At 39.2% G+C, this 548,226-nt stretch overlaps 2 protein-coding genes, 2 long non-coding RNA genes and 1 other non-coding gene across 14 annotated transcripts; 3 read left to right on the forward strand and 2 right to left on the reverse strand.

The window, feature by feature from the left end:
* The first annotated feature begins 23,117 nt into the window (after nt 1–23,117).
* On the forward strand, nt 23,118–80,321 carry LEMD3 (LEM domain containing 3). Its single transcript, XM_006174242.3, has 13 exons — nt 23,118–24,645; nt 52,266–52,303; nt 56,055–56,121; nt 58,379–58,446; nt 68,880–68,959; nt 69,046–69,191; nt 70,089–70,190; nt 70,302–70,404; nt 70,659–70,837; nt 76,015–76,096; nt 77,651–77,756; nt 77,863–77,941; nt 78,165–80,321. Exons 1-13 carry the CDS (start codon nt 23,118–23,120, stop codon nt 78,326–78,328), a joined length of 2,742 nt encoding a protein of 913 aa, XP_006174304.3. The 3' UTR covers nt 78,329–80,321.
* Nucleotides 76,383–98,251, reverse strand: LOC106730400. Of its 2 annotated transcripts, none has more exons than XR_001366857.2 (6): nt 97,780–98,251; nt 96,282–96,328; nt 94,644–94,783; nt 80,201–80,308; nt 77,034–77,094; nt 76,383–76,761 (listed from the first exon to the last, which is right to left on the reverse strand). It is a non-coding gene; the product is annotated as an uncharacterized LOC106730400 (long non-coding RNA). The 2 variants fall into 2 exon arrangements; XR_001366856.2 differs by having other exon boundaries at nt 97,841–98,238.
* A 28-nt stretch (nt 98,252–98,279) lies between these two features.
* MSRB3 (methionine sulfoxide reductase B3) lies at nt 98,280–357,098 on the forward strand. 9 transcript variants are annotated; one of them, XM_032493343.1, is made up of 8 exons: nt 98,388–98,526; nt 145,627–145,735; nt 147,364–147,441; nt 173,909–173,937; nt 210,095–210,164; nt 237,769–237,866; nt 338,386–338,532; nt 356,110–357,098. In XM_032493343.1, exons 2-8 carry the CDS (start codon nt 145,708–145,710, stop codon nt 356,236–356,238), a joined length of 579 nt encoding a protein of 192 aa, XP_032349234.1. In that variant the 5' UTR covers nt 98,388–98,526; nt 145,627–145,707; the 3' UTR covers nt 356,239–357,098. The 9 variants fall into 9 exon arrangements, with proteins under 9 accessions (XP_032349230.1, XP_032349234.1, XP_032349231.1 ...); XM_032493340.1 differs by lacking the exon at nt 210,095–210,164 and adding an exon at nt 127,662–127,788 and having other exon boundaries at nt 98,394–98,526; nt 356,110–357,090; XM_032493341.1 differs by lacking the exons at nt 98,388–98,526; nt 210,095–210,164 and adding exons at nt 98,700–99,165; nt 127,662–127,788 and having other exon boundaries at nt 356,110–357,093.
* On the reverse strand, nt 211,659–223,207 carry LOC116667661. Its single transcript, XR_004324610.1, has 3 exons — nt 223,128–223,207; nt 218,030–218,031; nt 211,659–211,671 (listed from the first exon to the last, which is right to left on the reverse strand). It is a non-coding gene; the product is annotated as an uncharacterized LOC116667661 (long non-coding RNA).
* A 1,995-nt stretch (nt 357,099–359,093) lies between the features above and the next one.
* LOC116667885 lies at nt 359,094–359,227 on the forward strand. The gene has a single exon (XR_004324938.1). It is a non-coding gene; the product is annotated as a U11 spliceosomal RNA (small nuclear RNA).
* The last annotated feature ends 188,999 nt before the right edge of the window (nt 359,228–548,226 follow it).

Here is a 548,226-nt window from a genome sequence, read left to right on the forward strand (position 1 = left end):
CTGGTCATAGAAGTTTGAGTTTATTTCTGGACTCTCAATTCCATTCCATTGGTGCATATCTATACATACATTTCCTTAAGCCATCTTGATTACTGTAGCTTTGTAGTAAGTTTTGAAATTGGGAAATGTCCTCAGCTTTGTTATGCTTTTTCAGCATTGTTTTGGCTATTCTGGGTTCCTTGCATTTTCATATGAATTTTAATATCAGTTTTTGCAAAAAAGCCAACTGAAATTTTAATAGTGATTGAATTGAATCTGTAGACTAGTTTGGGGATTATTGCCTGTAATTTCAGTTTTAATTGCCTCTTCAATCAAGAGTTATTAAAAAAATTTGCCTATTCTTTTGTTGTCATTCTGTTTTTATTGCAACATGATTAGAAAGTATTACTTTGTGAGCCCTGTTCTTTGGATTTTGTTGAAATCATCTTTGTTCTCTGATCCAAAATCCATTTATTTGATAACATTTTATAGTCATTTGAAAAGAACACTTACCGTGTAGTCATATGTATGTATGAATATATGTATATATATGCTTTTAAATCATGTTATTCAAATCCTTGCCTATTTTTGTTTACCTGATACATCCATTAACAAGAAGGTTTGTCAATAGATTTCACTATAATTGTACACTGTATCTCTCTAAGTTTAAAAATATGTATTTTGAAGCTATACTGTTAGATTTTAAAGGTTTATAACTATTATACCTTTATAGTCAATTGTTTTTCACATTCCATTTTATTTCCTTCCAGTGACTAAAGATCATACTGTGTCCGGTCAAAACTTTTTGACACACATTAAATTTCTGTTTTACTAATCAACAGCTGGAGTGAATCAGCATTCTCTAACGAAGACACAGAACGTTGGTTCTCCCTCCTTATCCCTTCTATGACCCCCTCCTCACTAACTGACATCTTGAAATCATCTGGGATTCTACTTCTTTTACATCGTGTATTAATAATTAATTAGCCCTAATGATAATGTTCACAGACTCCTTTATTGTGATAATTAAATGAGCTAATGCATGAAAAGTGTTTGGCATGATGCTTGGCACATACTAATCATTCAACAGTGTTTGCACTGGTGATGAGGATTATCAATATTATTACCATTCTGCACATAGCCTTTCCCTCTCTGCAAGCTCTCTTTTCGTGATCTTATCCTCAGCTTTCACTATTACTACTACCCAGATGACTTCCAAAACTATCTCACCTACCTGGACACTGTTCCTGGGCTCCCTTGTTTTACAGATCACCACCTAAATATTCCACCAGAACATCAAACTCAACACATCCAATTAAACTATCTCCTAGCTTTCTAATTCCTGTTAATGGGACAAGCCTTCTCCCCATCCCCTATTCTGGACACCTCTGCTACTCCTCTTCTCTTGCCTACAAACGCATCAGCAGGGTAGTTGAGTGCAGTGCCTGTATCATGTAGCTGCACAGTAAATGTTTGTTTTCTTCCTTCTCCTCCTTTGACTTTAATACATTGCTAAGCCCTGTAAAAACTTTTTTAAATGCCGCTTCTATTTACATTCCTCTTTAGGACTCCCTCCTCCCAATGTATTACTTTGCACCAGTATTGAGTTAGACTCCTAGTTTTCCTCCTTATTTTCCAATTTCATCTCCCTTCTGCTATCCTTTTAGGTTAATCCTCTTCAAGCATCGTGCCAATCATGCATTTGTTACATATTGCCTAACAGGTTCCTTGCTTTGAATGTAAGTCTAAACCTCTCTGCCCATCACGCCAGGCTTTCTACTGACATAGGTCTAACCTACATTACCAACTGCACCCTTCATGTGGGACACTATGGATCAGTCCCCCGGCCTATTGGTTCCTCCCTCATAACCCCAAACATTTTCTGAACTCTGGTTTTGTTTTTGATATTTCTCCTGCCCAGAGAGTGTTATTGAACCATCTCTGCCTGTCAGAGCCTACCTATCCTTCCAGGACTTTCTCAAAAACCACCCTTGTCAAGAAGCCTTGATTCATGCACCAGATATGGATTGTTCTTTACTTAAGCCACTACAGCATTCTGTATACCTCTAGTAGTGATGCAAATGTCTTTCTTTAAACTAAAGATTTTCAGGATTTATTATCTTTTCTTAAGCTGTATTTATTTTTAATTTTATGTATTTTTTTAATGGAGGTACTGGGGATTGAACCCAGGACTTCGTGCATGCTAAGCACACACTCTACCACTGAGCTATACTCACCCCTCAGGATTTATTATCTTGATCTTTTACCAGATTGTATGATACTTAAAGGGCTTTGTCCCACTTATCTTTTAATTTTCTGTGGGTCTTTATTAGTACAGCATATTTCACAAGTTGGTAATCAATATTTGTTAGACTTAATAAAGATTGCATTATGTAATACAGAAAAAAAATATTCTGGAAGCATGACCAAGGTTTCTTAAGCAGACTATGTAAAATAAAGACTTGTTCAAGTACAAAAGACTATTTACTATATACAAATCTTTGCTTAGAAAATGAACTAGCCAAATATGTTTCTGAATAACACAAGAGAAGGCACACACCATTTTTATGGTGGTAGACCTGAAAGAAGCAGGTACTTTGCAAGAGAACCAGGCTCCAGAAATACCTGTGGCGTATGCATTGAAGTCTTTCTGAATATTTGATGAAGTGCCAGAGGTTGCCCTTCGCACACAGCTTATTTAGAAATATTTGGCTCTCCATGTTACTTTTGTCAATACAGAGATAATACTAACAGCTTTCAAACACTACATGGTACAGCCTGACTAGATATAATAATGGAATATAGGTCCAGGAATTTAGATTTCAGCCCAATTCTGGAGGACCTTGAATGCTGGCATTGAGATTTTATTTAGTAAGCAATTCACTGAAATGTGTTCAATCCTGTGAGCACCATCACAGAGATGTGCTTCAGGAAAATTAACTACAGAGCAGACGGTAGGTTGGATTGGAAAATAGCCAAGAGGTAAGGACTTAGCTGGTCTACTTATAATAAAGTAGAAAGAGGTCAGATAAACTAAAGTGGCAGAAATAATGGAGAGGAGGGAAATGGTGCTGATGCAGGAGCTATCACAAAGGACTTAGCAAGTGACCTGTAAATGACTATGATGGTCAGGGTAAGGAGAAACCCAAAATAGCTCCTAAAGTTTTGACTCAGAGAATGGAGACAGACAGTAATACTGGGGGGGGGGGGGGGGGGGAGGGAGAGAGAGAGAGAGTCCCTAGAGGAGCTGGAAATGTTAATGTTATTTCTTTTACTCCTGTGAAAACAGGTTTTCTTCTTACTTCTCTCTTTGTTCCTTCTCAGTCTTATATATTGGTTTCTCTTCCTTTGTTTGCCCTTTAAAAATTAGCATTTCAGACAAGTCCTTAACATCTGGGCAATGCAAGCAAGTTAGAGACCTCTTTTTGCATAGCAAATGGAACAAAATTTTGAAGAATTTATAACCTGCAGTGTTATCAATCTAGAAAAAAAATAAATACAGTTATATGCTCCTGGGTCAGAGTGGGTATGAATTGGGAAGTCATTTTCTATTTAGAGGTACATATGCTATATAGTTTGGGTTTTTATAGTTTAAATCAGCTTTGTTGATATTTACATATAATAAAATACACCTGTATAAGTGTATTGTTACGAAAGTTTTGATGAAAGTGTACCCATGTAACTACTACCCTGATTAAAATAAAGGAAACTTTGGCAATAGAAATAAAAGCAAAAATAAACAAAGGGGACCTAATTAAACTTACAAGCTTTTGCATAGCAAAACAAAAAGACAATCTACGGAATGGGAGAAAATATTTGCAAAAGATGAGACTGACAAGGGCTTAATTTCCAGAATATATAAACAGCTCATAAAACTTAATAATAATAATGATAATAAAAACCCCCAAACAACCCAATCCAAAAATGGGCAGACCTAAACAAGAAGTTCTTCAATGAAGACATACAAAAGGTCAGTAGGCACATGAAAAAATGTTCAATATCATCGCTAATTATCAGAGAAATGCAAATCAAAGCCGCAATGAGATATCACTTCTCACCAGTCAGAATGGCCATCATTAAAAAGTCCACAAGTGATAAATTCTGGAGAGGGTGTGGAGAAAAGGGAACCCTCCTACACTGTTGGTGGGAATGTAGTTTGGTTCAGCATGGAGACTCCTCAAAAGACTAAAAATAGACTTATATGATCCAACAATCCCACTCCTGGGCATACATCCAGAGGGAACTTTAATTCAAAAAGATACATGCACCCCAATGTTCATAGCAGCCCTATTTACAATAGACAAGACATGGAAACAATGTAAATGTCCATTGACATATATCTGGATAAAGAAGTTGTGGTATATTTATACAATGAAATACTACTCAGCCATAAAAAATAATAAAATAATGCTATTTGCAGCAACATGGATGGACCTGGAGATTATCATTCTAAGTGAAGTAAGCCAGAAGGGGAAAGAAAAATACCACATCACTTATACGTGGAATCTTAAAGAAATGACACAAGTGAACTTATTTACAAAACAGAAACAGACTCATAGACAGAAAACAAACTTATGGTTACCAAAAGGGAAAGGGCAGAAATAAATTAGGACTTTGGGATTAGCAGATACAAACTACTACATACAAAATAGATAAATAACAAGGTCCTACTGTATAGCATAGTAGGAACTATATTCAGTAGCTGGTAATAACCTACAATGAAGAAGAATATATAAATGTAAAACTGATTCACTTTGCTGTACACCAGAAACTAATACAACATTGTAAATCAACTATGCTTCAATAAAAAATAAAATAAAAACTATCGAATTTATCACTTTTTAAAAAAATGACCAGAACTTTGGGAATTCCAGCTTAAGAAAATGCAAGCCTCAGCTTCAATTTGCTACCATTCTATTATTCACCTGGGATGCTTGCAAATTGCCAAATTATGCTAGAATCTAGGCAAATCTTACAAAAGTCCATGAATATGACAGCCACCTTTGTTTATACTAACAGCTATCATTTTGTGGGTGTATAGCATACAATGGGCAGTGTACTAAATACTTCATATATAATATTTCACTTAATCCTTACAAAAAGCCTTAGTGAAGAGGAAACTTGGATTTAGAGTAATAAAACAAGTAGACTAAAGGCTTAAATATTATCAGCGGCAGAACTAGAGTCCATCTGACTTCAGAGCCCTTTGAATCTTAAATACTAGGCAGTATCCTGCATAGGAAATATTTGTGCATGTAAAAGTAAGGAAGATATTTTCCTACGTTTTCTTTAGAAGGATTACATTTTAGTTTTGATGTTTGTATTTGTAATCCATCTGGGTTCATTTTTGCATATAGGATGAGGAAGGATTGAAATTCATTTCCCAGCATGGATATCTAGTTGCTTTGAGATCATTTGTTGAAAGAGTATCCTTTCCCCCACTGAATTACCTTGACACCTTTCTGGAGAATCAATTGACAGTATGTGTGGGTCTATTTCTGGAACCACTGTTTTGTTCCATTGATTTATATCTCTATTCTTATATGGATACCATGCTGTATTGATTAATGTGACTTTACAATGTATCTTTGAGATATTGTATATTTATAAGAGATATATATTTCTGGCACAGAGCTCCTAAAACCCTTGGAATTTCTTAAGTGTTGAGAGCAACAGAGGTGTCTTCTGTTATGTTGATGAGCTGATCTTTGGAATATCCCTAGATTACCTAAAGATGGGGGCTGCCCCAGAGGAAACAATGATGTGATTAGAGAACTTTCAGTCCAACCTCAGGGGAGGGAAGAGGGGCTGGAGGTTGAATCAATCGCCAATGACTTAAATAATCATGCCTGTGTAATGAAAGCTCCATAAAACCCCCAAAGGATGGGGTTTGGAGAGCTTCTGGGTTGGTGAACATGTGGAGGTGCTGGGAAAGTGATGAGCAATAAACCAGTAATCTAGTAAGTAAAATGTCTCTCTGAGTTCTGTGAGCCATTCTAGTAAATTAATTGAATGCAGGGAGTGGGGTCATGGAAACCTCTGATCTAGAGCCAGTTGGTCACAAGTCCAAGTAACAACCTGGACTTGTGACTGGTGTCTGAAGTCATAGGTGAGGGTCATTGGAAACCCCAATCTATAGCCAGTTGGTCAGAAGCACAAGTGACTATCTGGGCTAGCAACTGGTGTCTGAAGTGCAGGGGTTGGTGGGGGGAGGTGTTAGTCTTCCGTGACTGAGCCCTTTACAACCTGTGGAATCTGATGCTATCTCCAGGTAAACAGTGTCAGAATTGAGTTGAATTCCTAGACACCTTGCTAGTGGCAGAGAATTGCTTGGTATTGTGTGGGAAATCCTCCCATCCATCAAGGGTGTACACACATGTCACAAGTTGGAATTGGGTCCAGGAACCCTAAAGAATCTTGAAGTCAAGTATTGTAAGACTTCCATCTTTGTGAGGTTTTATTTTTCCCCAACATTGTTTTAGCTATGCTAGGTCCTTTGAATTTCTGTGTAAATCTTAGAATCAATTTATTAATGTCTATTTTAAAAACCTGCTGAGATTTTGGTTGAGCTTGCATTGAATTTAAAGGTCAATTTGACAAGGATGTACGTCTTAAGTCTTCCAATTTGTGAACATGCTATAACTCTCTATTTAATTAGGTCTTTTTCTCAATTTGCTCAGCAATATTTTATAGTTTTCAGCGTACAGATCTTACACACATCTTATAAGGTCCGTATTTGAGTATGTCATGTTTTCTAGTGCTGCTATAAATTTATTATTTTTATTATTTATTATTTTAAAATGTAAAATTTCCAGTTGTTCATTGCTTGTATTGGGGAATACAATTGAATTTTTAAAATATTGATCATGTACTTTGGATCTTGATATATATACTTAATACGTTGAGTAGTTTTTTTGTAGGTTCTTGATTTTCCTTGTACAAAAGCATGACATCTGTGAATAAGAATAGTTTTACTCCTTTCTTTCTGACTGTGTGCCCTTTATTCGTTTTTCTTGTTTTAATATACTGGCTAGGATTTCCAGCACAATGTGGGCATAATACTTTGGATGCGTCACTTAGCATTTATTCCCATTTCCTTCTAGTGTGACTTTCTGTACTGAAGTAGATGGAAAGCTAAATACGAAATTCCCCAGACTTCCTTGGCATCAGAGATCTACATTTGGCTAGATTCCATCAATCAGATGCATTTACACACATGTGACAATTTGGAGCTACAGTGGAGGTCCTCTTACTGCCACTTTTGGCTGTTCACTGATGACAAACACATTGGTGGAACTGTGGGGGTTTTGGCACAGTCCAGTCTCCAGTTTCATGGTTATCAAGAGGCAGTTGCAGGGACAATAGAATCAGCGTCCCAACTTCTGGACTTCAGCTACAGTGTTTGTTTGTTTGTTTGGTTTTATTTTGTTTTTAGCTTGAATAGTTCAGGTGGCAAACTCCTGATTCTCTATCTTCTCGCTTATGGCAGAGGAGTAACTCCCCTGGGAGAGCAGGTTTATGATGTTTAAGGAGTCATTCCTGGATCTCAGCTTATAACCCAATCTTCCAGCCCTTCCAGTGATTTTTATTTTTTAATGATCTATTTCTCTGTATTAAATCTCTTTCTGCTTAAAATACGTCAGGTGGTAACTCTTTCCAGCACTGAACTCTGCCTGATACACACAGTTAGGAAAGACATTCAACAAAGGCTTAAGCAACCAGTAATCAGCAGATGGGATAAATAAATAGGCAGTTGAGGGACAAGAAATTAAATTTTTGGAGAGACAGGTATGCCAGACACAGTCTCCACCTAAAGAAAATAACGTAGTGCCCTAGTTATCAAGGAACTTCAGGACAGGCTATGCTGCAACACAGCCCGTGTGTTGAGTTTGTGAACCTGTATCCGGGACTCCTCCTGTTCCCTACACCTAGAAACAAGTTTGATCCCAAAGTGCAGGACAAGATCATACCTTTAGCTCAAGGTGAAGCTACCTCAGCAATGACAATTAGAGAGATGGAGGGACAGGGCAGCTTAAGTTTAAAAGAATAATATCAGGGCGAATAAAAGGCAAAGCTACTTCCATAAAGCATTTTGTAGATGTATGGTACTCATTACCCCCAAGATGTGAAACAGACTTATAACTTTAAATGCATTTTTCTTCATGTATCTTTAAGAACTGTAAGCAGTCAGACAAGTCATTGAGCCCATTTGTCATCTAATTAGGAAACCCCTCGATGTTACTGCTAAAGGTTATCCAACTCTTGCTTGGACAGTTAGAGTGACGTCTCTCATCATCAGAACTTCATTTTTGATGCTGAGTAGTAGTAAATCAGCTCTCTGTAATTTTTTCTGTCAGAGGGTAAGCACATGGGCTCTTGCTACTTATCTCTGTTTCAAAGTATCTCTGGTATCCATTCCACTCACAAAAGGCCTCAACTTCCTCTTAGGGAATCACATCTCTTCTGTAGTGTATGGTTTTCAGAGGAGAAAACCCATGTGCCTGCTTCCCACTCTGGAAACAAAGGGCAAATCCTTCCTTTCCTCGCACTCATCAAACCAGCATAAGTATGTGTCCTAGGTTTGGTCAACTCTATACTCTCTCTTCAGTTTTTTAATCTTAACAGGGTATGAATAAAAACAAGTAGTTACGGGTCATTCAGCACAGAGGTAGTGTGCCAACTGCACACTGCAGTGACAGTGGCCGCATTCTCTGCTTCCAGATCAATTTGTGTTACCTTGGTTGTTGTGTATTTTTGGATCTGGTTCTCTAATCTCAATTCTAAGTGCAGCCAATAGGCTCCCAATGGTTTAATTATCCTTCAAAGTTTGTTTCTGTTGCTTGCCAATTCAAATCTCTAACCAAAACACTATGCCTGAATGACTGGGTAGCTTTTTTCCCTGAAGTGTCTAGTCTCTGCTTATCTTAGGGACAATTTGATTGCAGTGGACAGAACCCACTCCAGCTGACTCAAAAAATGAGTTTTATTGAAAGAGCACAAAAAAACCTCGAGGCACTAAGGACAGGAATTCGAGCTGGGTCCAAGGGAACCGAAGCTGGAAAATGGAAAGTCAGGAACTGTGGTTATTCTCTGTACCTCTTAGGGCTCAAGTGTTCTTCATATTTGTGTCTCTCCTGTGGCTGCACTGTTACTTTCTATACATATATTCTGGTCTGTATTCTTGCTGGGCTCCTGTTTAACCATCTCCTATTAACTGTTCATGACCTTTCAGCTTAACCTACAATCAAGTGACTACAACTCTATGTCTCTGAGTTCAGATTATCCAAGGAGAAAAAAAAATTGCTCTCTGACCTGCCAGAAGATTGGTTGACTTTGAGTTAGGTATTCACTCTTAGTTAAATCAGCTAGGGAAGAGATGGGGCAGGTTAACCGCATATCCCTCTGGAGGTGGTGGATGTGGCAGGTCAAGGTGGAAGGTGCAGTTGGGAGACTTGGCAAAATGACGGATTGGTTCAGTATGCTCTTGATGGGTAAATGCTCCCCTCAAGGCCAACCATTTTGAAAAATTGTAGCCCAGGAATTGGAAGTTATCCCCTCCTAAGAATCATCCAAGCTTTCCTACTCACTAAGAATAGTCTTTCTCACCAAAGGATACCTGCTTGTTTGTAGGTAGTCATACTGATTTTAGTCACCAACTGCTGTCTCTGAGAGTCTGATAGAGACATCGTTTCTCCTCAGTTGCTATGTCACACTCCAGGATTTCTCAAAGTGATGTCCCCTGACCACCTGCATTAGAGTCTTCTGGGAAGCCTGTTTAAAATGGAAATAGATCCTTGAGATTCGCTCTAGATCTATCGAATTAGCATTTCTGCAGGGGCAGGACTGGAAGGAAACGGCCATTTGCATTTTAAACGAATTCTCCAGGTGATTTTCAAGAACACTGAGCCTGACTATAAATTACTTAAGGACAGGGGAGAGTTAGTTTGTCTTGTTCAGGATTACCTTCCTTACACATTGCCTGGCACATAGAAGACACATACAGAATCAATAAACTATCTCTTACATCAACAGCATAGCTCTGATTATATATAAATGTATAACAACAGTGATAAAGGCTTAACTTAAAATTACCAATTGAATCACAAGCTCTTGCTTATAATACCAAATTCTTTCTATCCATTACTAAGAATACTCATAAGGTGTCAAAAATCAGGCCATTTTTGTGATACTTTTACTCGTAAGTGTCCTCCTTTGCTTTTTTTTTAAATGTTAGACTTGCTTTCAGCCCACATTCCAATTCTTCCCCAAATGGCATAAGTATCGTGTTCATGTTCTCTGAGTACAATTTCAATTACTTTACATCAGACCATTTCAAGGTAGAAATATTTGTCTATATTTAGCTTTGCTGTTCATTTTTTTATTAGTTACTTCTTATGTTTCATAGTTGTAGAGTGCAAAAAATGATCATAGGGTGAATGGACATGCAAAGTTGTGGTGGTCACGTGGATAGCTTGCTCATAGTAATTCCAAGTGGCTCCTTAAGAAAGTGGTGGGACATAGTCTTTCTCTGTCCTCCTTTTATACTTTGTAAAAAAAAAATGTGCTTTCATACTATTGTAGAATAAACATAATAGCAGTTTTATGCGTTGTAATTTATATTGTAATTTAATTTTGTGAACTTTTTGAAATTCTATAATATTTCTGATAGTTATGAACTTTTTCTCCCTCTGTGACACTGAGTCAAAATGCTATGACACTGGAGGGAGAGAGGGATGTTCCAGCTCTGCCCACCACCCTACATCTTCTCTCTGCCATTGAAAGGTCTACCAATTAGCAAATTCCCTCTTCTTGGTCCCATTTCCCCTCCCAACATCATCCATGGGTCCTAGTGCTAACTCCTGGAGACCCAGAGATTTAAATTAAGTGTAACCTTAAAAAATGTCATCTATATTAAACATACCCCAAATTCAAAATACATCTAAATCCCACCACTTCTTTTCTTCCTTCATTGCCATCACCGTGGTCCAAATATCATCAGCCCTTGCCTGATTATTTCAGTCACCTGATTTGTCTCCATGCTTCTACCCTGGCCCCACCACCAACAACCTATTCCTAAAACTCCTAAAATACAGTCATTCCTCTACCTAAAATCCTCCACATGGCTCCCAACTCACTCAGGTACTGGCCAAAGTCTTTGCAATCACCTAAAAGGCCCTACCTATTCTGATATATAGTAAGCACTCAATAAATTTTTGTTGGGTGAATGAATAAATTTAAAGGACCTTTAATTCTTATTTTCAAATTAACACCCTAGTTCCTGAAAAGTTCCTCAATGGCTCAGATGGATTCCAGACTTCCATTCTGGTCATCTTTTTATATGAAATTTAGGTTTTTAGTGTCCTTCTTAAAATGTGGCACCAGGATGTAAACACGGTGATCCAACTTTAGTATAATCAGCGAAATTAAGTCCATACATCCCTCCATCACTGTGACTTAGGGTTACATTAGCTTTTTTGGCAGCTGTGTTGTAACACTGGATCACACTCCATTTTTCACGAACAAAAATTCCCATGTCTTCACCTAGAAATTGGTGTTAATTCAAATCTCCTCATCTTTGCATATGTGCAGTTGGTATTTTGAAACAATGTAAGGACTGACCAAAAATTACTTCTTTCATAGAATTTGATTCTTTTTGTTCAAAGACATTTGCATCAATGCCTCTAATTGCTCAGTTTTGCTACTATGGCAACACTGTTAGTTGTTACTATTTTTTCAGCCATTATATTTTCCATCTTCAGCTTGTCCCGTTTGTCTTCCCAGTGGTATACAACACAAAAGTAGGGTTTTTTTGGCTGAAATTATTTTGCTGGATTATTTAAATATTTCTCCTGATCTGACTAATTATAGAAAGGAAGATTACATAGAAGTCAGAAGACCTAGGTACTATTCCATTTACTAGCTTTGTGATCTTGGAAAGGTGAATGAAACTCTATGCCTTGATTTCATCACTTATATAAAATGGGAATGATGGTAACTTGTATCTGCTATCCAATAGGGTTGTTCAGAGAGGTCATGGAAGTGCCTAAGGAATATTGATATAAAATAAGAAAAATGGCCTGAGACCCTTAATCAAGTTACATTCAGATGAGATTCTTCTCTTATCCTGTTTTTTTTCCCTTAAAATATAGCTCCACAGTATAGAGAGATGGTCTGAAGTTAGGATGCCTGGGTTCTAATCTTCATTGTCTCACTAACTAGTCGAGGCACCTTGGACAAATAATATAATCTGCTAGGCTTTATTTTCTTAACCTAAAAAACAATAGGATTTGCCTACATACTTTCTAAGGCTCCTCTCAGCTTTTGAATTTTTGAAGATCTGTCACGCTGGCCCAAACTCAAGAATAACACAAATCTTATTTGCACATTTGTCTTCATCAAGGTACATGTCTGGTGGCTTTTATAATGATTAAGATACTCACACTGCATTTCAAATAGGAGCAGAGGTGCAGTGCCTGTAAGAGCTAAAAGCTGTTAAAGGAGTTCTAAAACACCAAACTGAAACCAACAAGGTTGGGTAAGTAATTAAGGAAACACTTGAGCTAAACCAGAAAGAATTTTCTACTTAGTGAACATAAGTTTTGTAGCTCAGATCCCACACAAAACCTGTGTTTAATAACGATAATACATCTTGTTTAAATAAAAATAGTTAATCTTTTAATATTAAGTTTAAATCATGCAGACATTAGCCATCAGTTACTTCTTTTTTCCTTTAGAAAAAAATGTACCATTTGGACTTTTATACAAAAATGTCAAAATGTAAGAAGGAACCTAAGTTAATATGAACATAGAAGAGAAAGATGAGTCGGGACATTACTTCAGATTCTTTTTATGAAGCTTATTTTTATTGGAAACATGATTAAACATTTTAAATGATTAAAATAATAGTATATTATTCATAACCCCACTACTGTATGAAACTTTACAAACATTTATTATTTTTTAATTTACAGGCATATATTTGAGTTCCTTAACTTTTGGGGAATAATCAACCTTAGGCCTTCATGGGAAGAGTCCATCATCCACAGGGAGAGTATATGAGGAGAATCTTCAGAAATTTGGCTTAGCACCTTCCAAGATATCCCTCACTTGGTTTTTCTCTTTCTCACGCACCACTGCTTATTTTCAGTCTCCTCTGAAGGTTTCTTGTTATTGTCTCTTTCCCTAAATGTTGGAGTACTTCAGGGCTCAGTTCTCTTGTCTTTTCTCTTTTCTATCTTGCTAATTTCCATGGCTTTAAATTTCCTCTATATGCTTCACATTTATAACTTTAGCCCAGAATCCTGTATACAATGGTTTATCAGACTCCTTTACTTGGAAGTCCCAAACATAACATATACAAATGAATCTCTTAACTCCCCTCACCCCTTGAAACGTATTGGATCCCCAGGCTGCTACATCTCAGTACTTCTTAATTCTTCCCACTCCTACTCTATTCCAAAATGTAATCTTTTTCACTTGTATTTTTGCAATAGCTTCTGAATTTGTCTCTTTGCTTTCCTTCTTCCCTCCTAAAGTCTATTCTCAACACAATCGGTCTTAAAAGTAAATCAGATCACATTGCCCTGTTCCTCTAAACCCTATAATGGCTTCTCATTTCACTCAGGGAAATCCAAAGTCCTTACCATTGCCTAAGAGGCCTTACAAGATCTGCATTCCTTCTCCACCACCAATCTGACCTCATCTCCCAATAAAATGGACAACCTAGAAGAAGTGAACAAATTCTTAGAAAGGTACAAACTCCCAAGACTGAACCAGGTAGAAATAAAAAAATATGAACAGAACAATTACCATCACTGAAATTGAATCACTAATTTAAAAACTCCTAACAAACAAAAGTCCAGGACCAGATGTCTTCACAGGTTAATTCTACCAAACATTTAAAGAAGAGGTAACACCTATCCTCCTGAAACAATTCTAAAAAATTGCAGAGGAAGGAACACTTCTGAACTCATTCTATGAGGCCACCATCACCCTGATACCAAAACTAGACAATATAACACAAGAAAAGAAAATTACAGGTCAATATCACTGATGAACACAGATGCAAAAAATCCTCAACAAAATACTTGCAAACCAAATCCAACAATACTTTAAAAGGATCATACATCATGATCAAGAGGGATTTATCCAAGGCATGCAAGGATTTTTCAGTATCTGCAAATCAGTCAGTGTGATACATCACATTAACAAATTGAAGGATAAAAACCATATGATCATCTCAATAGATGCAGAAAAAGCGTTTGATAAAATTCAACATCCATTTATGATAAAAACTCTCCAGAAAGAGGGCATAGAGGGAATATATCTCAACATAATAAAGGCCATATATGACAAACCCACAGCTTACCTACCTAAGGAGGCTAAAGATCTGTACTCTGAAAACTATAAGATGCTGATGAAAGAAACTGAAGATGACACAAAGAGATGAAAAGAAATACTGTATTCTTGGATTGTAAGAATCAATACTGGCAAAATGGACATACTACCCAAAGCAACATACAGATTCAATGCAATCCCTATCAAATTACCAATGGAATTTTTCACAGAACTGGAACAAAAAATTGTTAAATTTTTAAGGAAACACAAAAGACCTCAAATAGCCAAAACAATTTGAGAAAGAGGAGTGGAGCTGGGGGAATCATGCTCCCTGACTTCAGGCTATACTATAAAGCTACACTAATCAAAACAGTATGGTGCCATCACAAAAACAGACACATAGATCAACGGAACAGGATAGAAATTAAAGAAATAAACCTACTCACTTATGGTCAATTAATCTATGACAAAAGAGGCAAGAACATACAATGGAGAAAAGACAGCCTCTTCAATAAGTGGTGCTGGGAAACTGGACAGTTATGTGTAAAGGGATGAAATCAGAACATTCTCTAACACCATATACAAAAATAAACTCAAAATGGATTAAAGACCTAAATATAAGACCGGATACTAAAAAACTCCTAGAGAAAAACATAGGTGGAACATTCTTTGATATAAACTGCAGCACTATTTTTTTGCACCCATCTCCTAGAATAATGGATATAAAAGCAAAAAGAAACACATGGGACCTAACAACTTAAAAGCTTTTGCACAGCAAGGGAAACTATAAACAAAATGAAAATACAACGATGGAATGGGAGAAAATGCTTGCAAATGATGTGACTGACAAGGGATTAATTTCCAAAATATACAAACAGTTCATATAGTTTAATATTAAAAAAAAAACCAAACAATTCAATCAAAAAAGGGCAGAAGACATAAGCATTTCTCCAATGAAGACATACAGATGGCCAATAGGCACATGAAAAATGCTTATCATTGCTAATTATTAGACAAATGCAAATCAAAACCACAATGAGGTATCACTTCACACCGGTCAGAATAGCCATCAATAAAAAGTCTACAAACAATAAATGCTGGAAAGGGTGTGGAGAAAAAGGAACCCTCCTACGCTGTTGGTGGGAATGTAATTTGGTGCAGCCACTATGGAAAACAGTATGGAGATTCCTTAAAAAACTAAAAATAGACTTACCATATGATCTAGCAACCCCACTCCTGGGCATATATCTAGAGAAAACTCTAATTCAAAAAGACACATGCACTCCAATGTTTATAGCAGCACTATTTGTAATCACCAAGACATGGAAGCAACCTAAATGTCTATCAACAGATGACTGGATAAAGAAGAGTAATATTCCATTTTATATATATATAAATATATATAGACATGAAATGAAATAATGCCATTTGCGGCAAAATGGGTTGACCTAGAGATTACCATACTCAGTGAAGTCAGTCAAAGACAAAGACAAATGTCATATGATACCACTTATATGTAGAATCTTTAAAAAAATGACACAGATGAACTAATTTACAAAACAGAAACAGGCTCATAGACATAGAAAACAAAGTTATCGTTACCAAAGTAGGACGGGGGGAAGGATAAATTAGGAGTTTGGGATTAGCAGATACAAACTATTTTACACAAAACAGATAAACAACAAGGATCTACTGCATAGCACAGGGAACCATATTCAATATCTTGTAACAATCTATAATGGAAAAGAATCTGAAAAATAATATATATGTATATATATACATATATATGTATGTATAATTGAATCACTATGCTGTACATCAGAAACTAACACAACATTGTGAATCAACTATATGTCAATAAAGTTTTTTTTAAAAAATTTAAAAAGTTGCAGAAGAATATATATATGCATTTTATACATATAATATATATAAAATTTTAAAATAACTTAAAAGTTTTTTATATATTGTGGTATGTATATTATATATGTATATATACATACAGATAGAGAGACAGAGACAGAGAAACAGAGAGAGAGAGCGAAGAAAGAGAAGATACATGAGAATTATAAATACCATATTCAGACAACAAAATGGTGGATATCTGAGGGGGTAATATGGGCACAGATGTTCATAATAGTAGTCTAACTTTTTGTATGTTAAAACAAAAAAATTCATTTTGTAGACTTTAATGAAAAATTCCAGGGTGGGGGGGCAGTCAAAGGAGATAATCTTTACATCTTTATGGATAATACAACAGAATAAAATTTCCATTACACAAAACTGTTTTCCTTCAAAAACCTTCTGCACTACCAGGCATCAGGTCTTCACTTTTTTTTTTTTTTAAAGCCTTTTATTTTGGAGAATTTCAAACATGTAAAAAATGTAGAGAGATTAGTATATTAAACCCCCATGTACTGGGATTTCTTCTTCTCCTCAAAATGGAATAACAGGGATTAGATTTATCCTCTAGCCTGAAACAACTGAAACAACAGTTTCAAGATGTTAGATGTCAGGCAATGAAGGACAGTGATCGCTGAGAAAAGAGGAACAAATGAGATGAGCCTGATTGCCCCAGCTTTGTCTGGAGTAGGGAGGGGAACCCAATGAACATTGTTGCTTATCGTGGTAACAGCAACAGGGGTGACCTGTTCTTCAGGGGCCAAATGAACAATGAAAGAACACACACCATTCAGAATTGTTCCTTTTGTGTGGATGGGCAGAAAGGTTCTAATTTAGAGGCAAGCAGAGGTCAGGAGCAAGTTTCAGTCATGAATGATGGGAGATGAAGCTTTCCACCCCATTAACAAAAACTAAAAGTGGTTCTCTCCCCCTGCTATCCCCTCTGTCCATGCTTAAGCTGCTGGGAAGAACAGATAAGAAACATCAAAGGATACATAAAGCAAAGTTTGAAAGCATTATAAAACCACCATGATGATTCTCTATGCCTGCTGCCTATGAAGTTCTCTTATAACAAATAAAACAACACTTTAAGAAAAGGCTGTGTTGAAAAGAATGGGTAATCATAAATTAAAGTGTTCAGATTTCTTTACACCATTGCTTGTATAACGGGGGACAGAAAACATTGGTATTAAAATGCCTTTTGCTGCTTAAGGAAATCAAATCTCTACAACAGCCTGGGCTATGAGCCTATTTACAGGTACAGTCCTTAAGCTTCATGCTTAATTTGTAGACTCACATTTTTCTCCTATTTCTAGACAATCCTATGGGAGTCTTATCCCTAATGTACTTCTTTTTTGTGTCACCTTAAAGTCTTTCTAATACTATTTTGTGACATGTGGTATCACTTAATAAGCCAAGAGCTTGGAGGGATGCAAATTTCAATCAGACACAGATCTTTATCTCAAAGAATATAGAGGGAGAAATAAGGCAAGTACATAAATAACTCTAATAAAAACGTACTATAGGAAAGTACTTTCAGAAAGTACTTTTGGATTTATAAGAGATCTTAATGGTCACATTTTCTTACTTCCTCACTTTACAAATGAAACTAAAAGAAAAAAGCTTGAATGACTCATTCTCTGAAGTACAATCTACTCATGTTAGGCATCATGATGGGCTGGGAAGAACAGTGAATTTAAGATGAAACAATATAGGAATGATTTTGGATCTCAGCTAGTAAGCTCTCATAAAGGACAACTGATCAAATTTTCTTGAGCTTCGTTTTCTCAACCATAGTGCCAGGAAAATAATGCTTGCCTGTTAGGGTTGAGGTAAAGATCAAGTGAGATAATGAAAAGGCTTTATAAGTTATGAGGCAATATAAAAATGTAAAATATTACTACAATTAATTAACTGCAGAACTGGAAACAGAACTCAAATCTCCTAACTTTGAGAACTTTGTCCATCATATATTAATGTGAAATACTCTCCATGACTCTCAAGAATATGATTTAGCAATTCATCTTCTTGAACAGAGTAGAATATAATTATCAAGCATACGTATGCTGTTTACGTGAGTTGTATGACCATTCTTCAGCTGTTTGAGTTATATACTAAAAAATAAAACAGATGCTCTTGCTATGAAACTTTCTTGGCTAATTCTCACAATGACATAGGATAAGAATTTTGTCCAGCATTTCTCAATACCATGCTGTATTTTCAGCCTGTTTATTCTGGCTTCTTCCTTAGAAGCAGTGTTAGGGCTGAATAAAAGTTGAGCAATTAAAAAGAAAAATAAACATCAGAAACTGTGTAGATCAGGTTAGTGAAGACACCCTTAGTTAGGTACTTTAAAAGACGTTAAGCAATAACATCATTAGGGTATTGTGTTACTTTTTTGATCTGCTAAAAAGTTAAGTGATATAATCGGTTTTATATTTTTGAATTTTCTTTCCAGTTGCTGCAGGTAGCAATAAAACTAAGAAATAGGCTAACTATAAAAGCTTTGTCCTCTTCCTCAACTTGTTACAGACTCCTCCCTCTTTAGGATGGGTGAGAAAAGAGGGAACTAAGTTTATTTTTATACATATTACTGTATGTTTTAAGAAAGGTATTCAAGAGGTGGTATGCTGTAGTGGAAAGAACATGAAATTTGGACTCTGAGGTCATGGGTTTCAGTTTTCTGTCTGGCTCTTGAGACTTGAATCAAGTTAACTTTTCTAACCTTGGTTTCTTTCTTTGTAAAAGATGAACACTAATACAACCTACCCTATGGATTATCAGAGGAATTATACAATATCCTCCAAATAACTAAATGTCAGCTAAGAAGATGCATATTATCTTAGGAAGAGAAAATAAAATTAAAATAATTTTAAAAATAAGGCACATATAAAGTTATGAAATTTAGATGGAGTTAGCAATGGCATTAATTTATAAAATATATGCTATAGCCCTAAACACTTGTTATAATTGGGCCACAAATTTGAGTCTGAACTTCCTAGCTGTTGCCTCAAAGAGGAAAATGTGGCAAGCCAGCAAACCAAAAGCATCCATCCATAAGGTTAAAAACAAATTAGCAGTTTTGTGACTCCTCAAACACTTAAACATACAACTACCATATGATCTGAAATTCCTAGGTACATACCTAAGATAATTGAAAACAGGTATTCAAACAGATATTTGTACACCAATGTTCACAGTGGCATTATTCACAATAACCAAAAGGTGGAAACAACCAAAATTTCCATCAGTGGATGAAAAGACAAACAAAACATGGTATATCCAAAATAGGAAATACTATTCAGCCATAAAAAGAAATGAAGTACTGATACCTGCCACATCCTGAAGAACCTCAAAATGCTAAGTGAAAGGAGCCAGACACAAAAGGTCACATTATTATATGCTTCCATTTGTATGAAATATCCAGAATAGTTAAATCCATAGAGACAGAAAGCAGATTAGGTCCAGGGGCTGGAGAGGGGAAGAAACAGGGAATGCCAACGTCATGGGTATGGAGTCTCCCTTGACAGTGTTGAAAATGTTTTGGAACCAGGTAGAGGTGGTGGTTGTAGAACTTTGAAAATGTATGAAATGCCACTAATTGTACTCTTTTGAAAGGTTATTTTTATGTTATGTGAATTTCACTTCCATAAAAAAAAATAATAAATAAATAAATAAATAAATAAATAAATAAATAAATAAAAAGTGAAACCAATCTGAAACCAAAACAAATGAGTTGTCTGAAAAAGTGCACCATTTCTAATACTGAGACCAGAAAGGACATTCTCTAAGGAAACAACCCTTACTAATATCTTTATTTGAACATAATGCTCAGTCATATCTTTCTTTAGAAGGTCCTTTAATATAAGCTGATGTCATGACTATAAAGGGCAATATGGGAAAAGGTATTTTACTAGGAACCAGAAGGAGTATGGTGTTAGTAATGTGGCCCAAGCTACACTTTTTTTCTGACCGGCAAGCTTAAGGCAGAGATAAAATTAAAAATATCTAGAGGAAGAGATCCTATCCTTCTGTAATGCTTCCTAAATGCTTCCCTTAGTTAAAATTTTGGAAGCTGTAGAGCAGGAGTGAGTTTGAGATTGCATTCCCTGTAGAGAATGTGGGTACAGTTTGCTAATTTAGAGCCTCGTGCTTTACAAGTTAGCCAATCTGGAAGCAGGAGTAAGGTCCATTGGTAAATGAGGAGAATGCTGGAAGTGAGTACTTAGTGACAGTGCTGAGACAGTGAAGGTTCTCCTGAGAAAGTATCAGATCTGCTCAAAAACTCAAATAAAGGGCAATTATAGCTCCACATAGTTTCATGCAATAAATCATGCCCTCAGTATCTTCAAGGAGGAAAGTTTTCTTAAAAGCTCTTCGCAAAGTATAAAGTTTATACTAAGTGTTGTTTTCATTGTTATGGATAACTGGCTATAACACCTAACATGTAATCAACATATTTGAACAGGATTTTCACTTACGGTATTCATTCATCCTTCTTAACAGACACTTATTGAATATTAATTTTGTGCCCAAGGAGGAACATTATCAACATTTTAGAAAAGAATAAATTGAGGTTCTAAGAACCTAAGATTTCCCCCTAAGTCATGTAACTTGGAGACTCCAGAACTTTGCTTCCTAGTTCAATCCAAAACTTTCTGCTCACAAAGGCTGAAATGACCAAGGACTATGGTTGCCAAAGCCCTTCATCTTTATTAACTATTAAATGTGATTATTAATGCCTTGAGCAAAGGTTTACCATTTCTATTTCTGTCTGTGCAGTGGCATTTTCTTTAACTGCTGTTACATGGAATTCTCTCTCAGGGGCCATGTTCCCAAACACACACACAATGCTTGGCTGTACATTATTGGCTAACATTTATTCAGTGCACACTGTGTGTTGGGTGTGGTATGAAGAATTATGCAGACATACTCTTATTCAATCCTTAAAATAGCCTTCTGAGGAAGGTTTATCATCTTTCATTTGTTTACACAGAAACTAAGGCTCAGAAAGATTAAAGCTCAAAGTCAAAGGCAGAAAATATAAATGGTCTGACAATCCTCATAGGATATTTAAAGGTTTCTGCATATCAGAGGCTGAACCAACAGACGTCTATGATTCTTACCTGAAGAGCCAGCAGCGTGTGGAACAAATGTTGAAAGTAAGTGACAGGCTGGGTCCATATCCAATTTTGCTTAACTTCAAACTCACAGCTTAACTACTCTGCTATACTGAGACACAGGTCTAGTATGCTTGTAATCATTTGATTCCCCACCCAGGCAATTATGGTAATAAATTTTGAGTCATTATCATCATAGTGGCTAAATTTTACTATGCCACACTCTCTTGTAAGTACTTAACAGTCATAGAATTCAGGGACATTTGTAGATTTTAAAGTCTCCTGATAAACAATGAGGAAGTGCGCCTCCACGTAAGAGTGTTTTTGAGACGATGGCAAGCTTTTGTTCAGAAAAGCCAAAAATTCAGGTTACTGTGTATTATTCTGCTGTTGGAGTCAGGATGTTGAAAAGCCAGTATCTGTGCTTTTAATTAACACATTTTTCTGTTCAGATGTGTATACTGTAATATGTTAAAATAATTCATTCCACAAAAATTATCATAGTGTGCCAGGTGCTGCTGTGTAGCTGCTAGGGTTTAAGTACTCACGGAGGGTCATTTCTGCCAGGGTTGGAGGAAAAGGGAAGCGCTCTTTACCAAGTTGGGCAAATTTCATCTCTCTGGGATTCATTTCCTATTCTGTAAATGAGAGAGTTGGATATCCAGGTTTTAATTGTTTCTGTGTTTTTGACTGTATGTGAAGGTTTCTCCTCCTCATCTGACACTACTCCCATGTCAAAATAATCATTTCACACTATCCCAGCTTTGCGATTTATTAGTTAGTTCAACAAACGTTTATTGAACTTCTAGTGTCAGGCACTAAGGTGTGAAGCAAAGTTCCTCTGCTCATAAAGCTTACAATTCAAAGGGATAAGACAATAAATAAATAAATGAACAAAAACAATTTTGAAAACAAACTCATAAAAATAATAAACAACAAATAACTATAGGTTGGAAAGGTGCTAGCAAGGAAATAAGTATGATAGCGTGTTCTCTTTTCTTCAGTCATAAAATGAAGCAAGTGACAGGCTCTTTCAATTCCAAAAATGACGACCTATCGAGGTTACCTGATTTTAAAATAGGAAAAAATGATAATACCTCACAACCAACTAGGAAATGAATAGCCATTACTCTTGAAGAAAATTGTATTGGGGCTGGCTTACTCTGTATCTTTTCCTTGGAATCGAAGAGGAGAGGCTTCTCAAAACGAGCAGTGAGAGAAACACTTCTTTTGGGGGCGGTGGCGGGGGTGGGGGAGGCGGGTAAGTCAAGCGGAAAGACAAAGTGAAAAGAGAACCAGGAGTCAGACAGGGAAGCTGCCAACCGTCTGGCCGGCAAGCTTTTCCTAAGTCCTTAGGCTTTAGGTAGCGGGAATCTGGATGCAAAGAAAACTAATGCAATGAACTTCGAGGCAGATTTCCCTTCAATTATTACTGCCCGGTGGCAGGAACCTGGGAAGAAGAGATCAAGGTGTGGTCTGACAAGAGGCAGCTCCCGGGAAAGGCGCTGGGAAGGGCAGGGCGGAGAACAGCGGGAGAAGACGACAGAAAGGGAGGGGAAGAAAGCGCTGGCACCCCGAGGTGAGGGCGCAGAAAAACTCTCCGCCGCGGGAGCCGCGCGCCGCTCAGGTGGCCCTTTCCCGCTCAGGTGAGCTCCTCCCGCGCTTCCCATTGGCCAAGCCGCCAGCGGCGCTGGGAGGGCGACGCAGCCCGGTCTAGTTCAGGGTCTAGGGCGGCGCGTCACTTCCGGTAGCGCGGAGCTTGTAAAACACCCTGGAGAGAAAATGGCGGCGGCAGCGGCTTCGGCGCCTCAGCAGCTCTCGGATGAGGAGCTTTTCTCTCAGCTCCGCCGTTACGGCCTGTCTCCTGGCCCAGTGACGGAGAGCACCCGCCCGGTCTACCTCAAGAAGCTGAAGAAGCTTCGAGAGGAAGAGCAGCAGCAGCACCGGTCAGGGGGCCGCGGCACCAAGACGCGGAACAGTAATGACAATAACACGGCAGCCGCCACGGTCGTCGCCTCGGGACCGGCGGCGGCGGCCGTGGGGATGGGGGTCCGGCCGGTCTCGGGCGACCTCTCCTACTTACGGACTCCTGGGGGCCTGGGCCGGATCTCGGCTTCGGGCCCGGAGAGCCCCTTGGGAGGGCCCGGGGGCTCCTCGGCCGCCCCCACGGCTGGCAGCAAAGTGCTGCTGGGCTTCAGCTCGGACGAGTCGGACGTGGAGGCCAGTCCCCGGGATCAGGCCGGCGGCGGCGGGAGAAAAGACCGGGCTCCGCTCCAGTACCGCGGGCTCAAACCGCCGTCGGCGCCCCTGGCCGCCAGCGAGGTGACTAACAGCCACTCGGCCGAGCGGAGGAAGCCCCACTCGTGGTGGGGGGCCAGGAGGCCGGCGGCTCCGGAGCTGCAGAGCCCGTCGGGGAGAGAAGGGGCGGCGGAGGACGAAGAGCAGGAGGGGGAGGACGGCGAGGACAGGGACCCGGAGGCCGAGGAGCCGCTGTGGTCCGGCCGGACCGTGAATGGCAGTCGGCTGCTCCCCTACAGCTGCCGGGAAAACTATTCGGACTCGGAGGAAGAGGAGGAGGACGACGTGGCCTCCAGCAGACAGGTATTGAAGGACGACTCCCTTTCCCGGCATCGGCCCAGGCGGGGCCATAGTAAGCCTCTCTCCCCGCTGCCTGCGAAATCGGCCAGCGGCCGGCTGGAGACCTCAGTTCAGGGAGGGGGAGGAATCGCGATGAATGACAGGGCGGCGGCCGCCGGGAGTCTAGACAGGAGCCGAAACCTCGAGGAGTCGGCGGCGGCGGCGGAGCAGGGAGGAGGGTGTGATCAACTGGACTCCGGCTCCATTCCTAGATACCGTGTTAACGCTAAGAAACTGGCCCCTCTCCTGCCGCCGCCGCCGCCGCTCGCCGACATGGACTCAACCTTGGATTCGTCCACAGGCTCCCTTCTTAAAACCAATAATCATATCGGCGGTGGGGCCTTCAGCGTGGACTCCCCCAGGATTTTTTCCAACAGCCTCCCTCCCAGTGCTGCGGTGGCCGCCTCCAGTTCACTCAGGATCAATCACTCCAATCATACGGGCTCCAATCATACCTACCTGAAAAACACCTACAGCAAACCGAAGCTTTCCGAGCCTGAGGAGGAACTTCTCCAGCAATTCAAACGGGAGGAGGTGTCCCCTACAGGGGGTTTCAGTGCCCACTACTTGTCGATGTTTCTCTTAACTGCTGCCTGCCTATTTTTCCTCATATTGGGACTGACTTACCTAGGAATGAGAGGGACAGGAGTATCCGAGGATGGAGGACTCGGCAGTAAGTATTAAACCCTTTGGGCAAGGCAACAAAGGGCATGTTGTTAGTGGTGGGCTCTGACCAGCACTGGGCATTTTACCTGAGGTGATTTCTGTCAGCAAGAGCATGGTTTAATAGTGAAATGCAACAGACTGAGTGCATTTTTGTCATCTTTCTTTAAGAAAGAACACGATTACCATGCTCAGAATGAAAATCCCATGGCTACTTTTAAGGTTTTTCTGTATGATATATGTGGGAATTAAAAACATCTTACAAAATGACAGAGTATTACAAGTAAGCCTGTTAAGTAAAATGCATTTATGTGTTTAACTTAAATTTTCTTTTGGCCTTAAATAACCAGAGGTGCGGGTGCCAATCCAATTACTCGATAGTTTGGGGGTGTTTTGGTTGTTCAGGAGCATCGTACATACAGTGGTTTTTTTTGTTTGTTTGGTTTTTGTTTTCCCAAATTGAGTTGTGGTTCTAAAAGGCGATGTAATATCTCTTGAAACTCTGGTTAGTTATTTTGTAGTATTAAATATATGTGTAGGTAGTTCCATAATTTCTTTAAAGTTTAAAAAGGATTATTTCCAAGCCCAAAGCACCTCCCCTCCCACCAGCGAAAAAAGTTATGGCAGTGCAGTACAGTAGTTTGCAGTCAGATTAATCTGAATTGGTTTCCAGGCCCTGCCTTTTAACTTGCTAAATGGCTGTAGGCAGGTGTGTTCATTCATTCATTAAGCCAGCATCAATTTATGTGCTGAGCACTCAGTATACAGTAGGGATAAGTCAAAGTCAAAGTATCCCTGTCATTCAACATAGGAAGAAGGTGAATACTGATCACTTTATGTTCTATGAAGGAAATAAGCTTGGAGTAATTGGTATACTCTGTTTTAGAGATGATGAGAGTAGGTACTATTTGAGGTGAGACTTGGAGAAGGAGAAACCCGTGTAGGAGTCAGGAGAGCATTTGGGGCAGAGATTAGAGGAGGAAAGGCCTTGAGTTGAGCAAGAGCCTTCTGTAGGTTAGTGTACCTTGAGCAAGGGGGAATGAGCCAGAGTTTGAGCTTCCCTTGCATAATCTGTAAAACGATGCAAATCTTGATTAGAATGATGCCTGGGGAAGATTAAAAGAGAGAAAGTTATTTAGTGCTTGATGGCCTGCTGAATACATAATTTCTCAATGTTAGGTCCTTTCCCTCACCCCTTGAAACTTCCTACCCTTTTCACCTAACATGAATTCAGTGTATCATGATTTGTAAAATTGGCTTACTGTTACTAGTTGTATTTCAGACTAGTGAATGATAGCAGACTTAAAGCATAGGAGCCAAAGTAGTATAAGCTTTGGTTTGGTTATAGCCAATTCTAAGATAGTCAAATAATTGATTATAATATTCCTTAACTAAAGGGATTAGAAGAGGACTGAAATCCAGCACTCAGTTTAATTGGTACCCTGGTTGCAAGAGTGATATATTGTGTCCTGCCTCAGATATTTTGAGAGAGAAAAGAAATAAGGTCACATAAGAAGTTAAATTAGTAAAAGTTCGGGTAAATGACATTACCTATGAGCAGTACCTGTCTGCATGTTTGTTTCTCTAACAGAATTGGTCTGTTCTGTGAACTGGCCATTTTCGAAGAACTAAACGCTTTACAAATATAATCTCACTGAATCTGCCCAACAACTCACAGAGGCCAATGGTGTTATCATCACTTTATAGACAAAGAAAGTGAGACTCAAGAAAGTTAAGAAATGTATCCACAGTTGAACAGCTATTGAGTAACAGGACTAAAATTTGGTTTCAGATTTTTTTTTCAGTGAAAAAGCCCATTCTACTTTGGATATTGTTTGTAGAGAATTTTCTAAAAGGATACTTCTATTAGGATTAAGAAAATAATTAGTTACTTGGTAGGATTACATACAGAATTACTGATATGCATAATTCTCAACTAAGATGACCTGTCACATCTTTCTTGTCACTATTAAGATGAATGACTAATATTCTCTTAAGTACTAAAATTTCAAATGCAATAGAAAAGGATTGGATTGCTAGAGCTTTGGTACCCCCCCCCACCAATGTGGAAGGAAGGAAATTATAAGGTGATCTGCATTTTAATAAATGGTAAATATGAGGTAGCCTGGGTGATGGAAAAAATAGTGGCCAAGAGGTAGAGGATCTGGGTCCTAGGACTTGTCCAAATGACCTTAGTCAAGTTCCTTAACCTCTCAGCCTCATTCTTATGTATTAAATGGGAGTAATAACTTCTGCTGTCTATGAGGTTGTTGTGAGGATCAAATGAGATAGGTTGTTAAACGTGAAGTGGTATTATTCAAAAGTTTATATTAAATTTGTCATTTTCCTGGTGAACTACCGTATATATGTAAAGAGAATTGTTTCTGTAAATGATATTTAGTAGTGTATTTCCTACCTCTTCAACATTTAATTTTTATTAAATTATTTAAATACACATTGTAGACATTGATAGAGAAATCTGAGTCAAAGTATAATGAATCCTTAAATGTATTATATGCTTGACCTGCTGTATATCCTGGTGGAAAGAAGTGCTTGTTAGTTCAGTTAGTCTGCACACCTAACGGTGAATAATTTCACTACCTATGTTTATGTATCCTTTGTCATATTATGATGTTTAGCCATTGCTTAACCACAGGATTCATTGGTCAAATAGTGTGCTTAAAGAAACAGTTTTACTTTGAGTAATGATTTCACTGGAAGATTGTAGGTTATGTGTTAGAGTAAGCCTTAGTAAGCTTTTATTAGTTATTTAAATTGCATATAGCATATAATAGATAAGCCTTTTAAATAGTTCCTAATGATTTGATCTTTGAAAACTTTTCATTGATTCCCTAGTTTTGTTAATTAAATTACCTTTATTAAATATGTCTCCACTTTCTCATCTGTAAAACTAGGGGTTTGGCTTAGATGATCTTTTAAGTTCTTTTCAGCTCTAAGGTTTAAGATTCTAACTTTGAACTGCCCTACCAAAACAACTAAAGGATAAGCCTGCAGTTAGATTCGGTCATGACAACCCACCAAGTAGAAGATAGAGAAGCAGAATAGATTGACTGTCTTAGGCTCATATGATCATTATTTAAAAGGTGTTTTTTCAGTTACAAACATGATTTTTGTAGAAAATTTGAATACAGATCCATGAAGCAAAAAATGAGTAGATATTATACACTTCTCCTCCTAGTCTCACACTTACCCCTGGTATAAATAAGTTCAGATAATAAATCAGAACTTTCTTAATGCTTTTCAGGTAAATATATGCATTTATATGTGTGTGTGTGTGTGTGCACGTATACATTTTCATTCAACAGTAGAGTGTCTACTATATGCCAGGCACTATTTTAAGTAGTAGAGTTATGTAGTGAACAAGGCAGATGAAATCCCTCTTCTCATGGAGCTTTCATTCTAGGTGGGACAATGGAAAAGTAAACAAATAAGAATTTCAGATAGTGATAGTTGCTAACATAAGGGTAATTATAGTAACTTTGAAGGGCTGAAGTAGAGGGGTATGTAATACTACATACAGGTGGGCAGGTCTCTCTAAAGAAGTGATGTTTGAAATGAGGTCTGAATGATTTAAAGAAACTAGCCAATGACAGAGAGAAGAGCATCATAGACAGAAGTAACAGCAAATGCAAAACCTCTGTGGTAAGAAAAAGCTTAACATGTTGAAGCATCAGAATAGAACAGCCAGTGTGGCTGGGCATGGTGAATGAGGGGGAGAATGTCATTTGATGGAGTCAAAAGCAGGCAAGTGCCAGGTTATAAAGGGCCTAAAGACTTTGAAGGCCAAAGAAGGGAGTCTAAATTTTATTTAAAGTGACATCATACTATACATACTCTACAACTTGATTTTTCACTCAGTATCGTATCATGAGTAACTTTCTTTATACTAAGTTTAAGTACAAAGGCATAATTTTAAAATCTCACTCTTCTCTGGTCCCTTTCTAATCCTATGCTAAAGTAAAATCTCTGCCATCCTGAAAATGTTGTTCTTTAACCCTCTGTTTTCTCCTCTGGCTCTTACTCTCTTCTCAGCCAAGATTAATACCTCTTCCCTCCCCTGCCATTCATTCAACCCTTTTCTAGTTAGCTTTCTTTACCATCTGATTCTCTGCAACCTCTCTGTCACCACTTACTCAGTTGCCAAATCCAAGTTCTTCTCAATTCTTTGATACATTCAATCTGTTGACAATTCCCTTCTTCATGAAACTCTCTCCTTTCCAAACTTCTATATCACATCTCTCTCCTAATTTTCTTTTACTTGTCTGCCTGTGCTTTAAATATTGGTGGTCTCTGGACCACCAGTTTCCTTAGGCAGTTTCATCCACTCTCCCAGCTAATACCTCCCAATTTTATATTTTCACCTTGATTTTTCTCTCCTGGGTGCTAGACTTAACCATTTGTTAGATGGTTTCTTCTGCATGTACCAGAAGTACCAACACCATCTTTACCTACCACCTTTCCATCCTTTTACCTTGTTTCTTCTGCTCTGTTCCCTGTTTTAGTTAACGGTATTTCCATCAACCCAGAGCTCAAGCTAAAAACCCGGAATTTGCCTAGATTCCTTCTTTTTCTCCATCTTCCTACCAAACTGCAAACCTCAGTCTAACTGGTTACCTAGTCCTATAGTTCTGCCTACTACCTATCTTTTGAATTGATCCATTTCTCTCCATCCCCGCTGCTCTAGGTTAGTCTCTTGCCTGATCTGTTTCGGTGGCCTTCTAACAGTTGTCCTTGCTTCTGGACTGTAGCTCTTCAAGTCCATTTTTTAGTGGCAGAGCAATATTTCTAAAATAAAAATGCAATAATTCATCCATGCTTAAAATTACTCAATGGCTTTTCCTTACTTATTGGTTAAAATCTAAACTCCTTGGCTAAACTGTTCATGATTTGAGTGTACCTGCTTTTTCTAGCTTCATTTCCTACCAGTTCCTTTTATCACAGTTTACTTTCTGGAAGACTGGAACTTTCTGGAACCTTGGTTTTCACTGAATATATCATGAAATTTTGTGCCTTTGTACGTATTGTTTTGTTCTCTGGGAAGGTTGTTTCCTCTCTGTTAACTGCTATTCATTCTTAGAAGTGTCACCTCTGGCTATCTTCTTTGACTCCCTATCCTCTTTACCCTAGAGTTTGCCCCTTTATTCTCTACTCAAATAAGATCTTACGCATCCTTCACAGCATTTATTTCAGTGTATTATAACTGTATGTCCACTGTGCCAGATTACAGCTCCTTGAGGTGATGTTTCTGTGGGAGGAATTGAGTACACTGGTAAGGGCACAGGCTTTTCACTCAGTTCTGCGCATGAGTCCCATTTCTCTCTTGACCATAGGGTCATGAGCCTGGATGACTGAGAGAATAGTGGTACCACTGACAGGAATTAGACATGTTGAAAAAGGATCTATTTTTGGAGAAAGGTGGTATAGAGCAAATGAGTTTTGGGAGAGCTTATTTTTTGACTTACTCAAGTAGAAATATCCTGTAGGCTATTGTAGTTACATAATTGGATTAAAGATGAGAGACTATTGCTTAATGTGAATGTTTAATGTTTACTAAAGAAATATATAACCTTTTTAATGTTTATTTTTTCTTTTAGTGTATTTTCTTTTTCAAGACAGGACAAAGTGTTACAAAGGGTACCACAGTTTTTAAAGAAAATATATTTTTACTTTTTCAAGTAATTAGATTAGTCAAAAGGTCCAAATCTTAGTATCTATAGTGAAATAGGCATAAGGATTTTGAAAAATAGTTTTCATTCTTCAAGAATGAGGGCAAAAAAAATGAGGGCAGTGAGTTGTTGCCCTTGTTCTTGAATGAAAGCTGAATGTGAGGCTTGAAGTTTTTAAAAGTTGACTATGGAAGGAAAAAAAAAATCCTAGATCTTTTAAGAATATTCCTGGAAACACCAGGGGTTTGGATACCTCTCCAGTTTGATGATTTAAGAAATTAAAATCTATTTGAAAATGTATTTCATCTGAAAATTATCTCTAGAATAATTGAAAATAAAAATCATCAGAGTGAAAACTTGTGACTTTCTTGTGGAGTCTAGTTTGAGGAAACATTATCATAGATACAAGGGCTTACATCATTAATGAGACAGACCTGGGTTTGAATTTGGGCCCTTCCACTTGTTGCTTTTTTATTAACGGCAACTTGTTGAACCACTGTAAACCTCAATATCCTCATGTGTAAAATAGAGTTAAGTGAGAATTAAATAATGCATGTAAAGTGCTTGGTTCAGTACATGACATATAGTAATAATAGTAATAACTACCCTTACGTAGCACTTTGTGCCAGGCACTGAGCCTAAACCATTATAATTGTTATGTAATCTTCATGAAGCAGGTATTTATCCCATTTTGTAGATAAAGAAACTGAGACACAGAAAGATTATATAACTCGCCCAGGGTTATGTAGCGAGTGAGTGCAGAGGCAGCATTCTGACTCAGTGGCTCTTAGCCACTCTGCTAGATTGCCTTTTAGTATGTGATAAGTTCATAGGGACCCTGTATCTGTTCTCTACTATTATTATTATCTAGAAAATTGTGAAGGATATGGATGGGTGAAGCAGCTTAATGCATGAAGTCCTAGAAGTGCCAAGGATAATCTGTGAAACCCAAAGACATTAGGGCAAGAAAGTATAAATTTGTGCTCACTCAACAATTAGGAGTCATGTGGAACTATTTATCTTTACTTGAAGTTTTATATTAGTTCATTGATATATGAAGAGAGCAATCTGTTACACTATAATACAAATTATAATCTATAATATGTAAAACTATGAAGAATATGATACTATTTCTTGTTTTTAAAAGATTTGCACAGCTTCAAAACTGGTGGGGAAAGTGATCCTCTGATTTGTATTACCACTTTAAAACTTACATTTTCCATTGTTCATTTTCAAGATGTAAAAATCCTTAAGTATAGTACATTTGTTCTCCTTTTTTTGCACCGTTTAAATAAACTATGTAGTTTCCCTATGCTTATATTTGTTTTTTGGAGAATGAAGCATTCTACAATTTCCAGGATGTTTGAAAAAATTATGATTCCTCAGAAGAGTTAAGAAGTTTTAAAACTAGCTTCTCCTTGCTGATTAATTAATCTGTATTTTTACCCATCTGAAAAATATTTTACTTAAATAGATGGGACCTCAGTGCAAAGAGGTATTTAATCTAGTTCATAGTAATTTAAAAATGAAATTTGCCTTAAACTATTGGAAATCTGTACAATATATGACAAGTAGCAGTAACTTGTTTATGAAAATATTACTAGTGGTATATCTTTGTTCTAATCCTGTATTAATTTATTATATGCTGAACAATGTGACTACTTAATTTGGGAACCCAGCCCAATACTAATTGTATAAATTGTTATAACAATTATTGTCTCATAACTTTAGATTTTGACTTTCATGCTCAGAATTTATTTTTAACAGATTTTAAAGTGAACCAATAATAGTGTATTTGAATTTTGCTGTTTTAATAACGCATGTTTTAACCTGAGTCACACAAGTGATTGTTTAAAAAAAAGTGATCTAATTAATATTCTTTATTAACAGCACTGTCAGAAATAATTTTTAAACAAGAGTTGACCAGGAAGAAGGTGTTTAGGTTTTAATATTTACTTGTCTAACATCGTATAATTAAATTTTATGTGTTTTACATCATTCCTTTGAAAATATGTTTCTAAGAAAATTAGCTTTTAAAGTGATTATAAAAATTTATACTAACAGAAGTAATAATGTCTGAAAATAGGATAACAGACAGGTCTATTGTGTGGAAACCATCAGTATTCCTTTTACAACGTCTTAATTTTCTTCTTTATTTCTAGAGGTATAGAGTTTAAAATTATACCTCTTGTTTTGCCCGGGTAGCAGAGTTAATTGCTCTATGCCCATACATAGCTTTTCACTTAAAATGTTTTTTCCAGACAACTTCATTCATCTTTATAACTATGTTGGTATCAAATGACAAACTAACATTTAGAAACAAGACTCAGGTGCAAAACTCTGCAGGAGGTTTGTTGAGCTGTTCTAAACTGATTGATAAGTATGCACTAACAGTTGCTTTCCTGCTCTGAATATTCATGAATAGAAAAAAATCCTTTAGGACCATTGGACATTTTAACACATAGCAGAACATCAGTTTTGTTTTGCTTTAGAGACCCCTTTTATAGGTATATATGTACAAAAGGAATTTGCTGATTGTGGCTAATTACTGAAAGTACTTTATACTTATAAAGGAAGTTTTGCTCTGTAGGAATTTCCCTGGGTATAATTTTTTAAACTTAAATATAAAGAAGGCCATTGAAATTAATTAGGAGGGGGGAAATCTTAGAATATCTGTTTCTTCTAGTCCCTAGGCTATGATTTAGAATCTTGGTCAGCCTTATTAATGATTTCCTGTGTTTAGAAGGATACCTCCCGTGGTTATCATAATGCTTTCTTGTTTAATTTAGTTCACTTGAAGAAACATTTATTAAGTTTCTCCTGTTCATTCATCCATTCACTCACTTACTCATTAATTATTTATTGAGCAACTACTATGTGATAGCAGAAGTTGAGTATGTACTTTCTAGAACTATAGGAGTGGATACTCTCCCCCCAGCATACTGCCTCCCTTCCCCTCACATTGTGGTGGCATTCTCTTTTTTCCTAAATATTTGTGCACTAGTTAGTCTTTGGAATTGAGATTTGGTTGCTGTACAGCATTTTTTCATATTTGTATATTGTGACTTGGGAAACATGACTTTAAAAATTAGTTTCTGCAAATTTGAATATGTCCTATGATAAAGTTAACCACAATGTATACTCTAAACAGAAGAAATAGTTTCATTTCTTACAGGATTTTTGAAGTAATTTAAAAAGTAAAAAAAGGAAGAGACATGAAGAATGAATTTGCCAAAAATGAAAATGTTATCAGTTTGAAATGTTTATGATTATGGTTCAGGATGTTCTAGAAATGTGCTTATGCTTATGACAAAAAGTCTTAACTTTGTTTTTTAAAAAATGCCATCTTAAAATGTCCCTTCTTTCAGATTCTAAAGCCTTAAACGATAAAGGCATTTATTGAGAATCTTCCTTGTGTGAGCACTTTATCTTAATCTTCATGAGGGAAACTACTAATACTATTACCATGAGAAAACTGAAATATAGAGGAAATAAGGTTAGGAGTGACTTGTCTAACATCCCACAGCTACTTTTGAAACCATGATCAGCCAGCATTTGAACCCATGATCTGATGTTAGAGTCCACAGTCTTAGCCCTTGAGCAGCAGTTTTCTTACGTATCTTTTCTCACCTACTAACTTTATTTGGGCAGGTAAGTCACTTATAACCTCTGGACCTTGATTTTTGTATCTGTCAAATGAAGGGATAGTAAAATCAACTTTATTTCCAGCCAGTGACTTTTGTAGGGAACTGATGTGATAATGCTGATGGAAATGTTTTGGAGAAATTTGAAGTGATGTATAGTTGTGTATTTTTAATACTATAGGTTAGAATTTCCCAGCTAAAGTAGTCTAATTTAAGCAGCATGTGTTCAGACTATGACATGTCCTGTCAGTAATGTTAATAAGTGATAGAAGAGTTGGTTAACTTTATAGTTCTTATCAGTATTTTAAAAACTTTCTCTCAAGCTGTCTGCACAGATAAAAGGAGTCATCTTTTTACATTACCTAATTAGTGTCTTATCTCTAGGCACTGAAAAGAATGTTCTTTTCCTTGCAGTTATATTAATTTAATAGGTTATGAAGCACAATTTGAAAATAGATTTTAACCTCGTTGACCACTACAAAGTAGATTTGCTGATAGGAACATCAGGGATGGGATACATTGCTTTAATCAAAAGTATAGTAGTGAGTTTCAGACAGAAAGACATTTCTTAGGAATGTAGACAGGTCTTAGAGTAAGCTTCTGTTAACATTATCTGAAGAACAGACAGTACGTGCAGCTGGTAGAGAAGGATGGCCTAGTTTGTAAGATACCATAAGTACTGTTACTGCTAATATGGGAAGATGGGGTGTGTCCCTATGAATAGGACAATGTATTAAACAAGGGTAATTAAGAGATTGAGGGGTATAAAAAAATAAAATGAATTTGATAAACATTAAAATCAAGCTACTTAAATTACAAGGAATTCAAAGTGCATCAGGATCTTTAATCTCCTAGATAATTGGTATAAAGCACATAATGAAATTTTCATCCCATTTTGCGTTTGAAATTGTATCAAAGTTGTGATTTGAGATCAGAGCTGTTTGATAGAAACAGAATACAAGCCACATATGTAATTTTAATTTTTCTAGTGGCCACATTAAAATGTAGAAGGAAACAGATGAAATTAACTTTAATAAAAGATCGTACTTAATCTAGAATATTATCATTTCAACATAGAATCAGTATAAAAATTAGAGATTTTTACTTCTTTTTTTTGTACTAACAGCCTATTTTACAGTCACAGTCTGTCTCAGTTCATACTAGCTAAATTTCGACTGCTCAGTGGTCTCATGTGACTAGTGACTACTGTATTGGATAGCACAGGTCTAGACTGTCCTTGAACTATTATTATTATCTGTTGGTTGCATGAGATCTAACAGTTACAAATTTTTGAGTCTTAGAGTATGCCTTGAATAGTGTTCTCTATAATATTTTCAGTGGGAAGAGGGGAAGGGGGAGGTGATTAAGAGTACGAACTATTATGTATAAAATAAGCATAAGGATATATTGTATAACACAGGGAATAACCAATATTTTATAATAATTAGTAGTGGATTATAACCTTTAAAAATGCTGGATCATTGTACACCTGTAACTTACATAATATTATGCATCAACTGTACTTCAATGAAAAAATCCTACTTTATCACTAATATAGTATTGTAAGTTTTAGGTTCTCAGAGCAGTGGATCATGTTTGGTGGGAGTTGGATGAGGAAGAAGTAAGTTAATTATTGGCTTTTCAAGTTTTTTTTATACTTTTCCATCTCTTAATTCCTGTTCTTATACTGGCCTAAGCTTCCTGCTGTTCTAGTGTGATCTTGATTAAACATCTAAATGCTGAGTACTTTAAATTTTTTTCTTTTTCTTAAAAAATTGAAATATAATTGACATATAGCACTGTATTAGTTTAAGGTATACTACATAATGATTTGATATATGCATGTTTTGTGAAATGATTACTACAGTAAGTTTTGGTAACATCCATCACCATATAGTTACAATTTTTTTTTCCTGTGATGGGAACTTTTAAGATCTCTCTTAGCAACTTTCAGTTATACAGTACAGTATTGTAAACTATAGTTACTATATTGTATATAAGATCCCCAGGACTTATTCATCTTATAACTGGAAGTTTGTACCTTTTGATCACCTTCACTCATTTCACGCACCTCCCTTCTTCTGCCTTTGACAACCACCAGTCAGTTCTCTGTGTCTATGAGTTTTGATTTTTTAAGACTCCACAGACAAATGAGATCATTCAGAATTTGAAATTCTCTTACTTATTTCATGTAGCTTAATGCCCTGTAATAAACAGTAGGTCCATTTATTGGGTGCTTGGCAAGTATAAACATTTAGTGTTAAGCATTTTTTACATAACATGACAAATGAAGAATTTGTAATTGAGGATTAGGCCAATTACTTTTTGCAGGGTTATAGGTCAGAAAGGGGAGTTATGGAGTTATGCTGTTGGTTGAACCCTGGCAGTATGACTTGAAAGCTCACCCTCTAACTGTTGTACTATATATACTGCATTTCTCTTTCACATACCCTCCTCCCCCTTTACCAAATCACAACTCCTTTTAATTTGTCACTTCAGCTATTTTTAGCTAAATGATAGGGAAACCCATTTGACTGAATTAATTCACAATGTTATAGAATTCTGGTAATAAAAATTATATGATTTTATGATAAAATTTGATAATGTGACTATCTTTAGTGAGGACTGAGCCAGCAGTAGAATCAGCTTACCCCAGCCTCTCTAAATTATCCTTCATTCTTATATGTGTAGTGGTTGGGTTGTCTACATTTTTTGGTTAGAAGTTAGGTCAAGTAGTTCTTAACTTATGGGCTGAGAACATTTTGAGAATTCCACCCGTTACAAGGTATTGTCTGAAGACCTAACAAATGATTTGTACTTCTCACATTGTGCTATTATTTTTCAAATGTATATCAATACTGCTATGATTAGAATACAAAAAAATTATATATTCATGGTAGAATTTTGTCATATTTTCTTAGTATGTGAATGCTAAAAATACTATTTGGGGATCTGAACTTCTTGATACAAATGAAGAGGTCCTTTTGCTTAAAAAGTGGAGAAACATTGCTTAAAGCATGTTTTAAGGAAATTATATATACTGGTTATATTGCAGAATTTGTTTTCAAGACATTCATAGTGACAGGGGACCAGCTGTAATGTTTAAATGACTGGCTGACCAGCCTATCAACTGGGAAAAGCCCTTTAATCTTCTCCAAGGTGATTGTACTTTAAATATAAAATCTTTATTAATCCAGGTTCCCTCTCTGATTAGTGAAATTTTGGCAGTCAGTGTAAAATTTGGATATTGTAAAAAGATTTTTGGCAGGGAGCCTTGCCTTGGGGTTTTCCCTTTCATCTCTTCCTAACTCACAGATTTTCTAAGAACTCTTGTCATTTCTTCCCAGTAGCTCCATGGCAGAGGCGAATGAAGAATGGACTGGTGGTATATTGTGTTATTTTGTAAATTGGGTGCTGTTTATTTTATTCCATGCAAGGACTGGGAAAAGAAGAAAAAGCTAAGATTTGCTAATCTCTTTTCTTTCCAGATTGCTTTGCATAGTCACAAAACATCCCATTTTACATTAGGTTACTAGAATCTCAGAGAGGGTGACTTGCCTAAGATCACAAATCATAATGTTGGCACAAGTATTCCTTGCTCCAGAGATTTCTTTTTCATTTTTCCTCACTGCTTTTTAGTGTGAAGAAATATTTTTCATTTATCTAAACGATATAACTTTAGAAGTAAGCATTGTTTAGGAAAATTTGCATTTTATTTAAATTTTAAAAATTTGATTTGTAATTTAAATTTTAAAAATTATAGTAGGTTGATATTAATGTATAAAAGTTATAAATTATATTAATACTGTCATCCAAGAAGGAAAAAGGATAAAGACATCACCCAGTTACTTTGAAAATATCTAGTACTTTAAAAAAACAAGTCTGTTATATTTGAGTTAGAAAATGAGAGAAACTGGAGTGATTTAGTGTCCTTGCCTGAATTTTGTTGTAGGCAGAGTATCAGTCCAAATACATTTTTAAAAATAGTAAAATATTCTGTTGGGTTGCTTTAGATTGCTTATTTTATTTTTTTAAGCAAACACCTCCTATCTTCTTTAAAATTCTTTTTTGATAATAAATTTTGTGGGGATTATGTAGAGTAAAAGATACTGAGGTTCATTAATAACTGCGTAGTGATGAAAAGCCATAGTACAAGTACTGGAGTTAAATAAAAATCCATTCACGTGGTATATGGATTTTGATGTTTAAAAAGCAAGATTAAATAGCCTATATAGTAGATTGTATAATTTGGAAAAAAAAAAAAGAAATAGCTTAAAGTAGTAAATCAATATTCTAACAAGTCAGTCTGCTAACTAGAGTAGACATAATATGAATGTAAATAAACATGTTATCTTGGGCTTTAATTTACAAGAATTTTTTCTATCAGTTTATTACAGGGTTGTTGCCATACTTTTCTTTTTGTCTATTTTTGTTAATAAGTCCTGGTACTGGAGGAAGGGAGTTTACACTGAATGAATTAAGAGCAGATGAACTTAAAGGTTTAAACATTTTGCCTTATAAGATCACCTTAGAGTTTGAAAGAGTTTTAGAAGTCTTCAGCTGCTTTGGGCAGTGGGTTTGAGAGAAGATGATGTTTTAGTTGGGCTCTTTTGGTGACAAAGACAGTCTTAAGAAACTGACTGTTTATTCTGAGGCTGTATGTGGACTAGGACTGTAAAGACTTTAGGAATCAACTCAAAGGATTCTGAGTTTCTGCTTGTATGTGTGCCTCTCATTTGGCACTGTGCTAAATTTTGCATGCATTATTTCACTTGATTTTTGAAACAATCCTGAGAACCAGGTATTTTTATTCTCTGTACATAAGGAAGTTAAGAAACTTGTCCGAAGTCAGTAAGTGGCAGAACCACGATTTGAGTACAGGTAATCTGACTTCTGACATGGGACCTTTGTCCCTATGCTATACTGTCCACATGGTTTTATATCATCTTGTGTATTTGTTTTTGAATTTACTTTGAAATTATCCCCATCACTCCTAAAACAAAAAAGTTATATTCCACTAGACCAGGAGTTCTTAACCCTAGTGGTCCATATATCTTAAAAAAGCCATAAATGGATCCCAGGTGAACAGTAACTCCTTGAAATTCTATGCAAATTTTTGAATGTTGTGTGCATTTTTTTTTCTGGGGATAGGGTCCATAGATTTTATCAGTTTCTCAAGGGTCTGTAATGCTCCAAAGCAGTGAGAATCACTGCATTATCAGCTGCACTGGGGAAGGTAATACGAGTTTTCGTCTTTGTGTTCCTTCGCTTCTGGTTTTTGATTGCTCAAAAATATTCGTTGAACAGAATTTAACAAAAGAGAGATGATATGTGGGAAAAGAAGCTTGATATTAGTCATAATTTGGGAATTTTAAGATGTCTTGAGTGTTTACTAAATGGAAATTAAAGTATCAGTTTTATTTACTTGGTTCAGAAAACTGTTGTTACTGACAGGTTCAAATTTACAGTTCTATTATATAGTAGTTCTATGAAGTTAGGTTTTTGAAGTCAATGCATAAAGCAAAAATTAAGCTTGTTCAAAAATGCCATTGAAAAGTCTGTGAGACTTAGAGGCTGCCATGTGGTCTCTCAGAAAGATCAGTTTTTTTCTATCCAGTGTAAGAATAGACTGTTTTAGTACCTGATGGAGCACTGAGGACCACAGTACATCTTTAAACATTAAAATCATACTCAGTGTTTGAAGTATTCATAGTATGAGAGTCACATGAAAACTGAAGAGCAGCTGAGGGAATAGCATCGTCATATCTCCCATCTCAGGCTTTGTCCAGGGCACGTGCATATTCATTGTAACAGCCAACAGAATGATTGTGGCGAATTGCATGTGTTTTTTAAAAAAAGTACTCATTCACACATAGTTGTATACTCTCGCTCTGCTACAAGTGGAAGTTAAATAGATGTTAGGTGAAAATCTGATGATTCCAGTGTACATTGTACTTTCTGTCCATTGTGTTTATGTGGAAGCATGGGTTTTACTCTTAAGGTTTCATATATTATAACCAATAAAAAAGTCATATTTACCCTAGTTTACCACATGTCATAACTGCTTACATTTTGTTTTATCCAAAAAACAAAGTCTTAAGAAACTGAGTCCTTAAATGATGACCTGATGATGACATACTTAGATTCCTCTATTTCCCAAGTGTCTATTTATTTCTGTCTGGTTTCTCCCAGAGCTAAAAGTCAAGATATAACTTTTAAGCATGTAATTCATAAAGTCAATGATGGAGGTTTTTTTTAAGCTCCAAATTCAGTTTTTGTTTGTTTTGGTTATACGTCAATCTCTATGCTTTGACTATGCATAGAGTGCCCTTTTCCCTTTTGTCAGAGCTATGTTCCTTATCCCCACTTGATGAATGGAATGAGAATTATTATCAGTTTTTTTTTTTTTTAGTTCTATTCACCTTTTCATTGCATTGCAGCTTTTCTCTCCAATTTTCTTTTTTTGTTTTTAACTTATTGAGTTATAGTCATTTTACAATGTTGTGTCAAATTCCAGTGTAGAGCACAATTTTTCAGTTATACATGAACATACATATATTCATTGTCACATTTTTTTTTCGCTGTGAGCTACCAAAAGATCTTGTATATATTTCCCTGTGCTATACAGTATAATCTTGTTTATCTATTCTACATATGCTTGTCTGTATCTACAAATTTTTAATTCCCAGTCTATCCCTTCCCACCTCCTCCCCTTTGGCAACCACAAGTTTGTATTCTATGTCTATGAGTCTGTTTCTGTTTTGTATTTATATTCTTTTTTTAGATTCCTTATATGACTGATCTCATACGGTATTTTTCTTTCTCTTTCTGGCTTACTTCACTTAGAATGACATTCTCCAGGAACATCCATGTTGCTGCAAATGGCGTTACATTGTCAGCTTTTATGGCTGAATAGTATTCCATTGTATGAATATACCACATCTTTCTTTATCCAGTCCTCTGTTAATGGACATTTAGTCTGTTTCCATGTCTTGGCTATTGTAAATAGTGCTGCTATGAATATTGGGGTACAGGTGCCTTTTTGAAGTCGGGTTCCTTCTGGATATATGCCCAGGAGCGGGATTCCTGGGTCATACGGTAAGTCTATTCCTAGTATTTTGAGGAATCTCCATACTGTTTTCCATAGTGGCTGCACCAAACTGCATTCCCACCAGCAGTGTAAGAGGGTTCCCTTTTCTCCACAGCCTCTCCAGCATTTGTCATTTGTGGACTTTTGAATGATGGCCATTCTGACTGGTGTGAGGTGATACCTCATTGTAGTTTTGATTTGCATTTCTCTGATAATTAGTGATATTGAGCATTTTTTCATGTGGCTATTGATTATTTGTATTTCTTCCTTGTAGAATTGCTTATTTAGGTCTTCTGCCCATTTCTGAATTGGGTTGATTGTTTTTTTCTTATTAAGTCATATGAGCTGCTTATATATTCTGGAGATCAAGCCTTTGTTGGTTTCATCATTTGCAAAAATTTTCTCCCATTCCATACGTTGTTTTATTTTACTTATGGTTTCCTTTGCTGTGCAGAACCTTGTAAGTTTAATTAGGTCCCATTTGTTTATTCTTGCTTTTATTTCTATTGCTTGGGTAGACTGTTCTAGGAGAACATTTTTGGGATGTATGTCAGATAATGTTTTGCCTATATTTTCTTCTAGGAGGTTTATTGTATCTTTCTTATGTTTAAGTCTTTGATCCATTTTGAGTTTATTTTTGTGTATAGTGTAAGGGAGTGTTCTAGCTTCATCGATTTACATGCTGCTGTCCAGTTTTGCCAACACCATTTGCTGAAGAGACTGTCTTTATTCCATTGTATATTCTTGCCTTCTTTGTCGAAGATTAGTTGACCAAAAGTTTGTGGGTTAATTTCTGGGCTCTCTTCCAATTTGCTTTTTTGCATAAAGTCTCAGTGCCACACAAAACTAAGCTGGTGGTAGTTTTTATCTCTAGTCATTTATAATGTTAAACACAGGCATTGTAATTGAGAATGTTACTAAGTAGAAGACCTCATGTATTTAATAGTGCAGGAAATGCATGTTGCTTTATTGCATTGTGCTGAAGATAGGTTGTATAGTGTATCACAGATCCCTTTTGGATCTCTAAATTCTCATTTAGCAGTATTCTTTCGGGACAGCCTTAGTTAATACAGTTTCCCTTGCATTATTGGCAGTGTAAACCTTGAGGAAGTGTTATAGCCAGTCTTTAGTGTGTAACAGTTAATGTTTAAAATCTCTTAATATAGTGAGCTGTCACCACGTTTAATAAATTACAGTATTGTATTAGCATAAATTCCTTTGGGTGCCAAGTTATCTGTTGGACAGATGCTTGGTATTATTTATAGGTTTGTAACTAACCTTTGTGGGTTGACTTGCTTTTATTTTTCTATTCATTTGTCACTGAGCAGTAGCATAATTCTTTAACTGGCATATGTGCAACATAGTTTTCAGGGAGAGGTTGTGAAAGTACTGAAAAAGCAGATCACTCAAAGTTTTGGACCTTGAGCAATGTAGTAAGATAAAACTCCCATAATTTAAGTAGATGTATTGCTTTGTCCTTATTTGAATGTATTCTTACACTGCCTTTCCTCCCAACTTTGGATAAACTACAGGAGTGTCTTTATCTGACAAAATTAGTTGGAGGCAGGAGCCTAATCATTTCCCTTTGGTTTTGAGCCACTGAGACTAGGGGTGTGGGTGTGTGTCTGTGTTGGTGTGGGGAGAAACTCATTATTAACTTTATAGTTTAGAGTAAGCTGTTGGTATTTTCTTGAAGTCTAAAGTCTTCTCTTGGATTAAACATTCTTTGAATGGGAACTTCAATTTTAGTTACTAGTCAGATCAGTAATCAGTAACTATCAGGTATGTTTTCTTGAGTTATGGATGTTCTATTAAGATGTCAGAATTAATTTTTAGGAGGAATAGACTGTATCATTAAAGTCTTTTAAATGTGTAATATTTTGATTTACTAGTGATTAATTTTCTAATTTAGTAATAATTTTATTTTAGGTAAATGAATCCTGTCTTGTAAAATGAATCCTGTCTTATAAAATTGTTAGTAAATGAATTACCTCCAACTCAGTAGGTTAAACATATTAGAAAATAATTTTGAATATTTGTAAAGCATTTACTTTCTAAAGATTCCTAGACAAAAGCTCCTACATTTTGGATACTTTCCAATATGCCAAGTTTAATAGAAAAGATAAAATCTTACTTTGTAAATGTAAATTATATGATTTTAAAAAATAAGACTATATTAGCCAGGTCTTCGTAAAACAAAACAAAATAAATTCTTACATTACAATAACTCTTCCAGTTTTTGTAAAATAAGAACAACTAGCACTGTCAATGAATATTGTTTTTAATACTTTTTCTTCTGTAGCATTTTATTATGAAAAATTTCAAATAGAAAATTGAAAGAATTGTGCTGTGATTACTCATTCCCACACTTATATTCTACAGTTAACATTTTCTATATTTGCTTTATTATGTGTTTTGTTCACTAACTCTATTCATCCACTGTTCTGTCTTTAAAAAGTATATTTGAATAAATTGAAGACATTAGGCTATTTCACCTTTACATACTTCATGCAAATTATTAAATAGAGTGAGGGTTTTTTTTTAGGTAAAATTTGCATACAGTTAGATGTGCAGATTTTTAATATACCGTCAGATAAGTTTTGACAAACACATCCAGCTGTGTAACTCAAATCCCAATAGATATAGAACATTACCTTCACCTCCAAAAGCTTCCTCATGCCCAGTGAGTACTCCTTCACTGTTCTGATTTTTTCACCATAGATTTATTTTGCCTGTTATAAAACTTCATGTAAGTGGATTCATAGAATACTCTTTTTTTTTTTAGTCAGACTTTTTTCACTCAGCATGATATTTTTGAGATTCATCAATGTTGCATTTTCTAGTAGTTCATTCCATTTTATTATTCTTTATTATACTTTTAAGGCTCAAATTTACACAGAAATTATTTGTCCCTTCCTGAATTCTTAAAGAACACTATACTAAACTCTAAGGTATTGATTATGTTATATATCATAGCTACTCATTTGTCTCCACTATGTTGTAAGCAGCATGTTCTCAGAACATCGTATTTAGAATATGCCCCATATTTTTGTTGAACAGTCTGTGGTTTGAAGTCTTTCTTACCGCTTTTGTTCAAGATATCCCAGAGTTGGTGTATAATTATAATGTGAAATTAGTGCTTGAATAAAGACAAAAATTTCAATTCTAGTCTGCTATCAATTCCCACCTGCCCCCAGAGAGTCTTCATTTTTATGGTAAGCAAATGTTGAGATTTTCAAATAACCACAAAGTTGAAAGAGACCATAATGTTCCTTATCAAATAGAGATGAAGAATAAGAGCCAATCAAATAATAAGGCTATTGTTAATTTAATTATGAGCTTTGACATTTTATTTCCTTGGACATAGGATTTCAGTTTTCATCATATTCTTAGTACTTTGATAACCACGTTCAAAGTCCTCTTTATTTTTATTTTTTAAAATTACTGTGTATGTTCTGTTATTCTTTAAGAAAAGTTATTTGGAAGTAGCTCAAGACTTTTGCCTCTTAAAAAAGGGCGAATAGGGGGTAGGGTGTAGCTCAAGTGGTAGAGCACATGCTTAGCATGCATGAGGTCCTGGGTTCAATCCCCAATACCGCCTCTAATAGTAAATAAGGAAAGCTAATTACCTCCCCCACCAAAAAATGAATGAATAAAAAAAAAGAAAAGTGTGAATGACAAATTGGGAGTTGTATAAGACATGAGACGTGGAGAAGCGTTTGTGTTTTTGCCCTCCTTCTCTTCTCTTTCACTGATTATCCCCATCTAGGTCTGTCCCTTTGTAAATCCAGATATAGATAGGTGGGGTTAACATGGAAAGATGAGTAGAAAAAAGGTGATACAAGTTTACCTTAGGCAAGTTTTATAGTAGACAGTTTCTGTCCATAAAATTTTGTCTATTTTGAGCTGATTTAACCTCAACATTCACAGTAATTTAGTAAGTACACTTGAAGTGAACTGTTCCTGTCCTTTGGAATGACCGTATATTTAACAGACCATGAAACAATAGGCAAACTTTCAGAGAACAAATGGGCAATGTGCTGTGTTGCAAAGAATGTACTGCCTTGTTCACCCTGTCCATTTTTAGATCAGTCTGGCTGGCAGTGAAATGCAGAAATCTTCACCACACAGGTGCAGTGTTCTGCAGCTGTTGGAAACATTTGCCCTCTCCCTTACCCCCTCACTTTTTCACATATAATTATACTCTGTTTAAACCATTAATGCTAGAAGATGGGATTTGAGAATTTGAATGTCTATTTACAAAAAGGTACAACTCAGAGAGATAATTGGTCATTTAGGCAACTGAATTTAACTTCCTAGATGACTTGAAGTTCCAAAGACTAAAACTTAGCCTTAAGGTCATAGCGTTTTAGAATTATAAGAGACTGCCTTTGAAAGAGCATGGCTGCAGAGTTACTGCCCTCCAGATTGAGCTTCTTGAGGACAGGGCTTCTATAGTTTTATTTTTTAGTCTCCTGCAACTAGCATAGTGTCTGGCATCTAGTAGGCACTTGGTCAGTTTGTGAGTATTTTTTGTTGGCAAATGAAGCCAAACTGCTGCTTAGGTGCGGTGTGGTACTAAGATGAGAAAATTGGGATTTTTTTTTTTTAAACCAATGCCTTGTGGTAAGTTTTATAGCAGTCTTAAGAACAAAGTGCTATGGCAGCAGAGAAACACAGGGTGATTAATGCTGCCGGTGGTGGTCATGGGACACTTTACGTTTTGATATATCATGGAAAATCTTTTCCTAGACTACAATTAGAGAACTCGGTTTAGAGGAGTTTTCCTCATCTAAGAGACATCAGTGTATTCTCCCCAAAGCAGTGTCTTTTCCGCCTTATCTCCATTTTGGGCATTTTTCGTGCATTACATCATAAGGAGATTAAAGTTTAATGATTCCAAATCTGAAAGTTCTAGAGCAGAATGCTTAAACCAAATAGAACAACTATTTTCTGTAGTTGTTTTTTTCTTTAATGAAAAGAATGTAGGCTTTGGAGTCAGACATGAGTTTGACTCCCATCTTTTTGAATTCCAGCTCTTTAAACTTGCTTTTACCTGGGGAAGCAACCTAACCTCATCATGCATCAGTTTCTGTGCCCGTAAAAATAGAGGTAATACCTGCTGTGAAATAGTGGTATAAAGGATAAAATGAGCTACCTCCTGAATGCATGGCATCAGTATTCCTGGAACCTATCAAGAGCTGAAGAAATACAAATTCCTTTTTATTCCAAGGAGAAGCTTATGGAGTGATCAGGATTATATTATCCTTCTAGTATTGGTGAGGCTGTTATTCTTGGAAGTGTCAGTATGCCTCCAAGCCTATGTTCTTTCAACATGTATTTAGCACCCAATATCTGCAAGGCAGATAGGTAGAGATTTTGTAGTTTTGTTGGGGGAAGAAACAAACAACAAATAGTTAAAAGTGATAATATAAGGTAGTAGAGATACCAAGAATAAATACATAGAGGTTCTAACAAGGGGAAGGTCCTGATGAGCTGCAATGTTTAGGCATCCTTCAGGACTGCAGCAGAGCTGCAGACTGGACCTTAAAGACAGAATAAAGGAGAGGGGAAAATATTCAGCCTTGAAGAAGATCAGAAAGATCAAAAGCTCAAAGCCTTATTGGCAGAATATTTTTTCTGGCTTTATTGATAAATAAATAACATTTAACATTGTGTAAGTTTAATTTGTACAGTGTGTTGATTTGGTAAATTTATGTATTGCAAAATGACTACCACCATAGTATTAGCTACCACCTCCATCCTGTCACATAATTATCATTTCTTTTTTGTAGTGAGAACATTTAAGATCTTCTCTCTTAGCAACTTGCAAGTTTATAATATAGTATTGTTAGCTGGAATCACCATGCTTTACATTAGATCCACATAACTTGTTAATCTTAGAGCTGGAAGTTTGTACCCTTTGACCAATATCTCCCCATTTTCCCCACTGCCTAGCCCTTGGTAACTACCACTCTGCTCTCTGTTTGGCTTCTTAAATTCTTTCTTTTGATTAATTTTTTTCATATTCAAGTATAGTTGATTTACAGTGTTGTGTTAGTTTCAGGTATACGATAAAGTGATTCTGTTATATGTATTTTTTTTCAGATTATTTTCCATTATAGGTTATATTGAATATAGTTTCCTGTGCTGTACAGTAGTAAATCCTTGTTGCTTACCTATTTTATTTATAGTAGTGTGTATCTGTTAATCCCATAGTCCTAATTTATCCTTCCCGTTTCCCCTTTGGTAACCATAAATTTGTTTTCTATGTCTGTGAGTCTGTTTCTGTTTTGTAAATAAGTTCATTTGTATCATTTTTTTAGATACCACATAAAAGTAATATCATGTAATATTTTTCTTTGTCTGACTTCACTTAGTATGATATTCTCTAGGTCCACCTGTGTTGCTGCAAATGGCACTATTTCGTTTTTTATGGCTGAGTAATATTCCATTGTATTATATGTGGAATATTATATGTATATACACACCCTATCTTCTTTATCCATTCATCTATTGATGAACACCAGGTTTGGCTTTTTTAGATTCCACATGTAAGTGATATCATACAATATTTGTCTTTCTCTGTCTGAATTATGTCACTTAGTATATTATCCTCCAAGTCCATCCATGTTGTTGCAAATGGCAGGGTTTCCTTCTTTCTCATTGCTGAATAACACTCCATTCTATATATGTACCTCATCACCTTTATTCATTCATCTGTTGACGGACAGTTGGGTTGCTCCCATATCTTGATTATTATAAATAATATTGTAATGAATATGGGGGTGCAGATATCTCTTTGAGATCCTGCTTTCATTTCCTTTGACTGTATACCCAGAAGTGGGATTTGCTGGATCATACAGTAGTTCTGTTTTTAATTTTGAGGAACTCCTTTACTGTTTTCCATAGTGGCTGTACCATTTACATTCCCACCAACAGTGTACAAGATTTCCCTTTTCTCCCTACTTTCACCAACACTTGTTATCTCTTCTTTTTGAGGATAATCATTCTAAAAGTGTGAGATGGTATCTCACAGTGGTTTTGATTTGCAGTTCCCTGATGGTTAATGATGTTGGGCACCTTTTCATTTACCTGTTGTACATTTGTATGTCTTCTTTAGAAAAATGTCTTTTCAGTTCCTCCTAGTAGAATATTTTTTATGACTGATAATTGATAGTTTCAAGTATTCAGAACAGAAAAATGTCAAGGCTGACTGAAGTTGGCTGTGCTGATCTAGAGAAAGCTAAAGAAAAGCACCCTGAATGTACTATTTCTTCAGTTTTCCTGGATTATTAATAGTAGGTCATTTATTCTGTAAATAGTAGATTATTAGAACTCTTAAACTTAATTGAGAGAGTGCCTGTTGTTTATTACACATGGTTTTCTTTTATAGCATAAGCCAGGTAACATGCTTCCAATTCCTTGAAGTTTCTTGCTCTAAGTAATCTATAAAAAGTCGTCAAGTTCCTACATTATCTGCACCTACTAATTCCCTTAAATAATGCTACCAGTTTGACTTCATTTCTTGCAATTTCCCTCTCATCCACATGGAAGTATCCAGGAGTAATATGGCAGGTATGCTACCACTTTAGAGCCCATATACTTCTTGTTCTTTCTACCTGTGAACCCCTTCCTTCAGGTATCCATGTGGCTTGTTGCCTCAGCTCTCTAAGGTTTCTATACAAATCCAGTCTTCTTAGTGTGGCCTTCTCTGCCCATCTTATTTAATGTTGCTTCCTTCCCTCACATGTCAACTCCATTCTTGCTGCTTAACTTCCAAACCACTTAGAACCACTTGACATACTATACGTTTTAAAAAATGTATTTGTTCATTGTTTCTTCTAACCCCTCTAAAATACAAGCTTCTTGAGGGCAGATATTTTTTATTTTATTTATGGCCACATTTCTAGTGCCTAGTACAAGCTACTCAATAAATATTTGTTAAATAAACTTTATCTTTCTTTCTGAGTTGTAAAAGAACTTTGGTCACCAAAGACCCTTTTCTTCCCTTTACTGCCACTGAGTGGCCAACATGCAGCCTTCCTGAGGAGAACATCAATTCATTTAGTCAACATTACACATACGCTTTGTGAATACAGGCATACATTGGAGATACTGCAGATTTGGTTCCAGACTACTGAAATAAAATGAATAATCGCAATTAAGGGAGGCCTACAAATTTTTTGGTTTCCCAGTGCATATGAAAGTTATATTTACACAGTACTGTCTATTAAGTGTGCAGTAGCATTATGTCTAAAAACACAGTGTACATACATTTATAGGTTAATATGCTTCATTTTTTTCCTTTTTATCTGGGAATTCATAATGGTTGACAAATTTGATACTCAGCCTAAGAGAATGGAAAAAGGTTTAAACTTGACAGAAAAGATCAGTGAAACTAGTAACATTTTTGGAATTGATGTGAGAGAAAGAGGCTTAGAGAAGGGGAATCGACAATGTATCTTTAAGTAAGTAGGAAAACATCACAAGATTCGAGTTAGTTCCTTGAAGCAAAATGTGATGAGAAATCATTGGATGATTTTGAGGGGTCTAGTAGTATAATTAAAGAAATATTTTTAGGAATTTGATTTTTACAATTATAAGGATAGTTCAAAGAAGAAAGTCAAAATTTAAGGACATGTACAAAGAAAAGTAGTATATTTGAGGTTTGAAATAATGTGAAAAAGAAAATTGAGGGAGAAATGGCCATACCAGGAGAATTTGAGAAAAAGCAGTAATGAGAAGCTGGTGTAGGAGGACAGTAAGTTTGAAATACCAACTTGGCATTATCATTGCTTTAGGATAAAGGGTAAGAATTTACTCTCAGGTCTATCCCTAGAAAAAAGGCTAAAAATTGAGGTCACATTTTTTGCTGTAGGATTCTTTTGGAATATGGTTTCTTCTCTATAATTGCCTAATTGTCAGGGAAGGGGGAAACGTTTTCACTTGGGGTAACAATATGTGTTGTATCCATCAAAGATTGTGGGTACTTTGGATAAGATTTTAAAATACTGATTAGTTTTAGAAATACTGAAATGATTTGGGGGAATAAAAGTTAGATGCATAAAAATTGCTCTTTTTAAATGGCATTTCCTTTCTAAAACTTAACCTCAAGACTACGTTTACTTTTGTTGTTAATAGGTCTGTCAGTTAATTTAATAGGTAACAATTGTCGTAGAAAATTGGGGAAAACTTTTAATAGTAGATGTGCAGGATGTAAAGTATATTGTTGGCTTTTTAGTATGTTATACGTTGGTTATCTTAGCCCATTAGCCAAGAGGCAGCAACCTAGAAAGGTACAAATGGCAGAACAATGTTTCTCAACAGAATTGTTCTGCTCTTTGGCTTTCTCTTTGTTACTCTATTCCTCTCCCTTCCCAGTTGCTCAGAATATGCCCTTCTCCACATTCCTGCAGAATTTCACACTTTTGCTTCAGTGTTAACACACAGAGTAGAAAAAAGAAGGATAGATTTAGCCTAGATAGCACAGATAGCACTTTTCAAGTACTAACAGTATGTACAGTACTGTGCTTGGCGGTGAGCATACAAATGTGAATACACGTGATGCCTTGCTGTGAGAAACTCATAGTGGAGCAGTCTAGTGGGAGTAATACTTTAAGAGAGGTATTTGAAGAGCTAGTTTTCCATTAATAATTTTGACCAAAAAAATTGTATACAGTCAAAAAAAAAGTCATCTCATGGCTTTTCTTCATAGATATTAAAACCTGTTTTTTAGAATTGTGTGTTTTAATATTTTTCAGAATTATTCTTATAATGAGCAAATAAAATCCTAATTTTTTTTATCATTGTTAGACCCACTTTTTTTAAGTGGCATATTTTTGTAATATATTGAACTATATACATGGCTTTATTTTAAGTTGTTCAAATTTTACATTGATAAAAATTAATCTTATTAAAAATATCTTTTTACTCCAACATTTTAACATTTCTTAACGTTTTATTTAATCTTTAAGCTATACTCTTTCTATTCCCCCTTTAAGTACATTTGATCTATTTTTCAAAAATTTTTCCTTCCCAGCATTAAAACTCTCTTGCTGTATAGAAAAATGTCTGAAAATGTATGATCAAATCTTTTCAGATGATAGCAGAAAACATTTTTCTCTTGCTTTTTTATTGTACCTTGTTAAGCTAATCTCACACATGAACTTTCTTAGAATCAGGCAGTTCCTGGTTCCTATGGGACTTCCTGTTTTCTCAAATAAAAATAGAAAAGCACCTCAGAAAGGAAACCTGGTCAGTGTGAACTACTTTGTAGGCTCAGTTAGTCTTAGTTGTGACCTGGAGTATAGATAATATTTTTGCATGTAATTTTAAAATAGAGAATAAGGAGAAAAGTCTAAATAATAACCTGAGAGATGCTATGTATTCAGCCATAAACTTACTTGTATCTATTTGGGGAGGGTGATTGTGGGGAGGTGGGTGTGGAGAGGTTGAATGGAAAGTGGGAAATCCTTTCTTTATAATATTTACTGGAAATAAGTTGTTTAATACTGAGACTTAATTCTTCGCCACTTTGATATGTGTATTTGTTTCTTGCCACTTCCCCAGATGTTAGCAAGGACTAGCAAGTTTGATTTTTTAATCATTGAAAGTATGAATTCTAAATAAACTGTTTAGTTTTAAAGCATTTTGTAGATTTCTGCAAGTAGTAACTGCTTTTAGTCTATATTTTGAAGAGAAACCAAGTTAAGGTGAAGAAATGTTGGGCATTAATAATAACAATAATAGGTAACATATGTTAAATATTTGACACTATGCCAAGTACTTTATATGGTTTATACTATTTAATCCACACAACAGCTATATAAGGTAGGTATCATTGTTACCTCCTTCCATTATAAAACAGGAAGCTACAACTTAGAATGGCTCAGTAGATGGTAGGTAGTTCAAGGTCGTGTTGCTATTAAGTGATGGAGCTAGGACTTAAACCAAGCCACTCTGAGACTAAAGCACCTGCTTTCAGTTATTTAGAACAAATCACAAATTCTAGTGAACATGGTAAATATAGTAAGTCTGAAAAATTAGTTCTCCAACCTTTATTATCATAAGTTTGTTTACATTTTGTTTGTATGTTTACGTAGTTTTAGCAAAGTACATGCTGGCATTTCAGAGGGCTTGTTTAGGGGGATTCTAATTCTCATTCTTAAATGATGCTAATAGTTCTCTCTTTTTCTTTTCTTGATAGTAAAAAACCCCTTTGATGAAACGTTTGGAAAAATACAAGTAAGTAAAAAGTGATAAAACTGATACTTTGTCTCATGTTTTATATGATAAAAGTATTAGGATGACTGTCAACTAAAAATTAGTAATTAAAGGTTCTTTTAGGCTGAAGCAATATGTTTTCTTGCTTTGAGTATTCCTTAACTATAGTATAATTAAATTTGACACAGATTTCTTCCTAAGAGCTGAACTGTTTATCACTTTAAAGTAAAAGCCAACTGCCAAGTAAAATGACAATGGCATGTCATCTGGGAATCTGGTCTTACTCTTAAAAGTGTGCCTGTTTTCTTAAGTTGTTGGATACCCTAGTAGGTTTTGTCTTTTTTGCCTTTAGTTTGTCTCTTGGATTTTTTTACTCATTGGTGTGGCTATTCAACTGTCAGGAAGGCAAAGGATTTAGAGTCTTAGGCAATCTATTTATGATTACTTTTCTTGTTAAAGGATTTATAATATTAAGTTTAACCTAACTTTTACTCACATGAAAATATTTTTCACTTACCATCTGTCATCATAGGCACGTCAAAGATGTTGATATTGAGCTTATACTACAATACACAGTTAGTTGTTAATTTTTTTATTATAGGAACTGACAGTAACATAGCCCTGTATGGAAAACATTATTTGTTTGCTGAAGGGTATGTAATAACTTGTAGTCAGATCCATAGAATGTTATTTTAGATCGTTAATAATGATTAGTTTTAGTAATATTCTATTGTGGTGATACTTGTTTTAAAAAGAAGTGGACTTCATCAGTTATAATATTAAGTATAACACTGCTGCTGACATCGTAATTTAAATTTGCACGATATACACACTGAACACTGAAAACACGAGACTTTATTTCTTCTATATTATTATCTCCTTGAGGGAAACTAAAGTTCCTAACCTCTAAATAATAGTAATAATTGTAATGAAGATAATGGCAATTCACTTATACTAAGTGCTTATTCTGTGCCAGGCACTATGCTAAGTGTTCAAAATCCATTACTATCATTTAATCATAGACTTGATACAAAAATTGAAAATATCCTTGAGGAGATAATTGGCTGAGAATGGAAGAGGGAAATATTTAAAGGTGAAATATATTTAAAGGAGAAAGTTGGTAGAGTCACTCTACAGTTTGATTTTATTCCCCCAAGAATAAGAACTTCCCTTCAGAGAATTTGTGTTACTAAAGGAAAATCTGAACCTTACCAAAACAGGCAATTGGAAGGTAGCTAGTTCAAATTATAAAATTATTTTTGTTTAATGAAAGGTTACTTGAAAGCTTACTTTAAATATGGATTTATTTTTAGATCTTTAACTTGTTTTCAGGGTGATTAGTAGACACATTTCAAGCTGATGTTAGACAATCTGAAAAGCAAAGTGGAGGAACTTTGTAATGAAACAATAAGCCAATGTAAGTTTCTGTAGGAAAGTAACTTTAAAATTTGATTTACAGACTTTTCAGATTTACTTCTAGTTTAACATAATAGTGCTAAGATAATTGAACCAAAACCTTTCTATTTCTCAAAATTAATTGTTCCTATTAAACTATTTCATAAAAACTATTTAGGTCATAATTTAGTTGATCTTTTAGGTGGAACTTGATACTCTTGTAATATATAGATGGTCATTTTGAATGAGTTACCATTGGAGCAATAATTTTTGAAAAAATTATAGTTGAGCTTTTTGGATGTTTAAATTCTTTATATGAGAATGTAATAGCCTGTATGTTATCCAGTATGAGATCCAGTTACACTTGATTAGTTTTTGTTATTTCTTCTACTTGTCTAGTCCACTGTTAATATATGTGAATCAAAAGATGAAGTTTATTCCCAAGCCTTCGATGTTCATTAAGATGTAATCACAGAGGACCATATCCAGTTTTTGGGTTTAGTTTTGGTTTTAAAAGGGATGTGGGATGGGCATGATCAGGACATGTAAAACTAAAACGAAATCAGTCTCTTTTCCAGAGAAGGAAGGAAATGAACTTCAAAACTCTCAGCTACTTTAGTCCCAAAGCTTAATCAGATTTACGTTGGTTTTATGTAGCAAGCCCCCAAGCTACATTATTATTGGAACTCCTTCTCATCTTGTTATACTGAACATATTTATTAAAAATGATTTTGTGTTTTAATGTATCACAAATGCATAGCTTTCAGAATCCTGGATTTCAGCCCCTACAGTTACTTTTTGATGTCTGATTTTTGCAGTTTGGATTTTTCAGCTTAAGTGTTAAGGACTGGCTTGAGTCCGAATCTGGTTGAGATAGAGCTGAGGGGGTAAAAAGCAAAAGGATTGAAAGGCAAGTAGTCAGCTTAAAGGAATGTCACTTATCTCTATCAACCATCTCACATAAAACCAGGGACTCTGGTGGTAGGATTGTGGAGCCTTTGATGAGTTTTCTTCTTCCAAGTGCCACTGATTAAAGCTGCATTGACAGAAGCATGCCACCCACAGTGTGCAAACTTGTCTTCTGAACATACAGCATGAAAACAAATGGATGAGGTTGCATGTCATTGGATATATAAATGTTACGTTCCTAGCTTTTTATTCCTTGTCTGAATTTGTTCCTGGTCATACTCATCCAGTAATCCTATTTGGTGAGAGATTTCAGGAGAAAGGAAATTATAAAGACATAGCCCCCTCATGAATCATGAATTTATTTAAAATTGTGTGATAAGCTATTATTACCCGCTTTCTTAATCTGCCCTCCCCCATTACTTATATGGGTCTGTCTTAATTGTGATTGGTCTTAAATTGGAGGTCTCATTGCTTTAGACCCCCAGGAGGGTGCTTAGACATTGCAGTAGTCTCCACTCTGGTCTCCTTTCATATGGTCAGACTAATGTTCCTGATGCACAGTTCTGTTTTACTTTCCTCCTCCTAAACATTCGGAATGAAGTCAAGCTCTTTGTCTTGTTATCTAGAGTTCTCTAGCCATTGATTCCAAACTACTTTTCCTGAGTTTGCTGAGTCAAAGTAGGCGACTGGTTATTAAAGACGTGTAACTAACGCTTTATGCCTTTAGGGCTTTGTTCATGCTGTTCCTTCTGCCTGGCATGCTGGTCAGTTCTTTCTGTTAAGCCCAATTCAGATACTGTTTCTTCCATAAATGGATCTTCCCTCCCCTCCCTCTTCTGTATTTGCATTATACTTTGTTTGCAGCTGTAACATTTAATATGTTTTTTGCCCTTGATTACAGGAACCATCGTATTCACTGGGTTTCTTGTTTTGCTAAGAACAGTTCTTAACTCCTAGTAGATACTCATTAAATGTTTGTTTCATCTTAATGGTTCCTAAATTTATATAGGACCACTTTGGGAGCCTAGGAGAGGTTGAGGGTTAATCAGAGTATCAGTGCTCATTCTCTTATGATGTGGGTGAGTCAGATTAAAACAAAACATGAAGAAGAAAACAGTCTTGTAAGAACAATATACGTAAGTGTGCTTTGTATAGAGGGGGATTGGGAGCATTCCTTTGGTGGTTGGGGGAGTTTATTGTATATGAGACCTTTTCTAGCACTGACCTTAGTGCCATTTCCCAGTCATCCTCAAGAAAGAAAATATTTAGAGTGATAGTTTAGATTCATAGACTAAGATTTCTTTAAAATATGGTAGCCATTGGCTAAATATGAATTTGTCTTTCAGATTATGTGGCTTCTATGATTTTTAAATTCATTTACTGTTTTTCTTTTTGAATAAGATGATTATTTGGTGCATGTTTTTTTCCTTGGAATTGGATATTTTATAATACTTTCTTTTAAATTTAGGAAAGTGAAAAAAATCTTATGATGAACACCTTATACAAGCTTCATGATCGATTGGCACAGCTTGCAGGTAATTGTTTTAGCATTCATAGTGTCTAAAAATGTTTTGAAAATTAATTTACATATGTAGCATGAAGTATCGGTAGAAATGGTTTTTCCCAAGTTCAGTGTTACGTTTGTAGGATATTTTCCCTTTACAAGTTTTTATTTCCTCTGTGGAGTGGGGTTTTATTTCTACAGATATGTTTAACCAAGGTCTTTTTCCTACCTGCCATATGTATAAGATGAAATATAGATATGTACTGTATTATGTAATAAAAGTCCTCACATTTCTTTATAGCATTAATAGTAACAAAATTCTGAAAGCTTATATATCAGCTGAATCGGATAAGCAATGAATTAACTAAAATCCTAGATTAAACATAAAGGTGCATATTTTCCTTTTGGTGGTTGTACAGGTGTCATTTCCTTAGATAAAGTATATATATTACAGAAATTTTTCTCCTGACTCCTTGTAATTTCCTCATATTCTGCTCTTATTAAGTCTTTGAGGGCTCTCAGGTTTCAACATATCTGCAATTATAATAATTTAGGTGAATTGGTATCATCTATAAGCTGTAGTAGCAGCTTATCTATTACCTTTTAACTTTTTTTAGTTATTTCACATACAATCTGAAAGAAGAGACTTTAGATTCTCTTCTTATAAACAGTTACAGGAAAAGAAGAATGTAGTTTTCCAAACTTCTGTATGTAGCAGATCCTTTTGTAGAAAGCAGATAATTGGTAATAGGTAAATGTAGAACTTCTGTGGTTGAATGGAGATATTAGGATCCTGATAGTTCCCCATCCTGTCATCAATCTTTGTTTTTTTTTCCTTTGAGTCCTTAATTCTGGTCAGGTTTTGAGGCTCATAATTCTGTGTATATCACAAAAAGCCTTATTTGCATTACATGACAGATGATTGTATTCATATGCTGCAAACTAATGACATTTATCTGATATGCTATAGCACCCAGTAATAGCTTAAATATATAATCTAGCTAGGAATTCCTGATGTTACTACTACAAGCTTCTGCAGATGTTTCTATAGCAGTGTTTTCTGAAGTATGTTAGATCAGCATAATCTGGGGTGCTTTTAAAGATAAAGATTCCTTCCTCTAGAGCAGGGGTCTGCAAACTTTTTTGCTGTGAAGGGGCCAGATAGTAAATTTTTTACACTTTGCAGGCTAGACTCTCTCTGTCACAACTACTCAATTCTACAGTTAAAACTTGAAAGCAGCCATAGTTCATACATAAATGTATAACATGGCTGTGTTCCCATAAAACTTAATTTATAAAAACCTGGTGGGCCAGATTTGGTCTATGAGTTTGCCAGCCTCTGCTGTAGATCTGTGCAATTGGAATCTCTAAGGATGGATTATAAAGTTTAAAAACTCACTTGTTCATAGGTGTTTCTGTCCTTTTTACAATTATGACCATTAAAATCTGGCTACTTGAACAAAACTGATAAATAGGAACATGGTTGCTTTCATGATACAAAAATTTGCTGAGGATTTTACTTTAGCTATTGTACTTTTATGTTAAAAAATCTTTTTTAAAGTACCTGAAAGAAACAGGCAGGAAAAACTTAAAATTGAACTTCAATACAAGGATAATTGATCTATGATAACCACAGATCGCCAAAGAAAAGACTTTGGATTCTTTTCTTATAAATGGTAACAAGAAAAGGAAAATGTAGTTTTCCGAACTTTTGTATGTATACACCCCTTTGCAGAAACCAGATCATAGATAGAAGCTTCCGTCTAATTTCTCTGTTGATATGTTATGATAATTTTTAAGGTGTATAATATACTTCTTGCTAAAGATAGGTTTAGTAATAATCCAGAAATGCATATTTGAATTCAGACTTATTTGAACTCTTGAATTATTAGCTTTAGTAATAGATGTATAAGTTAGCACAGTGAATTTTCACCCTTGAAAAATAATGTATCTGTGGAAGGTATTCCTTGTGCCAAGATCTATAGATAGGCATTAGTGTGACGTGGTTCCTACCTCTAGTTAACAATTTCATTGGGAATATAAGAGGAAGATATGTTTCTATATAGACTGAAATACATTTAAAGGCTGTGGTTTATGTAAAGATAATTATTTATATTGCCTACTGAAATTTTTTTCTAGAAAATATGAGTGTTTATCTTTTTTCCTTACTGATTATAATAATAAAACCTATAATTGTATAATTTGTAAACTATTTTGATTAATAATATTTGTTTTCTTCTACTTAACATAGTACTGATTCAAAATTAATAATATGCTAATCTTTTCAGGAGATCATGAATGTGGCAGTTCTAGTCAGAGAACACTTTCTGTCCAAGAGGCAGCTGCATATTTAAAAGTAAGCAGTGAAATTAGAATGTTAATAGCTCTATTCTTACAGTATATATAAATCATTACAACTTATATCTAAAATACTATGCATTTGATTACTTTAACTGTACTGTTAAAAGCTTGGGCCTGTTGTTTGGTATAATGTGGACAGATAGAGAAAGCAGAATTACTCAACATTTTTTGTTTTAGTTTGTTTTAGAACATTCTCTATGAGAGAATACACATTAATTTAGAAAGGGTACAAACACCATTGGTGAGAGAGAAATTGAGATAGGTGAGTAGCATGTAAGAAAACAAGTAAGCACCTAACCCTTGTCATTTATTTCAATTCTTCTGCCCCAGGATAATTTCATTTCAGGGTACTAAGAGAACTTGCAGGTGCATTTTCTGTACCACTGTAGGTAACCTTTAGGAAATCCTAGATGGAAGGAAAGGTACTAGAAGGTTGAGAAGGACAAGTGTCACTCTGATTTCCAAAAAGAGGCAAGGTGCTTTTGAAAACCATACTGGAGAGCTTAATGTTAGTCCAGTTCCATAAAGATATTTCCATAAAGATGTGAATACTTACAAATGAAAATGCTGATCCCTGGAAGCTGGCATCCATTCATTATGAACAAGTCATGTCATATAAACTTCATTTGCCCCTTTTTAGAAATAGTGGTAAAGAAACATGTAACATGAGATCTACCCTATTAACAAATTTTAAATTGTACAATATTGTTAACTCCATATGCATTGTTGTGTAGCAGATCTCTCATACTTTTTTATCTTGCATTACTGAATCTCTGTACCCATTACCCTCTCCTCCCAGAGGCCTCTGACCACCACCATTTCACTTTCTGCTTCTATGAGTTTGACTACAGTAGATAAATACCTCATATAAGTGGAATCATGCAGTATTTGTCCTTCTGTGACTGACTTATGTCACTTAACACAACATCATCAAGGTTCATCCATGTCATAATTTGACAGGATTTCTTTCTTTTTTAAGGCTGAATAGTATTCCATTGTATGTACCCCACATTTTGTTTATCCATTGATATGTTGATGGACATTTAGGTTTTTCTACTTCTTGGCTATTGGGAATAATAACTGCAGTGAGCATGGGAGTGCAAATCTCTCTTAGATCTTGTATTCAATTCTTTCGATAAATACCCGGAAATGAGATTGCTGATCATGTAATAGTTCTATTTTTGATTTTTTTTGGCTGGGACCAGGGGGTGGTGGTAGTTAGGTTGGTTGGTTGGTTGTGTTTTTCTGTTTGTTTTTAAACATTTTTTTTACTTTTAATGGAGGTATTGGGGATTGAACCCAGGACCTCATGCGTGCTAGGTATGTACCCCACCACTGAGCTAACACTCTCCCTATTTTTTATTTTTTGAGGAACTCTCATACTGTTCCATAGAGGTTACACCATTTTATATTCCTACGAACAGTTTACAAGGGTTCCCTTTTTTCCATATCCTTGAAAACTCTTGTTTTCTTGTGGTTTTTGTTTGTTTTTTAATAATGTCCTTCCTAACAGGTATAAGGTGGTATTTCACAGTGATCTTGATTTGCAGTTCTCTGATGATAAGTGATAATTAGTGATGTTGAGCATCTTCTTATTTACCTATTGGACATTAATATGTCTTCTTTGGAGAAATGTTTATTGAGGTCCTTTGCCTATTTTTAAATTAATTTATTTGATTTTTTGTTATTGATTTGTAGGAGTTCTTTATTTATTTTTGGATATTAACACTTATCAGATATATGGTTTGTGAATATTTTCTCCCATTCCATAGATTGTCTTTTTACTCTGTTGATTGATTCCTTTGCTGTGCAGAAGTTCTTTGGTTCATGTAGTCCCATTTGTCTCTTCACTTTTGTAGCCTATGCTTTTGATGTCATATCCAGAAAATCATTGTCAGGTCATATTTTTAAAAAATCATTACCAAGACCAATTTCATGAAGCTTTTCCTCTGTATTTTATTTTAGGAGTTTTCATGTCTTATGTTTAAGTCTTTAATTCATTTTGAGTTGACTTTTGTGTGGTGCAAGATAGGCTTCAGTTTCATTCATTTACATGTGGAAATCCAGTTTTCCTAACACCATTTATTGAAGAAACTATCCTTTTTCCATTGTGTGTTCTTAGCATCCTTGTTGAAGATCAGTTGACCATATACGCGTGAGTTTTTTTCTGTTTTCTTCCATTGGTCTATATGTCTGTCTTTATGTTAGTACCATACTGTTTTGATTACTGTAACTTTGTGATATGTTTTGAAGTCAGGAAGTATGGGGCCCCCAGCTTTGTTCTTCCTTGAAATTGTTTTGTCTATTTGGGGTCCTTTGTGGTTCCATATGAATTTGAGGATTGTTTTTCCTATTTCTGAAAAAAAAATGCAGTTGGGATTTTAATAGGAATTGCATGAATCTATAGATTGCTTTGGGTAGTATGAACATTTTAACAATATTAAGTCTTCTAATCCATGAACATGGGATGACTTTTCATTTATTTGTGTCTTGAATTTCTTATAGCAGCAATTTTTTCTTTTCAGTATTTGAGATCTTTGTTTTTTAATGTAGGCATTTACCAGTATGAAATTCCCTCTCAGAACTTTTTTTTTTGCTGTATCCCATGAGAAGCTGTTAGGCCTCTTTCACCTGAATGTCCATTTCTTTTCTAGATATGGGAAGGTTTTGGTCATTATTTCTTTAAATAAGCTTTCTGCTCCTTTTACTCTTCTCCTTCTGGGACTTCTGTAATGCATATATTTGTCCAATTGATGATATCCCTTAAGTCCCTTCAGCTTTCCTCACTCTTTTTCATTGTTTTTTCTTTTTGTCCCTCAGACTGGATAATTTCAAATGACTTGTCTTGAGTTCCTTGATTCTTTGTTCTACTTGACTTAAGACTGCTGTTGAACCCATCTAGTGAACTTTTCAATTCAGTTACTGTATTCTTCAGCCCCCAAATTCCTGTTTGGTTCTTTTTAGTATTTTCTCTTTATTAATATTCTGTATTTATGCATTATTTTCCAGAGTTTGTTGAGCATCTTTTTGACAGTTATTTTGAAATTTTTATCAGGCAGTTCGTAACAGCTGTTTCTTTAGGGTCATTTTCTGGAGATTGATTTTGTTCTTCTAGTTGGGCCATATTGCTTCGTTTCCTTTGTATGCCTTGTTACTTTGTGTTGGGATCTACCATTTGAAAACACGGCCACATTTCCCAGTCTTAACAGACTGCTACATGCAGGGAAAGACCTTTACCAATGAGCTCAGATAGGGATTCTGGGGTCTTCTTAAATCTCTTCTGTGGATGCATCTTTTCTGGACTTGTGGGTGTACATTCCCAACTAGAGAGGTTTTGCAGGTTTCTTTTTATAGGAGCTTAAAAATCTCTTGCTCCCTCTAGTGTCTGTCTTAGATACTGCAGGTCCTCTGGAGCAGCAGCAAGCTGTCTAGCTCTTTTTGATTTTCAGCAACCCTCAGGCATCTACGCTATGTCAGATCTTAGTGCTCTGAAAGAAGTGATATAGAGACCAGTCCCTAGGTAGCTCAGTAAGAAATTGGAGCATTGGACACATGCTCCAACTCTTTCTCTCCTCAGGGAGAAGCCAGGAGTTGGGGGCTTTCTGTCACTCATTCTGCACTGAGCTGGGGGGAGGGGCAGTGGCAAGTGAGTGTGTGCTAGTTCATTGCCTTTGCTCTTGGTGGCCCCCAACCTGGTGCCCTTGCCTGTTAGTGCTTAGATTCAAACAAGACAGAAACCAATCCCTCTGATAGCCCCTGAAAAGTCTGAATGTTAGACATATGTTCCAGTCTTCTCTCCCTCCTCAAGGAGAACCTAGGAGTTGGGAAATTTCTCTCAATCACACCATGCTATGCCAGGGAAAGGGGCTCTGGTGAGTGAGTTATCAATTTTCCAATTTTCATGTAGCTAGTTTTGCACTTGCTTGGGATGCAGGAGCCTCTTAACTGTTTTCTGAATTTCTTACAAAGGTCTATGTATTGTTGAATTTGTATCTCCATGGGGGAAGGAGGGTCTGGGGCTTCCTATTCTGTCATCTTACTGATGTCACCCCCTCTTTTTTTAAATTTAGGATGTAGTATAGTAACGCTTTCAGCGAGATTTTGATGACGGTCTCCCATGATATGCTTGTTAAAACAGAGAAATATTGACTCAGTTTTTAACTTAATTATGGCTTATTTATGTAGATACCCAAAAGATGTTAAGACAGTATAATATGATGGAGACTGGATGTGGATTCAAGCACTGGCACATAGGAGCTGTGTGTCTTAGTAAATCCCTTCACTTTTCTGTACCTGTTTCTCAGTGTGAAAGTGGGACTGTTGTTATTAATACCTGTCAGAGTTGTTAGGAGACTTAAGTGAGTATATAAAGTACCTAGCTCAGTGCTTGATGATTATAATAGCTTCCCAATAAGTTTTCTCTCTTTTTCTGTGTTTCCTAGCTAATTAAACCAGTGTTACTCCGGAGAGAGTTTTCTGATAACATGCTATAGAATTTGTCTCTTAACCTTGTTCTCTTTTTTATTTTCAATTTTGACCTAAATGAGAGCATTGATGACTGGACAAATTTGTGGATAGTGTACTAGTTAATGGATTGGATAGCTAAAGAATCAGGATCCAAAAAGGTCTTAAATAAGGAGGGGTTATGATTATGGGGCTCTGTCATAAGGGATGGAAGAATTGCCAGATGGATTATAGGGGTGGGGACAAAGAAGGGATTGGATTGAGTAGGCTAAAGGGACCATAGGATAAGATATTCCAGGAAGAGAGCATAGCATGTGGGAATCTAAAGCCAGCAAGCAATTATGAGATAATTTGAAAGTGTTTTTACTTTTACCAGGGGGAAAAACTGATCTCAACCAGTGATTCCCTCCTGCTTTCTCTTTTTTTCCAAGTTAAATCTCTTCCAGAGGTAATAGCACAGGTACATGTTATGGTCGGTCATCAACTCCTGGAGCAGGATTAATTTACATTTCTGAAGAACCTTGAGACTCTTCAGATCTATTGAATTCTGTCTGAAGGAAGAACTAAAGGGATGGGATAGGGTTTGGGAACAGGATAGGGCTTGGTTGGTAGTTAAGCTACAGCAGAAGTCAGCGGTTGGTGTGGAAGGATGATTAACTGCCTCTTTTCCCCCCTCCCCAGCCACTTGACTGCAGCTGTAGGATAAGGTAAAAAGAAGAGACACAGGACCAGAGTTGGAGCAAGTTGGAGTCTAAGCCAGGCAGCAGTAGGGTACAAGAGATTAGTACTATTAAAGACTGGCAGCAAAGGAGTTATTGGAAACACTCATGTATGAGTTGAGTTGGCAACTGCCTGTATTGAGGTTTTCTTTTTGTTTTGTTTAATTGATGTTAATGATTCTAGTCTTAAAAGATTTTCATATCTTTTCTCTGGAACTGTTTTATGTTTCATATTAGGTTTTGCCTTTTTAAAGAAAGTTAGTTGAATTTCTAATGTATATTTTTACAAAAGGTTTTGATTAATTGCTTAATTAAGTGAAGTTATTTTATGTAGAAATGTTCATATCCTCTTTATACATTTAGGTGTGTGTGTGTGTGTGTGTGTGTGTGTGCGCGCGCGCGCGCCTGCCTTTTCTTTTTGGAATCCCGCTTTCAGGTTTTTCCAATGCAGGGAAACCTGGGTATGGCTTGTTACCACCAAAGATGCAGATTGGACTGCTACTAAAAAAAAAGCACTAAACAGGAATTTTTCCAAAGAGAAATAAAGTTTTAAGGTCTAGATAGAAGGTTTTAATTTTAAATAATGCTTGTTTTTTTACAATATAACATTAACCCATGCTTATGATTTAACTCACATAGAAAATAAAAGGCAAAGTGAATTTCAAATTCACTGCCTAAGATAGCCACTCGTTTTGGTCCATGTTTTTCTAGTCTTATATATTTTTCCCCTAAAATTTGTATCACTGTAAGTATTATAAATATTTCATATTATAAGTATTTTTATATTTTTTTCTTAAAGTTACTAGTATTTTCCCATGTTATTGTTGAGGTTTTTAAAAATTGTTTCTTTTTATCACTGGATAATATTTCTTTACTTGATTGTATTGTACTGGTTTGTGGTTTTTCGGTATTGTGAAAGCACTCTTATTTTTGCATTATAGTATTTGATTTTCTGATCATTTCCTTAGGAAATAGTCCTAGGAAGGAAATTACTTGTTCAAAGAGCCTTTGTTAATGCTTTTGATATGTGTTGCCAAATTACTTTCTAATTTGTAATGACAGTTTTAGCATAGTCTATCCAGAACTGGCTATTTTGTTTCCCCAAATTCTCGTATAAATATGGAAGAACGCCACTACAAAGCTGGTATTAATGATGAAAATATGTATATTGTAGGATTTCTTCTTACAGAGAGAGATCTGTTGTACCTTTTGTGTATTTGTACTGTGGTTTCACCAGCAACACAATTACGTTTTTACATTGAGGAGTAAACGAGCCAGAGAATGTGTAGAACTACTATGGTATAAGCTAAATTTTTCCCAACTTCTAGTGCATTTTAAGCACAGTATTAGTAAATGTTTCATGGAGTAAAATGAGTGAATAAGCCTCCATAAATTAAAAAAAATATATCTTGTATTTGATATTCTACATTCCATTTTATTTTATTTCTCCTATTTTCTCCTTCAAAAGAAATTTAAATAAATGTGACAATTCATTTAAGTAACTTAAACATTTTTTAAACTCCTCTAATGTTTTTCTTGAGCTTTTATTCATCATTTTTTGTGATTGAAAGTTTGTATTGATTTGTGAAAAGTTAAGAGGTCCCTCTGGTGGAACATTCAGAAAATACATGGCACTGTATTTTCATGAAAGACATAGATTGCTTTTTTTTTTTTTTAAACATTTAATTTAAACACTTTATTTTCATCAAAATACATTTTCCCCTCTATTTAACACCACTTAGCATTCTTTTTTAAAATGGCTAGAGTTCGTAAGAGGTGTAAAGGAAATAATGTGTAAAGATTTTGTAAATTGCCTTACAAAAGTATGGTTTTTTTTTTAATGGCATATTTATCACAATTTCTTGTATATCTTGTTTCATTAGGGAAATGCAAAGGTAGATTTTCTGAGTAAGAATAATACAAATGTTATGTATTTATAAGTTATTTTCAAAAAGGAAATATTTTCTACCCAAATATGATATAGATTGCTTTTTAAGTTAAATGGTGGGAGCTTTGTATGATAATAACAGAATGATGTGATGAACGATGGTTCATTTCCTAGGCCACTTTCAAGACCTATTTTTAACACAATATGTTTAAGATTTGTGAAGAATATAATAGACAAGAAGATAGCTATAGATGTGCCAAATTATGGGCTGGACAGATTTTTATGGACTAGCTTAGAATGCTCGTAAAAAGAATTGTGTCTTTGTAAAAAAAAAAAAATACAGGTTCTAAACAATGGAATGAGGGATAAATTTCATAATCACTATAATATTTCAAGTACAATTTATCTTAGTACTTTCTATGTGTTATCTCTAATTTCACAATGATTTAGCAAAGTAGATGGTATCAGACCCACTTTATAAAGAAACTAAAGCTCAGAAGGGTTTAGTGACTAGGTCATCCAGCTAGTAAGTGATGGAGCTGTGAATAGAATCAAAGTAATTGCTCTTCTCACTATACTATGTTGCCTCTTCGATGGAAGGGCTGGATTTATAATCCCTACTTTCATCTATTGAATGAGTAAGGGACTGACTCTGAATTGGGCTTGGGATCTGAAGAAGTGATCAAAGTATATGCATCTGCAAAAATGACATATTTTCTCTTTTTTCCACTTAAGGATATACATATAGCTAGTCAGTAGTGGAGTTATGATTTGGTTCCAGGCCTCTTTGATTCTAAGAACCATGTTTTTCCCATTATTCCTGGAAATGAAAGATCAAGTTCCCACTGAATCATCAAGAATTAAATTATATTCACTGTTGATGTCTGTTCATATTTTACTTAATTGAAAAAGTACCATCTCATGCATTAGTATATATCATCTCACAATTAACCAGAATATTCACTAGCTAGAAAGTCACATAGCTGTTACTATTATGTAAATTATCCATTTTGTGAACTGTATCAAGTAGATTTTAATATTTGCTTGACTTCTCCCTATACCAGTATCTTTTTCCTTCCCTTACATTTTGTTGCTTTATTTAATGAACTGAGTCTTACATGAAACAGTACTTTTTTTAAGAAACAATATTATTTTTGTACTTTGAAACTGTAATATAAGTTCAAAACCTCTGATGAGTTTTAAAATACACATTTTTGGCCAATTATTTTGAAAATAAGGTAAATTTGGAAATGGGAATCATGGGTATATGTGTATGTGTACACATACTAAAATAGATTTTAACAAATCTATTTTAATACATTCTAATTACACTATAAGCATGTTTTCCCAAATCTTGCTAATCTTGTTAAAGACTTAGGAAAACATACTTAGAATTTAGAAAGATACCTGTGAAGCAGTCAGCAGTATGTTGACTGAACTGTTGCAAATAAGTAAATAGTAATAAGTAATTATGAAAATAGACCTGCTTTAAAAATTAAAAACTTAGTTTCCTCCTGAGTTTTGTCATCACTTATTAGAAAATGGGCATTTTTTTGATATGGGAATGCCTTACCTCAAGGGTTGGCAAACTATAGCCCTATGGGCTTATTTTTGTATGGCCTGCTAGCAGTGGTTTTACAACATTTTTAAAGGTTGCTTTAAAAAAATGTGATAAGAGACCAGGAAGTGTATACGCTACACAGCTTAAAATACTTACTCTCTGGCCCTTACAGAAAAAGCTGGCTTACCCCTGCCTTGCAACTTCCAGGTGGCTCCAGAAAGTGAATACTAAAACACTTTAGACTCTTAAAATCAGGTAGATACTGTGTATGCTCCAATGTTAGAATGAGCTGTTTAATTAGCATAAGCCAGAAAAAAAAATTCTACTTTTACTCCTAAAAAATTCCATTTTATTCCATGTACTGTGTAGAATATTTTTGGAAGTAATGGCTTACTTAAGAACTCAACACCCTGTTAAATCTTTAATGAGGTTTTAAATAAATTATCAATTGTGTTTTTTGAAATGTATATTCATAAAGGAACATTCCATGGTTCTGTGGTATTCCAGATAGTGGTTGGATATAGAGGGGTATTAACACAGGAAAGGAAAACAGAAAATGGGAAAATAAGAACAGATACCCTTTTCTTTTCTTTCTATTTTATAATTAGTAGTATTAAGCTTTTTGTTTCTCCACATACTTAGCTTATTACAGTAGATGTCCTTGTTAATTTGAGCCATTATGTATATTTTCAGGGTAATTAATGAGGGTAGTAATGCTATTCATAATATCTTTAATCTCCTAAAGTTTTCATATTTAAATTATACAGCTAGTAAACTTAGAAATTTGTTTCTACATTATTTGAAACTTACATTTATAGTCTAGCCTTCTAAGTTCTGTGTAGTAATGCGTAAGTGTCATAATATTCTGCATATTCTATTAATGCAAACTGAAGAGTATATATAAATACAGTGTATATATTTCATTGATTTTTTATTTAGTCAAAACAGGGAAAAGTATTTTAGTTATCTATTCACAGAATTGTAGATATTCTTTGGTACAATACTAAAACTCTACAAGTAGTAGTTTCTTAAAGATTAGTGGCAATGTGGAACTTGAAACCATGTTAGTGAACTTTTCATACTAAAGCCCTTTGGTCTGTTTTGCACTTGGAATGAATCTTTCAAGCACACAAGATTTTATAGCTCATGATTGGTCATTTGGAAAGTATTGGTTCACTGGTTATGCAGATCTTCCAAATGTTGACACGTTTTATTATGCTATACTCAAAAGTCACATTTGTTAATATCACATCAGTCTCATTACAGACGTTTTCAAGTACTGTGAAGTTGTTAGGTTCATGGCAATGGATGCAAGTTTTTTGAAATTCTCCTTTTCACTTGAAAGTTTGAGTTTTATCATTGATAACAGAGTCAGTTGTTTTTCTGGAGTTGATAGGCTTAGGCTTACTTCATTCACTTGTTGAGAAATGGCTGTGAAATGGTCAAGTCTGAATAATTTGCCATTTTTTCATCTACAAATAGTATTCCTTAAAAAAAGTGGCTAATTCACTCTTACAACAATGTTACTTGAAAGCAAATTATTTTTAAAAATCTGTAATAAAAAAATGAAAAGAAAACATAACAAAATGTTAACAGTGGTTATCTTAGGGTGGTGGGGAAATGATGACTTCTTTTTTCTCCTTTTATGTTTCTGTAATGAATAATAAATTTTTATTATGTTATATAGTTTAAAGTATTATATAAAGTATGTTATTTATAGGGCAATATACACATAAAATCAAGTGAATGTCAATTACTAAGAATAATTAGTTATTTTCTCTATTTTTTCTTATTAGGATTTAGGCCCTGAATATGAAGATATATTTAACACCTCATTGCAGTGGATTTTAGAAAATGGAAGAGATGTTGGAATAAGGTAAAGGGTTTGATTTTCTCTTCGACCATTTTGTAGTATAAGAAGTGATTTTGACTCTAAACTCTCCCTTAATTATTTTTAAATAGGTGTGTTGGTCATGGGCCTGAGGAAGAATTGACAGATATAGTTGATGTACAGTTTTTACAATCCACAAGACCGCAGATGTCTTTCTGGTGTCGTTTTCGACGTGCTTTTATTACTGTCACCCACAGGTTATTGTTGTTATGTTTAGGTAAGTTGTGAGGATAAGAAAGAAGATACGTTTTAGTCTAGAATTTTTGTGTTTCTATTTCACAAAACACCAGGGCTGGGAATATACATCTGTGATAGTTGCCATTGTAAATCACATCCTTCAGAAGGTATAGTAATACCGAGGGTTTTTATAATGTCAGTATCAATCTAAGGGCTTAGAAAACAGTGCTATGAGAAGTGGGAATAAAACTGTCATAAGAAAAAGCAAATGTAGTGCATAGATAGAAGTCTACTTTAGGAAGCAGAACAAGAATGACAAAAATTTAGCTTATTTTAGAAATAATATAAATTAACTTCATTAAACTTATTTTTAATTTAAAAAATATCACTTAGCTGAATTAAAATCAGAATCCTAGATTTTATGTGACTTTTGATTGATAATAGGCATTTAGGAGATATTAATTTATTTTTTCTGCATAAGTCCTTTAAAAACAATTTGTTTCACTTAAAGTAAGATGCAGTATATTTACAGTCTCGTGAGACTCAGTTTTCTAGTAGTTTAATGCTGCAAAGAAAAAAGTTTGTAAAACATAGTTATGTTACTTTGTTTTCAAAACAAAAAATAGAATTTTAATGTTCAGTTGTTACTGTAATGAAATTGTTTTTCTGGAGAGATTAAGTGACACTGGGAAATGTTTAATAGTAAACTTTTTAATGTAATTTTATATGTAACTAATTCAAACCACTGTCTTGAAGACTTACTCTGTTAACCCATTATGGCAGTTAAAATAATCACTGTAGAAACTGTCAAAATGTTTTGTTTGCTTTATTTTGTTAAAACCAGATTTAACAACTGATGCAATAACTTCAGGTTACAGTGAATATTACTGAATGCCATTGACCACAATTTTTAAAACAATACATATAAATATTGCAGGTGTAGTGATGGTTTGTGTTGTTCTACGTTACATGAAATATCGCTGGACAAAAGAGGAAGAGGAAACGAGGCAGATGTATGATATGGTGGTAAAGATTATAGGTATAGTATTTGTAAAAATCTAAACTATTTCTAGAATAGTCATTATGTGATAAACTACATCATGATGTCCACTGATTGATTAATTTGTAAATTTGTTTGATTTACTTTCAGATGTTTTACGAAGTCATAATGAAGCTTGCCAGGAAAATAAAGATTTACAGCCTTACATGCCTATTCCCCACGTGCGAGATTCCTTAATACAGCCTCATGACAGGTGTGTTCAAAGCATTATGAGTTGAAGTAAATCAGAATGTTGGTGTCTTCTGTCACCGTGAAAATTGTGTTGAGAGTTGTGACCCTTCTCAGCTAGACCTGGTTTACTCTAAAGTCTTTATTTTGTACTTTAAAGTTTTTTCTAAATTTTCATCTATTCTCCTCCTGATTTTGAGTGGCATAATAGACAGAAAGATTTCGAAACATACATTTTTGATTCTTTGTTTCAACCTGTCATTTTCCTTCAAATGACAGGAAAAAAATGAAGAAAGTCTGGGATAGAGCTGTTGACTTCCTTGCTGCTAATGAGTCTAGAGTTCGCACGGAAACACGAAGAATAGGTGGTGCAGATTTTCTAGTTTGGCGGTGGATCCAGCCTTCTGCCTCCTGCGACAAAATATTAGTAATACCTTCTAAAGTGTGGCAAGGTCAAGGTATGTATTTTTTAAAATGTAACTTTTTTTTAAACTGCAAGTCTTTTATGTGTTTAAAGTAAAAGATTACACTGAAAGATGTATGAAGGCAAAACTCCCTTCCAGTTCTGTCCCACAGAAGGAATCAGTGTTGACTTCTTACATTTCCTCCCACTTTTCTCCTTGCTGATATAAACATGGTTTGTCTTCACTGTGATGTAGTACTAGATACATTACTTTGATTTTTTCCCTCTTTCACTTAATCCAGCAACTTAGTATTAAAGATATAACTGCATTCTTTTCCCCTGATTTTTATGCAAATACAACACACACATAATTTGTTTTATATTTAAAACATATGTAAGTGGAATCATAACTTTTTAACTGCTCTTGTTTTTCAATTTTTGCTTGCCTTTCTCTTTTTCATTAAGACTCTCACCTGCATATCCTGTGCCAAGTGGCTTTTGTGGGTATTCTCCATATTTTTCTTAATGCTTGCATAGTTGCAAGAACAGGTATTTATAAGTTTATAGAAAGATTTGGTGTTTGGTTGCCTTATGTACCCAAACCTCTACTAGTGATAACTGTTACCTCATTTGAATTGTTTGTATCCCTATGGTTAGTTGCAAAAAGAAATTTCATGGCTAGTTTAATTTGTATTCCAGACTAGTAGTGAGTTGAGTTTCTTTTAATCTTGTTGGGTAAAAAGCATATTTACAGCGTTTGCTAAACATGCTATATGGGAAAGGTAAATTGTTTTGAAATTGAAATAAAATAAAATCCAGTCTATCCCTTTTCTCTCTAATTGATTTTCACTTTTGAAGAGCTTGAATAATAGGTTCCATAGTCGTGGTATAAAAATGAAGCTTTGATATTGCCAAAATGACACTAAACCATAAACTATTTGCTTCAAAGGGTACATACAGAAGAGTCCTCTGAAACCAAAAACAGAGAATTTGAAGCCAATCAGGTCGGATTACCTTAGTGCCTGATTATAAAGCATGTGGAGTCTCAGCCTAATTTTTTCATAGAGCTAATAGTTGGTGCTCATGTATGCATTTGAAGTTCTAGGCCATTGTTTTTATTCATGTGAATTTTTTTTTGTCATTACAGTTGTCTTATTTTTAAAATGTGAGAGTTTCAAGATGAATCCAAAGGCAGTTTTTCAACTAGATAATCCATGTTCTTACAAATTAGTAGCAGTATGACTTATTTAAATGTGTTAAATTGGACACTTTATAATCTCCAGGATTTAAAACTTCTGATTATTATTTCACTATATCATTCTCTTTAGCTAGGAAAAGGCTGCAAATGTGATAAAATACAAGTTTAGGTTGGTTATAGTCGTAATGTGAATTGATACAATATTTTTTAAGTGTCCTGCTACTTTTTATATTAATGTTTCATCCAGGTTTCAGTATATTAAATGGTCACAAACTGTGCCAAGTGCTGAGCAACCTTAATTTGCATGTTTCCAAATGGGCCATGTAAAGAATTGTAATTTTAATCTCCCTTTACTTGGCAGTCTTTAATAAACAGTTACAGTGATTAGGGGTTCTTGAACCTAGAAAGGAATTAAGAGTAAAGACATCTGCTAGTTGGCAAACAGGAAAAAAGTGTAATAGTTGAGGTAGTTTTAGCCTGAAGGCAGAAAATCCTGAGACAGAACACCTAATTAGCTATTTGCTTGAAGTACACCAACTCAATTTTTGGATGGTTGTGGTGATAAAATGAAAGTCTGTAGACATATAGCAAGAAAGATTTGAGTTCTTTTAAGAATTTCATCATAATAAGAATTGTTACAAGAGGCTGATGAGAAGTTGTTGGAATTTTCCTTAATGATGGTTATACATCTTTTGCCTCATTTAAGAACATATATCTCTAATATAGAAAGAATTTAGTTTTAATATTACTTACATTTTATGTCACTAAATATATAGTCTATTTAAATATAACTAACTGACTCTGACCTAGCTTTTTAAAAATATTAATACGTAAGATAAATTTTGCTTCCATTTGAATATATCTGAGCACAAATGTTGTGCTGTATAAAAATGGGCATATACTGGGGGGTTGTGATGGTTGTTTGTGTGAAAAGATAGTTTAACTTAATCACATGCTTGATGTTTCTCTCCTTATAAATGCAGTGGTTTAAAAAGGTACTTGGCTAGAGGGTTGGTAATTACAGTAGTCTTTTGAATTCACTGCCACTACAAGCTATTGTCATTTAATGGGACTTTTCCCAAATAATTGTTAAATAATCAACCTTATTTAATTTTTAGTTCAATTTCTAAAAAAAAAAAAAAAAAAAAGTTAAATATAAAATAGGTGATAATATAACATTAGTATCTCTAAAGGGTTTAAAAGCACCGGTTAAAAAATAAACAATACCTTCTGGGGAGCCAGAGATTTATGCTTCTGGCAGATGTAGTCTTTGGAATAACAGCATTCATTTGAAGGATCCAAAGGTAGTTCCTGAGGTATTTGAAATGTATCATTCAGTAACTACTATATCTCTACATAGCTATGGTAATTAGAGTTTAGTTAGGGAGGCAAAGCTTATATTATAAAAATCAATTTGATCTTTGGGACTACTCTCTGACTAGACTTGGCCAGAAATAGTGTCCTCCAGATCTGTTACTTTGTGGAAACTTGGGTCTAGGCCAGGGTAAAGTGGTATGAATGCTTCTGTTTTCTCTGGTTCATCCCCTGCTGGCCCAGGCCATTATTGGAATTTCAAGGAAGTCAGATCATCTGCAGTTAAAAGGTCATCTAAGAACAGAACCTATACAATGCTAGAGAAGTTTGGAAGGTACTAGAGGTTCACAGAACTTCTTAATCTGGGGTTTGGCAAAGATTTTTTATGTCTAGTGACTGTTCCTCCACCCCACATCAGGCACTGTGTAGACATTTTTACCGCAGATGTTTCTTATCACTGATAATTCTGAAATCTTTAATTGATCCATTCTGGTCTTCATGATAAACTCATCCTTTCAACTTTCTTGCTTTATTATTTGGGTTTAAAAAAAAAAAAACTTAGCATCTCCAATTCTCTAGTACACCTACTTTCTCCATTTTTTTCCTGTCCATCTTAGTGTCCATGATCCATCTTTTTGATCTTGCTAGTACCCTTAAGTCATTACCTATTCGTCATCTTATCTGATAAATTCCAACCAAGGTGAAACTGTTTGTCTATCCCTGTCTATATGCAAATAGCTGAGCATAGCAGAACGTCATACGACTGGACAGATTGGTACCTTCATAAGTAATCAGCCTCAGTTAGGCTCTAAGCACTACCTGCCTTTTATGTTCTTACCATTTTTTACTAGTCACTTCACTTCCGTATTCAATAGCAATTTTAGATTTCTTCCCATCTTTTCAAACTTTTGTCCTTCTCTTCTCTAATTCTCTGTTGATGACTAAAATAGAAGCAATCAGATTATACCTGTGTCTTGATTTCCACCACCAAATCTACAAAATTACCAGAATCTACACTTATCCTCACTTCCTATTCCAGCTGAGAAGCTGTGTCACTTAACAAGGACCTAAGCCCTTCCCTTTAGATGGTCCCTCTGGATCCCATTCTGTCTAGTCTTTTCAGGTGTCTTCCTTTACTGTGTTTTACATCTCTGCCTTTTCTTCAGCACTTTAACGTACTGTAGTTTCATCTTTAAAACACATTTGCTGCACTCTACATTGTCCTGTAGCTGTCACCCTGTCTCTCCACCTCTTTATAGCCAGATATCATTAAACAGTTTACTCACTGTCTTTACTTTTTCACCTCCCATTTATTGTTCTTCAGCTGACTCCAGTCTGTTTTCTGTCCCCATCATTTCAAGGAAACAGCTCTCAAATATCAATATGGCTAAACTCAGTGGATGTTTTTCTTTTCTGTCCTTATTTTACCTAACAGTGTTAACAATTGCCTTGGAACCTTCTTGTTTTGGCTTTGTGGTTGCCACTTTCTTCTGGTTTTCATCCTACCTCTTAACCATTTTTTCAGTCTTCTTTTCTAGATTTTCCTGGATCTCTAGGTTCTGGAGTCTTTCCAGACCATTTTTCATTATTCCCGTGTCTTCCCAGATGATCTATGCTTCGAATTCATTTACCATATATATGTTGATGACTTTCAAATTTAGATCTTGCACTACGTTTTCTATTCTGGTTTTCAGATTTTTATACTCAGATGTATACTTTTCTTCTCTACTAAGAAGCACCACAGATTCAACATGTGCACAAACCCAGTGTCTTCTCTCTCCAAACTGACCTCTCCTCCAATATTGCTTTCTAATTAATAATACTTACCCCTCCTCGGTTGGTTCTGCCAGAAACCCAAGAGTCATTCTTAATCTCTCCCTTAGCCCCCATGTGTGCTGTCTTTAAGCAAGTCATGTCAAATCTACTCCATAATATGTTGTGTTTCTGTCCATTTATTGCCCTCTGCATTGCTGGCCTGTCTTATCCACATTACTATCATCTCCCTGTTAGACAATACTAATAACCTTCTAACTGGTCTTCTTTCATTCATTTTTGCTTTCATTTAATTGATTCTCCACATAACAGTCTAAAAATTTTATAATTTTAAAAGACAGATTTCATCATTTTACTCCTCTCCTTAAAACGTTTGAGTGGCTTCCTATTGCTCTATGGTAACATCTGAATACTTTAATGTGGCCTACATGGTCCTGCATAATCCAGCATCTTCCTCTTCAGGTTTATCTTTCTGTGGTCCCTACTGTAGTCACAGTGGCTGTCTTTTAGTTACTTGAATATACAGTTCCTTCTTGCCTTGGGCTTTGTATAAGCAGCCACTTTTGCTTGAGATGTCCTTTACAACTCCCTTTACTCTTCCTATTTTTATTTATTCTTTAGGTCCTGGCATAAATTTTACTTCTTCTGTGAGGTGTTATCCGATATTCACAGATTAGCTTAAGTTACATTGACAGCTTTCTGTACTCTTCTTTCTTAGGATTTACCACAATTATGATTTCTTGGGTTACACTGTTTTTCATCTCCCTCTCCCACTAAACAGAAAACTGTCAGAGCAATAGATTGTGTCTATCTCAGTCACCTTAATTCAGGGATCTGGCTCATAGTAAAAGCATGCAATGAATATTTTTTGAATGAACTGAATGACTGAATACTTTTCAACAAAAGGGAACAATAGAAAATAGTAAAACAAATTTGTTTTTTTATAGCATTTCATTTAGATAGAAGAAATTCACCACCAAATAGTTTGACACCGTGTCTAAAGATTCGAAATATGTTTGATCCAGTTATGTAAGTATTATGATCAAAGTACATGTAATTTTTATTTGGAATATTTGACTGAAAAATGCATGATAAATACACTGCAACTGTAACTGTCTGTAACTGAAAAATCTTTTACTTCTGAATATCTAACTACTGAAATGTTATGTTTTTCTCATTTCTTCTTTTTTGTTGAATTTCAAGCAAAGGTTTCATCAAAAGACACAGATGTATAACGATTTGTAAAACTTTTATAAACCTTTGTATTCCCTGTGAATCCCCATAGCAGATAAATGCTTGAGTTAAATTAAAGATGTGATGATAAACAGTATTCTTTATTAAATGTGTAAGTCATGTCTGCCACCCTTTTTTGCCTCAGTAGGCAATATACATAAAAATATCTGCTATTTTAAAGTTTCCAACCCCTCATTGTAAAAAATTTTCTACAAAGATGTACATACTTTCCCTTTTACAAGACCTGCCCACCTGTTCATGCGATGTTTGAGAAGCTTCTCTGTCTGTGTAACTGCAGCAGCACACGTGTCTGGAGAACAGCACAGTCAAAGGGGTTGCCGTAGAATCCGTAATATTTCACACATGGGCTGTAATAGTCTTTAGAATTTGCTTCCAAGAGCCAACTGCTTGTTTCTCTGATGATAGGACAAGGCAAATTCTGTTTTGTTTTTCTTTTAAAGCTGACAAGGGAAATTGTATTTCATATAAAATAGCCATAAATCCCATCTAATAACTCATTTATGTCAATAAATAGTTGATATGGTGAGATTCCGAATAAGTGACAGCAAACTTGGAAATGTGAGGAAGCACTAAGTACACACACACACACACACACACACTTCCTCCATTATGCAGGGTTAGAAATAATTAACAGTGTGGTGGTCCCTCCATTGGGAGTCTTACCTCATATGTTAGGGATTAGGAAATCAATGCCAGTCCAGTATTTTATTACCTGTTGTGAAGATTTATGATTTAAAGTGTAGCCACCTTTTCTTCTGCCCCACTGTCTATATCTACAAGAAAAACAAATGTGCATTACTGTAGCGGGAAATCTTTCATAATAGTAAAGTGACTTATTTGTGCAAAATGTTTGTCTTATATCACTCTTCCATTATTTTGGAAAAGAAAAGCTCAGAGTACACTATTTACTAAGAATTTTCCTTAAGTTTAGGAATTTGAAAATGTCATTAAAAATAATATTTAACTTTACAAGTTTACTACAACTCCTTAAAGTGCGTATTAACATTTGTCTAGATAGAAAAAAGAGATGACTGTAAGTACATAAACACAAAAATGACAGCACATTTGTTCTGCTGTGGTGGACTGATCCTTCATTGCCTCAGCTTGTGCATTTTTACACTGGAAAATGAGACCAGGGCTGGGACTTATGAATGCTAGTATTTTTTATTCTACCTACTGCTAGCAGCAAGCTTTTATTTGCTATTAGTTTTAACAATCTGTGGTTTTTAAACTGTCCCCATTCTAGTAGGTTATATATGTTATAAGAGACAGAAGACTTCTTTCTGAGTAGGAATATGGTTGTTGATTTTTGTTTTCATTAATTTTTAGGGAAATAGGGGATCAGTGGCATTTGGCAATTCAAGAAGCAATTTTAGAAAAATGCAGTGATAATGATGGCATTGTTCACATTGCAGTAGACAAAAACTCACGTGAGGTAAATTAACTTTTACTATTGATTTCTACATTTTGGATTTGTTGCTACTAAACTAAGACTATTTCTTTTCTTTCTTCCTTCCTTCCATTTTTTTTAAATACCACAGGGTTGTGTATACGTTAAATGTCTGTCTCCAGAATATGCTGGGAAAGCTTTTAAGGCATTGCATGGCTCGTGGTTTGATGGTAAGAAATTTGAGTATTACAAACATTTTGAAAAGATGAATTATGGCTTACTGTTAAACTATACCAGATTTTAAATTAAAGAATTTTGGATTAGCATTTTTAGAGTAATAATTTTAATTATTTTATTTGTGTTTTATGTTTATATGCATTTACCACAGTATGTTTTCTATAAATATTAAGCACATTTGTACAGATCTAAAATGTTATTTTTATCTTACAACAGGAAAATTGGTTACAGTAAAATATTTACGACTAGATAGATATCACCATCGCTTTCCCCAGGCTCTTACTTGCAACACTCCCTTGAAGCCATCAAATAAACATATGAACTCTATGTCTCATCTTCGTCTTCGGACTGGCCTAGCCAATTCTCAAGGAGGTTCCTGAAAAGACTTTCTTCCACTCCTAGGACTGTTCTTTACAATAGGAAAATTCCTATTTGGCTTTCTGTCTCCCTTTTTCAATGCTTTTTGTATGTAATATTTTTATTGAATACAGCTCTGTTCGAACGTTCCAGAAATATTAAGGTTTCAAAGGGACTTAGCAGTGAGGCAGCAATGCTGGGTAGATAGAATGATTGTTTCATTCAGTTTTTGGAGCTCGGTTAAGCCAATGCACTTAAAGTTTTGCATGAGGAACATTGACCTTATTAAGCATTTTCAAATGTGGTGGTTGTATTTCTGCACCAAGAAGTGTTTGGATAACCACACAAAAGCATGGTGAAAAGGCTTCTTGTATTTCCATAATTTCCTGTAAACTACTGTTGTGAATTTTTGTATACAGTCACCTACATAGTTTCTTACAGGCTAATGTAGTAAAACTGTTCATTTCCCAATTTAACTTTAGGTTTCTGTTGCTTGTAAGAGATTCATTTGCTACAGCTGGAATTTGGGAAAATTAATTTCGGTTTAGTGGTTACATATAAGTATCAGTGGATGTACATGTACTTAAACTGGCTTTTGTATATATGTGTAAATGCTGGTGATGGCGAAAGTAGTCTTGTTTTGTGAGGATGTCTGCATTAAAGCAGTAAAATAAGCTCCCTATTTTATTCATAACCTAATGTGTATATATATGTATGTGTATATGTGTGTATGTATATATATATGTATGTGTATATGTGTATATATACACACACATATATACATACGGCTGTACTATCATATAGATCAAACAGCCAAACACCTGGAAGTATTAGATACAAGTTTAAAATATCTTTTATAGGTTTTATATAAAAATGTCTGAGTATGATTTTGTTGAAAGTTCGGATACCAGTTGTAATGAGTTCAGATTTATGTGAGCAATAAAGAAGCAATTGGCAGATGTTGGAAAAGTATTTTGTGAAAAGCTGTATTTATTATAAATGCTAGGGCTATGACATAGTACCAGTGGGATTAAGTCATTTTCCCAATCTATTTATAATTTAATGAAATGTTAGCTTCCCTGTTATATGTCAAGTTTAAAGCAGGGCACGTTGTTGCAGCAAAATGTGTATTTGAAAAATTATATTTGTAATTTTAGGTCATGAAAGTTTGCAGTATGGTAAATGCACGAGGTTACTTTGTGCCTCGGTATTTACTTTGTTTCAGTAAAGTTAGGTTATTACTGTTTATATGATTTCAGATTAAAATAATTACCGAGCAAAGTTTACTTGTAATGTAACAATTGGCTTTTTTAAAATAACCTGTTGATATATCATTGTCAGTCCAAGTAAATATGTGAAACAGCTGGAATTGTACCAATTTTAATTTTGTTTAAAGCTCAGTTTCCTTTTTTCTTTTTTCTTTTTTTTTTTAAATTGTATATGTGTTGGGTTTGCAGCATGAACTTGCACAGTTAATGCACGTTTTCTGGTTAAGTAAACATGATGCACACTGTTCTGTAACAGAAAACCCTATTGTGCCTTACCTATGTGCTTTTGTGGGCACCATGTTTATGAATAATAAAAATGATTTGTTATCTGAAAAGAATAAATTTAAAATTCTCAGTTTATGTCTCAGATGCTAAAGTGTGAAAATATAAATATATATAATATATAAAATAACCAATCTTTCTGTATTTTATGTGCATCACAGTGATTTATCTGAGCTTAGTGACCCCATCTTGTGACCTGTTGGGAGAGTGAATGTAAAAAATAGTTGTGGCATTTTAAAAGGTCGCCTTGATGCAGATGCATCTTTTTCTTGCTTCTAAAACATATTCCATGTAAACATTGTACATTTATTATTGTAATATAAACTATTATGCAGCTTATTTTACCTGAAACTCTTAAGCCGACCAAGATCCCTCCCTGCAAGACAGATGGGAATGTGTATAATAACTAGATATTTGAGAAGTTCTGAAGTTTGATGTAATCTGTTACTTGTCCTGTTAAAAAAAAGGAAAAAATTCTAATTAAAATTTTATTAGATTTTTTTAATGCGTCTTGGCTTTTAAAAAACTTTCTAAGTGCCCTGTGTCTTTATTTATTTTTTCACCAGTAAAAATAGGTGCCTTTATTTTAAATCTGTTTGGGTATCTGTAAATATATATATGCTTATAAAAATGGATAAAGACCGTAAAGTTAATTTTACCATCCATTCCTTGGCATTTCATACTTTATGAAAATCTCTTTGAGACAAACATTTGAAAGTTAAAGTGGGGCAAGAATGTAAATCAGATGTATCACTAAAGCACTGCTTCGTTGAGCCAGACATTTTTTCATAGCACGACTTTCTCAAAAAGGAAGCTATTCTTCTACACATTCTGGCTCAAACTCATTATAAACAAACAGTTACGGGCTAGTTACTTTGAGTAGCATTGGTTTAGTTTTTTGGTAGTTTAGTAAAAAGAAGATTAGTCAGTTAGTAGACTTTTATTGATTGCCAGCATGTCAGGCACGGTTATATATTAGTGATGTAAAGATAAAAAAGGCATGGCCCAGTCATTAAGATGGAAGAACACAGGGCCGATGAAAGATAGCATGGAAAATCGAGAAGAAAGCAGAATAAATTCTGAGAATATAGAGAGGTACCTCATGCATCTTAATAGATGGAGAAGACATCAGGGCAGATGAGGTAACATTTATCAAACACTTGTTAATTAGTATAGATAAAATGATAAGTCTCCTTTCCTTTAAGCTCTCAGGGGAGCTTCTATTCTTGTGGTGGCTCCTAAAAATTATTGTGTGGAACCTGAGTTATTACAAAATCCATTTTCATGCTTGTTGGTCTGTAGATTCCTGAATATCTTGTGAATATTGAAGCCTGATATTGGACTTTGTTATATTTTCCTTGTGTGATTGTTCACTGTTTGGATGACAAGTTGTGATTTCCAAGTGAACAGTATTTTGATGTATCATGTGCCCAGAACATTTTCTTTAATAAGATTGACCTTACAATTCCCACTCCTTGCTCCTAGTGACATTACGTTACTCTAGGTCACCTACATGGCTTCTTCATCCTTTTTTCCTAGACTTATCTCAGCAAGTCACTTCTTCCAGATGACTCAACAAAGGATGCTAAATCAAGCAGAATTTTGGCAGCTACTCTTTTGGAAAGGATGCTCAAGAACAGGTACTTAACTGAAAATTAGAAACCAGAAGTTGTGGTTTAAAGAAGCAGTGTCCATGATACTCATTCTACTGGTCTAATGAGCTTGACTAGCTACTGCCTTTAAGCCCCATTGGAGAAACTTTATGACTAAAAATGCATCTTTTTTTAACTTTGGAAATTGTAAATTCTTATTCTATATTCAATATTTTGCTTCTAATTTTTCTTAAAATTTATACATGATAAAAATGCATCCTGACAGTAGATTTCTATACCTCAGAACCTCTACTAGGGACAGCAGGATAGACTCATTTTGTTGATTCTTAAATTTTAAAGCCTGTGTACTTATTTACAGGTTTACTGTTTCTTCTGGAAGGCTATCTAGGCATAGAAAGCACATGAAAAAAGGTTAATGAGAAACCTATTGCATATAGAAAGTACAAGCAATTTCTTATGGTTGAATTACTGCGTACAAGACAATAGAGACAGGAAAGGTAGGCAAGGACTAGATCATGAAAGTTTTGTAGGTCACATTCTGAAGTTTGGATGTGGGTTGTTAAAGGGAGATCAGGTGAGGATTTGTTAGGATGGAAATGGAGAAAGGATTTGAAAAATAAGAAACTTGATGGGAAGGACTTGATTAATTGGATATTGAGAAAGAAATTGATGTCCAATTTTCTAATGTGGGAATTCTTAACAGTCACAGCATTTGGAGAATAGGTGATAAGTAATAAATTGGATGGGAAAGATGATAAATTGAATCTTGGGATACTTTGAGTTTGGGATGCCTATGGAATATTCAGATGGATGTTACTGGCAGGTAATTGAATTTCCAATCCAAAAAAATTAATGTGGACATTTTGAGAATTCAGTAGCTCTTTATGTCCTACTTCGTAATAGCCAAAACACAACTTGGTCTTCAAGACCTGCCTTTATATAGACCAGTGCTGTCCAATATTAATAATGTCAGCCATGTGTAATTTAAAAATTCCTGATGACCACATTAAAAAAAATAAAAAACAGATGAGATTAACCTTAATACATTTTATTTAACCATATATATATCCAGGATATTATCATCTCAACACATAATCAAAGATTTTATTAAGAAGCTATTTTATATGCTTTGGTATCTAGAGTATACAGCTAGGGGGGGTCCTGTGTTGTATGACTTACAGAGCTAAAACTTGTATAGTTCGTCAGCTTACTGACACCCCATCTTAATTCAGGTGCTACATTTTCATTGAAAATAGTTGGTCTATATTCAGATTTCATAAAATCTACAGTTTGAAAAAGTATATTCACATACCCAAGTTCTTCCAAATATACCTCAGGTTTTCCTATAACTGAATCAGTTATTGGTTGTTAATTCAAAATAAAACTTAATTTTTTTCATTGTACCAGCCACATTTTGAGTGTTAACCAGTGTGACCAGTGACTGCTGTGCTGACAGTACTGGTCTAGACCAATCTGTGTCTCTCTGGCTAATGCCTAGTCCTCCCCCGGCCACTGTGCACCAGCTGAACTGCACTGCTTGTCCTTCCCCTCATACCTAGCTTTTGCTTGATTTGCCTTTACTGACATTGTTCCTATTGTTACTTTTGCCTGAAACACCCTTCATTTCCTACTTCTATATACCCAAATGTTACCCATACTCTAGAATCCTATACACTCTTCTAGAGATCACAATAGACTTCCTTTTGCCAAACTAAAAACTTGCTTCTTTCCTGAACTCTCAGCACCATCTGGCATAGCTGATCATTACCTCCCTTTTTACTTGGAAATTTTTTATTATGAAATGATTTACACATATTAGTTTATATATGAAGTATATATTTTACTTACATTTTGAAGTACAACATCATTTAAGACACAGAACATTAACTCTGAAGCACCTTTGTGTCTATGATGATGCTTTTTCCTAACTCCCAGATAAACACTATCCTAAATTTTGTGTTCATAATTCTTTATTTTTCGTTATAGTTTTTCCACACATGTATGTATTTCTAAATACAGTGTTTCCTGCTTTTGACTTCTCTGTGAATAGAATCAAGTTATATGTATACTTTGGTGACTTTTTTTGCTCAACATTGTTTTTGAGATTCATTTGTATAGATGTACATGTAGCCATCATTTATTATCATGGCTGTATAGTATTCTGTTATAAAATATACCACAATGTATCCACTCAACTGTGGACATTTGGATTGTTTTTAATTTTTTTAATATTATAAACAAAGTAGTTAACGACCTTTCCTTCTTGAACACGTTTCTAGCTGCACATATTCAGCTTTCTCTAGGTCAGTGATAGGCAAAAAGTATAGTTCTCAAATTAGCAGTATAAACATCACCTGGGAACTTGTTAGTCCAAGAAGATTTGGGGCCCCACTCCATACTTTCTGAATCAGACATTTTGAGTTGGGACCTAGTAATCTGTGTTTTAATAAACCCTGTAGGTGATCCCAATGGCACACTCAAGTTTGAGAACATTTTGTGAGATAATTTGCATCTCCTGATTAGAGTTTTGGCTTACATATTCTTTTTGAAATACTTTACTTTTTAATACTTTTTTTCCTGTGACACTTGAGAACTTCTGATGAGGAAGTGGTTTACACCTAGCCAAAGGTGGTAGACTCTGAAAAATACACAAAGAAAGCCTGTCACATGTACTCTAATTTAGCTGAACCCTCAAGGCTCTGGCAAAGCCATAAACTGAAACTGTTTTCTTTGGTGATAAAGTCAGCCTGCTCAAAGATAGTCTGCTTAGTTAGCTTAACTTTTTGCTAGCTGCCAGCTAATCAGTTTATTTAAAAACTATATAAACTGTTCCTAAACTGTCTGCAGTTTTTCCCCTCCTTTTTCATATCTTTTACTTTTTTTTTTTTTTGCTTTGATAAGTTTTTGATTGTCTACCTCATGTGGCTAAATTTGCATACAAGTAACTAACTAAATATTTCTGAGTTATTTTTTTACACACCACAATCTTGTCTTTTCTCCTACTTAACTGGTTACTCCTTTTCGGACTTGTTTATTCAGCTTGCTAACTTGATAACCTTCGTTTAGATGACTAAAGGCTTTTCACATTTTACATACCAACACAAAACTCTGATTTCCATGCCTCATTGCCTCCAAATTTACTCTTCTAGTCTTTCCTTTGCAGTGACCACACGTCAGCTGTCTTAAGCTGAAAACCTAGGATTTATTCATTTCTCTTTTTTCAACAATTTCCACATTCAGTTAGACCTTTCTGCTCTTGCATATCAACCTATCTGCCTGTTTGTCTATGCGTCTGTCTGTCTATCTTTCTAATTGCCAATCTATCCATTCCCTTGATACCATCATTTATATCTTGCCTGGATTGCTACAGAAACTTCCTAAGCTGGTGTCCTTGTTTCCTGCCCAGCTACAATCCATTTGCCATGCAGACTCAAACTTGTCTTCAAAGCCATATCAGAACATGACCTTCCCTAAAATAAAACCTTCCGATGATTCCCATTGCATTTGGAATTAAATCCGAATTTCTTGTCTTGGCCTGCAAGGCCCTCTGCAAACTGGCCTATGCCCATCTCTTCAAGTATTTCTTCTATCAGGCCTCCTTCACTTAACTCTCTACCCACTTCATACATCATACTTGTTCTTTCTGCCTGGAATATTGTTCCCCTGGGCCTAGATCTTTGCTTTTGATGTGGTCCAGTTTAACTACTTTTTTCTTTTGTGCTTGTATTTTGGGTTCTAAGAGCCATTGCCTAATCCTAGGTCATGATAATTAACTTTTATGTTTTCTTATATGAGTTTTATTATTTTTGCTGTCACGTCTAGGTCGTTGATCCATTTTCAGTTAAGCTTTGTACAGTATGTGAGGTAAGGTAAAAACTTCATTGTTTTATATGTGGATGTCCATTTGGGATGTACCAGCACCATTTGTTGAAAAGACTATTCTTTCCTCCATTGAATCATCTTGTCACTCTTGCTGGAAATTAGGTGACCGTAAAAATGAGGGTTTATTTCCAGACTCTCAGTTCTATTCCATTTGTCTGTATACATATCCTTACACCAGTACCACACTGTCTTGAGTATTAGTATGAGATGTATGATATCTACATTAGTTTCAGCCTTCTGTGTTTTTACTTGTAAATAGTCCTCTACACATACCCATATAAATTCCAGGAGGAATAAAGAGTTAAGAAATAGTCATAAAATAACTAAAAGAAAAATCAGAGGAAAGTATTTCATAGAGGGTTAAGCACAGAAACAAAGAAACACATTTGGTTGTATTAAAATAAAATGATCAGTACATCCAGAAGTCTAAGAACAAATTAAAAGACAAGGAAATGGAAAGATATTAGCAACATACATGATTTGTAGTAATATTCTACAAGTAAAAATTATCCTAACATAAAAAGGCTAACATCCCAATAGAAAAATAGTCAAATGACATCAGGAGATGATCCACAAGTGAAGAGCTGCAAATGGCCAATAAATACATGAAACAGTCAGCCACAGATATAAATGCAAGTTAATCAACAATTGAGAAAGTTTTTTTACATACGAAATTTGACACAGTTTTTTTGAGTGTAGGGAAAATAGCCCCTTTACATTAATGCTGGTAGTTGTGCACAGTGATGAGCATTTCTATAGGTCGGTTTATCAATACATTAAAAAAGTTTTACTCTTCATACCCTTTGACATTGTTTTAATTTTTAGGAATTTATTCTGAAGAAATTATCAGAGATGACATGAAGATATATGGAAATGATGTTCATTAGAGCTTTAAGCTGTGATAAAATTTAGAAGCAACTGAAATCTACAAAATGAGAAAAAATAATGGATTATGGATTATCATAAGGAATCATGAAAAATCATTAAAATAATGTCTGAGGATTATCTAAGATGTGGAAAATATAGTCTATGTGCTTCTTAAGTTATATAATCATTATTTCAAATATACTATATTTCATCTAAGATACTGTTAGTTGGAAGAGGCACCATTTTCTCTGGCACTAAGTAAGAAAGAAAACAATAAAAATAACACCAAAGATGTGGATTCTGATAGATGAATGTCCTGGCATAAAGCTAGGACAACCTCACAGTCAGGGTAAACGTCCCCTCTGGAAGAGGACAGCAAAGAAACCAGCTGGTCTTCATTCATACTGTGGTTTCAGTTCCTACCACCAGCATGGTCCAAAAAACTGCAAGCGAAGGGAGAATTTAAGTGTTCACACTTGGTAGTTTCCCCAGATAAAAGCTAACATCAGTTCTCTGGTAGAAATGGGACTTAATGCAGGTAGACAGCAATTTTTCTCTTTCTTAACTTTGACAGTGATTCTTTAAGGTATCGTTTATTCAAAAAAGAATTTCTGTATCAGAGTTGTTAAAAGTGAAAAATGAAAGAAAGGATATCATGTACATACAACTGGAGGGAAACACGCCAAGATTTAACAATTCAATATGTTGGATTACATATATATTTTACCAAATTTCTTCACATTTATTATATATATTAGAATATATTTACCTCAGGATTCCCATAATTGTCTTTACTTGATTGTCTTAATTTGATCTTTTCTGCTAGTATATTTTGGATCACTGCCAACCTTTGGTAATGAAGCTCAGACATTTTAGACTTTTCATAAGTTCACACTTTGGGAAAGAGCTATGTTTATTTTGCCTATAGCTCTATGTTCTGTTACTGTTAGCAGGTGTATGAAAGGTCTTCCAAAACTGGATTCCTGCACTGAGAGAGAGGGAGAAAAGGAGGAGTAGTTTAAGAGTACAGCCTCTGGCCTGGCACCAGTGCTCAAATGTCACCTTTGACATGTCCCGGTCCTGGGACCTTAGGTAAGTTATGTAGTCTTAACACTCAGCTTCCTCATTTTTAAAACAGTGATTACTATGGAGTTAAGAGGATTAAGTGAAATCATGTAAAAGCCTGCCATATAATATCCCTGTCACCATTTCTAAATCAGGCTCTATGAGACTAACTACTTGATAATGTGATTTATTTTTAACATCCCTTTCCTTTTCATTGTAATCACCCTTAACAATGCTCGTGTGTAAGAGAAACCTTGGAAAATCTATAATCTCTTCAGTGCTTCCTTTTTTAAATGACGTATTTCCTATTCCAGCAAATAGAAAAAAGGAATACATTCTTGGTTAGTATAACCATGATGCAGAGATCAAACAGAAAGAGAAAATTTATAAGGCAGTCTCCCTAAACAGAAGCAAAAATCCCAAACCAACCAAAATGGTCATCAAGCCAAATTCTGTAACATCTAAGAATTACACATCATGACCAAGCTGGATGTATTCCAGGAATGCAGGATTGGTTTCACTTTGGAAAACCAATGTAATTTGTCCCACCAACAAAATAAGTGAAATTAATATGATCATCTCAAATAGAGGTAGTAAAACCATCTGATAAAATTCCACATCCATATAGCCTTTCTTACAAAGTAATTCTTAGCAAAACTGGAGTAGAAAGGAACTTCCTAAATCTGATAAAATATAATTACCAAAAATTGTAAACATCATATTAATGGTGATTTCTCTGGTACATCCCTGTTGGGTACAGTTTTGATGCCTAGAAATTTTGATATTTTCCTTTATTTCAAAAACTGGTTGTTGTTTTTATTCACTATTAAACTATTTTTGTTCTTTTGAAACTAATGTATCTCCCTTTTTATTTGACTTTGAAACAGTATGCCTTGCTAGTCATTCATCTCTCCTAAACTGCTCATCTTATTAGTTTTGCCCAACTATTATGTCCAAAAATTCTTTTTATGCTCAATGCTTCTACTTCAAAAAGGCATAAAATCTAAATATAAATTTCTTTTTCTCAATGTGAGTCACACTGAGATTAAGATCTCGAATTATCATTACTGGAACTAGGGTAGTATCAATCATCAGAGTGATGTCAGCCTGCCTGGGATGGAGCAGTTGCACTTCACCAATGCAGGACAGTAAATCTTGAAAATATTTGTCCACAATCAGTACTGTGTTATTAAAATGTCCCTTAATGTGACTCTAAACCCACAGGCTGGTATAATCTTTAACTGTAGGAGTTTTAGGAGTTAATTTTATGTGCTATATATCTGCGATCTTTGTATATGCCTGGAATATAACGGGAGCAATAGAGACGAGTGAGAAGCAGACAGCAAGGGAGACTGCTGCTGAGCAGTCATGTGGGTTGTTGACTCCTGCTCTCACATTCAGAGAGCCAGCCATGAGCTTTGTTGCTTGGCCACTCATTCTGCTATTCATCATTATGAATTATACATTTTTCACACTTAAATAGACCACATTTCAATATGTCCTATTTAAATAAAACCGCATTTTCAAAAATTATAATGTATCATATTTAAATAAAGCAGGCTAATTGTATAAATTATCACTGTCATTTTCCACTATGCTTTAATAACACAGAAAAATCAAAATAGCTTTTCTTGGTTTTCCCCATGGACTGCTGAATATACCTAAAACACAACATAGTTATAAAGCAGAAACTTACATATGGAGATTGGTGGAATAAATATTGCCCTGTGTAAATTAAATGGAGGAGTATGCTATTTTCATTATGTTTAGAAAAAGAAATCTATAATAAAGTACAGTTAACTCTTAAAGGGTTTGAGCTGCATGGGTCCACTTATACTCAAATTTTTTTCGGTAGTAAAGACTACAATACTATGCCATCCATGACTGGTTGAATTGGTGGATGCAGAACACAGATACTGAGGAACCAAGTACAGGGAGGGCTGACTAGAAGTTAAACTTGGATATCTGACTGCTTGGAGGGTCGCCGCCCATAACCCCTGAATTATTCAAGGGTCAAGCTGTATATCATAAAATATATTCTAGTATTAAGAGAGATTGGTACAGAAAATTCCTACTTACCTGGAGTAATTTTTAAAGATATGCTTTGATAAATTTAATATTCCACTTACCTCTGAATCACAAGCTGATCCAAAAATAACCAATTTTCAAGGAATACAATAAAATATTCACAGCACTAAAACTATGGAGAGATTAATCATTGATGACTCAGGAGGCAGCTGAGAATCTTGCAGTGCCTCATTTCAAAACTTATTATAAACCAAAAAGTCTAGTTATTTGAGTTTCCTGTAAAGGTTATGAAGGCTGTGTTATATATACTCTCTCTTTTCCTGTCATCCTTTCCATTATCCTCTCCAGTTGGAAAGTAGACATGAAAATTATTCTAGTTACTCTAAACCAGAATTTCTCAAAGAAAGATCTGTGGAGAGCCTGTCTTAGAATCATTTGAGGTCCTTATTAGAAATTCGGATTCCTGAATCCCTCACCAGATCTGAATCACTGTACCTGGGAGAAAATCCCAGGACAGTGACAAGTTCTCCAGGTATTCTGATATTTAAGTTTGAGACCCATTGCCAGATGGCTTCTGGATCTGAGATATCAACCGAGGGAGAATTATCAGTGCAGCACCTTGCATGAATGTTGATACAGGGAAAAAGTGACAAAGATTAAAATGGGTGTGTTACTTCCCACAGAGTACAAGAACAGGAAATAATATGTTCTGCCATCAGACCAAAGGAATTTTAGAGGCAAAGCTGGAAATAGTTCAGAGATGTTTCATTCATATATGTTTATATAATATCATTGCTTACTTAATGTGTAGATTTTCCAGTGTATCTTTCCTTATTGATGTGAAGTGAAACGAAATTAGCTGTGCTTCATTTGATTCCTTTGGAAAATGTTTTTATTGTTTTAATGTCTTGCTTTTACTTTAGACACTCTACTAAATGTCTCTTTAGGTTTTCTTTCCACTAACTCTTGAGTTTTCAGAGCTTTGTTTGTGATATAGTTACATGTTTTTATTAATGCCAGCCAATTTTACTTGTAGTTCTAGTTGTAATTGTTACCACTAGGAACAGAATATAATGGTTTTTAGAAGGAACTAACTTTTCCGATTTTTATTGCATTTTATGCAACTATGGAAAGTTAAGTGGCCGATGGGTTTATTTGGTCTATTTGAAACATATGTAAATTCTAACATATATAAATTCTTCCTTAACCGTCTCCCACCTTCCCCTTCAAACCCTGCTCCTTCTGCCCCAGTTTAAAAGTCAGCGCATTTATTGAGCACTCATCACACTAAGGGGAGTCACAAAAGAAGAATCTAGCCTCCCTGCTTTTCAGTGTTCTCTGTGATTGCTGAGAATTCAGTCAGTATCCAAGTCCTGCCAAGTCTTGCTCCATATCTCTACCACCCCCAAATTTGTAAAACTCACTTTTGCTTAGGGGCATCCTTCACTAAGCCATGGGCCAATCCCGAGGTCTGGCCTTACTTTCTCCTCCACCTGTCCTCAAAATGCTCCCCAGAGGTGTGGGCTGTGGTCCTTTTTCCAGCTTCACTGTGGGCTGTTCTTGGGTACTGTTGATCATCAGTTGTGAATCTTAATTTGTCCCTGTATCTACCAGAGAAGTGAGTTGAAACCAGACCTCTTTCTCCCTACTGTCGTGACCTTTCAGCCTCCACAAAGTGAGACACTAGGGCCTGGTAAAGGTAATTTCAGAACAGAATTACAAAGTAGAAGAGATAAGCGTTAAAAGTTTTGCAGCTGTATTTTGAATTTTCACTTGCATCGCCCAGGAGATGATAAGACCTTAAGGGTCCTAAGTTTTTAGACAGAGAAAGTCACCTTGAATGCTCCTGTGTGTCCTGACTGGGTTTGTAATACCACCTCAAATGGATTTCCTTCTTTGAATCTTTCAACTGCTCCTACTCCTCCACTGAAAGGGAACTCACTGTCTGAACTCCTTCCTTCCCACTTGGCCATACATTGTCTAATCAAGTAAGGCCACAGGTTTGGGCTGGCAAGGAAAAGTCTTCCCTGCCCAGTCTCACATGTGCATGTGTGTAGGTGGGGGTGATGGATGGATTGTGGGTCCTCTGGTTCATGTTTCTCATCAAAAGTGTTCTCCACAGGGCAACCATGAGCTGGTTGGTGATTCTTTTGCTGGTTAGCTAATACGTTAAACACATCCACATTATACTGGGTGGTATAAATTTATATATCGAGAATAGCATATAGCCACAATATTAGTAAGGCTCATGCCCTGGCTGGGAAATAAACAGGTCTGTAAAGAACTATTTGACATTTTTATTGATCTATTCAGGATCCACAAAGAGCTGGACTAGCTCTTAGTGACCTCGTTTCACAGTCGAACACATTGTTTTGTTTGTTGTTTCAGAATATGCCTCAGAGATGGGGGATGAGGGTAGGAATAAGTTCACCAGTTTCTCTCTAGGGTTGCCAGGCTTGGCAAATAAAAATACAGAATGTTCAGTTAAATTGGAATTTCAGATAAACTATGAACCACGTTTTAGTGCAAGCATGCCCCATGTAATATTTAGGATTTACTGAAAAAATTATTTGGTGTTTATCTAGAATTCAAATGTATCTGGGCATCCTGCATTTTATCTGGCAACTCTATTCTTACCATATCTCCGTGTGCATCTCTAGACTCACTGCTACCGTCTTAGACTAGGGGCTCTCATTACCTCAATCTAGGGTTCCTGCATCTGTGTGGGTTGCCTTCCCAACACTGCTGTTGTCTTCTGATTTGCCCCATAGCCTGCGACACACTAAATTTCTTTTAGATCCTACTTTCATTAGGTTTCTCTTCCACACAAGAAATTACAATGACTCCTATTGTTTTTCAAAGTGATTTTCAATCAGTGCAATTTGTATACCAAGTTGTGTGTGTGTATACTTTTTTTTTTTAAATCAAGATCTCAAGGAGGTGTCTTCAAGATATATAAAGAACTGTGGCTTATACTAAGAAAAGGGGGTGAATTTAGAAAAATGCACCTTGCCTCAATCATGACTTTTGCTTTAGACATCAGCAGTTTGAAAGCCCCCTCCTTATATCATTAAGCTTCCACCATCATCTTGCACAATAGGCAGAGCGGGAATTATTTCATTTTAAAGATAAGGTAACTAAACTCCAGAGATGTGAACTGTAAAGTCATGCACGTCTGTCACGTGGCATAGCCAGAGTTTGAACAGAAATCTGCCAACTGCAAGTTTCCTTCTCTCTCCACTTTTATGACCACCAGCTTTAAAAATGGTACAAGCAACATTTGTATAACACTTCAAACAACAGTCTTAAAACCACTTGGTATATATTTGAGCCTCCCAAAGGTTCCTCTTCATCTCTGAAGTTATGTCCTTATTTCCACCTGTCTGGTAGACTGTGTCACTTAGCTGTCTTTCACACACCACAAATATTGGGTGTTTGGCCATTCGACCTATAGGGATGGCTTTTCAGAGTGGTCCCAGTGGTGCAATATACCTGCCTTCCAGTGCTGCTATTTCCCAGTATCTAGACACTATCTTTTAGGGTAAGTTTAAGAGTCGATTTATAAATCACACCAAAAAATCAGTTTTAATATATTACACCTACACATTTAAAAGCATAAAAAGGATATAACTTTGGTTATTCATCTATTCTATTTTGGTTCTAAATAATTCTTGTCTTTTTCCACAAAGCAAATACATTCTAAGTAAATAAAAAGCTCCATTTGCCTTCTAGGCCTCCATGCTGGGCTGATTTTCCTACTACCTCTGTAGCCTTTAGTGGCCCTACTGGCTCTTTTTTTTTTTTTTTTTTTTTTAATCAATCCAGGGAATTCTCATGATTTAAATATCATTTCTATGCTTCCTGCAGCCCAGACATTCCTCTATCCATGCGATTTTCATGAACATTACATGTACTTTAGATGACCTGGAGGAACATTATCTTGTGCCTCTAAAAGCCATTCCAAATTTAACATGTCCAAAATTGACCTTCTAACATACTGCCCCACCACATACTTGTAAGTTATCCCTTGCTTAGGAAATGGCAGTACTGTGGTGCTCAGCCCAAAAAAAAGGAAGAAAAAAGCATAGAGACATTCTTAACCTCTCTTTCTTTCACACCCTACATTTGGTCTATCAGCAAATCTTGTGGACCCGTCCTCCCAAATTGATCTGCAATTTTATCACTTTTCACCACCTCCACTGCTTCCTCCCTACTCCGAAATCACCATTACCTTTCACGGGGATTACTTCAAGGACCTCCTGGTCTCCCCTTCTGTTTTTTACTCCCTAACAGAATAGCCAGTTACTCTGTTAAAGTGTAAGTCAGATCATGGTGCTCTTCTGCTTGAAACCCTGTAGTAGCTTCCCATCACTCATAATGAAGGCCAAAGTCCTTATAATAACCCATAAGGCGCTACATGATTGCCTCTGGAGCCACATCTTCTAATGCTTCCCCTACAGGGGCCCTTTTCACTCTCTTCTCCCCATCCAGCCTCCTGGTTGGTCCTCCTACAAGGCAGGCCTGCTTCTGCCTGGGGCGTGGCCTTTTCACTTGCTGTTTCTCTCTCCCAAATACCCTCATGGCTTCCCCCCTTTTTTCATGTCTTTAATGTTACTTCCTCAACACTTTCAGCAACCTTCCCTGCCCTATTTCTCTTATTAGCAGTTTATCACTGTAGCATACTAAATATTTTACTGGCTTATTGTTTATTGTCTATCCAGCATATAGTAAGCATTCAATAAATATTTGTTGAATTAATGAACAAATGAATGAATGCAAAGATGATTTTCCTGTGTTGAAAATATTTTTCAAAATGCATTGTATATTTTGATGGCAATTCTAAAACTGGTTTTCGCAAAATAGTTTGAATAATCGTGTGTGTAGCCTTCTAATCTGATTACTTCGAGGAAGTTAAAACTTAAAAGTATATTTGAAACATAGTTCCTATTAGTAACCTTGGGTATAAATATAAAAAGTAAATTTGAAGAAAATATGTGTTGAAAGGATTACTAAATCTGAATAGACTTCCTTAAGAGCTGATTATGAATACAAATGTAGGCCTCTGAGCTGTGAAGAGAAACTATGAGTCATTTCAGATGGAGGAAATCATAACAGATAAGGCTTAAAGGCAAAGAGTGACTTTGTGGTGACTGAAAGTTAGTAAGCAATAAATAAAAGTAACTAGTATTAGTTCTAGATTGACATTTATTAAGGATTTACCATTTGCTAGCATAGGGCTAAGTACAAAGCATCATGAGTGGTAGGTACTTTTATTTTTTTCCATTATACAGAGAAGAAAGAATATCAAAGCTTAGAGTAATTAAGTAACTTACCCACTGTCTCAGAAGCTTTATCGGCAAAGGTAAAACTACCGCAGAATTTCCTGAAGCACCGTTTTGGAGGGCAACATTCCATTTCTAAGGAAGCCCAACACAGCCAGGGTTTTCTCTGCCACTGGATCAGACTGGAGCCACTTTGGATGAACAACACATGAAGGTGCTGGTTGGCAGTTAGAGCTAAGTTGTGCAAAAAAACCCACACCTTCCAGCACTGGACACACACACACACCATAGGTGAGATGCTCTCGATATAAGTGCTCAGGAACAGAGACCAAGTGAAAGAGTAGAATCAAGTCTTCCATCAGAATCTTCCTGTCTCAACTAAAAAGTATTCTCATGCCTCTCCTCCCACCCCTTTATTCTGTGTGTGTAGTTGATTTTGCATATACTGCTTTATGTGGTACAATCTTGCCAAATCCAAGCAGCTTTGCTGGTGTAGAGAGGATTATTTAATTCTCTGCAGTATCGAAAGTCTTGTTAAATCTGTATTACTTGTTGTAGCATATCCACAGCCAAAGCTGGTAGAATCAGGCAGCACATCAATCATGGAACTACAATCTTCAGATCTCTCCAGAATTAATCAACAAAGGGAATGGCCTCAACTGTGTAAAATTTAAAAATACCATTTGAAATGCAAACCATTTTACAATGAAAAGAAGGTTTTTCTGCTCACTTTAATTCAGCCTTTCGTTTAAGAGTCCTTGTCATTTCAGTGCACTGGTGACTGGGGGCTGAAAGGGTGTTATGGAGGTGGAAATCCTTTTTCAGAATCTGGAGGGAAATGTCTGGTGTCTCCCTTAGCCAGTCAGCATTGACTTTGTGTCCCTCGTGTTGCTGAGAAGAGTTCTCAACTCTCTTCCCACTCCAGCACCTTGAGGCTTAGGGGCATGCTCCCCTCAGTATAAAACCTTTTCTCAGCAGGGGTAAGAGTGACAACATTCTACTTCCCAGTTCGGGAAAGCGGGATTTGGGGAGTTTGGATTGAGTGTAGTTAGAAAAACTTTCTTGTTGAGTGCATCTCTTCCCAGATCTGCCGCAGAGACTCAGGTTGGTGAGAATATTGACCTTCACATAAATTGGGTTTTGTTACAATTCAGGCCTCCCTCCTCCAGATCTGGTTGTTTAGTATTTACTAGCATACCACTGGGTTGGGGGAGGGATGGCATATAGGGACAGAGGAAGCCGTTACCTCCTCTGGGTCCTCTGTCTTAAAAACAAACATTGTTTAAAGTAACATGGTAACATGATTGTTATTAAGATTATAATGACAAAGGCATTGGAGAAAACATTGTGAAATATATGATTTAAACAGAAAGCTCATAGGAATGTGGTCAGAGGGTAGTGGCTTTTATGTTCCTGGTACCCCTCAAAGGCACAGGTCCCCACCCCAAGGCCCACAAAGGATGACCTGACAAGCCGGTTAAGTCTCTGGTCTTATTTCCACATGTATTCTTTGCCCCTATTACTTGAGGTAACCTGAGTGCACACCCGTTACTTAACACCACAAGAGCCCAATGAATACAGTTTTTGAATACCCTCTTTCTTTTAAAAGAGAAAAATGGGACTGAGTAGTACAGTAAAACGAGTATATGTGGAATGTGGAATGAGGTTTGAGTTCCAGTACTAACTCACCTCTTCCTGGTAGCATAATTTACTTAGGTACGCCTCAGTCTCCTGAGCTGTAAAATAGGGATAAAAAATAAGCTCAAAGATATTTGCAAGAATTAAATGAAATACCATGTATAAAACAACTAGCACACTGTCTGGTACTTACCATGTACTCAGTAAATTTTTTTTTTCTCTCCATTCTTTAACATATTTATTCAAGCCTTTAGAACAGCTGCTGGTATTGCTGTAAAGTTATCCGAGCTAATACAATTAATTAATCTGTCACTTGTATTAACATGCAGTTGTGGTATTGCATTCTTTATAATTTTATGTTTTTGTAATTAAGGTCAACTAAAATATTTTAAGTGTAGCCAAAATTACTACAGTCCTTTGAAACAAGCTTTTCTCTGCACTTAGGGAGGTCCTATATGTCATTCTACAAATGGCAGTGCTCATTTTACTTTTGTTTTTAAACAAATATTTAAACTATGAGCAAAGCAACATGTGGGGGAAGTAAGAAAAAGTGATGCTTATGTAGTACAAAATATACAAAAAAGAGGAGAGGGAGGGGATACTTAAGAGGTTCCTAAGTATGCCCTTTCAGATACTCAGCTTCAGGTAATTAAACTGAATAATAATGCCACGTGTCTTTTAAATCCCTACTTTACTGTACTACCGTTTACTTACTGTTAGTTTACTTAGGTCATCTGCCCTTCGTCCCATTATCACTGCTAGTACATGAGGGTGAAATCTGCCCATTTGCCAGGAGTAATTCATGGGATGTGGTTTTCTCAGTAACAGATGATTTAAGGGGAGCCACTCGCAGATGGACTGGTTTTTGGCATATGGGCCTTAATACTTTGCCAGAATTGAATTGGTTTTGAAATAAAAGTTTCTGATTTTCAAATATAGCATTTTCAAACAAATAGTGTGATATACAAATTACCATACTTTAGTTCATGTTAGAATAATTCACACTCTAAATCTGTTTGACTTTTACCCCTTAAGTATTTTGCATCAATAAATCATTTCTGTAGCATCTTAAAAAGGTCCTAAGTAATTACATAACATCCTACATCTCCAGGGCCTGTTCCATTAGAGCAAGTAAAACAACAAAACAGTAATTAACATAATTATGTCGTCTTGGAAACGCTAAGGGTCATTTGGACTTGACGTCTGGAGGAGTTATCAGTGCCAAAGAAAAGTCAAGCAACTATTGGCTTAGGCCTGTAGTTAAACATCTGGGACTGACATTTTTGGTCATCAGGTAGCACCTTTTGAATAAGCTTGCCCTTCAGACAAGCTACTATAAATGCAAAACCAGTGTAAGGGGGATGAAGAGAGGTTGGCGGTGAAAAGAACGACCGATCTAAAGAAACTTTAGCTAGTGTGAAAAACTATTGTCACTCAGCCTGCCTCAACTCCATACACGGTGTTCAAATAAAAGTGTGGGCAGAGCCACTTTGTAATTTTGGCACACACCCACACACCCACCCGCCCCTGGTGTAGAGGGCCCACTCACCTGGAACTCAGGAGGGTGGTTTTATGTGTAATGCCTGTTCGTTTAGTATAGGTTGGCTCACCTGAGTGTGTGCATAACTGGCAGCGCCACTCCAGCCTCACCTTCCCACACTCAGAGCAGCACTTTCCAGGTCTTTTTATCTCCTTACTCCCAACGCTCTCAACTGATCAGGGACATCGCAAGAGTCTTCTCAAACCCCTTTAAATGTCTTCCCGCGGGTCCCTGGCTCGCTGTCGGGTCTCCTCGTGGTAGTTCCTCTCTTTTCTACCCCTACAGGGGTCTTAGGTGAGACTGGTGGGTGGGATGCTCGGCTCTGCAGCTGGGCCCCAAAACTGGAAAGGGATGCCCTCTGGCAGACGGATTCCACCTCCCGGTCGCGCTCGGCGACCGGCAGCCTTGGGGCGGCAGCGGAGGAGGATTGGGAGGAGGAGGAGGGAGTTGGCGGCCGCTGAGGCCCGGGCAGCGGGCCCCGTCCGCGGCGGGCGCGCTCCGCGATCCTCCCTCGCTCGTCTCCTATGCTCATATTTGGACTCGGCCGCCAGTGCCCAGGAATTTCCCGTCATGCCTCCCGCCGCCCCGTCCGTCGCCCAGAGCCGGGGAGGACGGGAGGGAGGCTCGGACAGCGGCGGCGGCGGCGGCGGCGGCGGCTCCCTGGCCCTTCCATGAGCCGGCGGTGGACCCTCCCGCGCCCCCTCTCGCTCTGCCTCTGCCTCTGCCTGGCCGCGGCGCAGGGAGCTGCTCAGTCTGGTGAGTTCGGGCTCCCTCCTCGCCTCGCCTCTCCTCGCCTCGCCTCAGCCCTCCTCCCCGACCCTGCCGAGTTGAGGTGTGACCCCGACCCTAGCTCTCCGCCGAGCGCCGGCTGCGCCCCCTTCAGCCTCCTGCGGGGAGCACCCCCTTTCCTGAGCCGAGGAGGGGCGCGGGCGGTGACAGGCGGGTGGAAGGAGGTCAGGGCTGGCGTCGCCCCCGCCGACGGGAGGCGTCTGGCTGCCTCGCTGACACCTTATCCCGTCCCGGAGCGAATCTGACCCGAGGGAGGCTCTCGCCCGACGCGGGCCCCCGAGGGAGGGGCCTGGCGGGGCGGCCGGGGAGGGGACTCCTCCTCCGGCTCGGGAGAGCGTCGGACCCGCGGCGTGGGCCACCCCGGAGCCCCCTGCCCCGCCGCCGCCACCGCTCAGATAACGGGTCCTGGCGCGTGGGAACGGCCAGTCAGGCCCGCGCGTCCAGAAGGGGCGTGGGGCGCGGGGCAGCGTCGGGAGCGGCGGGCGCGCGGCGACGAGGGGCGCACCCAGAGACGCACGGCCGTCCGCACCCGCCGCGGGGTCAGGCTCCTGCGGGCCCGGCTGGTGTTGAATAGGCCAGAACCCAACAAGTCCCTGAGTTTGTCAGGTACCAGTTTTATCTTGTTTTTAAGCGGAAAAAGAGCATTCGAGTCCGGTTTATAAGTTTCACCCTGGACTCTTTACAAGTATATGATAGAAAGGTGCCATTCCTGCCTTATTTGGTTTAGGACTATAAGCTATCAAGTTGGGGTAATTTTGCAGTCTTAACAGGATGATTTTTAAAGATAGCTTGCTGTAAATCATGTGGAAAATGTCAGCGAGGAATTTTTTTTTTCTTTACTTAAGATTATTATAAAAAGTAATTATTTGGAAGCCCAAATGTAGAGTTTAAGGTAAATGTGAAATTGCATGAACTCACATTCTTTTTCATTAAAGGTTATTACAAGATATTGAATATAGTTCCCTGTGCTGTGCAGCAGAAACTTTTTAAAATCTATTTTTATATATAGTGGCTAACATCTGCAAATCTCAAACTCCCAAATTTATGCCTTCCCACTCCCTTTCCCCTGGTAACCATAAGGGTGTTTACTATCCCTGCGAGTCTGTTTCTGTTCTGTAGATGAGTTCATTAGTTTCCTTAGTTCTTAATTTTATGTGGAATGGAAGAACAGAAAATATAATTCCTCAGAGTTGAGATTTCTTAGGAAATTTTAGTTTGCTTTTGTGTTTGTCACGGATAGACTAAACTGTCAAAATAAGGTATGGCTAACAACTAGGACTTATAAATTGGTTGAAAGCTGACTCCATTAAGCATAGATTATATTCAGCACCTTCTGGTCAATTGCTTCATCTTGCCATTTGCAGTGTTGGTGGCAAAATTAGATTTTAAAAGGTAGTTTTATCTATGAAATAACTTTTAGGATTCTTGTAACTTACAAAATTGTCAATTCAGATTGATGGGAGATTTTTATACATAGTATGTGCAGCTTATCAATGTTAATTTAAGTTATGATATCAATTTCATGTTTGCTTCTGATTAATATCATTTTTCAAAATACTTTTTATGGATTTATATTTTAGGAGTAACTTTACTAGCACTTCTTGGGGAACACAACAGGTTCTAACTTCACAGTTTATCAACGGTCTTCTAAAAAATACTGTGCTGCACGATAAAGGATAGATTGTACTGCCGGAGATTATGGTTTTCTTTTTTCCTCAGTGATGTGTTGACTTAATACTTGTGGTAAAGCAGCCCTTGAAGACCAAAATCCACTGTACTATGCCCCTTGCCAGCAATTTTGAAAACCAAATCTATATTTGGACCATTTAGACATTTATTCTTTTAATTTTGGTCCCAGCTGACATATAAGTCTAATTTCTGGTGACTTTTATTAGCGCCCTATGTGAATGTCTGGAATTTTTTTTATATGAAAATAAGTAGCTCTCTGCCATTTAGAATTTTGTCACAGTGCCTAAGCTTCCTGTCTGCCAAGGCTGCAAGCATACAACTTCATTTAGGTTTTAAATCAACATACAGTTTTTTTGGCTTTTAAAGTTGCTTGGTCTAATATCTCAACTAAAATGTTAACCCATTTGGTTAGAAATCTTTACTGTTTTGCTAAACTTAAGTAACAAGAATATTCAAAAAATGTCCCAACAGTAGTATTTGTAGATTTTCCTAATACAACTTTTCCTTTATAATTAAAAAAATAAATTGCCAACCCTTAGGGCAACTTTAGGAATAATGCTTTTTGTTTCTGTCATAATCTGTTTACAGTTCCTTTGATTTTTATTTCACTTGTGTTACTACAGTTAGGGACTTGGTTGATTAATTTGCTCTGGATGTTTAGCTTCCTTCTCTGTAGAATGATGAGGCTGGGCATAGTCTCCATGTCCCTTCCAACTCCAGAATCTTACAATATTGTTTTTGTTTATGTAATTCTGCAGAGCCACCTACTACGCTGGTTCAAACTTCTGATTGTCAACTTTGACTTGCTATACATGTTAAACTGGTCTACCTGTCGTCAGATCTGATGGGTGTGGATCCAGCTTTGGGGAGCTTGGATCTGACTCAGCAAAGTCTTGATACCTGGCCCATCACACAGACACATACACCTGGACAGACTTCCACGATATTAAAGTTCTGTTTATTTTCTCCCCTCATCTAACAGCAGAAAGTGCTGGTTATGTCTCAGGGTTAATGCCTAACTGCTCTTTAGGGATAGTTAAACCAGGCCCTAAGATGGTTTGTTATTCAGTTTTGGAATTCGGGTCCCGGTTAGGGATACCGCTGGAGAGGACCCAAATCTGTGTGTGGTTGGGAGAGCTGTGGCTAGTTGCTTGGGAGCATTCCAGATGAAATGCCCTAATTGGGTTATGACTTTTAAAATCATACCTCAGAGGAGACTTAATTGGACCTACCCATCTGGTTTATTCAGAATTAAATTGGCTTTGGGTAGGAGGGTAATCAGATAGCTATTTAATTTACCAGTTGTTAGTTAGCATCTTTGATTCAAGGCTTTACCTTGAATATTTGTTTATTTTCTCCTTCCTGAGCATGTTAGGTTTTCCTTTTACAATGCTCAGCACAGTCCCAGATCCCTGTTCACGTATTTGTCTCTATAGCATACTAAAATCATATGTATGGCTTTTAAGGAAATACATATGAAAAGAAAGTATAGGAAAAGTAGATCGGTAGTAAATCAACCAATTGACCTTATGGAGGATTTGGTTATTGCCTCATTTTAGTTTCTGTTGCAAGGAACAGAAATGAACTTGTATTAGTTTTAGGAAAAAGAAAGAAAGGGATTTGATGAAACCCAAGTGCAGACAGACTTTACTAGGGACTGGGGACTGGAAAACCTGGAACTTTCCCTGCCTCTAGTCTTTGCCTTTCTTTGCTTCATTGTTCTCTCTTTGCTGAACTTTTCTTCTTTTTTTCTGTGTTCACGGTTATATGCGGCTACTCAGCAGCTCCTGAGTAAATACTTAGTAAACACTTTATGTGTCCCTCCAAGCACAGGTAGAGACAAAAATCAATGAGCCTTGATCCTGAGATCCTGCGAGAGAGAACCTGACAGACATAGTCTGGGTCACATGGTTGATCTAGGTTTTTCTAGAACCTAGGTGTCTTCTAATTCTAAGGTGTCTTCTAATTCTAGACTTCTTTGTATTATGTAGTGCAGACACATGGTTTGATTTTGCATTTTTATATTTTATGTTATGGGGTTATTAGTCCTTAAAAAGTATAATTTTCTCTTGATTGCAGTGTGTGTATAGAAGTGTGTCACCTTCAGTGGAATCCTAAGATGTGTGAGCAGTTCATTCATGCTGTGTCAGGAATGCTGAAGAGGGAGCCTCTGGGGTAGCTCCACATTCAGGAATGATTATGCAGCTCAGGATCCAACTCAGCTTTGAAAATCCTGTCTAATAACAGCTAGTCCATCCTGTAGATAATCATCTGCATATTTCAGAATTCACTGAAGTAAAATGCTGAGCTCAAATAGCTCTTAAGGGTTAATTCATTAAAACTATGTAAATGATCATGAGAGACATTCAAATTAGTAATAGCTTAGGGTCCAAGAGTGCATCAGTTTTTTTTTTTCCCTATCTCTCACACTTCTAGAATTTTCCACCTCTGCCTTTCCTTTAGACTGTTACTTCTGCCTGGGACACCTTTCTCTCATAACCTGTTGAAGTCCTTAAGGGCTCTGTTGCATGGTATTTTGTGAAACTTTCTTCATCTCTTAGAATTTGTCATTTCCTTATGCTTCTAAAACATTTTGTACCTTGACTGGAGCACGATTTTACCACCTTTCATTGTAAAGTCCATACTCATTCATCTCCTTGATTTGACTCTAAGTTCTGTGAGGCCAGTGAATCAGCCAGAAGAACTCAGACTGTTAGCATCCAATGTCCCAGGTATAATGCTTCCAACTTTTTCAAAAGTTCTGAAGCTTTTATGACATCCTTCTTGTCTCTACCTTCTTCTTTTGACATTGAAGCTCAGTCACACTATAATTCGTGGTTAGTTCTTGTCTATTTTCTAGATTTTATAGGCTTTTCCATGAATACTCTAGTTTCCTGTGTGAGGATCAACTACATAGAATGATAGGATGTTTTCCTATAAACTGAGATGGCATAGGGAAGGAGAATATAGCAAACTCATGTGGAAGGAAATTGACTTTTGTTGAGTCCTCAGTATTTACCAGATCAGATAGGGCAGGTGTAGAAAACAATTGGAGCATATATGAAGGTGAATAGTGGGAAAATAAACTATAAAGATGGAAAATTAGGTTTGGCCTACAACGTGGAAGGCTTTTAATGCTAGGTGAGGAAATTTGGACTGGGTTTAGTGAGATATGAGATTGAAGTTTTTTTGGCCCTGGAAATGTCATAATCAGATTTGAATTATAGGATATACTATCTAATAATTCAGAGGATGAACTGAATTGGGAAAGAAACTGTTGGACCAATAAAGACAGGTCATAAGAGTTTTTGCTAGAGAATGAAAAGACCTGAACTAGGGTAGTAGCAATAGGATTGGAGAACTGTTGCTGAAGTAAATTGGACAGAAATAAACAATTAATTGGATGTAGGGAAAGAGAAGGATGAGAAAGGTGATGGTAAGATGTTAAGCCTGGGCGATTAAGAAAATGTGAACTTAGAGCAGGTTTGTAGATGGGAGTAAAAAATAAGTTCTGTTTTATTTAATTTTTTTTACGAGACTGACACGCTTATGTATTTTTTTTAATTTTCTTTTTCTTGAACGATTTAACCTTTTTTTTTCTTTTACTATTTCACATTTTTATTTTTATTTTTGGGGAGAGGAGATAATTAGGTTTTTATTTATTTATTTTTAATGGTGGTACTGGGGATTGAACCCAGGACCCTGTGCATACTAGGCATGCACTTCACCTCTGAGCTATACCCTCCCCCCCAATAAGTTCTGTTTTAGATCTATTGCATTTGAGGCACTGGTAGAATGTTCATGTGGAGATGTGTAATACAATTAGAAATGTGAGACCGTCACTTGGAGAAATGGGAGTTGGAGATAAAAGATGTATGAGTAAGGAAAGTTAAAAGTAAAGCGGAGAAGAAACATTTGTTGACTGGAGTAAGAGGAAGGGCACAAGAAAATCATCATAAAGAAGATATAGTTTGATCTGGCTTTGAAAGATGCCCAATCAGTATATGGCATTCTGTCCATGAGCTTTCCTTATTTAGAGGACACTACATTTACTCCCTCCACAATTAGTACATGGGGAACATTGAACAAAGGATACTGTAGCCAGAATGACCTTCCGAACTGCAAAATTGTTGCTGCTATTTCTTTGCTTAATCTCTTTCAGTGGCTTCTTATCTTTCTTAAGATAGAGGACTAACTCCTTAAAAGTTTTCATCATCACCAAGCCTTGCTTTCCTCTGTACTCTGGGCTTCCTACAAGTTGTTCAGTTGACCCTGAAAATGTGTTCTGCTGTCTCCTCCCTGTTCCTCCCTTTACCTTCCCCAAGAACGTGAAGCAGATTCGATTCCTACCAGATGCAGGACTCTGGCTTTTTTTTTTTTTTTTTTTTTTTGGTCCTTTATAGGCACTTCTTATTACCATGAATAGGTTCTTATCCATAAAATAAATATTGACAATTTCCTAGTCTATAATAAAATAATTTATAATAAATTACATCCCTTCCCCTTTTTTACAGAATTCATTGCTTCTCTTATCTCTTCAAGTGTCACCTGCAAGGTTCCTGAACACTTGAGTTGGCCAGGCTGGCCACTGTGCCCTGACTCTGATGCTTGGCTGTGGCAGCCTGGAGAAGCACTCTTCCCTGGCATTTGTATAGTTGGGTTGCCCAACTGTGTGCTGATTTGGAAACTGTGAGATAAATTCTTTATACCTGACTTCCTGAAAGAGAGTGGAGGGAATTTACTTCATTGAGAGGACTTATCTGGACAGACTAGATAGAGGTTTGTAAAGTATGGAGATGGCTGAAGGTGAAATAGAGAAAAAGTGCTGGTGTAGGAAGTGTGCTAGCTTCCTGACCAAGGGTAGATTCTGATCCTAAGTTTCTAAAAACAGTACATTATTCATAACATTTGTCTCAAGTGACATACTCATGTTCAGTATACAGGATCAAGAGTAATTTCTAACTCAGTTAAAAAAGGGGGGGGGCCCTCTCATATGCTAGTAGTTGTGCTTTTAGTAGCTGTTAACTGAGAAAATACGTAATAACAAAAAGTCACTATAAAATTTGGGTTTTTTTTTTAATATAAAAGCATTCTCATATGCTTGGAAAATCCACATATGTGGAAATTATGAGTCACAGAATCTATAGACAACACTTGATTTCTTGCTTTGTGGATACTCTCAGGGAGGTTCTGGTCTCAACTTTCAGCGTCTCATTGTTGCCTCACTTTAGAATGTGGGGGAGACTCTTGTTTGAAAATATGAGCAGTAGCTAAACCTTTGCAGTGACAGGAAAACTCCTTCTCAACATCTTCTTTCAACAGCAATTGCCTGTTTGATGCCAGGCAATGTACTTTATGCTAAGACTGGGCCATTAAATAATCTCAGGGGTTAGTGCATGAACACTTTAAAAGTTATATTTTCAGATATAGGAGCATGATTCTTAGGGCTACTGTGCTGTTTTAAAGATGAAAACTAGTAGATGGTTTGCATACAAGTACATATCTCCTGCAGTCTCTGTTGTGGCCACGGCGTAACAGTCTTCTGTTACTGTAAATTACCCAGTGAATTTTTATAGTTTGTTGGACCAGTTGTTTTACTTAAAGGCAAAAAAGAAAATCCAAACCAAACCAAACAAATGAATCCTTCAGTACACATGTTAAGGCAGCATTGAACGTAAGCCCATGTTACATGTTAAGAGTCCTTAATAATATCAGGACAGCCCTTGTATAAATCTGAGAGCCCAGGATTTACATTATTCTTTCATTTCTCTTGCTTCTATTGTGTTTGGTTGTCAGAGAATCTGGGCTTGGTTAGGGTTGGGAGAGATCTAAGGTGACTGTTACAGGTGGATGCTTCTTCTACTTCAGATCAGTGTGTAAGAAAGGAAGTGCAGGGCCGTGTCTCCGGGTACTCAGTACGAGAGAATAGATAGGACAGTGGGTGAGGGGCCGCGTGTGGTCCCACAGTAACTGAGAGTGAAAAAGAAAAAGTACACGCACTGTTGTCATCGTTCCGATTTCTTGGTGTGTGGATGTGTCTTCTAGTCAGACCACCCGCAGAGGCTGGGAAGGGGATTGAGCTGAAGGCAGAGGGTGTTCACTTCTGTGCAGAGCCAGCTGAGAAACTGCAGATTCATTAGCAGGTCTGCATCCATTCGTGTGACAAGGGAGTCAGTATAGTCACTTGATAGCGACTTGGAAGACTCGGTTTCCTAGTCCTGTTCTTGCCTAAGGCACTTAAGTTTCTTGTGCCTCAGTTTTCACATCTGCCAAATGAACAAAACGGGCTACAAAATGAATGAATACCTGATGTTGCTTTTGCATTAAGATTCTGTAATCTATGGTTTCCCTAAAGGTCTCCAAGTAGCTTTCATAATATTTAATGGAAATGGCATGATTAATAAATTATACAAAAGTGTACATTCTCTTTTTATATTTGGTTCAAGCTGTCTATTTTGTGGAACTATATATCAAGGTAATTCTGAGTCTAAGATCTTATGTTTGAAACTTGTAGCCTAGTGTGCCCAGTAATCTGATCCATAAGCAAAGTTACATAATCCTTTTAAAGATTTAGTACTTATTTAGAGGATAGGTTACAGTTGTATTAGATGCATCATATTAACTATACCGTCTAAAAAGTAATGGCAGTAAGCACTAGAAATTATGTTGGTTGTTCTAAATGTGCAGCTAAAACTCACCTATTTAGGCTTGGTAATATATCTCAGATGGGAAAAAGTCCTCTTTTATCAGGGTATGCTGCTCGTGGAATTTGCCTTTGACCATTCTAGAAATATATTTAACTCTTAAAGCTAGTTAATTTAGTCTTATCATTAAAGAAGAAAATCTTTTCCATTGGACTTTAAAGAAAAAAAAAAACTTTACTAATTTGAGAAGTTAAAAAAAGTATCTTCTCTTGCCTTTAAATGTATTGGTAAGTTTTTGCCCTTTTTATTATAAACTATTTCACACACACAAAAAGAATATGTAGCATCTATACAAGACATGAAGAATAATTGTTAAAAATCTAGGTGCCCCCCACTCAGCTTCCGGAGTGCTGTTGAAGCTGCCTGTGCAACCATCACCAGTCACATCCTCCCTTCTTAGAGGTACCCACAGGCATGCACTTTGTGATTATCACTTAACACAAATGATGACTGATAAGCTCTTGCTTTCTTTATAGTTTTACCATAGGTATATCTTTACATACTTTATCGTTTAGTTTTGCACGTTTTGGAACGCTGTATAAATGGTATTATAACTTCCATAACTTGCTTTTTTCCCCCCATGACATTATATTTGTGTTATCAATACTGGTGTATATAACTTGTTTTTTAGAGATTAGCATTTCTTTTATTAGCTGTATGTTTTTCTACTTTTTAATTATTTCTGCTCCTTGCACATCTACCCATTAGGGTTCTTGTGTTTTCCTATGGAGTCAAATCTTTGTATTTTCCCCATTGCTTTTATGCTTCACCATCCATGTATCACGTGATAATAATGATGATAGTGATAATAATAATAGCAAATACATTCAAATGCTACTGTGTGGCAGGCACTAGTTTAAGTACTTATTGTTTACATATATTAACTCATTTCATGCTCATGGCAGCTTTACCCAGGAGGTACAGTATTATCATGGTAACTCACATATTAAGGCTAGGCCTGGGTACAGAGGCATTCAATCATTTGAATGCAGGCAGTCTGGCTCCTGAGTCCATGCTCTTCATCATTACGCTATTCTGACTCCTTATGGAGTCTTTTCTTTTAATTATATTCTTTCCCGTTTAACTTTTTAAGGTATTGAGATGTTTCTGTGGCATTCAAAAAAGAATGGTCATAGTATTTTGTTCAGATTGGTTCTTTTGTGCAATACCAGTTGTTTAAGGTCATGCCAGTTTAATTTGCTTCATGTTTAGACCATGACTTTCTTACATGTGTGTGTTTTTTTTCTCAATTTTCTGGGATTTATTATTGCTTTTTCTTTTTCTAATTAGAAGGAAATAGTATGCCCTCTTCATTATCCTTTAAAAATCTTTCAGTTTTTTACTTTTGGTGTGTGGTTTGGAATTGATTCCATCGATTCCCTGTGCTCATTTGGGCCAGTTTCTTCATATTTAGACAATGACATCCTCTTTAAAAAAATACGTGAATAACCTTACATGAATTACTTAATCTTTCTGAGCCTTGGATTGCCCAACCAAGTTACTTTGTTAAGTGTGATTATTTTATTGACCAGACACACGTCATTGTTAATCAGAACTTCTGTGTGTGTGATATAACCAAGTACAAAATAATCAAGAGAGATGATGAAGGAAAATAATTAAATAAAGGAAAGTTCTTGATAGTGGTTGGAAACCACTGATTTCCCCCATCCCTCTAAATTACACAGCAAAAATCTTAGGCATAGAGAGATAAAAGCCCTTTGTATCCTAACTTTCTTTGGTATCACTGTATTTTTTCCTAATTGGATTAATTTCCTAATTACTTCACTATTCTCTTATATTCTGTGACTTCATGATGCCTTCAGATTGTCCAAACTCTTGGATCCTCTCATAATATCCCTTATTTAAACATGCTTAAATTTGTTTCACCTTAAAAAACAAACAAAAAGCCGTCTCAGCTTGCCATCCTCTGTGACCAAATTATCTTACAAGTTGTTTGCATTCTTACTGTCACTCTGCCATCTATCCAAAAATATGTGTTGAGTGTATGTTACATGTCTGGCACTGACTCATCTAATCTCTATGATGCAGTAGGAACCAGAGACGAAGGGTTTTCATTTCTAGTTTGGAACCAGCACATCCTGTAGTAGAAAAAGGAAGAAGACCATTTTATGGTAGGAGCAAGAGGAAGGATAGTTAGAGTTGAAGGTAAAAAGAAGGGCCAGCTCATATGGGGCTTCTACACCATTGTGAGGAGTTTAGATATTATTTTGTGTGACAGAAGCCATTAGGGGGTTTTAGGTAGGCGGTGGCAAGATCTGATATGCTTTTAAAAATAATCATTCTGGCTGCTGTGTGGAGAATGGATGGGAGGGGCCAAATGTGGAAGCAGGTGGACCTCTTAGGGCTAGTTCGGTGGTTCAGATAAGAATTGATAATGGTTTGGACCAGGGTGCTGGTGACAGAACTGATGAGTGGCTGTGGAGTAGAACCATACAGGCTATTCCACTGAAATTTCTTTGATTGAAGCCACTCATGTTGTCCATATCACTAAACCCATTGGACTCAATTTGGTCCCTATCTTCCTGACTTCAGGGCATTTGATACACTGACCACTCATTCCTAGAAATATTCTTTTCTCTTAGCTTCTAACACTGCTATTTTTAGATATATGGTCTTAGGCAAATTAATTAAATTATCTGTGGCTTGGTTTCTTCTCTTGAGGAATGGGGATAGTGGTGTTCCTACCACATGGGTTATTGTAATCATTAAGTGAGGTAGCAAATGTGAGTTACTTAGCACAGAGTGTTCCACAGAGTTAATTCACAGTCCGTGTTAGCGAGCAACATCGTCATCACCATTCCTGTCACCATCATCATCGTTGTTCTAGAAGAACACTTTCCTTGACCTCTACCTTCTTTGGCCACTACTCCCTTTTGGTCTTCTTTGCCAATTCCTTCTCCTCCAGCTCACCTCTAAATGTTGAGTTTCCCCAGGGCTCTGACATGTTCTTAGCAATCTTATTTACTCTATGGCTTCAGTTCCATTTGATAAATTAACTCCCCCCAAATTTACCCATAAGCCTAGTTCTATATGTAAGCCGTGATCCTGTATATCCACTTGCTTTTATATCATTTCCATTTGATTGGCTGTGTCTTAGGTACTTTCAACATGTTAAAAACTTTTTTTTTTTTTTTTTTCCCAATCTTAAGCCTCCCACCTTTTCCTCTAGCTTAGTAAATGGTATTACCATGTGCCCAATTGCTTGAGCCAGAGCTGGAGGCCTCCTGAATTTTTTTCCTATCTCATGCCCTGTATCAAGCTTTTGCCCAGATTTCTGCAGTAGCTTCCTAATTACTCTCACTACCTCTGTTCTAATGCCACTCCCATCCATTTTCCACCTTTCGATCATGACAGTCTTTTAAATGTGAAGAGCTGATCATGTTACTCTTCTTCAGTTACCTCTCTTTCTTTTTAGGATCAAGTTCCAAATTCTTATAATAGCTTCAAGATTTGCTTCTGCCCACCTTGTCAGCCTCATCGTCTCCCCCATCTGTTCCTCACTTACACCTCCCAGCTGCACTGCTCTGCTTTCGTAACTCTCAGTGGGCTCCACTCACTCTGATCTCAGGGCTACTGCTTGTCTTTTTCTTTGTCTAGAACACTTCATTCCTCATCTTTAATCTGGGCAACACAGTTTTAACCTTTATTCTTACTTTAAATGTTACTACCTGCAGGAAGGCTTCCGTATGCCTCCCGAACTAGGCTACTTGCCTCTGTTTTGTAGGATCTTTATTCCCTCTTTGCCTCTCTGTCTTACTGCATTTGGTGATAATTTCTTTCTCACTAATATGTGAGCTTCATGGTGGCAGGGGCCATAACATCTTAGAATTCTCCCTTTGTCCCCAGCATCTTTTTGTTAGATAGAGTAAAGGATGAATGCAGCGTAGGCTTGCCCAGTTTAGGGAGTGAGAGGCCTTCTAGTGGAATTTGGTGTGTTTCCCTTAATCTTTCAAGGTGATAAAAGGGAGAGAAGAGAAAAGTTTAGGTTTACTGTAGTTTAATTTCGGACTCCAGGGACATCGAACTGGAGGTGGCCTTTGGGTTTCTTTTCTCTGATTGGAGTGACATCAGAATTTACAGGCAGTGCCCCGAGTATTTCCCAGGTTTGATTGTCTTTTTCAAAAGCCAGCCTTGGCAGTGCTTGACAGATCCTTGGTACGCTAGGTTTGAGCATCGCCACAGAGCCCCTGTTTAGTGTGGCTTTCAGTGTCAGAAGTGCTTGCCACAGTTACTTGTTGGAGCTCGATATGCCATGTGCCAATTTCCAAGCTCTCCATACCTTTCACCTACCTCTTCTCTGGCCTTGGCTCCTCCTATTTAGAATCTTGGATTCTCTTTCACTCACTTGCAGGGACAATGTTTGCACGTGAAATGAGTTGGGAGTTGGCCTTTTCTTCAGCACATCTTCTCTGTGCTTTATCTTGCCAAGATTTTCAAAGTGGGTTTATTCTATTTTAGTTTCCAGTGCTGATGTAGATTTTCCTCTATTTTTATGTTCTGTTTACCATTTCAGTGGGAACTGGTGGGAATCTGATTAAGGGAGAACATGCATGCATTCTCTTTTAAAAGATACTTATTTGTGTTGCCACCTTTGTCTTTGTGCCTGTGTGCAGTCTCTTTTTTTTTTCTGCTTCTTTTCTTTTGATCCCACTATGCCATTGCTTTGTTTTATAACTGTATGAGAGTCACTTTTTATTAGGTGCATTTAACTCATTTATATTTTATGTTATCATGGACATATTTGATGGTACTCCTTAACCTGTTGTTTTATCCACTTATGATCTTTTCCCCTTGGTTTTCAATCTTTGGTCATGTGGTTTCTATGTTTTATTTGCTTTTATATTTCATAGGGATTTGAAAGAGTAGCATCATATTTTAGGTTCTATTACCTTGAACAAGTGTTTAAAAACATCATCAATCCTGAACTAATCTAATCATTGAATTTTAAAAAGATGTAATAGCATTTGGTGCTTCTCTGCAGGAAGAATTTTGGATTCTTATATTGTTTTGCCTCTCTGCCTTTGTTAACTAAAGTGGGACCTATAGATCTACATGATTACTGCTGAATTGTTATTTTTGTATTCTATATTTACTCTTTTGAGGATTATTTTTAGCTTTTGCATTTAATTATATAACAACATCTACTGTATTCAGTGATCATGATCATACCTTAACTTCACAGTTCTTAAGAATATTTTGATTCATATATCGTTTGGCTAGAGTCTATTCATGAGTTGATGTCTTTTTTTTTCCTTTTTTCTTTTTTGGTAGGAAAAAAATACATGCATGCACATTTCCTGAGCTCTCCTGTTATCTGAGGGAATTACAGACTGTTTTATGTTAACCCTCCCTTGCAAAACAACATTTAATAGATAAGAGGAATCCAAAAAAAGCATAATTAGGAGGCTGGAAAATGCTTATAGAATCATCTGAATGCAAATAGTACTGTAATGAGGGAATATAGAAAGTTGCTAGCATTCCTCATGGAAGAAGAACCTTGAAACAATGGGATTTACTAGCATCAGATGACAAATCTGTAGCAGTCCCAAGATTACTGCTGGGAATTCAGTACCTCTAATGTTGTAGATAATTCTCAGGGTCATGATGCAAAATTAGCTATAAGTGCTAGAAATGGTTTTATCTTTGAATAAGAGTGAGTGATGTTGGCAGTTTTAATTGAATTGCAACAGTATTTTATAACTGCTATTGATATGTTTAAATTAGAGTTGACCAACGTTTACTTTGTCAAATTCCTGTTTTACAAGTACATTTGCCTCATGTATGCATAAAGTTATATCACTCTATGTAATTGACTGAAACAGTTGATTACAAAACTTGAAAATTTTTTTGTCAGATGATTTTTTGACAATCACTAAAACATAATTGCTGAAATAGAAAATTTAATCTTAAATTATTCCTACCTGAGTTATCTGTTAGATAAGCACCTCATTCTTACCCTGTCCAAAACTGAACTAATTAAACCCTCCAACACACACTCACACACACACACACACACACACACACACGAACACATGCAGTCTCATGTACATGTGCACATATGCATATGCACTCTCGCATTCTCTCTGTCTCTGCGTGATATCTCAGACCTCCTCTTGCTTTTCCTTCTCCTTAAGGAAAGTAAAATTCACTGAACAGTCTTAGTTACTTTCAAAAACATTATCTCACTTAATACTTCCAAAGCTTAGTGAAAGAAGTGTTATGATCTACATTATGCAGGTGAGGAATCAGAGAAAACTAACTAATTTGCTCAAGATTTGTCAGCTGGTTAAATGACGGAGTCAGAAGTTGAACCCACTTCTGACTCTTTCCTGTATACTGCACTGCCTTGGTATAGTATAGAACTCTGTTCCTGGGGAAAATAGGACATTATGCACAGAGATGGGGGAAAACAGAGGAAGTGACATTTGAGTTCAGTTCTATGAAAACATTTATTGAGCCTTTATTTTACAGAGATGAATACCACTGACTACTCTCAAAGAGTTTATAGGAGAGGCATATATATAAGCCTAAAATTCTAACATGCAATAATAGATACAATAATAGAGGTACTGAAGTAGGAAGTAGTGTAGAGGAAGAATTAATTCGTTTTCTAATGGAAGGGTTGGAGAGAAGGGTGAGAAGAACGGCTGTGAGAAGAAAGTTTCCCAGAGGAGCTGATATCCAAACTGGGTCTCGAACGTTAAAAATGAAGACTTCATTCTTTATATACTATGGAATATATGCATGCTATGATGAGGGTAGAAAATGTGTGTTGGAAACAGTAAATAGTTGATTATCATTTGGAGAAAATATTTACGTATTTATTTGACAGATACTTATTGAAGGCTAAGTAGAGATGAGGCATTGGTGAAGTACTAGAGATAAAGTAAAGGGCAAGAGAGTTAACAGGTTGTATAGTATATCAGGGAGTGTTGGGGACTGAAGTTAAAACAGGAAAAGAAGCGAATCTGATAGGCCTTGAATGCCAGGATAGATTGGTTGAATGTTCCCCTGTAGGTGTTAATGAGCCACAGACGCACATATGGTCAGAGCTAGTATACAGCACTTCTGCAGCAGTATGGAAGGTGACTGTGAGGGCTGTTAGGGTAGAGTCAGGAAGACCAGTAAGAGGCCATTGCTATATTCTAGATGGAAGATGAAGAGGAAAGGATGTATTTGAGCAATATCTTGGAAATAAAATTGATAGCACTTGGTGTTGATTCAGTATGAAAGGTTAAAGTAGAAAATGATTGAGGGTGACTCCCAGGTTTGAGGTTTAGTGATTGTGTGGATGGGATGATCAGGAACACATAAAGAATAATAAAGTGATGAAGAAAGAAAGAAAGAAACAAATTGAGTTTTGGATATGATAAATAGTTTGAGATGCACATGGAATACCTAAATTCTTTTTAAAACATGATTTAATCACCTAAATTAATGAAGAAAACCATTGAGGACAAAGTAGAGACAACATTTTCTGAGGTATGTTCTTTCTTTCACTTTATGATCTCATTCAGGGCTTTTCCTTTCTCTAAGTTCAATGTGGTGTCAAAAGATAATTGATAGAGGCCATTAAGGTTTACCTTTCAGTGGAATAGAAGGATTCCATTTTCATAAAATTTCTCCTTTATCTGCTTTATCAGATACAAGCCACAATGCATACCATCATGAGAAATTTATTTCATAATTTTCTTACTTTCTGCAACAGAAAGTAAACTTGGAGGGGAGAGAATGCTAAAATTCTGATACAAGAGCAAATATTTATTTATAGTTTCCAGTGCTAAAACTTTTTATTCTGGAATGGTGGCAAAGTTCTAACTTAAAAAATTTGAAACGTGGTTTATGGGTACATATGCAACTCATTTAAAAAGTCTTTTTAGTGATAGATACAGATAACTGTAGTTTATAGTCCCAGGCATAGGATTTGGTCAACCTGCATTAGCAAGGTTGTCTTTAGATGAAGTGCTCCACTGAGGCACTGCATCTTTTTTGCATGTCTAAGTTTTTTTGTTTTTTCAGGGTTTTTTGGTTTTTATTTTTTTATTTTTTGCACATGGTTCTCTATACAAGGAAACTTAAAGGTGAAAAACAGCAGCCTCCAACTCTGCTCCTTCCTGTCTCTGTCTCTCTCTTCTGAAGAAATGTTTTAAAATTATTCTTCCGATAGTTCCCTAATTTTAGTCAGTACAGTTATAGCACTGTTTCTTCATTCATCAATTTCAGATAATACCCAGTTATGAAAAATAAGGATTTATCTGCTCTTTCCTTCCAGCCTTCTTCCACAGTTTACTGTTTTGTTGATTTTTAGAATTCTCTTAGTGGTTCACCTTTGTAACATTAAATAGTGTATTTGTTTATCAACTTTTGACAGGCTGTGTGCCACGCTGTTGCAACAAAGAGATTCCAAGCAGAGTGACTAACATGAAGTAGAAATTTATTTTTCTCCCCCACAATAGCCTAAGGTCAGTAATATCCCAAAGTTGGGTTGGTAAGCAGCTTTGCTTCACGACTGTCAAGTCTGCCTTTCTCATTAAGTAGCTTCCAGCCCAGGCTCCAAGTGTGCTGCTACAGTTTTTGCTATGTCCCAGGAGGAGAGAGGAAGTCTAAAGCAAGTGACTTTGTCTTTAAAGGAGATGACCTGAAAGATTGCACATCATTTCATTGGCTAGAACTTAGTATCATATTCACAACTAGCTGCAAAGGAGACAGCAAAATGTAGCTCTACGTTCAGCCAAAATTTCAGAGGATTCTGTTACCAACAGGAAGAAAGAAGAATGGATTCTAAGGGTCCAGCTGGCATTTTGCAGTCTAGTTAATATCTTCTAATTCTCTGTTTTATAAGATCAAAGTCCTGGTACCCTTTATTCTGCCTTTCTCTCTGGCCATTCTTTGTGTGTGTGTGTGTGTGTGTGTGTGTATGGTTTAATTTTTTTTAAGTTGAAGTATAGTCAGTTTACAATGTTGTGTCTCTCTGGGCATTCTTTACATTTTGTTAGCTACACACATTTTCTTTTTGTTTTAAAATGTGAAATTGCCAGTTTTACAATCTGTTCTGAAACCACAGCTAAATCTTTGTCTATAGGTTGTCTCTAAAAGCTTGTATCGTTAGCCATAGCGTTTATCTCCAGGTCAAAAAAGTGAGCTATTACAGTTCCTTCTCCTTAGGTCCAAGGTCATGATCCCTTGGCCGCTGGAAAGGACAAACTGCATCATTGCAAATGAACTTCTTTTCTTACATTTATAGATTGATTAAAATCAGGGCACTGTATTTCTAAAGTCTGCATCTGGGCACTGACTTGTTAGATCAATAAGAGAAGCTACAGCAGACCTGGTTAGTGCCCAGGGAGCTTTCAGTCACTTTAGGAAATAAAATTTTCATATTCAGTCATTTTATTTTGACAGGAGCTACTCAGTCAGTTTTGCAGCTGAGTGAAACCTTTTATTCTTGAAGGATTGGGACTAATGTGTTAGCCCAAGATGATCCAAGTTGAAGTAGCTCTCTCCTAGCCTTAATGTCTGAATATAAGAGGAGAGCCATGTCCTCTGACCACAGTAAGAATTTCTTTGATCTCTTTGGGATAGTTAGGAATAGAAGGGTGACTAATGAGATAAAGACTTTGGGCTTTTCAAGGTGGTCTGGTTGTCTTTGGCATTGGAATTCTTATCCTTCCAGACTCTGTTGTTTTCCCAAACAAGGACAGCAATCTGGGGTATAAGAGTCCCTGCACCTGAGGAATTTTTAATGTAGTAGCAGAGAGTGAAATAGACTTCAGTTCAGATTCTGGCTCGAGTACTGGCAATATGACCTCAAGCATGTTATTCTCTGAACTTCTGTTTCTGCTGGAATACGTAATCCCCAAATCCCAATGGCTTAATGCACTGAAGGTTTATTTCTTGCTCGTATTGCATGTTCATTGTCTGTCAGATGGAAACTCTACTCCATGTTTCCTACTCCAGGATCATGGTTAATGGAGCAGCCATGATCTAGTGATGGAACATTGCTGATCACTGCTAGAGACAGAAAGAAAGTTCTGGAGAGTCTCACACCAACAATTAAGTGCTCTGTCATATGTGGCACATGTTATCGTTTCTGTTCACAACTTTTTGTCCAGAGCTAGTGACAGGGTCTCACTCAACCACAGGGGGCCAGGTAGTACACTTCTACCATGTGCCTGGAAAACAGAGAGCCAGAAATCTTAGCAGACAGCACTAACGACTACCACATATAGGAATGCCTACTCATGGCTGATATGAAGATTAAATGATATTGGATACACATGTACCCCATCACCTGGTGCAGGTGCTCAAAAATTATTAGTAGCAATAATATCATCATAGTAAGATGCACACGTACAAAATATTTGAATAACAATATAAAGTGGGACTAAAGATTCTAATAAGCTATGTAAGACCACATCACAGTGTGTATGGAAGTGCCTTGTAAATTAGAACATACTGTGCAAATTCAGGTTGATATTATTATTATCCAACGGATATTAGAAGATAGAACATTAGAGCTTAGTTCAGTGTTGGAGGTAGATCTTTATAGTTATCTATCAAGAAATGATGGTTGAAGTTAGAGTAGGTGAGATCTGTAAGAAAGAGATTAAATGGTGAGAAATACCGAGAGTTGTGAAGGGGTAGCTCTGGACCATAATCACTGTTTGGAAATCAGAAGAAGATATCCCAAGAGATAGAGAAGTAACTCGGGAAAGGGAGGAAGAAAATGCTACTGTGTAATATCATAGAAAAGTCAAGTGAAGAATGTTCTCAGTAAAAAAAATCAATCATATAAAATGTCACTAGAATTCACTGAGCTTCAATTCTGTGAGTTCCATGGGGAACAAGTAAACGGAATGTTACTGAAGGAAGAAATCGTAGTAGTGACTTAGAGGTGTGTATGTGCCAGGTGCTCTGCCTGTTGCAGTCCTGCAAGGAAGCTATTATAAAATTCAGACTTACACATGAGGCTTTCAAAGCTCAGAGTAAAACTTGTCAAATGAAACCTAATTAGTCCATGAGAAGGTTTAAATTTGAATTCAGGTATTAGAAAAGTAAAACTGTATTGTGTAAACACAACAAAATTAAACAGACAAAAAGACTGAAAAAATTCTGAAGGCATTTTTTGTAGTGATCAAAAATCATTTATGTGGATTTTGCTTTCTTGTGGGCACTTTTTAAATATTAAGAACTTTTCTAGATAAAACACACATGTAATGTAGACGCTATGGACTGTGAAATCAATATGTATTTTAGAAGAAAAAGATTTATGTTCTAAATTGGTGATGAAATTTTTAGAATGTTAATGTGAGAATGAATAAATCCCTGTATTTGACTAGATGCTTTACAAAACAGGAATCCTGAAAAAAAAAGATAGCATTTAATAGAGTTATAATTAACATCAGAAGAAGACAGACTTATGTCCATAATTCTATTTTAATTATGCCATTGGTGTACCTTCTTAGTGGGCACAGTTTGACCTTTGCATTGTCAGCATCATGTACAATTCTTTAAGTCCTTTTCTTATTTTTTATGTGAACTGAATAAGAAAGAACATGTAGATGCTGCAACATGCAGACAAAAGAAGTTTTAGCCTAATGTTTTCTCCAAATGGCTATCTGATCTTTGATAGGTCTCTATCTCTGTTGTGCTGTTTACAAAATAAGAGTTTTGGATGAGTTAATTGCTTTTCCCACTCTTTTCCCACTGAGATAAACACGATGGCTGATACTTCATGAGGAACATCCTGCCGTAGTCATACACAGATGATGATTATAGACTGAGGAACACATGGTCTAAGCTGCACATCCCTGGTGCTAGTCCTGCCTTTTTTTTCCTCTCCCACTTGAGAAAACATTTCAGAAAACAAGTGAAGGAAGGTGACATTATTAAGGAGATAACTCTAAATATATCCTTGTTGTCTTCTTAAAAACCTTATCCTTAAATTTCAGCATCTAAAGACAATTTTAAACAAATCGCTTGTGAAACACCTCTCGATTGATATTTTACCTTTGTTGCATGGTCACTTCATGTTCAAAAGCCTATGTATTAGGTGTTCTTCAAGGTTTATTCTAGTTCTAAACTTATTTAATGATACAATTCTGTTATTCTCAAGCATGCTCCAAAGTTCTGATTCCTTGGTTATTCTACTAGCAGTACGTGAATTAGTAGTACCGTGTGCATGATACGGGTTCAATAAATGTTATGGGAATTTATCAACAAATTCATTGTCCTTTTCTGGAGATAGCACTAATGCTTTTGTGAATTTCCAAGAGTAGTTTAGTACTCAGAAAATTGGGTTGTAACATTCTGACTGTTACTTTTAGAAATCTGCCATAACTATCCTCTTCACTTTGATAAAATAGTTGAAAATTTTGCATTTGTCCACAGACCAGACAAAGTAGGAAATGTACTTATTACCTTTAGAAGTCGTAAGAAGTGTAAAGACTACTGATACTATTTTCTAACCATTTGTTGTTTGCTAGACAACATGGGATAAGTACAAATGTAGTCCTGTGTTCATTGTTCACTTATTCAACAAATGCTTATGAAACATTACGGTGCTTATTATGTGCCGACCAGGGTGCCAGGCCAGCAGTTCTCAAAGTGTGGACTGAGGACCCGTGGAGTCTCTGAGACCCTTTTAGCGGATTCACAAAGTCAAAACTATTTTCACACCAATGCTAAGACATTATTTTCCTTTTTCCCTGTGTTGACATTTGCGTTGATGTTGCAAAAGCAAAAGCAGGTGAAACTGCTGGTGTCAGTATGAAGCAAGGCAGTGGCAGCAAACCTTATTAGCAGTCATTCTATTCTACGGAAACGGGGAAAAAGGCCATTTTCACTTAAGAATGTCCTTGATGAAGTAGTAACATTTATATTAATTTTATTAAATCTAGACCTCGAGTGTGTATCTTTTTAATATTCTGAGTGAAGAAACAAGAAATACACTTTCATAAAATGCTTCCGCATACCAAAGTGGCTGTCTCCAGGCTCGTCCCTGTCAGCTCTCGTCCAGGGCTTGGGATCTCATGGACCCTCCAAGCCAGTTCTCTCTGTCAAGTGGCTGCCACTCTCTCCTCTGAGGCTCGGAAGCTCCACTTCTGTCCCCGCTGACCCCCAGCTGGAGAGGGGGCATCACAGTGAGAGGGTGCTTTTCTTCCTTCACCGCTCCCTCCCTGCAGGACCGGTCCTGCACCGATTTTTTCTGTATTATTTCTTTCTTTCTTTCTTTTTTTCTCTTACCGGATTTTGTGAGAATCTTCCTGTATTTCGAAGTGAGAGACACTCTGCCAGAGTTCAGCAGGTGTTCTGTGAGATTCAGTGGGTTTGTAGATGTAATTCTTGGTGAATTTGTGGGAGAGGGCGAGCTGTGAGTCTCTCTATTCTGCCATCTTGGGTCCTCCCCCTATTCTCTGATTTTTGATATTGATTATGAAATGTCTCAACATACGAAAGATCTGCATAACCCAGTGAACCAATGTTTTCTAAGTGAAATAACAAAATTATATACAAAGTCCATTCAAAATGCAGGTTAGACTAATGAATTTTAATGTAATAGTATGAAAAGTTTCTTGATAATATGTAGTTTCAGACTACCATTTGTTGAGTTTTGGTGTAATACCAAAGAAGATTATCTACAATTATCTGAAAAAGCTATTAAAATACTCCCTTTTCCAACTACTTATTTGAGTGAGGCAAGATTTCATTCATATATACACTGTTCAACCAAAAGGGCATATCGCAACAGATTGAATGCAGAAGCAGAGATGAGAATCCAGCTGTTTTCTGTTAACCCAGACATTAAAGGGATTTGATTTACGAAACAAATATAAAACTCTTTCCATTAAATATGTATATATATGTGTTTGTTTTGAATAATAGTTATTTTTAACCGAAAATGTCATTTTGTAATATGTATTGTTATTATTTTTTATTTTTGTTATTCTTAATGGAATAAGCAAATATTTTAAAAATTACTCAGTTGTAATTCTAATATAGGAAATATTGATAGGCTTAGTCGTATAAACAAAAGGCATATGGGGTCCTTGATATTTTTTTTAGAATTGTAAAGGATCCTAATATCAAAAGGTTTAAATGGCTAACTCTGGAGATATTAAAAAAAAATTATTTCTGCAGCTTTTCTTTCATTCCCAAGCTCTATATTCCTGCCACTCAGTCCGCAAAGTGGGAAGCAGTTCTCCCTCCCCTGAAATTCCATGTACTTTATTGCTGTCTTTGTGAAGGTACTGAGTACTTATCTTAGATTTCCATCTAGGCTAATGTGTTTTTTGACGGCACAGACTATATCTTAATCTTTGCATATTCATAAGCTCCTAATACATTGTTTTCCTTGTAGTAGGAATTTTTATACAGGTGAACTGAGTAAAATTTCATATCTTAAAAGTGTTACCTCTAAATATTTTGGAAGATTGAGGATTCTGAATAGCCAGGGTTCTGTTGTTTCTTATCACTAATAACAGAAAGAACTCTGCTTAACAAAAGGGATGCCTGATTCTAGCTAATGGCCTATTGATTTTAAGAAGTAAATAATTGGTTGATCAGTTCATTCAGCAAACATTAGTTGAGCACAAACTGAGTGCCAGGCAATGTGCTGATAAGAACAATATTTTTAGAGACCTTTATTGTAGACATTTAGATTAGTGGTTTCTAAATGCAGGTCTAGCTTCTTCTTTTCATAATGAAATGAGAAAAATAGCAACAAGGAACTTTTTTTCCACAAAACTTAAATATATTTATTCAAAAGAACACTCTTCATCATGAGATTGTTTTCCTAGTTCTTAGTATTAGCATAATCTTTCTTTTCTGATATTATGGTGAAGTTAGGTTTTGGGTTTATTTTGTCCTTACTTGACAAAATTCAAATTTGTTAATTCTCTGTTGGCCTCTGTAGTTTGGGGGGGGACATTTTACTAGCTTGTGGAAAACCACTGATGTAGACATTCTTTTGGCATTTATTGGAAAGGGATTTGACCTTTGGGTTTGACGCTTTAAATCCACTAGCACAATCAGTTCATTTATTCTGGAGCTAATTATCAACTTTGTGAGTTCCCTGCTTCCCTGCTTATATCATCTCTCTCTTGCAGTTTATTGTTCAACTGCAAGGAAAAAATAAAAGGAAATAAAAATAAACCCAAACCAAAAAAGTAACAAACTAACTTTAGTCAAATTTTGGGATGTCAGAATTTTAGGGGTAAAAAAAAGTGGAGAAGAAGTAAAAATTTTTGACCAAAATAGGGCGTTTGAATTATCTTTGGGTCTCAAGTCAGACTGCATTTTCAACTTCTCACCTCTTCACAGAAACTGCTAATTACGGTGAAGGAACCAAATAGTTATAATTCAGATTCTTACCTTTACGTACCATTAACAGTTGAGATGGCAGAGATTGGGTGGGAAATGATGATCCTGAGTCATTACTTCCATAGAATCAGTCATTTATATAGTCATTTTTTCACTCAATAAATGAGTGGCTGTTAGGTGCCAGGTGCTGGGATACAGAGATGAAAAAGACACTGTCCCTGTGCTTAAGTACCTGTGCTTATAAACACTGTCCCTGTGTTTATAATCTGGAAGAGGAAGACAGAGATGTAAGCAAATTAGTGCCCTGAAAATTGTTATAGCATGCTTAGCGCTCACTGGGGACCTGAACAGAAGTTAGGAGTGGTGGGATTTGAGAGAGGTGAAAGGAGATTAAGGATATGCAATGAAGAAAGATGAGGAGATGGAGGTAGAAAGCAGCAGGGGAAAATTATGAGTCTCTTGGTATGGCAGGAGCATGGGGTGGGGTGAGATGTGGAGGTGTGGCAAGAGAAAAAGCTGAAGAGTGAGGCAACAGCTAGATGTAGAACTTTAGATGCTTTGTTTAGGAATTTGGACTCTAATTAGGAATCCAAAGGATTTCAGAATGTGTTCTGTGGGATGGTGATAGGAAAGAAAGAGGTTTTGTAAGGTCAAAACTGCTTGAGAGGCACCAGCTGAGACAAAGTTAGTTAAGCAGGTGCATTTATTGTAAAGCCTCTCAGACCCTTTGTATTGAGTAAAATTTACACTACTAAATTTGTTTGAAGGAGTATCATCTGTTTCTCAGAATGTGCATGGTTTGGGAAACCTTGCAATATGCAATGAGGATTCATTAAAAAATGTTTTAAGCAGAGAATTATAGACAATTATGTAATCTAATTCTATTATCAACACATCATGTGATATTGCTCATTAGATATTGTTCAACCGATATTTTTTTAACACCAAATAATTTCAAAGTGATGTGCTAGATATTCTAGGAGATCAGAAAGATGTGCAAAATGTGTCTGGCACTTTAAAAAGGCATGTTAGTTATCTGTAAATGTTATTCTGTCCAATTAGTTGAGTCAAAAGCAATGCAAAAGCGAGGAAGTTGAGGGTAAACTTGGGGAACTATAGATTTTCTCGGTGGCCTTTGCTTAGTGCTGATTTCCATAAGGTGCTTAATGCTAATTCTTTTTCCAAAGATTGTCACCACTCAAAAGCATGTGCTTCTTTTGCTTCTTTTTGGATTTGGATTGTTTCTGGCTAGGGTCCTCATCCCTGCAGCTCAGGGAGTGCAAAGGGAAGAAAGCTGCCTAATTGAAACTCAAATTTTTTCAGGGGGTGGGGAGTGTGGGGAGTAGTTGTTGGTTTGTTTAACCCTCAAAAGTACTATATCATCCACATTTTGAGGTTTTGGTAGATTCAGGTGGACTCAGTTCTAGGCATCTTTAGGTTATATGTCCTAAAGGTGTATCTAAGGAGTTTTAGAGAAAAATTTCAAAGGTGAAAGAGAAAGGTAAGTTGCACGTGGTGGAACAGAAAGATTAAATCTGGAATTCCTTAACTCTCTACTTTTTCAATGTCGAGAGAGAGAATCTTCAAATCTTCTTGAATTAAATGAATCCTTATTAAGTATTTAGTATCAGCCACCTTGTCAGTTAGGAGAGCACAGAATCAGAGTATCTAGAGCGGATTGGCAGCAACCTCAGGCTTTCTCGTTGCCAATCATGTAGTGGTCAACAGCACTGACCCTGGAACTAGAGGGCTTGGGTTCAAATCTGCTAAATCATTCAGTCCGATTACTTAAGGGTTCCGCTTCCTTTTTTTTTAGGAGGAATTGCACTGTCTGCAATTTATTTTTTTTGATTGAAGTATAGTCATTTTACAATGTTGTGTCAATTTCTAGTGTATAGCATAGTGTTTCACTTATACATACAAATGTTCCTTTTCATATTCTTTTTCATTATAGGTTACTACAAAATATTACTATACAGTAGAAACTTGTTGTTTATATATTTTATATATAGTAGTTCATTTGTTCTTTTTTTTAGTCCAAATATAATTGATATCATATGGTATTTCTCTTTCTCTTTCTGGCTTACTTCACTTAGAATGATGATCTTCAGTTACATCCATGTTGCTGCAAATGACATTATTTTATTTTTTATGGCTGAGTAGTATTTCATTGTATATATAACCTATATCTATATCTATATCTATATCTATATCTATATCTATATCTATATCCATATCTATATATGTATGTTCTTTATCCAGTCATCTGTCAATGGACATTTAGGTTGTTTCCATGTCTTGGCTGTTGTAAATAGTGCTGCTGTGAACGCTGGGGTGTGTGTATCTCTTCGAATTAGAATTTCTACTTCTTACCAGCTATAATATCTTAGGCAAATTACTTAACCTTCCTATGCCGCAATCTCTCCATCTGAAAACGGGAAAATGATAATATGTATCTCATGAGGTCCTGAGGATTAAAAGAGCTAATAAATGTGAAATGCTTAGAACAGTTCCTGCCACAAGATAAGGCTTTCAACTGTTGTCAGTAGGATATCTTTATCCTATTATGGCAATCAATTCTTGAGTAGTAAGTTTTCTGGCCTGAATAGGATTCTGTGTTTGAAGAATGGCCTGCTAACTCTAAATAAGATTGGGTATAAATGGACTGTTAGAAGTTTTTGATTCATATAATTTAAAAATAAAGCAAATATTTGTACATTTAAATAATAATAAGAGCTAATGTTTGTGAGCATATACTATGTACTAGGAGTTGTTCCAAGCATTTTTTACCAATTAACTTATTCATTACTTGAGAGTTGAGGAAACTGAGGCACTGAGAGGGTAAGCAACTTTGCCAAGGAAACACAAATCCTTAGGGGCAGGGCCAGGATTCAAACTCAGGCAGTCTGATCTCATAGCTCACACACATCCTTTGTGATATCCTATCTTTCATCCAAATGTGTTCTGCATTTTAGATTGGTTTGTCAAAGTGTTTTATTTCATTGACTGCAAACATAAACTAAGTGGAAAACATAAGTTAAAAATTAAATTTGTTTAATCATTCAGCATAAAAATATTCCTTTTTCTGTTCTAGAGAAGAGTAGCTCCTTGCGTCAGATGTTAGAGCCATATTAACTATGATTCTTTTGTTTTGTGGAGTATGAGATTAAGATTATGAGCTTGACTTCACCACGGCATCCAGATACCTGTATCCATTCTTTAGAACTGTTTTCCATTTTCCATCTCAGCTACGTACTTTCAGGGTAGTATGTAAGTAATGTCACTTTATGTGCCTTTTTGCAAAATTATATGCTTTTTTCTGCTATCCTTATAAGCATTGAAATAATTAGGGTTATATAAAAACCTAACCTATGAAATGCGTGCTTTCTGGGAGTTGACAACAAAGAACACTGTGACAAATTGTACTTTTTGCATTCTTCAGTGTAAGAAGGCTAGACTGCTCCAAAAATAATCACTCTGTTGCTCTACTTGGTGCTAGCATAGCTGGGTTCACTTTCAAAGAAAACTGGGCAAAACTGATTTGCCACTAGATGGAGCCCTGGCTGTTTGGGTGGAATAAATGCAACACAGCTGGAACATTAAATCATGCCGTCATATCATATCATGCAGGAGGGCCCTGGTATTTGAGGCCCTCAGCTTTTAATTGTAGAATACATCTTTGTTCTTTGCCTGACCTGCAGAGTGACATCACTCCCTTTCTTCCTGTGCGCTGGCTTTGACACAAGCCAGATGGCCGTGGCCATTGGTAGGCGCACAGGCCGCCTGGTACAGCAGTTGATGAAGCAGAATAGGAAGACGTTTTATGGTCAGCTGCGGGAGCACAAGGAGGCTGCAGCTTTGCTAAGTAATTACATTTACCGTGCACACTTATTCCTCACAGAGAAGGTCACAGAGAAAAAAATACATTTTTATTTATAGCGTTGTGAGGTATAGACCTTTGATCTTTTATTAGTCAGTAGTCTGCTCCAAAGGAACGCTCTCTTTCCCCTGCTCTGCAGTCACTCGTGAAAATGACATGTTTATTTATGTTTAATGGTTCTTTCAGGCTGTGCATTGTGATCCTTACCTTCCCTCTTCCTCCCTTTTGTCTCCAGTTAGTAACACAAAAATGTTTTAGTTTTGTAGTGAGTTTAGTTTGGAGAAGTCAGAGTTCAAGCATGTTAATACAAGCAGATTTCTGTCAGATATACTCCAGAGTGATTTGGTAAAATATATTACTGTTTATTATGTGTTTGTTCTTCAAGGAGGTCAGAAGAGACCAGGAACAGACTTTTATTTTGGGGGAGGTGGGTGGGAATGAGGGTCAGGAAATGAATGAGACATTAATTTTATATCCATTTTTGGACATTTAGTGTGAAGGTCACTTGTAATGCTAATTTAAAATAAAATATTACAAGTTAATATTAATCTAGTATTTTCTACCATCATTTGAAGTTAATCTTTACCAACTGAAAGACTGTGCAAAACTTTAAAGAAAATCCTAACTGAACTTTTAAAAAAAGTTTTAACGTTCACACTATTTTGAGATTCTTCCACATGATTCATTTCCAGAAAGTTTAAAAAATATTTTTACCCTTTGTGAGGCTAGGTTGTGAACATTATTTACATAATTGATCTAGAAATTATAAATCATAAAATCAAATGAAAATTCATAGGTGATACACGTTCATCAAGCTTAACGCTGTTTCTAAAATGAAGCCTGCTAGTTGTCCTTAGGTAATTTGTCTATTTTTTTTTTTTTTTTTTAGTGAAACTCTAAAAAGAAATCTCTTAATCTTACAGTATTTTTGCAGTCTTCTCCAGGGAGGAAGATTTGCAAATAATTGCTGGAAGGAGGGAGCGTGGTGTGAGGAGAGAGCATGGCTTTGTAGTCAGAACAGGGTTTTCTAATCCTTTTTCCACTGGCTGTTTGCTTTGTGTCCTTGGACCTCTGAGCCTTGGCTTCCTCACATATGTATTGGTGATAAAACTTACTTCCTAGGTTTATTGTAAGAATTAAATGACACAATATATAGGTATTAGACCCCAGATAGTGCCTGTCACTTGGTTCGAACTCAGTAAATGCTAATTCCTTTCAACTGGTTTAAACCTCGTCCCTTTTTCAACGTCCTGCAAAATGTGTTCACAGATTACACTGCTATTGTATAGTCTGCATTTTATTCATAAGCTATGAATAAGTTTGGGTTGAAAGTAAGCTCACCGTCTGAAAAGTAGGCATTTGAAATTTATTAGCGCTGTGTGTGTGTTCAGCTCCAGACAAAACCGTAACCATCAATTGTGCAATGAATGTGTTTAACATTTGTGATGTTTTAATTTGTTTTTGTTTTCTTTTTTTCTCCTACTCAGCTCTTGCCCCTGTTCTTTGCCTCTCGTTTTGTTGGTGAAGATATCACAGTGATGTCTGCATTCAACCTGCTGCATTTGGTGACAAAGAGCCAGCCAGTAGCCCTGCGAGCCTGTGGGCTTCCCTCAGGTTGCTGCTTCTTATACTGTACTTAGTGAGGGCACTGGTCCAGGGTGGGGGGTGTTTCTGCTGCAGGAAATGATACACCATAATGCTTTGCTAAATTTCGTTTTCTTTTACTTGGGCCCTAATTTGAAGACGGAAATTGGTTATAAATCACCACTCTACTTTGAGTAACATTCATTTCCACAATCCTTACAACCCCTGGAAACATTGTCCAGTTTCCTTGCTCAGTATATAAATGTCACTAATATTTCATGATATCTTCTTGTCCTTTAATGTACACCACACATCTGAAAATCATAATGTTCATAAGGAAGCTGGCAGTTTTGATAAGAAACTGCCTCAAATCACACAAAATAGGACATTCATCTTGTTGGAAGATAATGAAAATGCTTTTCATTCTACATGTGGTCATTCCTTTAGGAAAGAAAAAATTAAAATGAACAACTTTAGTATAATAAAATTAGTTATTGTACTTTCAAAGAAAAGATGTCCCATTTAACAGTGGCCAAATAAAGAGAACTAATATAGCATCTGTTAACTAGTTCATAAATTAGGACCATCACCCTTTTTAAAAAAGGTGATTTTAAGCATTTAAACAAGTGAGACATAAAAGTCCAAAATTTCATTATGTGCCTATATCATGTTTAATATTTTAATTTTATTATGAAAATCATAATGGCCAGATATCTTCTGTGAATATTATTGTCAATATTATTCATATTTTCTTTTAGTGTACATATCTCTATTACCATATTATATAGACAAGTTAAATCCAGCTCATTAAATATTCAATGAATGTTAACTTTGAGTGCCAGGCATTGTGTGAGGAAATGAAGATACCATGAGAAACAAGATCAAGCCAATTCTTTAACACGCACAAGGTGGAGATGGAGCTGTGTGAGACCATTAAACCATATGGTGATAAGGCTAGACTAAAAGCATTTAAGCCTGAGATGTTAGGAGAATCCATAGGATGGTTCTAGCTCTTTGCTTAGGGGAAGAGATTTTGGAAGGGAGGGCAGGTCTCCGAAGTTTAAGGAGGGCTTCATAGCGGATATATTGCTTGAGCTGAATTTCAAACTATGAGTAAGAGTTAGCCAAATGTTCAAGGAAGGGGAAGGACATTTCTAGTATATGAAGTAGTGTGGGCAAAACATGAAGGCCTGAAAAAGCAAAGCATGTTCAGAGAGATGCACGTTATTTAATATGGCTAGCTTGAGTGGGTGAGGCCAGGTAGAAGAGGTGATGATGGAAGGTAGCCAAACCATAAAGTGAACTTATACAATGTTTTAAAACATTTAAATCTCGGAGAAGGGATGAAGGAGGAATAGCATGACTTGATTTACGTTTTATAAGGACTTTTGATTTAGTATTATGGAAGGTCAGGGCTGGTTCCAGATATTTCTATGAGAAGGTTGGGATGGCAACTTGATTAGAAGGGTAGATAAGGCATTTGTCTTGAAGCTGTACTTGACTGGTAAACACGCTATTTAAAAAAAAAAAAGATTTTATGTCTATTTGTGGTGACTTGAGAGGCCAGTGAAGCTTAATGTATGGGGTCTCCAATCACTCTTCCCAATGCCTTCTCTTCCCCTACCCCGCCATGCCCCTGCACTGCCACCACTGAGTATGTTGGAGGAGTTTGAGGCTGGAGGGACTGATGAAGGGCTTAGAACCTTAACAATGATCATTACAGTAGGTTTGGAAAGAAGAGGAATGGATAAGACAGAAATTCAGGTTGTAGAACTGACAAGGTTTATTTGTTGAATTGTGTGTAAGCTTGAGGGAGAATATCAACCAATGTAGCTCCTGTGCCATGTAGGACTTTTTCATAACTATGTACTACATGTAACAATTGGAGTATGAAAGTTATTTAATTGATAAATAACCATGTTTTCCACTGAAAAAGCCCCCAAGGTATGAGAGCACTAGCATAGTTCTTATAACATGTTTTGTCATACACCAAGGAGGCTAAGTATTTACAGAAACAACTAATTAATTAACATGGTATTCCTTGGGTATGACAGTTGTGGATTTAAAGAGCTTCATAATGAACTTGCTTAATCAAAATATGTGTCTTTAAATTTTGATATCAAAATGATTCAAAGATAAATTCAACAAAGCTGATAATTTTTAAGAATCATTATAGAACAACACTTAAGCATACGAATTTGGGAATTTGACTGGATCTGAATTCTGGCCTTGCCACTTAACTGACTGTGTGCCTTGACTTCCTTGTTTGTAAAGTGGGAATAATAAGTACTCACCTGAAAGCGTTGCTGTGAGAATGAAATAGATTAGGATGTGAAAACTGCTTAGAACAGTGGCTGGCATATAGTAAGCACTATATATAAATGTTCACTAAGTTCACTATAGACAATCTGTATCAATATAGATATATAATTTTTCTATTTTTCTAGTACAGTGACTTTTAAAAACATTTGAATATGTCCCACCTTTCATTTAACTATTTTTACTTTAATAGGAGCCACAAATGCACTTTATGTTTGAGAAATAACCATCTCAATCTGTCGTTTTGATCTCTTTATTTTACTTATACATTCTATTGAACCAGAATTCAAGTCTTATAAACATACAATGCATTTCTTTTATTCTTATTATCCAGTAGTGGTGGAAGCTCAGAGAAACTCTTTCTTACTTAGTGCTTGTAAACCCATTTTTATTTGATAAATGATTTGGCTGGAATGGTATTTCATAATTCCTTAGCCATTCAAACACCACTTACTTTTTAAAGTGTCATGAAACTCAGTCTTGCAGTGTCCACATATTTTATTACTTAAGTATTAGGAAAATCTTCATAACCATCTATTTCTCTAACAGAATTTTACTCTTAGAAATATAGTTTAAGAAATGGTTAAGTTCAACAGTATTGTTAAACAAACTATTTAAATCTTGAAAAATAAAAATGAAAGTGAAATGGGAATTCTAGTCTTTATGACTTTATACAGGTAGAAAGGGAAGAGGCCAAAATTGGAGGCATAGGAAATTAAGGTAAAAGTTTGACGTCTTGCTTTAATTTACTGTTCCCTGGTCAAAACCCATTACAACAAAAATCTCTGTAAATCAAAAAGATTTCTGCTCCCTAGCCAGTACCCTACTAATTTCAGGCATTATTCTATATGAAATAATTCCAGAACTGAAAAGTAATTGGAACAGGCTCTTCAAGTTGATTATAACTGGATTGACCTGTATGCAGGCCATATCCCAGAAGACTGATCTATCATTTTTCAGCTTTGAGTTCCTTTTCTTCTTATTTTTAAATAAGGCATAATTTCAATTTAGAGCTTATTAAGTGCATCTGAGTTATGGTTCGCTCATGTTTGTAATTAAAGGTAATTTTTTTCTCTCAGAGCTCTTCTTAATTTCCTATAACAGTTTCTTTTATGTATTAAAAAGAGCACTGGAATAGGAGTCAGAAAACCAGCCACAGCTCTGTCATTAACTTGTGTGACCTTGAATATATCAGTAAACCTCTCCAGATTTGTCTCTTTACTTTTAAAACGAGGAATTCAAATTAGATAATCTACTCAGTTCTGAAATTCTGTGATTTTTATTAACTGTCATTGTTTTTACTTTGGCTTTGGGTTAATCAAATCTTAAAACTCAGTACCAATTAATAGCTGGGAATTTACAGAAAAATTTGCTCTGTTGTGGTGGGAGGACAGAACTGTTTTCCATGTTTGAACATTAGAATTCCTTGCCTCTAAATCAAGACTGAAGCATTATCTGAGGAGGGATTAGAAAGCACAATTTTATACATAGTTGCAATATTTGATAAAAATTAAGTCTAATTGTAGTTTAGACTAGATATCATGGTAGCTTTCAGCCAAATGAGAGTGTTTGTCTAAATAGTACTAATTACAGTGATCAGTTGTGCTTTTCTCTAACATCATACGCATAATATGTGGTTGTTATTCTTACTTGACTTTAATGGCGTGTTTAACAGTCTCCATGAATTGAAGAGCCATATGGCTGTTTATGCGGTTTGTAAAGATATTATGTCATAATATTCTAATATAGAAATGATAAGTCTTAAAGACAGATATTTTGCAAATGGTGTTGCAAGTCATGGGCTATCATCTGTATAAGTAGAGCTCTCTGAGAATTGAACTTGAGGCTCCAGAGCTTAGCACAGTGCCTGGCACTTAATAAATATTTGTTAAATGAATGAATAAACATTTTGAAAGTTTACATGTAGGTGAAGTGATAGCTATAACAGAGAGTACAAATTTATTTGAAACTCTTTTAAGTCTCAAATAAATCTAATGGGAAGGTTAAATTAAGGTTTATAGTTTGGTTGCCTTCTGAATATATTGTGAAAAACAATTTCTCTTTTCTCACTTTATTCCATTAATACAATATGGTAGATTTCTTAGGTATAAATCACATTGTAGCTAAACAAGTAACAAAAAATGATATCACAGATTCAGTGTATATTATCCAAAGTTGCTTTTCCTTTTTCTAACAAACAATTTGAGTTTTGGTGGTAAATTATTTGAGGAAGGGAGTAAATGTGTACTTACTATGAGAATACAGAACACTGGTTCTTTTGCTTGCTTTTCTCTGGAGCAAATTGATACTGTTTTTGTGCTGTAAGTTCTGCATTTGTAAAAAGGAAATGCTACAGACATGCACAAAAGCAACACCCATAAATAAGTACTACTATTCAAGTTTGAGCTATCAGTGTTTCATTAGTAGCATCTGATGTCATATTTACCTTAAAAAATAACTGAAGTCATTGATGTACGATTCACTTACTAAATAGATTGGTTTTCTGTATTAGTTTTATTTTTTAACCTTCTTGGGTCATGAAAACATGAATCATCTCTGTGATTCTTTGATAAAAGTTATGACTTTCCACCTCCAGAAAATACATGTGCACCTCTACAATTTTTCATACCATTTCAAGTTTTTTGGTTAGATACTCATAAGAGAAGGCTCTTTGACCACAGCTTCAGAACCATTCTTCTAAAAGATACACACACCAGTATTAGAACTCTAATCTGAGCAAATCAGAAATTTCCAATTTCTGTATTGATATCACCCAGTGGAATTCTCTCCCATGTGTTCGGTTTAATGCCCTCTATTCTCCAACCTCACCATTCTTAGATGTTTATCTTACCTAACTTCTTTGATTATATTGAAAATGTTTTGAAGGAGTTTTTTTTTTTTTAAAGAAACACAGTTTTTAAAAAATAGACATAACAGGTTTCAACTCCCCTAATTCACAAAATAATTTGCAATTAATTGATTGAATGGTATCCACTTTTCCCAGTAGATGGCACTAGATTTACATTCTTTTACAGCATGATAGCATTAGCACATAGGTGCATTGTGAAAACTTAAACAAAAGTGTGTGAAAAATATCCAGTTCAGAACACATGGATTTACAAACCACAAATTTTTCTGCTTATATTATGTTTAAACAATATTTGTAGAGTGCAAAACCTTTTTCCATTTTCAATAAGATTCCAACTCCCTTATGCTTGGACATCTCATTTAAATTGTCTTTCATGTGTAGACTTTCTATAAACTAAAACACGTTTTTATAAATTAACTTATCTTGTATCCAAATAGCTGATTTAACAGTAATTTATAGTTTTATATATAGCTAAATTTTCTTCAGCAGACCACCCAAGAATTAAAGAAAATTTCACATTTTGTTTGGCTATGTTTTGAATTTTTATAGAATCTTGAAAATGTTATTAGTTTAACATGTTGACTGTTAATCATGAGTCCTTTTTTTTGCATGAATGAAAATACTTTTGGAAGCTAAGAAAAATTATATTTAAAATGTTGATCAATGAGTACTCTGGTGCAGCTATATTCTTTTCTAAAACAAAGTGTTTTAGTAGCTCCATGATGTAATACAGTTTTAGTTAATGTTGAAAAGTTGCTATATAGCATCTAATTATTAGATGAGTTTTAAAATCGTTTGTGCACAAGGCTAAATTGCTGTAGAAGAATACATCTGTATGAATAAGGTGTTGGGCATATGGTTTGTTAAATGTGGATTTTGTTAATTTTTGGTTAAATATGGAATAAATTATTATTATACATTAATAATTATAAAATACATAGCAAAATCTAGAAGCAACAGATAAAATGGGCAGAAACAAAAAATAAATTTTAATTTTGTTTGAGAAGTTCTTTAACAATGACTAAAGAATATAAAACATTATCAGTTCTAAAAACAAATGATAATTCTACAGTTTACCTTGACAATATAGACTTTTGGGGACTCATATAGGTAGAATTATTAGATGTTTATTTATGTAAACATGTTCACAGTAATTTACCTAACAGATCATAGAAGGATTTATTAAAATTAGCCATCTTTTGCTCTCAACAAACATGTGTTTAATGAAGGAATGGGGCATGAATGACAGGTCACAAAGAGTCCTTATATTGAGGCCAGATACTTGATGAATTTTTATTGTCAGTCTTTTTAGTTTATAGCTTCATCCCAAACAGTTTATTTAGAGGTTGAATTTCTCAAGGCTGCTTTTGCTAGATACGTTTTAATTTTAAATGCTTTAAATAGATTATATTGAGATACAGTGGCAAATTATTTCTAATTATTTTTGTGCCTTTGCATTTGAAATCAACCATTTATTTGAAAATTTAAAATCCTCATTTTATTTATTTCAAGTCCCTAGTTTTTTCCTCTTTTTTACGTATAGTATATTGGCACTTATATTAGTCACTTGAAAATGCATGTTATAAAGATACACCATGAAATGACAAAGATGTCAGTTATTTAGGTGATTTTTAAGAGCCATACATTTATAGAATTTAAATATACTCAGTAACTGCTGTGGTAAGCATTTCCTTCAATACTAGGTATATTTATTATATTCAACCACATAATAGCAAATGAAGGATGGACTCCTAATCTAACTCATTAGATTATTTGAATTTTAAGCAAGCAAAGAAAAACTAAAATTCTATAGCTACAGTTTCAAAGATTTGTTGTTGTTGTTACAGAAATGCATGTTAGCTCACAGAATGGTACAGCTGTTCATGTATTCTATTTTGGTTAATAGTTTAATATTTCTTGTGCAAATTTTAGATAACATCACAGCAAGTTTCAGAGCTTGCCGTTCTGTTACTGGCATTGATGAGGAAACAGATTGGAAGCATCATCTGTATTTACTAGTTTGTTTTTACCACCATCTTGCTTTTGGGCCCCAGAATCTCTTTTGTACCTTTTATTCCTATTCTTCATCTGTAAACTTAGAATGAAATACATTCTTGTCAAATCACTCACAATTAGATATTACTCTCAGATGTTAACATTATCTGACATTTCCCAGAAATTTATTCTGTTCAACTTTAATCCCTGGCTGTAAGGGAGAATAAACTGGAAAAATTTTAGAAAGGAGGGGGTGGGACAACAAATAAATCTGGGAAAGGTGATAGATTTGATCATCAAATCTATTTTTATTATAGGAAAACCCTTGGTTCTGTAAAGTAAGCTCCAGAAAGACAGAGATTTTTTGTTTAGTTCACTACTACGTCTTGGCAACTAGAATTGTGTCTGTCACATAATAGGTGTTCAGTAAATACTGGCTGACTGAATGAACGGTTATGAATAAATAGCATCATCTCATGTGTCAGAATAATGCCATGTAATAAGTAATGTGATTTCTGTTTCTAAGGAATGTGCATGCTGAGAAAAATGGCCACTTTGGGTCCAAGTTTTGTTGTCTATAGAATGAAGGAAGTTATATACTTCGTGTTTTTATGATTCTATATAAATATTTCCTTCTTTGCTTTACTATTGAAGGAAGGAGCAGAAGAAGTGAGAAACATTGTGCTTCTTTCTGCTCAGAATGGCTGACTAGCTTCTTGGAACAGGATTAAGTTCTGGAGGATATTGAATGAATGTGTAGATGTAATTATAATCAGCAGGAGAGAGGAGGTGGGGAGGATGGCGGCATGGAGGTGGGAACAGACTGTGGGCACATGGATTAGTGAAAGATGGGCATGTTGAAGTACAACAAAGGGTTGGTTCAAGAGAGGAATATAATGAATGAATAAATTACATGAAGAAAGCCACAGACAAGAGAAGCTGGCTCTCATTAACCAGGTGTGTGACGATGTCAAGTAACTTCTTTGGGCCTTCGTTTCCTCATGAGAGCATTGGGCTAGAAGTTCATTATTTCCCAAATTATGAACACCAGTTCTAGTAAAACCCTGTAAAACTGATTCCATCATCAAATTGAGAAGCTTTGCATACTACTACATTTTATAAATTCTAAGATGCACTGTTCCTACATTTTATCATTTTGGTAATCAGGATGCAGGTTAAAAATCATTGTGATAAAGACATATTGTGTCATGGTTTGATTGACAACTCTTTTTTATTTTTCTAGTGGGGCATAAAATAATGATGTGTCAAAATACCATGTATTTGATAATGCATATCAGCATAAGAAGGTCTGTGAGAAGTCTTCACTAAGAAACCCATGTAACCTAGATTTTCCTGATCTGGTTTGACTATGGATACTTCTCCTCACCAGCTCCCTCCCCACCCCCCCGCCCCCTGCAAGAGGAACAACCCGTAAGCATTTTTTTCAGAGCCAGTGTTTCACAGGATACGTTGTGGAGAATGCCGGAATAGGTAATCTCATAGTCTTAAATCCAGAGGATTAATGGAATATTAGTCATAATAAAAGATTTGAAAGTGGAACTCTAGAAAGGTCATAAAGGATTCGGAGTAGTAATAAAGGAAAAAATTTAATCCATCATTTATTTTTTTAAATTTCACTGGTTTATTAAGCAAATATTATTGTTGTCGTTTTTAAAACTAAGTTCTAAGAAACATAGCAGAGACATTTTTTTTTAGAAAACATCTTTTAGGAAGAAAATTTAAATAGCAGTAATTAAAATGGAGAGTTGAATAAATATTTAAATACAACATATATTTAGTGCTTACTCTTGCCTGGGCACATTGCTAGGTGCTGGGGACACAGAGATGACTGAAATTAATATGTGCACTGTCCCTCGAGGAGATACTGAAAATTCAGAAGAAGCCTTATGCCTCTTCTTTAGTTATCTGGGTGATAAAGAAAACTGTAAAAGTTTTGACTTTTTTCCCCTCTAGAATACCTGATTTTTCTGGAATGTACAGATTCAGATTTAGCTGTCCATTGAGTGGCAATTGCAGACTTGTTTTCTGCCCATTGAGCTTAATTAATTTAGACTTTAAATTTGATTTGGGCCATAATGCAGTTTTAGAAATTTACAAAGCTGAGCTCTTAGACAATATAAATTTTGTTTTCTTTCTGACAAAGTATACTTCGTGTTGTGTGGAAATAAAAGTCCACATGGCACTCTGAGAGAGGGCTCCTTCCCTTACTGCTTGTCAGTGGCCCCTCTCAACTCTCCCTTACAGCCTATGCTTCCAAGGCAGTAAGGGAGAGAGAACTATTTTTTTGCAAGTCCTTTTGATTGCATGTGAAATGTAGAATGGAAATGAGCCTGTCTGTTTTTAATTTTTTTTTTCTATATGGGCTATGATGTTCTAGTGAAGACGCATACTGGAAAAAAAATTAAAAACAGGGGACTCCAACTCTGTCAGACGTTTCATATGCAATCAGACAGATTCAAAGTCAAGTTAACTTTCTCTTCCACTGTTGTCACTTGATGATGGCAGTGCTTTTAAAAATTCTCTTTTTATTCATATGCTTTGCAAGTAAGAAAATGCTTTTTTAGGTCAAGACGTGTTTTAAATATTTCCCTAAACTCTAGTCTTTAGGAACCACATGAATACAAAAATCATTGCTCTTGGTATTCACATTACATTTCGAAATATTGATGAAGCACTCTTTAGTTCTTTGTGAAGCACTTAGAGACTGCTGATAAGATGTCTACCATACATGAATGCAACAATTAAAAATTTGTAACCCATGGGTGAAAGAGAAATGTAAAATATGGTTTCTATCTTACGGAGTCATTGAGGTGAATGTGTCATCAGGATGAATGTAGTGGTAAAGCTCTCCATGGTCTCCTCTCGAAAAAATCATGCAGCCTTACCAGATTACTTACTGTTATAGGCTAGAATTTAAAATCATATTAATAGGCTTTAGATGTTGTGGGAAGTACATTTATTCCCATTGGCTTGCAGTGAGAAAACGTTGGCATATTTCACCCTTAATTTTAAAACTGCTTTCTCAGCTGCCCAGTTTTTCTCTCTTCCAAATCAGGATCTACATTTTATCTGGGCTATTTTTTGTGTTGTTAAACTAGCTAATTCCACCCACCTGAAAGACTCTTTGATTACCACCTTGACATTGTGTGCATGTGATCACACTGCATCTGTCAGCTTGTCTAGATGGAGTTCTCTTCCCTGTTTGAAAATTCTCTGGCCCTCTGACCTTGTAGATGCTGTTTCTGCAAATTACGTGAGTTTTCCATATCCCAGTTACAACTGGACCTAGTCATTGTAGGTAGGCAGAGTTTAAGAGTGATAATGTCTTCTTTGTTAACTCTCTCTGCATATATTTTTACTTTAAGACTGCACATTGTATTGATTGTTTTTCTTATCTTTCGTGCTACAATATGTGCTCCCCTAAGGCAGCAACCTTGACTTACTCATTTTTAACTTTCCAGCGCTCATCACCGTTCTTAATTCACTGTAGATTTTTAATAAATAGTTATAGAAAATGTGAATTAATATTAGGCTCAGCTGTTTATGTCTTCAAAGAATTTGTGATCTGGGAAAATAAAGCAGAAACAACTGAAGACATTTGAGAATAACTGAAAAATATTACATTAGCTCATGTAAATAGTACCTTGCAGAGTAAATACACTAGTACTAAGGGTATTCAGATGAAAGTTCAGAGGAGGGGTGAATTTACCAGGTATGTAGACTTGAAAACTTCCTTGAAAATATTTTCTTAATTTATCTATTCAAACCTTCAGTGTGGAAACCAGACCAATTTTATCATTCAACTATGCACCACTAAAACATATGATCTTGTTTCATTCAAGACGTTTAAAATGGTGTGTTGCCTTGCCATGCTTATAATGTCCATTGATGTTAATTAGAACTCTATGCACACATCAACAGGGTATCACTGAAACTGATCTGTAGAACTGCCTTACATGAAGTAATAGAAAAACAGCAATAAGGCATGAAATGTGGTTATTACTGTAACAAAGATATGACTTTTCTCACATTAAAAAAAAAAACAACTTTACCTTAAAAAGAAACAATTATCTGCTTTCTGATTCTTAAGGCCTAGAGGTTTTTTGTTTGTTTTTGTTTTTTTCCCATTGTATTGCATTTAGGACTTGGAGGACAGATAAAATTAAACTGAGCCTAAAGGTAAAAACTGAGAATGTTTTTTAAAAATGAAAAGTAGATTGAGGTACTAATTTTATAATTTCCTGCCACCACCTACAAGATTACTCTGAATGGGAGAGGTATTGAACTGTTTCCAAAAGGTAAAATCATTGTTTGGCCAAAGGATTTTGCTCTCTAGGCCTATCAAGAATTCATCACCACAGAGCATCTATTGAGTATCCTCTTACACGTGATTCCAGGTTGAGAATGATGATCTATAGTCTGAAAGGGATAGTATCAAATACACAGAGCAAATTAGCAGAGACTGCACTCTAATTCTGTGTTGAAGCTTCAGCCAGACAAACACTCTCGGAGAGCTATTTTGAGTACAGCACTGTGCTAAAATGAGACCACTTGGAAGAAAGAAAGATCACGTCAGACAATGTCTGTCCTAAGAAGTGTGATTGTGGATTTCCAGATGTAAAAGCATGTCCTTTTTTTGTTGGTTATCTACTCCATTCATATTCAGGTTTTATTACTCGCTTTGCAGTTACTTGTCTGTCTCTCCCACTGGAGTATGAAGTTTGTAGTGTATTCGTCTCTTGCATTGGCCATTTCTACTGGCTGTTTAGAAAGCTCTTCCTTTCAGATATCAGCTTAACCAGCTTCCTCTCTTCCTTCAGGGCTTTGCTTAATTGTCACTTCAGTGAGGCTGAGCTTGCCCACTTGATTTAAGGTTACAGACCTTACTTCTAGCACTCCCAATCTTCTGTGCCCTGCTCAGTTTTGCTTTTTTTTTCTACCCTGTATACTTATCACCTTCTAAGAGGCTATGTCATTTTCTTACTTATCTTCTTTCTGTTTTATGTCTTCCCCTACCCCTGCTAGAATTGGAGCTCCAAGAAAGTAGGATCTTTATTTTGTTCACAGATACATCCTATGTACTTTTAATGCCAGCATATAGTAGGTGCTCAGTGAGGAATTACTGAATGAACGAATGAGTATTTTACATAGCACAGTGCCTGGTACTCTGTAAACACTCAACATTTTTGATGACTTAAAAAAACAGTAAGAAAATTGTCAGATCAGTGGTCCTCAGAGTAAGCCCTGTAGCCTAATTTCATGGAAACCAGAAGACTGAAGCCAGAGTGTCATGACGTCTTAGACAGTATGTTAATCTCAGGAATGTTTTTCCTGTACAGGTCTATGTTGAGAGAAAAAATCAGAATTAGGTATGTTTTTACAAGCATGGAGCTTTTCTTCCTTGTGCTTTGCATTTTTTTTCTTAAAGTCTTTATTAAATTACTAGAATGCAAAACAAAACACAAGAAAAAATGGTTCTTGGTATAATAGTTTTATATTCTATTGTAAAAATGAACTGGATTGGGTTTTTACAAATGCCCACTTACATAGAAATTCCTAACACTTCCAAGGTGGAATAAAAGTTTATTTAACTTTCCAATATGACCGACTTTATAACCAACTAAAATTATAATTTATAGTGAAAATTAAAGTATACCATTTTAAAATAAAATAGCAAGATATTTCAACATGAACTTTACTGTTTTAACCTACTAAACTCAAAGCAAAACAAGATAGTCTTATCATCTCTTATTCGTTTATTATCTTGGGAAGATATTTAATAGTTTCATTTTTTTTCTGATCCTAGAACCAAAATTAAAGTTATGGGATCTTTAGATTTTGTTTTGTTTTGATTTTTCACACTGAAATATAAGATTTATGACTTAAAAGTGCTCTAAGATTTAGGTAACAGATTTGATTTACTTCTTAACAGGAATTTAAAAAGCCTTTCAACGTTTTTATAGACTTTGTGAGAATCCTGTTTGAACCTTGTCACTGACCCTATGCTGAAGGAATGAACACGGGGAAAGCAGACATTGGCTAATAGAGAAATGTATTTACTTTTTTGGATGTACTGTAGCGATTATTACTCTTCTTTCTCATTAGCTTAAGTTCTTAGTGATAATTTTCAAGGTGAAAGCTACTGCCTAATTTAAGAAGAAAGAAGAAATTTGTAGCATAATTTTTCCACACAGAAAATATGACCATCGACTTTGCAGTCAGACACCCTGGGGTTTGAGTCATTGTATCTATTTGCTGTCTGTTCTTAGTAAGTTGTTATATTCTCTGAGCCTCAGTTTCTACATCTGTAAAATGGGCATGACATCTACTTCCTAGAGTTACTGAGAGGATTAAATATAGTTATATGACAGTGTCTAGCTGGCACATAATAGGCACTTAAATTTTCATTTTCTTCTTTCAATTCTTGTTTTAATCATTTTTAAAGATAACTTGTGAGGAAAATACTGTTCTAAGGGAATTATTATAGAAAAATAGTTACCAATAAAATATTGTAGCATACTGAAATACCTGATCTGGTTATCCTTTATAGTTTTAACTTCAGAATTCACTGTAATCAAAATGCTGATGTAATACCTGCATTTATTTAGACAGTGTTTGTTAAGTGTGAATTGCTGTGATCCTTACAGCAGACCTCCGAGGGTGATAGTACATAGTCAGAGAGACGGACTTGTCCAAGGTCACATGACTAGGAAGCAGGCAAAGGCAGAAAGTGAAATCTAATTCAAGACAATACTGGCTTTGTGAACAATATGGAACAAACTTTGATATGAAAAGGACTTCGGGCATACTTTAGTAAATAAATGCCCTTGGATCGGGTTCAGGGTGGATCTATCTGATCAATACCAAAATTACTCTGCAGGGAATGGTGTTATGATTAGATACCAAAGTGGCAATATTACCCCTCAGATATGCTTTGTGTTGCACGTGTATACACACATGCTCACTCGTAGCCTCAGAGTACTCTATTAAACATTTAAATAAAGGGAAAAAAAATCTTTCCCTAACATCCTTCTAAGCCAATTTAGAGTTCATTGAACAGATGTCATATAATACTAATGTTAAATTACCCTGTGTAATAAGAAAATTACAGTACCTAAGTGAAGATAGTAAAAGGAAACCATCCAATGAATTATTCTAGAATTTCAAAATGAAATGACTTCTTCAAAATTAACAGTGGCACCACATGACTTTTAGAAAAGGGAGTCTGATAGGGAGAAGGGAAATCAGAGACAAAAGTGAAGCCTTTCTATGTTTATATTTGCCAGGTTTTGGTTATGATGCTGGGGAAGCTATGATAATAGTATAGCTTTCAATTGTCCAGGAAGTATATTATTATTATTAAACTATGTGGCAAGAAATTTAGTAAAATCTGACTAACTTCTCATTGAGTTCTTTAATATTAAATCACAATAGTTGTTTCTAGTCCACATATACTTCCTTTTACTATTAGGTACACTTTAAAAGTCTAATTATTTTGAGAACACAGTATGACCAAAGAATAAAAATGTACCAAGTTTGACAACTTTAAATAAACACTAGCATTTCTTAAAGAACAAACCTCACTTACAGTTAGGAAACAATATTTATATTTAAGGTTGAAAAGCCAGGATGTAGGAAAATTTTGCTAATTTGGGAGATGACCTTTAAGTGCACCAAAACCAAATAATTTGTAGGCTATGACATAGGGCACATTCCTACAAAATTTGTGTGAATACTGCTTTAGTGGTTCTTGAAAGACAAACAAAGAAAGCTGGAATGAAATCTTTATCCCCCTCCCAAATAAGATGGAGACTAACAAAAGAGTACAGCAGCACGCTTTCAAAGCTTGCCACTAACACGAGGCCTCTGTAGCACAGCTAATGAGATGGTTCATAGTGGAAAACAATCTGTTGTTAAGAATGTTTAGATCAAAAGTAATTTCTAATCTATGAAATAAAGTCTTTTCAATAGCCTTCATTCACCAGTAAAGCTTTTATGTTTGTATTATTTACTTCAATCAGATGTTTTCAATTTTACCTTTTCTCCTTATACAAATACTTGACATGGTTCGTCAATACTGACCAACAGTTTTATTCTTTTTCTTCAGAAAAGAGAGATTTTTTTTTTTGAGAGAGGGAGAATGAAAAAGAGGGAAACATCTTTGCCTAAACGATTTGCAAGCATCTGTGCTTTAAGCTACTTTTTATGAACACTCCTTAGTAAATGACTCAAGGTAAAAAAGCAGAAAAGCATCCAATGTTAGGAAATTGCAATCCAATACCATGTAATTTAAACCTGCAGTTGCTTCTCTTGTACTAAATGACATACAGATGGGTAGCTTAGTTCTCTCAGCTTTGAGAACACAATTGGTCTTTTTGTATGAATGAACGTATATTAACAAAAATATTTTGGACAGAATTGTTTAGTTCTGATTGTATAGATTTTAATTATTTATGCCATTGGAAAGAATAATTTTAACCAAGATATTTTGTCATGTTAGATTTGCAGTCAATGCATTTTTGATGAAATCAACCAAGATACAACCCTTCTAGCAGACAAAAAAATAAAAACAAAAAGATAACTTTTTAATACATCTATAGTGACTTGAGCAGAGATTCACCTATTACAGCCAGTTCTGCGTTCAGGCTGTGGAGAGGCTTGTTCTGACAGTGCAGACATTTCTCAGGGAAACATTTCTATCTACGCCTTAGAAAATATTAAAAGTGTAAGTAGTAGGTATTTGGAGAAAGCCTAGTGTAATATGGGTTCCAGTGAGGTGAGAGACCAACGTGCCATTAGTGATATGCCAGCCATTCCTGTGGCTCTTCCCAGGCCAGAGCAGGGCCAGCATGTTTTGTGGAAGGTCAGGAGAGGCGCTATTTGACAACCCACAGGTCTACTCAAAGGTGTGCTTTTCTGTTTGGCTCTGGTTTGCTCTTTTCCTGCCTCCGTATTTCCTCATAGAAAATCAACCCCTCTATCTTGGTGGCCCTGGCCCTGACTCTGGAAGCTAACGTCCTTCTTTAGTCCCACAGTCAGGGTCACTGGCTAGTTAAGTTTCTCCTATTCTAATTTCAGTGATCTCACATACTATGACATTAGGTGCCTTAAAAGTAAAAGAAGTAGAAAACATTTCTACTCCTAAATAATATTTATTTAATATTTCAAAAAAAGTTGGGTTTAAATTCAGGAACCTAAGCGAGCTTTCTTCTAGTGATTTCAAAACACAGTAAGAAATTTTTGCATGTAGGGCCATCTGCAAGCCTCTTTCACACTGTGATGGAAAAGCAAAGAAAAGCAATTGCTCTGTAGCGATACGGGTTGCAATGTCCCGGAGTTACAGGTCACCCCTCAGTATCCACAGGGGATTGATTCCTGACCCCCTGCAGATACCAGAATCTGAGGATGCTCAGGTCCCCTCATGTAAGTTGCTGTAATATTACATGTCACCTATGCATATCCTGCCTTATACTTTAAGGCATCTCTAGATTACTTATAATACCTAATACAATGTAAATGATATGCAAATAGTTGTAAATATAACATAAATGCTATGTAAATAGTTGCCTTAGGATAGCAAATTCAAGTTTTGCTTTTTGGAACTTTCTGGAATTGTTTTTTGGCAGGGGTAGGGTGGGATATTTTCCATCATGTTTGGTTGAATCTGCAGATGCAGAACCCAATTGTATTTCTTTTCAATCATTTGTTCAGGTACTACATAGAAGCAGGTGTTGTCTGAACATTTTACTGTAGTCTATATAGGTTGAAATAAAAGCAAACATTGTTATTAGAACCATGTTAAAATTATTTTACCATTCAAATACACTTAATCAGCAAAGTCTTCCTAGGTATACTTTGCAAAAAGAAAAATGTAGGTCTCAAAAATCACATTCACTCTTCATTTTCTCTTCGTCTTTCCCCCTCCCTATTTATTTCACTTTTTCTTTGGAACTTCTTCAATCTGCATTACTATACATGCCTTCTCCTGGAGTTTATTAAAAGTTTCTTGCTGCCCGTTTGACATGGTAAGATGCAGTCTTTCAAGAGATGTTTGTATTTAAGGACTCTGCAGAACCTCAGGAAGTCTGACAAAATCACAGAGAATAGCAATTCCTAGTCATGGAAAAATAACTCTTTAGGGTTCAATAAATAAAAAATAAAATAAAATAAATAGGATGGTATTTAAATCACCCAGGATGGAAATTGAATGATGAAGGTTGCGGGCTATTCTACTAAGCTGCAAAATTATTGAATGGAGATATTGTTTAACATAATATGCCCATCATCTTATATATACAGCGCAAATGCTTATAGGATTATGCTTTTTGAATTCGTTTAAAAAAAAAGAAATTGAAGGTATTGGGAAACATAATGGATATGCTCCCATCTTGTGAGTGTTCAGTGAGTTTTTACTGTCTCGGGCTAGCAGCTTTGGCTGGAGTGCATTGTCAGCGCTCCAGAGGGCTCGCCTGAATCTTGAGTAACCTTCTCTGTAAATTGAGAGAAATCATCGGCTGCAGTTCAGGTAAGATTGTCTCGTGTGTTAGGGGCCAGTCTGGTCACTGAGAAGTGACTGCAGAGGCTGTGTTGTGGCGGCCAGCCAAAGCAATTATTTAGGATTCAAGCTAAAAAGCCTCTTTCTCCCATATCCTCTCTCTTTCCAGGGTCATGTAGGGATAAAAAGAGCTGTAAGGTGGTCTTTTCCCAGCAGGAACTGAGGAAGCGGCTAACACCCCTGCAGTACCATGTCACTCAGGAGAAAGGGACGGAAAGGTAAGGCAAGCTTATGAAGAAGTCATTAAGCAAGAGCTAGTTTTCTTCATCCCTCACCACCCCCCCCAACCTTTGAATCCTCTTCCTTGCCATTTAATTTAAAGGATTCCACACTTATTTGCTAAAGTCTACAAATTAGTATCCTTGAAAAGGCTGAAAATGGTATTGTTTAGGTTAAGACTAAGTTTTATGTATTCCTTCCCCCATCTAATGAACACTCTATCTCTCGTAAAGTCACAAGGCTTTTGTTAAGAGCCTGTTTTTAGTTTACTGCAAAATGTGTGGCAGTAATAGCGATTTAGGTACATTTTTTGGGAAGACATCACAGTAAGCAAAACCATGAGGGACATGGCACTTTGCCAGGATGCTGAAAATTTGAAGGTGGCCATTGTAAGGATAGACGTTTTGGCTGCAAAAAGAAGGTAGCATAATTTAGTTCCTTTCTACCCCACTCCAATTTCTTTTTGAAGCACATGTGGAGAAAGTATTTATTGGCTCATTTGTGGTTGGAATGTCAAAAATTTTCAATAACTGCCCTCACATGGCTTTGGTCCTTGGAAGTTCGCCTTAAGTCCTGAAAAAAGAGTTTGTTCACTTCCAAGACTGTTTTTAGTGAATAAAGTCTCTCTCAGCTGATTCCAGCTCAAAGGTAACTTGCCAAAGTCCAACCATTTTGTTGTCTAATTTATACCATGGAGCTTGGCATAAGGCCGTAACTTACCTCTGGTCCAAATTTATTAATGATGTAACTTCTTGTTTTCATTCATGAGCTGAAAGAGCTCTTTACCACACAGGGGGTCCTCGTTAACAGGCAGCTCTCTCTTCCTGTCAAAGTATATACTGTTTACTGAATTTACCAAATGCTGCATCTCTGACAAAGTCCACCCTTACTGCACAATGAGCTAGCGATGGACTTCAGTCTCAGCCCAAGACGTCTACTCGTCCTGTTGTGTACATGACTAGCAAAATGATTTAATGCACACAAACAACTAGAGATTAGGTCATTCTTAAAAATTCTGTTTATAAAAAAATTGGACCTCATAAAGAGGGTGAAAGGATAATAAAAACAAGCTGCAGAGCACATAGACTTTTTGTTGGGCTAGCACAGCTGATTTGTATTAGCTGAATGACCTCCTAGCCTTTAAGATTGTTAACTTAGAAAAATATTCCCTTAAAGCTGCAATATTCCTTTTCAAACCAAAAAATAAGACTCCTTCCACTTGAAGTTTTGGACCCTTCTACATTTTCTCGTATACACTCTTGGACACTGTAGAGTAGCAGAAATATTATGTAATAATGTTTTTTCTGTGAATCTCAACTACAGGCTTTTTTTTTTTTTTTTAAATAGGAAAAAACATTTTCTAAGCATTACATAACTAGATGGCTTGCTTTTTTCTTTCCCTTTATTTAACCTGTACTAGTTTGGAGTAGTTATATGCACATTTCATTATACGGATTTGAAATATATTAGTAATGCTTAGATTTCCATATGTTTGGTCTGTTCTCATTTTAGGACAAAAGGCCCTTGAAAGATTTATTAGAGAAATATATTTTAAGCAAATACATTCTGTAAGAAATAATGCTAACTTTGTTTAATTTCTTTTTATGCTCTGTTTACTGTGTATCAGTGCCTTCGAAGGAGAATATACACATCACAAAGATCCTGGAATATATAAATGTGTTGTCTGTGGAACTCCATTGTTCAAGTAAGTACGTTAAAAAAAACCCATGGATAGGACAAATCACAGATGGCAACAAACTTGGTATCGCTTGTCCACATCAGAGTTTTTCCATTACTAAATTTTCTTATTTCTATTTTTTCCCCCACAAAATGAAAACAGCTATTGACTTTCATGATAAATTACCAGTTTGGTAGACTGGCTGATTTTCCATTATTTGCATCTTAAAAAATCCCAACATTGACTTGTTCATCACAGTAGCCATGGTGCTTGGCAGGTATGAAAGAAATTTTTGGTGAACATAGAAATGTCTATGTATTTATTGATTTTTCTAACTTCAAGTGATGGCCCTTAATTTATTTACTGAACCATAATGGAAGTTCTTTATGTGCATCCTTCACATCCTTGGTGGAGTAATATCCACCAAGTTGATTATTCATACTACTGCAGTGAGGGGCAATACCTATATTGAAAGTAAAATGGGAATTATAACAGATCCTTATACATATGTAAGCAAATGACATACTATGACTTTTAATAATTTTTGCATTAATCCAGAATCTTTGTTTTAAAGATCCTAGTAGTTTATTATAAAACAGGCAGTAAATAGACTTTTTCAACAAAATAATTTAATCAATATATTCTGGGGATTTTGGATCTTATTCAAGAAAGAAAAATCTTTACTAAAATATTATTTAGGTGGAGAAAATACTAGAAGCCCTGTACTTCCCATGTGGATGCTGGTTTGGGGGAATAAAAAGACAGAAACCTTAACTAAGAGTAAATGTCATTTATTTAAAACAGAATTACAAACTTCTTAGGGGAAATGAACAAACAAGAATCTGAGATGTGTAGCATGTAAAACATACTTACTATCTCTCCACAAATGTTTCCTTTTGAAAACACTAGCATTTACAGATTTTCCAAAAATAACAGGAAACAGTAGTTTCCTTAAAAAAATTTTTTAAAACGTTTAAAACCTTTCTTAACTTGCATAAACCTCATTGTACATTAGTGTTGGTTGAGAATCTGTTCTGAATTCTTATGTATTTATTCTTCCTTTTAAAGAACCAGCCCTTCAAATTGTCACCCATTTCCTCTCAGAAAACACACATCTTTATATTTCAACACCTTTAGCTTGTGTCATAATAGTTGATATAACACTTAAGATAGTTGCTGAGCCATGTTAAACTTGTTAATATCCCAAATGGTAAAAATTGGCCACTTCTCCTTTGCTTTTTGTTTAAGATTCTTCATTTCTCTCCCTATTATGTAATTCAGTAAAATAGTGGATCCAAGGAAAACTTACTGTTTTAAATAAGAAACAGAACCACTGTAAATGAAGGATTTGACCCACGTGACATCTTGAGTCACAAACAGTGAAAGTAAGGCTCTTATTCAAACGTAGGTATTGGTGGGGTTCAGGGAGTTTCATATTTGATGTGATATTGACTCTAACGGAAACTTTGGCATTCTTGTAAGGAAAGCTTTTTTTTTTTCCAGTTTTTAAGGAATATTTTAAGGTTAATATTTTTATAATTCTACATTAAAAACAAAAACAATTGTGTGCTTCTCCATACGTGGTTTACTGTCAGTTTTAGGGGAAACAATGTCGCTGCTTTGGCCTTCATTGTAGAATGCAGTAGTTCTTTGGTCTAGTGTTGCTGTCTTCATACTGGAGAACTTGTACCCTAGGTGTCCACAGGGTATGAGGCCCCAGGTCATGGATAGTTTTGAGGGAAGCAATTTTCTGGTCCTCAACCTCTGTATGTATGCTTTTCTGAAACTGCTCTCTGTGTCTGAGAGAGTCTGTAGTCAGCTACCGCTTCCTTCCTGTCTCCTCTGTCATAGTCGTCTTCCTCCCACTTCATAAAAGATGGCATGCCTTCCACCCACCCTAAATCTTCCTATGATTTATTGTCACAGGGTGAAATCTCTAAGGCACCAAGCAAAAGGACAGTTCAGGAATGTATTACTTCTGAAGGAAAGACCCATGAAAGGCCAAAAAAATATGAAGAAATATTGAACTGGTAAAAAAGTATTGAAACTGGCAAGGCTCAGTCTGCCCACCAACTGTCTGCTTACCTCTCTCTCCATCTATTGTCTGTCTATCTGTTTTCTACAGGTCTATTTAAGTGAGATGTGTGTCATGAGAACATGTATCAACATATTTATTCACATTTTTTAAATGGAAGAGTGTGTGTGTGTGTGTGTGTGTGTGTGTGCATGTGATGTGTACAGAAAGTAAGTCTGATTTCCTTGATAGGCGAATAAGGAAGGACTGCCTATGCAAATTATTGGTTATATGCTGGACTTCTCCATCCATTAACAGATCTAGATATGTCATTCTAAGGGTTTGACAAAAATACATTTTAAGCATGTGATCTATATACAGAACACCAGATAATTTATCTTTTTCAATTATTTAAATTTTTGATAAGAAATTTTAGCTGTCACTTTAAAATATATGAGGAAGTGCGTATTAGTCAGCACCCAATCTGGATACAGAAGCCACACAGTCATTTGAACAGGAAAGTTTAATTTAGGGACTTACCCCATGTAATAGGGAATTGTGGTAATGAGGGATTGGCTAGGAAGAAGTAAATAGGAATTCTAAAGAACACGGAGATAGAAATTTGGGAAGCTGTCATGATCCCTGGGGCTGAGATAGAGCCCAAGGAAGAGCTTCCCCTGCAACCCACCCCCGACCCTCCCCAGGGCTGATGGCACAGGAGTCACTGTGGAGCCATGATGGTGTAACTTTCCGGAAATCTGCCTTCAGGGATTTGCTGGAAATCTCCCCTCTGGGACCCCAGGGAAAGCTGTTTGCAGGGAGGTGTCTCACTGGAGGAACTCCACTGCAGAACTACCTGAGGGAAGCGCCTGGGGAGGCTGCTGGCCACCAGCTGCTGCTCACTCCTGTGCCCTGAAGGCAGCACCTCGCTCCAAAGAAGCTGCTTGTGCCTCAGGAGCCTGTCTCCAGAGAAGCAGTGTCGCCCCAAGGGCTGGGGGCCGGAGAGTATGCACACACTAGGGAGCTGGGTGCTGGGGAAGCTGCCTGCCTGGCAGTGGGGCCTGCAAGTAGGGAATCTGCCTGCACTGCCAGAGCCAGACGCTGGGGAAGCTGAGAGCTCTGCAGGAGCCTGTTGAGCGGGCTCCCTGAACCCAGGAAGGAGGAGAGCTCTTCCCTGCAGCCCTTCTCCCGTGCCCTCTACTGACAAAGTTCAGTACCATGTTAGCTGACCAAGAAAAGAATACTGAAAGGTCCCAGATCAGCTTTAGCAGAGCAGGCAAGGAAGATGGATTTAGAGGCGGTGAATTGATAACCGGCACAGAGTCTCTGTTTTTCTCAGAGTTCTTTGAGAGGTTTATGAGCAAAAGTTTGAAAACCACTCACTCATCTAGTGAGTTAATGGCATCACTATCAGACACCCTCTTGAGATAGCTGGTTTCATACTTTGAACCCAAAGTGCAGGAAACAATTGAGGTGTGTGTCTCTGAGTGTGGATGAGAAAAAGTGTGTAGAGTTTTTGTTTGTTAGAGAAGAAGAAAATCAGGCAGAAAAGATAAAATAGAGGAATAATATGAGAAATAACAGTGGAAGGGAAACAGATGAGAAATAAAAAGAAATAAGAGAGAAGTGCCAAGTTTAAAAGTGCCTTATCATTAGCAGTATGAAAAGGTTGTTTTCCCAACAGCCATTTCTGCTATCTCATTCATACTTACAGTGTGTGTGTGTGCGCGTGCGCACGCATTCACGTACGTGTATAATCCTCTTCATTTATTTAACTGATATATATATATATATATATAATATTTAACTGATATTATATATATATATAATACTTCCTTACAAAAAAGGCCATTCAAACTTGCACTCAACCTAAATATACTCCCTCTCAACAATATACCACTTTTTCACCGCTTACCAAGTACAAGAACCTTATTCAGAGGCTACTTATAAACCCAATGTGTAATTTATTCCATGGTTCACGTTTTCTTCACATTCACAAATTCTACCAAGCTAGTTTATTTCTCACAGAGTACTACTGACTTTCAGTTAGTAAATTAACTGACAGAAGTAAGAATGTTCTCTTCTCTGGTTATTTGAACGTCTAAACTTTCATAAAATGAATTTATTGCACATCAGATAGACCAGAGAAGGCATTGGTGAAATAACTTAATTCGGAAAGTATTTTTGACATCTTGTATTTTGTTTTGGCTGACACCTTGCCAGGTGTTGTGAAACAAAGTAAACTTATGAACTGTTTTTTCCTTAAGGTACTTATAGTTTGGTTGAAGTGATAAGAAAAACACAATAAACAATTACAGAGTGTGGGAAAGCAGCACTAATGTCCGTCTGAATGTGCCTGATTGATATGCTTTCATGAGTAATAATAGGAAGGTGTATGACTGCATCAAAGTAGGGCCCATTTCCATGGAGGAGAAGAGAACACACTGTACCAGGCAGAGAACACCTGATAGAGATGCCATATGAGGAGAGCAATTGGAGATGGGATCAAAAGTGGATTTTTCAAGGAAATAGTTATGAGACTTGTCCAGTAGGATTGGGGAGGTGAGTCATGTTGTGGGTAATGGAGAAATGGCTGGAGGGTTAAAAAGGACCGATTAAGGAAGCCTTGGGATACCAGAGAAGACATTTAAGTTGCTGCTTGAAACCGTTTAAGCCCTGGCATCCTTTCCTCCAGGAAGCCCTGTCTGAGCCTTCTGGGGTGGACTCTGGTATCCTTCATCTCTGCTCCCATAGCACCTTGTATGCGCTTGCATCGTTGCTCCTTCTACTCCACTCTGTAATTATCTGTTTATGTGTCTGTCTACCCACCAGTAAGTGAACTCCACAATTGCAAAGCCATGCCTTAGTCATATTTATATCTCTAGCCCCTGGCATGTAATAATCACTAAATATTTGTTTGTTGAGCAGATGCATGTTGGACCTTTTTGAGATAGATTGTGGAGAAACTTTGAATAAGATAATAGCATGATGAAAATGGGGATTAAGCCGTAATGCTGCACAGGATAGACTTCTGGAGCTGATAAGAGAAAGAAGTAGGGGTTTAATAAGCTTCCATGGGAACTTTTTTTCCTTGTTGGCTGATAAACCTCAGTGTTATCCATGTGTAATCAGCTCTTGATAATTTTAAAACTTTGAAGAGCCACATAGGATAGTTTTTATTTTCTATACATTTACTAATCAGGCCTCACACCAAATTGACAGCTCATTTTCCACAGGTTCACTGATGATGATGATGATGATGATGATGATGATGATGATGATAAAAAATAAGAGCTAACACTTATATAGCAATTACCGTATGCCAGGCATGGTTCTTAGTGTTTTATATATATTCCTTTAATCTTCACAACAACACATTTTACAGGTGAAGAAACAGAGAGGGCAAGTATTTTGTGAAGGTCATACAGACAGGGTACAAATGGATTTGACATAGTGATGCTCAAACTTTTAGAAAAGAAGAAAGCAAAATAATTATAGGAAAATATTTTGTTTTGGTCACTCTAGTCTGGTTATTTTGCTCAGCATAATTGGAACAAATGCAACACACAGACACACATCTCAATTCCCTGAAAAATCTGTCCTTGTCATAGTATTTTAAGTTGAAAATTGAAGACCATTCCAATCTAGGGAGGGCTGAACCAAAAGTAAATAGATCCATCATGGCAGGTCATTAAGAAGAACTGAGCTGTGGGCTGGTTGCTGTCCTTGGGGAAGTCTCTTGGAATCCTGACAGGAAGATGTAGCCAGTGTTCAGGAAGCCATCAGGCCATTTGACATCTGCGAAGTAGGGCAGCAGCTGGATTCGTGGGCTGGATTCTAGATATTAAAACTGGAAAATCATTTTATTTTCACTGCTAATCCCATTACATTTTCTCAAGTAGCTGTGTCCCAAATTTTCACCCTTGTTTTTGAATTCTCTCCCTACATTTTTGAGACGATTGAGGGCAACTGACATGAGCTATCTGAAATGTCTTTCCTTCTATCCTGAAATTTCTTTGTATCTTCATTTTTATCAAACATACAGAACAAGCACAGGCTAAAAGCAACTGGTAGAACCAGTTGAATATTAGCCCAGATGTGTGACCTCAAATTCATCACCTATAAAATGGGGAAAATAAAACCAAACAGGTGTAAGAACTAAATGCAGAAAAATGCCTAGTATATGGCAGGTATTCAACAAATGTTAAATTCAAGTGGCCTGACCAAGTTTAGGGAACATATCATACTATCACAACAGCCTAAGAGATGCCTTATAACGTGAGAAAGTGCAGGCTTTATTAGGGAGAGTCTGTCTATTAACAGTAGATGTTAGTGTGATGAGTCACTGCTCCAGCTGTGTTGCTACATTTCAAATGGGACTCTGCTGCAAAACTATTCACACATGCTGCATTTCACATGCGCCTCCTGTGCAATTTTATTCCAGGCTACTAGAAAATTTAAGCCCTTTTCAGCTCTTTAAGAACATAAGCCCTTTCACTGAAGAAATTCCAGTTCAATGCCACACACAATTTACTCAACTATGCTGTTCCATTTACCACTAAAGGAGACTTTAAACATAAATTTTTCCTCTTCTGATACAGTGGTGTGTGTGTGTGTGCATGTGTGTGTGTGTGTGTGTGTGTGTGTGTGTTGGGGGCAGGGAGATGTGAAAGCATGGAGGGGGAGGAGAAAGAGAGAAGGGAGAGATAGAGTTTTCCATTCTTACTCTTTCTTCAGATCTCAATTTCCCAACCCTTTAAAAAGCTATCCATATGATATTTACTCATAAACCATTCCAGTCACTGTGGAATTCTACTAGGGAGGGTAACATGAACTTAACTGCAGGCTCTCTTTTTATGGAACTCTAGCTGGAAATTGCTCATAATTCTAGCAAATGTTTCTTAACCTTTAACAAAGTGCATTTAACTTGAATTTAAAAGATCTAAAATTCCCTTCACCTCATTCTAAATCCTTTAACAAAGTAAGCTTTCCATTACGATGAAACCACTATGAAATGAGCTAGATTTCTGAGTAGTGGCTAACTTAAACTTTTGTTGTATCTAAATAACTCGTATTGAAGAGAATACAAAATTATCTTCTCTAATTCCATTGACCCTTCCTGTCTCGTCCCCACATACGGTGATTTACAGGAAGAGAACCTGTAATGTAGGGAGTTACTTTTGTATCTTCATTTCATCTGAAAGCTCAAGACAAGACCACAGGTAGACTGAAAGAAAAGTACTTCCTGGAGCTACTGGCAAAGACAGGGAGAGAAAAACATTGTTAATGCCTGACTCATTAAACCATCAGGAAAAAAGAGAAAAGCATAAATGGTTTAAAAGTGTAGCACAAAAAAGAAAGGAAGGGAAAGAACAACTAACATTTTGAGAAACTGGAAAGCTATATAGTAAGGCATGATTCAAAGTTTAACAACATGCAAAGATAATTATAACTACATTTCTCTGTTTAAAAACTACATACATACATGTAAAAAAATTGAAGGAACAACTGGATAGTTGAAAGTGAGTGTATGAGTGTACATGTATGTACATGTGTTTTGGGAGAAGAAAAGTGGAGGAAGAGCAGTCTTGCCTTGTTTTACCTAAACCACAATCCTAGCTCTTTAGTTAGTTTTCCAAATGTAGACAGAAATAGCTTAGATTCTTCTTAGTGAATTAGGATGGGTCATTCGAACAAACTGGGAAACATAATAGACAAAAATTTTAACTGTAATTCATGTCAATTTATCTTGTTTGTGTAAACATGGCTCAGAAAATTGATGAACATTTATTATTCCAGTTCACAGACTTGAAATTACTTAAAGACAGTTAATTAAAAAATAATGTACAAGTTTTAGCCAGTACTTCTGAGGCAATCCACAGAGCTGCTCTTCTTGTATATGAATAATTCTTTTTTCAAAACATGGTCACTAATTCAATGAGAATATCATAAATTTTCAGATACACGTGTTTAGTGTGTCTTACACATGGATAAGTGACCCACCGCATAACATTATCAAAGAAAAGTGCAGAAGCCATCCAGAGTACCAAGTGGAAGCACAGTTTTGTAAAGTTCCAGCACAGACTTGCTGCGTAACCATAAGCAAGTTACTCAGACATTCCATCTCATTTTCCTCATCTGTCAAATGGTGAGAATAACATTAACCTGTTCTAACCCATAGCACTACTGTACCAAATGAAATAATCACATAAATATGCTGTAAAATATAGAAAGGTGTAAGTATAAAGTAAGGTGTGTAAAAGCTGTGCAGCTCTAAATAAATTTACGCAGTGAACTATAAGCAGCATGCAAATCTAAAATCAAGTCAGTTTCTGTCAAATAATTTCTTAAAAATTTAGTCTGATTTCTAAATTCCCCAAATAATGTGACTTAGATGAGTAACTAAGAGTCTTAAAATACATTAGTTATTTGCAAGTGTCTCCCTAACAAGTCTAGAAACTTCTTAAGAGAATAGGTCATGCTTTAGGATTTTTGTAACCCACATCCCCACCCAGTGCAGGGCCATAGGACTTTGCATATCCTTGCTCCTTAATTATTTGTTAAACAGATGGTTGAATTCCAGTAAATCAAGAATAACTGCAGAATTAAATGATTCAAGTTGATACTTGAACGGTGGAAGTATAAACAAATACTTGGTTACGGATTCTCTAAATTATTATCCTCTACCACGCCTCCCAAAATATTTTCTGTAGACCACGTATATGGAACTTACTTTTAGTGGATGCTTATTTCAACAATAGCATTGCTTACAACTGCAAAGATGCACCTGTCCCAACTAAGGGAAAGATGGAAATATCTGTGGCTAGGATTTTTTACAAGGGAACATTGAAAAGAGCAAAAAGTGACAAAAAACAGGGTCAGCCACCCAAAGCTCTATCTAAGGGAAAGTTCATAGATAATACTTTGTCGTAGGGGGCTGCCCTATGCATTGCATGATGTATAGTAGCATCCTTAACCTGTACGCACTAGATGCCTGCAGTACCTGTCCCTCCTCCCCATTCCCTGACCCCTTACTGTTGTGACAAACAAAAATTTTGCCAGATATTATCAAATACCCCAGGATGGGGAACAAAATCACCTCCAACAGAGAATAACTGATCTAGACAATCAGCAAAACAATAAATCAAACTCTGATTTCTAGTGTCTGTTGATTACTGTGGTGCAAATATTTCCACCATAGGCTGTTTCAAGCTACAAATGTGACAGACATTACTGAATGTCGAATTGGGAAGAGATGTGTATTAACACCATTATATAGTATTTCTGTAATACAGATACAACAGATGTAAATAACATAGAAAACAGTTAAATTAAGTTTAAAAATTTATTAAGTGGTGAATTTTGAGTACTTATTATCTTTGTTTTTAATATAATTTATTTAATTGTAAGTTCGTATAATTTATTTTTAATAATGCCTGTGTTTAGTCACTGGCTCCCAGAGTTCCCAAATTTTAACAATAGGCTCTATTTAGCTTTAGCATACTAATATAATGGGGAAAAATCAAAAGTAGACCAAGTTTATCAATAATTGCAACCCAACCCCAAGTGAGCTCAGTCCTTGATTAGATTAAGGTAATCTTTTTATTTTTTTCCCCTTCCCCTCCTCACTGCAGCTGCCTATCAGAGGACAGGATAAACCCTCTGTAGAAGATTACATCATCATCATTCAGAGTCCAATTTTTCATACACAATGTCTGGCATTTATCAAAAATTACCAGGCATACCGGAGTAAAGGACCAAGGGAAGTAAATTGACAAAAGAAACAGGTCTGTAAGTGGCCCAGATACCCAGATATTTAAGTCATCAGGCAAAGACTTTAAAATAATTGTGTAGTATATTCAAGAAAATAGATGACAAGATGGAGAGTTTCACTAGTGAATAGCAATCTGTTGTAAAGAATAAAATAGTTCTAGGGCTGAAAATGCAATAACTGAAATATAAACACTTGAGATGAATTTAATAGCATATTGGACATAGAAGAAGGCAGGATTAGTGAACAGAAAAGAGGTCAGTAGAATATTTTCAGACTGAAGCTAAGAGAGCTAAAAAAATGAAAAATTATTGAAAAGATGCAAGATACACAGTTTCAGGTTTAACATATTAGAGCCACAGAAGGGGAAGAGAAAGATAATGGGAAAGAAGCAGTATTTGAAGAGATAATAGTCAAGAATTTTCCCAAACTGAGGGAAAAAAACAAGTCACAAATTCAAAAAGTGCTACAAATCTGAGGCAGGATGAATACAAAGAAAACCACATCTAGGCACGTCACAGGAAATCTGATGACAATCAAAGGCAAAGAGGAAATACTAAAAGCACCCAGATAAATTAACTTGAACAATAAAGAATTAGAACTGTTAAATCCAAAAGGTTGCTCTTCGAAAAGACCAATAAAGTAGACCATTTCTGTCAAGTCTAATCAATAAAGAAAGGGAGAAAAGAACATAGGTTCAAAACACTAGGAATGAAAATGGGATAAAGCTAAAGATATGGAAAAAATTATTTTAATGTAAGAGAGTACCATGGATAACCCTATTGTAGGAAGTTAAAAATCTCAGCATAATTTTCTAAAAATAAAATACAAAATTTGACTAAAGAAGAATTACAATACTTGAATTGACCAGTAACCATAGAAGAAATTGAGTTATCACAAACCAGCTTAGACTTTCACAGAAAAAAGAAAAAAACATTATTATTCCTGTGCTATTATTACAAACTTTCAGTCATAGAAAATAGATAAAAGTTTATCAACTTCTTTGACAAATTTAACATACCTCTAAAACCAAGATATGACAAAAACTTTACAGTCATAGAAAAACTATAGACCAATCTGTTTTATGAAAGTAGAAGTAAGGATCTTAAATAAAATATTAGTAAAAGGAATATAACAATGTGTTGAATGAGTAACATGCCATGGCAAGGTAGGGTTTATTTCAGGAATGTACGAACAGTTCAATACTGGGACTTCTTAGGAAAAAATATGATCATTTTAATGTGCCCAGAAGAGATTTTATAATAATTCAAATTGCATTCTTTAATTAAAAAAAGAAAACTCTGAGTGAAATAGGAATAGAAGTAAATACCGTGTTTCATCAAATTTAAGAAGCCATTAACTGATTTATTATTACTTCAAGTAACACTAAGAAAAGAAAAAAACCTGCCAAGTAAATTGTGAAACGTTTGTTTATCATAGACACATCTAGTTTTCAGAGATGTTAGCATGTTTGAGATAAAAAGTGCCCAATATAATTAATGAAGTACATACTATAAATAGTGTTGGGGCAGGCAACCAGCTAAGTATTTAAAAAATAAATTTAGATCCCACCCTCAATATCTTACAGCCCAGTATCTTATACTCCAATAAAGCCTAGGTTAGATAAAATTTTAAAATATTAATAGTAAGGGAAAATATAAATGGAAAATTTATGTAGTATTGGGGTGAAGTAAGCCTTTCTAAGCAATATTCTCAAAGCAGAAATCAAAAAGAAAAAATACATAGGTTGGACTACCTAAATATTTTACATTTCTATAGATCAAGACACTATTTTAAAAACTCACAAACAAACAAACTGGGAAAATATACACCCAATCCATGTGACAGACAGGAAATTAATATTCAAAACACAATTGAGAAAGACAGACACTAAAAAAAAGGGCAGAAGATATAAACATACTTTTCAAAATAAGAAATATAGATAATAAATATAGGGGAAAATTATCCACCCCTTTGTAATAAAAAATGCAGTAAAAGGAGGAATAGTTTTTTACCTACCAATTTAATGAACACTTCCAATATCATCAAATTCAGTGTTGGTCAAAGTCTGGGAAATTAGCAGTTTAAAGTAATGCTGGGTAGAGTGTGAACTGGCAGTAACATTCTGGACAATTTAACAAGTTATGCTAAAAATCTTAGAATTCTGCATGCCATTAATCTAGCAAATACACTTCTAGGAATTTGTGCTAAAATGTCATGTTTTATGCATAAAGCTACAAGAATGTTTTAATCTTTTTATAATAGCAAAAAAAAAATTAGATATCCAAAATAAGGGGCTAGCTAAATGAACTATATAGTAAAAATATATATGGCATTTCAAATAATGCTGTAAAAGAATTTTAGTGATCTGGAAAGAAATTTAAAATAAATTTAAAAGTTTACAAAACAGTAATTACATATGACCCCGCATTTGTGAAATACATGTGTTTATAAATATATGAATAGAAAACAGTTTAGAAGGTTATATACCAAGTGTTAACAGTAGTTATCTCTGAGTGGTTGGACTGTAAGTAATTTTTTTTTTTTTTTGCTTATCTATCCTTTTAATTTTTTTAAAGAGATGAACATGTATTTGGGGGGATAATAAGAAAAGTATTAGTATTTTAATATTATCTTTACTCAGTGTTACAAGCAGTGAACAGTTTATTTCTAAAACTTTAAAAACATCATCTTTATACCCCCAAATTTATCTTTTCCCAGTGATAATTTGAAAGAATGAAATGGAATGGAATCCCACTTTATGTAATTCTGTCCATTTAATAATCTAGTCACATCTCAAGTAGACACTTTACCTACTGCCTTCTCTTCTAAGTTGTTGCTCCCTTTTTCCCCTCTCTCTTTTCCCCCTCAGTGACTGGTAATGGTGACGATGACCCAGTGAAGGCAGCCACTGGGAGCTTAGACTTAGCTCTAATCTAGTAGTTTCACCTACTTTTTCTTGGCCTCCACTTCAAGCATCATTTCAAATTTTCTCCCTCCTCATTACTATCTTCTGTCTTCCTATGGCCTTCACATAGTCCTATTCCCAGACATCTGGAAGTAATTGATGAAGGACTGGACACCAAAATCAGAAGATTGTATTTCCTTCCAAACAGACTTATTTTTATAAACTGTTTATCATGTTTGAATTAGGAATTTAAAAAAAAAAAAAAAACTTTGAATGAAGATTTAACCATGTACCAAGCATTATGCTAAGAACTTTAAAGAAAATTATCATCTCCTTTATTCTTTGTAACTTAAATAGAAAATCAAAGCTCACAGAGTGCATATAATTTACTCAAGGTAACAGTGGTAGTGAGAGATGGAGCTAGGACCCAAATTCAGGGCTGTCTGACCCCAAAGGCACCACTCCTTAGCTTCTGTATTATGTTATAATGCCTCCCTGGATTCTGGCTGATTGTTCCTTTTGCTTAGTAATTCACCATCTGGTAGCTATCACACTGCGGTGTTAATTGGTGCTAATTTTCTGATGATGGCCAAGTGACTATACGTGGATTTTAAAGTGGAGAAAGCCATGATTAAGGTGCAGGATGTGAGGTTAAAGTCACAACTTTCCCCACTTAGTGTGTATGATTTTGAATAAGCTACTTAACCTCTATGAGCCTTAATTTCCTCATTTGTAAGATGAGGATAATACCCTCACAGGAACTTTTGAGAGGACTAAGTAAATAATGTTGAGATGTTTTGTAAGTGAAAAATACACTTTATAACTGTGGAGCATTGATTCTAAAACACTGTAAGGATTGGCATAAACTGCAACTTTCAGAGCTAACATTCATTAGAGAAAGGGAGGGGTGCCACTTACTTAGAACAGAGACCAGAAGGTCTTTTAGGTAAGTAATGCTTTAAAATTCTGGGGAGTTATGTCTGTTTGCTGGGTGACTCGCATTCCAGTGGTTATTGCAGATTAGTGTTGATCATAACGAGTAGTAATTTGCTGCAGGACATGAAAGAGGGAGGAGATGATTTTGCTTGTCCAGCATAAAGGCAGATCTACAGAGAAACCCAGGAGAAACAATAGATAATTGATAGTCTTAGTCTCACAAGTTGGCCAGCCTATATCCAGAGTGCTCTGTGGTGCAGTATAAAACCCTCACTTTAAAAGGTTTATAGGCAAAATGGACCACATTCAGAGAGGAGTAACTGATGGTTAGGAGACTCAAAATCATGTCATTTGAAGAGATGAAGGAAGAGAACTGAAAACGCCTAGTTTAGGTTGAAGAGAAGAGTCATGGAACCTTCACAGTCTACCTCAGCAATTTGCCAATCTAGCTGTCCATTAGAAGCACAGATGCTGCCCCTCCCTGCCCCGCAATTCTCATTTAGAAAGATTACGGTGGAGCCCAGAATCTTTCTTTCTTTAAAGCTCTCCTCTAATTCTTGTGCTTAGTTACCATGAGTCTAGATGAGGTTTAAGGAAGATTTGCCTTAGGGTGATGTCAACAGAATGATGTAAGGAAGGGAAAAACCACTACAGACCACAGACAGTTAAGAGCTGAAAAGATTCATCAACTGCCTGAATATGAGATTGGTGAAAAAACCGTTACTAAAGTTTAATCTGATGTTTAACACCTGGCTTGGGAGGAAAGATGATGAATTTAGTTTCGGAGGCCTGATTGTTTTCAGGTTTTAGCTTAGAATTAGGTACATCAGTATTCCCCAGAGTGTGTTCTACTGAGTATTTGTCTCATCAGAATACTGAGGAGCATCCTGCATTATAGTAATTTCATAACATGTTAATATATGTTCCATGAAAAAAAAAAAAGAATTCTAGGGATCAATGACACAGGTTTGCTTATTGGGAAACACTGAGTAAAAATAAGTCAAATGGTTGCTTTATCATAAAAATCAAGCAGTGCACAATTCACTAATGTTCACTGTAGAGCTCCAGGAGTAGAATGTTATATGTACCATTTTTGAAAATTTTTGACCACGGAATCTTCTTAATTGAGGAACACACCGTGAGGCTAAAATGTTACTGATAACACATACTGGGAAATGCCAGAGTAGATAAGGAAGACATTTAAGTTTAGTATGAAGGCCAAGGTCGAGGGTATAGATATCACAGAAGGGATGAACTAGGCTATGAGACGCAGAAGAATGAGAAGCAGTCAATGGTTCGGCAACATTAGAGAACAACTTTAGTAGAAGTAGCAGTGAAATCAAGATTGTGAAGATTTTAGGATACAATCTCATGTTTTCAAACCCCAAGCTGAAGTGGATATAATGTGGTGAAGTATTTGAAATTGGAATAACCCCAGAAAACACAGTCCTCATGGTTACCTCATTGTAGTAAAAGTGGGACTGTTGACGCTAACCTCTTATGACTGGAGGGAAAGCAAACTCAAGGGAAATTTTTTATTTATTTATTTTTTAATAAATTGAAGAAAGTTGTAAAGTGGGATATATTTAAGGTATTAGAAATGAAGGAAAGAGATTTAAAGAACAAGTAGAGTAAACTTTAGAAAAGAAGATTAACTTTTCTCCTTCTAGGCAATAAGGTAAAGTAAAATTTTTTAGATTAGTAATTGTTCATCTGCAAGATGAGTTTTTAACATTTGTGTGTGTGGGGGGGGGCGGTTAGCCAGCCTCTTTGCTTGTGTGGAAGTGTCACGTTTGCTTGCCGTGGAGTAGGTGTTCCACACGTAGCAGCTCTCACTAGGGCTGCTGTGGTTTCCACTCTGAACACTTACTGCATTGTGCCACCACCAGTGAGTAGGCAGAGGAGAGGAGAGTCAAGGTCAAAACAGATAGCTGTATTTGGTTTATCGTTCCTGTACTTGAAGACCACGGGTTAGCCGTCTGTAGCCCACGATTCCTTCTGCTGTTTATATTTTGTCTTTATTATCTTGCATTTGACTTGGAACAAGCCATACTTTGGTGCACTTGCATCTTGGTTTGTTTTTCAGTGGTCATTCTGGTTGCCATTTTTCTGCTTTAAGAAAAGTTGGCTTTATGCTGCTGGAGATTTGCACATTTTACATCTATGTACTCACTTAAGGATATAGTGTTAATGGCCGTCGCATGACTCATAGTCTATATAAGCATAAATTAACTCTAGTACCTCTGTGGTGTGCCCTCTTTGAGATTGCTCTGGAAGACCACCCAGAAGGTGGAATTTACACAAACTGCAAAGGCCCATTCAACTTAAACTGAGCAGCACCGACCAAATTACACCTGCATCCTTCAGTATGAACCAGCTACCCATTTGCTCCTGACTGAGGTTCAAACTGTTGATCTTTAACTATAAAGGGCTTTATGGGCTGAATTATGGCTACTTTAAACAAGACCTCTTCCTTCAAATAGAGTGCTTTGCACATAGTGAGCACTCCATAAATGCTCTTGGCTATGATTTAGTGAACGTTGAGATCTTCCGGTGAACTTCTGGTCATGGTTTCCAGTTCTGAGGGAAGGGCTGTTGATAATGAATCTTTGTCTTTTGTATAATTTTTTGCTTGACAGTTTAATGGAGTATAAATTTACTGATCACGCAAGACATACCTTTTTAGTGGCGAATCTTTTTAGGTGATTTGCTGGCCTACTCTGAGTAAACTATGGAATCTAAGGTTTTATCATTTGAGTCATGTGGCCAGAAATTTCAATAACTGTGAAATCAAATGTTTTTGGTAAGTTTGCCAAGAAGGTAGCAAATGTATCTTCTTTTTTTTTTTTTTTTGCTTTGGCACTAGGTCTCTTCTGACAGATTTTTCACTTGTTTGGTGCTTAGTTCAGTGCCTCCCCACAAAGATAACTGTATAATGGTGATGCATAACAGTCAGTGAATTTGGAAGTTTACACAGTGTGACAGGAATTGTTTTACTTCCTTATTGGGTAAAAAGGTATTTTGGAAATTACTCATATAAAGAAATTTAAATAGAAAGGTGGGATGCTTTGTTATTTTAAATTGGAGGAATTTTGCCATCTAGGTCAGTGGTTCTCAGGGTCAGCTGGAGAATTTAAAGAGTACAGATTTCCAAACTACTCTGTGCTTTTTAAAAGCGTGATATAATCGTACCTCTTCCAGACTCATTGATTTGGGCTGAGGGAACCAGTGATTTAATATGATTTTTTTGTCCCCAAATTAGGTCACAAAAGGGTTTGTATCATCTCTTTTAAAGGCAGTTATATACTTTTCTATTATAAAGTATGCTTTTAGTATCTTTAAGATTAAAAAAAATACAATAAAGTTATATTAATCTGAGATCCTGTGTGGAACCATACAGCTTGAAATTTCCTTCTTGATTCTACCAGTTCACAAGAATAAATCAGGAATTAGCAAAAAAAAAAAAAAAAAAAAAAAAATTACAGACAGTAAAATGACTCAGAAGCAGCAAAATCTACTCTTCTCTCATTTCCCCTCCATATACTAAGTAAAGGCACTATTCGTTATCCAGTTACTTAAGCAAAAACCTGGCTATTCTCTTTCCCTCACCCTCCATATTTAATCTGCCAACATATTTTCTGCTGGGCACTTTCAAAATATGTTCTGAATCTGACTCCTCACTATACCTACTGCTTCATCATCATCTTTAGCATCTTTCACCTGACCTAATGCTATGGTTTCCCTTTTTCTTAATAGACTTTATTTTTGAACAGTTTTAGATTTGCAGCAAAATTGAGAAGATTGTACAGAGTTCCATATACTCCCTTACTCAATTTCCCCTATTAATATCTTACATTTGTATAGTATTTTTGTTATAATTTATGAACTAACACTGATACATTTTTTATTAACCAAAGTCCATACTTTATTCATATGTCCTTAGTTTTTCCCTAATGTCCTTTGTCTGTGTCAGGATGCTATCAAGGTACCACGTTACATTTAGTCATCATGTTTCCTTAGGTTTCTCTCGACTGTGACAGTTCCTCAGATTTTCCTTATTTTTGATGACCTTTACAATTTTGATGAGTATTAGTCAGGTATTTTGTAGGCTGCCCATCTGTTAGGATTTGTCTGATTTTTTTTCTCATCATTAGACTAAGGTTATGGGTTTTGGGGAGGAAGATCAGAGAGATAGATGGTTTCCTTACATCATTTCAGGAGTACATACTGTCAGCGTGACATCACTTTTGATATTGACCAGGGCCGAGGCAGTGTTTATTGGGTTCCCCCCTCTGAAGTTACTCTTTTTTTCCCCTTTTCATACTGTACTATTTGGAAGAAAGACATTATGCACAGGCCTACTCTTACAGAGTGGGGAGTTATGCTCCCGATCTTGAGGGCAGAGTATCTACAGAAATGATTTGGAATTCCTCTGCAAGAGAGATACGTGTCTCTTTCTCATTTATTTAACTAGTCATTTATTTGTATCAATATGGACTCATGGATATTTACTTTATACTTCGGGTTATAATCCAGTTCTACTTGATTTATATTGTTGCTCATACTGTTCCAGCTTTGGGTATTGGGAGCCTTTCAGTTGGCTCTTATGTCCCTTTGACATATCTCCATCAGTGTATGGTTTATTGTTTGTTTGTTTGTTTTTGAGCCCCTTCTTACTTTCTTGCACTACTTTATACTCCGGGATTATCCTGTATACTTCCTGCCCCAGTCATAGAATCAGCCATTTCTCAGGGGGCCCTGGTTCCTTTTATCAGAGAATGGTATTAAAAATCAAGATCTGGGTGCTAGGTGGGTTCTCTGCTTTGGCTGTTCTTCCACTCTGCCCATTATTGTCTAGCATTAACCTGCTAGCCACAACTTCTATTGTTCTTTTTCTGATTATAAAGAAATTTCCAGGGAAAATAAGAAAACAGATACTATGTGTAAAACTGATGTAGGGCAGTAAATTTTGCTACTTCCCAAGTCTGCCTCACCCCCGCCTCCCCACCCAGAGAGCACATGACAAGTATGTCTACAACATCAATGTTAAAGGACAAAACCATTGGAAACATTCTCCTGCAGCTATATGAAGAGACAAAGAGCCCATTGATCAGAATCTTATGGTATGCCTGCTGGTGGTCTCTGCTGATTCGCAGAGGCAGCTGCCCAGCTGCCCAATGGTCAAAATGCAGTTAAGCACTTTAGCAGAATATGGTTAAAAATACTGAGGAAGAATAGAGAAATCAAATATGTCTTGTACCTAAAATGGGTTAAAGTGTATAAAAGCTGTAGACATTTTTATTTCCGGCAAATTTCTAGGTTTTTGGCTTTTATTTTTTATTGGTAGTCTGAGGTCGCTAAATATCTGACCGAAGAAGAAGTGTATTAGTTTGCTAGGGCTGTCGTAACAAAGCGGTACAGATGATGGCTTAACAGAAATTTACTGTCTCACAATTCTGGAGGCTGGAAGTCTGAGGCAAAAACATGATCTGAGATCAAGGTGTTTGAAGGGCTGGTTTCTTCTGAGGCCCCTCTCCTTGGGTTGTGGATGGCTGTCTTCTCCTTGTGTCTTCGTGTAGTCTTCCCTCTCTGTGTGTCTGTGTCCTGGTTTCCTTTTCTCATAAGAACACCAGTCATATTGGATTAGGGCCCACTTGAATGACGTCACTTTAATTTAATTTTCTCTTTAAAAGCCCTATATCCAAATACAGTCACATTCTGATTACTAAGGGTCAAAACTTCAACATACGAAGTTTGGGAGAACACAGTTCAGCTCCTAACATGGAGGTATACTCTATTCTCCTTAACCATGTTTTCTTTAGCATTTTGAATTTGTTCTCAATATAAAGGATCTTAACTTTAAAAGCTTCGTTCTCTCTGGAGATATAAAGATACACAAGAAACATTATTTTAAAGGAAACATATGATTAAGTACTATAAATCATGTAGTCAGGAGTGATACTGGGATTCGAAGAAGAGTTATCCGTATGGCCTAGAGAAAGTTGTAGAACCCAGGGAGCCAAAGCTGGCCTGACAATTATCTGTTGTTTCAGTCTTATTCATTTGTACATTCAAGTTCTATGGACACAAATTTTTATCACCTCACACTTACTTTTCCTCTGCTCTCTCCTCTCCCCTTCTCCTTCTCTCATTCTTGGAAACTGCAGAGAAATTTAGATAGCTTGCCTCTCCATGGGGTAGTTTGCGTGGAACAACAGATTTATTTCAAATGCCTCATTTTACTAATGAGGAAAATGGGACTAACAAGTTAAATAACTTGTCCAGGTTTCTGAACTAGAATCTGGGTTTCCTGATTCTTATTCTGATACGCTCTCAAGTGCACTATGCAACTTCTTAGTTAGAGAACGTTTTATTTGTGTTTTAAGGTCAAATGGGATTCCTTTTCTATATCGTGTAGTCAGATAATTTTTATCATTTCCCGTTGGTCTTCCCTCTCCAATATTTCCGGTTTCTTCGGTTATTTTTATTGCTGCTCTCCTACTCCTCTACGTTGTTTTGACACTCGTATTAAAATTACACCCCAAGTAAGATATCAGCCAGAGTAATACATGTTTTCTTTTTGTAATACAGTATTTTTTAACTTGCTAAAATATTGCTGGTTGTACTTGTAGCTATAAACTTTATTTAATATCATTACTTAGATAAAACCTACCTTTTAGTAAGTTTCTAATATGTGCCAAGACCTGACCTAGGCACTTTATAGTATCATCTCATTTAACCTACACCAAATTTTAAAAGGTAAATATATCACTTCTATTCAGTAGGTAATGAAACTAAGACATGGAGTGTAATGAACTTATCAAGTCAATGTGGTAGAAAGTGGAAGACCCGGGACTGGGCTCTGATCTGTCTGTCTTGGTTGGCTGCCTTTTCCATGACTGTTACCTCAGTATTAAGTGCTTCATAGACCACATCACTACCGTATAAAGTCGCCAGCTTATCAGGGTGACAGTGTTCCCAGTGGAAGTGCTAGGGCCTGGTTAAAAGGAAAGACAAAAACAGCGCCAGCGGAAGCAGAATTGTGCCGTGGGGAGCAGGAATTCCCACAGGCGTGCCGTCTGCAGTGCACTGCAGTGCTCGGTGAAAGGGCGTCAGTGACTGAAGACGAGGAATTGTAGCTGTGTCGTGGCGACTGGATCTGCAGTTCTCGTTAACAGGCTCACGTCAGGTATCTTCAAGCAACGCAGGAAGGACTTTGCTGCTCTTCTGCTCATAATTATCTTGATTTCTAACTTTCTGCTTTTTAAATTTATATTTTTAAGTTAAAAAAATTAAGCATGCCATTAATGGGCACATTTTACTTGTCTTTTTTTTTCATATTTAGTTGTAGCTAACATGACTTTAAATATTTAAATTCATTTTGTTTTCTTTCTGCATATTTTTCTGTCTTTTGTATTTATAACATCATTATCATCAAAATATAAAATAGAGACCCAAGTTTTAAACACAGTTAATAGATACTTTGTAACCTAGTACTGCTATGGTAACAGTATCAGTTAGAATGTGTTGGGTTATAAGTAACAGAAATGCCCGGGTAAAAGTGGCCCACCAAAGTCAGACTCGACTCTCTGACTCAGCGAGAACTCTAGAGAAAGGCTGTTCTGGAATTAGAATGATGTCAGGGTTCTGGGTTGGCATTTCTGTGGTTCTCTTGGCCTTCTCATGTTTACAAGATGGCTTCAGCAGTTCTAAACATCATACCCTTCCATGGTAACTTCAAAGGCAGGAAACAGAGAGAGTGTAGGAAAAGGGCCTTCTCCCTAAATCCCCCCTGTCCTTTTCATGAAGATAAACCTTTCCAAGAAGTATTCCCAGCGGACTTCCCTGTACCTCTTGCTGCTCAGAACTGGGTTCCATGCCTAGCCTTGACAGAGGAGAACGGGATTGCCACAGTTGACTTAGTCTAACAATGATTCAATCCTGGGATGGAAACATTTTTAGCACCCTTCAAAAATGGCAATTCTTTTACCAGGGAAAAGGGAGACTGGCCATTATGTGCACAACAGATAGTGTCTGCCACAATTATTGAACTCTTTTAGTGTGATCAGATGACCACATGAACAACTGTAGAAAGAATTGCAACTCTGATGAGGACAAAGGAGTGACTCGTGCTATAAAAGGATAAACTAAAGGGATATAATCTAGTCTGGCCACCCTTCTTCAAAGAATTGATAATTAAGCTAATACATGGAGTAAGTTTTCGAAGTGACGTAAGCAAAGGGGAAAAGGGATACTGATGTGGGTGAGGGGGAGGAGGAGGGAGCGTTCCAAGGAAAGGAGGCGTATTATGTTTATGTGACTGAAAGAAGGCGCATACATTTTCACTGCTATTATTACTAGCGTCTGGTCTGATGAAAGCCTTTGAATTACTTTTAGGGGTAAGAAGAAATTCTTAGGCTCATAAGTAGGATCCTGACACATTGGGATTTCTGAAAAATTTGCATGCTGTCTGGGGGACAGCAGGACAGGTACTCTGACTTGGACAGTCCTAGAAGTCCTTGGCACGGAGTTGCCATACCTAATGCACTAGTAGGCAAAAATCAGTCTGCCACTCCTGCTCCTTCCCTCTAGTGAGTTTTTGCAGTCACAGTCTTTAGTTGACATATATTAAGAATAATAAGAACAGCACCCTCACTCTTCTACATGTTGTCTGAAATCTTTTGGGCATTGACTTCATTAACCTGTAATTCATACTTACATGGTTCCCATTTTAAAATTTCCAATACAGTTGAAATTAAGTAAAAAGCAATGATCTCTGAGGTTTTGTGGTTTCCTCATAAGAGACAATAAAATTTTAAAAGTAATAAAATAAATTTTAAAATTTCAATACACATAGAACTTTCATGGACACTGGGTTGTTTCCTGTAAATAGAAAGCAGTAGTTTTATAAATTTGTTCAGGACCATAGAACTCTAACCAATGACTAAATCTGCCCTCTTTTGAAAACTTGCAACTTTATTATCAAAAGAATGCATGTGCTGTATATTTTAATTATTTAAAAAGTAATAATGGTACTTAAGCTTTCCTAGCATTTACCCTCTATGGTTTTAAAATTCATAAAATCTTTTCAGGTTTAGAAATTTGGAAATTTTAGTTCAAGCCTTTTTTAATGTGGCACTAATAGCACAACCTGCCGTGAGAAGACTCCAGAATAATAGTGGTTTAAACGCGGTGGCAGTTTGGGATTGATATGGTGCTTCTAGAGTGTGCACCATCAGCCCGGGCGGTGGCCACAGGCGGGTGCTCTACTGTCAGCTTTTCTCTCATGATCTCAGAACGGCTGTTTCGGCTCCTGGAATCACACCTACATTCCAGCCAGTGGGAGGAACGGGAGGGGGTGCAGTCATTCCCTTTGAGGGCGTAACTCATAACATTTCTGCTTATGTCCTTCTGGCAAGGACTTAGTCACATGGTCAAAACTGGCTACAAGAGGTGGGAAATATTGTGGAAAAACTGTCTTACCTGGGTAGCCATGGGCCCACCTAAAACTCAAAGATTCTATTTCCAAAAAGAAAAAAAAAAGGGAGAATGGACACTGGAAGACAGTTACATTCTGTGCTGTATTCACCGTCACCAGTGACAGCTAGGCCAAGTGGGGGGAGAGGGGAGGAGGTTCCCTCGGCCCTCTCTTGCATGGCTCTGGAATCCATAAGAGAAACGCCGTCTTTCTTTTCTTCTTTACTTGGGGAAGGGCTCTTTCATTTCTGCCAGAGGCCCTGCACTCCTACCCATCACCACTTCCCTTTCCCCACCAGCCAGGCACCCGGTTTCTAAGGCCATCTAGACAATGCCACTCTGGCCCAAGGGGCAACTTCTGGCTTCTAGGTGCTCCCAGCTCCCCACTCTCACAGGAGGATTTGAATTAAGAATTCTCTGAGCAGGAGCGGGGAGAGTATAGCTCAAGTGGTAGAGTGCAGGCTTAGCCTGCGTGAAGTCCTGGGTTCAATCCCCAGTACCTCCTCCAAAAATAAACAAATAAATAAACCTATTACCCCCCACACCCAAATTAAAACAAATAAATAAAGAAAAATTAAGAATTCTCTGAGCAGGAATGTGGAAGCGTAGGAAAACATCTTGTTCTACCCACTTTGTTTCCCTTGCCTTCTGCCCTCAGGTCCAAGCTCCCTCCTTCAAGTAACAGCCTTTGATCACCCCTTGGGCTGGAGGTACACATACTAGGAGCACAACCTGACCGGAAGAAAGGTCCACACAGGCTGAGGAAGCCAGCTCAGGGCCATTTGGGTAGCAAATGCTGAGGACCTTGGTACTTGGAGTTTCAACAGGAAGGGAGGACTCCTTGCCTGGTGGAGAGGAGGCTACAGCCGGAGGAAGGCCAGAGCAGAGGCGTTTTGCTTACTTGTAAGGACAGTACTGCCCAGTATGCACATGTGTGAACATACACACACTCACAAATGCATGTATATACATCTAAAAGTTGCACAAAACTGCATATACTCTCAATATAGGAGGCATTCTCTCTTCTTTTCCATTCTATTTCAGTTTTTTAAAAATATTAGTTGTAATCCAGTAAGTTAATTTTATAATCCACCAGTGGGTCAGCTTGTGACCTAAATTTGGAAAACTCTGCTCTAGTTATTGAGGTGAGGGTAATGTGATCAGATTAGTGTTTTGGAAACATCTGGCAACTGATTAGATGATGGTCTGGAAGGGAGGGGGGGATACTGATTATGAGATTACTGAGCCAAAGATAGGCATAAAGATGGTAAGGGTGAGGACAGAGAGAAGGGAAAGGAGATAGAATCAGTAGGTCTGGGTGACTAATTAGATATTAGGGGTTAGAAGAAAACTCAAATAATGTCATAATTCCCTACACAATGGAGAATATAGCAGGAGGATTATACTTGAGGGGCAAGAAAATGAATTCAGTTTAGTACATGTGACATTTGAGATCACAGTGTGACATTCAGGTAGTTTTTTAGTTGGAGAGAGGCGTAGAAAGTAGGGACTGTAAAAGGGCTTTTGGATTTAGCATTATTATGTCACTGGTAAAGACTGTGCAAGGACAGGTCTTAGCAGTTCAAAGAGTGAATATGTTGGGAAGTCAGGAGAGGAAGACTTGCAATACAGGATATAGTCTATCCTTTCTGTAAACTTGATGGTAAAGCCAGGAAGACAGAGGGATTACAAGAGCAAGGCACAGATTTGAGGGAGGGCTTTTATTTAATTCTGGGGCATTTCTGTGCAGAAGGGAGGAGGAACCTGGGGAGACCCAGATATTGAAAATACAACAGGGAGGAGGAGTAATTGATCCTAGCCTGGTTTCAGGGGAGATGAGAGAATGTATTTTAGGACATAAGTGGAGGGAACCTTAGACAGAAGGAAGAAAACACCTCCTATACAGGTAAGAGGGAAATAAGATGTGTGTTCAGGCAGAAGTTTCCCTTTATAGACATTTGTTGCATACAAGCACCAAGCACTGTGTAGGTGCTGTGGCTGCAGAGGTTAATAAGGCATAGTCTGGTTGGGAAGATGGGCAAGGAAACCAGCAGGATGACATGTGGTTAGGTGTCATTTAGAGTTATGCTCAGGGATGCTGGAGACGAAGAGGGAATGAGACCAGGCTTTCCCAAACAGGGGAGGGCAAAACGTGAAAATGAGTTTGCACCTGAAATAGGAGTCAGGGACCCCTAAGTGAAAGATGGAGATGAGGACTACGGTGGGGCCAGGGCTTGAGACAGATGTGAACTGGGAACACCGTGGCAGATATTGACAACCACAATTGTAATAGTATTTTTTTTTTATGAATATTGACTTAGTTTAAGCATCAGGTGAAACTTTAGTTGGGAATATTTGAGAAAATGAATTTTTATGACAAAGGAAGCTGTTTCTTGCTTGTCCTTCCCCCTTCCCTCCTTTGATGACTTCTCTTGAAGCTAATTTAGGTAAAGAAAGCCACCGCTTCCAAAAGTGCTTTGGTACCCTGGGATAATTTCAAAGAAATCTCCTTTCCCACTTAGTTAACTACATTTCCCCAGGAAAAAAAAAATCTTCTCTGTCAATGTAACATCCTTTAACAGGACTCCTGCTGGTCGGTTCTTATATCTTGCTGTGGCAGCTGTGAACATATATACTATTGATTGTTAATGTGTGATATAAATCCGACTGGAGCATGCCCACTAATTGGTTTGAGAGCTAGGTATAGACAATGCTGTCTTATAGTAGCTTGTGTAGATAGGCCTAGTCAGAGGGTTAATTCTGCCTGACAGCACATCAGCAGCATCTCGAGAGTAATTACCCCGCAAAAGTTTTCCCACAGCCAGACTGAGAGCTTCAAAGGCTTCTGAATTTACAATCAGCATTAACCTATATCTGAAACATAATGTTCCCACAAGGGCTCAGATCTTTTTTTTTTCTCCTTCTTATTAAACGTATGGGGTTACTAGGTTCATTTACTCTGTGAAGAACTTAGTGAAAAATTACTTGGTGTTGAATAATTGAAAATCTTTAATAATAAGTAAAGAGGATAATTTTAAATTTGAGTTTTTTATTGCTTGATTATATTACTGAAACAAGTTAATCTGTAAAGACTGGGTGCTTTTTTAAAAAACCGTAATTTATCCTCTCTCTCAAAAACAATAAAAAAAAGTTAATATCTTTTCCATACTGTGCTATCTCTATGGATATGTACATGTTTAGAGGACCTAGGGTTATGCATACATTTAAAATGGTTAAAATAAATATGGATTTACATTTTAAAAAGCTATTTTACTTGTTGTCCAATGTACTGAAATCTACTAACCATTGCTTCTTTTCTCCCTCATAAAATAACAGTATTACATAACAAGCAGTTTTTATATTGTAAAAAATTTCTTTCCCTTTGCAGGTCAGAAACCAAATTTGACTCTGGTTCAGGTATGTTTACATTAATAATGTTATTCTGAGTATATTTTATTTACATTATTCTCTGAGGAGTAATTCATCAGATCAAGAACCATTTTGATTTTAAACAGACTAGGCAGTTTCTTTTCAAAACATGAACCCCACCTCAAAGCAGGGCTATTGGCTGTTTGGAATCATAACTTGAGATGTTCACTTTGGGATTCTCGATAGTTCTGAAATAAGTATTAAATGCTGTATATCTGCAGAGTTTCATTTTAAATGCAGAGGTGGGGGTTGTACATACTCATGCTAAAAATAGAATATTGTTCTCCTAGTAGACAAAAAGCATCCTGAATAATATGAAGATTCTTTGCAAGTGACTTGTCACCAACAGTTTTAGCTAATAGAAATAGAAATTTGTCTATGACTTATTAGTTTTTAAAAATTTGTTTTGTTGGGAAGGAGGGTAGTGGAAATTGAAGGTCACCTTGAGCCATTATGTCGTATCTATCAGGACAAAATTTACATTCTCACAAACAGTGGCCTATCAGCCTCATTAGGTGTTCTCTTCTCATTAAGCATGAATGTGGCCATATAATCCTTACATTTGACTGTGTCTTTACGTCACTTGCTAAGATTTCCGTGCTTCCGAATTTCTGATGGTGTTTACAATTAAAGCACAAAAATTGCCTTGTGTTCAACACAAAGGAATTATGCCCTTTAGTGAACTGTTGATCGATAAATAAACATTAATTTTCAATTCCAGGAGAAAATAATTTGCAGTAAAATATATAACTTACTGAATTTAAAAGTAACATTCTTACTCTGGTTTGAATTTCACTGTTTTGACTTTTTAAAAAGTTTTTATTATGTTTACAAAGGAACTAAGGACTATATATTCTTTTTGATAGTGGTGTTCAGGAACTAACATGCTTTTCTTCTTCAAAAACTTTATCTTTCTTTTAGTGTATAGTTTTATGAATTTCCCCAACTTGGTGAGACCCTTTAAATATGAAATCTGTACAGTTTGAGTTAACAATTTCACCTAATTTGAGAACTGTGATCCCAGAAATCTTTCCATCCTGTGTGTTCTTGGGCTTCTGAATCACATGTGACAATGATAGCATAAGATAAACTTTTCTGGTTTATAATATTGACTATATGAATACTAAAGGCATGATGGCATTGTATTAACTATTTGTCTTTTTTATTGACTCATTGGGGGTGACTCAAAATAGGGTAAAAAGTCTGTCATTAATAGTAAAAATCTTTAATATAATAAAAGATAAATGAGTAAAATTGATAGAGAATGAATTTGTACATAAAAGTTGCTTATCTTTTTTTTATACCAGTCAATCACCAAATACTTACTAAAAATCCACTTTGTTATGATCTAATTCCTTAAACATCAAGTCAAAAACTGATTTTAGGCTACAAGATCTGGAATATAGCTTTTAAGAATGAAAAAGTCCGCTAGGTTCATTTTGAAGGTAAAACCTGGAAATAGTGTATAAGACTGAAATATTAGGCTGCTATTGTCAAAGTTAGAAAATTTATGTTAAATTCGCAAATCCAAGTTAGAGTGTGCTGCTAAATTCTTGCAGTGAAGGTTAGTATTTGTCATGAAAATAGTTATAACATCTGTACAGGCACACATCTTTCATTCTTGTGACCAAAGATTTTGCTCATGATTCTTATTTTTTCCAAGCCCTAATTTTAAAAAATGTCTTCCATGGACAACATCTGCGTGTCTTTGAAAACTACAATGTTTTGTGCTCTGAAAAATCTTATGGGGAATACTGATTAAAAGTTTATTTATTCTTTTAATTTTGATTCTAAATATGTTGTGGAAAGAATTCAGATGGTTTCAAATTAAGCATCAGGTAATTCTTTTTTCTTACAAATTCTTTAAGCTTAATATCAAATGAAGGGACTCATGACAAAGGAAGCTAGAAATGTATTCTTTAGCATTCTGCATCATGCAAATTTGGGTTAGAAGTAAGGTAGCATATTGGAACAATTAAATGTATGACTTTAATAGGTTCAGATTCTGCATTGTTCATCAAATACAGAAAGTAAATGAGCTCTGTTTAATGTTGTATACAGCTGTAACAGTGTTCCTGACAAAGTAAGATATTTAGATGAAGAGGCTGAACTTACTAAGAAAAAAAAAAAAACCTTAAAAAATAAATACTATGGTTGATGACTAGCCATAAAGGAAAGATTTTCAAAGTAAATTTGTGTGTGTATATATATATATATTTATATATATATATATATTTTCAAGTAAAGAACCCAACTTATGCAGAGTTTATTGCACATTTGCAGTTTGTGTAAATGAATTTCAGGCTGTGGAGTGGGATTCAGGAGGAAGGAAGGAAAATTTTCATTGTCAGCACATGGTACAAAATGTCAGCTATTGAATATAGACCAAAATGATCAACCTAGAAAGTAATTTAATTTTTTTCTTATCAGTTGTATAAATTTTTTTCTACAAAAGCAAATCCACAACTTCCTGGCATTTTTTTAAGGTTAAAAAAAATTTTTATGATGGAAAGTTTCAATTATATTTAAAAGTAGAGGGTAATGAATAATGAGCAGGCACACATCCATCATCTAGATTTTGCTGTTGTCAATAATTTGCCATTTGTTTCACTTTTCTTTTTTTCTTGAATTATCTTAAAGTGAAATACGTTTCATGTGGTTTTTAAAAACCTGAAAATTGTAGATTGTCTTGACTTACTGAAAGAAGTTAATTAATTTTTTTTGAGGTTTTCATTTATCTCAGAAATTTGGGTCATGTACAAATTCTTACAGAAAGGATCTTGACACTTACCCTGTCCACATTCAGTTAGAGACGTTGAAAGTTCTGTTTGTGTGGTGAAGGTTAAGAAAACCTTTAACTAGAAGACAGAGGTGCTGAATTAATTCTGATCTGAGAACTCCAGAAATGTGCTATTCTCAAGACTGATTTGATGAAAGCTTTAGCTGCCATCTAGCTGTGTCCTCTATGTACTGAGTTATGTACTGATTAAGCTCCGTTTCTGTTGATTTATAACTCAGTCACTAAAGTTTTCTCTTTCCTCATTGAGAACAGTCAGCCTACCTTCTTTCTAAGGAGTTTTAAGGGTTCCATTTTAATACTGTTTCCTAGTTGATGTACTAATGTTGCTTGCCTATGATCCTGTGTAGTTGGTGATTTTACTAATAGAGTAAAACAGACTTCCTTTTATATTCAGAAGTAGCAAGAAGCTGTGCTCCTCTCCTCACCTCCCAAGAAGGGAAGTTAGTTGATGCTGGAGGAAGCAGAGCATTGAGCTTAATGTAGTGATTAAACATGAAAGCCATATATCAAATCTCAGGAGAAACATGCTTTTGAAAGAGGCAGAGAACTGTGGAGCATATTGCATGATAGGCTATGTAAACAGAGCCTTGGAGGTCAGTGTGTGGATGCAAACCAATTAAATAAAGAACTTACTGGCTTTGCTTTCTATCATCTGGATGGGGAGGATCACAAGTTAACATGCTCAGGGCTGAAGTGTAAACTTTGCTTGAATAAGCTAGGCACCTTTCGAAACTTCATTAACTCTTTCAATTCACTGCCGAGGTTGGCTGGGTTTTGTTTTGTATGTGCTGTTGTTGTTTTTAGTTTAACCAAAGTCCTTAGGAAATTTAAAACAAAACCTAAAATTTATACTCTCTTTGCCTTCCGTACACACCCATCAGCAAAGGTGCTAGTGATGAGTAGAAAGGAAGACAAAGCAGAGAATGAGCTGCTGAGCAGACAAGCGTTGGCTGTGCAATCAGATTTCAAGGACGTGCACATGTCTTTTAAAACAACTCACTTGGAAAAGCAAAGCTCTTGCAGAATAACTGAAAAAAGATGTTTTTCTCGTCTCCTGAATTCTGGATATGAGGAAAAGATATAGTTGGAATTTACTAGACACTACATAACATCAGGATATTGTTATTTTTGTTCTATTAAAATAGGATAGTTTTCTGACAGAGAAAAACATGAAGCCTAAGTTAAAAACTGTACGTTAAGATCTGCCTACAGTGTATTCTGTGGTCCTAAACTTCGCAGGCGATGTTCAGGTGAGAAAATGAAATATCAAGTTAAATGGTATAGTTTCATGGCCCATAAACATTCAAAACAAAGATTTTTTTCTTTTTCCTGTAGAGTTACATTGGCTGAGAAAGTGAATAAGCTTATGTTTACTGCGTGTTGATTCTGGGCTGCTTGGATTAGCAATGCTAAGGAAATGGGCTTAGAGAACACAGCAACTCAAAGGTATAAGATTTCATGAAAGCAAATTATGGAGGATTAAGAAACCTAATGAGGATGGTTTAGTGTGGAGAGTGGAGGAGAAAGCTCACTATTAAATAAAGCGCAAGAGTGTACAAGGTTAGGAGATCCTAAAAGACACGATGATAAAAGGCACAACAGAATATAATTATCCTGAAGGAAAAAAAAAAACAACCCTCAAAAACTCCAAGGAACAAAAAGCAGCTAGTGTCGCTTTTAAGATCTGTAGTTAAAAAGGAATCTACACCAGGGTAAGGAAATCAAAGAATATAATCAGTTAAAGCTTGAGGCAAAAAAATATGGGCGGTGAAAAATAGAGTGGGCTGTTAATAGTGGTCACTAAGTTGCAGGAAAATGAGGAATTTGAATACAGTAGAACTAGAGTTTTGAAAGCTTATTAGCAAATGAGACAATCTGCCTAACCTAGTAAGCCTTTCTCAAGAAATATTAATAAGGAAAACATTTGTAGATCTTGTGAGAATATGTTGACAATACCTTTAACTGCTAAAAATCAATTTTGTTATTTTAAATTTCTTATTTTTGAAGGTCTCATAACAATAAAGGACCAGGAAATAAAATATAAATCTCTGTAAGAATATTGACATCTATCTTTGGGCATCATTCATTAATAAGAAAAATATTGACTATTCATCTGTTTATTCATCAGACATGTTTATTAGGCATTCTGTGTACCACAGGCTGAGGCTGCAGCTGTGAAGAGAGTGGGTACAATTCCTTCTCATGGACTCTTACAGCTGGTTGGTCTATTACACAAATTCACATGGATTTCTTCGCATTATTTAGCTGAGAAGGGCCAACAAGGGCAAATTTAGATCCAGATGGTGAATTAAAGAACTCTTGACATTTAAATATAAGTTAATATATTTTAAGTTTTGACAAATTCACCTTTCTTTACTTTATTCAAACAATATCACTCTGTTTTCCACTTTTAAGAGACTTTTAGGAGAACAGCCTAATAATGCTAATGGCTGGTGTGTAGTTTTGCTATAGCTTTTGGTGAGGATTGACATTTCACATTTGATTGTCATTAAGAGAGAGAAACTTAGAAGAGAACAGTGACAAGTGTTTGTGGATACTGTCCTCTTCTTCACTTTTATTTATTTTTTTAAATTCATTCTTTCACCAGATCCTCTTCAAGGTTTGTCTGGAAAACCAGGCAGCCTTCTCTATAACAATCTTATGGGGTTGTGTAGAAGCAAGTAGAGGGGACATAGCCCTTCATCTCCTTTTATAAACTAAAGACCGGAAGCAGCAAGGCATAGTGGCTAAGTGCTGAGGTGCTGGATCAGATAGATCTGAATGAAATTTCTCCTTTCTTCTAATAATTTTCAATTGGTTTTCTTGTATTTCATGTGTATCATTATGTTATATACTTGAATTTTGTCTTTTCTTTCCTTCTTATTTAGAATTAAAGTATTTAAAACTATAAATTTCCTTCATTAAAGCCTTAGTGAATCCCAGAAATTTTTTATATTATAATATTGCAATTATATTGTAATGGTTGCAATTTTGATTTTCTTTTGGACACACTGATTATTTAGGGAAGTGTTTTTAAATTTCCAAATTTTCTACTTGCTACTTTTATTAGTAATTTTGTTAGTAGTTTGGTGGTCAGAGAATGTCACCTTACTACTTTTTAGCTACTCTGTTGTTTAGTACTTAGTAAAGTTTCATTTTGAGGCCCAGTTTGTATTGAATTTTTATAACTCTTCTGTGGGTAATTTGAAACCTGTGGGTACTCTACAACGTAAAGGGTTTGACGCATACTTACTAGATCAACCTGATTGATTATTTTTATCATTTGTTTGGCTTTTATTTTATCTGACAAGGGCTTTGAGAGACAGTTTGCCATTCAGCATTTTTTTCCCCCTGAACTCTTCCTCTTCAGACACCGCCACCCCTGTGCTGTCAGCTCCGTGTAACTTAGGTATCCTGGCGCTAGTCGTCTTGCTCGGGTCATGGATTGCACTTGTCTCCCTGTGGAGGACAGTATTCCAAAGTAGCGCTCATGGAAGTGAAGGCTACTCTAATTAGGAAATTAATTTATTAAATCTGATTATGTTATTCCAAATTTATATGTGAAGCAAGAGGTTGTTTTACCACTTGTAAATACCAGTGCTTTCCCCTTCTCTCTTGCCCTCATCACCACCCCAGAGCTTTACAAGGAAAGAGGCTCTGATTCATTATATGATGCAAACCTTTGTTTTCTCTGCTTAGCATCCTCTCCTTCTCCTCCATCTGTCTGGCAAGGTTCCATTTATCTTCTAAGGCTTAGCTCAAGCATTGCCCCCTTAGTTAAATATAGTTTTCCTTAACACTTTCCCAGGAGTTAGAGACCCCTTCCTCTGTGCAAACATTAGATCTTGTACTTACATTTACTATAGCATTTATTATCTGCTGTAATTATTTGTGTGGATCTCTTCTTTCTCTCCAAGTCTGGGTTTCTTGAAGGCAAGAATTGTGTCTTATTCATACCTTTGTAACTTTGGTATCTGGTATGAAATAGTCCATAAACAAAAATTCACTGAAGTTGGGAATCTTTGTTCTGTTCTCTGATTGTGTTTGAAGTGCTTAACTAATGACCAAAGATTTATACTTCCCTTTCATAGCGTAGGACTGTTGCTGGGAAGTGGCTACTCAGCCAGAGATGACAATTTCCAGCCCCTTTGCATCTGTGTGGGGACATATGACTAATTCTCCCAGTGGAGTACGTGTCATTTCTGGGCTGAGAGGATTAGGTATCCAATACACTTTCACACATCTCACTTTCCCTTCTGAGATTACATCAAGGTAAATGTTGAACATAATGGCATCACAATATGGAAGGAGCCTAGGTTCCTGAGTCATACTTGGAAGAGATCCACTCTGGAGAGCTCTTCATCCAAGAACATCTTCATTGGCCTTTAGGTAGAGGGAAATAAACTTTTATCGTAATAAGCCACCAAGACTTTGCATTGTTTATTATGGCAGCCAGTGTCACACACTCTGACTAGCCCAGCGTCTAGCATATTCCCTGGCAGATAGTGGGTACTTTTTGATTATTGTTGGATAAATTGTAAAATTAATGGCTAAGGATTATGTTATCTAACCTAAAGATGGTCCTTTAAACTACGAGTAGGGTGTACTATGTTCTATATGATCACTGGACCTGTCAGTGATTGTCACAATAACAAAGTGTAAAAGGACACCTTAAAAAGCAGTGAATTAAAATGACAGTAATTTTTTTGTGCTCACATGTCCATGGGTTGGGTCGGGGTTGGTTGACATAAGCTAGTCATGGATTGGGTTCAGTTCTTGTCATTGATGATAAAAGAGAAGAGGGCAAGCCCAACTACACAAATACATTTCAAACCTCTGTTTGCATCAGATCTTCTAGCAGACCATTGGCCAAGCCAGTTACATGTCCAAGCCCAAAGTGAAAGAGTTAGAAAGAACTCCGTGCGTCCCACTTGTCTGGTAGATGTAAGTACCCTCTCTTCCCTCTAGTGGGCAGAGCTGCCGAGCCACATTGCAAAGGCGAGAGGAATAGGAGCCAATAATTGAATCTATGACATTAGAACATTATGTATCTTAGATCAATTATTTAGTAAAAACATTATTTGTAGAAATAGAAATAACCACATTATTTGGTAACCTAACTTCAGATGTGATATTAATGGATATATGATGATGAAAATATTTGTATAATACTTCACCATTTGAAAGTGTTTTAATTAATCTTATCAAGTTTGAGACTCACAAAAATCTTCAGAAGATACACAGGGATATTTTTACCAGTGAAGGAATTCAGATACAGAAAGGTTAAGTGACTTGCTTAACGCCATAAGACTAGTAAATGGCCAATCTAGGACTGGACTTCAGATCTCCAAGTCACAAAGAATGTGTCTTTTTTATTATATCATGAGATAGTTATTTTAATGAGCAATTTTTATTTTAATGTTTCTATTATTAGCTTTTAATTTTTGTATAACTGCTATGGTTAGTAACTGTTATATACTATACATTATAAAGTTTAATCTTTTCTCAAATTAAACATAATAATATGATTATAAATGTACCTTAAAAATATCAAGTATAGTACAGATTTATAAATGATTACAATGTGGCCATTAGTAGGCCGTGGACAAGGTTGCTGGCAGTTTCCAAGAGGCCTGAAAAGATAGTATCAATTGCCTTGGTGATTTTTCTGTGTTCTAGTATCTGGTTTTAAACTTTCAGGCTCAGTGAGGTTTAGTTTTTTTTTTTTGCAAGGGGGAGGTAATTAGGTAAACTTTCAGGCTCAGGAACCAAGATGTTTCAGCATTTCTCAGGGATGGACTCATGTTGACAAACCCAGAAGACTGATGGATAAAGCTAGAATGCCAGTGTATTTGTTTACAGTGAGAAATATCATTTTCATATGGCTCAGAATACTTACATCTGCATGATTATGTTGCTGAGTCCAAACATGTTCTGCTCGCCGCATGACAGGCCAATGAATTGGGAGATGAGGTGTTGGGACAAGGAATAACGACTTTATTAGGAAAGCCGGCAGACCGAGAGGATGGCAGACTAATGTCTTGGAGAACCATCCTGCTCTAGTCAGAATACAGGCTCCTTTTATATAAAAAATAAGGGAGGGGGAGGGAAAATGAGGGAGGGGTGTGGTTGGTTGTTGTAATCCTCTTGCTGCAGGCATTCTTTGTTCTTGCAACCGTCCCCGTGGGCTAGGTCATGGTGTCCCTGTAAACCTCCAACAAAACAAAGGTTCTTCTCTACTACAATTAGTGTCTCCATTTTCTGTAAGTAGTTAAGCTATATGACTCACAAAATCAGCATAAGAACTCATTTTATCAATTTGCCAAAATAAATCATTCATGTTAGGACTGAGATTTCCTTACTGTTGTATGACCCTGTGTTACCCTTCCCTACTGTATTATCACCCTGAAGGCAGACCTACATGGGGAGTCAGAGCATATCCAGAAAGTTGCTCTGTTGAGCACAGGATAAGAGCAAAGGAAAACAAACAAATTAAATGTTTAACCTTTTGAGTTTAAGTTAACTTGAATTGTCTGTCTCAAAATAGGGATGGTCCTGGCCATTGAGCCCTTATATAACTTAACATTCATTGTCTTCAACTTCATCCACCCAGTCCCTTATCCATCTTTATAAAAGATAGTTTTGCCATTAGACCTGGAAAACATACTACAAGTCTAATACTTAAGATTTTGTTTCCAAGTTCTTGGATCAGGAGACCATGTGTAGCAACTTTAGAACTTAAAATTTACAATTTAAGTGTTTCTTAGCTATTGAATCACATATTAAAATTTTAAAGATTTAATATATCACTTCAGCATACCAAAATTATATATATAGAACAAGGTCAATGTATAGATCAAGACAACGAACATTTCCATTACCTTAAAATGTTCCTGCATATTTTCCTTCAGTCAGTCCTTCCCAGAGGCAACCGCTATTCTGACCTCAGTCACTATTGATTAGATTACTCTGTTCTCAAACTTTGTATAAGAGCCATACCGTATGTACTCTGTGTGATTTTTTTTGTTCTCTGTAATGTTTCTGGGGTTTATTCGTGTTATTTGTAAGTACCTGGACTTACTGCTGGGTAGTCTAAGTTGGGGTGCATATTTTGGTCCAGTTCTGGCTCCCATTCATGCAGTTGTGTTATACTGAGTAGTCTCTGTTTCTACCATTCTCAGACCCAGCATGCTGTTGTTAATACACTGAGCCAGTATGTAGATATTTTCACTTGGATTCTGCATGATCAGTCAAACTGCATGTGCATGTAGAGCACTTACTCGACTTAAGATATGGTGGAGGGTACCCAAGTATGACACAGTTCCTGCCCCCATGGAGTCTGTAATCTAATAGGAGAGATGTGATATATATACACACACATTAAGACATCTGTGAGTGCAGGACAATATAAGTAGTTCCAGTAATGCAGTCCTGGTGGAATTTCAAAGAAGAGGGATTACTGTGGGCTATGGTGATTGATTAAGGAGATTCCTTGGTGGAGGTAGAATGTGGATCTTCAAGGGTAGAGTTTGGATAGATGTAAAGAGGGAGATCATTTTAAATAGAGAACTAATTAAAGTCAGGGACAGAGGCAAAGGTGCAAAATATATTTGAGGGACAATAAGTAAAACAACTTGCCAGAACTGTAGGATTTTTGCTGGGCACTAATTGCATGGCTGGGAGTCTATTAGAGACCCCAGGTTAAAGAATTTGGACCTAACTGTGTGGTTAATAATGACAGTAACAATTATTAACATTGATTTTATGTTACTATGTGACAAGCATTGTACTAAGTGTTTTATATTTACTAATTTATTTAATCAATAAGAACTATACATAATTATTTCCATTTTATAAATGACCAGACAAAGGCACAGATAGGTTGGCTATTTTGCTGGGAGTCATGTAGTCAAATGGCAGAACTGGAATTTGATCTGAAGTAGCCTGATTCTGGAGCCCATAGTCTGAACCATTATGCAATTTGAAAAAACCTAGAATATGAGTTGATATGATGAAAAAATTGTGAATTTTTACTCATACACACCTTTTACTCATAAACATGACAGTTTTTACTCGTATACATGACATATGTGTCCGTATAGCCACATGTTTGTAGAAATTTTCTCCCCCGGAAAGTAGATTCAGTAGTCTGTTGAGAGATAGATTTTGCAAGTGATGTATAATTTTTGTTTGTAAATGCAGATTATCCCCCCAGCATTAAATCATCTGCTGAAAAAGATATTTATATAGGAGTTCTTGTAAAATCATGATAGATGAAGAATTAACTGGCTCTGGAGAATTGATAATTGTTTTGTTTTGGACCAGTCTGTTATTTTTAATATAGTTCAAAATTAATATAATTTAATTCATTCAGCTTACCATAGTTTCAATGGGAAGTGAAAGTGCTTATGTTATATGGGTAGATATCCATTAGGTGGAATGAATTGGTGTCATCTTCACCTTCTATGAGGTAATAATGGATTATTTGTCCGTTCATGTTGATTGACATATCTTGCTTATTCCTGGGCAGAAATAAGATACATTCAACTACAAAGTGTAGAAAATTTTGGTGTAAACACATTACTTGGTTACAGGTTTAAGGTTTTTAACATTTTGCTGTGGTATGAAATATTTTATTTAAGGAATAAGTACAGATGTAGTAATAAGCAATCTATCAATTATTTGCTTATTAGATAAAAATTGACATTAAAATAATTTAAAGTGACCATGTGTTTTAGTTCTTTCTATGTCTCAGGAATGTTTTGTTCTTGTCTTTTGTATTATAGAATTATGCTATAGGAAAGAACATTTTACCAGAGGTTCTTTTGATTTTTTAATTAATTTTCCTGGATAGGAATCAAAGATGAACAAATTGAAAGTAAATTTTTGCTTGATGACCACTAGTCCTTTAGTGAATTTTCAATATATGTGTTTTAGAGATTCAAATACTGTTCCTTAATTAGAGACTTAAGTGGTCAGATGGCCTATGCTGTATTCAAGTGTTGCTAATTAGTAATCTTCTATTTCAGTTGTACTTTTTTTTTGTTTTTGTTGAAATTAAAGACATTTAATTGATATATATTACAGACATACTTAGTCAACATATTTTCACATAATAGCACGTGGTGATGTTTGTTGAATAAGTGATGAGTGAATAAATGATCAGTGGAATGATGTTGAGTTTCACAAAGAAAAGTATTTCACCATTTCCAAAATAATACAGAATATTTCCCACCCATAAAAATCATATCTTCTTAAAAATGTATAAATTACCTTGTATCCAAATCATTCACACTATGGATGGAAGGCCATTATATAGAAAGTGGGAGATGTAAATGACAAAAAAGTTCAATAACAATGAATATATCTAATGCCAGAACATAGCAACACAAAACAACAATGCAAAGATTTAAGTTTTATAACTATCAAAAATAATAAGCGTCAGGCTCTCCAGCCAATCGAAAATAGAGTTTGGAGTATTATTCTAACATTTTAGATTTAAATTTGTTCCTATGCTATAATATCCTATTAAAATTAATTCAGTCTTTCCTATGTTGTTTTATATTAAAGTAAAATATACTTTTACCATTTGAATGAAAGTGACATTGAAACTCATTCAGATGTGATACATTAGAGTTATTGTACGATATTCAAATTTATTGCATTTTGTGGCTTGCTTTATATTAATTTTATCTATATATTAGCCTTTTAAATTATACAGTATGAAAATTTATTCAACGAATTTTTTTTTTTTATCGTGACCTATTTTTTTTAGTTAGCAGTATTCCTTACAATATTGTCTAGATGTGTGACTTTTGCTGATTTATTTATCTGGACATTTGTTGATTTTTAAATTCTAGGCAATGTACTAATGTATTTATTCTTCAAGCTATATGATTTTATATATTTTTTAGGATTGTAGAAGAATACTGAATATCTACAACTTAAAGTTGCCTTTAGTTTCAAATATATATGTCAATATATTCAAGAACAAAAATCTTCCCCCAAAATGTAGTTTTAAAATCATGTTAAATTCATTCACGATGAAACACACTTTTTTCCCCCCAAAAGTTTTCTGTGTAAAACTAGTATGCATTTCATGTAACCTGAGAATGTTTAAACTGGCAAAAACAATCATGTCAGATATGGAAGAATTGCTTCACAGAACTGCACATTATGATGTTTTGTTAAACTGATATAAATTTTTATGAATGAATGAAATGAATAAAAAGGGAAATTTCAATGTTAAATGAATATCATGTCATCAATTTGGAATTAAGTGTAACCATGTCCAATTCCACAATTGTCTGTTGATTCCACACTCAAGTAAAGCTCTGCATGTTGCCTTGAGCAAGCTATTTGTAAATTATTTCAGAATAATTTAGTGTCTAACAGAAATAACTTTTGGTGTTAGGGTATTCTTACATGACTGTGGTAAGCATGTAGGACAGTCACCTCTTTTTGCTACCCATCTTCTTTTTTTGTAGTTAACAAGGCCAAGGGAGGAAGGCTTTCGATTATTTTGTGCTTATGTGTCTACACATAACTAAGGAAAAAATAATCATAGAGCCCAGTGTCAGTTTAATTATGTAGTTGATTTAACTGTTAATTCAAGCTAGTTATTGTTCACAATATTTTAGTACCGTGAACATCTTGGTGCTATGGGTGACAATAAAATAATGATAAAGAAATATTTTTTTCCCTAAAGTAGGAAATTATATAAATGAACAAAAATGCTTTGTTAGTAGGATTATTTTAAGTTTAAAGATATGCAGCTGAATAACAACTAACTTTATTACTTAATAGATATAACTCTGTGGATTTGGGGGAATGTTTAAAGGCAGCTTAATTATATTCTTACATGTGGTTAATTCTAATCTCTATTCTGTAACCTATTTTTAAGAAAATACTTTTTTAAAGAAAATACTTCTTTATGGTTTTTCAAAATACTTTATTTTGTAGAAGTCCAAAGTATATCATGTTTTAACTATTTTTTTTTCAGTTGTCTTATAGAAATTTCCCAGTTTGAGGAGTAATTAGGTTAATTTTCATCTTTATCTTGTAACCAGTTTGTAAAAAAAAGTAAGGTTTTATATTCTTTCAAAATACTTCAGATTTGTCCATGAGAAACTAAAAGACACTGTTGTGTTACTTTTGTGAGGCTATTGGTAGGAACTTACTTTTCTACTTTATTCTTATTATTGCTAGATTTAGTAATCTTTCTCTTTTGGCATGATTTTTCAAGAAGATCTTTTTCCAGTTCATATGAATTTTGATATATATGATGTGTCATCACAAGTCCTGGGTCTACCTAACAAAAAATGAAAGCTTTTCTATGTATCTGTTACCTGCATTTCTCACTAAAAGTCCATGGGATTGCTGTATATGAGATGATCAGAAACAGGAAAGAAAATATTTTACTCTGTTACAAGTAACTTAGCAGGGCAGTCTGGTAAAAATGACATGATTAATGACTGAAGAAGATTAAAATATTTTCACATTCTGTTTTTAATGACTGTTATCTTAAGTTTCTTCTCTAAAATTTGTAACTAGTAAAATATTACAGGAAAAGCATATCATTCATAATCCACTGGAAGTTGTGTTTTACCTTATCAAATTGTGCCTGCTTTTTGGCCAAAACAGAATAAATTAAAAGCAAATTTTAACTAAAATATAGCTTTTGTGCTATTCTTAAACACATTCATTAACATGTTAATATTTGTTAGGTTAGATTCAACATAAAAGAACTAAGGTTGTTTTCATAAGCAGGGTAGCACTCCAGTCAGTATGTAATTATTTATTTACTTATTTAATGTTTTCCTGTTTCAATTTTTTTAGGGGGGAGGAAATTGATTTATTTGTTTGTTTTTAGAGGAGGTACTGGGGACTGAACCCAGGACCTTGTGCATGCTGGGCATGCACTCTACCACTTGAGCTGTACCCTCCCCCAGGTATGTAATTTTTTAAACTTGCATCTAGACCGACCCTCATCATTTGGTAACTAGTCATTTTAGGAAGTTTAACAATAAAGGTTTTCTATGTGTATAAATAGGTGGCAAGTTTAACTATTAGTTTTGGAGTTTTGCCTATTGATTCTGGTTGTTCTGTCTCTTTTATCCGGAGATAATGATGTGTATTCAGCATCTGTCATATTTAAGTAGAGGAAATCTTTTTAATCCCTGATTTTTCTCCTTCACTGAGGTTATGTGTAAATACTACATAAAATGGCAAATGGAAGAAAGTCTGTTTTGTCTAAAGATACCATTCATCTTAAACACAACAGCCTGTCATTGAAAGCGTAGTGATAATGAGTTTTGTTTGGTGGGAGAAGGAGGAGGATGGATAAGACCAAAGCAAAAATACTTTGCAAATTACATGAACTGGTACTAAATCCCTTTAAAAATTAGATACATTTTTTTTTCTGACTGTGTCTACTTAAGGGAATCATACTACCCTCAGCCCCACACTGTTTCTGTGCTTCTTGATCTTTGTCACCATGGGCATATCATTTTTATGAAAACACGCATTGATTTCTGAGAGACATCTGAAGCTTGTCTCTAATCAAATATCTTACAGCACAGTTGTCTGCAAAACTGTATGTGAATTTATAATTCTATATAGGAAAAGGACTATGTTACTTTATTTTAATTATTTCTAATTCTGAAGCCCCACAAAATGGAATAAAATAACTTTATTTAATTTCCTATGCTGTGAACTCTTTAGTGTCGGAGGCCCTGTTTAATTCCTCTATTATATTTATCCCCAGCACTAAGCATGGTTAGGTCGTAAGTGATGACTAAATAATGTCTACTAAACTAATGCCAGATGAACTATTCTTTAAATTGCTTATATTCACTTAATTACATTTATTATGAAAACTAATGTATTTAGTATTGTTACTGATATCTTTTTTTAAAATTAGATTTATTGTCCTTGTTGTCTTTTTCTTTCCTTTTTTTCTTTTGATTGAATTGATTGAATTTTTGCTCTTTAAAAAAAAAAAGCTTCTAGTTATAAGCTAATCATACCATTCCTATTTATTTGTCTACCGGTTAATTCTGAGAAACATGTTTGACCTTATATTTTTTGTTAATGTTGGGAATTAACTAAAATCTATAACGTCCTTCTGCTTCTCCAAATGTAAGAACTTTAGTACTTTTAATTTGTCTCTGACCCCTGTGCCCTTAGGCCACCTCCAATCTGGAATTTTTATAGTACTTTTCATTAGTAATGCCTCGACTTTCATAAAAACCATTTCTTAAGAATCCTATTAAGCTTTCAACCACGTTGTTAACTGCTATTTAGAATTAACTATTTAATATTACCTGTTTATTTACTCATCACTATTTCTTGTGTCATTATCTTTCTTAACATCTATTTTTCATTTTGCTGTAGTACTTCTTTAGGTATTCTTTCAGAAATGGTTATAGATAGCAAACTATATGAGTTACTTTATACATAGGTTATTTGTTTGCACTCCTAATATCAAAAAGGATTCAAGACAGAGGATGAATTGCACATTTTTTCAAGTGTGGAAGTTAGTAAAGAGAACTTCAATGGTTCTGAGATCTTTGCATGTGCTTCCATTAAGAGTGGACTTTCAATTTTTTCTTTCATATGGTAAACATTTTCAGAGGTGTGATTTGAATTTAGTTTATAACTCATTTGCTAACAATTTCCTCTTGGAGGAAAAAAAGGAACTTGTTAGATATCATACTGTTAAAATATGCACTTCACCAGATACTTAATATGCATCCTTTCTATGCAACAAATACCCAGCATTGAAGAGGAGCATATTAAATACAATTCTGGTTTAAATGTATTAAAAATGTACACTTCTCATGTTATAAATTTGGCCTTTATAATTCTTGGATTTTGCTTTAAGACTATTTTAAAATTAAATACATGAAAAGTAAATTTTTAAGATATATTATTATCATCTTTGATCAAATTGGAATACAAGTTGCCCCACTTTTTAAATGTCATTATCCATTTTTGGATACTTAGCTAAATTAACAACATGTTAGAGTAATTCAAGGATGAGAGGATTACACTTTGCTGTTTTTAGTTAACAAAGATCAATGTGGCAAAGACCTTTCATGTCAGTTTTGTTGTAAGTGAAAGAATAGAATTATCTGTTATTTAGATATAGGTGCCTTTCATATAGACTCTATTTTCTGATATTTTCCAATCTTATCTCATTATTTCAGCTTATGGGTTTATTTATGTAAGACTGTTGTAGAGCTAACAGATGATAGGTTTTTGGTAGAATATCAGTATCTCATTTTAAAAGCATTTGGTGGGGGAAGGGTATAGCTCAGTGGTAGAGAGCATGCCTAGTATGCACAAGGTCCTGGTAAGTTTAATCCCCAGTACCTCCATCAATAGATAAATAAAAAGATAAATAAACAAATAAAAACATTCGGGGAGGTAGTTTGACACAATAAAGAATATAGTTTGAAACTGAATATATTTCAATTTAAAAAAAAGATTACAGTTTGAAAGTGAAGGACAATGAACAAAGGGAAATAAGGGGGAAATTGGGCAATATGAATAAATAAAAACGTAATAAATGAAAATAAAGGGTAAATAGTCCATACATTTTAAAGACTTCTGAGGTTTACTGTGAAATAGCCTTCCAAAAAATGTGCCAGTTTATACTCTCACCAGTTGTATATAGTATTTTTTTCTTTCTGAATACACTGACCAACTCTGAATATTACTATCTTCCCATCTTCTTTACCAATCTAATAAGTGAAAAGTAGGATCTCATTGTTTTAATTTGCATTTTTAATAACTAGGGAGAATGAACATTTTTCTTCTTGTGTATTATTTATCATTTATAATTCTTTTTTGAATTGTTTGTTCACTTTGGGTTTGTGTGTGTCTGTGTGTGTGTGTGTGGTGAGAAGTAAGAGCAGGGCTTCAGTCAGACAGACCATCATTTGGATCCTGGCTCTGTCTTTTAAGCACTGTGTATTTGGGGGCAAGTAATGTAATCTCTGTGAGCCTAGTTTCTTCTTTTATATAACAGGAATACTCAGAATCATAACACCTGCCTCAATATTGTAAGGACTAAATAAAATAATATATAATTAAAGCACTTATCAAGCATTTGGTACACATTAGTGATGCTGCTGCTGATTAAAAAAAATGATAATGCAGTAAATATTTTTCTGAATTGATTGCTTGATATTATAACTCTAAGATTTTTTTCTCTACAAAAATTTAAAAATTTTTATTAGTAGCATATGTCAGTCTTTTCTTTTATAATATTTACTTTGGGACTATGTAAAGGAAATTATCTTCACACCCAATATTATAAAAATATGATGGAAGTATTTTCAAATGTGACTTGAGTTGTAAATGGAATCATAATTTTAGTGATTCAGACTAAGTAGACTGATACGACTTTTTATTTATTTGGGAAAACATTAGCTTTTACTCAGAGAAAAAATTCAGAAAATGGTTCACATATTTAACAAGTTATTATTTTTGTTTTTTTACAACTTTGACAATACATTCCTTTGGATTAATTGTATATTTAGAAAGGATCTAAGCTATTTTATATAATACCTGTGTGTCCTTAGGCCAATGAATTAGAGAAAGCCCTTTCTCCCTTTTCCCAGACACTGTCCCTGAATGACTTCTCTGGGTCTAGGTGAGGACAGAGGCTTGGGAGTGAGGGGAGCATGAGCTGGAGTTTAGCTTCCACGTGACTCCTCCACCAGGTCCCTTTTGTTCTGCCCAGATTGCACCGTGTTATGACCTGGGCCTATGTTTCAGTGTTATCATAAAATGGTTCTTTAAGTCAGATTGATTTTGAGAAATTAATGATGAATTTATCTAGATCCACCTGCATGATCCAATTAAATTGAGCAATGCTTTTATATAGGTTCTTTTATAAAAAAAGAAAAGAGAAGCCTTTTTGTTGAATGTTGTGGGCAAAAAATAAGGGAGCACAGGCACAAATCATACAGGCTTCTGTTTTTCCACCCTGGGTATTAATTCATGTGCTCTTAAGGGTTGATTTCTTCCTCCTAGTAAATAGTGATGTTAATGACCCATCTGAGGCCATGTCTTTTTTTTTAATGTTTTTCTTGTTATGGGAAAATTGATAGGTATTATGTTGTGTCTCCAGCAAAATGTGCTTTGCAGAAGTCTCACCCTCTAGTGGTGCTTCATCATCCCATGGCGCCCCTCTCTCTCACCTTGTATTCTTCTACAGCCTGTTATTCATGATTCTTTCTTGGTAGCCTTGCAGCCATTTTTACTTTGTTCCTTGAAGCTCTCATTCCACTGCAAATACACTCTTTTGCATCCTCAAATTTCTTCACAAAATGTTTTCTTCATTTTCTTGCTTTGAGATTTGTCTCTGTCCCAAGGTCCTTCCTGAAATTGCATTTTTCTCCCCACACCTAGGTGCAGTTTCAATAATAACACGTTACCTCCTTCAGAGCCTCAGTTTTCCTTTTCCATGTTAAGAACTCTTTTAAGGCTCACACAGGCACCCCCTCATCTGTGTGGCCCACTGTTGTCTGTGACAGATTACCCCTAATAAACTCCTTTCTACTCCCATTAAAAAAAAAACTCTTTTAAGATTTGTCATCCTATTCAACCACTTGTTGCCTTTCATCATTGCTGAGATCTGTCAGCTCCTTGGTAATAGCCTTCATTTGTTGAGGATTTTAGTCTTCCACTCTAATTCTTACCGTTCTCATGGGCCATTTCAGTGACCATCTGGACAGTCTAACCAACTGGGTTTCTTCACCCTCAGTGTTCTGGCCCCTTCCTTTTCTCCCCAGCCTGTTATGTCCCTCATTATTTTACTTTCTTCTCCATCCATCCACTCTGTGGTGACCGTTTTGTCACTTTTGCCAGTACCCTCTGGGTTCTGGATTTTTTCTCTTACGTTGAATGTACCCAGGATTCATGGCCCTGCTAAAGGAAAGAGCATAATTATTGTATAGTTGCTACTAGAGATTTATGGTCTTTAATTTCTGATCACCTCTTGGCACTATTCTGCAGCCCTTCTACATTTTTATCACTTTTCTCAAATCCTTTTTTCTACTACCCTTTTTTAATCTCAGCAGTAATCTTGCCTCCTATTTCATAGGGAAATTTGAGGCTACAAAACTTCAGTTCTTTCAGATTTTCCTCCTGTAGTTACAAACATATCTACCCACACTTACCTCCTTTCCTATATAATTGAAGAAAGAGATATTCTTTCTTCTAGTAATCCCATCAACTCTGCTTCTATAGAATACTATTCCATCGCTTATTCCTGAGTTCTGAAGCTCTTTGATTCTGCTTACTTCTTCACAGCCTGAAGATGAGCTCAAATCATCCCACCTTAAGAAAAAAAAAAGACTCCTTCAACATTGTTGTTGGGAGGTGGAGATACTGAATCTGAGCTGAGAAGGAACTTTGAAAACAAAAAATGAAGCAGACAAGTCCATGAGGTGCAATTATGAAGTTTATTGTGGGTAACTTGTATACATTTGCAGGCATTTGCAGTTGCACTCCACGCCACTGAAAGGCGGATAGGAGGATTTAAAGGGACCGAAGCTAAAGGTAGAATCTGACTGCTAGGGAGAAGCACAACTGAACCAACGGGAACCAGGGTATTTTTCCTCTCCTGGGGATGGGGGTTTCTCATGATCTCTGCTTCAGCAAAAGGCACTCTTCCAGTTTTCATTTCAGATGAAGGCAAGAGTAAAAGTTGATAGGGAGGTTATCTGGCTTGGGGCATTCTTCATGAGTAGCCTAAAATTCAATCATGCAGAAAGGGGAGGAGTAGGACTGTGGGCCTAAGACGGAGCTGACCAAATGGAGTCAGTGTGGTTAAGCCACACAGTTGTTCTGTTCTGTTCTGTTCTGTTCTTTTCTTTTTCTTCCCTTCTTTCTTTCTTTTTCTTTCTTTCTTCCTTTTTCTTTCTTCCTCCCTTTCTTTTCTTTTCTTTCTTTCTTTTCTTTCTCTCTTTCTCTCTCTCTCTCCCCTTCTCCTTCCTCCCTTCCCCTTCCTCCCCTTCCTTCCTTTCCTTCCCTTCCTTTATTCCTTTCTTACAGAGGTACTGGAGATTGAACCCAGGACTTCAAGCACGCTAAGCACGCACTCCACCACTGAGCCATACGCATCCCCCCCACAGTTGTTCTCTCCTAACACTCTGTGTCTCTTCTTTCCAGTGGAATCAAGGTTTACCATGCAGTACACTGTTTCTAATTTTACCTATTCAGAGGAACACACTAATAAAAAAGGACAAAGGAGAATAGAAGAATTATTAAAGACCAATAAGCATTTGCAAAAGTTCAACCTTACTATTAATCGTTAAGATGCAAATTATAGCAACTACAAAAATGCTTACCAAAACAATTAGAGCTTCAACAGTACGGGGAGATCTTTACTCTCAAATATTACTAGGGGGAATATAACTCGATGCAGTTTTTCTAAAAGCAATCTGGTAATTTTTTAATATGATAATTCCACTTTGGGAACTTTATAAAGAAAGTATTTAGAGACTAATGTAAAAGGATGTTCATGGAGCATTTTTTATAGTAGCAAAAAAGAAAAAGAAAACACCTTAAACGTTCAATAGTAGAGGCAGGTTACCACACTCTTTCTATATAGAAGGCAGTCCAAAAGTAAATACACCAAAATGTTAATGGTGTATACTTCAGATTGGGAAGATTACAGATGATTCTATTATCTTCCTTATACTTTATTGTAAAATTTGAGTTTAAGTTACAAAAATATGTATTGCATTTATAATCAGAGGAAAGGAAAGGTTAATATTAATATATATTCTGCCTCTGGTCAAAGAATAGAGATTTTCATAAAAAGGTGTTTATATGTCCATAAGCTTTCAGTGTGTTTCAGTTATTCCTGAGCCACTGGAGTACATTGTGAAAAGGAGGGGGAATGTGATTTTTCCATCAGATATTTGAACAATGATAGGAACGTGTTGACCTGTACAGAATATTAGAGAAGGGAAGAAAGGAACTCGTCAATGAAGGATATGTGGAATCATTAAAGGAGAAGAGAGAGCCAACTAGAAATAAAGGAACCAACCCATCTCAAGCAGGTAGGTGGTAGGTGCATCAATTTGGGGTAGGTTTTCCTATAATAATTTTACTGAATATTAACACTGACAGCCAAAATATAGTTTAGTTGAAAATAAGGATGGGTTGGCCTTCTTCCCCAGAAAACGAGAAAAAGTTATTAGTGATGGTAGTGTGTTCCTCTTTAGGGGGTAAAAGCAGCTAATGGTTAAATAGAAATGTCTAGGAGAGACGCTTCTAGCTACAGACTTGTGACTTTACATATGTAGACTAAAACTTACTGTGTGGGTCCCTTGGCTCTGTCCTTTGCTCATAATTTATGTTCATGTAAGTGATACTGTCATATCAAACAGTGGCCAGAATATTTTATACAGAACATTCTCAAAGAGGTGAATAGGTTGTTTGTCAAAAGTTCATTTGCAGGTTGATTGTTTTGAGTGTAGAATGCATTTTGCTATAGAAAGAGCGTAATAGAAAAATTAGATTTAAGGGCCAGTTCACCAAACATGTTTAACCTATAATGTACTTGAGAATACAAAAGTTTCAGTGAATAATTTATTCAAAGTTTCAGGTTGGGTTACCAAAAATCAACTTTCAATTCCTCTATTTTACAGTATTTTTTTTTCTTAAAAAAAAAAAAAAAAGGAAAGGATTTCCTCAGCATCAAGCTTGTACAGCAGTTTTTATAGATGATGAGATGATTAGGTGCCAGGTTTGCCCAAGCTAGTGAGTAAGAAAAAAGGAATGAAAATGAATGCTTTTGGAGTTGTGGAGGTTGCGGAAGTATGAAGCCAGAATGCTGGAAGAGTTATCAACATGATTGTGGAAGTTATATAGGATCATGAAAAGTTGGATGAGAGAGAAAATTTGAGCCAGGTGCTAAAGGGAAATCTAAATAGATGTATTTTTGAAGAAGACAAATAGATGGCCAACCAGCATAGGAAAAGATATTTAACATCACTGATTATCAGGGAATGCAAATCAAAATCACAATGAGATATCACCTCACACCTATTAGAATGGCTTTTATCAAAAGGACAAGATATAACAAGTGTTGGAAAGGATGTAGAGAAAAGAGAACCCTTCTAGAGTGTTGGTGGGAATGTAAATTGGTGCAGCCACTGTGGAAAACAGCATGAATGTTCCCCAAAAATTAACAATAGAACTACCACATGATCTAGCTATTCCACTTCTGGGTATTTTTCTGAAGAATACAAAAAAACCCCCAATAATTCAAAAAGATATATGCACTGCCATGTTTATTGCAGCATTATTTACATTAGCCAATTTTATGGAAATAATCTAAGTGTCCAATAATCTATTTTGTGATGAGTGGATAAAAAGAAGTGGTGTGGGGGTATATATATATATAGGGAGAGAGAGAGAGAGAGAGAGGAATATTACCCAGCTCTAAAAAAGTAGGAAATCTTGCCATTTGCAGCAACATAAATGGATCTAGAGGGTATTATGCTAAGTGAAATAAGTCAGAAAAAGACAAATACCATATGATTTCACTTATGTATGAAATTTGAAAAACAAACAAAATAAAACAAAACTCATAGATACAGAGAACAGATTAGTGGTTACCAGAGGAGAGTGGTTGGGGATGGGCAAAGTGGGTGAAGGGGGTCAGTTGTATGGTGGTGCATGGTAACTAAACTTATTGTGGTGATCACTTTGTAGTGTATACAAATATTGAATTGTTATGGTGTATACCTGAAACTAACATAACATCATATAAAAATTTTACCTCAATTAAAAACAAAAGTAACCTCAATTTTTAAAAAAGTAGAATTTCTTGAGCGACAAAGATCTAAAGAGCCTGCCCGATTTTCCAGCCAGAGCAGCCCAGTCACCTACACCTGGAGCTATTTGCACCCACTTTAAGCCCAACCCTAGCTTTAGCTTACCAGGTTCAATTTCATTTAGAGCAGTTTTCCTCAATCCTAGCCACACGTGAGTTATCTGAAGAACTTTTAAAATATATAAGTGTCTGGGCACATCCTTGACCAATTAACTCAAAGTCTCTGCAGCTGAGGCCCAGGCACTGGCGTTGTTGTAAAAGTTTCCCAGGTGATTCTAATGTGAATGTAGGATGGTGAACCACTGGTTAGAGTCAGAAGTAAATCACACAGGGTAGAAACAGTGGGTGTATATTTTATTCACCATTATGCCTCTGCATCCAGCGTAGGAAGAAAGGAAGGAGGGAAAGAGGAAGGGTGGACAGGCCTCCAGATTGAAAAGGAGCAAGTAAAATGTTCTCTATTTGCAAATGATATGATCTTGTATGTAGAAAATCCTATGGAATCCAGTAAAAATTTTTTAGAACTAGTAAGTTCATCAAGGCTGCAGGGTATGAGATCAATGTACAAAATCAACTGTATTTCTGAAAGAGATGGTAGAGCTTAGTTATCATTTTTTTCCTCAAGTGTTTGGTGGAATTCACCAGTGAACTCATCTAGGCCTGATGTTTTCTGTTTTGGAAGATTATTGATTCAATTTCTTTAAAAGATATAGAAGCCTATTCAGATTATCTTTTTGTCCTTGTGTGAGTTTTAGTAGATTGTGTCTCTCAAGGAATTGGTCTGTTTCATCTAGGTTATCAAATTTGTGGGCATAGAATTTTTCATAATACTCTTTTATTATCCTGATAATGTCCACAGTTTGGTTAGTGATGGCCTCTCTTTCATTTCCAATATTAGTAATTTGGAATTCTCTCTGTTTTTCTTGGTTAACCTGGCTAGAGTTTTATAACTTATATTGATCTTCTCAGAGAACTGGCTTTTGATCTTCTTGATTTTCCCTGTTGATTTCCTGTGTTCAGATTCATTGGTTTCTGCTCTAATTTTTACTATTTCTCTTCTTCTGCTAACATTGGATTTAATTTGCTCTTCCTTCTAAATTCCCTAAAATGGAAGCCTGTTGTTTTCAGTTTTTCCTTGTTTTCTAATATACGCATTCAATGCTATAAATTTCCTTCCAGGTACTACTTTTACTGTATCCCACAAACTTTGGTAAGTTGTATTTTTACTCTCATTTAGTTAGAAATATTTTAAAACTTCTCCTGAGACTTCTTGCTTAACTCACGTGTTACTTAATGGCATGTTGTTTAATCTCCAAGTGTTTTGGGGTTTTCCAGCTCTTTCTGGTATTGGTTTCTAGTTTAATTCCATTGTGGTCTGAAAGCATACTTTGTATGATTTCTTTTAAATTTGTTAAAGTGTATTATTATATGGCCCAGATCTTGGTGAATGTTCTATGTAAGCTTGAGAAGAATATGTATTCTGGTTTTTTTTTGGATGAAGTATTCTAGAAATTTCAACTAGATCCACTTGATTGGTGGTGCTGTTCAGTTCAACATTTCCTTACTGATTATCTGCCTGCTGAACTTTTCAATTACTGATAGAAGGGTTTTGAAGTTCCCAGCTATCATAGTGGTTTTGTCTATTTCTCCTTGCAGTTCTATCAGTTTCTGTCTCTGTTTTGATACTCTGTTCTTAGAAACATTCACATTAAGGGAGAATTGACCCTTTTGTCATTATGTAATGCTCCTCTTTATCCTGGATAATTTTTTTTTTTTTTTTTTTTGCTCTTAAGTCTGCCTTGTCAGAAATTAATGTATCTCCTTCACCTTTCTTTTGATTAGTGTTAGGATGGCATATCTTTCTCCATTCCTTTACTTTTGATCTATTTATGACTTTATATTTAAAGTAGACTTCTCAGAAAAACAATAGAAATGATCAACAAAACTAAGAGCTGGTGTTTTGAAAAGATAAACAAAATTGACAAATGTTGAGCTAGACTAAGAGAAAAAGAGAGAAGACTCAAATAAGATCAGAAATGAAAGAGGAGACATTCCAGTTGACACCACAGAAATACAAAGGGTAATAAGAGACTACTATGAACAATTATACACCAACAAATTGGATAACCTAGAAGAAATGGACAAATTCCTAGAAATTTACAATGTACCAATACTGAATCATGATGAAATAGAAAATTTGAATAAACTAGTATAAGTAGAGATTGAAACAGTAATCAAATACCTCTCAACAAAGAAAAGCCCAGGACCAGATGGTTTCAATGACAAATTCTGCCAAACATTGAAAGAATTAATACTTATACTTCTCAAACTCTTATAAAAACGTGAGGAGGAGGGAATACTCCCAAACCTCCCAAACTCATTTTTTTTTTAAGCCCAGCATTGTCCTGATACCAAAGCCATATGAGGACACTACAAGAAAAGAAAACTGAGGGCAATATCCTTGATGTTTGTAGAGGCAAAAGTTCCCAACAGATACTGTTACTGAACCAGGTTCATCTTGACCAACACACAGTGAAGCCAAAACACCGAGACACTGAGATTTGCAGCAAACCAGGCAGCCAGGTGAGGAGATGGGAGAATACATTTAACCAAGGAGGTGAAAGATCTGTACACTGAAAACGATAAGACATTGGTAAAAGAAATTGAGGAAGACACGAATGAATGGAAAGATACCCTGTGTTCATGGATTGGAAGAATTAACATTGTTAAAATGTTCATACTGCTGAAAGTGATCCGCTGATTCATTAGAATCTTTATCAAAATTCCAATGGCATTTTTCACAGACATAGAAAAAACAATTCTAAAATGTGTATAGATCCACAGAAGACCCCAAATGGTGAAAGCAATCCTAAGAAAGAACAAAGCTGAGACATTATACTTTTTGATCTAAAATTATATTATAAAGCTGTAGTAATCAAAACAGTGGTACTGGAATAAAAACAGACATACAGATTAATGAAACCAAGTGGAGAGCCAGATGTAAACCCATATATGTATAGTCAACTAATATTTGACAAGAGTGCCAAGAACACACAATGGGGACAAGATAATCTCTTCAATAAATGGTGTTGGGAAACTGGACATTCACATGAAAAATAATGAAATTGGACCTTATCTTATACCACTCACAAAAATTAACTTGAAATGAATTAAAGACTTAAATGTAAGACCTGAAACTATAAAGCTACTGGAAGGAAATGTAGGGGAAAAGCTGCTTGGCATGGTTCTTGGCGACAATTTTTTGGAAATGATTCCAAAAGCACAAGCAACAAAAGCAAAAATAAACAAATGGGACTACAAACTAAAAAGCTTCTTCACAGCAAAAGAAACAATCAGGGAAATTAAATGGCAACTCACAGAATGGGAGAAAATATTTGCTAACCATATGTCTCGTAAGGGGTTAATATCCAAAATATATAGGAAATCAAACAACTCAGTAGCCAAAGAACAATCTGATTAAAAATGGGCAAAGGACTTGAACAGACATTTTTCCAAAGAAGACATACAGATGGCTATAACAGGTACCAGAGAAGATGCTCATCACCATCTAATCATCAAGGAAATGCAAATCAAAGCCACAATGAGATATTGACTCATATCTGAATGGCTTTTGTCAAAAATACAAGAGACAACATGTTGATGAGGACGTGGAGAAAAGGAAATGCTGGTGACTGTTGGTGGAAATGCAAATTAGTGTAGTCTCCATGGAAGACAGTTTGGAAGTTTCTCAAAAAATTAGATGCAGAACTACCATGTGATCCAGCAGTCACAGCTCTGGGTGTGTGTCCAAAGGAAATGAGGTATCTGCACTCCCATTTTCACTGCAGCAGTGTTCACAGCAGCCAGGATATGGACACAACCTAAGTGCTGACGGATGAATGGATAAGGAAAGATGTGGGGTATAAATATACACAATGGAATACTATCATCCGTAAGAAAGAAGGAAATCATGCCATTTGCAATAACATGGGTGAACATTATTCTAAATGAAATTAGGTAGGCAGAGAAAAACAAATACAGTATAATCTCACTTATGTGTGATATATATATATATATATATATATATATATATATATATATATATATATATATATAAAAGTCTAGCTCATAAAAACAGAAAGTAGAATGGTGGTTACCAGGGGCTAGGAGGTGAGGGAGATGGGTAGGTGCTGGTCAGAGGGTATAAGCCTTCAGTTAAAAGATGAATAAGCTCTGAGGATCTCATGTACAACGTGGTGGCACTGTAGTTAGTAATACTGTGTTTATACTTGAAATGCGCTAATAGGAGAGTAGACCTTAAGTCTACACACACACACACACACACACACACACACACACACACACACACACAGGGTTAACTGTGGGAGGTGACAGATGTGTTAATTACCTGATTGTGGTAATCATTTTGCAGAGCATGTGTGTGTCAAATCATTAGACTACACTTTAAGTAAATACAATTTTATTTGTCAAGAAAAGAGATTTGTCTCTATTGCTGTAAATAGTGATAGCTCAGGAATTGCTTGTTAGTACTCATTTAAGGTATTACTGAACTTACTAGCTTTTTAAATTATTTTTTTAAGAAAAATAATACAGATACATATTTCAAAAAGAATTTCTTTTAGCTCTTCACTTTGCACATAATTCTGCTTTACAAAATAATGTAGATTTTTTATTAAAAATTAAAAAAAATTTTGTTGGTTACCTTCTCATTTTCTTTTTTTGAAGTCTTTCTTTAAAATTTATTTAATTATTTTTGTGGGGTTTTTTGGGGGGGGGGAGTGGATTAGTTAGGTTTATTTGTTTATTTTTAATGGAGGTACTAGAAGTTGAACCCAGGACCTCCTGCATGCTAGGCATGCACTCTACCTCTGAGCTAAACCCTTCCCCATGAAATAATTCAGATTTAAACAGAACCTCAAGAACTGTACAAATTTAGTTTGATTTTCATGAGTTTAGAAAAATAAAATCTCATTCATTGACCAAAAGAAAATATAAGGGCAAAGGATCTGAATGGACATTTCTCCAAGGAAGATATACAAATGGCCAACATGCACTTTTGAAAAAACGCAAAACATTAGCCGTTTGGAAAATGCAAGTGAAAACCACACTGAGATACCACTTCTCACCCAAAAGGATGGTTATAATAAAAAAAGACAGACAATAACAAATGTTGGCAAGGATGTAGAAAAATTGAAATCCTCATGCATTGCTGGAGGGAATATAAATGGTACAGCCTCTTTGGAAAACACTTTGGCAGTTCTTCAAATGTTAAACAGAGTTAGCATATTATCCTTCTGGCATATACCACTCCTAGGATATAACCAAGAGAATCGAAAACATACGTCCACATAAAAACTTGTACACAAATATTCATAGCTGAATTGTTCATAATAGCCAAAAGATGGAAGCAATTCAAATGTCCATCAACTAATGAATGATAACTAAAATATGGTAAATACATTTGGTGGAATATTACTCAGCCAAAAAAACCCCCAAAAGAAGTAGTGATGCATGCTATAACATGATGAACCTTAGAAACATTATCTAATGTGAACAAAGTCAGTAATGAAAGAGGACATATTACATGATTACACTGATATGAAATGTCCTAAATAGACAAATCTGTAGGGACAGAAAATAGGTTAACGGTTGCCTATTGCTAGGAGGATTTAGGGGAAACTAGAGAGTGCCTGCTGATAGCTACAAGTGTGTGTGTGTGTGTGTGTGTATAATTTTTCCTTTTCCCTCTCTTCTACTGTTATAGATTCATTGAAATAATTGGGGATTTGGGTTTCAGATCGTTGGTAATTTTTTTTCTTACAAATGCCTCATCCATTTATAAAATCCTTTTTGTATGTTACATTATACTTCAAACCAATGGTTACATTGATTTAGCATTTAAAATAACCTTTATAAGTTTATCACAGCTATTTCTTACATAGTAAGTCTTCCCCGGTCTTCAGCTTTATTTTCTAATTTTTAAAGAACAGATTGTTTAGAACCACAGTAGGAGTGGTATACTTTCTCAGTGTTTTCTTGTCTTGTTATGAGCACTTTAAAGGATTTTGGTAGTTATTGCCAAATTGCTTTCCAGAAAATTTGTGCTGATTTAATTTCCATGTGGATTCTTTGGGTGTTTCCGTTTCTCCATGCTCTCTTTCTTCAATGCTGAATATTTTCATCCTATGTAATACCTGATGGTGTGTGTCATATTTGAAACCTAGTATTTCATTAATGTTTTAATCTGCATTTTAGTTGAGTTTAGATTTTTAAATATAATTATTGAACTTTTTTCTTTTATGCATTGCTGGTTTATGTCATTTGCCTACTTTTTATTGAGGTATTTATAAATTTTATTGTCCTGTAAATTATCTTTATATATTAAGGATATCATCATATACATATGTTACAAATAATTTATACAGTTGATATTTTATTTAGTTTATTTATGCTGTATTCTGGTTGGCACTGGATCAAAAGTTGTTGGGATTTCATTAGAGAGAGGGTTAAGAGCTTCAAATCCCAGCTTAGCTTCTTGTTCATTGTGTAATCTTGGGAAATTCTTAATCTCTCTTAACTCCTGTTAAAACTGATATAAAACAATAGTGTCAACTTCATGAGGTTGTTGAGAGGATTAAATGACTTAAAGAGCTTAGCATAATACCTGTCATAACTTAGCAAACAATTGATCATTTCTGGCTGTTACTATTTGTGTTCTTTTTAACAGAAGAGTTAAATAGTGTTAAAGAGAATGATGTGGAATGAATGAGTGTATGAGGTATATTGCTGCCCTATCTGGTTTCTGCCCACAGGTAAACGTGCTGGAGACCTTTTTACACTGTAGCATTTTGGTCCTGTTTATTGGAACTACTAGCGGTGGACCTCCCCTCTCTTTTATGGGGTAGCATATTTGATATACAATCTTGTTTTTTATCTTATTTCAACAAGTTGGGAATTTGTTGGGTACTCACTGTGTAGGGTTTCAATTAAGTGTACCTTTCAAATAAATAAAGCTCAGCAAAACAGAGTACTGTTTTCAGATACAGTATATACTTCATTAGGTCTGTTTTTCCTACTCACATAATAATGGCATTTGTACAAGTGAAAGATGTATCAAGCAAACAGAAGGGTGTTCCTATCTCTGAATATGCCATGGAGACTTTAATTCCTTTTTGATTAGTGACATTTTTCTCTCCCAAACGCTTGGAGCAATGGGAATGTGAGCTTTCCGTGGGGAAGTCTTACTTGTGTTATTTCTTTCTGTGTAAGTTTTATGTATCTGTCTATTCTGTGGTTGAATAAAATACGTCCTCTCTATGGTCACCAGTGCAGCCCTTGTACATATGCTACCCATTATGCTCGGATCTCCTTCTTAAAACCCCACGTGTACAAATGAATGCGAACTTTGTACTTTTTTTTACCTTTGAAAAATTTGTAATGATAACCATATCTTTTTGATCATTAGATTGGCAAATGCTTAAATTCTCACAAAATTCCCTTTATAAGATGTTTAGCTGTTTTTAGTTTTCAAATATTCAATCATACATGCCTTTTAGACAAGAAAAATGTATATACAGTTATTGATGAAAGAGAAGAACCATTGTTGTATTGCTACACCATAAACTATTGATTATCTCATTGTAAACTAGATTATTTTTAATATGTAGTTTGTATTTACATTTATAAGTTTATATTTAGCACATACTAAATATATAATACATGTACATATACATGTATAAAAAACAGAGGATATAATTTGTCATGATTTGATTTTATAGGAACAAAATGTTAGCATTTGAAAGAAGAACATTAAAGATGATATATCCAATGCATGCATTTAAAATGATACAAGCTTTAGAAAGGCAGCACGTGGATTACCCAGGGTCTCATGTGGGAGAGCCTTGTCAAGAATTCAGGGTGGTGTTCCTGTTACCATTACGATAGTCATATTTTCACTCAATTCCAGACCCTTTCTATTTTAATCTTATTTTTAATATCACAGTTACTATTACTATTATTTTGTGTGTATGTATGGCCCCTTTTCAGTTATTCCTACCCAGTAATTTGGCAGATTTCCTTTAAACAAAAGTCATCAATTTAAGCAACAGGCTTATGAAATACCACTAAAGCTACTAAAAAAAGTTTAGCGAGGCTGTTCTCACTGAAAATATTTAAGAACAGCCACTCCACTACCTGCAATATGTTACCTATATTCCCGTCTTGCAGCCTCAGTTGAAGAATAAGTGGTTACTTTATTTTGCCTTCACCTGTGCCCTTCATTCTGCGTATTGTGGGCTTTGAAGTTGTATGTCATGTTCAAAGGTTCTCAGTAGCCCAAGGCCATCATCATTAACTGGATAGGAGTAATGGGACTGAAAAGGATGTTTCAGCGGCTTTTCAATAAACATTATTAAAAGTACAGGCAACTCTGCTTAATTGCATTGATCATAGTACCCCCTCTTTGTGAGGTATTTAGTGCTGTTTTTGGTAAGTAGCACTTGACAGTTTCCTGTATGTTAATAATGTCTCTTTAAATTGCTAAAATCCCTCTTTCCTACCTTCCAGTCAAGGCACATTTGTTCAAATATCAGATCATGCTTTATTTGTTCATTCATTCTTTCTTTTAAACACCAACATAGCACATGTTCGAATGGGCTGGGCGCTGAGTATAAATGGTGCAGCATAGACTCAGGTCCTGCCCTAATTAAATGAGTTTTTAAAATAAGATTACAAGGAAGAGGTATGAGGTTTTTGGAACTAGCAAATCCAGTCATGTTATCCTTTTGCTCAGAGGTTTTCAGTGGCTTCCCTCTTGGCTGCAGGGTGGAATCACTTTCCCTTAGCATGACATGGAAGGGCTTTCATGACCTGGACCTCTCTCTGTCTCGGTTCAAGGCATACTCACTCAGTACGAGAGGTCAAGGGAGGTCTCTGGCTTTAAGCTGAAGCCTAGAGGATGAGCAGAAGAGAGCTAGGCAAGGGAGGGCGTGGCTTGAGTGAGAATAGTCCCAAGCAATGCAATGAGACTAAGTGAAGGTCTTGAGACAAGAGAGGACATAGCAAACCACGCCCTCCCTTGCCCTTCTCACCCTGGATTCCTCTTCTGAACCATAGGCTACAGAAAAAGATTTGAGTAACTGTTTTTTCAGTTTTCCCAAGTATGATACATAATGAGGACCCCTGTAGATGCTTAGGAGAGAAGTTAATTACGTGCAGTGGGTGCCTTGGGTTAGGCCCTGCATCAGGGTTTTCAAGCTTCATTCTCTCTGGGAACTCTGGTTGAGAAAGGCTGTGAGTGTGGCAGATCACCACCGCCAGGTCATGCATCCTTAGGGCTCTCCTCCGAGTTGGAGGTGATCATCATCTCGTTTCGCCTCCACCAAACTGCTTGGCAATCTTAGAACTTTAGTGACAGATGCCCAGTGCTTTTAACCCATTATGTTTTTGCAAACTCAAGTGCTTGAAGCTACTGCCATACCCTGTGCTTCACTGGTCTTCCTGTGGTTGGTTCAGTAGTACTTCCAGTCCTCTTGCCTCTACATTTTGGCCCTGCATACATGATGTCCTGCAGTTTACCTGGATACACTGTGTGGGTCACAATATTCCTGCTGGCACTTGAGCTAGGGGATTTGGGTCCAAAGGATAAGAAATGTCCACACACCTGTGAAACAGAATTCCTTGGTTAGTGGCAGCATTCTGCCTCTAAATCCTGCTTGGATTCGGGAGGGAGGATGTCTGGGAGCGTTAAATACCTAAAAGAAAAAGAAAAGTTTCCTATCCAGGGACTAGCTCAGTCCCCATAGATTACCCTCCTTAAGATAGACACTGGGATCTAGACTCTCCTGCTAGAGCTGTTCCGTGGGTGAACACCACAGTGTATGGCCTAATAAAACAAGGGACAGATACCAGAGACAAGAGAAGTATTAGCAAAATCTGTCTGAGCTTTCCCTGCCATTGGACCCCTCTTCCTCTCTGTGATCCCCATTTCATCGTGAAACTCTGTTGGATGGCCTTCTGCTACCTGTTCATAATTTCATTTTCTAAATCACCTAAATTCGTTATCAGTTATTTTTCTAAAATGCAAACCTGATCATGTCACCCCACTGCCCAGAGTTTTTCAGTGGCTTCCTACTGGCTATCAAATGAACTCTCTCTCCCTCTGCATAGCGAGGAAGCGCTTTCATGACCTGGATCCCTCTCTGTCCAGGTTTAATTCCCCTTCTCCCCATCCTCACCCCTAGCAATTTATATTTTATAAAACCTGACCTAATTCCCACAGAATGGAATTGTGTGTTGCTAATGGCTGTTTCTGTGCCTTTGCACACCCAATCTACTCCCTCGGAAGAGACTTTTTCCCCATTAAAATAGGCATATGGAGGCTCTTCCTACGAGACTTATGTGCCCCCCGTAAAACAATTATCTTACTGTATTATGATTACTCGCCAGTCTCCGTACTCTTCATAAAGTTTTTGAGGATGATCTACATCTTTTCATGTTGTTTTACCCTCAGCCTCTAGTAGAGTGGTAAACAGATCCACTCGCTAAATATTTACTGCTTTCGGAACAGTAGAAAGAGTGGTAAACAGACAAGGCAGGGCTCCTGCTCTTAAGGAGTTTACATTCTAGTGTGTGTATGTGTCTGGCACTAAACCAGGAAACCAATAAACAGGATGACATCTGATAACAAGTGTAGAAGAAATGGAAAGGATCAGATGACAGGGAATGGTGGGAGGGGCACTCATCTAGATAGGATTTCTGGGAAAGCCTACAGGGGAAGGAGATATTTGAGCTAAGGTCTGAAGTATGAGAATCCAAACAAAGAGCTTGGGGGAGTGTTCTAAGCAGAGGAGAAAGCAAATACAACAGACCCTGATAAGCAGTGACTCAACGTGTTAGGGGAACTGAGAGAAGACCAGTGTGGCTGGAGCACAGTAGGGAGCGTGGTTTGAGATGCGTTTGGAGAGGGAGGTAGGAGTTGGACCATGGAGGCTTTTGTCCGCCTTCAAATGATTCTTGAACTCGATGGGTCAGATCTGAAGTCTAATTATGCACGTGCTGGTTGTTTCCATCCCCCAGCATGGCCTTAGGCTTTATTTCTCCCCAGGGGTATTTCCACTGGGCCTGAAGTTACTGCAGCAAGAGTAAGAGTGCTAAACGCTCTCTTCCATTTTATTCATGGAATTTCACCAGATCTGGAAATGTTAAGGGAATCAACTTGGTTTCAGTGTTTGGTCTTGTGAGCTGGCCTCTTAACAGGGGCCACATCATAATGAATTCAGGATGATGTGAACAGAGACGGCCGAGGAACTGGACCAAGCACAGTTCAGAGAGATTTCTAAGTCATTCCCGGGATGGAAATCCCTTCTTTGCTCCTGCCTTTTGACTTCATCTGAACTAGCAACCTCAAAAATGAAAGAAAAGCTCCACGTCCTGTGACCAGTTCACTCCCTGCCCCAGCAGAAAGTTAGTGTAGAGCCCCGTGCAGAGACCACAAGTGAACTCTAGAAATCTTACCACATTTTTCAGAGACGGCAGTTGAATTGTTTTTGTTTTTAATATGAGCAATGAAAGAAGTTAACCTCTGATCCAAAGACTCTAAAAGGCTTCAGGATAGCAGTGAAGCAGACTCCATATTCTTCCAGCTGCTGCTGTTCACAACACTCCTGACAGTTAAAAATACATCACACATTCTCTTGTCCCTTTAATGTAAACATTTACTGTTTAAAGTGGACTATAGCATCAAACCAAAATAGAAGGATGCAGACTGACATTTCAGAGGTGAAGCTAAACACTAGACTAAATTAAATAAAAGTAATTTGCAATCTAACTCATAGTTACATATTGTACATTACACTGTTTGTCCCTGGGAAAGATTAAACAGAAGGCTTTCATTGCTTGCTTTACTTTTTTATGACTGGTTATTAGAAGGGCGTTTCATATAGAACAGGCAAAATTTTGAATCAGAATTGAGTAGGAAAAAATGGGAAGTGTTTTAAGATAAGGCTAGACCCCCTGATGCTGATTTTCTCCTGTGCTTACACTGTCTGAAGTCAGGAAAGCACTGCCACGTCTGGTTTTTGCTGTTGTTGATCTCCCCAGGAAAAACGTGACCTCCTCCTTTCTCTTTCCATTGGCACCTGGCCCAAGCCTTTACCTTCAACTCTTATTACTTCTTTCAAATTATATTAAATTTGAAGACTAAGAACCCTCAAAATGACCCACGTTTGAATCCTGGGCCTACTCCTGGGGTGTCTTGAGTAAGATATGGATTTTTTTTTTTAAATATGGATATGAAATTTTGCTTAAAATCCCAGTAGTTAAAAAATGTGGCATTTTATAAAATGTTAGATCCTATAGGAAATTCTGGTGTCCTTGAAGTTAGTTTTACCCCGAAAGGAAAAATTACAAATGAATATAGGTTCAAGTTTGCTCAGTTTTTTTTGTTTGTTTGTTTTGCTTAGGATTTTCCTGCACAACACAGAAATTCATCAAACTCCTTTCCTGGTGACAATACTTCATTAGATTACTTCAGTGAGTATTCAGGAGATTTTAATCTTCTGAGTCATAAAATTCTTTTATTCCCCAAAGAATTCCCTGTGTCCGCCTGGAATTTCAGGTCTTTGTAGTTTTAGCCGGACTCCTTGAAGCAGTTACTTTCTGAATGACTGTGTTCTTGAAGTCTGTATGTAATACCTGGGAGGCCGGGTCACAGATTGAGGCCTGTTTTTCAAGAAAATTGAAAAATGAATCCCTTTCACTGCGTTAGTCCTAATGATTTTATTCAGAAATTTTAAACTTTTTAACCTCTTCCTCTCATGCTGGAGGTGTTTCACTCACTGCTTGTGCAGTTCCCAGCATGAACCTCTTGTGCCCACGCAGGCCTGTTTTTGTCTATTTATGTGAATAGACACCAGTGACTGGATGTTAGTGTGCTGCTCGCCTGTCCCATCAGGTTTTCATCACTCACTTGGTGTAAAGGAAAAGAAGATAGAGTTACAAATATATTGGACCATTTAGCAATTGATGAGAAATGCCTTTGGATATCCTTTTTCCTCTTTTTTTTTTTTTTTAGCTCTTTTTGAACAAGGTGAAAGTCAGGTTATAGTGGAAAGCCAGAACCCTTGTGCGTTCCCGTTTCAAAGGTCCAAGGAAGTGAAGATGATACTTTTTGACATGTGAGTTTCAGATATTCTTAGCGATTATCTTTAATACACAATATCTTCGCTTATGTGAAGAGCTTCATCTGCATATGCATGTCTTTGTGTGTTTTAAAAGATAATGCCTGTATTCTAATAACAAATGGCAGCTGAACAGGCACAGAGGAGACTGAAGTCTGTCTGGATAAGCTGTTTGGCAAGATGCACCTAGCATGGGACAAACAGAAAATGTAAGGCTGGTAGAACGTCGACACTAACAAGTTACTCAGAAGTTGATTGCTAGGAAATCTTTTACTAGACTTCAGTATGTTTGGTGTCTTTAAGGATTTAAAATCTAGAATTTTATCCAAAAAGCTGGGTACTTACATGTTTTGTTTTATGGCTACTTTCTCATTTTTCAGCATAGGACTTAAAAAAAAAATTTAAATCAATAAAAGAAAGGATTCTATTTACATATCATAGAAAACTATATGTACCAGATTAGTATTTTACTTGGTTTATTAATACATTATTTATTTTTAGAGTATAGAAAAATCAATGCAGTAATTACTTACTGTTCACATGTATACAGAAAATATAAATCCTTGGAATGTTGCACACATTATCATTGCATAATCTGAATCCATATGCTGTTTATAACAAGCTGAAATGTTAGACCCATGAGAAAAGAACCAGATTCTGGCACAGGACAGTTTTGTGGTAAGGAAAGATGAATGGATTCCAAAATTTAAAAAAAAAAAAAAAACTTGTTAAAAGCTTGAGGGTTCCACAGTAAAATAAGAGAGCTGAAATGGAGGTTTAGAGATATATGTTAGCACAAGCTGACATTTAAAACAGTTAATTCCTTTCTTCATCCGTATTCTCCTCCTGCTCTTCTGATCCTGACTTAGGTAAATGAACTGACTCACTTTCTTAGCAGGTAAAGACAGGAACAAAGATGTCTGGCAGTGTAACCTCTCCCCACCTTCTTCCCCAGTCCCTTACATGGTCTTTCTTTAATAGTTGTTTTTCCTAACGGAGGTAGAAGGTAGATCTGCGTCAGTCAAGTGATGCAGTAGTTAGAGCTTGTTGTCTTAATTGCTGCGAGCATCTTACCAAGGATGCTAGGGCTGCATGTTTCATTGCCAATGTGAGTAGTTTCATACAGTGAAAAAGGCCTTTGTCCAGGCATATGTAACTCCCCTCTCCCTTTCTTACATAAATTTGGGGTAAGGTGATTTGTGAATATGAGAATGACTCAATAAAAATACCTTCTGAGCCCATCAGGATGGCCATTATTAAAAACAAAACAAAATAGAAAACAGCAAGTGTTGGAGAGGTTGTGGAGAAGTTAGAATCCTCGTACATTATTGGTGAGAATGTAAAATGGTGCAGCCAGTGTAGAAACCTGTCTGGCAATTCCTCAAAAAATTGAACATAGCAGTTCCTCTTCTAGGTATATACTCAAAGGAATTGAAAGCAGGGATTTGAACAGGTAGTTGTTCATGGCAGCATTATTCACAACAGCCAAAAGATAGAAATGACTCAAATGTCTATCAAAGAATGAATGGATAAACAAAATGTGGTATATATCTAAAATGGGCTATTACTCATCCTTAGAAAAGAATGAGAGTCTGATACATGCCACAGGACGGACGAATCTTGAAAACGTTATACCAGTGAAATAAGCAGACACAAAAGGACAAATGTTGTAAGATTCAACTTACATGAAGTGCCTAGAATAGTCAAATTCATGAAGCATAGAGTAGTCCTAGAGACAGAAAGTAGAATGGTCCTTAACAGGGACTGGGGGGAGTGGGGAGTTATTGTTTAGTGGATACAGAGTTTTAGTTTGGAAAGAGGAAAAAGTTCTGGGGATGGATGGTGGTGATGGTTGCCCAACAATGTGAATGTACTTAATGGCACTAAACTGTACACCTAAAAATTATTCAAGAGGTAAGTTTTACTTTATGTATACTTTACCGTAATAATTGTGTGTGTGTGTGTGTGTGTGTGTGTGTGTATAAATGTAGAGGAAAAACACACTCCTGTTGTGTGTCTCCTTTACTCTTAAGACTGTTATAGTACTACTTCGATTCTGATACAGGCGTGTGATTTTTCCACATATGAAGCAGTTGTGCAACATGAGCTGGGTGTCGTACAATTTAATTCAGTTCTAACACTGTTTACCTGGAGAAAGTGTCAGATACCATAGGCTGGCTAAGGGCTCTGCCCCCACCCCCGCTTCAGATACCAGTTGCAAGGCCAGTTTGTTACTTGTACTTCTGAGTGACCTGTAGCTATAAACTGAAGGTTTCATGACCCCCTTCTCAGGTTTGATTAATTTGCTAGAGCAGCTCACAGATCTTAGGAAAACAGTTCACTTACGAGATTACCAGTAGGTTATAGAAGGATGTAACTCAGGTACAGCCAGTTGGAAGAGATCCACAGGGCAGTTATGTGGGAAGTTGGTGCAGTTTCCATGCCCTCCGGAAGCACCACTCTCCCAGCACTTTCACATGGTAATCAGTTGGAAGCTCTCTGAACCCATCGTTTTGGGTTTTTGTGGAACTCAGTCTCCAGCCCCTCTTTTCAGCCAGGACGTTGGGGAGTTCTGATCCTCTAATCACATGGTTGATTCCCCTGGCAACCAGCCCACATCCTTAAAAAGTCACCTCATTAACATAAACTCAGGTGTGGTTGGTTGAATGGGGCTTGTTATGAATAACAAAGGACACCTTTGTTGCTCTGATCTCTTGGGAAATTCCAGGGGCTTTTGGAGTCTGCCAGGAGGGGGCCAAAGAGCAAATGTATGTTTCTTGTTATAAAACACAGTATCACAGTTTACCCCGTGGTATTCGAACATTGATCCCTTACAGCAAAGCAGTTATAAAACTCAAAAGGTACTGACACATTACTAGAATCCCATTGTGCTATTAATAATTATCTAGTCCATCATTATTGTGTATGTAAATGTGTTCCAGGGAGAGGCCACATAGGTTTGCATGCGTCCGTGGGAGATCTTTTCGGAAACAGGGATGAAGACAAAATATGCATTTTTTTATTATAAATCACAATAGATAAGTATATATTATTGAATGTTATTTACCTTCACTTTTATTTAATAGTAGTTACTTTGAAAATTCCAATACAAGAATTTCTTCACACTAGCAGATTAAAGAGGAGAAAGTTAGACTTTGAGGTACAATATCAAGATAAAAAGACATCTGTTCCTCCCATACTCTTCCAAATTCCAATTAAAATAACCAAAGCAATGTAAAAGAATTTTTTTAACTTTGAGAATAACTGCCAAATAAGGAAGATTAGGATGTAATTAATGCATGATATTAAGGGAAGATTCGTCATTCTCCCTCATGAGAAAGTGGTATAGTTGTCAGTTAGGGTGATTCTGTCAGAACCTGAATAATACTTCTGAAGTTAGAGTTGACAGCTTAGAGGCCAGATTAGTCCCAGGGACAGGTGGGGAACTGTCCATTTTGGAAATCCTTTCACCACTGCGGAACAAATGTATTGAGAAGCAATTGAGTGGAGAGGTCTAAAGGTGGTTATCGTCACACAAAATAGGTAAGGATTGGACCTGTCCTTGCTGGGCCAGACAGTAGCTAGCAACCAGCTGGACACCAGACATAGTCCCATCACACATTTGGGAAGGCCAGGCCAAAGAGTAAATTACATGTGGGAAAAAAAAATGTTTCCTGGCATAAAGATTTGCCAAACACAGTGAAAGGTATACAGAGACACGTGTCCCCAATGACCACCTTGGACACCTGCTCCCTCCTGTTCCCCTCAGTATACTGGATTACTGGGCTGGTGATAGAAAGGTAAATTAGTCAAATCTCCAGCTCTCCACGTAAGAGGAGACTTCTAATGGCACATAGGTGGACAGTGAAAGGATTAAAAGAAAAGATGCTCATATGAATTTGGGGCCAATAGCAGGCTTTTCTTCTGATTGTTGTGGGAAGCAGAAAATGAACGTGCATGGGACCTACAAAATATTCTGCAGTGTAAGCAAATGAAGAGAACAAAGCTTTGGGGGGAAAGCATACATATTAAAAAATATTGTTATTGAAAAAGCATTTGTACTGTCAATAAAAAATTTTTTAAAACTCTAGAAAAGAGGTGAAGGATGAAATGTGATCACAAAGATATAACAGAGTTGACGGAATTAAGAAAATCCTACAAAGCAGCTAACAATCCTGTAGCTGAACTGAATACTTCATTAGAAGCAGAAGGAAACAAATTGAATCTGCTAAATATCATTGGTAATTAGGAGAGCCCCTTGACAAACTCTCCTCTAATGCAGGGGAAAAGAAAAAGAAAATGATTGCAAGATTGTCATCAAGAAGATGATCTATACAGAAGATAGGAAACAACGATCCAACTAAGTGCATAATTGATGTTCCTAAGGAAGAAAACAGAAAAAATGGCACAGTAAAGGAAAACAACAATAAGAGATATATTAAGAAAGATAGGAATTTCAACTTTTAAAGACCACATTTACTATGTCCCTGATAGAATTTGTGAAAAATACCAGTATCTAGGCACATTCTGGTAAAATTTTTGAATTTCAAAAAACAAAACCCACAAAACTATATTTTAAGCATCTAAAAGGAAAAAAAAAATCTCTGAAGGAATGAAAATCAGTCATGTCTCAGACATCTCGGCCTTATCCATCAGAAGACAATGAAACAATTTGGCTTTAAAGTTGTGAGGAAGAAGATTGTGACTCTTAAATTCTGTATCCAGCTGAGTGTCATTCTCTTATGAAAGAAATAGGAAGATATTCTCAGATGTACAATGATTTAGGAAGCATATTGTTTACATACTTTTCTTGAAAAAAAATTATGTAATGAAATATTTCAAGCAGCCGAGAAATGAACCAAAATAAAAAACTCCACCCCTTCACACAGAGCTTGCAGACCTGGGCACTGTCACTGGGGTGTTTGAGGCATTTCTGAGTGTCATCATACCTCTGCTTTACTGATAGCACTTCTTAAAGGTTATTGTCTGATGTTGGTAGTTTTCCTGACTGAAAAATTATTCCTTGCTTTTGCAAAAACTTACTTCATTTTATTTCTGCTGAAAGAAATCTTTGCCTGCATCTATGCTGCTTCCTTTGCCAGAGTCTGCTTTTTGGCCGTTCCTTTTGTTTCTCTGCCAGATATTCTCTCAGATCCATACACTGCAGGCCTAGTACCAGACATACTCTGCTTGTATTGCCCTAGTGCCTTGCTTGATGCAGCACCTCAGGCTTTGTGGGTTACCTTGTCTGCAGGGAGGAACTTGATCATTTCCCTAGATTCTGTTCAAGGACTAGCATACTCTTTGGAGAATCTTTGCTCTTTGAGCTGCTTACTTTTCAAAGTAAGCAAATTACCCTTGCAGCAGTCTTATGTGAAATCTTTGGTTTAAAGACTGCTTATTTACAGTGTGTGGGGTCCAGTCTTCTTTTTTGGAAATTTGGATGAATGGATTCTTATTGTCTACTTTGTAGTTTAATATCTAGCCCACTATGCAAATAGCTTAGTATCTGGTTGGAAAGATAAGCCTAACATATTAACAACAGACAGTAATTTAAAGTGTCATTGAGTAGGTTTCAGGTTGTACGATAGAGTTGTTAGGTGTCATAGACACTCAGAAATGGTGGAGCATAGTTATGAAACACTTCAAGGAACATATAGAGGACTTGAAGAAGGTATTAACAAATGGTTGGGATTTGGAGATGGCAAAATTCCAGTTAAGTGAAAGAGCATGAACGAAGGAAAAATGTGGTCATGAGCTTGGGCATGTTGATGCAACCATAAAAATACTCCTCCGCATGCTCCGTCTTTTCCATACGTGAGATGGCAAGTGGGGGGCTATGGGGCAACAAACAGTAAAGCTAGGAAGTAATTTGGGCAGAGAGAGCACTGTGTCTGGGAGCCAATTAAATGTTATCTGGATAGAAGATAGTGGGACTCCAGGTTTTGATGGTGGCTGAGGAATGGAGAAGGGATGGGAATGAGAGATAGTGGTAGTCGTTGTTGACTGAAATAAATGCGCAGCCAAAAAACTGAGAGCTCTGTTTCATTTGGTGGGAGGCCTCGAGCCAGGATGACAGCCTCTCGGATGGCTCTGAGGGACTGCTCCAAAGAGGTAGGGAAGGAGCCAGGATATATAGGAGCTTTACAACAAAGGCCAGGTAGTTGGAACATTAAAGGATTACTTGTTAACTAAAGAAACCAGGCATCTCAAGTTAAAGAATTTAGCGCTTTTCTGTGTATAGGAGGAAGCAAACATTTGGGCTCATTGATTTCATTCCTTTGACGAGCACCTCCCTATCCAGGGCCAGTATCCTGTCCTTTCTTATTCTGAGTCCCCTCAGGGTGCACCACTGTGAGTGGTGGCAGAGGCTGGGCTGCAGGCTTGTCTTCACTGGGGGGTGGCAGCAGCCGCTGATGACTTGGTAGCTTCAGCATTCTTTGTTTACTGATACAGTTTGTAGTATTTTTCATTCACATCACAGTAGTTAATGACTAAGTAGAGGTGGGAGTACAACAGATGAGTTTTGAATATTGGTAAATAAAACAATGGTGAGGTCATCATCAAAGGCAGAAAAATACATGTTAGTCAAGTCTCTGATTTGTTGTTTCGATCCAGTTACTTTTGTTTTATAAGATAAGGTAAAGAACTCTTTCCGACTCATTGTACTTTTCTGTTTAAAATTTTTGTTGCTGTTTCTTCTTCATCTTTTGGTCAAGACCAAATCTGTAATGAAAAATGTTTTTATATACTTCAAGACGATGTTGAGTTTACTTACTTATTTCTTTAACCATTTGTATAGGCCATTAAAAACCTTTCATTGTATTTGTGATTGTCTTCTAAATCTTTTTCATTTATCCATGTATCTCTCTGGATGTTAAAACCAGATTTGGCCATAATACTTCAGTATAGTTACAGCCTGAGCAATATTGATTTTGAGTAAAGAACAGTACTTCAAGTTTCTTAAAATTTATACACCTGTTTATTCACAGCACTATAGTGTTACACTACACTGATGAGTCGGTTCAGGTTGTCATGTTTCCTACAAAGCACTTTGAAAGATTTCGATAACATTTTGTGAAAGTTTCTAGGAAAGCGTTGATGGACTTCCGGGCAACATTCCTCCTCCTCTGAAAGGTAAAGTTCTCTGATAAGAAAGCAGTTTATCAAGGTGGCAGTAAAAGATAAAGCCGGGCTAGTAACCCAGGGTCTGTGAACTCCTGAAGTTTGGGTATATGCTTTTGGATTAATAGTTTTCTGAAGGGGGTCCAGATAGTTCATCCGTTTTTCAATAATCCCCAATAATCTCAGGAAGTAAATTTTTTATTTCAAATTACAGAAGAAAATGAGGCTCAGCGAGGTTATGTTACTTGTCAGAGATTTCACAGATGGCAAGTTGCAGAGCTGGGATTTGAACCTAGTTGTGTGTGTTTGTGTATGTGTGCAAATTAAACTTAAAATTCCATGCTTTTTCCACTTAATACATCCCTCTTAGTCAAAATGATTCTATTCTATCATTTGCTGTATACCTGAAACTAACACAATATTGTAAATCAACTATTCTTCAATTAAAAAAAAATTCTAGGGGTGGGAAGGGGCAGACTGGGATTTTAAAATGCAGAATAGATAAACAAGATTATACTGTACAGCACAGGGAAAAATATACAAGATCTTGTGGTAGCTCATAGCGAAAAAAAAATGTGACAATGAATATATACATGTTCATGTATGACTGAAAAATTGTGCTCTACACTGGAATTTGACACAACATTATAAAATAGCTATTACTCAATAAAAAAATTTTAAAAATTCTATTCTGATAAAAGTCATGATAGTCAATCAGGGAGAGCTGAGAAGTTTCAAAATAGTGTCCATGGAATACTTAGGCAAAGGCTTTAGATCAAAAGCTTCTTAGCTTGGGGTCTTTGGATTAAATTTAGAAGGTCTGTGAATTTGGACGGGAAAAAAAATCCATATTCGTGTTCCACTAACCACAATTTCTATCAATTATATGTAGATCACAACCCACAGTAGTATTTGTGACTGTAGTATTGGTGACTATCACCCATAGAATTTATAGATATTTTCATATTATATTACGGTTGTCACAGATATCTCAGAATAGCACTTACACTCATAACTGCTTCAAAATTATGGCGTTTACTAGAGCCACCATTAGAGCTTATTATTTAATGTGTTAAAATGCACATTTATAACTATATTATAAATTGGGGTTTTTTTTGTTTTTTTTTTTAGTATTTTGATAACCCTGTTTAAAGATTGTTTCTTTTTTGTAATCCCACATATTTCCTCTCATGTATTTTAAAACATTATCCTGAGTGGTCCGTAGGCTTCACCAGACTTCCAAAAAGCCCATGGAACGAAAAAAGCTTAATAACCGCTGCTTTGCATCATTTCATCATTTCCAAAGTTTTTTTTTTTTTTTTTTCGTGCATTGACCATGGGACATGCAGCACAGGATTTCATATGTATAATATTACTTATTGAAAAGAGCATTTTCAAAAATCATTCATCATCTGATAGAATGTAGACTTTCAGACTTTCAGGAAATGTTTGCAGCTTCTTACTATTTTATTTCTTTCATCACTGTCTCAACTTAACAACTCTCTGGGCTGCCTCAGAGACAGTTTGGTGTAGTATTTAAGAGCAAAGACTTGTAGACAAACTTAGATTCACATGCCAACTTCACCACTTAATACTGTGTGGTAAAGTGACCTTGTGAAAGATACATAATAATTTTTAAACTTCAGTCTTTCCACCTGTAAAATGGGAATAAATAGGGTTGCTGTTGGGTATCTATAAGACAAGAAATGTAAATCACTTAGCACAGCATCTGACAAATAATAACAATAACATTCATTGAAGGTGGCCCTGCATATGGCTTGCTACCCTTACACTCTCATGTGTACTCTCTGCATTACAGCCTCTCTGAATCTCCTGAGCTAAAAAGTGATGGAAATCTTGAGTACAGGGGGGATTTCTCGTATTCTTCTTATTCCCTCAGCAAGATCTGGGAACTCATCTGCGTCTGTACTTCCATCATCTGCCAGACTGTCAGCTGTTGGATTATTTAATAACAAGTCCTGAGCCCATGTGAGCAAACAAACATAACAACACATGTAAGGGAGTCCAATACCCAGACAAGATCAATCAAAACAAACAGACACATAACTGATGAAACAGAACTTCTGGAGGAGACAGATAACAACTAAACTAAAACAACAACAATAAAAAACAGCTGTGATGACACTGGTTGCTAATATAGTTATATTCATTCTCTTTTATTTTAGGCAGGGAGACTTCCCAGGTGAATAATAATTGACCTAAGCTAATCATAAAAACGTATTCCCATTGTCAATGATTGATTTCAGCTTGGACAGGTGCCTCATTCTTGATCAGTTGCATCTCAAGGGAAATCTGAGTGGAGGTTCCTGGTAAAAGTTTTCCTCACAGATAAGAAGAGACACACTAGTTGAAGGGCTCCCATTTTCCCTGATGCTGTCCTCTCTGCCTGTGGTGTCTGGAATTGCTGCAGTGGTTGTGTGACCATGAAGGGAGACATCACTGACGTTGTGAGGAGAGCAGAAAGGAAAACACATCGGCCCTTATGAGGTAGTTGTGCCACTTACTTGACCAACATGGAACCACCTAAATATAAACTCTTTGTTACGTTTATATTTATTTTAAAAGTCACTTTTTTGTGTGTGTCATTTCTTTCTTGCAGCTGAAATATCCTATCTGATACATTTAAAGAAATTCATGTCTAGCCCCCTAAAAAGCGGAGATTTGAAAATAGTGTGATTTCCCAACTAAACAATTCAGTAAAAAGTGAATTAAAGGAAAACCCAAATTGGAAGAAATATCTGAAAACACATAGTAAAAACATAAAGAGGTCTATATCGTGACGAGAAAATTAAGAGACTTGAAAGACAGCTCCAGGAGGCTTAACATGTAGATAATAGACATTAAAAAAAATTTTTTCCCCTACTCTAAAGAAAGATTCAAGTTTGTGTAAGGAAAGAAAAAATATCTTTTCCCTCTATTCTAAGTTCTCAGCTGGGGCTCCTATAATAGATTAACAAGAGAAAAACAAATTTTTAAAATACGTTTTACATGACACAAAAACCTTCATACGGAGATGAAGACCCAGAGAAGCAGTTAAAGTTGCATGTTTTCATGGTAAGTTTGATGAAGAGTGGACACTCTTGAAAAAATGTGATAGGACAAAAAAGGATATGAGCCAAGTGTAGTAAACTGGGGGAAACCACAAGGCCTGTTCATTCCAATTCCTTTCATTCCTTTCCGGGTATTGGAGATAAGGATGCTATTTTTTTTCTAGATTTAGCGGGGCCATCCCTCACGTGAAAGTTTTATGACCTGCTTCAGGGGAAGGTCATACCATTTCTCAAATTCCTTCAGCTTAAAATATTCAGTATGCCCAGGTGCCATATTTTGGAGTAGCACATCCTGTACTCCATCACCTGCAAATTGCACAGGCTCACCAGATTGCACGTAGGATTAATAAGAAAGCATAGGCACCAAAAGCCTTGCTTGGCACATCAAGGATAAAGAGAAAATTTTATGAACTTCTAAATTTACATTAGAAGTGTCAGATTAGCCTTAGATTTCTCAACCCTGGAGCCTGGGAAGATGTCAGGGTAATGTGTATAGAAGGGGAGGGAAGGCAGAGAGGAAAGTTTCTGAAAGGCTTTAGCTCACATGCATGAGAGGAAGGGAAAGCAGGAAAGGGAGGATGTAGCATCCTGATATGGAAAACAATGGGTCCTTGTGGAGGAAACTGTGTCTTGTATATAGTGTATTGTTTATAGTAGATAATTCTGTCTGCAAGCACAGAGAAAGAGAAAGTAACTTAACAAGGGGTGGGGGGGAATGGAATAAATAGGAATTTGATCCAAACAGCAGAAACAAGAGGGAAAACACTACAAATAATGAATAGTAAATACGAAGGAAAAAAGATGAAACAAGATAGTTACCTAAGTTGTTAAATCAAGTATGAGTGGACTAAATTCCCCCCATTAAAAGACAGAGATTATCAGATTGAATTAAACTCTGGCTACTTACAAAAACAAACAAAGTTCAACAGTAAAAAGGTTGTCAAAAAGATACTAGGTCAAAGCAAACCAAAAAGAAAGTAGAAATAGCCATATTACTGTAAGACAAAGTAGAATTTAAACTAAAAAGCACAAAAGGATAAGGGGGCAAATATGGGGTAATAAAAGGGCATTATTCATGAAGAATATAGAGCAATCATAAACCTGTGGGTATGAAATAACATATCTAAATATATGAACAGGAGTCTTAGAAATGAAAGAAAACAATTTAAAAATACAGAGTTATAGTGGATAACTTCACTATGTCTCTTTCAGATTGAGATATGTGAGTAGTCAAAACTAAGTAAGGAGATAGAAAAACCAAATAATATAATCAATAAACTTTATTTAGTAGATACATAAAGAATTTTCAAATTTTAAAAATCCCTCAGATAAAAAATATAATTTTGTATTTTCATGGAACATTAAAAAATAGATCATTTACTTGACCATAAAGAAAATATTACTAAATGTTAGACTTTTAAAGGACATATTTTAAAAAATAATCCAATGAAATTAGAAATAAATATCTAAGTCTATGGAATACAGTGAACATTATACTTAGAGGAAAATTTATAACCTTGAATACCTTCATTATTAAAGGAAAAAAAGATGAGAAATAGAGGAATTTTATAAAAAGCACAATAAAAATTCTAGGAAGATAGAATAAAGATAAAAGTTAAAATTAATGAAGTGGAAAACATTAAACAATTGTAGAAAGAATAAACATTCAAAGTTGATTCTTTGACAGACAAAAAAATAGATTAACTTACAATTTATAATGAACCCACTTAAGGAAAAAAACACACACACACAATAATATTTGTGAAAAAGAAAACCAGTAAGTAGATACTTGCCTTTCCTGATATAAGAACATGCTATAAAGCCACCATAATAAAATTGTATTTGCATAGAAATATACAAGTAGATCAGTGGAACAGACTTGAGAATTTATAAATAGATATCAGTTAAACATGGTATTTAAACTCGGTCAAGAATAAACAGTTAAAAAATTGTTGATGGTTCGCTCTTCCTTATGAAAGAAAAGTAAAATTGAAATATTATCCCATATACTGAAAGAAATCACAAATGGATTAAGCTCTAAGTGCAAAACAAAAGTCCTGCACGGAATATAGGATACTATGTGTGTAGTCCAGAGGCAGGGAGCCCTTCTTAACCAAGACGAGGATCCCAGAAAGTGCAAAAGAAAGGATTAGACATATTTGACTGACCAAATCATAAACAGAGTCAATACAGAAGCAACAGACACAGAAGAATAATTACAATGAAAAGGCCAATAATTAATATCTACAATATACAAAAAACTGTTGCCAGCTGTGTAGAAAAACAACAGCAGCAAATAACCCCACAGATAAAAGGGCAAAAATGTGAAGATACAAGTCCCAGAAAAGCAAATAGCAAACAAACATTAAGAGCTGTCTGTCTTACAGATAGCCAGTGAAATACAAATTTTGCTTTAATGAGCTACCGACAATAATTAACTGGAAAAATTTTAAAGCTGTAACACTTATTGTTGGTGGAGGTTATGTATTCAACTGTATTTGTTATAGAAGCCCATCTAGAAATATCCATGAAAATACATTTACCCTTTGACGTAGCAATCCTATTCCTAAGAATCCATCCCATAAGAAGAAAAATTCTACCAGATGTAGTAGTGTATGTGCAAGGTTGTCATTGCAGTATATTTCATAGAGGAAAAACCATTGGAAACAGTGTCATTGTCATTTGGGGGATGGTTGCAAAATGGAATATTATGTAGCTACTAGAACATGTATGTTTACGTGTATGTAGATACTTATGATTTTGTAAGGCTATAAGAACATGTGGTAGAACCCTTATTAGGTTATTAACTTAGGTTTCCTGCAGTATAAGGAAAGGGGCCAAGAAAACAGAGAAAAAAAGTTTGCACTTAAAATACATAGGATATATTCACATTTATTCATTTGTATATGGTTAATAAATGTGTACAGGACATATTTAAAAAATAAATAGGAGATAAGCAACAAAATATTAAAACAGTAATAACATTAAGATATCTTGGAGGCCAGAAATCCAGGGCAATACCTGGAACTGAGCAAAAAGTTGGGATTAATTGAGAAGTAAAAATTATTTGTGTGGGAGAGCCATTATAAATAAAAATAAACAAAAATAAAAACTGGTGATTATCAAAGAGCTATTATACTGTTTCTTGATTTATACCTCAAGTCAAAGAAGGTGATTTTTAAAAATCTTCTCTATAGCACCAGACCTTAGTAAAATTTCCCCTAAGGGAGTTTTCTAATATGGGAAATGTAGTTAAAATTGATTTTTACCTAGCCTCTAAGACCATGATGTTGGCCATTATTCAATAATGCTTGGTTGAGACTTTAATAGGACATGGTTGAGTGCTTTATGTCAAAGGATGCTGACTACACCTTCGAAAATATTATGCTACCCAAACTGGAAAAGATCAAGGAAATTACATAGGTGCCCATGACATACTACCAAGAGGTAGTAATTCGTGGAATGCTGTACTGTGGAATAGTGACAAAAGACACAATAAATGCTTGAGAGGTGATCTTAGTCAAAACTGTCTGAAATATATGCATTGATTTATTGTGATATCATTTTCTCAATTTCTGTTAAAACTTTCTTTAGCTTCGGTTTGGTTTGCTTATTCAAAAAATATTTATTTAATACCTGCTCAGCACTAAGTAGCCACGTCTTGCATCTGCACCTTGCGTCTTTTACAGCTGGTTTAGTGAGGTAGGACTTAAATATTACTGCACAGCTGACAATGATATATCAACCTATAGCCCATATGTTTGGACCTTTATGGAATTTTATTTGTTTGTTTTTTTGTCATGATGGTCCAGTGCCAAATTAAAATATGTGTACATATATTCTCTTTAGCCAAATTCATTTATCTGAAGTTCAACTTTCTTTATGTGATGACATCTAATTTTTAATGCATTAAACCTGTCAGTGGTCAGAATGAAAACCATTGAGGCTTTCAAGTTGCAAAGGCCACTTGTGCCCATGGCTCTTGCTTGATACAGGACCTTGGCTCCATGGAGTAGATTAGTTTCAGCTCTCGGAGGTACTCATAGTGCTGTTGATATGTGGGATGTGATAAGTGGGTTACTTTCATAGAGGTCCTTAGAACATAGGTAGGGGTTTTAAATGGAGAGAAAATTGCCAAAATCTTCAATAAACATTAGTAAGTGACCTAGAGACTCTATAATTAATTCTGTAACAAGGACTTTTGTGACTGTGTGTTTTAAAACCAAAGCAAGGATTATTTTTAAATCCCAGATTTCCAGAGTAACAAGAATGTATATAGAAAATTCATTCAACCAAAATGTGTTAAATGCCAAGCATTCTTCTAGGAGCACTGAATGCACTGGGAACAAAACAATTATCTCTGCCCACGTGGAGCTTACATTCTAATTGGGGGAATATAGCCAAGAAACCAACAATCCGGAAACACCCATTACAAACAGTAGGTTGTAGCATATTGGAACATGATTAAATACATGAAAAAGAAGAGCTCTGAGTAACGGGTACTGAGTATTGGCACAAGATTTCTTTAATGGATTTTTTTTTAAGTGAATAGTTGTCAGAGTGTGCCTTGATTTGATATAGTTTGCTACATGTTTTTTGATGTAACTTATTTAAAAATTTTAATGTATCAGGGAATGTGCAGTGTTTGATAAGTTGCTTCAACTTTGAAATGTGTCTGCTACAAAGGAAAAATCATCTTTCATCATGTAAACAACTCTAAGAGATCATTTTGTTCTGTATTATTTGTGTTTAATAGCTTTTCTGAGCAATCTGTTCTGGTTCAACATATTTTTTCAAGATGGGCTGTCAGAAATTTAAATTGTAGTAGGTGAACTAAGTTTTGATGTGTCATAAAAAGGTGATGTAGAGCAGTAAAGGATCATAGATTTTTGGAAACAAGGAAATATTTTATTTCAGATTGTGGTAACTAAAAGTATATAATAGAATAAAGATCTAAAGCCTATTCAGAAGTTTAGAGAGGTTAGTTAGAGAAAAATATCAGGGGAAAATTTAGAAAAGCAAAAGAATTTCAAGACTTAACCCCCTCTTAGAAGTAATCTTACATTTTTATCAAGCTCATATATTTGAGAGGAATTATTCTGAAATTTTTGATAAGTATCCAACTACAAAATGTAAGTGATAGTTTGACAGTCCCAAAAGATGCTGTGTAGTGTGAATAGACCTAATTCAGGACTGCAGTTGAATGGAACATTATTTCACTTTTGGTCTGGATTGCATGTCGCTGAGAATAGGATCTGTATTTCTTTGAATTTCCCCATTCTATATCCCTCCTGGAATTCTTAAGGTCAGTTAAGCAGTAAATAATCTTCACTCAGCAAGTAACCCAAATCACCGTTTTCCTGTTCGATGTAGCTAATAAATTCTAAGCTAACTCTAAACTCTTTGTGAAGCTTCCTAATGGATGCTTCACTGGACTGAAGAGCTTTTGGAAGCAAAATAAAATAATCATCTAAAGTTGAATGTTTTTGGATCAAGGTTATTAGGTCAACACTAAATTTAAAACCTTTTTGAGAGACAATTTTTAATGGCACTTAGAAATTATGGCTAAAGGTCAGGCCGCTACATGTGATGTTGCTCAGATCCTTTGATGCTAAATGTCTACAACTGACTTATGTGTACGATATATTTTTTAAAACATTAACTGTGATTTAAAGTAGCAAGAGACAGTGTTCAAGCCAGGGAAAATAAAGTCCCTCTCCCGAATTTTTTCTTGTTGTTGAAATGGTTTGATTTAGTCATTTTATTGAACCTGAAAAAAGTTATTAATAGCTGCCTCTACAAAGGGAAGTAGGGAAGCTTTTTCCTGTCAATTCCTGCTTAGGAGTTTCTGAGATATTTTGAGACTGTAAGAAAACTGCAGATGAAATCCACACCAATTAGGGGTCTTGTGTGTTTGGAACCATTTAAAAATGCTGTGCAGGGCTCAAAGGAATTAGTAAAGCCTGCTGCAGAACAGCTACATTATTAATCTCCAAAGAATAGATACCAGATGTTCACACTGCCCAAAGTACACCTCAGTGTTCTTGACAGGTTTTTGTCGCATTGTCCTTTCACAGATGCAAATGTCTGAACTCCTCATGGGTGATAAGGCTATGTGGTTTCTACATATGAAATTATTAATAATCAGTTTGAAGAAATGCACTATTTTTGATAGGCAGGAAAATAATCTTATATTAAATTTGATATCTGTGAAAAATCGCCTAAAGCAAAATAGTAGAAATTCTTCATCTATTTTTTCTTTTTTTTTTGGTTCAGCCTAGTGATAGGCATGTCCAAACTAAGTGATAATCTTTTAATTCAGTCCAACTTTGTTGTTAAATAATGAATTATGTTATGGTATTTTCTTTATTAATTCATTCATTTGACAAACATTTCCATGAGCTACATGTTTAGGGAAAATAGTAAAGAAAGCAATCATGGTCTCAGGGAGCTTAGTGAAAAAAGGAGATGTTAATAAAAAAAACTACCCACATAAATAAGTAATCACAAACCGTGATACATACATGCTTTGCAGAAAAAGTACTGGGTGCTGTGAACGTATTTGACAGTGGAACCTGACCTGGAATTAAAGCTCTGGATTTCTTAATTCATCCATATTTAGTGAGCACCTACTTGTGCCAAAAAGCCAAACAGATTACTGTGGTTGTTTAAAACTTACTCTCATGACTCTCAGTTTGGTAGACCAAAAGATATTAGGAAGAAAACAACAGCAAACTTCATAATAAACTAAAGATAAAAAAGATTCCAGGGATGGAATTTTATTTTAGTCTTTTTGTCTTTCTTCAAATGTAGTTTCTGTCAGTGTCCTAAAGGAGCATTTGAATAATGCTTAAGATTTTTTTAGCATGTCTGAGTATTTTTCATATCACTCATTTTATTGCGAAAACTCCATTCAAAAAGTAATATTGTAACATTTTAAACATTTCAGAAAACAGAGAAAGGTGGGATACATAAGAGGGACCGCCAGAAACCAAATATTTTAGCACAAACATCATTAAGCTTTCTGCTAGCCATCAACCCAGTTTACCTTTCTTCTCTGCCAGGCTTTGTAAAGAGGAGTCTGCATTCACTCTCTCCACATACGCTTTTCAACCCAACAGAGTTCAGCTTCTGTCATCATCTCATTGAAATAGCTCTTCCTAAATTCCCCTAGACCTCCTAATTGTTGAATTCGGCAGTCTCCTCTCAGATTTTACATGATGCCCTTTCTGTGGATTTAGGTCACTGCTGTCGCCCTCCAACCTTAAACAATTTTCTACTATCTGACTCTGTCTTGGTTCCCTTGTCCTCCTCCTATTTCTTGGAATGCCCTCTTCTGTTTTCCTTAGCCAACTCATTCTTCTGCTCACCTTTTAAATCCCTGTCTGGTTTTCCACTGCCATTAGATTCGCCTCCTACAGATCCTCATCCATAACCTTGCTGTCTTCTATGCTCTGCTGACTCTCACATCTGTATCTTTAGCCAGGGTCTCACTTCTGAGCCCACATATCCCTCTGCCTCCTAGATAGTTCCACACTAGACTGGTTTTATTGTTTTCCCTGAAAACATACAAGGAGCATGATCCAGCTGGTCATACAGGCTGGAAACCTAGTCATGATCTGACCCTACCCTTTTCCTTCACTCCCCAGCAGGCCCCACAATCAGTGAATTGTGCTCCCTTAATCTCTCTACAGTTTCTCCCCTGATCCCCAGCCCCACTGCAGTTGTCCAGTTGTCTTCATTTGGAGCTTCATCACTTCTGTTCCTGCACATGGTCTTCACCTGGTGGATCTACTTTCATCCTCTCTTATCCCTCACCCTCTAGCCTGCTTTCAGAGCCATCCTCCTAAAACACAAATCTGATCATGTTACTGAGTCTGCTTAAAAGCTTCTAAGTGGCCCCCATCATCATGCCATTCAAAATGTCCCTGCCAGTGGTGCCACTGCCCTTTAGAACTATTGGGTTACTCAACAACAAGGTGGAAAAGCAAGGTAACTAGTAACCAAAATAAATTAATGCTTGAATAGTACATGGCACTTAAATTTTATTAGCATTAATTATCTTCATGAATGTTTAGAGTCTATATACCTATGCTAATTTTTATATATATTCTAAACTCCTTGCCTTTCAAGGGAAGTGTTTTAATTATCATTTTTATTTGAGGTACTGCTTCTTAAAGCTGAATGAAGCATGGGGAGAATGTTTGCCAAAACCAATGATTTTATTTTTGTCATAATTACTTTTAAACCATTTTCTTGACTGGCAGAGTTCACTTCTTAAGACTATCGCTTGTTTGCAGTAATGGAATCATGTCATCAGCGTACAGAGGGATACTTGTCCTTATATTTGTAATGGCAGGAGAGCAGAAATACAATAAATTCTCAAACCATATCAAGCAAATATAAAGTGGAAAAGTTGTCTAAAAAATTTCTTTCCACCAAATCAGTCATGGAGGAGACGATCCTGACCTGCCTTGGTTCTAACTCAGACGGCATCGCTGATGTCATGACGTGACAGCTAATCTCATACAGTTAGCCCACGATCATGTTTTAGCCAGAGTCAGATCTGAGCCAGTTATAGCTGCTAAACCTTATTGATTTTGATGTTTTTATCAGTAAGGAAAAAATAATATAATTATTGTGGTTAGTAGAAATATTATGCTGCCTGAAACCTGTTGCTTCTTCCCATAGAATATTAGATCAAGACTCCAAAATCTGCAGTTCATTAAAAAGAAATCTCAGCTTCTTGTTCAAGATGATAGACTGAGCATACATGTTTGTTTTCTTCTCTCGCAAGAGACCCCTTTAAAGTGAGAATAAGAAAAAGAAGGAAGAGGAGGAGGAGTAAAAGAAGGCGAAGAAATCCACTGCAAAGAGAATTAGACCAGGGGAGGGGGTCTTGAGCAGACAAGAGATTTTAACCCATTTTTCCAAGGAAGAAAAGGGTGGAAATGCGTTAGTGGGTACTACTGATTAAAGAAAGATACAGCCCCCAAGATGTACGAGAGTTGTTGCGGAGATGCCCAGCAGAATTATAAAGAGACTCAGGGTGCAGAATTGTCAAGAGCCTAGTGGGGGACTGACAACAAGGTGTTTAGCTGAGAGGCTAAGAGCACCTACACCAGTTTTACATTTTCCTCACTTTCATGTTTAGAATGACAGACCATCAGTTAGCTGCATAAAAACAACAAACAAACAAACCCTGAAGACTGCTCTCTTAAGATACTGAACAGCCTGTCTGGGAGAATTGGGGCTGCTATGGAGGTGTTGCACTCCAGAGTGAAACCATTCCTCAGTCGAGTATTCAGGGAACCCTAGGACAAACCCTTGCGCATCAGCAAATGATGACTGTGTTCCCAGAGCTCCCGGTCAGCTTTTCTGTTCAGAGTTAAGACTAGTGAGGAAACAAACCTGTACTGTACCTGAAAGCAGAGGAAGCCTACGTCAGCTCATAGAATAACTCTCCTAGACCTCCATTCTTTAACAGAAATATCCAATCAAAGAACACCGTAGACATACAAAGAAAACCAAGAGCACAGAAGACAAAAAACCAAGATAAAGCGAACAGTTGCCCCAGAGGAAGCAGAGATACTTTAGAGAGTAGAAAAACTAAAATATAGCATCTCTCTAATTCATATTCTCAGAGATATTTGAAATATTTCATTTATAAAATAAGAAGATGGTGCTGTTTAAAAATACAAAAACAAACAAACAAAATAACTTGAAGCCAGGACTAATGTGAAAAAATAAGTTGCCAAAAGATACCTATGTTTTGACATCAGTTATATAAATTATTAAATATTTAAAACATTGTATATTGTTTGTGGACATATACAAGTAGAAAATGAATCAAAACAAGTGTGGGAGTGGTACATAAACAATTATCTTTGGGGCACCCGGATTTTGGAGTAGGGGAGACAGATCTGGCTGGCTGTTATTTTATTTGTTAGAAAAAGAGAAAAACTGAAGCAAGTGTTTTTTAAAAGTTACTATCTGTCAAATCTGGATAGTTAATATCTGTTAAATCATGGTTGCCTATTATATGCTGTATACTTTTGCATATATTTGAAATATTTGTAATTAAAAATTCAAAAATTAAAATGTTGAATTACAGAAAAATTTTGTATAATTGTATAATAAAGTCATAGTCTAAATAAAAAGCAAAAGAAAACAAGACATGCCTTTTAACATGTGATGCAGTATAAAAAAAAGGAAAATCTGTTTGATTGTAGGCTTCCTGGGATTGTAATTGGACTGTTGGAGAAGGAAATATAACCCCAGCACTCTTTAGCTCTTAGTGAGCAATGTGTATGCAGCCATAATAATATAAAGGCTTTTTACCAGTTTTCAACTCTTAGAATCAGTCTATAAAAAAGCATAGAAGATTGGGCATTGGAATGGGAGGAAAGAATGGGTCCAGGGAGGATCAGGGCCACTGAGATGGTTTACAGAGGGAGAGCCAAATGGTATTAAGCTGCAGGATAGTCATGCATTCAATCATCAGACAGTTTTTTGCAACATCTCTTATGTCGAAGGCAGTGTTTTAGGTGACTGGCAATACAGTGGTGAACAAAACAAACTTGTTGGTCTTACTAGTTAAGAGGCAGATGTTACCAAACAAGGTTTTAAGAGAATTAAAAGTAATACAACTATCAAAAATTGGAAGCGGGGAGGAGGAAAGATTAGTGTACGTATGAATGCTAAATCTTCATCATTCACAAGAGAAAATCAATTTATAATGTCCAAACAGCACCGTCCAATTGTGGAAATGTTTTATATCTGCGGAAATGATGGTGGAAATATTATATATCCGTATCTGTGTTGTCCAGTACAGTAGCCATTAACTACACGTAACTGTTGAGAATTTAGAATGTGGCTAGTGTGACTAAGGAGCTGAAATTTTAATTTTATTTCATTAATTTAAATTTAAATTGTGACATGTGGCTGGTAGCACTGTATTGGACAGCACAGATTTAAGGTGAAGGAATCAAGAGATAACAGCATATGTGTATTTTTTAGAATTAAATGGAAAACCTGTTAAACGTGGTTTTCTGCAGGGATAAGAACTGAAAAAGAACATTTCACTGAGTCATGTACTGTTTGGTTTTCTACTACATGCATGTATTTGGTTGATTACTACTTAAACTTTTGGGTCTTTGAGGGAGAATAGAGAATCTTCCTCTTAAAAATGAGATAAAAGTTATACTTGACATGTCAACTGAAATGAATAATTGGACAAGAATCAGAGCTCTAAGATTCAAACAGTTCTTGTTAGCAGGATTCTCCGTAGAGAGTTTTGTTATTTGGCTTGAGATAGCTAATAAGATGAATTGTGGTCAGGGGATGTAATAGATTCTGGCTTCAGAAAAACTGAAAGCTACAAATTTTGAAGTATGGTGTTAGAATCATAGAGCTATGAGAATTGCTATCCACACAAAAATACAGAGCAGCAGATCTCTAGCTTGTCTCACAGAAACCATGCTCAAGTATATATCATCATTATTAAACCATCAGCCAACTCCAAGTGGCTTTTGATGTGCTCAAACTTATTTTGCATTTGAAGATAACAAAATATTTGTAGTTACATTTCAATTCAATGACTTCTTGGTCATGGGTAGTTTCTGTTATGTTCTACTGATGGGTCATAGAGCTAATTTTCTGAGGTTTCTAATTTTTATCTGGGAGCTGGGGGAGGCGGCGGGAGCAGAAGCTGCATAGCCGTCCTTGTTAAATTAAAAGTAAGGGAATGAGGGTGACTTTTTCTAAACATGGTACAGATGGAATTGGTGTCAGGTTGTTTATAATCTATTGCTAGTTTTAACAGTTTGTGTTGAGGACTTTTGGCAGGGGGAGGTAATACTTTTGTTGATTGATTGATTGATTGATTTTATTGGCGGTACTGGGAATCGAACCCAGGACCTCCTGCATGCTCAGCATGCACGCTGCCACTGAGCTATTCCCTCCCCCTGTGTTGAAGACCTTTGAAAGGAAGGAGGAAAAGGTTGGGACAGAGAGCTGAGAAAGTTCTTCTCAGGAGGCAGTTGGAGTGAAAGAAACATTTTACGTTTGTGCACAGAACACTACTTTTGGAGAGCTGTGTCACTATAAAAAAACTGGGTTCAAGTTGACTCAGAGTAGCTTTATTAAGCTAATTATGAGTGAGAAGGGAAAATTCTTTCTACTGCAATCCAAAAAAATCCATTCCGGTGTAGATGGTAGCCAGCACCAAGAATCTACTGTTAATAAACTGGACTCCTTACTCTTATATTTGAGACGTAAATGAACATATCTTGGATTTGCTTCCCATTCTACCAGCTGTATTAAGTTATGTCTGCAGATTAACACAGACTGACGGTTGGATAAAACTGAAGCAGAACTGCCATATATTACAAGTGCTGGCTGGCGACAGTCGTAGTGCCTATAGTCATTTGCTAGCTAGAGATGAGAATTCTTTGAGAGGAGAGCCTATTTATTAAATATAAGATATTCTTGATAATAATAGGCTAATATCTAAAAAGTGCAGTTTATATTCTTGGAAATAAAATGATAATTGGCCCATATCCAACTTCATCAAATAGAAACAAAGGGATGTATTGGGGCTGGGGGAAGTCAACTCTGTTTACACAGGTTTTCATAAGACTTTTCTTTTAAAAAGTGTATGGAATGTATCCAAAACAAATAATGTTTTGTTAGATGAGAAGACCAAAAGGGAAATCCTAGAGAAAGGAGGATGGATGATCTTTCTTTAATGTCAAAACTGACAAAGACACATCCCCCCCCCAACTTTTGCTCAAGATAATTTTCTCAACAAGACCCAGATTGTTTCAGTCTTTGCCTATCACCCTTTGAAGCACTTTCCTTATTATTAGGAGTGGGGGCAGGGTTTCCTTTGAGGATTTTTACAGCAGTGAAGAGTTCCTCCTTTAAATACTTTCACATGATGAGAGAATTCCACTTTCAAAGTGCTGTCATCACTGTGGCTTCTCTGCCGTAAGACAGTTTATTCTTGGGTGAAGGTCCTTCTTAGTTTGATTGTCAATAGTGCTCACCTTTCTGGTGGATTCTCTTTCTGTAGAGCTTTGCTTTTTCTGAGAGACTTAGCAAAAGAGCTCAACATTCTCTTTTGTTAACCTGATTGATGAAATTGACTTTTTTTTTTTTAAATGTGTTCCATCACATGCAGTTATAGACTTCGGCATGGCTCTTCTTGTCAATCTCCAGCAATTGAAACTTGGGTCACCTAGCCAATACTCCATCTTGAAAACTGCATTTCTTCTACAGTGCAAAGAGACACTGTGAATTTTGGGGTGTTTCTTTTCTCTTCCAATGTTTAAATAATACCGTGGTAAACAACACATAAACTATTCAAGTGTCAACAGTTTTCCCAGAAACATTGAAATCTTTTGAGAATCTCTACTCCATGTCACTTTACATTACCCTGCTCAACTCTTGAATGTAGTCTTCTGGAAAATTCTATGTTTAATTCATGGAAGCAAAATATATAGCTGTATGGTTTAATAGCTCATTTGAAAGAAATTCCCTCTCTTCCCCAAAATTTTTAGTAGGCAATGAATCACAATTATTATGAAAGAATTAGAATTTAGAAACCCCAAACAGAATTGAGAGTTTTCTCACTATTATTGCCTAAGGGTGAGCTTCTAAGTCTTTGTGGTTTTTATATAGATGAATAAAAATTTATCTATGTCCCAAACTAGATTACATCATTTACATCACTACTCTTGGACTTTCCCTTTGAAAGGTGGTCTTTAGAAGGTGAGAGAATCCGTATTGTTTAGGATACATTCCTTATCTGCTTTCACCTAGAGGCTCCTAAGAGCAACAGTGTAACTATCAACTAATCCAGACTGACAGTAAACATATTTCTTAAAACCTGCAACTTCCTTCCTGCTAGAGTGTTCAAGTGATCGACCTTTCATTGAGGAAGAAAGTGGAACATAAGAAGAGAGCCCTAGACTGAATCAGAATGCTCAGAGTCTAGTTTTGGCTCTGCCACTTCCTGCCTAAGTAACGTTGACATGCAACTTATCCTTCTGCTCCCCCATCCCTCTCCTCACCCCCCAAAACACCATGCTAAAGTGAGTGACCTAGATGGTCATCATGCATTTTTGCCATCCTAAATAAATAATAAGGCTACTTCACCTGCATAGAGAGGCTTAATTAGAGTGATTGAGCCAAATTGGAGAGTCCAGTGAGAAATGAGCATTGATATTTCTTAATCTGGTTTGTAAAGAAGGAGTATGATTATATTCTTTCTCCTGTGGGACTCTGTTGTGTACTATAATTATTCGTCTTGATTTCTTATTTAAGGCTGATTGAAAATCAGTTTAATAAACATCTGAGCTGTGCCTTTATGCTATTCACTATGGTAGGCAGTGAGTATGTGCAAGTCAGTGCCTTCAAAGTGCTCGCTGCCTAAGCAGGGAAGAAAGCATGAAAATAAAAAAATCACAAAACTAGTATGGTAAGTAGAACAAGATGCAGAGGTAGCATGGGAAATTTATGTATTTACCAGTACTTCTTTTATTATATTTTAAATTAAAGTATAGTCAATTACAGTGTATCAATTTCTGGTGTACAGCACAATGTCCCAGTCATGTATGTACATACATATTCTTTTTCATTAAAGGTTATTACAAAATATTGAATATTTTCTGTGCTATACAGAATAAACTTGTTTTTTAAATTTATTTTTATATACAGCAGGTAACATTTGCAAATCTCAAACTCCCAAATTTATCCCTTCATACTCTCTTTCCCCAGTAACCATAAGATTGTTTATTATGTCTGTGAGTCTATTTCTGTTTTGTAGATGAATTCATAGTGTCCTTTTTTTTCCTTTTCTTTTTAGAGTCTACATATGATGATATCATATGGTATTTTTCTTTCTCTTTCTGGCTCACTTCACTTAGAATGACAACCTCTAGGTCCATCCATATTGCTGCAAATGGCATTATTTTATTCTTTTTTATGGCTGAGTAGTATTCCATTGTACAAATATACCACAACTTCTTTATCTGGTCATCTGTCCATAGACATTTAGGTTGCTTCCATGTCTTGGCTATTGTATATAGTGCTGCTGTGAACATTGTGGTGCATGCCTCTGTACCTGTTTTAAATTTTAGAAATAGGAAAATGTGTGTGTGGTAGAGGGAGGGAGGTGTTTTACGGTAAATTTTTTAAAAATTAAAAACTCCTAAGTGTTTACCTGTTTAGTATTGAATCATATATGTCCCCTCATAGTATTAGTTGCTATAAACTATAGTTAAATGAGTTATGACATGGAGGTTTAAAAGAAAAAGAATGTTCTTTTTCTTTTCATAGGTCAATTATTTTTCAGTGTCCTAAAACATCACCATTAAACTTTTCTTTAACAATTGACACTTCTGTCATTGAACAAAGAAAAACATCTACATGTGTCAAGTAATGACTAAAAACCAGACACTGTAGCCTAAAATATATTCAGATACTCTTTGGGATTTAGATAATGGGGAGAAACGGATTTTCTTAAGGATACTGATGTTTCTTAGCATAAATAATTTTTGTGGAATATTATGATATATCTACAAAGTAAGGGTTTTCCTAGTGATTGTAGCAATGTTGAATTCAAATCAAGGAATTGGAAAATATTTAAGCCCTGGGTATTAAATCTGGCACTGTGAAAGCGATTCTGTTGCATAGTTGGGGATGGGGAGCTTGGGGGCATTTAGTATAAAACCTTGGCCTGAGCTAATTTATTTGAAACCGGAAATTATATTGTTGAAATTTGCATTCTGTTTTCTTTCAATAGATGTACTAACACAAAGCACCATATGTTTTTTTAAGGGCTTCCTCCTTTCTACAGGAATAAATTTGGCTTCTGAAAAAGAAAAAAAAAATTGCGTAAGAAATTCAGCAACAGTGCACCTCTTTCATCGTTTGGGTTCATCTCAATAACTCCAGACATATTTTCTGGAAACATGTAAAAACATACCCATAAGTACTGAACGTAAAACCTGACTGTACACCTGTAAACATGTTTGCAGTCTTATGGTCCACTTACCCCTGAGTTTCTGGAATCTGTGTGCATATTTTAAAAATCACTAGAATAAATGAAAATTGGAACAAGAAATTATTTGAGAGAAAGTGCTACCTGGAGATGCCTGAGGAACACTGTTCTGACTCGCTTTATGAAGTGAGTGAGCTCTTGCCCATCAATGCTTTCTGGATTACCTCTGTCTTAAGAAATTAGGTTAAGATGGAAACAACACAATATTTTTAAAATGCTTTATTCATCCAAACTAAGTACTGAAAAAGCACGGTTCCTAAAGAGGCTTGGAATAGTTGAGAAGTTAACAACCAGACCAATTGGATTGTATTTTGGAAAATGTCACACTGAAAGACTTATAAAGCTTTAGGACCATGCCCGGTGAGTCTGAAGGTAAGAGGGAGAAGAAAAAGTGGTGAGAGAGACCTTTTTAAGTTCAGGGATGCTCTGAAAAACTACCGGATGGTCTAAGAGAGTTTCATGCAACATAAAATCTCAATGCAACTGTAATCTGAATATGAGGAAAAGGTTATTTTTAAAAAATAGTTGCACTCTTGCAAAATATATTACTGTTTTTTTCAGGTTGAAAAAGTTAAGCATGATCTATATACTAAGGACTTCCATCCTGTGCTGAGTATTGTTTTTAAAATTGCATTCTAACCCACGGCTGTGTATCTCTCTCCTCTCTTTTGGTTCTTGCACCTGCTCTGCCCCAGGCTGGCCATCATTCCACGACGTGATCAGTTCTGACGCAGTCACATTCACAGACGACTTTTCCTACGGGATGCACAGGGTGGAAACCAGCTGCTCTCAGGTCAGTTACCCCCACCTGAAAACACAAAATGCTGCTCATTCCGCATTACAAACACTTTCAAGACTCCTGGTTGTGCTAAATATAGCAACTAAGGCCCAGTGACCCATCACAAAAGGAACAGACAAGCACAGTGCAGTCTCTATCAATCAAGCCCTAATGATATCGCAGTCTTAAGGAGTGTAGCAAGTCCAATTAAATGTCAGTCATTGGCTTCAACACTGTTAAACAAAATCGTTAGTAGGAAAAATCATCTTTAGTTGACTCAGCACAGTGGGGAATGGGCTATTCTTAAGGCATGTGAAGATTTCATTATGTGGCCTTACATAATCTGATGTTTAGATAATCCCCCTCTCCCTGCAGTTCTGTGTACCTGTTGCTTGGTCCTAATACCTCTGCTGGTAATGATCCAAACACGATCGACAAAGACCCCGGAAACAGCTTTCCTCGGGTGGATGTGAGGAGGGAGGTTGGAGAGAGGCAGAAGGAAGAGGAAGTTCAGTGGCAGGCTGTGGGAGGGCAGAGAGGGACTGTGTGACAAGGGCCCTCCTTCTCTACTCCTAGAAATAGCCCTATCCTCACTTCCAGGGATGTGCTAATTAGTTCTTTCCACTCTGTTCTAACCAAATTAGTGCTGGAGCTAAGGGGAAAAAATGAACCCGTGTTGAGGAGGAAGCCAAAATACAGTTAATCTGTCATCCCAATGAAGAGATTGAGCTGTGGGCTTTTGTACCTACACTCAGAGATACAGCCAGAACCTTGTGCACCGAATTAGAGCAACTGCATGTTCCATTTTAGAGTAGGTTGTCTTCTAACATGCTTTAAATAAGTGACACGTGAGGTCTGGGTGCTGTGGCACTGAAACTCACCGGTACCACGGAGTGCTGTGTTGGGGGATGTCTTTTGCACATACCAGCGGTAAAGGCGGCACCGTCGGGCAGCTGTGATAGCCAAGGGACTGCCCGGGGGCCTCCCTCAGCATTCTTCTACCTGCCCTTTACCCCCTCCATCGGGCCCAAGAGTTCAGGGAGTAGGTGGCATATTTACTACCAAGTAGGGAGGGAGATTGGTTTGAACCTAACCATCTGATGAATTTCTGCTTTCTTTTCTTTTATTTCTTTCTTTTTTTAAAAAATAAGGCTGGCAAGTTAATTTTTTCTAAGTATGAGGACCACTCTCGCCCTTGAAAAGCAGACTTTATATTTTACGTCACATTTTCAGTTCACTCTTGTTCCTCAGATATGAGTCTGAGCAAGATAGTGGTACTTTTTGATTGTGGGTCTCACCCCCAGAGATTCTAATTTAATTTGTCTGGGTAGAGACTGAACATCAGAATTCTTAAAAGCCCCCCTAGTTAGCGTCCACAATAACCTAGTGAGCAGACACTGTTATTCTCTCTCATTTTGCAGTTGAGGAAACTGAGGCATAAGGAGTGCAATTACACTTGGGTGAATTTATATAGATTTAAGTGGCAGAACTGAGACGTGAATTTGGGCATTTAGCTCCAGAGTTCTTTACAGTTTTCAGGTGGATAGATAGGTAGGTAGGTAGGTAGACAGATTGATAGATAGATGCACCATAAGGAGTCATACTGAAATAAGAAAAAAACAAAACCCCCCAAATCCTGTGATCCTCCAACAGTTAGTTTAATTCAGTTCAGTTTTGGATTCAATTGAATATTTATTGATTTTTTTTTATAACTGCCACAAAAACAAATTGTGAATATCTACCCAGTAATCTAAAATGTTTGAGAAAAGAGCAACTGGGTATGATGGCACATAGTAATTTGTAACTTAGGTACATAGTACTTGGTAAACGTCTCTTAAGGCTAATGGTTGTTTCTTTCTTCTTTTAAGCTGCATTAAGTGCTGTTACATGACTGCAACTTTCCTTTTCATTCAGAACCCACTTTCAAACATTGAATTCTATGAAAACCAAATAAAAAAGACACAGAAAAAATGGGGCCCAAGATAGTAACTTTCTTTAAGGCCCTTCTCTCTCACGTCTTTGTGATTGATTCTTCACATTCACAGTGAGAACACGCTTCCCCCTTTCTCTGCGCCAGCCACTAAGGTAACATCACAGGAGTCAAGAAAAGGCCGTTAGGAAGGTGTCCTGCGGTGACCAAAGAGAGATGAAACCCACATGGTGTGCCCATATCAGGCAACGTTCATAAAAACTACCGCGCTAACCCAGGCACAGCTCTTGGCCCTTTGGTTAAAGGCCTAGATGACTGTTAGGATCCTGTGGTCCTTTCCTAACTGTTGGGTGAAGAACGGACACTGACTGACCTATTCCTTTTGGGCTTCTTTTTTCACCACCTTTAGTTCTCACATTTATGAAGTATTTGACCATTTCTTAAATAAAAGTCTTAAAGAGAAGAGGGAGAGAAATTTGCTCCATTAGCGTACGTGTGAAAATACATTCTTCGAGAGGTAAATACCACGCAGAAAATAATTGGGTTCCAGCCCCCAAGAATATGTTTGGTGGACTTGTCCCCGTGTGGACGGAGCAGACGTGTCTGGCACTCAGTGCAGCGGCTAACAGCTCACTAAACTGAAGTATGCTGGGCATCTTCCCTTTCAGTGTCTTTGGCTTTTGATTTGTGTGTTTGACACAGACATTTATTTTCCTTTTGTTTTACGTTTTTCTTTAGTTTTCTCTTTTCCATTTTCTCTTTCACCCTTTTTATCTTGACTTGGAAAAAAAAAACTGATTTAATGGTTTCCATACTCTTTAGAGTAACCACTCTTTAGGAAGTATTTGACTTCCTAGTTTCTCATTCTTAACACTATTTTTCATCATCAGTTTATATTCTTTTACCTTCTATTCTTTCAGTTTATGTAGTCTCTTCTCTTACTTCTACTTGCAACTTCTTCCATCTTTTTTTTTTTTAACTTTTCGACGGTGACATGGTATGGGGAACTTCTCTGATTTGGTCCTCATTCTAAAATTCTTATTTTATTGTGAATTCACCTGGCTTGTCCATTCTCTGGACTAAATTGCATCAAAGGGGTTTGTGTTATGAAGAATCTGTGAGGATCTCAGAGGCGTTCTCCGTTGGACATGTTATGTGGAGTGCTTCTTTCCTCGTGGTGAAGATGGAGCATCTGAACACGAGGACCCTTTTACTGCCAACTTACACAAATCAGCTAAGCTTCTGTGCATGAAACCATAGATTCAACTTGCCTGCCTGGCAACATGGCGATATTTTTTTGATCTGTGGGTCTCTAATTCTTGCTTTAGTACTTAGGATTCTCCTTCCTTCTCCTCCTCCTCTCCCCCACCCCTCTTTCTCCTCCTGTCCCCTCATTCTCCTTCATTGTGACATACATCACACCGTGCAGTGAATTAGGCCTCATATTTGGGGAGAAGTTGTAAACACATTGGGAGCCATACCCATCACCTCTTTATACTACATTGTAGTTTTTCCAGGTGCCCGGTGACTTTTTAGGTAGTAATATTTTAGTAAAATTTTATTGAGAAAGTTAAGATTTATTCAGTACTGTAATCATCTTTCAGAGGAATATTGTAGTCAAGTCCTAAAAGAATTGCTGTGTAAAAACCCTAGCTCACCACCCGATGTGTAAGTGAACAGCACAGGAGACAAGCAGGAGTGGTGGCAGTTCTTCACTGCCTTCATCAGGATTCCTGCCTGTGGAGGAAATAGGTTACCCTGCTACATTCTGATTTTTGTTGGAACTGTATTTGTTTTCTTTTCCTCTTCTACCTACTGAGTTGAGGAATTACATTCCAGTTATCTCTTCCAAAGAGGATCTTTGTCCTAAGTTTGCCCACTTGGGTGGGTATATGTATCTTTCCTCTGACTGTAGCAATTTCCCAACAACTTTCAGTTATAAAGACTTTTCCTTAATTTTATTTAATTTACATTTTTTTAGTTAGTGATAAAATACATCGCTTCTATTCCAGTTTCACTGACTACTATGAATAAATTATTTGACAGTTTCTCCCTAATCCTCCAACCCCAGCCTGTTAAGTAACACTTTGTCAGGAGTTTAAATTCAGTGCAAAGAGGTAAGATGTGCATGGTTTAAGCTGTAGTTCAGCGAAGGAAAGTCCCTCCTGGAAATACCTGGGCAATTTTTCCTTCTTTAGATCAAAATTTATATCTGCAGCTAATGGGAGGCCAGTAAATCACTTAACTTTTTGTAATAATCTTTAAGGAAGCCATCAGAACCCTGAGTTTACCCAAGTTGGAGTCTATTTATGACCTCAGCTATTGCTGTTTGAATCTGTGGTAGAGGCCCTTAAGTTTGTTTTAGATCATTATTGATTTGTTTGAAGTCAGCCAAATCAATGGAGAGGTAAATATCCACCAATGCAAAGTATTTTTCAAGAGTTAAGCAGTTTTTGGTAAAACCCCAAACCTTATTAATCTTTTGCAGATGACAAGTCATATATTGCTGATGATTAAAGATGTCCATGTGTTACAAGGGGGGTTCAGACTCGCAGCCCATCTCTCTTTTTCTTGATCTTTCAGTAAAATCATAATGCTAAACTGATGACTTCACAATCATTTCCTTGGCAAAAGATTAATATCACCAGTGCAGAGGAAAAGAGCCCTACTTAATACACAAGTGTCTTTAATAACAGTGGGAGAAAACAGGATCCTACTGGCAAAGTAAATTGCTTTTCTCCTTGAAACTCTTTTCTCTTTCCCATCCTGCCCCATATGCCCAAGTGTAAAAGCCCTGCTTTGAAACTGCTTCATCTTGTAGATCAAACACTTAAGAGAAAATAACAATAACAAACCCTAAAACATCCTAGGAATAGCTGGGAGAAAACCCTCTAGGACAGTTGGAAATACATCAGTGCAGAAATACGTAACCGTGTTGAATGCACTATTTTGTTTCTTACGCACACAATTGAGAATCGCAGTCAGATTTTAAGGAATTATGTTAAATTTGATGCTCAATCACTTTTTTTGGGTGGGGGAGTCCTTTCCCTTGGTTCTCTGCAGGTTCTTTAGTTTGCTAGCTTTTGTGAAGGGGTGGCTTGGGTGATAAAGGATTCTGGTGGAAATTTAAACTTTTTCTTTTGAACAATTACCTCATGCTTCTTCAGAATGAGAGCTAGAATATTTGATCACAGTTTGTATTTTGCCTGTAAAAGAAATACATAACCATTTTTAAACAACTTTTAAAATGCACACCTAAGATTCTACCCTGAAATAAATCATTAACAGCAGGTTTCAAAGATTTCTTCATGGGGCAACCAGTTTGTTTCAGTTACAACAAGGTGTGCCGAGAGATCCCAACACATTGCCAGTTGGCTGGGGCCAGGGAGGCAGAGCTCGCAGGCAGCTAAAGAAACAATGCATCACTGACAACTTTCATTCATCATCCCAGCCTTCCGCCGGGCTAGAAGCTGGAAAGAATGGGCTCCATGTGCGTTCCCCTCAGGGAGGAGCTTTCAGGGCTTGTGCACTTTTAAAATGAACCGGGTAGCAGTATTTTACAGGAGACTGGGTGTACTTGGAGGGGGAGCAGAAATGCTGCCCTGAGGTTAGGCTTCCCTCAGACCAACGGCCTTGCAACTTTGCAGGCAGCGCAGTGGGCATGTATGTGGTGGCACAGATGTAAATGAACACCTTGCTGTGTCTTGAAATGTTGCTCCTCCCTCACTTATGTGAGCCTGGTGTGACTCTCCCAGAACACCTTGTGCAAGCATGATGGAGCTATCACTGTTGTTTTTAGGGGACCCACACCCACACTGAGGATTTCCCTATCCCATCACCAACCCACATAGTTGTTTGCAAAGGATTTTTGTTGCCTTTTTTCCACTATAATGTCTCTTCTTCACCCCCCTCCCTTTTTCTTTGGCCTGAATTAGGGACATCCAGCATCTGTGTTTTTCTTTCTGTTTAACCAAAAGTCTAGTTTCAGATTTAGCACATGAAACTCCAGACTGAGAACCAAGTCAGTTCAACAGATTAAGTTACTCTAATTTGGATTTTTAAAAAAATTGTTGAGAAACGAATACCACTAAGTGGCTTCAAGCATACCATTACTCTGCTTTATTTTGGGAGTAAGGTAAACAAATAGAACTGTTTTCTAAATATGCTTGAGATGATTAATAAATGCAATATCATTTATTTTTGCCCAGATAGCTGTATTCTCTCATTAAAAAAAAACAAACCAAATGCCTGTCTGAGGCTTTTATGTGAAAACTCTACCTCTCAGATGCCAAGTGATCAAAGTGCCGGAGCTGCACGTGAGATCAGTCATTGTGCACACGCACTGGTCACCGAGCGCACCAGTTCCTGCGGGCCTGCACGCTGACCGTTTTGGCAGGCACACATAAGTGTTTTCCTGTGTCCATTGGGTAAGCCTGTGTATTTTTACTGGTGCATCTTAGCTGCTGATGCCTGAAAATTTGGCCTCAATTGTTTATAGAAAGGAAAAGCAATCTGAGCTGTCAGCCTTGATATTACCTAAACCTGCATAAAATGTGGTAAAATAATGCAAGATTTGTTTTTTAGGCCTGTTTCATATTTTCCAGGCAATAGATCAAATCAGTTCAGGGTTCATTTTTAGTGAGTTTAATAAGCTGACACAGTGTGTTGGCAGTAAAATAAGAATGCACTTTTAACATGGAAGTGCCACGTAGTCAAAGCGACTATTTGAGCTGTTTATTAACGACTAGAGAACTCGTGAGGGTTGAGTTTAGCACTTTCAGTGGGGAAACCGAGATTCTAGTTCTCTCCGTTGTAATGAGCACCATCCCTCACTTCTCTCGCATCATCTCCATCTGGTATGGAGGGGCAGAACCCCCCCCCCAATTCCTACCTCTATTTCCCCACAATTTGTAAGTGTTTCATACACCAAACAAGCACAGTGAGAAGAATTAATAAGTAATTTATATGCCACCTCTTTCATGTTCTCCCCTAAGTCTTGACGAGGAACGCTCTCCCCAACATATCCGCCCCTTCGCTTCCTTCAGGTTCTTATCCCAGAGTCACCCAGGAAACCACCGCCGACCACCTCACCTAAAATGTCAGCTCCCAAACCTCACTCACTGCGTATCCCTCCTTTTTTTTTTTTTGCTCCTTAGCATTTATTTCCACCTATGATACTTTGCAGTTCCTTATTTCCTTTGTATGTGTGTCTCCCCCACTAGAATGTAAGCTCTGTGAGGCCACTGCCTAGATCTCCAGAGTCTGGGACAGTGCCTGGCATGTAGCAGGTGCTCCATAAATATTGCAAAATGAATGAATGGGGGTCATTTGCCCGAAGTTTTGGTTTCTTCATCACACGATGAACAATGTGTTTTCACAGCCTGTTTGAATGTGGTGCACTAATGTCCCCATATCCTTCACCGCTGTCCCTGCAGAGGAAGGGTGGGAGATAGCTATGTGAGCTGTGCTGCTGTCCCCTGGGGCTGTCCCCTACAGCAAACTCCTCGGTGCAGGGCTCTGTTCAGTGAGCCAGCCTTCTTGGAGACACTTTCTCTGGGCTGGATTTCTCTCAAACACCAGCATAACTAACCATCCCTTCTTCTGCTTCTGTCTGGATTATCTGCCTCTCCTCCTTCCCCAGCTTTTTGGACAGTCAGTAGCATGGATTGAGCTCGACAGCTTATTCCTTCTCCACGCGATCCAGTCTGTGTGGGTAAAGGAGCCCGCATGGCACTCCGCCTACTGGAAGTCAAAAAAAAAAACGTTGCATGGACTAGTGACATTCTCATTTGCCACACCGCAGTCCTGGTGACCGTGACATAAATCTACTGAGCCTTGAGTTGCTTTGCTGGGTTCCAAGAACATCCAATGCTTGTCTGATGCTAAGTTTTACTGCCCATGAAAGCAAACATCACCTCCGTCATGGCCAGTTAAACAGTATCTTATACAGTGGACTTCTGCATATCTGAAACCGACCCATCCAAAGGCAAAAGCAGTGCCAGGGGGAAAGATTTTATTCTGCCATGTTTCTTACAAGGGGAGATCAAGGGTCAACTCAATTCATAAAATTACTGCAGTCATTTTTCAGCTGGCTGAGTGGCTTCACAGATCAAAAAATACAGTGGCTCCTAGGTGATTTCTGATATGCACAATTCTGGTGTATTTTATTCTCAGCATGTGGTGCAAAGCCTGCCAGAAGCCATCATTGCAGCTATTGACAGGCGGATTAGAAATCATCCGCGATGGTTTCCATCATTTCTCTACAGGCTGGCCCATCCATTTAAGCTGCGGAATGCGGGTTCCCCTCAAAGCCTGCTTTGTGCGCACTGTTGGCTTACATTTTGCTCGTCTCTTTCAGTGTGGGGCTCACCTCGGGCACATTTTTGACGACGGACCTCGTCCTACCGGCAAAAGATACTGCATAAATTCGGCTTCCTTGTCTTTCACGCCTGCAGATAGCAGCGGCGCCGAGGGAGGCAGCGCATTGGGCAGCCCGGCCCAGGCAGACAAAACGGAGCTGTAGAGGGACGGAAAGTGATGGCAGCAAGTGTGCTTAGTGCCCAGCTTTATGAAAGCAAATTCAGTGTCGCCTATCTCAGATGTATTTTTTCAAAAATAGAAGGGCAGTTTTATGCTATTAATATTTTTCTTCTTTTGCTTAAACAGAGGCCCTGGCCATCAATGCATTTTGGTATTGACTAGATCGGGAACAGTTTATAACTTTGGTGAACCTCGGAGATAGCTTTGTGAAACTTCCTCACAAGCCACTTAAGTACCGTTTGGCATTATTCTCTTCGTCCACATAGCTTCTTTTGATATATATATATTTCTTTCTCCTTGCTGAAGAGGCAGAAGGTGCTAGGTCTTCAAACATGAAAATCCAGGTCTCCTCTGCAATGCAGAGACCAGGGCTCGGAATGCAGGGTGTTGAGACCTGCAAGACACATGGCCTGGAGGCATTTGTGCAGATCCACCTAAGATAAGGATGGAGTGGTATCTTATGAGACTTCTCTGCCTTGTGGGAAGTTTGAGCTAAGGTCATTTATTCTCACTAAAAGGGTGTGAAGGTCTAAAGTCTTTCCTTATATTAAATTGTTGCCAGACCTGAGTAGGGCGCACTGAGCGTTGTGGCAGAGAAGTAAACATTACCTCATGGTTAGGCCTTTATTTTATTTTTCATTGAAAACAGTGGAATGTAAGGCGACTGTAAAGTATCGAGCCCCTTTTTGTCCAAAGTTCACAAAGAAGAACACCTGCCGATGCCTTTTATAAGTCTGTCCCTCCACTCTAACGCCAGCTGCAGCTGGAAGAGCGTTTGGTGAATTCCCTGTGTGTAATAAAATATTGGGTACAACCCGCTTCATCAAGGCGGCAGAAGTATGAGAGAGCAGAGAAGGCCGAGGAGGACGCCGCGGGTCCTTAGACATCCCGCGCTCTGCAGAAGAGCTGACAAGATACTGCAAGTAACAAACAGAGCACAAAGGGAAGGGGCGGGAGGACCTTGTGCGCAGGGTCAGGTGACCTCTGGAAGGATGTTGGTGGTTAAAACAGAAACAGCCAGGAGCTCAAGTCCCACCCTTGACACTAATCTGCTGCGTGACCAGGGACAAGCTGTCTAGCCTCTTCATGCCTGTTCGTTATGTATACACTTGGACTTACAATATTTGTGAAATAATTGACACTCTCAGGGGAAAATTGCTATATTGCTATACAGTTAAGATCAGTGTTGTAGAATTAAACTGATCTGGTTCTAATTGCCTCAGAGGCCAAAGCCCAGGCATTTGAAATGGAAAGAAGCAGAGAGGAGGCTGACTTAGCTGACTGGTATGGAAACAGGTGGGCCAAGAGCCAGAAATTTTTCTTTGTAGCAATATGGCTAGTTTTAACTCTAGGAAGCTCAGCTCGACTGCCATGAAACATTTAGTCTGGTGGGATGGATGTCATTGTGCACTGCAAGGTTTTCATAGCTCTGAGCAGTGCTGACACACTGCAGCCAGGTGTGAAGGTACGGTTTGTGACTGATGTATATTGTGTTTGTAGCCTTGAATGCTCATCCTGAGATGTAGTGTTTTTTTAAATAATATTTTTGTAAATCTTTGAAAGCTTATAAAAATGGATATCTTTCCCTATAAGCACCAAGACAAAAAAAAAAAAAAAAAAAAAGAGGGACACTCGACAATTTTAAAGAAATAATGAGAAACTAAAATGGAAAGTTGTGACCAATCAAAATGTCAGTGTGGTCATGTCCATATCCTTCTATGTCTCTACAAACACCTCCTGATGAGGTCCTGGCATCCTGGTGACGCTTCATTGTCAGGTGGCTACATGCAGCTTAGGGATTCCAGATGCATTATGCTCTTCCTCCCTCGGCTCCCAGATGTCTCACCTCAGGCGCTGGGGTCACTCTGCAATGGGCAGGTGTCAGCCCCTCTAGAAAAGAGATGGAAAATTTAAGACCCTTGAAGCCTCAACATTCAGACTATCCTAGAAGTCTTTCCCGACCTCACGGAGCGAGTCCCAACGTTTCCCAGCGACCCAAGGATCCCTAAAGAAGTGGGTCTCCCAGGATGGTCCTGTCACAGCATGCAGTCCGTCCCTCACAGGCTCACACAGCACATCTCACATGGCTCCAGCTCTGTGTGGCAGCCTGCCCCGCTGGACGCTAGCCACAGTGTTGGGTAGACAAGGAAGATAACGAGGGCCTTCTCCTGCTCCCCAGAGACTCTGGATTCTCATTGTTCCTCCAGTTTTATCGTAGGGCTTAACATGCCCCTCAAAAAGCTCCTCTTCTAATGCTTCATATATGTTTCAAGGAAAGCCAGTTTTTCTTCTACCACATTTTCCAGCTGTCAACTTTAAGAAAAATGCAACATCCATCGAAGAAAGAAAGTGGGGTGTATGCATGTGGTTTAATTTCAGATTGCTTTTGAGTTTAAGTGGTATCAAATTTCAGTATACTTCTGTCTTATGTTAAAGAAATATATTACTAAAACGTAAGTGAGCAATAATGTCAGCTGCCGAGCACTAGATTTATTTTTGCAGGATATGGAGTGCAATGAACTGAGTCAATACGGCGAGGTGTATGTGATCTGTGGGAGTTATGCCATTTAACATAGGAAATGCATGGGACTTTCCCTCTCTGCACTCCAGCCCTCGCTGTACCATTAGGAGATGCAGGTTTCTTTGGTGGTGTGTAAAAAGTACATCCATACACTCACGTAGACTGGATCTGAAGAACGCAATAGTATATATTGTGTTAGAGGACAGTTCTGTGTGTTTAAACTTTTCGTAGATGCATTTAACTTCTTAATACAAATAATATAGCGAGTTGAAAGCCTTTCCATGTTAACTGAATTGAAAATGCCTTGCTTTAAATATGGAATAGGATGAAAGGGACTATCATTTGTTCTGAAGGTCGAATACTATTTTTGCCTTAGATAGCTTTGTAATAACTTTTCTCCAAGCAATTCAAGACTTTTGAAAAATGACATGAAATTTTCATCAAAAACCCTTTTCCTATGTTTATTGTATACAGAAATTATGCAATAAAATCTCTTTCTAAAAATGTTTTCTTCTCTGATTCCTGAATCCCTTTCTTATTTTTAGCTCAGATGCACGGACTGCCTGCTAGAGTTTGTCGTGGGCCGCTCTGTTTATCTGCTTACCCAGCTGATGTGTCTGTGGTTCATATAGCGGGCCTTTTATCCGACGTGGCCTTTATGAGCTAGGGATCTGACAGTCGGGTCTCGTCCGGACTCTCCATACCCCAGGCCCCGGGAGAGGCCTCCAGGGATGTGAAAGATTGGAGGGAAGGGAAACATTTACAGAATTACTGAGGCTTCACCTCACCTCAGCAGAATCTTCAGCAGCATCTTCAGCAGCTCGTGTATGTTTTTGTGCCTAACATGAGCTTTGGCGAGCTGCATCATGATCACTCTATAGAAAAAAAATGCAGAAGTGATGCCATGCTGATGCCTAGGCCTCTGGTAAAGAATTTGACAGGAGATTTACACTGTTGTCCAGGATTGGTCTCTAGGAAACACATTAGGAGTTCCCCCATTGCTCACAAATGAATTTACCTTTAAATGTCTCTGACGGAAGAGTTTCTGTATGGTATCATTTGTTGTTGAAATTTTTCAGTTCATTTTGTTGATTTGTTTATTTGGGGGAGGAGAAGTGAGATGATCAGGACTTTTGTTTTTAAGCCAATTCTTTAAGTCATATTCCTGGGATCCTAAAATTTCTCAGGCCAGCAATTTCATGTACTCTTGCCTTAGAACGGTGCTTATCAAAATGTGGTCCCCAGATGGCAACATGAGCATCACCTGGGAACTTGCTACAAACGCAAGTTCTGGGGCCTTCTCCCAGACTTGCTACGTCAGCAGGTCTCGGGGAGGGCCTCGGCACTTTATGTTTCAGCAGCCCTCCTTGTGATTCGGGTGCTTGTTCAAGTTTGAGAACCACTGCCTTGGAACTTTCAGTATGAAAACGTCAATTAGTATAAAAAAAAAAATTCTATCTGACCCTCAGAAATGACTTGTTTTGTCATCACCGGTTGTCTTTCTTTTTTAAAATTATTTTTTATTGAAGTACAGTCAGTTACAATGTGCTAATTTCTGGTGTACAGCACAATGTCCCTGTCCTGCACGTACGTACATATATTCTTGTGTTCGTTCTCTGGTTGTCTTCCTATAGAGATGAGCCAAACAGTTTTCCCGAAGCATCATGCCTTTCCGCTCTTCTTGCCCTTCATTGTCCATTTTTCTGTGCTGGAGAAGTAGCCTGTTCTCCTCAACCAGCACCACCTTAGCTCCTGTTTGCACGTCTGGGTTGACCTCGGGCTGCCCAGCGGTGCTCGTCACTACCTCTCTAGAAATGCAGGGTGTCCAGGCACGGTCCTTCTCAAGCAGTTCCAAGAACTGGAGAACTGATCTCCCTGCATAAATTTACATAATGACCTTTCCCATCTCTTCTTTTTCCTTGTACCTGTACCTTTCATCATCATCATCATTTTTTTTAACCCACTAGGAGATTTTTACAAAGGTACCATGTACCCAAATTGTGACTCTTTTGTCAGAAAATTGCCACTGTCACCCAGATCTTAACCATGCAATGACTTCTAGAAGATGCTGGCATAAAAAGCCTTGGACCAGGCCTGTGAGTATCCTGTACTGACTTCTTACCAGTCAGTCTTACAGTCTTGTTGTGCACTACATAGAAACTGATAGGAATTTAACCACTTTGATGTGGGACCTGAAAAAATGCCACATGCCATAAAAGAATAGTCTGGAAAGAACTCTTCCCATCCAGTATCTCCCAGACGCTATCCTTGTCCTGAACCAACCTGGAAAGGGATTGGCCAAAGACGATCATAGGTTCTAAACCAGGCTGCTCTGATCCTAAAACACCTGTAAGTCTTGTCATGCAAGTAAGGGGCTTTTATGGACGCATCATAGTGACCGGAGTTTTAGGGGTCAGATCAGATCCTCATGCCTACCTGAGATGTCCCCCAATTTTTAGGCTGGTTACGGAATCATACTGTTGTCAGATTATGGATGCCAGAGAACCTTTTTCTAATTTCAAAGTTTGCAGTTCCCCTCCCTGCAGTGTCTGCCACCATCATTTCCAGCAAACACACACCCACATTATCATCCAGGCTGGGCAGGAACCTGACTGATTTTCAGAAACAAACAGCAGAGCAAGTCAACTAGTAATTTTTAAGTATTTACCTCAGCACTGTACTAACAAGGTAAGGGAGTAGAAAGGTGTAGAAATAACTAGAAAGCAAAGTAAGAGAATGTTTTGCTCAGGTCTCAGCCTATCAGTGGTAATGCTGTTGGCTGGAAATTCTTGGGGTTACTCACCTGGGCCCTGGTGAGCTTCCCACGGACATCTTCTCCCTTTTCCAAACCAGTGTTAACACTGGCCTGACCCTTGTGCTTTTATTATGATTGCAAGACACCCTCAGCAATAACCACCTGGAAACTACGAAGAAAAACAAGCCCTGGAGCGTACAAGGCACGCCCTTGGGGCACACAGTGGGGTCGCAGGTAGAGAGAGAGAGAGACAGTCAGCACAGGCCTGGGGTTCTGCTTTAATTGGGATTGAGGGTGGGAGCCTAGAGTTTCATGGGCTCTCTCTTTATTGGCGAATTTAAAACATGAGAACAGGAATTTAAAGCACAAGAAAAAGAAAAGACTGGTGACTCATGTGGCCAGTTACCTAAATCGACCATCTCTAAGCAAAGGAGCCTCCTGGTGGGGTGGGGAGGGAGGGTGCAGGTGTCCTGGCTCTTTGGTCGTGTGGCTGGCAATGTGTTTATTCAAGATAACCCTCTTTGAAGTGATGCCTTGGCAATCAAAGCTAAAGTCATGCATTTGCATTGCAAAAAGAAAAGCCAGCTGTCAGGGCTTACATGACAATCCATCCTGTGATGCGGAAGCTTCATAGTCAATGGTGAGGCCTTTAATGGCCTAGATAGCTGATATGCTAAAAGTCAGGTGAAGGGCATGCTGTAACCCAGAAATTGCACATGTAAATAGGATTAAAGTAGTAAAAACTGTAATTATACAGGCAGTAGTCTGAAATCCTGTCCATACCCATTGTCCCAAACTTGAAAGGTCCAGCCATGAAAATAGGTCAGTGATCTTAGGAATCTGGCCCTGGGAATCTGTTCAAAGATTGGTAAAATTGTGGAATGTTTTAACATCTTGGGCCAGTCTGGTGTAAATAGGTCTGAATCTGTCCTGAGTTGGTAGATTACTCACTATCTCATTGAACCAGTCTCTTAGTCCTGAGACTAGGTCAGCTCAGTTAAAGGGTTGTGTCTTATTTCAAAATGTGGTGATGCAGGCAGTTTCCTCAAGTTAGGCCCATGTGGTACAAGTATTTGCATCAGGTATTTAATAAAAGACATCACTATGGAAACAAAAGGAAAAAAACAAAGGTTAATTATTGAAGCAGATTATAATCCCAGTTACTAAATTCTGAAGGCAGCTAGTCTAGAAGACTTCCAGATGCTGGGCTCAAAACATCTTCAGAGGGATGAGAGCAGACAGTGGCAATCTGATAGATGTTCCTAGTTTGCAGTTTGAATGTGTCTGGTGATTTTTCTGAGTGCCCCACATAGTAACAGGCATGAAGACTGTCCACAGATAAGTGAGGTGACGTCTCTGAAGTTTGTATCACGTTGTCCCACTTTAGCTTGCATGGCTTTGGGAAAAGGACAGTTTTAATTCTCGATGATTCCAAGTCAGCAGAGTGGAGAAAAACTGGAAACATTAGTTTGGAGAGCTGTAGCCAGATATTGGAGGAAACAAGAATAATTTATTATCCATTCCAGTTTGTAGGTAGAAAACAAATACAGAGGGTTACATAGTTGTGAGCAAAACTTTTAGTTCTTTTAATATAGAGAAGACTCAGTTATCGTAAGTAATCAAGGACCTGATCAAGGCAACAGGAAGCACAGGAAATTATTTTCATAAAACACAAGATGTTTGTTTTCTAGCCAGGTTACTTAAAAGGTAAAGAAAAATCTTTCACAGTAGCTTATTAAGAGCAGACCAATAGTTCAAGAAAACTTTCTCCTTTTATCAGATGAAAAAATAAGTTTTAGTTTTACAGAAGTATGCTATTGACATCAAAGCTTACTTTTTAAAACCCTTATAATGAATTAATTCCACTTTAGACATCTTGACTACACAAGGTAAAATTCTCTCCCTCTCTCTTTTCCCAACTTTCTATGCTATTTTGTCCTTTATTTTCCTCTTTCCCATTCTGAGATAACCAGTTTTGCTTTAGGACAAATTTACTTTCTTTCCCCTTAAAAAATGCATCTCTCTACTTCAGACCGTTTCTTAACCAAAAACACATCCTACTTTCCTTGCAAACAGAGTTGTTGTTCTCTTTTTCCTAGTAGCTTTTAGCAACTTTAATTACATATGTTAATTAGAATTCTTAACCCTTAGAAACTTTAATTTCTAGCTAAAACTAAGAAGAAAACAATTGTGAATTGTCTGTTATACCAGCATTCTTTAGATTGGTAAATGTCTGAACGTATGCCATAATTTCTAGAAATATACATTACATCATAGCATGATTACTCAATGTGGCACAACATAAGTTTATTAAGAGACCCAAATATCTTTAGTTCCTCTAATAAGAGGTCAAAAGTAGGTAAACTTAGACTTGCTTATCAATTAATGTTTCAGTATTTTCTCTTATTTGGAAATGACCTAGACATTCAAAGAATTCCCATCGTTTAATTTAACTTAGCAAAACTATGAAGTTTCAAGTTACCAGAGATACTTGGGAAACTATTTTTAAGTAGGTATTACCATAACTCATAATTATCACTAAAAAGTTCACCTAAACTGTTACTCTGATTACGTCTATCTAAATCATTTGCTCCCGACAATGCTGTTCAGACTACCCACGAAACTTCATTAGTCAGTAGCCAGTAGCTACTTTTCTTACTGACAAATTTTACAAGCATTTACATGAATTTGACCAGTAAACCCAGGTAGAATAAAAGGTGTTTATCTGAATTATGTTTAATATTGATAACTCTGAAGATATACCTATTTAATTTAAACCAAACTTAAGCAAGTTTTTATCTATCAAAGATTATTCCAGATCATGTGAACTTGAAAAACATTTGGCTCCGTTTCTATATTTCAGAGCTTTAAGAATACTCAATTCAGAAAGTGATTATTTTTAAGCCAATTAACTAGAGCTGTTTTACAAATTAATTTTAGCAATGTCATCTGGAGGTAGAGAGAAAAAAATCACATAAACATAACATGCATCCATAGATACATATAAACATGCAGACAGATACAGAGACGCTAAAACTTCTGTTCCAAGATTTTAGCCATGAATCAGGTATAACAATATAAAACTCATTAGTTTATAAATAATTGTGGAATCCAAATCGGCAGGCAGAGTTTCAGGTTACCTGATCCAGTGGCTAAAGCTTTTTACTAATATTTGTGGAGAAGACTTCCAAGATTTGTATTTGTCCTTGACAAGTCATCTTAAGGAGTCTGTGGACCTGATTTTGGGCAAGAGAACTTTTATAGCATTTTGTATTTTAAAAAGCTGCTTTCCCCTTGCTCCCAATCTAGTCCGCTTTGCTTCAGCCGCAGGTGATTTTGGCCAGAGTTTTAGTTACCTTCTGGGGTGTTTACATTTCAAAGACGTAGAAAGATTTATATCGTCAAGAGACAAAGAATGTAAATTTTATCCTGGGAGCTTTAGTGCCTTTCGAATGGTTATCGCAGTCCCCCAAAAATGTAGTAATTCTGCCCTGTAATTAGGGAGTGTACTCTGTAAAAATAATCTTCTGAACTCAAGGTCAAGTGGAGCCTCTTCAGGGCTAGAAGTGAAGGTGGGATCATTTGGGTCACTGTGATCATGAAAATGAAAAACCCACTGGGTCGTGCCAATTTTGCACAGCATCTTAATGTTTCCCACTAGCTGTAAGCCTGGGCAATGATCACTGCTGGGAGGGTGGGCCCAGCACCAGGCGGTAAATATCCAAGTGAGGAGAGGCGAGGCCCTGGTTCAAATGCCACTGGCTCTGGGCCTTTGCCTTCCCTTTCCCTCTTCCTCCTGACGAGGGCCTTGATAATGCTGTCAGCTTTCCTGCTCGTGGCAAGGACACCTTGTGAGGCGTGCTTCTAGTTCCGCCTCACTCAGGGGAAAGCTGAAGGGGCTCAGGGCGTGTGGTAGCTTGGAGAAAATGAGCATATAGCCTGGATGGATCTTTAAGAAAGTTATGGATTTTAGGGTCTTTAGAAGTACTGGCCAGCTGATGCATTTTGGCAGCCATGGGTAACAATTCAGAGCCCGTTCCAAGTAAACAAGAAATCTCACAAGAGCGTCAGTTCCCCTCTCTTCTTCCGGCCACATAGAGAAAGGTTTGAATTTCCGATAAGGTAGAGTTTCTGATCTCAGCTTCCACTTCTTGATGTTCTCCTGTCACCTTAATCTTACGTGTTGTTACCAGAAGTGTTTGTGGATGACATTCCTGTGAGCCCTCTTTGTAGGTGGCTGCTCTTCTCCAGGGTGTCCCAATTGACCTCTCCAGGACTGGGGTGTGTACCCCCTAGTGCAGCATGCACGGGGTGTATGATACCGGAGCCTTGGCATGTTGGGATGCCCCAGCTCGGAGCAGTGCTCGGGAGGCTTCCATGGGGGGGGGGGTTGCATTTATCAAGGAGCTGGTGTACCTCCTCAGGGCTCTTAGGAGGTACTGGTACTAAATGTTCAGAACACTTACATTTGTCCATTAATTTATTAGCAACACCGTGCCAAAGATTGGACCCATGATATCCCATTGGGTCAAGGGATGGAGAATTACAGCAGCGAATGAAGAGTGGCACAGAGGCCTGTTGTGTTTTCCCTCTGGTGGTGCCGTGGGTTTGCAGCTGCAAGACAGTTTCACTCTTCTGGGTTAGGACACGCAGCTTGGGAACAACCTGCTGACTCAGTGGTTGGAGGTAGAGGTCTCCTGTCCTCCTCACCTAAAGAAATCCCTTCCTCGTGCCTTTAGCCCAGAGCTTCTCCTTGGGCAGTGACAGTAGCCTTGTGATCCAGCCCACCCGCCTCAGCTCTCCTCGGCCTTGAGGCGTGGAGGGTGCTCACGCACATCGTTAGTCAAGTAAGGCCTTTATAGTTACTGGTCTAGTCATCTTGTCAGGCCATATGGCCTCGACCGTGGTGCTCTGGGGAGATGGCTGGATTGCTGTAGGCAGCCGTGATCTTTGGGGTTGGACACCACAGGCAACCCTTGACAGAGGCAACACGGGGAAGCACGTGGCAGCGTGACTGACCCCCCGCAAGTGGTGCTCCTCCCCAGATGGTGTTACCCACCTGAGTTAGATGGTTAGCAAGCAAGCTGCAGGTAAAGGGCATTCTCCTCCTGTTAATTGCAGGGGCAGCCACAAAATCCTGCCGACTGAGCCAACTGTTGTGTGCAGGTCTCAGCCTATCAATAGTAGGATAGTAATGCTATTGGCTGGAAATGCCTGGGGCCACTCATCTGGGCCCCAGTGAGCTTCCCACAGACATCTTCTTCCTTTTCTGAACCAGTGTTACCACTGGCTGGATCCTTGTGGTTCTTCTTATAATTGCAGGATGCCCTCAGCAATAACCAGCTGGAAATTTGAAGAAGAAAAGTGTGTTACTTACAAGCCATGGAGCATACAAGGCATGCCCCGGACACACAGTGGGGTCTCAGGCAGAGAGAGGGAGAGAGCACAGGCCTGGGGTTCTGCTTTAACTGGGGCTGAGGCTGGGAGCCTAGGGTTTCATGTGCTCACTCTTTATTGGCAAATTTAAACCATGAGAGTGGAAATTTAAAGTGTGGGAAAAGAGAAAAAGAAAAAACAACAGTTATCTAAATTAACCAAGATCTCTAAAACAAAGAAACTTCATGATGGGGGTCCTTTGAATGCAGTATGTTTATCTGAGATGGCCTTCCTTCAAGTGCAGTGGATGCCTTGGCAATTGAGGCTTACGTCAGGCACTTGCATTAGAGAAAGGAAAAGAAAAGCCAACTGTCAGGGTTTACACTGCAGAAAGGTGTGAGTGTTATAGAGCACAGGAGAGAGCCCTAAGAGTTAGATGAGATTGCTCAAGCTTTATTCCCAAAACCTTTGATCTCACCGTGGGCCTTCCTTTTACCTAAATCATGCTGTGTATTAAGTAACCTCTTTAAGCCAGGAACTTGATCCATCATCTCTCATATGTGGTAAGTAGTCTCTTCCCCATTTTACAGCTGGTGGAGCTGATGCTCTAAGCAGTTAAGGCTAGTTACATAGCTAGCACACAGCCAACCTCAAATTGAAATCCAAGTTTGCTCAGAGCCCCCCAGGCTGTACTCCCTCCTCAGCACTGAACTGCCTCCACCATAGACACTGGCCGCGTGGACGGTGTTCAGTTCACACTGGTGGGGGGCAAGGGGAGGATGAGGTTACAGCCTTTCTTATTTGTTTCAAATTAATTTTAATTTGCCCTTCCAAAATATATTCTGTTGCATGACTGCCTTTATTGCAGAGAGGAGTTAAGTAGCATTGCACACCTTGATTTTTCACACATCAGTGACAAAGAGTTTTTTTTTTCTCCCCCTAAATACTCCAAATAATTTCTAATTCCCATGGAAAAAAAAATAAGCCACATTCTGGATCTATATGGAAAAAAAAGAATAGAGGTGATATTAAAGATGTATTTGAGAAGGGGCCAAGATGGCAGAGTAGAAGGACGCTCGTAGCTCACCCTCTCCCACAAATACACCAAAATTCGCATCCACGGACCCACCCAGCCAACCAGAGCACCTGCCGAACTCCGACAGAACATCGCCTCTTCAAAAGACAAAGATGTACCTGATCAAAATATTTTGTTTCTGGCATCACTGATCCAGTTAATCTTTCTTCATCCAGAAAGAGGTAGAGCTTTGGGGGTGGAGATGGGATGTCCTTATCGGTGTCTGAGCCCGTGAGACTCTGCAATTGGAGACTGAAGGAGGGGGGACAGATTCCCGAGGGCTCTCACCCTACCCAGAGCAGGTCTGCAGGGCATAGGATGAAACTATCCCAAGAACTGACGGAATCAAGAGGTTTGTTTCAGTTTGATTACAACTTGTGACAGATTGATAACTGCAAAGGCATTCAAACTTGGTGCTCCGCCCCCCCCCCCCCCAACACCACGGCTTGTACGGCGAGCCAGGCATCTGGTGTTGGTTAGATGGCTGAGTTGCATCATGCTCCTGACTGCTGGGGAACATCTCCCAGCATTCTCGCGACTGGCGCGAAGACGCTGGGCGCAAAATGGCCTCATCCGGTTTACATCTTCATTACTGCGCTTCTCACATACCTGCTTACATCTGGAAAGAATCTCCAGGTAAACCTCTTGGGCTCTTTTTCTAAAGAGTAACTGTAATTATTAGGGCTATACCCAAATTCAGCTTAGAATAGGTATGTAGCTGAACTTCAGCCAAAATCCTGTGCCTGTCTGAAAGAAATGTTCTTTTTTTATATCCAGTTACATGGGAGGGGCCTCTTCCCCACACACGGCAAATGGGGTTCCTGGTTCTCTACACCCAAGGCTTCTATTTATACCCTCAGGGAAAAGGCAAGGAGGTTTTAAGGCAAAAATTTAAAGATCTCCTCGAATCTCCCACTGACATTTTTCCTCAGTGCCAAATCCCAGAATTCCAATATGTACTGTAGGTCATGTCAAAATTTTATAAATGCTGAGTCTTTTCCCTGCTGGGTAGTGTCACAGCTTCATCTTTACCGGATAATAGCCTCACAAAAACCTTTCCATTTTACTGCTTCCTGCTTGTCCCCCTTGTACAGAATTCATCTACTCAACACGTGCACTTGCTTGGGTGCCAAGCCCTGTGCCAGACACGGGAAACCTAAACCTGAGGAAGACTCGATGCTTGCAGGTAGTTGGAAAAACAGACACACAACTTAATCACACATCACACTGGAATGTTGCATAAGGTTACCCAGAAGTGCGAAACAAAACATTGTGAGGACTCAGTTGGGAGAAGAATGAATTGTGCCAGGGGAAGGGGATGTAGCAGAGAGGGTGGCAGACAAGGAAGGCTTCAAATAGAGAGGAAATGTCAGCTGAGTTTTGAGCATTTCACAGATCTGAGAATAAAGCAAGGTCATCCAGAGAAATAAGAGGGAATGAAGCAGTTAGTAAGGGGCTTAACGGGGGCTCTGACGGGTATGCTACTGTTCCCTTTAATAAGTAGTGGTTTTCCAAGTTCGTCTCATGATACGATGCTTTTTCATTTGCCTCCCCTTTCATTTTAAAAACATTTATCCTCAGTAAAAATTCATATATACAAATACTCATATATGGTATATAATATATATGACACATGTGTGATATATATGACATATGATATATTCATTGTATATGTATATATTTATATATGTACACCTATGTATATATATATAAAAGGGAGAGGAGGAGAGGTGGAGGACGAACTTAGAAAGAGGTCTCGGTAGTCATTTCTGCCTTCCCTATGTCCAGCACATCTGAAGGGAAAGCAGCTTCTTGCAAAGCCTTTGATATCTGCTCCCTCTGTTTTGCTCCCTCTGCTCAGGGGCAGGCCATCATGAGCTCATCTGGACCACTGCAACAGTTGCCAAACTGGCTTCCTGTCTCCGGGCTCCCTCCCTTCTTTCCAGAGGCCACAATGTAGCCAGTGATCTTTCGAACATATGAATCTGGTCATCTGGCTGCTTGTAGTCTAGGATGTAGCACAAACACAGTGTAGCAAGGCCTACAAAGGCCCTTCACAATCTGGCTGCAACCTGCTCCTTCCAGCCTCCTCTCTCCCCTCCCCTCCCTCACCACCACCTGCAGCCACTGTAGACTTCTTACCACGTTTACGTGCCACATACTTTCTGCCTGAAATATCCTTCCAGCCTTTTATGGGTGGTAGACTTGAGTCATCCTTCACATCCAGGCTTAGCATCTCTTTTATGAAGTGCATTCCCAATTTCCTTTCCTCCCCTAGCACAAATGGATTTCCATTATCATTTGTCTGCCTTGATTCTCGAGTTCATCACAATGAACAATTATCTCCCTCACCAGATTTAGAGTTCCACTTGAGGACAGACACTTTGAATAAATCATCTTAGTAGTTCCAATGCCTGGAATAAAAGGTAGTTAGAATTACCCTAAGCAAAACAGATGGTAAAGTTCATTTCCACGCCTTCTCTATTTCTTTGCCTTCCCTCATCTTTTCTGCTAACAGTCTGCCTTGATCTGTCCTCTGGGCAAAGCCCATTATCCCAGACCTCTTTTGTCATGCTCCTTCTAGGAGGTAATCTGATGGATACCAACTACTGACTACCCCTAAATTTTTGAGAGATGGACTCAGTGTTAAAATTCACTATCCCATTTGATCTTCTCGGGTAAGACAGAAGTGGCAGACTGGAGGCTGAAGGTGTGTTTTCTTTGCCGACACCTTTTAAAAAACATATTTTCACCAGTATTTAAAAATCAGGAGATCTCACATAAAAATGCAAACTTCACCATTTTTTTGACTAGAGAGGAAATCTGGCAATTCTAGGTAGCTCTCAGATATGCTGAGTAGCAGCTGAATACTTGAGGGTGGCATTTCCAGTTTGTCACCAGCCTCACCACTTCCTGTGGGCTCCCATTTATCTTCCTACAGGTGCCGTTTTGTTTCTCATAATAGACAAATGTTTTTTTGTATCCCTGTCTCTTCCAAAATAGGAAAATAAAATATAGATTATGGAGGCCATGTGACTTTTTGTTTTAATCTACCTGTCTCCGTAGGTGTTTGGTTTATGACCCTTGAGGTGGGTAATGTTTTCATCTTTATTTTACAAATGTGGAAACTGAAGCAATGGAGGTTAAATAACTTCACCATGACTCTAGGTAACATGATTCTAGGAAACATCAGGACAAAGACAAGGCCATTTGACTCCAAAGTTCCTTCTCTTATTTAAATGGAGACTTTTTGATCCTGCAGCTCCACAAATAAAAAATTCCTGAGTTTGCACATCTAGTATGTACATTTACTTTTTTTTTTTTTTTTTACTTTTATATACCTCTATCACTATAGCAATATAGTGTGCACATTCTAGAATATACAGAAAGATGGAAAAATTTTAAAGATGAGTTAAAAATTTTTTAAACTCAAATTTTAAAGCAATTTAAGTGTTATTTTAAGGATGCCAAAAATATTTTTCCCTTTACTAAAATATTAAGATTTCAGGTAAAATTTTTAGTGAAAGCAATGTGATTTGAATACATCATTGTTTTTTGTTTTTGTTTTTTTTAAAATCTGGGGTTAACATAAGTTTTTGAAACAATGTTTGAAGGTCTGGATCAAAGTTCAGTTTATTTTAATACTTACTTTGGTGGTTGATATAGCTGAAAGCTGCATTCCACAACATCCCAACAGAAAACTGCACTGTGGGCTCATTTATGGATGGTGACACTCATTTTTAAATCCCAACCACTGGTGTACAAAGGTGTCCATGGAATTTTGATTAGCAGATCTTCATATTCCCAGATATCAATAAGGTATTATTGCAAATTATTCATATATTTAAAGAAACATTTAGCAAATGTGAAAATCCACTGAACAGGGTTGAAAGAAGGCTTTTGAATTCTGATGTTAAGTTTTTTTAAGCATGCAGATGTGAAAGATTCTTTAAGATAAGGCACATACTTTTTTTTTTTTTTTTTGGCAATGAAAATCACACAAAAATGGAAACAGTTCCAAATACCCATTTTCATAATGCTCCCTCTAGGACCTGAATTTCTTCTGAAAAGTAGTTATTGTTTGTTGAGATGTCATTTTTACCTTAAATGAATGGACTGAGTGTATTTTTCAAAGATAGTTGTTAGATAGAATACTAGTAACAGACACTTGTCATCACAGAAAATGTTGAATAATTTGGAACTTAAAAAAAAAATCGTTTTTAAGATTGATAACCCTTCCATGAAATGGCTGGCAAGTATAAAATATTTTCGTAGCTGTTATCTGTCTCACTGCAAGATATTTTAAAGATGGCCCATCATATTTCCATGACTTATTTTTTATCAAACTAACCATACCAATGACATCCTGTAGCACTTCTGGTTTCAATCCCCTGGTGAGAGGGTCTGTTGGTGCATGAATAGTGAAGGGGGAGACTTTCAGGTGCAGAGCTCTTCCTGGAACCTTCTCGAGGAATCCGTTCTTTCCCCCAGGACCCTAGTCAAAGCAGGCGTGGCACTGGTGAGTCTGCCATAGACATGATGTTTATTAAATCGGTTATTTTCACCTTTCCTTTACTGGCTGACAAAAAAAGTAGTTCTTCATTATTGAAACAAAATCTAGCAAATACCATAAGCTGAGACAGGACAGAAAGGTCTATACCTTAATGTACTGCAAAGTAAACTTCTCCAGAAACGAAGCAGTTTGTCCTGTGACTCATTTCTTCGCGTCTTCAGCGTGTTTTCTCTGCATCTTCCAGTGGCATTTTACTTTCTGCAAACTGTCTGGCATTTACTGTGTTGGTTTGTTACCATCTTCTTTTCGTGTTACTCTGGATACTTTCACTGGGGCAGGAAAAACAGTTGGTGTGTGGCTTTTCATAGTTTACTGAACATGAATCACTGCATTTATGGAAAGTTGGTAAAGAAGTGCACTGAGTATTATGTGATGCTAAACATCACTGAAAAAAAAATGGTGACATTTGTTATCCTATTCTGAGCATTCGATACCTAACTGTTGAGCTCACTGTGATGGTCTCATATTATCAGCTGTTAATAACTCAAAGCACCACGTCTACTGAGAGCAAGTTCATTGTTAACAGCAGTGAGTGTAAACTGGTATTTCGTATTCTCATCCTAATCACCTCACGTTTTTTTGCCGACTTCTTGTTGGATCTGATTGTTGCTTACACCTCAGAACGTGGCTGACACAAAGCTCTAATCAGAAGCAGCATCTCTGTTGTTTACTTGAGGGTCATCTGGGCTTATATTTTTATTATCTTCAGTCTGCACTTTAGTTGTGGAAATTATCTTAAAGTACTTGTCAATACTCTGAGGGTTCGTTTCTCTAACTGTAGGTTACCCATAGACCTTCCTGAGGAGACACCCATGCAGGGGCCTCTGGGCAACACCGGGGGTGAAGACCTCCCACGCTCCCCTGACCCTGTGTGGGACCCATGACCATCGGCCCCATGAACCCAGTGAGGGCACCAGCGTCAGCCCTCACATCAGACACGGGTAGTCCTACTTTTCATGGTAGCGTGCGACCACTAAAATTACCATGTGAGCTGAAACCATGCAAATTGATCTTAATAATCAATTGGGAAAATTCCAGTTGTTTCATGAGTCTCAAAAATTTTGGTTAAAGCACTGATAAAATAAATAAATAAAAAGCTCTCTTACAGTCTCTTGTAAGTGTGGAGGCAAATAAAAAGGAAAACAAAAACTTATTTAGTATGCTGTAGTTTAAAACATTACAAATATTGGGAATGAAAGTGTTTTATTTCTCTGTTAAAAAAACAAAACAAAACTAAGAATAGCTTGGCTAGCACTTCCCATCTCATCGTTTAACGTAAGATTCAGAGAGAGCATCTTTTCTCTGCCATGGTGGCACGTCTTATGCCACGTGTCCATGGTCAGCTGGAGGGCTGGCCGGCTGGGGGCTAGGCTGTTCTAACATGGTGACTCCTGGGACAACGTGGCTGTCCTGCGTATGTCTCTCAGATCCCTCCAACTGGCTGTCCTGGGCATGTTTTCATGGTGGTGACAGGGGTTTAAGAGAGAAAGTAGAACCGTGCAAGTGCTGTTTCAAACCTCTGCTTGTGTCGCTTGTTACTGTCCGTTTGGCAAAAGCAAATTACATGGTCAGTACCTAGAACTGGTGTGGGGAGGCCTTGCCAAACGGGATGGGTATAGGAAGACATGAAAAATTCAAGCCATTAATGGAATCAGTCAGGTCCAACTAAAGACACGGTAAGTCCTGGCCATCCTATTTCCCAGCCACGATCTTAAGAAAGTCCCTAACACCTTGGAACCTCAATTGAGGGCATACTTCATTTTACTGGGCGTTGCTGTATTACGCTTCACAGATAATGCGTTTTTAACAAATTGAAGGTTGTGGCACCCCTGCTTCGAGCAAGTGTGTCGGCACCTCTTTTTCCCCACAGCATTTGCTCACTTTGCATCTCTGTGTCACATTTTGGTAATTCTCACAGTATTTCAAACCCTCCAGTCAGCAAAAATATTATGACTCGCTGAAGGCTTAGATGCTGGTTAGCATTTTTTTAGCAGTAAAGTATTTTTAATTAAGATACGTACATTTTTTTTAGACATAATGCTATTGCATACTTAATAGACTACAGTATAGTGTAAACATTACTTTTATATGCAATGGCAAACCAAAAAATCCGTGTATTCGCTTTATTGCAGTATTTACTTTATTGCGGTGCTCTGGAACTGAACCCACAATATCTCTGAGGTACGTCTGTACTGTATTGTGACTTAGCCTATGATATATATATATTTTTAGTATGTTTTCAATGAAAGAAATTAATTGAATTAAAATCTTTAATTTTAAAGGAATTAAAAAGCAAAACTGTGCTAAAAGACATAGCAACAAGAGCCCTTGGCTCTTCCTCTTGTTTGATTCTATTTCCCAGGCATAGTCACTCTTAATCCTGCCCACTTGTATCCATGTTTTGAAATAATATTCCATGTAGCCATCTGTTAATTAATTCTAGACACCATCTATTGACTTACTCTTTTAACTCTCTTTCCTCCCTCTTTTCCCTCCCCTCGTCCATGCAACACAGTCACATCACGCTTTTTGGTGGCATCCTGATTTAGGGTCTTCATTACTGTAACAGTGAAAACAACTGTTTACTGTTGAGCCAGGTAGCACTGGATCATCACACTTCTTTTTCTGTATGACTTCTGATTTTCCTTGGGGTTAATCGTCTCATGTTTTCACCTGTTCATTTATTTACTTTTTTTCATTAAGTCTCTAGTCAAGCCTTCCTACATCTTCCAACAGCTTTGTAAAATAACGTTCAAAACCATGTTCCTCTTTCTCAAGTACGTCAGATAATACATGTTACATTTTATTCCTAGAAACACCCATACTGGAGTCCATCACCCGTGCGCGCACACACGTGCCTCTGAAGTTCCCCACTCCTGTTTGGACGGCTTGCTCTCTAGATCTGCACAGCCGATGCCCTGGGTCCTCATTTTGTCATCATCCTGAGGATTCCTGTCACTCTTCTTCTGTGCCGATTCCTTTGGTACTGGGTCCCTTCGTTTACGTCCTCATTTCAGTAGAGCAGGTCTTTGGTTTCCTCTGAAAGGGTGCACTCAAGGTTAAACTTCTGAGACTTGGTATGTGTTGAAAATAACTCTTCTGCTCTCATACTTTATTAGTATTTTGGCAGAGGCTAGAATTGCCTTGTGAAAATCACGTTCCCTTCAGATTTGGAGGTATTGCTCTATTGACTTCTATTTTGCAGAGTTGCTGTTGAGATAGCCCCTGGGAATTCTAGTCCTTTGAATGTTGAGCTGTTTCTTTGCCACTAGAGTTTGAAAAATATTATATACTCCAGGGAGGGTCTTCTCTCATTCATTTTGCTGGGCACCTGGTGAGTCTTTTCAGTCTAGAGACGTGTGTCCTTCCACTCTGAGAGATTTTCTCATCATTCCTTTGCTTGTAACTTTTCTTCTGTTTGTTCTTTCCCTTTTTTTTTTTTTTTTGTAATGTCTGTTATCAGATGTTGCACTTCTTGGACTGATTTAATTAATTTTCTATTACTTCATTCTTTTGTTCTCATTTCTAGGAAATTATCTTACATTTCTTTACAACCACTTCACTTTCACATATATGTGTGTGTGTGTATCTCCAAGAGTTCTTATTCTCTGGTTGCTCTGTTTTTACAGCATCCTTTTGTCTTTAAAAAAAAGTCAGTAGCTTCTCATTCCTCTAAGAAAATTAATGATAATTTAAAAATATTTTTCACAGACAAGCAAAAACTAAAAGAGTTTAGGAACACTAAACCCATGTTAAAAGAAATATTCACAGGTCTACTCTAATTAGAAAAGAAGCAGGATGCTACAAAAATGAGAAACTCTAACTGGAAAAGGAGATAACTGCCATGAATTACAAAAAGAATAAACACAAAATTGTAAAAGAAGACATCAAAATCAGTAAGAGTGGGAGAGAAAAGCAAGGAAAGCCGCTGTGGAAAACAGTATGGAGATTTCTCAAAAGACTAGGAATAGACTTATCATATGACCCAGGAGTCCTGCTCCTGGGCATATATCCAGAAGGAACCCTACTTCAAAAAGACACCTGCACCCCAATGTTCATAGCAGCACTATTTACAGTAGCCAAGACATGGAAGCAGCCTAGATTTTCATCAACAGATGACTGAATAAAGGAGATGTGGTATATTTATACAATGGAATACTATTTAGCCCTAAAAACCAACAACGTAACTCCATTTGCAGCAACATGGGTGCTCCTGGAGAATGTCGTTCTAAGTGAAGTAAGCCAGAAAGAGAAAGAAAAATACCATATGAGATCGTTTATATGAGGAATCTAAAAAAAAACAAAAACAAAAACATAAATACAAAACAGAAACAAACTCATAGACACAGAATACAAACTTGTGGTTGCCAAGGGTCGGGGGGTGGGAAGGGACAGACTGGAATTTTAAAATGCAGAATAGATAAACAAGATTATACTGTATAGCACAGGGAAATATGTACAGGATCTTGTGGTAGCTCATAGCAAAAAAAAAAATGTGACAATGAATGTATACATGTTCATGTATGACTGAAAAATTGTGCTGTACCCTAGAATTTGATACAACATTGTAAATAACTATTACTCAATAAAAAAATGTAAAAAAAAAAACCCCAAAACAAATAGCACTAAACATAGCTTAAACATGAACAATTTCTTTACTTAAAAAATAAATAAATAAAATAAAAATAAAAATATTTTACTTCTCCACTCTGCATGTGTTTCTTTGAGTTCCTTTTCTGTTTGTCTTGGCCCCTGGCTTCTATGGGGAGGCTTTCCACAAGATCCTGCTCATCCTTGGCTGTTCAGATCCAGCCAGAGTGAGACACTGAGCCGCTGATTGTGCCTGGGGGGAGCGTGCTGCCTGGGGGGCTTATAGTAGGATCAGGCTGTCCTTTTTTTCTGCTATGGGACACCCCAAAAGTCAGATTGTTTTTACTTTGACAGATACGTAAATCGGTATAGCCACTTTTGAAAATTTGGTTGTCTATGGTAATGCAGCTTTTCTGGAGAAAAGACATCCAATCTCTTGCTGCCTCTGAGTCTAGAGTCTGGTGCAGTTGTAGAATGTATCTCCTCAAGTCGACAATGGTGGAGCTGGAGGTAGGGGAGGTCACCTGGCTATAGCGAGTGGGGAGGGAGATTGGGGAGTCTAACGTTCCTTATATATACACCTATACATTATAATTTACAAGGCAGTATTTAATACAAGCAGACAATGTAATACATTTGTACATTTTAGTATATAATTTTAGATGAACACTCATTAACCCATCATCCCATTTCAGAGTGAGAGCAATATTCATACCTTTGAATTTAATCTATTTGCTCTCTGCCTATCTCTTTCCGTTCCCTCTCCAGGTCTGAATTTTATATTTGTTTTCATCTTATTTTATTAAAAAAAGGTTACATATGTAAGTAACCATGAGCAATATATTGTCTAGCTTTGCTTTAATTTATGCTTTTTAAAAAATGGTTTCATGCTATACATTTTCCTCTGTGACTTTTTATTTTTCACGCAATGTTTTTCTGATTCATTCACCTTGTTTTTAACCGTATTTCATTCATTTTACTGCTGTGTACTATTCCTGATTAAATCTTTAATCAGTTTTTCTGTAAATGGACATTTGGATTATTTCCAGTTTTTTGTTACGACATACAGTGCTGTATAAAACTTTCTTCTACATTTTTTCCTGGTGTACATGTATGAGTTTTCCATTGCTTTCATAACAAATGACCACAAATTTAGTGGCTTAAAACAACACTTTATTATTTTATAGTTCTGTAGTTCAGAAGTCCAACATGGGGTTCACTGGACCAAGATCAAGGTGTAAGCAGGGCTGCATTTCTTTCTGGAGGCTCTAGGGGAGAGTCCATTTTCTTACCTTTTCCAGTTCTAAGCAGCCTGTCTTTGGTTCCTGTACATCCTTCTTTCAGAACCAGCAACCCGGCATCACATCTTTCCTACACTGCCATTGCTCTGACCGCAGCTCCTGGGAAAAGTTCTCCTCTCCTAAGAACTCGTGTGTTTACACTGGGCTCATTCAGATAATCCAGGATAATCTCTCCATCCCAAGGTCTTTAACCTTAATCACATCTGCAAAGTCCTTTTTGCCATGTAAGGCAGTGTGTTTGCAGGTCCTGGGAATTAGGATGTGGACATCTTTGGGGAGGGACCATTATTTTGTCTACCACAATGTGCAAGAATTTCTCTAGGGCAGATCTCTAGGAATGAAATTACTGGGTCATAGGGTATGTACGTTTTCAATTTTACAAGAAAATGACAAAATAATTTTCTAAAATGGTTGTACCAGTTTATACTTCCACTAACAATATACATAGATATTCCTGTATCCTTGTCAATACTTTGTGTGATTGGACGTCTTTCTTTTTGCTGATCTAGTGTGAGTAAATCATCCCAGGTTTAATCTGAAGTTTCGTTATTACCGATAACACAGAGTGTTTCCTATGTGATGGCCAAGGGTTCCTTCTGCTGTGAAAAAATGCTTATCCATGAGGTTTGGCCATTTTTCCCTTGGCTATCTTTTTAAAAAAATTTACTCATAGTTATTTTTATGCATTCTGAACATTAATCTTCTTTCTCTTAGACATGTGGCAACCTTTCTCCCAGTTTGTTGCTGATCGCACTTTCTTTGTGATACTTTTTATCATTTGTCTCCGGTGAACAATTATTCCAAATTTGAATGTAGTCACACTTATCAATCTTTCCTTCTGTTACTGACCCAGGTACTTGGACTCTTTAGTCAATAGAAATTGATAAGAGGCCAGGCGAGAAATTCAGGCAAGGCTTTACTGGGACTCATGCTACAGCACGAGGGAGTGAAAACAGATAACGGGTACCCTTGCTCGCTCCGTGAGAGGGGCGAGCTGGTCCCTTTAGTGGGGTGAGGGCAGGGGCGGATCCGTGGGTCAGGTGGAGGGGCGGCTTAGGTAGTGCTGTGTGCAGAGAGCTTGCATAGTCCCCTGCTTTTGTTCCTGGTACCTCAGAAGTGGCAGTTGCATTTTGGCCTTTTTATATCATATTGTTCATAATTTGCTCCAATTGCACATGTGTACAGTTATTTTTAATCCATTATTGTTTCTTTGTGTTTTGTTTTGGGGGAGACGTTTGTCCAGGTGCAAGCACTGCAGTGAAGAGTCCCAGGTCCCAGATCCTAGCTTATCCCATTTGCATGGTTACCACTTTTTTTTTCTTACTTTACTGTATTTGTAAGAAAGCCCAGTACATAGTTGAACATCATAGTGTTAGAGAAATCTGTGTCTTGGTCCTGATTTAAAGAAAAATGATCCTTTCTTTTCATTTCTAAGAATGCTATTTATGTAGGTTTCAGTGATTATTTTTATCAAGTTAAGCAGATTCCCTTCTTTTTGGTCCCAGTTTTTATCATGAATTGATGTTGAATTTTAATCAGTGCTTTTCTGCATATATTAAAATTATGGTATCATTTTTAGTTTTAGATATACTATTTTGGCAACTTACATGTATAGGGTTTCCAGTATTAAATCATTCTTTTGTTTCTAAGAGGAACCCAGTTCGGTAGAATTGGTTCCTCAGTATTTTGGGTGAGATTTCGGCTCCTGGGTTCATGAGTGAGAGGACCTTGTAGTTTTTCCTTTTCATTCTGTCCTCAGCTGGTTTGGGCATTACAGTGTACGGATCTTATAGCGTTGGTTAGGCTATTTTCCCTTCTTTTCAGTTCTCCAGAAGAGTTTTTATGAGATTGGACTGACTCATTCTCTGATAGTTTAGTAGCGTTCACCTGTAATAACATGTGGGCCTAATGTTTTCATTGTGGAGTTATTTTAAGTACTGATTTTATTTCTTCAGTGGTTATAACACTCTTCAGGCTTTCTACTACTTTTTGATTTCATTTTTATTAGGTTTAATTTTTCTAAGAATTTGTTCATTGTGAGTATGTTTTGAAATTTATAGATATCAAGTTGTTCACAGTATTGACCCTTTTAATGTCTGCCATGTCTGTGTTTGGCTCTGGTTTTTATCCTTTCCATTCCTGCTACATTTGAATTGTGCCTTCTTTTTCTCTTGACTACGATGACCAAAGATTTGCCTATTTTATTTTATTTTTTGAAACAACCAAGTTTTGGTTTTGGTGACCCTCTGGGTTGAATCTTTGTTTTCTATTCCCTACATTCCTGCTCTTATTTTGTATTACCTCTTTTCATTCTACTTTATATGGGTACTTTTTCCTAACTCCTTAAATTGTGTGCTTAACTTACTAATTTTCTTTCTTCTTTTTTGCTGTAAGAATTGGATACTATAACATTCCCTCAAGATGGCATTTTATTTGAGTCCTACAAATTTTGTTTTTTATATGTAATAAAATTTATTGTCATTCATTTCTATTAAAAATCCCATTATCCTTGCTTCTTTGATTTATGAAATACTTAGGAGTGTCATTTCTCATTTATATTTTTATTATTGATTTTTATTTTAATTTCATTGTGGTCAGACAACAAAGCCTGAAAAATAGTTATTTTTTAAAATTTGCTGAGATGTGTTTTATAGCCTAAAATGTGGCCAAATTTTATAAATGTTCTCCGTGTGCTAGAGGAATAACCTGCACTCTGACCACTGGTTCTGCTGTGTGATAGTTATTCATTGCAACATTCTTATATATCTTCACTCATTTTTTTTTTTCTGTCTGCTTGACTTATAGTAATTGACAAAAATAGTTTGAAATCTCCTCATATAATTGCAGATTTGACGGTGTTCCCTGTACTTCTAGCTTTTGGAATTTTGTATATTTTGGTAATTTTTGGTGATGCAAGTTTAGAATAATTATTTCTGCCAGGTGAATTAAATGTTATCAATAGGTAGTGATCTTCTTTATCCCAGATAATGGTTTTAATCAGTAACTGTTTTGTTTGGTAAAAAAATACAGCATCTCTAGCTTTTATTGTTTGGCGTATATATTTTTGAATGTGTTTTTTTACATTCAACCTTGTCATTACCTTATATTTTAGTGGTTCTATTTTAAAACAATGTATAGTAGAATTTTTCTTCTTTAAAATTCAACCTTATAATCTGTTTTAACTGGTGATTTTATACATATATATACACACAGATTAGAATTATTGCTATATTTGGATTTGTTTATGCCATCTTACTTTATGGTTTCTATTCTTTCCGCTTATTCTGTGCTCTTATTTTTTGCCTTAAATTGATCTTTATTTGTTTTTTCATTTCCTTTTCCTGTTAGTTTGGAAGTCATAGCCTCCCTCTCTTTTTAAAATGTTACCATGGAAATTTACCATGCATATTTAATTTAACAGAATCTAAGTTTTTCAGTATCTGAATAACTCAATAACTTGAGTCTACTTTGACACTGAGCAACTGTCATTGACATTGGCACCTCCCAACTTAGGTATTCTTGATACATAATTTTAGTTCTGTCACACTGTAAATATTATTTACACTGACTATACACAGAGATGATGATGGCTTGCTGACATGTTTACTAATTTCTTTGTTCACTATTCTGTCTTGCTTCCCCAACCTTTCTTCTGAGGCTATTTTTCTTGTTTCCAAAGTTCATCCCTTAGAAGTTTCTTTGGTCAGTGTCTTTTTTTCCTTAATTTTAAAAAACTGAAGTACAGTCAGTTCAATGTGTCAATTTCTGGTGTACAGCACAATGTCCCAGTCGTGGATATACATACATATATTCATTTTCATATTTTTTATTAAAGGTTATTATAAGATATTATAATATGTTATAAGATATTGAACATAGCTCCCTGTGCTATACAGAAGAAACAGTCAATGTCTTTTGAAGGTAAATCCTGGTATCTTTTTTTGTTTATCTGAAAAAAACTTTCATTACTGTCATTCTCAAAAGTTGTTTTTCTTGGTACAATATTTAATTTGACAGTTATTTTCTCTCAGCACTTTGAACATATTATTTATCCCTTTTCTAGCTGTCCTAATTCTTAATCTCTTGTGGGTGGCCTTCTCTATGGGTGCTTTTAATATTGTCTCTTTTTCTTTCGAATTCTTCAGTTCCACTGCATTTTTAAAAATCCTGCTTATGTACTGTTTATCTTATATTTGTTGATTTGTCTCTTCCATCAGTTCTGGAACATTCTCAGCCTTTATCTCTTCAAATGTTGCCTCTCTTCCATTTTCTCTATTCCTTTTTTTTTTAAATTATTGAAACATAGTTGGTATTGTTTATGTCAATTTCTGGTGTGCAGAATAATGTTTCAGTCATACATACACATACATATATTCCTTTCACATTCATTTTCATTGTAGGTTACTATAAGATATTAAATAAATTTCCCTGTGCTATACAGTAGAAACTTGTTGTTTATTTTATATATGGTAGTTAATAACTGCAAATCTCGAACTCCCAATTTATCCCTTCCCACCCCCTTCTCCCGCTGGTAACCATGTTTCTTTTCTATGTCTGTGAGTCTGTTTCTGTTTTGTAAATAAATTCATTTGCATCAAATTTTTAGGTTCCACATATAAGTGATATCATATGGTATTTTTCTTTCTCTTTCTAGCTTATTTTACTTTATATTACAATCTCCAGGTCCATCCATGTTGCTGCAAATGACATTATTTTAGTCTTTTTTATGGCTGAGGAAAATACACACACACACACACACACATATACATACCACAATTTCTTTATCCAGTCATATGTCAATGGACATTTAGGTTGCTTCCTTGTCTTGGCTATTGTAAATAGTGCTGCTATGAACATTGGGATGTGTGTATCTTTTTGAATTACAGTTTCCTCTACATATGTGCTCAGGAGTGGGATTGCTGGATTATATGGTAAGTCTATTTTTAATTTTTAAGAGATCTTCATACTGTTTTCCATAATGGCTGCACCAAACTGTGTTTCCACCAACAGCATAGGAGGGTTCCCTTTTCTCTACACCCTCTCCAAAATTCATCTTTTGTGGACTTTTTAATGATGACTATTCTAACTGATGTGAGGTGATACCTCATTTTGGTTTTGATTTTGGTTTTGATTTGCATTTCTCTGATGATTGGTGATGTTGAGCATCTTTTCATGTGCCTGTTGGCCAATTCTATGTCGTCTATAGAGAAATGCTTGTTTAGGTTTTCTGCCCATTTTTGGATTGGGTTGTTTGTTTTTTTTGTCATTAAGTTGTATGATCTGTTTATATATTCTGGAAATTAAAACCTTGTCAGTAACATCATTTGCAAATATTTTCTCCATTCTGTAGGTTGTCTTTTTTGGTTTTTTGTTTATAGTTTCCTTTGCTGTGCAAAAGTTTATACGTTTAATTAGGTCCCATTTGTTTATTCTTGCTTTTATTTTTATTGCCTGGGTAGACTACCCTAGGAGAACATTGCTAAGATTTATATCAGGGAACCATTTACCTGTGTTTTCTTCTAGGAATTTTATGGTGTCTTGTCTTATGTTTAAGTCTTTAAGTCATTTTGAGTTTATTTTTATATATGGTATGAGGAAGTGTTCTAACTTCATTGATTTACATGTGGCTGTCCAGATTTCCCAGCACCACTTGCTGAGGACATTTTCTCCATTGTATATTCTTGCCTTCTTTGTGGAAGATTAATTGACCATAGGTTTGTGGGTTTATTTCTGGGCTCTCTATTCTGTTCAGTTGATCCATATGTCTGTTTTTGTGCCAATACCGTGCTGCTTTGATTACTATAGCTCTGTAGTATTGTCTGAAGTCTGGGAGGGTTATTTCTCCAGCTTCATTTTTTTTTCTTCAGTATTGCTTCAGAAATTCTGAGTCTTTTGTGATTCCATATAAATTTTAGGATTATTTGTTCTAGTTCTGTAAAAAATGTCCTTGGTAATTTGGGAAGGAGCACATTAAATCTGTAGATTACTTTGGGTAGTATAGCCATTTTAACAATATTAATTCTTCCAATCCAAGAGCATGGTATAAATTATAACCAACACCACAGAAATACAGAAAACCATAAAAGGATACTATAAACAACTATATGGGAACAAATTGGACAACCTAGAAGAAATGGACAAGTTTCTAGAGATATACAGTCCACCAAAACTGAATCAAGAAGAAATAGATAATTTGAACAGGCTGATGACTATAACTGAAATAGAATCAGCAATAAAAAAACCTCCCTGCAGACAAAAGTCCAGGCCCAGATGGCTTCACTGGGGAATTCTACCACACATACAAAGAAGAACTTGTATCAATCCTTCTCAAACTCTTCCATAAGACTGAAGAGGAGGGAACACTCCCAAACTCATTCTATGAAGCCACCATTGCCCTGATACCAAAATCAGGCAAAGAATCTACCAAAAAAGAAAATTACAAACCAATGTCTTTGATGAATATAGATGCAGAAATTTTCAACAAAATATTAGCAAACAGAATCCAACAACACTTAAAAATGCTCATACATTATGATAAAGTTGGATTCATTCCAGGGATACAAGGATGGTTCAACATATGCAAATCCATCAGTGTAATACACCACATCAACAAAAGGAAGGACAAAAATCACATGATGATCTCAATAGATGTAGAAAAAGCATTTGATAAAATTCAACACTCATTTATGATAAAAACTCTTACCAAAGTGGGTTTGGAGGGGACATATCTTAATGTAATAAAAGCTACTTATGACAAACCCACAGCCTACACAGTGTGCAACGGTGAAAAGTTGAAAGCCTTCCTGCTAAAATCTGGAACAAAATAAGGATGCCCACTCTCACCACTTCTATTTGACATAGTGTTAGAAGTCCTAGCCATAGCACTCAGACAAGAAAAAGAAAGAAAAGGGATCCAAATTGGAAGGGTAGAGGTAAAATTTTCACCATATCCAGATGTCATGATACTATATATAGAAAACCCTAAAGGCTCCACACAAAAGCTATTAGAGCTGATAAAAAAATTCGACAAGGTAGTGGATACAAGATTAACATACAGAAATCTGTTGCATTTCTTTACATTAATAATGAAATATAAGAAAAGGAAAGTAAAGAAATGATCCCTTTTAAAACTGCATCAAAAAATAGTAAAATACTTAGGAATAAACCTGACCAATGAGGTGGAAGACTTATACATGGAGACATTGTATAAGGAAACATTGATTAAGGAAGTTAAAGGTGATTTCTCTATGCCTTTTTAACCTTCGATTCTAATTATACATATGTAATTTATACATATTATATTATGTATGAATTATAATTGATATATATATAATACATATAACATAAGTCTTTCTGAATCTATTCGCCATGTTTCTTAATTACCTTTTTATATTTTCTAATTCCTTGCCTCTTTATGCTGCATTATGGATAATTACTTCAGCTTTATCTTTCCGTCCCTAATTCTGTCTTAAGTTGAGTCTAGTCTATGGGTAAACTCATTCATTTAGTTTAAAATGTCAATGATTATATATTCCAATTCTGAGTTCTTTTGCTCACTCTTCCAGTATGGTTAGCAATATTTAGTAGTCTCTTGTTGTTGGCTCCTTTAAAAAATTCAGTCCTTTAAATATTGTACACTCGGTTATTTCATATTCTATATCTGATAATTCCAAAGTTTGAGATTCTTAAGGTCTAAATCTGAGTTTGTTGCTTTATTCATCTCTTGTAAGTGGCCTCTTTCCATTTTTGTTTGGTTAATTTTGGATTGTGCATTCACTCTTTATAGAAATTAATCTTTGGGAGTTCTAAGATGCTTTCCTCCAGAGGAAATTTACACGTGCTGGGTTGAAGCCATGTGTGTACCTTCCAGCCCTGGATCAGTTGAGAGCTTTATGTTCATCTCTCTCATCTTCACATGGGGCCATGATGAGTCTCCCAACGCCAACTCAAGTGTTGACACTTTTACTCCTATGATCCCAGCAGACAACTCAGGAACTTATTTACTGGAATTTACTTACTATTGTGGTTCTGTACTCAGATTTCAGCTAGCTTTTTTATTTTCCTCTCAGAGGAAGTACAGGGAAGGAAACTGGAGATTTGTCTTACTTGTTAGTAGTCCCAAAGGGCCTTAATGTGGTCTTTGTTGTAGTTTATCCAGACTCTAATTGCATTTTGGCAGAGGGAACTTTATTGTATCAAATCTGCCGTACTGCTAGAAGCAGATGTCTCCTCCTATTTAGCCTTTTACTAATTTCTCTGTCACCTCATTCTCCAATCTGAGTAAGAATAACTTCATCTGGAGTACCTGGAGCTTCCAATTCCTTTGTCTTTTCTTTTAGGACAACTTTAATCAATATTTCCTTCTGAGGATCCTTATGTTTGACTTTCCGCCACTCTACTGTGTCACTTAAATTTTCTCCACCTACTTTCATTCTTCATATATTGCAGTTTGTGGTTGCATGTGTCTTCTAGTTTAATCAAAGTTGGAGTCTCTGTTTTTCTGTTTCTTCTTCTTTTCCTTTTAGGGTAATTTTTAAGAGGAAGAAGAGGTGGAAAGTGCATTACTCTACCATCTTCAAAACTCTGCTATAACTTAAAAGCCCCTCAAAACTGATTGCTTATATAGTGTAGAAGAATTATTTTAGCTTCCATAAGTTCATATATTCAAAGAGTAGCCTCTTCAACTTTGGGATTCTTTCCAGTGAGATGTGGATAGCTGGTCAGATAAAAGGAGATGCTTTGGGTTTCATAGATGAGATTTTAGACATTTGGATTGGCAGTCAACACCGGACACCTTTAAATGGCCCATGGAGATGATAAAGCCTTCAGAAGGGATGCCAGAACAAACATCGTTCTTCATGGAAATAGTCTTCATGGAAAAAGATTTCAACCTTTTTTTTTTTTTTTTAATCTTGAAAGAGATCTGTGGGTAAAGACTTTCACGTTTGCCCTGAATGAATATTGATGCCTTCTATAAGTTCCTACTTCTCCAGGAGTTTGTGCCATTTGTCCTTGTCTTGTCCTTGTCTTTTCCTTGAATTTGACTTTGCTTCGTGTTAATGCTTCTCCCCTTGCACAGACGATTGGATCCTTAGTGTTATTTTATTTGCATATTCCTAAGTGCTGTAACCCTTACATATTTATTTAAGAAATCTTTGGGGACTTGAAAGAAAAAAAAATCTTAATTTCTTTTAAACATGAAGTCCATCATTAAAAAATTAATTTTTAAGGAGTATTCCCGCTTTCAGCTCCTTGGATCACCAGCCTAAGAAGTGAGAAACTATACAAGCATCGTTGTATTTATATGAGTATAGGAAACTTGGGCTTCCCACTAATAAAAATATTTTTGTGATGTGACTTAATTTGAGTTCTTACAATTCTGGAGGAAAATTACCAGCTTTATTTGAGGTAGGATAGAAAGAGTTTTATAGTGAAATATTTCAAAGTGGTGGTGAAAAAAAAATCCACTTAATTCAAAACAACAAAAATGTCAGCCATAAAGATGTACAACATTCTCAGGAAGTCTTGTCCATCCTGAGCAAATGTTTTTATACCAAATAACAATCCTTCCATAATCACTGTTATTGAGAGACATCCCAAGGCTGCCAGATGGAAATATGTTAAATACGTTCTGAAATCCAGTCTAACAGAAGCCCAACATTCGAGCTCATTCATAGCAAAGGCATTCAAAGGCAATGCAATTTTCATAAAATATGTCTGTCTAGGTAATCGTGAATGCTGAATATTGTCAGGGTTTCTCAGGAATTCTCAGGCTTCTGGAAAACCTTTCCAACTGGACTTTTAACCACCAAGAAGAAATAACAATAATAACTTGAAATTTTAAAATAAACAGTGCTGGAAAAATACTATAACCCTCACCCCAAAAGGTAGCAATAAGAATTTAGTGCTACTTGTAATATGTCACAGGGATGTGAAGGGGAACATAAACAGTAGGCTTGGGACTGACTGCTGGGGTCTGGCAGACAAGCATGGTATATATATATATATAAAGGAAGGCTGGCTCTCTGAAAATGATCCGCCCAGGTGATCTTTCCATTCTCCCAGTAGTTACCTGTGGATGTGGAAAGGGCAGGAATGTGTAAGTGGCTCAGGAGTGAACTCATCACTGCAGGCACTACTGATTATTAGAAGGACTTAGTACTATCTCTGGATGTCTTCCTCCTTGAGAACGTAAGAAGAAAAGACATGGGCAGGGAGAAGATCATCCTCTGGGCACAGCTCATCTGCAAAGTCCCTCTGGCTTGCAGATCCCTGAAAGAGTGGATGGAGGAAGAGAATTGAATCTGGGTCCTAATGGTTTCATGCAGCAGTTGCCTTTTTACATTTTGCTTCCAAACAAAGTCTCCTATAACAGAGCAGGGACTATATCCCAAAGTAATTTTTTTGCCAAGTTGAATCTGTCGAAAAATGACTCAGTGTTGAGGAGAGTGGGGTTTTCTGGCTTTTCCTCACGCATCTGAGTCTTTTTATTCTGATACGTTAATCCTTCAAGCCATTTGATCTGCCCCAGGCAATATAAACAACATTTACAGCAAGGCTTGCACTCTATCCGTCATGTGCAAACGGCCTGCTTTTCCCATTGCCACATGAAAGTGAGATTCAAATGGGGCCATTCAGACTTTCTTGCCCCGAGACAATTAGACAGTGTCAGCTTTGCGCGTTGGCGTCACCGTTTCTCCACGAGCTGGAATCTGGTGGGGGAGGGATGGATGGTTGTTTCAGCATTTCCCACACAGCAACAGGGAGCGGATTTGGGGTCATGTCCGAGCCCAGTGGGGACTACAGTAATGGTAAGGCCTGAGAAATTGTGCCTGAGGAAGGGGGGACTTTGAGCCAAAAATACACTCCCCATTGGTGAAGTACATTGTACTTGGTGCAAAATTGTCCTTTAAATGCCTTTATTCCACAAATATTTCTTAAATATTTCCTTTGTGCAAAATCATTTCCACTGTATACGTATATTGTGTTTGAATCCTGATTGTCTTTGTGGACCATCAGCTTACACTGGTCGCCGAAAAGGGCCTTCAGTTTTAGGGACGTGGAGAGGGACTCACCAAATACCCCTGAAGGCAGACCTTGTAGTGAAGGTCTTTGTGCGTCGTCACATTGCGTAGCAAGCCGAAGTGGAGAATGGGAAGAGAAGTAGTTTATACTTTCTCACCAAAACCCAATACCACAAGAAGCCAAGGTATTGGGTCCTTTCTAAGTCAGTATCTTAAAATTAGATGCTGGAACTTTCCTGTGCTGTGGGTGGAAATGTGGGTTGGCACAACCATCCTGGGAAACTGGCATAATCTACAAGATCTAGACACACGCATGCCCGGTGGTCCAGCCATGGTACTCTTAGTTACACCCCCAGCAAAAGTGTTCACCCAGAGACACAGACTAGAATGTTCGTAGCAGCAAGAGTGGAGTGAGTAGAGAAACTGAAGCATATTGATTCATTGAAATATTAGACAGCACGGAGAATGAACAAACCACAACTGCACATAGCAGCATGGGTGAACCTTACAAATACAGTACTCAAGAGAAATGAGTCAAGCACAAAAGAGTTCATACTACACAATTCCACTTACAAAAAGTTAAAAAACAGGCTGAGGAATCTTTAAGCTAGCAGTCACACAAGGGGATCCGCTTGACAGGGGGTATGGTGATGGTTAGTGAGGAGATGGGAGGGGTCACAAGGGAGCCCGTGTTAGTGCTAATAATGTTCTATTTCTTGATTACATGCTGGATGCATGGCTGTGCCCACTTTGTGAAAATTCTTTGAACCAGTCACTTATGAATTGTTACCTTTTCTCTACGTATGTTACACTTCAAGAAAAAGTTTACTTGCAAACGTAGATGCTCCCCCCTCATTTTTTTTTAATGTAGAGAAATTAATTTTTCCCAATCACCAAGTGCAATTCAGAAATCAGCAATTTCTTTCCTGGCTCCATGAGTTCCAACACACTCCTCCTCATTCCCACCCCAGATCCTGTGCTATGTACATCGGAGGAGATTCTTCCAGTAAATGTGCCCATGCAGGCACACACGTAGGCAGACAAGTGCATGGACACACATTCCCTTTTGCTTTCTCTTCCAAGTGTGAGTTTAGCATTACATAATACACATCTCTGGTAGGTAAGGCACTCTGCTGGGGACGTGCTATGCATTAATTCATTTAATCCTGAACACTATCCTATAAGGCAGTCATAATTGTCTCCACTTTACAGATGAAGAAACTGAGGTCCAGAGATATTAAGTAATTTGCCCCGAGTCACAAAACTCATCAGGTCTCATTGACTCCAGAGCCCTTTCTCTTTCCCCTGTGCTAAAGCCTCCTTCTCCTTAAGCGAGAAGACAGCAATTTGAGAAATTACATAGTCCATCTGCCTCTGTTTACGGATGAGGAAGCAGAGGGGAAAACGACTGGCCCAAGGTCCCATGCGGTAGCCATTATTTCATGTATTAACTGTTCACTGTAGGAAACATGTAGGGAGAAACACACAAGTAGGAACAAAGTTTAAAGAACTGTAGAAGAACAGATACAGCTTGATGCCTTGGTACTGTTTATCACAATTTTACAGTCTGACCCGAATTTCTTCTTTCTTGCCTCAAGGATGAACCGAAGCTGGAACCTTTCTTATACCCAGGCGAGATGGTCCTGCTTGGGCTTTAGAAGATCCCCTGCGTGTCACAAATGCACTTTGAGTGCTTGTGCAACCCATCCTCCTTAAACTCTCATTCTCATGACTTACAGTGTTTAGGATCCAGGGAACCCATTCTCCATATGTTTGTGCCCTTATTTGTGGACAAGGATGACAGTCCAAACACTGTGAAGGTCTATAGTTCCTTCTGCTGCTGGGATTGCGAGAAGGACTGGGGCAGCAGAAGCACTCAGCTAAGAGAAAACACAATTTTTATTACTTGTCAAGTCCTTCTTCTCTGCATGAAGGCAATAGATTTTGCATTATTTTCATAGTCCTGAGAGCCTATTTACTTGCTGTATTTTGTATTCTAAACAGTAGTTCCAGAGGGACACATGAATTACTGTGTATTCATAAAATAGCTGTGCATGGTGGCTGAGGAATATTTTGTGACATTAAGCAATTCATATGACTGTTGAATTTACATTACCACATATATATTTAATAACGTCTGTGTTATATAATACATGTACACACACACACACACACACACACACGTGTCTAGGCTTGAAATGCAGGAAGCAAAATACCAATTCTTTACATTGATAATCAGTGAACACTGGATTGTCTAGAACTGGAAATAGTTTTATTTTTTAGAAAAATGTTGAATAAGATTTTAATTAAGATTTTCAAAAAGTTAAATAAAAATTCAGCTTTATTTAAATAAATAGGATTTAAAACTCATATTCATTAATTACTTTATTTTGCTTTTTAATTTTAAGAAGTGGAAAATAACTTCTATGAATCCTGAATATTTTTGGATTTTGCTTAATTTACATTTTGAGACATAGGCACATTTTATATACATTGAATATAATTTTATTTATATTTCAATCCTTCATATTATTGTTGTCAATTGAACATAAATTTTATTTAAATGGAGGTAAGGACTATTTATTGTATGAAATGAAGACAAATTGTGAATTGTGTACGTTTTCATTTTATTACCCATCTAAACATCATGGGCCTTCAGTAGAATACCCAAACCCGAGCAATAATAATGAAATTTAGTCGTTGGCAATTTTACTGACTTTCAGATATATAAAAAACATATATTTACACCCCTAGTTTAAATTTATTGCTATGAAGGACTATTTGTCAAATAGAAAAATAAATTCGTTGCATAGGAAACATATTTTATTTAGGAGGCTGTGAGCGTGACTTAAAACTTTAAAATATTTATGCGTAAGGTATAGCCGCCTCTACTTGGACTCTTGCTTCAGGCCCTGCAAAATTTAGCGTCTTCCTGACCACGGCTTTCTTTCACTCAGGGTCCACACAGCCAACCAAGAGCTTCGGGTCTACCAGATGTCCCCTCTCTTGCCACCGCAGCACCAACTGACTGACAGCATCAAATCAATGTTGGTTCAGTTTTTCTTTCACTGTAAGTCACTGCTCATCTCTCTCTCTCTAAATTATAATAAGGTCTCTTATTAGTAAGAGATCACTTTAGCAGCAACAGGGAAGACTTCACATGCCTTTCACCCGATCCTTTCCTCTTTTAAATCAGCGACATGAAAAATATGGATTAGAATAAGGTGCTTGGTGACTTTATTATTGGTCTACTTGAAGCACTCTGTCTTCTTCTTCCTCCTCATGTCCTCATCTGCGCCTCCCCTTCTCCTTTTCTGTTTCTTGTACTTCATTTCCCCCCTCCTCCCCCTTGGCCACCTCCTCCTCCACCTCCTCCTTCGTTTTACTGAGGAGAGACTTCTCTTGGTAACTGTATTACCACATCATTTGCTTTTCTCAACTCCCTCTTCTCTCTTTGTCAAAGCTAATTTTGCTCAAACCTAAAGTGTCACAAAATTTTTTGAATCCAACTTTCTGCCAGAAGTCTTTATACAGATCAACCTCTTATTCTCTTAACATTTTAAAACATGTTTGCACAAAAGAGAATTGGAAGGTCTTAGAGTATAGTTGCCTGTTAGTTCCTTACAATCCATAAAAATTATGATTCCAGTTGACAGCATTTTCAGTCCAGTAATGATGGAAGTGCTCCCATTCATATGAATATCATAGGGGTAAGTAAAGGTCTGCAAGTACTGTGATTGCCACTTCTACTGGATTTTTAGATAAGAATCTTATCTCAGTATTTTACCATTCATTAATTTTCTATCTACTTGGCTCATTCAACAAGTGGAGAGGAAGTGGGTTTCCTACATGGTGCTAAGACAAGCTACCCCTCGTTTGTTGCCTTCTTACTGACTCCACATTTCCACAAGTTACACCGTGATGGGCGAGGTGGTTGCCAAGATAGGCAGTTCAGACTATAATAAAACTGAGATTTTTTTTTCACTCAATAAATTTATAACAGTTTATTTCTTGAAACCATCCTGTTTCTCCTCAATATGGTTCTAGGAAAATAAACCACAAGCGACACATTTTTTCATTGTGGTTTCCCTTCGGCATTGTGGCCATCCTCAGTTGGGGTATTGGGGTTTACAACAGTTTCAGATCCAGGATGGGTGATGGTGGTGGGTGTCAGAAAGCTTTCATGGCTGTCACCCCAGTTAAATATCATAAAAAAATTATTTGACAAGACATGAAATGTCTTAGAAATTGCCAGGACCAAACTGGCAAGGTCTCCAGGTCGCCTGCCTGAGACTTTTCAGGCCCATTCTTATTTGTAATTCATTGACATAATCCAGAATCTCAGAAGCACTGAGTGCTTTCTCAACAACTTACCTCTGCCACGAATTAGAAGTAACCTAAGATGGGTTCCATAATGAAGACTTTACAGCGTCTATAAGGAAGCGTGGCACTAAGCAAGTGCAAGGCTGCAAAATCCTCCAGAGCGTTTGAGTTAATATTTTTGAGCACTTACGACAGACACCATATGCACTACCATATAGATAATGTGTATCTTTGTTTCTCCCATTGGTTTGCAGACGCCTATTGTCCACTCTTGTATTGTGAAGGTAGGGTCCTTAGAAGATATTTAGAGGATGAAGGGTCTGGGGCTGGCCCATGACATAATCTTGCTTCCGGTTCTGTCCATAGGATTGCTCAGTTAATCTTAGTCTGTAACTCATTTTCCTTTGGGAAATGATCACATTTTGTTGCCTGGGGAGGTGTGGCAAAGATTCTGTCACATGCTTATTTAACAGAATCTGAAAGCCCAGAGACTCAGGCTGTGTGATTTTTAATTACACAGATCATGTCTTGGAACTTAAGACATTTGACTTTCAGCAATCCTGGGTACTGCCCTCTCACTTCCTTTGGAATAATAATAGTAATAATAAATACTAAAAGTAATAATGATAACCACAATGAAGGTTAACGATGCTTGTACTATAGGCTGGACACTGGGTTAAGTGTATCATATGCATTGATTTTATATCTTCCTTCCAAACACACCATCAGATCCCTGTAATTCTTGTCTCCATTTTACAGATGAGGAAACTGAGGTGCACGAAGGCCAAAGAGCTTTGTCAGCATCTTCCAGCTAGGGAGAGGTGGAAGAGAGAATTAACACAACCAGCCTGCCCCCAGAACCCATGTTCTTAGCCTTTACACTCTTCTGGGGCAAATAAATTAGATCATCTATTATGGAGCAATTGAGATCAAGAAATACTCCAAGGCAGATTTTGTTGCCTTCTGAGTCCTTCATCATTCTTTCAAACTTTCCAGTTGGCATGGCTCTCTGCTCATAAAAAGATGTTTCATTTACTGAAACGTGACTCCAGAAGTCTTATGAATGCAGCCAGCACACAGTGGGTAAGAAGGAGTTAAAGCGCTGACAGCCCTTCCTGTGCGGGTCCAGCCAGCAGCAGTTCATCTCAAATACGGGGCTTTGATCCTGACAGCTCTCCTTTCACTCGGGGGGAGCAGGGAGGCTTTGACATGGGGATCAGGAAAGACTATAGAGAAAAGGGTCTTGTTTGTTTCCTGGGTGGATTGCCTCCTTCTTGGCATGCCTCCAGGAAGTGAGTCTTTTCCTGCCCTGCAACTTCAGGGAAATAAATCTCTCTCCTGTAGAACAGACCTGAGAGAGGCCCCAGGCCAGCCGCATGAGATCCATCAGGTCCAGTGACTTGGCTGTCAGGGTGGCCAGTGTGTGGCCTGGCAGGTTGCAGTCCCTGGCCAGGGCCAGAGGGTGGGGGGTGTCAAGATGACTTAGGAAGGAGAAGGGTGATGCCAGTGAGGTCTTTGATCCCAGGGGCCAGCAGCCAGAGCAGGCATCCATAGAGAAATAGGTTTTCTGGGGCTGATCCTCTGGGGGAGGAAGCCCAGTTGAGAAAGGGCAATTTTGAACGCATTTAGAGGGCAGTCTGAGAGGCTAGCTTGGGAGACTGAGCCCAGCACTCCAGAGGCCAAAGCAAACTCTTGTGTGCAGAACCCGGGAGAGGACAGGAAGCATAAAGGATACAAGGCCATGAAATAGCCCCAGCATTAACAGCAAGAGCAGAAGAGAGTTGGGGGATGGAGGTGGGAGGAGTGGGGTCCCCTCAGTGGACATAGTGGTTTCTTGCAGCCCAGGATCCTTTGACACTCTTTCTTGTAACTGTGTCCTAGTTTCTTTTTGTAGAATTTACCCCATGCAGTTTGAACAAGGTGATCCACCTCCCAGCTCCAGTCAATACAGGTGATCCTGCTTGTTACAGTAACTGGTGCAGGATGCACCGCGATCAGTGAGAAACAGGGAGACTTTTTTCTCTTTTCTGTAGTGAGACTTTTGCTGAGACTTGAAGCTTCCTTCTCCTTTGGACTTGAGGTTAGGAAGAAGTAAATACTGAAGAGATTGTATTTATGTTGGGACTGTGATAGGTGAAGAACTCTGTTTTAAGTTGATTATCATCCAGACATGTACCCTTTCCCCCACGCACTTCCATCAGAGGAGTATACTCCTTCAGAACAGTGATGTCAGCCTTGGCTGTGCAACTTGCTTTATGGTGGGCAACCCTTATATTTGGGCTCAGCCACATGACTTGCTTTCGCCAATGAGAAGATAGCACTTGTAATACCAGCAGAGGCTTGAAAATGGGCTCGTGCAGGTGCCCTGGCTCTTTGTGCTTCTACTGGGGCCGTGGGGGCACTCTCCCAGGGTAGCTGCTGCCCTCTCAGCCCAGCCTCAAGGTGAACCCCCAGCCTGCATTGAGGAGCCAAGCTTAGCTGGACCCCATGTAAAGCAGAGCCACCAAAATCTAACTCAACCGACATGCGAAGAGAGTGGGTAAGCCCGGTCAACATCAGCTGACGAGCAGATGTGCAAGAAGGAGATGCTCATTGTGGAATGCCTCTGATATTTTGCGGTTGCTGGTTTGGCAGCAGCACTGTGATAATAGCTGACTGATAACAGCCTTTTTCAGAACGAGGCCAACATGGCAGTGAGAGGGCTAAGAGAGAGAGTGAGAGAAACAGAATGGGTCCTGGTGACATCGTTTGAAACCCTGATCAAGCTCAAGCCAGATGACTTCTTGAACTTCCCCATTCTGTGAGCCAGTAGAACCCCTTATGCTTGAGCCATCTCAGATCAGATTGTCGTCATTGGAATCAGGTCCAGATTTGACTGGATACGGACTAAATGTTAAAAGGACCTTTATGCCCTTACAATACAGACACACAATATATACACATATCATAGATAGAGACATCCTTTTCTATAAAGATGCAAAAAGCAGATAGAAAAACAGAAACCAAACAACAGCGGGAGGAAGGAGCTTATGTTTATTTCCTTGGGACACAGATTCTGAAATGGAGATTTATGTGCAGGTGAACCCGGGGAGGGTTTGCAGGACCAATACCTGTGAGGAAGTGAGAGAAGCAGAATTGGGCAAAGGGAAAAGCTGAATTGTCATGCATCTTGCAGCAGAGCCTGCAGAGGATGCCATGGGAAGCCCTGGAGCTGGGTTGACCCCTCAGACTTGTCCCCATGGAGGCAAGGGAGCCAGACCTTATTACCTATCCCAATGACCAGTCATTGGATGTGGGCTGGCCTCAGAGAGGCCTTGTAACCTTGGGTGACACAGCTCCCTTTAGCTGAATGCAAGTCCTGGAGAGAGACTCAGCTGTGCGCTCTCAGTAGCCAACACTCCTGGCAGCTGGGGAGTTGAGAAGTTTGGTCCTAAAGGCGATGGCTGGTAGTCTGGGTAGGGCACCATAGTATCCACTACTGGTGGCCGTAATCTGATACAGGGATTGGGATGGTTTCTGCCTGAAATTATCTAACAGGTGAGAGCAGTCATTATTTGATCTACTTTTGCTTTGCATTATCAACAAAGGAATCAACGAGTCAGTCAGTCAACAAGCATTTATTTAATATGCAGAGGGTACAAAAAAGCATATGTGGGTATACGTATGTAGTGTGTGTATGTATATATATTCAGAAAGAAGTAACAGTGACAATAGCGACAATAGCAATTCTAGTCCAATTCTAGAGGGAATTTGTCATGAAAAGCCAAGTAATAATGTCAATGTTTAACTTCTTATGAAAATGATGGGACACTAGAAGGACTGGTTGGTTCTCCAGTGTGCAAGTTCTCATAGTGATGGTGTATGTGAATAAAACGTTCATGCTACCAAGTAGCCCACAGGTCCAGAGGTATGGGCATTCAGTTCTTGCTAAGGGAATCAAGTGCGCCCTGCACAGTTGGAGGAGCTCTCTTGCTCCCAGAGCTGGCCTGGTGTTCACCATGTTGGGAAATGAAGGCCAGTCTCCTCCCTTAAGCATCCTTGTCTTCCCTCGACATATCCTTGTTCCTGCTGTTCCATGTTTCTTAATAGTGGACAGAGCCTTCTGCATGCCAGCTTAGAAGGCGAAGGGGGCGCTCCTTTACCTACAGCTCCTTTTGCTGAGCAGTTCTGCTTCTTGACTTTTCAGCGCCCTTGTGTGGAAATGTGTTACTTACAATGCCTAAAATATTTGGGGTGGAAGGGGTGGAAGCAGGGAAAGTAATAATATTGGCAACACATCATAAATCCACAGAGACAGGGATGCTGAAAGTGGCAGAATTAAGGACTTTGGAAAGCACACGGGGTCAGCTGTGGAGAGGGCACTATTGTGAAACACTCAAGGACTGTTTTCTTCATCCTGGTGTGCAGCATGGTACAGAGAGCACGCAGCAGTCACACCGTTAGAGCACCAATTTCACATAAGTTTAGTGTTTCATGTTAATCGTTTTGACATTTCCAGACATCGGCTAATATTGGTCCCCATTCTGTAACAGTCTGTTTCCCTCTTCTCCACATGAAAGGCAGAGCTGTTGAGTGTTCCATCCCTGTTGGGTCTGGATTTTTACCAACTGTTTGTTTTAACTGAAGTATGGTTCCTGAGTATGGAGGAGAACTACAATTTTTTCTTTAGCTGGTCCTATTTTGGGACTGGGGAGTTAGCAGTTTGGGGGAGACAAGATATATATTGTGAAAGGTGGGAGTATCTGAAGACTCAGAATGAAGAAACTGATCAGATTTATAAAGGTAGGATCTGAGGTTGTTCTCTCTTCATCAGAGCACGAAATGTAATTTGGGTTTTAGCTCTCACAATTTAAACTATTTAAAAAATATTATTCTGTTATCATGGACTTCATATAGAACAATGATTTACACTATGCATTATGCCCTGCTAACAACTTTAAAAATGGGATCCCACAAGGATAAAAAAAAAATGCCCACTTTTCCTCAAGAAGGACATTTATTTATAGATAATTTAATAGGATACTGATAGATTTGGAAAGGTTGTAAAAGCATAAAAACTGTGGTTTGATAAGCTTTATTCCAAATTATCAACATTTGTTATGAAAACTCTATGCTTCATGAGATTTTGCATTTAATAAAGTTCGGCATCTTTTCTATGATAAATCTTAACAAATCTGAGGTAGAAAATCTGTCTCTTTTTTTGAACCCCACATAGAGTATCTACCATAAAAGTACAACAAATAATATGCTTGCTGGTGAAATATTAAAGCAGATGCCCAAATGCCGAACAATGATGCCGGCTGTCACTGCTAGTATGCAACACAGCACTGAAGGTCCTAGCTATTGCAATAAGTTAAGAAAAAATTCTATAATGATTAGAAATAAAAAGAACACTATCTATCTAGAATATCTAAGAAGCTCGAGTGAAAAACCATTAGAACTAACACAATAGTATAGTAATGCTCAATCAGAGAATGTAAAAGAAAGAAAGACCCTATTCACAAAAGCAACAAGAGCAAATTTAACAATAAATGGGCAAGATCGATGTGATGAAAATTATCATACTTTTGCAAAAGGACATGCTAGAAACCCTAAATTAACTGAGAGTCATATCACGTCCTTCAATGGGAAGATTTAAGATTGAAAAAAAATGTCAGTTCTCTCCAAATTGTTAGTTCACTGAAATTTCAGTCAAAACAAGGAGCAGTTCTGGCTTTCACTGGCAGAGGGAAAACGTTTTGGCTTATAAAAGCATCACTTGAGCCCCCAAAGCTTTTGTGGGTGGTGGCAGTCCTGCCACTTCAAAGGAGCACGCTGAGCTCAGCTCCAGTTCCACAGAGATGGCAATGCGTATCTTAGCCACTCACTGCAGCAAACTCTGCTGGTGACCAGTTATGCCGTGAGGCAGTAAGATGCCTTCAGCAGTTCAAAAGCCAAAATCTCTGCTGATTAAACCAAAACTTATTGGAGCAATTAGGATTAGAACTGACCCTCAGTTCTTATATTTATTGCAAGAGGGAAAGGCTGTCAGAGAGGGGGAAAAAAAAGTGCTCTCTAGAGAGCAAGATAGGACATTTTATTTGAAAAAAATTTTTTAATGTATGACTTTGATTTCCCAAGCTGATAAAGTGGACAAAATCAATTCTGTAATTATAAACGTAAGGACAGTTAATTAATTCACCTTCTTCTTTTCTCCAGACATTAGCCTCTATATTTGGGGACAACATATGAATCTGTACCTGTTCCTTGTCCTTAAATAGATCACAAGATCTTTGAGAGCATGCACTGTGTGTCTTTTTTGGGGAAAGATTAGTAGATGCTCTATGAATTTTTTAAATCTAAAATGTTTAAAAACAGAAAGTCCAAAGGATAGTCTTAAGAGTATTGATGGAATCAGTTATTATATTTCTTCATCCAGGAGAATAGAGTAGATGCCAGGAAATTAGAAAAATGCAGCTATGGTGCAAATCTTCAAAAGACTTAAGTTGAACAGTCCTTTCAAATTACTCTCCCTCACCGTCAGTTTGGAAGATTTGGGAATAATTGTATAAAGCTGAAATATAAAAAGAGAGAGACACACACAAAAGGTTTAACAAAGCAATTTGAACTTGAGTATGTGCCTATAATCAAGGGATAAGGAGACTGGTCCACAGATGGTCATTGTAGTTTGCTTAAGCATATTGCCTGCCAGGACCCCACACAACTTCATTTATCAAATTCCTTAAGCTTGAAAGAGCAGTTGTGATGACTTCACTTCACCCTAGCCCTGAACACAGTGAAAAAGATCAAGACTCGGGAGTGGGGGAAAGCTGGGCCCTATCTATCCAGAAGCGGCAGTGCCAGACAATTTGGTATCGTTTGAGTGATCAGGAGAGAGAAAGGCCAGAAGACTCTGTAGTCTAGAAAAAGCTCCTGTGCACATGGGAGTTTGGGAGACACCAAAAACACCAGCAGAGATCTAAGAAGCGAGGCCAACAGGAAGTAAGAAAATGAAGCCAGTGCCAAGAAAAAAATTCAAACCAACTCATCAGGGAGAACAGATTCAGATATTGAGAGTCGAGAGTAATCCGGAAAACCACAGTGACATATGTGATGTCATGAGGATAGTGACAGAATTAGATATGTAATCAGTGTGTCTCTTCCTCGAGCTGCTGTCTAATGTACGCCTTGAAGTTCTGTCACCCAGAGGGAAGTCTAGGGTCATGTTATTTCAGGGTCACCCCTGCCATTTTTCCACTGTCTTCCGGCAGCCAGATCCAGACTCTGGGGTTCATTTTGGCCCAGACTTTAGCCCTCTCCCCCTCCTGAGACACCGTGGAAGATATGGCACCCCCTCGCCCTGCCCTCAGGGCATTGTGGTTTCTGGAATGCCACGAGGATGTTTGTAAGTGTCGGGGAACGTTCCCCCCTTGTTCCCTGCTCCTGACCACCAGAAGAGAAATCTGAAAAGCGGAACCATCTTTTCAATGATCTCCTTTCAGAAATCACATTTGCGGCTGGGTTTGCCGTTCATTTTTGTACCAAGAACTTTACGAAGTGGAAATGGCTGAACTCATCTGGCAGGGCTCTGTGTCGCAGACGGCCAGTTCCCAAATCCCCGAGGTGCGAGGGCTGGGTTCTCCCCAGCACGTTCTTTTCAATAAACATTCCCACACTTGGCCCTTTACTCTAGCCGCCCTGTCCCTGCCCTCCCAGCGCCTGGAGCTTTCCACCTTGGCTCTGGCTCCACAGAGCCTGGGCTCAGCCTTCCAATTCTAGGTTGACCTTGGCTGAGCGCCCCACATGGTCATTCTTCTTGTAAAAGTAGAAAATCTTAGGTACAGATTTCTGGACTTGGCCTCTCTGCAGAACGTTTTAGTACTCGAGGCATCTGCAGCCTCCGGCTGACACCGAGCAAAAGTGAGAGCACTTGCTTACCAGAAGTCTGTGTTTACTGAATTGAATTTGGCCTTTGGTGACCCTGCTGCTGAGTCTGTGGTGAGAAGAGCCTGGAGTCGGGCCAGGTCTCAGGTCTATCCTGGACTTGTTTAGCACCTGCGAGCCCACAGGCCCCCCTCTCTCTCTTTCTGACATTCTCAGTACACACTTCACCTCCCACCCTGGAGGACAAACCCTCCCAGGACATTTTTTTTTTTTTTACCGTCATTGCACCCCTATGCATTTTGCAGAAGACTATTGAATGCCTCAGTTTTTTCATCTGCAAAATGGACACGATGATAATACCTACTACTTAGAATGGTTGTGAAGATTAAACAAGATAAGTGTTTAGCTCTGTGTATGGCTATTTGAAAATTATTATTAATTGATTCAGCCAAATTAGAAAACATTGATAAAGAAATACAGTGTGAGAGCAAACTAGGGAAACAGTCAGGGTGGGAAGCTTCGGATTTCTGGTTTCTTCCTTGGTTTTTATTCTCATGGCAGAATCCTCCCAAAATCCGCAGGGTAGCAGGTTTCCCCTTACTGTCAGAGAGAGCTGGGCTGGGGGCTTGGATAAACCTCCAGTCCTTGGCATCTGACAGACCTGTGATTAAAGAGAGCTCTGGAATTTCTAGCTGTGTGACCTTAAAATCTTTGAGCCTCAGTTTCCTCATTGGTACAATAAGAACTACAGTTCCTATCATATGAGGGAGCTGGGAGGATTACATGCTCCCAGTGCTTGAGAAAGGCTTGATAATCTTTGTTTTGACTCCTGGTACCAGCACCCTCCTTAGTCCCAACCAAGATCACCGCAGACCCTGGCTTTTCACAACCTCCCAACAAACGGAGTGAATTACGTGGTCTAGTCCTCCACTTTCGATCTCCAGGCTAACCTACTTGGCGCTCCAGTTTTTCTTCCTTATCTAATCAGTCCTTTGCTGGTTGTTGCCCATGTTTTGGTGTGACATGTTATATATTTACAAGTTAAAGGTTCTAGTTCAATTTTATCAAGAATCTGGAAACTTTTTTGACATTTTTCTTGGATGAGATCACCTTGATTCCTTGGCCACCTTATCACTAGTGTCAGGGATGGCAAATATATATATTGCATATGCTGCCGGCACACCCTCCTGTGTCTGTGGCAGGCATAACTAGTCGATCATAGCATGTTTTCCCATGAGCCAGGCCAGAGTCTCAGTCACTTTGAGCACATCATACCATCTCTCTACAGACCTTCTGCTTGTTGTCCAAGAGCGTGGACTTAGCTAAGGGCTCACGAGCGTGTTAGTATGGTAGTCATCAGCACGTCTCCTGGCTACTCTGTTAAGCTGTATATACATATGTAATTTTTCAAGGAATCTCTACTAACCATTAGTCTTAACTTCTCTAAAAAGACCTTGACTGGCAGCTCTAACCAGGGTCTGCCATTGTAGGTTATGTAATAAAACAAGACTATGTTTTATTATGCTTTTTCCTTTTTCTAGTTAATCATCATCATTTCCTGTATCATTAAATAAGTATTCTTTGAAAAAATTAGATTTAGTAACTATGCAAACAGTCTATCAAATTGATACACTTCTGTCTGTTTAACAAGTTCCATGGTGTTGAGCCTGGGGTTTGGCATCTCTGGTATCTGGCGATGATTAGATCACACCGCGATGCATGTCATTGTATCTGTGTGTGTGCCTGCATCTCCAATTATTTTCTTAGTTGTGGATTTCTAGAAATTGAAATCATTGTGCCAAATGGCAAGAACAGCTTTCTGGTTCTTGATACACATTGCCATATTGCCTTCTGGGAACTACACTATCTTCAGGATAGTGTAAAATAGTAATATTAATCATCGCTGAGCCAGGCACTGTTCTAAGAACTTTACCTATGTTAACATTCCTATCTCAGTGGTCCAGTTACAGTTTGGTTGTTGAGGGTCCCTCATGCGGAGGAATGTTTCTAAAGTTGGAATTTTCCAGTCACAGCAGAAAGACTTTTAGATTATTTGTGGAAAAAAAAAAAAAAAAGAACAATGAAAATCGTGGCCACTTTGGCTGGGGTGTGTGTGGTGGTGCTGCTGGGGTTGTTTGGTGGGGGAAGGGGAGAGGAGGAAGGTCAAGGTAGGAGAAGGGATAATTAGAGGTCACCTGAAAACAAGCACAACCCTCTCCACCCCCTCTGCCCCCCCCCCCCGCCTGTTTCCATCTTAATCTGCCCTCTGTGGATCCAGATCCATTTTCAGAGTTTCTGAACCACACAAGGCTGAAATGCAGACACTGGACCTTGACATATCATCAAGATCAGGCAACGCAGGAGACCTCATGGAGACATCTCCTGGGACCCCCTCCGCATCTCTTCTGTTGGGGTCTGCCCGTCTTCCATCTTCTCTAAGGGCAACACACGGAGAAGGACACCTGCCACAGTGATCAGCTCAGTGGCATGGCTCTGGGGTTTTCCATCGGGGAATGTGTGGGATGAAGGGGGTTTAGAAGTCACCTGGGTGCTCACCCTCCCTCTAAAGAGGAAATCATGGATCTTCTTCATGGCAGAAGAATTCAAATACAGACCTTAAAAATAATTAAGATACAAAAAATGTACAGCCAATGCTGTGTCTTTTTACAGCGAGGGTTAAAGGACTTGCCCCTATTTTCTTGGCAGGTTGGTGGTTGAGAGAAGAAAGCAGTCAAGTCCTGTTTGGTCATCAACAAGGCTATCTCTTTTGAAAAATCTCTATTGTTTAATCATTTATTTAATTAAATATTAAGATGCATTTATAATTGAAAAAAATAAATGTGCTAATCATAGGAATATTTTTAAATGCAAAAGAATATAATGGTGGAAAAAAATAGCCCAATCTCATACCCTAGGTATAATCTCTGTTAACATTTTTCAGTATTTCTTTCCTGTCTTTTCTTTATGTGTATATATTTACATAATTGGGGTCATACTAATTATATAGCTTTGTCTACTTCATCAATACATTCTGAGCGTTTCTTCATGCTATTAAACATTTTCCCACGTACTGACCGAATAAGATCCCGCTGTTTGAATATAGCAAGACTTGCTCAATCGTGCCCTTACTGATAAATTTTTAGGTTGTGTCCAAATTTTCTCCCCTACAAATTATGCTCTGTTAGTCTTCTTTTATCTCAACCTTTGTGCATTTCTGATTACTTGCTTTGGACAGATTCCTAGAAGAATAATTGTGACTGTGCCAGGTTCTTTTATAAAATGCATACCTCTCTCCAGCCTTTGTTTTCCCAAAACTTGGTAGATTGGTCTTCTTCTCTCGTGATTGTAATATAATTAGCAGATAGAAAATATGATCTCTCACAGATTTGGGGGTTTTCTTTGTTTTCAAGAGTATACGCTGTTTCAAGCATGCTTGGGTTTCTAGGCTCTTGGGATCCTGGCCATTGAGCCTCATTATTGATTCCCAGATCTCCTTGGCAAATATGTTCCTGAACTCATCCTGGTCAATAGGGACATAATGTTTTGCCCTTGGCCCAGGCAGTGAGATGGGCAGCTTCCTCTCTATCCTTTCTTGATGCTTCTAGCTGGACAGTGAGACTGGGGGCTGTCAGCTCAGAGCCCATGAGTGGTGCATCTAAGGGCTTCGGTGGAACCCCAGTAGGGTGAAGATGGTGGTGGGTCAGGGGAGGTGAGGAGAATTCTGGCAAAGTAAATGCCCCGTTCAACCTTTGTCCTCTGCTTTCCTTTCTCCTCAAGATCACAAGGAATAAACCTCCTCCTCCTCTTTGCCCTGTCCCTACTCCAGACAGGTACCTCTGACCGCTCACCTCGCTCTGCCATGAGGAGCAACGGAAGCCAGGGTCAGCCTTTCTCTCACTCTCTCCTCCTCAAGAGGCCAACTCTGCTCACCGACGAGGTGTTTGTTTTTTTAATTGAAGTATAGTCAGTTTACAGTGTTGTGTTAATTTCTGGTGTACAGCATAATAGTTCAGTCATACATATACATACCTGTATTCCTTTTCATATTCTTTTTCATTATAGGTTACTACAAGATGCTGAATATAGTTCCCTGTGCAATACAGTATAAACTTGTTGTTTATATATTTTATATATAGTAGTTACTATCTGCAAATCTCGACTTCCCATCCCTTCCCACCCTCTTTCTCCTCTAGTAACCAGGAGTTTGTTTTCTATGTCTGAGTCTGTTTCTGTTTTGTAAATGAGTTCATTTGTGTCAATTTTTTAGACTCCACATATAAGTGATATCATATGGTATTTTTCTTTTTCTTTCTGGCTTACTTCACTTAGAATGATGATCTCCAGGTCCATCCATGTTGCTGCAAATGGCATTATTTTATTCCTTTTTATGGCCAAGTAGTATTCCATTGTATAAATATACCACAGCTTCTTTACCCAGTCATCTGTCAATGCACATTTAGGCCACTGTAAATAGTGCTATGAACATTGGGGTGCATGTTTCTTTTTGAATTAGAGTGAGGATCTGTACCTCTAACAAAAACAGGAGAACAGACAAGGCTTAAGAAACCTTCCTCCTCAACCCCATTCACTTCTCTTTTTCACTTAGAGTCTCTGCGGAATAATAGTGGGTTCTGGAGACATGAAGGCTTGAAGTGGCTCCAGGACTGGTGAGGGGAAAACCCAGACCTGCTCATCTTCTGGGCCTCTCCTCATAGGAGTGGGTGGGATGGGAGTGAAGGGGTGGAGAGGAGCCAGCCCACAGGTGGCTAAGACTAAGGGCCCCCTGAGGGGACGCATACTGCTTTCTTGCTCACCTTCTGTGATATTTTCAGCTGCCTTTGATGTTTTATCCCTTATATTTTTGAATTGCACTGTCCTCTTTTATGTCCAATTCTTGATGTTGTCATCTGGACTTTGATTTCATCTTCCTCTGGAACCAGGTTGTCTGAGCCTTATTTTTCTCTATTTTGACCTGAGACAGCTTTTGGGATGTTGTTCAAGTCAGTGAGTACCTTGAATGCTGTGGCTAGCTTTAACTTTCAAACATGGTTAAATGTAGCTGGGGCACTTTTCCAGTGGTTCTCCCAGGTCACTGGATGGAGAAGACATTAAGAGGGAGCCATGCTCCTGAAGAAATGCTGGGGCAGCCCCGGGACAGAGATGACCTTGTCATTGGTTATGAATGAGTGCAAGTCTCTGCTTCAGAGCTGGGGAAGACACGTTTTAGAAGATGTGAGAGGAAGGGAGATTCCTCAAGGTAGTGTGGATTCTGCCCAGATGGAAGGGGTGGTCTCTGGGAATTCCCTGGGATCTGGGTTCCGCCAGAGAGGTTTCCAAGGGACGTTATCTCAGTACATTCCGTTTTAATAAAGAACATTTAAGGAGACAGCATCTGGGGAGCACATGCAGCCCCCAGAGCTGCTATAGGTAAAAGGAATTTTTTCTGCTTATGGTAAATCCACAATCGTTGGGCCGATGTGGATTTATTGCCACTAAATCTTCCCTGCTCATGGTAAGAGGCTCAGGTTGAGTTGTAACAATCCCACGTCTGTAATGGTTCGCACAGAAAACTGGTGTGCTGTTGCAGCTGTGTCCCACGGAGGATTTCTTATCCATGCTGATCAGCATCCCCATGTGGCAGTGCCATGAGTGTTATCTAGGTTTGTCCGGTGACACGTTTCCTTCAGGCGTGGGAAATGCAACACCTTGTCAGCAGCACCCCCAACTCTTCATTGTACCCTTTATAGCTTTTGTCAGTTGAGGGCATGGTTACCACTAACTGTCTCCTTTGAACTTTGGAACGAACTTTTCCCCTTAGAAACAAGAACTCTATCACTAAACCTGTGTGTTGCCTGTCTGCTTTTCTTTCCATCTGGACAAGGTGTATAACGATTCTCCTCCCACCTGCCCCGTGCTACTTACCGCAAGGAAGATGATAACCATCTTCTTTGTTTGTTGAAGCACATCGTGTCTCATTCTAGTCATGGAAACTCTTCTCTCTCACTGGGTGTTGGTGGAAGTCATTGAGAAGACATGACCACTGGTGATCCATGAGCTGGGCCTGGGCAATTGGAGGCTCCCCCTCCCTCCTCTGTCTTGGAATGTACATCCATCTTACCTTCCCTGTTCCTAGAGGCTGCCCCAAGGATACAGCCTTGACTGTATGGAAATATGGTCCGTATAGAAATACCATAGAAATGTGATGTTGAGACCATCTGGCTGATATAGGTGACTGAACCCAGTTAAACCTTCTTCTATATAAACTTTGAAGATTTTGGTGGCTGGGTGTAGAAATCTACTCATTTTGCAGCCACCTGAGACAAGCCTCATAAGTAAGTCCCTTTTGTTATTAAAACTGCCAGATGCCAATCGGGAGTGGTTTTCCTCTTTCTTTGGCCTCTACCTGCCCTCTGTGAGTATGGGGGTCGGTTTTAGACCACACCTGGGAAACTCTCAAAGAGGTTTCAGACTGACATTGGGAAGCATGCATCCAAGATCGGAAGGCCAGAGACTCAAATTTTTGTCTTTTTTTTTTTTTTTTAAACCAAGAAGATATATCCTCTTGCTTCATCTGAGTATTTTGCTTTGTCCTCATTAGAAATTAAGGGCTTAGACCCAATAATCCATTTACGAGATCTTTTTTCCATTCTAAGTGACAAGGATGCTTTTCAGAATAATATTTGCAGAGGTCTAGCTGGCTTGCTCAGAGTTCCTTCCCCTTTGGAGGCACATGATGCGCTTTTACTAGCGGTAAGACTTCAGAGCATGTACTGCCCCTTCTTTGCGATGCCCCATCCAGTTGACAGCCAGCTACCACCAGGTAGTGGATCCTCTTCAACCATGCAATGTATGTCCAGAGTTCCGTTTTTTAAGCGAACTCCAACATCACAGTAACTAACTTTATTGAGCAAGTACTAACTATTAGATGTTCTTCTAAGCCTTTACATGTAAAGTCACATTTGATTTCATCCTTACAAATATCCTATGAGGTAGAGTCGATTGTTTATCCTCATTTTACAGATAAGCAAACTTAAACATGGAGCTGATAAATTACTTTCCCAAGGTCCTGTAACAACTTATTGGACTGAGATTTCAACGCAGGCTGTCTAACACCTAAGTCTGTGTTCTTTTAACCTTCAGGTTAGATCTGCATTCGTGCAAATGTGTTTGTTTTTTTCCCCTCCGCTGCCTCAATTATTTTAGATTCTCTTTGCAAGTACAATACATTTCCCAAATGTTAGAGTTCTAGAACTTTACATGTATGGCTTGGAGATATGATTCGACTCAAGTTGTGTGCAAATCTGTGTAATGCAAAACTATATACAAGATCCTAGGATGAATAAGGCGGACATTGAGTTTCCTGGAAAGAAGCATAGAAAGAGATGGTTGCTTCTGCTACGGGGAGACACTGATGTGGAAACCTGGTTCTGGTTACATTCTCTGACAGGGAGCCCAGGTCTGTCGCCTGAGCCCCTGGCCGTAGCCTCCCGCTTCAGGCTTTAAAACGACACCGAGCATTGCTTGTCTTCGTGAATGAGAAATATTGCCTGGTCACTCAGAGGGAGACCGCCTGGTGGATGTCCTTCGTCGGCAGTGACAGGCTGCGGCTCCAGCTGCAGTCTCTCCTCCTCCTCCTTCTGTACTCAGCTCACCCTGGTTTAACCAAAACCAACAACCACCCTCTCAAAGGTTTTTCTCAAGCCTAGTAGTTCCCCCCATTTTAAGAAATACTCATGACATCTAGCGCTTGATGCTTGGCATGATAAGCACTCAGTAAATATTTGCTACTCCGTGGCAAAATCGATCCATTCAGCAGTGATTTTTCCTTTTCCCAAAGACTCACTGCAGGGTCCCTTTAAAAGACAAGCTCCCCGAGTGCATTTAAAATGCGACTTGATTTATAGGAATTCCATGTACGTGGTTCTGCAGGGCCACATCAATCGTGTAAACTGAGATGCATGTGCTGCCGGGTTCCCACTGACCTAGCGTGTTGGCAGCTCTTCTCTGCCCGCTTGGAATGCACACAAACCCGGCTCTGCGCTCCCTCCTTTTATCACAAAGGAGCTCATTTTGTGAATGAACAGCCACTGCCAGCAGCACGGTGGTATTCCCAGTGACCTTTGCCCAGGAATTGGATTCCCGCCCAGCAGGGAGACAAGGCCTTAGGAAAAGGTTAGTTCATTGACTGCCACAGCCTGCTGGGCTGAGGTCTGGGGAGGAGAAGGCTCAGGGAACTTTCCTTTTTTCATGAATCACCTCTGAGAAGCCACCCTTCCTGCCTGTGTGGCTGTCTCTCCTCTTTGTATGGGCACGTTGGAGTCTGTTTTGCAGGGAAGTTTTATTGCTTCTGCTGCTCATGCTCCTGTCCTTTTCTTTCTTTCTTTCTTTCTTTCTTTTTTTCTTTTCTTTTCTTTTCTTTTCTTTTCTTTTCTTTTCTTTTCTTTTCTTTTCTTTTCTTTTCTTTTCTTTTTTTTCCCCCTGTAGCCATGAATAAGAATCATTCTAGTTTGGCTTTGCCATTTCCCAAGAGCAATTCTGGGGTCCTTGTGAGCTTCCACCCCATCCTCCCCCCCACCCCCCCGTTCCTCTTCCTCCTCGCCATGGCTTTTTCAGTTTGACGTTTTTAGGTATCAAAGGAAGGTCTCCAGGAACCCTGCAACTAAAGACTTTAATGAGGACCATGCCCAAGACATCCTGGCTGCCAAAGACATGATGATGATTTATGTCGCTCACTCACTCCCTAACAGCAAGAGGACTATTTGTAAAAATAAAAAAGCTGCTCATATGGAATTAAACAAGAGCATAGCTGCTTCCTTCCAGACCCTGGGAGCTTAACAAAGAGCATCCACACTTGGTTGCCAGCAGCACATGGCTCAGGGCCGGTGTGAGTCTTCCTGTCACATAAAGCTAAGTCGTGTCAGCACGGGCAGCAGCGCACGCTGCAGCGGTGCACCTCCAAAGGCACGTTCCCAAGGCGAGCGCAAATGTGCCTCTGACCCAGACGGGCACCTACGCTTACCCCCCGGCCTCGGCTGAGCGGCTGAAGGCCTCTGCCTGTCGAGAGCCAGACAGAGCCACAGGGCTGCTGTGTGAGGGGACCCTGAGACTGGCTGCAAGGTGTTTAGGGTCTCCCGTTTGTTCCCGGCATCAGAGTTGAGCCAGGATTCATGGATACCAACTGGGTTCTGACCAGCTCCTTGGAGAAAGTGCTAGAGGGAAGACGTAAACTCTAACTCCTGTATTTTCTCATCTGTCCTCTGAGGTGAGGTCACCTCATAGCATGTGAGCTCTGTAATAGGGTCAGCACGGAAAACGGAACACAGTGCCGACACCTGCTTATTATTAGTAGTATTATATTTTTTAAAATTTGTTTTTATTTTTATTATTCTGTATTGTGGCTGCCACAAACCGGTGCCACTCAGACCTCCTGCAGCAGCAAGAGTGATTGACTGTGGACTGTCCCATGTCCTTTCATGTGATGGTCAGTCAGGCACGGCCACCAGACAGGACACAGGAGAGGCACAAGAAAACAAAGTTCATTACACTCACAGATCCTGGAGAGGGAGTCACTGTTTGCCGCACAGGATCCCTGGGGGAGAGCCAGACTCTGGTCAAGTGGCAGAAGACAAGTCGGAAGGGGACGACTAGGGGTTTGCCATTGTTGCCTTTGCTGGGGTTTCTGCAGGAAAGGCAGGGTTGGCTAGAGGAAAGAGCCCAGGACTTGCCTAGTTTGAATAATTTCAGTGAGCTCTGGGCTCTGGAATGGTCTCTAGTTGCCTGGTAACTGGTCCTGGGATGATTAAGGCAGAAGGATATTGCCCCCTGGGCTGTTCAGGCCAGATAAAGGAGGCATGGCTCTGAATTGGCTAGTGTGCACATCAAAGGTACGCATCTGGCCAAATTCTATACTAGCTCTTAGGATTGACTAGCTCCTGGAGAAGCAGTCTCTCTCTAGCCAGAAAACGGTTTTTAAGATGTCAAAGTATCCTCATGCACAGAAAATAAAGAGCAAATACAATAGATGGTCCCAGCTGTTGTGCTCTAAAGGCTTGTTAGCACCGTGCTTGTCCCCAGGCCACACTTCGCATGGGTGCTCCCAGCCACTGATGGAGCGTGGCAGGGACGCCGCTGCAGGCTCGCTCCTGACAGACCTGGGACTCCCCTGACAGCAGCGGGAGCTCGGGGACTCCCCCGGTGCTCAGACTGGCTCAGTTGTTCTGGGAACTGGGCTGCCGACGAGACTCTCCCACCGCATCCTCCCTCACAGGGGTCACACTCACGTACATTGGGTCTGAAGGCTCCCCCTGCCTTTTCTGCTTACCCCCGAACATGTTTTCCCCCACAGACACTTCCTCCAATAACAACAGTCATCTGTTATGTGTCTAAATCCCTGGCTTGGTGTCTGCTTCTTGGGGAGCCTGAACCGACACACTGTAATTAGTCTCTCAGGCATTACAGAGCTACCATTGGTCCTAGGACAGAAGTTGCTAGTACTATCAGCTCTGACATCTTGTCACTCTTTTACTTAGTCACTTAACCTCGGATAAAAGCATGAGTAAGTTTGCCATGGGTGTTGTAGACCGAATGTTTCTATCCCCTCAACAAATTCTTATGTTGAAACCTCCCCCCCAATGTGATGGTACTAGGAGGTGGGGCCTTTGGGAGGTGATTAGGACGCAGAGGTGGAGCCCTCATGAATGCAATTAAAGCCCTTATAAAAGGGACCCTGGAGAGCTCCCTTGCTTCTGCTGCCTTGTGAGTTCACAGTGACAAGATGGCTGTCTATGAACCTGGACGTGGGTCCTCGCCAGACACCAAATCTGATGGCACCTTGATCTTGGACTTCGCAGCCTCCAGAACTATGCAAAATAAATCTCTGTTGTTTATAAGCCAGCCAGTCTATGGAATTTTTGTTAGAGTAGCTCGAATGGACTAAGAGACTCTCTCTGATGGGCTGACAAGCTGGTGGGCGCTGATAGACACATACACAGATAATCATAGTAACATGGTTAATAGTCAAAGAAATGCAAGAATCCACAGGAAGAAGAGCTTTATTTTGCCAGGGTTCTGGGAGTGGGTGGGGATCGACAAGGAAGGCTTCGATAAAGGATATTTGAATTCCCGCGAAAGACACACGCTCCACACTCTCACCCCTACCTGCAGTGTGACCCAAGAATTAAATAAGAAGGAAGAACAGAGCCCATTAAGAGGTGTGCCGTCACATCTTCCACGGGATTTCCCCTCTCCTCCTTCACCCGTCTTGCAGTAGCTGTAAAGTAGCAGTAATTATCCATGGATTTGAGGCATATTCTGCCTCACCAAGTTGAAAGGGGCTCCAACGTCATGAGCTTGTCCACACTGGAAGGCCACTGTCAGACAGGTGAGCCAGTCTGAGAGGCTGCCGGGGGCAGCAGCCCAGCACATGAGTTACACGCCCTGGAGGTGGGGCCGGTGCTCACTCGGGCATCAGCCTGAGCCCAGATCCAGCCTCCATGATCAAGTGAGGATCTGTTATGGGCCGAACCGTGTTCCTCTGCACTCCGGTTCCACATGCTGAAGTTCTAACCCCCAGTACCTCAGAATGGGACTATATTTGGAGTCAGGGTCTTTTCAGGGGTAATCAAGTTGAAGGGAGGTTGTTGGGTTCTGATCCAGCATAACTGGTGTCTTTATAAGAAGAGGAAATTGGATATAGAGACACAGAGAGAAAAAAGACAATGTGGAGTTACAGGGAGAAGACAGCCGTCCATGCAAGGAGAGAGGCCCGTGACCCATCCTTCCCTCAGGACCCTCGGAAGGAACCGGCTCTGCCAACACCTTGATCTTGGACGTCTGGCCCCCAGAACTGTGAGACGATGAATTTCTGTTCTTTAAGGCCCTCAAGCTGTGGTACTTCGTATAGCAGCCCGGGCTGAATAATATAAGACTCCTCTTTCTCTCCTTCCTGGGGGATAGGATCCAGCCCCATTCTGCTCCCAACCTGAGCACAGAGTGCTGAGCAGGGAAAGGGGGCGTTTTTCTTTCCCAGAGAACTGGGGATTAATCTCCGACCACGGAGAGAGAGAAGGGGAGGTGAGGCCTGAGGAAAAGCAGAAAGCTGGGCTCACCACAGTGCAAGATGGTCAGGCAAGATGAGGAAGGATTGTCCACAGAACACAGGTCCCAGGAGCCTCAGAGGCAAAAATTGGGAAAGATACACTTTTGCTCCTTGGCATTAATGCACGGACGCTGTTGGAGAGCAAGGCAGGTTACTCTGCAGGACTAGGAACAGGGATAGGCCGTCTGATAAGGCTCAGGGTAGATCAGTTGCACCGCAGTCCAAAAAGGAAGAAAAATGAGGCGAGAAGAGGGACATACTTAGGGACTACAACAGAAAACAGCAACTCATATCAAGCCGTCATTTTGCCCCCTGAGAAGCCCGAACTGGGAATTTGTGAGCAAAGGCTGAGTGATACCTCAAACTCACATCCTGACATTGCTGGAAATGAAGGCTTTATTGGCCCCGGGTCAGAACCAAGAAACAGGAGTAATTTTAACTTGCAGGGTGTGATGTGACGACCCAGTCACTTTCCTGGGGGCAAATCAAGTCAGACCATGATGGATACTACATTATAGCAAAACCGTGTCTGCTGGGAGCTAATGAATGCCCAAGGCAGGGCCTGCGGTATCTTACTGCCCAGACCATCTCCCTGAAGTAAAACATTTCCTGGAATTGCTTTTTTCACCCTGGTGTTTTTTGACATACTGCGGGGAAGTTCCCCGCTAGAGCATTTTCTCTTCGTTTTTATGTAAACAACAGAAATGAGTGGGGTTACTAAGCATAAATCTCCCCACCCAAACACACACTTAATGTGTGTGCCTCTTTTCCTGTCCCTGCGGGGAGACCAAGCTGCTCGGCGCACCTGCCATGACTTCAGGCCTCTCTCTAGTCCAGCATAACCTACAGAGCACCCCCTACCTCACCCCTGTGTGCCCGGTGCTCAGAGGGGTGGAACACAGAGCTAGCAATGAAAGGCAGGAGAGAATTAGGGTCTACATCACAACACAAGTACCCCCATCCCAACCCACGCTGAGGGGAGCAGCTCAGAGAGAATCCACCCCCGGCTTTAAGGAGCAGCGGTGTTAGAAGGGAGAAGCCTTAAAGGAGGGCAAAGGGCAGCCCTGGGGGCTACAGGAGGGCCAACAGCAGAAGCCCCAGCTGAGGACAGAGGGCTCTGGGTGCCAGGGGCAGCTGCAGGGGAGGTAGTCACCTTTCTAGGGAATTCCTTCTCTTATTGAGCACTCAGTAGGCACTAGGAGGACGAGCCCAGGGAGCGGAGAGCCACAGGGTTGCTCCTTGAAGTGTGCGTCGTGATCTGTGGATCTGGGTGGCTCCCCGGCCTGCCAGCACCAGTCTGGGGAAGCCCTATTCCTTTTCTTCTCTCCTTTCTCCTAACTGCGTCTTTTCCTCTTACCGTTAGGAATATCCTTAGGTAGCAAAAGCCCTAAAACAGTTAAAAGATCTCCCTGATAAAATGGTTTACAGAAAATGTAAATTAGGGCAGGTCATTTACCAGCTAAACACCCTTCAATGGCTTCTCATCACACTTGGAATAAAATTCAGATTCTTTACTCTGGCCTTCAAGGCTCTGTGTTCTAGCCCCTGCTGCACCTCGGACCTCATCCCTGACTACTTTCCCCCTTCCTTCCCTTGCTGCTTCCGTCCATTCCTTGACTATGTCATACCCGCTGCTGCCTCAGGATCTTTGTTCCTCATCTTCCCGTCTGGGACCGTCTTTCCCAGATCTTTGCACAGCTCGGCCCTTCTCTTCATTCCTATCTCCAGTGGCATGCTACCTTTTCAGAGAGACCTTCCCTGACTATCCATTAGAAAACAAGGCCCTTGTTCACCACACTTCATCTCAGTTTACTCTGTTTTTTTAATCACAACTTTCAGCACTGGATGAAATCCCCAGTGTATTTGTTTCCTTGTTTTTTGTCTCCTTCTCATCTTGAACATGAGATCCATAAAAACAGGAATCTTGTCTGTTCAACCAACAAACGTTCACCATAATGGCTGTTGAAAAATTAAACCATCTGTTGTAGCCAGTCTTCAAAACGGCCCACAATGACTCTCTCCTGCTGGCTCTCACACTCTCGCAGAGTCTGTTTCTACACTGAATAGGGTGACCTATGTAACTGATAGGGTATTTCAGTAATGATGGAGCATAAACTCTGAGACTAGACTAGTGAATTCTGCCTTGTTTCTGTGGATAACTTCATTGTGAGGAAAGCCAGCTTCCGTATCGTGAGGACGCCCAAGCAGTCCTACGAAGAAGTCCATGTGGCACAGAACTGAGGCCTCCTGCCAACAGTCAGCATCCACTTGGCAGCCGTGTGAGGGCAACGTCTTGGAAGCAATCCTCCAACCCTGGTCTAGCCTCCAGGTGACTGCAGCCCCAGCCAGCATCTTGACTGCAGCCTCTTGAGGGACCCCAAGCTGGAAGTCTTCAGCTGAAATGTTTCTGAATTTCTAACCCACAGAAACTATATAAGATAATATTTATCTTTGATTGTTAATATGTAATTTTAAGCTACTACATTTTGAGGTAATTTGTTATGATGCAATAGAGAATACACTACAGCTGTTAAATTTTTGTTGTTATAATGCCTTTTGGGGGGCTTAAAACAATACATCGTAAGAAGTGCTTTTCAACATTGCAGTTTTGGGCAAAGAAAACTCACCAACTTATTCAACCCAACAGTTCCCAGCTAGGGAACATTATATAGGCGAATCTGAATCATGTGCTAAATTGAGATGAACCCAGATATTTTACTTTCCATACTTAAGTCAGGCAAGAGGGTTGTAGCGCCATCTATAGCTCTTCAGTTTCTTGCGGGCATGCCTTTGTTCTATGTGCTTTGAAGTGTTCTTGTGTTTAGACATTTTCAAATTGTGCCCCCGAAAGATGTTTTTCTGTGCTAAAACTTTGTAAGTACAGTTTGAGCCTATAAGAAAATCATTAACCCCCTCAAACTTGGAAAAATTGGTGTTAAAATGGTGCAGAAAGAATGCACCATTCTACAAATAATTCCTTCACATCACCAACTACAACATCATCCTTAAATTGCTTTAAATTTATTTCCCTTTGAAGTTTAGTACTTATAAATACTTCTTTTCATTGCTCAATTTTGTATTTATGTATCTGTGAAAAAATTTTTAGTATCTTAGATAGAAGGGAAGGATGTCATAATTTTTCCCTTTAATACTGATGAAACTATTTTGGCATTTAATAGTTTTTCATTTAGTGGAAGTGTTTTCAGGAACAAATAAAAGTTCTTAAGTGAGGGAAGGAATGGGTATACGTGAGTTGTAGAAGGTGATCCGTAAACAGTTGGATGGTGTGCAGAAGGTCCTACTGTTCCTTAGCCCCTGAGCTGGGCCTGGAGCCCAAATCTCATAAGCCAGTGTGCTTTCTCTGTCCCATGTTCCGTCCATGCCTCGTATGATAATTATTTGCATGTGAATGAGTTTTCTTCTCATTCTTTAATGCAACCTTGTTAAAGTCAGGCATCTTTTGTTCTGGTTGTAATTAAACTGACCTTGTTGGCGTCTCAGTGCATTGCCTTGGCAAGTTGATTGTAGAACCACCCATCACATTTATTCATTCAGCAAACATTGACAGAGTGCTCCCTCAGATGTCAGGCACTGCGCTAGGTGCCGGCTATCCAAAGATGAATGCATATGATCCCTGATAGCAAGCTGCTAAAAATTTAGTAAGAAAGAGAATTAAATACAGGGAGAAGAAAGAGTCAAAGGTTCTAATGGAAGAGTAAAGGGAGCATGGTGGTGGGAATGATTTGACTGTACCAGGGGAAAGAAGGATGAGAGGAAGCTTTCAGTGCAAAGGATGCCTGAGTATTTGATCCTGACGGACAGATGTTAGCAATCGATGTATATTGGTTGCTGTTGCCTCCGAGACACTGTTGGCTTAGACTCTGGAATTGTTCTTGAGGTTGGATTATTGTTTTCCCTGGCCAATGTCAAAATTAACGAGAGAAAAGAATGACTGAAGACTTGAGCACTGACCTCAAAGCTGGGAAGAATTCATTCTTCATGCATCTTAAATTAATTCAAAGAAAATGAACAGAGAGGATTATCAATAGTACTTCCTTGTTGAGTTTTCTCCTTTTCATTTTAAACTTTGCTACAGCAACATTCTCTTAAAGCCTCTCAAAGGTATAAGAGACTGTCAGTTGGTTATTATGACTGAAATGGAAGGGCTGGAAGCATTTTCAGAGGTATCCAAGTGCACAAGGTGCAACTATTAGGTAATGAGTTGGAATTTTAACAGTCCTGGACGCATACATCTTAATGAGCATGGTCCCCCAGGGGGAGGTCAACAGCTTATTCCAGTGATTTTTGCCATTACAGAAAACATTCTGAGAATGCACGTCTCTCTGGAAATCGTCTTCAAACCTACAGCATATTCTTTTGAATTGCCCTGATGATGGGTAAACCCTAGTCCTTTGAGTCTGAATTTTTACTTAAGTGTAACAGGTAATTTTCCAGGCCATACCAGCCTAGGGGAATATATGATGATAAGACAGTGACATAAGCCCATTACTCTACAGCTCAGCCCCACCAGCTGGCTTGCTAGGATTCTCAACCACCGCATTCTGCCTCCAGATGTACATGTGCGAAGTGGAGAACAACACTGGGGTGGAGAGAGGGGAGAGTGGAGATGAGTTTTTACAAATACACTTATTTTGTTTTATTTATCTTTTTCTCCATAACTCTTCGGTTGTCTGGCAACCAGTTCCAATCCATTCAGTGGGAGCCCAGTGGGTCCCCAGTGAACCTAGAAGATATTTTCTGGAGATGCTCTATGTAGTAGCTTGCCTTCAAAGATGGATGCCATCACTCCCTTCTCTCCTTCTATGTTCTTTCTACTCCTCCATTAAGAAGTCAAATCTGTCCTCCATCTCTAAACTCTGGGCTGACTGTGATTGCTTTGACCAATAGAATATAGCAAAAGTGACATTGTACTAATTCTGTGCCGAGCCTTTGAGAGGACGGCAGCTCTACTTTCTGCATCTTGGATTACTCGCTCTTGGAATGTTCCTCCTAGGAGCCCAGCCACCATGCTATGAAAAGTGTAAGCTATGTGGAGGCCAGGTGTAGGCACTCCAGTTGACAATCCCCAGCTGAACTTCCAGCCAACAGCCTGCATCGACTGTGACCCTGTGAGGGAGCCATCTTGGATGTCCAGTCCATTGAGTCTTCAAATAACTCCAGCATCAGATACTTCAAGTGAGAATCAACCCAATGAGACTAGCAGGCTCAGAAAACCATGAGAAATAATACACTGTGGTCAGCCAGTGCATCTGGGGATAGTTTGTTATGCAGCAGTAGAGACACTGACTATCCGATGCCCTATGAGACCAGCCCTGTGCCAGTAGAGTTGACTCACTGGTGCTGCTGTCATTGGCATCCCTCCAAGCAGCCCACCCACACTTCGTCCCTTTGGTAAGTAACCTCTATGAAGCATTGAAGCTGAACCCCTGGAATAGCTTGTCCATATCAACTACTAGCCAGAAACGACAGTTTTCCTGTTTTTCTCTATTCTTGCTCTATAGCTACAACCCAACCAGTGGGAGGAAGTAAAAGAATTTCTTTTCTCTACAAAGTGGGGCTATGTTTTGCCAGAACCTTGGCCATTTAGGTGGTAATTCCTGTGCTTCTGACCTGGGGCCCAAGAGGACAGAAAATTCAAGTCCTCTGCTTTTTCATTCATTTGTACCACATTTCCTACTATCTTCTCTCCTGACCTAGTCAGCCACTTACCCCAGAATTCATCCAGATGGTTCAACTTCATTTTTAGAAACTAGCACGGTGCCAGCACACACATGAAATGCTAAAAAAAAAAAAATCCATTAGCTGTTTCATTTATTCATTCACCAAGTATTCATTTAGATGCGTATTTTATGCTGGGTAATGTACTAGGTATCAGGGAAAGAATCAGCTCAATTTTTCAAAACTTTTCAAAACATATATGTGTATATATATATATGTGTGTGTGTGTGTGTGCGCGCGTGTGCGCTCTGGAGTGGGGGAAAGAGGAGAGGAAGAAAGCTTTTGCAAGAGATGAAAACATCAAAAAAAAAAAAAAAAGGAGCTAAGTCTTAAACGGGAGATGAGTGATGAAACAATGGAATTCTGTTAAAAAAAAAGTGTCATTTATGCAGTAATGGGACTGGCTTCTTTTGAGTCTCATATACCATCCTGAAAGTGATTTCAAAATAGTGCGCACGTCCAACATGCTTTGAGGGACAGTAACATACCTGGAAATTGTGTGGCCTCCTAGGGTGACTTTGAATGGGACTGTCCTCACTGGCATGTGAACAGTGTTTAAGAGGCTGTTAAAGAAAAAAATGCATCACCAGTATCTACTTCAAAGCCGGGAGGCGTATGAGTGTGTTTTGTAGTTTTGTCTGGCCAAGCAAAGGGATGGGAGGTCTCTGCAGTGTTGCTTCTTCTTCATCTTTAAGACTCCAAGGAGGTGAACACTTCAGAGACAAAGAGAGTCGCCCCTTGGTTTCACCACATCTGAGTTGGAGTGCAAGCTCTTACTGTCCAGAGATTTGCTTTTCAACCTTCCCACCACCAAGTCATCATCAGACCTCACCTAGGTCGTATCAGTTGCTTCCCAGCTGGTCTCTGTGCTTCTGTTCTTGTCCACCTCTCACTAGCTTGTTCTCCACCCAGAAGCCATAAGGATTCCTCTAAAATGAAAACTCAAATCACATTGTTTCTCTACCCAGAACCTTCTAGTGGGTCCCCATGTCTCCGAATAAAAGCCCAAGTCTTTAGAATGGTCTATACAGTGCTTTAGGGTCTGCCCCAGTCCCCAGCCACCTCTCTGATCTCACCCCCTAGCCGTCTCCTCAAGATGCTCAGCACTTTGGGCATATTGCTCACCTGATCATTTCTTAAACAAGTCCTCATATGTGCTGTTCCCTCCGCCTGGTACCCTCTCCCCTCAAGTAGCCACATGACTCCTTTTCATGCTGCCTTTTGTCTCTGCTCAAATGTCACCTTGTGTCTGTGAGCTTTTTGCCCTCCTTCCTTTTAACAAGAGCGGCTCTTAGCTCTTCTTAGTACTTCTTATCCTCCTCACCTTGTCCCATTTTTCTCTGTAGCGCTCAGAAGCATATACATGACTTTTTTGTTCACTGCCTCCCCTAACTAGAATGTCAGCTCCAAGAGACAGGTCATTTCTGCTTGCTCACCACTCTATCTCTAGCATCTACAAAATATGCACTTGTATATTTGTTAAATAAATGAATTAGTTAGCTATTTCCAATGGCAGAGGAGAGGGAATTTATAACCATAGAAATGGCTTTAAAATCTGAGTGGTCAGCCGGAGGCTTAATTTTGATAATGTATCATCTTAAAAATTTTTTAAAGCATTTTATATTCTGTTCCATAACAAAATCTGTTAGAAAAAATAATCTTGGAGTAAAGTAGATGTTCTAAAACAACATATGATGTCTCTCGTTCATTCATGAAGGAAACATTGATTGAGCACCTGTGAAAAGCCAAGCATTTGCAGGCACTTGGGAGTGTCTCTGTCTCTCTGGGGTGGACTCTCTCTTCTGTTGCTTTGTAATCCTTCTAGCACCACATGACCTCAAGCATGTGTCCTGCAAAACTCAGAATTTAATGGTGCAGTTGTGACATTCTTTTCCAAATGCTGATAATAATGTTTTAGTTAAGGAATAATCATCATGTGTTGGAAGTTTACTATGTGTTTTGATTTTCCATTGCTGCATAATAAGTCACCTGAAAATGTAGTGGTGTGAGACAACACAACTGTGCAAGCAAGGGGCAACTCCACATCTCTTTGTTTGTGCTCCTTGTTGACTGGGGCCTCAGTTGGGTGGCTTGAATGGCTGGAGAGTGGTTGGCTTGCTGCGGGCTGGGTGTCTGGGAATTTGTTCTGGAAGTTGCCTGGATTCCTCGGTTCTTCTCCAAGTTGTATCTTCTGGACTTGAAGTGTTTCTCACTCACATGACAGGTGCTTGGACTTGAAGAGCTGGGACTGCCCAGCCATCTTTCTCTCTCTCCTCTTCATGTGGCTAGCTTCGGCTTCCTCACAGCATGGTGGTCGCAGGGTAGTTGGATCTCTTACATGGCAGCTGGCTTCCCCAAGAATGAGTTTTCTAAGAGGTGAGACAGAAGCTGGAAAGTTTCTTATGACCTAATCTTGGAAGTCTTAGAAAATCAGCCCATATCCCAAAAGAGGACTTATATTCCACTTCTGGTGGAAGGAATAGCAAAAAAAACAAACCTGTGACCATCTTTACTCTATCACACTGCATGTAGCCAGTGTGCTTAGTGCCTTATTTGCAGTTTCTTTGTTAATCCTATGACAGCCCTATGAAGTACACACGGCGATTGTGTCCATTTCACAGATAAAGAAATTGAGGCTTTGAGGGCAAGTGACTTCTCTTGGAGCCCATAGCTAGTCACGGAGCCAGTAACAAAGATACAATTTCCTTAAATTTGTAAAACAAACAGATAGCATTCTGCCTACTTAGAAATCCCTTCAAGGTGCACAGGAAAAAGTGAGTGGAGGTGGGAGTTTGGTTCCTATGCTGAGTGAGTCCTTGTGACTGCGAATAAGAAGAGACTTCATCAGATCATCTTCGATCTTGGACCAGAGAGTTGGTCTGGGGCTCCAGAGAAGAATGTTGGCAGCTATAAAATAAAGCAGCGATGCCTCAGGGTGTATCTGAACCACAGCTGGTAACCCCAGACTGGGATATTGATTTCTTTAGGGCAAATGAAAGAGAACGTGTATGCCAAATTGTGTGTGGTGTGTGTGTGTGTGTGTTTAACCTAAGAAAAATAGTGGCGAGGCTCTGGACCGACCCTAACAATCCCACATTCATGAAGTGGCTCAAACCAGCGGGACTGTGTTTGGAATGGAAAGACCGGGGCCGAGGAAAAGGAAAGTGGAATTTCTCTTTGGAGTTTTGAAGTCCCTCCTTAGCTCATGGTTTCGAGCAGCTTGAAAAGCTGGAAGGGAATTTCCACACTTAGCACACTTCCCGTGGCGGCCCGCCGCCTGGCTCCAAAGCACATTTTGTGGGGTTTAGCGTGCTCCATTCCTCAGTGTTATAATAGATGCTGTCAGTGGGGCTGGATCCTGGCAGTGGAAGGCGGGTCACCCTGAAAGGTTTACCAGGGTCCTGTTTCCTGACTGAATGCTTGGTTGATGGTATCTTGTCTGATTCATATCCTATTGGAAACGGTGTGAAACAGGCCCCTGGAGTACATCTGGTTTTAGTCAATCTGGCTGCTGCAGCCATGTTTGACAGGCAGGAAGGGCTCGGCTGCTGGTTTTAAAAGAGAAATTCTACTTTCAGGGAATATTTTTTTTCTTCAATGGCCTAAGAGACTTACCCACTGCTTGTGGCTAGCACAATGCTGGACACATATGAAATGCTTAAAAAAATGATAATCCCTGCTTGCTTGTTTCATTTATGTATTCACAAAATACTCACTTAGATGCCTGCTTCATGAGGGGTACCGTGCTAGGTGTTAGGGAGATCAAATAGATGTGCATCCTGCCCTCGTGAAGACTACAGTTTAGTGGGAAAGATAGAAGTTGAACAAACTCAAAAACTGACACGAATAAGAGCTGTATATGAAAGATGCCCTGTTAAAAGGGAGCATAACAAAGAGCTTGACTTAGACGGAGGGACTCAAGTAAGTGCCGTGAAAGAGACACTGAAATAGAGACCTGGAGGATGGAGAGGAGATAGCTAGGCAAAGAGCTCAGGAAACAGTGCTCCAGACAGAGGGAATCGCAAGGGTGAGGGAGAGTTGCTCAGATGGGGCTTGAGAGACAGGGATAGCCCAGATCATGCAGGACCTGAAGGCCAAAAGTCCCATTTTGTGTTTTGAAGTCATCTTCCAATTAGTTTTGTTTAAACCACTTTCTACCACTGTCAGTGTGGTTGGAAGTAAGGACCGCTCAGGCACTGAGCTATAATTAGATCCTGAATTAGCCAATTAGGAGTCAGTCTGTCACTGCCAAGGCTGCTGGCATCCCCCACTGGAAGAGTGGAGTGGGACGGACGGTCAATATTGCTTTCAAGTGTGAATTTACTATTCTGTTTATTGTTTTCTCTATCATTGTCCCTTTACTTCCATTCAGTCAGAAATGACTGAGTACATCCTATAAGCACAATGCTTTGAAAGCTTCAAAGAGGTCAGAGACACAGCCCTTCTCTCTGGGAGTTTATGAGTCAGTAGAGGAGCTGGCTTGGTGACTCACTCCACAAAACCACAGACTCGTGCAGAGGAATGGACAGCATCTTAAAGATCATCTGGTCCGGGTTCACAGACGTATTCTCCAGGGTCAGAGAGCTCTATAGTAATTGTCTTTTAATTTTGTGGTTTTCATTTCAATTATAATCTAAAATATACCTCACTGGTGAAAAAGAAAAAAAAAAAGTCCTTTTGGATTCATAATGGTCTGTAACTGAAGAAAATTTCATGGAGTAAACTTTTAAAGTTCCTTAAGTCAATTTTTGTCAAACTGGGGTCCATGGGGACTTGAGGGCCCACAGATCCATTTTCAGGAGTCTACAAGAAATTTTTTCCCTTATAATTTGTCCTTGTTAAGAACAAACCAATTCATAGAGGGGAAAGAACTGCTGAGAATTCCTGATGGCATGAACTTAGGATGCCCCATGGGGAATGGTGGTGGGGAGGATAGAAAGACAGGGTGAAGCTCTGAACACCAAACTATGGAGTTCACACTTTTATCTGTACACAGTGTGAGGCCGTGATGGTTTTTATGCACCGAAGTAACACAACTGGGTGGCAAGAATGGACTAGAAGCTGGGAGACTGGTTAGAAGCCATAATAATTCTGCCAGTGAATGAGCATCTGAATTCTGAATTCCAAAACTTTCCAAACAAAAGAAAGCAAAACAGAGATTAACCCCTGGCAAACACCTACTGTGTTCTTGGTAGGTGCGTGGGGTTTTGAAAATAGCATCAAGACGTCTGTTGGGTCTGGCTGGGAAGACAGACACACAGATGAATAATCGGTGCTATGGGAGCAAAGCGAGCGCCTGGCTCCACCCGAGGAAGTCTAGGAAGTGCACCAAGCCATGTGGCTTCTGAGTAGAGTTTGCTTTTGAGAGGATCTTGGGAAGGCAATTCTGGATATGAGAAGCACCATGTGCAAAGTCTCGTGAGTGTGGAGGAGCAAGACATGTCAGTGGGAAGGACTCCTGGGGAATGAACTGGAAAGGTTAAGCAGGGATCTTGTGATGCTAAAGAGTGTGGTCCTGACCCTCCAGGTGCATTCTCGTTAGCAGAGGAGAACATGGCATGTCCCAGGGAAAGAAGCTGTAGCCTGAGCCATGAGATAGATCGGAGACCAGTCCACCCCCTCTGTCTTCTTGAGGTCAGAAAGGTGGGAGGTGTTTGTGTGCACAGAAGCCTTTGGTCACGGTAATGTGGGCTGTCCCGTAAAGACCAGTTCCCTAATTCGTTGTATCCCTAAGTTGATCAAGTCAGGTCGAAAGAAACCCTGGGCCCTGGGGGCTGTGTCAGTAAGTGGGTGTGTGTTTGTGTGTGGTAGTACTTGGTGGTGGTGTGTGCGATTAGGGTGAAGGGAGCACACTGGGCCATTAGGGGCTTAAAGATATTTGAGAGTCTGGTCGGGGTCTCTGATGATTAATAGAACTTGGCCAGAAGGTGACATAGAAACCCCTTTGCCTGTATCACAGTTTTGCATTGGATGCACTCAGTTCAAAGTTCTTAAACATATACTTTTAGACATTTTAGAAGACAAGCTTGTGTAAGAATAATTCTAATCTTAATAGTAAAAATAATAATAGTAACAATGATTAACATTTATGGAGTGCTTATTATGGGCAAGTCAGTGTTACAAGTGCGAGTCCCTGTAACCAGTGCTTTATATTTATTAGCTCATTTAATAATGATTAAGTAGGTACCAGTATCTCCACTTTTCATCCAGGGAAACTGAGGCTTAGTAACTTACCAGAGATAACGCAGCTGATATATGGTGGGGATGGTTCAAACCCAGCAGAGGGGTTTCCTTAATGGACTCTGAACCATCTCTGTCACTTCTGGTCATCGAGATGTCCACTGAAGAAGTCTGCATGCTATGTAGAGCTTCTCCCTGAGCAGGACCCAGGACGTTAGCCAATGTACCACTTGATGACTTGTTTAAGCCAGTGCCAAGAGGTCTCTTTTCCCTGTGTGTCCCCCAGCTGGGTGGCTTGATCATTCCATCAGAGGGGGTGGAAGCTGTGATGCCCAGATCTGCCGCAGATGTTGCTGGGGTCCCATGGCTATTCCTGCCTGTTTTCCCGTAAGGGCCAAGCCTTGTTCAGACTCCCCGTCCTGCCTGAACATTGAGAAGATGGGAACCGAGAGACAGAAGGAAACTTCAAAGAAGCATGGAAATATTTTTTTCCTTATCATATTGGACCCATTTGCCAATTACCCAGTTGAGAAAAACCTTGCAGAGAAGCAATCTCCTAATATGGCACTTTGGCTATATAATGTAAACATTTATATTCATGGGACAAATAGGCTTGAGATGTGGTTAAACCCTCTGGAGACACATTATTCTTTCTATTTTCTTCTCGGTGATGTGATGTGACATTACACAGCATTGGGGGTGTGGGGAGTCTTGTGTACTTATGCATTTTCCCATTGATTTCTCTCATGCTATTTCGATTGTACATTATTTTCCCAGAAAAATCATCATAAACCATTTGGAATGGTCAGGCTTTTAATGGGTGCTAAAGATTTTTCTCTCTAGCTTTGCCATCAGAAATAGAGACTCTGAGGGGTTCACTATCCCACATGACTTGGTGGTGAGACCGAGAATGACAGCCCGAGCTCCCACTCTCTCATCGCACAATCCCCACCCAACAACCGCTCTTTCTTTCTGGCCCTGGCTCAAACCTGTGCTTCAAAATGGAAAGATCTGGCAAAAGCCTGACACTAAATAGCTTTGTCCCTTCAATTTGTATTAAGTATTCCTCTGCTTGATGAAGTGCAAGTCGACTTAAAGCCAAAAGCTCATCATGTGCTCCAGAGGTCACTGAACTCAGCTCTGCATCAGATCTCAGAGCGAGTTTAGAAGTCAGAGTCCTTCTGCAGGGCTCTCCATTCCTGGGCAAGGAGTGTGCCTTGGGCAGGGACCCTCAGAGCCAGTCCAGTTGTGCAGATGGTTTCTAAGATCCCCAACCCCTGAATATGCTCCGTCTCAAGGCTCCACACATATTCTAAGCCTCATCTGCAATTTCCTGCTGCTTTTCTTCTATTATTTCCACCTCTTTTTGTCTTCCCAACACTTGGTGGAGAACTTTCACAAATAGGCTTCCCTCTGCCTGCTCTGTGTCTATGTTACTCTTGGTGCAAGGTGTGTACGCCATCAGTCAGCGAGAAACTTAAAGGACTCCTGGAGGAAGTGCCTGATAGAAATCAAGGCAGATCTGCTCAGTAACTTTTCAGGAAAAAGAGGGTCTCTTTTTAGAACAATTATAATTTCGTCATCTTCCCACAAGTGCATTATTTTCAGAGGAAACAAACAAAAAGGCATAGTAGTGTATGAATTAACATTAATCCTATAGCTACCATGTATTGAGTGTTTACTTGTGTTAAAGTTGTATTTACTTGGGTTCTATATCCATTATTTCATTTAATACCCTCAATTTAATTCTCAGTAACCCCGCAGAAGGTTGTTAGCACCCTCATGATGTAAATTAGCACCATTTACAAAAGTAGGGGGAAGTTAAGGACATTTCCAAGGTCATAGAGCTAGGCAGCCTTGATGGAGAAAGGACACTGAGCATCCGAAGATGTTAAGACTTCTCAGCTGAATGATGCAGAACAAGTGAGACCAAGAATGTGAAGCCAGGAGGACTTCAATGAGAGAAGAATTGGAGGGTGGTGCCAGCCAGGAAAGAGAGAAGGAATACTAGGGTGCAGGGCTCAGTTGGGGCAGTTGGGAGCATGCAGAAGCCATACCCTCCACCTTCCCCCACCCCATCCGCCGGCATATTGGGTCATTGCTGGAGGACAGTGAAGTGGGGCATAATGAGCTGGTCGGCCGCAGTGACACCTGAGCATTCACGAATGAATGGTATGGAGGGAAAAACAACCAAATTGTCTTGTTATAATTCCCTTGTTATGGAGGACTCCTAGTTCCTGCTGGGCCTCTGGTTTCTCTTTCCTCTGAGCTGCTGGCCCCCACCCTGAGCCCAGGCTTTCGCGAGCGTTGATAAACGGTCCCACTGCGGAGACAAAAGCCTCCACAAACACCACCATGCTGAACCTTCGGGTGGGCTGTGCTGACTTGGCCCTCAACTCAATCCAGAAAGCTGTCTCCCAGCCTCCACCAGCTCTCCTGGTTGGCTCTGGCCCCTTTCAGATCATCAAGAAAATATTTAGATGAGCTTTGTGAGGTTATGAAGGAGTGGTGAGAGCTTCCGATAGAGTTTCAGTATAGAAGGCAGCCTGGAGCAGCAAGAGAGCTCTGATCTAGGCGTGCAAGATAGTGAGAGAGCCCAGGCACGCGGCTTCTCAGTTCTCTAGCCAAACAGCCACGAGAGCTGGCAGGAGGGCTGAGGTCTCCCAATTCTTAGCCAGGAACATTTCCCCCATCAGCCTTAACTTGAGAAAAGATCCTCTCATTTTGCACGTATACCAAAATACCAGAGCAAAATCATTTGTATTACAAAAGAGCGACGTTAATGCAATTCTTAAACCAAAGAAATAAATCTCTATTGATAAAAGTAACTTTCTGCCTGCTGGCCTGTTATCACGTCATGAGAAAATAGCTGGATGGAGTGTCACTGTGCTCAGAGGCTATGTTTAGGATGGTCTGACTTACAGCTAGACTATGAAACATGGGTCAAATTCTTTAGGGAGAGGTAGGAAGTCATCCTCCAGAGAATTGTCAGGACTTGATTTGCAGTCAAGTTGCTTTTCACAGCAGCAATTCCATGTAGCTGAGTTCCATGGTCAACAGCCAGGGATTCATTTATTTAGCTGCATTAAAAAATCCTAAGCAATCATTAGGGAAGCCACCCCCTTGCATATGGTAGGATGTCAGCCCCTGTTGAGGAGGCTGGTTCAGAGGCTTCCTGGTGGCCCCAAACCACAGAAAATGAGCAACTTCCCAGCCCAACCCACTGCTCCAGACTCTTTATATCTTCTCTGGCCAGCGGGCTTCAATGGAGAACAAAAGAGAATTAGGATGCTTGCTAGACGCCCCAGCACATGCCACTGTGGGGTAGGAGAAAGGGAGATGCGGAGAGGGATGCAGGAAGTAGAGGTCAGATCAAACCGTGGCTGCTGCAGGGGGAGCACACAGTATGCTGGGCCTCGTAGGGCATCCTGAGTACAGGGCCCCTCAGCCCCATCCCTGGGACCCCTGTCCCTGGGGCACCAGGCACTCTGCGCAGGTAGCCTGGGGGCTCATGGGTTGGTAGGCAGTAGTAGCCAATGAAAGCTCCCCCCTCCCACCTCCGCCCCGGGTCCAGGTAAATGTGTGTATTTAACCAAAACCACAACCACAAAGGCCTCGGCCCTTGAAATTTTCCTGGAAGCCAATTAAAGCTAGGAGAGCCACAGTAGTAGATAAAATTAAGCTGTGTACCAATTCTCTTCGGCTTCCAAGTTCCTGAATTATTTGTTTACACATTAAGAGCAAAAAAGGACTGTAGTCTTTCCTCTTAATTGCTGTAATTAAACTTGTGCTACCCACAAGAGACGCTGTTGATCTCATTTCTAAAGGGCAATTGCTGTAGCCCCTCTCTGCTTAACGCTTTACAAGGTTTTTCTCATTTTCTGATTACCACTGGCCTATTGAGCTGCCAGCAGAAATTTATCCTCCTGGTGCACGACATCCCCCCTCCTTCACCCCCCTTTATTTTTTCTTTTCCTCTCTCTCTCTCTCTCTCTCTCTCTCTCTCTTTTTCAATCTGCTGCTGCTGGGTAGTTACCAGGAAGAGCTGACTTCCTTGGGATCAAAAGGGATTGCAGTTTCTGTGATCAATTGTATGTGGTTAGGCATTCTCAGAATATCCTGAATGTGGAAGTACTCAAAAGCCCATAATCTGGATAATAGTGGTCTGTGCTGGCCACATCCCTGAGGAAAGGCTGGGGAAACCTGGGTCAAAAAGCTTGCAAACTCTTGTCTGGCTCATGTGCATTCAGCGCTGAATTGGGTCGAGAGCGTTTCCTTTGGGTTACCTGATACGGAGCAATTTGAAGTATCGCCGTAGCCTTCCACGCTTATCCCTGAAAGTCCTGCCCGAATCCTTTCCCTGTTTAATCGTGAAGGAATGCTGTTCTAAAGACGTGGGGTCAGAAGGGCACAGTAAATCAATCCAGATACACCCCTAATGAATAGCAAATTAAACAGCATTTGTTTTAAGTTCATAGGTCCTCTTGGAAGATGCCTTTTTAGTGCAAGCAAAATTCCTGGGTTGCAGGTATGGAGGACAGCAGGGGTGGTGTGTGGAAGGCTTTTCTCTGGTCTTTTTTTTTAAACTCTGGACATGGCTTTTAAAAGTACAAAAGATATCCCCCAAGTTAGTGTGCCCAACTGGCTTTGAACATGCAGTGCTTTCTGCATCCCTCACTTTGGGACAGAACTTTTGGATTACTGGGTGCTCCAGGGTGACCGAACCCCTTGGACCACTTTCCCCCTCAGCTCATTCAGGTGGTCCTGGGTGGCAGGGCAGATGTGTCTGAGAACCTGCCATTCTCAGGGCCACTAAGACTGAACTAAGGTAAATTCTGCCAGTCTGCTACAGTCCTCGCGTCATTGCGGAGCTGCAGCCGGTGGCAGTGGGAAGATTAAATCACCGAGTCTAGCCGCATCGCCCCCACCCCAACCGGTGACTGGAGCAAACTTGTCAGAGCTGCGTCAGAAAGAATAGAAGAGCTTTCAGTCTCCACGGCCCCTAAGCATTGTGGTAATAAATAATACAAAGTATTTATTACATGTTACGGTGACACTGTGGAATTCAAGTGCTGCTAACTGTAACACTTTCTTCTTCAAATGTTGAAAAGGAAAAAAAGTATTAGGACTGGGGAGGGACTACAGCAGGAGCAGTGGCTTTAAAACCCAAGGAATGTGGTAAAGAGAGCCTTGTGTGTCTTTAATAGTCAAAGGGTGGGGGAAGAAAGTGGGGAGCGGACACGGACAGGAAGCCAGAGATTAGGGTTTCAGGCCTGGTGTTGCCACTGTCTGGCTGTGTTACCTTGAACAAGAGTCCTACCCTTCTTGATCTCAGCTTCTCACTGATCACATAAGGGGTTTGAGAACTTTCCCGTTTTATCAGCCATTCTCAGCTCTCTCTCATAAAACCACTGGGTCAGTCTTCCCTGAAATTCAGGGACACAGGCTTCTGAAACAAGCTTGCTTCCTTCCATCCAAAGGCGCCGGCCTCAGGATGGGCGATGGGCAAGGGACAAAACGGCCTCATGTGTCTCTGGCCTCAGTTTACTGGGCCACCAACTTGCCAGCCAAGCCGCGCAGTCAGCCTCCCTTCAACACAGCAGGCAGCCTCCGGCACTCAGGGCAACGATTCAAGGGTGGGACTGCGGGCAAGTTACTTAACTCCTCTGCGCCTCAGGGTCTCCATTTGGAAAACGGTGGCAGCAATACCTTGAAAGGATATTTTGAGTATTAAATCTGAAAATGAATGAAAGGGCGTAGCATAGTGCTTGACATGGAAACTCTCAATTAATGGTAGCCAAGGCAATTAACAATAACAAAAATATTTCCTAGGCCTTAGTCTCTTTATGCCAGTAATTAAAGTTAAGTAGTCACCCCGAGTGGAAAAGGAGGGTGCCCTAATCTGGATGCAGGAGCTTCTGCCAGGCCTGCGTTAGCTGCTCTGGGTGCAGGCAGGGGAGGTACCGCAGCAATCTCAGGATCCACGCCTGGATTCCAGGAAGGGCTGGGGAGGCTGCAGGAAACAGGAATGAGAGACTCATATGGAAAAGAATGTCGATTTTAGATTTATGCATGCATTCATTCAGCTCTGAGTACCTATTCCACTTACGGATTTTGTTTATTTGCCATGTGCCAGACCTGTGCTAGGTACACAGCAGGACTGCAGAGATGAATGACCCCATCCCTGTTCTCAGGGAACTGCCAGTGTCCAGTGCTATAAGGAAGGGGGCAGTTACAATAGAAGACCCCAAATCTGGGGAAGGTAAGCCCAGGGAGCATGGGAGGTAGGGTGACTGTCCTGATTTCAGCACTAAAACTCCCACACCCCAGGAAGCCCCCCAGTCCCAGGAGAACCAGGATGGTTGGTCACCCTAGTGGGACGAGCCAGAGGGGCAGCACTTAACTTAAACTTGCCACATCAGGGAAGGCTTCTTGACAGAAGGAAGGGTCTACAAGTATAAGCAGGAGTTAGCCAGGCAAGACTGATGAGGAGTGGGGAGTGGAGAGGGTCCCAAGCAGAAGGAACCACATATGCAAAGACCTAGAGGCAAGTGACACCACAAGAAAGTGTAGGGGTGGGGGGAGCCAAGGAGAGATGGTGGAAGGCCCTCCATGGCTATGGGCAGATGTTGCCCTGCTACTGTGCCCCATGTCCCCTCCATCTCCTCTCTGACTCATCTTGCTTGAGACTGTTAATCTGGAAACTATTGGAGATGCTGTCCGGGCACCTCTCATATCAAGGAGGAGGGCAGAAAAGACTAATTCTTCCCGAGGTCCCTTCCAACTCTTCGATCCTAAACCAAGAATCCATACCATCAGGCCATCAGCCATGGAAGTATTCATTCAACGTATACGATAAATGGCCTGTACCTCCCCTGTCTGTTTTAGCAGCGTTAACAAGCAGCACCGATCACCACACAGTTGACTGGCCAGCAAGGAGGTGTCCATCTGAAAGTTGACCAGAACGGATGCACTGGCTGGGCCACTTGCTGTCTGAGCCACATGGAGATACAATTTTGTTAACTTTGTTTTTCTAAATGGAAAAACCCCTTTCCTGGTGAGACATCACTCTTTCCCATACTTGTGAGGGCCTGGAGAACCATCTAGTCTTTTTTTTTTTTTTTTTTCTTTTCTGTCTTTCTTTTCATGATTCCTTAAATAGAGAATATAGGAATTTGCTCTATAGGAATGCTCTTTGCTTTAACTTGCTTCTTCTGCAGAGTCTATTCCGTAAGTCTGAACAGTATTAAGTCAATGATGCCTAGATTGCTAATCCTCTAGGTATGTGTTTCATCTTCTATTATTGGGCTGTTATGGACACATTGGGAAAAACAACAACTTCGTGTCTTTGTTAAAGCCTCTCCCAGAACAGAAATGAACATAAAAAAAAAACAAACCCTGACATCACTTAATAAAGCTTTATGAGTAACTCCTTTGCTACTACAGACAACAATGCTGATGTGTATTGCTCAATGGGAGAAAACGTCCCAGGCTACACTTCACAACAGGCAGAAAACTGAGCTGCCTTGCCAATGCTTTACACTGCGTGCCAAATCCTTATGACTTTCTTAGGCATTTATTGTAAGAACATGAATCATGATGCATCACTCTGGTATTCGTGTGGCTGCTCAGTGTTAAGTCCCCAGGACCTCCATGGAGTTGACTCTATTTGGTTTTCCACTTCCGTTGCTGAGTGAGAGCTGCATGAACTCAGACGTGAAGGCTCACAGGAGCCTGAGTGGGCGGCTCCTTTTCTTGCTGTTTTGGTCTGCCTGTGCTCCACGGTTGTGGTATGTGCGGATCTGAACCACTTCAGGGCAGACTCGGCTGGAACTGCCCCTGCTTCCTCAAGCTTCCACTGAAACAAGAGGTCTGGGCTGATGCGCAGGACAGCCTGGACAGGTGCAAACCTCTGGGGCACTTGGGAGAAAGGTGGCTAGAATTTTGGAGCATTGACCTGTATGTTTTCTAACTTCCTATATGTAATTTGGAGAGTTGGGCTGGAAGTTAAACCCTGGAGGTGGCTGGTTTCATAGAGGACAGTTTTATCTAGAAAACGCTTCAGGGGTTCAGTGTCAGGTTTTTGACTTGATGGAGAGTTTGGATGAGTGCCTCCTGTATAGGAAGATCAGTAGTGCCTGCCTCAAATCCTCAGTGAAGTGTTGTGTTCTTCTGCTTTGTGAATATTCAGTTGACACAGTCAGTCTATTCACCTCAAAAGTCTTCATCGTGCTGGCAAATCACCAGGGGTGATGTTGAAAATATTTAGCCAAGACAACAATGAAGCAGAAATGAACATCCTTAGTGATCAAAGGGATGATGGCTGTGAACAAAAGATATGACCGTATCTGCGCCTCTTAGCTGAATATTAGTACAACAGAGCACTGTCTGCTTGCAGTGGCGGAGACCCTGAAATGGACAGTTCATTCACTGATTTGTTCAAAGAACACTGTGTGTCTACCACATGTCACTTATGTGCCAGGCGCCGGGGGTGCAGTGCTCAACAAATGCAGGCTTGTTCCTGTCTTCCTGGAGCTGACGGTTTGTTATGAGAGACAGGTATTAATCGAGTAAGGTACTATGAGAGGCCTTGACCTAGCTGGGGCTCTGAGGTCTGGAAGATGAGAAGCAATTAATCAGACTACCACATGAGAGAAGAATGCTTCAGGCAGACAGAATAGCATGTACATGAGAACTTGAGGGATTTGCTGAGTCATACAGTCAGTAACTGGTTAGACCTGAGATGGCTAGAGCTCCAGGGGTCCCAGTGAAGGGTCAAGGGTCCATGCTAACCCTGTCCTATAGAACTTCTTATGGTGATGGACAGTGCTATAGCCGTGCTGTCCAAGACAGTAAGCATTAGCCATATGTAGTGACCGAGCACTTAAGTTGTGGCTAGTATGACCAAAGAATTGAAATTTAATTTAATTTAAATAAATGTAAGTGTGACTAGCCACATGTAGCTACCATATTGGAAAGTACCAATCTATGTCCTGAACTGGCCCAGGATACATGGGGCAGAGGATCAATCAACAGGGGAGGAAATGTTTTTCTGAGATGATGATAAGTGCATTGACCTCAGGGACTTCGTTTATTCACTCAGTCAATCAATCAAAACCAAAAATATACTGGGTACCCCTATGTGCCAGGCACAAAGCTAGACCTGGAGATTGCCCAGATAACAAGCCCCTCTCTCGAGGTAGTCATAGGCTAACAGAGGGAACAGGCTCCAAGGAGTAGTAGCAATCCGCTATGACAGCGGTGAGAGAATCCTGCTCTTCTGGGGTTGCTGTCAATAGGAAAAACTGAGGGATAGTTCTCCTCTGGGTCAGCCTGGGGTACACGCGCCTCTCCAGGTGAAGGTTACGATCTCTAAATTCCAACTGCTCCCAGACCCCAAAGACTTCAGACAAAGGGGGAGGGCCTTGATGTAACATCCTACACATCTTTTTAAAAAATATATATTTTTATTGAAGTATAATCAGTTTACAATGTTGTGTCAATTTCTACATCAATTACAGCACAATGCTTCAGTCATACATGAACATACATATATTGGTTTTCATATTCTTTTTCACCCTAAGTTACTACAAGATATTGAATATAGTTCCCTGTGCTATACAGTATAAACTTGTTATTTATTGGATTTTGTGAGAATCCTCCTGTATTTCAAAATGACTCTCTGCCAGAGTTCAGTAGGTGTTCTGTGTGATTCAGTGAGTTTGTAGACATGATTCTTGGTGTATTTGGGGGAGAGGGCGAGCTGTGAGTCTCTCTACTCCGCCATCATGGCCCCTACCTTTACACATCTTTTTTATTTAATCCCCCGCATTCAGTATAGCAAGTGTTAGGAAAAAGAGGTAAATTTACATTTCCATAGACTTTGGTGTTTTATACGTAGAGCATCTATTGCTTTGTTCGGGAAATGGGTCCCACTGGTAAATACTCTTCAGAAATAGGTCATCAAACCTCGACTCAAGGATCTGGTAAGTGATCTCCTGTTTTAGTCACAGACAGAAGTCACCAGGCTGAAGAAGGAGTGAATAACTTTTACGTATTTTTAAAAACCACTTTCTCACAAGCAGTACTGTTGAATCACTTCAAACAGGTAAAGCTCCCTGCTGTTGCAAACAGAATCCTGGCAGCTATTACATCATTGTAAAAAACACTTCCTGACACTCAATTAAGCTCATTATGCCTAAATATCCAATTCCTGCCAATATGCAATTTAAATCGTCACTTCAAAATAATTTGTTTCCAATTATCAGGATCTACTAAATTACCTCCTTAAACCAATCACCTGGAAAAACATCACATGCCAAGGAGAATAAAGACTTTTCCCATTATAACCCCAGGATACTTACCCGGGAGCTTCTTCTTATGGTACTTTGGTTTTTCCAGTGGGTTCTGGCTCATAGCTTGTCTCTCCATCTCGGAGATCCAAGGAGCAAGAACCTACAGGATGTGTCCTACTGAGCTAGTTAGTACCAACTATGGCTTCCCAGCAGCATTGGCAGGGGAGCTTTTAAAAATACAGAAGCAAAGGGCTTCTCCAGATACACTGAACTAGAATCATCAAGGGGGCACATGGCAAATCCGTATTTTTAAAAAGCCATCTCAGGGGATTTAATAATGATTAGTTAACAGACTAGAAACCACCACCTTACTCAATTAGCATACTATATGTTACATTTATGACATAATTTTCCAAGTGTGAAATTTCCACTGACAATACTTACTTAAATTTCCTAATATGTTTTGCTAATTTCTTTTTTCCCCAATGCTTCTTGCGTCTTACTCTTAAATTTTGTTCCTACTGAGGTATATATCCTTTGGTAATTCTTTCAGTGAAGGTCTTGGTAGTAACCTTTTTTGATTTTTGGAATCCTAAAGAGATATTTATTTTGCTATCATTTAAGAGTGATACCTTAACAGGTTTTAAAAATGTTAAACTAACTGTTGTGTCCTGTCAGTACTTAGAAGATATTAGTCTATTGTCTTCTGGACTCCATTACTGAAGATGGTAAGTCAGCTGTTAAACTGATTGTTATTTCTTTTAAGGTAGTATGCCTTTTCTCTAGGTAGCCTTTATTTTATGTAAAGTAGTTTCAGTAATATGTATTTATATATGGATTTTTATTTAATTATCATATTCGGATTCTATGTTCTTTTTCAATGTGAGGATTCATAATTTTCTTTACACATAAAAACATTTTTACCATTGTCTCCTCAGATAATACCTGTCTTGCACATGTGGGGCTACTCCTGTCTTTGTGTCTTTTATCTTTTCTTTTATGTGTTCCATCTCTTTATCTCTTTGAACTGTGTTCTCAGTGATTTCCTCACATCTATCTGTAATTTATTAATTTCGCCTCAATTCTACTTCGCTGTTCCACTCATGTGTTAAGGCTCTTAAAGGACTATGTTTTTCATAACTAGAATTTAAATTTGCCTCTTTTTAGAAATTCTTCTATTTAACCAAAATATCTTTTTGCATATTTCTTCCTTTTTCTCTTGAATATTTTTTTAAAATGCTAGTTGAAAACCTCTTTCAGATCGCTCAGTTGTCTCTGTTTTTGTGTATCTGTGCCCCATCTTTCATGGGAGTTTGTTTCCTTACGTGCTCTGAGCACACGTTCAGGGAGAGTTGTTAGCCACGGGAGACACCACTCAGGGGAGGCCCAAAGTTTGCTTGTGGACCAGTTTTTATGTTAATTTCTCACTCCCGTTTCATGCAGGTGGTGTGAATTCAGAACCCACTCCTGGGCAGACTGGTCCTGGGGTCTCTGTTTCTTTCAAGTGATGTTCCACATCTTCAGTGCCACAGCCTGAACCAGTGGGCAGAGTTCTCCTAGTGTTGTATCAGACAGAATGTCCCAGTGGCTGGCCCTAGGCAGGATTTTGGGCTCAGCACGTGGGGTATGTGAATTCTATCCTGCAGAGGTGATACTACCGCAAACCCAGGTGTATTTCAGCTCCAGCATACCCATGGGAAATTCCATCTCCAACTTCTACACTGAGCTCTTTTTTAGAGTAGTGATTAAAAGCATAGAGTCTAGATTCTGACAACTTGGAATTAAAACAGTTCTGCCCCTTACCAGATGTATGACCTTGGCAAGTTACTTAAATTCTCTGGGCCTCAGTTTCCTCAACTGTAAAATGGGGATTATAACTGTATCCTTGTGGAGTTGTTGTGAAGATCAAATAAGTTAATGTACATGAAATCCTGAGAACACTCCCTGGCACGTGGTAAGTATTACATATGCATTTAGCATCATTCTTTCTTGCTTTCGGGCTTGCCTAACTATGAATACATACAGGTATCTATTAACCCCTATTTTTATTATGTATTATTTTGTTAAATACATTTTGTTTTATTACCTGTGTACACATTTGTTTTATATGTTTTCTTTCATAATTAAAAAAATACATATTTTATCTAGATAGCAAATGACTTTCATTCTGGTGGAGAAATTGGCCTTTCTAAAGTGGGGATACAGTGGTAGCAAGCAGGATCTGGGAAGCCTTACATTACATTCAGTTGCTATGTACAGGATTTGGGGTCCCTGAGTTCTCAATGGTTGGATTCTTTTTTCCTCATTAAAAGCTCGGCTGGGCTCTGCTATCCTTCTCTACTTCCCATGGCTGTCACTGCTATTCTTCACAAATTCATTTTTATTTTGAAGGTCATGGAACTCTAGAGATGTTTAGATGAATTGGAGCTGGCAGAAGAACTATTTTACTTCATTCATTCCTCCCTACAGAAGGTTTTTTATTTTGCATTTTACCATTTCATTTGACCACACCAGCAAGTCTGTGTAACTGAATGTGGTATTTTCACAAGGAATAATGATCTGAGGGAAGGGGGCCTGTTCCCGAAAGCAGGACTGTGCATGCTAGTCTTGGCTCAATTTCTGGGGTTTATTTAAAGAGTGTTTATAAAAACCTCTCTATTTGTATTTACCAAGAGTATGAGTGGGGGAAAGGGGCAAAAAAAGATGGCCTGGGACTCAGAATTCTCTGAGGATAAATCAATCACCGAGTACATCGTATTTATACGAATAACTAGGGCTTGATGCAATGTGTCAGACTACTCAGCTCCCAGCCATGGGTCAGCAAGGATTCAGATGTACAGTCAAGCTTCTCCAGATACAAATGAAAAGCTAGTCAGCTCACCAGCAGTCTGCTCTGAGATTTCTTGAGTAGAAGGTTCTGAAAGGACTGTTTTACCAACTTTGCTACCCTGTAGCATTCCAAGCCAATTAGAAATCCAGCTGAGCTGCTTGCTGTTCCCCCTCAGATGCAATAAACAGCACCACTTTTGTGCCCTTCTGTGTCTCCTTCCTTCCTTTCTTACTCTTGGAAGCCCAGCAGTAGCTGTGTACCATGTGGGAGTATATAGCTTATCAGAGACACTTACTGTACATTCAACTTACATTTTGACTGAAAAAAAAAAAACAAACAAAAACCCCAAAGACAGTCTTGAACTTGAGTAGGGAGTTTGACTGTGCATTCTATACAATGGTGTGCAGAACATGTATGTGAATATGTACCTTTTGGAGGCTGGGGTGGAGAGGGGTGTGTAGCCCTACAAAGTTTCATAGAATCAAAGCACAGTGAGAAACCCTAATCTGACAATTCCTCATTGCACAGCCTCATTCAGCCCCCAGTAAGCCAAGTGGGTAGGCTCACTCATACGGGGACATGATTGTGATATGTGTTACACAAAAATGTTTCTAGGCTACAGACAATTGAGTAAATGGTTTCATTTGTTAAGATTTCACTGTTTTATCAAGAGGGAATCAATACGTAGTGGATAAAAGGTTAGAGTTTAGAATTTTAATCTCAGCTTTGTCAAGGTATCATTGATTCATTTATTAATTAATTCAACAAATACTTAACAAAAATCTACTCTGTGTCAGGCACTGTGCTAGGCTCTGGAGATATAATGGAGAATGATGTAGACACGGATTCTACTTTCTTGGAACTTAAAAGTTGTGTGCCCATTACCACATAACTTTACCTTTCCAAGACTCATTTTTTTCACCTGTAAAATGGGGTTCTAGTAAGTACTGAAAGAGAAATATATAGGAAAGTGCTTTATAAATTCTGTTTTATATATTGGAGGTTACACACACACACACACACACATGCATGCACATTCATCTTCCAGTCACTGCAAAGCATAGTGAAGGTCTAATGAAGTTTGGTAAAAGAGGCTATGACGTAAACCTTCATATTTCTTAAAAAGAGGAGGCTGTGCAGAGACTTTCTTAAAACTTGAATTAGGATCCTGAGAATGACTAAGACTTCTCTTGAAGAATTTTTCAAGGGAGACAAGTTATAAATTATAAACTAATCTGAGTATTTTTGATCCTCTTCTGTGTGCGTGCTCTTAGACTCCCAGAGTGGCAGTAGGCGGATAATCTGTCAGTCAAGGAGGAGATGATACAACGTAACACAGGCCAGAAATGTGCCAAGGTTGCCCCCTGCAGAAATACCTGCATCAGGCTGGGCCTCTGCGCATCTTCTTCCCCGGCCCCAGGAAGCAAGAAAACACTATAGAGAGAACAGGTTTTAATGAACACACTGTGTTTGGGAGGAGGGAGATTGGCCTCAGCTTCCCTTCCCTATGCCCAGTTCTCTAAAGTCAGCCTGAGGTGGGCACGCTAGACAGGGTTGAACAGACAAGATGGACAAAGGAGGCCAGAGAGGCTCCCAGAGTCTCTTGGGGTGAAAGGCCATTGAACTGGAGTCTCCCTTCTTTTCTAGATCGAAGGACATGTGTCAAGTACTTGTTACAGTGGAAGGATAAAGGCAAATGGTATACTGTTCTCAGAGGTGCTTAAACTATGACATCCAAAAAAGAGAAAGTATTGTGAGACAGGAAAGAGAACCAGCGTGAAAAATTAATATTACAAATCCATCTATTTCTCCCATATCCACTGTTAACACCATCGAGAGAACCACCATCTTACTGGGCCATGAGCAAAGGCTTTCTTACTGATCTCCTACTTTTTACTCATTTTTTCCAGCTAAATTCAGATCATGTCTCTCTCCTGTTTACAACTATTCTGTGTCTTCTCCTTGCACTTGGAAGAAACCCCAAACCCTTTGCTTTGACCTGGAAGACCCTGCATGCTCTGGCCCCTCAGATCTCGTCACGGTTACCGCCTTCTCTTCCCTTCTGTCCCTGCCTTCCATTCACTTTGGCCTTGTTGACTTCCCCAAATTTCCAGGCTTCTTTCTGCCTCAGGACCTTTGCTTAGGCTGTATCCTCAGCCTTGGAAGAATCTTTTCTGTATGATACTCCCCCTGACTCCAAGAGACCTCCCTAGCATCCCATCTAAATCATCCCCTTTGCTTTCTTTTTCTCTGTTAGGAAACTCTGGTCACTTGCCTTAAAACAGCTGTCCTCGTTTGTAGTTTACATGCTTATTTGCTTATGTGCTTACTGTCTATTTCCATGAGTAGACTAGAAGCTCCAGGAAGGCCAAATCCAGTTCTGTTTACTCACCATACCCCAGTGCTTGAAACATACAATGGCATCCAACACATATCTGTCAAAGGGATAAATAAATGTTTTAATTTCTTTCCCCTTAATTCTTACCGAGAGCTCAGGCAGAAATCTCCCCGTGCCTCAATGCCTTTGCACATGCGGTTCCTTCTGTCTGGACTGCATTTCCCGCCTTGCCTGATCTCCAAATGCCTACTCGTTTTGCTTCAAGACCTAATACCACCCCTTTCTTCCTCTGTGAAGCTGTCGCCTGTCTCTCTTTTGTGTCTTCTCACTACCCATATAGATCTCTATTAGCATTTATGACACCATGTTGTGATTACATGTTTATTTTGGGGGGACCCCCTTCCCCTGGAGTGACCTCTCTGAGCACAGGAAGCAGATCCTCACTGCACCTCCAGCGCCAGCATCTGGAATGCCGTGTTCACACGATACACATTTGTGTGGAGCCTGCAGATTTGTATACATTCCATAGAAAGAGGCAGGGTGCAGGGAAAGCCGGCCAATCTCGGTGGCTTCTGCCAAGGGGGCAGGGTTGTTGGTGGCGTCCGAAATCCATTCCTCCGGTTGAACAAAGAGCCGTCTATGAACAGGGAGTTTGGGACGCCCCCTCCCCTCCCCGCCAGCCCCACTCAGAGGTGAAAGCAGCCTGTGTCCATGCCTCGCTGGGGTTTTCCCTTCCGTTGAGAGGCGAGCATTCTGAAGGCAGATTTTCAGGCTGAAGTCACCCAGAACAAAAGCTGCTTGCCAGCTGCGGCCCGGCCGCCCGGCGCCCCTCCCCGGCAGCCCGGGTGCCATTATCGCCCAATGGGAGAGGGGTGTGAAGGCTTCCGGTGCAGCATCTGGTCGGGGCCACCGGCAGCTGGCGAGGCTGCGACCAGCGGCTTCCCCAACTGACTTCTTGAGATGGTTGGAGGTGCCTCGGCAGCCGCAGAGAAAGTGAGGAGAGGCCGAGGCCCGCCGCCCTGCCGGCTTCCCGCGCCGCGAGCTCGGGCCCTGGAGCGCGGGGGCCCCCGGCTTCGTGCACGAGGGTCTGCAGGGCAGGCCGGGGGCCACCGAACGAGCAAAACGGAGTTTGTCTCTGAACTCGGGTCCGTGTCAGGATCTCCCACCTTATCTTCACACTGTCTCTGTTGCTATTTATGACGCCACATGTGGTGTCCCCCACACCCCCCCCCCCCCAGGACCCTCATGCCTCCCCCTCCATCGATGGAGCTGGGACACTTACACTATCCTCCAGATCTTTCTTTTTGTGTTTTTTTGCTCTCTGCTAAAGGCAGCCGTTTTGCCAAAGATTTCTGAGGTACCGTGGAAATAGATGGTAACGCCTAGCTATCCTCAGAGAAGATTTTTTTTTTTTTAATTTTGACAGTGACTTCTGAAGAGAGGAAAAAAAAAAAAAACCTCAAGGGAACAAGTGAAAGTTTCAGGTTCTGTGGTAGATTTTGGGGGGCAGCCTTGCATTTCACTAATTCCTCAAATCAGTCCCGCCAGACACTGACTCCAGGGCTGACTTTTGTCCTTCTGGGGGCCCCAGAGTCCACACCCAGATGGACATGAGTTTGGATTCTTGGAGGGTCCACGCTGGCTAGTGAACTGTCTGTAAACTAGCTGCAGACCAACAGAGCAGACGCTATCTTAATGGTACTGATAGATCAGGAGTGTCACACATCATTAAAATAGCTGATTGATTAGAAGAAAATAATTAGCTGGCCCTGCCTTGCTGGAAAGCTTTCTGACATACCAAGAAGGAGATATGGAAGGGACGAGGGGTCATCCATCTTTTGATCATTTGTTTTCCCTTCAAGGTGATGAAAAAGGCCCTGATAACCCTTAGGGAAAGGAAGGAATATAAACAAGCCCTAGTACTTCTTTGCCATTTACTGAGAGAGAAGCTATCTGTAGACTTTCTGGAGTGTGGTGTGTTTATTACAGTTACATAGATACACTCCTTTAAATCAAACACTCTGTTAGTGCCTTGGAGTTGTAAATCAGTGGTTCTTTTCAAGTGACTTGATAGAATGTGATATTCTGCTTTCCCTTGACAGGATATAAACACAGAAACCTAAATATTATAATCAAGGCCAGCCATTGGCAGGCAGGGCCACGGAGAAGGGCAAGGAGACTCCAGTGGCTTTTCAATGCCCTCCTCGCCTTCTGTATATCTGTCTTCCTCAGGGTGTTCATAACCATCCCCTCTGTCCACTTGGGAGAGCAGTTGACAAACATTTATATTCCGAAGTGATAAGGCTTAAGGCATTTTTGTGCTCAGAGTCATTTGCATTTTAGCTAAAGTCACAAGGAATCTTAAGCCAAAGGATGTCTCTGGAGACGTATTCTGCTGCCGTGATGGGCTTCTCACTACCCTGGAAATCATGCTGCTGACTCAGCGCCCCCTCACCACCCCCATAATACCACCCCCTGGGTGGCCAGGGGGGAGAGTCAGAGCAGATCGGATTATCTGGGAGCTTCAGCAGCTTCTGAGATTTACCCCCTGCCTCCCTTTCCCTTCTTACTCTCCATCATTGCTTCAAAGAGCTACAGATGAAAGTACGGTATTACGCTCGTGTTAGAGAATAAACTGGTGGAACACCATTGGCCTGGAGAAGAGTCTGAGTCTGGGAGTCAGCAGAATTGGACATTCCACCCCTTAACAGTCCAGGGACCATGGTCATCGTACTTACTGCCCCCGCAGCAATAGAATACTGACCTTACAAAGCTTTATGAAGCCCTTTTGCATAAGGTAATGTAAGAGAAAATGCCTAGCCAATAAATATTCATTTCCTTCCCTTTTAAAAGATAATTGGGAACTTTGAATTTTACCTGAATATAATCTGTTGCCTCTCAACCACTAATCACCTTGTACAGCTTAAAAAATAATAATATTATGGACTTTTTTCTAAGCATATCCATAATAAATGTTCTTTGTGGAAATCTGGGGAACTAAAAGAAAAAAAGGAAAATCCCCTATAACCTCTCTTTAGGCAAGATTACTAAGTTGTTCGTTTTTCAAAAAATTTCCAGTGCTTTTTCAATGCTTATGGGTGCTTTTTTCTTTGGAACAATGTTTGCCATCAACCCCCCCACACACATTCTGTTTTGTGGTTTTCTTTTCTCCTCTAATACATCATGAGCACTTCCCCATGTCATTAAACATGCATGGTGTGTATGTGTTTTATAGTTGTTGCCATCACTAATGAGAGCCCATTAGTAAGATGACACTTGTTCCTCCAGGACATATGTCAGTCATTGAAATAACTGCTTCCAAGCAGAAGGAGCGGCTGCTTTTTGGTTTTTTTTTAATACCCTCACGTCCAAAGCTGGCTCTTGGCAAGACCTTGAGTTTTTGTTTGGATTTCTGTCTCTGGTATGGCCAGATCTGGGAATAAGGATACAGGATGGCAGTGGATTTCAGCCTCCTTCTCCTTCCCCTGGCCTGAAGTTCCTTCTGCATTTGATGACTAAAGCAGTTATCAGAAAAAGTCCGTCAGTGCATGACTGGCCACAGGGCAGTTGTGGCAAAATGGTTTTTGAAAGAATAAATGCATGCATGAGGCAAGTAGCCTTCCATTAAGTCAGAAATAAGGATTCCATGTTGGTTATACGTAGTTATTCTCAGCATGATCTTATGAGGAATTTTTAGCTTTCTCTTCTATGTCACTTAACTTCTTTATGCCTCAGTTTCCTTACCTGCAAAATGGAGATAATAAGAGTAACTATCTTATGGGGTTCATAGGGTGTTGAACAAATGAATACATATGAAGTGCTTTCAGCATTGCCTGGCAAAGAGCAAGTGTTCAATGAACCTTAGCCATCAACATCACCATCATCACCACCATCACCACCACCATCACCACCACCAGCACCACCTTCATCATCACCACCATCACCACCACCATCATCACCACCATCATCTTCACCAACATCACTATGTGCTTTTCTACATCTTATGAAATTTCTGCAGTAAGACTGGCTAGCCACAGACTCACTATTTTTAAAAGAAATAACTGAATCACTTTGCTGTATGCCAGAAGTTAATACAACATTGTAAATAAATTTTACTTCAATAAAAAAAAAGAAAGAAAAAGAAATAACACATAGCCATAGGGACATAGCATCTTAGGTCAATAAAGTGAAACAGAATGGGAAGGATTGGTTAGATACTCGGAAAAAGGATGTTTCTGATGTAGACAGAGAGGGACAGGAATGAGAGGAAAACAGGAAGGAGGGGACAAATGATGGGCTGGCTAGCATTAAGGGATGGGAAGGCCAGGCACGGTATTTAAAAGTTGCTCCGTGGAACTGAAGCTAACTACTCCAACACTTTGAGGAGGGAGCTCATAGGACTTTCACTGCTCCCCATCCCCTCCCCAGTCTGTAAAGGGGCAAGAGGTGAGCAGGGGGAAGTGAGAAGGGAGTAAGAGGAGGAATTGGAAGATGAGAAAATAGACACTTGGAAAAGGTATATTGACTTGGGAAGGTCTCAGCTAACTGCTGGCAATCCCAGGTCGAGAACTCAGCTTTCCGGATACCCAGACTCATTCTCAATACCTTCCAGCCCATCCACCAATTTCTCTCTGTACCTGGAGGTTTAAATGTAAAACCTACCCCAAGAATTGGGAATCTGCACCTTGGCCATTAGGGTGGCCTTCTATTCAGGGTGGAACAAAGATGCTGGCCAGTTGAAGTTTTTGTCGATAATCTATGGAGGACTGGAAGATACCCACCTGCTACCACCTGCCTCCCACCATCCTTTCCGCCAACTCCAGACCTTCTGGTGGTGTTCCCTAGACCGGCCTGGCCTTTCAGGGAACCGTCAGGGCAGGGGCCATGCCAGCTGCTTCATTGATTAATAGCTCATTGTAGTCGCTGTGCAAAATGCAAGGAAAAGAGTCCATTGGATATTTTAGTTTTATACCACAGAACACATGTGCTATCAAAGTGACCCGACTGGGCAAGAAACAGAGATTTCTTCCACTTCTAGGCTGATGGGCTTGGCTTCTGGAATTCTAAGCCTTTGCATGTAGCTTGCCCACAGCATAGGCTGTATGAAAACACTATCTTTGCTTTTGTTTTTTTCTTTTTTGGCATCTATAGAATATTCAGTGCTATAATTTGCAAACAGTGGTCAGACTTAAGTACATTTTTAGTAGGTAAGGATCGATGTGTTTGTTGGCTCAAATATGAATGTATGCCCTGTGAGGGAAGCTTTTGTATGTTTGCTTGTGTTTTGATTTATAAAAGTGGGGCATAAACCCTGAGAGTAAACCTTACATGTTGCCCTACAAGGCCTTTCTAGGGGCTTCCACACTAGGCAAACCATGGAGACTGGGCCAGACTCGTCTTGCTCAAATAATCTAACTTTGATCAAAGGCAATTTAACACAAGGGATGGGGGGGGGGAATGTAGAATTTGCATCCATTAATTAAGACTATTTAGTGATATTTTCTATGGAAAAAGGTGTGAGTTGCATTATCTGCTCTCTGGCCACCCTTGAAAACCTCCCGGTAGTGAACAAAGTTTGAAACCCGGGGAAGATCATCGAGTGGGACATGATCTTTCAACACTCAGGCTTGCATAGAATCCAAGACCTGCTTCCTTAAGAAGATGCCATGTTCTTTGAGAGCAGGGTTGGTGTAAAAATCAGGGCAATCTGAATCAGGCTAATTTGTGCTTCTAGAAGTGATATTTTCTTCCCACGTCAAAGCTTCACAACACCTGAGAAAATAAGCAGGAATGTCTTTGTGGTTATGAGCCTTAAGTGAATGATGACAATTTTGAGATACATGCCAAAAGAGGATAGTCCTTATTTTCCTCATTCCTCTTAAGTTCGTGGTCTGGACTTGTTCACATTGAAAACCTGCAGCAGAGGGCCTGTGGGAGCGCCCCCGCCCCCACCCCGTGGAAGGGATGCGAGTTCCCTTTGTTCCCTCCTGGCCTCTGGAGTTACTGCCGAGCGATACAGCTCAGCACCAGCAGGTGGCATGTGGTGTCAGGCTCCCAGGCGCTGGAACCTGGGAGAGCCATCTTTTCTCCGCCAAAAAATCCTAAATTGTAGTTAGGAGTGAGAATGTGATTGTTTTAGCTGTTAGATATTGTGCTTGATCATCAAGCTGTGTCTTTTGTGTGATGTCTAGTTCACTGTGGGGGAAACAAAACTATAAATATAACTTAAACCATTTCACTCATGTCTTTTTTTTTTCCTTTTGTCCTTCCTGATGATGTGGAGATTTTTCTTGTAGCTTTTCTAGTATAAGAGCTCCTGCCACAGTTCAACAGGTTTTCTGTGAGATTGTTCCACATGTAGATGTATTTTTGATGTTTTTGTGGGGGGAGGTGAGCTCCACATCCTTCTATTCCGCCATCTTGAAACCCACCCCATCCACTTATTTCTTAAACTAGAAATGAATAAGGCTCACCTTTTCCCCTGACTTGTCCAGGACACCCTTAGGAGCCTCATAGGATGCTAAGGAATGAAATAGTAGGGCCGTTAAAAACTAGATTCTGGGGAGAAGAGAAGTGAATGAGAACACTGTACTGACGTGTTCTGAGCAGGGAGCCAGATGATCATTACAACCCCTCCATTCTCCTTTCCAAGCCCACAGCAAAGATGCCTGGGATCGGAGTGGAGTTTCCCAGAATGCCTGCTGCTGGAATATAGTTAGAGATAGTTGAGAGCATCATTCAGGGTTTTGAAAGTAGGTTATTCCCACTTTTAGCAAGCAGAATTTAACTTAATCTCTTGTTTTCAGCCCAGCTCTTTGGCGCTGCCCTCCTCTAGACCTGGTATCCTGATCCTGGAACTTCAACAGAGGAGAAACTTCTAGCCTTCTAAGGGGAAGGGAGGGAGGAGGGGACAGGACGAAGTATGAATGCCTGGCTGTACGGGTGTGGATGAGGGACCCTAGAGGTCTACCTTCTACACATCTTCAACCAAAGCATGTTTCAGCCTCCTGCTTCTCCCTCACTTTCTCTACTACTCAGCTTCTTTAAGGTCTGGATCTTTTAAGAGCTTTTAGAAGAAAATTGCTCATTAGAACAAAATCCTCTTTAGCAGATACCTGTCATTGCTGCTAAACCCCTGCTCTACATTTTCACAGTTTCCCACATTGTTAGTCCTACTTTCCTAGGGAAGAACTTCCCAGCATCTCTCTACTAGGGAGCAGACATGTGACCTAAGATCCAGCACTCAAGCATACCCACATGAAACCCTGGTTTGGGAGGCAGCAACGCGAGTACACAGATGGCGTTCTGAGCGCTGCACATCCATGTTGCAGGTGAGTGCGGCGACAAAGAGTGGAGGTGGCAGCAGCATCTCAGCAGGTCACTTCTGTGTGCGGTTCTGGGCTGCATTCCTAGGAGCTAGCCTTGCGTGTCTTTTCCTCCAGACCTCCCACTGAGCCACTGCACCATTAGTAACTCAGAGAATGCTGCTTCCACCAGCATCAATGGATTCCAGTTTGCAATAGAAAAGAAGAAGAAGAAGAAGAAGAAGAAGAAGAAGAAAAGAAAAGGAAGAAGTAAAGAAACGAATAAAAAATTGGTCTCTGAAAGTAGGGTGAATCGAGGCTCTATCAGAATCTGAAGTGTGGAATTGGGCTTGGGGGTGGGGGCTGCCGCTGGGCCGAGGCAAGTTGCCTTTTGTCATGCACCACGTCGTACTAAGGCTGGCCAGTACTGTGTTACTAGGGGAGGGGCTCTTGACTGTGGCCACTTCCTAAGAGGCAGAGAAGCCCCCTGATGTGGAGCTTTGAAGGGCTCACAAAGACACCTGCTTCTTTATCCCACAAAGAGGCAGTTAAAGCAATGACTTCAAAGTAGTCGCCTTAGCTAATAAGACACTGTTCCTCTTTCCCATCAATTAACAGTCCTCCGTAAGATGCCTTGTTCGGACCCATCGGAAAATTTTGAGTTCAGGGGGTGTTTCACCATAAGAAGCTATGATTTCAAATTGTCTCAAAGGAGTGGCCACTGAAGAAGAGCTAGGAAAGGACGATGTCTGACGTCAGAAGGAAAAGGAGGAAATCTTCAGGTTTAAAGACTGTTCACACAGGATCTTTGGCCGTTGTCTACATGTACTTGCCATTGACAGGAAGCAAGGAGAACAGACGCCAACTAAGATTTTTAGGAAACCACATTGTCAAAGACACCTCAAGTCGGCCTGGCCAACACCTGTGATTTTATCCCGAAAACAGATCCCAGGCCTTTAGAGCCACACCAGCAGGAAGATGCCTATGCAATCTGTGTATCCCCCAAGAAAGCCATGTTCTTTCTCACCCACCCACCCAGGATGAACTCATCTGGGATAATTTACAAGGACGTGACCCCACAGGGCAGCTTCTAGAGTCACTGACCAAGGAAGTGTCTGGGCTGGGAGTCATTTGCTATCTCTGTTCGGCGGGATTTGTTATTTGCTGTTGCTTAATGACCGCTGGGTGTTTCTTATTCTTCTATTTTTTAAACTGGAAGCTTTATAAATCTTGGTTATCCTGTTTCCTCTCCACTGCTGTATAACGAGTGTGTTGGGAGATGATTTGTCTTCGAGATCTGGGCTTTTGGAAAATAACAGTTTTTTAAAAAGTAAGTATTATTAGAAGCCCTTGCTATTTACAAAAGAAGGTCCTTCAGAAGGAAAAAAAGACCCTAGAGTGAGAAGGAATCTTTGCTGGATTCAAAATATTATTCTGCTATTTTAGCAAGGACTGAGGTCTTGAAGAGTCTCCAGTAAGAATCATTGTTATCCTCTTCCTCATCTGTTGGATTTTTTTTTTTTTAACATGTGGTTGGTGCACTGGGAGAAGGGAAGTGTCTAGAAAAAATTATGGTGGGTGTGTCAATAGTATGTAGGTGGCCATTCGAGACGGAGAATGGTTGCCTGTGGACAGGTGTCGATCCCATGTCAATCTCTCTGCTCTGCGTGCCCCCTCTGCACTGCTCCTTATCATGACTTCCTACTTGGACTCTATCAAAATGGCCCCACCCTTCTCTTTCCCAACCCCAAGCCCACAACATAGTTCATCTAGAGGACAAACGAGGAACAAATGAAAGTGGCTTAAGCTCCTTTGCAGGTAGGGGAAAGGAGTTTGGAATAGGCAGTGGATGGGCCGGGGCTGGGGGTGGGAGGAGCTTGTGGCTTTCCTAATTAGCTCTGATTCAGAGCTTATACTTCTGCTGATCTTCTCCAGAGTGCTGTCTCATTCCTTTGGTTCTCTTCATTTCTATTCAACCTACCAACCAACCAGCCAAATCAATCAATCAATCAATCAAATAAATAAAAAACCAAGACCTTTGTGGTGTAGCGGAAGGCAGAGGTAAGCCATGGAGATCTTCATATCAAAGTAAGGCGTAACTTAAGAACCATAGAATTCTCAAAGCTGGAAAGACTCTTGGCCATTTCTGCTAACTCAGGTTCTATTACTCCTGCCACCCTCATGCCCATTGTTTCCTGGGTCCTCGCTCATTCTCTTCCCTCTTACTTCTCAGGAGTAATTATCTCAGTCAGACCCTACTAATTGTACCCATACATGAATGAGAACACTTTGGCCTTCCCTCTATTTCCCCCTCTTCCTCTAGACTCCAGATATGATCTGTTTTTTTTCACACCAAGTGACCCATTAAAATATTAAATGAAGACTGTCTCTCCTTAAGAAGAATTCTGACGCAGCTGTTAATTATCCTTTAACCCTTTGACACACAGTTAATAAAGTCAGTTACTGTGTTTTTTTCTGTTTCGTTTTGTTTTTAGATTTTACTGATTGCTAGAATGGCTATTGTTTTGGCAAAAAGTACTCATATATTTTTTTTTTCCAAAAAGTTCAGAAAAGTGCCAAGTGAAAAATCCAAAATGGTCCCCATTTCTCCCATGTCCCATTCATATCCTGCAACTTCCCCTCTCTAAGCAAAGGATCATTGGCTTGACTTTTTAGGGCTGCCTCACTTAATTTTAGAGAAATATAGATCCTGTTTGAGATCCAAGGAGGCATTTGTCAGCATTAAGGGCCTCCCTCGTCTCTATCCGTGCCCACAATATTTGGCCGGTATTCTTCATAGTTTGTGGTTTGGGATTGTAGCTGTTTCCTTGCTTCATTCATGATAGGGAGATATTTCCTTCTTTCTTTGTTCCATTTATTGTTTTCATTGGATTTTTAGGAAGAGGAACGGCATACGTGTTTTTATTCTGCTGTCTTTAACAGGAGACCTATGTTTTAAAGTGTGTGTCTGCTTTTAATTTTTTAGTTAAAAAAAAAAGTTAAGGGAAGAATGTATTCAAAACTTGAGTTAATTTTAGTTGTTGAGGTGCCTGATGAAGAGAGACTCCCCTGAACGGCCGAGAGTTCTTCTCTAAAGATGGCCTTCGCATGGCACTGGTACCCTGGTTAGAATTTTCCCAGGAGGAGATGGCCTGGCTCCCTGGGAGCCATCACCATAGACTGCCTATGCAGAGAGAGCAGACCACAAATTACACCAGCTGCAAACACTTACACAGCACATGGAGGGAGGATAGAGGCTGATGCCCAAAGACTGAGAGGAGTCGTACCTCAGCTGTGGAGCAGCAGGAGCAGGCAGAGAAAGACAACCTGTGAGTTACACATCCCTCCTCCTGCTCCATGAGGGTCCATAAACTTCTCCATCATCCAGACGCCATCTTGGGAGGAAGGGAGGAGGAGGAAGAGCCTCAGAAGTTAGGGAATTGGTTCCCATAGGAAATTTCAGTGTTGAACTGAGTGAGTTCAGTCCCCCTCCTTTTTTTTCACCCTGGAAGAGGCTATTTAGCCTCTTATGCCTGCCATCTGTAGGAACAAGAGCCTCAGAGCAAGATTAAATTGGTTTAGAAGACAAATAAGCTACTGTTTTTGTACATCTGATTTGTAAGGTGGAAATCTTGACCCTACAACATCTGCGATGTCAGCCCCATCTTTCTACAAGAGGCAGCCTGCCGGAGTGAAACTGCACGGGACTGGGAGCTGACCTCCCTGTCCTCCTGGCCCTGCCGCAAACCGGCTAGGTGATGTTGGACCATAAAACCATCTCCTAGTTCTAAATTTCATCAACTCTAAAATGCAGGAGTTGGGCCAGATCCGTGATGTTCAAAGGGTCTTTTTATTCTGTTTTTTAGCTGTGTCCTTTAGTTAAAGAAAATCTTACTTAGATAAACAGTATATAAAACAGGTAACAGTTGGAGTTTCCTCTGACAAGTGGGGAGGAGTCATCTGGGACCACATATACTGGGGAGCCCCTTGTGTGCCCCCAGGAGTTTCTAAGTCACTTGTGAAGGCTGTGATTTCTGCTCCTTTTTGACTCTAATCCTCAATGACCCAATGTCTGCCCAAGGCCAGAAGGGGCTGGCAGCAGCATGAAATAATCTTTTCCGTGGTCCATGGGCCTCTGAAGAGATTGGTGCTAACTTGTGTTTGGGGGGAGAAATCAATTATCTTAATGTTCAAACCACAAAATTCCCAGAACTTCCTGGTAGTGTGAGTTCTCTCATTTACTACCAGGAAAAAAAAAAAGCTTGAGGTAACCCATGAACTAGAAGCTGGGTCCCCATTGTGTGATCAGCACGGCACAGTCATGTCCAGGACCCGGCAACCATTTAGCATTTCCTGTGTGCTGAGTACTCTCTCTGTCATCTTACTGAGTCCTGACAGCACCCCAAGAGGTGGGTATGATCCTCATTTTACAGATAAGGGTAGCAGGTTAAGTAACTTGCTCAAATATAACACACTATTACAGAGAATTACATTTTTTATAAACATTTACTGTCATAAATAAGATGTCCAAATACACAATCAGTGAACCAAAACCATAGAACTTCTCATCCCACAGAACCTACCATTCAGGGACTCTCAGAGCATTTTTGCTCATGAAATGGATAAGGAAAATGTTTGAGCAAACAATCTGAATGTTAAGTGCAGATCAAAGGTCCTTGTAGTGGTGAAGAAAGCCTGTGGGTATCTCGGAGGTTTACCAAGAAAGCAGGCATCTTCTCTTCCACTTTACGGACTTAGATTTTAAGAAGCTTAGCCATCCCAGTCCATGCAGAAAAATACTCTCAAAGGAATATTTACAGTGTGGATCTTATATTAAACATTTGGTTTTATAAACTTAAATATTTATAAAAGCATATGTGGAATAAATTTTAGTCCAACAACTAAAGTGTGCAAAACATATCAATTTCTTTATTTCTTTAAATCAACTTAGTTTTTTGCCTCTCAGCCTCCATCCTTCCTCTAAGATGGCAAGAATGTCCATCTCATCCTGGTTGGGAACCCCTCTTCTCCCCAGAGTCACATCAGAACCCACAAGGTTTACTTGGAATGAAGACGACGGAGGAAGGGCCTCTAACCTTGGAAGGTACCACTGGCATCCACTCTGTGAGGCCCAGGGCGGGCCTGGATGTTGGTGGCACCATTTGGGGTTAGGGGGTTTTGCAGAGGGTGCCTCCCTCTTGGCACATGGAGAAGCCAACTCCTCTGGGCAGGGCTAACTGCAGGGCTGCGAGTCTGTGTGTAGTCTCACAAGGTTCTGTGCTCAGAAGAGCCTTGAATTTGTTTTAATGCTCTGCTGATGCCATCTTTTTTTTTTTTATATATATATATATTTTTATGGAAGTACAGTCAGTTTACAATGTTGTATCAATTTCTGGTGTTCAGCAAAATACTTCAGTCATACAGCACACACACATATTCATTTTCATATTCTCTTTCACCATAAGTTACTACGAGATACTGAATATAGTTCTCTGTGCTGTACAGTATGAACTTGTTGTTTGTCTATTTTATATATAGTAGTTAGTATCTGCTAATCTCGAACCCCAACTTATCCCTTCCCACCCCTACCCACCCTGGTAACCATAAGTTTGTTTTCTATGTCTGTGAGTCTATTTCGGTTTTGTAGATAAGTTTTTTTTTTTTTTTTTTTTTTTTAGATTCCACATATAAGTGAAAGTGATCTCATATGGTATTTTTCTTTCTCTTTCTGTCTTACTTCACTTAGAATGATGTTCTCCAGGACCGTCCATTTGCTGCAAATGGCATTATTTTATTATTTTTTATGATTGAGTAGTATTCCATTGTGTAAATATATCACAACTTCTTTATCTGCTGATGCCATCTTGAAATTTGAACAAGGGGCAACCGTTTCATTTTGCACTAGGCCCCACAAATTGCACAGCTGATCCTGCTGGGCGTTTATGTCACCACCCCGTCTGCTTGCTTCCTGAGCGGGCTCTGCGGTCTTGCTCCTCTGCCTCCTTAAGCAGAAGAGCTTCTCTCTCTGACTCTCTGCCCTCCAGTGCGCCATCCCTCTTCATTAGAGTCTGGTGCCCTTGTTATTTCTTCAGGGGCCACCAGCACTTACAAAAAACAGGAGGAGCCATAGACTTTACAGGGGCTTCCACCTTCCATCCTGCAAAAATCCCTGAGGCAAGGGAGCACACCAGGGACTGGTTTCGACTTGAAATGGGAAAAGAAGAGAAAACAAATATGTGGGGAGAAAAATGAAACCTTCGTTTGTCAGTAAGTTATTCTGTCACATGTATAGTTGTGTTTTTAATTAACCGTGAGTTATTTTTATGATGATTTGGGCCTGTGAAATGGGTCTCTAGAACCAGAACCCCAACACATATTGCTGCTCCCTTAAAAACAAAGAGCACGGAGACCTCACCTGGGTGTTAGTAGAATGATCTTATACATTCTAGCTCAAACTGGGACAGTTTTGAAAGGGACACTATTAACAGTTTCACCAGAGCAGTAAAAGTGAACTGGGACCACCATGAGCAAACCGGACACATGGTCCCCTGTCTGTAGGATGGAGCCAGGATTTGAACCTAGGTCTGTGTGGCCCCCACTGTTTTGATATTAATTAGGATAATCTGTGTATGGCCAGCTCAACCAACTGTCTGTCCCACATCTATTCTCGTGAGGTCCTGTTCATGTGGCCTGAGAAAGCCTAGGTTCACAAACGGAGAATTTTATTCATGAAAAGCCCAAGAACTGCATTCCTGAGTTGCAATTGGCCGGTGCTCCAGGAATGAATGGGGGAAGCTTCATCCTCAATATTTACTGAAAACAGACGCTGAAGTTTGAGAAGCAAATGTAAAATGCTCATCCCAAAAGCCTCTTTATATACACGTTAAATCAGTTTGTGGGAAAGAGACCACAGAGATTGTTTAAACATTCATACTGATGACACAACTGTTCGGAAATATGCAGTTCCTTGTAGTTATATGTAGAATTAATTGCATATGGAGGAAGTCATCTTTTGAAACTGGATTAAAAAGAAATAGTTCATAACTCAGTGATATCAGCATGCACACCATTGTGCCTGAGACTCGGCCTCGCCTGGTTTTTTCTTATCTCAGCCACTGTCTGAAGACGTTTGCTCGCTCAAGGCGTCATGACTGAACTATGTAGCTCTGTGGAGGGCAAAAAAAAAAAAAAAAATCCTGGGGCCAGAATGGAAGCAATGTCACTGATTCAGCACAAGTGGTACTGTTGGAAGCCTCTTTCTGACCTTGGATTCTGGAGTTCAGGTCACTTCTCCAGGTCTGCCCCAGAGTGGAAGAGCCGATCCCCCTCTACCTTTAAATTCCATCAGAGTAATGGAAGCACAATTTCCTCGGGAGCACGATTTCCTCCCTCACCACACAGCACATATCTCAATATTCATCCTTAAATGAGCTACCCACAATTCTTAGCGGGGCGTCTTGTTAACCACAAAGCAGTTAGAGAGCTATGTTTAGGGAGAAACACTCCTTATCTACTGCACTCCTAGGGAAATCAGCAGTCATTTCCTAGAGATGGTCTTAGTGAGGCTCCGGGGCTCCAGTTTCTCTGTGATACAATCAGCCCTCAACCAAAGCTCCATAAAGTGGTGGAACTCCCCCGTATGTCTTACTCATGGCCGTAATCACACTTTTAGTACATCTGTTGTTTTTAAATTTCCAGCCCCATTAATTCTTCTTTTTTTTTCTTTTTTAAGATATGAGGAGTTGAGAATACCCATATTCACTTTGAAGTACCCTCACTTAAATGAGAGATTTGGAAAAAAAAAAAATCGAGACATGAGGCAATCCTGAAAATATGAATAAAAGAATATAAATATTTCCCCAGCCTCTCTAGTCTTCATTAAAATACGCAAAAGGAAGAAACCGGTTTGCCCTTCTATATTTAATTTGGACTCTGACCTCTTTGAAAACTTCAGCAATATGATTAATTTTAGCTTATCTTATGGAATGTCTCTCCACCTATAAATAAGTCTATTCATCTTAGAAGAGCATAAATATCCATCCTGTTTTACAGTTATTTTTAAATATCTCTTACATATAATTGTAATGGGGTCTAGTTCCAGGACAATAGCTAAGTATCACTTACACTTCCATTATGCTCTGCAAGTTTCATGGTTGGAAAACTTAAGCAAAAATAAGCTTCTTCGGATGAATATGAATCCAGTGTTAACTGGAGTAACTTAAATAATTCAAAGAGAAAAGAGACGCCCATATTCCATCTAACAAGACCAAAAAGAATCAGAGACACAGAAGGGGAGGGAGAGAAGGCAAAGAGGAGACGAAGGAGAGCCTGGGAGCTTTCACTTTTAGGTAAAGGTATAAAAAATCCCTTTATTACTTTTTTTAATGTCATCCCACATAATGCTGGAAAATCAGAAGAGCCCTTTCTCTACACTTTATTAGCTAAGTGTCTGATTTTCCACTTTTCTGTCTCCCGGGGCCTGCGGGCTCCTGCAAAGTCCATGTAGCCCGACAGGAAAGCGCTCTGCCTACGTGAACACACTAAACCCAGCCCTGCGTTATTTGTTCCCTCGAGGCTGAGGATGTTAAAAATTATTTCCAGTGTGAAGTTATCTTCAAGTAATTAATAGTGCTTGTAACAGTGATCTGTACTTCAAACTGGTGGCAAAAGCAACCTGCTCAAAAGAGAGATGGCATATTCAGCTGTTAAAAATCATATTGCTACCAGGAAAAGTTAAGTATCTGGGATTTCTAGGGCCACAATCCATTTCTTTTATTTGAACTCGAACTTTTAAAATGAAAACTTACACATGGGGAGTTACACATGGGGCCTACACATGGGAAATGAATTACCAGTTTTTGCTTTCTAGATCATCCCCCATTGGAAGAACGATCTTTCCGTCAGAAGACAAAGGACATGCTTTTCTCCGGAGAAATGTCTCCCCATTGATAAATAATGAGCAAACGCAGAACACTTAAGTAGTGTTCCCGCCAGTAGTGTGAGCTGTGTCAGCACTAACCAGCTGGTCCTTGTCTGTTTTGCAGTCAAAGAAAATGGGAACTCAGCATGTATCCAAGTTCCCAAGGATAGGAGGCTCCAGTCTGCCAGGTGTGCGCATGGGCAGAATGCCCAACCCCAGGTCATCTTACAAAAAACCTTCCTCAGGCATGGCCAGCCAACTAAAGAAAGCAAAAAGCCACAGTTGCTATTTCTACAACACGGTTACTCTCTGCAAGACATCCTTGTGTTTTTCCCCCATTGGTAAACAAGTGTTCAGTTAGAGCCATGAAAGAAGATTGGAATGGTGGGCAACTTAAATGTCGTAATTTCTACCATTCATTAAATCAACACAATTCTTTCAGTAATCCAGCGTGCATTCAGAGGAACCAAGAAAGTGGCAGGCAAGGGTAGTGAGTGAGGAATTACCAAATAACTGTCACCTTTGGCCCATCTGCTTCTATCTACACCATCTAGGAACTGGGATCATATTTATTAACACACTTCAGGCAAAGCTTTCAGATATTCACATGTAATTATTGTGGCGCAAATCCTGGGCAATACACTTTGCTTTTGTCTAACCCAGAAAGGTGAACTGGAATGTGAGTGATTTTCCGGATAATTTGATCCAATGGAATAATACCCTGGAGTCACGTGGCGGTGTCAAGGTTCTTGCAGCTCATGCCTTAGAACCCAGTTACATGGGAGACCATGTTTAAACAATGTCCTTTAAAGAATTCAGTAACTAAACCCCACTGGACATGAGCCAAGACAAGCCTCTTTAATGCCAAATTCCACTCCAGTGGGTCGTGTTATTGGATGGCTCAAATGAACTGGGGCCAGGAAAAAGAGGGCCTCCTTTCCCTCAATAGTTGGTTTTTTGTCTGAATTATCCAGATAATTGCTTTACATTTCAACTTTCCTTTCCCTGCCTGGAGTAGAGAGGCAGCTCTACTTATTTGTCTTTTGTCATAATAGAATCACTACCCATAATTCTCAGAAATCGTTCTCATGAAAATGTGTAACTTCTGTATATATCAAAAAAGAACCACCTAATTCATCATAGTGATTTATTCTTTCATATTTTTTTTCATCTGCTTCGTTGTAATTCATTCAGCAAATATTTACTAGACAAACAAAAGACAATATCCTTGAGTATCATGCCCATTTATTTGGGAAAATCAAATCAGCTGAAAAATCTTCTGAGTATTATGAAGCCCCAGGAAAAAGTGAAAAGCTTTTGGAGAAGTTTTCCTGCAGAGGCTGTGTTTCTTTCAAAACAAAAAGTTGAACTTGTAAACCAAGTGTATTATTTGAAGCCCCCATGGCACCTTTTGATTGAAAAGATTTCAAGCATTGACATTTAATCCTGACAGCATTCGTGCCCTCCCACCCCACAAACAGTCTCTCTCTTTGAGGACTGGAGAAGTGGAAACCTTTGTGTTGTGACTTTTCCTTCACTGGATGGTCATTTAGATTCAGGCCACTTGTCTCTTGCCTACTCAACTCAACAGATCATCCTGTAAAGTCGGAAAATATGAAATGAGGCTACAGAGAGGGTGGAGTTTTCTTTCTGTCTCACCCCCTCACTTCTGCTCTCCCAGTCGCCCTGCCCAAACTTAGCAGCCCATTTAAAAGAAAGAGCAGCTCACACTTCAAGGTAACTCATGTGTTAAGTGTCTCTTTTTCTGCTATAGTATTGATCGTTGCTGTCTTGGCTCTTGTAAGTAATAGTAAAAAAAAAAAAAAAAAAAAAAAAAAGCAAATGGATACCCCTCTATTGAAAAAAGGAAGCTATATTATTACCCAAGGGTCAGAGGAAGGGAGGGAGGCTACGTCCTGACGGTGCTAAGTTTCAGTGTTAGATTCGCTGATCCTTTTGAGGTCTTTAAAGATGGTCTTCAGTGGCCTGTCTGTTGGAAATTGAGGGAAGAGGATGGACAACCACAGTTCCATGGCAATAAACCTAGGAGGCTCGCCTGTTATCTGCCTGGGTGTGTTACTGCTCTCATGAGTGACAACCATGCAACTCCAGCTCTTCAGAAGGGGTCAAACAGAGGACAGAAAAGTTGTAGGGAGCTTCAAGCATCAGATGAGTAGATGGACTGGGTGATCATAAACTGTGTGAATCCCAATTTAAATTTTTGTTTATTGTTGCAAATTTTCATCCTTTCTGTGTGTGAGAGAATGTAAAATGTAATGCACATACAGAAAAGTATATAAGCCAAACACTGTGAAATCACCATTTAGGTAAAAAAATAGAACATAGCCAGCACCTCAGAAGTATCTCCACTACCCTTATGGATCGCCTGCTTACCATTCTGACTTTTTTGATAAACACCTTTTTTTTTTTTAAATGAATCTATTCCTTAAATGTGGATCTCTAAGCAATATGGTTTAATTTGACTGTTTTCTAAACTTTTTATAGACCGAACTATAATCTTGTGTGTTTTGCTGTTTTTATGCAACTTTATGTTTCTGATTGGCTGCTGGTGTTTTAGATGTAGTTGTCCTTCATTCATTTTTGTGTTTGGACCCAGAGTAAGTTTGACAGCTGAAGACTTAGGCAAGTTCTGAGCCCCCATGACTTAATATCTCATTAGTACTTCAGCAGGACTGATTACTGTGTGTCCAGGGCTCTGAGACAGAGAAAAGACTCCTCTCTAGGTAATTCAGGCAAGTAGAGATTTACTGTAGGTCCTTAAGTGGCAGGTAGTGTCATTGGAAGGGCAGACAAAGCAGTCCCTAGGGGGACCTTTTGGTGACCTCCCTCCGCTCTCCCTAGCCACACCCCAGTACCGGGCACCCAAGCAGCACCTACCCCTCTAGGATCAGGACTCCTCAGCCTTCAGCACCACATTGTCCCTGCCTAACCTTGAAACCACTGCAGTCACAAGCTGTCCTGATTAAGGAGGTGCCATGCTTAAAAAGCCATGAATGCTGCAAGTTCCCGAACCATTTTATGCCTGATGTAAACTCCACCAGCAAAAATGGATACCCCTTGCTTTTCTTCTTAAAAAAGGCACCTATGCTAGTGGCAAAACCTCTGCTGGCATTGCCAAGAAAGACCAAACCCCTCCATGACTTACCTGCCAGCAGAAGTAGCAAAAGCAATGTGAGGGCATTGGGTTTGCAGAGCTGAAAACAACTGGAGCTTTAGCTGAAGTAGGTGGGAAAACGCAGTCTTTCACTTTCCAGCCTCTGTTGGACAGGAAAGCACATTACAGCAACGGCTTTCACACTGGGGATCAGGACTCATCCTTAGTGAATCATGAAAGCACTGAAAGAAATAAAATAGAGCAGAATAAAAATTTCAGAGGGCGTCAGCTTAGGGTAATTTCTGTTTTGTGCAACACACACGCATGTGTATACTGGATTGCCATGGAAGTTTTTTTCTTTCTGTGGAATGAGTTTAAAAAAAAAGTTTGAAAGCCGACTACGCCGGAAGAAGAGTGGAAGAGATGTTAAATGCCAATCAACCATATCCGCCGCAACTCCTGCTGTTGAATGTGGAGTAACAAACATTGTTCCATAATGAGACACTTGGCAAGTCCTGCTGGCCAGCGTAATCTAACAATCCACTGTGGAGCATCTTTGTGTCTGGATTATCCTTTTAGCCTTGACCAATTCAGAGGCATGAGACAATGCTGGCAGCTTGGATCATATCTCCTCCACAAATTCCTTAAATTCAGCTAAGATCATCCCCAGGAAAGACAGGGCTTGGCAATCTGTATTTTGGAAATAACTGAGAGAGAGCTGTGTCTACTGCCACAGGTGTTTGTTTCTACCCGCTCCCCTTTTCAAGACATCCTCCATGAGTCCCAGAATGATCTTCCTAAAACACAAAGCTGATGATTTCACTCTGTTTTAAGATGTTCAGTAGCACCCTTTGACTTCTAGCAGTGATCCTGAAACTCGAGGTGTTTGTTAAAATACAGATTCGCAGACCTTCCTCAGAGATTCTAATTTAAATAACTTTGGGATGGGGTCCAGGAATCTGCACTTTTAGTGGGAACCCCTGGTGAGTAAAAAATCCAGACTCCTTAACATGATCAAAACAATTTGGCCCCATACCAAGCTGGCCCCACCTCTATTTTTCCACCCGCCACCAATCTCCCTCCCCTCACCCCCTTCCCCTCCTCCAGTGAATTCCTTCTATAGTCTTTGTACCCTATGCTTTTATATCATCCATTATCACATGCTGTTGCTTCTAACTGGAGCAGTCTACTTATTTCCACTCTCAGCAAATATCTCCCAAGCTCCTGCTCACCTTAAAGGACCCAATCCATTATTACCTCTCCAGGAAACATCTCATACGCTAATAACATTTATTTTCTTTCAGTACTCCATATAGTTTATACCTACCTGCATTATAATACATTGTTGTATTATAATCACATTGACTTGTAATTATTTGTTGACATTGTCTTTCCCTGCTAAAACCAGGAGCCTATTAGGTACAAGCACTGTGTCTTCTGTTTTTTTGTTTTTGTTTTTTGGGTTTTTTTTTTTTTTTTTTTAATCTCCACAGCCTGGCACCATGTAAAAGTGCTATCAATACTTATTCAATGAATGGATGATACATGAATTGATGGTTAGATAGATGGATTGTTAAGTGAGTGGAACTGCTTCTTTAAGGTATGGTTTTTCTTTTGATATTGGTCTTCGACAGCGATTAGAACTGTTACTGCTAGAACAGCTGATCTTCTGTCAGGACAGCTGATGCCTTTGGAAAACAAAATGAATTGCTACGTGTTAAGACCAGGTTCTGTGGGATTTGATATGAGTCATCCATAGATGTCAAGGCTGGTGCGTGGAGGTTTGATTAGGAACTAAATATTGGTACAGTGTCAAAATACCTTCCTACAGAATTCTCATCAGTTACAAGAGGGAAAATGGTGACTTTGTGATGAATACACTTGGTAAACATCAGTTTGACCTAGTGAATAGTAACCTCAGTGGAACAGACTGACCTCATGTGTCTCTTGATGTGATGTCCCAAGAAAAGCACAGTATCATAGCATTCCTGCAAAGAACACATGGCCCAAGTCTGGACAAGAGAAGTCATCAGACAAACTCAGGTAGAGGAATAACTACAGAATGGAAAGATGGAAAGACTAAAAACTATTCCAGATAGGGTGACATTGGAAATCCATGACAATTTAATGCCATGCATGATCCTGATTTGTCTGCTGCACCAGAACAAAAGAGACATTGTTGGGATAGTTGGAAAAGCTTGAGAGTGTTCTGTGAACTGGACAGCAGTGTTGTATGGGCATTGTTTTCTGATTTTGGTTGTGCTGTGGTTGTGTAGGAGACTGTCTTTGTTTCGGAAAAATATACCCTGGAGGAAGTGAGAGTGATGAATCATCAGGTCTGTAATTCCTGCTTAAATGGTTTAAAAAAGAATAATGATAAAACTATAATTATATTATATATATATATATATAGAGAGAGAGAGAGAGAGAAGTGGAACAAATGTGGTAAAATATTAATAATTGGGAAATCTGGGTAAAGAGAATATGGGAGTTCTCTGTACATGTCTTAAACATTTTCTGTGTGTTTGAAATAATTTAAAAATAAATTTTTGACTTCTGCTTGTAGCCAAGATAGAATAATAGGGATCAAGTTTACCTTATTCCTCAAGCAACTGCCAAGGCAGCTTGAGTTGCATGATAGAGTATCTGGGTCAGAGGAAAGAGCTGCATAGAGAAGCACTCTGGAGATCAGCAGAGAGTTCCCTTTGAGTGTGTATCAGAGTATTGATCAGTTTATGTATATGAGAAAACTGTCCAAATTGGAGAAAGCACTAAAGAAAAAGTATTCAGTACTCATGAAGCACCAGAAATAGAGGCTGTTCCCACCAGCCAGACTGAAAAACCTCGTAATTCATGGGATATTGGGTAGAGTAGTTGAAGGGTCTTGCCTCAGTACTGAGGGACACATTACCAAGATTAAATGCTGCTCTGGTCCAGGCTAACAAGTCTTAAAAAGCAAGACCCAAAAAGATCAAAATGTTTCAAAGAAACTTAACTGCATACCAGAACAAAGCTCAAGAATATTTATAGGTATACAAAAATATTCAGGAGCCAACGAGGTAAAATTCACAATGTCTGGCATCCAATAAAAGAGTAACAGGCATTCTAAAAAGCAGGAAAATATGACCTATAATGAGGAGACTAATCAGTCAGTTCAAACCTACACAGAACTGACACAGATGTTAGAATTAGCAAAGACATTAAAAGAGTATCATAACTATATTCTGAAAGCCCCCAAAATACAGATATAGAACATATGAAAAACAAATGCAAAAAAAAAAAAAAAAAATCAAACACGAGAGCTAAAAACTACAACATCTGAGATAAAAATCACACTGGATGGAATTAATAGAAGATTAGACATTGCAGAAGAAAATATTAATGAGCTTGAAAACATAATAATAGAATCAATTCAAGATGAAACACGAAATGAAAAAAGAATTTTTTTTTAAATGATGACCTTCAGAGGCTGTGAGACAACTTTTAGCAGCCTAGCATATATGTAATCAGAGTCCCTAAATGAGAGGAGGGTGAGACAGAAAAAAATCTTTGAAGAAATGACTGGAAAAATGTTCAAATTTGATGACATCTAAAACTTCACAGATCTGAGAATCCTAATGAACTTCAAGCACGAGAAACATAAAGAAAACCCAACCAATGTGGAGCCCTCATACATTGATTGTGAGAATATAAAATGGCATAACCAACCACTTTGGAAAATAGTTTGGCAATTACTTAAAAAGTTAAACTTAAATCTACCATATTGTCTGCTTATTCCACTCCTAGGTATTTACTGAAGAGAAGGGAAAGCATATGTCCATACAAAGATCTATACACAAATGTTCATAGCAGCTTTATTTGTGATAGCCAGATTTCCCTCTGTAGGTAAACAGGTAAACAAACTGTGGTATATCCATTCCATGGAATATTAATCAGCAGTGTAAAGGAATGAACTAAAGATATACAAAAACCAGCATGGATGAATCTCGAAATAATTATGCAGAGTGAAAGAAGCTAAACAACAAGAGTGTGATGTAAACATGTCTATAGTGGTAGAAAGCAGATCAGTGATCACTGAGGAGGGTGGGTCTGAATAGCAGAAGAGGGGGACTACAAAGAGACACGATGAGTGTTGATTCTGTGTCCTTTGACTCATGTTCACTGTCATGATTGGGGTGATGGTTTCACAGTGTACACAGTTGTCAAAACTGATCTAATCGTCCACCTTAAATATGTGCAGTTTACTATGTCGATTATGTCTAAATAAAGTCATTTTTAAAAAGCTATATAATAAAATATAAAAATATCAAAGAACTGTTTGTAAGCAGATAATGCAAGTAGACTAGTTGGGAATTGAACTGAGGTACACAAATTAATGTAGAAAAACTGGTGAAGTAGGAAATATGTCTATTAGATACCCATGCAACAGGAAACATTTTAAAAACTACAAAACAAAACACCATTCTTACTCTAGCTTATATATCTCTAGGACAAAAGTTGTACATTAAGAGTACCACTAAAGATATACTAGATATAACCAGAAAGACAGATGATGTTTCCCTCCAGCTAAGTCACCATTAAAACCACTACATGAGTCAACCTGTCTGATGGATTGTTTAGCAAAAGAACTGAAATTTTGCAAAATCATTCCTTTTCATTTGATATATATATATATATATATATATATATATATATATATATATATGAACAAATGTACCTATATTTGCAATATTCCTGTTTTAAGATTGTAAATAAAATGAGCCTGATTAAAAAAAAAAAGTACACCATTACATGTAGACCAGAAGAGGTGTGTCCTCAAGAAGAAAACTAGAACTCAGAAGTCACCCTTAGGCAGACAGGAGAAGGTGACTGGTCTCTCTCTAGACTTTGTGCTCTAAGGTCTTGAAGGAGACAACATTTCATCTCTACCTGGGGATGCCCATCGATAGATTGTTCCCCACCTTCTCAGTAACTCCTCCCCGGGAGCAGTGCTGTGACTTACCTGATTGATGAGTTTGGAAGTAGAAATGGCTCTCCTCCTACCTTCCTCTTTGGAACAAGCTGCCTTTAAGCAGTATACATTCTCCTTTGTTCCTTCTTGGTGTAACTTTACAGGGGACAGTCCCCCGAATAATGGAGAAACCTGACATGATTAGCTGCTGCCTGGAACTGGGACTGAGTATGTCTGTGACTTCTGTGTTCAACACTGAGAGCTTATCCTTGTCCCTGTCCCCACCCCCGACTCAAGCCACAGTCTCCAAAATCAATTTTATCATTGAACAAGGAGGTGCTTTCTGCCTTCATTTGCTGACTACAGGATCTCAATTGGTTCCCACTTAGTAGGGAAGAGGATTACTATACACTGGGCTCTCCCAAAGACCCTGTAAGTCTGGACTTCCAGGGGTCAGGGAGCACTAAAGAGCACGCCCAGGGACTCTACCACATGGATGCGGGCTATGAACTAGGCAGGAAGACATCTCAGAAGGAAGCTCCAGGCTGCAAATAAGTAACTGTGATTATAGTTTGTTTTTTTTTTCAAGACTCTAACCTTGAATTCATGTTTTAACAGAGATTGAGGCTAAGACCCTGTTTTCACATCTCGTCTATTAGAATGTTCCTGGAGAACACTGTTTCCACCAGCCCTCAGTTCACATCAAGTATGGGGCTGACAGCCATCATTAATGAAGTATTAGCGTGAAGAACTGAATCACGGTGACCTCACATCACAACTTCTAGAAAACAAAAAACAGTAAACAACTACGATTTTTAAAAAACCCCTGTAACTTAGTCTACAGTGTTCAGAGAACATCTCCCTTTTCAGCTTTATCTGTAAGTATTAAAGTGTCGGATAAAAAAATCCATCCTGCTGAAGATGTCCTGCCCACATGCTCCACTCCTTCCTGCTGTTTGGGTCCCCGACACTGCCCTGGTTCATGCCCTTTCTGAGTCCTGGCTTACATGTTTCTTCTGTCCATTGAACTTCCCCAAATCTTTCTATTAAATTCCTTTCTCAGCTCAGAATTTCTTTCTGTTGATTGCAACCAAAAAACCTTAACTGATACATTTTGTTTAGTTAGATATTTAAATCTTTCCAGTTTCCCGGTTAGAGCAAAAGGTGCATCTCGAGATTTCAACTGAGTGAATGCAGTAACTAAATCTAGACGAAATGACCATGGTTTCCTCTTATGAAACTCAAATGCTTTGGAGATTAGGTGGGGGAGATATATGGCTGTTCTCTACCCTCAGGCTGTATTAATGGGAATAACTGTAGGGGACCCTGGCTCTAGGAGGTTTTGTGTATCCCCGGCGCCTATCAGGGTACCTACCACCTTCTATGCGTAAAATTAAAGAGCACACTCACCATATCCTTCCAGCAGCATCACTGCTGTGAGGATGCTGGGATTTGAAGGCTTAAGTCTTTGTTGGAAAATACTGTGAAGTGTCATTCCGCCAGTTACTGAGATAGCACACATGGAGTTGTTGTTCCTCCGTATCATCTACAAATCATCATCCTCACCTCGCGTTCATGTTAAGTGAATTAAACTTCTGTTGCATAAACTGCCAACCGCCTTGCACTGGCCTGTCTTTTTATGACCCAACTCTTGGTTTTACTGTCATATGAAAAAAGTAACCGAGATCCAAATGCCAGATGATTTGAACTAGGGCACCAGTTTTGGCAATTTCTTTTAAAGAAGCATGAACGACATACACCTTCAAGAGTCAAAGCATCTGCTGAAAGCATTTACACTTTGCATCCTTGATCTGCGAGCAGAGTGTAGAATAATCCTCTGCCACCTGAGTGGGGCTGGTGTGCCTGGACAATCTGCAGATATTACAGAGTCTGCATTTCTTGCACCTAGAAGTAGCAGATACTCTGCCCGCATGTGATAGCATTTATATTAGAAGCGATCTCTTTAGCGTCTAATACATGTAACCATGTAGTTTCACTGTCTTTTGTGAGACCACTACAAACACCAAATCCCATTCCATCAGTGGGTGCATTTTGCTTTGGGCCATCCTGCAGCGTTCCATCTGAGAAGCCCCTAAATTGCAGTGTTGAGACAGCAGCAAGGTTTTTACCATGCAGTGTCAATTGTAATCTTCCAACTGGGCTTTTGATTTTTTTTTCTCGTGGGATTGATAGTTCTGAACAATGACGATTTTCAGTAGTCAGCACACTGCTAATAATTGCAGGAGTTTATCAAATAGTCTAGTCTTATGTGAAGTAGAATCCTTCTTATTGTCGTGAATGTTGGTGTCTCACCAATGGTCCGAGACGGAACACACACATATTGACGGGACAGCAATTTTGTTTGCTTCAAGAGACTTTAAAGATTTCCCTTGGTCATAGAAATCCCAGAAAACAGGATAAATGATATTAAGCTTGTTCATATACCTCCACACTGTCATTTTTTAAAAGTTCATAGGTTCCAGGGTTTGATTATAAGTATTTTTAATGAACGGAATTAATATGCACTGAAACATACCAATAATTCTTGAAAACGGATTTGCATCGTCTGTCTTCCAGTTGTGCTTCAGATGACTTTTGTGGCCCCAGAAAGGATATTCAGCACCTGCAAGTATTAGAGATAGAACTTGACTTCAGAACCACTCTGGCTTCCTCCGTCTACCCAGTAGCCTAAATTTACTGCATCCTGCAAGGTCAGGAAGGCAACTGGACCGAGTTTTGCCTCCTCTCCTCCTGCTCCACCTTCATCAGCCACTGTGCTCTCTGGCATACATAACAATAATAGTTCTTTATTTGCCAAGTCTATTTTAAGCCATCAACAAATAGAAGCCACTCTTCTGAAACTCCTACTGCAGCAGTCCCTCGGAATTGCAAAGAAGGCCATCTGTTGTCTCAGCTATCTGTGGCGCTGGAGTGAAGGCTTAACTTAATGCTCCTCAGCAGAGCAATAGGAAAACATCCATCACCCAGTGACAGGTTAGCTCGTCTGCCCCAACAAACGGATGTCTGCAATTGCACACATTAAGGAAACGGAGTTGATCACCCTAAGGATACAATAAAATCTCAGAACTTCCAGAAACGAACAACCTCTGCAAAGGGACCAGATTCTTCCAGAATGCAAAAGCTATTTCCTAATTATATGTCTGGTGCATTCCACATTCGTATAAAACTATCAGGCCTTGGTATTGCTGACTAGATGGTTTGCTCTGGGGTCCTCGATGCATTAGCTTTTGAGTTTTCCATTTTGGAAGTAGAGTAACAAAATGACTCTGATCGCTCACCCTGTGTGGAAGCAAGCTGGCTTTTCGTGCCCAAGCTGAAGCCCTGGGAGAGTGGGGAGAGGCAGTGTCCACGAGGGGACGGATGTCGGCAGGATTCCTGTGCAGCAGCTTGCTTTGTCACACTTTCCTCTGATCTCGGACATTCAGACTTTCTCTCCTTCTCATCTTCTAACTTGTCCAGAAAATAAAGGTCTTCACATTGAGTCTTCTTCAGTTTCCCTGCCTTGAACCTATGAACCTGTTTTAATTCACACTCATTCTGTCTACCTTGTTATAAAAAATAAGCACTGCCTCTCAAAAGGAGAGGAGGGCTTCTGTTGTGAATGGCACACACAGGGCAGCTCGATGGCTCTTTAAGTGGAATCAACATCAAGAGATTTCGGAAGCATAATTTTTTGGCACTTGGGCAGCTGATGATCGTTGGTCCTGGCGCCCCTACTTATAGAAAACAATAAACGCTGCCAATTTTTATTAAGCATTTATTATGTAACAGGCAGTGTCTGGAGTACTTCCCATATATACAAGCTCAGTTAATTCTCAGGCAGCTCTGTGAGGTCGGCAACTGTATCACCAACCTCTTGCTGATGAGGCATGTTCGAGGACAGAGTCCACACAACTTGTTCAGCCACACAGCTGGGAGGTGGCAGAGCCAGCCTTCAGACACAAGCATTGTGACTGCAGAACCCATGTGACCTACCACCGTGTCCCAAATTAGGAGACGCACCTACCGTGGACAAACCCTTCCCCTGTGCTCTCATGTCATCTTTATGGAAAGATGGTTGAGTGCCCACTCTGCTCCAGGCACTGGGTTGGGTCCTAGGGATAAATTCATACAAAAACCAGTCATGAAACAAGTGATCAGACTAACTCATATGTTATGAATAACAAAGGGAGAAAGAAATACACTAGTAGGAGTGCATATAATAAGAGGACTCTGACCTTACTGGGGATCAGAGCAGGCCCCCCCAGAAGAAGGGAATCTTTACACTGGACAATAGAGGAGGGCAGGAGTTACCCTGGGGAAGGGGAACAAGAGCAGTTGTTTGTGGGAGGAAAGCAGATGTCAGAGGTGAGCCCCCAGCTCATGGCTGGCTCACCTGAAGGCTAGTCACTCACTATTTTTGGAACAAGAACACGTAAGCAATTTCCTGATATTCTCCCTTGACTGGAAGTAATTTTATTATACAGTAGTTTATATACTATGTATATTTAAATATTTTAATGAATACATAAAGTACACAATCTAAATACACACACATAAACACACATAAATGAATAGACAGAGCATGTGTATGCGTGTGTACGTGAGCCTCTCCACCCAAAAGTAGGAAATGAGAAAGCCAACCCTGAAACGTTGAGTAATGTCATGGTAGAGGGTGGAGAACAATAAACTTGGAGCCAGAAGCACATGATTGTAGTCCCGTCTCAACCATTAATAATCTGGCTGACCCCGGCCCTTGGTTTCTTTGTCTGTAAGACCGAGATTGTAGTCCCCACCTTGGTTCAGCGCCCCACAGTCGTTGCAAGGATTCAATGATATAACCCACAGGCGGGAACAAGCTTTGACAATATTTACATGTTTCGGCTAAGAGCCTTGGAAAATGCCAGTTCAGTGGAGATTCCAGGGACATTTGCTTCAGTTTCCTCTGCATTATTGGATTTCTTGTTGCAAGAAAAGTGTGTGTGCTTTGTGAACTGTGGTTTCAGAGCCCCAGACTTCCTTAACAAGGACAGCACACGTCCCTGAGGGTATATGGTACACACTCCCCTTTTAACAACTTCACATTTCACTTAATGCTCAGCGTTTCTGCTTCAGAATGAATGCCACCCTGCAGCTGGTGTTGGCTGAGTATCCCACACTGACCTTAGTTCATTTTGTGTCAGTGATTAACGCAGCTGAAATTGGTTGGAAAAGGAGGAGAATGCTGTTATGCTTGATAAAAATAAAATACGTTCTTTCAATAAAGAGAGGGAGTGAACAGAAAGCAATCATCTCGGGAGAAGGAGGGTTGTCCAACAACTTTAGAAGGGAATTAAAAGTTTGGCATTGGGTGCCATTGGCTTCCAGTCCCAAATGTGATATATTGAATTGTGTGACTTGGACGTGTATATACAAACACACACGCACGCACACGCACATACAAACATGAAGATGCCCATGTCTCTGTACAGATATCCTTGCATGAATTATGTAAATAGGTGTATTTATATTTATAAGGCACCCCTTACAGGGTTCAGTGGGCTCTGGACTACATTAGTGTACAGTTTTAAGCTTTAAGATGATTTTTCTGCTATCTTAAGAAATTGGAACTTTTATCCACTCTAAATTTATTTTTGTTGTTTTAAGTCAGGATTTTCAGTTGTAAGCAGCAGGCAGAAAGCCTCTCTAGGAGAACTTATTTAAGTAGCTCAATAGATTTGAGTCATTCAGTAGCTGCCACCACTGTCAGAATCTTCCTCCCCACACAAGCTCCTTGCCTCACAGATTCCAGGTTCCAAGGCTGCCGTGCATGGGCCTGATGGCAGAGGGCTGGGTCCCACATTTGGGCCCTCCCTGTAAATAAATTCGGGAGACAATGCACCTATAGCATTTTCAGCTTCTCTGCTACTTGATAGCATGGCCTTCTACCAAGAACCTGAAGGTGGGGAAGTGTACAAATATGGGTAAGCAGTTCAGCTACTTGGGCAACCAAAAAGAATGACAGACGTCTACTGTGACAGAGCAGTGCTAACAGCTGCCAGTGTTAAAGGCGCAGGGTTGAGCCTGGCTTCATTCTCGAAGAATGACAGGCGGGGTCTGCACAGTGAGTTGCTGGTCTCCGGAGTGGATGCAGTCTCCCAGGAACCCCCTGGTTTTTCCCAGCAGTAAGAAAGCCACACAGCTCAGGCCTCAGGAGCAGCCATTTCCATGAAGGTTTAAACAATAGAAACCCGAATAAAGAACAAAAGTGGAACCATTGATATAAAACATCTGATAAGTTTTAGTTGAACTATCAAAACATCTCTCACTTTTTTCCAAAAAAAAAGAAAAAAAAGAAAAACAGTGTTTCTAAAAATGACCCCACTCCTGTGTCCAGGAGGAGATGACTTTTGTCGAAAGGCCGTTTGGTTTCTTCGAGCTCACGAGTGGCACTTCTGATGGACTGAGGACCGTCGCTGACAGGTTCACGTGGTGAGTCAGGAAAAGCTCCTAGTCTGTTCGGTGAAGTTTGCGATGCCAGGGGTCAAAAAGAAGAAGGCCTGTGGCCTCCTGAGTTGTCACGTCTTAGCCCATTTGTAGTAGCGCCTCACTATTTTTGAGGGGAAAAAAAAGGGAGGGGGCGACGGCAGCCTCTGTAAAAGTACTAGTTATGCCCTTCACGGAGCCCCCTCCTGGCCGCTGGCGAGGAGGGATGGTTGGGTGAGGGGTCCTGGTGAAACAAGCCTCTGTGCAGGCCGGGCTCGGGCATCCCCACCGCGTCCTCGTGCCAACATCTTCCCAGAATTAGTCTTTAGAGGATTTAGGTCTGAGTGTGGAAAGCTGGGTGGGAGCCAGCACACCTCCAAAGGCACAGAAACACGAGGGCGCAGTATCAAACAGCCTTTCTTTCCTTCCCTAGTCTCTCTTCACCCTTCGGAAAAAAATATTTTAATATCGATTTTAACATCCCGCGATGGCAGAGCAACCACCTGTCACCTCTCACCGCAGCTCAACGACCGCGGCTCCCCCCGAGTCTCTGGCAGAAGGCCGCGCCTGCAGAGGAAGCAATCCAGCGGGGCCTCTGGAAGGCAGCCGAGCAGCAGCAGGAGGCCTATTAAATCCACAATTTTAGGCTCTCGGGGTGGGCATTTTCTCGTGGCGTATTAAGTAACACACCTACTCGAGTTACTGTGTGAACTCAGTGGACAGCTGCCCTTTCAGTGAGAAGAGAAGGCTTGCACTGCACTCTGCCCACCCCGCCCCCGCCCTCAAGTTCAAGTACAGACCCGAGAGAGGGATGGACTGGAAAGAAAAGCGAAAATGGAAGGAAACCTGAAGGAAGATTCCACCGGCCGGGAGCTACCCAGTGATGGAGAACTCCAGGTGCCTGGGGGTTCACCCCAAAGTCACAACAAAAGACAGACTGCATTAACCCTCCGTCGAGACGGAAGCCATTAGAAAGATCAACTCAACGTGAAAACGGTCTCTGTCTTCACGTTCATCCGGAAGAAATGCCTGAGGAGGGATGGAAAATAGTGGGTCCGAGGAGAGACTCTGACGTCAGAAGTACGTGGCTTCCCAATTCCCTAAGACGTCCGCATGACCTGGTGCACGCCTTGCTTAATCTCTCTACGCTTCCTTTTTCTCTTTCACGACGAGGGTCATATAGTGTCACCTTACGAGGTTGTTGCGGGAAATAAATGAGACAGTAAATGTAAAACAGGTGATACCTGCGAAGCACATACATTGTGGATCAACTATTTTAATATTTTTGTGGCCAGTGGGAGATTGGTGTGGTTAATACGTCCTTCTGTCCTCTGCTTGGCGAATGAAATGTCTTTTCCTTTCGGGTGGGGTCATGGGCTATTCACACTATTTCATTTCACAACAGGTTTCTATTTAATGAAAAACTCAAAAGGAACACTTTCGCTCGGTGCCTCTCGCTTTGTGCTCTGTGAGGTAGATGCGCTCCTAGAACTTCCTGAAATGGATAACGATGGATTTAAATAAAAGAAGTCTGTGTGAGAGGGAAAATTCAGTACCCAAAAGGGGAACCCGAGAAGGAAGGCAAGTAAAGAGAGGAAAATGTGTGGAAACACCATTTACAGGAGGACCTTTCCCTCCTGTCTAGACTGGGTAATATAACATTGACCGACACAGGGTGTCCCAGAAACGCTAGTGCATAATGGGAGTGACGATCGGACGCGAAGCGAGTTTACCTCGGCTTTTATTGTGCATTCCCTTCGCAGCATAGAGTCCAACTTTCTGCGGCGAGGTGGAAGGGCATGAAATATAGATTGTCAGGCCTGGGGGGATTCTGAGGAATGAGAGGTACTTAATAAGGATAAAATTCATCCTGGGCTTATTAGCTTGCCCTCTTCCGTCTCAGAGTCTCTTGTATCATGAAGGAAGTTTGGCAAGAAAATAGAAGAAAGAGAGAGTCATTTTAAATGATGGAGCAGGAAGTCTGTTCCTGGGCCATTTTTGGCAAGTTTGAGGATAAACAAGGAGTGAGATAATGAGACCAGCTCAGCGATTCTCCAACTCTCTTATTCTGTGCCTCTTCAGAGAGCCTGCTTGGTCTCCCCCATTAAGGAGAGAGCTATAGGAACTGGGTTTCCTTTGTTTTGCCCCAGAAAGCAAATATGCTATGGGAGGCAAAAGCTGAACCTATGGGGACACAGCAGGTGAAAATGAAGGAGGGGGTCAAAAGGAAAAGGGGCCTTTGGCAGATGTGCGATTTGGGGGAAAAAACACCCAGGAATCCAGGGTGATAATGTGGAAGGAAAAGAATCAACTAATATGCTTTACATCAAATTTCTGTCTAGAATTTGACAGCTCTGATTTCTTTAAACTTTTTGGAATTTCCCCACAGCCTTTCAACATATTGTGGTTCCCAACCTGAAGACATTTGACAAAAGAGTTATGAATGAACAATAGAAAAAGTCCATGCTCCAAACCTGAGATCATGAAAGACTTTATTTCTGACATTTCCTACTTTAAAAAAGAAATCTTTTTTCATAGGGAACACTAAACAATGAAAACAGATTTATGCTTTTTACATTTTTTTCATGAAAATCCTGTTCCGGTGCATGCTCAGATTTATGGGGGGTATGAAATGTCTCCAACTGCCAATTTGGAATTTTATGCAAATCTTAGGCTCGTAGACATCTAGAGATGGGAGGGACCATATAGGTCAGCTCATCCAGAGTCCACCTGCCCCAGCTGTGTCACATCCCTGTCAGATGCTAACAGCCTCTGCTTAATCTTCTAGACAGGGAGAACCCAATGAGTCCCAAGGCAGATCATTCCTCTGTGAGAAGCTGTGATGTCAGAAGATTCCTTATTGAGTCAAATCTACCTCCCCTCCCTTCACCCCAACATTTACCCATTAGATCTAGTTCTTCACATCGTAACTCTAAAATTAATAACTCTTCTACAAAATTGCCCTTAAAATATGTGAAGACAGCTCTCATTTCCCTCACTAGTTTTCTCTTTCCCAGGTAAAGAGATAGCTCTCCTTCCTGCATCCATTCCTCAGTTGATATAATTTCCAGACAGTTCTCCATACCCATAACTCTGCAGAAGTTTCTTTCTTCCTTTACTTTTTTCCCCTCTCTCTTTTAAAGGGTGAACTTTCCTAGAAGAGCAAGCAAAACGTTCTTTTCTAAGATCTGATTGGGCTTAACCATTCCGTACACATTACGGCATGTGATAGTGGACTATAAACTCTTTTATTGCTTTGCATTTGAATAGAGGATGACTGCATTTGTTAAGCAAGCGCTTTCCAAACAAGTCATAATAAAAACTTTATAGCATCCCACTTCATCACATAACTTTTTAATGCTTCTCCTTTTGTTTGGTTTTGGTTCTGGTTTTCAGTTCTTCTTCACTTTTTTTCCCCTCCTTGATGTATCAGAATTATTCTGGAAATTCCCATGGAGAGTTTCAAGTTGGAAACCTGGTCCTAAAATGTCTTTTCCTTGAGACCCTTTCCTGAGTTTGGACGATGAATCAGACTGTGTGGAAATAATGATGCCATCTGCGTGGTAGGGCCCAGAGCGGTGCATATGGGCAGTATAAAGTCAGTTTATATATGGTTTGAAATTGTATCCCAGGGTTTGGAAAATGCAGAAGTTTATGTGATGGATATCATGACCACACATGAGGTATTGTGGAGATACATATGTATCCTAAAATATACATAGCTACAAGAATATACATATCTGTCTATATGTATAATGGAAAGCTTTAAACTATCAAAGCCTTCAGGCAAATATTTTACAGCTATCTAATAGGGGGTATTTATAACCTAACCTCCTGACTTCAGAAGTTGAGATTTGGCACTACAAATAGCAAGTAAATACCAGCCATGATTAGTGTAGGAAATTCATGCCATTGGCACCAAATAATTAAGGTGGTCTTACTTTAAACATTTGTTCAAATGTGTAGAGGACGTACTAACATTTTTAAAGCACCAGGACTGATTCTGAGATGCCTCTCTCTGGAATTCTGATTTTAAACACTTATTTTGGGATGTACAAAAAAAGTCTCTGTCTATGAAAAAAGTAGGATAAGTTAAAAGATTTAATGAGCCTTTTTCCTCTTTATCACCACACCCCCTCCCTGAAATATCATCAGTGTTTGTGGGTCTGCCGGGAATAAGAAGATAAGCCAGTCAGTTTAGTTCAGTTAGAGAGAAGGACTCTGTCACAACTTGAAGGTATCAAATCAGGAACAGTTGGAATAGCAAGCTTGATTAAAGACAGCTAACATCATTTCAGGAAGGGGAGTCGTGCCGAACTAATTTGTTGGAATTCTTTGAGGAAATCACTGCCCCCAGCGAGTGGGCTGGGGGAAGGGAGGAGATTATAGACCGGGTTTTGCAGAAAGTGTGTTACAGAATTCTCCACTGTTGGTTAAAATGTTTAAGGTCTGAAGTCATGGAAGTGTAGGACAATTGGCATATTGGACTAAAAGCTGGCAAAAGGGGAGGAAAGAAAGGGTAACTATGTACAGAAATGTCAGCTTCGAAAACAGTATCGTAAGAGCGATCAGAGAAGCTGCATTTGGCATAGGAAAGGGGCTTTCCCAGGACACCAAAGGTGTCCCTCTGGGAAGTTTATATAAAAGGGAGTTGGGGTGGGGGGTGGGAACTCTGGAAAGAACTGGGCTGCAAGCAGACAGATTTTTTTTGTAGGGACTTCACCTCCACTTGGAAGGGCACCGCATTCGCACGTCCTGGTTGTCAGCCTGAGCTACATGGCACCTTTCTTCCTTCCTTCCTTCCTTCCTGCTTCCCTCCTTCCCTCCCTTTCTTTCTTTCCTTTTCTTTTTCTTTTTTTTTTTTTTTGAGTCTCTAAAACAAATAGACTAAGCAATTTTCTTTGATTTAAAACCTCCCATAGCATGAACCCAGAGCAATCTCGATCTATCCTAAGATGAAACTACCTTTTCCCATCTGAAGTTGTTGAAAGAGATAAGAGAATTCATAAAATTTTACACTTCACTTTCAGTGACTCAGTATTCGGTTTCCTAGAGAACCACAGTTCTGACTGGCGGTCACGTGGCCCTTTCCACCCCATCCACCGCCGCACGTTGCCCTGATGTGGCTGTTTCTCTGCTTGTTGGTGTCTCTGGCAGGGTCCAGAAAGGGACACAAAGGTTGACCAAAATTCTTTTGTTCCAGGCCTGTATACTTTCTGTAAGACGAGGTGAAACTAGGGGAATAACTGTCTGCCTTCTTTTGAGTGCTTCGTTGTGCAGGATCACAGGGGAAAAAAAATTCCTGCCCACATTCTCCCCCAGTAACCCCCCTTACCGGCTCTGGATAAACAGGTTTTCCCTGAGAGACAACGTACTAGATCTTTGTTTTGACTTAGGTTAATAAGTTGAGGGAGGGGAATATCAGAAAAGTTCATTTTGATGAAGGATCTGGGGAAGGGGGGATGTTTTCTAGGAACCAAAGCCTCAGAGGGGCAGAGAAGTAACACTAGTGAGGCAAGTGGGGGGCTGCCAGACTGGGGAAGTGGGGCGCCTGTGGTGCCTACAGAGAGCACAGCCCCAGGAAAGTGTCCACACGCAGAGACGTTGGGAGCACCGGGCTGGCCAAACCACCCCGTCTGCTGGCTGGGTTAGGCCCAAGGGCTGCTGTTGTGGGACCTCTGGATTACAGCAATGGTTTTCAAACTTTCAAGGATGAGGGGCACTTTTCACATATTAAATATAGTGAAGTCTCCCAATAGAATAGTTTTGTATCTATTGATTAAGAAAATTCACAAAACCAAAATGTTTTGCTGCATTATTACAATATGTAAAAATGAGTTTTGTGATACCCACTGAGTTTGCTGCTGTGAATGAGAACTGGAACATGAAGAGGCCACCCACCCCACCCCGCCCCACAGTCCCGTGGACTAGGTGACCGAATAAAGAGGTGATCACCAAAGACCGTTTATTGATACAAGAGGTGAGCACACGATGCTTGGGGTCTCATAGGAAGTCATCTGCCTCAATTTTGACAGAATTTAGGGAAGACTTCCTCAAAGATGTGGCAACTCAGCCAAGACTAATGGATTAGAGGCAGTTGGCCAGAACGTGGCATATGTGGGGTATTTTAAGGAAAGGAGAGCAGCGTGTGCAAAGGCTCTGAGGTGACTGAACAGGTTCCCCTCCAGGAAATGAGGAGATCAGTCCAACTAGAATAGAGTGAGGAGAGTGAAAAAGTGATGAGAGTTAAATCCAGAAAGTAATGCAAAGGACGATCGCTGAGCAATCTACATGTTTTACTCACACGGCATATTTACTTGGCTTTAAATTAAGAACAAAATGACTGTATAAATCTTAGAGCCTCTGACAAGAATTGGAAGGTTCCTTCAGGTTGGAGGCTGTCACTCTGGGAACCACATGTCCAGCAAGAGGAACTGTGCAGTTGATGACTAGGGCTGACATAACAAAGGACCACAAACTGACTTAAACAACAGAGATGTGTTGTCTCACGGTTCTAGAGGCTAGGCTAGCAGTCTGAATCAGGGTGTCAGTGGGGTGGGTTCCTTCTGAGGGCTGTGCGGGACAGGTCTGCTCTCAGTCTCTCTCCTTGGCTTGTGACGGTTGTCTCTGTGTTCACATCATGTTCTCCCTCCATGAGTGTCTGTCTTCAGATCGCCCCTTTTCATAAGGACACTAGTCGTGGTGCATTAGGGCTCGCCCTAAGGACCCCATTGTAACGTGGTGACCTCCTTGAAGACCCTGTCTCCAAAATGAGGCCACATTCTGTCATACTGGGTGCGTTAGGATTTTATTAAATGAACTTTGGAGGACACAATTCAACCCATAACACTCAAGTTAGCTTACTCAAAGAGAGTGGGGGCACCAAGAGCATTTGGCAACTTGCTTGAGGTTCCTGGGTACCTGGAGGGCCAGGAGAATGGGCAGAGATGGCAAAGAAGAGGAGGGGAGGAGGGAGGGGGGCTGCCGAGGCCAGGCTTGGCTCTTTCCCTACGTTTGCCTCCCTTTGGCCCACCCATCCCCATGATCCCTGACGAGCTGGCCATACCAAACCACAGGGAGTAATCACTGCGTTTCTCAGACAAGGAAAAGGTAGAAGTCACTTCCTTTTTCTTCCTTTGTACCGTCTAACAACCGTCTTGCTAAGAAAGAAGATCTTCTCCAAATGAACGTCTCCGTCTTGTCATGGGGGAGCCTAATCTAGTTGATTTTGGCCTTGGCTCTTTGGTGACTCTCACCAGATCAGAGGGTTTCTCAGGAGAGGTGTGTCCACCACATCCATGCCTGCCACAGCAAATAGCCTCCTCCTTGGGGGCTCAGAGTAACTGGGGGCTGTCTGATGCAGCGTCAAAACGACCACTTAGAAATGGCCACTCATTCATTCAGTCTGGACGAAAACAAATCAAATGAAACAAACACAAAGAAGGCAGATTTCAATTCTGTATGTGGAGCCCCTCAAGAGAGGGCAGTTAATAAAAACCAAACTATTTGAGGTGAATTTTGATACTATTTTTTAAGTCTTGTTTAGGCAGTACAGAATCAGTTTCTGTGTGCCTCTGAGGGCAGCATCTTACTGTCTTGAGGAAACGTCAGTTGATTTTAACCCTCCTATTATTTTTTATTTAACTTCCAGATGTGCTCTGATTTTTTTTTGGAAAATAAGCCCTCGTGATTAACATCCCCAGCAGTGTTCAATCAGTAGAGATTCTGGGAGAGTAAGTGCTATTCCTCCTTATTTTCAGGGTCTACTTAATGTCTCTTTTTTCCCCCTTCAAATTAGAGATGAGACTTCATTGTGCCAGGTAAGGGAGAAGAAAGAAAGGTTTTAAAAGGTGAAGATATGGCAACTTTCTGAAAAGCAAGTAAGGTGAAATGGATTTTCCTTCCCTTTCCTATCAACTACCAGGTACGATGAGAGAAGAGGCACTTTGGGAACATAACTCAAGCCTGGAAAGGATCCATCCATTCTTTTAGAATAAGGAAGTAAAGGAGAAACGCTAACTGGAGGCTAATTTCCTCCGTGAGAAAGGTGTGGTTCATTTTCAGATGTTTCCCTTTAAGGCCAAAACACTATGAGGACTTCTGCCCCTCCCTGCCTTCCTCAGCAGACTCTGAAGTCCATTTCCACCTCTCCACCCAGCAATGGACTTGGACTTGTCTGGGCGTGACTGTCCGTGGCCATGCCAGGGGCCGTCTGAGAGACCACGTCACAGAGAGGAGTCCTGTCTAATATGCAAGGGCACAGCCAGGTGGCGTTTCCTTGCAGCCCAAGACTAACGCTTCCTGCTTGAGGAAAGAACACAGGGGTAAGTTGAATAGTCCAGAGGAGTCCCTCCTTAGTCTGCAGCACTGTGAACGCTGTATGGATTTGGGGGTATAATGTTTCAATTTGAGCTGAAGGACAGACTGCACAATTTTTAGGACTCTCAGCTTGTGACTGGATGTTGACTGTAGGAGCGTTTTGTTGCTGTCTACACTTAAACGAGATGCGTGTATGTAGAATTGAGGACCGTGCCTGGCCTGTGATAACTATGGGGCCATACTTTGGATAGAAAATTGCCTGGGGATAGGTTAAAACCATAAGCAGATCATTTGGAAGTTGGTTTTCCAGCTTCCTATCTGGCCCTTAACATGCAATTCTATGCAAGTAGGATTTTCTGCAGAGTGAAGAATATGGTCCACAGAAAGTCATTTGCATCCTTATGATTTCATGAGCCATTAAAATGGTGATTGTACTACTGGAGCAGGAAGGTGGGACCACTGATAGTGACAATGGAGCAAGGGCTTACCATATGCTTACTGTGCTAGGCTCTGTGCACAACATTCCAGTGGATTCTCTTAGCAACCTTGAAATCTATCCTTGAAAAGGCAAAGTGATTCACGTAAAGTTGCTCATTTAATGGGTAGATAATCTGAGTTCTAACCCCAAATCCATCTGACATCAAAGCAGAGGCTACACTATATTTTGTGTAGACTAATAGTTTGTCAAACGCTTAGTCCTGATCGTGGGGCATCAAAAATTATGGAGCTTTTTAAACCCTGTGCAGCTAATTCTTGTTATTCACGGTAGTCGAGTTGTAAAGTCACCACAAACGTGGAATTAGCCAATCCTAAATCATTGCTCTCAGAGGAAATTTAAGGTTAGGTTCCTGTGGGTCTTTGATCACAACATTTTTGTCAACCAATCAATACATAGCCTTGTTTTTTATGTGTTTCTGTTTAACAGTATCTTAGTATATACTATTGATTCACTAACATGGAACTCCTGACCAAAAGCACTATAACTTATTCTTGAATAAAGCTTATCCAACACACATGTCTTCTCCATAAGACACTTCACAGCCTTCTTGCACTTAGGAACATTAGACAGCATTACACTTGGGGAAGGAACATTTTAAAAAGCAAAATTTCCAACAAAAAGCACAAAAATGCAACAACATGGCACTAAATATACCACAAAAAGGACAGTTTTTTATTGTATGGGAGCCGACACAAAAGGGCAGAATATCATCTTGTTCAGCCTCAGCTGGGAATGTGTGAATTGAGCAACTCAAAATTTTTCGCCATTCTGTCTATGTTGGTGAATGACTGCAAACGTGCTATGAAAATTGATTTTAAGGCTACAAATAAATTGTAGCAAGCTGGCAAATCTGTAATTACAAGATCCATGAATAATGTGGATTGACTCCTTCCTGTCATAGTTATTAAGCTAGCCCAGGCAAGGAAATCCTACATTTCAGCAGAAAAATGAAACATTGCTCTTTTAGCCTAAATGTTTGAATGCAAAAATCAGATAATTGCTAAATACATTCCTTTAGTTTCTGCTCATTCAAGTTCTCTGAGTCCAAAGTCCAAACCAAGATGCAACTCTTGGTTTCTTGCATTGCTTGATATAAAAAGAGGAGTTTTACAAAGAGCATTTACTTTCAAAGTTTCTAAAATTTCTTTTTAATTAAGTTCTTAGTAAAATTTTTGCCTGTCAAGAGAAGAGTCCATTAAACAAAAGATCCACAAGTGCAGTACTTTATTTTTTATTCTTTTGTCATTTCTTCCAGATGCTTCTGGATAGCTGCTTTGCCCAGTTCAGTCAAGAGTAAGACCATTAGCCACTTTAACCCCATCCAAACCTTGGGTAGAACACAGCTGCTTAGAAATCTCATGGAGGCCACCAGACTCAATTTCTTCCAATGAAAGAGAGAGGAGGAATTAAGTGTAGGATATTTAGTTACCCACTCACCTAACACGCATAATAACTTTCAGAAAACTATGAAACCTGGAAATCAAGATGCTGAAAGTCAGAAGAGCTATTTCCCAAGTTTTTCCTTCTCCAGGATTTTTCTTTATAATGAATGATTGGTAAGCACTTGCCTAATTATGGCGAAGTATCTATGGATGCCACCCTTCCTCTGACTGACATGGTGGAACATGCTCTTATTTCTACCTAAAGGCTAAAGTCAATCTTTAAACCTGGCTTTCAAGGGTTTTCCATGATTTGGACCCAGTTTTCCTTACACTCTTATCTCCACCACTGCCTTGTTCAGAATCTCCATCCTAGACAAGGGGGTATTTTATATAGATGAAGAATAAGTCATGAACTGTAACCATTAGTTTAGAGTTTAGTTGAGAAGATAAGACTGATATCCATAAAAGTGCAAGGTGTAAGGGGGTTACAGAATTGAGTCATTAATGTGACACAGACTGTAGAGTTTATGTAAGCTTGAAATTGCAAGTGAGCGAGTTAGAGAGAGAGAGAGAATGGATTAATCAGGGGAAGCAGGGTGACTTCAAAATGGTTCTTGAAGACTAGCAAGAATTTCCATAGACCTGGGGGAGGGGTGGGTTGGAGAGGAAGAGGAGAGAAGAGTGGATCCAGAGGAGAAAAACTGAAACAGTGAATGTTGGGAACACACGTGGTGTTGGTGGAACTGTGAACTAACTAACCTGATTGGCAAAGGCAGTTCATGTTGAAGAGTAGGAGGAAACAGATTTGGAGACACAAGAAGGAACTGGGCAAATTAAAAATAGGGAAAAGCATTGAAATTTAGTGAAGTAGAAAACAGAAAGTCAATGAAGGCTTTTAAGAAAGCATACCAATAAAACAACTTGCATTAAACCGGGGGGTGACGGAAATATACACGTACTGATTTCTTTTTCACTCTGCGTAACAGGAATTCTGCTAAGCATTCATCCAGCTTTCAAAAAAATTTACTGAATACCTATTATGTGCTAGACATTATGGAAAGTGACAGAGCTATAGGAGTGGACAAGATCAAAATGAATATCAAATTGGTCTTTATCTTCCTGGAACTTATATTCTAGCAATATTCATTTTGATGATGTTTTTCTCTTTTGATCCTAAATCTCAGATGGAAAAGTTTTCAGTAAATATGATACCTTCCCTCTTCTGCGTTTGTAAATATGTTTGTATTTAACAGCCTTCCGGGAGGTTGGTAGTTAACAACACAGCACTCTAACCGAAGAGAAGCCTTCTCTGTTCTCTCCAAACTCGTCAGGAGCCCCTTAGCAGTGCTCTCAACACCCTGTGCTTCTCCTTATTTCTAGACAGTATTTAGAAATAGCCCACTCTGGTCATATCTACATTCCTGGCTTCTGCTATAGACCTACTCCATCTAGACCATAAATACCCTGGGGCAGAATCTTCCTTCCTCTCTACATCACCACCGTAGGTGCCCAATAAATGTTTAAATAAAATGAGTGAATGGAGGATGAGCGTGAATTTCCTTATCTGGATTTTTTTTTTCCTTTGGGTCAAGTTTTTGGGAGAGAAAGGATATGCCTAGTGTAAGGGAGAAAGATAAGTTCCATCTTTATCTTTATACATGAGAGAACATTTTTGAAATGCATTTGATCATTCTTACCAGGCCAATTGGAATGTGGTAACAGTACTAGATAACTTGCCTTAAGGTGATTTAAAAAATGACAAACCTCATGCAGTTTTTATTTTCCTCAATGGCTATAGTATCAGCCCACCTCATAAATCACAATAGTTGGTTGTGTCTTAATGCCATAGGTATTTCTGTAACATAGACTTTTCAGTACGTTATCAGGTAGTTATTAGTAAGAACAAGGCAGATGTGATTTAACTGTAGGCATCTGCTTGGAAGCTTCTAGCTCTGAGGTTTGGATTTAAAACACTTTGGATGTCACCATGAGACTTGTTACTTCCAATTCATTGTCTATAATTCTCCCTGGCAGCTTTGCAAAACAAATCTTGGAAAGCGCCTAGAGAAAGCCATTCTTCCTAGAAAACTTGGAAGTCTTTTTAATTCAGTCTGGATGCCAAGGACAGTGAATGAAAGTTTTTGTCTTGTTTGTGTATTTTTCAGCTGCTTTGCTCATTCACTCATTCTTTAATTTTTTTAAATTAATTGTTTAGTTATTTGTTCAATTTTTTAAAAATAGCCCATCTCCTAGTTTTTTAAAACACCATTGTGCTCTACGGCTCTGGGAATGCCTCAGTCAGACTCTAGGTGGCGCCCCACAGTGAGCCTGGGAGGAGAGGGAAGGAGCTCTGATTGGAGTATGAACCACAGAACATCCAGGCTGATCCTGAGACACCAGACGGAGCTTCCCGTGTGGGAGTGTAGGGTGGGGCAGAGCAGGATGTGTGCTTGGGTTTCATGTGGAAAAAACATACACCACATTGCCATATAATTTTCTTCTAGATTTCTATTTGGAAAATGGTATAAAAATATCCAGCTTTTGTTGGACACCATCCTTACCTCCTGGATTAGGTGGAGGTCCTGATTTCCTTGTTGCAGTTGTATCACAATTGTAACTGTTAAAGTATTTGGTTAATTATTTGTTTAATGTCCTCCTTCCTTGGACTAGAAATTCCATTTAGTGGAGGGGGGACCTGGCTGCATTGTTCACTGCTATACACCTGGTGCCCAGCACAACACCAAGCAGATCGTAGATGCTCGTTAAGTATTTCGTTTGGTTTGCTTATTTGCCTGCTGCTTTTTGCTTGTTCTTTCATTAGGTCTTTTATTTATTCATTCCTTTATCTCCACCCTTCCCCTTCCCACACCAGCCTGCCCTTATCTTCTACCCCAATCCCCACCCCGTTCCACTTCTCTCAGCCCTCCCCCACCCCTTTCCTACCCTTTTCCAGACCCCACCCTCCCTCCCTCCCATTTATCATGAGTTTTAAAAGTTAACCAGCATGAAACTAAATGTATGAAAACCGTCTTCAAATAGACTTTATGTTTACCGAAGGGGAAAGGAGAGGGGAGGGATACATTAGGAATTTGGAATTAGCAGATACAAACTACTGTATATCATAGATAAACAACAAGGACCTACTGTATAGCACAGGGAACTATATTCAATATCTTGTAATAACCTACAATGAAAAAGAATATATATAACTGAATCACTAGGCTGTACACCAGAAACTAACACAACACTGTAAGTCAACTAAACTTTGATTTTAAAAAAAAAGGAGAGGGGAGAAAAAAATCCAGGGAAAGAATATTTAAAGTTAAGGAAAGGGTTGCTTTGCCAACACAAAAGAGAAACTACGCCCTCTCGAGTAGTCATCTCTTCTCACGCGGTGGCTTCCCGGAGCAAACGCTGCACCGCCTGGACTGGGACAGCTGGAGGCAGGAGATGAGCAGAGCCCTTCCCTCTGAATGGTCTGGACTGGGGACAACTGGCTGGAATCGTAAGTGGCTTCTTGGCTCACCCCAGCGGTACTTCAGCTTTCATAAATGGCCCATTTCTGGAGTTGCAAGGTTCCAGCACACGGGGGATTTCCCTTTGTGAGAGCCTGACCTGCCGAGCTGTGTTCCCCAGCCAAAGCCGTGTCTCCGCCTCTTAAAGGCAAAGGGAAAGAAAGAAAAGAAAGAAAGAAAGAAAAAGGGAGAGGGAGGGAGGGAGGGAGGGAGGAAGGAAGGAAAAAAGGAAGGAGAGGGAGGGAGAAAGACAGAAAAAGAAGGAAAGAGAGAAGACAAACTTGGAGAACATAGATTGTTTTTCACAGACACCTAACTTGCTATTTGTTAAAATACATTTTAAAGTTAATATAAACCGAAGATAAGTGATTGTGACATAGGCAGTTCCTCTCTGCTCCCCACAGAAGTGATGTGAGTGGAGGGACAAGCTTTTGGAAGGACGCAGGCTCCCCATCCTTACGTGATCACCCACCACAGAAACAGAACACAGGGCTGGGGAGGAACTTCTGGTCATGGATGCAAACCCCTCCCTGTGCAGGTCAAGATAATGAGGCTCTGCGGTGAGTGACTTGCTCAAAGCCACTCAAAGCAGTTTTTGTTTCAGTTAAAATGAGTTTCAAACAGACTGTCCACCATACACACATTTCCTCAATTCATTCTCTGGCGTAAATCCTCACAGGGGACCTAACTTCCAGTGGCAAAGGAAAAATATTGTATCCTTCAGAAAATGGTGAAAAGGACAGGAAATTTGATAGCATATAAATGTCACATCACTCTTTGAGTAGGAACCATCGTTCCTATATGGGGTTAAGAAACAATTAAAGAAACAGAGTCCAGTTAATTCCACACATAGCATGTGCCTTTGAAAAAAGGGAGTCTAGAAATAGTTTCCAAACATTCCCACATGGACTGCGTGCATCTGTCCTTTGTAACCTGAAGGTGATTTACCCTTGTGAAATCATTTGTGCAAATCTGCCAGCGGTATGAATGATTTTGTTTGTCTACTGTCTCAAAATAATTGATCTTACATACATTAAACTAATTAAAATAGCCAGACCTTTTCTTTGCAGAAAATCCACAAGCCCTCTTTTAATTGTGCTTCAGAGGTCAGGAAAGCAACTCATATGGAAGAGTCTAGAATCTGCTTCAATCTATTAAGATAAAGCCAAAGAATGTGTTTTTAATGCATTGATAAAAAATACATAAAAATATTTGGTATTTTTAGTCAGTCTCCAACGTACTCAAGGGTCATATCCCAAAAGTTAGTGGGTAAATGGGTTGTCTGGAATTCAGAGTGCATTTTCCCATAGAAACAATGTCACCCACAGGAGTTCGTTCCCAGACTGCCCTTCAAGTGCTTTTTAACCCATGCTGCAGCAGACTACTGTGAATTTTTTGAATGACCATTTTTACGCTTAATATTCTTAATTAATTGGGCACAACAGTAATTGATTGATTTATACATGTTTGAAATGCTAACATCTAGGAAGATTAGTTCCAGTGATGGATTTTTGAGATAGTAGAGGGAGATTTTCGAATAATTTCTGTAGAAGGCTTCGGGGTACTTCCAAAAGTCTGAAGACAGATGACTCTAGTTGTCTGACTCCATCTGATCGCTCATGACTAAAGGAGGAAACAGGAAGAGAGACGTCCCTCCCTGGCCTCCATTCAACTTCCACAACCGCAAAGGTAGCAGGACAAGAAACGGGAAAGCAGGAAACGAGTGGAGAGGTTTCAATTGTGTGCGTAGAGAGGACCTAAGCGGTGAACAGCAGCAAAGCCAGGAAGAAAGGCACACACGGGGGGGGGGGTGGTGGATGTGGTCTGAGAGTTCCCTGTGTTGCTCACAAGGTAGCAGTGCTGGCCCCGGGCCTCTGTGTGACTGCCCAGGAAGTGCAGAAGGGAAAACAAAAGTGATAGGGGTAGTCTGTCTGTGGTTGTCCACACGGATGTATAAGATAGTCCGCAAACAGATGTTCCTTCCTCGGGGGCAAGAATGATCTGACTTAGGAAGAACTGGCCTCCTGGTTTGAGTGCAGGCACGTCGATCCGAGGACCTGCAGCGTTCCAAGAGCCAGCCTGAGTGCCAGCATCACCAAGCTACGCCTTTTACCTTGTGCAGCTAATGATAGCTAATGTTTATGATTTGTTTTTACTCATTTAATCTTCACAGTGAGCCTCTACAGTAGGTATTATTAACACCCCATTTTACCATTGAAAAAACAGACACAGAGAGGATAAGTAAATAGCCCAGCGTCCTAGTGGCCACGAAGTGGTGGGGCCCATGTTCGAATCCAGGTGGTGGGAGGTCAGAGAGAGCGCATACGCGTCCTGCTGTTCTCTGCCCTGAAAAATGCCTCTGGTGAACATTCTTGTCTCTTGTCGGCAATGGCTCCTGCCCTGATTCCATCTAAGATTTGGAATGAGCTCAGAGAAGTGGCCATGCAGAAAGGCTGGAAATGGAAAAGGCCTCCAAGGTCATGCCTTTCGGGCTCCCTTAAAACTCTACAGCTACCGTGAAGAGAGTTGCATTCCCACAGAGAACATGTTAGACTGGGAGAAGATTATGACGGAAGGTCTCCGAAAGGAATTCTGAATCTTGGATCTTATCTCATTCTGCAAGCTGAAAGCCAGTTTTCCTAAATCAGCGAATGAAACCAAGTACATCTTTATCAAGTATTGTTTTGACATTCACCCCTCTTTGTATGACCGGACAGGCACTCTCATTGTCTCTTGATATAATTTTTCAACACAACTGAACTTTGGCTTGGAGACCCTCCTTTGAAATGAATTCACCCCCCTGGACACACTAGCTCATATTTTTTTACTTCAATCTGGCAAAGTGATTATCCCTCATAAAACTTTACCCTCTCTCTCTTCTTTAAGCATAAACCATTCATGCTGATTATACATGCCTCTTCTCAAGCCACATCCATTACTCTGTCAGCTTTCTGTGGGGGTTAATCTGCTGGTGAGAATTGAAGTGGACTCCTGGGGCAGGGTATGCTCACAGTGGATGGAACTTGGGCTCCTGAAGTCAGCCAGCCCAGGCTTGCATTCAGTTCTGCCGCGCACTAGCCATGCCACGCTGGGCAGGTGATTCTACCTCCCTCGTTCACTATTTCCTCACCTTCTAGTACTGGCATGACAGTTGTTCTGAGGAGTCAATGAGATACTGCCTCTAAGGAACTTAATTCTTGGATAAACACATCATAAAATTCAATGAATGTTAGTCCCTACTTATTACAATTCTTCTGGGGGCAAAATCACCAGAGACGTGTACAAAGATGGCTACAAAGAGACGTTCAACCCACCATCTTTTATGAGGGGAAAATTTAAAACAATTTATTCCTGATCATAGTTGAATATGCAGACAGTTGAAAGTCATGTTCTGAATATGACCAGTGCGGTCCATTCAGACTACACTGGTGAGTTTTAAAACCACAAAACCTGGAGAGTATGATATCTGGGGAGGCGGGGAATGTATGCTTAGAAAAAAAGATGGGAAAAACCTATACAAAAAGGTAAATTATAGTCATCTCCATGGAGATAGCCATGTATGGAGCATGGCTGGGTATTGGGATTATGGGTGATTTTTTAAAATATTTTGTACTTTTCTGCATTTTCTAAATTTTGTATCTTTTAAGCTAGGAAAATTATATGCTATTGAAAAATGCTGTGTAAACTTTAGCCTTCTCCAGTGGTCTCCTCCTGGCTCTAATTAATTCAGACATCCCGCTCGTCCCCTGTCGTTACTGCCTTTCTCACTCTCTACAGGTGAATGTTTCCCCTGCATAGCTGCAGTTGGTTCTGAGTATTTGGCAGAGTCTGTAGTTGGTGTTTGGATGTATTTATATGGGCTCTCTCTCCCTCATCAGGCTGGGTTTCCCCGAGACTATCCTCCCTGTGTTTTCTCTGGTGGTGCATAGTGCTTTGGAAGCTCTTTGTCCCAACTGTCAACTGATTGAGGTCATTGTAAATAATTCAGGGAGAAAAATAAACTTATTTAAATTGCTTCATTATTAGCACGAACTCTTATTGGGAGCTGGGGCTCAAGGGTTAGGGACAGAAGGGCTTATAGACTGGTTGTGAATCGGGCCTGGTGTCTTAGACAGCGTTATATATTTATGCAGATATTTCTTTTCCTCCCAAAGCACAGAAATACCACATTTCTGAGGCCCCCTGCAACGAGGAGGGGGCGACATGACTAGTTTTGCCCGGCAGAGTGGGAGGAGAAGCGGTTCATGACACTTCCCGGCTCTACGTAAGTTTGTGGCTTTCTTCGTGAGATCCTACTTGCCCTGCTGTCTGCTGGCCGGGTAGCGCCAGGGTGACCTGGCAGCCACAACATGGCAGAGCCACAAGACGGAAGGGACCTGGGGTCCCGAGTTTCTGCTTAGAGGTGAACGAGCCCAGAGAACCACCTGAAGAGGAACATCTGAAATCAACAGTGTCAGTGAGAAGGATGAGACTTTTATTTTATAAGGGCATTGAGATTGGAGGACTATTTGTTCCTGCAATAACTCTATCCCAATTTATAGCAGAAAATTACATACATAGTAAATAATTCAAGATAATAAATTCTAAGTGTCAAACAAATAGTAGAATATAATTAAAAATAAAACATTTGCCTAATGCTTTACTCTTCCGCAAGACCCTTTCCTTCATTGCTTTACTCATTCTTCTTAGAAATCTTGACAAGCAGTAATACGTCTATCTCCGTGTCATGATTTAAGAAGCTGAATTTCATCCTTTGACCTAAGTTAAAACCAAGATTCTCTGACTCCAAATATTGTGCTCTTTCCTCTATTGCATATGGCTCTTTGCCTCCAGGCATAAATACTCCTGGAGTTCAGAGCAGTGACTGATGATTCAGTTGCTTATACAAAAGAAGATGTTTTGCCTAAATTGTTTAGGCAGCATTTCTCAAACATTGGTTCTACAAGAAATTAAAATGTGTCTGAAGAAATAGAGTTCCAAGGACAAATGAGTCTGGGAAACATTGGGTTAAATAAATGTGACCAGGAGTCTCCTATTTGCTGCCAGGCTCTCAGAGCCTTTAACTTATGGTTTGGAAGCTTGCAGGGAGGTGGTATGCCAAGTGTCCCTTCCATCTGACTGTGGAGTTCTTACAGTGAAGCAGTCACCAGGAGCAGACTGTGCTCAGACATCCCCCGAGAAAGGCTGTTGTAGGCAACATCCTCAATTCTCCATCGCACCTGCCTCCACTTTAGTTTGTTCATTTTCAGAGCATATTTCTTAGCTAGTATCAGGGACAACAGAATTCTCAAATAAGCCCATTTAACCAAGATCAAAGGAAACTCCCAGAAGATTTTTTAATGCATTTTTTTAACTTGTTTCAAATAAGAACAAGGCACATCCATTGCAACTGGATGACAGAAAACACAAATAAACAGGAGAGATTGATGCCAGTCAACCAGCTTCTCTTCGACCCCACCGGCTTAGTCAGCCTGTGGCATTTACTAGCACAGGGAGCTGCCGAGGCAGAGGAGAGTATGATTTGAGAAAGGATTAGATAATTTTACGAGCGTGACTAGCATTTAAAGCTATGTGAGCTAGAACAAAAAAGATACAAGGAAATGAAGTCTCGAGTTCCAGGATGTAAATTGATCACATGGGGAAGGAGGGGCAAGAAGGAATTCCCACCTCGCAGTCCAGTGTGGGGTGTTACACAACGGGCCAGGTGCAATAAGCTTGACTCTCCCTCTTTATTTTCCTTTTCCTTTTCTCTAGTACATCTGATTCTGGCTAAACAGGAGGTGGGGATGTTAGCCCTGACAAACAGCGATTTGATCCCACCAGGCAACTCCTATTGAAAACCAAGATAACACAAATATTTTCAATTCTCAAGTTGGACCCAGACTAAGTATTTTGTTTTGTGGGTGATCTCTCTGTTCTTTTCTTAAGAGAAGATCATTTCATGAGAGCTAAGAATATTTGCATTCCGAGCATGGGAAGGATTACAAATACCCAACCAACACTTTGTTCAAGCAACTAAAAAGAATGGGAGAGTTTCTGAACAGTAAGCTAAGCTCATCTTAAGTAGCTGGGACTCTTGAGCAGGGAAGAACCCACCCTTGAAGTACTGGCTATTTTAACATACTCCTTTCATCTTAAGCAGAAAAGTGAAATGTGTTTTTGAGCTGCAGTATTCAGAGCTTGGTCATGATTAAAGGTCCTGGAGGAAGAGATGGCAGATTTTGTTGGGCTAAGTAGGTTTTCACCCACCATCTCTCAATGGGAAATTTTGTGAAACTATTCAACTCCAGTGGTTCAATGAAAAACATCTGGGCCCCAGGGAATCAATGAAAGCTATGTTTTATAGAGTGAATCCCACCTGCGACTAGCAGAATTAAGAAACGGAGGAAGAGCAAAACCAACTCCATGGTACAAATGGCTAGTCTTTCAGCTTATAACCAGTGGCTCCCTCAGTGTATAGGTTTCCCTATTAAAACTAGATTAAGGCTCAATCAAATCAGGGATGGTAGATTTTCACTGTAGGACCTTTGTTAGCTTTATCCCCCAAGTCTAAATTATTTGGTTGTGTGACAGTCCTGCATGCCAGCAAGAACTCTAAACATCATTTGTGTCAGGAGGGATTTTTGCCTCTGGATAGCTGGCTATCTTTCTGAACTGATGGCAGCGGTAGACACTCCTGTCTACACAAGTTCACTCTCCTGTGCCGCCTTCCTTAGCAGAGCCTACTTCGCAGTGATAAAAACTTGAAATTTCAGAGAGGCATCCAGTTTCCAGCTCTATCTTGTCCCTAGGGTTGGCCACGTGACTCAGTTCTGGCCATTTCTGGCTTGAAGGATTCTAGGAAACCTCTTCCTTTTTGATAAAAGGAGAGAGAGATGGGAGGAGAGGATTTTTTTTGTTTCTTGGGTGTTTTTCCCTGCTACCTCTTCTTCTTCTCTTTGATGCCATTGTGAAAGAATACGATGCTTTCAAATTGCAGCCACTGTTTTGCAATCCTGAGATGACAAGCCTGAGGAGCAAAGATACTTCGGTGGGACTGAGGAGATAAAAGGAACATCTTGATGTTGTGATTATATCATGAAGCCACTGTTTCAATCCCAGGGCCAGGTACCTCTTGCTTTTGGAACTATGTAACATTGATTCCCTGGGGCCCAAATGTTTTTCATTGAACCACTGGAGTTGAATAGTTTCACAAAATTTCCCATTGAGAGATGGTGGGTGAAAACCTACTTAGTCCAACAAAATCTGCCATCTCTTCCTCCAGGACCTTTAATCATGACCAAGCTCTGAATACTGCAGCTCAAAAACACATTTCACTTTTCTGCTTAAGATGAAAGGAGTATGTTAAAATAGCCAGTACTTCAAGGGTGGGTTCATCCCTGCTCAAGAGTCCCAGCTACTTAAGATGAGCTTAGCTTACCTTTCGGAAACTCTTTCTTGTTGAAGCCACTTTCAGATGAATATTCCATTACAACCCAAAGCCTTCTAATTAAATACATCCAGTGGAAAGGCTGCCACGTGTTCCAACAGAGCGCAGAGCCCTGAAAGCACACATGGCCGGTGGCCTCTGGCCATCTCATGTCTCTGGTATTCATAGATGTAGTGTGGCACATTCCTCCTGGAAAAAGTAGAAATCTAGGACTTGCTTGACTGTGATCTGAGAACTCATTGGCTAATCTTGCCAGAGCCGAAGGACACAAACACTCTGATTATTACTGAGGAAGCAGGAATTATAGATGTTACAATTCACTATGGAAAAGAAAAGGAGAATTTAACTCCATATTTCCCACAATGTTTCTTTTCCTTTCTTCATCACTTTCCACAATCTAACCTATTCTTTGTTTCTTACTTTGACTTCAGGGAACCTCTTTTACTTTTTTATTTTGTTTTTGTCGATTCTGATGTTGTTTACTTCTTCAGTATGGTAAAGCAATAAAAAGAAAGCTGGCTGATTGACTCAGAGCGGTGCCAAAAATGTATGTATGGAATGTTGGGACACGCTGTATTGAATAAGCAGAGATTTAGTTCATCTCCAAAGGGATCCAGCTCTCCCCCTTCCCCGCCACCATCACTGCCCAAATTTTACATCCTCTAGACCTAGAAACTAATTTGCCACACTGGCATGTCTTCTACTCCGTATATCCTAAACTAAAAATGGAAACCACTGTTACTGAAAATGGTACAACCCAATGGCCTGGGAGAAATTCTGCTCTAGGGAACATATCTATTTTAAAAATTGATTTGTTTCAGAAGTTCCTGTCCTTATTTCTACCCTTGAAGAGTTTGATTTTCATTGTATAGAGCAGGGAATTGTGATGTGTGCCATATCTTGTAACTGCGTTAATTTGAAGGCTTACACTTTTTTTTTTTTTTTACATCTATTGGATTTTTGATTAATAGTAATACCATCCTGAGCTCAAAGTACAAACAGAGCTGATTGGTTGCCAAGGCATTCAAATTTCTGTACCGAAAGTAACGCAGAGGAAATTCAGTTTCTATGGATTTCAAAAATTTAGCATTCACACCTGAAATGTGTAAGAGGCAGGCAAAGCCCGCCAGGAAAGTGGTGTTTGCAATGCTGTGGGTCTCCTGGTTACTTTGGTGCTTCGTGTGTGAGGGACTTGGTATGATTTGTGTTATGCGTTTTTGGTTTTGTTGATTGTTTTGTTTTATTTTGTCTGAAGGCTTTTTTGCTTTTGTCTCTCAGATATGAAAGAAAGAAGGGTTGGTCGGAAAATAAGCAAGCACAGTGGTGCCCAACCCGACATGCTCCTGACGGCCAAGTGTGTCCTGGTCAATTACTGCTCTTTCTTTTCAGGTGTTGATTTACTAAACATCACCTTTCTTCTGTATCACACAGACATGGCCACACAGGCAAAGTGCTGAGAAAGCTTCTTGGCTCCCATCAAACAGAGGGAGCAACCCTCAGACGTTAACAACAAAGCCTCCATGAGCTGCATGGCTGAGAGGTCTCCCTGTGATGTATCGTTCCTTACCTACAAAGATTACACAGGCAAACCAAGAAGTTTTCTGGGTCTGTCTCCTCTGCTAAGTAGAGATGGTAACAACGTAACCTTTCCTCACAATGTTGTAGGAAGGAATGTTTATTTAAAATAATTATAAAAATATGCTCAACATCCATTGTCAGTAGGGACTTGCAAATTAAAACGAGATAGCAGAAACTCTCATTTCCTTCGATGGAAATACAGAATGGTACAACCGCTCTGTAAGACAGTTTGATGGTTTCTAATAAATTTAAACATATTCTTATACCATCCAGCAATTGTGCTCCCTGGTATTTACCCAAAGGAGATGAAAACTTATATGCACACAAAACCTGCTCATGGATATTTATAGCAGCTTTATTCATAATGCTCAAAACTTGGAACAAACCAAGACGTCCCCCAGTAGGTGAATGGATAGATAAACTGTGGTATTAGCCATACAATGGGATATTATTCAATGCTAAAAAGAAACGAGCTATCAAGCCGTAAGAAGACATGGAGGAGTCTTAAGGGCATAATATCAAGTGAAAGAAGCTAGTCTGAAAAGGCTGCATACTGTGTGATTCCAATTGTATGACATTCTGGAAAAGGCATTATGGAAGGAGAAAAAAAATCAGTGGTTGCCAGGGGCTTGGGAGGAGGGGAGGAGAGATTAATCGGTGGAGCACAGGGGATTTTTCAGGTAGTGAGACTATCTTGTATGATACTATAAGGATGAATGCATGTCATTATACGTTTGTCAAAAAACCCATAGACTGTAACCAGTGTACAACCAAAGAGTAATCCATAATAAACTATGAACTTTGGTGGATAATGATGTGTCAGTGTTGCTTCAATGATTGTAGCAAAGCAGAGTGTGGGATGTTAATGGTCAGGGAGGCTGGGCGTCCAGCGGGGGAACTCTGTACTTTCTGCTCAGTTTTGTTGTGAACCAAAATTGTTCTAAAAAACTCAAGTCTATTAATTAATAAAACCTAAATAAATTATGTAGTAGACAGTGGGTATAATTACATAATAATCACATAGAAATGAATAAAAATTTTCATTGAATGCATGTTTCAGGATTATACATGACAGAAAAAAACAACAAAATCTTAGGAAAGATGAACGAGTAGTTCTCTCTTATGTAAAATAAGCATAGAAGTTGGTAGTATTGGGATGGAATGGTGACACCATAAACACTTTGTAAACCAAGGCTTATAGGTTTGCTGAGGCTCTCACTTCAGCACCTAACCACTGTCCCATGACCTGAGGATGGCTGCCAGAGCTCCAGCCATCACATCTGCCTTCTAAGAAGCAGAGAATGAGAAAAGTGGAGAATAAGGCATGCTTCCTCCCTTTCATGGAGACTTGCTGGAAGTTTTATATTATACTTCTGCTTCAATCTCATTGTTCAGGCACTTAGACAAATGGCCACACCTACCCGTCGGGGAGTGTGGCAAAATTTTAACTATTTAATTTATATTGAATTTTTTTAAAAATAGAGAAGACTGCCTAAACATCAGGGCTTTTTTTTTGTACATAAAAAGAGGGGAAAGGATATTGGAGAAGGCCGCTAGCTAGCAGTCTGAGACATTGAGCAACAGTTGCTATGTTGAAAATACGGCGCTAGATGCAGAGGATGCAAAGACCTTAGATCAACAGGGAAAACAAACATGTAGGTACATAGACATTATATATGGCAATACTCTATTAATGACACAAAGATTTCAGAAGAGGACAAGAGCATGCCCAGCTGGGGTGATCAGAGAAGGCCTCCTAGAGGGAAGGGTATTTTATAGGGACCTAGAGGATGAAGAGAATTCAGATTGTAAGAGGTGGGCAGAGGGCAAAGCTGGTGCAGGGATGGCCCAAGAGAAGGCAAATTGTCATTTGATGATGAGGACTGTGCCGGTCATTCACACATATTATATTCTGCAGAGATATAAAATTTTCCCAGGACAGGAGAGATCGATGTCTGAAGTTTGGGTACATACCCTAATGACATCAGTTTCTCTCTTCACAATCTGTCCATCATCCCTGTGAAGTGGGAAGTGAGGAAGAATTTCATTCAACAACACACACTTTGAGTGTCTCAGGCAAAGAGACATTTTTTTGTATTTATGATAAAACACCCAAATATATATCCAAGTGGGATTACCAGTCTGGGCTGGATCCAAGAGACTTTGGTTAACAGAACTATTTCTCATCATAAATCCCCAAACAAGTTGAGTTTTTCACTTCCTCTCCTAATCTGCTGTGGAGCACAGCCGAGGGGCTTGAAGTCATCTACTTTTTGGCAGTGGCTACAATTCCAAGATGATGGAACGATTCTTTTCCATATACATCATTATTATTTCTAGTATAAATATTTGTGAAGCACTCACTGTGCAAGAGAAAAGAGCTCCTGCTTGGTGGTCTTCCCAGCTGAACAAAACAAACATGAGTAGAGGCCAAGGGAAGAGGTGGGAAGAGAACCTCAGCTGGTGGGAAACAATAGGAACTGATTCCTCACCCACCAACGCTGATTCAGCTGGGTGTTACTCAGACGTGGCCGCCATGTTTCCGATATGTAAATTGTGTTTTTATTTGTTTAACATACACTTGTGCCATGCAAGCTCTTTACAAATGTTAATTCATTTACTCCTCATGGGAATCCTGTGAAATAGGCACTATTTATTATTTCACTTACAGATGAGGAAACTGAGGCACAGAGTACATTTGCACCAGGTCACCAAGTCATAAGGCTCCAGAGCAATACTGTGCGATAGAACTTCCTGTGATGCCAGAAGTGATCTATATTTGCATCGCCCTGCAGGAGAGCCACTGGCCCCATGTGGCTGTTGAACACTCGAAATGTGGCTTGGGTGGCTGAGAAACTGAACTTTTAATTTTTTGAAAAAACCTAGGTTACATCTAAGTAGCCTCACGTGGCGAGTGGCCACCATCACAGGCACAGCAGCTGACGCCCACGCTCTGCACTATGGTGCTGCGATTGTCTTTGCTTGTTTACCGAGTGAAGGCCAAGACCATAGAGATTCTTCTGTAAAACAGCGTTCCTGCCTGGTGCATTTGCTGTTTAATGGTGACGAACAGTGTGAGGTGTAAGCTTACGGGAGAAAATGGGCAAGTCACTCAGGTGATGCCATCCCGCATTTATTCCCTAGGCTGCCGAGGAGGACCAGGGAAAGTCTGGTCACAATTAGCAGCAGATGAGAAGGTCAAAGAGAGAGACGGAGGACTGGTTAGGTCATGCCTATTTGGTAGCACAGCAACACTTTTAAAAGCGAAAGGCAACATTGTAGTATCCTGGTGTCTACTCAGAAAAGGGAAGGGCAGAACTCTGTCAGGCGCTGTCCTAGTCTCAGCAAGACTCATTCTCCCAGCTTCTCTCTTTCCCATCCTTATGCATCTGTATTCTCCTCCCCTTTCAAGGCTAATCTCAAATGCCACCTCCTCCCTGAAGACACCTCTCATGTCTCAGTCTGAAAGCAACCTCCCTACAGCGTGACTTTATCTTTCTTCTGATACTAACAGGTTCTCTGCCACAGCAGTAACATGTAAGCACACACTCTAACTTTTAAATTGTACTCTACACTTTTTTTAAAGAAATGATACCAACGTATACCATAAATTGCTTTTTTTTTAGTGTTTTTTGGGGGGAGGTAATTAGGTTTTTAAAAACTAACTAACTAATTAATTAATTAATTAATTAATTTCTTTAACAGAGGTGCTGGGGATTGAACCAAGGACCTCATGCATGCTAAACACACACACTACTACTGAGCTATACCCTCTCCTCTATACTCCACACTTTTTAGGGTCTGATTTACTGTTGTGTCGATTCTCCATAAAACCTTGTACAGTTCTTGCTCACATTCTGTAGATTATTTTAACTTTTGTCCCATGGGTAACTCTAGCATGTACTTTTATTACAGCATTGTCTGCCCTGTATTGAAAAGTTTAATGAGAATCTCTCTCCCTGACAAGATGAGAAACCCTTTTAGAACAGCACCCATCTCATAACAGATGCTCAGTAAACAGCGAACAACTGTTTGTTGAATGAATGGTCATTGTCAAAAATTTGACAGTATGTTTCTCTGTCTTTTGTTTAAGACAAAATGGAACCGCCCTCCAAAGGAACTGTTCTATACCAGCAGATGAAGCATTTGATTATATCAAACTAACGTCACCATCTTATAATAGCATTATCACGGGGAAGGAACAAAACATAATTGTCATAGACAGTGAGTACATTTCTTGCTTAACTTGGCCCAAGGAACACAAGTTATCCAAAAAGGGTTGGATTTTAGTGAACTTCGCAGAGCCCTGCGTGGAAAAGAGGTGTGGGAAATGGCAATTAGGCAAGATACTGCATTTTTTTTTAACAAGTCTATAAAGCTCAAACTTCAGAGAATACTTTTGGGGATTTTAAGAAGTGTACGTTAAGGATATTATGACATTAGATGAAGTAGAGCAAGGAGCAGAGAGAGGCTGAGATAGCCCGAGGTTACTTTAACAGCCTTTGATTTAGTTTAATTGAGCGCAAAAAAAAAAAAAAAAAAAAGGACAAAAAGAATGAGGAGATGGCAAAATTGACGAATGTGAAATACTGTAGCAGAAATTACTGTAGTTTGCCTTGAGTAGGAGTGGAAAAGTCTGTTATACTAGGAAACAGTCATTTAAATGGAAAGATGGTTTTTCATGTCTTTTACGGCTTGTTGTAAATGATTAATTAAATACTCTGAGTGTTTCATTAAACGTATGCATTCCTTCCAAATTAAAGTGTGTAGAGACTCGTTATAAATAAATTCATTGGGTGAATGAAAGGAGCTTTTACTTCTAAATGAATATTACTGGCAAATTTCATTCTGGACATTGATTAAATAGACTGAATTTCTTTTAATATGCGAAACGAACAAATTATGGGGCTAACTGGTTTTCAACCTTAGCATTTTTGCATTGTTTAATGCATGTCTAAGTGACCCAGTAACTTTTAAGAATTCACTACGTAAAAAGCATTTTGCTATCGAAAATAAAAGAATGGGTAAGACATGCTTCCCGCTTCACTCATTTTCTACTTTCACACTTCATGGGACAATTTTAAGTGCCTACTGCATTCCAAGAATTTTACTGGATGCTGCAGAGGTAATAGAAAGAAAAATAAAACTTATTTCTGCCCTCTAGCAGCTCAAAGTGACACGGGAAAGACATAATGCACAAAACAAGTTTAATATAAGACAGACTCAGGTAAGTAAGCGCTAAAACAATAAAGGTACAAAGTGCTTGGGGAGTAAAAGGGACGGAGGGATTAAGTCTGATGGGGAGGGGATCAAGAAAGGCTTCTCGGAGGAGGAAGGATTTGAGCTTGGCCTTGAGAGATGGCTGGGAATTTAACAGAAGACTGGAGCCGGGAGAAGGGGTGAGCGGAGGAGAGAGAGGGTTTGTGTGGTCTGGGTTGCTGGGTTGCTCTATAGGGAGGTTTTAGTGTTTCTCTGGGTAATTTTGAACTGTCACATGGAAGAGACATGTCACCCAGAAAATACACAGATCAACTAAAAACTGGTGTGCAAATATAGCCATGCAGCTTCAGAGAGGGAAGCCATGTCAGGCTGGGATGTGGGCTACACAAGTGACAGGGATTAGACATTGAGCAGGTCAGCATTTTTTGATTAATAAGCTCATTCTTCCTACACATTGACTCCTGGGCCTAAAAGGAACCTCAGGAAGTTATCTAGGTCGCCCCTGACTGTGATGTTTTTCTACGTTGTTCCCGTAGCCTTGGCCCTATAGCATGAGCCCTTCCAGGGCTGAGACCTCTGGGTTCTGCATGAGGACCAGTACAATAAAATTTAGAGGTGGCTTCAGCAGAACCAGCCTCGTCATGCATGTTTTCTAGCTGTGTTGGTAATGTCTGGGGATCGAGGCAAGGGTCTGTGGGTCTCTCGGGGCTGTCTTTTCAGTCTGTCCCCGTCATGAGGACTCCTCCTGCTTGAGATGAAAGCTGATCGCTGGATAGACTCATGCTTGTTTCATACAGCCTTGCCTTAAGAAAGGTCATCCCAACCAAGCTACCAGTTAGAAGTATAAAGTTATAGAATATGAGAGCTAGAAGAGCTATTAGGAATAATCTAGCCCAGTCCCTCAGTCTTCACTTTACAGCAGAGAAAAGAGAATACTGGGGAGAAGTGACTTGTCCAAAGTCGCACAATTAATGATTGGCTTACCTGAGCTAGAACGAAAATGCAAATCTCTAGACTTCCTGTCTTTCAGATCAGTTTCTTTCCCCTGCACCGTACTGCCTTCTTTATTTGCATCCATGGATGAGTGAGTGAGTGTGTGTGTGCACATGTATGTGCATATTTCCAAGATTTCAGTTTAACACATTTAGTAGAATCCCAAAGAATAATGTATGCTAAGCAAAAGAAGTAAACTGCATTGGATCCAAACCCTCTCACTTGGAATAACATTAGAATCCTGGGAATTTATTGAGATGCAAGAAAGCTCAGCCCCCAGGACTTGCAGTGTAAACACTGTGGCTAATTTGTTGAAGTGAGATACCGTTGATGGTTCTCTCTGCCTCGAGACATGACAGGGCTCCTGATAGAACAAAGCAGATTGTTGTAGCAGACTGCAAAAAGTGATCAGGAAAAGACAAGACATTTTACTGAGACAGATAATCTTTCTTAAAGAACAGTTGAAGGAAAAAAAGACAACTTAAAAGGAATGTCTCCCATAAACTTTGCCTTTCGGCAGATAACCATTTCGGCAGCTCTGCCTTTGCCCCCAGGATGTTGGACAATAACCTGGAGAGAGACTCGGCAAAGCCAGTACATCAGTTCTGCAAAAGCAGTTCTAGGAACACTGAACGGGATATCATAGCATCCTGGACTCTTGACCCAAGCATTTGCTCTGTCAAAGTTAGACAAGAAAAACATGCTTACTTTCTAGTCACTTGGTTTTTGGTTTTGTTTTTTTAAAGGTTAGTCTTATAAACAAAAGGGATACTCTGCTTTCCACTCGTTTTTGTATCAAAGAAAAATGTTCACAAGCCTTTCTGCAGAATAACCTGTATTGCCTACAGGAGTTGTATCCTTTTGATGTGGTTCAGTTTGGGCTGTCCTTTTTCTTTCCATTTCCTTTTTAAATTCTATTTATAATAAGCAGAATAAATCAGTTGCATAGAATTTTTTTTATCCTTTAAAAAGTTCTTAATTGTTTCTGTCCATCAGTAGAGTACTTCATTGCAACGTAATAACTTTTCTTCTGCTTCTACGTAAGAATGGTTAATCTGATGTTAGAGCACAAAGATACCTTAGCAACCGCCTACTGGGATGCCCTCATTTTCTGGATGCAGGACCATCCAGGGGTGACTAGACATCCCATGGCTAGGGGACACAGTCGGCTAGGACTCACTTTTCTGTTCTTTTACTACAAAATCATTTTACCTCTGTTAGAATCATACCTTAAATCATATTTCCCTTAGGAAGTGTGCCTCAATTTCGGTTTATCAGTGCTTTAAGAAAAACTAGGAAATGCCTTCTAATTCCAATTTTAATGGAAGGTGGAATTTTTTTTTCCATTTGAAATTCCATCAAGGAGAGGCATGATTATTATATTCATCGTATTTATTTGTGACGATATTGGTCAGATTTTTAATGTGCTAATTCTGGGGAACAAACACCCCCCAAATCTCAGTGGTTTATCATAAGAGCAACAAATATTAACTTTTTGCTCATGGGTCTGTGGATTGGCAGGCGGCTCAGTTTCAGGCTTTGGGTTGGTTTCAGGGTTTCTCCCCTTGTCTCTCATTCTGGGACCGATGGCTGACTGGGACTTGCTCATTTCACGGCAGATGGCAAAAGCCCAGGACAAGCCCGGCCACGCAGGCGCAATGCAAGTCTCTGCTCAAAACACATCTGATCACTTTCCACTGGCCAAAGTGAGTGACAAGGCAAAGCCCACGTCAGAGATAAATGTCCCACCAGCTTTACCAAGAGGCACTGCAGAGTTACATGGCAAGCGGTATGGAAGCAGAATGTTTTCTAAGGTGAGAGCGGAAAACTGAGACGAGCATTCCAATCTACCACTGTGACAACTGAAAATAGAAAGGGAATATTACTTCTCTCCAGAATCAGAAATTACACTACTGAGTTCTCCAAAAGGCGTAGAATAAGACAAAGCCTTATTTGAAATTTAATTTTCTAAATGCCTTTACTTTTCCTGTATTATCTGGCACAGAATAGATTATCTGGATATTCAATAAATATTTGAGGGATAAAAAAAATACTGTGCTCACTAAGGAATTGCTTCTTTTATAACATTAGTTCTGGTTCCCACAAATGTTCCCCATCTCAGCTCAAATGTCTGCTCTTTGGGGAAGTCCTCCCAGACCACCCAGTCTTTCTCTATCATGTCACCCTTCATAGAACTTACCACTCTGCTCAATTAGATTGTTAATTTATTCCACTCTGCTCAATTAGATTGTTAATTTATTTGTGCACCTGACAGTTGTCTGTTTCCTACCACTAGAATGAAAGCCTCATCGCAACAGAGACTTTGCTGATGCAGCCGAAGAACCTGGAACGGTGTCTGACGTATGGTAGGTGCTCAGAAAGTATCGGCCAAATAAATGATGGCTGAGGCCCATGCCTTCTCGGAGACTAGGGGTTGCTAGGAAGAAGCTGGAAAGGGCCCCGTGGCACTGAGCGCTGCCGAGGTGGTGGTGTGGGGATGGGAATTTGTGGCTTCACAGCAAAGTGAAAATGGAAAGGAAATGTGGGGTCAGAGGAATGTGTTTTTTTTTCTGCTGTAGCATTATAACTGGGTCTGACTCCAGATTTTGGTCTTCTAGACATCTCAGATCCACCTTATTTATCTGCATCTGCTAGGTTCCCTGATTGCAAGCTACAGAAACCCATGCAGAAACATTTAAAAGATAACAAGAAAGAAAAGAATTGAAAGGTTAAGGAGTAGCTCCTTAGTGAAAACAAAAGAACTAAGTTTTAGTACAGGAACAGCTTCGCAGATCTGAGGCAATCGATGGACACTTCCATCAGGCCACTGAGGCTGAGATAGAAGAATTGATGCAATTTTCACTTTTTAACCCTTTATTCACGTTTCAATTTCTAGGGTTAAGAATGTCTGATACATTCTTATGCCTGGATCCAGGCATGGAGGGAGCCCCCACCATCGTAAACCCAGTGGACTGTTATCAGAAGAACAGGTAACGGATACTGGACAGGCAAATGCAACAGCTGTCCATTCCATTCTGTAAAAATATCACAGGCGAGGTGTTTCATTTTAGAGAGTTATAATCTAGTTTGCAAGGAAATATAGAGGTCACTTATCTCAGTGAAGGAAATGCATTACTGCTGGGAGAATAAGGCATCCTTCCTGTTAACCATGAGAAGCTAACAGAGATTTATCCCTAGACCTGCATGTTCTCTCCAGAGGCCCGTTTTAAGATCCGTGTCTCTCATCTTCAGCAAACTGCCAGCTGGAACAGGACCTCGCCTACCTTCACAAGGGCACTGCTGATCCCTGACCACAGGATTTCCTCTGTTCTCACCCTCTCCAGATTTAACAGTAACTTGGGCAACAAATTTAAGTGTTACATAAAATAACTCTAACCACAAGCCTCAGGTAATTTACAATCAATTCCTCCAGTGTGTGTGTGTGTGTGTGTGTGTGTGCGTGTGCGCGCGCGCGCGCGCGCACGCACGTGGTAGGTGGGAGAGATCGGCGAGGGGGAAAAGGGTAGAAAAGGGGAAGGAGAAGAAGACGTGGGGATACAGGCTCAACAATGGGAAAGCAAAGAGGATGTTCCCACAGTGAAGACATATTCTTTCCCCCAGAGTGAATGGATGTTAGGGCGATTTGCCCAGTTGGGGCTAAAAGATTTTGAACAGTAAGTGAAGGCTGATCATATAAATGAAGATTCATATTTATGCCAGTTGATACACGATGTAATTTATGGGCTTATGTATTTCTTCCACGAACTTTTACTGTCCCTGCACTTGCCCTCAGCAAGCGTGAGTCATGCTGATGTGTTTCCAGCCCTCATGGAGCTGACGGTGGAAATAACAGCGGAGACCCGCAAGAGCAGTCCTGGCCGGGAGGGCGCAGGGTGTTGAGGCTGCCACGGGCTCCCGGCAAAGCAAAAGTACCCCAGGGCTTCCAAAGGAAACTGGGCTTCGAGGAAAGAGAACTCAACAGTTGCCAGTGGAGGTATGAGAATGTACTCAGAAAACGAAGGGTCCTGAACCAAGAGAAAGAGGAGCCACAGGGTCCTCGTGAGAACGATCTCGAGAATGAGCAACTGGAAACGGATAACAGCTCAGATCAAAGCCACAGCGGGAGGCAGGGCTGCAGAAAGGAAGGAGCTCTTCCTGCGAGAATCTGGAGCCTGGTGGGGAGGACAAGGAGCAGGGCCAGGTTTTGTGGAGCCCAAAGCAAAATTCAATTTTGGGGACTGACTCTCTTTAAATAAGAAGAATATGAAATTGTAAATAGAAACTCAGGTTTGAAAGGGAGTACTTATTTAGAAAGCGAAATCGCCAGGCATTACACATTTTTAGGAGGTGACAAATACCTCAGACTTTGCAAAATCCAGAAAAATAAAATAGTGGTCCTCCTTGACGCATTTCTGTACTTGTTTTAATAATTTTTCTTTTTTGGCTGTATTTTTTTGGTCATTCATTTCTTCAAATGAAAACGACTTTGTAACATAATTCTCTATAGAGCGAACAGAAAAATAATTCAGTCTTTTGTCTGTACGTTTCTGACCTTGTTTCTCCTCCACAACTCACAGGCTTCCGGTGCCTGGAGGGCGTGGTGTCAGGCATATTCTTATCACGATAGGACCTCCGGTCACGCCGCTTTGTGTTAACACCCCAATATTTCCAGGAACATTGCTGGAAGCCATTCCAGCACCGAGAAAGCCAGAAATTGCTTAACTCCACGAGGAAGTGCCTGTGAACCACAAAAACATACCCCACTAAATCCAAATTAAACTCAACGTTCCCTTAGCTGACTGCCAGCGATGCCCATGGCCACTCTAATGCCACGGACTCCAGGGGAAGGCGAACTGTTGCTCTTTCATAAATTTCATTATCCGTACGCCCGTGTGAACACGGTGCACGGGCCCCTCTCAAGGCCCTGGAAGGTAACCATGTAAGTGAGGGACTTTGAATTTGTCAGACCCTGGAGTGGGCCTGGGTATTCAAGAAACCTCTGAATAATGCCTCCATATGCAAAACAAACACACAAAGAACAGAAAACTTATGTCTATGAGTCTATTTCTGTTTTGTACATAATAGAAAACAAACTTATGGTTACCAAAGGGGGAAGGGGAGGAAGGGATAAATTAGGAATTTGGGCTTAACAGATACAGATACACACTACCATATATAAAATAGATAACAAGGACCTACTGTATAGCACAGGGAACTATATTCAATATCTTGTAGTAACCTGTAATGGGAGAGAATCTGAAAAATAATATACGTATGTATCTATATATATGTATATATATATGTGTGTGTGTACAGCTGAAGCACTCTGCTATCCACCTGAAATACCTGAAACATTGTAAATCAACTATACTTCAATAAACAAAATTTTTTCAATTATCAAATTCTGAACCCCTCTCAGAGCAATCAAATTAAACCCATTGATAGTAGGGCCCAGGCTCAGTGTGAAAAAAACAAAACCAAAACTTAGAAAAAAGGAACTGTAATCCAAAGTGTTTAGTTCTGGGAAACAGGCCTACCACCTCAAGGGGAAGGGGAAAAAACGCGTTTTCAGGAAGGCTCATGGGGTCTCAGCCCGCGCCCAGGTTGGCGGGGGCATCTGCACTTGTACGCTGGCACAACTGTACATACCCTGTTCCCAGGGACCCCGCACTGGTTATCTGTTGCTGCATAAGAAATTACTCCAAAGTGCAGAGGCCTGAAACAGCAACAGACATGCATGATCACACACAGTTTCTGAGGGTTAGGTACTTGGGGGCTCTTAGCTGGGTGGTGCTGGCTCGGGGTCTGCCAGGAGGTTGCAGTCACGATGGCGGCTGGGACTAGCCCCTTGAAGGTTTCACTGAGGCCAGCGGCTCATGTCACTCTCGTGTCTGGCACGTTAGTGCTGGTCGTTGACAAGAGGCCTCAGTTCTGCACCTCATGGACCTCTCCACAGGGCCTCTCGAGTGTCCCCTGACGTGGCAGCTGGCTTCCTCCAGGGTGAGGGAGCCAAGAGGTAAGGGGAAAGTCTCCATGTCTTTCATGACCGAGTCTCAGAGTGACACTCTGACATTTCTGAAACATCCGACTGGTCACACTACTCAGCTCCATGGGAGAGAGCAGGACGACACAGGATGTGAACAGGAGAAGGTGGGGCTCAGGAGGGCCATCTTGGGGGCTGGCCTCCTCAGACTCTTCGCACTGTGATGCAGGTTAATTTTGTACAGCTGCAGACCGAAATGTAGAAATGCTGTCCTGGCAAAAGTTGGTAAAGGCCCAGGATCCCAGGAATTTGTGTGTGCGTGTATGGGTAAGGGGTGGGTGTGGGGGGTCCCCACATGCAGCCACTGGCAGGATTCCGACTCACAAGCTGCAAAGAAATTTAGTGGCTTGGTTTCACAGATGAGCCTCTTGGACATGGAAAAGGAAGATGAATCCCCGAGGGGACACAATGCCAGTCAGGTTCAGAGACGGGATTAGAACCCAGGTCTCCTGAAAAATTCTGACCATAGCGATAATAATTTAAATACCCGAATATTTTCCTCTCTACCAAGCACTCGCCTAAGTTTTATATGGACATCATCTCATATTTGAAATACCAAGGAAACGGAGGCACCCAGAGGTCTAGCAAATTTTTCAAGGTCATACAAGAAGTAAGGGCAGAGCAGGCATTTCAGACAAAGGCTATCCGGTGCCCCAAACCCCTTTCTTCACCCTCACACCACACTTTTCCAGGCCTTCTCTTCTTTTAAGCCTAGTCAAATTACCACCTTCTTTTAATCCATCACCCCATCCTCCCCACCATACTTTGTTCCCAAGGAGGAGACTTCCCTGTGGGACTACCGCATGGGGAGCTGCTTTAGAAATTACTTGACGTAAGTGGGAACACAATGAAAACCTAAGAAGTGGAACTCAGAATTCAAAATTGGATTCTAAACATTCTGGACACATGAGGTCAACTTGTTTGTATTCTATGGAAGTTTAGACGTACATTTTCAAAGTGAAACTTCAGAGTCCAATCTTCACCCAGCCAAGGCCCTCTCAGGCCAAGTACTCTGATGCACAGCAGTCAACACTAATAAAGCCCTCACTACGTGCTGGCCGTTGTTCTAAGCGTTCTAGCTATGCTGACTCACTGCAATCTTTACAGTAGTCTCATGATGTAAGTGTACTATTATTATCTCCTTTTAATGTAATTTATCTGCACAGTTAAGTGAGTGGTCATTCTAGGATTTGAACACAGAAAAATTTGGCTCCAGAGTTCCTCCTCTTAAGCAATATGCTACATCTTTGTCTTTTTTCCTTCTAGCCTGTCCTTGAGTTGGGGTGGCTGTCAGCAGAGTCTGAGCTTTGATCCTCATGTTGGTCAACATTCATCGATAAGCATCTGCTATGGGGAGGTACTGTGCTGAGAGCTCTTTATAAACTGGTTAAAGAAAACAGACATGGGTCTTGCCTTCCTTGAGTTTGCGCTCTCGTGGAAGCAACAGACATTAAAGTAATAAACATATGTATTTAAAATTAGCAAGTCAGTAACTTTATGGGAGTTCCTTTGTGTGTTATTTGTTGCTTTACTCTTGCTGTTTTTAATATTTTCTCATTATCTTTAATTTTTGTCAATTTGGTCACTATGTGCCTCTTTGGGTTAATCCTATGTGGAACTCGCTGCACTTTCTGGGCTTGGGTGACTGTTTCCTTTCCCAAGTGAGGAAAGTTTTCAGCTATTACCTCTTCAAATATTTTCTCAAGTCCTTTCTTCTCTTTCTGGGACCCCTATAATGTGAATATTCGTGTGCTTCATAGATTATATGTGGAATCTTAAAAAAAAAGGACACAAATGAGCTAAACGCTTATCTACAAAACAGAAACAGACTCATAGACATGGAGAACAAACTTATGGCTACCACGGGGTAAAGGCGGTGGGAAGCAATAAATTGGGAGTTCGAAATTTGTACCTCTTGGGGAGTGATGGAAATGTTAGATATCTGGATTATGGTGGTAGTTTCATAGGTGTATACACCTATCATAATTAATCAAATTGTACATCTGAAATATGTGTAGTTTACTGTACAGAAATTATACCACAATAAGGTTTTTTTAATTAAAAAAAATAAAATTAGTTAAGTCAATAAATAAGGATAGAGCTTTAAGTTGTATTACATGTTAGGAAAGAAGCAAACACGGTGCTCTAAAGACAAACCCGAGAGGATCTACTTGGACGTGCGGTTGGGAAAGTCCACCTCTAACTCTGAAGCTGTATCTAAGTGATTCAAAGGCTGAAAATGAGGTAAGGGAAGAGGCACTCCAGTTGAGCATGGAAGGCATAACACATTCTTTCATTCTTACCCCTTCCATAAACCCTGCCCAAACTGAGTATTAGAAGAATCAACCAGAAAGAAACTCAGAAGGACCACGAGAATGAGCAAAGAGGGAGATCATTATAGTTGCAAAGAGTGAACCCATTTTTGGAAGATAAAAAGTGGAAGGAGGTGTTTGCAAAACTAAGAATACAAAATACCACGTGCTTGCAAAGGGGATGTCATTGTTAAAGAAGACAGGTCACAGCACCCAGAAAAGTGTCAGGAATTGAAGGCACCTAACATGTGGCCTAAAAGGGGTGGGAGTACAGGAGGGAATCAGAATGGTTTGAGAGTCAGTGTAAAGACTCTTAGACCCCCAGATTCTCTCCTCCATTCCGCCTGTCCAGACAACTGTCTCTCCCTCATTCTGCCAGGATTCCAGACGACTTTTTTCCCATGGAAAGTCTGAGTGGCTTCACCCAGTTTGTCAGGCCCAGGGGTAGCAGGGGAGAGATACATGGAAACAAGGGTTTAAGCACAAACCTACGTATTGGAGCATGATTCCTACTCCTCCCAGCCTCCTAACTCCCTGGGTCTGGGTTATGACCCTGTGGCATCTTCTGACGGTTTTAAATTGGGTTCTGTTATTCCTTTCATTAAAATGGTACACACGTGCACAAAGACATTTTTTTTTTTAAGAGCAGAGGAAAGGCATTCCTGGCAGAGGGAACGGCATGTGTGAAGGTCCCGATTGGTGCTTTAGGGACCAGAGAGGAGAGGTCCCTGTGATGGAGAGGAGGAGGTCTGGAAGGTGGAGTTAGAGCGAGAGCAGGGCCAGCTGCTGCGGGACCTTGTGTGCCATCAAAAGGAGTCTGGGTTTTCTTTGAAATGCAGCCATGAAGGGGTTTTAAGCCATGGGTAACATGAGCTTATTTAGGTTTAAAGAGTTACTCTGGTTGTATAAAGAATAGATTGTCACATCTTTAGCTAGGCCTTCTCATGAAAAATTATGTATCCTCGTACTTTTGAGCGGAAAGGACCTTCAAGATCATTTAGTCCAACCCTTCCTTTTAAAAGATAAGCAAACCAAGACACAGAAAATTTATGATTTGCCCAAGGTCATATAGCTAATAACTGTGTGAGGCTTTTAAACCAGGAGTTGGAGGGATGATAGATTATACTTTTAAGAAATCATTCTACTCTCTATTTCCTTTGGCCAGAAGTGATGTCTCCCTTTTCTGAACTTTCATCTCACCTTATTTTTCTCTCCTGTGGTACTTACTCATTTATTACCTTGATCATAGTTCTTTGTGTTCACATCTTGTCTTATCTCCTTTATGAGACTGTAAAAGCCGTCTCTGGAGAGCAGGAGGTATGGTCTGTACCTAACGTGTCTCCACAGGGCTTTGCACATGGTAGGTGTTCAATCGGCATTTGTTGAATGGATGGATGGATGGATGGATGGATGAGTGAATGAATTCTCCATATGCTAGAAATAAAACAGAGTATCCACTGACTGGTTATGCACATGTAGATTTTTACTCACACTGATTTACCATTCTAGGTTACCTCCTAGCTATGTTTTCATTCATTTTCTTTAATATGAACATATTGGAAAGTAGTCATTTTTTTATTAGATGAAATGAGGTGGCCTAGAAAAATGTCATATTTCTAAGTCAGGCAATTCCTTCTCCCTAGATTATCAGAAGGGAGAGCCTCTCCATGCTCACTCTGCTGGCTGGGTTTATACATTCTTTCTCAATACATGATCCCTGGGGAGTTTATTTCTTACTGGATTTTTTTTTTTTCCAAGAGATAGTTGAGACTGCCCATAAGAAACTAATCAAGTGTCCAGGGTAAAACAGTGATATCACAAAGAGAGGAAATATGTTTTGCCTAAGGTAATAAAAAAAAAAAATGCTGGGTTGTACCTATGCCCTCTCCAGCCTAGAAATACACAAACATCAGTGAAAACTAACACTGCCAATAGTGGAGAAGGCCCTGAAGGGAGATTCGGGAGCCCTGATTATGTCCCTGCCTTCAATTTTGACTTGTTGAGTGGCTCCGCTAACTCATGGGATCGCTGGCTCTCTCTGTCTCCTCTTCTTGGTATCCTCATCCATAAAAGAGAGATGAAAATGTTTGCAACAATTGGTCATACGTCCAGTTTCTGCTACAACTCCCTGACCTATTAATTCTGTCAATAAAATCAGTCAGACTGGCCTTGGGGGGAAGCAGTTACATTTTTGGACTCACCGACTTGGCATCCTACACTTACATACGCAGGCCGATGCTGAGAATCTTTGCCTGCGATGAAGTTGTACACTGTACGTTGGCTTCCCGAGTGAAGAAACGAGCTCCAGGGCGTGGGGCTTTCGATGATCTAAGATCTCCACTAAGGCAATAGGCATTCCGAAGACAAACATGACTCATCGTGCATGGGATCTCAATCAACTGTTCACAAACTTCGGTTTGAGGGTTGGGGAGGTCTGGAAAAGATTCTCGGGGAAGGCTTAATTCAGAAGGGTACAGACTGTTTCCTTTGTGAAGTGACACACGTCAGGGTTGTGAAACAGTGGAAACTGGAGACGGGCGCCTTGTGTCAGGTCTCATGGAGACACCCTGCTGCCCCAGCCACAGACATCTGCTTTTTCCTCCGGTGCCCCAGCATGACAATGAAGCCACTGTGCTCAGACTTCTTCAGCTGCTTCATCATATCCGTTAGCCATTGCTGTGAAATAAACCATCCTAACAGAGTGAGGTTTAGGGTCGCAACATTTTATTGTTATTTGCTCATGACTCTGTAATTTGAGTGGGGCTCAGCAGGGTGATTCTTCTGCTGGTCTTGCCTGGGGTCACTCAGCCAGGTGCTGTCATCTGGAATCTCAGACTGGGCTGGAACATCCGGAATGACATCACTTACATGCATGAACCTCAGCTGGGATGGCTGGGACAGCTGGGGGCTGGCTGGGCATTTCTCTCGGTCTCTCTCTTTCTCTCCAGGTTTCTCCAAGCAGAGTAGATGAACTTCATGACATGGGACTCATGGCTCCCCAAATCACAAAAGCAGAAGCTGCCAGGCCTTCTGAAGGCTCATGCCTAGAACAACCACAATGTCAACTTTGTGGTGTCCTACAGGTGAAAGCAAATCACATTTCACCCCAGACTCAAGGAGAGAGGACATAGATTCTACATCTTCATGTAAGGAGTGGCAAAGGATCTCTGGCTGTCTTTAATCCATCACAAACCACAATTCTGTAGTCAGGCTTTGTGGAATAGAGCAGTGTCTTGTTACCTGCTTATTCTGCCGCCACCAGCTACAGACACCTCCTGTTTCCTAGTTGGATGTTCCACTTTTACATGAAGCCTCCACTCCAGGAGTCTGTGTGCTGCTTCCGCGTCTCTGCCACCACCAGCCAACTTCTCTCTATCACTTTCTTTCCACCTTATAGTTTCTTATTTTTCATGGGCCCTGCTGCTTCCTGGTATTACCACCTTGAGGCTTCTGCAGCTACAAAAGTTAGTAGTGTGTAGAACAGAGTTAACGTAGCCGTCCTGAGTCTGCTATCCTTAAGAAGATCTGCTGGCAAGGTTGATCCTGGACTGGCATCTGGAAACTTGGATTTGTTGGGTTTCTTCAGAGAAACAGAACCAAAAAGATATGTGTGTGTATATATAGACAGAAAGAGATTTATTATAAGGACTGGACTCATGTGAGTATGGAGGGTGGCAAGTCTAAAATCTGCAATGTGTGCCAGTAGGCTGGAGCTCCAGGAATGCTGAAGTCCAAAGGCAGTCTGCTTGAGAGTTCCCTTTTACTGGCGAGGCCAAACCTTGTTGTCCTATTTAAGCCTTCAACTGATTGGATGAGGCCCACCCATATTATGGAAGTCAGTCCACTTACTCAGAATTCATGCATTTAAATGTTAATCTCATCCAAAAGCACCCTCCAAGTTGACCCTTAAAATTCAGCATCACGGGAGGGTTCCCACAATCCGCAGAACTGATAAGACTGACTCACCGTGCCTACACTGTTCGCATGATCAATGCGGTTCATGCCGAACAACTGCTTTTATCATTCCCACGAAGAATTAAAAAAAAGGAATTCCCAATCTGGAATTCAATTACATGCTTGGTGGAGACTGCCTACGTGATCCACCGTTAGTCAAAGCCCTGGGCACCCAGTCTCTAATGAGCACCCCTGGCAGACAGCAATTCTCATGTGTTGTCATTCCTTTGTCACTGGAGGAATTAAGCACATCCTATGTGACTCCACTGGGAGAGGACTCTTGGAAGCTTGTGCCTGGCTTCCTCCAGGGTTTGCCCTGTGACTTTTTCCTTTTGCTGATTTTGCTTTGTATCCTTCTGCTATAATAAATCTTATTTATGACTATGACTCTATGCTGAGTCCTGTGAGTTTTCCTAGCAAATCACCGAACCTACAGGAGGTCCTAGGGGGCCCTAACACAAACAGGAAATGGAAAAGTTATATCATTTGCATTGGTCTGTCCCGAATTGTTAATATAATGGAAACAAAGAAGGAAATTATGTCATCTATTAAAGGTCTTACATGAGTGTGCATTATGCTCCATAACACGATGTGTTCAGGGGAGATGTCAGGACCACAAATGAGTGGCCAAGACTTCCTAGCAGGGCAGGAGGATATTTGAGAGGGTAGGAAAAAGAGCAAAGAGGTTAGTGGAGTCGAGCGTTTGAGAGACCCAGCCAAGTCCACATCTTGGCTTTACCGGTGACTGGTCAGTCATTAATCAACATAAACTCTCACTTCCACAACTGCAAGATGGCATAATAATAATAACGGCTAATATTCACTGAGTGCTTACCATGTCCTAGGCAATATGTATATGAACTCACTTAACCGTCACAACAATCCTATTAGTTTAGTATTATTTTAATTTTTATTTTACAAATTCAGAAACTGAAGCCCGAAAAGAGGCCTTGCTAAGATCCCCCCACAGGGGATACTGGGAAGCTTAAATGAGTTAATCCATGTAATGCCCTCGGGAAGTGTCTGGAGCATCAGAAGCATTCCATAAATATTAACTACTTTGAAAATGTGATAAAAAGAAGAGGAAAGGAAGAAGTTGAGAGCAAGGGCCCCTGCAGGAGCAAAGCACAGGAACGCTCTGTAGCACAGCGTGTTCCGTGAGTGATGTGTGGATTGGTGCGTGGCGAGCGGGGTTAAATTCTCTCATACTCTAGTGTGCCCAGCTTTGAATTTCAACCCACTGCATGTAAGGAAGGATACTGGATTAAACAGTAGTAGAAATGTGACTTGGGGACAGAGTTTAGGGGTCTTGACTTCATTGTAGCACTTATCATCTACAACTGTGAATCTCAAATCGACAAATGACAGAGTTCCTAGAAACCATAGTATTTTCAGGCAATATGAAATCACTCTGTATCAGCTGATGATCAGGACAAAAGTTCAAGAAAAAAACCTCAGGGGGAGAGATTTAAAATTTTAACTGTTAAATACTTATTTTAAGAAATAAACATTTCTTTTCCTGTAAATGAATGGAACACCATTATTACTTGATTTTTAGTTGCTTCAGAACTAAAGCATTAGGTCTAGGCATTAGACCATGGAAAGAGATGAATGGTTGGGGAGATACGTCTGGTTTGGGGCAGAGAATTTAGCTGGAAGTTGAGTAAAGAGAATGGTTAGGAAACTATAGCACTAATTTGAGCAGAAAGAAATGCAGGTCTGACTCAAGGTGAGTTCGTGGGAAGTAAAAGGAAACAGATGAGCACAAGATCAATGATGAAGGAAGAATTGATGGTATTTCATCGTCCATAAGGACCTGGGTTCAAATCTTCACTAATTATCAATTTCTCTGAAGCTCAGTTTCCTTATCAGTAGGACAGAATTGGTAACAGTTACATTAAGGGGCTGCTCTGAAGACTGGGTCCTGGCACCTCATAGACACAGTAAATGTTTGTGGAAGGATGAAGAAAGGGAGGTGGGAGGGAGGGATTGATACAGTACTTGGCAATGCAGTCAGCACTTAAAAAAAGCTTGTTTAATGGATAGAGTAAGTCACATTTCCTGCTTTCCTCTTAGTCATCGACTTTGTAGGACAGAACAAATGTTAGCTTACGCCTAAAAGGAAAGTCTCAGGGCAAACACATAAACAGTAATGAAAACTATATGAATGTTATAATGCCAGCCAAAATTTTTATTGAGTGCTTATGCTATGCTAAGCAATTTCTAGCCATTAATTCATTTGACTCTCATAATAACATGAGAGAGTTTCCATTTGACAGATGGACAAACTGAGGCTTGATGTGGTTTTTCTAGGGTAGTTAATAGTGGACGCAGGATTCAAAGCCAAGCCTGCCTGACTCTTCACTACTCTGCATGCTCTTCTAAGGGCTCAGCCATACCTTGCAGTGGTTTCTATGTCTCTACTCACAGCACGAGGGCCAGGGTGGCCAGGCCTCCTGTGGGTAGGATAAGGGAGGCCACATGTGGTGGAGCACATGGAGGACAGCCCTCCTGGATTCACACAGGTGTTTTTCCAAGAGTCTGGCCACAATACAGTTCAGAACCATAGAGGCTGATGGTAGAAGTGAATGGTTGGAAGGAGCAAGGCAAGTTGATCTTCATATAAGACCTAAAGAAACACAAGTCTGGAAAACCATGAAGCCTGGATCCCAAGGATCAGGAAGATGGTGGGAACACACGCATGGCTGTAAGAAGGGAACATGGGAACTTGCTGCTGGGGTCTCAGAAAGCTAACAAAAGGCATCTTGGGTCAGAATATGGTTGAGAAAACACAATAAGAAAGGACCTTCCACACAGGGCACGATTCTCCAGTCTCAGTCCCATCCTATACTCACAGACTCTTTCTTCTTCCTATTCCTTCCTTCCTTCCTTCATTTCTGTCTTTCTTCCCTCTCTCTAATGCTTATGCACACACACACACGCATGCACACCTGCTGCTAAAATGTTCTTACATGCTCCAAGTTGCTGGCCCCTGCTCTTCATTCAAACATCTCTAGAAAACAAGGTTAAAATGTCTAGATCCAGGATTGGATTGACAGTGCCTATATTTCTGTCTCCTTCATCTTGAGGGCAAGAACACGCATTCCATTTCTGTTTTATCCCCCTCCCAGCACCTATTACTAGACACCATATGCGCTGCACGTACTTGGCACTCAATAAATGCTTGCTGAATGGCTGACTTTTCCCGTCTCCCCCACCCTTTCCTTCCCACCCCTACAACATTACTTTAAAGATCTGTTGCAGAGCTGTGGGGCGAGGTTTAAGATCCGTTTTGACAAATAACCCTTATGGGTGTTTAAAGCCAAAAGATCGAATATTTAAAGCAGAAATATGAGCTGTAACTTCATGGGTGTTCTGTGAAGAGATGCATAAAGCTGTACAAATAGATAGCCTTACAGACAGGACATAACAGACCCAGCTTTGTGCATTTGCAAATACACAGAGAAGAAGAGCCTGAACTTCACTTTGAACCCTATATTTCCTTCTGAAATCAGTTTAAATAGGAGAATGAAGGTAGTTAAATCTTCTAGATTTTTAAAAGGAGATCTTACAAATACTTTGGGCTTTAAAAGCCTATGTCATCGATTCGTAATATAAGAGGTGACATTAAACCTATCCACTCTCAACCCCCACCCCGCCCTACCCCCCAGACAGGAACTTACAGGCAAAAACAAGACTGGATTCCATGGGAGTGGTGAGAGCAAATTGATTGCTGTAAAAGGGGGCTTTTAGACTCCCAGACATGAGATCTTGGTGCTGGGAAGTCTTAGAGGAGCAAAGCAAGGACTGAGGGGCAGCTGAAGAAGCACAGCAGAATTGGCACCACACAGCGGCTCTGGTTAACGACTTCATGAGGATGCCGAGCTTAGGACACAAGTCCCAAGAGAGGAGTGAGCGTGAGCTGAACAGTCCCATTGTCCCATAGGATCCATCTTCTCCAAAGGATGCCCAGAGTTCCCAGGCTGCCTAGGTTAATAGGGCAAAAACAAGAGCGTAGTCTACCTCTGGCTCTGGCTCCAGCTCTGACTGTGCCATGTTCTCTTGGAGCGGCTGGCATCAGGAGACTACATGTCCTGAGCTCTTGGCTCATATGCCTAGTCTGTGTTCTAGAAGTGATCTCAGCAAGTGGAAGCCACTTGCCAGGTCTTATTTTCCTTTTAAGTAGAATTACTTTGCAAGGAGCTATGTTCATTCAGTGGCTGAAGACATGACTTAGAGCTAAGCGTTTGTAGGATAGGTGGGCTCTAATATACCAAACTATCTAGCAATAGAAATTAAATTGATGTAAGAACGCTTGGCCATACCGCTCACTTTTACATGGCTAATATCAGAAGTGGGTCCTCTTTCTGATTCACCCTTTGTTTCCATTTCCTGTAGGTGTAAAGTCAGTCAGCAGCCCTGGATTCTATAAACATATTTGTGCAAGATGATTGACTACATAGTAGAAATTTGCATACACACACAATATCTTGATATTTTGGATAAGGTGTTAGAGTTTACAAAGAACCTTCTCCTTTCTCATCTCATATAATTCTCAAAAAGCATCTATAGGGTTGGAATTATGATTATTGTCACTTTACAGATGAGAAAATGGAAGTTCATAGGATTTCATTCAATTGTTCACCCATTAAACTATTTTACTTTTAGACCCAAATGTATGCGAGGCACTGGAAATACAAAGAAGAAAAAAACCTAGTCATGACCTGAAGGAGTTCACTGTTCGGTAGAATAAATAGGTGAGGAAAACATTGACAGTGTCATGTGATGAGCACTATTTTAGGCCGATGCTCTAGACAGAATGATGACAAAAAGAAAGAATGACCAAATTTGCCCAACTGAATGAATAAAGTCTTTTCAAAGGAGGATGTTCTTGCAGTGGGTCTTAATAAGAAGAAATTTGCCGGAAAGATAAAGCATCAAACAGACACAGCAAGTGGCAAGGCACGGAAGCAAGGAGTTATATGATGAATTCAAGAAAAGCAAACAGTCCGGCATGGTTGTGAGTATAGAACGAAGGAAGATAAGATGGGAGAGTGCTCTCCTTGGGGATACGTGCCCAGTGAGGAACAAGAAGAAGGTTCTGGGTTAGTATGGTGGGTTGATGAAATAATGTCTTCAGGAAATAAGATTCATTCGACCTTTTTTCCATCATACCTGGCCTCTAGTTCCAAGATCTCTTTCTGGTCCGAATGGCCACTCCTGATTTAGCCATCACATCCACATTCTGAGCAGCAGAAAGAAGGAAAAGAAAAGAAAAATGAAACAAAAGCATAAGCCAGCTGTCTTTCAGGGGAGATTCTTAGCAGCTGCCACGGGACATTTCTGTTTATAAGTCGTTGGTCGGAACTAGTCACGTGGCCACATCTACCACTTAAGGCTTCTAACAGATTCTGTTATAGTGAACAATGTGCTCAGTTAAAAATTTATGGTATATTAATATAAAAAAAGGTAGAATGAAATTTACAAGACAACTGGGAGTATCTGCCACTGAGAAGCATGAAAAGGCTGATATGGATGGCAATGAATTTTGAACTTTGCCCTCTGGCCAATAGGGAGCCAGTGGAGGGTTTCTGATCAAGGACCTCAGATGCCCATATTTGTATATGTGATCCAGATAGATGATAAACTGGAGAGGGTAATATTGGAAACAAGGGACTAGTTAGGAGATTTTTATGGTGCTCCAGGTGAAAGACAGTCGGGGAAGGATTGATGAAGGAAAAGGAACGAGGAGGAGGAATGCTAAGAAAGTTGCTCATCATGATAATTGAGCAGTAAGAGGCAGGATTCAAACTCTACTCTTCAACTCCAAGTCCACATACATGAGATCCATCTTTCTTAACCAACGTGATGGCAAGCTGGCTTCCCACAAGCCCTTCATATCTGAGTCATGTTGTGAAAATCAGATATTATGGTGCAGATTCAGGAATTGAAGAGCCTAAAAACAAACAAAAATATGTGGCAGTTTCATATTTTGAGATATTTTCCATTTTCTCTCCCTGCATTCAAGCAGGTAGAAGGTTTGGGGCTGGGCTTCCTTGCCTACGGGAGGTCTGAAACAGGGCTTCTTGGGTCTTATTTCTAAGCCTCAGCACATGCAAAAGGAGAGAGTCCGAAGAGGGAGAGATTTCAGCCAGACGAGGGAGACACCTTAGAGTCGAGGGAGAAAGATGGGTTCTTGCTGCCTGGAGGACAAGGAAAATGGCCATGAGGTGACACAGAGGGGCTGGGTCCGAGACCTGGTGCTCACCAAAGCAGGGCGCAGGCAGACTGACCTGATGGGACAATGTGAGCTGGAACCATCTAGAACCCAAAGGATATCTCAGAAAAATTAGCACTTTATGAAACCACAGCAAAACTCTAGTCTGCTGTTAAATTCCCTTCTAAAAAGAGAGCTAGAGCTTATAACGAATTGATGTGTAGAAATAAAAACACGCAATGAAATACTGAAAACAAAGTTCAAAATGTATGGGAAATAAAGGAAACGTTGAAATTCGTACCTACAATTCCGCTCTACAGCGGAACCCCAGGTGACAACAAGGCTTCCTTTAACCTCAGGGGATGGGGAATCAAGAATAGCTTCAGAACAGGTTTTTGGGTCTGTCTCTCCTTTTTCCTTAATTCTGACTCAATGTAGAAACCAATTCAGACCAGATCCATGTATATCCACATCCATTAGTCACTTGTAAATGTTTCAAGGTACTCAGATTTCCCCTCAGAAGACATTCTAGCATGCTCAGTTGGGTATTTCAGGACAAATGCATGTGATGTTTGGAAATGTCCAGATAATGTTCTAGTTATAGTCTAATTTTCCCCTTTACTAATACAAATGCTCAAATCAGGATCTCTGCATGCAGTATGTATCCAAACATTCTGATGTATACAAAATTCCAAAGATGGTGACGTCGCCGAGAACAAGCAGAATTTACAAAACCAGCATGAGCATCCTATTTAAAGCAATATCCCCTGGGTGTTGTCTGAGCTGGAACTACAAGTTCATTATATTTTCTTTCTGGAGACAATATGTCAAACTTTAAGTACAGCTAAAAATGAGAAGTTTGGGGAAAACTTTTTCAGCCCTTCAAAGAAGGAAGTATGTTCTATTCAGTAGAGTTGGGAATAAATGGTTATATTTTAGTAGTCTGAGAAAAAAATTATTTTTTCTTTTTCTTCTATTTTGCCTACTACAGTAAGCCCCTTCCACCCTATTCTCATTCTATTTAATTTTCTCCCTGTCTTCAAGTAGTTTTATCTTAAAAATAATGTAATTCAAAAAAATGGCAAGAGGAATTCAACTAAAAAAAAAAATAATCAAAGCCATTCCTGGTTTACGTGCCCAGACTAAGCTGTATTTATGGAAGAGATGTTCTTTTTTTTTTTCTAGAAGTCCAATGTGTAAATTAAGTTGCGCCAAGGCAAGTCAAATTATTCCCCAGACATTTGTAGTATGCAGTGTTTTATGTGACTTTTTACCCTCTTATTCAATAAAACAATGTGTTCTTGTATAGCAGCCAGACGGAGTGGTGATTCACACTCATCTCGGAGATGCCAAGCACGGCCCCTCCTTGAGGAAACACACTCACCCATGTGTAATGAGAATGCCTGGACTTCCTGAAGTGACTCAACATGAAATTGTATTCAACATGGAACGGAATATCCATAGATATTAACAATCACAAGATCGGATGTAGTGGAGTTTCATTGGCCTTTGTGCAACTCCCACTCACTTATAAGCTAAGGGAGGCATCCCTGGTCGGTTGAAGTGGAACGTTTTCATTCACTCAAGGAATTGATGAAAGAATTTGGCCTGTTTCTTATTAATATAAAAGAACCAAGGACTTTTCAAGAAAGGATGGCCAGCTCCAGCTCTGTGACAGAGAATCCCATTGAGCCCTTCTCTTAAATTATGCAGCTTTTTGCTCAAGAGGAACACTGCACTAGGCTGGCCACTGGCTACATTATTACTAGTTTGATACTGGAAGTCCCTGTCTCTATTAGAAAAGATGCTTGTAAAAATCCAGAGCTTGCTAGTTATCAGATCACAGACATTGCTTTTACATGCAGGCAGAGGAGTACACATTTGATGTGGCAGCACTAGGGAGCCACCATGGGTCATTGAGTGAGGAAGTAAGGATTTGATTGAAAATTCAAGTCTGACCCCAGATTGTATAAACACTATTCTTAGAGAAACCCAGCTTCTTTACCCTTTGGAGATAATAACCAAAAACAGAAGTTCTTAAAAGACAAGAGTAAAATTAAGAGGCCAGAGTAGGCACATTTGTGTGTGTGTGTTTGTATTTAATATATATATATATATATATTTAATTTATTTATTTTAATGGAGTTACTGGGGATTGAACCCAGGACCTTATGTGTGCTAAGCATGCTCTCTACCACTTGAGCTATCCCCCTACCTCCCAAGAACAGTGTAGGAATTGGGGAGAAAGAAGCAGCTGCCAGAGCTGTAGTGGGCATGGCCACTGGAGGGCAAAGAGGGCTTTCAGTACAGCTTGAACTAAGCTAATTAAAAAATAAAGCCATCTGGCCGTGTGTAAAAGGCAAACAGTCAATAGAGAACTTGAACGTATATTCCACAGCACCTAGATCCTTTAATGACAAAGTGTTTGGAAGGTTAGGATTTCAGTCTAAATTCTATGTGTCACAGCAAGAGTCTACTTAAACTCAACGTTGGGGAATCGGAACTAAGCCGCCAAAGAGACAGGCTGAAATGTGTTTCCTGAGGCCAGCCCTCCAGGAGAGTACAGTGCAGGAAAGGGATGGGCCACTTCCAGATCATCCATTAATTCAGTCTGAGAAAGCCATCTTTTCACCCATAGGCATATGTTTCAGGGCTGGGACTGCAGACGCAGAAAATCTTTTGTTTCCCAAGAATTTATACGCGCAAGCCTTGTTTATGTGGGCTAGCTTCACTCCAGGCAGCCTGCCAGAAACGCAAACTCTCAGGCCTCTTCCCGGAGACTCCGACGGAGAATCTGTTTTAATAAGATGATTTCATAAAGTGATTTCTGTGCACACTGAAGGATTTGCAGGTATGTGCTTTGGTAATTCCAAATTGAAAGTCTCTCTTCAAACCCTAATTCCAAAATGACATCTAGTTGACTCTAACTTTTATCCTATGCCTACAATGAGAAACAACAGTAGTCTTTCTTTGTAACAATGAATATAATACCTTATATTTAGAAGATTCCTCTTCCGTAAAAATGACACACATGTCTAAATGTGTGAGAACCTCCGTGAATGTTCTAGGGCAGTGGTTCTCAAAGTGGGGTCCCTAGACCAGCAGCAAGGTCCCTGGGAAATGCAGATTCTCAGGCCCCACCCCAGACTCACTGACTCAGAAGCCCTGGAGGAAGGGCCTGGTGGTCTATGTTTTAACAAGCTCTCCCGGTAATTCTGACATAGGCTCAAGTTTGAGAAGCTCTGCTTTTAAACCACCTCAACAACGATTCAAAATCATTAAGGTCATTAGCTGTGACCTGACCTCTGAGGAGGAGAAAAAGCCTCAACTGAATGGAAAATTACTCTGATAAATTTCAAAATTATCAAAGTGGAAATGTCAAAGCCTATCTCACAAGTACCCTCCAAAGGATTGACTTATATTGGTTATCTAGAGGGAGGCAAGCTGGTATTTTTATTACCACCAGCCTCTTCGCAAAGTATCGCTAGGTTACTTCATTTCAAATCCCTGCCTTCCTCCGGTGGGGGGGTCCTGAAATGGCTTCTCCCTAAGACAGTCTTCATGGCCAGGAGAATGGAACAGTCTGACTGGCCAGCTTGATAAAGCATCCCACTCTCCCTCCCTAGGTGGGAGAGGGAGTTGCCCCCCACGTCCATCATATGGATTAGAACAGGTGTGACTTCTTCTTCCCAAAGTTTGTTGAGCAAACAACACATGCCCCCACCAAGGGAGGTGACTCCTCTAAGCTGTGAGGACAATATGAGCCTGCGTCTATGAATGTCCATCTTTCCCACTGTGTGGAGGGATCTTAATTAAGAATGAACTGGCTTCAGAAAAAAAAGAAAAAAGAAAGAGAAAGAGAGAAACGTTTGAACTCTCAGAACCGGCCATATGCGAAGCCAAATTAATCCCAGGACTTCCCAGTCACGTACACCAATACGTTGGCTTGAATTATTTTGAGTTGAGTTTCTGTCTCTTTCAACCAGAGGACCCTGACTAGTGCAATCTCTAAGTAACTCACGCCTTGGTATGAATCGTCTATGTTCTGATAAATGCCTTTGCCGGAAGGCATAAACAGAAGAGGACGCTGGGCTGGTAGTCAAGAAATCAGAGGTAAGCTTTGGGCACTGTCTACTAAAGAAACCTCAGGTCGGCATGTAAGCCCTCTGAGCTCCCCTCTTACTCAAATATAACAGAAGAGTTTGGTCCAGACACACTCAAGAAACAAGTATTTTAGAACTGGCAGAGAAATTGGAGGTCTTTTATTTTAGAAATGAGAAAACCACAGCCCCGAGAGTTAGTCACCTGATCAATACCAGCGCCTGCTGGTAGTCGTGCAAGCTGACACCCCCCACCTCCCCTAACTCCCGTCCAGGGGCCCTTTCCACAATACCGCCAGATGGACTTTCCGAAGGTGCATTTATCTCACTGTTATCTTCATGCCTATCAGGACGGTTTTAGTTGCCAGTTAACTCAAAGAATTTTTAAATGAAAAGATTTATTGTACACATATGAAGAAGTCCAGACAGAGAAAGGCTGATTCTCCTTTGGTGGGTCCAGACATCATTAAACAGCATCATGAAACCCCCAATTTTCCCCATAGTTCTACTCTGCCCTGCTCAGCCCGTCGACTTTGGTTCTCAGGGCTGTTTTCCTTATAATCACAAGATAATGATGGCACATAAGTCCTTAAGCTAGAAGGGGGAAAACAGCTTTCTTGAGCCCCCTTTTAAGAGTGAAAAAACATCTATGGGGGCCTGAGAAAGTTTCCCCTCCCACACCATTGAACAGAAGTAATCACTGGTGGGAAAAACGAAGTCCTCATTTTGGCTTAAGCTACTACATCTCAACAAATGTAAAGTGCCATTGATGTCAGAGAAGTTGAATTTTTAAAAATACGTATCTTAGAAGTAATTTTAAAATAGTGTCATGAAGTGATTACCTAAGCAGAGGCTGAGGGGAGAAGCTGAGCTGCCTGGGAAGCTTCTGTGCCTGCAGCTCCTTTCCAGCTCATATGGGCATGAACTGCAAATACCCTTGCTGCCCCTGAGAGCCTTGCAGATAAAAGATGAGTCAAGTCAAGTTACTGGCTGGGCCAGGTAGAAGAAATAAGAACTATTCTCCATTCCTCACTACCACCCCAAACTCCCTCTCCCAACACACGCACGCGCACACACACACACACACACACAGAGTTTGTGTGTGTGTTTATGTAAATGTCTATATAATGCCATGGTCACCTTTGCAAAACTTCTCCCATCTTTGCTCCCAGGAGAATGATCAGTGAGAACCTCCCTCTGCAGCAAAAAGGAAACATACAACATTGAAATTCCTAGTGCCATTCCACTGACATTTTGAAAGATGTCAGTGTTCACATTTTTAATTAACATACAGATACCAACATATCCTTTAGCTCTTTAATTAGGAAAGGCTTTTTAAAATGTAGATACAGCCATGCTGTGTGATTTGGAAAATTATCAACTAGTTTCTTTTCTCTCTTTTTCTTTCTAAGGGTTTTAAGATATTAGATAAAGTCTAACAACACTTTGAAGAAGAAAGTTTGATTTTTGTTTTGTTTTGTTTAAATGGAGACTATTAAGAAAAGGAAGTTATATGAAGTATTTTTGTTAGACTAATTAACTGTGAGCCCTGAGCCCTTTCTGCATCAGGGGCCATCAGTCTCAAGACATTTGGTACATGGTGTGGGGTATGTAGGAAAGCAGTGAGGTCTGAGAGCAAGAGATGCCTGCAATTTATCTTTAAATGCAATAAGGAGAAAAAAAAGATCCTAATGAATTCTGATGGTGTTTTCATCCTAATACATGTATAACACCAACATGGAGGCATGAGAATGTCCTTAGGTCAAGAATTCTAAGTGAAAATAGAATTAATTGGACTTCTAACATTAGACCTGATTCTCTAGTAAGAACAAGTACAAATATATCCTATTGTGCTGTAAAATCCTGACATCTTGAGCCACTATTTTATGAGCTGCAAATTCACATTGAGGAAGGATATTTCACTTCACTGAAAACTTTTCTTAATGACTAGTTACATAACTAATCAGCATGCTAAATGTTAGGAGATCTTGTCTATGAAAATCTAATCATATATTAAGGTGATAATCCTTGAAATGATGAGATTTAAAAAGATCTATCTTAGTTTTTAAAAATTATAAATTCTATATAACTTCCTGAAGAGTATCAATTCTATTTTTTAAATGGTATAGCTGTAAAGGTTACCTGTGAAACAAATGAACTAAAACAGCCTGAACAGAGCAGATGATAAGGAAGGGTTGAATCTGACACCCTGAGATTACGCTAAAGTGTAACATAGGAGGGTACCGATTTAAATGGCACCTGGAGCTTACGGATCAAATCCAGAGAACCAAGGAAGGATGGAATGCCTGCTATAAGACTGACTGGTGACTGATCTGGTCTGAAAGGATCCATTTGCCAGCAGTCTATGCTGTTTAATTGGGCGAATATGTCTTAGGGGATTATAACATTCCCAAATGGCAATCTGGCATTCTGTAGCTGGTCCGTGGGTTCATTTGGAGGCAGAAGCAGCAGGAATGTGATGTGTCATGGGTGGGCTCTATCTGAAGCAGAATATTTTGTCTCCAACATTTATCATTTGTTGTTTGGACCTAAAGTAGCACAGACTGTTAGTGAACACAGGTTTATCAAAAAGTTAGAATACTGTAAGAGAGCAATTCCAGACTATTAAAAGGAATTTCTGTTTTTCTGGTTGATATACCAGGTATGTCTGGATGTGTCTTTTATTCAATTTCTAATGAATATTAGTAAAAGAAATAATTAACACAAATTAAAATCAACAAGCAAACACACTACCATATATAAAATAGATAAACAACAAGGACCTACTATATGGTACAGGGAGCTATATTCAGTATCTTGTAATAATTTGTAATGGAAAATAATCTGAAAAAGAATATATATATGTATATTTGCATATATATAAAATCGAATCACATTGCTGTACACCTGAAACTAACACAACATTGTAAATCAACTACTACTTCAATGAAACACACATACATACACAAAACCCAGCTTAAAAAAATTAACAACTAAAAAGATACTGAGGAAAATTTTGATTTACAAAATTTGTCCCAAGGATGTAGTATTTATTGAAGTCATTTCTCTCTCTCTCTCTCTCTCTCTCACCCCCTAGCAAAAACTGGAATCCATAGAATTATTATGATCAAAGAGCTGATTGATTAATCAAATTTTGTAAATATTGGCTGAAAGAAGAAAGAATTGATCCTTCATGAAAATTTAAATAAAATTTTAAAATGGAAAAATACAGTAACCAGAAATGGTTTAACTGATTCGGGAAAATTACTGCAGAAAATGCTTTTTTGACAAAAATGCATTAATGTTGTTACCATTTCCATTTAAAGGCTTATTTTTATAACTTCAGCTTCAAAACATCCTCATGGTCAAAGGAGTGAGAATCCAACATTCTGTGACCCCTCAGTCCATTATGTGGACGTAAAGCCATGATGCTATATACCTCTTAGCTTTTGCATACATTGTTCCCTCTGCCTGGAATTCCTTTCTCTGTTTCATATTCTAGGAGGTCTCAAGACTTCTGGAAGACTCACCTTACAAAGATCACCTCCAGACTGGTGTCCCCTGACCTCCAGGCAGAATTAGATGCTTTTATCCCTTATGTCCCCTTTGGGACCTTTTATGAATATTCTATCATGCCGCTACAATTTCTTGTTTATGTGGCCAGCTTATGCACCACATCCTGGCTCTCTCCAGGGTATGACTCATGTTTTAGTTTTTTGCTATTAAATTGCTGGCATATAATAGACAAGTGATGAATGAATGCTGAATAACTGAGTGGTGGGATAAGTGAGACCTCCATTCTACCCACTCATTCATTCCTCTTATTCTTTATTTATGAACAAAATCATCAAGTCTCACTGCAACTTTGAAGAGGTATTTAAAACTTCTTTGCTGTAAATGCAGATTAATACTAAACATGTACTTTGGGATCTCTCTCTCCCATTCTGTCTCTGCCACCCCTCCCTCCTTTGCATCTCTCCCTTATCCACAACCAAGAAAAGCAGTGCATTTGTAGGAGTCCACTCGGGACTGAGATGGTCAGCTTAGGAACTCTTGGCCACGGTCGTTGGTGGGGGCATCCCTAGCGTGTGGGAGCACTTTCTGGGAGGTCCAGAGGTTAGGTCAGCCAAGGGCCTTTTCTTTCCATCCAGCCTCAATTTGACTCTGGATTCAGCTGAATACAGTTAAAGGATTAATTGCCCATCATTTTGTTCCCTAAATTAAGAGTCATTGTGGTAAGAACCAAGCATAGCAATATGCACCAACCACAAAGAAATAAATTACTTTGTAAGTTTCAAAAGATTTTCACCAAATTACTGCTCTGTGCAAATGATGTCGGGGGGGAAAAGGTTTGTTTGAGAAACATTTTCTTTTGTGACTGTAATAAGGTATGTGTACCCCTGCTGAGATATGAGTCACATCCCCTGTGATAGGAAACTGTGGCTAGTTTTGTGGGTTTGGGGTTTTGTACTAAATTTTCAGTGCCTCATGTTTCCTATGACTGATGGATGGATCATCACCTGACTCACAGGCCCTTTTGCTGTGGATCAACATAGTGTAGCTTTTCAGATTCAGTAATGTGGTACCCAGCTGCTCAGAGTCTTAATACGGAGGGAGAAACACCAGAAGCATGTAATCAGTGCTTTGAAACGGACTTTTCCGAGGTCACCTCTTCCGAGCCTTTGGTAGGATTATAATTAAACTGGTCTGGACTGGTTTGTAATTCTCATTTTGGAAGACCTGCAATGCCCCCTTTTTGGCCTAAGTAAAATAGGTGTCATAGTCAATGCAGGCTGCTATAACAAAGTGCCATAGACTGGCAGCCCCTAGAGGCTGGCAAGTCCAAGATCAAGGCATCAGCAGATTCAGTGTCTGGTGAGAACCTGCTTCTTGGTTCATAGAGAGTCGCCTTCTTGCTATAACATCACATGGCAAGATGAAGGAGCTCTCTCATGGCTCTGTTACAAGGACACTAATCCCACTCATAACCTAATCACCTCCCAAAGGCTCCACCTCCAAATACCATCCATACGCTGGGGATTCGATTTCAACGTATGAATTTGAGGGCACACAACTATTCCAACCATAGCAGTAGGTATGCAATAAACATTTAGCTTTTTTTTTTTTTTTCCAGATTAAGGGCATGCCACCAACCTCAGCTTCAGCATTCCTGAAGGCAAATCTTTATTTATTCATTTATTCAATGAATATTTATTGCATAAATAAAGATGCCCCACTTATCAAGATGTGGAGAGATGAATTAAGGTGAGGCCTCTGACCTTAAGAAGCTTAGAGGTGGTGGGGGAAGTCGACGATTAAATATGGCACGTGCGATGACAGGAGTGTTCACAGAGTGCACAAAATCAGTAATGACAGGCCCACGAAAGGCAAGAAGTCAGAAGAGAGGATGGCTATTAAGGGAAAAAGCACAGATTATGAGTATTACTAGGGAAAGTGTAAGGGATGAGATTGGAGAGGGAAACCAGGAGCTAGACCTTGAGGAGCCCTATGACTTTCTCCTGATAGACAGGAGGCGCCCTGGAAGGCTTCAGCAGAAGGGTGACAGGAGACAATCTGCAGAGGTGTTAAGGAGACCTGATGACAGCAGAGTAAGATTGCAGGTATGCAGATCAGTTAGGAGACTATGTTGACAATCCAAAGGGAAAATGGCGTTGAGTCCAAATGAAAGTAAACTCAGAGGGAATGGAGAGTAGGTGAAGGAAGCAGAGGAGGTTGGACCTGGTGATGGAGTCTGGGCTCTGGTTCACAGTCCTGGTGATCAGACTCAATGCTGGAGCCGGACCCCCTGCCCCACCCCAAGGGCACAGTCCTTGGTCCTCTGCTCCCACTTCCCTGAACTCTAGACTTGCATATGCAACAGCCTATGTAACATCTCCACTTGGGATGCCTAGCACAGATACAAACTCAGCACGCTCCGCTCTGAATATGCGACCGCCTCTGAAACCTTTTACCTGCGGTCCTCTCCACTTTCAGTTATAGCAACTTCATTTCCTGTTTCTTGGATCCAAACCTTTGATGTAATTCTTGACTCTTCATATATACTTCACATTCCGGCCATCAGCACATCCATGTGGCTTAAACTTCAAAATTTACCAAGAATCGGACCACTCCCCAGCACCTCCACTGCTACCACCCAGATGGAAGGCATCACCATGTTACTTCTGGATTATCACACCAGCTTCCTAACCTGCCTCCCTGCCTCTCCCCCTGTCCCCTGCAGTCTGTTCTTTCCATGGAAGCCAGAATGAGAAAGCTCTATCCTGTCAACTTTTTTTTGGAACATTTCAAGCATACAGAAAAGTTGAAAAAAAATAGACCAGTGTAGAATATCTTTTACAGCTTTTTTTTTTTTTTTTCTGATCCAGGATCCAGTCAGGTTCACATATTCATTTGCTTGTTATATCTTTTCAGTCTCTCTTAATCTAGAAACATCCCCCTGCTTTTTTAAAAGCGATGTTCACTTTTTCATATCGAGGGTCTCACGCATTCTGCGTGTGTCAGTTTCCTCGTAGAAGATGTCACGAGCTTCACATTGCATCACTAAGAGGCACATGCTGTCACACTACCCCATTGTCAGTGGTGCTGTTTGATCGCTTGCTTGCTGTGGTGACCCGCCAGAGTTCTCCACTGGAAAGGTCAATTTCCCTCTTTGTAATGAGTAAAAGATTGTGGGGGTGACGTTTAGCACCTTCCAAATATCTTACCCCAACAGTATTTTACCCACTGGTTTTAGGATCTATGAAGAATCCTCCCTAGATTATTTATTACACTGGAAATGGGAAAATGGCGATTTCAAAATATTCTCATGCCTTCCATTTTTTTAGCAGACATTTTAGTAAAACGTTGCCTTCCTTATTTTCCCCTTTTCCTTCCTCCCCCGCTCATCTTCTTGCCCTTCTTCCTCTCCTCCTCCCTCCTCCTTCTCTTCCTTGTACTCCTCCTCTTTCTTCTTTTGACTTTCACAAGGACTCAGAGATTCTTTTTAATTCAATGTGTTATAATCAGTTACCACAGAAAGATTCATTAAAAATATATATCAAATCATGTTCTACTCCACTACTCAAACCACACTGACGACTTCCCACTTCACTCAAGAGTAAAAGACAAAGTTCTTACCACAGCCTGTGAGGCCCTGCATGATCCAGTCCCTCACCTCCCCCTGCTCACAGAGCCAGCCATCTGATCTCTGAGATGTTCCTCCGACATGCCAGGCACACTCCTGCTTCAAGGGCTTTGGTCCCACCAGGTCCTCTCCTTGTAAGGCTCCTGCCCCAGATCCTCACTTGTCTTCAGACCTTTTCTCAAAGTCACTTGACCAAATACCTTTTTAAAAATTTAAAGTCAGTACTCCATTCACTGTACTTTAACTCCATCAATCTCACTGCCTTCTTAGATGGATTATATTTACTGTCTGCCCCTAACTAGAACGTAAGCTCTCTGAGGGTAGGGAGTTTTATGTTTTACACATTGCTGCATCCCAGTGGCTGGAAGACTACCGCCTCACAGACATTTAGAGCAAGTGAATGCACTGATTGGATGAGGTCTTGAAGGAGAGGGAGATGCCCGTCTTCCAGGTTTGGCTATCTGAGACGACAGTGCTCTACTCCCTGAGAAAGGGAACACCGAACAAGGAGTGTGTTTGGGAACCAGCTCTGATCCTGTTGAGTTTTAGGCGTCTGCAAGATAGGCATGTTGAAAAACCCAGTAGAAAGTCAGCTAGACCTGGATTAGGTGGACAGACTGGGTATGAAGTCGCTTCCAGACACCTAAAGACAAGTCATGTCTTAATTCATTTTAAATGAATTGAACATTACTGAATTGAATTAATAGGAATGGAAAGGCCAAGAGTCTTTCACCTCCCAATCTGGCATGCCAACCAAGCGTGGGAAGAGAGCTGTTAACACTTTCCTGAGTCTGCTAGGTTTTGAGCTGTTCAACTCAAAGACGGCACTAAACACCTGGTAGTAGTTGTAACGGTTTGTCAACAAAACTGGACCTATTAGTCTTCTAGGGTGATAACTGTTTCTAGGAGTCTAAAGACTTTGTTAGAGACACACCTGCATCCTGTACAGAGCAATTAGTAGTTTTAAAGTGTGGTTTTGCTGTTGATCTACTAGTGTGGTAACCTTTGCAATCCCTTTAGTCAAAGGATAAGAAAAGCAACATCAAAAGTCCTTTCTTTCATTAGGTACTAATCTTTTCTCTTCCTTCCTGCACCTTCTTAATTCTTTCAAGACTTGGGAAAGTTTCCAATAGAAGAGCCACAACAATGCAAGAAGAGTTTGTCTTATGTGGTATCACCAGTGTTTAGAGTCATGTCTAGCCTAAAATAGGTGCTCAGTAAATTTTATTCAGTCGTTTATTAACATCCGATTTCTTGATTTCTGAACAAGCATCATATCTCTGCTCTCCCCCCAAAAGCTCAATCTCCTATCTCTCATCAAAATCCTGAGCCACACAGTCAGTCCTGGTAGTTAAAAAATAAAGCAAACTATGAGAAATAGTGAAGCCAATGGCATCTCAACCTGGGTGAAAACTGTCCATTGCAACTTTGGATGCAAGGGAACTTTAAACTCATTCTAACATCATGAGACTGGATACAGACCAATGAATGGGAATATGAGTCTGGGTGCTCGTGGAGAATTTCCATATTAGCTTATAAATCCTGCCCACATGGTGGGTCATTCTATTATAAACTCCTAGAACTCTTATATTTTCCTTTTGAGTGATGGTGCATAAAGTAGATGCTGTCACTCACGTCTTAAAGACAAAGAGATCAAAGTGAAATTATAAGCATATATTTCAGCAATTTCTGAAGATTTTGTCATTATTTATGACAATGACAATACTGATGGTGAGCTGATCTCTAGTCCTTTGAGATAGCAGTGTTACTAAGTGAAGGATATTATAAATCAGAGGAGCCTCCCCTTCCCCTTTAGATATAAGAAAATAATTAGAGTCTTCACTGGTCAACATTAAGGTCAAAAATAAATGTATATTTAACTTGTCCATTTTTTTTTGTCTCTTCTCATTTCCTTTTTTTTCTGAAATAGAAAGTGGGGACATAGTTAATTTAGGAAGGCAACTGATATTAAGAGCGTTTTTTAGAGCAACAGGAACAAGATGGCCAGATCAGGATAGCATCGAACACTAAAGCGTAGAGCCACTGAAGTTCACTTCAGTGAACCTGAGAAGTAACAGTTGTTTAAAGCCCAGTACTGGTATGAAAACTTGCTATTCTGACCCTTCCTAGGGAATTTGATTTTCAGGGTCATCTATGCTTTAAAAAAAAAAAATTCTGCGCAGAATAGATTTTATATGTAGCAATTACTAACAGAAGACTTGAGGGTACAGGGAGGTCATCCTTTCAACTGAAGGCATACACCTTATTAATCTGAGTGTTAAATTCAGCAGTAAGAAATTCTCAGGATGGACTTTCATGAAGTCATAAAGCAGGAAGGGATTAAGAAATCATATCTTTCTAAACAATTTAATAAAATCAAATATTTCTAAGATAATAAATGCCAAAGATCAAACAATACAAAATATAGAATATCTCGCTATGATTTTTATTTAGATAAGCAAGATTAGAAGAATTGAAAATGGCTAAATAATCCCTCTGAAGCTGGGCTGTTACTGTTTTATATGTGGTATTTTAATTGCTTTCCATTCATTAGCCCATTCATCCATTTCAGAATTCCACAGATGCCCGAGCACTTAGACTTTAAGTCACTGACATGGAGGTGGCAACTCCTGAACACATCCCATCTGCTTCTAATAAGAAACTTGATATTCTTTAGGATTTATGGGTGGTGGGGGAGGTTGCCTAAAGTGAGGTTTCAGAAATGGCCGGAAAATCCTTGTAGGTGAAACGCATATTTCTTTGGCTGTCTGTAGCTCTACATTTCTATCTAGAATCTGAACAATAAGCAGAGAGCAGTTCCTTTGCCCAAAGATAGCCACATTGTGGATTTCTGATGAATCCGGTGTGCATGTCTATACACAAATCTTTTGGGGGTAATGGGGAGGTGTGGGACAAGGGAAACAGCTGATGACAGATTGGAAATATTTTTAGTTTCATACTCATTTGCACTCATATAACACTTCCAAATAATGATGATGATGATGATGATAATTTCTAGACCCTGGTGACTGTTCAGTTTGACTCTTTTCTTTCATCGTTTTTCTGCATCTGAAATGGTTCCACCTGGCCTCAGCAGAGAACTGACCTAGAAGTTGTGTTGTGTGAAGAGGCAACAACCACCTTGTAACCAAAGGAAAAGGCCCAAAGAATCACAAACTCCAGCCTTCACACTGTCGAGGCACTACACCAAGGCCAGTAGTCACCTCTCTCCAAACTCCTTACATTAGAAAAATAATCATCCAGTTGCTTAAGCTGCTATTGGTTGAGTTTTCTATTATTGGCAGCAAAATACATCCCCATCTGAGCACGCCCAGCCAGCCCCAGCTTAATTTGACACTCTCAAAGCCATGTTAGAGTTGGGCTTTGGACTGACCTCATTAGGTTTTAGAAAGTAGGCCTAAATCTCACCAGGTGAATTTGACTGAAACTCAAGCAGCACAAGGTGCGTGATGGAACCAGACGGCGTGGGCTGACTCCCTTCTCGCTGCAGCGCTCTTCTTACCGCCTGTGTGCTCCCCTCCACCCCCAACACAAGCCCTGTCAGCCAACGTTCCTCCTCCAAAGCCTTGATTTCAAAGAAACCCATCCTCTGGACCCCTACCTCCTGCCTCTCCAGCTCACTTACTCAGCTGCCTCCCACTGTAACAACTTTCCATGTTGGTGGCCCCGCCTCTTTTTTTCCCCACTGTTTTGCTGTTCATTTATACTACAACTCTTGCACTATTCATGATCCTTCATATCGTCACTTCCCTTTTTTATTCAATTCAGATTCCATTGGGTATCATTGCAAACACCCTCAACTCCCCTTTTTTCTCTCTCCATTATCATACTCTTCTGGTTAAAATAAATCAAAGCAAAACAAAATGTAGGAAAAAACAAAACCAACCTTACTTAAACTCAGCTCTCCCACCTCTGTGCATGAATCCATATTGCCAGATGATATCTCACCAACAAGACCTATTTTAAAGTCCTGATTCCACATCCCAAATTCCCAAATCACTGCTGGATAGTTCTAGCTTATTTGCTCTCTAACTTGCTTTCCTGCTCTTTGTGTTAACATTTAATACATTCTCCTGTTGCCTCAAACCTCTCCATATTCCTACCACCCAGGCATACTGTCCTGAGAAAAGGAACTCCCTAGCATTCCAATGGCCCACCTACGAATTTACACATGTATCTGCCCCTTTAAGCATTTTCCCTGCTTTTATAGTAGAAGAATCATCTCTCCACCTAAAAAAGGTAAGAAGTCCCTTCAGTTGTGCTCAGATTCCATCTCCTCTCCACTTCTTAGGGACATTTCTTCTTCTGTGCATCACCAATTTCTTTCTCTTTACTGAAGTGTTTTCATAGGGCTGTGTTAGCATCATCCTTTGACAACCCTCCATTCAACCATTCAACCATTGCCCCATTTCTCTGTTTCCTTTCAGAGCAAACTGTCTCAAAAGACCTCTAAACACACTGTCAGCACTTTAATCACCTCCCATTCACAAAATCTTCAGCGCATTCCAGTCTAACTTCAGTTCCCACCACTCTACTAAAACTGCTCTGGTCGCCAGCACCTGCGGTTTCCATGCTGCTAAGTCCATACTCCTAAGACATCCAGAAGCACTGAACACAGTTGACCCTTCTCTCTCTCCTTCTTGAAACACTCTCTACTCTCAGTTTCTATCAAACCACATTTTCTTGGGTTGTTGTTGGGTGTTGTTTGTTTGTTTGTTTTCATCCTGGTTACTGGTTACTTCTCACTCCCAGCAAGGCTCTCATTTGCTCCTTGATCTCTGGTGTCGGAGAGTCTCAGGCTTTGGTCTTCAGCCCTCTTCCCTGTTTATACCCCTTCTCTGAGAAATTGCATCTATGCTTGTGTCTCCGAATATGCTGCTGATTTTCAAATACTTATCTCCAACCATGACCCCTCCCTTGAGCTTCAGATACTTATAGTCAACTTCCAATTTGACAGTCCGGCTGGATATCTGATAAAGACATCAAACTCTCGATATGTGCAAAATGAATCCCCCACAATTATATGCACCATACTTTCTGTTTCCCTGGTTCCTCTATTTTGATAAAGGGTACCATCTCCATCCACATGGTCAAACCAAGTATTTAAGGGTCATTTTAGATTCCTCTTTTCCTCAACCCCTTTACCACCAAGTCCTCTGGGGTCTTCTTCTAAAATGATGTCAAATCCATTCATTTCTCTCCCTCTTCATGACACCTTTGTAGTCTAAGCCACAATCCCCTCTCACTTGGACAACTACAGTAACTTACTCTCTTGTCTTGCTCCTCTCCCGCAGCAATCAAAACCCCACAGAGCATCCAGAGAGATCCCCTTAATATGTACACTGGATCTTTTAGAATAAAATCCAGATTCTTTCCCTTGGCCCACAGGGTCCTGCTTGGTCTTGGTCTCCCTCCCTCTGCAGTCTCTTTCCTACCCTTCTCCTCCTCCTCACTGTCCTCTAGGGACCCGTCCCCTTTTCTAACCCTGGGCCTGAGCGCTTGTTTTTCTCTCTACCTAGCATGTGCTTTTCCCCAGCTTTTTTGGGGGAAACACAGCTGACCTGTTCTTATCTTTCAGTTTCTATCTCGGTTCACCTCCTCAGACAGGCTTCCCTGGCCACGCTGTCTCAACTGGATTTCCTCACTGATTCTCTATCTTATCACCTTGTTTGTCATCAGCAAAGAACTTCTCACAGTCTATCATTATTTTATTTGCTGACTTATTTATAGTTTATCTCCTGCATTAGGGTATAACCTCTGCATCCCAAGGTCAGTCCTATGTCCCCAGTGACTAGCACAACAGGAGTTCAATAATTACCTTTGCAATGAACACAACTCTATAAGGCTTTTTTTTTAAATAACCTAGAATTCCAAAACATTATAGATGAATGGGCCTTAGACTCCTCTGACCCAATTACTTAATCTAATGATGAAGAAACTGAGGCTCAGAAAAACTAAGGGACCCCTCCAGGTTCACGGAATATTTTAGGACAGAGCAAAGACTGACTCTCAGTCTGTCACTCCTCCTTTTGTCCTGTGATGACTCCCCTGGGTTCTTCAAGTTAAGGACACTGACTCTGGCTAATTTAAGCAGTAAAGGAATTATTAGAAGGGTCTGAGGTTGCTCCCAGCATTAAGCGGAAGTCTGCCGCCCCCGGCTTTAGAAAGGACAGACACTAGAGTGGCTCTGAATATTCAAGTCACAGGTGTTAATGGGTATTAACCTAAGTCAAGATGAATTAAATCTGATCCTTTCCCTTTATTGTATCACTCCATTCAATAGTCACATTCCCAGGAGGAAAAACAGGAAAGTCCTAGTTTGGACTTTGTTCCTGCTCCTTGGCTAATCAAGAACTGGTCCTGCCGATCCTGCATGTGATGGCGGCTGGGTGACTCCCCAAATGGAAACGGGGGTGCTTTTCCCAGAAGAAGAGGAGCTAGATGCTGGGCAGAAAGAAACAGCAGCCGTCCACGGTCCGTCATCACGCACGGCTGGGAGGAGCTGCTCCCGACACCAAAACACTGGCTTCCTGACAAGGCCAGTCCTCGCTCGGGTTGATAGTCTACGTTTCTGGAAGTGATTTGGCGATGGCTGTCTGTTTTTATGGGTTGTGTGCATTTCCCAGTGTGAGAATTTTCTCACAAAGGCCCAGGAGGCAGACAGTAGGGCCTTCTGGGCTGTGAGCGCTGCCAGCCGGCGCCGGAACCCCCACCTCCTGCACGTGCTGTTGTGCTGGTTCCTGTTTGCCCAGGGGTCAGGTTGCTAAGAGTGTGGAATTTTGTGCTCTCTCTTTCTTCCAATGAAGTAGGCCTGAGAAATATGCTCTCAGATTTATTCTCTTCCGTATTCTCAGCTGTTGAGAAGGGATGGGCATTATCCATGTTTCCTGCTTGTTAACGATGCCCCACCGCTGAGTAAAAGAGACAGCCATAAATACAAGCAATATAACCAAAGACGTATTGATCCTTAGCCAGGGAGGAAGATTACCCTGAAGAGAAATAGGAGGGGAACAATCTCCCCCATTATATTTTCCCTATTCCTGATGCCACTTTTCTTCCTTCTCTGCTCCTTCCTGGCCCCACCGTCACCTATAGCCACAATACCTGGCTCACCCACCATTCCAGTCTGCTTACTTAGGACTTTTTGATGGAGGAAAGAAAAAGAGAGGAAGGCAGAAGAAGTGCCATGGAGGGTTTTCCAAAGCAGAAATTAAAAGTTCAAAAGAAGCAACACTAAAATGACCACTAGCCACACCAGGATCTGAAACTGACTCTGGGAGACAGAAGCTATCAGGCAATCTACCCTGCTCCATGGTGAATGGAAGACATCAGCCATCTTTCTACTAGTCTTTTGGGAAGTTTTATTCACCCTAGGCCACAAGGTGTGATGAACTCTAAGGCTGTTGCAAACCCCAGGGCTGCTGGGGACAGTAATGGAATCCTGTAGAAAGATTAGTTAAAAACCAATATTTACGGAATAACACCCAGAGACTAAAAGGAAACAAAAACATGTTTAGCCAGACAGTGTTCTGGGATGCAGCCGGAAAACTCAAAATCAAAGTTGTTTAATTTGAAATGACTTTGCGTAACATGGAGTATAATCTCATTTACCTAGAGTGTCTGGCACTTGGCAAAATACAACACACAGAGATCTGACTAATATGTAAAGATGTCTCTAGCCTGCTCCCTGTTTGGGAGAAAAATCATGTGGGAGGAAGACATATGGGGCTGTATGAATGCAAACTATCCCCCTACTGCCCTGACCCTGCACACCATTCACCCAAATACAGTTACAAGGTGCCGAGTGGGGAGCCTGATAAAAGGGCTGGAATGATCACCTGGGCAATCCTCAGGCTAACCTGAGAAGAATTTCTTCCAATATCATCGAAAAATGTGAATGGTGAGGGCTCAATTGGCTGGGTGTCATTCTACACGGGGCAACATGAACCTCACAGCCTGTGCTATAGAATTCTTAGAAAAGTCACTTCTGTGCTGGGTAAGATCACATGGATAAAATGGCAGACATGAAACTGTGAAATCAAGGACTTCAAGGGTCTTGTGAGTCTTCGTCGTTTGAAACTAAATATGACCTCAGTTGCAAAGCCAAACGGATGTCCATGGCCCTGGCTCATGCTATAATATGTAATAATAAAAACTAACATTTACCAAGCATTTGTGCGCTGGGGACTGTGTCAGGGCTTTTCTGTGGACTACCTCCTTTATATGGATAGTCCGACAACACCACAGGTAGATAATATCATTGTCCTGATGTTTGAGGAAACTGAAGCTTAGGAAGACTGAGAGTGGTGGAGTCACAATTTCAACCCAGGAAGATTGACTCCAGACCCTGAAATTTTGACCATTATTGGATGTCACACCCACAGAGTCCCAGTGTTTTGAACTTTGAAGCTGGTCCTTTGTCGGCTTCTTAAAAAACAAAAACAAAAACACTTTAAAGTGAGGTGGTAGGGCTCATAATTTGTTACATTTTTTATTTTCCTGCAGTCACAAAGCCAATAAGTGGTATATTGGGACCTGGACATGAATCTCTGTTTTAATCATCTCCTTTTCACCTCCTCGGTGAGGGAGGGATTCATGCCCTAGGGTTCTGAGGATGTCTGAACACACAGCACCCAACCCTGGACGGATGAAATGGATAGCAGTTTACTGGCCACAGCTACTCACTGCCTGGGGGAGGAGGACACCGCACTCCAGGGGCTGCATTTAGAGACAGAGAAAACAAGCACCGCCCGTGAGAAGCAGGCTTTGTAGCATGAAGAGGGTGGGACCCCCCTATTCCACAGAAGAACATAACTGGCTTGTGTGAATAATCCTACAGGCTGGTAGGGATCTGAAAACGGCTACTCAGGGATAACCTGGAGCTACCTGTGCTCTCCCTACTAAGAAGGGTGTTTGGCTAGGGGACCTTATTTGCAGAAGCAGGCTGGGAAGGGGATTCGCCGTTGGGCCATTTGAAGTCCTTCCAATTTTACCAGCTGTCAAGACAACACATAATATTGGACCTTAATTTTCAGACTTACACCATGGTCTCTCTATAAAACACAAATAGATGAGAAGTATAAGGAAAGTACATGAGCAAAGATACCTGGCTAGAAAAGAGCAGGATGTATTTGAGTAACTCAGGCTGTGTGGGGAGGAAAAATGTTAGGTGAGGCTGGAAAGCTGGTTTCCCAGGGCTCTGAGAACCCATTAAAGATTTTTGAAAAATAGAAGGACATGACCCAATATATGTTTTAGGAAAAAAATCTATCTGTAATGAGGATGGATTAGAAGGGAGGAGAAGGCAGAGACAGGCAAAGCAGATTACTGTTTGTTGAAATTACAACGGGGAGAAATCATGGGCATTTGAACTGGAAAAGTGGCCCCAGTGGAAAGACAAGCGAAAGAGCAGGTCAGGAGAAATTATAGTGGCACAGACCACAGGCGCAACCAAATGATCGGCTGTGGGGGGCGTGGGAGCAAAAGAAGTAAGAATTACCCCAAGGGAGCCAGTCTTTGTTTAAAGTCTTGATATTTTGTTTACCATGGATTTCTTGCATTAATTTTGATTTTTAAAAATAAATGTTGCATTAAAATATTTCTCTTGATTACAGAGTGCATTCGTTTCCTGTGGCTGCTGTAACAAATTACTACAAACTTAGTGGCTTCAAACAACAGAAGTTTACTCTCTTACAGCTCTGGGGGCCAAAAGTCTGAAATCCAGGTGTCTGCAGGACCAGACTCCCTCCAGAGGCTCTAGGGAAGAATGCATTCCTTGCCTCTCCCAGCTTCTGATAGCTGCCAGCATTCTTTGGTTTGTGGCTGTATCACTTCAGTCTCTACCTTGTAGTCCCACTACCTTCCCTTCTCTTGCCTGTCAAATCTCCCTCTGCCTCTCTCTTGTAGGGACATCTGTGATGGCATTTAGGGCTCACCCCAATAACCCTGGATAATATCCTCATCTCATGATCCTTAACTTAAATCATATCTGAAAAGTCTTTACCATATAAGGCAGGATTCACCGGTTCCAGAGATTAAGATGCGGATTTGAGGGAGATGGAAGGGGGGGGGCGCAATTGTTAGCCTACTATACTGAGGTTTTGTTTTTATTTTTTTTTAAACATCTCTTTGTATTTTGTATCTAAGGCAAGTGCCTCCCTCCACTCTCCTTACCCACCCTGGATCATTTAAGCCTGGAAAACCAGGAGAACGGTGGTTTTGCTTACAGAAATGGGAAATTAAAGACAAAGAACTGATCTGGAACACAAATATTGCTTAAATATTTTTTAAAATTCTACCATTGTACTAGATAGTGGCGTGTGCAATTGGACAATAATCCTTGACTTTAATGTTCGTTGAACATGGCCTCATTTTCTTGGAGTCAAATGAAGACCCACCTTCAAAACACGTTAGGACTTTCTGTGTCTCTGCCTGGAGCTGTGAGGATAACACTGCCCAGCATTCATCTCCCTTTCTTGGAGCTTTGGGGAACCACCTGTCATCTACTCTCAGACCTTGTGATTAGATGGTCTCTAGTCCCAGCTCCAGGATTGGCACTTGTGACCCAGGCACTGTCTATCAGCGGAACTGATTCTCCCCAGCTACAGCTATGGGTTCACAAATGTGCACTTGCCTCAAACTAATTCAATAGAAATGAGTTCTGAGATGTCGGTGGGAACCACCAGGGAGAAGCACTGAGTCTCCCCCTCAACTTGAATCAGTGAATATATGTCTCTGGAACCTGAAGCTAACAGAGAAAAGGCAAAACTAGGACTCAAAGATCCCAATGACATCCTTTCAGTTCCTTCAGTCACACTTGAAGCCAGACCTACTCCTAGGCTTTTCAATGATCTGAACCAATAAATTTCTCTTATCACTTAAGCAAGATTGAATTGGACTTTTTTTCTCTGTCATTTAAAACATAATTGATGGTTAAAATTTTTTAATACTAATATATTTATAATTTTTAAACTTGGCTGCCCCAGTGGAAATGGTGTGGTGTTTGGGGCAGGAAAACTTTCTAAGCTGAGGCTGCAGCCAAGGGACATTTGTGCCTTATTTGGTAAGAGTGTGAATTATTTCATCCTTTGACCAGGACACCACCGCTGTCATGGAATTTATTCAGAGCCACAAAGCCCCCGTGGGAACCCAGTATTTCCTCTCAAGGAGATAGGACCATCTGGTCAATTGCCAGGAAATGCATTGATTGAGGAGAAAAAAGGAACTAAGAGGTAAGACTAGGAAGGTCACTAGGTAATCTTGGACAAGACTACTGGAGTGAGTAAAAAGGGAGGACCATGGCACATTTAGGAAAGGGACTAGGACAAGAGAAAGCTGGTCAGAAAGCTGGAAGCGATAAGTTACAAAATACTCACCAGATTGCATTCCCTAGAGTTACCTCTCATTTGGGCTTTCTTTACAAAAATGTCACTGGCTAGCACTCTACTTATAAGTTACTCCCCTCTACTTGGTACATACTTTTTTTCTTGGAATAAAGGAAGTTAATAATAGAAAAGTCAAAAGAGACAGATACTAACTACTATATCTAAAATAGATTAGTAACAAGTTTCTACTGTATAGCACAAGGATCTATACTCAATATCTTGTAGTAACCTATAATGAAAAAGAATATGAAAACGAATATATGTGTGTATATGTATGATAGAAATATTATGCTGTACACCAGAAATTGACAAAACATTGTAAACGCACTATACCTCAATAAAAAAGAATGCAATTTTTTTATTGTAAAAAAAAAGTCAAAAGAGAAAAATGTAATGACAGTAAATGAAATAATTTTCTTTCCATCATTCCATAAGAACCCTTTATATCTGGTAGAAATGATTATATTGGCATAAGGCTGTGTTATGCTAAAATAATGAAGAGTGAAGGTTTCACTTTGATCATCTCTTCACCACTTTACATTTCAATGTCTGACCTCAGGAGAGCCCCTTCCAGTATCACATTAAGAACATTTAAAGGAAACAGGGAAGTCCACCAATAAGATAGCTTCTCCAATAGAACAGTAACTATCCATCCAGGAAAGTCCACATTTTCAGCAGCAGTTTAACTCCTTGCCTAAATTTTTCAACGACTCGCTCATTCTTTCTTCTTAACTAGTAAAGAAATGGCTTATATGTTGGGTGGGTCCTTTTGTATTATGTTTATAAAATAACATCTGACTACATGTTTTATACTAATAATATCAACAGACTAAAGTAATAGGCAAAATAATCCCCAGAGGAACATGTTTTAAAAAAACAGAAATAAGTAAGTGGGAAAATATTAACAGTTTCACTTGATCTTAAATTTCCAAACACTATTCAAAGCTCTTTTGGGACCATAATCACTGAATTCTACAGAGTTACCGTTACTTGTATTTGGCAAGATCCTCCATGTCAATTGTACAGTGTGAGGCTGAACAAGAAAGAGAAGTCAAGGGAAAAAGTTGGCAAAACATCTTGGTCTTAGCCTTCAATTACATGACTTAGGGAGGTAGAAGGGACAGCCATCACAGCGAATAAAAATAAGAGATGGCTTTTTGGAGGAAATCCAGATTCTCTTTTAGTTAAGGGGGTCAATTCAATTTACCTTGAAACAAGATTTACGTGTCCTGGAGTTAAAAACATTAAAGGATCATGTACGTGATCAAATTTTAGGAGAAATTTTAAGATTCCAAACATGGCATTACTTATAAATACACAGTATGTGTGTTCATACATACAAATATATTCCTAACATTCTGATGAAGAAAAAAATGTTGTTTATACTTCTTAGATCAGTTCCCAAATTCACTTAAGAAAAGTCTTAGAAGCTCTTAGAGATGAAAACTCTAATAAATGAAGCCTAATTTTCATGAATACCTGTACTCAAGGGCTATTTGACCTAAATTACACAGCACGTTTTGAGCTTTGTAACTCTTAGAGTGCGTATAAATTTTAATTGACTTTTCTTTGGCAATATCAGTATGTTTGTATTATATTCATGGGACTCCCTCTGCTGTATAACTTAACACATGAAAATTCTTGTTTTACTCTTTAGCAAGGCTTCCTTGCAGCTTGATGGATAAGGTGTCTAATTATGGAGTACTGTGGAAGGCTTTGGATCAAATCATATGTTTTTATTGAAAATGAGGTCATGTTGGGTTGTGTGATATAGCTAAATAATCAGTTAGCTATTTTCCAAGCCAAACACAGAGTATTTAGGTTTAGTAACATGGCTTCCTCCCTCAGATCTGTAACTCAGACATGGTGGTTTGAGAACAATATGGGTAGAAATTGTGTATGTTTTTCTTGGACACTTAAATGAGTGCCATTTTCCAACTAGACTACATTTTAGATAGAATTTAATTTTACTTTCATTTTTACTTTATGTGACATTACCTGGGAGAATATTTTCCAAATAATCATCTAAAATTTTGTGGTTCCCAAATTTATCACCCAAGTAATATACATCGTGTTACTGGAGGTAAACAATGAATTGGGGAGTTCTGGATAATAATTTATATCCTTTAAACATTCATTAGCATATTTTGATAGTAGATTTCCAGATATTTCATGGATGTATTGATTTTCAAGATATTGTCATCATACCAAAAATCACTGAAATGTTTTAGTTCCAATACTCTCTCAGTTCCAAATGCTTGTGTTTTTTGTGTACCTGGAAGACCTAGTTTGGTGTTCAGGAAATATGACACTCATGCTGTATCTAGGTCCATTTGTTTGAAATTTGTTAGATGATAAATGTAGATCAGTTAATAGCTTTATGTTCAAACAGTGCCTAATTTTTCACTTTTCAAGGTGTGGGCTTAGGCACAAATTCTTGGAATATAGACATAGGACTGGTCCACTGAAGAATTAGGACTCTTATTAAGACTATCATTCAAGATACTAAAATTTGCTGTATATTTCACATTGGTGTGTTGGCCACACAAAATCTTTTCATATTTTAGCTTTGGGCCACCAGATACATTTTCCATTCCACTTTTATGCCTCGGAAGGGTATTATGTACTGTGCCATTACAGAATTTCCATATTCATCTTAGGTTTACTACCAATATGACTTCAAAAATATGATATTGTCAAAATTGTGCTGACTGTGAAATTAAGATGCCTCTTAGGGCATCCATGAACAGCTGTATTGAATAGCCTGACATCTGTGAAATAAAAAGTGTATTTTGAATTCAACTTTCAAACCACAGAATTCAAGTAAGCAAAAACTGACCATGTGTTAAAAACACTTGAAACTCTTCCTCTTGTAACTGTTTATCTACATTTTTAAAACTCTGTTTACATTGTAGTAACAGCTGTGTTTAAAAGGGACATGACAGAGCAGACTAATTTATAATGCAAAACTCTATTCTAAAAAAAAAAAAAACTTATGTTTGAAAAAACACTTCAAAAGAGGGCAAAAATGATTAAAATAGACACAACCATTTGTTTAAACTATGACTTTCTCAAGAAAAAACAGCCTAATGTAAACTGGCCTATGCATGTTCCAAGCAGCTGTTCTGTGTAAAGTCTCTACAAAACCTTTTTCTTTGGGGGGTGGGGGGTGGGCAGAAAGAAAATAATCAACTGACCATAACAGAAGGTCATTGCCATTTAAGAAACAGCACAAGTCTAAGATGAAATTCTAAATATTTTTGAAGTGTGCCAAGTTGGTTTAATCAAGGGCTAGGGCGACAGAGCCAGTGACCGTCACTAGTCAGTGACCTCACAGCTGAAAAGTGAAAAAAGTCACCCCGACCAGCATGAGCTCATTGAGTTTCTCCAGAAAAACGGCAAAACTTTTTAATAAGAAACAAAGTCCAAACAAATGTTTTGTCTAGGTTTTACCATTTTAGTTAAATTTTCTTTTCACTTTTTTTAAATCATCGTTTGGGCATCTCATAGACATGATCCTAGGGTCTCTTTTTCACAGTTTCAACTGATTTCTCTTGGTCTTTGATGCTGTTGACCAATCTCTTTCATAAAAATCCTCTCTTTCTTTGGTTCCCATGATGCCATTCTGTGATCTTACCTTTTGATCACTTCTAAGGATCTAGGTGAAGCCCTTTTTCCCCTACTTGTTTTCCATCTGTTCCCTTAAGTGCCACCCCCAGCTACCTTCTCTTCTCGGATGCAGGACCATGGTCTCAGGTACCTGAAGGAAGCAAGGAAGCAGAGTGTCCCATGTCTCAGCCTGGCCTGCGAGGCAGCTGGCCATGTGTTCAGGTCAACCTTGGAAATACAGACACACCACCCAAAGAAAGGGGCATGGACTCCCAAATAGATTAAGTCCCCACTGCCCAGGAAAAGAAGGGCTCCAAATAGAAATTAAATTCAGTTATAGAAACATAAGAACAGTTCCATTTCACATGTGTGACTTTGCTGAACGATAGTCTGAGCAATCCCTAGCACAGTGCCTGGAATACAGCTGGAGTTCAAACAAAAAAAAAGGTGGTTTCCTCCTCTTTATCTAGGGTCACAAATTCTCATTAGCACAGGAGTTAAACTGGGTGAACTTTAACTCATTTATTCACTTACTCATGTAACAAAGATATTTTCAACACCTACTCTGTGCCCGACAATATTCTAGGCACTGAAAATACAATGATGTAAATGAAGTCCCAGCCCTCTAGAGACAGAGACAGCTGAAAAAGAAGAGAGAGAAAGAAGGAAGGAAGGAATCGGGAAAGACAAAGGTAAGAGAATAACACAAAGCAGAATACTAGAGAGAGTTGCAGGGTGGCCCACTCCTTGGTCAGAGTATTCAAGAAGACCCTTATGAGTAGATGAAATGAATGCTGTGCCTTGGAAATCTGCAGAAAGAGCACTCCAGGCTGGGGACCCAGGAGGGCAGAAGCCTGTGAATGGTCTTCCAAATCAATTATTCTCTAGACTCACAACTCAAGTTAGCATGAGAGGGAAGAAGTCTGCAATTTTAATGTGAGTCTTAACCATTCCTTGGGCTTCATTTATATAGTAGCCAAAATGTATTTTGGAAAAGTAAACCAAAATGAAAGGAAGGGTTTGCTGTTATTAAGGTGCCCTAAATACATTCATTAAAATAGGGAAGAATTGGTTTCCTGATTATGTAATTTAATAAATTATATAAATCAGAGAATTTATATTTGTGTATCTGCCTATATTTGCATATATCTATATATGCATCATTTATATCTATATTTACATCTGAATATGCTATATATATGGATATACCCATACTTGCATCTACCTGTCTATCTATCATTTATCAATATGCTGCTGGATAGGTGACATAATTGTTTTACTGATTAACTGATTTCTGAAAGAGGCAAACTGCCCTCCCTGGAAATTCTTCAGAAGTAGAATAGATAACTGTGTATCTATAACATGTGTATCTGTATCTGTATCTGGCTATGCTTATAATTGTATTATGTATACACAAGGCTCCAGTTTAAGCACCCCCAGGTTATACCTTGACAGACCAACTGGATCAAACATCCATAGCTGGAAGATGATTCTACCCAAAAAACACAATTGGGGGGGATTATTTTTGTTACCATTTGGTAAAGAGATGTTGAAAAGAGCTCCTCCAAAGATAAATTATTAATTCTAAATAGCATGCAAAATCTGACTTCATTATTTGGAAACATGTAAAAATGCTAGCCGCTGTTTTATCCTTAAGGTTTCCTCTTGGAAAGGGCAACCCTCCTCCCCAAACAGAAGTTGAAGCTGAGTTACCCATGCCAGTGCAGTCACCTCCAGGGTAGCTTAGAAAGCTATGATATACAAATTTTATTTTAAAAGAACTACAAACAAAAAGAAACACATTGGCTTGGTCCACATCCAGGATCCTATAGTTCTTCGTAAAGTACAGTGTTAAACAATGCTTTATAAAAAGAGATCCTACATTTTCTGATGCCTGAAAATAGTGATATTTATCACTTACAACTCTCTCACACTTTTGATTTTATGATGAAATTATAAAATTATGGGTAATTTTTAAATGACTGCATCAATTATAATCAACATATATGCTCTAAAGCCCTCAAAAGTAAGACAGTAACAGTCATCCTACACTAAAGGAGCCATTTGAAATGAGTCATATAGTTAGGTGACCATATGCCTGATTTGCTGGGGACAGTCCTAGTTTATGTCTACTGTCCTGATAGTAAGAACCGTGTCCACACTGAACTCTCAAGAAAGCCCTCGTAAACTACAGTTATTCTATGTAAAAATCAATTGCAGAGTGGTCATAGTGAAGAAATTTTATAAATTTAGTGTTTGGTCTGGGGCAGGAAGTACCACCAGTCCCTAGAATCTGGAAAATATGGCTGTCACAGTATATAATATTCAGTTATTTAAATAATTTCCCTCCTCTGGGAACCAAAGAATCAAAGACTAGCACAAAAGAGCTGTAGCATAGAGGTAGCTCGGCTGCTCTGCCAACACTAGAATAACAGCACAGACACACAAATACTAGAGTTTTGACAAGTTTATTCTCTTTTAAGTATAAAATGAATGAAATTGATGTTTGTAAGTGTCTTTCTCTAAATGTTACTTCTAGGAACTAGCACAAATTGGGAAGTGTACAGCAACTAATCATTTCCACTTTACTTAATACTGAGCAGGAAAAAAGTGATTAAAGATGAAGACTTCTCAAGGGATGTGTCAGTCCCATTAACTCATCTCTTCTGTGGCACGTCTCAGTAAGTGTTCAACCGTATAGGAGGAAATATTTAAATTATTTTACATTTTCTAATGTTTTCCAACTCTACCCTTTCCCAAATAGGGTAGATCTCTTTTTTAGAAAAGTATTTGTGTTTGGTATAAAAGGAGGGTTGGTATTTTAAAAGGAAGGGGGCACATAATTTGGGGGGGAAAAATGAACTAGTTTTATGACAATGGAACTTCTCAGAACCTTGACTATTCTAATATACATGATGACTCTAAGAAACAAGTATGGCATGAGGCATTTCCCAAACATATTTGCCCACTGAGCTCACCCTTCCCACAGCCTCCTGTTGGTCTAATGTCCGTGTAACGTATTATGGGAAATCGCTCCTACGAATAATATCTTATTCTTTACAAATCTACATGGAAAAAAAAAAGATCTAGCCTCTCTGTTAATGTTTTTAAACTATTTAAAAATGCAGTGATGAAAAAAATTATAAGAAAATGCACCTACATTTATTGATTTATTTATTCTACAAATGTTGATTGAGTATCTCCTATCTGCTGGGCACTTTTCCAGGCATCAGTGCTATAGCAGTACAAGCCGGGCAAAGTCCCTGTTCTCAGGGAGGAAACTTTCTAGTGGGACATAAACAATATGCACGTGCAGGAATATGTATGTATACGTGAGTGATGGTGTTAGGGTGTTAATATTGTGAGACTTTGCTCTTTTTGTTTCAGGATTTACTCTCAGATGGGTATAGTACACCTATAAATTCAATGCGATTATAATCAGCATCCAAAAGGATTTTTTGTGAAACTTAGCCACCTGGTTAAGAACCCAGAAGAACAAAGAGCCAAGCAGAGTCACAATGACTTTGAAGAGTACGGAATTTTCCCTAAAATATTAAGGAGCTATGAAACTATTAGCACAGGGATAGACAAATAAGCAAATGGATCAAAATAAGAAGTCCAGAATCAAAAAGCTACATGGAAACTTGTAGAAATTGTACTGAAGACCAACTGTGGGGTGATAGATGGTATGGTCATCACTCTGTAGCATATACAGATGTCAAATTATAATGCTGCATACCCGAAACGTATGTCATAAAAAGTGAATGAAGACATTTTCACAGGAGAAAAGGAATGGCGATCATTTTTAAAGTAAATTTTTTTTAAGGTCTGGAATGATTCTCTCTTTCAGCTTGTGATTGGGAATTTACTGCTGTAGCAGAAAGACTCTTGTTGCTAACTGGCATCTCTGAACATTGCTTTTCACATTGCCTATCACAACTGTAACCAGCCATTTAAAAAGGGCATTATACATGCATTTTGCCTACTGTTTCCATGAGAAAGCTGCATTGTTTTGATATGTGTTCTACTTCAAAATTAAAGTATTTACTTACTGCAAAAAAAAAAAAAAAAAAAAAAAGAACTAAACATGACCAAAACAAAAAACCCACACACTAAAGCCTTTGGGAAAAAAATATAGAATATCCATATGACCTCACTTTGGAAAAATATATCAAGATATAAACTCAAACCATAAAAAAATAAAGATTAATAAGAGTATATTAAAACTTAAAACTTATGTGATCAAATATATCATTAAAATAAAAAGATACTACAGACTGGGGGAAGTTATTAGCAATGCATAGAACTGACATAGAACTGATATCCAGAATATATGGACAACTCCCAAACCAATAAGAGAAATTCAAACAAACAAAAAGGTGACCAAAACGTCTAAGCAGATTATTCAGAGAAGATAAAATGGGAATGGTCAACAAGTATCTGAAAAGACACTCAGTCTTACCACTAATTAGAAAAATGCAATATTAAATCACATAAAGATACCATTTCATGTCCATTATTTTGGAAAAAAAAATTCTGAAGTCTGACAATGCCAAGTGTCAGTGAGGATATGAAGCTATGGAAATCGTTACCGTGGTTGAAGAATAACGCCTAACGACCCAGTAATGGTACTCTTAGTATAGACTCTAAAGAAGTCCTAGTGCCCATGCAGGTGGACGTATAAAAGGCTGCCCAGAGCAGCGCCACTCATCACTGTGGACGATTGGAAGTGGCCTAAATGCACACTAACAGACATTTAGTAGAGCTGGCGTATAAATCTCAGATTAGTTCATCCGAAGGTGTATTCCACAATAGTGAAAATTAAAAAATAAACTAGAGCTGCATGTTCCAACACAGATAAATCTCAAAAGCTTGACTTTCATAGAAAAAAAGCAGGTTTCAAAGAAATATAAAAAATGTGGTAACTCTCATGTAAAGATTAAGATACGTAAAACAAGGCTAAATATTAAGGAAAACATATATATGAGCTCAAAGTACAAAAGCTGGAAATAACCTGATAGGGAAAAAGGGGATTATGATGTGGAAGAGTACTCAGGGGTCTTCAACTCTATTTGCACTGTTTCTGTTTTTGTAATTGGGAGATGAGTTCATGGCTGTTGGTTTTATTATTTTCATACTTTTATGCATAGCTGAAATATTTCACAAGAAAATGTTGTTATGAAAAAGAGTGAATGGACAATGTTAACATCCTTCAAAATACTGTTAGCCAACACTATATTCTTCTTTGCTATTTCTGTTTATCTCCCGGAGTATTAATATTTCCTTTTGGGGTTCATCCAATTGACAAAGTAACATTTAGAACCACATTGCTATACCTTGAAAAAAAAGAGAGAGAAATAAACTGGGTTAAATAATTTTCTCTCTTAAACAGGAGCAAGTCAAAGGAGATTACAATTTGATTTCATTCAGCCTTATATATATAAATACCTATATGTATATATACACATATAGTACATACCTACATATATGTATAAAACTATATGGCTCCAGGCAATTACAGAAATGAAATTCACATCAATCTCTTCCCACAATATCAATGCATTTAAAGTTCTTACAAGCACGAACCCTTAAAATGTTTAAATTTTCACAAACTAAATTCCATCCTGCAACCCACAACAATCATAAACATGCCCTCTCTTAAATAAGTTACTCCATAAGAAACTTCTAGGTCCATTGAGCAACCTATTAGGAAGCAGCCAGCTACAGAGTGGAAATTGCCAAGGATTTAGAATTCAGAGTACTGAGCTCAATTCTAGCCCCACCATTCCCTGAGGGGTGATCCCAGGCAAATAGTTTGATCTTGAGTCTGTTTCCTTATCTATAAAATGAGGATAATGATAGTTTCACCCTCACTGAATTTTCATGAGGATTAAAGGAGAATATACAGGAAAGTGCTTTATAAATCTTAAACTCATTTTGCCAAAAATAGTAACTCATTTCTGTACCGGTTGAAGGCAGAAGATGCTTACCACCTTAAACTTACCTTAAGGGAATATGTGAAGTGCTCTATTGGAGGAGGCAAGATTAACACCGGAAGCAATAGCATGTATTTAAAAAAAGAAAAGAAGAAGAAATGCAGGTTGAATGAAGCAGCTGAGACTATCAGGACTGAAGGGGCTTGAGTGAGGGTCAGGGTCTAGGATGATGAATGACTTTCACTAGGCCTTGAGGCATGGTGTTTACATAAGTGGAGGTGTGGAGAGGGTGTTCTAGGTAAGGAGAAGAGAATGCAGTCTATTTGCAAAATAGCAATGATAAGCTTAATTTATCCAACATGGTTACAATCTTTTCACCGTCTTTCCAGTCATGGTTCTTATTAAGTGTGGAAGGCTTTCTTGTTCCTGTAGGTTAACCTAACTTTAAACTTATGTGAAAAAAGGACTTGGGAAACAGCTAGAACAGTGTGGCAACAATGTTTCACTAGTTATCATCCAGGTGCCCGGATCTGGCCCTTAGCAGCTATTTTATTAGGTTCACAGCATCTTGTCATAGATTTCTTGTCCACAGCCATTCGATCACCATGAAGGATGATGGTGAGAAATCTCACCTTTGCTTAATAAACACCCCAGAATTTAAATTTACGGCTTCTGAATCGAACCCACAAATGAACCAACAAAGGTGATAGGATATTCTCCTTGAACCAGCATTGCTCATTAGACCTTGAGACAGATACCTTGACTTAAATTTTTTCTACTTTATTTGTTCTCTGTTGTTTTAAACAATTCTCTGTTTTGATCTACACAAAAGGCTAGGTTGAAATAACTACTTGTGGTTCCCACTGGGTTCAGTTCAGGAGTAACATGGACCAAGAATCCGCAGTATGAGGTCATGCGGCTAAAAAATGTTGAGATTTCAGTAATAAAAAAGGGTTATGCTGAGATTCCTGTTTATAGTGAAATGTGCTATCATCAAACCCCTTTCATGAAACAGTGATGTGTTATTTGTTTCTGTGTAAGCAGTCACTACTTTGCGGCGGATAAGGCAATACTGAAATTTAAGATAACTGATGCTCAGAGAAAATCAATCCTACTGATAGGTTTAGAAACAAAAAAGCCTCACATTTATATTACTGCCTTCTTTCTGTTATGGGAGGGGAGGTGGGAGGAGCTAGCGTGTATGAAGAAGGGATTGTTTTTCGTGGAGACAAGCCTAGTATTTCAGGGAAATAAGAAAGTAATAACAGATGTAAAGTCAAGGTGAGAAATGGCACACACTTCTCCCTCCTTCCTGCTTCCCACTTCAAGTTACATTCCATCTGGAAGACTTTAGACCTTTCCCCAACATTTTAGTTACTGAAAATTAACCTGGAAATTTTGGTCTGCTTGCCCTCTGCTTAGGGCACTAAGAATTCCTGTGATTTACTTATATAGTTAAAACTAACCATAATTCAAGCACCTCACAGTACATTATAGGTCAAAATACATCACCTAATTCAACTTTATACTTTAAGAATGATGTTGCCTACCTCACCTCACTCTTACCACCCACCCAGCTCGTTTTCCGTCCTTCTGCCTTATCCAGTCCGTCAAAGCCGAGATCAGCCTGCCCCTGCTTTCCAGACCAACCCGGGAGTTACCTGAACACCCTGCTCAGGTTCTCTTTCATTGGAACTCAGCATGCATGCTCCACCCCCAGGGCCCAGTGGTACACTCCGGTCCCCCTCATAACTCCCCCGGGGCCCAGGGGTACACTCCGGTCCACCTCATATCTCCCCCGGGGCCCAGGGGTACACTCCGGTCCCCCTCATAACTCCCCCGGGGCCCAGGGGTACACTCCGGTCCCCCTCATAACTCCCCCGGGGCCCAGTGGTACACTCCAGTCCACCACATTACTCCCAAACTCCCGTTTGCTGTCAGTTGCTTCTGAGACTTGAGACCATGGCCCCTTCTTGTCCACAGCATCCCCCAGCACCACCATCCCAACCCTATCTTGCACACTCCCCTTCAGGGCATAGCACTGGGACTCTTCCTTTGACTCCATTCTGAAATGTCCAGCCTTTTGCCCTGCTTACTTCCTCAGACATCCTTGACAACTGGGACTTCCTGAAGGTCCTCTCAGGAAGACCAGTATTCTTGCCCCAGGGTCTCAACCTCACTATGGGGGTTCTGAACCAGTAGAACAGCTTTTCTGCTAGCCTAGGTGTTTTCTCAAGACCCTTGGTTACTCTGCTCCCCCCAGCCTTTAGAACCTCATCTTGAACTACATTTTCTTAATCCTCTCCCTTCCCACCTGCCTCACACCTCCCATAGGCTAATAGGCTCCATCCAGATTATCACAGAGCCTGGTGTGCCCCTCAGTTTCCACAAATGACCATCCTTCCTAGTGGATGAGTGTGATACCAAGCTCTGACTCCGTCCTTCTCTCCTCTACCTTGCATTGCAACATGTGTGCCAGTATATACTCATTCAACCTCGACCCAACAGAAGTGGAAAGTGGACCTTGTCCTAGGTGGCGAAGAGACGACAACTGCAAACCCCAGCTGTCAAGAGGCCTAAAGCCCTCACCTGTCTTTCGATTTAATTTGTAATGTATCTCTTATGAGACCACATCCCATGTGTTATGCAGTAGAATAGCAACCGTCCAACCAAATGGGCATCCAGCCAAGTGCCATTTTAAGAAATGATTTAATTATTCTATAGTTAATAACAGTGGAATAACAACAAAGTCCAACAAAACTGCAATTTTAGCCTAGTGTTACCTTAAGAAATATTTTAATTATTCTGTAGTTCTTTTGCCATTAAAAGATGGAAATATCACATAGGATTGTCTGTATAATGCAACACAGAAACAAGGAGAAAATGTGTGTTCAGAGGCTGGCTGAGAATGGCCATCCTACTCCTTGCAAGTTCACATATCTGGATCACTGATTCTCAACAGAGGTGGTACCTCCCCCTAGAGGGCATTTTGGAAATCTATGGGGGTATTTTTTGTTTTCACAATGATTGGGGTATCCTTCTAGAAGCTGATGGAGCAGGCAGGCTAGATGTCCCACAGAGCAGGGGATAGTCTGCTCAATGAAGAAGCTGAGTTTTGTACGGCTTTTAAATATCCCAGCAAACAGTCACATAAGTGAGAAATTTGTTTATAATTATCTGAGCCTGAAACCTAATGCTACTTTATATATATAGAATTTTTGAATAGTTTTAATATACATTGACTTTTCAGGAAAGAACAGACCATGTAAATCCAAGGAATGCCATTCTTTGTTTGATTTAGAACGTTAGAGAGTTGTTTGCCATTTTGAGAAGTCATGTCACCAACTGTCATGCTGTTCGAGGTCTTCGACAGCCCATGCAACAAACCTGCTTCAATCTGCATCCATAGATGTCACCAAAAATTACAGTAAAAGAGATCTGAGATGTATCTGAGTGAATTTAACATCGGAATATTATATTAGTAGAGACATACAGCACAGAGTTCAGGTTGAGGTCCATTTAAAAAATGCTGGTTTATCATATACCATATTCAAAAATTGGGGGGCAATAAAATAAGAAATCTATGTTGTGAAAACTATATTTTGAAAGTATTTGCTAATTTGAGGAGCTGTTTGCTGTTTTCCAGTCTGACTCTGACATGGTCCCCAGAGGTGTACCACACAGCTTCTCTAAAACCCCTTGAATATAGTTCCCTTTTCCGACCTACCCTCTATTCCTCATCATCCTTCAAAAATCACAGCCTCCAAGGGCTTCTAAAATTCTAGAGACTGAATGCATGTCTGGCAAGACAGGAGATAGAATTTTCTTTAATATGTTGTTATTATCCTAATCCATGTCATAAATTGGGAATTATTTTGATATTACACTTCTAAAGAGCCCAGCCCATTCGTAAGACTACTGGACTTCATTTTCTGCCCTTGGACTCTGTATTTCTTCTTGACATTTCCCCTTACTTAAATTAAGATTAGCTTTCTTTTTATTATCATTTGTAAATATAGGTAGCCTGTTATTACGTACCCTAACACTAGTTTTTATTCAAGAATCCACTTATACTTTTCCTCAGTTCTTCTATGTAGCTTGTACAGAACAACTTCATAATATCTTCTTAATACCATCTTTATTCACTATAAAGAAGTACAAGCATATAAGCATTTTATTATATTTTTAGTGTATTGATGCCCAGCCATTTACATATCGAGGCACGTACGGTTTTTCTCATTAATCACTTTCTCTTAGCTTTCCTTTATGTAATGCAGGTTGTATTGCAGGTAGATAGGTTGTACTATTTACGAATTTTATTTTTGAATAACAAGGGGATTATTATAAAAAGGGAGCATTGAATTCTATAAGGTTGTTTCAACTGCTTTAGAGCTAGCAGACTAACAAGTAGTTTTATCCTTTGGAAAGCGCCTCCTGTGAAGCACGAGTGAAATTCAGAATATTCTGTAGCCAGTCTACTGCAAACACCAACCAATCAAAATGGGCCCCAGCTATGAACAATGAGATTAGCAGAATCAGTGCCCATCAGCTGAATATCAACCCTCCCTAAAAAATCCCATTTTGTGGTTGTGATCCAGTTCCAACATGGCACTATTACGTCCTGTCTCTCTACCTAGGGCAATGGTGCCTGGGTTTTGTTTGATATATTCCTTACGTATCTCGTTTGATCCTTTTTAAAAAATCACTATGAAGAGATATTATCTCTTAACATAACACTGTAAACTGACTATTCTTCAATTAAAAAAAAAAGAGAGATTATCTCCAGCTTTACAGATGAAGACAATGAGACATTAAGAAATGTGTATAAAGTCACAGAGTTAGCAAGTAGCAGAGCTGGGATTGTAACATAGATAACTTGACTCCTAACACCCACACTTCCCCTTCCACCACCACTATTTCATGTTCAATTTATAAAATTACTACACAACGAACATAGCAGAAACGCACAGATGAACACTCAGCAGTACTGTTCACCAAGATAAGAAACAGCAAATGATAAAACAATCGGCTTAAAAACCGGCTATAACATTTGGACCTTGCTAATGTGAACCACATCACAATCCACCATGCATAAAGAGACAGTTTCTTGCAGTTAACACACATTCATGTGATCTTCTTGAGTTTGGTAATTAATAGGAAACAATACTATGGTGGAGGTACTGATTAAACTCATGGTCTGTGAGCTCACTAAAGATTCCCTAATTTTCAACTCCAGTCCTGAGCACAGTGCCTACTACAAAGCAGGTGTTCAGTAAATGTCTCTTGTTACCGTTGACTGATGACATAGCATTCTGCAGCAAACCATAGGAGAAAAAGTATACAGTTCTTTCATTTCCTGTCTCCCTTGCCTTGAAATCTCATAGGCTTGTCCTCATAAACTCCTGGCCAGGTCAGAAGGATCAACAGAGTACCTCCACATTTACTCACACTCCCAAGAACTGATTTGTTGGGTTTTGAAGTGTACACAGCTGAAGGATTATCTGGGAGGTAACTAACCGTAAGGATGAATTACTAGCCGGGTGGCTGAGGGGGTGCAGAAGGCAAGAGAATAATTGTAAATCCAATAAGGAAGAAAAAGAGTATTCTCTCTAATAGGATTCCAAGCTCCATAAATTCTGTAACTTTTCATATGTAGAGAGCATGACTTCTTTTACCAGTTTATTTAGAAGCTGGTATGCCCTTGGAGAGAAAGGAAGAGAAATTCATAACATGGGAGATTTGATAAAGATTGGTGATGAGGAATTTAAATTTGATTCGAGATAAGAATATAAGCTCCCCGAGGGCAAGGACCTGGGTCTTCACTTAACACTGTCTCCCTGTTATCTAGCCCATGGTCCGGTACTAATTAATATGTGTTGGATGAATTAAGGAGATCACATAAGAGAAAAGTCTGACAAGTAGTGAAAGTATTTTCACAAAGGTGTCATAGGTAAATATTAGTGTACCAGGAAGGAGAGCGTTCGCACTCAAAAAACAGGCTTGGTAATGAAGCATGTAGATCATCAGTATTATCTCTCTACAATTCTTCTCTCCAGAATCACTTTCTTACTGATCGTAAGGACCTTAATGTTCCTATGCCGTTTCATATGTTGAGAATGCGATCATCCCAGAGGTTTTTTAAAAATAGTTTAAAGGACAAACATTTCGACATAGCCCGCCACCATGACTTCATTTAATTTCTCAGAAGGGGGGAAGAAACCTATTTTGGAAAGGACAACTTGTTTTAAAAAGAGCAATGAGCCCAAACTGGAAAATTTTAAATCTTGGGTAACTAGAAACGAAGGGTTAAATAAAAATTGTGTCAAAAACAGAATAACATTAGAAATATAGACTATTTAACTTGTGTTACACAAGCTAGAAACTGCAAGCCAAAAAACAAGTTGAGCAAAAATGTCTTTCCAAAGATGACTGATTTAAAAGGGGCAGAGTGTTTCAATTTAACGTGCTGCCTCACGACGCAACTTCTTAGGTAGTCCAGGTTTCCCACGTACATCAACTATAATTCATAAAATGTTGATTTTGTGAGTGATTTACAAAGCCAGTTAAAGGAAAGGTGACTGTATTAGTTTCCTATGGTTGTTGTAACAAATTACCACACTCAGTGACCCGAAGGAAATGTATTCTCTTACGGTTCTGGAGGCCAGAAGTCCAAAATGGTTTTACTGGGTGGAAACCAAGGTGTCAGCAGGGCTGCCCACCCTCTGGAGACTCCGAGGAAGAATCTGTTTCCCTGCTTTTTCCAGTTTCTAGAATTGCACTCTTTTGCTTTCCTTGGCTCATGACCCCTTCCTCCATCTTCAAAGACAACAGTGTGGGCTTTTGTGTCAGTGGTCACATGGCCTTTTCCTTCTGTCTCTATGATCAAGTCTCTCCCTTGTAAGTTTACTTGTGATTTCATTTAGAACCCACCAAGATAATCCAGGGTAACCTTCCCAGCTCAAGAACCTCAACTTAGATCTGCCAAGTCCCTTTTGTCGTACAAGGTACCTCTCACAGTTTCTAGGAATCGGGACCCGGGTATTTTGAGAGAGCCACTAGTCAGCCTAGCACAGTGGAAGACACAGACTTGAATAGGAGACTGGTAGTTTAAAGCTCTACTTTCAAATCTGGAACAAGGCAGAGGCAATTATACTAATATCTGAGACCACTAACTTTCTAAACTGCATAGTATGCGTGAAAGAAAGAGCTACATGACGCAAAAGGCAGCTGCCATTATTGTCTCTGACAATGTTAGGTCATCACCAGCATATATACCTCCTCATCTTGAAAATGGGCACAAGGCATTTCTTCCATCACTCCTACTGTTGTCAACATAGAAATATTTGCAACCGGCTTGCAGTCACTGGTTGCAATCACAAATATAATTGAAGCTGTAACTATTTCTTCCTCTTACTGTTCTCCAAGATCAAGAATTTCAATCATATTACTATTTGAGTGGGCAGTCACAATCCAATGCTTATGTTTTCCTCCGTGATGGAAGGGGAAGGATGAAAAGAAAAGCAGGGCTGATTTCTCCTCTTCTTCAGCTTGAATATTATATGATGGTTTTATTTATCTCTCACTCCCATTTTAAAACACTTTTATTCCATATGAAAGAGAATCTGCAGTTAAAAATCTTTTGTTTTTCATTTCAGCCCATTACATAAATCAAATTGATGAAGGACTCAGTTAACCGAATGGTTGGAAAACAGATTTTGTGGAACCATCAATAATTTCTTGCTGTTTGCAAACTCTATTTAAGAATGATTAAAAATAAACACCGATGCATACTCTACAAACTCAGTATGTGTCATAGATCCTACCAACTCTTCTTGATTCATACTCACGGATGCAGAGATTTATCTTCTCTCATTCTAGTTTTATAAGTCTCCAGGGGGAAAAGTAAATGGCTATTACTATATAATGAAAACCATGATTAGAGCCCTCATTAGCTGAACTTTCTAGCTTAATAATATGCAAAACAGACTTATCTTAGATCAGAAGACCTCTGAATTTCCTTCAACCTCTAAGTTTTGTGACTCTCTGCGTTTATGTTTGCTGACAAAAGAACAAGGAAAAAGAAGCAAAGATCAGCACACATTTCTCCTTTGCCTGTGAACCACTTGTCTTTGTTTTGGCTTGGAATGCCCACTCTTGGAGACAGATAGAGCCTCATGTGTCACATTCTTGCCACCGTCTCTACACTTTTAGTTAAGATCCCCATTGACAGGGGGACACACCTGGGAACCACACCAGTTCCCAGAACCATAATTCTAAATACCATCCTAGCAGCCTCTAAATTGCATGGGTTCCTTTGTAAGGTGAGAAACCCTCTCTCCTGGAGGTTTGTTGATTTTGCAGTTAGCAAAGGTAAGGGACTCCTTTGTGAACCATTTGCTTGGAATTTAAACGTATAGTATTGCTGACAGAGTGCTGAAAATTCGTCATATGGTGCATTTAGCATTTTCTTTCTCTAAGGGTGGGGGGCTGGGGTGTCCCCTCCCTTCTTCCCCATCCCTGAGCAGAGGATCCTTGGACAGCAATGACTCAGCCCATCCCCTGTCGACTGCTGCTGCCATCCAGGCACTGGCTCACAAGGGTTCCCTCACCACGGGTTTGTTTGGAGGGCTCCCTTCCAAAACAAAGATTAAAATGCCTCTTCTCTTTAATAGTCTCAGTGAACACTGTTGCTTGTTAATGTTCAGACACTAATAGCACTGGAAAGAGTCGTAGCTTGTGTCAACTCATCAAGTAGTCTAAACAAGCCTGCTGGAGGCCGGCCAGTTCTGGCCGGTCATTGACCACAGACACGATCTGGAAGGCTGTTACAACTTGTAAAAGTGAGAGGTGGCTCTTCTTCCTGTCTAGCCCACTTCCCAGGGACTGTCCCCAGAAGCACTGGACTTTGAGGCCAGTGGGGGTTTTTGTTCAGCTCTGTCCTGAAGATGTGCCTTATTTTTTTTTTAGCACCAAAACTGAGATTCCTGTAAAGGCTGGAAAATTCTGGAAAAGTCAGAAACAAGAACATGATCTGAAGTGATGCTTGGCAGCTGAAAGTTTATAATTTAGTTTTGTGGTCAGAAGGTGCTGAGAGTTTTTGTCCTACTTGTGTTTTTGATGAGCGAGCGGGTGGATTTGTGAGAGTTCCTATCTTTGGACGATCATGGTGCTTTTTCAGAGATATCACTCATCTTTTTTGGATGAGCCACATTTATCCCAGGCATACGTTTCCTCTCTACAAAAAGAACTTTATAATCATTCTGCATCCCTCAATAAGATAGATGGGGAAAAATCTTCAGCATGTCCTTCTGGCAATAGCAAAAAATAAACTAAAAAACTCAAAAGACTAATATTGAAAAAAAATTTTGCAGGGTTGTGTTTCATTTCTAACTCTGCAGTATTTCTCAAGGAGGGGAGGAAGTGGCTATATCTCTTACATGGCGTACAAGATCCATCCGTGTCTCATTATTTATTTGACAACTCTTTATTAGTCACTCATTCTGTGCCAGGAACCAAGCTAGATACCAGGAATTCAAAGATGAAACAACATGGTCGTTGCCCCTAAGGGGCACATGTCTGTGAAATAAAGTAGTTGCTATGATGGAAGGATGGAGAAAGCACAAAGGGGAGCAGCTGAGAAAGGCTGGGAAGACTTGATTAAGGAGATTCTATTTGACCTGAAACGTGAAGAACTATGGGGATTTGTCAGAGGAAAAACTCGGGAGAGTGGAGGGAGAAGGGATGAGGCTGCAGCTGGAGCTGCGGAGGTGCTGAGCAGGAAGGGATATGGTTACAGGCAATTCAGATCCTCTCCTGCCATCACAGAAAGGGGAGGGTTCAAGGAAGATAGGGCTGGATAGACCAGTAGGGACCAGGTCATTCATTGCCCTGTAAGTGACAGGTAGATTTCACTCTCAAGTAATGGCAGGTGATTGGAAATTTCCCAACGAAAAAGTGGTATGATCTGATTTGCAGATGAACAAAAAAGTACCTTGGGAAACTGAATGCATACACAATGGGATCTACTCATCACCTGTCGTCTGGTCACTGAGGCTGATCAAGGTACAGAGAAAAAACTCTCTCCCTGTCCATCTTTTTATCTCTATCGTGATCCGTAATAGACTTAAGGGGCTTTCTGAATCTTATTTCAAGGCTTATGCAAGCCTTTGAGAAGTCTGTTGAGGCTTCCTAACATTCTATCTTTGACTAGGTCTCACTAATTCTTTTTTCTCTCTGCTTTTTCCCCAGCATCCTACGATGCCTTGTTATTTTTTAGCTCAGTGGTCTTAAGGCTTTTCAAAACATACTCAAACTTGGAGTAAAGCTATGATAATTAAAACAATGTGATATTGATACAAGTCTGGATGGACATAGCAATGGAAGACATAGTTGATTCAAAATCAGACTCTAGTATGTATGAAAACTTACATGAGAAATGAATATTCACAAATCAATTATTTCATGAAAAAGTGTGATTGATGCAAGTAAGTAATAAAGAATAAAGTTCAATTTCATAAGTAATCAAAAAGGCTAATTAAAGCAAAGCTTCAATAAAAGATACTATTAAACAAGAAAAATTAAATGTAGCGCCCATCAGGTATAGGTGAGGACTGGCATTCTCTTACTCAGTGAAAGAATTTTTCTGAAAAGATTTTTATGTGTTGAAATCTGTTTTGAAAATGTCTATACCCTTGATCTTATCATTTCTTTGATAGGAACATATTTTAACAAAAAAAAATCGGAGAACTAGACAAAATTTGTGCAGAAAAATGTTCATTGTAGCATTATTTGTAATATCACACATCCTACAAAGTGATTTATAAACTTAATGATACCAACAGTCACTCTCTTCCACAGGAATGAATATTTATTGAGCTTCCACAAGCCAGTGATTAATTTATCTCGTGTAATCTTCCCAGGCCATGGCTTATAAAATCAGGACTCAGAGGAGTTTGGTAATCTGCCCACGATCACACCATTTTGGTGCTAACTCAGACCCACATCAAAGCCTTGTTCTTTCCATTATACCTCACTACTTCTATTTATAAATATGAGTCAGTTGTTTGCTTCAAAAATAACTATAAGTAACTCCATATCTCTTTTGATTTTTCCGACGTTCCAGAAAACAAGAAAGAGTTCCGCCTTGGGGTTCCTGTGGTGTGAGTAGGGGAGCTAGTGCCTACAGTCTGGAGAGTCGATGGATTCATCTGCAATTTACATCATTTCGCTTCCCAAGAAAACCCAGTGAACCGTAAGAATGCAGTGTTCCTCCCGGGACTCTTCTCGCTCTTGCTCTTGGACAAAATCCAGAGGGGACGAGCACTTAGGACACTGAGTACATCCCAGATAGGTTCCGTAGTCAATACTGGCTGGTCCAGTTACACTGAGGGTTTAGTTATTTACAGGGCTACCTCTTCTACTAGACAGCCAGCTTCTCAGCGTGAAGGAAGCGCAGCACTGTCAGTGCCCTGAAGATAGAGTCAGCACACTGTCCAGTGGCAGAAGTAGAGGACTACAGTTATTCCCCAAAAGTCAACGACTTGACTCAGGTCTTACAAGAGGCACTGATTGGCTTCAGTTTTTGTAAGAATGGAAAGTGGAAGTGAAAACAAACCCCCCGCCTCAAAGGATCAAAGTTCTATCAGCCTACAGTTAGAAATCACCAAGAAACACCAAGTGTTGTAGGAACACCAAGTGTTGATGGTCAACTGAAAGGTCATAAAATAAATAACACTGTTTGCCTCTTGCTTACATTTTCTCCCTTTGAAGGCGTCTGGCACACGTGTTTTAATCCCATGTAAAGTTCTTGTCTGCTATCTTTAGAATCAACCAGTGGCTAGTGTCAGCTTTGGACTTCTAAATAGCAGGAAGCCGTAGAAAAGGCCTCATAAGATAGTCAGAGAAATCACTCCTTTCCTAAGCTCACCCTCTTTATCTACTCCCACCCTCTTTTGTTTCCCTCCACAAAGAACAGAACTGTGTTTGTATTTCATCAAATCCAAGATAACACCGATCACAGGACTAACCAACATTTCAGGTAGAATTAAGAAAGAAAGGTACTGCCAATTAAAACGGCATACTGTTGGCTTGGGGGTTTTTTTGTTTGTGGTTTTTTTTTTTTTTTTTTTGGTAACTTACAATTTTTATTTTGTTTTTATTGAAAGAGTTCATTTAAGCTTATTTAGACAGATTTTTCTTTAGCGTATATTGCACTCATGCACACAGACAAAGGAAAATATGAGCGAAATGACTAGAGCAAATTATCCCTCAAGCTGCTTCATTCAGTCAACTTCTTCCATCATTTTTTGAGTCAGCATTTTTCTCCACACACAGTACTGCTCTCTGTGCTATCAAAATGTTGCATTTGCTCCACTATTACCTCTGGGCTTGTCCTTCAAGTCACAGACATTCAACAGCTGCAAATGCTGGTTATTGCTTGATCTCTCCAGATCAAAGGAAGATTTTCAGACAACAGCCAAAATTCATATTTCTTCCTCAAATTATCTTTCAATAGTTTGTTGACTAAAATATTGAAGAGTGGTAGGTATCCAGCCGTGCTTCCAGAATGCCGACCAAATTCAGGGTTGTGGGAACACTGGCAATGACAATTATGTCAACACTTCCCACCTGGCCAACACTGATTATAAGAGACCATTAACTGTAAGATGTCAGAGATGTTAAAACATAATAAGGAAAGTGGAAAGGGGAGGAGTTCATACTGAGTTGATGATTTAAAGTTTGTATTCAATTTCCACTGCATAGAGGGGAAAGTAGGGGGTAGGGGTGTAGGGGTAGAGGTTAGGGCTGAAGAATTGTCTTTTGATCATTATTTACTCCAAATCTGAGTTTTGGTGTCCCATGAAGGACTCAGTGTTTGGAGGCTGACCTCATCATCTTTAAGGGAACTGTTCAAAGGTCTTCAGGAGCCGTCCGTGTACTGAGAGCCTAGGTTTAAATCAGCATCTAGTTTTCATTTTCATCACAGTTTTCATTTACAATCATTAATTTTTATAGAAATAAATTCACCTTAAGAAAAATCAAGTTTCTTTGTTTTTCTCCCTAAAGTTCGAACATATCAAAGGTTATTAGGAGCTTTCTGCGAATCCTAGAAGGGAATTTGAGTCACATACCTGAAAATAGGTATGTGGGAAACTGCCTCTACCTTTAAGTTGAAATCAGGCCAGTTTGTATGTTGGTTTCATTGAGGTTACACTAGAGGCATTGTTCAGTTGATTATTCATACTGGAGTGTGGAATGAAAACCAAAAGTCAATAAAGAGTAGTAGGCAAAATGTTTTGTGGTTAAAAAAACCAAACAAACAAAAAAAAACACCACTCCTCCAGTTGGCTAGATCTGTGTGGGACAGAGGTAAAGGATGGGCAGAAGAAAGGGAGAGAGGAGAAAGAGATTGGAAAGTGAAAAGTTATCTCGAAAAGACTCTTAGTTTTTAGGAATAAACTGCATTATGTTAAAACTCTATCACTCAGATCTGCTCCATATATCAGAAAAATTTTGGCTTCAAAAGTATGTGACATCTTATTTTAGTCAACTGTTGTTTAATTTTATTACATAAAACTTCCAAGTTCAAGAGTGAGAATCTGACCAAAGCCAGGAAGCAGAAATCCAAGTTTGATATGCCTCTCATCAGAAACAAAAACAACAAAAATGTTAGGCTCCTTATTATCAAGCATACCTTTACATTTTTCTTTAAATAATCTGTACATTCTGTTTTGTGAATTCATTAAGTTTTTAGCTAAAAAAATATGGAAAATGCACAAAAGTAGTCAAAACAGATGTCAAAAGGGATGTTAACTCTAGCCACTGGTTATTTGTTATCCCCCACTTCACTTTGTATTAAGATTCTGCATATATCTTATTAATTAGAATCAAACATTTTAAAATGCAACCAAAATATTTCCAGTTTGGCATGTAACAAAATTTTAAGTTCAAAACCTCTAAAGATGTGTTTTGTCATCTAGGAAAACAAGTAGGAGACATGTTCTTCATCCTGTCCTTCGCTTCTAAGAAACTGTTTGCTTTAAACACCAAACCATATTTTCGTATTTCACATCTTTTTAATAACATTTCATATAATCTTATTATTGATGGTAGTTTTTAGTCCAGCTTTCCATTTTCTGATTAGTCATTTAAAAAAGTCTTCTCACGGAAACAACCTAAATGTCCATCGACAGATGACTGGATAAAGAAGATGTGGTATATTTATACAATGGAATACTACTCAGCCATAAAAAAGAATAAAATAATGCCATTTGCAGCAACATGTAGATCATCATGCTAAGTCATGTAAGCCAGAAAGAAAAAGAAAAATACCATATGATATCACTCATATGTGGAATCTTAAAAAAAAAAAAAAAGACACAAATGAACTTAGTTACAAAACAGAAACAGATTCACAGACATAGAAAACAAACTTATGGTTACCGGTGGGGGAGAAGGGAGGGTGGAGGGATAAATTGGGAGTTTGGGATTTGCAGATACTAACTACTATATATAAAATAGATAAACAACAAGTTTCAACTGTATAGCACAGGGAACTATATTCAATATCTTACAGTAACCTATGATGAAAAAGAATATGAAAAGGAATATATGTAGGTATACAGATGACTGAAACGTTATGCTGTATACCAGAAGTTGACACAACATTGTAAACTGAGTATACTTTAATAAATTAAAAAAAAAAAAACAAAGAGTCCTCGGACAATTGCAAATAGATAGGAAAGAATTTAATGGAATTATCAGCTCTTTGTATTTCTGGAATAATTCAAACTTCCCTCACATGTATGCATTTTTCCTACAGTCTTATTATATACTAATTCTTAAATGATACGAGCCAATCTCTAGCTCTGTAATTGTTCAAATTCTCACAAACCCTGTTTTAATGAAGGACACACCGGTGGGACAGGTCGGGGCAAGGCGTATGTATTATAGTCGTGCTATGGTGTTGGCCAGGCCACTTAGTCTGAGAGGGTAAAAAGCAAAGGATGTGAGTCGTAAGGGCAACAAACTTAAGGGCTCTGGTTGATTGGAAGGACCAACACCTGTGTCTTTGTTGGAACCCCAGCTTCTTTCAACTTGCTCTCCATCCACACCAACATCTCTGGTGACTCCTGAATTATCCTTAGGACCCAATTATTCTAACTGCTGTAGTCTATTCTCTTCTTATCGCTGTCACAGCAATGTGATTGCTTTCCTTCCTTCAACTTTCCTACACACACACACACACACACACACACACACACACACACACACACACACACAGTGGCTAATGTGCTAATGTTCAGTGAGCCATTTTGAGCCTACGTTCAGGGTGCTGTTAGGGTGCTGTTAATGAAGAAGTTCCCCTACCCCAGGGTGCTGTTCCCCTTCTCTGCCTGCCTCCCACTTCTGTGCCGGGGCAGACATCTCTTGCCTACCCAGGAAAAATTCAGTTTCCAACAGCCAGGTCCCCAGTTACCTGCCCCCAGTTCAGTCCCTCCTTCTTTGTGAGGGGGGACTCACAACATTATTAGAGGTCCTCAAATCATATTATGTTCATCTTCAGAGAGGTGGCATACACAGGACAGGTATGGCAAGGGCAAAGGACAGGTAGCTCTTCCTCATTTTCTGTGCTCAAATGGCCTGTGGGTATGGAGTACTGGGCCTTAACATCAGTAATCCAGAAATCCGGCCCTCTTGATTTCTCTATCCATGAGATGCAGGACTGTGCATCCTGTCAGCAGAGGATTATGAATAATGTCTACCCAGCAAACTTAGTTTTTGTTCAAAGCTACCAGTACAAAAATATACACAGGATTGATTTACGGCAACATGAGTTCAGTGGTTTCTTCGAGGGAGAGAGGGAGGGAAGAATGGAACAGAGAACAAGAGGACAGGGTCTTAATTTGTATCTGCAACATTTTATTTCTAAAATGAAATATAGGAAGTGTTTGCATCTGATGCAAATATAGGAAAATGTTTGCATCTGTTAAATCTGGATGGGATATGGGGGTCTGTTAGAATCTTTTTCTATACAGTCTGTAGATTTGAAGCCTTTATCTAAATAGGAAATTAAGAGTTTTTAAAAAGTGGAGGAAAAAAAGCTACCAGCACAAAATACTATTTCAGGATGGGTTGAGGTACTACGCCAGATATTCACACGAAACATGTCCAGAACATCGGTACCTTCATCCTTTGTTGCGGGAATCCCAAAGCCTCCATCCCAGTGAAGTGATGTGGCTGAGGGTTTATACTTTTGTAGAAGACAAAAGCATGCCTGTTACAAAAACTTCATTAACTTGAGCGGCTGGAGGTTTGGTGTTTTCTGTGTGTGAGGTTCACGAGAAGCTGGGAAGGAGCACACATTTCTGGCTTATGTGGAGTCTCACTCTAAGTTTACACGGAGGCACAGCTGAAACTGAGTTTCGCTTGATTTCCACCTGAAACCATAATTCATCTCAGGTTCACTGGAAGCGTACCCCTATCTAGTTGAGGACTGGAGGCAGGTTCACTCAGAGTTTCTCCAGCCTCAGCAAACCTCTCAGCAAACTTGGCCTGAATTTGAGGTTTTGATACAGAAGTTCAGAGTTTTCATTCAGGAGCTTTGCAGGACCCTGGGCTATTTTGACCATGATCTATCAGACTCACTTTGGACCATATGGAGTAAAGATAGAGACTTCTGTGGCTCCTTCTCACAGCCACACACTCATTCCAGTGTTTCCATATCCTCAGCAGCCTTCGCTAGACTTCTACAGTGAACACTTTTTCTTTTATTCAAAAAGGAAAAAAAAAAAAAGACATTTGATATTAGTCTCAGTGGCTGCTAGCAATGAACTGGTCAAAAAGACTATCAATTTCTTGACACTCCATTACATACGCTGACTGGATTGTTTCCAAAGTGTTTGCTTTTACTTCCCTCAACAGACATGTTTGCTGCTTTTGAATCCAATCACCACCTCCAACGATACAATGTTTTAGCATCTAAAACTACTATTTCTAATTATGTTGGTAACTTTTCAAGAAGGTTCATTATATAATTTCAAGTATAAAATCACCAAAAAAAATTCTAGTCAGTCCTTTAAAATGTAGTATAGATCTTGGTAAAAAAAAAAAAATTGAGACAATATGAAGTTGTGTATTTTTAAAGTCTAGGATTTACACCATTGATTTTCCCTGCGCTAGTGACTGTCCCAGTGTGAAAATCTATTTGCATGACAAATTCTCTTTTACACTTCAATGACTCTTATTTTTATGGTGAACTACATTTTGTTGCCTCTTTCAGTATACATAATAGCAGATCATAAGATGAAATGGAGTCAACCCACATAAAATAGAGAAATTTCTATTAGTTTTGACAATGGGAAGAAATTCCTGTTTCCTTTGGTGAATAATGCAGATGAAGGATTTTTCTCAATTATAGTGCTTTGGGCATCTTCTGGCTACAAAGTAGTGGGTTTTCCTAGAAAACAGTGCTTTACAACTGATTTCCAAGTTTTTTCTCAAATCCTCAGGAAACAAATCAGTTTTGTGGCATAGCCTTATTTATTCAAACATATTAGAAATCAAAGTGGGTCTGAACTGGTAAAATGTCTGAATTGAAGACTATTTGTAGAGAAATGCATCTGGATTCCTTTTAAGGATATACAGTCATTGAAACAGGGCTAATAAAGTTTCGAAGCTAAATCCTTTGAAGGAAACTCTTCATGAATAGAAGAGACAGTTGAGAATAAATTATAATCAGCAAGTCAATTGTTTCTAATAAGTCAGTTTTTGAAAACAGTTTGTTCCTTTAAGATGTAAGAGTCTCCCCAAGACACATTTTCACTGTTAGATTTCTGGATACTCTTTGAATTCACAGAGAACACTAACAGTGTGCTTCAGTTGGCTTCTGAATCAGTGAGGTTTGTGAGAAATGGAAGGGCATTAACCAGGGCCGTGGCTGCTGCCTCCCAGGCTAGTTCAGTCATCACTGCTGGCTACATGTTCTGTTTTCTCCTCCACTGCCACCATATCCCACGCAAATAAATGCACTTCTCCTCAACCCCCATTTCCTGCGGTCCTCAGTGGGTCCATTTCCCAACCACAAGTCACCATCAAGCTTAAAATCTCCTTCATCTGTCTTTCTTCCTCCTCCCCAGGGGACAATCAATGACCAAGAAGAATCCAACCAATGATTTCGCAACAACCTCACTAACTTACCTCTATTCCTTTACATTTCCTCTGCCAGAATCTTGGCTCGGTCACTTCTCATTTGCCACCTGGCCTAGCCACAGTCTCTCAGGGACCCTCTTTACCTCTGACCATCTGTCTGTCTGTCTGTCCCTCAGAATGCAGGGCATTTAACCATCTCAAGTCACACTCCTCCTCTGCTCAAAAAGCCTCTCGTGGTCCCCAGTGCCTGCTGAGCCAGGTGCAGACCTCCAGCCCAGCAGTTGCGAGCCTCCACAAGAGCTGATCCCAGCTCTTCCCAATGCGAGCTCCTGCTCCCCTCTGGGTAAACCTCACACTTGAGCGGGTCAGATGATCCACTGTTTCCCAGTGGGCCTTCCAGCCCCTTTACATATTCTCATGCCATTCCTCCATTTTCCTCTCAAAATCCCATCCATCCTTCAGAGTCAAAAACACATATCAAGGCTTTTTTCCAGGCCTATCATACAGAAGTACTAGACATATTTATAAACACATGATGATCCGGTGCCTTTATAAATCTCTACGCCACATATGCATGTATCTCTCATACTCACAAAATACTTCATAGTTACCGAAGAACTTCCACCCACACTCTCTGCTTTAATTCTCATACCAAACGCATGAGAAGGGTAATATCAACAGTTGACAAATGAAGAAGCCAAATCTGGAGAAGCTGTGTGGATTACCCAAGGTCACGCAGCTGAGAAGTGACAGAAGCAGGTTTCACACCCAGGCCTTGTAACAACTCCGGGTTACTTTCAACCCTATCACAATGACCTCTATTCTAATGGAACGGTGACATGGATAGAGTAATTTCTGCAGCAGATGGGAAAAGAGGGCAGGCCGTGGAGGGTCACAGGAGGTTTCTGGGAAGAACAGTGGCATGATCAAAGCACTGCTGTGGAAGATTGATCTGGTGGGGCTGCATGGAGGGGATGGGAGCGGGAGAGCCCTGCTGGAAGCCAGCTCTCCCTCTTCTGAACTCCAGTGGCTCTTTGTTTATACTCCCCATGCAGCATTAATCCAGGGCCGCACACTGGTTATTTATTTGTTTACATTGACTCCCTTCCTACTAACACTTTGCTTAGAGCAGAAAGGATTCAGTGTGGCTTTAAACTGTCTTATATTTTACAACTAGATTAATACAACTAAGTTCTTATCTCCTCCACTTGATTTTAAGCCTTGAGTATAAAAAGCATATATTTTACAGCTTTGTACTAACCATGTGTTTGACATGATGCCATACTGATTATGGATGTTCAGGATCCAATGAATGAATAAATAAATGAATGAAAGGGCATCTGAGAGATTTCTGCTAAAGATAGGATTGTGGAAGGAATATGGTTAAATAAATTACAGTATTTGATTCTCCAAAATAATCTGCAAACATTAATAGGATGAGGGAGATCTATATGAATTAAAATGGTGAGAAGACAGTGATATACTGTTTAGTAAATCACAGAATACACACATGTATGTGAAAAAATGGTGTGCGTGTGTGTATGTGTGTGTTTGGTGCATATAGAACTATTAACACTGGTTGCCTCTGGGAAAAGTAATGGGATCAGGAAGGAGTCATGTAGATTTTTATGTTACAGTTTGTATCCGGAGTTTATACAATTCTGTATAGTTTTGTACACACTGTAAAACATATTTTACAGTGAGTTTGTATGACTTTTGTGTGTCCAGAGAATTTGGTAATGCAAACCATATATATCGAAGGACTAATACTATAGTTTCATGTTGTCTTGTTGCCTTAGCCAGGGTTTAAAAGAACCATTCTCTCCCACATGCTGAATGTCTTCATTTAACTTAATCTTGAAGATTCTTTCCAGCTTATGGTCAAGACCCACCTCTGAGTCCAGCTTCCTTCTCCGGGTCGCCTGCTCCCTAGGGAGCCACAAAAGATGCTCTACACATGGTCTCCTAGCATCCTTTTTGTCCTTCTTTTTTAAGACTTTTAATGGTACATCCTGGTCCCTCCCAGTCTGACTCTCCTTCTTCTGCCTGGGATCATTGACCTGGAGTCAGTCCAGCTGCCTCCCACAGCCTCCCCGGCAAGACTTCACAGTACTCCTTGCCATCTTCAGTGCAGCTCCCCGAAGCTTTAGTTACATGTGCTAAACCACCTTGGACCTGTTACTTTACTTTCAGTAGAAAGAACTACAGTACCATTTCTGACTCATCCCTCTTTCCATCTCCCTGCCACCCCCAGATCAAAAAACAACATGATTTTTCAGAAGGAAATTATTTTCCTTAAAGATTTCATTGTGTTCTCCATCAGTGAGAAAGTATCGGCATCCGGTGGTTACAACCTTTTCTAACTATTAATACTCAAATAGTAATTAGAACTAGGATTTCCTTCATCAGTCGTTAGCCTTTCTTTTCCTTGCATTTGAATATTTTCTCATTTGAAAGGTACATTTTTCCTCTTCAATTTTTTCTATGTCTCCACTCACCACTAAACACCTTCCTTAACTTGCATGAAATCTCACTTGTGTTCAATTCTCCTAACACTTTCATGATGATAAAAATAATCGGATCTTATCAGACAGCTGTGTGTAATTTCGTCTTGCACGACCGAGTGAACCACAGCATAAAACGTGCAGCTACTGAACAATCTTCAGGAACCTGAGGAGATTGTTCGTGGCTACCAGGCACCCTCTACCATGATCTTCACCACCTCTCCCACTCTCCTCAACTTCTTTTTGAGCGTACGGGAAACTCGGGGCACTGTCGCTCCAGCAGTCAAGTCTGAGACCAAGAACCCTTTCCATCAAGAGCCAGCTGGGTATGTGGTGCATTAAGAATGCCTACTATGTGCTCCACAGACACCATACCTCATATACCTGTCCCCTGTCACGTTGCACCTGACGTGTTGCTGATCACGGACAAGACACGCAGAACCGAACAGTGGGTAACACTTTTCTGAAAGGTCATATCGAAAATTTCAGGCAGATTTGTGAAGTTCAAAGTAAATTGTTCTTGCCCTACTCTGATTTCACCAAGAATCCCCTTTCTAGGCAAATTCATTCTCTCACACTTCTATGCCTTGGAAATTGAATCAAGCCATGGTTTTAATATTTTGTGGTCCCAGATTCCTTGAGAAACTGATGGAAACCATGAGGCCTACTTTTCCTGAAAAAAAAGCACTCTTGTTTATATACATGAAAATTTACAATTTCAAGGCATTTGCCTGTCCCGATACCCTGCCTCCTAAAAGTTGTTTTCTGAGGTCCTGGGTTAAGAACCCTGAACCAAAGGGAAGAAATTAATCTTTCGGAATAAAGTCCAGGCTAAAGAGATTCTAAATGGAGCTTATAGGTGGTTCTCACAGATAGGACAGAGGGTGACAAAGCAGGCTAGTGGCGTTTAGGGAAACAGTAAAGGAGATACCGGTGAAAAAAAGGATCAGCATAGAGTGGTGTTAGGTGTTATGCTCATGGGCTAATCAGTAGCCTTGAATGCTTCAATGAGGCTTTGGTATCAGATGAATGTGGGTGAGGCCGGGTTCTGTCCTGGAGTAACCTTAGGCAATTTACTTGAACTTCCCCTAGATCCCATTGTCCTCAGCAGTAAAATGGGGATAGTTAGGGTTTACTGGGGACTGTCGTGTAAATGAAGTCCTTGTGAAGTGCTCCTTACACCAGATACTGCCTGTTAACCTTATGCTGTGCAGGTCATTGACACTGGACTATGAATTAAAATTAAATGCTAACTCACTGAAAGCTATTTGCACGTTGGACCCTCTTTCGCTGCAGGAAGTTGTCCCATGTCAGTCCTTGGAGCAAAAAAAAAGGTGGAGGTGATGGGCACAGAGTAAAGGAGGACGTTGAAAAAAAAACACCATAGCATCTTTACAGTCACACCTCTGAGAAAGGTAAGCTAGACCTGGGTGAAGAATAACATTAAGGGGCAGAGGGGAAGGACTGGAGCAGGGATTATGGAGTAAGGAGGCAGATCTGGTCCTGGGCCTCAAGCCCTCTGTATTCCATCAGCTGTATTTGAAATCCATGATTAAAATCCATCTATGGTCAGCAACAGGCATGGTGCTTAGTCAACTGGAAGGTCCCATGGTCCAGCTTACAAATCTAAACTGAGCAAAGATCTCAACTACATGAGTTAAAAATTAAAATTGCCTCAAATTGCAAGCAGACTGACCCTACCTCTACATACACCAGGGGAGCATTGCAATATCATAAATACAGTTGACAGAGTGCAGAGGATCTATCACAGAGGACAAACGTCAAGCCAGTCTGTGAGGTGGCCAAAGTCTTGAGGTCTTTGGGTACTGGTGGTAACCATGCTTTATGATTTGGCCATGTAATACATCGTCCTGACCACTGGTTTTGACAGAGTTTCATTATCGTGATAAATGGCGTGGTTAAAATATCCAAGCATGGTTCCCACGCCAGCTGCTCTGTCTTGATTATACTGGGACACACACAGTTCCTAGAGGGGCCCATGATCCACTCTATTAACTCTCCAAGGAAAACATGTAGAGCCTTTAGAATGATGACATAGTGTGATCCAAGGAGACTTAAGGTCTTATTTATCAGCTTCTATACTAGTAATCCCAGCCGCTTGAAGGACAAAAAGATTTTATTTCATGTTCTACTAAAACAGACCTGTGGCACTTCCTCTAATTTAATGACTCAGGTGCCTGTAATCTTAAAACGTTGAAAGTCAGATATCTGTATATGTGCTTACTGTTTGTTTGTATGTATGTTACAAACCTGTTTCTGGATTTCATTTTACTTCGTGGAATGAAATCTGAAACAACTCAAGATTATTTAAGTAGGTTATTTAAAGCATAACATTGATTGCGCAACTTGTTTTGTTTTTTAAGTATTTAAATGCCCATGAGTTGTTTGACCCTACAAACAGAGATTTTGGTTTCTAACTTGGTCTGATCTTCATTAACAACTGTTCCTTCCTTATAAACAGGAGAAGTAGGGACACAGAACACTCTAACTCCTTCCAAATCTGATGCTTCTCTCTCTCTCTCCCTCCCTTCTCCCTTTCCTCTCTCTACCCTATGGTAAGCAGTTAACGTTTTTATGAGATTTGTTAACTGCTGATTAAGAGGAAAATTAAACTTGGGAATCTTCACTTCTTAGAGAATCCCAAGAATTTGTAGAACTGTGATGAGAGACTATGTCTACCCTAAGGGAACAGCATTAGTTCCTTGGAGCTGGTTCACTTTTCATTTTGTTTCCTTGCTTAGTTGAAAACTTTAACAGGTCAAGCAGTCTTAAGAATGAAAGATCTAATTCCAGGGCCAGGCCCACAGTATTTGTGAATGAATAGAAAGTTAATTGAGGAAAAGGGCAGACTGTATTTCATCCCCTGTTAAGTGGAGCTGATAAGCAGAGAAGTAAAATGTTTTTAAATTCCCAGGTATGCTTCTCAGCTTATGTCAATATCTTGGATTTCTTTTCCATGGTAATTCCAAAGGTCAGAATTGTATTTTGTTTGTTTTTGTGAAATATTTTACAATATCAACTTCTCTCCTGGAAAAGCTTTCTAAAAATGTAATGACTTTTAGAAAGACATCTGATCAAACTTTGAATATTCACACTTGGTCTAGTGAGATAGTCAATTGTTTTCTTGTACATTTCTTAAGGTTACACAATTCTTTCTCAGATGAATGATTTTACTTTTACTAGATATATGATTATGTAAAATCTTCAATTTCCAGGGGAGTAAAATTACAAAGCTGGAAAAATGACTTCTTGTAATATTTAAGGAACCTCTTCTTTGTTTCCATTATTTTTAGTTTGGTTTTGGTTTTCTAAGAATTTGCACCCTTGATTTTGGAACTCATTATTTCAAACTCCAATAATCCTAAAAATGAAAGCTGAAACTACGGAACTTTTTATGGTTTTAACTTGATCAATCTCTTTCACCTTGAAAAGGGCAAGAATTTGCCCCCAACTAAGCCAAATTTGTGGAAAAGCTTGATAAAAATGACAAATGCTTTGTGTACAAGGTGATGTCCTCAGTGGTGTGACCCTTCCTGACTTTACATTTTATTCTACGAAATGTTCATATTATTATATGAAATGTTCATCCCATTCTTCTAGAAATGCTAAGCTTATTTTTCTAAGATCTCTTTCATGATTTTTTCAGTCCAAAGGGGAGAAGTAAATTGCAAGGCGTTTAGTGTTGTGATGATGCACAGGGGGTCATGCTTTAGTGAGAACTCAGAGATGGATTACAAATAAAAGCAGCTTAGTCTTCTCATCTGTAGAAATGGAGAGGAAGTTTACAGTTTATAAAGAAAGAAGCAGTAATGTGCTTACCTTATGAGACATATTGAAGCGCAGCACGGAATTGAAAATATATACATATGAAAAGATTAAAATAGTCGGAAGAAAACAGCTTTGGCAACAAATTCCATAAAGACTGAATGTGAGAGATGTGAGAGACCACTGCACATTCTCCCTCTTGTTATTTGGTCCTTACATAAAGTTACAAAACACTGTTCTCACAGACTTTGTATTTTATTCTCGTCTCTGTTGCTGACACTGAATGATCAAAAATAAGTCCTGGAACCCTCCTACACTGCTGATGGGAATGTAGTTTGGTGTAGCCATTATGGACAACAGTATGGAGATTCCTTAAAAAACTAAAAATAGACTTACCATATGATCCAGCAATCCCACTCCTGGGCATATATCCAGAGGGAACTCTAATTTGAAAAGATACATGCATCTCAATGTTCATAGCAGCACTATTTACAATAACCAAGACATGGAAGCAACCTAAATGCTCATCAACGGATGACTCGATATAGAAGTTGTGGTATATTTATATAATGGAATACTACTCAGCCATAAAAATTATAACATATTGCCATTTGCAGCAACATGGATGTCCCTGGAGAATGGACATCTTTATCCAGATGACTGGATAAAGAAGATGTGGTGTATATATATACCACATATATACACACAATAGAATACTACTCAGCCACAAAAAAGGTTAATCAGTGCCATTAGCAGCAATATGGATGGACCCGGAGATCATCATTCTAAGTGAAGTAAGCCAGAAAGTGAAAGAAAAATACCATATGATATCACTCATACATGGAATCTAAAAAAAAAAGACACAAATGAACTTATTTACAAAACAGAAACAGACTCACGGATATAGAAAACAAACTTATGGTTACATGGGGGAAAGGGGGTGGGAAGGGATAAATTGGGAGTTTAAGATTTGCAGATACTAAATACTACATATAAAATAGCAAAACAACAAGTTTCTACTGTATAGCACAGGGAACTATATTCAATATCTTATAGTAACTTACAATGAAAAAGAATATGAAAATGAATACATGTATGTATATGTATGACTGAAACATTATGCTGTACACCAGAAATTGACACAATATTGTAAACTAACTATACTTTGATTTAAAAAAAGAGAGAGAGAGGAAAATAAGTCCTGGGATTGATGTGGCTTATTTCCAATCTCTTGGCTGCTCTCAGAATTCAGGAATGATAAAGTCTGTGGTCACACACACACACACACACTCCACAAATCCTTACGTTTTCAAAAGCAACACTGAGATTCAAATGTTCTTCCTCTGCTCTTTTATCCTGAGCACTTATTCCGAAAAGATCTTTTAAACTCTATAAAAATTTTCAACCAACACCTTGCCTCTTAGTCTTTCAATCTGGTCCTCATATGTTAATTTTGGCCTTCCTCTAGTCAGGCTTCCTGTCATGGTATCCAGATAGAAAGAATAATGTGGAAAAGAGGAAAGTGAAGAGAAGAAAATGTCAACAGATAGGAAAGAATGGAAACAAAAGATTAAGGCCATTCCATAACTACAAAGGCCTAGAGAGAGAGGAAGAATCTGGAAAAATTAATTATATTAGGCCTGTAAAACATTTGAGCTTTTCACAGAAGGCTAGGGAATGAGAAACTGATCAGCAAATGGAGAGAGAAGTTGCATTTCACCATCAGGGTCAGGAGGAGCTCTGCCTGGGAGGGAGAGGTACCTAAGGACCAGCCGTGGACTTAGCAACTCAGGAGCCCCCGGACACACTAACCCTTATGACATTTCTTGGTTATCTGAAGACTTGGGGCTTAACAGAATAATGAAAGGGGTGTCCTCAGGGGAGGTGTTCCTCTTCTTCTTAGGACTAGCAGACTGGGTGCCAGGGCCACTCTGGACTCCTCAAGGCATCCTAAGACCTCTTTTTCAGCAAGAGTCAGGATCTGGGGGAACCAAAAAGACGGAATATACTCCTTGGTTATGGAGGGTTTTCTGAGATCTTTCAGATGCTTCCAGATGATTCCAGAAAGCCTAATCTAAGTTTGGCAGGCTGACTGTATATCTGCATTTGTTTAGGGTGGACACAATTGACACCTGTTATTTCAGCCAAATTACTAAGAGCACATCTAACACTCCCAAAAGAGATGGATGCAAATTTCAAGCTCATCCTAAAGTTTAGGCTCTGAGATCTCTAGGAGACCCAATCATCTATCAGCCTTTCTGAGTTTGAAGGAGTATGAGCCAGAGTAGCTCACAGGCGACAGAGAACATCAGATCTCTGCAATCTCCCTGAAGATTGGGGAGTGAAGACAAGAACCATAACCTAGATCATTCTGTGGTCTCAATATACACACATGACTGGCACATCTGGCTATAGAGGGAAGGCAATAAATTTAACTCTTGGGACAGGGGTTCTCAGATTTGAGGGCATCTTATTTGGTGGAGCTTTTTCAAACTAGGATCTCGGGATCCCACCCTTAGAGTGCATGATTCACTGGGTCAGGGGTGGGTCACTGGGACCACCATCAGAAATCTGATATTCACCTCTAATAGTGAGGTTCCTTTTATTCCTTCAGCCATCATGCTAAATAAAGGTAGATCTCCACTAGTGTATTCATTTAACTTCTCAAAAGAAAAAAAAATTTTTAATTACAGCTAAAAAAGAAGGAAAGGCGAGTGTGCTCTTCATCTATTAACCACTTTGGAAAAAGACAACCAAATACAGCAACAAAAAATATAGAAAGTAATCATCCACAATATAAATATTAAAGGGTTTCTTTTAATAATAATTACCCTTTTAAAACATGAATTTACTTCATTACCATATTTGATCATCAAGACAACTTGTGAAATAGGAATAATTATCATAGTTGAAGAAAATGAGGCTTAGAGACTTTGTGTAGTCAGTCCAAGCTAGCAGATGACTACTCTTATAAAAATTCAAATAAATTATAGGAATATGGTGCGGAAATGACAAAGGAAGAACCTATCATCAAAAATAATATCTCAATGGGATATACTTGCACATGTTTTATTTCTGTGTAGAACTTCACAACCAGCAACCAGAAGGACCTCTCAAGTCCAGCTTTCTTCACCAGCTGGTCTAGAAAATTCTGAACATTAAGGTACATTAAATAGATAGTCAATATATAGTCTTGTGAATGCTTTGCTTGGTGACTTGTTACTGTTCAATAACCTTATGATCAGGACAGTCTTCAGACAATAATGCCCAATTCTCCCCTTGCCATTGAAGACTCATTTCTTCTTACTAAATCTTTCAGTATGTCCCAACTCTAGTTCTCTAAGGATACTACTTAAATATCTGAATATGATTATTAGTCATCCTAAATCTTCCCTTCTCAGGGTAATAAACTTAACTCCTTTAATACTTTCAATTGCTGTACCTTAAATTTCTAATCCTGGCCATGCTCTCCTCTGAAATACTTCCAGTTCTCAGATTGTTCTTTATAATAGAGAGGCAAATTTGACTTTTGCTCTAATGGTCACTTCATGCCACAGCCTGTCCCTTCAAGATTATTAATATTGCACGTGCAAAGCTGCCCCCTGAGAAACAACACTATTTCGGTGATGTCTCTGGATTTCTTGCTTCTCTTACTAGGAAACATATTTTTCAGTTAAGTCAGTGCCCAGAAAGAGAATGACAGGACAGGTGTTGTTTGAGCCTGTGTTGCAGGAAATTGTAACAAGTTTTACCAATGTACTTTTATTTATTCTTTACAAGAAAAAGATGTAAATGATTAACTGAGGTATTTATGTTATGCATAAGCTAAAATTTCTTTAGTTTCTTTCTTCCTCTTTCCCAATTCTTCAGTCCCCCCCTACCAAGTTCACCTCATCTTATAGGTAAGATTCCGGGTTCTGAGAGAAAGTGATAACCCCAGCTAAATCTAAAATTTGACTTTTCATTTACTTCTGTGATAAATAACACCCCACTTAAGTTATTAAAGACTTTTCATTGGTTAAAAATGTTCCTTGTCAATGAAGCTTTACTTGAAATGTAAAGATGGAGTTGCTGTGTTTCTTTTTATAAGCAAAATACCTATTAATCATTCTGATCTTATATGCATATGGCTCTATTAAAACTAAAAATCATAATTATACAGCACCAAGTAAACTGCACAGAGATTCCTTTGATAAAATGAAATATAAATTATAACTCCCTTTTCTTTGCTAGGCAAAACATGTTTTTCTAAGTTTTGACTTATGATTATACCCCTTGTACCTTTTTGTTGTGGTTGTCATTAATACTTGAAATTGCTTTTAATAGCTGAAGCATGTGCAGTTTAAAATCGTAATAGTCTTATGATACAACAACCTTTAATGTATCTTTAAACATCAAAAAGATCAGTTTTCACACCTGGATGTTATTCAAGTCCACTTTAAGTTGGCTTTTTCCCCCCTCTGTGGGTAACATTTGTTACTGAAAAATCTTACCCGTGTAAATATCGGGTAGAATTATCAATAATCGTGTTAATAATGTTAATGAAAGTGTACAGTTAAATGACGGAGACAATTAGTTCACACCGTTTGGGTTTATTTATTTAGCAGGGAGCATTGTTTAACATGTCAGTCCCGAGAAACAGAAACGGCCATAAAGAGGCTTAACATTACTAATAAAACAATCAGTATCAAGATATTTTATGTAACAATTTGTCCGTGTTCATATAATAATCTGTCAACTCTATGATTTGCTTATTATGTGAATTAACTTCGTAATGGCTCTGAGACTGGATTCAGTGACATCGTTTAACTGCTCCCGAGTCGGGGGCTTTAACTCGGTATTTTTAGGGAAGGAGCTGTCAGGCTAATCTGAGGACATTTGGGGAAAGTTAATAAACCGTCAGAAACTCGTAACCAGTTAGATTTCTCGTGGTTTGGTAGAGATTTTAACACTTCTCCCCTCCTCCCCTCCACTTTCACTCCGGCCCCTCCCTCTTCGGAACGCTTAAAAATATTAATAATACTTTTAAACTCGAATGCCGGCTCTAAACGTGCCCCCTAACTGGTGAAAGTCAAAGCGCCCCGCACTGGGACGTGGCTGAGCGGAAGGCCAGGACAGGGGCGTCCGCGAGGAGGGAGCAACTGAAAACCCCTCGCTCCGCCCTGGTGGCGGGCACTTGCACGCCGCAAACCCGGGAGCCGCCGCCACCGCGGGCACACCCTTGGTGGACACCCGGGGCGCATCTTCGGGGAGCAGCCCCCCCCCTGTGCTCGGCCCCGGTCCCCCTGCGGCCGGAAGAGATGTCTGTTAGGCTCCCCGCGCCGTCCTCGGGATGGAAGCGTTAGTTGTTCCCGGGCGCAACTTCCGCGCCCCAGGCAGCGAGGGTCCCGGCGGGTCCGCGCGGAGGCCGGCAATGGTCGTGACCTCGCCAGCGAAGGGCGGCTCCGGCGGCGCATCCCGATCACACGCGGCAGCGAGCGCGCGGGGGCCGCCGTGCAGCGGGGCGGTCCCCCGGAGCCCGCGCTGGGCTTTCCCGGCGCCGCAGCAGCCCGGCCCGCGACCGGATAGGGCGGGGAGGGGGCAGCGGCGAACTGCTGCTAACTGTTACTGCGGGAGGGGGAGGACGCGACCCAAAAGCTATTTTAAGCACAAAAGCCGCGCCGTGGGTCATTCGGGACACCTAAGAAATACTAATGAACTGCAGCCTCCACCCATCCGCAAACATAACATGCATATGTGCTTTCTTACAGGTTAGCTTGTCAGACTTTCCTTTATAAATTCATCCCCTTGCCCTGTTTCCCTGGCAAGGATTCAGCCACTAGATTTTTTTTTTTCTTTCTCTTTGTTTCTTTTCTTTCTTTTTCTTTTTCTTTTTTTTTCCTCTTTCTTTCTTTTTCTTTTCTTTCTTTTCCTTTTTACTTCGTATTAGAAGTTGGCTAACATTTCTTTATAGCAGATTTCTATTTCGTATTTTTTAAAAACCCATCCCTGGTGGGAAAAATCACAAATGGCATACTGATACAAATCAGGTTTTCAACCAAATCTTCTTCTAGGAATGTATTCCAAAATCTGCCAACTGCCATCATTCAAAACAAACAAGAGACAAACAAAAAAATTACCAATTTTGGGTAGTGGAATGAATGATCAGGATAGTTTGGGGGAAGGAAAAGAAAGGACCTACTGAGGCTCACATCCATTTACTTATCAGAAACCTTACAGCTGACCATCACTGGAAGCAAAGCAATGCCAGGAATGTCACATGATCCTTAGATCTTGGTATCCTGTCTGGGCAAAGATCCAGTGTTTGACACTACAGAGAAAGGGACAAACCTGTGCAGCAGATTCCCAAGAGTAATACACACAGAGAAACCTTTGAAAGAACATTGTTTTGCAAATGTGAATGATTTTCATTCAATGACTATTTGGACAAGCCTCTTATGGTAGGAAGGATAAGAAGGAACTGGGAAAGGGATAGAATATGAATAAATGTAGGGCTCTGACCCTCACAGATCATCTAATCTAGTGATAGGAAGAAAGTTAGAAGATGGCAAGGGGTAGAAAGTGTAAATGCCCCAAGATAGGCTCTAAATAAAGTACTAGGGAGTTCAGTGGAGGAAGGATTACTTCTGGCTGAAGGATGGTCCTTTATTAAACTGAGTCTGGCCAAACTTCAGCTCTGTCTTGGGCTCCAAATAAGCTGAGGGATTCACTAAAGGTTACTTCCCTTTAAGAAAGTCCTTGTGTAGACTTTGTGTACAGGATTGCCTCTTCTAGAACCTTCAGTATGTTTCCTTCTGTCAGCTTTAAGTCGTCACCTTCTTCCCTTTTGAAGTTTCTTAAACACTCATTTTGAGGGCCAATTCCTGTAAATTGAGGCTGAGCTGAGGTGACACAAAGGGAGTTAAAAGTTACGAGCTAAGTGTGGTTTACTTAATACTTCTTTCCAAAAAGAATCTGGGTGGTCTATGAGTGAAAACACTCCAATTCAAATAAATTGGTAAAATCAAAATAGAAAGCCAGAAAAGAAAAAAATGGAAACTTGAAATAAGGCAACCCAAAGAGTGAACATGATTACTGAGACGAAGCTTCAGATTTGGTTCTGAGCTTCTTAGCAGCCAAGGCAAAGAGAGAAAAACCCTGACATTGATCTTGCTGTTGAAAAATCCAAAGAATAACTATTTTCAAATGAAACTAAATTTTAAAAGAAATCTGCTATATGGAGTATCATGAAGGGCACTTGGGGATGTAACAGGCAGCGTCCTAACAGCACTTCTACAGAAAAGAAAAGAGGGTATCACAGCCCTGTTTCTTGTAATAACCTCTCATAGAAACTAAGACTTGGGTGAAGGGAAGTCAATGCAGACTAAGCTAATATAATTCAGTATTGGGTTCACTTTAAACACTAAATAACATATCCACTGGGCAGTCTTCCCCAGATACCACTTCTTGGAGCTGGGCCAAATTATTTAAAATAAAGATTCTTCCTTCTGGCAAGAGCCCAGAGTGTTGGTATTACTTTGGGATCATAGAGTCCAGATTCATAGGGTTTGGGAAACCATTGAACAAATGCTGAGTTTGTCATCCTTCTACTAAAGTTGCAGAAGCAAATCAGTGTATTCACACCGATGAAGACCACCCCTGTTTTCCTTAGAGGTAGGCTGCTGGGGCATCTCAAGGGGGAGCCAAAATTTTCCTTAGGAAGTTGCTTTGAATGTGCTCCAGCACTTGAACAAATGTTTAATTGAATCCCTGGAGTTCCATACTGTTGGGGCATGGAAAACATTTCAAAGCTAGAGTTTCCTAATCACCCACAGTGGCTGGAGGAAAACATCAGTAGGACTCCCACAGAACCTCTCGCTGAACCGCGAGGCTTTCTGATGGGACTCCAGAGTGAGTTCACTGCAAAAGGAAACTGAATGAGTTGAGAATAGCACCCACAAACCACGACTTTAATTTTACTATAGTTGGTTAGGCCATTATTTTTGACAGGTATTAGATACTGCAACCACTTTTTCTTGAGGCCACTTTTGATTCATGATAACAAAACAATGTCATCAGACCAGAGGAAAATGTTTCTTTCCCTGTTTACTACGGCAGGGGACTTTTAAACAAGAACGAGCTCCCAGTCGTCCTGTATCATATCCCTCCAAGGACTGTGATGTGATCTATCAGGAGACAGTTCTGGCTTGTCTTGATTCTTATAGGGAGTGTTGGAACGGAGAATTTTTTAAAATTTCTTTATTGTGGTAAAACATACATAATATAAAACTGATCATTTAACCATTTTTAAGTGTACAGTACAGTGTGGTGCAACTAGCACTACCATTCATCTCCAAAAGCTTTCCATCTTCACCTGAAATTCTGTTTCATTAAACACTAACTTCCCATTCCACTCTTTCCCAGTCCATGATAACCATCATTTTACTGTCTGTCTCTGTGAATTTGATGAGTCTAAGTACTTCATGTAGGTAGAATCATACAGTATTTGTACTTTTGTGACCGCCTTATCTCATAAAGCATAATGTCTTTAAGGAGATCTTTTTTTTAAGACCATGAATAATTAATAATCTCTGTTGAAATCATGCCACGTGACTCATAACCAGTTCTTACCACAGAATGGAGAGTCGATGAGCCCTGCAAACCATCTGACATTGTCCTAGGCAAGTTTCTCCCCAAAGGAAGAGGCAATATATCACTGAACATTAAGGAAGAGTACTCGCATCTGTAACCTACTTGCTCCTTAGGTAAACTATTAGGCTGAGAGCCTCAGAATATAAAAAACTGGAAAAAGTTTCAGAGGAATTATGGGAAACTATGGTTGGATTTATAACTGGTGAGATACAGAGAGTTGCTGATAGATCATCATGAGTGTAAACAGGATCTGACCAGAGGAGTTGTTTGAAATAAATAATTTGGTAAAGACTGGCACACACTAGTCAGAACAGTCTGGTAATGTTCAGTTATCTATTGTTGTGAACAAATATCCCCCAAACCCAACGGCTTAAAATAGCCATTTTATTTTGCCCATAATTTTGTGGCTCAGGAATTTGGGCATGGCTCAGCCGCACAGTTCTGCCCTGGGGTTTCTCCTGTGGTTGCACTAAGATGTCAGCTGGCACATCCAACATGGGTGGGCAGACAATGCTGGTTCTTGGTTGAGAGCACAGCTGGGCCATCACTGGAGTGACTACACGTCGCCTGCCCAGCATAGCGGTCTCAGGATACTCAGACTTCTTACACGGCTACTGGCTTAACCTGGCACAAGCTGCCCGGGAGAGCCAGAGAGGAGATCTGTGGCCTTTGATGGTCTCTCTTTGGAAGTCACAGAGCATCTCTTCTGCCACACTCTATCGGTCAAAACAAGGTTGCTCAGATTGGAATGAAGTGGATATGCACGCCACCTCTCAATGGGCAGAGAAGAAAAGGATTTGCAGCAATTTTTAAAATCACCTCTACGTGTAGAAAGATGCTTTAACTTAGTTATAATAAATTTGTTGTGCTGTGGCAGGAGGAGTTTTTAGAATCTAGCCCAAGAAGTATCCAGGATCTACAAAATTTTATGTAGTGGCTCCGTGCTTCTAATGACCCTTTCTCCTGCTTCTTGTCTTTAAAAAAGATGTGATGGCTGCAGCTCCAGCATCTGTCATGGACCATGAAGTGGCCTCAGGAATGGAAGCTGCCTACTACGAAAAGTGGAACAAAAATGTACAAGGAGTTACTGACGGCTGTGAAGCCGCCTTGCTAGCCATGAACTGTCCTGCAAAAGAAAATTTCTGTCGCATTTTAGCCAATGTTATTTCCGCTCTCTGTTATTAGCAGCTGAATGCTACACTTTCCAATTTCTCTAACTAGTCAATTAAGTTCTGAGTCTAGAAAGACTTGGGAGCAGCTAAGCTGAAGATTAGGATGGTTAAAAAAAAAAACAAAACTGTAATTTTCAATGTGATATTCATCCATCTTAAGCATAGCATTTATCAAAATTGGACTCTAAAATATTAAATAGTCATTGATTGAATACTCATTGTGTGGATGAAAAACAAGTGAATAAATAATTACATCGAGCTATAATGCAAAAACAGAAATGTGTGAAGTATTGTGGTTGGACAGCTAATGGAGTGACTCTTTCAGGTCGATGGATCAGTGAAGTTTGGAGGTAGTGACATTTGGGTTGGGTTTTGAAAGATGAGTAGGAATTTATAAGGTGAATAAGGAAGAAATGGAAGAACATTTCTGGCAGATGGAATAGAAATGCCAAGCCCAGAGGTGTGAAATAGCCCATGGTGTTGTAAGCCTGAGGAGTCCCGGTGCTTCTGGAATAAAGAGGCAGAAAAAACAGAGTTTTGAAGACTTGGATGCTTGAAGTCTGTCAAACACAGATCTGAATCCCAACTCTGACACTTGGTAGCTAGGTGACCTTCGGCAACAGTTATCCAGTGTATGCTAAGGAGATTGGACTTCATGATGTAGATTGAGGGTGCCCCAGAAAAGAGAGAAGCAGATTTGGGTTTTGCAGATCACTCTGATATGGCAGCTCAAAGAATTGTTAGAACTGTCATTCAGAAAACATTTGCTGAGCGCCTATGATGTCTGCACACGGAGGCACTGAGGGTTCAGTGATGACCAAACAAACAAAATCCCCATTCACCTTAGTGGAGTTTATGTTTTACGAGGGAAAACAGATAATAAACAAAAAGGCACATAAATATATAACGTAAGTGCCAAGAAAAAAAATTAAGAGTAGAAAGTGAAGGGGTTGACTGCTATTTTATGTAGGCTGGTTTAGAAAGGCATCTCTGAAAGAAGATGTTTGAACTGAAAGAAGTAAAGGAGTGAGCCATGAAGAAAGAACAAGGACACCATCTCAAGGGAGGGGCATGCTTGGCATGTCTGAGATCCATTTGCCCAGAAGAGAGCTGTAGGAACCCAGTGTGGTAAACCCGGTGGGAACCTGGGAGGCCCTGACCAACTGGGGAGGAAGTGAAAAAGAGAGAAAGAGATGGAGGTGTCCATTTTTGCAGGGCTTGATGGCCAGCTGGATATAGGCAGTGAGAAAAGGGAAGGAATCTCCTGTGATTGCCAGATTTCTGGACTGGACAAATGCATGGTGGTCTCATTGATGGAAACAGGGACCGCAGGAACGGGGTGTGCAATGAAGTCAGTTTGAGACCTGTTGAGTCCAGTGTGCTGATGGAAATCCCAGTAAAGATGCCTTGTAGACCTTTGTGTATATATGTATATACAGCTCAGGAAGGAGATGTGGCCCAAAGATACAGGACATTAGCACTTTACTGAGATATTCATCTTCAGAGTTTGGTCATTTCCTCATTCATTCACTCAACTAATATTTACTGAGAGCCAAATACTATGCAAGACCGTGGACAGAGAAAATGAAACAGTCCGTGATCACATGACGCTTACAGGTAGACAGACAAAAAGGAAATAAACAACAAAATAACATATAACTGCAACTTGAAACATGATGCAAAGGAAACAGACACAGGGCTAAGAAAGTATGGAATCTCTTAGGAGAAGGGCTCCCTGAGGTTTTCTTGAAGCTGAAACCTAGAGGATAAGATGGAGACATCCATGCAGAGTGTGGGGACTAGCCTGGGTGACAACCCGAAGAGAAAGCCACAGAAGGTCAGAGAGAAGATGCTCAAGATGAGCTTGGAGAAGTAAGCAGAGGCTGAGTCATACAGGTCAGGTGGGCTACCGTACAAAAAATGTTTGAACATTTTTAAGAATGGCAATGACAAGACACAACTTATGGTTTAAAAGAAGTCATCTTGTGTGTTTTCCAGGTGAGCAGGAGAGACGAGGAGGTAATAGAAGCAAAGAGAAACCAGCAAACAAGGCTATTGCAGCAATCCTGGTGAAAGATACGCTTGGACTAGGGTAGAACAAAGAAGACAGAATTGTGAGGTTCAGATGTATTTGGAGGTGGAACATTGGAGATTTGGTGATGGATTGGGAGTGGAGAATAAAGAAGAGATAATTTAAAAATGACTTCCAGGTCTCTGATGATGAGTTAGGTGCTTGGTGGAATTATTTACGTTGCTGAGAAGACAGAAAAGAAACGTTCTGGAGATGTGAGATGAGGAGGTCAGCTCTGGCTCGGTCAAAGCTGAAATGCCTGAGAAGTTGTCAAGCAGATAGAAGTGTAAGATTGGGTTCAGGGATGATCTCTTTTCTGGGGACAGATATTTTGGAACCATCAACATACAGATGGAATTAAAATCCATAGGAATGTATGCGATCACCGAGAGAAGAAAACCCTGGAAAATTTCGGCCTTAGGGCTGAGAAAAATAAAGAAGAGAGGATGGCAACTAATATTGGATGTGTTTAACTTACAGTGTGAATTCCTGAGACAGCTCGTTAAGGTAAGGACAACACCATGGTAGAAGTTTCCTGTCTATCCTTTCAACATACTTCTGCTTTGCATTGGTATATTTTTATTTCTAGTCACAAGCCCTACACAAGCTATAGGAATAGTTGTTATTAATCCAATTGTTTATTTAGTAAAAGAAAGTAACAACTCCCCTCTCTCCCATGTTATCTGTCTCTAAATTTGCCAAATGGAAAAAGGAAATAAAAAAAGGTGGAAGATGTCTGACCAATTAAAGAAATGAGCATGCAGTTTAATTTCACATATTCAAGAATTATCATTTCATGAAGATTAACATGCTTTCCTTTTAATTGTAATGCCTGTTTGCTCTAGTACCATGCATTTGATAACTTTGTTAAGGTATATTTGCTGCTGAATATCAACCATTGTTCATTGAATAAAGATGTTCTGAAACAAACACCAAGATGAGCAACTGCTTTCAGAAGCAGAAAAAGGAAGTCAGCTTTGAGTTTCCTGTAAGATAAAGCAGTAACAGGTACATGCTGGTCCCAGTCAAAAGGAGCAAAGCAATTGCTTTGTGTAGTCAGTGAGAAATTCTGAGAAATTGAATTTAGAGGTAAATGGATGAGAGGGAAGAGAAAATTTGAACCATCTTTAGTTTCAAATCTGGAACTCTAAAAAAGACCTAAAAGGAGGTGCCTGTCACCACTACAAACTTTGTAGCCACCGGCACCTTATCGGGCTCTCTCACTATAAAGCAACAAACCACCATTACCTGCAGCTCCCTAAGGACAGAGATTTGAGCTCTGACATGGCCATAGAAAGCAGAGGTCTCTAGGAATGCCTACTGAGCTTGAAGAATACAGATGAGTTTTTTTTGTTTTGTTTTGTTTTGTTTTGGTGGGGTGGAGGTTTATTTACTTATTTCTAGGGGATTGAACCCAGAACCTCATGCATGCTAGGCATGCGCTTTACCACTTGAGGTGTACTTCCCCCTCACCCGATATTCTTTTTAAGTGTCTCGTATTATCTGTTTTGTTATCTCCCCCCCTTCACGTTCCCCTTTTTGGTTTTGCTGTCCAAGATTTTTCTGTACAATATTTCCCCCACTTCAAAGCTTTCCTTAACCACTAAATCTTGCGGATTCCAATCTACCTTGCAGCCCAAAGTTCTGCCTCAAACGTGGAGACTATTCAAACACGAGACTGAGGGAGAAGGGGGATATGAACTGGTTGTCGTTTCAGACTCCTTCATATCCTCCCATTGTGTGCATTCTGACGGGTGGGAAAGTCGTCCCCTCCAACATCACACACAAATATACACACACCCTCTCAGATGTAACTCTCACTCCTGGTCAACAAATATTGCAATAGTTCCCTTTGAACAGATGTGACCTGTGGATTTATTCGATGACCCTCACCGGAAATAATTTGGGGTCAAGGGAGAAGACTGCCTTCCTCCCCAGGAGAGCCTTCATTGTGTACCTTCCAGTTAATGAGCCTCTCTCTGAGCTGCAAACTGGGCGCGTTATTATCCGTGTTGGCAAGGCTGGAGGAAGAGGTTAGTAGCAAACCTCCTGGGCCCCCGGGGCCATCAGCCCTGGCTTCCTCCTGGCCCGAGGGCAGACCGACAAAAATCCACCCGGGTTCCTCTCCGTTTCCCAGGGGGACCACGGAGGGGAGAAAAGTAATCGATTTTGTCTGGCGCTGCGGCGCGCCTAACACTTCCTGCGGTGATTTGTAGCCGGGGCTGGAGGTTGAGAGCTTCCCATTGGCTCGCGGGCCGACGCCGCGCAGTCTGGGGGGGCGGGGCCGGGAGAAGAGGCGGGGCCGGGCGCGGGCTCGGAAACTTAACTCCTGAAAGCCGAGGGGGCGACGGCCACTCCCCCGGCGCTCCCTCCTGGGGGGTCTGTTGGCTCGCGGATTTTTTTCTTTCAAGAATGAGCGGATGCCAGTGACAAGTTAATAGCTCTCGCTGCTCTCCTAGGTTAAACGGAACCTCATTCCTGCCTGAGTCTCCTTCCACCGACCTGCCCCAGGCCGCCGGTGCAAGGGCAGGGACCGCGCTCACCACGGTGCCGTGGGTCGGGGGGGAGCAGTGCTGCGGCTCCTCGGCGGCCTCCGCACGGGCTTCGGCTCCGCCCACACTCCTGGGAGCAGACCCCCTGCCCCAAACTTGCGTCCAGCCGGCCTTCTCCCTCACACACTCACCCCTGCCTCCTCTCACACACATCCCTGCTTCCTCTCACGTGCACCGGTTCCTCTCCCTCCCGGCCGGCTCCTCTCACCATGTAGCTTCCTCCGGCAACGTGCCCGCACTCACTCCAGCTCCCACACTAGGACCAGCCCACGCCCGGCGGGCCCCTCGTGCGGATCCTGGGAACCGAGCAGGGCCCCTCCGCCCCGTCCCTGTCCCTCGTGCCATCCATCTCCCCTCCCGTCGGCCGCCGAGACTTCAAAGGCGGCCTGGCCGCTGGAGGTCCTCCTCCCGGCGACGCAGATCGCGGGCGGCCCGGGGCGCGGGCGGGACTGGGGGCCCTGCCAGGCCGCAGCCGCGAGCACCCCGCTGCAGGAGCCTGTTCCCCCCAACCCGGCGGGAGAGAACTTTCCGACGAAGGCGGATGCTTGGTGCCTGACCCTGTCTCCTGAGAGAGTCTCCCTCGGAGCTTAAGCCCTATTTCCTTCCTTCTTTCCTCCCTCCAGTTCGGTCACCCCTCATTGATAGGCTCTAATCCTCGGATCGGAACTGCTTCTGCCTGGAAGATTTGGCTGCCTTTTCCCTTGCTCTCCGCGTTCCTGAAAAGCCGATTCGTTCTGAGCCGCATTGACGGCGGGGGCTGCGGGAGGAGGGCTGCTTCCAACTCTGGCACCACCTGGGTGGTCGCCGTGACCGAGTGATTCCTTTACAGCCATTCTTCTCGACTCTATAAAGGCTATTTTGCATAGAATAGTTAAAGCCGCTGAAGTACTCTGTTTTGGCATTGATCTCGCAGGGGTACCATGACTAGCTTATAGAGATCTGTATTCAACTAGATGACGAGATTTTTGAGGGTAGGGATGTGTTACTTACTCAGTTCCATGGCTCCAGGTCCTAGTACAAGGGCCTGGGCAAATAAACAGTAGCTGTGCCTTCCATGATGTTGAATTCAACAGAATTAGCTTTTTCCCTGAAGCTTTCCAAACTCATTATCGAATACACTTAAAATGTTATATAAAGGGTTCCAAGAAGAAGAGAAAGGAGAAGGGGAGAACGAAAAGGAGGATAGGGTAGGGAATTCCAGAGGAATCTCAGATCCTCTGAAAGAAATAGGTTAGATTTACATCTTCAAAGCTAAACCAGACTGATCCTGCACATCCAAATGAGAACACAGAAAGTTCTTAAAACCATCATTAAATACCTCAGAGTTCATATTGTTTTCCAGGCTAAGAATGCCTACCTTCCTCAACAGGTAATATTCTCTAACTTTGCATTGTCTTTATTACTTTTATGACCCAACTTCACACTCTGCGTAAGTGCTGATTTGTGAACACAAGGCAAAACTGGACACAGACTGTTCAAATCCAGAAAATGACAACTTATATATATATTTTTTCAGTGAGAAAACTTTCAGTCTATTTAAAGAAAGGGCAAGGGTTAGGGGGTAGGGTATAGTTTCAGTGGTAGAGTGCTTGCTTAGCACACACGCAAGGTCCTGGGTTCAATCCCCAGTTCCTCCTCGAAAAAAAAATAAATAAGTAAACCTAACTACCTCCCCCTCAAAAAATAAAAAAAACATTAAAACAAAGCAAAACAAAAAGAAAGGACAAGCGTTAACATAACCAGATTAGCTTTTTAGAAAAATTGGTGTTAGTATGGAGGCAGTATGCAGACTAACCCTATGACAGGGCATTAATGAACATAGTATACCCTCCTGTATATTGTTTACAGTATAGACAAAATTTTTCATTCAACAATAAAGTTTTGAGATATAATCATTTCAAGACACATAGATCTTTATTTTAACTGCTGTATAGTTTTCCATTAAATGAATATTCCAAAATTTACTTACTTGTCCTCCCAGTACGAACACATAGAGGACCTTTTTATTTTCCTATTACAAAGAATGTTGTAGTGATGTCCTTGTAGTGAGTGGTCTCCTTGTTTGCTCATGAGTGTTTCTCTTACTTTTGTCCCTAAACATTAAATTGCTGGGTCCTTAAAAATTAAATACCTTAATCTTCACTAGACAGTGCCAGATTGCTCTTCAAGGTGCTTACAATGATCTGCTTGCTCATTAATCATGTATCAGGCCCCTGCTCTCCCCACAGCCTGAACAACACTTGGTATTATTTCCCCCGATCTCACAGATGCGAAATTAAATGTCATTTAAATTCACATTTCCCTGATTCCTCATTCAAGTCTTTTAAAACTTTTAACTAGCACTGTCAAATAGAACTTTCTGTGATGGTGGCAATGTTTTCCCTTTCATGGATTTCTCCTCACTTTAGTTAGTCCTCTAAACTACCATCAATTTTCCTCCAAAGGAAATCTGATCATGTCAACCCAACAATTTTAAAATATGACAAACTAAAAAGGTTTAGATTACCTATGGTTTCTTGCCTATAGGTGATACCAAATTATAAAGCTTGGCAAGCAAGAGTTTTACACCTAGCCCTGCTCTATTTTTCAACTTTACCTCCCGCCCCTCAGCCCTACAAGCTCTCACTCATCTCTAATATACCATATGCCAGCTCATCATTGAACCTTTGTTCATACAGTTCTCTCACCTTGTTATGTTTTTGATTCCTTCCCCTACCAGTCCTGCTTCTTTACTTGTGTGTCTCCTCTACCAGACTGAGTTTCATGAGGAGAGAAGAAGTTACAGTGTTCATTTTATTTTTGTATCCCTATTACCTCTCCTAGTGCAAACCAAAAAGCTGGGGCTCAGTAAATGTTTGCGGAATGCATGAATGATTGAATGAAGTGTTCTAGGAAAAAAATTGCCTGAAGGGGGAAAAATCTAAGATACAGTATCATAACTTTAAAACAGTATTCTCTATCTTAGTCCTTTGGGTCCGCTATAACAAAATACCATAGACTGGCTGGCTTATAAACAACAAACATTAATTTCTCACTGTTCTGGAGGCTGGGAGGTCCAAGATCAAGTCACTGACAGATCTGGTGCCTGGTGAGAGCTCACTTCCTCTTGGATGGCACCTTTTTGCCATGTCCTCACATAGGGGAAGGGGCAAGGGAGTTATCTAGAGTTTCTTTTATAAGGGCACTAATCCAGTTCATTGGGCTCCACCTTCATGACCTAATCATCACTCAAAGTTCCCACCTCCTAATACGGTCACACTGGGCATTAGGTTTCAACAGATGAATTTGGGGAGGGGGCCACAAACATTCAGACCATAGCACCCTCTATCAACCATGGGCTATAGGTATTTTGAAACAGGCACTTCCATTGATCTGTATTCTCTTCCACTGATCTTTTTATTTCTGCTATTCATTTTTTCCTATTAATATAAGTAAGAAAAAATTCCCCAAACGTATCAGTTTGGAATGCTTCAGCTACAAGAAACAAAGAAACAAAAATAAAACAACAAATAAAACCTGATGACCAGTAACGGAAACAAAAATTTTTTCCAAGTTATAAGAAGCCTGAGGGAGAGGCCTGCTGGGGCAGATTCTATGGCATCTCTGCTCATCTCTGACGTTTTCTCAGCGTCACGGAGCTGCTCTTGCTCCTGGAACATTCATAATCAATGCAGGGTAGAATAAGGAAGGGTCAATGCCCACATGACTGTTCTTTAATGAGGAGAGCAAAAATTTTCCCACAGCATCCCACCATAACAAATTTCCTATCATCCCATTGGCCAGAATTGGGGAAATGAGCACTCTGAGCTGCAAAAGACCTGAGCATTACCATCACAATTATGAGCTGAAGCCTGGGCCTGGACACACTGCCAACACAAGGCAAATAGATCTCCGCTAGCAAGGAAGAATGAAGGATAGTGGGTACTTAACGAAGCATCTTCCATAAAACATGATCCCAGCATTTAAGTATTAAAACCAAAAGTCTAGTCTGATCTCTTGTTCTAACCACTCCTATTCCACCTCCCAGGAGGCATAGAGGCCTGAAGGCTTAGAAAAGGTATAGGATTTTAGGACTTCTGACTGGCAGGCTCTGTTCTCTCTTAAAAGGAAGTGGTGGGGAAGGGAGGAGCAGGGAATGTGTTGGGGTGGTAACACTGAAAATGGGCTTAGTGGAAAAGGAGATAGATGAAATTGGACTTAGGAAGTTGCCTATAAACTAGGGCTGCCGCTCAGATTGTTCCCATGTGACCCATGGATCACAGAAGTGGAAATTCAGGATTTACCTTTTTAAGATCCCAGACAGTCCACCCAAGTCAAAGAGGGTGACAGCAGTGCTGAAGCAGGGCAGGAGGAACACAGGAATTAAGCTGAAGGGAAACTGTCAGGGTAAACCACATACCTCTCTTTATTTCAAGTGCTGTGCACCCAATCCCTGAAAGCAAAAGATTTGAATCAGATTCTGGAATAAAGCAATTGTTTATGGCAGTTTAGAAGACTAAAGTGGCAAGAAAGATTTCATGCAAGGGAGATCTATGAACAACATACTATATATTCTCTGTATGTTGTCAACAGGATAATGGAAAGGGATGAAATAAGAACATCATTTCTTGATACTTTTAAGAAGATATGGAGAAATTATGGTTGTGTGCATGCCCCATGTGCCTGGCATAAACTTCCCACCTTTTCGATTCCCCAAAATTCTAACTTTTCTTCAAATCTTACTCTGGAATTTGTTACTGCAACTCAATTTTCATTTATCTTTTTAGCAAGTAACTTGGAGTAAGTTCTGTTTGAGTACATTTCCGGCACCACAAAGACACCAGCTCTTGAGAGTAACTTTTTGGAGAATGATGGAGGACACAGTCTGCTAGAGAAATAATGACTTAAAAGGATGATTACACCGGCCTGTGAACAAGTGGCTAATTTCTTTTTTCTCTGTACTTCAAATGCACTTTAAAATAAGTATATAGACACTTTTTAAAGGAAGATAACCTGTTCTAGTCTCCTTATAATGGATCATCTAAATGGTCCAGCTTATAATAAAAATGTACTGAGCAAAAAAGTAGGAAAATGTGACTCATAGTCAAAGAAGCAATCGATAGAAATAGATACCGAGGTTCCTCAGATGATGGAATTAGGTGAGAGGAACTTTAAAGCAGTGATTATAAATATGTTCAAGAACTTAGGAAATGACAGGCGTAATGAGTGAATAGATGGGAACTATCAGCAGAGAACTGGTAACAGAAAAATGGAAATGCTAGACCTGACAGCTATAATATCTGTAATGAGAAACCTGCTGAATGGGCTTCACAGCACATTAGAGTCTGCAGAACAAAGGGCCAGTAAACCTAAATACAGATCCAGAAAAATTATTCAGTCCATAGAACAAAGAGAAAAAAGACTTATTTAAAAACTGAATGGAGCTTCAGTGAGTGGTAGCAACATGTCAAGCAGCCTAATGTGTGTGTTGGAATCTCAGAATGAAGAGAGAGAGAATGGGGCAGAAAAAATATTGGAAGAAATAATAGCCCTCAATTTCCCAAATTTAGTTTGAAAAAGTCATATAAACAAACAAAAAATGACCTACAAACCCAAGAGGCTCTGCAAACCCCAGACAAGATAAATACAAGGAAAACCACATTTCAGCACATCATAGTCAAACTGCTGAAAACCAAAAACAAAATGTAAAACAGCCAGAGGGAAAAAGAAAGCAAATTATACACATGGGAATGATATACAAATGAAGACTGACCTCTCATCAGAAACAACGGAGAGGTAAAATGAGTATATGGATGTTACTTTTATAATACTGAGGAAACGAATGAGGAAGAGGAACAAAAAATAATGGTGGGGCAGCCAAAAAGAAGAAACTTCTGGATGCTAGAAGTAGATTTGAGGGTGCCTTGTAGAAGCAGCTTGGCTACTCAGCCTCCTCTAGAGAATATAAAAGAAGTAACATGCATGAAACCCTCAAGGAGCTAACAGTGGCAGTGGTAGTGTTTGATTAGCTGTAATAAGGTCAAAGAGAGAAGACAGAAGTGAGCTAGTGTGGCTGTGGACGGTGGGGAAGGGCAGGTGGGAGGAGAGATTAAACTGCGTTTGAAGAATACAGTCAGATTTGGATAGAGATGGCACTCAGCTTAGGGGACTAGCACTTGAGCAAAGGTGGAGAAGTGTGTGTGCTGCCCTCAGGAATCTGATCTACATGGAAGTGGGCAGGGAGGAAGGAGTGCAAAGGGCAGGGAGGATCATGCTTTACTTTCTTTCCTGCCTTTATTGATTGTCTGTGAGGGGCTGCAGGTCGTATAGGATAGGGATTAAATTTTGAGACTCTGAAATGTCCAGACTGCTTACTTTCAAATCCTATTTTGACACTTATTAGCCAGCTACCAAGGCAAGTTACTTAATCTCTTGGGTTTTTCAGTTTCTTCACTTGTAAGTGGATAGTAAAACTGTATCACCCGGGTGTCATGAGGATTGAATGCAAAAAATATGCATGTAAAGCTCTTAGAGCAGTGCCTGGAATAAAGTAAATGCTTGGTAATGTTTGCTGTCATTATTAAATTGGGTTCCCAATAAGTATTTGTTGACATGGCTAGAATTGGTGGTATTAGCAGAAGCAAAAATGCATTTAAGTCAGCTGGGATATAAGAACTATAAAAAGTCAGCCACAAAAACGGAAGCTACATCTGAGGTGATCTTGTCACCTGTAAGTCACCAATTGCCTTTGGGTGGTGTGAATGAGACACACAAAGCAACTGCACTTCACTGGAGGAGAGGCTGAAGATGCTCATCTCCAGAGAGAAAATCCTTAATGATGGGAGACCCTACACTTGACTTGAGTCAGGTAATTTTTAAACATCACTTGAAAAACAACTGTATAAACCTAGATTTATTGCCTACCAGGTCACCTCTAAGCAAGAAAGTAAACTCTTACGGCCTTTCACAAATAAAAAGCTTTAAAGTGAGAATTGACCAATTATATAATTGGATTGACCAATTACGACAAAGAATTATTTTTTCTCCCTACAGAACCATAACCAATACAGAGAAAAGTGGCCATTTTCACTTCATACTCGTTTGTGGAAGACAACAGATATCCCCCTTGAATGAACACTTTCTAATCAGAGATTGCATGCAAGAGCTCAAATGGCCGGCTCTACTCATCTTCAAGTTCCATGTTGTTGATGTTTCCACAGCAGCTGTCCTTAAGGCTATTAACGGTGTTTCAGCAAAGAGCCCTAGCTTATGACATCCACCATCCAGATGAGAATCTGAACCCGGAGAGAGGGCTTACTTCTCAGGTTACCACCGCATCACAATAGGATTAGCGTATACTTTTGAGCTGCTGTATGTCCAGCCAACAGATATCCATCTAGCTATGAGAGATTTTACCTATTTTTCAAATGTATTTCATTCTATATAGGAATTACTAGCTGGAAGATATCAAGATTAGTGGTCCTTTCTGGAAGTGCCACAACTGACTTAAGATGAAAGGTAAATTAAAATGTGAGTTTCTGGGACTCCATGGAGTCTGGAGAGAACATAAAATTGTGGGCCTAAAGGTTTAATTCTCATCTTATTAGCTGAATGGGCATTTAAGTCATTCCAAGGCTGTAAGAACTGATCTTATCTCTAAGCCCCAGGTAAGTAAGTGGTAAGTTTTATACTGAACCATAAATTCAACTTATTTGTGGAAATGTTTGGAGACAAAAGGAATAAACCAAAATCAAATCATAAATTTCCACAAGACTTTGGAGATAGACAAGGTGCATTGTGCAAATAAAAAAAACCAGTCCAGGCTAGGGAAAACCTATTACCATTGCCTCCCCAACCTCTTCCACGAGAACTATGTGGTGATGTGAAATTTTTATCAGCAAGCACACTCTTGCAACAGATACAATGACCTTGATCGGGGCTATTTTGTTAGCTTTTTTGTTAACCCTGAGCTACATAGATTGAATCATTTTGACCAAAAAGCATCCACACGAGCGAGCTAGAAGAAAGAGAAAACAAAAAACTACCTAACAAGATTCTGGTGAAACACACTACCAGAAAATTTCCACATTACCAAGAGTTGTACACACTCTCCTCTTGGGTTGTAGACTGCAACTTTCTGAAATCTGGTCACAGGACTTTAAGTTTGTTGATGTTTTGGCAAACATGCGTTCTCTTCTCTTCCTAAGGCATCCTCTGGAATTATTGGTCCTCAAAGCCTAAATGATGCCACTGAGGTCATATCCTATGGAGAGCACCACCAAAAACAGCAAGGTTGGTTTTAGCACCATACCCATTTCCCAGATCTCTTCCTTCCCCTACTTTTTCCTCGCACCGAGGAGACCTGGCCATCTGACATTCTCCGCAGTGTTCATACAGAAGCCTCTCTCAGCAGCACTGTCCCAGGAATTCTGTGATCACTCTTTCAGTAATCAGTGCAGTAAATCACCCAGCATGGGTGAGAAGGACCTACAGTGGCATAGTTACTGAGAAACAAAACAGCCTTCAGCAAGCCACCTAACATCTGAGACGTCAATACCATGTCTCCCTTTGAAAGCTGGTGAGCACGGAACTTCTATTTTGCTGCAAAACACGAGGTTCCCTTGACATCTAAACTGCCTGTTTTGAGGGGAGAGGTGGGGAGACAGTGTCACAATCCCTGTGATTCAGATATGGAAAGTGGTGTTCATTTCTGAACTCTTCATGCTCTCTGTACTTGCTTGGATTTGCCTAACAGCCAGATTCCCAGAGACAGACTGCAGCAACGTCCCCCCTTCTCTCCTAATGAATTTTCAGCCCTTTCTCTGTTGAAGAGCCTAATCTCCACCTTCTTACACAAGCATACTTCTCACTTTCAGTGCTTGGTGGAAAACACAGCGTATTTGTCTTTATGTAAAATGATGTCAGGCCTCTGAGCCCTGAGTGGATTTTGAGACCTGCAATCCTTTGGGTGAGGGGAGGGGCTGTGCTGTGAAATCATGTTTTGAATCCTAAAGGTAAGAATTTTAATGAGAAACAACTGTCGAAGAAGCTCATTTTTTGAACTGGTACCACAATTTTATTTTGAAAAATGAGTTTTTGCTAAAACTGGCCAGTTTTCATCAGGGTAGGGGAGGAAGGGTCTGTTTTGAGTGGCTGAGCAGAACTGAAAATAAGTGAACACTCTTAAAGAGAAAGGACATGCTCTTGCGAAGAAACAGGAGAACGTTCAGCCATCCCACTAGGCCAGTGTTTTCCCGGCTCTGCAGCACTCTTGTAAATTTGTAAATTTGCCACAGCTCACTTGTAAATTTGCCAGGGTGGCAGGGACACATGACTCTTAGCTGGGAGGCCTGCCAGCTATCAGAAGCCCCCAACTCTCTGCAGGGAGAAGGGGGCGGGTGCCCAGAGACCACCCTGGGTTATATTTATTTGGGGGGATACTTGCTGGTTCTGATAGAAAATCCCCCTGGACCGATGCAGCCCACGTTGGAATGTCTTGTTGAGAATTCCACCACCTCCCCAATATCAGACCTAGCACCTTATAAAATAAATCCCTACATTATAACAAAGGTAAGTACAGACTTCCCTATCTAGCCTCTATGTCACCTGAACTTCTGGTTCTCCTGTGCCTGAATCCATCTCACCAGAAACCCCTTGTTTATTCTCAGTAGGCAAAACCCCATAATTCTTACTCATTTTTATCGATTCTCCCTCTGTTCACAAATCCCCCTTTATTCCTCTTCGTTCCTGGTTACCTCATTGTCCCTTGGTCTCCAAAGAATCATCTCACACCCGCAAGCCAGACAGATTAATGTCCCTGTTTCCCAAGGTGTGTGTTTGGTCTGACTCCAGCTGACCACTGGGATTTTGAGCCGTGACCCCATCTCGAGGGGACACTCCCTCCCTTTTCATACTGAATGTATGTGTATTCCTGAGCATCGGTCTGAGCCTGAAAAAAAAAATTCTATCTAACTTCCCTAACATTTCTGAGCAGAAACTTAACACTCTCTTATCATACACAAACCTCCCTTGAACCTTTGAACCCTGAAAGGGGGGACAGGCCCTCTTAGAAATTTGGAATGATTTCCATTATATTAAGGGAACTTTTAAATCAGTATCTCCCAACCTGGGTGTTTCAACCAGTGGGTTGACTGAACGCAGGTACTGATGAGGTGCACTGGCCTCCTCCACCACATTGTCACCCCCACTGAACTCACCACCTGGGCTCTGTCCTAACAGGCGCTCAGAAGAGCAAGCCATTTGGCTGTGGTGGCTGAAAGATGGGCTTGGGGATACAGGGACATCGAGAAGTGTTTTGTCCTCTTGAGGAAAGGAGGGAAGAGAAATAGTCTGAGCAGAGCCTACTAGCGTAACTTTTATTTTAGAGATGCTGTTCAGCTGTCATAGTTTTATTGGCCTTATTTCTCCACAGTTTTGGAAGAAGCAGTCAAAGTAACAAAAAAAAGTTACAATTGGTCACTGTACTCTTTAAGAATTAGTAGAGGTTTCAGAGAGAAAGTTGTATGAACATATTCCATGTTAGTTTTGTTGACATTCATGATGCTGCAGAATTGCATTCATGTCATGATAGTCGCCACCTTCATGACATCCCGAGATACACCAGAAATGAACAGTAGCAATATGTCCACAGAGGGAAAATTCAGTGTCAAAATACCTAGGGCAGTGCCCCCTCTCCCATGTCCCCTCCTCCTCTCCTTTTTCCCTTCCTCCCTCTATCCCTTCTTTCCTCTCTCTTACTCCAGTCAACCAGAGAAAGCTACTCAAACAAAAAATATTTAGTCCTTGGCAGAGATCCTTGCAAAGCTTTGGAATGATTGTCCACTTACATTCACACACACACATATGTGCACACTGCAATGAGCCCAGTCATTGATGCGATGCAAAACAATGTTCAGGTGCTTTAATTAGATGCTGAGTTCTTGGTTTGGTTTGGTTCTCTCATTTCATTGGCTGGATAGTTTAGGGTACAGCAGTGAAAGCAGTGCAACGACTAGAAATTCTGCTCCCAGTGGCAGAAGGGGGCTTTAGGGGACCAGAAGAAGTGGGAACAAACTAGTCAGAATCTTCTTTTCTCCAGTCCCCTGTGCTAATGGACACAGGAAACTGTGGCACGTTTGCTCTGCTGAGGACAAGTACAAAGCATCAGCGTATGCCCAGCTATCTCCACACATGGGAGAGAAGAGGTCTTTTACACGGTTATTGTTGACAGTGATGTTGTCATTTAACGTAGTCGCAAGGGACTATTCATCAAACTGATGTCTGCACAGAGCTTTACCTCGACTTCAGACACCTATCTGACCTTCCTTGCATCTATTTAATAAAGCAGCCATGCCATCTAAAATAAAAGCCTATAGATTTTCTTGATTAATTCTTATTTTTTATTGAAGTGTAGTCATTTACAATGTTCGTTTCAGGTGTAGAGCAAAGCAATTTTGTTATACATATATATGCATTTATATTTTTTTCAGATTCTTTTCCATTACAGCTCATTACAAGAAACTGAATATAGTTCCCTGTGCTATACAGTGGGTTCTTGTTGCTTATCTATTTTATATATAGGTAATATGTATCTGTTAATCCCAAACTCCTAATCTATCCCTCCCCACTGCCTTTTCTCCCCAGTAACCACAGTTTATTTTCTATGTCCATGAGTCTATTTCTGGTTTTTAAATAACGTTTGTAGCTTCTCTGTTTGTTTGGGATTTTTTTAGATTTTTGAAACCGTACGTCCAAGGGGATTATCAGAGTGAAGAGGAAGTGTATGCTATTTTTCCTAATATACTAGAGGATGCAAAAAAGTCAAACTGAGCGGGTTGCAGGTTTTCTTGTTTCCAAATGAGTCATCCCTTTCATGGTAGGCTGTCCTTCCCAAGTTGGCTGCAGTAAAATCTCCCATCATGCATAAGGGGATTCTTGCAACCTGAGGTTGGCCCTTCTTGGACAGAGCGATCCAATGCTGTGTCCACTCCTCTCAAGCAGGAGAGAGCCTGTGACTACAGCAGAAGCGACACTATGCGACTTCTAAGGCTAGGCCATAAAAGGGGATCCAGCTTCTACCTAATTCTCTTGAGACACTTGCTCCTGGAACCCTGCCACTATGCTGTGAAGACGCCATAGAGGGGCCACATGCATGTGTTCTGGCTGACAACTCAGCTGTGGCCCCACCTGTCAGCTGGTATCAGTTACCAGTCGTGTGTGTGACTGAGCCTTCAGATGATCCCAGCCATCAGGAGTCATTCCCAAAATTTGAGCCACCTTGGCTCAGGCTCCGTGGAGCTGTCCTTGCCAAGTCCTGTCCAAACTGCAGGTTTGTGAGCAAATAAAAAAGATTGTTGTTTTAAGCCACTAAATTTGGGGTGTTTTCTTAAGCACCAATAGATAACTCCCACCCTGAACTTTCACCTCCCACTGGGAGTTTGTTGTTGGTCCTATAAATATTACACATATGAACAGCCACATCTAACGGAACCATGTAAGCCAAGATCTTGAGTTCCTAAGATATAGCCCCAGGAAGAAGTGAAAGTTCCATGCAAAATAAGTCATCATGGACTAAGAAAAAGAAGTTTAAGAGCAAATGTAGCTATCATTAATAATGCGGCAATGGGTACCACTCCTGGAAACCTAGAATTCACCATCCATTGTACTAGAGCAGAGATGAACTGAAGATGCTTTTGACAGAGGTAGTTGGCATCAAAAAATCAAAAAAAGAGGAATCTGAAGAAAGAAGGCTGGGTAGGCTAGCAGAAGGCAACACAAGCTAAGTCATGAACTTGTAATGAATCTGATCTTTTTATCACAGAATTTCAGAATCTCAAAATTCTATGAGGCCAGTTAGAATTTGTCTAATTCACCACTGATCAAACTCCTGAGTCCCCATCTGAAACATACTTGAACAGTCATCATCTAGTTTCTGATTTTATCTTTGATGTCAGGGAGAGACCTCTTAACTTTTCAAAGAAGTTAACTATTAGAGACTTCTTCCTTGGGCTAAGCTAAAATATTCTCCCTGTCAACTATTATCTTTTGGTTCCATTGTGAAGTTGCATCTTTTGCAGGAGATTTGGTTCTAAAGTGAACACAATGCAACAATTGCATATAGCCAAACTTGGTCTTGAACGTTCCTCAGGAAAGCACCTGAGTAGTTATCAGTCTATGATCCCTCAGCCAACATTCCCTTCAGTGTTGGAACTGATTGCTATTTCTTTAGCTGAGAACCAGGGACAGTAGTTGGCTTGCATATAGAAGATATATGTACCAAAAAAACCCTGTTATTTTTCAAGGCTAGAGTCACACAGACTGGGGAGATGCTTATGCTCTGAGAGACAAAATGGTCCTGAGATGGGTGATTCACACTTGCCTCCTGCACACTTGGGGGCACACATATGCTCATTAAGTTCACGGCTGGAGGAACCAGCCATACTATTTGGTTTGTATTATTCCCTTTAAAATGTGATTATTTTTTGCAGACCACCTGTAATTGAATTTGCGTCCTTTAAACAAACGACATGACATCACTGTAGGCCTATCTTCCAAGGTACCTAAGGCAAGTCTAATATCTGGTTAATGAAAACCTTTGAAGACAGTTATTAGAACTCTCTAGACTGCTCCACATGAAACATCACCTTCCTTCAAATGTTTCTCACAGAGCGTGGTTTTGAGCCCCTCATTCTTTACTTCTCTGCTGAACAAATCCAAACATGTGTCTTTACGTAGAAATCCCAGTATTGATCAGACTGTCCATATGTGATCAGGTCAGCATAGAATAGAGGGGACAGACACACATACCGTTGTCAATGTTGACTTTTGTTAACTCCAGCCAAAAATTTCATTTGGGTTTTTAGTGACTATGTCCCATTGTTGAATTATAGTTACCAAAATCCTAATAGTTTTGAAACATTTTTAAATATTTAAAGATGCAGAAAATAAAAGAGAAGACATCCACACACACATCACCAAGATCAACAGATGTTAGCTCGCTTTATCTACTTCTTTCTTCATAAGTGCTCTTACTGATCTAGGTCTCCCACATACGGTATTTCTGCAGCCATATAACCACCCTGTCAGGAGTTACCGACTCACAATTATTTATTTGACTCCTCACTGTGTCATTTTGGAGGTCTTAATTTTGCTATTCAAATGTATCATGTGTTATTTCAGGCTCACATTATTCACAAATTTTATTAGGGGCCCTTCATATACGACATTTATTACAACATGACAGAGTCCTGTTACCCACCGCCAAGGACAGTCCTCTAGAATGGCTGAAGTACTGTGTTTCTATGACCCCACGCCTTTGTGTATGCTGCTCCTCCTGCTTGGAATGGCTTCTTCCCTCCTTCCTGCATCTGACTAACTTATATGAATTAACCCTTTGAGATTCAGCATCACCTGCTCCAGGAACCTCATCGTTATCTGCCGAGTTAGGTGCCCCATCTTTGTGCATTTCTCTATCACAGCACCTGTGCTCTCTTGTAACTACTGGCTACTTGTCTATCTTCCCCCTCATCTTTAAGCCCTTCGTGGTAAAATGCCCTCATATCTATCTTTATATTCTTAACCTTCATCAGTGTGCCCGAACTTAAAAAGTGCTAGTTCGTATTAAGTGCCCCAAAATAAATGCTTGTTAAATAAAAATGTAGGAATAAAACAAATCAGTCAAACCTTCTTTCATGTCAAGAATACTTTCCACAACACCTCTAAAAGGTCACTGCTTCTAACCACAGAGATCTGCTACCCTGCAAGAAACCCATTTCTTTTATGAACGGTTCTGGATTTTGAAAGTCCTTTCTCATAGTAAGCCCCAAGTCAGTTTCCTGTGCCATCACTATAAGTTCTCATTATAGATAAGTTGAATCTTTTTTTTTTTGGGAGGAGAGGTGTAATTAGGCTTATTTATTAATTTATTTCTTATTATTACTTAATGGAGGTATCAGGGCTTGAACCCAGGACCTCGTGCATGCTAAGCACTGCACTCTTCCACTAAGCTATATCCTCCCCCTTTGAATCTCTTTTCTGAATGTCAAGGATTCTTTCACAGCACTCACTTGGGTAACTAACTAGTTATTAGTGAATATGTTTTACATACAGCTAGCAGAGCTGAAGAAACTATTTCAGTGCTCAGAATTGAGGCACTTTCGAGGGTATCCCATTAAGGATTTCGACCCTGAATTCTTTCCAGAAGCTAATTGGGTCTGTGAAGACCACAGAGCACAGGTGTTCCATGTTCTATACAGCTCACATTCCTATATAAACATGCCACCACTTTGTCGAGCATTGCAAGCTCCTGGGTGGTCTCAGGGCTGCCTTCAAAGGGAAACAAGTTGGATTTTCCCTCCTTCCTAATCATTTGAGGACCTGGTTAGCATAGAGCTAGACTGTATTCTGGAATCTCTATTTCTTGAGTCCCTGAGTTCACACCTGAGAAGAAACCTAAGTAATTAAATCTGGCCCCAAATCTGACTGAATAATCAGAGTGTTATAAGGAAAATAAAATTGAGAGAAACAGGTTAACTTCTGTGCTCAGTTCAATGCCTTTCTATAAGTTCTTGATCATAACTGTTACGCAGTATGGTGGAAGCAGTTGACATTTTCCCATGGAAATATGAAAGCAAAATATTTCCTTAAAATCTAGGGTTTTGTCCCACAGGTTGCAGATTTTTCTAAATGGTGATCAGTTGGCAAAATTTATTAACAGAGCGTCAATTATTCTCTCGGTAGAAAATATCAGTGCTTCTTGTGTCCAGGCACTGTGCTGGGAGCCTCACAGGCCTTACCTAGTGGAACCCTTATAACTATCCCGAAAAATAAACACTATTCTCCCCATTTTATAGAAGAGGCACTGGAGGTTTAAGAAAATTAAGAAGCATTCCAATGTTTCAGAATTACTAAATTGCAGGAACAATTCAAATTCAGATGTTTCTGACTGCAAAGCCCATGCGTTTATACCAGGCTAGGTTGGCTCTCATTTTCACAGTCAGGTTCACTGCATGATCTTCCATGTGGAGCTGAGCTCTGTGTTCTCTTCCTGATCCTGTGTTCCTGCATCACTCCCTTTATCTGCACGCGGTTGTGTCCTATCCTCTTCGGACAGCGTTATAACATCCTTGCATGATCAACCAGAGTATATCGAATTTCGTTTTAAAATAATGTCACCCTTAAGAATATCCAGGAATAGGGTGGGAAGGGATAGACTGAAAATTCAAAATTTGCAGATACTGACAGGCATATGTAGAATAGATAAACAAGATTATACTGTATAGCACAGGGAAATATATACAAGATCTTGTGGTAGCTCATAGCAAAAAAAAAAAAGTGACAATGAATATATGTATGTTCATGTATAACTGAAAAATTGTGCTCTACACTGGAATTTGACACAACATTGTAAAATGATTATAACGCAATAAAAAAAAATGTAAAAAAAAGAATATCCAGGAATACAAACAACTATATGTACATATGTGTGTGTGTGTGTATATATATATGTATATATGCATATGTGCATGTGTGTATATATATGTGTGTGTGTGTGTGTGTATATATATAATAGATAAACAAGTTCCTACTATATAGCACAGGGACCCACAGTCAATATCTTGTAGTAACCCACAATGAAAAAGAATATGTATATATACATATAACTGAATCACTATGCTGTACACTAGGACTAACACAACATTGTAGCTCAACTATACTTCAGTTCAAAAAAAGAATGTCTAGGAGATATGAAGGTGACTGTAGGAATATCTGCTAGCTTCTCTCTTTTACCTCAACTTTGGGCTGGCAAGAGGGGAAGGGCAGGAGGAGGTGATCCTTACTTAAGAAGGCCCAACAGGAGTATTTAGCAAGAAGACCAATTTCCTTTAAAAATCTTGAGTCATCTGGACTGAGAAGTCAGGGAGAGCTTTTGTTGGTATTCATCATGAGAATTTTATTCATGTTATTTAGGCTTTTTTTTTTGTTTTGTTTTGTTTCTATCCATGCTCCATGCTTCATAGCAAATTATTTAGACCAGGGCCTGACCAAATCTGACCCACTGCCTGTTTTTGTAAATAGAGTCTTAATGGAAGGCAGCCACGCTCCGCTTGCCTACATATTGTCTGTGGCTGCGTCTGCACTACAAAGGCAGAGGGAAGCAGTTGCAGCAGAGACCGTGTGGCCCACAAAACCTAAACTATGTACTTTCTGGCCTTTACAGAAACAGTCTGCCTACCCCTGCTTTGGGCAGAACAAAAATGTACGGATGTCGCAGTCCAGCGAGGCATCTCTGCGTCTAGACTAGAATGTGGAAGAATTTGGACTTGGATGGCTGGACTAGAACATCTTTAAAGGCTCCTCCAACCCTGTGCTTCAAAGATTTAAAAACTCAGCATTTTTTATATGTGTGTGTGTGTGTGTGTGTTTGTGTATGTATATACATACACACACATATATATATAATTTTTTTCTCATAAAGTGTATGAACTAAGATCAAGACAGCAGATGTAGGCTTGAAGGGCAATGGGTATGTCAAAAACAGGTATCTCTGTTTTGTTAATTCTTACTATTCTGATGCTCAAATGAAGCAAACTATGTATCCAGTGCGTCAGTTAAATCTTGAGTAGTCTCTAAAGACAGTTAAGGCTGGAAACATGGAAGTGAGCCATGTCTGATTATATTGACATCAACAAATATTTGAGAGAAAGCCATCTACATAATTGTACCATTTTGCTTGTCGGTGTTTGTAAAATATTATTTGTATCTTCGATGAAAACTCCCTCCAGTCATGGAAGCCCGTAATTATGGGGATGTTTTATTAATTTCTTTATTGACTAGCAACCTTACGCACACCACTACATGAAACAATAGAGGAAATGTGGTCTTGGCCCTGGGGAACAGCATTGCTCAATTCTTGGACTCTCTTCTCATGCCTCAGGACCTGTTATAATGTTTTCATTATTTTTTTTTAGGTATTTTCAAGTAATTAGGATGCATGTCTGACAAAATTATGTGTAATGTCAGAGGCCCAAACCCTTGGGACCTACTACCCACTAGATGTCTTTTTGCGTCCCTGGGATCTGTGGCTGCATTTTAATTAGAAAACCCACCTTTTGAAATTATAGTTTTTTTAAGCCTCCTGTATTCTCTGTAGATCTTCATCTGGCTCGCTGGTTAGTCACCTGGACTTTTAAGTTGGGCCAGACTTTCTCTGCACACAAGAAAGATATCAAAAGTAGATGTTTACAGACATCTGATCCCTGAAGTATTGCTTAAAATCATCATGCACAAGTATTTTTTAAAACTATTGTCTTGGTATATTTTCAAGCATCTCTGCTAGGAAATATAAAGGCTGAAGTCAATTTTTTTCCCATTGAATTGAAAAATCAAAACAGACTTACGTAAGAAAACAGCAGAAAGTGTAAAAAAAAAAAAAAAACCTGTTGGATTTAGAATGATTTGCATAGGGAAAAAATATCTTGTGATTTGAAAATTGGAAAGAGGTCTTATCTTGGACAGAAAAAAAGACATCCTGCCAGAGGAGAAAAGAGTTGCTTTCATGTGTGGACACTGGGAATGGATTGTGGGCAAGACCCAACAGGAGGTCAGAGCTGTCTGCACATCACTATTCGCAGTGCCACTGTAAACTCGTTGATAGGATGCTTTGTAATTGTTCCCGAGTCAGCCAACATATGAATATTTTGTCTTCTGAGTCAGTAAAAAAACGAATTTTCATCACCTATTTCTTTTGTATTTTCTCTCTTTTCTTCACCTGTAAGTGTCTAATAAAATATTTTATATTAAGTCCTCAAAGAGTATTTTATCAATGAGTAAATTCATTGTTTCAATGAGCTCATTGGTCTGTCTGCTGAGAATCAAAAAAAAATTGTATGAATTTAGACTTAAAGGCAAAAAATTCTGAAGAGAAAATTTGTAAGTTCTAGAATTATTTAAAAGAGAACTTATGTTCTAGATGAGTCCATTAGAATTTCTTTCAGATAGTAATCATTTGTCAATAAATCAATTTGTCCACTTAAGGCTTCATTATTTTTTTTAACAAGTAATAAAGTAACAGGGATGTGTGTTTCAGTCAGGCTGTTCAATATACAGCTTACTTTGGGAAAAGGCAATTTCCTGGGTTTTTAAAAATTCTGGTATCAGGCATTTCACCAATCTCAGTGATTTTTTAAAAATCATATGTTGAGTTTTTATCTTCCAATCTATTTTCAACCCAGTTTACTTCTTTTTTGCTTTTTCGATTTCTTATAATTTATAGATTTTCTTTCTTGACTGGGAGAGGAAGGAGTTGGATTGCAAGAAATTCACTGGGAAGGCTTTTATCCATGGATAGGGAGGGACTCTGGTGCACATGTGACAGTGAGTGCATGCATGGATCTAAGGAGGGTGTGAAGATACAAGTGTGCTCAATAGTGTTAAGATTGGAAGTTTTTCAAGCAATTATTCTAATAACGAGAAAGCAACAAGTTCTTGGTAAATAAATAACATTGAAAAATTGGTCTTTTGGCAAACTAATTCTTTGATGGATTGGTTGTCAATGGCTTACTATCTGGTTGATTTTCTACATACTGGCCTACTTCTTATAAAATCATCTCTCTCCCAAGGGAGACCCAGTTGTGTGCACTGCCAAAAACAGTCTCATCTAGAAGCAGGTGGAGGAAGCTTCTGCCATATTTTCCAGCCATACAGCTTTATAATAATAAACTCCAGCATTCCCCGTAAAGGAAAATTTCTCCTAAAGTGTCTTTAGACTGTGAAAAATCTTTCTTTGTTATTGCATGTTTCAATGTGATAGCATTCTACATAAGACTACATTTTAATCACTAAAATGGCTTTGTCACCACTTCCAGTAGAGGTATGGGCTAGGAGGTAAAAGAGAGGACAACTTGGCTATACATAACAGGAAGGGAGAGAGAAGAAGAATATATGTAGAAAAATGGGTAACGATGCTTAAGGCTGCAAGGAACAGAGGAAATACGCCTGAGGAAATAAAATGGCACAGGACCATCAGAGTTGGGTGGGTGCTCATGCACATGGGTGTGTTCTCCAGGATGAGACAAAGAAGGTTATGTGTATTAAAGATAGAAGGTTCCTCCTCCCAAAATATTCTACCTCCTTAAAATACTCAGCAGCAAATATTGGGTAACAGATGTAAGCAATTTCTAGGCTTGCTTTGTCAACTTCACCTTATCCATACACCTTAGCAATTAAAATGGGGATCCAAGGACTGAAAGACAGGACATGGGTTCTGAAATTCCAGTGACATTTGACAAACCACTTCACCAATGTTTTCGGTGGTGACAGCCGGAGACTGATAGCAAGAAGGTACTAGAATTGACTATCTGAATAATAAAAGGTACTAGATGTCACTGTCAAAATATTGGTCTACCTTATTTTCTGTTAATAGGATGCTAGCATCCATGGAAGAAAAGTCTGCAGAAAAAAACTCAAGTATTACATTACCTTGTTTCCCTTTGCAACCTGTGCAAAGTGTCTCGGATTTTAAATAGAGCTTTCTATTCTTTAAATATAAAAGTGTTCATTTTCTCATTCCAGGAATCAGCGCAGAGCCCGGATTTCTCACCGATCTGTCTTCCCGACACAATGGAGCTGAACTTGAGATTCTCGGAAATTCTTCTCAGTGTGAGTCTTTGTGTTTCCATTTCTTTTTTTTCTTTTGCCTCCTCTTACTTTCACTGGATGGAATTCATGCCTTTCTTCACTGAAAGAGGAACCACATCAGGCATAGGGGCTCAGGAAAAGGTTTTTTTTTTTTTTCATCTCCGTGATTTAGGTGACAACGCAGACATCTGGCAGCAAGGAGTTAGAGAAAACTTTTTTATCCTTTCTTTCTCTCTGTTTTTAAGGGAGCCATTACTTCAGGTAGAGGATATCAGCTAACATATTTCTGCAGGCACTGGGCTCTTTCAAGACCTCCATTGGGGATCAAACTAAGTATTTAAAAGGACATTCACATAAACAAAAGCACGGTCTGCATTCACAAACCATTTTCAGTAAGATCTCCTTCCAGTCAAGACTCTGACCATCTGCTTGCCATCTTATATTTTTTAATATTATTCTGTCAAATATATGCTCTGTCATTGCAGGTAAAGGAATACTTGAAAAACCTGAACATACAGAAATCAGTGAGTCCAGATGACATGAATCCTAAAGTCTGGAGGGAATTAGCTAATGTAGCCTTGCAAATAAGTACCCCAAACAGAGCAGCCTCACAGTAATATTTTATCAAACGGCCCCCCTTTCAGGAAGTACACAGGTAGTAAAATAAATACAATCAACATTCTCGTAGACTCTCCCGGCATAAATTGTTACCCTGGACAAGTTACCGTTTATAAGGCCACACATATGAGCTTACTCCATCACGAAAGGGGAAAAAAAGGCAGCATGTCACCAAGAAAAAGCAAGAGACAAAAAAGATTTGCAGGACGGTATTTTTCTAAAGACTAGAGAGGAAGGTCGTAATTTATTATCTACTAAGGATGGCTTTTCAAGATCTAGAGAAGGATAAAGCATATATGAGATGTAGCTGAGGGATCCGACTCAGGACTGGAAGCCAGCATGACCCTGACTGTGGCCCTGTTTGTCATGGGAGGACCTCCCATGGGCAAAAGGTAGGGACCTGGCTGTCTAAAAACAGCTTCCAATTCTTCAACGCTCCTCTCGGTGAAAGGTGGGGTCTATTTCCCCTCCCCTTGAATCTGGGCTGGCCTACAACCGCCCTGACCAACAGAGTTTGGGAGAAGTAGTGCTGTGTGTGTTACCAGTTCCAGGCCTAGCCGTGGAGGTTTACATCCTGGCCGCTTGAAAGAAAGCCAGCCACCATGTAACAAGTTAACAGCTCCAGGGCTGCCGTGCTGTGCAGAAGCCCAAGCTCCATGACCCCACAGAGCCACGAGCTCAATAAATCGCTGCTACTTCACATCACCAGCTTAGGGTGGTTTGTTTCGTAGCCAGAGATCCAACTAGCCACTCCCCTTTCTACTTCAGGAAGCTTTACTTCTGTTTCTGTCTGCATTTCTCACTTCCTTTTTCCTCTTTCTCTTATTCTCGCTTTATCCTTTGCTATTTTCCCATATCCAGCACATTCCTAAGGTAAGTAACCACATTTTTATATTTGTTTGTAAATGAAGTCGGAGTTTGGAACTGGTTTTCTTCCTTGTTCATTATTTTAGAAGAAGGTGAGCTGTTGCTTAAAACTTTCAAAAAACAAAATTAGTCAATTATTATTTTAACGTTGGCATCAACAAGTTTTTCCAGTGGCCCAGAACCTCTAAAAAAAAATTTCATTATAAGTGTGAAAAATTGGAAAGAACTTGAATGTCTAACAAAATGATTAAATACTATGCAACTAGTAAAAACATGCTGTTCGGACTATATCAGAACTTCTAGTGCTGCCTCTGCCTCACCTCTGGTTACTCTCACCTGGCTATCCCTGACCCAGTCACAAAGTCCCTGGTACTGTTTCGCAAACACACCACACAGGCTCCCATGTCAGGGCCTTCTCATGCGTTGTTCCCTCCGCCAGCGAAATTTCAAGAAATGCACACAACTCGTGCTCTTCCTTATTTCAGGGTTCTGCTTATCAGTGTAACCTTACCTGACTATTAAATACATATAACCTAGGACTCCTCTCCTTCCTGACATGCCCTATTTCCCTCCCCCTGCTATATTTTTCTCCTTAATACTTACCGCCATCTGATCTATTGTGTCCTTACTCATTTATTTGTTCACTGTCTTCTCCCACCAGAGCATCCACTCCATGAGGGCTAAGACTTTGCATGTTTTGTTCCGTGTCTACCCTCTTCACCTTCAATACTGCCTGGCGTGTATTTATAGAACGACTCAAGGAAGCACACTGTGCAGCTGGGATGCAATGAATTTCACTGCTGCCAAATGACTGACAATAAATATATCATTAAGAGAAAAGGACAGGTTATGAAATGGTATGGAAAGTTTATATGATACTTTGAAAAGGTGCAGTAGTCTCAAATGGATGCATAACTAGAAAAGATGAAGATTCTCATTTTGCAAGACGAATGTAAAATTGGAGGAAGCCCTGGTGCTTCAACCTGGCTGACAGAACAGCATAGGAGTTACCAAGAAAATGGATGGGTGATGCAGGAAGGGCAAAAGAGGCAGGACATGGGGTAAGCCAGAACCGAAGGAAGCACTAACTTTCCTATCCTGTTAGGATCATGCTTGGCTGCAACAATATTTCTTCCTCTTCCTTACCAACAAAATCCTGATTTCACTTTGGGGAGCCAGGGGCCCAGCCCAAAATACTCACTTTCTTGAACATTCTTGCAGTTAGGAGACCATGTGAAGAGTGCTGGCCAATGAGAATTGAAGTGAGTTCCAAAAAAGCTGTTACAGGATTGTTATAAGATGTTAGAGGAGGTGCTATAGGTAAAAAAGATGTTCTAGGAGGTACTATACAGGTAGTACTCTTTCTTGCTTCCCCTTCTCCCTGCCTTAGAAGCCACAGCAGCCATCTTGTCACCATGAGGCACCAGATATGAGACAAAGGCTTTTATGATAAGCATGGTGAGATGGAAAGGCAGGAAGAGCCCAATTCCTACAGGAATCATGTAGCTGGGGTACCATCTTCATACTGCTTTCTCTGGACTTCTCATTGTTGCAGCGAAGCATGATCCTAACAGATAAGGAGTTTGAAAATTTTTATTTTCCTCTTTCAACTTATCATTTTTCTACAGTGAGCATATGCTATTTATATAATTAGAAAAAGTAATATGTGTATGTATGTGTGTGTATATACTTGAGAATGGTTGTGGAAAAACATTTATTCTAAACTTGAGGCAGAAATTCCTTTTTCTTCCCTGGTCCACTTACCCGAAGAAGAGAGAACCAGATCCTGAATCTCTGCACCAGCCACCTTCCCTTATGTTACCTCGTTTTGTACATAGAGGCAGCTCCAAATATTTGGTCAGTAGCTGGTGCTATGATCCCTTTGTAATGACCTACCCTGATGAACTGGCCCCTGAGAGTTCCAGACAGATTCTGGTTTTCTAGCTAAAAACCTAGAATCGGAGATGAGGGTTGGGGGGAGGCTATAGCTTAGTGGTAGAGCATGTGCTTAGCATGCATGAGATCCTGGATTCAATCCCCAGTACCACCATTAAAAAAAAACTTTTTTTTAAACCTAGGATAGAAACAAGCATAAGTCATATTCTTCCACTTGACCTTCTGGTAGCAGGAAAAAAAAATGGATTTAAAAAGAAAAGGACATATCTCTTTAGGCTTAGAGCAAAACTGGGCCAACCTAAACGCCCTCCACCTCCTTTCTGCCTAGGCTGAGCCTGACTGCTGCTTGCCTGATGCAGGGAGGTCTTCATGCAGACTCCACCTCTCCAAAACAGAAGAGTTTCAGATGATACAGTCTGCATACCTCTCTGCTCCTCCTACCGAAATGTCTCTTGCCAGCATCACAGCACAGTTGTGTGTGGCTCCAGATTCTTTCTACCTGTGGTACCTAAGCTATACATCCCCCTAGACCCTGCTTCCTCCTCCTCTTCACCCGGTGGAAAATTCGAGGGGGCCCAGTTAATAATGTACCTGCTTTCCCACACTTGAATTCTGGACCAAGACAGAAATAAGACAAAAGAGTAAGGCAGACAGGAAGACAAAATATATTTTCTGCTGATACAACTGATGTTGGTGAATGTTTCCTCTATCAGCAAGCTGGCTTCCAGGATGAGACAGATTTACCAACCCAGGCACAGCTGGCATCCAGTGACCCTAATTCCTCCCCAAAGAGGGGACCTGCTATTGTAAAACTATAACACAAAAAAGTAAAGCCATGTGCCATCTTCTCACAGAGAGGTAGCTCCCAAAAATAAAATGAAGAGGAAGGGCTGGTCAACGCACATCCAGCTCCTCTTTCCAAACTCATCAGTTAGACCAAGGTGTCTTTCTCTGGTTCAAGGAGCCTGCGGAGCTCGCTCCTTTCCCACCACATTCCACGTAGGCCAAGGTCAGCCTGCCTCCCCTGCCCCTGCTGCATATCCCAGCAGACAGCATCCCTTCTCCCTACAGGAAGCTCACTCCAGTGTGGCATTTGTTGGGGTGTCAGATGCTCCAACTCTCCTTCCCACTCTTCCCTGGACAAAGGTTTAATCTCTTCCAGCTGTACCCATTCCTCTCTATACCCTCCGCATCAGTTGGGTCTCAGCCTGAAGATCTGACTCTGGAGAAATAGTCTCTGGATTAAGAACATATGAAAAGACATATGGAGTCCCTCCGGGCAGCTCTGACTTCCAGAAATACAAAGGAAAAAGAGGTCTTTTTCCATAGTTTTGGAAATAGAAACTTTACTTTCAGCTTCGGGGAGGGTAACACCAGAGTTACCAAGCTGGTTCTGCCATTTTCTTGCTCTGAGATCTTGACACTTGGTTTGACCTAAGATTCCATTTCTTTATCTGTAAGACGGGAGTGCTGTTCAGAGCACAGCTACCTTGCAGAACACTTTCTGTAAGTTTCCTCAGAACAATGCCCAACACATAAGAGATAATCAAGAAGTACTGGTTTCTTTGTGCACCTGAAACTGATAAAATATTGTAAATCAACTATACTTCAATAAAAAAAAATTAAGGCAATATTGGCTTCCATTTTCTATGTCTCTAATCTAATGTAAGGAAAGTTTCTCTTGGAGTGTTTTATGGTAGCCATTTTATGTCTTTGGGTCCATCCAGCTTTTGGATAAATCTATCCCCTCCTCTTTATAGAAATTATGTATCCTAAGGTTTTTTGTTTTGTTTTTTTTTTAAAGCTAATTCTTGTTTTTCCTTTCCAGATCCTCTACTGAAGCTAAGCATAATCCAAAGGCCAAAACTCTCTCAAAGTCAACGGTCAACATGGCCACCACAGAACACAATCAAAACCCTTAGGAACAGTGATCGTTAATCCAGGCCCCATCTGCTGACGCTGCTGTAACCTGGTGGGAAATGCTGAAGAGGACTGTACAATTCACTCTGTTCTCAAAGAACAAGAGGTAGCCTGTGCCACAACTCCTCTTTGGAAAGCTTATTTCCAGATCAGCAATGCCTTTTTACACTCACCATAAACTGTTACGATTACTTGTCTGTGAATGGATAACTTGAAGATACCTCCATGACTCATTCTTTGAATACCCATCAGCTAGCCTAGGCCTGGGGGCAGTGGGCTTTAAGTAATGTTTACTAAATGAATGAATGAATGAATGAATGATCCAGGACCAAATATCTGATTCAAAGGGCTCCTATATAAAAAGCACCATGGTAAAACACAGTGTCATCATTGTGGTGATTTTCTGCAAGTCAATTTTATTTAAAATAATAATTTCCCCCAATGTAACATAGGAGGATTTCTGTACAACAATTCTGTGTGTCACAGACCTTTGTTTTTTGCCAGATTCCAAGGATAGCTAATCACTTCTATTATAATGAATGCCCTGATCACAAGGATGTCTCAACTGAATTTGTGTCCTTAAAATAGTATTTCCCTTTTGGTTTGCATCATAATCTCAGGGAAATTTTAGTTTTATTCTAATGAAGTGGCTTTACTTTTAATATGTTTGTCATTCTCTCAAGGAGATACATTCAGATTCCTTTTGTAATGCAAATTCTCAACCCCTAACTTACATGTTGTCAAGTCTGGGTTTTAGTATACTGTACTTGACTTTCATAAAGTAGGGCACACCTGAATTAGCTTTTGGGATAAAAGGAATACAAAGAAAATTGTGAGCAAAACATCTGATATAGTTTTACTTGCAAAGTTCAAATTTTCTGAATGGGATCAAGATGGCATGCCTTGAAATGTGGCTGAAGGGAATAAGAGAAATATGGTAAATGTCTACGTATCTGTGGTAGTGGTGAAGGTCTTATATCGTATTTCCTGCTGTATTTCTCCTTAGATATTTCCTCATATGTACACACACATTGGAGAAAGCAAATGGAGAATTTCCCTGTCTCTTCCCTAGAATCATTACTGTCCCATATATTCTTCTGTTATGTGATAATGGCCACTTTTGCAAGCATTCCTCTTTTAAAGTAGATTTTGCTTTGACTTTACCAAACAAGAAAAAGGATTAAATTTAAAAAGCAATGAGATTCTGCTTGCTATTAGGGGAGGGACTGTCCTCAAAGCTCACTCCGCTGGCACTGCAAAGGCCTCTCACGCCACCATGCAGTTTGGCTTTGTCCTTTCATCTACACAACAAACTTTTTTCCAGTACCTGCTAGAGGCCAGGCATTGTGGTCAGTCTGGGAGGGGGTAAGGGGGTGGGGATGCTCTCCCTGCCCTCACTGAGCTTATATAATAGTCCAGGAATGTTTTGATTAAATTAACCAGTCATATCAGATAATAGAGCTAGTGACAGTGTCCAGGTCAGATCCTCACCTCAATTAAAAATGATACTTATAATTTGTCCTATATTTTATCCATCTTTTTCTTTCTAGAGTTCTCTTCCTGGTACCAAAGAGAAGATTTCTCTCTCTTCTGCAAGAAGCTGTAGGTTTTTAAAAACAGCCACCTTCTCCCTCTGAGTGATCTCTCCTCCGGCCAAGTCGACTCAGATCCTTCAACCCCCAGCCATGGTCATGAACTCCCCAAACCTCTGTACTAGTTAGGTTTTGCTACAAGTGACTGAAAATCTAACCAGTAACAGTTTAGACAAGATGTGAGTGTATTTTTCTGTCTAAAATTTCAGGGAGGTGATCTCTGACTAGGATGGCCCTCCACAGTGCTGCAGACCCGGGCTCCCTCTGGCTTGCTGGGCATCTGTGCATGGCTTCCATCTCAAGGTCTGAGTGGTAGCACCCAAGTTGTAAGCAGCAGGAGAGAGAGGACAGAAAGACCCAAGTGTGCTGTTCCTAAGGAACAGTGTCCAGAAATGGCCAATCCTGCTAATACCTTGTTGATCCAAACTTAGTTGCCTGCTTGCACATCTAAGGAAGAGAGATTGGGAAGAGCCATGTTTTCTAGGGAGCCGTTTGTCCTGCTAACCCTTGGAGGTACTGTTGCTTTAGAAGAAGCGGTCACGGATACCGGGGACAACCAGTTGTATTTACCATATCATCCCAGTGCTCTCCTGGGTCACTCATGGAGTGCTGTTGCCAAAGTTGAACAGAGCTGTCGCTGCTTTCTTTTTTTTAAGATAACACACTATAAAAATATGAATTTCATCACACACAGATGCAAGAAGGCACTTTCACTTTTCTAAGTGAAATTAAATCTAATTCTGAGACTACTGATGTAAAATTCAATGTCCCTTACTCATTATTGCCTCCTTAGGGTTACACAGAGTAGGGCTGAGGAATGTGCCTCTTACTTTTAGGCCATCACAGTCCTCCATGAGAATGTCATGATCCAAATCCATTGTAGTCCATGCGAAGACAGGAGGCTCTGTTCCTTTCATGACAAGCTTGGACATCAGAATATTTGCCGAAACTAGAATGAAAATGTTGACGCCTGGTGCCCAGCTGTCCTTGATGCACTGTGCAGCCATTTCCTTCTAAGCCTCTGTTACCTCCCCAGGATGCTAAGCAGTCCCTCCGTTCTCTTCCCAGGCTTGCAGAACCCGCTGGTCCCGAGGGCCAGCCACTTCTGCCCTTACTGTCCAAGCATATCCTTTGACTTCCTCACTTCTGGATCAGACTATATCCCCTCAGAGGCCTTACAGAAAATAGTTTTGGCCTCTCTTGGGGGCCTGTGGTAGAAGGAAAGTTAGGCACCACTCAATTTTTGTTGCTGTTGTTCTGTTTTTGTTCTCTTGCTGTATGTTCTTCTACCCAGGCACAAAATATTTATTAATGCAGTCTCAGGTCATTTGGACCATTTTCTTAATCACATTGTACTGTTGCCCAGTATCAGGAATTGAGTTCCTCTGCTAATAACAGAAATCCAACTAGCAGGATAACTAGGTAAGGGTTTATTCTCTCACATTAAAAAAGTCCAGAGGTAGTACAGTTCAGAGCTGGTATAGAGGCTCTATAATGTCATCAAGGGCCCAGTGTACCTTTGTTTTTCTTTGCCACCCTTATTCTTGTCCATCATCAATGACACAATGTGGCTGCTAGAGCTCCAGCCATTATATCTATGTTCTAGATAGGAAGAAAGGGAAGGACAAGTGGCAAAAGAGATACCTCTCCTATAGGAGTCAATATCCTTCAATAGCTATCTTAAAAATTATTTGCCAGGAATTCCATTTATAGCTCATTGGCCAAACCATCTTTTTTTGGGAGGCTGCAAAGTATAGTCTTAGCTAGGTACTTATTTTGCTGCTCCAAATAAGAAGGGAAAATAGAAATGGGTAGGCAACAACACACAGTCTCTGCCCACTGCATATTATTGCTAACTCATGTGTCTGTCTTGTCTCATGCTTACAGTTAGATGTTTGTTTACGAGCAAAGGACCCTAAACTTTACCTTATTAGAAAGTGCTTGTTTCAGCCTATGAAAATCTTTTTAGATCCAATATAGTCATTACTCTTCAGAGCTAAATCATCTATAAGTGAAAGGTAAGTGAGCCAGCTGCTGAAATGCTCTTTCTGATTTTCTACCAGTTAGTGAAATGATGAAGAGATGGTAATAATTTATCTCCAAATATTTCTCTCTGATGCCTTCAGCTTCAAAGATTTTCATCTCTTATTCCATAACTTCCAAGATTATTTTGAACAACCTTTGTTTTTCTCTTTTTGCAGAGACTTTTTATTGCTAGGGAGATGTTTTTATTTCAAAGAAAATATTTCTAGTTCAGCTTCCCCTTCCTTCGTTTTACCAAGTGCAAATGGCTGTGTCTAATGACTGGCATCCATTTCAATAGTGCTATGTTCTTATTCTTCATTTTCAGAAAATCTTTAAAGCAAGAAATATTTTTGCAACATAAACTTTGCCTTGTCAATGATCAAGTCTCTGCTCATTTTTGAGAGCTTTGGAGTAATCTTTCTAAAAGGGTATATCTTTTTTTTTTTCAATTAGAAATTTTAGTTCAGCATATAATCCTCTGGGTAGGAAGTTTTTTTTTTTTCTTTTTAATTGAGAATAATTATGTCATTGATCTTATTCCATATTTTGAGGGTTTTTTTAAGATATAGAAATAATGACATTGCAACAACAACAGAAGTTTTATTTTGAACCTTAAAAATAGCACTAAATTGTGGGAGAAACAGATTGCAATCACTAATTCCAGACCCTCTCTCTTGAGTCCTTATTTACAAAATATTCTTTCAGCTCCTTTCCTCTCACAATAGGAATTGATGGCCCTTTTCAACATTTTAAAATCTGTGTACTCTCTGTTGAGGGTAAAGGGGCCCAGCCTTCTCCCTGAGGGGAGGGGAAATTCTTTGCATTCCTTCCTGATGAATCAGACACACACACACACACATACACACACACACACACACACACACACACACACACACGTCTTGGTTTCTCAGTGGCTCTCTAGTAGGATACCCTGTTACAGGCTGAGATCTCCAGTCCTGAACTCTGCCACGTATTTATTGTGAGGATTTGGGCACACAGGAAAATATTCTGAGCCTTGGTTTCCTTTCCTGCTAAGTGGGGATGGTGAGACCTATTGTGCAGGGTTTTTAGGGTTAACGAGCTAACACAGGAAGCATGTAAGATACAGGAGATCCTTATTAAGGATAAGTCAGGTGAGCTAGTCATCATTTTTCACTTTCCGTGTTCTATTGTCAATGCACTGTGGTTTGCAACATGCTGCTTTTATAACACACAAAAATGCTGAGCGGACCTGGGGTACCTGCATGGACGGTACACGCTGTGGCATGCCGCGGCAGAAGCAGGAGCAAGCGTTTACTGAAGGAGTTTCATGTGTCAAAGACTGTCCAGATGTTAGCGCTGTTACTTCTCACAACAATCTATGGGTAGTTCCTCCCTAATTCGGAGGAACAAGAGGCTCAGAGAACTTAAGTCATAAAGCTAATGCAGAGTTGACAGTGGATGCTTCCTTCGTGTGTCCGAGGCTCACGCCCTGTGCTAGGCAGACTTCTAAGATGGCCCCCAAGACTCCCCACTCCTCTGATATCCACATTCTGTGTAATTCCCTCCTCTCGAGTGTGGGTGGGACTGTGAATATAAGCGGATAGTCATGCCTTGATTACATTATGGTGTTTAAGACTCCGTCTTGGCAGAAGTCAGGGAGAGTCTCCTGCTGGCTTTGAAGAAGTCAGCTGCCATGCTGAGGGGGGGCCACTTGGCTAGGACCTGAGGGCAGTCTTGAGGGCACTCTGAGCTGGCCCCTGACCCCTGGCACACACCTACCGAGGAAAGGGACCTCGACTTCAAGTTACTGAGTTTTGCCAACAATCTGCACCAGCTTGGAAAAGGATCCAGATGAGAAGCACAGCGTGGCCAACATGTTGACTTCAGCCTTGTGAGACACTAGGCATAGAATCTGGATTTGCCACGTCAGGACTTCTGATCAACAGAAACTGAGATAGCAAATGGGTGTTGTTTTAAGCTACTAAGTTTGTGCCAGTTTCTCACACAGCAACAGAAGATGAGTATATACTCTTTCCACTAGGCTCTGCTGGACCCACACTCAGGAGACAGGCATTTCAGATTCTGGCTGCAGCTTCACTGGCTATTGGCCCAGAAAGCGAGGCCAATTCATTTTTTAAGAGGAGCCAATAATGCTTGTCTTTCCTACTTGACTGAGTGGCTGTGAAGCTTACCTAAAATGGTGGACTTCAATGTTCTTGGTGGGATATAAAGGGCTATCCAACGTGATATTTAAAATGCTCAACAGCCAGTCCAGTGCAGGGGGCAACCAGTCAGAAAGGATGCTGGCCATAAGCAATATGCTCACACTGGTGCCTGCTGGGAAACATACCTCACAACGCAGGTGGAAAGGTACTTATTTCCAGGTTCAGATATTGATGTGTGGGGGCCCCAGATAGTGTGAGACAGGAGAGAGGTCGAGCTCATAAAGGAGGCACCTCCCTTCAGCAACTTTCCTGTTCCGTATGTCTCACAGATTTGCTTTCACATAATTTTCTTAAGTCTCTCATATTTTCAACAACTATCATGTCAACATATTCCTTCTAAGATAAACTCCACTGTTAGAGAGTGAGCATCCGTTCCCTGCCCCCACTCCTGGGTAACAGCAGTGTCATGAGCTCTTCCCTGGGTCTGAAAGAGCAAAATACAACAGAAAGCTTATTTAATGCTCAAATGTATACTTCTGAATGAGAAAGGAGAGGTTATTTCTTTTACAGTGTCATTCACATTAATTCAGTTTGACTGTGTAGATGCAAATTTTGACCTCCAAGTCCCACCTTTTCCCTGTGGATGCTTTGCTTTCTTCCTACAGGTACTTTTGTCTTGTTTCCTAGGCTCAAGCTTCCCAAAGTATCTCAGTTACTTTAGTGGCCTAATTGTGCAGTGGCATATTTAAAAGTCATTATTTTCATCGTCTATTAAATGCAGCCCAGAACAGTTTAAAAAATTGGGTGAGGCATTTTTGCAAAAGCATTTATGATGTGGGCTGCCAAGGAATGTGCAGCTGCAGGAGCTTCTTTCTCTAATCTCAGACTTTTACTTGAAAATGTATTAAGGGTGGATACCTGTGAAGAGGAATCAATTTGATCTCCCAAGAGCTAAAAGCATGGGAGAGAGAGACACATACTTTGTTTGAACACGCTGAATCTATTGATCCTAGGAAGTGTTAGCACTTACAAAGCAACCCTTTAATATTGAAATGAGCTGCCTTAACTTGGACTGCACCTGCTATCTTACTCATTTTTAACAGCCTTAAAGAGTGCATCCTGAGCAGTGGGGCTTTGGTACATGTTTAACAACCAGATGGAGGCATAGGGGCGGGACGGGGGAGTGGGGATGGGCGGCACCCCAATTGTTACATTTGCCAATTTCCTTGGTGTAAATCTTTCCACTGTAGCCGATTTCAAGCTACCAAGATGAGGTCACTGAATGCAGAGCTGGGAAGATACGTGCAGTGGCACACCATCCCATAATAGTTTTACCATACAGATGCAATAGATTTAAAAAGTCTCAAGAGCAAAGATAATAGTAAAATCAAGCAAAATAATTAGGAAGTGACAATCTTTGAGTATTTGCTACCTTTTAAAAATATATAATTTATTTAATTGTAAGTTTGTATCATTTACATTTGAATAATGGCCATGGTTAACAACCTTAACAACTCCAGTGTACCACTGAGCCAGAGTCGAGAGGACTATGTAACTGGATGAGAAAACTGGGGTCATTCTGCTTCAGTGCTGGTGGAAGCACCAAAGTCCAAAGAATAAAGCAATTGGTTCCAAGTACCCCCTATAAATATATGAGATGGTAGATCATCCACATGGGACTTGCAAAGAGGGTGACCCCTAAGCTGGCTCTGCCGGCGTCACCTCCTTCTAGTTGGGCTGGAAGAGGTGGGGAGGGAACATCTTTAGAAAAAGCTGTTGTGTACTTCAGCATAAATAACAGGGACTTCAAAGGGATGTCTCAGAGAACTTACAAGCACCCCTGGAGTTTGGAAACATAAGGACTGGTGCCTTTGACACCCACTAAGAATGGTATAAGTGTAAGGCTGCGGCCATGGCCACATCACTGTATCTGGCCACAGAGTAAGGAGGGCGGCAATGGGACAAACTTCACTTCCAGTGATGGTGAGAGAATGTGAGCATTTCCTGGAGCTCAGATGTGGACCATGTGGAAAGGAGCCAGCCTGGCGTTGCCTTAGAAGGAGTCTTCCCCAAATAGTTAAGTGACTACCTGGAGGGACGATGTGACCCTAATAGAGGAGTAGGTGCCCAAATGCCCTCCAAGGGGCAGTGTTAATCAGACCCCCGACTATGGCAAGGTGGTGGCAGTCAGAGGTCCAGGCCAAGGAGCGCTGTGGAGTCAGCGAGAAAAAGCAGCAGCTGTGAGCATCTGCCTTGCCCAGGTCCCCAACACCATGTTTCAGCTCGTCTCTCATCATCTCTGTTCTCTGATCCAACCCTCTAAGGGGCAGAAACAGCAGCTAGAGGAGAAAAGAAGCCAGGAAGGGGGAGGAAAACAGCGATGCCCAGGCCCAGATACATCTAAAGGGAAAGCTTTAAACTGCATAAAAATGATTATTACAGTGGACCAGGCTAAGGTCATCTAATTATAGACTGGATCCTTTTAAATGCCAAAATGAAGGCACTATTCACTTATTACCCGAGAGCAATGGAAAAAGCTAGACAATATTTCATCTGGTGGAGGGAGGGAAGCGACCCAGGAATCAAATCTGAAGAGGAGTGGAAGAACGAAACGAGAAGTTTGGTTTTCCCCTACCATCTACTGATGTGAAATCAGTCAGCCAACCGCTTACAACTGTTATCTTCTTGAAGGTTTTTTTGAATAAGATTAAGATTTTGGTTAAGATCTTCAATACTATAACCGATTGCTACTCAAAAGGATGATAAGTCACATTTGTTGGTATGAAGTCTTTTTGAAGACAAATGACAGTAAAAATCTGGAGTAACTTTTGGAATTAAATACTGAAATACTCCACAAAGAAGCTGCCAAACTTGTCATCCTCAATTCTACTTGGTGAATCTTAGTCCCAAAAGAATACTAGGAAAAGATCAAGTGAGTTATAAAAGTGAGAGTGAATATAATTTCCCATAGGCTGTCTAAACATTGCCGAGCTAAAAAGTAAAAACAAAAATACAGAATTTTTTCATTTACAGAACACTAAATAACTAATTCCTTCTGAATTGCCTAAATTACAACTTGTTTGGAACTGTACAGAATACAAAGCCGTAGAATTCTTGGTAAAAGGAATTTCGGCGTTTACCTACTCAATTTCATGAATGAGAATGTAATTTTGGAGGGGGTGGGGATGGGCTGGGAGCAAGCATAAAAGCTCCCAGGTTCGATGAAACAGCCCTGTCTTCTGCTCCACTCACTAGTAGAAATTATGTTTGCAACAATGACTAAACAATGACTAAACCTTCTATGAGGTGGCTGGGCACAGAGGCCACACACGCTCTTCCCAGGAGAGGTATGGTACCAGGAGAAAGCCTTCACTCAGGCCATCTTGTCTAAAGAAGGAAGCAGGCTGGTAGTAGCAATCATGCAGTGACCAAAGCAAAAAGAAGGACAAAAAGTGACATCACAACACTGTAAGGTCCTTTTCAATTTGCAGATTGATGGGCATGCAAACTGAAATGCCCACGGGGACCAGGAACATTAAGAAAAAGAAAAGCAGGCAGTTATGAGAAAAGACAACAGCACAAATGCTGCAATAAATAGCTACTGACACTCTGCTTCAGCGGCAGGGACAGCAGGGAGCGGGGAGGGGAGCGGGCAGCTGGACGCGGTCCTGCAGTGGCCACTTGCCGACTGAGCCCTAAGAGAAAGTGGATCCAGCAGCCAGTATGGACAAGATTTGTAATGCCCTGATTTTTCAAATGTTACCAGCTAATTTTAAAAGTTGAATGTGTTGACCAAATGAAAAGTGGATGCTCTATGAACCATGGTATGTGATCAAAATATTTTTAGACAATAATAACAGTAACAGTCATAGTAAGAATCCAGTATTGTTCAGATTCTTTTATAGTTCTTACTAGTGCCTATAACTAAGTGCTTCGCACATATTTATCTTTTTCATTCATACTAATACATAGCACCACACTAACAACAGAAGGGTCAAATGTAAACTTCAGGTTTCCTGTTTTGTGTGTGTGTGTTTCAAGAGCAAAAATAGTTGACATGTAAATAATTCTGAATAACTGCCCTCAGTTCCTCTTAATTACATCCTTAACCATTTGAGGAGGCCCCTGGTATGGAGCATAGGGCAGAAGGGCCTTGTCTACCCGGTTCAGATGAATGTAGAGAACTGGTGAGCATTTACGGAAACCCTGCGGAAATCAGACCCATTTATGAGCTGTCAGGGCCCCGTGCTTTCATCACCTCCTGCCAAACACTGAGTTAGTTATGAGAAGTACACAGGAATCTATGAAAGATACAATCTGATCACTTATAAGTGAAATAAAAAAAAAAATGACACAAATGAAATTAGTTACAAAATAGAAACAGACTCACAGACGTAGAAAACAAACTTATGGTTACCAGAGGGGAAAGGGAGGGTGGAGGGATAAATTGGGAGTATGGGATTTGCAGATAATAACTACTGTATATAAAATAGATAAACAACAAGGTCCTACTGTAGAGCACAGGGGACTATATTCAAAATCTTGTAATAGCCTATGATGAAAAAGAATATAAAAAGGAATATACATATGTACATGCATAACTGAATCACTATGCTGTAACAGAAATTAACATAACATTGTAAACCGACTATACTTCAATAAAAAGAAGAAAGATACAATCTGTAGTTTCTGAGAATCTTTTAAAATGCACTATTGCCATCTTGTTGTTTGAAGCAAAAACTCTAAGGAACCCCAGTTCACGCTTGTAGAATGAGGCTGCTTCACTGAAATACCAAAAATCTTTATCCAGTGGTGATTAAAATGTCCCATTAGGCTAGTTTTTCCTTAAATTTTGCCCATTTAAAAATCACAATGATGAAAAAAATAAATTCTCTTTGAAAAAGATATATCAAATGCTGAATATTATAACATGGCCATGGCCTAATTTTTCTGGATTCTCTGAGACGTTATTTAAAACATTCACGTAAAGTTACTGGAGGCAAGTTAAGCTGAGCAAAGAAAAGTTTGAAGAGGTGAAGGGGAGAAAAAGAAGCACAAAGACTGAATGGATGCATTTTACCATTTTCTATAAGGTCAGCTTTAATTTTCGTATTTTAGAAACTGAGGTCATTATGGATCAAAATCTATATTAAGAACAATCATACCATCTATACAAACACACACAATGAAAATGCTTTTTTTCATGAAAAGCTTTTGTTTTCCAGCAAACAATTTTAGAACTCTTTAACTGTGTTTTTTTAAGAGTGCCTGTAGAGACAGTACATATAGGCAAAATTCCATTTTAAAAGTCCATTTAGTCATAATGGAATTGGGTTATAATGACTGTAATGAAATCATCACTAGAAATGATCATTTTTTTCAGTTTGGAGATGAATTAGACTTGATGTCCAGTTCCTAAAGTGAGCTGGCTAGGAAGGGTCCTGATCTCAGTAGACAATACACAGAGTTCAAACATTCTTTGCCTCCCTAACTTCTGTCGTTTCCTGGGATGCAATATTGCTGTCAATTTACCATTTGCGCTGGAAGGAGGGGCAGCTTTGGAGACTTCTGCTTGGTCTTCCCCTGGACTCTTCGATAGCTCTGACCCCAATGCAGGAGGTCAGCCAGCTACCAAGTATATCTATTTCAGGTATATATGGGGACCAGGGAAATGACCACTGGAAATGACCGCAGTCCCAGGAGACTCACTGGTGGTCAGACACGGGCCAGGACTCCATCAACAACCTGGCCCCCATGTGACCACATGCTAAGAGGGAGCTAAGGCAACGCTTCTTTGGGTCTCTGGGTATCAGTGTTCCTTCTCTCTAGTAATTGGCCACAGGTTTCTTTAGGCAGGGACGGGGGGGATCATTACTGTGCTCACTTGCTGTGGTATCATAGGGCCCTCCTTCCTGGGGACTTTTAGTCTCTTCTTTAACCACTAGGCGCCACAGTTCCAAACCTGGCTCAGGTTAGAAACATTTTATTGGGATGACTGCCGACAGCAAGATCATCCATCCTTGGTTTCTTTTGACTTTATGGATTGAGTAGTACCCTCCCTGGTTGCCCATCGATTTTGCCCTTAGGGATACTGTATTCTAACAGTCATAATATGCTGAGCGTAGACCCCTCGGTCTGCCTGTATGACTTTACCTCTCATGATGGTAACTCTGTCTACTTGGGGGTCCTGTCACCCCCATTGTTACCAGAGATGGCGTCTCCTACCGTCAGGCCCAGCCCCCAGGGGACAGTCACCACTGAGCTCTTCTTAGGGATGCTGGGGGCCCTCTCACCATCATATGTCTGTTACTTGGCAAATGATGCTTCTCCCTTGTTCCCGCAGAACAAAGGCCTCCAGTGGTTTTCCAGCCTGACATAGCTTACCCACTGCAGCACGCCCATTCCCCCGAGCTTTTAAACCCCTCCTCTCCCTCTCAAGGCCATTCTGGCATGTCTGCCTCACTTAGTGCACTTCCTTGCTCTTTCTAGGGGGCATCTTGGTCGTGTGTTTGTAGCATCTCCTGGGGGCCTTGCCAGGGTGTTAAATCCTATATCCGGGATAAACTTCCCCTGATCCCACTTTACATTCCACCCCCCTTCCCCACGCCCTCCAAGAATCCAGACAGGTGCACCTCCATCGGCCCCCACCCATTCACCTGCTCACTGGGGTCTAGTCCCTTTCCTCACTTATCAGGCCCAGTTATGTGCTCAGCTCGGTTATATTGTGACTGAGTTCTAGCTGTTGACCTCATAACAAGTGAGAGGAAGGACTACCCTTAAATAAGAAGAGTGGGCCTCTTGTGCAGGCTCAGTGGGTTCAGGGGAATTTGGGAATTCATGATTCTCATGCACATCAATCCAGATGTCCTGTCCATGTGCCAGGGTCACCCCCTCTCTCCCCCTCCGTTCAGGGCCCTGACCTTGCATAACAGATCTGCCTTGTTTGGGAGCTTAACTTTCTTTTGAGCTCTGCTCCTGTCATGATTAAGTCCTCTGGTCCTCAGCTTTCTCTGCCCTCCTTCCAAAGGATGAGAGCCTCTTTGTGCTGCCAAGGAGGTTGTCTCTGGCTTTCATTCTTAGCTTTTAAATGTCAGTCACTCTTGGCTTCTTGTCCTAATTGTTTTTCCCAGAGTGTCAGTTGAGTTTAGGTATAGCCAACCAATTCCACCAACCTCGCAGTTACCATTTCCCACACATTCTCAAACTCCTACCGCACCACGCCAACTAGTGATTTCTGTTCCGCGGATCACCACATACCATCCTACTTCACCACAGGCAAAGGTGCTCACAATTGTGCTGCCACCTTGTGCTAGAGGTTACCTGGGCACCACTTATCCTAGTAATGGAATTTGAATTGCCAGCCAAGAGCTCCAAAATTCCATCCCAGTATCTGCTTTCCCAGCCATTCCCTGTACTACCCCGGGTTTCCCCAGGAGGCAGACTCTGAGACGGAGATTAGAATTTGAGAGTTTTATCACAGAGCCTCTTGGGACCACTTCCCGCAGAAGAGGAGAGATGAAAGCAGGACTGAGCAGAAAAAGAGAAGTCAAGCGGGGTTGCAGTCTTAACCAAGTCTGCAGCCGACTCCACAGGGATCTCTAAAGCCAGGATGACCCTTTGTGTTGTCCTGAGTTGGAGTGAGAGGCCAGCCTTTGTATCCTAACACTGATGCAGGCGTCCTGGAAAAGGGTTATAACCCTGGGTGAGGCAGCTCTCTTCAGCCAATGCAATCCCCAGAGGGGGCTGACCGCTGAGGACTCTCTGCTGGAAGCACTCCCAGCATCTGGGAGAGTTAAGTCCTTCATCCCTGAAAAAGGTTCCACCACACCCCATATGCGAGACTGTCTTAGACAGATATTCCTGGCTTAAAGGATCACTCTTTGCAAAGGTGGATATTGACAGTAAACATTTGCAGATAGGAGCTAAATAACACTGTGGTTCTGAATTTTACTTCCCAGGTAATTGCCGTTAACTTTTCAGCTTCATGTCCCGGAACCCTCCATCATCAATGGTACCCTCTATTCATACCAGCATTCTCTAAGCCACAATTCACAGTCAGGACTCTGTGCCTTTGGGGACATTTGGTCCTGAGGCTGAAATTGCCTTTCTTCTTTCTCCACCTGGCTAAGTCCTGGTTACCCTTAAAGACCTAACTCAAACGTTGCCTCCACTGTGACACTTTCCTCTAGCCTCCTAGATCAGAGCTATCTGCAATCTTCTTTTCTTTTCTACAACTATGTGGTAGTATAGTACTTAGAAGGCCATATTCATAACGCGAAAAGCTCAAGTTGAGAGCCAGACTCCTCATCGATTTGAATCCCAGTTCTGACATATAATCGCGGTGTAACCTGGGGTAAGTTATTTAACCTCTCCCTGTCTCAGTTTTCTCATCTGTAAAAGAAGGATCTACCTAACAGGGTTATTGTGGAGTTTAACAAGGTATATGCACAAAGCACTTAGAATGGTGCAAGGCACATAATTTATGCTCTATGTCTCTGCTATTACCTCACTGGAGCTATTTTAGACTATGCCTCATTTGTTGGCTCATCAGGGGCCAGGATCATTCATATGCCAACTATTAATAGCCTTTAATAGCCAACTATTAGATGGTGTCTGGCACACAGAAAATAGTAATAAACATTCTTTGACTGAAGTTGATGATTTATCTAAGGCCAAGAAATCTGCACCTAGCACCAAGATGATAATGAACTGCCATTGCTAAAAGCTAACAATATCATACATTGTAGCCTTGAAGACATACATATGCTTTCCCTTGTGATGGCAGTGTTAAACCAGTGTTTCCCCGAGTGTCTCCCATGGAACACCAGATCTGCAAAATAATCCACAAAAATGAGCTCAGGGGTCAAGTAAGCTTGGGAAACAGGACATATACTAATGGATTCACATTCAACTAGTGAAGGCTCTGAGACATTCAATAGAGATGTATAGTGTTTTTAACATATAGCCACAAGTTCTTCGTTATTTCTCCCTTTAAGAATTAACCTAATCAAAGTGGGCAGAAGACCTAAGCAGACATCTCTCCGGTGAAGACATACAGATGGACAACAGGCACATGAAAAGATGCTCAAGAGCGCTAATTATCAGAGAAATGCAAATCAAAACTACAATGAGGTATCACCTCACACTGGTCAGAATGACTGTCATTCAAAAGTTCACAAACGATAAATGTTGCAGAAAGTGTGGAGAAAAGGGAACCCTCCTACACTGTTAGTGGGAGTGTAATGTGGTGTGTCACTATGGAAAACAGTATGGAGAGTCCTTAAAAAACTAAAAACAGACTTACCATATGATCCAGCAATCCCAATCCTGGGCATATATCCATAGAAAACTCTAATTCAAAAAGACACATGCACCCCAGTGTTCACAGCAGCACTATTTACAATAGCCAAGACATGGAAGCAACTTAAATGTCCACCAATAGATAAATGGATAAAGATGGGGTATATATATATGTGTGTGTACATACACACACGCACACACACACATAATGGAATATTACTTAGACACAAAAAATGAAATAATGCCATTTGCAGCAACATGGATGGACCTAGAGATTATCATTTTTGGTGAAGAAAGTCAGACGAAGACAAATATCATATGATATCACTTATATGTGGAATCTAAATTAAAGACACAAATGAACTTAGTTACAAAACAGAAAAAGATTCACAGAGATAGAAAACAAACTTATGGTTACCAAAGAGGAAAAGGAGGGAGGGATAAATTACGAGTTTGAGATTAGCAGATACAAACTACTATAAATAAAACAGATAAACAAGATCCTGTATACTATACAGCACAGGGTACTATATTCAGTACCTTGCAATAACATACAATAACATACAATAACAAATAATATGAAGGGTATATATATATATATATATAAAACTGAATCACTATTCTATACACCAGAAACTAACACAACATTATCAATCAACTATAGGTCAATAAAAAATAAAAAACAAATTAAAAAAATAGAGTTTTGTTCCCCTCTGGTTGCAGATAAGCTAAACTTAGTGACCAAATTCTAATGACTAGATTATGGCAGAAGTGATAATGTGTTACTCCCTAGTCTTAAGACAAGGTCATACAAGGTTTTAAGGTCTCCTCTTTTTCTCTCTTGGATCACACATGCTGGGAGAAGCCAGGTGCTGAATGTCAAAGAAAAGCCCAGGCAGCAAAGAATGAATGCCTCCCTCTAACAGCCACACGTGCAAGCCTCTTTGGAAGTGGCTACTCCAGCCCCAGTCAAGCCTTCAGATGACTCCAGCCCTGGACTACATCTTGACTGCAACCTACGAGATACTCTGAGTTAGAACCACCCAGTGAAGGTGCTAAACTTGGGGGGAGTTCGTTATGTAGCAATAGATAACTAATGCATAATGAAATTTGCATTTAACTTTATATAATCCAGTGTTTGACCCTGGACCCTGTTCCATGTCGTACTCATAAACACTGCAGCTCACGCTTTTGTTGGAATGTTAAAAATCACTGTACAATTACATACTATCAAGTTTCCCTGAAGCTTCTTTTAAATCTTTTAGAAATGAACAATTTTTTCTTTTTAAATTGTTCTTTAATTGATACTTAAAAAAAAAGACAACTGTCATATTATTTTCTCTAAGTTTTTTTAAAGATTGATTAAACATCTTTGCTTTGCTAAAATGCCACCTTCTCCTTGCAAGAGTTTGTTTTACTGTCATTAGCCATAAATTCATGTGTGGCTTTAAATATGCGTTGCAAGTTTTGTTATTGAAGTGCATTTTAATGTGCGTTATTTAAACTATTTTCCATCAGATTCAAATCAAATATTAAATATTTTATCTAAAATAAAGAATTTGAGAATTTCCTAGAAATGGCTTTTCTTCTCAAAAAAAAAATCCTTCCAGCTTAATGTTATTACTATATCAGCTCTTTAGATGCTCACTTAAAAAGAAATTAATACCTCTAAATAAATAATACAGTCAGTGATAACAGGGTTTGTTTTAATATATTCAAATCTATGCCTCATAAATATTCAAAGGACCCTGAAGTTGATCACGATTGTCCTTGGGTGGTTTACCAGAGTTTTAAATTGTCCATAATCAGCTTGCTTTCAAGTTCAATGCAGTTAGTGTGGCCCACGGATTAATTACAGCTTTTTAGACACTTAAATTTCCTCTGCGTACTTTGCGTGAAGAGAAGCCCTTTGAAGCTCAACTACTTAGCCACCTCCCTACTTTATAAGGACGTATTGGGAGAGCACAGATTTTCATCAGTTAAAGGAAGCAGGCATTTTCTGCTGTCGTATTAAGGGAATAGCTGGATGGAGGGGATGAGTAGGGAGACCGGGCATCTTTCTCTGCGCCTGAACCACGTCTCCTCACTTTGTCCTCGTCATTTTCTTTGCAGGGAGTATCTAGACCACCAGCCACACCAATTTTCAAATGTAACAACCAAACATATTCCAAAGCCAAATGTAAAGAATTTTTAGTTTTACTACCTAATCTCTGATCTTCTGTTTTACATTAATTTAATCTCTTCCCAAATAGTTTGAATAATTGAGGAGACCTAAATGACAGTTGAAGGGTACAATTTCTTCGTAGTTGGTTAACTTTATTGAGTTACTTCTCTTCAGGTTCACAATGAAACTAATGATAGTATAATATAGTGCATATTTCTGGTATTTACGGCTGCGGGCTTTAGACTGGTACGAATTCTAGGATAGCACTAAGAATAGATAGCAGCGAGTGAAGCACTGTGGTAGACCTTTCACACAGATCATCTGCCTTTATCCCCGACACAGTCCTAGGAGATGAGAGAGATTGCTACTCTCGTTTGCCAGGAAGGAAATCGGGGCTTAGAAGTAGCTTGTATCAGAGTTTATCGTTGAAAATAGATTTGTCTTGACATCAAAATCACAAATAACTATAGGAATTATTATTTTAACCTTGTTACAATAATTTTGTCCCTTATATTAAAAATATCTGTTTATAAGTTATCTTTTAATTCAACTGTTTTATATATAACCACAGACTGCAATACAAAGACAGAAGGTGCAGTTTGCATAAAAGATTGTATCTGCTTTCCTGTTATACCTTCGGGTACATATATATCAGTTTTCCAATCAACTGTGATAACTAGAGAAACAACAAATGCCCCAGAGGGAGCATTTTCTAGTGATTATATCACCGATACATAATAATATCTTTATAAGCTAAGCAGGAAAACATTCTCAGAAGCATATTGTTCAGGTCAGTGATTTTAAAAGAATTCCATAGGCTGAATAGCCCCTCTGTCAGAATGAAAGTTGTGGAGCAAATTCCATTATAATTCTCTTTTCTCAGTCACTTGGAACTGCCTCAAAAAGTCTCTTTCCAAGTGAAACTGTCCCTGGTGGCTGCCTCCCAAATGTGATTTTTTTTAAGTTAAAGGAAAATTTGTTTCTCCATCCAAGAAGGAAATAGTTATTCAACCACTTTTTTTTTTCAAAGAGTTTTAAGTATAAATACCTCAAAACTCAACCTTTTAAATACTTAAGATTTTATGTAAAATCAGGTAGCACTCAGTTATTCTTTTATGTTACATCACGTGAGAATTCAGAAACGAAATTCACTTAGTATTTTACAAAGTTCAATGAACAGCCTGCTCTACCCAGATCTGGAGTAAAAGCAGGACTGGCTTTGTAGAACTACAGTTGGGCTGAACCTGACTGAACACTTGACTGGAGCTTTGCTCACAGTGGTTTATTACTGTGACCAGTCATGGAGGCGAGATAAAGTGTCACAGCCTGCTGTTCAAATGCCACTAAGGCCTGTGACAAAGCCAGCAAAGCTACCCCTTTGGTATCTGCCTCTGTGCCTTTGCTGATTTGCCTCTAAGGAGAGGGGTCTTTTTTAAGGTGAGCTCAGCAGCTGACCAGGAACTCCGATGTCAGGGTCTCCTTTGGCCTTCAAACTGATCAACTAAACGTCCCGACCCCGCCTCCCTCACCTGAGAATGTCACACACTAGGCCTCTGCATGCAAATTAATTCCCCGTCCCTCACACAAGTATTGTTTCAAAAAACTCTGTAAAGGTAAGCGTGCACGTGCAGTTATTTCAAAAAGCATTTCACCTGCAAAATCTGTTGGACATTGTCAGCTATCATCCAGAATAAAGAAAAGATCACTTTGTGCCATGTAAAACATGAGAAGTGTAAACCAGCCAGCAAATTCATAAACAATCAAAACCCAGCAACATCCTGGTCCCCCGAGCCCCGTGTCTGTGCCCGCTACCAGAACTCCACGAGACTGTGCTGCCACTGTCGGGCCGCTCTGTAAGCAATCAAAGTCAAATGGGATAGTGAACTGTGTGTTGTTGTAGATAAACTGGTTTGCCTGCAACTTACCAAAAAAAAAAAAAGTGGATTAAATAAGCTAGAAATACATCTCCTATGTTTAAAAAGTCTGAAGGCAACTGATCTTGGTTGGAATGGCATTCCCCAGTGGCAAGGACCACCTCCTTCCAGGTGGTGGCCTGGCTGTGTGAAGCTTCCATTCCAAGATCACTTCATCTTCAGAGATGGCTACTTAAAGCTTCAGACAGAGTATCTCCATTTCAGTCTGTGGGAAGGAAACATGAAGGAGGGGCAGGCAGTGGCTCCTTTCTTCCACTTACAGCACATGGACTAGAACATATTCACAGCGTCTCACCTGGCTGCAAGGGAAGCTAAGAAAGGGAGCCTTTATTCTGGAAAGCCGTGTGTCCAGCTAAGACTCAGGACTTCTCTCTTGGAGAAGAAGGGAAGAATGGATATTTGAGGTAAAACTCTTATTAATGAATAAAATTAAGTGGTAAAGTTATAGCAATTATAAAAAAGAGAAACCCCGCCCCCAAATATCCAAATTGAATGAAGTAGGAACATAACAATCGATGATTGTGGGCTATTACCTTTTATCCGTTACTTTCACAAGGCTTTTTCAAGATCTTAAAGGTCAAACATCTGGAAAGGTAAGATCTTAAAGATCTGCACATTCCAAAGCAAAGTGGATATTTGTCAATTAATGAGAAATTCAGGTTGTGTAGTTAGCCATCTAAAGGTTGAGAAAATTCCACACTAAATCAAACATTGTCCTGGTTGCCACTCTATGGAATGTTTATGCTTAAATATTTATGATCTCTCAGAAAGACCTTATTCCTAAGAAAATATGTGTCATGTCATCCCTGCTATTTAGCACTTGGCTTTAGTGTACATTGTTCAAATACTTTAACAACCTAAAATTCTCACTTTCTCCTACATTTTTCTATTTAAACAAGAGAGAAAATTATTTTGTTCAATTAAACATAAAAAATAGAAAATATACTATTTAAGAATGCAAGCGATTTTCTTAGGAAATACATAATGAGGAATTTGATCATCTTTAGATGGCTGTGGTTAAGAATACAGATTCTAGCATTTAGTAAAAATGTGATGTTGAGCAATATAACTTCTCTGAGTGTCAGGGTTGTTCGTTTGAAATCTGCAAGATACCTATTTCAAAGGATTTTCATGAGGATTAATGAGCTTATGTATGTATCCGTGGCATACACCAAGAAGTCAATAAAATTGAAGAATATATTACAGACCAGACCAGTGTTGTCTGTTTCAATCCAACTTCTTATACTTTCAGGCTTCTGCTCAGCTCTTCCTTTCAAAAATTTCCAAGAAGTTGATTGATTAACAAGTTTCCAAACTAAGCTTGCTTTTTAAATTTTTTAATATTTATAAACTATTATGCAGATAATTCTACATAAAAGCATATATTAATAATGCTCTAGTGACAAAGTCAACAGGTGGAGGTTAGAGATATGTGATTATATGGAGTGAGATCTGCAATTCACAGAACCACTAAAGTATAAAAAGTCAAAATCAACATTCCTTTTTCTTGAAACATTCATTTAATTGTTTAGAAGTACATGTTTATAATTTTCTCTTTGCTGACGAGGATGTCCTCTTCAAAGATATTTTAATAGTTAGTGCATTGAAATATATCTGTCTACATCTATATTTACATTCATGTATTTTAAAGGTTTTGCCACTTGCGTGGAAATTATGTCTTTTAATAACTTATCAGTGGTCCAAGACCTACCAAAAGAGTCTTGTTCAAGGTATAATGAACACATGTCCCAAGATTGCTTTAGCTTCCAGTTCCTAAGCCCAAGTTGTACTGCGTTTGCTATAAAGGAGCAATATATTATCTTGAAATGAACTGTGGAAGCACTCTGTCTGTTGTTGTGCTAACATAAAATTTTAGAGAATATATCACAGTAAAAAACTGGAAAATGTGAAACATTGCATCATTTGTTTACACTTTATATAAACATCAATATTGCTTTCTCCAAAGAAAATATGGAAGAATATTAATTCTGATAAAAAAAAATAAGTATTGTTAATGAGCCAAGCACACGAGATGTTTGTCTTACAGTTTTATTAGATAAAAAAAAATCCACTAATAGAAGAATATTGTGTTACCTTTGGTTCCTATTCTACAATTTTTTACGTAGGCAAAACCTCCTCTGCTTTCCTGGGAACATGTTTCAATTAAGCATGATAGTATATTTCAATTAAGGTTCATATTTCATATGTATTTTCACAGGTGTTAGTGCCTAGATCCATAAATATACTCAAGAGTCACACGGCTGTATAAGAGAGTCCCATTCTGGGTTTCTGGTGGACCATATATGTAACTCCAAACGTCTACATAGCCAGCAGTTAGAATTGACAGGTATTTCTTGTCACGTCAACATAATGCCAAACTACCATATGCTCTTGTCAAATTGTTGGCAGTTTTTCCCAGTCCAAAAATTTAAGCACTGCTTCATCTTAGAAGTCACCTTTACATAAGAATGAGCATTACAGCATCGGTTGTAACCATTTTCCAGCTAATGGCAGCAGGTTGAAATGTCCCTGGACATAAATGCAGAGAGAGGTCAAGTCTGCTCTTGATGGTCCACACTGTGGGCGGGACGGAGAGGCAGGGGTCGTCCCAAACGACAGACAGTGGGAAAGCTACTTCTGTGGCACGCATTGTTGTGGTCATCTTTGAATACAGATTCTGAGGATTAAATTACAGGTTAAGGCTCTATTGGAACTAAGTGCCCCAGGAATTGGAAGTAATCACCCGTCTCCAAGCTTCAAGCTGATGCGCTCCCCGAATCATCTTCCTTAAGTATGTGCTTTACAAAGGATTTCTCTGTGCACAAAGTCAATAGTTGAGATGTTGAAAAATATATTGGGAAGCAGAAGCAGGTTTTCACTTGAAAGTAGAAAATATGTTCCACTGGGTAAGTGAATAGAAGTGTCAACAAAGCAGAGGAGTCTGCAAAGACAGAGCTGTCCGCAGTCATTCACGTGCTGGCTGGCCTGTCCACAGGAAAGTCTCATCTATTACAGCTACTAGCTTTTTTTCACCCTACTCTAAGGCAAGGGTATAGCACGATCATAATATTAGAAGCATGCAAAAGTTGTGGTCTATCAGAGGCATCCTTGTGATGAAATGAAATCTACCATTTGATTTTAGTTTCAGATTAAAAGAATGAAGTTGACAGATTTCTTTTTTTCCAAACTGACCATCTGACCTTTGTGTATGAGAACTGCTAAAGTGATGTAATCATTTCTACTCTTGACTTTCCTCTGAATCGTGTCTCCTGAGAGAGCAAGCCTCAGTTCATAGAGCATGGTTCTTAACCCCAATATAATCTTTAGTGAAGCCACCCACGTGGTTTTTCTCCTTGCAGTTACTTTTATTTTTTATTTATTTATTTATTTATTTTTGGTAAAACTTTTGGAAGCAACACAGCAGCATTGTTTTCTTTTATGGGGTTTCTGAAATGACTGTAAACATGACATCAGTGTTTAAGGAGAGCACCCTTTACAGAACTCCACAGAAATCCTTCTAAACAAAAAGGTTGTGGGCGAAAGAAGTGTGTTTTCTCTCTTGTTCAGTAACAAATCTCAGATTAATCCTGGAGCTCAAAGTTCCTTTCCTACTGGCTTAAATGTTGATTTGGTCTGCAGTCACTTTATAGGTTTTAATCTTTGATATTTCTGTTTTAAGGTAGCAGTGTGTAGTGGATTGAAAGTCTGCTAAAAAGATACATCTGAGTCCTAACTCCTGGTACCTCCACATGTGACTTGATCTGGAAATAAAGTCACTGCCCATATAATTAAGTCAAGGATCTCACAATGAGATCATCCTGGATTGACGGTAAGCCCTAAATACAATGACTGCTATCTTTCTAAGACAAAGCAGAGGGAGGTTTGTGACAAGATACACAGAAGGGAAAACTACAGGAAGACAGAGGCAAAGATTGACATGCTAGGTCTACAAGCCAAGGATTGCCAGCCACCACCAGAAACTAGGAGAGAGGCATGGAACAGATTCTCCCAGAGCCCCTAGAAGAAACCTCTGCCAACATCTTGATTTCGGACTTCTGGTCTCCAGAACTGTGAGATAACACATTTCTGTCTTTTTCAGCCACCAGTTTGTGATCATTTGTTATGGCAGCCCCAGGAAATTAACACACAATGCATGCCTACACGGCTCCTGGTACAGGTCTTTCGTTCTTGATGCTGTCAGAATGTTTCAGCCACAGCAGGCAGAACAACTGATGCTTCACCAGCTGCTTTAGTCACAGATATGGCTATCAAGACAACCATTTGTTGGCATCAGTGGATGGAAACACGTAGCCAAGAAATAAGCCTGTGGTTTGCTTGCTAATATCGCTGCCAAAGACAAACAGCATGACTTCTCCTATGCCTTCAAAATGCAGATTGCCTTGACCAAGCACCCAACACCTAACTACCTACAGTTACAAACCTGATCTCAGACAAACCCATGTTCTCTGTGTAGACTATGTAAGTCAGATGATATCTACCACGTCCTGAAGGCAGCGTATTGCCTCCTAAGCATAATATAGTTCCCCTTTTAATCTTTCTTAACTCGCATGACATGAAATGGCTCACTGCCCCTTGAAAAGAAGAGTAAGACTGAAAGGAAGAAAAGTGAGAAAGGAAGAAAGAAGTGAGGGGGGAGAGAGAAAAGGAAGAAAGTGCAAGGTGATGGAGGAAAAGGAAGAAAATCAGAGGGAGGGCAGAAGGGGGAAGGAAGAGCCCTATTGATACATGGAATGTGGAATACATCTCATTAAGTATTAAAATCATGTTGCTTTGAATATATTGTTAAACCCATCCTTTGCTATCTTCTTAGTTGACTGCAGAATGAATAGGCACAGTTGGCCGATGCAAGACACAGGCGCCCCAAAGACAGCATCGCTGAGGGAGGCCAGCAGCCCAGTCTCTTAAGAGCAGCAGCAAGTCATCACACGCTTTAAGTCAGACCCTGCCCTGGGTAGCAAGGCAGGTGGGTCTCTTCCATCAGCGCATTAGGCTGAGATTCAGTGCCATCACCGAGCACTTCAACGTGCTGTTGAAATTCATGCAACCTTATATTTCTCATTGTACAGAAGAAGTGAACCAGTGCCAGCTACAACACTGAAAGCTCCTGGCTAACGAGAAATTGCCTTTGTAGTGGTACTTACACTAACATGCCTTTCTTTTATTTTTGGATGAGGTCTTTAGTAAAACAGAAGAACTTCCTCTGCCTTTTTCCTCTTCTCCCTCCACGCAGCCCTCTTCCCTCTTAATCTCATGAGGGGGGGGAGGGGAAACCACAGGACAGGATATCTGGCTTTATGCCACTATGTCCTGCAATTGAACAGTCAGCGGATGAGTAGAATGATGGCATTTAAGAACAAACAAAAGGAAAATATAAATGCTTTAGGCAGCAGACACGTGTAATTTACTCTAGTTTTCTGTTTCAACTTTTGAAAGAATGCAAGATCTTAGACAATAGCGAGTCAGAAATAGGCCAGTTACAGTACTAAATCTCCCTCAATTAGGGTCATAACAAAAGCACTATTTATAAACATATGGTGCAACTTGATAGGATTAAAAGAACGGTGGATATGATTTGCCATCTCCATCCACAATGTCCCAGGAGTGGTGAAAACCCTGTTCCTTGTAGAGAGCCACCTGAAGTATTTCCAGCAAAGTGTTTGGAATCCCTGGGTTCCACAGAATGACGACTTGTGCCTATTGACTTGGCCTTCGGGCTCCATCTCTTCATTCCCCGTCAGCCCCGATATTTACGGTGCACCAATGTTGGTGAAAACCTTAGGTAGCTAACAAAAATTAAACACCTGACATGATGCCATCAGTTATAGCGCCTCTGGTTTGTAACCATTCGCATTTCATTTTGAACAAATCCAAAAGTTGAAAAGCCCCCAAAATCCAATTTGATCCTTTGGGGACCCATAAATAAATAACCTTTGGCATCTGTCAACCATGAAATGCTTAGGTGTGGCCCAGCTGAGCTCTCTGCCCTGAACTTCCACTTGCCCTTCCCGTACAGCCTTCTAGACGGAACAACGCAAGTCACGCGCAGGCATCCTCATGTCCTCCTTCTAACCGTTCCTTGTTTGGCCTGGGCTGCTTTTCTCTCCCTGCTCCATACGTAGTCTCTTTGCACTATTTTGCAGAGTTACTTGGATGTTGAGTCTTGCTCCTAATTAACTGTAACCTCTTTAGCAGGAGGGACTTACTTTTGTTCCCTTCTCTCCCTCTGATGAGAACCTAGCACGCTGTTTTGCACAGAGCAGACACTCCGCAGTTGTTCTTCGACTGCATGTGTGAGCAAATAAATGATCGGTGTTAAAAAGTCAGAAGATGAACATTAAATAATTTAAATAATGATTCAGGAAGACGTAAACAGGGGGAAATAAATTTGAATCATAAGTAGTTAGTGCTTCATGAGAAAAATACTTGTCCTCTGAATCATTCTGTATCTTTACCCTGCATTAAAATTTAATCTGGAATGTTCCCACTTAAAATGTCTGTGTACATTATATGTTCCAGGGGAAGTCAAATTCATAATCAAGACTGCAGTGTATTCATAAAATGATATTTTATCGTATCAGTATTAACGTAATTTTTATGCTGTCTCTTGGTAATGAGAGTTGGGAGAAATGTATATTTTAAGGCTGAAACTGCACCACAAAAGAAATTCTATCCTACAGTCCTGATGCCAAGCCACTAAAGATTCAATTGTCTATACTGTGAAGCCATCCAAACACCTCAGTGGGTTTTTTATCCCCGCGCTACATGACTGCTCATCCGAACAAAGAAGAATACTTACACATTATAAATACTTGATGGGAGGATTTATGTGAAAAGGAAAATATGGAAAAAAGGGTAAAGTCATATAGAATCCTTGGTAAATGACTGAATTCAAAGGTGGAACAATCTACCTTTCTGCCAGACGTCTATTCAGGGAGCACGAGAGCCCTTGCATGTTCTCCCAGACGGTGCAGTACAACATGATGTTAACTTTTGATTCTTATTTGTTTACCAACAACAAGGGCTTTGGAGCATCATGACCCTCAGTGCCAAGAAGGAAGAAAGATAACTCAGCTTAAGGACAAGAAAAAAAAGAGATCTAGTTTAAAGGGCATTGAAAGCTTTCTCCTCACCTTCCAGAGTTTCTCTCCCTGATTCTAAACTCTGCATGCCCTGACCACTTCCAGTTTTGAGAAGAGAGAGTCGGTGAGGAAGACAAAATGATGGGGGAGAGAACAGGAAAATGGGAAGAAAGCTGGTTGAGGACGTAATGGGGGTGCCCAGGAGTGGTTAGAATCATACAGAAATGGGGGCTGGAATAAAAGCTGCTGTGAGCACCAGAGACAAACAAGATAAACTGAAGATTTCTGTATCACATATGATGGACCAGGCCTACTACCCCTGCAACCGTAATCTAGTGGATGCCATGTCCAGTCTTTTACATATGTTAAATCATGTCATCTCAGGACAAACCTACAGGGCGAAAAGCACAGAGAGCCTGACCCAAACTATCTCAAGCAAAACAGGTAATGTGTTGGGTCATACCTTCAGGCAAGGCTTTATCCACAGCTCAGAAAATATGTCCATCTCTCCATCTCTTTGCTCTCCTGCCACTATACTGACCCCAGGCCCTAGCAGCCTGCCCCTTCCTAATCCCCAAAACGTTGCCTACAGCTGTGAGTCTAGGTACATATTTCTTGTTCAATCCACAGTAGGGGAAACACAGTTCCAACAAAGTCCCACAATCTGTTACCCCAATTTGCCAGAATCGGTCTTGTGATTATCCCATGAACCAAACTCAGTTCCGAGGAATGTGCTGGTTGTTTTAAGCCAAGTGTAGATTATCCCTGAAGCTGGTTGGGCCCAATTCCACCCAAGCTAGATTGATGAGAAATTCAAGGAACCATCCGAACGGGGGTGAGAAGGGGATCTTTATAATGACAGACTCCAAAGATGGTGGAAATGGACACAGAATGAATGAATAGCTGTAATAAAAAGCAAATTCTCAGAATCTTAAATATTTTTATGATTCCATTTTTGTTAAAAGTATACACATATTTTAACCGAGATCTATGCATGCATGTGCTTGTTATTTATCAGTACCAAATTACAAGCCAGAGAAACAATCCTACGCTAATTTAGGCAGAAAGAGAGAATTTTTTAAAAGGGTTTTGACTGGTTCAGGGTTTCCAGAAAGTTGGCTGTCTTAGGTCAGACTGCTGAGAAGCGAACCCTGGAAGATTTGTGATTTATTAATGATGCCAGGAGACACCCGTGATGGACTGGGGGGAGTAGAACAGGGGAGGGGAGAAAGCTCAGCAAAGGGGCAGTCTCAAGCAGAGGTCCCGAGGGTAGTTGCTGTCGGATCCCACAGAGAAACACTGCAGCAGAAGTCACACTTCAGCACTGTCCCAACCCGGGCCTGGGGGCCGGGCTTTTCAACGCTGCACCTCTAAGTCACTGGATGAGGGCTGTTCCAGGAAGGCAAATTCCCAGGACTTCTGGCTTGCCAGGCATTCTGGCAAAAGCTAGTTCCAGGAGCCACAGGACAGCTCTTGAGAAAAAAATCTAGGTGCTGGTTTTTGGAAGTGAAAGTACCTCAAGATGCCAGGGAGAAGCCCACAGCACAGTCAGAAGGGATCCAGTGAGATCTGTGCGAAGCACAGACACAGAGCACTCCTTGGGGAAAACCAGCTTTGAGCTACGCAGCCAGTAACAGTGCTCCAGTCCGCACCATGCAGCTGCCCTGGGAAATCCTGGAGGCTGCTAGCGCTCTACCCGCACCATTAGCCCACTGCTACTCGCAACTGCTAACTGAAGCCCCTGCCCACGTCGGCGTCACTCGCGTGGATTCCTTGTGGTTCTTGCTCTTTGAGTTTCTACCTCTAACTTCTAGGGGGCTAAGCGATGGAGGCTAGAATGTGTGTTTATATCTTCTGCTACAAGAGAGGCCAGAAAACGGACTCTCTGGCATGTTTAGCTTCTATACTGAGAGTTTCAATGTGCCCCACTAAGTATTAAATGGTAATTCCCAAAGCACAGGGAAAGGATGCTGATCTTGTGTGACCAGAAATAGTAAGAGGTATTCCCTACGCATAGACTCAAAAATGCATAAAACATTTAGAATTAACACGAAACTGTTAACAGGCATTACCTCTGGGGAGTGGAATTAGAACCAGAGTTTAGAGTGTGGGTGGGGGGAGATTCTTCTCATTTTATATCTTTCTATTTGGGAATTTTTTAATGGGCTTGTGTTTTGTTTTTTTTTTTTTTTTTTTTTATTTTAAACAACTGGTTTGCTCCTTAAAAGATCTGTCCCTTTATTAAGAACTTCTTTTAGGAGGCCAGAGTATTTTAATTAAATTATGTTCTTTCTCCTTTCAGATTTGGTGGCAACCAGTCATTTTTCATTCATTTATCAAAGGTTTATTGAATCTTATGCAAGGTCCAAGGGATATAAAGGTAAAAGGCACAGACTCTGTTCTCAATGAGGGAAATGAGTGGCTGTGACAAGGAGTGGGAATGAGATGTCTTTGAATGTTCAGGGTTTCATTTTGTTTTATTTTCTTAAATATCAGCCAGACTTTAGCTTCAGATAATAAGTGCCTCAACTGTGCAGCTTTAACTACCTTTACTTTTTTTTTTTTTTCCTATGAAATGGAACTGGGGATTGTTAGTTGTATATCTTCCTGACGGTTTCCAAGCTAAATGATGCTGGTGTATTTGAAAGGAGTTGCTGTAGAAGTATTTGATGCTCCTGAACTTCACCTTTTAAAGATTTCATTAGAATTAGGTAACATCACCTTATGTTTTGTGTTAGATTGCAAAAGACTTTTTGCTATCCAGATGTATTCCTTTAGCTGATGGTAATATAAGCTTTGTCAAAGCTCATATTTCTAAGCCTGGGATTTCACATGGAACCACAGGTAATAGGATGTGTAAAATCTAGCATCTGAATTATTCTGTCTTCCTGACAACTTGTTATGAAACATTTATGATATGATCAGGCCAAGTGGTAACTTGAAGGAAGACGCTTGGTTCTACCACTCACCCTCAGCATCCCAAAGCCACCTTGGGCAGGCAGCTCACCATGTGAACACAGCAGCAGGTCCAGCGCCTTCCTGTAACCAGCCTACCTTACCTCAGTCTCCTTCTAGAACCTCTGGGGCCACTACTGCTTTCAGAAGTCATCCTGGTTGACAATGGTCCAATTGGTTGACATAAAACAATACACTACTCTTATAGGTAGCTAAAATTCTTTGATTTGGAATTAATCTGTTACAAAAACCATGTATGAAATCCACCTTTACATTCTGTAATATTACATGTCAACTCAGTTCACTAAAGCAATGGTTTCTAATTTGTACTCTGTGGAACCCTAGGGTTCCATGAAGGTGCCTTGGGGCAGTGAAGGCCAGAGGCTGAGAAGGAGGCCAAGAGGTTAGAGCTTCAAAGCTCTGCTTCTCTGTCCAAGATCAATGCATTTTCTCTCTTACTTTTCTATATATTGGGCTTCCTTGTAAAGGTTTACTTGGAAAAAGGTTTTTACTAATTTAAAAAAAAAGTGACAAGATGTGCACTCTCTTCAACTGAGAAATATAACTTAAATTAAAAACTATCCTACAGAAAAAAGTCATACATATGCTCAGAGGTGTATATACCTCTGATATATAGAATGCCTTTATCATTGTTTTGTACTAGCAGGAAATTGTTCCCAATTCAATATAGAAAAATTGGGAACATTTTTCAATAAGGGAACAGATAATCAAGCTATGGTATAACCATACTGTGAGAATACTATACAGCTGATAAAAATGCATGAAAAGATCTTTAGGACATGTTAAGCTTTTTTTAAAGCAAGTTTCAGCACAATGTGCGTAGTATGGTCCAATTCATGTAAAAATAAGGCTGTATCCTTGTCTATGTATTTATGCAAATGCTTAGAACAAAGGACCAGAGGGTTTTAGTACATTGTTTCCAGTAATTAGCTCTGGGAGGAGAGGAGCATGTGTAGAGCTGATAGGCTGGTAAAGAAGGACTTTCACACTTCCATTGTTTTACTTCAGATATTTCTGAATTGTTTGAATGTTCTACAATTAGATTTCAGTTGGGTATAGCTTGTGCACATTATTAAAGGAAATATTTCTTACAGAGTTTGAAACTGACTGGGTGAGATCATCATGGTGCTAATGAAACCATGAATATCTGCCTTTTTCCTACATAGGGAAGTTAGTGCCACATACAGAAAATCTCCATTTGTCTGGCAAAGATCACATCTACTAACCCCAGACCAGCTTTTGCAACCACATGTGCTGTTTGTCAGTTGGATCAGGAGAGACAGTGTGACTGGTTTTTTGCCCCCAGCTCACAGCATGTGTCTTATTCACAGGTTTGTGGTTTTGTCCTTTGTTCTTTGTTTCAAACCATACCGGACAATTCACCCATTTACAGTACACAACTCACTGGTTTTTAGTATCTTCACTAAATGACACCATCCCCACAATCAATTTTAGGATCTTTTTATCACTTCCAAAAGAAATTCCTCACCCATTAGTAGTCATTTCTCATCCCTACCTCCATCCTCTGCAAACCACAAACTTATTTTCTGTCTCTATAGATTTACCTATTCTGGAAGTTTCATATAAATGGAATTATACAATATGTGACTTTTGGGGTCTGGCTTCTTTCAGTTCACATAATGTTTTCAAGGATCATCCATGCTGTAGTATGTGTCAGTATGTCGTTTCTTTTTATTGTTGAGTAATATTCCTTTATATGAATATACCACATGTTGTTTATCCATTCATCAGTTAATGGACACCTGTGCTGTTTCCACTCTTTGGCGACTGTGAATAATGCTGCTCTCCATATTCACGCATATGTTTTTATACGAACCTATGTTTTCATCTCTCTTGGTAACGTATCTAGGCATGGAATTGCTGGGTCATATGGTAATTCTTATTTTAGCATTTTGAGGAACTGCCAGACTGTTTCCAAAAGAGGTTGTACCTATTTACATTCCCACCAGCAATGCACAAGTGTCCATATCCTTGCCAAAAGCAGTTTTATCTGTCTTTTTGATCATAGTCTTCCTAGCAAGGGAGAAGGGGTTCCCATCTGCTCTCGAGTATTTGAGAATGACCACATGTATTAGTTAGGTTTCTGCTACAATAGCACTGCACAATAAAAACCACCTCAAACTTCAGTAGCTTCAACCACAAGCATCTATTTGTCCCTCATGGGTTTGCGCTCTATTGGGCTTGGCTGGGCATTAGTTCTGATCTACTTCACGAGCCTTTATCCTAGGACCAAGGAGTGTTCTTCTCATAAAGGAGCTTAGAATCTCAAGCACACAGAAATATTCCATGGCTTAAAACTGGCACAGGTCACTTCTGCTCTCAAATCATGGTCCAAAAAATTAGTATCACCAAACCCTACTTCAGTGTATCTGGTAAGGAAACTTGGCTTGCACTAGCAAAGGGTATGAGTGTATCATTTTCTTAAGTATAAAAGTAAGAAGTTGTGAACAATAATCCAGTCTACTTTACCACTTAATTCCCTATCTCCAGTTCTGTCCTCTCTTGTTTTCTAACGTGGCGTAGCCATTATGTATTAGATGTTGCTGTCACTCAAAATTTAGTACGTGTCAAATCTCCAAAACCCTCCTCATTCCCCAAATAACTCCTTCTCCCAACCTCTCTATCCAGGCAAAAACACCTAAATTTGGAATTACTGGAAGCTTCAAATAATTAAGAATTAGAGTGCCCTTCTCCCATCAAGCTTTCTTCTCTTTTATATCAAACGCTGCTAGCTTCTACCCAATATTTCATTTCCTCTTCTTTCTTTAAAAAAAAAAAACCATGAATTTATTCAGAGTAGCAATGTGATTTTTTTCCCCAGCCTCCCTCATTTCGTAGTTGCAGTTGACCCTGTGGTGAAATCTGCCGTGGACTTCTGGAAAACTTTGGTTTCTTTGTGATTTTCTTCTACTGACCTTGTCTAGGACACGGACGTGAGACTAGAGGTGGAGTAGCCAATTTTAACCGTGAGGTGACCCTGTGAAATCTATTGAAAGCCACATGCTAAGAACCAGGGTGCAGAACGGATGAAGGAACACGGAACACTTATAACACCATGGAGCTCTGCCCCACCTGGCCTGCTCACTTCTGGAAATTTTGTCCTGTCACTCTCTTGCTGATCTGGCATCAGTGTCTCTACATCAACTATCAAATAACTTAGAAACTTTTTAATGTTGGTAATTAGGATTTCCAAAATCTTCTCTAAACATCTGATCTTTCATCTCATGGTTATTCTTTGTTCTCTCAGCTAATCACTCACCCAAGATCCATTTTTCATCCTTCTCAGCCATCCACGTGTGTGGCCCACTTACCTGGAGGCTGATGCTGGTGGCTTAAGTCATCCAGGTTCCCGTGCTTGTTGGCTCCTTCTTGAGCTGGCCACAGGATGCACTGGCATAAGAAAGCAGAGCAAGAGGAGAAAAAAGTCAGGGTTTTTCTTTCTGTCTACTCCCACTTTGGTGCCTGTCCTCTGGCAGTGGCTGCCCCCCTCCCTGACTTCAGCTCTTACCAGATAGCCCCTCCAGCAGGGTTCCAACTCTCAGCAGTGTCCTTAATGCTACTTCCTTTGCCTAACTCGTCAGTCCTAGGGTGGCAATGGCTCCCCAATATTGCTGGTGTCTGGGTGCCTCAACATGCCTTGTTTGTTCTTATAACTCTGCCTAATCTCTATCTATACTCCTGGCAGGCAAGTGCATTCACAGGAGTCATCTGTAATGAACTGTTTCCAGCTGGCATCTGACTACTGCAGTAAAACCTCTCTTGGTATATGAATTTCAGATCTGCGTTTCAGCAACATGTCTCTTTATCTTCCCTTTACTTGAATTTCCTTCCCTCCCCTCTCTGTGTCTAGCTGTCCTTCAAGGCCCTCTCAAACACCACTGTGTCCCAAGTAGCCTCCCTTAATTCCCATACCATGGAAATCTCTTCTTTCCTTGAACTCACTCAGCACATACTTGAGAGTCATTATCTTTTTCTGCCTTAAATGATCGTGACTTACGTACATGTAAGTCTGGCTAGTTTGTAAATTCTTTGAGCTCTGAACCCACACCCAGGTCTGACTTGTTTTTGTTTTTCTCTGTCTCCTTAATGTTCCTCCTTGAACTCTGCCTCCCTCCCCAAAGTACCTGAAACAAAGCTTGATACCAATTGGGTGTGTTAGTAGTATTTACTACTGTTTATTACTATTATGATACTGGTTCCTAATTTATTGCAATGTAAACTTTACCAAAAAAATTATGAAAGTGATGGCACAGACTAAATCCTTTTGGTGATAATGGAGCTGTTATATTTAAAACATGCAATAATCATTCACCAATGAGACATATACAATAGAGGGCTTCATTTTTATTTTAAAAGTTTTTTGATGATAAATCTGGTTTTTTCCCAATACTTTTCTAGGGTATCAAAGACAAAAATCATGTGTAGGCAAATATTCATCTGTAACTGAGGCTTTTTCATTATGTGTTGGAATCAGAGGCAGAGTTATCTTCTAATCCAGTCCTTTTAAGCTCTGTTCTGGGAAGTGCCAGAGAGTCTTTCCAGGAGTGGGCATAGATGGAGAAGCCTTCAGCAGGCTTTCACTTGAAGAAGGGTGCTGGTCTTCAAAAGGAATGAAAACAACTTCCCTAATCTCACCTCCTCCTCCCCACAACAGTCCCTCAGCTTAGTCGCTCAGTCCCTGCCTAACCATCTCCACCAACTGGGAATTCATTTATTCTGCAATACAATTATCCAGGGTATTTTCATAAAATCCTAAATTTAGAAAGCTCTATCTCATATTTGACTGGAATCCGATGACCCATCATTCCTCTGCTTGAAGCAATAAGGAATATATCTAAAGTTCCTACTTCAAAACAGCAGTACTTTAAGATGGTATTGCCAAGATGTATTGCCACAGGCCGATCTTCAGGCTCAGAGTCTTACTTCCTTAAAATGGTCTTTTGTATGACACGTTTGGAAAACCCACTTGGATCACATATTATTTGTCCAAATCTGTCTTAGACACAATGCCCAGAACTAAATATAATTCTCCTGATGTACACTGACAAGGGCAAAATACAGTGATATTATTACTTTCTTTATTCTGAGTATTTATAAAAGCCAGTTTTAGGGACTTCCAGTTTCTGATTTGGCATATAAGGAGCTTCTAAGTTGCTATTCTGTCATAACAAGTAAAAAGCTGAACAAACTAAACACAAAAAATTCTTTTAGACGCATAAGAGAAGTGAGATCACACGGCAAATCACTACGTCAAAAATTGGAGAGATAGGTGATACAGAGAATCACAACTTCCCAGAGCAGAAACCACTGCAGAATCAGTACTGGAGTAAGAAAATCTGAACTGTAATTGATGACTTGCAAAACCAGTAAGAAAGGAAAAGGAAATTAAAGTATACAGACTGAGAAGAAAAAAATAAAACTGTCTTTATTCACAGATGATGGGATTGTCCATGTAAAAACATCCAAAATAACTGACAAAAGAACTCCAGGAACTAATAAGTGATTATGGCAAGGGTGGAGAAACGATGTTAATATATAAAAGTCAACTGCTTTCTTATATACCATCAATGAACAAGTGGAACTTGAAATTAAAATCATTTTACCAATAATATTAGCACCTTCCCAAAATGAAATACTTAGTTACAAATCTGACAAAATATGTACAAGATCTACTTGAGGAAAGCCGCAAAACTTTTATGAAAGTTATCAAAAAAGAACCCAATAAATGGTGAAATATTTCATCTTCATAAATAGGAAGACTCTGTATAGTCAAGATATCAGTTCTTTTTAACTTGATCTATATAGATTCAACACACTTCTTATCAAAATCTCAGCAAGTTACTTTGTGGCTTTCAAAAAGCTGATTCTGAAGTTTATATGGAGATAAAAAGATCTAGAATAGTCAACTCAGTATTGAAGGAGGAGTACAAACTCAGAAGACTAACACTACTGTAAGATTTACTGTGCAGTTACAGTAATCAAGACAGTGTGGTGTTCACAAAAGAATAGACAAAGAGAGCAATGGAACAGAAAAGAGAGCAGAGAAATAGATCCACACCATCGTAGTCAACTGATCTTTGACATAGGAGAAGAGGAAATACAATGGCTTTAAAAAACAAAACAAAACAAAACAAAACAAAACAAAAACAGACTCATAGATACAGAGAACAAATGGGTGGTTGCCAGAAGAGAGAAGGTGGGGGAGAGGTTTGCAAAATAGCAGAAGGGGCCTAAGAGGTACAAATCTTCAGTTATAAAATAAATAAGCCATGGGAACGTAATATACAGCATAAGGAATATGGTCATTAGTATTGTATTAACTTTGTATGGGGACAGATGGTTACTAGAATTATCGTGGTGATCATTTCATAATGTATGCAAATGGCAAAACAATTATGCAGTACACCTGAAACTAATATAACATTGTACATCAACAACATTTCAATCGAAAAAAAAAGAAATACAGTGGAGCAAAGATAGTCTTTTCAATAAACAGGTTGGAACAACTGGACATCCAAATGGAGAAACCTCACAGCTGAATCAGTCCCCATTAAAGAGCTCTCCCAGAAGTACTTCCCAAAGATTTCTTCTTTCAATGAACACCCCAACCTAGAATGGAGGCTGGGAAACATAGTTTCATGGTTGGGCACATTGCCATACTCAACACTTTAGGTGCTCTTTTGCAAATTAGAAGGGCAGAATGGATATTAGGTGGGAAATGAGCAGTATCTGCTGGTTAGCTTGATACACAGTCCTAGGAATCGCTTTTAAGTCAATTTTTCACTCTGTACTGGCATGGCTGATTTTTCCTCCGTTTTGAAACTAGTTCCTCCTTAGACTACTTCATATTCATCTTCTTAAATTATACTATGGCTTGTTGAGATCTTTCAAATCTTAATTTGGGCATCAATAGAGTTAGCTATCCCTTCTATCTTTAGGATACCTGAAAACTTGAAAATTCTGCCAGGATGCTGCTAAGACCACCTTTGAAGTTGACATCAGCACAGAGGAATGCATAACATTCAAGCTATATTTCTTCATCTTTTCACAAAGATGTCATAAAAATTTTTATCAAATGCTTACTTAATTCCAGGTGTTCTATTTTAACATATATACTGCTGAACACAGTGGAGCCATTAGAAGTGGTCTTGTAGAAGAACATTCATTGACATGAAAAAAATATTCACGACATATCATTTACATAAAAATAGGTTATGAAATAGAATGTGCAGCATGAACTTATATTAGTTCATTTAAAGTCTAGAAGGATTAAAATGCTACATTGTTATCTATCAGTGGTGGGATAACTGGAGAATCTTTTTTTTTTTTTTTTTTTTTTTTGCTCTTCTGTCACCTGCATTTTCTAATATAACAAATATAACTGATCCAAAAAAGGAATAGATTCTTCTAGAAGCATTGTAGAGAATGGATTTTTAAAATGTAAGATTAAAGGTTAAGAGACCAGAAAGAAAGACACTGGAGTTGTCCAAATGAGAAATGGAGAGAGTTCTAAGGCAGCAACCGGAGGTGGAGAGTAAATGGACAGATTCAAGGAATATTTAGAAGGCAGAACTTGAGGGACTTAGGGATCATTTAATGTGGAAAGAGGAGGATTTAGAATGATTCCTAGCTAAGAGTGATTGCTAGCTAAGGAAATCACCAATTTGAGGTTATTAATTGGAATGAGGTAAATAAAAAAGAAAATTTGTTTTAGAGGAAAAAATGATGGGCCAGTTTCTATGGTTATGTAACAAACCACCCCGAAAATTAGTGGCTTAAGAATAAAAACAACATTTATTTTATTCATAAATTTGCAATTGGGGCGGTGTTCAGCAGGGGTCTCTCCTCTGATCTACTTCACATTAACTTGGGGTATTTTAGAGGTAGGGGTTGGGGGAACCTGGAATTATCTGAATGTGTGACCTCTCCCCATGTCTCTCCAGTATGGTGGGTTCAGGAATTCCAAGGTACTGAGATAGACATAAAAGTAGAGTAGTAGTGGGGAAGCAGGGGGGATGAAGAGAAGGAAAGAGGAAAGGATGAAGAGCAATGCCAGATGATGTGTTTCCATGCTGGCCATTGCTTCACCACAAGCCCAAGAGATATAGCGGGGTGGGTGGCTTGGTAGGTGTGGTCCAACCACTTAGGACATCTCCAGACAGACTGCATGAGTAATTTTTTTTCTTTCTTATGAAAGTGTAGTTAATTACAATGTGTCAATTTCTGGTATAGAGCACAATGTCCCAGTCATGCATTTACACACATATATTCATTTTCATATTCTTTTTCATTAAAGGTTATTACAAGATATTGAATATAGTTCCCTGTGCTAAACATAAAAATTTTTTAAATCTATTTTTATATACAGTGCCTAACATTTGCAAATCTCAGACTCCCAAATTGATCCCTTCCCACCCCCTTACCCCCAGTAACCATAAGATTATTTACTACATCTGTGAGTCTATTTCTGTTTTGTAGACGGGTTCATTAGTGTATTCTTTTTTCTTTTTTCTAGATTCCACATATGAGTGATATCATATGGTATTTTTCTTTCTCTTTCTGGCTTACTTCACTTAGAATGACCATCTCTAGGTCCATCCATGTTGCTGTAATTGGCATTATTTTATTCTTTTTTATGGCTGAGTAGTATTCCATTGTATGAATATACCACATCTTCTTTACCCAGTCATCTGTCGATAGACATTTAGGTTGCTTCCATGTCTTGGCTATTGTATATAGCGCTGCTATAAACATTGGGGTGCACATGTCTTTTCACATTAGAGTTCCCTCCAGATATATGCCCAGGAGTGGGAATGCTAGATCATATGTTGTCTATTTTTAGTTTTTTGAGGAATCTCCATACTGTCTTCCATAGTGGCTACACCAAACTACATTCCAGCCAACAGAATAGGAGGGTTCTCTTTTCTTCACACTCTCTCCAGCATTTATTGTTTGTGGACTTCTGATTGATGGCCATTCTGACTGGTGTGAGATGATACTTCATTGTAGTTTTGATTTGAGTTTCTCTGATAATTAGTGACAATATTGAGCATTTTTTCGTGTGCCTATTGGCCATTTGTACGTCTTCATTAACTGTTTTCTTGAAGCAATCCATGGGATGCAGAAGGAAGGGACATTTACCTGACCAGATCCCTTCTGTATCAGTTTCTACTGCTGCATAGCAAATTTCCACAAACTTAACGACTAAAAAGACCATTAAAATACTTACTTACTAGCATACATTTTTGTAGGTCAGAAGGCAGGTATGGCTGGGCTATCTGCTGAGGGCGTCACAAGGATGAAATCAAGGTGTTAGCCTGGCTAAATTCTCGCTGGAGCTCTGGGGAAGATTCACTTCCAAGCTCACTCTTGGCGGAATTCAGAACCCTGTGATTTTACAAAGGAGGTCCCTGTTTCCTTGCTGGCTGTTAGCCTGAGGCCGCCCTCAGCTCCTAGAGGCTCCCCACATTTCTTGCCATGAGTATTCTCCATCTTTGAACCAACAATGGACAGTCAAATCTTTCTTGAGCTCCAAATCTCTAACTTCCTCTCCTAAAATTAGCCCGAGAACATGCTCTGCTTTAAAAGCACACATATGGTGAGGTCAGGCTCACCAGGATAATTTCCTTAAGGTCAACTGTACCATCTATCAGAATCTAACCCTGGGAGTAAAACCCCAAGTATAGTCCCAAGGATTATGTACAGCACATACACCAGGGGTACAGCCATTCCTATATCTGACTTAAAAGCTGCTTGCTAGTATATCTAGACTAAGATTGTTTGGGACTGACAGTATGTCAATAGGTGAGACATAGAAATGCAGCTGTTTCACTTCTGTTCTGCTTCCATGATTTTCATCAAAAAAGAATGTTCTGGGAATCCTAGCATATATTCAGTATTTAACAAATCTTTGTTGAATGAGCTGTATATTGGACGGAAGAGACTAAATATTTGTAAGGGTAAATGAAAGGCTTAACATAATAGGTAAATAGATTTTAAGTGAGCACCTAGCTGTTTCTAAAGAGATTCTCTGCAGTTCTGAATGCATTACATTCCTGAATCCTGAGAGAATAATAGGTGAGATTACTGCAGAACCAACTCAACAAATGTTTGTTGAGTGAATTAGTGGGCAAATTCATTTTATTTAGTGATCTTCTGTCTATGGGACTAGAAAGACTATCCAAAACCACCACCCCGCCCTCGCCCACCAAAATGTTAACTTGGCAGCCTATATTCTTTCTTGGTGGTACTATACTGACACTCTTAAGAGATTCTCTCTCTTACATTACATTTTGTTAAATACGAAGCATATTTTAAAAGACATGATCACTAAAACTGTGAGTACAAATGAGTTCAAACACTAGAAGTATTTTTCAGAAATACGTTAACCTTGTACTATACTCAGCTTCTACATTCTGAACATATATATGTATATATGTGTGTATGCTATGCACTCTGTTCAATAAATACTAAATATATTTTTCTGTGATCCTATATAGGTTCACTTCTAAAATATACGGTTTTAATGAATCTCCCTCTAATTGAGTATTAAATACATCCATGATTAATTCAATTTGTTATAATCTGAGAACATCCTTAAATTATTTATAACTTATGAATATATTAAAAGATAAATATAATGTGATAAAGTGCACTGTGAGAACCTCAGTATCTTCACAGATGCATCTTCTTCTAATCAAAATAATTTTCAAGATATTTTAATATACGTAATTCTTTTCTCATCCTCTGCCACATTTGTAAAATAGTAACTTATTAAGAGTAACAATCATAGCAGTAAAGTAGTAAGTAACAAAAGCATCATGAACTGAACACTACCTACACACAATTGGTACAAAAAAGAGATGTTAAAAATACTACCTGTCTCTATGGAATCTACATTCAATTTACATATAAACAGGACCCAGTTAGAGAACAAGCTATTACACACGTTTTAAAGTCTGTCAGAACTAGAAGGACCCTCAGATATTATGTGATCTTTCAGTTGAGAAATAAGGGCAGAAAACATATAGAAACTGGAAAATTACATATAGCTCCCAGGAACGAAAATATACAAAACTGATTTAGACAAAACCTGATGCAATATTTGTTTCATAGTCTTCTGGTTATAAATTCAAATAGGGTCAAATGGTCTAACAGCAAAGTGACAGTGTCTGAAAACAAGTGGCTGGACATTCTCCCAATCCCATTTTTTTCCTGTGCTTTTCTTAGAATCAAGGCTTTAATGCAAAAATAAAATTCTGGAATCTCTTCCTTGCCAGCATATTTTTTTTTTTAAGTGCATGTATTTTTTTTTAAGTCTGAGGATATAATGCACCCAGTTTAAAACTGATTGACTGAAATCCTCGGTGACTTCTCGTACATTCATCCTCAGAATTTTATCTCTAGTCCTTGCAAAAAGCAAGCATCAAAAACAAACCAAGAAGCCCATTTTGTATGTGTATGTAAAACGTACACACCACTGTGCGAATGTGATCACATTAAAATATGTGCAAACTTGGCAGTTAGGAAATGTCACTGCAATCGTTAGTACGGGAAATCTCAATCTCTTTGATGACGATACCATCTTTCAGCCAAGCCCCAAGCAGAAAACCTCTGGTTCCTGTTAGACCCCTCCCTCCCTAGGTCAGCTGCTGGGTTCCGTCCGGAGGGATGGGGGCTCTCCCTCTGCATCACAGCTAAGCGTTCCCAGACCCAGGACAAACCCTGAGTTTCTGCAGGGCACTCAACGAGCAGCTAAGTGTCCCAGCTCTGCAAAGGGCAGCTGGAAATGGATTTAAAATGGCAACGCGGACCAATCAGCGCCGCCTCGCCGGGAGCAGACCTTTACACGCGCCTCCTCCACAGGCACAGCGGAACCTGGCGGTGCCTAACCCCTTGCTTGGGGCTGTAAAGTAGGCGTTTTTTATTCCACGGTGGTCTATATTTGGGGGAAAGAAAAAAATTCTTCCTTGGGTGAAAGTTTTTATTTTGGATTTGGTCCAAAATAATTTTGGGTGTGATGTGTGAAAATCTGAACCTAATTTTTTCAGAGTTTTTTGTTATTTAAGGATGAAAAGAGGTACATTTTAAAATGTACTCCACCTTTTAAAAACGGACTGTGGTCATTACGGTGTTCACATAACTCAAACAGCCCAGGCTATAAAATTAGGACTTGGCAGAAAGGGAATTCCTAGGGATAAGGTTAAATCGAGGTAAGTCGAAGGGAGAGTTGGACAGTTGGAGCAATTGTGGAGCTAGGAAGCTATGAGGTCCGGCGTGGGGCAGCCTCTCTACCCTAAGAGCATTGGAACCCGGGTGCATATCACCATCCAAAGGGAGACTTCAAATCGCCTCTAGTCCTTCCCAGGGGAAGAAAAAAAAAAAGGCTCAGTAAAGAGGCTGGCGCGCTTCGTGTGCCTGTGTGTACTTTGTCAGCACGTGTGCATGTGTCTGCGAATGTGCATGTGTATCTGCGTGCATGTGTGCATGTAAATGCGAGCGTTTGTTTACATACGTGTTTATGCCTGCATGTGCCTGTGGGAGTGTGCACGTGTAACTGCGTGCCCGTGTGTA

This window comes from Camelus ferus, chromosome 12 (genome assembly GCF_009834535.1).
Source record: "Camelus ferus isolate YT-003-E chromosome 12, BCGSAC_Cfer_1.0, whole genome shotgun sequence".
Lineage (NCBI taxonomy): Eukaryota > Metazoa > Chordata > Mammalia > Artiodactyla > Camelidae > Camelus > Camelus ferus.

What these genes read in the sequence shown, in the direction of transcription:
- LEMD3 (XM_006174242.3), top strand. Translation starts at nt 23,118, where the DNA reads ATGGCGGCGGCAGCGGCTTCGGCGCCTCAGCAGCTCTCGGATGAGGAG. An exon ending in TAGACAAAAACTCACGTGAG is followed by an intron (nt 77,757 to 77,862) that starts GTAAATTAACTT and finishes TAAATACCACAG; the next exon opens with GGTTGTGTATACGTTAAATG. An exon ending in GCATGGCTCGTGGTTTGATG is followed by an intron (nt 77,942 to 78,164) that starts GTAAGAAATTTG and finishes ATCTTACAACAG; the next exon opens with GAAAATTGGTTACAGTAAAA.
- MSRB3 (XM_032493339.1), top strand. Translation starts at nt 98,295, where the DNA reads ATGCTCATATTTGGACTCGGCCGCCAGTGCCCAGGAATTTCCCGTCAT. An exon ending in CAAATTTGACTCTGGTTCAG is followed by an intron (nt 173,938 to 237,768) that starts GTATGTTTACAT and finishes GCTCTGCCCCAG; the next exon opens with GCTGGCCATCATTCCACGAC. An exon ending in TGGAAACCAGCTGCTCTCAG is followed by an intron (nt 237,867 to 246,139) that starts GTCAGTTACCCC and finishes CGTCTCTTTCAG; the next exon opens with TGTGGGGCTCACCTCGGGCA.